Source organism: Melopsittacus undulatus, chromosome 9 (assembly GCF_012275295.1).
Source record: "Melopsittacus undulatus isolate bMelUnd1 chromosome 9, bMelUnd1.mat.Z, whole genome shotgun sequence".
Lineage (NCBI taxonomy): Eukaryota > Metazoa > Chordata > Aves > Psittaciformes > Psittaculidae > Melopsittacus > Melopsittacus undulatus.
Window position 1 is genome coordinate 9,314,750 of NC_047535.1, and position 542,903 is coordinate 9,857,652.

General features: G+C 38.7%; 6 protein-coding genes and 1 long non-coding RNA gene across 11 annotated transcripts; 3 read left to right on the top strand and 4 right to left on the bottom strand.

Moving 5' to 3' along the window:
• Window positions 1-55,295: 55,295 nt before the first annotated feature.
• MEX3B (mex-3 RNA binding family member B) lies at window positions 55,296-58,601 on the bottom strand. Its single transcript, XM_034066447.1, has 2 exons — window positions 58,128-58,601; window positions 55,296-57,181 (listed from the first exon to the last, which is right to left on the bottom strand). Exons 1-2 carry the CDS (start codon window positions 58,381-58,383, stop codon window positions 55,764-55,766), a joined length of 1,674 nt encoding a protein of 557 aa, XP_033922338.1. The 5' UTR covers window positions 58,384-58,601; the 3' UTR covers window positions 55,296-55,763.
• Window positions 58,602-104,221: 45,620 nt separating this feature from the next.
• On the bottom strand, window positions 104,222-180,615 carry EFL1 (elongation factor like GTPase 1). Its single transcript, XM_005148732.3, has 20 exons — window positions 180,536-180,615; window positions 179,910-180,006; window positions 179,215-179,282; window positions 178,951-179,035; window positions 177,455-177,588; window positions 176,697-176,834; window positions 175,659-175,873; window positions 171,191-171,314; window positions 170,259-170,335; window positions 170,025-170,161; window positions 169,057-169,179; window positions 167,310-167,409; window positions 158,252-158,403; window positions 157,122-157,300; window positions 156,392-156,527; window positions 130,128-130,259; window positions 127,507-127,654; window positions 122,229-123,232; window positions 117,240-117,424; window positions 104,222-104,787 (listed from the first exon to the last, which is right to left on the bottom strand). Exons 2-20 carry the CDS (start codon window positions 179,998-180,000, stop codon window positions 104,599-104,601), a joined length of 3,417 nt encoding a protein of 1,138 aa, XP_005148789.2. The 5' UTR covers window positions 180,001-180,006; window positions 180,536-180,615; the 3' UTR covers window positions 104,222-104,598.
• A 118-nt stretch (window positions 180,616-180,733) lies between these two features.
• On the top strand, window positions 180,734-187,670 carry SAXO2 (stabilizer of axonemal microtubules 2). The gene is made up of 4 exons (XM_005148731.3): window positions 180,734-180,780; window positions 184,325-184,504; window positions 185,423-185,625; window positions 186,688-187,670. Exons 1-4 carry the CDS (start codon window positions 180,740-180,742, stop codon window positions 187,668-187,670), a joined length of 1,407 nt encoding a protein of 468 aa, XP_005148788.2. The 5' UTR covers window positions 180,734-180,739.
• A 4,202-nt stretch (window positions 187,671-191,872) lies between these two features.
• On the bottom strand, window positions 191,873-369,550 carry ADAMTSL3 (ADAMTS like 3). The gene is made up of 30 exons (XM_005148730.3): window positions 369,464-369,550; window positions 340,546-340,665; window positions 289,191-289,318; window positions 286,768-286,813; window positions 279,785-280,021; window positions 266,703-266,829; window positions 258,271-258,345; window positions 252,721-252,878; window positions 250,948-251,059; window positions 247,979-248,117; window positions 246,371-246,421; window positions 242,059-242,263; window positions 241,039-241,186; window positions 239,557-239,641; window positions 233,330-233,616; window positions 226,373-226,502; window positions 225,120-225,312; window positions 224,213-224,392; window positions 223,277-223,430; window positions 217,864-218,944; window positions 215,576-215,703; window positions 214,957-215,085; window positions 203,982-204,164; window positions 201,847-201,966; window positions 200,596-200,808; window positions 197,934-198,117; window positions 195,216-195,420; window positions 194,323-194,432; window positions 193,390-193,604; window positions 191,873-192,856 (listed from the first exon to the last, which is right to left on the bottom strand). Exons 1-30 carry the CDS (start codon window positions 369,536-369,538, stop codon window positions 192,747-192,749), a joined length of 5,328 nt encoding a protein of 1,775 aa, XP_005148787.2. The 5' UTR covers window positions 369,539-369,550; the 3' UTR covers window positions 191,873-192,746.
• An 11,406-nt stretch (window positions 369,551-380,956) lies between these two features.
• Window positions 380,957-395,105, top strand: LOC101874416 (lamin-L(III)-like). 2 transcript variants are annotated; one of them, XM_031048699.2, is made up of 12 exons: window positions 380,957-381,321; window positions 385,666-385,822; window positions 386,826-386,951; window positions 387,857-388,027; window positions 389,355-389,480; window positions 389,580-389,800; window positions 390,508-390,730; window positions 391,391-391,498; window positions 392,343-392,459; window positions 392,554-392,658; window positions 392,791-392,861; window positions 394,402-395,105. In XM_031048699.2, exons 1-11 carry the CDS (start codon window positions 380,957-380,959, stop codon window positions 392,830-392,832), a joined length of 1,761 nt encoding a protein of 586 aa, XP_030904559.2. In that variant the 3' UTR covers window positions 392,833-392,861; window positions 394,402-395,105. The 2 variants fall into 2 exon arrangements, with proteins under 2 accessions (XP_030904559.2, XP_012984407.3); XM_013128953.3 differs by lacking the exon at window positions 392,791-392,861 and having other exon boundaries at window positions 381,102-381,321; window positions 394,988-395,103.
• Window positions 395,106-398,419: 3,314 nt separating this feature from the next.
• SH3GL3 (SH3 domain containing GRB2 like 3, endophilin A3) lies at window positions 398,420-488,779 on the bottom strand. 4 transcript variants are annotated; one of them, XM_031048643.2, is made up of 12 exons: window positions 488,607-488,779; window positions 460,566-460,646; window positions 455,596-455,668; window positions 452,067-452,186; window positions 413,276-413,344; window positions 411,966-412,038; window positions 410,762-410,905; window positions 409,162-409,295; window positions 407,526-407,684; window positions 404,650-404,753; window positions 403,295-403,422; window positions 398,420-399,221 (listed from the first exon to the last, which is right to left on the bottom strand). In XM_031048643.2, exons 2-12 carry the CDS (start codon window positions 460,619-460,621, stop codon window positions 399,016-399,018), a joined length of 1,266 nt encoding a protein of 421 aa, XP_030904503.1. In that variant the 5' UTR covers window positions 460,622-460,646; window positions 488,607-488,779; the 3' UTR covers window positions 398,420-399,015. The 4 variants fall into 4 exon arrangements, with proteins under 4 accessions (XP_030904503.1, XP_030904504.1, XP_030904505.1 ...); XM_031048644.2 differs by lacking the exons at window positions 455,596-455,668; window positions 488,607-488,779; XM_031048645.2 differs by lacking the exons at window positions 455,596-455,668; window positions 460,566-460,646; window positions 488,607-488,779 and adding an exon at window positions 453,743-453,822.
• Window positions 480,284-488,848, top strand: LOC115946449 (uncharacterized). The gene is made up of 3 exons (XR_004080525.2): window positions 480,284-480,337; window positions 486,407-486,472; window positions 488,095-488,848. It is a non-coding gene; the product is annotated as an uncharacterized lncRNA (long non-coding RNA).
• Window positions 488,849-542,903: the final 54,055 nt, after the last annotated feature.

Below are 542,903 nucleotides of genomic sequence, written 5' to 3' on the forward strand. Positions count from 1 at the left end.
CCAGGAACCACCCCACGCATTTACCCCCCATACATTCATTGTAGAGTTTCAATTAATTCTGTTGAGCAAGCAAATAAAGTTGTATAACCAAAGGACGTCCAAGTTACTGACATTTGAACTTGAGAAGGAGAGATACCCTTGGAAGAAGCTAAAGCTTCTCCCATTTTGGACCCTCCTATGTTTGTGCAAAGCATGCTAGTAAATGTTGCTTTTACCAGCACACCAGGCAACCACAAAGCTATCTGGGTTATTTGGCGAGGTCCAGCAGAAGCTGTTTTTGTGAGAGTTTCATCTCTTGGAACTAAAGCGTGATGGACAATGATCGCTGCTGTAACATGTCAATAACCTGCACCCAAAATGCATAAGTAATGCCCTTCAGAAGAGGACCTGCACAGGCATGTTTTACATTCATCACACTGTTCTCATATCTGAGGCTAACTTGAGGAGTGTACAAGACACTTCTGTAGCGAAATTAGTGCATTCAGCTTTGTTACTGTTAAACATTTATTCTTCTCTTTACTGGCTACTCTACTCCTGTAACAAACAATATCCCTACAAGCAACCAGCATTTGCACTGTTCCCACTTGACTGTGTTTCATTTATTTCTGATGAATTCTCTTTCCTCCCTCCCTCCTCCTGAGACATCAATGAAGAGGTGCAAGCAGAAAACAGGCTGGGACTTGGGGGACAGATAAGCCCCTGGCAGCCCCTGTAGCAAGTAAAGGTAGCAGAGTTACATTAGAATCTCTTTGCTATGAGAGCATTTGGACCAAAACAATTATTAATCCCTGCTTCAGGTACTCCTGTCCTCCCTCTCACCCTACAAGTGATATTTTTAAAGTTCCCAGCCCATTTTTTTCTAATTTACTGGAGTCAGTAGTTCCTTTCTTAATGAAGCCTTGGCAAGAAGGCAGAGACAAACAAGAAGCAATATGGCTGGACAACACTTGTGGGGTTTTTCTGCTTTCAGGGGGTTTTGGTTTGGTTTTAACTGGCTATCACAGTAATTGTCTTACTGTGAAGCATTATAACTCTGCCTGGGGAGAGTAGTCAGCAGCTAGTCAAGAAACTTGGACCCATTGACCAAACTGGTTAATGAAGTCACAGTGTCAGTCAATCCTAATAGCTAAGACTGCAGCATAAACCTGATGGAGCTGACTAAACCTTTCTTAGGCCCAGGAAAAAGAAAGAAAGGCTGGAAGGAGACTTTCTTGTCTTACAAGAGGCGCATTTCCTTCACCATACAGATACAGGCTAGTATCTGGAGGCCCTGTTTGTATCTATTGACTAAAAGAAATATGCACACACAGCTGCCAATTCCCCTTTGATAAACAGGTATACATGCCCTTCAGTAGTCAGAAAGACAGCAGTGCAGCAAAGACCTCTCAAATGCATCATGCAAATAGCTAGTGCTGTGAGCTTAATAAAAACTCTTCACTACCACAAAGCAAAGCTTACATTATTGTGTTCAAAGTATTTCTCCATATACACTTTTCGTGAATACCTGATCCCACCAAAGACAGTGGGAGTGTTGCCCTTTGCTTCAGTGAGATATATTTCACCTTTTGAGTTTAATTGCCAGTTATTAGGGAAAAGAATAAATTACACTCCATAATCCAGGCAAAATAACAATAAAAATGTTATTTAAAAAAGAAATAAAATTGCTATCATGAGACCCCCTTTATATCTAGCTGAAATCTCAGTGAGTCCATTTAAAGTGTTCTGAAAGTTATTCTCTGATACCTTTTTTGCATTCCTGGATGGTTTCACTGCATTTGCATCAAACCAACTGGATCAACAAGGGGAAAAAAAAAGAAAACCAAACAGAGAAAAGCCCTTAAGGGACAAAAGACAAGATTTAAAAACCTTTCACAACCATCCACTTAAAAGACTGCAGTGTTTAGCTAGCTTGTCCAAATTTACAGTGTAGCAAGAGCAATAATCTCTGTCAGTACTGGTTATAGGCCCTGCCAAGCTGAAAGCAATGTTCCCATTGACTTCTTTATGCAGATCAGAGCCTGGAAAAGAGAGGTTGTGTGCCAGAGTTGAACAGTTAGACAAGTGAATGTAAACACCAAGACGGACATATCCTTTCTCTTGGAGTTAAATTATTTTGCCATCAACAGGACATTTAAAGTCTGTAACTCTATGGTATTGAGATGACCCATCTGTGTTTTAAAGCAGATTAGGGTGCACTGGGAAGCAAAAGACACATTGCGTTATTTTAGCCAAATGTTCAAAATTCCACTTGCTATTGTTACAAGCTACACACACTGTATCTTGAGTCATGTATCTGAACACGCTCCTAGCAAGCTTAGGCAGAGTACAGTTTATTGAATTAGCCTATGCAACCTACCCCACCACTGCAACCTGAAGTTGCTATTTCTGTTTTAGAAGTTATTGAGTAATTTGCATCAAGATCCTCTGATTTCCCCTCTCCATCTCTGCACTATCTGTAAGGATTGCATCTTACTGTTCCACCACAGTACCTTTACCTTCATTTACATACCTTAATTTTACCATTGTTCTTCATAACATTAAAAATGCTTCTGTTCTATCTCAGTATTATGAAACATATCAGTGTTCATGCAACATTCACCAATCTGATACACAAAAATACAAGTACAAAATACTGATCTAACCTATTGCTTCTCTGCTACCTTTCCTCAAGAGTCACATCATCCAGATAGCAGTTATGTAGAATTGCCAGAGGCTTTCCTGCCATCCAGCCCTTGAACATTCCTGCTGCTGCTGCATAATGGCCTTCTCCAGGTGACTGGAGTGCCAGTTTTCTAGAATCTATGGATTTTACTGGTGAAAGCAACATATGCCATCAGCAAGAGAGACTGGAAACATGGCACTCCCTCATCAGTCAGCACTGGTGCTCAGAATAATCATTCAACATGTTATTCATGTTTAACACATCAGTTCATTGAGCTGGCACTCTCATCCCACTTACAAAGGTAAATGAAGGCTAGAAGAGGTCTGTGAAACTCTAGAGCTAATGAAAATGATGCAGCTGGCTCCAAACCGTAATTCTGGCACTGAGGTGCAAGATCTTGGCACCATCTGCTCCTTCTAGACAGCTAATATTAATGAAAAACTCATCACACCCCTGCTGAGTGAGGGAATGCTAGAACACAGCTCCTGGGAGATGCGTGCAGCTTTCAGCCATATTTTAGCACTGCTGATATACCATTTCTGCCAGCTTTATGGGATACAGAAATTTGAGACAGCATTCACGTAAGTTCAGGTTGGCAGGCCTGGGCAGCAGCATTTCTCAACAGGACATCCCAGAGAGAACACGTCCAGATGCTCTGAGCAGAGCAGGGCCAGTCAGATGGCTGTGTGGACCACGCCAAGCTGCCTGGGCACACTGGCTATGCAATGCACTATATCGCCAGTATTTCCAGATATTTAAAACATTAAAAAAAAAAAACAAACAACACCAAAATCCTCAAATTCCAAACAAATTTATCAGGTGGAAAAAGATGATTCAGGTAGCTCAGATATATGGTAGTCCTTTGTTGACTATGAAGCAACACATCAGTTTTAAATCAGATTTGATAGCCAAAATAATCAGCCTAATCTCTTCCCTACCCCACACCCTTTTTGATTCTACCCAAATGATGCCTCATGGCCCTGTTAGCCTACACACACCCATCACCCTGACCTTATTTAGGAGACAAAAGACCCAGAAAGACATGAGTCTGCTGAACACAAAACAGTTGCTCTGTGCCTCCAAAAAATCCAGTTACATAGTGCTGCCATTAACACACAGAGGGAAAAAATAGTTTGTAGTAACATCAAAAAATACAGAGGAAAATAATTCCTCCCTCATTCCCACAATCCATGGCTTCCACCAATATTTTTCCACATAAAAAATTTAAAGTATGTATCATATTCTACATGTCACTGAAATAAACCGCATTTTACTATTTTACTCAAAAAAGATTTGGACGATTAGTGTACTTTGAAACTGTGTGTAACCAGACTGCCCAGCTATTTGCTTAGTTGCACAAGAGACCTCATGCTGCTAAACCCTCTTCAGAATTATCTTGCCCCCACCCCACTCCTCAGAAGAGACTTCCAAAATGAAATAAATCATTAATCCAGTGTCAGGAAAGCTGCCTTCTCAGCATTAGCCAGTCCCAGTGTATTCTCTGTAGGACAGTTTCCTACAGACAATGGGGTAACCCTGAGGCATTTTATGGATCCATACACTTGAAATTTCACACACAGCCTTTTGCACTAACATCCCCAATACCAAGGACAGGGGACCTATGCTTGCTGTAATTTCTAACAAATTGACAATAATAAAATCATATGGGGAATTATTTTACATACCAGAAGTGCTGCAGGAATTCTAAGATACACGCGGTTGAAGTTTAAATTGCCCAATTTAAAAATATGTATCTTGCACAAGAAAACTATCCTGTAAGAACATTGAGGTTGCAAAGCAAAGTATTCAGAATTTCAGAAATGCCAGAATCAGGATTCCTTGGCACATAATTTACCCACTTTCTGCATATCCCTTCAATGAGACATAACCCCAGGAGGGCTGACTTCAGTTAGGTCCAGAGTAGCCATCATGGATAGAACTGATTCTAGTTTTAGCTGCTAAATATACCAAAACTATCTCTATGGGACACATGCAAATTGTAAGCTATGGAAATCCCTACAGTTTAGCTAAATGTTCATAGGTTAGAAGTGTAAGACATATATCTCTGAGGAAGAGCCAGACAATCCTTTCCCCACTGAATTTCACATCCTTGCTTCAAAGCATTGAGATATTTTATCTTTTCAAAGTTCACCACATCCTTTTTTTGCCAATGTATTGTTCTCTAGCTCTACTCACAGGAATCAATTTGGCTGAAATTGTCCTAAAGAGTTTAGGGAGACACCCAGCAGAGAAAATTCCCTCCAAATTTTATTCAAAATGGTTGAAATCTGGCAAAATGTATGCCAATCAAAACAGGGGCTTCTAAGAGGCAACATTACACAATCTTCACAATAAGAGACATCAGCAGCTCCGCCTGCAATATTTTTGCCACTTACACTTAATAGTCTGGAAAAAGACATCTCAAGAAAGTAAAATAAGTAGCACAAAGAAGAGGAGGGTTTCCAAGCAACTGCTTCATTTTCATTTTAAGCCTATGCTTCAGAAGTATTAGCAGCAACTTTAGGGGTTAGTCTCATCCCCTGGATCCAGGAGAGTAAGGAAACTAGGTTAGAAACAGTAATTTCTTGCACAGAACCTCAGATTAACATACAACGGGGGGGGGGGGAGGGGGGGATCAAAAGGAACAGCAGTTTTAAATCACTGCACCCACAGTTAATTTCTATACGCAATACATGGCGCAGTCAGAAAACGTATTTGTATGGCCAAGTCACATTCCCACTTATTTTTACAAATCCTCTGGTCCCCAGATCTTAACAGAGAAGAAAATTACAAAGGAAAAGAAAGCATAAGTATTGCTCTCACTTAGCAAGCACCTCCTAAAAAACTCCCTCCCAAGCCCTGTTCCCACTAGTGCTGTCTCAATGTGCCACCTTACACCGCCCAACCTTCGCTCGCTCAGTCATCGCTTACTGTTTCCTTGTCCTTTTTGATAAACTGACTCTTGGAATTATCACAAGCCCAGTCCCAGCCTGCTATATTACAAAATCAGCACCTAAAGAAATGATCTGATTTTCAGGAGATGCTGAGTATTGTCAACAAGACAAGAGGACTTGCAGGCGCCCTGAATGTCCTGGAAATTAGGCCACTTTCTTTTGTGCTCCTACTTCCAGCTTTTTCAGTTTTTCCTCCACCCAGTGGCCACTAACAGAAACAAACTGCCTCACAAAAATACACTGCACTAGTATTTTATTTACTGAAATACTCTAACACTGCAGTAGTCTGTTGTTTTCTGAGCTGATACAACATAGTGCTGTGTGATTCATGTTATCAAGTACAGGATTACTGAGGATGCTCCACGTTATGGAAAACATAGGTATGACATGCAGGTGACAGATATGAAACTGCACTGTGTGTGGGCATGGGATCTCACACAGGAACAGTCAAAAATGTTATATCCCCACAAGTCTAGAAATATAGCCACAGTCAACAAAAGTAACTGCTACTATTGACAGGAGTGGAAAAATGTCAAAACAAATTGAAAGCTATTGCCATGATCTAAAGCACAGAAATCTACATTCTTTCATATAAACCAACCAGCTGATGAAACCTCCTCACCAGTGTCCTGCTGGTATTGGGGAAAACAAAGATTTCTTGACAGTTGTCTGCCCCATGTGAGCAGACGTGATGAGGTCCAGATCCAGACTCTGGAGTGGAGCTTCTGCAGAACACTCAGGAGGGATGAGTCTTCTTTGGTCTGGCTACAGACTGCCATGAAACCCTTTGGTAATTATAATTTAATTTGGGGTTTTATTATTCAGCCAGAGATTTTGAAAATGCTTTGCTTCTGTAGCTGATGAAAGCATGTTACCTGAGCCAGCTGGCAGAATTGTAAAGTTGCATTTATGTTTCATTACTAATAGCTATTGAATTAACTCTGTAATTGATTCTTTAAGAGTATTTACAAGATTTATTCCATACAGTATACTACAAAACAGTTCTCCTAGGCATTAGCAGGGGTAATACAAACACATACATGCAGATTTACCTGCATGTTTACAAATGTTTACACCCCTACATATAAATGCTGGACAGATCTCTCCAGGAGGATTCACGTGTAGAAGAGCTACAAGATTAAGCAATTTACAGCCTAAGACATAAAAAATAGTAGGGAGGTTCTGAAAAGTATATTACTATTATGGTGTGCTTATGGAAAAGTACAGTTTAATTATCAATTGATTCAATGTTTGGCCTACATCTATTTGTGTTACTGGTGCAGGACCACTGACTCCCTGATCATGAAACTAGTGAGCTGTTCACCATTGCACACCATCTGCTTGCACTTCACTGTCAGCCTTTCCTTCCACTTCCTCACCAATGAGAGGATGCTTCAGCTGGACACCCAAACACACCATACAAGCGCACACTTCGTCTAGCACCCCAAGGCAGCACATTTTGACAGCTTGCAACACTTATCACTTTAGCCAGGACCTTTGAAGACTCATTTTCTCAAGGTGAGCTCACTAGAAACCCCACTGCCCTAGAACATGGAAAGCAAATAAGGGCTGGAAGTATCATCCCACAGATTAAACCTCTTTCTGCTTGAAAGAATGATTGAGAAGACTTGTCAGAGTATTTGCCCAGCTCTGCCCATAAAGATTTAAACTTGTTTGCTATTTTCCCCTCACCTTGAGTCTGTAGTTTATGACAAACAGGGATGACAGGCAGGGGCAAACAAGTAACTCCCTGGTCTTCAGAGTGCTTTAAGGCAGCATCATAAAAGGGATCAGGGACAGAGCTCTTAGCCATGACCCCACTCTGCAAACAGAGCAGGAATTATTGGGCAGCAGTGTTGCTCACAGCATTTTACCCTTGAAAGTACCTCTGCAAGAGCCATCTCACTGGGCAGTGGCTACTTGTGCTCTTCACATAGATGATCATGGTCATGGGTTAGCACATATCCATGCCTGACCTGGCACTCCCACAGTGGCCTGTGGAGCTGCAGACCTGTCACAGAGCTTCATGAATTATGTTGATTGAGCAATTTTCAGTATTTCTCTGGCTGACAGCAGCAGTGGTGCTCTGTCTGCCAGCTCTTGGCTAGACAAAGCAGATTTAGTGTCCCCCATCTGGTAGTTGAACTCTGTGTGCAATCTGCATGCAGCCACAGCCAACACTCAAACTGGGACCTCACAGGGCCTTGGCAGAGCTGGTATCAGGTAAGCCAATACAAGAAGTGCTGTGGTAAACCTGTTTCACTGGGAAGTGACTCTGCACCTGTGAGGAGCAGGAGTGGTGACAGAAATATAACTCTAAAACACAGCTAGCCAGGATTGCAAATAAGGAGCTTTAATAGCTATGCAGAATTGAGAAAACCCACAGAGCTGGCAACACTTCTGGGACTTGTTTACACTTAATAGTGAATGTTGGTTACCAGCAATATCTTGTTTAAAATACAAGGCTATTTAATAGGCAGCTATTGATAGTATGCTACCCTAAGGTGAAGGCATTCTGCATTTAAATATGCCATCATGCCCTGCAAAAATCACAGCTTTTGCCTCTAGGCTGTTGCTCTGAATCCAGCTCAAATCAGTAATGACCAAAACCAGTCACTCTGCAGGGATGCTCGGTGACCTGCACGCACTGAGCACTGAGCTCACAGGTAGTCTTGCTGCAGTTCACATGCTTTGCCTTAGGGCTGCTGCCCATCTCCACGGCTGCCCTTAAACCAGCTGTATCACTTCATCGCCCCACTGCCCAGGACATACTTGTTAGCCCCGTGTCACCTTTACCCTGTGTGCTGAAGTCTGAAATGATCCAAAACTGGTGTTTCATCACAGAGAAAGAAGTCCCCCTCCCCCCAAAGTGTCTGCTTGTTTCACTCATCCTCTTCTGCTGTACTTTGCCCATGATGTGCAAGCTAATGTGGCAGCACTTGCAGACTGCACCAGCACTTCTCTGGCACCAACTCAACCTTCACCTGCCAATGCCTCGCCGATAGGGTCTCACCAGGATCCATTTTCATGCAGTCCCCATAGCTGGGACAAGATGCTATCCTGACATGGAAGTGAATTAACCTGATTTTGTACCATGACACCTTCAACAAAACTGCTGCAAAACACAGAATCACAAAATCCCAAGGGTTGGAAGGGACCTCAAAAGATCATCTAGTCCAACCCCCCTGCAAGAGCAGGGTAACCTAGAGTACATCACACAGGAACTTGTCTAGGCAGGCCTTGAATATCTCCAATGCAGGAGAATCCACAACCCCCTTGGGCAGCCTTTTCCAGTGCTCTGTCACTCTTACAGTAAAGAAATTCTTCCTGATGTTAACATGGAACCTCCTATGCTCCAGTTTACACCCATTGCCCCTTGTCCTATCCCTGGATATCACTGAAAAAAGCCTAGCTCCATCATCCTGACACCCACCCTTTACATATCTGTAAACACTGATGAGGTCACCCCTCAGTCTCCTCCAAGCTAAAGAGACCCAGCTCCCTCAGCCTCTCCTCATAAGGGAGGTGTTCCACTCCCATCATCATCTTTGTGGCTCTGCACTGGACTCTTTCAAGCAATTCCCTGTCCTTCTTGAACTGGGGGGCCCAGAACTGGATGCAATATTCCAGATGTGGCCTCACCAGGGCAGAGTAGAAGGGGAGGAAAACCTCTCTTGACCTACTAACCACACCCTTTCTAATGCACCCTAGGATGCCGTTTGCCTTCTTGGCCACAAGGGCACATTGCTGGCTCATGGTCATCCTCCTATCCACCAGGACCCCCAGGTCCCTTTCCCCTTCACTCCTTTCCAGCAGGTCAACCCCCAACCTGTACTGGTACATGGGGTCGTTCTTCCCCAGATGCAAGACTCTACACTTGCTCTTGTTGAATTTCATCAAGTTCCTCCCCGCCCAACTCTCCAGCCTGTCCCGGTCTCACTGAATGGCAGCACAGCCTTCTGGTGTGTCAGCCACTCCTCCCAGTTCAGTGTCAGCGAACTTGCTGAGGGTACACTCAGTTCCCTCATCCAGGTCGTTGATGAAAATATCAAACAACACTGGTCCCAGCACCGACCCCTGAGGGACTCCACTAGTCACAGACCTCCAGCTAGATTCTGTGCCATTGACCACAACTCTCTGCCTTTTTCCTTTCAACCAGTTCTTGATCCACCTACTTGATCGTCAAGCCCACACTTTCTTAGCTTATCTATGAAGATGCTGTGGGAGACAGTATCAAATGCCTTACTGAAATCAAGAAAAACCACATCTACCACTCTACCACCATCCCTCCACCTAGTTACTTCCTCATAGAAGGCTGTAAGGTTGGTCAAACATGACTTCTCCCTGGAAAAACCATGTAGGCTGTTCTTAATGACCCACTCATCCTTGATATGTCTAGAGATGGAGTTAAGAATAACTTGAATTACTCCAGAAAACTTTCTCCCTGCTCCCCACATGTTGCCCCAGTGTTTTGCACTACAAGTGCGTTCTAGTTTCCACCTGTGCAACAACTTGTGATTCCACATAGCACTGGCCAAGCAAAACCACTGCAGGAAGGCTTTTTCCTGATCTTTCAAAAGCAGCCTGAACATGTGTGGATGTGCTTTGCCCTTGCATTTCAACTCTGGTGAAACTTTCTCTGTTTATGTTTGACAGCACAGAGCAGTGAGCTGTGCAGGTTGCCTGCATGACGGAGATCCCTTTCAGCTGCTTATCATTTATCATTGTTTTATTCAGGCCTTTTCAGAGTGCACACATAACCTGCAAGTATCCATCAAGAATTGCAGATATCCTCTCATTTCATCTCTATTTCAGACTTTCTAATAAACTCATCATTTTTTATATATTCATTGGCATATTCTACTTGGATACATTATCAGATCCACACATGTAGGTGTAGCTATAGAAGAACAAGCTGTCCTCCTTAATCAGGACAATGAGGTGCACAGCCACAGCCAGGTAACACCAACAGACGAGGCTGAATACTTACATACAGCAGCAGCCTTTGACATGGCTGGACTCTGAAATCCTCTTTCATCTTCAGGGTGTCCTTCAGAGCTGATGACAGCCTGAGTCTAAAACACACCCACAGAACCAAACCATTAGCAGCCTGGGCATCTGAGTGACTGGATCTGAAGGGGGCCTACATGGATGCTGGAGAGGGACTATTCATTAGGGACTGTAGTGATAGGACGAGGGGTAATGGGTTGAAACTTAAACAGCAGAGGTTTAGATTGGATATAAGGAAGAAATTCTTTACTGTTAGGGTGGTGAGGCACTGGAATGGGTTGCCCAGGGAGGTTGTGAATGCTCCATCCCTGGCAGTGTTCAAGGCCAGGTTGGATGAAGCCTTGGGTGATACGATTTAGTGTGAGGTGTCCCTGCCCATGGCAGGGGGGATGGAACTAGATGATCTTAAGGTCCTTTCTAACCCTAACTATTCTATAATTCTATGATTACCACCATGCAGAAGCTCAGTTACACATCCAAATACTGTCTGTCCAACTCCTTCCCACCCTGAGTTTAAAGAAGCTGGTGATTTTTATGACATTTGCATGCATGTGTACACACACTGCAAAACACAACACACTATTTTCTGTTCTAGCTGAGACAAACTCTTCCTTACAAAAAGGCAGATTCAGGAGGCTAAGGTCTGCACAAGCTGGAGATGTGCCCCCGCTGCCAGCAGCAGCCCTGCAGCCTCTCTGTGCCCTGGCTCTGTCGTGCGCTGGGACTGCCCTGTCACCAGCACAGCCAGAGTGCCAGGCACTGAAAATCTATCATGCAATTTTATTCTCCATGAGGTACAAGCAGCTCTATCTGTGCAATAGAGCAAGCCCAGCAGATAGGCAGGCAGAGGAGGAGGCAGCATTGCATCCTCCACCGCTTCTTATCCCTAATTAGCTGTGGGATGTTGGCTGCTCTGTCTCTACTGATGCTCTTCAGGCTTTAAATAGATTCTGTCTGATGCCTACAGGTTTAGGCCAGCAATAAACTGCAGGTATGAAAACCAGATAAAAATTTGTGTGAGATGCATAATAATAGTGAGAAATTAAAACCAAAATGGCAAGTGTTACAGTATTCTCGAGTCAGCACTTACTCACTTTTTTCTTAATGTAAAACAATCAAACATTTAAAATATGCAGGCACACACACAGCTTATATGTATAAACATACATTATTTAGACCAACTGAATTCCCAAGAGCTGCAAGTAGTCCATGAATTATTCTGTAATTTATACTTCCCCCATCTGAGAATATGCTTCCACCAAAAGATTTTTCTTTTTCAATTAAAATTCATCATGTTAGTGTCCCAACCAAGCAGACAAAATAACACAGAGGGAACATAAGGTATGACCCATGGGCTTTTGCATGTCAGTCTGCTCCTAGGCATCATTTTCCTCCAAGTCCCCCAAGGCATAAGCAGAAAGCAAGCTTGGAGCCAGATGAGCAGTTTTGCTCACACACATCTCCCAGCCAACACCTTTTCAGAAGGCACCTCAAACACAACAGGAGATTGAGACCAGCAAGAGTCTCCTGCACACAAGCTATTCGCCTGATCCCAAAACAAGCAGCAAGTCAGATCAGCTGCTCCCCCATCACCTTGCTGGTGTGAAGCATCATGGGCATAACGAATCGGTTTTATTCTCTTCTGCATATGTTTGCATGCTAAACCACCACTCACATCTGCTTTCAAGTGTAAAACTCATGCTGCACATCAACATCCAACTTTCCTCAACTAGATCAGCTGCAGAGCACTGGTTGCCTTTTCAGCATGGCTGCCCAGCTACTAAATCCTGCATAGCACCAGGACCATAGCTTATGAAGCCATGTACTTTTATATTTGTACCAAAGGCTGTGAAGTTGCTGCTCATTTCACTTTTGCTCCTAACCTAGAGCTTGTGGAATCTTCTCTCCATAAGTCATTAAATTCATTTTTCCTCTTATCTGTGACATACAAACTGATCTGAGATGAAACTAAAAAAAAAAAAAAAAAAAAAAAAAGGGGGGGGGGAGGTTGGGAAATATTTTAACATTTAAAAATTAATAATTTATCCTAAAAAATCCCCATGAAAACTAATGTAAATATGACTACAGAAAAAGATGAAAGTTGTGAAAGTTACACTAGAAAGAAGAAATGTCAAGTCAGGGTGGTTCGGGTCTAACATTCTGCTTGTTGTACTAACACTTGTTGAGTCCAAGCACTTAGAAGAAAGCTCTCTTTTTATAAGCATAAATGCCTTCAACTCTCCAAGCCATGTTTCACTTTCCTGTCCTTGAAATCCCCAAGGAGTTGTCCAGGCAAAGAAGGGGGAGGGGGAGAATAGCAAAAGCAGGCTTTGCATTCCTTTTATTTTTAAATATAATAACAAAGAAACCCACGAGCAGAAAGATGGGAATATTCAAAACTTCCTAGACCTTTGTACAACATTTATAAAACCCAAAGGGAAAACCAAACAAAAAGGAGTGGTAGAAGCCAATTTTAAAGTTTCCTTTGCAGGTCACCTTTCAGATGAAGTCACAGATTTTCTGCACATAATATGGTCTGAAAACACATTATGATGATATTGATGGTTTCTGCACAAGAACAGCAGTGCCAGAAATTGAATTAGAGCTCTCCTGTCTTCTCCAAAGAACTGATGCAGTGCCCAGGCTGAAGTGTAAAGTGTACATCTGTGTGTAAAGTGTAAAGTGCCCATCTTGCTTCAGTGTAAAAAATTATGAACAAAATAAAAACTCCTATCCCAAATACAAGCAGTTTTACCCGTTAGGATAAAATACAGGTGTTGCTATCAGTGTTTCAGACACCCTTTCTAAGAATGGCCATCAAATAGTAGGTGCTTGGCATTTTTGGCTGCTACTTCTTTTAAGTACCCAAATGCATTTCATGTAATGTGAACCCAGTGGGGATACTGAAAACAATTTGAAGGGTTCTCACAGAATCCAACAAAATTGTTCTTAACTTTATATTTAAAACCTCAGTTGAGGATTGGCTAGAATTTCAGGTTTATTTAAAGAAAAAATTCAATATGGACTCATACAAACCAACACAGTTACACTGAATCTAGCTTCAAAATCTCATGAATGGTTTGCACTGCCTATTACAAACTTATTTGTGATTGCCCACAAACTGACAAGGCCATTTTGCCCTACTTTCACATTTCAAATTAACTCCACACAGCTCAGCTCCCATCCCTGCACTGCTTACAAAGCCAAATACACTTTTTAGGTGTCCCAGTCCGTCTCATTGCCAATGAGCTGATCTTCCAGCCCTGGATCAGGTCGTTGCTTAACCACACTTCCCATGTATTTGATACAGGAATGTTTGTCATAGTACAACTACTGTTCTTGAAAACATAACCAAAATTATGGGTTTGCTGTTGTTTTAGCAACCAAAGTCAGTGAGTGTACAACGTGCATTGCCAGGCTATTGGGTGAAAATTCGAATGAGATAGATGACAAAAAGCAGCACCTTGCACTGCCCCAAAATGGAATCTTGCACAACTCACAGAAGCCATCAGGCATTCAACCTGTGAAGGGGTCTATATGCAAACCCCACATCTCCCAGTTCTTCCCTGAAGATTTTTATGTCTATACCCTTTCCTTTGCCAAGGATCTTCCTGAGCAAAGCAGAATGGCTAAAGGCAATCCAGGCTCCCAGAAAGGACTTGAAATACAACAGAAAGCCTGTCAATTATAAGCAACCTGAGAAAATAGTCCTGTGCATGTTATATCTTCACTCTTTGTGAGATCATATATGGAATTATCTCAAAAATAAGAGACAGGGAAGAATCCTCCCAACCCCCCACCACCCCCAAAAAGAGGAAGGAAGGGCTTTAACTAACACTCTGAACCTTCCATTTTCATTTGCATTCTGTTACTCCCTGGCACTGCCAGCAATGCCCAGCTGATCACATCTGATCTGTATAAAACAGTCTTTACCTGAAACTGTTTTGTCCAAGGGGAGCTCTCTAAATTAATTCCACAGGCTTCCAAGAGCCTTCATAATTCTTTTCTGATCTTCTCTGCTGCTTCCCAACACTTCCAGGAATGTTTAAACCCAGTCAGAGCAGCCTAAAATGAATGGCAAGTGCTCTCATAACACTATCCCTATTGCTATGGCTACTGAATTCCCCTTACACAACAGCTACAGGTAAAATCAGGGCACTACACAGGCAAAATTAGCAGTGCTGCAGACATTTCCTCCCTCTTATCTGTCTATCTCTGAAAAACTTTGTTAGCCCATGTGCCGCTAAGCCACTGCTTTGCAGCCAGCTCAAGCAGCAGTGGAGAACTGGAGGGCAAGCACTGCAGAGGTGCGATACTGAGTTCCTGCTGCTGGAAAGCACAGACATGGAGCTAATGCATACATCTCCACTGAGATTGGGATCGGTGCAGCATGAAGCCCATTGCAGTGGAGCTGGAGCAGAGTCCTTCCTCATGCCAGCATGGGTTTGCTCATTCACAGACTCATATAGAAAGCATGTATTAAAAATGCCTTGCCATTATAAGCTGTGTTGGCACAATTTATAACTCTACCCTGACAAACCTTCGAAATTTTCAGGAAAGCATCTCATACACAGGAATTTATGGTGCAGCTGTATTTCAAATATTCAAAATAAAAATAGCTGTTTCATCCAGATAACCCCAACCCCATTACAAAATATTTGTCAGTGAATTAGACCCATCTCCTGGGGGAAAGGCATGAAATAGATTTTCCTGTTCTCACTTGGCTCAGGATTGGGTTTTGTCTCATTCCAGACCCCCTTGAGGATTCATTAGGTTGCGGGTGGGAAGCACACAGTGTTTGAAAGCAAAGAATTTTCCTGCTAAAGCTAATAGCCAGCATTTCCAAACTCGGGCTAGCCAGATCACAGTGGGCGATCACAGAAAATCCATGACATAGGAGAGCAGGGGCTGAAGAAGTTCAGTTTAGCTGAATTTCACACCATGTCAGAGTCCTATTTGCAGCTTGGAAAATGAATTTAATAAAGCTTTTCTGCTGTAACATGGAGTGTCAGCTAGCAGATTCTCTGACACCTGCTGCTCTTTGAATCTGATACCATATTGCAGCATAATGTGGTCTAAAATTAGACTTTACACAACACACCAGGTTTCAATCTTTCAGAAAATAATTCAGTTGAGCACCTTTCATTCCCTAGCAGGGCTTTGGGACACATGTCCTTTCCTTTCTGCCCTCTCCTGGATTAACACTTGGGTTTGCTAAGCAAGGGTTTGAATCAATCATAAAGAAAAACATAAAAACAAACCAAAACTGAAATTTCCACTTGATTGCAAATTATACCATGAAGAAATATACATGCCAATTTATACACTTGCTTCCTACCTGCACCCCCACAGAACAGAGATTGCATAAAGCTGGAAAGCTTTCAACTTTGGGTGCAGAGAATTATTGTCTGAGACGGGAAAATATCCAAAGCTTAAATGACAGTCGGGTGTTTGAATATCTATTTGAAGACTGAGAACCAACTACAGGAAGAAGCCAATGACAGCTCCACAGGATAATGTGATTTTTCTGTATAAATTTCACTCATCAACAAAGAAAAGAATTATCCTGATCTATTTCTTTCTTTAATCAAGATACATTTTTGTATTACAAATTTAAATGCAATTAAGCGAAAACCTATTCTTTTTATAGAGAATTGACTGCAATTAATGCTACCATTTATTCTAAATAGTAATTATATTTTTTTAAAATGTGCCTAGCTTTTAAAAGCTAAGTTGGCTCCAAAACCCAGCTCTCAGCTGAAATCTCAAGACAAATACCTATCTTGTCTTTAGAGACAATGTGGAGCTTAGATACATAGCATGAATAACATCTTGCTGCCAAGAAATCTAGCACTGGTTGGTGTGCACCAACACAATCAGTGTCTTCAAAAGACTTTAGAAGAGGTATAATTTAAAAAATAAAGCAAAAAGAAATTACAGATGTGCATGCTAAAATGTATGGAATTCATTGTAGCAGAAAAGATACAGTCCTTTCACTGGCAAGAAACTGCTCTGAGATATCCAATAGAATTAGTAACCATGCTCTCATCTTGGGAATTGCAATCGATCTACTTTTTGTATCAAAATCAAACTGTTCCCAAATTTAGAATGCAACATCCTCATCGGCTTGCAAATGAGCTGGAGCGGAAAAGCAAACAGATCACAAACACTAAAGTTTAAAAATTTAAATAGCATGCAAATTGAAGCAAATAAGATATCCAGTGTGGGGAAAAAATGAATCCAACTTCCTCCATTTTAACTGGATGTCCAGAATATTGTTTTGTACAAGACATCACCCTTAAAACTGAATCTGATTGACTGCCTTAGCCAATTCATAAAACCTTCCTTCACCAAATGTGTTTCAGCAAGTGAATGTCCTTTCCTTATAGGAGACGAAGGTCACCAGGGTAGGGAAGACAAGCATCACAGTCATCCCTTGCAGATCACTGCTAAAGCAACCCTGAAGCTGTGTATGCCTGTGTGGGCTTTCTGCACATGTCCCACAACAGCATGGCATACTGTTGACAGGCAAACCCCAACACAAGGTTTATAATCAAGGTTGAAGAACATTTGATTTTGCATAGTATAAAGTGAATTTAATTCTTTACACACTGATAGAACATTTAAGCTCAAGAATATTTCTAAAATGAATGCATGTACACTAATCAAATTATGATCTCCTCACCCTTCTCACTAGAAGACATTTTCATCACGTTTCTGGTTCCATTTAAAACATTGGGGAAGACATAAATTCTGTTTTTCTCCAATATGCTAGAATCCCTACAGGCTACTAACCTTTTCCTGAAAATTACATGGACAGTACAGAAGCTGGAGAGAAAGGAGAACATAAGGCTTCTATACATCTCATTTTGTTTAAACTAGCTTTACATCATCTTGAAAACACAACCTACACACTGAAACAAAGGAACTGTCTTAATGGGTACATTATAATAACAGCTCCTCCAATCAATCTCCCTTTATACCCATCCATATGGAAAAAAAAATGGTAACATGAACAGAAAGAAGCTCCTCAAGAATTCCTGAAGTATTTTCAGGCTATTCAACCCATTGCATTTACATCTATGAACATACATCCCGTTTTAGAGATAATGTTTATTAGGTTCATCAAAAGTATTCAGTCTCATTTTTATGTTTGAGGTACACACACTTATTTATAGCTCAGTTAAACTTGAAAGTAAAAAAAAATACAAGACCTTTAAATTGCTCTGACCTACCTCTCTTGCAGGAATTCTGCAAGTACTGAAAACACTGGTGTCAAAGCCTTCTAGAAACACCAATGACCCAGAATCTGCTAGTTTAGTAACCAGTTTTCCTTCCTACCTTGCATGAGTTCTTGTTCCTTGTTGTCCCCTGATATATCTCTCTATAAACCAAATGTATGACTAGCCAGACACACATGTGGCTTGTGAAGGTTCATTAATAAAAACTTGCATTTGTAAAATACTGAACATTTTCAGCATATCTATAAATCTTCAGATCTATATAAATGGAGTTATTTTAAAATTTTAAACTACATGCATAAAAATTATAGACTATAAGATTGTCTAAGAAAGGAATATGGAGCATCTTTAAATCTGAAACATCATCAGGGCCTGGAGACAAGAGCCAGGCTAAGGTAACGTGGCTACGCATATTCTTGAGGTTTGGGCGGTAGCTAGTTAGTGTTGTTTTATGGCCATCTAAAGTTGATGAGGGACTTAGTCATAAATTATTTATCTTTTATTTCAATGTTATTTCATGATAACCAGCTATTACATTCTGCTTGATTATGGTGCTGGTTTGCATTTTAATCTGTTTTAATCATTTTGAACACTATGATTAGGAGAGAAGGAAATAAAGAGGGTAGATCAGGACAGGCATAATCTTAATATATACACCCTTAAATAAATTCAAGTCTGGGATACCAGGCTGAAATCATGCTCACGTACTATGAAGCATCCCCAAAGCAGTAAAAGATCTCACTGTCCTCAGGCACCGAATAATTGCACTTGCCTCTCTCTCACCCTATAGCTCAGACTGGGATGGGTGATTCCCTGGGGGACACAGTGGTGTGAAGGAGTAGCTGGGTGATGGAGGACACAGCTGACTGCAGCCAACGCAGGGCCCTGCACAGTATCACTGCAGAAACGCACCAAAGAGAAAGTATATGTGGGGGTGGTGAGGAGAGGAAATTGTGAAAGCTGTTCAGAGGCATTGCCAGTGCAGAATATTTTTATACCCTTCACAACTTTGAAACAAGTAATACATTACTTCATATATGTTCAGTGTTCTCAAAACCAGGAGGACCTGAAAGCCAGCCCTGAAAGAGGGAAACCTGAGTCAAACCAAGCTAGCAGTAATAAAAGACATGTCCAGAAAACACACAGGGATGTCTTTAAAGAAAACACAGCAATGGCCTTCAAGGTGAGAGGTACAAGCTTGCCTTCACACAAGCATGGTCTCCTTTAGCTGTGGCAAAGAAGGAAGCAGAAGGATCACTCCAAAGGAACTCATAGGGTTAAGGTGGCCACTTCCCTGTATTTGATAGATCTTGACAAATCATTTAACATGAACATGGCCACAAGGGCCAGAATGGAAATTCATCTATCTGGAAAGCATCACTTACAAACCTCAACTCCTGTTTATCCCCATATGCCATTACCTGCTAAATAACTATTTTGGCTGGATTCACAGGCAATAGGCAAACTCCAGTTTAATTTACATACAGAGAGTTTGAATGAACACTGTTCTGCTGCCTGAGTAGTAGGTGGAAAATGGTGCTGGCAATTCAAGAAGATAAAAGCATATACCTAGGAGAAGCTCAGCAGAGAAAGCAGATTGTTGTCCCCGTGCTTTACACACAGCCAGTAAATGGACTGTTAGGGGCTTACAGTACCATAAGGAAGCTTTACAGTTTTCTATTTGGATGGACAGAAACTCTGTACCTATGAACTAATCCAGGACTAACTTAAATGAAGTCTAGTTTCAGAAACAGGATGAAGTTAGAGTTATCAAAAAGAAACAGATAGCTTCGCAGGGATTCTGTACCAGCACGACAGTGTAGAATAAAGCTGCAACATGCTTGCTAAAAAAATAGGTTTTGACTATTACCATTGCTACTAGCCCCAGGATGCAATCAGTTTCAATAGCATAAAGATGCCTTAAACCAGTATTAAGTTTTTCCTTGTTTGGGAATATACCAGAAGGTTACGATCTAGTCTACAATAGTGATGAAGTAATACTGGTATTACAGATGGCCTCAGAGCAAAACTGAACAGTTCAGACGCCGTATTCAAACCCAGAATGAGGTACTAGTTCACCTTCTTTGTACAAAAATCAAGAAGGGGTAGCTGAAGCACTGCAATAAAAGTGAGGTGCAGCCACCACCTCAGTGGTTTGCAATGCTGATGCCTATTGCATGTCTCTGCAGGTTGCTTGAGGCAAGCACTGGGGAGTGCAGCCTGTTCTACTCTGACCATGTGCTGATGCTCCCTCCAGGGGAGAATACTGTGGAGCCAGCATTAGAGAAAGCAGTAAGGCCTCAACAAGCCCCACACTGATTTTCTGAGCCAAAACAGAGTAAGAAGTCCTTGCTTAATCACAACAGTCAAAACAATGAACCAGAACACAAACAGGCTTGTTAATTTGTCATTGACTTGACTGAGCAACCACAGTAAATAATAGGAATTCAAATGATGCTCCATGTAGATAATCAATTGTCTCTTGTTGAGCAACTGAGATTGACAAACTGGTAAAAATATTTCATTCCTGCTTTAGTAATGCATGGCCTATGGAAGACTCCTGACAAACTGTATTTTGTGTAGTCTATGATTTACCTATTCCATCAAATTTGAGCATGAACAACAGGAGCCCAAACCTCTGGGTCGATGGAAGTTATGATCTATGGTTCAAAATGGACAATAGCTCTGAGACATACCAAATATTTTTTTACTGGATCATCAGCAACGTCTCCCACTGTTGCTAGGTAATTAATCAAGATATAGCCTAAAACAGTTAAATGATTCTATAGTTTATTGGCTAAAACATGAGGGAGGGGGTTCAGTATATGGCTATTTGCCAGGTCCACGATAGTTTTTTCTGAGATTCAGTCCATCGGCTGTAACGAAGCCAGGAGTTAGAAAAGATGTCCTCTGATTTTAGCAGAGGAGGAGGAATGCACGTTCCTGCTCCCCTTTACCGCAACTCCCGATTACCTCCACTTGCAGAAAGCTGATCCAGATGGTGAGCACAGGACTGCAGGCAAGCATGCTTTGAACGAATCCTCAGTGTGGAAGGGTGGAATAAGCCATATGTTTCCACAAATTAGGGGTGACTCTCCAACGCCTGAATGATGAAGCAGATCCAAGAGTAAGTTATGCATGATCCTCCCCGATGAGTGAAGAGAAATGTTTTATTCAGTGCCTCATGCTGTGAGCTATATTTATACCAAATGTATCTTTGTACATTTTAAAATGTTATCTATTAGAGAATATTGCAACTGCAACACCGGATTATGTACACCCACTTTTAAAACCCAAGAGCTACAGGGGAACTATACGTAGCCTTGACATCATCCAGCTGTGAAGTTACTTGTCCAGGTGACTCAGAAGGGCCAAAGACCTTAAAAACCAGCTAGCAAACTGCCTCGGAGAAAGCTTTTTTCCTCTGTGCACAAGGTTTGAAGCCTCTGAAATGATCTGACAAGATGGAAACATAAATAGCACCTTGTTTTCTGATCTTTATTATGGTAACTATGTATAGTATCTATTATGGTAAATGTTCAAGACTTTTTTTTTTTTAATTTCCAGTTTCTGGATTCCTTGGATTATGTTAGTTACTTTTTTCTTCATTTGCTTAAAATATCCCCCCCAAAAAACAAAATAAAAACCAAACACCAGATCTACACATCAAACTAAAATTATTCTTTCAATCTCAAGATTGTTGCAGAGAATTTATAAGCCATCAATAACAGAAAAGGCTGCTCAGGTAGAGGATGAGAGGGAGGCAGCCCTTTGCTTGCCCCACAGCCCACAGGAGCTGCACTGCCTTCAGAGGTAGCTTACAGCAGAGAAAGGATGCAGCCAAACAGTGCTCTCACAGAAAGACTATATTTCAGATGGAAAGAGAATAATGGTAAAAGCAAAAGCAAAGATCATTCAGACTGAAAATCCATAGCCACTCGTAAACATAATAACTACAATCACATTTATTGACTAAGTTGCAGAGTCAGAGCCCATAGGCAGGTTCATTGGCTAAGATAAATCGCCACAGCACCATCAACTTTAAAACTCCATGCTTGATCTCACTCACTGTTCTCCCAAAATGGCCATGGTAGGTTGGATTTTTTTTCCCCTTCTATTGTACCAAACACACCAACCATTTTTAAAAGTACATTTGCTGCACAGCTTACATTTCACTTATTTTACACCTCATCGTAATTCATTCCCCAGCCTAATCTGTATCGAAACACATGCAGCAATGCAGCCTACCAGTATCTCACTTATGAAATTCATGAACCACAAAGACCACAGGAAAATCACTCAAGCTATCTCCTGACCTTTTAATCTGTTGTTACCTTCTGCAACAGAATTTCTCAGACTTCAGCTGCTCTGAATTCTTGCCTGTCTCATGTAATGAGCAGATGTGGCAAAGTAAGGCCTTGTAACATGATGAAAGTGATGATGACAGGTCTTTCTCTGCCAGATTTTTATGTTTTTACAGGCTAACACTGAACTACAGCACCTTTTTTTTTAAATTCAGTTTCTGACAAGAACATATAAAAAACATATTAAAGGCAACAATAAATCCACTGCAATATTTCTCTTGATTCAAGCAGATATACTCTACAGGACCATGTAATCATACTCAGTTTGAATTTACCCATAAATATCAACCCCAACATCTCAGGACTCATGGTGCCTTGCACGTCCCTTCTACCACCTAAAAATAACCCCATGTGTTACTTGGTGAGGGAAATGAAGATGATGATATGTAGGAATATTTAACCGACAGAACAAAGAAAAACTGAACCAAATGCCAAAGACGATGATAAAAGGAAAACAGTCCTCTCTCTCCCCTGGGCAGTAAAGCAATTACGAGTGCGAGAGCTGCTTGGTGGTTATTATTGCAGGCTGAAGTGGTAGCATTCTCCATGATTATCACAAATGTCTCCACCGGGAGGAGGGAAGTGGGAGGATTTACCAAGCAGCAAATCCTCTATTTCCCTCCCCCTGTTCCAATGATTTCTGCTGAACTGAGTTCTTGACAACAGAGAGGTGCAGCCTTAGAGAGCTCCAGCAGATTTATACTGTCACCCAGCAGAACCAGACCAGGACAGGGCAGGGCAGCCACGGTGACCACATCAGTATTGATCATCTCCTTGCCAGGCTCACCCAGACATGGTGAGAACCTCCAAGGGTCCCACAAAGCTTCTGGCTGAAAGCAAGGGCATCTTTTGTATCTTTTGTATCTGTATCTTTTCTTTAGAACACCTTTTATCTCTGTTGCTTTAATTCAGGGCATTTTGTAAAACATTTACGAAATTAAAATTCCAAGTTACTTCTCAAAAAAAGTCAAAGTGTTTCATCTTGATGTCAACATTTCCAAGTGTGTATTTACACAATTAAAACTTTGCTCAAAATATTTTGATGATAAGACAAAAGTAGTAAGAGTGAAATTAAAAACAAATAAAATAAATAAGAACTGGGGTTTCCAGCTACCTTAAAAATTACCACAGCTGCTGACACCTAACAGATCCCTCTACCAAAGAAACAGATAACTTCAAGGCTGGTCCCTATGTGAAATAGGCCAATAACTGTGTCTAGCTATTAGGGTAACATCCGAGAAATGCTCTACAGGCTGACACAAACTCTGCCAGTGAGCCAAAACAAAAGTAATCAAAAAAACAATAAAGCAAATAGCTTGGCAGGATGCTGAGCCCAAGGCAACACACTTCACCACTTGGGCCATGCATGAAGTCAGGGCTGGCCCCACACTAACACCACCTCACAACTGCTGCCCCACAAGAGTTAAAGCACAGGTAATTCTCGACTGCCTGCTTTGTAAAACACTTCAGTAACATACTTCTAAATGTCTAAAATATAATTAGACTAACAATAAGGCCCACAAACTTTAAAATACGTCATCATCCCTAGGACTACTTCCTCTAGAAGTGAAGTGTATTATTAGTGGGATAGAAGGGGAAATGGTCTGCATTGTCTAAGCAATACCTGGTCCATTAAGGGAAAAAACTGCCTACTGGCCTATTGCTTTAGTATTTTCCTGGCTAAACCGACATATGGTTCATTATTATTGTACATTACGATAGCCCCTAAGGAACCCAGCTATATCAGGGCCTCAGTCTGCTGAGCACTTGTACAAACACAGGAAAAGAGCCCCTCCTCTGAAGAGCTTGCTGTCTAAACAGAGGAGACAGACAAAGGGCTGAGATGCAGTGTGAGGGTTTGCAAAACTCATCTTATATTCAGGGTTTTCTTTCCTCCAGTTGGTTTTTCTCTTTGTTGAAAAGAGGATTTTATTTTTCAAGAGACAAAGGAAAATGAAGGCAGGGACATAAAAAAGGCTGAAGAGATGAATAGGCAGCATGAAAACCAGAAACAGGGAGGTTAATGAGAAGAAACCAAGATATGAATAAATACATGCAATTTCTACATTTCCAAGAGGAAGGGGAGAATCTTTTCACCACATGTGCAGAGGATAAAACAAAGAGCAACGGGTTCATACTGCAGGAGAAACATTAGATATTACAGAAAAAAGTTTTATAAAGGTAAGACTAGGGGCAGGCTGCTGGGAAAGCTGGAAAGACACCAACACTGAGAGATGGCCTCAAAGACACATTGAACATTTATTAGGAATGACCTAGGCATAAGTGACTTGGACCAGAGCTGGGTCCCTGCCCGTGCAATCGCTCTCCCATTCTTGTTCCAGTAGTGTCACCCCTACCACGTAGTTTTGGGCAACGATCACTGCTCTGTTATGGTGACTGTAGGTACAAAATGAGCATGTTCAAAGCTCTCTCAGAAATACAATCAGAAGTGAATGCACCTATTTCCCTATGTTCTCACTCATTTTTGTACTTATACTCCCCCAGACATCTAGCTATCTTGAGGTGTCAGTAAAGAAGGATCATATACACAATGAAATAAAAGGGGAAAAGAAAACACAGCCTTTTCAACTTTATGTGAAAAGCCAAGCAGTTGAAGGTCAAAGTTGAACTTCTTGGGAAATGCTATAGATACCACAAGTCCATCTTAGATCCTGCAGCCCACAAGCACTGAAACAGCTCTTCAAGGGCTAGGCAGGAAGAAGGAACAGCAGGTTACACAGCAGCATCAGCTGAGAGAAAAGCCTTTGCTAATTCCTTGAAACAGATCCGTGACACATTAGATAGGGTTGATGTCCTACACAATCCCCTTCCTTTGTGAAGGATCCCTTTCTACCTTTTCACTGAGGACAAACTGAGCATTTAAGATAACCAGAGCTGAGAGCACTTAGGGTTGATGATGAGGAGTTGGTGGGTGGTGTGGAAATACTGATGAGCCTCCAAGTGCTTCCTTGTCTTGTGAAGTAGCAGTGATATCTAATGGCAGGCGAGAGCCCATCTGCTAGCTCCTGTTCTCTGCTTCTGCACAAGATGATTTTTCCTTTACTTCAGGAAAAGAACAGTGATGCCTTCTCCCTGATTTACATTCTGGATGATCCAAATAAACCTGCCAACTCTCTCTGCTCTCTGCTGTTGAAGGGGACAGACCAAGTGACTCAGGGACAAGAATACAAAACACTGTCCATACAAAACACTATCCACAACTCCCCACGATCACTAAAGAGTGCAAAGTTAAGGTCCTACAGGGCATGGATGATGATGCACTGCTTGCATTTTGGATTTGGAATGGATAATGTCCTGTTTATGTACTGCTACTGAATTTCCAGCCGGATAGTCATACCCATAAGATGTGCTCATCTGAAACACCTTTATTTTCCCCACAACACTCTATTTTGACCATAGAATATGTTCTTTCTCCCCTCCTTTGAAAACCTGTTAAGAAAGAGACCATTATCTTGAGTGGGGAAAAGGCTCATATGAAGCCTCTTCTAGTCTTTCATAGAAGTCTTCCCACAGTCAAGATCAGCCTACTGCAGAAATAAACAGAAGTTAAGAGCTCTCTGTATCTGCTTTCAGCATCACAGATGCTATTGTTAACAGAGCAGCACTTGGAAGGAGTGAAGTGCTCCACAAGTGCTTATCTTTATGACCTGCCTCTAGAGGAGAAACGAGCTCATTATTGTTATCCTAAAATATTATTATATTAAAGCACAATAATATTGTTTCATTGTTTAGATCACAAGAACTTTGGTCTCTGAGTGGTTTCTCACTGGATTGTTCCAAACACATAAAAAAAGGCAGCCCATGTTTTACTGAATCTAGCTGGATTTCAGGATTGCAGGGCTCTAGTAATTCAGCTGCTTCTGCAGCCTGGAGGAAGCTTCACAAAGATCCTCTCCACCAAACCCCAGCTTTCCCCTCTCCATCACCTCCCACCCCCAGCAGAGTAATTAGCCTCAACACTTAAAGGGAAAGGAAAAACAAAACTGAAAACCCCAAACCAACACTCTAAAGCACATAACCTGGAATCCTTATTCTGAACATTTGCCTTCACTGATTCATCTGTCTTTGGGGAATTCAGTTAGTTACATTGCTAGACTAAAAAAACCCTGAAGCTGTCCTTGAAATGAATGGCTCCATTCATTTAAGTGGGAGTGTGTTCTGGTTTTATTACCTGACCCCATATTTCTACAACAGAATCACAAGGCAAGTAAAATAACCTGTTCTCAACTGTGGCTGCCTGGTTATATCCTCCTATTACAGTATTTTTGTTAGTTTTCTAGGATTAATTCAGTGCACTGGGAAAGGATAATATCCATCACCTCCCCATGAAAACAGTTTTCAAATATCATCTGAATGATTTAGTGCCACTTAATCCATCAATTTTTTCTTATCAATTAAAAAGAAAACCAAGTGTATTAATAAGATGAGAGGAAAAAAGGAAGCCATCTTAAATAACCATCACCAGAGCTCACTATAAACCACAGCAGTGTTTTCACCAGTGGACTTTACCTCAGATCCAAACTGCAATCATATTCTTCAGAGAAAACAGAGCTGTTAAATTGTAACCCAGAATCTCCTAATGGCATTCACAAAAAAAAAATGAGGGTTGATTTCCTTAACCTTTCCATCATCCTTGTACAAGATTTTCAGGAGTGCATCTCTGGGAAGGCCACTTCCCAAAAGCACTCTACAAGTCATTACATCTCAGACATGTCAGTGCACGACTACACTCACATCCAAAACCACCACGTCATCTGACATCTCAGCATGGGCACCAGCCCAAGCCCTCAGAGCTTGACACATCCCAAACCAGGGTTCACCTGTGCCAGCTGCCTGGAGCAGGGGTGGGGTTGTGCATCCATGGATGCTCCTACTTGAGCATCCCTAGGGGGGCACCAGTGGGTGCACTGCTGGCCCCTCCATGCACACAGAAATCAGTCACAATTTTGGCCTGACATGCAAATAGGTCTTTCTGATTCCCGAGCTCCGTAACAGATAAATATACCTTATAAATGATTATCTAACTGCCCTTTTTTTTTTCTTCTTCTTTTTTTAATGGAGCTGGGCAATTATTTTTAAACCCTGCTATGAGGAATAATAGCTGACTTCACAGGACTGGCTGTGAACAGCCCATAATGCTTGGGGAAAGTCCAGGCTGAAATGCTCTGTAGCTTAATGACATGTTACATAGGGAGAAAAAAAGTATTTGGAAGGAAATACTATTTAAAAAGGCAAGAAATAAAATGCTGTACTATAAAATGCTTGTAAGGGGGAAAAAAATCTGACTATACAATTTTCAAAAGATCTCAGAGCTTCTCTTTCTGGTCTGTGATGAGTAAACGAAAGAAAAATGTCCTGGTTCTGGAAAGTACTGAAGATGACCTTAAAGGACCTTTTTTGTTCTGGGAGACAAACTAAGGAAGGTAAAACAGGTGCTATTGTTAAGAAAGGGACATTCAGCCTGAGGATGATTATGATTCTTCAAGCTGTAGAAATGCAGTCAGAAAAATCTGCAGCAGCTTTAACTTCTATTAATAGTACAGAAGCATGTTCTGGCATTAAAATAATGAGGAATGCTAATTCCAGATCCCTTTTGATCCCATATCTCTCGCTCTCTTTTTTTTTTTTAATGACATATCTATTCTTTTTATTTTAATGCTTCTGATTATTCTGCAGATAATTATTCATAAATAGTTTCCAGTAAAACCTGTTTAATAACCCGTTTTCACTTAGCATCCCCGAGCAACACAAAATTTCTAATTACTTCTAATTACTTACATCAACGGTCACCTGTCAAAGATGACAAAGACCTCCCAGAAACAATCCCATTACAAATGTGCTCTTTGGATTCCTGGGTTCATAAGTCACAGCCTGCCTATTCTATACATACGGCTTCTACAGAGCCCATTTGGTGGCTATGAGCCATATAATGCTGGCATTTCCAAAGCAGTCTGATTAGACACCCTTTTCCTGACTATCCTTAAAGGACAATTTTGCAGCTGGAAAATTCAATTTCTTTAAAAATCCTAGCTGTGCAGTTGTTACTTTTTTAGAAGCACATAATAGATATTTTGCCTCCAGCAAAAAGGTCACATAAATAGATACTGCAGCACTAAGAGCTCTTTCAAACAATTAAAAAAGTCCTGATCAGCAATTCATATATCAAGAGACCCATGAAACAACACAGTGCTGTGATGTATATCCAGTAGCTCCTGTAAAACATGAGCTTGAGACACCTGCTGTAGCCAGCACCCTATAAATGAATAGAAAAAAAGAAGCCTCAGCTTCAGAAAGCTCTCAGCCCACGTTAGGAAAGATGTAACAGATATCATTTTAATCTTGTAAGTCCTTCTAAGCTGCATTATGGCCTGTCTGTACAGCATTGTGGAATACTGGTCCATGTGTGGAATACTTAGGCACTGCCAAAAAATTTGAAAAGTTTAAAAATAAATTTTTTTTTTAATAAATACATATCAAATGAGGAAGAGTTACTAGAAAGGAAAATGCACTAGTAAAGCTGGTTTCATTTAGCTGGAGAGGCAGTCTCGATGATTCGGGTATTAGCTACCAGCTAGGTGTGATTTAATTAAATACACATGAATTGTTAATGGGAATTCCTTTCCAGTGTTGCCTTTCCAAAGAGGTAAATGGAAGATGACAGCCAAACACCTGCCAGCCAACACAAGGAGGGATCCACCACTCTCTAGCGTGGCTGTTCCCTTCTCATCTCTGCATTATCAAAGCAGCAAGCAAAAGACAGGCTGGTACACAGCTCCCCTCCTCAGGCAGTTATCAATGTCAATCTTTATCTGTCTGACTGTGACCACAAATAATGAATGTTAATGGAAGAGCATGTGTTCCTGTGTCAAGTATAGCATGTCTCATTTTGCAACTCAGGCCAGGAGTAAGTATTGATACAACACGCCTGTGTAAACATCAGCTCACAGCAGACAGGTAAATAATGACAAGAAATTCCTCTACTTCAAGGAGCTCACAACACAAAGTTACTTTGGGTACAAAGAGAATGGCAGTGCTTGATAGCCACAGGTCTTTAGAGGGTGGTGGGGAGCTCTTTCTGGCAGCAACAAGGTAGGAAGCTCCATACAACATTGTGCAAAATATTCTCAACTACTCATTCTATGTAGGCAAAGAGGAGACCAGGGAGCCAAAAAGTTGAAAAAAGCAGCATGAACAGAAGAAATAGATTGCTGAAAGAGTGCCAGGGTGAGAGAAAACATTGCTGTCCAGATGCAGGCAAAAAGAAATTCAAGGGCAAAGACAAAGAACAGGCTACACTGATTGTCTCTATGCACCCACCATGTATGTGCCACCATCCCTTGGAGAGAAGGCGTGGATGGGCAACTACACATTCGCTAAAACCACTCAGAGAATAGCCTGCTGTGGTGAAGATATATGCAGCTCTGGATGCATCTACTAATACCTGCTTCCCTAGAGAGCGGAAAGATGCCTTCTGTTTGACTCAGCGAAGGTCTGCTTATTTCCACGTGGAAATAAGGTCTGTTCCTATCCATATGGGGAAGAAAGAGACTGACTGCACTAGTTTCCCAGGCATCTCAGCTTTACTGGAAGAGGCTGTAGGAGGGGATCAAACAAGACATATTTATTAAGAGGGAATTTCAAAAGCTTAACGTGGAATAAAAAACACTGACATCAGGAATACTCAACAGATTGCCAGTACGTACCAGCCAAAGTTCCAGTCTTTACCCTGGTTCAGCAGCGCAGAGCTGCCAGAGACCAAAGCTGTGCTCAGCAAGTACCAGTCCTAAACCCATTCCAGCAGCCTCTCACAAAAAGCAACCCAGCACACTGACTCAGTAAAACATACACCACACTTGTACCCTGAAGCACAATCAGATATCAACTTTTCAAGTCCGCCTGATAGTCAGAGCAAGGACTCTGCTTTGAGAGACACACCACACTGTATCTCTTAGCACCAGGCTGGCACCATGCAGGGGTTTACTGAGCACAGTCAGTCTCTCTGGGCGTATTTCAAATGACAAGCTATGTGCAGTGTAAGACTGAAACCTCTAAATGAAGATTAGTCATTGCAATTCTTTGTTAGCAGGCTCTGGAAGTAAAAGTATGTTTCCAGTTTAGTGAAGCAAATGCATATTGCTTTTAACTTACCCTCTGAAGTGCTGTCACCTGTCAAAATCTCTTCACTAAGTCATGATAGAACACATCAGGAGCACTGAAGATGCAGACATACTGCCTCATGGCAAAGGGTTGACATTTCTTGGTGAGGACACAGCCCTCTGCTACTACAATAGCAACATCCTGCCAGAAAAATCACTACAGCATCCCTTTGAGGAATAAAATCCTGGAGAATAAAGAGCAGCTAAAAAGCATGTCCTCAGAGGTACACTGCAGTCTGGATAAAGGCATAAAGATCATGCCAAATCACCCAGCTGAACCATACAGCACAGAGAGAAAGGAAGAAGAAAAGGGGTAAAGTAGTGAAGGAAAGAAAAAATTAAAACCCACCACCCTACAACTATGCCACACACACAGTAAGCACTGGGGGGGATCTACTCTATTGGCTTGTTAGCCGCCTTACAGCTGAAGTACATCAAGCCATGGGCCTTCTACTGATCACCTTAATCTGCCACACAGCCCCTCAATATTTAGCTGCATAGAAAAGCAATTAAGAGGCAAGCCTGAGCACTCTGTGATATTGAACGAATACTGGAAAATAGCATAAATAGCTTTTTTATTCAGTACCACCAGGCTAAACTTGGCTGCTAGCTTGCAAGTCATTTTTAACTAGGTAATTGAGTCTGTTGAAGCAGATGCTACCTTCTAAGAAGCTATTTGACTGCTGGCTAGAGAAGCCAGAATTCAACATGTGACCCACTAACTCCTCTTTCCTTTAGCTCTGCTCTCACAGCTCAGGTGACAACAGGAAAAATACCTGCCTTTATAATGCCATGTAGATTCATGCATGACTAGTAATAACTTAAACTAGACACACCACAACTCCCATAGATGTTATCAAAGCTAGTTTTAAACCAGCTCTGAAACTGATGGCAACAACTTAACACAAGATAGTCACCGAAGTTTTTAACCAGCTTCTTGTGTGGGTTTTACAGCTGCAGTGAACTCATTGTCAAAATATCTCTATTAAGACTCATGAATATGTGTCTGAGGCAATCACTGAAGCACAGGCACACCCCTTGGTTACACCAAAGTAACAGATCAAGTGCTGGGCTCCACTACTCACCTCCACAGACAACTAATGAGGTATCTCAATCCATCACAATTCATTAGCAGCCCAGGACAGTGGCAGCTCTATTATTTTTACCAAACCTGGCAGGGACAGTGTCTCTGTTCCAGTTTTTGATGTGTCTATGTTTTTCCTCCCCTTTCTATACATCAGTCATTCTTACAGGACAGGTTTCAATCCAGCGAGGGTGGCATGGGGAGCCAGTGTGTCTTTGAGTCCAGGCACACAGAACAGCTTGGATATTTTGCCACTGAAATAAAAGTACTATACTTTATAAATTGATTCTTTTTTGTCTAGGGTTGAAGTATCAACCCTCAAGAAGGGCTTGTGTAACTACAGCTGTGACCATGGATTTTTACTGTTTGAGCCAGTCCAAAAGAAGACACTACCTTCAGTGCAAAATCTGTCTTTCTGAAATAATACTCACTTGAATGCTGTTAACTGCCAACACAGGGTGCTCAGAAAGTCTTTCAAGGGCAAATTCTCATGCCTCTGGTAACAATCATTATCACCTGCACTACTATTAATTCCATTGATTTCTGGCTCTAGTATATCACTGCCTAAAGTACTATTTTGGGAGGCAGCATTTTAGTGACTAACAGCATTCAAGCATTTTTATAGGTATACTAGCAGAGTAGAGTGCTATTCAGTGCGAGCAAAGACATCAGATTTAGTTCAGATGCTGATATTTGAGATACATAGCACCATTCCCAGGGGCATTAGAAGAGATACTCAGAAAAATAACATGAGAAATGGATCCTCTTTTTCCTTCCTCTTCTGGTTTCCAATCCACCCAAAGTTGTGATGCGTTAGAGAGCACCTGTGGAAACAGGGTAGCCAGGCGACTTGTCCTCTGCCTGCCAAAGAAATAAGAGTTTTAATAGTATAAAGAGCTTACTGAACTACAGGGAGCTTTTGAATTAAAAGGAAATAAATACTAATTTGGTGCTTTTAGCAATAGGACATGTTCTGCTGCTGTTTTGCATGTTCTTCACATGCAGGACGCTACTAAATCAATCTATACCCATATGCACAAGGACTAGTTGACTTGCACGTATTGCCTCCCCTCTGGTTTTGAAAACATGCAGACACCTTTTTTCTTACCACCCTTATCACACATGGAGAGCATTTTAGCAAGCTCTTTCAGCTGAGCTTAGAAGAGCTAGAACCTGAAAAACCAAGATAAATTTCTCTGAGCATTACCACAAACTACAGATATTGTTACTGGCTCTTACTCGTGTTGCCATAGAATACATATGAATAGCATTATACAGATTCTTTAAATTATTTCAGTAAGCAGCAGGTTGTTACAAAAGGTATCAATGAGCTGGTGGCAGGTACACAGCAGAAGGCAGGATGGCATTCTGTAGCTGTGATGCAGTGATGTGGACTTATAGGAACATCCTGATCAGCCTTGAGGCTTAGAGATTGTCTCCCCCTGTGCAACCGTTGGCAAGTTCTCCTTCCACATTAGCATATCAAAGCATATACCAACAACAAAATTAACAAAATATGAAGAATGAAGGAAACACACTGAAACTGAATTGGGAAACCAGAAAATAAGCACATCTGCCATCATTTCCACACGTGTGTACTTTCAGCTGAATATAAGCAGCCCTGCAGAAGGCAAAATTGTTCTGAGCTGGTTTGGGCCTGATTATGCCTTATAGAGATTTTGTTATTTGACATGAGATGAAGTGAGTCTGTAAATGAATATCCACACAGAACACTTATTGCCATTGCAGTTCTTAAGGACTGTATCTTCCACTTGTACCCTGTATGAGTATTGTTCGTACCACTAGCATACTGCTAGTGCATAACAAGGCACAGGAAAGTGCTCGATTAGCCTGCTGCTTCCCTCAAATGGCAGCTTGTGAATCTGGGCTGGGAACGATTCAAATACTTTAACCAATTTAATTCTGTAAATGAGCATAATATCTCATATTAGCTAACTAATAATCTAGTTGCTGTTTACTGTGTGTTTATCCTAATAGTGACAGGTATCAAAATTCTAGGAATGTCAACATGATGCTTATACAGTTCTTTCAGGTTTTGTGTATCTTACTGAACCCCACTGCTTTCCATCCAAGCCTGAGCTTATGTGACAAATGTTATATCTCTGCTACATCAAAGTAAGACTTAGTGCTCTATCAGAGAACCCTCTATCATGTTAGCATCTGTCTAACCCTATAGGCAAATAAATAATCTGTTAATAAAGGCATCTTCAAGTTCAAAATAGAATTGTACTCAGTACATTTGTTTTCTTGTAATATAACCCAAGTGAAAACCCTGAAAGGTGTATTCACCCCTTACAAAGGTTTATGAAAGGATTAAAAAAAATAAAATCTGCTGTATCAAAATAATTATATAAAACATTAACCTCAGAAGAAAAGGCTTGGATCACAAAACCCATGCAGCTTTTAGATGTAATCTTTTTAATATGAGGTTAGATTAAACAACATGAAGTGAAAGGGGTTAAGTATAAATCCATATAGATGCCCAAAGTATTTACAGTGTGCATTAAATAAATCATTTCATGTGAAAGGACGGTTATTGTTACTAGAAAGGTTTCCTAATTCACTTTCAGATAAAAATAAAGAGGGCTGCATCTAGAAGCTTTGTACACTTTTTCCCTTCTGACAGCTTTCAAGTGGCAGCATATTATTTGGTCGCTGCTACATACAAAGTGTCTTAATTAAAGGTTGTCTAAAAATACAGAACATTTTCACAACCACATCTGCCATTAACTCTCCTGACATCCTGGTGGCATTAAGTACCAGAAAATTCTCCTCGTATTAAATAGCGTTTCTCTCCCTGTGCTCTGCCTCACAGAAATCCTAACAAATTTTAGCAGCATGTCTCAATCAGTACACACCATCGTTAGGGAGGTCGCACAGCCTGTTCTCTGGCACAGTGAAATGGCTTCTCTCCCATCAGATCCAGGCTCCACTCCTAACAGACAGGCAGCAACCCTGTGCTGTACCTGACAGTGGGACACTGAGGTTGCCTGACAGCTTTGGACTGTGTCCTTACAAGGGGCAGGATGTCACTGCAACATCCTGGCCACTGCTCGCCATCTGACTGCAGCAGGATCCTGAACCCACCTTGGTCTGGCCAGGGTTTCACCACCAGTTTATGCATTGACCACAGCACCACGTGGTGACCCAAAACTGCTCCCTGCCAGCCCTGCCACCAACCTGTCCCCATCCACATATGAAGGGAAGACCTGCAGCTGCATCCCAGCTCAGCTGGCTCAGAGGATGGGAGGCATTGCAAGACAACTCCACCTTGTCCTCAGGATAAAACTGATGCCAAAGAGACCAAAGCAGGGGAAATCCAGGAATTACGATACATGATACAGCTAGCTATTTATCCCAAGGAGAGTTAATGAGAAATGAAATCACTGAAGTTACACCATAAGAGAAAAATAAAACCACTTTGGGGTTTTTTATGCAAAGGAATCATTCCACAGGCAGACATTTGGAAATCTGGTTTTCTTCAGTTATGTCTTGTGTGTGCATGGCAAAGGGCTGGATTCTCTGGTGTCTAATAATGCAACTGAGCTAATTCTGCAGTATTTTCCCTAAAGGGAGCACTGATTTGTTTTCCCTCTGCTAGACTGCCTCTTCTTATGAAATTTGGAGGACTGCAATATCCTTCGGTCGTTCATCTAACAGTCAAATCTGATTCAAATCAGGCTTTCTCCACCAAGTTATATCACAGAGGAGAAGCACTGGCACTGACCAGCAGAGTAGGAGCGTATACTTAATTTCCTTGAGAAGTTTGGCTAAAACAGGGCTAGTTCAACTCATTTAACATCAAGTACAGATGGAATACATACTGCCTGTGGAATTCCTCTCTCATTCTCGCTACTCCATCAAGCACTGTGACTTGATACATATAAGCCATATTTTTGCAATTATCTGCAGTAAATACAGTTAATAGTTTAAGGAAAAGACCAACTCCCCAGTGAAATTAGGGAGTAGTTTTCTTCCCAGAGTCACTCCTGTCCCCAACATGCAACACTGAACAAAGTGAACTGGAGATTTCTTTTAAACTCAGAAGACATTTTACTTCCTCCAGACAAAGCTTTGCTTGGTGCCGAGGGACATGGACTTTTTAGACTAGAACTGTGCTGCTCTCTAGCAAAGGCTACACCCCTAAGACACACCCACTAGAGCAGAGATTAATTTATTAAACATCATGCAGGCAGTTTGTCATTATTTAGGGCTTTCTGTTGTGGCTTTTTTTTCCTTAAAACCTAGAATGCTTAAGTCACTTATATTGATTTTTCCAAAGGTTAAAATACCTCTAGCGAATGTGTCCTAATGGAGCATTCGCACTCAAAGAACAAGCTGTGTGACTCACCAGCTGTTAAGCAACCTTTAATGCACATGATTCTGAGAACTGCAAAGAATACAGCACTACAAAGTACCCTAGGCTCCCTGGGAAGATCCTCATAATAAAAACTACATTCTCACATTATTCCAGTAGACAGATACGCTGATTGGTGGAATATCTGGTGTCTTTGGGGAAAAGGTGTTCCCACATAAGTGGAACATCAAACTAGAAGAATCCTTTATCATGCTGAAGGGGTTTTGAGGTAATTTATTCTAGTGTGAAAACTCACTGGAAAACTATTGTAAAGCTTACTTATGTTACTGACCTTCAGAGGCAGGACTTATCAGTTCTCTGTGTTTGTACAGCACCTAGCACAAGAATGCCCCAGCCCCAATTAGCATATTTCATGTATTTACACTAAAATTGACCTCCCGTGCCCTTATCATGCATTTTCTTCACCCTTTCCTCTTGAGAGGCAGTGCTCTAATAGAGAAACAGAAATCAGCTTTGATTTTTATTGACAATAATTCAGAGCTTCAAGAATTTGAACAATTCTGAAAAGCTCGACTGGCACAGAATTAACAATCCCTCTGTGGAATTACAGCAGAGAAGGTGAAATTCATGTGAAGGACATGTAAAAAGAACGACGGTGTGATTTGATATTACATGTTTAAAGACAGTCATGCAGAGGGAGAATTTTGATTAGAAAGGAAGAGGAGACTGGGATCGAAGCCAAAAAAGTGGGAGAGTGTTCATGCCAGGGTTTCAGCTTGATGTGCCTGTATTGCAAATGCTTCATGTAGATGCTTTAGGTTAAAAGTGCCCCAATATATAGGTTTAACCCGCCTGTTCAGAAACAGACACTTAGTGAAGCAATTTGCACTCATATCCTTCACCCCTTCAAAAAGACTATTATTCTTCTGATTTCAATGTGGCTGACACTGTGCACCTTGTCTCTTACAAGACAGGCAGAACAATGTAAGCAGAAGTATGTTATATCTGAGTTGATTATTTTAAAAAGCAGAGAAGGAAGGGAGAAATGCCTATACCTTCACATCTCCTTGCTCTGTTAATGTTTTTCAGCTGTTTTAGATTAAGATAAATGTCTGAAATACAATGGCATTATGTTTGAACTCCATTCAGTTCAATATAAGTAGATTTTAAACAGGAAACTGATGGTCCTTTTGAATGTGAAACTCTGTATTAGAACCAAATGTAGCTCTTTAATCTCATTTGGTACATATACTGAAGTCATTATTACTTTATGAAACCTTTTTAAAGATTTATATATTCCATTGACTTGGACTTATATGGCAACTGCATTTTCTTTTAGGTTTAAAATTAAAACAGAAAAAAAAATCTTCAACATTCTCAGAACTGTTTTATTTCTTTCTTGGCACAGAAAGCTGTTAAATGAAGTAATTTTCTCCATTGTGCAGCAAAGCTACAGCTACTCGTATGTCAGTCAAAATATACTTTACCCAGAAAACTCATAGCTGCTTTGTTACTGTAAAACTGAGGTTAGTCTCATTGTTCCAGTCATACAGTCATTAGATATAACTTCTGAAAGGGAAAAATAAAGTGCATACTATTGCTGTTAGCTAGATTGTTTTACTCATGCTGAAAGTCTGGCAATCGCAGTGGCATTGAGCGTGGAGCAATGTGGCTGTCACAGCCCAAACAGAGGGTCCAAATCCAGCCAGTTATGGGTGAGTATTTCATCATGTTTGAGAGAGGAAAAACTATGCAAGAATTATAACACATTCATGCCAGAAGTAGGTATTTGTAGAGGCTACGAGTTACTACATGAGAAGCAGCAGGAACAAAGGCATTACCCATCTGACTGCTCAGAAACATCTCCTGACTTTCTAAGAAAATCGTAATGCCATAAATAAGCTAAATAAATATTCCTAAATGTATAAAATAAACCAAATAATACATCATAACTAAATCCAATAAAGAGAGAAAGCTCACAGGCATATTGGTTGAATGTTTATTTCTGTTTCAGCTAAGTGATGGTCTATGTTTCTGTTACTGGAGACTGCACAGACCTCAAGCAAGATCGTATCACCATCATGCTGAGTAACTTGTAAACAAAGAGAAGCCCTGCTCCAAAGGATGGGCGATAGAAAGCACAGCCACTGGACAAAGCAGAAGCACTGCTTCCTCTGTTTGACTAGAAATGGAGACATGGAAGCATTAAGTGACATGCATGAAATTACAGATGATGGTTGTAGCAGATATGGGACCTGAAAACAGGTCTGCCACAGTCCAGCTAAGTGCATGGTCCAGAAACCACACTTCTACTGGCTTTTCACTTTTGTTTTTCTCATGTGATTATGTACAGCTTAAATTGTGCCATTGCCAAGTGGATTTCCTGGTCACTCAGCATATCTGAGAAGAACAGAAAGAAATGGCGAAAGCTAAACCATATGGAGAGTCCCTCCAATAATCAGGTTTGCTTCAAAGTAAGCATAACAGGGTCAGGCTCTTTCCCGGCACCATCCACAGTTAATTGAGGGATTCTGAAGGAGAGTTGGTTTTTAGAGAGCTAGTGTGGGCAGCAAGGTCAGAAAATTCCCAACAGGAAAATGAGAGCAAGAAGGTTTGTTCAGACGCCAGTACTGACCCACTCCAAAAGGAAGAGGGATGTGCGTCCTCCAGGGAGGGAAAGGAAAAGTCACATTTCTCACAAAGAAACCAAAACCACAGCTGAATGGATTCTGATCTCTTGGGCAGCTTCCTTTCACTTTAAATAGGGCAGATGATAATGAGGTTTAAACATCTGTTTAAAAGCTCATCTGTAGATTAATAACTAAGCCTAAATTGTGCTTACAGAATTCATTTTCATCCAGTACAGCTGAAAACTTCACTGATGTCAAGTAGACTCACAGAAATGGGCAGAACAGCTCCACTGGAGCAAGGTACTACTCAGCAGATGGGTGGAAGGAGCTTTCATTTATATAGCTCAGCTATTGCCATCAACAATCACTATATTCTGGGAGAAAAAGACTATTTGGATGCCAGTACCACCCTGTAATAAGAAAACATATGGCTGAGACCTGCTCTACCAATTCTTTGCCCTGCATTTTTTTCTTGTGACATGAAGAAGACGAATGCAAGAGAAAACAGCCACTGAAGTCATCCCCACCTAGCAAAGAAAAAAGACTAAGAAAAGAGACTGACACCTCCAAGCAGCTGCTTTCTTTGCCACGATTGCCCCTTTTCCCTCTATAGATTTGAACAAGAGCAGCCATGCGACAAACAGACACCTGGGTAATCCTTCCCAGGAGGAAATGTAAGGAGAAATTACTCTTGCAGTCACTGCTTCTCTTTTGGGGGGCAAAATAAAAACCCAAACCTTGTGTTAAATATTTTTTAACAAAACCACATATGCAACAGTTCGAGCAAAGATGCAACAACAGAAGATCAGGAAGCCACCTGCCCAGTTATTCCTGTCAATAATGAAGCATGAACAATGTGGGAAGCACCTTAGGAGTAATTCTAGAGCAGCAGCTTTCCCCATGGACTTTACCAATCCGTCATGCAGCAGTAGGTGATTGCAGTGGCTCACGCTCCCCTTCACATCCCAACTAACACAGCAATAAAGGGAGAAACCACAGGGAAAAATGGCATCAGGGCCATGTTTGGAGGGGGTAAAATCCTATACCAATATTTCTAGCTTCTCTATTTGATCTAATCACCTTTTATGCAGAGAGGTGACCTATCTCTCCTGATACAAATATTTAAATTGGGGAGAACCAATGAAAACTAATGCTCTATTTTTTTAGCAACAATGTTTCCTTACAGAAACAAAACCATGTATTACTCTTTTCTGATGTCCAAATTTAAGTGGACCCATTTCTTAAAGGGAATTAGCCTCTCTGCCCCTTTGCTGCTTCACAACTGAACCCACATCAAGACAGTCCCTATAAAACAGCCACTTATCTATCATTACTTTTAATGACTTTCCATTCTTGAGAGACTGAAGAATGACACAATGGGCTCAGTGTTTCTGTGGGGGATGTCCATTCCCTAAGCTCTGGGCACCTCAGCTGAGGCACAATTCAGAGGATGAGAAACTGGAACCCGGGCACCCTGAAGTGCCAGGGAAGAGGACAGATGTCAGCTCACAGTCATGACAAGGAAAAGTCCCTTCCTTCCCTCCCTGTGGGTGTCCAGAGCAAAAGTTTTGTTCACATCCATCCAAAGAAATACTGGGCTCAAGAGGAGTTTCCTTACACTACCAAGGTACTACAGTGCCAACAACACTCCTGTTCAGCTATTCTAGCTGCAGACACAGCAGACCTATGCAAAATGTATAGTCCCCAGTATAGTTGTTCAGGCAGAAAATGTTCACCTGTTCTCATATATCTTTCAGCAACCCATTTATTTAAAGAGTGAAATTATATCACGGTAAGTTAAACTGGTACCATGAGAAACACATCATTAACCTGTTTTTTTTCCCACAGCTTCTGCTAGTCAGAACTGAGAAAACAGCCTGTGTTGAAGTAAAAACTAAATGATGGCAAGACATGAGCCAACCTGGGACCTGTTTACAACCACTGGTGTAGCTGTACTAGCAGAAAGCATTGCTGGTTGGAAGGGAGGGGGAAAGAAAAAAATCAGCTCTAGCACAAGCTACTTTAAAATTATGAGACAGCCTCTAATCAATGCTACACGCTAAAGGTTAGTAAATCCATAAGTTCAAGAGTCCCCCAGCTCTTCCCAGACAGTGATATTCTGGAGGTATTCTACGACTATAACACAGGCTGGTAATGACTCTTCTCTTAGAAAACAATAGGAGATTTCCTTAGCCATCCTCACTCATCTTAAGAATGCCTGGTACTGGTGCCAGTCAAAGTGACTGACCAGCTGCACTCAGACATATACCCTTCATGGACCAGGACCTGGAAAGGCATCATTCAGGTGAAAGCCAATTACATTAATGAAGTCTAACACTCTGGCCTGATAAGAAGCATGCCAGTCTCTTCCCACCTGGTCCCTCTCCACAAACATTTGTGTGACCATCTCTTGCCATTTGCATTTGATTTATGTAGGATATTCAGTTGTCTTGTTACCATATGTACACTGCCAGATTAATTACTAGTGGGGCAAATGCAGCTGAAGCACACAGGGTGAAGACAAGGACAACATGAACGTGTAAGGTGGAGGAAGGAGATGAAGAGAAGCCCTTTCTAGAGCAAGAAGTTTCTGGGAGGAGGCACAGAGGGGAGACAGAACTGGCTGCAGGAAGCCTTTAATGCCCATTTGGAAATCAGCAGAGATTTTAACAGCTGGCTCCAGGGAGTGCAACCAGCTTTAACACAAACTCAGATATTAACCTACCATTTCAGGTGAGCTAATTCTCCTCTAACTTGTATTGACACCTCTGGAGGTACCTTTTCAGAATTATAACTTGCATGCAGTTATGCAAAAACACCCAACAAACCCAAACAAATCACTAGCCCACAACTAAGCTGCAAGTGCAATTTGGGGCTCTCCACACATAGCAACAACCAGTCCACACTCCTCAGATGCATGTATGGAACTTGCCAGGCTGCCCCTTGACATGCTGAGCTCCTGCTGTGCTCACACTGGGGTCACCAGAGGCTTAGGCCTTGGAAAACTGAACCTCAGGGAGCTGTGCTGGCAGCCTGACGGGAAGCTAAATCTGTTTTTATGGTATTACACAATGTTATGACCGCTGGATAGAAAGAACTGGGCCAATGCAAATTCATTTTGCCTTTGCAAACTTCTTGTAAAATCTTTAATGGGGTAACTCTGCACTGGGAGACTTTACACCAGATCAGCTGCTAACCTTGTCTGGCTCACCGTCAGCCACCCTCCCACAGCAAGCATAAAACTAATCTAAAAACATAAAGCTGCATAAACTTTGCATCATTCATGCTGGCTAATTTGACAGAAGTGTGATGGCACTGTGCCTCTTGATTCAGATCAAGTTGATATTACCAGATGATAACCTGCATCACGAACAGCCCCTTAATGATCACAGCACCTGTGAAAATGTACCTTTGCCATGCCCCAGTGTTGCCTCGCATGCACTCTCTTCAAAGCCTAAGGAACTGCCCAGACTCTAATCAAAATGTATGCTAAAAAAGGCAAATTACACTTAGAGCATGGAAACTGTCTATTTTTGTGCCATCTATAGCATTAATTGATCTGCTAGGGAATTTCCCCTTAATTTCCAATAACCAAGCAGCTTTCTGCGGGCATTGCTAGTGGTTCTCAGTGCAGTCACTACATTGCTGTGACTTTCCCAAGAAAGACCATTTTTTAACCTCTATCCAATATTTCCCCCCTCACACCCATGCTGCTTTCTCAGCATACCTTCATTTTCCTCTGTTTTGCTCTGTCTGTTACATTTGTGCTTCTAAAGCAAGCCTCCCCCTTTCCCATTTGCATGCAGAAAGGTGTCTCCAGACTGGTTTGTACTGGTAGGTTTTCCCTCACAGTTAAGCTATTTGAATTCAGAAGATTTAGCAGCACCTGTCTAGATAGGTACCAGCAGATGATCCAGGTGATTGCAAGTGCTCATTTCTCCAAAATAAACCACATCTTACTGTGTGACTGGAATGTCTGGATTCAAAACTTTTATTCCACCTGGTTGCTTTCCCTGTCTTTCACTTCGCATTTTGAAAGGATGTGTAGTGGGCTGCAGCTTGGAACCCACTCTAAGTCTTCTTCATTTTGCTCAGTCAAATTTAGCACCAAAATCTTGCATAAAACACCACAATTTGAAACAAAATTGTCACATCAGATTATCCTTTCACCCCTGGGTATCCCTACTGAGAGGCAGATTATCCCCAGTATGCAACCCAAGTTTGCTTATTCTCTGTTCCCTAGGTGAGGTCTACAGCCACACTATCCCCTCCTGGACCAAGGGAAAAAATAAGTCAGGTATATAAATAATATACAGTAATATACAATAATACAAGCAATAATTGAAAATGGACTTGTTTCTGGAAACATTCACAGCAATGAAAAAAAGGTTAATCAGGTTTGTAAATGGCAAAGCCTTGAAGTTCTCCATGTCAGCAGTTTTTTTACTCAGAAAAGCAGAAAAAATAATCCAGAAAATGTATTTGTACAGATAAATGGGTCAGAAACATTGGTTTCCAGGGGTGAATCCTGTACCAACACCAACCATGGTTTTCCATACTGATATAAGGGAATAAAAAAAGCAAGGCAACATGAAATAAACATGACTGATCATTTCCAAGCCCAGGCTTACACCTAAAGATAGTGAAGAGGAAATGAATAAATAACTAAGCTTTTAATAAGTGCATCAGTGCAGGAGAGACCTGACAGGGTCTAATGCAAAGAGGAGGTGCTGTAAGACAGCTCAGCTTCTGCACCAGAACCAAAAAATCCAGTAACACATTGAAATGAACACTTGCATCCACCAGCAACACCAAACCCAGACTCTAACTGCATGAAAGAAAGGAGTGGGGGGGAAAAAAGAGATAAAAAAGAATGTAAATAGTGGTGTATCACACTGAAGAGACGCAGAAAAGAATCTGGAGGAGCTGCTTCAAAGAGCACAAATCCCCTTTCTCTTCCAGCTCATGATACCATACACAGATAACTTGAATAGCCTTCACAACAGGAAAAGCATGTTTCTGAGAGACACAACATGCATTCCCTGACTTATCAGCCACACAGAACATACCTGCTCCATGAAGTCTTATGTGTGTGATCACACAGGCCAAAGAAATGCTGACTTGCTGTCCTGGCAGCAAATGTACATCACAGGAAAACTGTGGATCCACTGAGGTCAGAAAGAAACCACGTGTTGACTCAGGAGGCTGAGGGTTCACGAGGAGGTCTAAAAGTCAATGCATTGGTAAAGTTACTCAGCTTTGCAATAAGACAGCTTGCAAAATATGTTCATCTTGCACAAATCATCATGCAGTTTTCCAGCTATATGGAAGAGCATCTCTGGTACAATGTGGATGTTGGTATTTAGTATGTGTTGTTGACACCAGGATAGAAACACTAGAATGATTGGTATGTCTCCTAATACAATGCCATGTAGCTATTCAGTTCCTGGAATACAGCTTTATGTGATTCATTCACCTCTAACAAGAAGAAATAGTAATTCATTAAGCAAAGTTCTGAGAGACCCACAAATCAAAATGCTGCTTCACTGCAGCCAACATCAGCCCCGCTATGGCACATTTCTTCCTGGCCCTGTTTTTCTGCCCTGCTACAGAGAAATTATTGTTGAACACTAGGGATTAACCATGCCTGCTAATGCCACAGCATCTAACATAACAAGATGCTTCACACTTCTATTATGCTCTCCAATCCAGAATTTTAAGCATGTTTTAATGGAAGTTACCTTCACAGAACCCTAATACAGCAAGCCAAGAATATTATCCTGTTTAATAACTAAATTGAGAGGAGAAATCCAGTAATTCACTCGCATCCGAGGCACATCTGCAAGACCAACTCTTAACTCCATCTTGTGTACATCCCACAAGACCACAAGTGTTTTTGCTCGGTATGATATTCTCAGAAATGCTTGCAAGTGCCCCAATGGCTAGTTTTAGGCTCAGTTACCCCATCAGGTCATTAAAATGGTTTGAGCTGCCTGCTGGTCCAAGAACAGCTGGCCCATCCATCAGAAGTGGACATAGAAGTGTCCTTCCCCATGCCAAGGAAACACCACACATCTTCGTATTTCTGCTTGCTTTACACTATTGAAATAAAAGACATTTTTGCTGTAGAGACAGCTGTGGCAAGCTTCATCAAAAATCCTATTCAAGCCATGGCACTAAGCCGGTCAGATTCAGCTTTCATTTACAGCAGCAGCAGGCTAGGGATAATTCATGTCACTCACGTGAATTTGCTCTGCTTTCAGAGACTCAGCCTCTGAGGAATCCACCCGAACAGGTCTGATTTACTCTCAAACACACTACTTTAGATACGTGCAGTGATGTCACCAGTGTTAACTGCGATTTACACTTGCCTGAGATCAAAATTAGATGCAGTGCACTTACAAAGAGAGGTGTCTGGCAAGACATGGTAAAATGCAAAGGGTCAGCTCTGCTTTTACAAATTACGGGTCTCACAAATCTCTATTTATCAGTGAAAAATATAATCACCATGCATTTGCAGGTGTTGAGTAAAGGATTCACCAGTTTTTCCCATTTGCCATTATTTTACTGCCACTACATCAATTATTATCCTAGCCTCAGATGTCAAATCTTTTTGAGCCTATTGGCTCATTTCCTAAAAGAGATAATAAATCCTTTTTTATTGTTTATGCAATTTTAGCAAATACACCAACATCCCAATCTATAATGGAACTGCCTTCTAAAACCAGCACAGGGTTCTCATGATGACTGGGTTTTGATGTTTACAGAAAATTAGAGCTTAGATAGTAAACTGATATTACCTATATATTCTTGCACAGCAATACAGTAATCATCTCTCAAATAATTTCATCTATTTCTGGAGTTCTTAAGAGACTAAATCACACAAAGCCATCCAGTTCAGCAAGAAGAAAGGTGACAGGGGAAACAGAGGAAATTATAGAGGGTGTCTTTACTCTGGGTTGGTCCCATAACTACAGAAAGACCAACAACTGCTAGGAAATAGCAGCAAGATACAGGCTACCTGGAAATCCACAACATGAACCAACACCTCCAATCAGAGCAGAGAGAAAGGGGATGCATTAACTCCTTCAAAGGACTGGGAGATACCCCTAAATGATTTTACCATGGGTGAGGCAGATACAGAAGCATTACAGCCATGCGCCGCAAGCTGCTAAGCCTGTGGGATGCTGCTCTGTGGAGCAGTAAGCTCCTTCCTCCATAGAAGCATTAAAGGCTGCAAGGTGTGCTCAGGGGTAAGCAGAGAGGTGCAGGATACAGCTGTGTCCCCTTACAGAAGAGGTGGTGACCAACAGATATGTTTCTCACCCAGCCAGGAGATGACTTGGTGTGGCCCTGACCCTAATGCTCAACATACAACTCACCATGAAGTCCTTCAGCAGCTGGGACACATCAGGCTCTGGAGATTCACATTAAAGGGTTTCCATCTTTCTACAAGCTAAGTAGAGACTCTTTGTTTCCTTCCTCTCTACTGCTGGATCCAAGTTGTAAATGACAAACCCAGAACACTAAGAAGCCACAGTAACACCTGAAGCTTTATGGGCTGACAGGAGTTCCAGGAAACTCAAAAGGACCAAGCCCTGAAACATGAAACCCTAAGTTTGGTTAAGTTTTCTCATGCGGAAAGGGGTTAGATTTTTTATCTCCCCTACAAATTAAAGGCTACTCACTGATGTTGTTGCTGACCTAGTGGGGAAAGGATTAAATCGGTGTGGCTTACTCACTCTAAAGAGATAGTTGTGCTATTACTGTAATTAGCAGCTGCACTGTAAAGGAACTGATAACAGCCAGCCAACATAAACCACTGTCAGCTAAAAACTGGCCTCAGCAATCTGGGGTTTGGAGCTCGAACTTTTTACTTCTGGGAGTAAAAAAGGAACAAAGGGCATTTTGGTTGTGTCATGTCTTTTGCTCTCTTTGCTTGGAAAAGCCACAGCCAGCATCCTAAAACATGAATTTTAGCAATGCTTAGACTTCAATATATGCCAGCGTTAGTTGGCACTTTGAAAGGGAAAACTTTTTAAAGGGCAATAATGCATGAAAGGAGATGCATGCAAAGAAATACAATCTTAAACAATACTAAAAATAAATGTAGCTTAAAAAGATCCCTTAAAAACAGCTGTTGACGTTAGAGATTCAGTTAAAACATAATTAGTTATACCATCTCCTTTGAAACAAGCATATTACAGCCTTCATCTACAATGAATTGCCTTTTACATTCATACCTTGCTTTTGTCTGTAAAAAAGGCAGGTTTTACAGGAAGTGTTGTAAAGATAGGATAGTTCCACCTAAAATTTTACAGTCAAAGAAAGCATAAAGTGATTTTTTTCAGCCTAATGATACAAAGCGATATTCATTGTATTTGCAATGTTTGTAAGATACATTAAGAACACAAGTGTTCTTAAATGCACAAAATAGAAGAAAAGGTGGAGATAAATGGATGATGGATGATGCCTGCCATAAATTCAGATTCTGAAATAGGTCACTAAAGACTAAATCAATCTGACTCCTTAATTGTGATTTACCTGAAAGAGTAACTCAATGTAAACTGCTCACCCTGCATGGATTTGTACAGGCAATGTGCAACCAACAGCTTTCCCTGGGGCTAATGCTTTATGGAAGCACCATTGACCTGGTTTTCTAAGGAAACTACACGGATGTTTTCAATTCCAGCATGGAACTGCAGCTTCAATCATAGCCATCAAACTCTGCATTAGACATTCATGCAGCATTAGGCATCCCATAGCTGACAAAGGCCACACAATGAGACATTGTCTGACCCAAAAGTCATATAATTAGGCTGATGGGAACACCACCAGCGGATGGTGCATTGAGCATATCCTGATTCTGGATAGGCCATTCTTTGGCAGTCTGACTACCAGTTAGCTGGGAAAGAAGTGAAGCCTGCTATTAGTGACAGACAACTTTGCTGCTAAGCCAGAGTGATGATGAAAGGGTCATTTGGCTTGAAAATCACCACTGGGGAAAGGAAGGGCAGCCATGTTGCCAGAGACAAACAGCTGACCCCACTTTTAATTACTTTTTATTTTCACAGAGGGGTGACCCTGCCTTCTGGAAGCATCTCTTTAGCTAGAGTTCCAGCGGTTTGCTACACCAGCTCAGTAATGGCCCAGCATTCATTATAGCATCTAATACCAAAAGGCTTCAGAGGCAGCAGTCAGCAGATGAACACAGAGCTAGGGTCCAGGAGAAGTGTGAAATTCCTCTCATTAGCAGCGCTGCACGTTTGTGCACAGACTCTCTCCTTGAAAGGCTGACCTCCTGCACAGGCAAGAAAGAGCTTTCCAAGAACCATGTGACTCCAAAGACTGAGGATGTTTTCTGGCAGAGTGGGGTTTAAATTCAAATTACTCACAGAAACTTACGTTTTTGTGGCCTGAAATCATCTTCAACTGTGTCAAACACAAAGCAGTTTCATAATTGCATGTGACTGCCTTTCTTTTTTTTTAAGTAAGTGACATAAGGAGAAAGAAATATGTTTATGAAGCTTTAAACCTCCCCCCTGCACTTGCACAACAGTTGCAAATATTTCCAATAAAAATATCTTGTGACTTAGATTTCCAACAACAACAAGTGCATCGAGTCATTCAGGAATGTCATCAGTCTTTACAAAGTGATACAGACAGCAACTACACTCACCTTATTGTCAACTGTACATTCAACATTACGGAAAAAAGAGTTACATTTCCTGGTATTTAATTACAGTGAGGCTCAAATTCCACTGTTTTCAGATATTCCTGCCATTTTAAAACATGTGGCCTGAGACCTGCACAGCTGTACTCATATTATGCAAACAGCATCCCAGCCATGAGTAGTAAGAATAGATCTTATTATCCATAGAAATTACAAACAATTTCACAACATCAATTCCCTTCCGACGCTTTGTGACGTAAGACATCACTCCTCCCATCTGCCTTCATCCAGAAAAAGCTCTCTCCAGTAACAGCCAGCAAAATGCGCAGGGATTACTCGATCAGTGCTGTATGCTTCTTTATAACAATAACGTTTTAGTGTTCATTAAAAAAGGCCAACACATGTTAAGGTGTTAGCAATGTTACACCAGAGGAAGCAGGATAATTGCTAGACCAAGTTGCCTTTCTGTACCCTCGACAAAGGCTAGCAGGGACCTAGGTATAACACTGGGATCTCATATTTCTCCCACATCAAGGCTACCACACCAGTGTGTACAACAGGAGGAAGGGAGATTGTTCAAATAACGTGTAAAACCTGGTATCTGGGAAAAAAAACAAGCATAGACTTCAAATACAATGTAGTTCTGTGTTTGTTTGCTCTAGACCAATGATTCCCACATGCTGGCTACTGTGAACTGATTGATTACAAAGTATCAGTAATAATATTTGTACTTACATCAGGACTTCAAACTCAAGATTCTTCAATAATGTCAATTAATAATCTTCACAATACTGCCTGTAAGTAGGTGTCATTAGTTCATTCACAGATGGAAATCCTGAAGCATGTAAAAGGTAAAATTAATTAGCTGAGATGATACAGTGACTCAGTAGCAGAACTGAAGCTCCTGAAAAACATTCCTGTTTTGTTCTAACTCGAGGTGATTTACTCACCCTTTGCAGTTAAATTGTGAAAATAATTTCCCAATGTGTATCAGGAACTTTTGTGACTCTATCAAACCCACTGTTTCTAGATCATGCTTTCGTTGAACTTTCCCTTTCATTAGTTTCTACTGTTTAGTACACCCATCAAAATATAAAGAACATCAAAAGCAAATAAAACCTGTCACTAGATCTGGAGCATGCTACCATTTTCTCAGGTCTGAATTATGGCTCTTTTGTGGAGGGTAAAAGTGAATAAAACATAAAGACAAAGGACAAAATAGGAAACGACAGGCTATTCACCCCTTCACAGCAGTCATACTTACAAGGCAATTGCCATTCATACTAATGTAGAGTGGGCACACAATTCTACCAGGTATGAAAGGCAGAAGAGCCCTTACACATGAGAGGAAAAAGCATTTTACTGTATTTCATCTCCACCACAAGTGGAAAACCAGTAACGAGTAACATCAAAAAAAATCTCCTTTTGTTCTCCATTTGTAACTAACAAGAAACTTCTCTTGGTGCAATCTTATCAAAGGCTATAAATTTCTCGAGACAGCTAATCAATCTAAGCTAAAGTAGTGATAAAGGTGTAAGACACATTTAGCGTGAACATATTAACTGACTGATTTTCTTAGCCAATAACCTTCTATAAGTTGCTACAAAAGGTATGACAAAATATTTCCTACAAAAAAACCCCAAACAAATAACAAACCCACATTAAGGAGTTTGCTAAGGAGAAATATTAGCTGTGTGCCTTAGGTAAGATTTTATATGCAAACAAACCTTACTTCCCAGACTTTAATTTATGGGCCAAATTAATTCCCAATCAAGGGGAACTTCTGCTATTGGTTTCATGGAGCTCAAACCCCAGAAAAAAAACAGCCTGCAATGAATTCAAGTAATTCCTGCAACCACACCTGATGCTCCTTAAGTAGTAGTAGGAGGATGATGGGAGGGGGGGTAGGTGGTTAGAGCTGGAGCACCTCCAATATGAGGGCAGGTTGTGAAATTGAGAGCACTGGGGCTGGTCAGCCTGGAGAAGACTCTGTGGAGACCTCATAGCAGCCTTCCACTATCTGAAGGGGCCTACAAGGATGCTGAAGAAGGATACTTCCTCAGTGATTGTAGTGATAGGACAAGGGGTAATGGGTTTAAATTTAAACTGGGGAGATTTAAGGAAGAAATTATTTATTGTGAGATTGATGAGGCACTGGAACAGGCTGCCCAAGGAAATTGTGGATGGGCTGTCCTTGGAAGTGTTCAAAGCCAGGCTGGACAGAGCCTTGAGGGGTATGGTCTATGGTGAGGTGTCCATGCAGGGGGTTGGAACTGGATGATCTTAAGGTCCTTTCCAATCCAAACCATTCTACGATTCTAAAGCAAAAAAAGTCAATATTCCATGATAGAGACTATTTACCAGGACTGCACAAACCTTATAGATCAGGCTCTATGGTATTCACATTATTGTATATATATGCAGGTAAATATCTAGGGCACAGTCAGAATTGCACATGCTATAGGTGTACATATAACATTAAAGAATAATACATATACCAAATGCTTAAGTGTTTTTGATACAATTTCATCACTATACAAGTACATCATGATAGAACCTAATTCACCAAAACTAAGACAGAATAAGCTTTTTACATTTTAATCAAAGTTAGAAATTAGATGAGATGTAATTAATTTACATATCCAACTGTGAAAGCTTCATTAAAATCCTTAATATCAAGTAATAAAACTACAATAAAAGTTTTCTGGTATTAAAGTGTGTTTAATGCACTGGAAAAGGAAAGACTTTATAATCCATGATTTTCTGGACAATTTTAAGTAGTCATCTGTGTACGCAAGTATATGTTAAATATATGGTCACATATATATATATATCTATATATACTTTTTCTGAGAACAAAGCAAAAGAACACAGCAGTTATGAGTCTCTTCCCACATCACCCACCATGGGATAAAGCACTTCTTTACCTGCAAACCCAGGCCCCTTGGCATTTGACAGGTTGATTAGTGTGAAAAGGTAAATCACGAATTCAAATGATCATACAGACTGAGGCATCCCTTAACTACCTTAGCTTTAAAATGGTCTTTGTTCTCCAATTAAAACGTCTCTACTAGAGAGGCAACAGGTACAGGAAACACAAATAAGCAGAGGCAGGGTGAATAATTACTTTTTGCTATTTGTAGATCAGTTAAACACAACACTCAGCAATGTGCTCTTCCAGCAGCAGAATTCCCATTTACTTCAGGGACAGTTCTATTTCCAAAATGGCAAGACAAGGAGAATGGAGTCAAAAAAAGATGGGTGAGGGGTAGAGAGGAGTGAGAAACATCAAACAAAAAGCAATTTAATTTAAATACCTTACTGTACTAGATTCTTACTACTAAATTCAAAATTTGCTTTTAAGTCTTATTTCAATTGATTTGCAGGAAAAATATCTAAAGAGTAAATTTAGATTAAATTGATCATTATAATTTATTTTATTAAAATAATATAGTGGAAAGGCTTTTCTTCCACTGAAGGGCTCTGGCTTTGATGTCTGATTGTTATGCAAATTCTGTGGAGTACAAGATATGGACAGAGGAATAATTAAGCTCAGGACTTGGTAGTAATAATTCTTACAAGTGTAAATGTATCCTTGTTGGAGATAATGATGTGTATACGCACTGGGAACCACACACATACATTAACAAAGGCAGGAAAACGCCCAGAAGGTGCAGGTCCTCGCAGATCCCTCCAAGCAGCAGGCTGGGCAGCAGGGCCAAGCTGGGCACATGTGACGGGGGCATCTGCACCCCTGAGCACTGCCACAGAGCCTCTTGTGGAGCAGTTTTCAGCACCAACACACAAACATTTGGCAAAACAAAGTGATCTTTGTTCTGGAAGATAAACATTGACCATATACATCTATATGTTTCAAAGCACTCAATTAGAAACTGAACTTTGCCCCTTCCTCAGGCTTTGAAATATTCCTGCACCAAATACAGGCCTTTATTCTCCTTCCGCGCGGGCATCCCTCTCCTGCTCCCGTACACCATATGGCCCCAGACCCTGGGACAAATTCTCCGTTGATTTATGGCCTCTGCGGTCTGAGGGACTGACCTGCAGCATAAATCTGGGGTGCAGCACAAATGTGTAGCCTGCTCATTCCTACACACATCTCTACCAGCTAAAGACAAGGGATTCAACACCACACCCACCAAGAACAGATTTGGGTCTGGGGCACATCACTCTAACCCAGGATAAGACATAGCACAATGGACCCTGCATGTGCCAGCACACCTCTGAAAACCTACCAAAAGAGGGGAACACACCAGGCCTACATCAGAACTGCCGCGGGTGGATGCTGCTGATGCCACCAGCGTGCTGGGCTGCAAAGGGCTGGCTCTGCCGCTGCCACCAGGCAAAAGCATCATTGGACACCAAATCCAGACCAATCCCTCTGCAGGCAAAATAATTCCCAAAGAGAAATGAATACAATCAGTTTTTAAGGCACTGCAGCCCATCTTCCCATCTCTAAAATGACTTGCACGTGGAGCATTGGAGCATACAAAGAGGGTGAAACAGCATACAGAGGCTAAAAAGGCAGCCAGAGCCACAGATGAAGATTGTCTTTGTTTCAGCCACAGCTTGGTAAAGAAAACAGCAAGTGAAATCCTGCAAGATGAACAGAGACAATGAGGTGGTCACATTAATGAGGGGCTCAGCACTGTGCTGGGCAATGCCCTGTCACACCGCCCTGTCCATGGCGTTTGTCAAGCTGCTGCACAAGTGCAGTTCTCCAGAGGAACATCGGCAGTTCATAGCCCTCTGTACCACTGCTGTCAACATCACGGAGACACAAAGCATTGGACATTAAGGGGGGAAAAAAAGGGAGGAGAATTTAGTTTTCACTTTTTGTTCATCCTATTGACCTTTTGGTTTGACTAAGCTTGGGAAATACAAAGTGATCAAACCCACTTTTTTATTCATACCCATTTTCACAGCTTATCTCAGACAAGAGCACAGGATGTTTACACTGAAACAAGAAATTGATTGACGCATTTTGAGTACATTTCCTAAACACTCATCATTAAGAAAACATACATGTGGACTTAAACTTCCCGATCCTTTTGAAGTAACCAAATCTGCCAAGGGTTTTTTGGTCAGTATCTGTACCACTACTGTATTTAAGCACACCTTCTCTGCCACTCTCTGGATTCTCTTCCACAGCACTGGGTGGGGTTTTTTTATCCATCATTCAAAATGACAAGCTTCCTGACACAAATGCAACACTCAAGTGAGGGATTTTAACTCTATAAATCAGATGATACCACAATCACAGTTCAATGAAAGAAGCAAAAATCAGATCAAATCAAACAAAGAGATCCCATCATCCCCTGCCGCATCCTCCCTCCTCCCCTTTCCCACCCAACCAGCAGCTCTGGAGTCCATAAAGGAGATCGGAGCAGAGCAGCTCTGGCACACACTGCTAAGCACAAAGTAGGACATATGAAATACGCTACAGTTTAGGGCTTGTTTTGTTGTTTGCACTCTCCTGCTGAGAAGTGCACCGGCACACTCACAAAACCAACATTTAAAGTGATCTGCAGCTACCTCCTGAAATATGCTCTGACACGCTCTATCCAGCAAGTTCATTCAAACACATTGACTACAATCGGCAACAAAAATATTGTGGGGTTTGCCTGGTGGGTTCGTAGGCTCGTTAGTCAGAAAGCTAACAAGCTCTCTGTACTTCCTTTGCCCAAATACCACTGCAGGCACCATCAAAAAGCAAACAAACTTTATACCAGCAATAAATTTTGTATTCAAATAAGCTTGTCAACACCAATTACCTGAACCACAACCATCAAATACCAAGCAGCACTTCCAAGCACTCAGGAAGGCAGCTGAAGCCCTGGCTCCACTGTAGAACTAAACACCAAGTCTGGGCAGTGTTGCGAGGTCCCCAGGCATGAGTTTTACAGAACACAGTCAACAGCAGAGCCACCCCTGCTACAGCAGCCTGTACACCCCAAAGCTGCCAGTTCTGCTTCTTACACAGGCTTTACTTAAAGTTAACAATTCACACACCACCAAGTATTTTTCATGACTAAAAATTCTGAGGAAAAAAAATCATATTTTTAGATGTGGAATAACCTCAGCAATGTACCACACATTACAAAAACACAAGTCATTTTTTTCCCTTAAAAACATGCTCTAAGGTATGATTGCTGAATCGCTGGCAGGATTCTTCTGGAAGCCTTCACAAGCTAAGGAGTTCCAGCAACATTAACATGAGAGAGTTTGAACTCCCAACATGTTTCAGTGCTACAAGCAGGGAATGAAATATTCCAGAAGAAACTCTCAGCACATCACATCAAATCATGACACAGAGCACTTATTTTTTTTTTCTGTAATATTTTATTTTATTTATATAGAAATACTTAAAAAAACATGAAGTAGCACCATTACTTAAGTTTTACTTTTATTATGTAGAACTTTAAATGTCAGAAAAATAAAACTCTTGATACAATTTCAAATCTTGTCTCAGCAAATATAATATTAGTATTTGACCATGAGGTTAAAGGCCCTTTATCATAAAATAAAATATACTTTGTTTTTAAACTTTGCTCAGTAAAGTACATTTAAGCTCAAGTAACGTCACCTACATATACATAAACAAGTGGTAAACAAATGTATTAAAATAGAAATACTAAAACTATAGTGGTGCAACAGAATTTTTGTAATTTCCACTGAATTCTATTTATACAAATGTTAGAAAGCTTCAACAGTTCCTTTTGACATATGTTTATACATTTCCATTTTTGTAATAATATAGAATAAAATATGCTTTATATCACTGAATAGAAAATATGCTGGGTGAAGCAGATCTAAAAGATTTTTTTTCTGAACCTATAAAATCTCCATCCCAACAGAATACTGTTCAAAGCATTACACATTTTATGGTTTGTAATTCCGTTCACAATTGTGTGATATTAAAATAATACAGTGTTCTTTGCCATAAGGCCATACTAAAATAAAAAAGATTTAACCCAGCTACAAAAAGTTCACTGAACTTAAATTAAAATACTTGTAAACATCTTTGCAATATGAAATATAATTTTTCAAGTCAAAAAAGAATAAAATACTTCAATCTGTATTAATGCAATTTATCTTTAAAACCTTTAAACGTTTTTAATATATATAAGAGATATGTTACAGTTTGTGGGTTTCTTTTTTTTTTTCTTTTTTAAACTTTGATAAAGCTGCAGTATCATGGTTTTTTCACAGGAACTTCTTGCCCTTTCAAGAACATTCAGAAAAGTATCCACCCATAGATTTAATTATTTCATAATAAGCATCCTAGGAACTACCAGCACGGTTTACTAACAGTCCACACACCATTGTCATCATCATAAGCATCTTCTACTTTCAGTATTTTTTTTCTATGTTTTTTTCTTTTGTTTGTTTATAAAAAAGGGGGAGTTTTGGAAGCTTCGTATTAAAGTACAGTGTAAAAACTAGCCTAGCACTAGAATGGAGTCGCCCGTTATTATTTATAGCATGCACCCGCTGTCACCACCACCACCCCCCGCCCTCCCTCGGCCGCGCCTCGCTCGCAGCCCGCACCCCCTTCGCGGGCCCCGGTGCGACCGGGTCAGCCCGGCCCTGCCCTGCTCTTCCCGGCCCTCAGGAGAAGATGCGGATGGCCTGGGTGACGGCGCTGTGGCAGACGGGGCACTGCGGCTCCGTCTTCTCGCAGATGCGGTTGGCGCACTCCATGCAGAAGAGGTTGTGGCCGCAGGGCACCAGCGCCGCGATCACCTCGCTCTCGAAGCACACCGAGCAGTCGCGGCTGCCCTTCCGCCGCACGCCGGACGAGGAGCAGGAGGAGCTGGACGAGGAGCTGGACGAGGAGGAGGAGGAGCCGGACGAGTCGGAGGGCAGCCCCGGCAGGTGCGCTCCCAGCCCGTTGCCGTACAGCGGGTAGGAGCCGGCCAGCAGCCGCCCGCCGGGGTCGCTGCGCACCCGCCGCGCAAGCGGGTGCTCGGGCCCCGCCGCGCCGCCGTGCAGGGGCGGGGAGAGCCGCGCCGGGGGCGGGGCTCCGCCGCCGCGCCGGGGGCCGCTCACCAGCAGCGCCAGGTTGGCATTGGCGGGCGCGGCGCCCGGGAAGGCGGTGGCGGGTGAGGGCGCGGGCGAGGGGGGCGCGGCGGGGCCGCGCTCGAACTGCGGCCAGAGGAGCGCGGCCCCCGGCGGAGGGGCGGGCGCCAGGTCGAAGCCGGGCGGTGAGTCGAACGGCAGCTCGGAGCAGCAGTCCGGGGAGGAGAGCACGTCGCCGCCGCCGCCGCCGTACACGTAGCCGTTGGCACTGCCGCTGTTGTTGTTGTTGTTACCGTTGTGGGTGAAGCTCAGCGCCGGGCTCGGGGGGCTGTAATCGGCCAGGCGGGCGCCGCCGCCCCCCCCCGTGCCGCCGCCGAAGTAGGAGTCGGTGGAGGCGCTGCCCAGCGAGCTGGAGCTGTCGTTGCGGTAGTTGCAGAAGGGCTTGCGGCCTGGGGTGGGCGTGATGCTGGGTGGTGTGGGCTTGCTCCAGAGGCTGCCCGTGCCGTTTAGCTCGAAGCCCACATCCGTGCCGTTGGCGTGGAAGTCGTTCTCGTCCGTCAGCTCGATGATGCCGCCTGTGCGCATAGCGATGTGCGCCTCGATCTCCTCCCGGGCCCGGTCCACATTCTCGGGCATGCCCGTCACCTCAAAGACTGGCTCCTTGTCCCGGCTCGGGGTCACAATGTAGGTGTGCGTCTGCTGCTGGATGCGCTTGATGGTGGCCCCCTTGGGCCCCACAACCAAGCCCACCACGCGATAAGGCACCCGCACCTGGATGGTGGTTTGGCCGGGCAGGTTTGGGGGGCCGGGGACGGTGCCATTCAGGGCTGTGTTCTTGTTCCGTGATGCTCTGATCATGGAGAAGTGCTCGGCCGCTGAGATGATCTCCCTGCGGGCCATGGCCACATCTTCCTTTCTGCCCGTCACAACAAAGAGCGGCTCCTCCCCGCGAACTGGGGTCTTGATGTAGGTGTTGGTCTTTGCCCGCAGAGCTTTGATTTTACAACCTGGGAACAGAGATGCGGGAGATGGAGGGCGAAGGGGAGGGGGAGGAAGGGGAGGTGGTGGGGGAGAACCGGTTACAACCCATTATTTGGGTGCAGCTAAGGAGGGGAGAAGAAACACACCCACCCGAAACACATTGCCCCCTACCCCAGGTGATCGCTGGCATCTCGTCCAGTCATCCAGTCACAGTGTAAAGTAATGTCAGCCCACAGCCCTGGCACACACCCAAAGGCATCGCAAGTGGCCACCAATACATCTGCCATGCAAACTGCCCCAAAACTACCAACGTGCAGTTCACAGGAATGGCAACACAAAAAGGAGCGTGCAGAAAAACTGCACGACCAGAATAAAATAAAATAAAATGCAAGCAGCCCTAACAAACCAAGACACCCGCCAGTCTGCATTCCTGCTCAGCACTTTCCTCTCGGAAAAATAAAATCAGTTCTTAGGAAGGTGAGGAGCAGCGGCTGTACGGAATGAGCCACATTCCCCACTGCGGATGCTTTATTCCAATCCCATTGTTCCACTTCCCCACTCCATTTCTCTTCCTTAAAAATAATCCACGATTTCTAAGTTTGGGGGGAGGAAGCATCGAGGCTCCCATTTTCCTCCCGTTTCCTCTTGCAAATCTTAACTTTTGCAGCCGGAGGAAAGGAGCGAATTTTTATTATTATCGCGGTTGTTCTTTTTTTTTGTTTGTTTCCATTTTCCTTTTCCCTCCCGGCAGCTGAAAGTGCATCCCGAAACTGATGCATAACGCTCCTCGGGAACATCACTGCTGCACTTTCTTTGTCTGGTGAAGCCGGCGCTGGCCACCACAGGACGGCTGCAGCTCGCCCGGGCACGGCCAGTGCGACAGCTGAACCGCTCGCCCGGCAGCGCGGCGGGGAGCCCCGCTGGCCCGCACCCCCGGGAGGCATGCAGTCCGTCCGTCCGTCCGTCACCCACCTTGTCTCCCCACTATCTCCGCGACATGCTCCGAGCTGGGCACCGGAACGCACTCGGTCATGTTCACGCTCTTTTTCCGAGGCTCGCTGTCGTAAATGGAGCCCGTCTCGTCGTTGTCCAGCCCCAGCAGGGAGAGCTGATCCAGGGCGATCTGGAGGGCTCTTTGGTCATCCAGGGTCTCTCCCCCGCCACCACCGCCACCGCCGCCGCCGCCGCTCCCGTTCCTCTCCATGTCTGCGAAAAGCGAGCTGGGCATAGTCCCTGCGAGCGCTGCACCCTCCTCCTGCGCTCGGCTCAGTAGTAAAAGATCAGACACAAAGGAAAACCCAAGGCAGATGGCCAGCAGGAGAGAAGGGAAGGGAGGGTGGGCAACTGCTGGAGACCGGGGAGTTGTTGCCTTTTGCTTGTATATTTTGTATCTTTTTTTTTCCTTTTTTTCCCCCTCCGCTCAGTGCAATCCGGTTTATAAAATGTTCTCAGGACCCCCCCCACGGTTCCCCCCCCATAGGTTTTTTTTTGTTGTTTGCTTTTTTTTCCTTTTTTTTTTTTTTGTCGGCTGGGGGTGGGGTGGGGGGGTGGGAAGAGGATAGCGAGAGGAGCTCCGATGGCTTCCCCCCCTCGAGTTCCTCGCCGGCCACAATGCCAAGCGACGGCAGCGTTTCTTTAAGGAGCCCCTCCCAGGCTCCACTCCACTCACTCAGCGTTTTTTTTCCCTTCTCTCCCCTCCTCTGTCTGAGGCGCTGCTGCAGCCAGACGGCTCCGGAGAGGCGGGCGGAGGGCGGAGGGACGGGGGGAGCGGGGGGGGGCCCGCAGCGCACCCGCGATCGCTGACAGCCCCGCACCGCCGCCATTGGCCGGGCGCGGCGCGGAGGGGCCGGCGCTGACCCCCCCACACCCCCCCGCACCCCGGCCCGGCTCCGCTCTTTGTTGTCGGATGCCGAAACAATACCGGGCTCCGCAGCCCGGTTGCGAGCCCCGGGCCTCTCCGTGCTGCCCGTCTCCTCGCCGGCCGGGTATTGCTTCCCCGTCCGCTCCCGGCACAGCGCCGGCAGGAGGAAGGGTTGGGGGGGGTTGGGCTCTTTCGGGTGGTTATTTTGTGTTTGGCAGGGGGGCGTGTGCCGAGATGGGCGGGCACCGCGGTCCTTTGTGTGTCGCCTGCCTCGGGAGGAGCCCGCTGCCGGCACCGGAGCCCTCCGCACTCGGTGGAGCCGGGCCCCGGGCGGGCTGCGCGCCCCGGACCGTCCCTCCCGGACCCCGCGGGTCGGCGGCTGCACCGGGAGCGCACATCCCCCTTAGCGGCTCCCGCCCGCCGCCGGGGCGCGCCCTGCGCCTGCGCACCCTTCCCCCGCGCTGCGCACTGCGCGCGCGCAGCGCCGCGGCCGGCGCGGCCAGGACCCGAGGGGCCCGGCCCCGGCTTCCTCGCACGGCCCCGGGGCCCTCCCCTGGGCTTTCCCCTGCGGCAGGACAGCGGGAGCCGCTGTCCGCGGGGGGGACAGGACAACGGGAGCCGTGGTGCCCTGAGAGGCAGGATGGCAACGGCTACGGAGGTGCCCCCTGCTCTTCCCTGGGGGCAGCACCTGGAGCGGGAGGCCGGAGGTGCCGCCGCTCTTTAGGCTGCCCTGCATAGGGATCGGGCGCGGAGACCCGGTGGGTTGCAGGATGCGCCGTGACTGGCAGATCCTGCACTCCCCGGCTGCCCCCAGCCGTGTAGCATCAGCGCTTCAGGGTCCAAAGGGAGAGCATGCATCACGCCTAACTGCGCTAGCAAATCCTTACATCCATCTTGTTGCACCACGAGAAAATAAATCACCCTTGCCCCTTCTTGGACCTTGCTTGACCAAACCACTTTCATCTCTCTGACACCACAGGACTCAACCAGTAAAACCAGTTTTCCCATCAAGTACCTTGTCACAAAAACCTTCCTTTAGTCGGGTGACAAGACATGAAAGTGTTTTCACCGTTCTCAAAAACGCGACCATCACGTTTTACTTCTCCAGCTTTTGTCCACGTCCCTCTAAGCATCCACACTTAGTCCTTGCCAGCTGCGAGATACAAAAGACTTAACTTCTTACTTCAGAAATCAAACACTAAGTAATTGTTTTTCAGGATCAAGTTTGGAAGGCACAGACGTTTACAAGTGCCCACAGATCTGTGTAAGCCAGCTGCCTGTACAAACAAGTGTAACAAGTCACAGGTAATTGTTTACACACAGTGTTTATTGCAAATTACTGGCACTTCCTCAGGATGTTTGCATGTTTTATAACAAAGCTCCAGTGTTTGCTAGTAAGGGTATACACTGGTGATGTGCTTTCCCAAGTGCTTGGCTTGTCTCATCAACCGAAGAAGTTCAGTGGTTTAACATCTAAAAGATTACTTATTTTATACATTTACACTCCACTTCCATAGGGGGTAAACAAGAGATTACTTCTGAGTGCTCAAGGAACTAGAAGGCTCTTAATTATTTTCAGCATTGATCATCTTTTTTTTAAACAGAGAAAAAGCAGATGGACAGAGCCTTTGACAGCAATAAAAATAATGCTGTTTATTGTTAAATAAAATGCAAATGAAAAGTCTGCTGCTTTGCAGCCTTTTTAACTCAAGGACTCTAAAGTCTGTGAGATAGAAAATAACTTTACCCATTTACCAGACAGGGGCAGGACAGGACAGAGGGGAGGGAGAGACTGTCAGTGTAGAGGATTGCTGTTGGTGAAGTCCAACAACAAAGGCCGTCAATACTGACATGCAAAGATACGAGGAGGGTGTCTGAGTTGTGCTTGGATTTTACCTGTTCTTTGTTTTCGTTATTCTCCTGATTTATATTACACCCTTTTTTCTCCCTCCCCACCTCATCTGCTTTAAATTATGATTGTGTTTCTGCCCAAGACCACTGTACTGAACATTCAGGTACTGACTAAGGGGAAAAAGGAAAGCAAGTTATCTTCAGGTTTATGTGCCTAGATTGGGAAAATTTTCTCAAAACAAGATTTCATGAAGATCTAGCTTTATTTTTTTAATGTTAAGCCAAAAGGTCAAACTGAAAATGTTTAAAATGTGTTTCAGAATAAGCACGGCACTTCCCAGGGGCAGGGTGAGAAAGAGATGCATTTCTGGGAGACTAAGCGGGCACTGGTGTGTCAAGCCTCCCATGAATCCTGTGGAATGGTCCAGCATCTTGAGGGCTATTGCTTTTTTACTATTTTAGAAAACTACAGGGAATAATAATAATAATAACAACAATAAAAATAGTTCTACTGGTGTGCCTTAAAACATGCACGCCCCCCTGGGAACACAGAATCTATGCAATAGTGTGCTCATATGGCAACAAGCAGTGCACACAAGATTCATATGGATCTATCTACTCCACAGAAGTATTTCTCCAGAACAACTTAATCAGATCTAAATTAAAGCATTATCTATCTACATAATGCCTTTCATTACATAAAACCTCGAAACATACGCAGCATTATAGTAAACTCCCTCTCAGAGGGAGAGAGCAGCCATCTACCTACCAATTTACAGCAGCTTAACAAAAGCAGGAAGGGAGGATATATTACAGGCAAATACAGGACTCGTTGCAGGAGGAGTGTAATTCTCAGTCCTTTTAGGTTCTCTCTGTTATCATTTCCCATTTGTGACAGAGGTAATAAAACTTCCTTCCTCCAACCTTTATTTAATTAAAGTGTAAGGTCTTTGGGGCAGTGAGCTTACTGTGTGTACATACACTGCATCTAGCATGAAGAAGTCATGAATTAATCTGAGGCCTTTAAATACTACTCTAAATATAAAGCATTAGCAATAATAAGAATAGGATATAATTTTCATCTAGAACAGATGAGACCTCTGCTTTCAGTGTATCATCACAAAGAATAAATTACATGCATCTCGGGGAATAACTAAATTAAGGGTCAAAGAAAAGGATTTCATACCAGAGACTTGCAACTCCACTCTGTCCCAGTTGTTTACCCTTAAGTACACTGCTGCTTACTAAAATGCTTATTTGCCATAATCTTACAAAATAATGTCCCAAATCCCACAGGCCAGATCATTAATAGGCATAAGAGTATAGTTTATTCTGAGACAGTGCATGTGATTACTGGGGTAACATACCCAAATTAACCTTCTGCATGTGCAATAAACTTAAATTACCAATCTGCAGACAAATGAAAAGTTCTTTCTTTTCCTGCAATACGTAGCAATAGACAAGCCAGATTTCCCATTGAATCCCATATTAACCTACATTCAGTGGCAGCAAAATCTCAGAGTACCGTGTCAGAATTTATCATCTCTCAATGATGTTGGCTCCACCTCTTGACAGTTCTAGACAAGATGTGTATAAACAACAACTCATCCAGAAGCTGAACAACTGCAGCTGAAAATGTTTATTTTTCCACCAGTTGTTCCAGCCACTTTGGATGCCTTCTACTAAGAGATGGGCAGAGATCTCAAACCAGCATGGTTGTGTTAATAAATGACAAGAAATAGAATGGAGATGGAGTGGTGAGTGGCTTTGTGATACCTCCCTGAGCTGGAAGGAGGCTCAGGGGTAGGGAAGCTGCAGAAGTGCCTCTTTCCCTCGTGGTAAGGAATGTCACATCAAAATACACAAACGGGGAGATGCTGTTGATGATTTCCTCCACATGAGCTTCGATCCCCATAAGTGTAAACCTCTCCCTGTTACAGAATTCATTTGCAAAATATTTTCTTTTAAAACAAAGATATTCTGGGACAATTTGTCCCAGAAGCAATTTTGACATAAACCAGAAAAAGTCTCAGGCCTGTAACAGTCACAACCAGTCTCTGAAGACATTGACATAGTGCTGTAAATTTACACGAGTTGCTAACGGCTTTACTAAACTAAAATGCTTGTTTGCAGTATAGAAAAACAGAAAAGATTCTTGTAATAGGCATCACACACTGTACTTTTTTCATATGCATTTGCTGTTGGTTTGACATGAGTGATTAGCATGTGCATGTGTGTAGGGGATGAACTGCCTTACATGAATGCAGTTTTGTTTAACGTGACTGATGGAAGGTGATTCAAAAAGCATAAAGATGCCTTTACCATAAATCAGAACTAACCAGGCAGATCACTTGCCCACTTCAAACTCTCCACCTGGACTGTGAGTGGCCTCCTTCACTTATTGTTCCATTCTGCCTCTCACTTACGAACAAGGGTTATCACACTGCATATCCAAATGAAGTGGTGTTTAACAACAGTGCTGACCAGAGTCTGAAAATGGAAATCGTTCTGCCTTTCCTCTGCTCTCCCCTTATGTGTTTACAGTCCAGCCTTCCAGGCTGCCCCTGCATGCAGCGCTCTCAATGGAGTGCTCCTCTGCACACGGCTGTAGGATTGGAGCTCTTTGTTACCACGGCCCTTGGGCCAGTATTCAGTTTGTGATGCAGCACTGGCATCTCAAGGCTGCAAAGCACCTATCACACTGCAGACACTATATATTAAACAGTAGCTAGATTTAAAAAACCGAAGAAAAGATTTATATTTGTATGTTTAGACAGAGCTGGATAACTCATAGAGGTAGTTCATAACCTTGAGCCTTTTTTCGTCCATTTTAATCTCTGAAATAGTAAATTATAATTAAATTTTAATTTAATTTAAATCTGTGAAATAGTTAATTATAATTATGGTCATAAAACATGTATAACCTTCAGCTTCCTCTCTCTTCCACCCCTTCCCCCCTACTCAGTGCTGCTACAAGAAGGAAAATAATTGTCCCTCTAATCCTAATTGTTTATAAATGCCTTTGTACAAAGACTATGTTTATATACAATGCCTAGGCAAAATCTAGGCACAAATGCAGTCCTCATAATAAATGAGTGAATAATCTATCCCTGACCATATCCCAGTGCTCTCCAAAAAAAGAATATCTAATTCCTGCCACAGAACTGCCTTATAGGTTGAAGTTCAGCTTATAAATACACATGGGAAAAGATTAGATTTTAATTGATAAGTATTAATCATCATCCATTTCTGTCTCTGCAGGAAGCACAATGTTCAAACATCTAGTTAATATACTGTATAATGGATAACCTTGAGGCAGAAGCTCTTGCATCTGTCTCTATCTAAGAAAAAATGTCAACATCAGCCTTTGTTGTAGCAAAATACCCTGACATCTGAATGGAGTTGCTGCTGCTCAAAAATTGACTGTCTCCAGTGCAATCCTTCCTAACCTGGGTGCAGTGCCTAATCTAGGGATGGGGCCAAATTAAAATCTCTATCTGCATGTACCTGTACTTGGGAATGTTTGAAGTGTGGTCTGGATCAGAACACTCTGTTTGTGGTGCATCTCAGCTCTAAACAAACACATTGCTCATGTGATGTTCTCACTGCAACCACAAAACATTAGCACTCACAAGAGCATCATTGAAGATACTCAGGCTGTTCATTGAGAACAAAGCCATTAATGATTAATACTATGGTAGGAGAAAATGTAGCAGTATTTTTTGGCAGCTGAGATGTGGTAATGTCTGTTCTACGTGCAAAAGACTCACGCATACCTTTAGTTCTTGCATAAGACAGTTCTTACTAACTCTGTGGGAAGAAGAATCAAACAAATCCCCCAAATTAAAGGCAAGTGAAGGCGATTTTCATGTCTAAAACTGGGTATATACAATACATCTCTCTCTGAGTGCCCCAGCAGATGCAGAGATGCATTTACGTATCACAGACATTACTGTCCCAGCAGATGCTGCAAAGTTGTCACTTACACAGACGCTTACTGTCCCCACAGATCTGTATTTTGGGAGAGAATTTTCGTACCACAGACACTACTGTCCCTACAGAACCACATCTGCTGGCAGAGTTATTGTTTCACATACTCTTCTGCCTCCAGCAGATGTGAGAGACTGCCAGCACGACAGGCATTTCTGTCACAGCAAATCTCCATCTACAGGGAATTAAATTGAAGCTTGAACTACTGTTCTTCCTGAGCCCTTAGTGTGGACCACACTGACAGTGAGGAAGCAACATAAATCAATTAAAATATGATGCTGGGCACCTAGGACATCACCATTACCTCTGCCTAAATACAGCACTCAGCAGCCTTGCATTTGAGGACGTGACAAGAGAAGAAAAAGGATTACTTGTGCCCTTCTCCCATCCTGCCTCTCACAAGTACTCATTCTGAGAACCATTTGAAGGAAAAAGTGTCTGATGTGACTTTCACATAACAGATCCAAGAAAGCACAAGTCATCCATAACTACCAGGTTGACAACCTTAATGCCCTGCTACAGGGTCCAGGCGTGTGACCTAGGTGATTTTCAGCTTGCTTTTGAACAGATGCCTGTTCTCATTTTCCATGAAAAGTTTCAGTTTCCAGTTTATTATCACCAGAAGATCTGATCCCCAGTTCTAGAGGCTTGAGAGCAGAAATAAAGGGGAGGGGATTGGTTTTAATCCCTTTAGTTTGAGCTTTCATCTTTTGAGACTCCCTATCACCTCCTCTCAGACTTGGGGTTCAACAGCAGCAGCAGCCACTGGGAGTTTTGCTCCTGTGCAGCTGCACTTCAAGCGGCACCTTTCCAAACATGAGTAGGAAAATCTTGGGCCTGTGCTAAGACATGACTATGGCTAGACTTCCCTCTGGAGTAGACCCAGCCTAAGGCCCATACCAGAGCATGTACTTACATATAAATAATATGTATGGTATGTGAGCCTGGACTTGAGAGCTGTCTTGGGCCTTTGTTTGCCTGACTAAGTAGATGTATCCTTTATGATTTGGTACTGGAGAGAGAAAACCTCCCCTGGTAATTCTGCAGTAATGTAAACCCTACTTGAAGAAACACCATCTAACTTTGGAATTCCCCTGTGGGGAGTCTGGGCATTTATCTTTATCTGAAGCATCAAGAACTGTCCATTGGCAAAGACAGGACACACAAATTCCCAGAGCAATAATCTGATACAGCTCAACAAAACCTATATCCTTGGAGCAGATTGTGGGAAAGCATCAAGATTGTGATTGCTCTGCCAAAGCAAACACGATGTTTCAAGCCCCATCATCTGCTCTGCAGTTCACACCCTTCCAGTGCTATCTTTTTCAGATGCCATGCCACACTGGTTAGTGGCAATGGTGTTGTCATGTGTGACTCATTCCATTTTACTGGAAATTGGAAAACCACATGCTGCACTGAAGAACTGCTTATTTATGTAGTCATATCATTCCAGAGAGCACTCCTCCTGCCATCATTTGTATACAGATTATTTCATCCAGAATTTTGGAAATGCAGCTCTTTAGCAGGGTTCATTCAGACGACAGATTAATCAATAGCACATTGCTCTTTCCAGGGCCCACTGAGCCCTCTGTAGTTCCCAGTGCCGCCCAGCAAAAGCAAGTGGTATTTTAGAAGCAAGCATCTTCATCATTACAGGATGTGTAGGAAGCAAAACAGAACGGATAATAATTGGAGTTGTGTTAGCAGAAGAGTCTGTCACATATTTCTTTGAGCTTTGGGCAGGTGAATTTCACCCACAAGGAACAACATAGACTACTTTTGTCTGCCTTTTCTTATGGAGTGCCTTTATAAAGCCTCATCAAATATTTCCTGAACACATCACAATGCTACATTTACTGCAGTGATTAATGCTCAGTGTAGGTAATGAACTGGCATATTTAGGACAACAAAATAAAATGCTAAGAGATGTCTACAGTGCATTCTTTCTGTGGAATAAGAATTGCCAGATAAAAACATGAATGCTTTTAAGCAATATTTCATGGTGACAAGAAATTGAGCTGGTGAATCTTTGAGTTCTGAAGCACAGATCTGGAATTACATGTGTTTCAAAGAACTTCACTTCCAAGATTATGTGTTTTTCTAGCCTTTATAAAATTAGCGTTACTAAAGCAGCAGCACTAACACAAAGTTAGGTTTGATTGTGTGTTGACAGGCGAGGCTGACCTCAACAAATTCCTAAGCTCAGAGATTGCATTACCCTCTAGAGTTGCAGATAAATCCAGTCTTATCTTTAGATGAAGAAACTGTTAAGCAGATTCAGGCACCACACATTTATGAAGAAAGAAAATAGAAATGTGAGCCATTCTTTTTTAAAGGTTAGCATAGCTTAAACATTCCTGAAAATATTTATTGTCATAACAGACCAGACCTGCTAAAATGTTCTCGCCTAGGATTTGGTCTTTGATATTCTTGTTGACTTCAGATGCATCAAATGGCTGCCACAGAAAGCAGAATTCAGCAAGGAAGAGGAAAAGACACAAAGTAGTAAAAAGACCATTTGGAAGACGATGTGTGCTTTCAGCGTTACTGACTATCCCTCAGGACCCGAATTAGAGTTCTGTTATATTTTAAAGCACTGCTTTCAAGCTTGCTGGAAGTGTCAGACAATTTGAATAGATCTCCATTTTAATTTCCAATCTAGCAATATGGAACAGCTGCCATAACTTTGTGCAACGTGGCAAATTCGACATCCTCATTCCTCAAATGGCAATCATCGAGAAGGGACTCTGAAAAAAAGCATAATGTGCTTCCACATTTACTGCCTTTTAGTATACTCCCAGTCAAAATTGCTCTTTAGATAAAGAACTCAAACCCTCAATTGTACTTTTAACTTGCACTGCCTACAACAGGAAGCAAAGGTGCTGGGTGAAAGTTGAGATTTCTAGAACTGTTTCTCCTACTTCCAGCCAGTGGGCTGGAGGTTAGTTTACATCCTTCTGGCTTAGGTGCCACGCTCAGTGTTAAAGGCTCCCAGTCAGGACTTCCCCCCCAGCCGTACTGGGAAGGTGTAATGAACAAGTCCTAGCTCAGCCTCAGCAAATCTGCCTGGTCAAAGCCTCATGGATTCTACAGCTCTGGCAGCCAGGGCTGTATGAACTCAAGTGTGTCACCCTCATGCTTTTCCTGCTTTGTAGCAGAAAGAAAATGTTGACAGTAAGATGGAAATAACAATAATTGTGTTTATAGTTTTTTGTATTTCTGACCATGTTAACTCAAGATGGAGAATTGAATTCAGAAGAAAAACACTTTAGCATTCAGATGAAAAGCTTTAGCACTATGTCCCATTCTGGGACTGTCTAGACAAAGTCAGTTCAGACATATTCAAGGGAATTTGTGTGCATGAGATGAGGCGTATTTCTGAGCACAACCCCATGTCATATGTAGTTTGAGAAGGAATATCTCTTTTTTTCTAGGGTGCTGTAGCATTGATGAGTTGGAACAATGTCCCATCTAGCTCACATTTTGTATTCATTCACAGATTATATATTGCATGCACTTAGATAAAGCTACCTCCCACTCTTTTCCTTAATTTTGAATAGAAAACTTTAAAGGAGTTCTGAGACCTATCACCACACATCATGTCGTCACCAGTGCACCGAATTAAAAGAACAGAAACATCCAGCAGAGATACTGTTGTTCCAGTTTCTATACAAATAAAACACAATTAAAAAGTCTCTGGCATGGCTGATTTCAACTGCTAAATTAACATCTCTGCTCTCATTTCTGTAATGCTTCTCTACTACTGAGTTTGTGGTTTCTTGCCTTCCACATGATACAACCAGCTTCCGACCCTGAGATTCCTCTCTTCGATAGTCTACATTTCTCATGAAACCAAATCTGCAAACATGAAGCCAACTCTCACTAATATGTTTTCTGTTATCAGTATACTAATAGGTACTGGGGAGGACACACATCAGGGTAGTATGAATGTCTCTTACTTGAATTTGCCTCTAGCAGTTACCATTTGAAATACAGAAAGCAGAACAGAAATCTTTCCCAAATGGACTCCAACTTTGGATGGCTAACTTGATATCACTTGTAGTAAATAAAGCTAATTTCTTCACAAAATTCCATTCCACCTTCTACCACACAGTCAACTTAGATCCCAAGGGAACAGGTTAAGAGCAATAGGTGCTACAGGAAGGCAAATAGGGCAGGTTAACTGTATTTCACCTCCATCCTAGAGTGGTTGGACATGGCTGCATGGGACTGGAAGCAGGCTGCAAGGCTGGGTGATCACCTTCAACACTGGTTTTTATCACATTGCATTTTCTTTCATTAATGGAGACTTAAGTATTACTTAGAATATAGAGATTTAATATATAGAATAGAAAAAAAATTAAAGAAGTATGTATCAATCAAGCTGCAATAAAGCGAAAGCAGGACTCATTCACCACTGACGATGGCTCCTCAATATGCCTAAGTTTTCCTCCATGTGCAGAAGAACTACAGCTCCCTGAGCTCAATGGGAACCTGCTCAGCCTGACTCACAGATCTCTGCACAGCTGCTCTGGGCTACACTAATTCTGCTTCTGGGGAGGGCCCATCACTGCTTCTTCCTTTACTTTCACTACAGTTCCTGCTTGTGTAGCTTGTGGACACTGGTAGCATAAACACATTAACTCCACCTGGCAATGAGTGATTCTCTCTCAGCTTGCGTGCATGCCAAAGAGCCTAATCTGCTCAAGAAATTATAAGCTGTGTAGCTATTTGCACTGAAACCCCTGCAGAAACAGCCATCCCCCACTTCCTTCTCTGCTAGCTTGCTCTAACAGCAGGCAGACATAAGTGAAAGGGAAAACAATGAGAAAGGAAACTTGGGAGGGACAGGTTAGAAGCAGAAGGAAGAAGCAAAGGGTCTGACTCTGCAGACTGTATTCATGATGAAAAGCATTTGCACAAATAACCTAATTGCATTCAGTGAGACTGCCGGGCTGAGTAAAAGTGCTACAAGTGCAAGCAACAATTGTAGAGGCAGGAAACAAGTAGGAAAAGAAAGAAAAAGGAAGCCCCACATGAATCAAACACCTGTGCAAAGGAGAGCAGTCCCATTCACCCCAGGAAAAACACATCAACCAAACACTAACTGCCTTTGAGTTATTGCAGAAATATTTATAGAGCCTTTCCCGACCTCTGCCTTGCTTCCTGGCAGGCAACACCACAGAAAGAATCTTTACCACTGGCATCCCCTTCTTCCGCCAAACAAAAACTCAGTCCCTTCCCAAAAGTACAACAAAGGCAGTCAGAGAGACCAGCAGGCTGCAAGAGCCCGGTCACTACCTGGGGAAGGAGGAATGTCCACCCAGGCAGCCAGAGACACACGGTAACTACTTTCACAGGAGGAGAGTGGGCATCTCTTCCTGTGGGATGAGTTGGGGGAACAGCATTGATTTTGCATAGGTTACTCTCAGCAGTGAACAACACAGAGGCCAAGGAAGTGGTGGTTTCCACCAAAACCCCATGTCTCTTCCAAATGGTCACTTCTTTCTTTATAAAGCATGATGAGACACTGAAAACAACTGGATGTCCAGTAACTGTGTTACTCCTTTTCCAGTGAGCTCTTTCAGGAATTCTCAAAACAGCTTCTATGACAGAGCAATTCTAGTTTATAAATCATTAAAATAATGCATTTATTTATCAAAAGCTCTCCTCCTAAAATGAAACACTAGAGAGCAATCCAATCTTTCCAATGAATACATGAACTTGAATTCTCAGGGCTCATACTAATTGGCACTTTTCAAACTGTTCCCAGTTAGGTTTGTCCATAAGCTTGAAAAAGAAAATCAAAATACGCCCGTCTGAGATAGGCTCATGTTTGTGAAACAGAACTATTAAATCAGTGAAACCAGGGACTGAATTCAAAGCAATGATGGTTTGAGATCATACATTAAAGATGACAGGATCTTTTTAAATCACCTCAAATATGAAACACTTGCAGTACCAACTTAAAACTTATCTGAAAAACACACACTACCACCTACTGGCAATTATTCATATATGTTATTTACATACTGATAAGTGGTAACAGTATGTGCACATTTGATTTGCATGAGCTTTGCCAGGACAAAGATCAGGCTCCATCTTTACAGTTACTAGACTTGTATTTGAAGAAAAATATATTCCTGTGCACGTAGTTCCCACATCATGTACCCAATTTATTTTCTTATTTTCAGTAAGGACTTCAGCCAGAATAGCTGGTTTATTTAAATACTTCTCTTTTAAGGTTGTTCCTTTTGTCAGTGAGTCCTTTTAATGTAAGACTGGGGGTTTTATTTTGCTCAACCACAGAAGGTACCACCAGGCTTACAGCCCTTGCTATTTTATACCCACTGTTAAGAAAACTGGCCATAAATAACAGTGGTGGTCTAGGACCAGGGAGGAGAATTAGGGCAAGTCCTAGGTATGACCTCTCTGTGCACCAGTCACACAGAGCCTGTGAAAAGGAAGGTCATGGCTAGATAGACAAGGTAACACCAGGGAGCCATCATACTCCGAAACATCTTTACCTTGAGTGATTCCTTGCCTTTTGCTACAGTTCACACCTTCTTGCCATGAGGTTCACAGTGATGCCATAGAAACATCTTGAGATAAAAGCACTGTGATGTATGGGCCAGAAAGTAAATGTTACTTAAAGGGCCACAAGTGAATACCACAAACATTGTCTTTGCTGAGCTTGGATGACATGTTTTGCAGCCTGCATGCTCTCTGGAGACCTTTGCCTCCTGGCAAAAATCTGATTGCTGATGTGGTGCTGGTGTGTACAATGCCTAGTTTTGGAGTATATATTACTTACATTCAAAATACAAGTCAAAGCTCGGACCGTGTCAGTGGGACCTGCAGCATGACTGAGCCCTCACCTCACCACAAAGGAAATGTGTCAGGAAAGCTGGGACTGACAATACTGAGTCACTCTGCGACCTGCAGTGCCCTCAGCCTCAGCCCCGGTGCTGCAGTACGGCTCCTGACATTCCTTCTGTGAGATCACCTTCCAGAGAGGATTTTGGTACGTGGGCAGGAATGTCAGAAAGATTGTCTGGTCCTGAGGTAAAGGCTCAATGAAGGCCAAAGACTGAGACTGTGAAGAATTACCCCTGCAGTTCTACAAGGGCACCTGCCCACATGACACTGAGTTAAACCTAAGACAATGTCTATTCCAAAGTCAAACCAGCAACAGTAGAAGCTGATTGCCAGGTATTAAAGCCTTGCAGGGAAACAACCTTTTCAGTGTCTTATAAATAAAACATTCTATCCAACAATGGCATTGTATGTATATAAATAAATAGATATTTTAAAACTAATGAATGTCGCTATATTTATAATCAAATGTATAGTTTAATTAGATATATTTTTACATGAGTTTATTTTAATTATTATTTTTTTCCTATTACTTGTAGGTTAATTAAACACAAGGTTTCCTGCTGGCAAGTATCAGACTAGCTCAAGACGGGCCTTCAGATATGCTATGCTAATGCCTGACACTCAGGAACAGACACTTTTCGTTCTCTTCAATATGTGCATTACAAGTAGTATTTTAATTGGGCTCCCAATTCAGAAGGCTGGAATGAGCTTGTGAGTCATTTTCACAAGTTGACTCACATGCTGCAAAACTGAAGAATTTGATGCTGAGGAAAAAAAAAAGAAAAAGGCAAAAAGAAAACAGCATCGGAGGGTGGATTTCTGCACATCACTGTCACTGGGGAAAAGGGTGAGCTTGTCCCCAGCACCCAGCTGCAGCAGCACAGTGAGTTCAGCAAGTGCATTACTTAGACGAGGATTTTTTGTCTGTAACTGTTGAAGAAAGGATGCTCTTAGAAGGCTTTTGTTTCATAAGAGCTGTGATTAAGAGATTATATAAAGTATTATCATTTTGAAATTCTTTTCCCCTCGGCAAAGGGACCAGTCCCCTGCATCATAGGATGCCGGGTTTCAGTGTGCCTCAGTGATTGCACTTCAGCAGCTCCATTTCAAAACTGTTTAACATTATCGACAATAGGGAGAGGGATCCTCCCCTCCCTTAGGTGCCAACCCTGCAGACTCAAATTGGAGACAGAGTGAGATTAAGCTCTTTTTTCCTTGCACATCACCGCTGAGGAAATGTCCCACAGCTCCCACTATACCCATGTGAAAACACTGTTGTCTTTCTATTGTACTGTCTGCATTGTTTGTGCAACCTCAGCGCCTCAAACCATTTGCATGGGTGCAAGGGATGGGAACTCAATCAAAACAAAGCAAGTGGAATCAAATCTGTCTTCCTCTTTTTGCTGTGTTAGCTTCAGACAGTGGTAAAAAACTATTTACTGAAGCAAGTGTGAACTGCAATGCACAGAAACTAAATGTATGCTGAGTAAAAGGCTTTTCTGAACTGTCACTTTTCCAGGTATTAACATTTAACATTTTTCTTTTCATATCCTTAGAGGAAACCATACAATACACATATGAAAGGCAAATTCAGAGAAGGCAGAAAATGCCAGGGTGTTTTTCATTGTCCGGAGGACAAATGCCAGAGCCCTTCTGGGACATTCAGAACATCTAGTCACTGTATCTTATTCAAGGGAAAAGCCATCTGTCAACAAACTAATCACTGGACAGATTCAGAGACAACTGAAAATAAAAAGCCAATACAAACGTGCAGATGAGATTCCAGTCAGCAACTAGCTACAGAAAACAAACAAATCGCATCCACAAAGCCTGGCACATTTAGGTCCAGCCATTTTTCACTGAAGTCAAAAGCTGGGTAGGGGGGGGCAGGAAAAATGCAAGTGATCATCAAACATAAACTTTCAAATCAATCAATATGACTGGAAAGATGGTTATGAACCAAACCTGGATCTAAACCCTGCCTACATAAGCCAGCAACTGCTGTTGCAGAACGGAGTATGAACGCAACAACTGAGCACACTGCCACATGTTATAAGCAGTAATAAAAGCCCTACTACTTTATATTTAAGCATTCAATAATACTGGACAATTCGGTGCTTAGCTCCTGGCTGAAAGCAGCCTTCATTTTTGATTAGAAACACACTACACCAAGGGAAGTACTCCAAGTGACTAATGTTCAGAGTGGCCAGGATTCTATCACCAGTGAAAAGTGAAGCATCTGCCCCATGTGTGGGCCCAACTCTCATATTTTTTTAATGAGTGTCTTCTATGACAAGGGACTTGATATGTGGACTGAGATCTTTGCCAGCCTCCCTCTTGAAAAATGAAAGCCCTCTTCTGGGTCACCACAAGTACACCTTCCTCAAGAGCAAAGCCACAAAGGAGAACCCTCTGCAAAGGAGTTCCTCAATGATGAGGTTCTGCAGTGGCTTCATTTTCTAAACCTCACTACAGGATGTGCATACAAATGGCAAAAGGACTTCAGTTGTTTTGATTCTGCACCAGATCTTCTTTGCCATTGGTGAAAAAATTGAGGAAAACCAGGTTATTTCAGAAGATTAGTGGGTGCCATGTCAAATACACAATTGAGTCAGACTTCAGTTTCAGCAACCTGGAACACGAAAGAAGTTCAGCTTAGCAGTAGCCAAAATCAACCTGAAGGAGTCAGAACTTCTGAGAACTAGAATCATAATTGCTTCCTTAAAGGCATCACTCGAATAAAATTAAATGCATTTCTCCAAAAGCTTCACTAGCATAGCAACTGATTGGCCCTTGAGAATTCCTATAGAACTTGTCATTCAGCATGAAATCAGGTCAGCAGCTAAAATTAAACACCCACCTCTCCCCTGCACTGCATGTGGAGTCATTGCTTCTAGTATTGCTCAGCCTCTCCTTCCCCAAATGGGTTCATTCTTACCACAAGCTTAAAGGACATCTTATCAAGGAGCACTGATGGATACAGTCATTCCTGTTCCAAGATGAAACTGTTGGGAATCAGACTCACAGTCCCTTTGACTCCATCTGCATTGATTAGTTCTCAGGCAGCCTGCCAAGGCAGTGTGCTGCCTCTTATACCCTCGCCACTGTTAATCTGCCTAGGCGAGGCCTGCAAGCCCTGCATAAACTGCAATTTCTCTTCATTAGTGTGATTCTGCCTGCATGAATCTGATAACATATGGGATATTATCATAAAACAGCCTATTTCACCAATTCGTTTTCTCCTTTATGAAGATTATGAATGTACTGCAAGTGCATTGGGCAGGATAAAACAGAAGAGTCTACTGTACAGCTTATATTTGATTTAGTTTCTAAAATGCAGCAAGCTTTCCTTTTAAGTTCACATTTCCCAATAATCCTGTGCTAATATATTATAAAAACTGCTGACTCTCTCCCTGATTTCCTCTGGTTCATTATGGGGCTGATCCACATGACATATCACTTGCCTAGATTGAGACTAACGATGAACAGAGCTAGCAGATGCCACACAATGGGAAAAAATGGGAGGTACAGTAACTGTGCAGTCAGCCCTACTCACTGCCACAGTCTGACTAAGCATGAACACGAAACATGATCACAGTTTGACTGCGGATTATGTAATTCCAAACATATGCTTTATGCCTCCTCTCTTCCTGCCTATTGCAGATAACGCAAATCTGTTGGAACGGGCAGTTTGTGCACAGATGAATGAGTGCTTTGTCTGGGAACGATATGGATGCAGGTAGACTCCTACCTGCTCCTGAGATCTATTAATTAGCACATGTCCCCATTTAATGAAGTCTGCGTGCCCTCTGCTGGTACACACATGCATTCCCAAGAACATCAACACTCCTGAACTGAACAGCTTTACATACAGAACTGCTGTTGCAAGCTCCTTGGACAATGTGTGATGTGTGCATGGTTTTTCTGTCTTGCTTCCGCATGCAATATAGAACAAAAAAAGTTAAGCCCTTTATTTATTCTAAACTTCAGAGCTGCTTTGTCCTTAAAACTGTCAGGCTGGTTTTATGCCTCTGTTTTGAGGGCATTTTCTGCTAAAAGGTACTGTTCTAATTTCACAATGCATGTCTCTTTCAGAGAAGACTTTGTATGCACTGATCCATTAAGGAGCTGGAGTAAGGGGATGTTGCAGGGGACAGAGAACACAAAAGCCTGCAGCAACCATAGACTTGTTCTGAGCTGCTCTCAAGATAAAAAAAAAAAGTAGTTCAGCTTTCCAGGATTAATCCATTATCAAAAGCTACACTAACTCCTGGCTAATCTGTATCAATTACTGAGTACAGACACATGCAGTAGAGGTCATTTTAATAAGCAGTTCGCTCCTTAAATTACTTCCACTGCCAAATCAAGTCAAGATTGCTAGGGATCATATCCAAGGGATCATTTGTTTAACCCATCTAACAGCCTTTTCTGCAGACCCTTCTAACTATTTACACTGCCAAATAACAATGGCAGCAGCAGACTACAGAAGAATATGGAATGGCTCTTTTTAACAGGGAAAAATAAAATATAGCACAACCCACAGGATGGGCAGGGTGAAAGGGGAATCAAATGAAGACAGATATGTCCATATACTACCAGCTGGTACCAGTGCCCAGATGGCAGTTTATAGCTCCCTGCAGTTGGCTGGTTCCCAGGGGGAAGGGACATGCCCAAGTACCACTCATACATGGTGGCAGAGCAGAGGGAAAACATATCTTGCTGTGCCATAGACCATGATACATCCTATGAAAAAAAACTCAAAAAAGAGAATACTTTTATGCCTCACCACTGGCATTTAAAACAACAACAACAAAAAAGGAGAGCTGAATGCATGGCTGACTCCCTGCCTTGGGAAGTGTGTTGGCGTACCCCAGTCTGTTCCTGGCAAGTGCAAAGGTAGCACTGTGAGAGTGTATCAGAAGGGTTAACCATTGCACATCAAAGAGAAGGTGCAGGGATGAATGTAATTGAAAACTGGCTGGCCCAGGAAGTATTAAAAGCTGTGTAAATTTTAAATGTTGCTCATCTACAAGACTCAACTCTCAGCACTGAGGTAGTGACCTATGCCTGTGAGGTTTGCTTGCAAAAGGAAGTTACTGCTTAGATGCATATCAAGGACTACTATCTATTCTTTCCTTTCAAACTGAGCAGAAGCTATTGCATCAGCATGTGAATACAAACTGGAGTCTAACTGCTGCAGAAGACAGAAATGTCAAACAGCCTGTCAGGAATAGAAATCAGAGTTACATTCAGTCCTGCCTGCATGAAAGTTTAGCACAGAATGACCTATAGTGGCGTCTTCTCTATATTTCTGTGATTCCACTTCATTATTAAACTCCATTCCAACTGTGGTCTCATCCAGATTAGGAGAGGTCACATCCAAACATGGAAACAAAGACACAGAGCATCAAACACAATTTTTGCCCAAAGTACGGTTACAGCTCTGTTAAAGTATCATGATCCACCCTGGGGAAGGAAGGAGAGCCAAGAGGCAGATGTAGGCAGGTACTTTTCAAATGTGCTAAAAGACATGAGTTTCAAAGCAGAACCCGGCTGGAGGGAGTGAGCAGGCTCACTAACTCACAGGTACTAACACATTTTGAAACATGACCCATTTTGCAGAGTCAGGGTACAGCAAATGTTTGCCCTGTGCTTCTAATAATGCCTGTGAGAGCGATAAGGAACACTGCACACTGCTGTTGCAGGTATGAGAAGCTGTATGTGTAGGTGAGCAGGAGATGGGGACAGGCCCACCTTCCTGCCATACACACACACACATTATTTTACCAAATCCAGACACAAGCTTATTCATTTCTATTTTAGGCATGCACACACTGCACAAGCGACATTCTCAGTAGCAGGTATCCGTCCCTACGTGCTCAAATTATCTTCTCATAGCTACTCCTTCTGGCTGGTGATGTCTGTCAGAGCTGTGACTACCAGTGCTAGCAGTTCCCCCAGCCACTCCACATTAATTACTGAACAGCAGCAACCCAAACTTATAACAACCCAAACTTATCATCTATGTCTGAAAACTTCATTCTGGTTGTCCTCACTTCACATTTGGTTGGACTGGGAAACTAGATCAACTCCCTTTCCTCCGTCTGCTCAGAAGGTACAAAGGAGACGAGAGCTAGGAGACTGACTCTATTTTTATATAAATATATACTTATATATATAAGAATCTTGGGCAGATGGGAAAATTCTGCCTGGCTCCAGAAGCTTGTATAGATAAAAATATATATAAAAACTGTTGGCTTCCACCAGAAACAAGATGCTGTCCTAGACAGACCTGTGGCCTGTCCCAGGAGAGCTGTGCTGGTGGAGCAGAAGGGACGAGGGAGCAGTTGGCTCTGAGCAGCCTCAGTCCATGCCTTTCTCCCTACACTGCCTGCAGGCACAGGTGCTCTCCCTGCTGAAAGTTGCCTTGCCCACTGGGTGGTAGCAGCATAACTGTCAGACCAGGTTTCTGAAGCTAACAGGTTAGCTCCTGGAGCCAAGCATGAATTTTCCCATCTGGCCAGGATTAAAAACATGTTAGGTGGTTTTCCTGACTTCCTCCTACGATCCTTGAAGCTGAGTGCAAAGGAAGAGGAAGGGAAAGAAATAGCAGCTGTAGAAGAATGGAGCTAGGTAATAAATATCAGGAGTGTTATTCCAGCTTCCAGCCTGTGAGTACGTTAGCAAAGATCTTCACGTAATAAGACCTGAGGTGCAGTTGTGCAGAAGACTGTGGAAGATTGTAGTGGGAGTCCAACAGACCTTGCTAGTCTGTGGGCCACCTTAGCTCCTTATTACTAATGCTCTATTCTGCTTAGAAATGGGTGAACAGCAAGATCATAGCTAATAGAAATAACCATGCTTCAGTTTTGAAGCAGAAAGATATTTATCACTTTTCTTGAATCCAGTTAATGTCTGGGTATTCAACTCTTAAGATTAATGTTCATAAGGTTGCTTGCCAGATCTACATTTCTCCTACATGTCCTCATCAAGCAACAAAGAGTTATATAAGACTGGATTTTACTCTTTAGGCAAAACAAGTTAAGAGAAAAAAGTTCTTCATTTCCTGTGAACAGACCTGGCTTACTTAGTGTTTTCTCATGCATTAATCCTAAACTCACAGTACCCTTAACACTTGGCATTTGTTATCATGTGTATCATCTCTACTAACAACCAGCAGCAACCACAGCATTCACTGCAGAATCAAAGCAAGTGAAACTTTTCCCCCATTGGTAGTTTAAAAAAGGAAATAGACTATTGCAACATTTTAAGAGCAATTCCTGCACTTAGAAAGATGTTAAAGTGAACTGGGAGTATTCACTAACAGTGACCCATTGATAAAACTAGAGAATGAAGTCCTGTTTCCACCCAAGCAGCAGATAGGCTGTGCAGTACAAGTTCTACTGCTTCCACCTCGATCTTGTTCTGACGTCATGTCTAGGACTGAGAAAGTTGCTCAGTCTCCACATCCATTCAATCATACTATTCTTGGAATTAGATTTGTGCCTTCAGGCCTCAACCAATTCAAGATTCAGTTGTATGAAGCATTCATAATGCGAGACAGTCCCTGTCCCAAAGAGCTTACATATAAATAGCAATTTCTAAAAGCAAAGAGCACATGGTCAAGCTTTGCATTTTTGTACCAGACCATCCGCAAGGATGCTAATTATTGCCAGGATAACTATGGTTTTATAATGTGAAAATCTTGTCTATTGGGAATCAAATCTCATATCCAGCAAAGCAGCCATCAGATGATAGTAACTATTTTTAGGCTACTTCTGACCTTTCAGAAAGTAAGGACTGTTCAAAAAGATGATTAAAATACTAAGTGAATTATGCAGAGAATTGAATAGTCTGAAGAAAATGTAACTTAATTTAGTCTTGCATAATGCCTTTGGTAACACGGTTAGATTCCTTTGGCCCACGACAGTCACATTTTCCACTGTAGTGTTAGGATGTAAGTTGGGCTGGTTATTGGGTAATAGAGAGGGCTTTCTTATTTGTGCAAACTTCTTAACCTTCAAGAGAACAAAGATTAATCAACAACACTGAAGAGGCTGCTGTCATGAGATCCAGTCATAAGATTTGTAGGGACTCCTGCAGGGGTTGCAATCCTTAAAACTGGTTTGGAATAAAATCTGAGATGGGAGCACATAGAGAAAACATTTTCAACATAAAACCTAACATGGTTACTAGTGATGGAATAAAGGAGGTTCTACCAGTGCAGTAAAGAAATCTGAAGAGCAAAGTCCAGCTCCAGTGCATGAAGCAAACATTGTGAGGTAGGCAGAAATAGCAGACAAGGCCACCTGGTTCCAAGTTTGGTATCTGAAGCACTCAACTGGCCTTCAAAGCAAGTCCTCATTTTGAAGATGATTCCTGAAATCATTGCCAGTGTACCTTTAGACTGGCTTCTCTTGCCATGTGTTAACATGGAAGCAACCTAAAGGGACAGCTCTGTACCTTAAAGCCAGGTACCTAAGGGACACACGGCTGTGTGGCACAGGCAAGCATCCACATGTAGCTGCTGCCGGTGTGGTTTCTAGAAACTGGGGACAAGACTTTCAAAATCATTTGAGATTGCTGACCTCACCCTACTCAACATCAACATTTCCACTCTTACCGTCAGGAGATCTATGCAGATGCTGAGCAAGCTCTTGAAAACTGCCTCAAATGACATGTATTTGAAAAGGGGTGGGCTACACTGCCTTTGCCTGTGGCCATACTGATCTGCTAGTGACACCTACATCTGAAGAAACCTTAGCAAGCACTCCTTCCTAATGAAGATGGACCAGTGAGTTTCTGAGATTCATTAACTAGGAAATAAACTTCCTCTCCAGGCTTGTCACATGAGGCAGCCTGAGACAGGATGGGCTCAGCTCATCACATTGGCTTTCTCTCAGATGCTAAATGTCTTTTGTTGTGGCTTACAACAGTGCTACCTGGAAGTTGGTGCAGCAGGTAATATAGATCAAGCTGAGGAGCTGAGAAAGTACCAAGCCATGATCACATTAGAAAAAGCCTCCTTAAATCCATACAAAATCATTACCTATCTACCCAACAAGTAAAAATCCTGAAACATCCGAGTACTGAAACAGCCGAGGCTTTGCTGCCAGACCTCTCAAAAGGGAGAAAGGGAACAAGTAGCTAGTGGGAACCAAAGAAATGAAGAGCTGAACATCAAGAGAAGGATTAGCTGTCTGGGTAACTTATGGGGAGAAACAGAACCAGGGAAAGCTGGAAGCAGTTGGGTTGTACAGCTGAGTGAAGAGCAAGTTCCTGATGCGGAATCAATGGAAGTAGTCACAGGGCTCAAAGGCTGGGCTGGATGTAGGGGAGATGGTGCTCCAGCTGTTACATCTGAAAGCAGCAGAGCCAAATCAGCCAAAGCCCGAGGGTCCTGTTTTCTCAGCTACCCCTAATAAAAATGAACGTGGCACAGGAGAGGATGATGAAGACAAGTGCTCTGCACTGTATGTTTTGCTGAGTTTTCCATGGGCCGGCAACAGCTTTTTGTGCACTTCAGCACAGCCAGGAAAGAAAATAAAAAGAAGAAAAAAAGGATAAAGGAAACTAAAACTAAAAGCTACTGGCCAAGCTGAATGCAAAGCAGTGGGAGCTGAGCACTACAGCCTGCAAAGGGCATCCCCGAGTATCTGCACATCATAAAAACAGTGTGTGCAGAACTGAGAGTTGCCTTCGCAGGAGCCAGTGGCTGGGGACACAAAGGTGCACAAGGGGGAAGGGAAGCAGAACCCAGGCTCCGTGCCAACCCAGATAACCAAGGGGACCGGAGGAAGGAAACCACAAAGCTCTGCAGTAAACACAGGGATTAGGAGAGGGGTAGATGAGCCAGTCAGACAAAGTAACTGACCCCAAACTCTCTTCTCAGAACTCAGATAAGATTTCTGTTTTAAAAATATCCAGTGCTTTCCTCTGCTCTCACTTCCTATAGATTTTTTATTTAACACTTTCTGGTTTTGGCTGGGAATGGGTAAGAAAGTGCCAGGATACTGCTAGGAAATCTGTCTGTTCTCACAGTGTTTCTGGCCCAACCAGGAGTAGGAGGGAGCTGGACTCTCAAGAGAGAGTCTGTTTCCATTTAATTTCCAGGCCAGTTTTGCAGACTTACAAGGTCAGAGTAAGGTGCCAGACTTCTGGGTGCTGCTGAAGAAACCTTGAACCCATGGAAACTTCCTTCTCAGCTGCAAAGCTAAATGTTGCAAACACAAAGGGAAGAGGTTTGATGGTGTCACTGGTAGGCTACTGACATCCATTAGTAAGCATGGAGGGATAGAGCCTCCCATCCCACCTTCTCTTTCACAAACTTCTTTCCTTCTTTCCAAGGCCAGATCTCTCTTTTGTTACAGAAGCTATTTAAAGCATGAAGTCAAGGACAGCTCCTGGTTTGCACAGTGCCAAGCAGACACTAAACACAAATTATTTCATTAGCCATTTACTTTTTCTTCCAGTTCTGTGCTTTACACCTTTAAAAAATAAATGGGAGAAACATAAATCATTGTGAGTTGGGTGATGAAGGCAACATCTGGTTCAAATGCCAGAAGGGTTTGCTAGGTGAGGGGCCCTTGCAGGCTACTCTCTTATTTGCTGTAATTCCCTGGAGTGGCTGGGGGTGTTTTGGAGAGGCCAGAGAGGAAAAGTGTTCAGTGCTGATGACTGAAAGGCAGGAAAAGCCTTCCTGAGAGCAAAGAGAAGTAAAAGCAAAGCCTTGTGGGAACTGTCAGCGTGGGTGTAACTTGCTAGAGGTTTGGTTTCCCCCCCTCCTCCCACAGCAGCAGAGCCTGCATCAGTTCTGAATCTCAGCTCCTGTCATGGCACTACTCGGTTTGTGTAACTCTCCTCTATAGGCCAGCCCTGACAAAAGCTTCAAGAACTTTGTGATGTCTCTAAGTGTCAGTAAGCAAATACGGAAATGGTGCTGAACCTGCCACTCAAAGGGTTCGTGGAGTCGGCACAAGAATTTGTCAAGCTGTTCTTCACCACTTCCCTGGGGTTAAATCCTCAGCCCTTTTGAATGTATTTATTTTCTTTTGGCATACCAAAGAAACCACCCGTTTGAAAACATTTGCTTTTAAAAAAACCTCAACCCATCCACAATCAAAGACAAAGTGTATTTTCTGGAATTCCGGGAGGGAAGATGCAAGGATCTGTATTTTAGATTTCGAAATAGTCACCTTGCCTCTAGATGGGATTCAGACCCTTAATATTTTCAGATCTTTATTTTTCTAATGGAAGAAAGTTACTTCAGCCCATCTTTCTCTGCTGCCAGCAGCACTTCCACACAGTCCAGAGGAAGCAACACCTATCCCCACTCTCTGTTTACATAACTGACATGTCCAAAGCAGCAAGATGTCCCGTTCCAGAGCTACCAAGAGACAGAAAAACAGGATATAAAAGCAGCTGCTTGATTTAAGGTGATGGCAACATATGATGCATAAAAAAAAATAAGTTTTAATAACTTGAAAATAACTCTGAGCAGAAGTAAATTCAGAATTAGTCAATGCAAGCTAACAGTGAGCTCACTAAACATCACGGGGTAGGAACAGGATTTGTCTCATTGTTTACAGAGTGTATATAATAAACAAATCTCATGCTTTAACCTCTGACTCCATCAGAAAGAAGAATTTCTGAATCTACCTGCATATTTCAAAGACTTTCTGAAGTTCAAGAATTCCTTTAACAGGAGAAATGGCTTTGGAGGCATGATCAGACCTAATGATGTTCACATTTACACAAGGTTCCCTCCCTACATGTATGTGTTTTCCATGTTTAGGAATTTTGTGCCCTCCCCCAGTAAGATTTGCACCTATAACCTTCTGTTGTCCAACAGGTCTTAGAAGGCCTCTCTGGAGAAACCTCCCTTCAGAAAGATCCTGGAGTATCTAGCAAGGGCACACATGCAAATGCAAAGAGCTGTCTTGGAGATACCTTGAAGGCATACAAAACCTGACTGCGCATGGTCCCAGGCAACCTGCTCTAGGTGACTGTGCTTGAGCAAGGGGGCTGGACACGATGATCTCTAGAGGTCCCTTCCAACTGCACCCAGTCTGTGACTCTCTGGTTACAAACCCAGGGCTCTGGGTGCTGGGGAGAAGCATAAATGGAGACATTCTTTTATCCACACAGAAAGTTTTTCACACTCTCCTGTCCTTATCTGCCACTGCACAATCCCATGCCTCTTCTCCCCAGGTTTCTCTTCTCTGCTGAGCAGCCACTTCATTCCCTTTCCCCTTTGCAGCATTATCATGGCTGAACCCTGAAGACAACTTTGCAATGATTCATCAGGAGTTTCTACTCAGACATGGCAACCAAAGTAAACACAGTTGGAATTCTGTCAGTCAAGACATTCTGGAGATACCCATGGGGAAACTGTCAGGAAGCAAACATTTAAAAACAATAGAAGTGGTGCTTAAAACACAGACATTCATATAACTCTCCTGAACTTGGGCTTGCTTTCCTAGAAGATGTACCGTATTTAAATTACTTTAAGAAACAAGGTGTGGGGAAAAAAAGCTCAATGTGAGAGACAAGGTGCACCCTTAACTGTGACGTAGCCACAAGATTTCCAGTTGCCAGCTATGCCACAGCTTCTCTCCAAACCTGTTTTAAATGGCACAAATAATCAACATCCCTACAAGTTTTATTAAAAAGTAAAATATTGTACACATGCCTGCTGTATCTACAGAATGTTTAATATCAGAAAAAGGAAGAACGAAGGCTAAACATTCAGAAATGGTATAGGTAATGGAAAGCTGGGCTATTAATTTTCAGTGCTGCACAGATGGTAGGAAATGAGAGCACAAATGGATATCCAAAAAAACACCATAAAAGATATGCAGTTTTCTGACTCTGAGCTTAATAAACACATGCAAATACTTTCCAGGCATGTTAGTTAAAGTAGTCATAATGTGCATGAATGCTAAAAGAAGGCCCAAGGCTGGTAGAGGAACTAGGAATGAGCCATCTGATGGTGTTAATTATATAAGGTGTCATTTACCATGTCAGAAGAAAGGATTTTAAAACCCTCTGAAGGTACAGAGCATTTGCTAAAGCAACTTTTGAACATCAGCATCTTGTTTTGAGATTATTCAAACAGCAGTAGTTCCTATCACCCACTCACTTCTGGGGAGAAGGGCAACTACACAGTGTAATATATAAAAATACACAACCTCTTTGATGTTACATGCTGCCAGATAATCACCAGAACTGCACAGCCGGCTTAACGCTGGAATCATTTGGTTGTGTCTAAGCGTTGTGGGTTTTAAATGCTCAAGGCCTCCAATCAGTACAATCTGAAGTCATCAGCAGTAATTGTAAATTAACATTCTGAATGTTATTTAGTCACCCCATAAATTCCTTGGCTCTTTCTTCGGTGTGCTAGGCCTTGACCTAACGGCTACCCTCTGGTGATCCAAGAGAGGAGTTTATGTTTGTAGGCACTGAACTTTAAGGAGTCTTTGAACAAAAGCCATAAGGCAGGTATGTAATGCATCTAACAGTCCACTGGGGAACTCAACAAAAACACAAATACTTTAGCCAGCCTTACAGCTTTAGGCTTCATAAGGAAAGATCCTCATTATTAAGCCACTCTCTTTTCCAACAGTTTTAAATCACAGACTCAATAAACACTTTGTCTCCTTCAATAACAACATACATATATGTGTATCTCTCTCTAGGAAAGGAAGAGTTAATGGACATAGCAGATGATGGGGAGTTTCACCAGCCTTCCTAGAATACAAGGGCTGGTAGGCCCTTGACAGCAGCAGCTGCAGGCTCGCTCACAACCTGCTCCCCAGCTCAGCTGTCTAATTACATATCGGGATACACGGAACCTCTATTGGCCTAACAGCTGTCTCCCTTAATGGACTGCCCAGTTCAATGCTTCCAGACATCATCAGTTTTTCCCTGCTCAAATCGTCTTTGCACACGTTCTAGTTCAAACCTGCCCTGGGGAGAGAGGAATGGTCAGATTCCAGATTACCTTTGCACAGGCGAGAAACAGCATTATTTTGTTCTGGCATTCAGGCTGGAAACCAGATAATCCTGTAAGTGAGCTGAACCTGTCACAGTGTGAAGCTTTAAGAGAAAGCAGTCATAATTTCATAACAAACTTCAAAATAAATATGGTAAACGTGTGCCTAAGTCAAAGGCTCCTCTTTAAATGATACCACAGATAGCCATCTTCCTAAGCTGATTTTTACTTCCTTTAGTGGAAACAAAATACCGTGGATAAGTGCTGAGACGTGTCTCTAAGTGAGGCTCTTATCGTTGCAATCTTCTCACTGTGACAGGAGTGGGGTAAGCAAAGCCAAGGTTAGATACTACTTGGCTAACAATAGAAGCATGTGGTGCCTTTCAGAGAATGAATGCCAGTTTTTTACTGCAGGTGCTCTTGTGGTGTGGCCACAGGAGGAAAGCGATAACTGACATCCTTTTCCATTCAATTTACAGTCAAAAGAGTGTTTGTAATTTAGGAGTTGACTGGCTGAAGCTCAGCCCATATGGTAGCTGTTGTTCAGCATAGGAAAAAAAAGAAGTACAGTACTTAAACCAGAAAGAACAGGCAGTCTGTGCATCAACTCAAAGCTTCAAGAGGGTTCTGGCCCACTTTCATTCATATTTAAATGTGTGCGTTCACACTGGGGACAGGGACACTGAGCCACATTTCCTAATACTGCAAATTACTGCGTTAAGCATTGCATGTTATGTACAAAGAGAAAAAAACCAACCTGAATGCAGATTTGCACCAGTGTCCCATAAGAAATACTGAAGGTTAGAAGCAAAATCAGCTGGAAAATACATAAAGAGCACAGCGTAGACTACAGTCTGGTCTTTTTCCACAGTGTTCATCTTGCATTTGCCTTCTGATCAGTATCTCTAAAAGGCCCAGAAGTCGCTGTCCACAGCATGTAATGGTAAACACAAAGAAAACACAAACTGAGCAGATCATTTTAAATACATCCATGAGGTGAAATGCAATTCTGAAAGGAAATGCCTGGACTTACGGGAAAAAATAAGAAAAAAAAGGAAAAAAATGAGAAAAAAAAAGTTATTTTTCTTTTCAGTCTTTTTTTTTTTCGGAAAGATAGGCTGTTATCACCACTTCCTTAAAAACATTTAAAAAAGTTTAAATTGGCAAATACCTCCCATTGATTCTTACAGAGAAATCATCACCCCAAAACAAGAAACTGAAAGAATGACATCAAACTGAAAAGGGTGGGATGATGATTTCAGGTTAGTTTTTAGCTTTTGGGGGAGTACTGTAAAATAAATGATCACTACAGGGCGCACTGGCTGCTTGCAAAGAACATGCGATCTTGCTGGTATTTTGACTTATATTCTACAGCTATGGAGCTTCCCAGGAAAGCAAGAAATAAAGGAAAATAGGCAAAAAGCAGCAATCTGGAAGGAAGAAAAGGAAAAGGGGACAAAGCTGACCTTTTTCACACTTGGATTTCACTACTGTCCAGCCAAGTTTTTTAAAACATTTATGGTATCACTGGGGACCTCAAAGTGATACATGGCTCAAAGCGGAGATGTGGTTATTAAAATTGTGATTAGCAATCACAAGCGCAGGGCTTGTAAAATTATGCTTTTCCTGTGCAAACAAATCCCACAGATGTGAGCTTTGGTGACATTGTATTTCACATCACTGTATACATTGGCAGCTACTGCCAAGCAGCTTCAATTTCAGTCCATTTTCCCTTTAGTTTAGGATAGGACACAGACCACATTAATAAGCCAAAAAAGGACATGTGCCAGCCTGAAATAAAATCAATCAAAAATGGTCAAAAATAATTTCTACAGTCTTCCAACTTGTTCCCAAACTGTTCAGTGTGTTGCGGTCAGATCCTCTTAGGAACTGTTTTCTCTTCCTTTTGCATGTGAAAAGCCATACAAACATAACAGGAAACTCAATCTGCAGGAAGAGCGAAAGTGACTGCACACAAATTGCTCTCAGACACACAAGGGATCTGAAAACACTGGTTTGATTTGGTTGATTTTAATGCCATTATATGAGGCATTAACTTGGCACTAGAAATACCAAACAACATAGAAGACCTATATATCACCCATAAGGTAAAATGCACATGAGCCAACACATGGAAGCACCAACAAAGGAAAGAGGCTTTCTTTGGTTCAACCCGGTAATAGGCTGTGACAAGAATATTAAGTTCTTCTGACTCAGAAAATACACAGCTCATCACTCCTTGCAATACCCTGGGTGACAACATGAAGGTATTTTCTAGAGAAACTCACAGGCAATTCAGAGGAGTTTTGAAAGAACCATTTGCAAGAAGTTCCACTGAAAACAAGTTATGTTAAATGAGAAAACTGTGTTTGCTGATTCATGCAGACTTGGCCTTTTCTATCAATGAAGGACATTTGCTGTAGGTAAACTGACACATTTTGCTTTTTTGTGATGTTTCTAAAATTTAACAGTTGGTCATTGTGAAGAAGAGTTTCCCTTTGCTGTTGTGTTTAAAGCTTATTAATAAAGCTACTTAGGTGACAAAATTAAACGGCAACACCTAACTTACAGCTCATCTAAATGTGCATACACTGTGGGTTGGCATATACTGGATGTGTTATGGACATTAAATGAGGTGCTGAGTATTCAAATTTACTACCTTTTTAATTTTCAGCAGCCAAATGTTAGTTACACATCTAAATATTAGCAAAAGCATGTTATTATTCCATACTATACTTCTGCAGGTTTTATTAGCAAGGCCAGGAGTCAGCCTTAGTGATTTACAGTCTGTAAAAAGGATGATGTCATTGTAATATGAAGAAGGTCAGAATCCCCAAAGACAAATTATCTTAACAATGGAGTGAGATCATTCCATATACTTATCTGCTCCAAGGGGCAATAATCAAACACACCTACATATAAAGCCTGTGCTGAGCATTAAGGTAAAAGCTACAGAGGCAGTATTTTCTCCAGTGCAATACAGTAGTGTTGCAGATTTTCCTCTGAGGTTCACTCATGAAAAAGCTTATTCTGCGAGGGTCCTAATCCCATTAATTTTTGTTAAAACATTACAAAGAAAATCTCATAAGCATATGTAAGCTTGACTAGAAGATCTGTATCCATTTCAAATAGAAACACTGATAAATGTGGAACTAAATAATGGGGCTCATTAAAAAAAGGCGATTGTGTCTTTGAACTTCCACATAAAGTTTAATACACAGCTTTTTCTTCCCTGCACTAAATTCTACAGACTGGTTAAGAATCAAATCTGTGTAACAAATAAAATTCCCCATAAATTCTCAACCCAATAAATCAGTTTAACTTTCTTGATATCAAGAACTACCAAGACAAGAGAGTTTCACCAGTTTATACTATCTAAAAAAACATCCACACTTTGTTATTCCTTCAGTAACTTCTACAGAATTCTACTGGTTTTATCTCCATTGCCTTGTGCAAAACTTTCCTGTGGGTAGGGGGGGTGGAGGTTGCTGTGTTGTGGCAAAAAGAAAAGCTGTCTCTACGGAATAGGGAGTGTTGCTAATTATCTGCAATAGGAATGTGCAATTCATCAAAAATTAAGAAAGTTTTTAAAAATGATGAATTAACTTGTAACACAAGGTCTCCTCTTATTTAGAAGTAATAAGTGTTGAACTGTTAGCTCACCTCTTTCATCTCAAATGAATAGAAATTGCCAAAGTTCAGCACTTCTCAAGTGAAAAATAAGTCTTACATAGTACGTTTAATGAAGAATAGCAATTGTGCTCCGCCGTGAGCTAACTAGCTTCCTGGTTGTGGGTGTTTCATTTAAACCTCTAAGACGACATCAAAACACATTTACATGAATATAGATCATGGCTTCCGTTGGGTGATTTAAATGCATCTTACAGCTGTGGTGAAGGATTTTCTCAGTATTCAAAACATCCTTCTTAAGAAAAGGAATTATTAACTTACTACTTTCTTCTTATACATATCAATAAAATTAGACTCACCTCTGAACCCACATATTCTCTTTGCAGCAATCCTCATCTTCCTTCCATTTGCCCTGTACCAGAACTCTAATACGTTTGCCAGACAAACATCTTGTGGCACATTCTGAGTTTACAGTAAATGCTCCTCCAAGTAGACATGTCTCACAGCTCTTCCCACCTGATTCCCACAGCCTACAGATTTTCTAAAGTCAGGTCTTTCCATTACTGACTAATATTGGTGTGCTGGAAAACTGACCATCATGAGGAACGACTTCCCCTCTATGAACTATGTTGCCTCTGGGTATTTCTTCTAGAAGGTTAGGACAATTATTTTTTAAACCAAGTGAACAAAACCAACAAAAAAGGCCATTTCTTTAGCAGGAAATGCTGAGAGTGGAAACTCAGTCTCAGACTTCTTTCATGAGATAGTTAAATGTTTGCTCACCTTGCAGATCATCTGTGTGGGTGAAGGTGAATGATGCAGCCCTATCAGTTGATCTCTGGAATGTGAACCATTAAGGAATCATCCTGCCCTGGGGGACCCAACAGGGTGTATGTATGGAAGGCTGTATGAATTAATGCTTCATAAACCGGTAATGACTTCTGATTAGATATTATAATACGTCCCTGAGTAATCAGCAGGAAAAAACACCCCAGATTTTGCCACACAATCCTAAAATCATTCACTTCACTTCCCACAAGTATGCATTTAGCTTTATAAAAAATGCTGTACAGCAAATTATGTAGTGTTTAAAAAGACATTTGCCTGGGCTGAGGAAAAGAGAAAACACATTTTTTTGATAATGTAATGAGTTCCTGGGATGTTCTCCCCTACGATTGTATCTCAAAAGAAAAGTATCATGCTCTTCGGTATTGTCATTGTATGTCAGCAATGAGTATCGTCAGCAAGAGGTTTGATATAACAGCATCAGAAAAGGAAATATGACATAATGGGGGAAGTCCCTGTATGGCCTTGAAACACTGAGTGTATACCTATAATTCAAAAGATTTGTTTGAATCCACAAAGTAAAAGGGATGCAAAACAAACAAACTCCTCTTAGCCTTTATTTTTAAAAAAAGTGTTTTAGAGGATAACAACATAAAATCAACATAAATCAAAGTCATGGAAAATATCCTTTGATTTGGAAATTAACAAAACTTGCAGAATTTCAGTCTCTAAGTATCAGGTAATCATTATTTTTGCAAACCTCTGTATCAACTCCATAAATCTGTCCAATCTAATCTTTGTTGTAGCAAAAAGGCCTTTGAAAAAGGCCTACCAAGTTCTTATTTTCTCTTCTATAATGTTACCTCTGGTTTCACAACTTTCAAAAGCGAAGTTTGCCCATTTATCCAGTAATCATCCTTCTCTCTCGTGGCTCTGATTATTGCTTCAATCTACAACAGCATTTGTTGTCAACAGAGTGTAAAGTTTACACTGTGACTTTCTGCCTTTTCGTTACTTATTGAGGATGATTAAAGCTGATCTGAAACAATTTCAAATTGATTTTTACATCTGAAATATTAAACAGCACAACTTGTAATTTCTCTTCCTCCTGTTGAAGTGCTGGATAATGATGTTGTGTAAGACTTAACGTTTAAGTAAATCTCCCTCACTGAGCACAGAAAAAAAGGCCAATTGATAAGAACCAGAGAGAGAAGGAAAGCTGTAGTTCACTTTGTAGTCTCATTTGGTATCACTTGCCCAGTCCCCCAAAGATTTAGCCTAAGCACTTGATTCACAGAAAGGATAACTTGAGACTTCTCTAGTATAGGCATAGTACACACACACTTATTTGCTTCAAGCCAAGCTAGGGGTTAAGGAGGGTTGCATTTTGAGAAAACCTTTAAAAATGAAAGCCAAGGTAAAAAATTGAAATAGAACAAACTATTCTTTAAACATTTACCCTGATAAAAGCAGGGGTAACTCAGCATACACTGAGCAAGGAGAAAACAATCAAGACTAGTATTCCATACCACCTCCCCAGCCCCCCCCCCACCAACAGCTCAGTGTTTAGCTGATTTACTGCCAGCCTCCAGCCCTTCTGCTTTGGATCATACAGACTCAGATCAAGAACTAAATCTAGAGAAAAAGGCATCTGTGCAGAGACTATTAGCAGCTCTTTGGTTTAAAAACTGACCAATGTTTCCAAAGGATTCAACATATTTTCTTTTTAAATAAGGATTTCGCAAGAAGCTTATCTGCAATGAAAAAAAAAACCCACCACTTTTTATAAAGTATTACAAAAGTCACTCTTACAGTTACAGTAAAAGACCACAACACAGACATTAAGAGTCCATCCTTCAAAACCACAGGTCTTTCATTTACTCAGTGGTTTGGGATTTTTTGTTTGTTGTTTTTAAAGACTATATTTGGGGGTTCTCGTATGCATCTGGTTTCTTCAGCCATCATGGTGAAGTTGCAAACATTTTCATGTTTTTCTCTAATTTGATGCCAACATCAGGCTGGAAACTTTTTTTTTCTTTTTTTTTTACTGAAAACAGAGATTCTGATGAAATACAGGACCTGAGGTTTTTAGGAAAAACAAAGTATCACACGATTTGTCATAAAAACATTGAGTTGGCAACAGTTAACAGTCTCCTTATGCACAGTAGCTTGCTATTTATAGGACTGCTCATAAGTCTGCAGACATACCCCTGCTCTCCAGTAATAAACCTATGAAGAAAAAAGGTTCAGCTAGCATTATCATAGATACCTGCCACTTTGTAAGTCAAGAACAAAATGGAAGTGGCACAAAAACCAAATCCTCATCTGGCAGAAGTCAAACAAGACTCAAATCACATACACCACAGTGAATTATCCAAAATGAGATTCTGGTATTAAATCTCAAACTATATGTAGTAAAACCTCAAGACTAGGCTGTATTACACTTCCATGTAATCAGATGCAAAAGAAGTACATGTCCTCCAGGGAAGCAATGCAAGGGAGTCAATTTGCCACACCAGTGCAAATACTGTGCAGCACAGGGCCAACACTGACAAGTGCCTGACACAGTATGTATGATTTTCATACTGTTCAGGGATTCCTTCAACTTTCTTCACTGAACTGGTCCTTTGGTCCTTCCAACACAAGGTTAAAGCTAATACCCAACTTCAACTCTTTCGACCTCTGTTTTCCTTTGGCTGCCTGCTCACAGCACATACACTCTCTGGGGTATCATGGCCAGTAGTATGGGAACTTGGCTCTTTTGCTTGTCTAAGACTGAATCACACACAATGACAATGCCATTGCTCAAGTCCAAACTACTAATATCAATACTAAATCTGTTTATACAACAAATGCAAGGGAATCTTAAAGTTACTTCACCTTTCAGGCATGTTTAGAAGATGCAGGTGTTTGCCATTCTTTTCAGTTAGCTATGAGGAAATACACAGTTTCATTCTTTCTGACTAGACAAATAGGTTACCTGCAAGCTCTAGTGCAAAATCAGAGCTCAGCTTGTCACTCACTAACTTTGACTACGCAGTTATGTATTTTCCTTTGTCAATCAGTCTTCACGTATTTGGCTGGAAAGAATGATGTTGAAAAGGTCAAGCACAAGTGACAGCTATCAGAAAGAAGGACAGCTGGGGGACTTCCCTTTTCTACAACCCAAACTCCTCCAGCCCAGGTTGGCAAAGGCTTCCTCATGTGGTTTAAGGTGCTCAACTGAGAGACAACCACAAGAACAAAGAAACAATTAAGGAGATTCACATATAGCATTTTCTTACATGAGAGGACAGCACTGTCATTTCATGATCAGAGACTCACAACTTCATGCATCTGTCCAACCTGGCCTTGAACACTGTCAGGGATGGAGCATTCACAACTTCCCCTGACAACCCATTCCAGTGCCTCACCACTCTAACAGTAAAGAATTTCTTCCTTATATCCAATCTAAACTTCCCCTGCTTAAGTTTTAACTTGTTACCCCTTGTCCTATCACTGCAGTCCCTAATGAAGAGTCCATCTCCAGCATCCCTATGGCCCGCACTTCAGAGGGAAGGCTGCTATTAGGTCTCCACACAGCCTTCTCCAGGCTGAACAGCCCCAACTTTCTCAGCCTGTCTTCATATGGAAGGTGCTCCAGTCCCCTGATCATCCTCGTGGCCTCCTCTGGACTTGTTCCAACAGTTCCATGTCCTTTTTATGTTGAGGACACCAGAACTGCACACAATACTCCAAGTGAGGTCTCACGAGAGCAGAGCAGAGGAGCAGAATCACCTCCTTTGACCTGCTGTCATGCTTCTTTTGATGCAGCCCAGAATACGATTGCTTTCTGGGCTGTGAGCACACACTGAAGCCGGCTCATGTTCATTTTCTCATTGACCAACACCCCCAAGTCCTTCTCCGCAGGGCTGCTCTGAATCTCTTCTTTGCCCAACCTGTAGCTGTGCCTGGGATTGCTCTGACCCAGGTGTAGGACCTTGCACTTGGCATGGTTAAACTTCATGAGGTTGGCATCAGCCCACCTCACAAGTGTGTTGAGGTCCCTCTGAATGGCATTCCTTCCCTCCAGCGTATCAAACCACACAGCTTGGTGTCATCGGCAAACTTGCTGAGGGTGCACTCAATCCCACTGTCTATGTCACCAGCAAAGATGTTGAACAAGACCAGTCCCAACACCGATCCCTGAGGGACACCACTCGTTACTGGTTTCCAGCCAGACATTGAGCCACTAACCACAACTCTTTGCATGCAATCATCCAGCCAGTTCTTTATCCACCAAGAGGTCCATCTGTCAAACCAACCTTACAGCCTTCTATGAGGAAGTGACTAGGTGGAGGGATGATGGCAGAGCGGTAGATATGTTTTTTCTTGATTTCAGTAAGGCATTTGATACTGTCTCCCACAGCATCTTCATAGATAAACTAAGGAAGTGTGGGCTTGACGATCAGGTAGGTGGATCAAGAACTGGTTGAATGGAAGAAGGCAGAGAGTTGTGGTCAGTGGGGCAGAATCTAGCTGGAGGTCTGTGACTAGTGGAGTCCCTCAGGGGTCGGTGCTGGGACCAGTGCTGTTTGATATTTTCATCAACGACCTGGATGAGGGAACCAAGTGTACCCTCAGCAAGTTCGCTGATGACACTAAACTGGGAGGAGTGGCTGACACACCAGAAGGCTGTGTTGCCATTCAGCGAGACCTGGACAGGCTGGAGAGTTGGGCAGGGAGAAACTTGATGAAATTCAACAAGGGCAAGTGTAGAGTCTTGCATCTGGGGAAGAACAACCCCATGTACCAGTACAGGTTGGGGGTTGACCTGCTGGAAAGGAGTGAAGGGGAAAGGGACCTGGGGGTCCTGGTGGACAGGAGGATGATCATGAGCCAGAAATGTGCCCTTGTGGCCAAGAAGGCAGATGGCATCCTAGGGTGCATTAGAAAGGGTGTGGTTAGTAGGGCAAGAGAGGTTCTCCTCCCCCTCTACTCTGGCTTGGTGAGGCCGCATCTGGAATATTGCGTCCAGTTCTGTGCTCCCTAGTTCAAGAAGGACAGGGAATTGCTTGAAAGAGTCCAGCGCAGAGCCACAGAGATGATGAAGAGAGTGGAACACCTCCCTTATGAGGAGAGGCTGAGGGAGCTGGGTCTCTTTAGCTTGGAGGAGACTGAGGGGTGACCTCATCGGTGTTTACAAATATGTAAAGGGTGGGTGTCAGGATGATGGAGCTAGGCTTTTTTCAGTGATATCCAGTGATAGGACAAGGGGCAATGGGTGTAAACTGGAGCATAGGAGGTTCCACGTTAACATCAGGAAGAACTTCTTTACTGTAAGAGTGACAGAGCACTGGAACAGGTTGCCCAGGGGGTTGTGGATTCTCCTGCATTGGAGATATTCAAGGTCTGCCTGGACAAGTTCCTGTGTGATGTACTCTAAGTTACCCTGCTCTTGCAGGGGGGTTGGACTAGACGATCTTTTGAGGTCCCTTCCAACCCTTGGGATTCTGGGATTCTGTGATTTTGTGATGTCTCTCCAATTTGGAGACAAGGATGTCATGTGGGACAGTGTCGAAAGCTTTGCACAAGTCCAGGTAGATGACGTCAACTGCTCCACCCCTGACCATCAGTTCTGTGGCCCCATCATAGAAGGCCACCAAATTGGTCAGGAGGATTTCCCCCTAGTGAATCCATGCTGGCTGTCACCAAGCACCTTGTTGTTTTTCATGTGCCCTAGCATGCCTTCCAGGAGAATCTGCTCCAAGATTTGGCCAGGCACAGAGGTGAGACTGACTGGTCTGTAATTCCCTGGGTCATCCATTTTCCCCTTCTTGAAAATGGGGGTTATATTTCCCTTTTTCCAGTCATCAGGAACTTCACCTGACTGCCATGATTTTTCAAATATGATGGCCAGTGGCTTTGCAACTTCATTCGCCAGCTCCTTCAGGACCCGCAGATGGATCTCATCAGGGCCCATGGACTTGTGTATGTTCAGATTCTTAAGATGGTCTTGAACCAGATCCTCTCCTACAGTAGGCCCAAAGTCTTCATTCTCACAGTCCCTGCATCTGCCTTTCAAGACTTGGGTGGTGTGGTCAGAGCATTTGCCAGTGAAGACTGAGGCAAAGAAGTCATTAAGAACCTAAGCCGTCTCCAGATCCACGATAGCCAGTTCTTCTGATAGCTTCCAGAGGGGGGCCACATTGTCTTTTATTCACCATGTACCTATAGAATCCCTTCCTGTTATCTTTCACATCCCTAGCCAAGTTAATTCTAACTGGGCCTCAGCTTTCTTAACCTGGTCCCTAGAAGTCAAGAGGTTTCTACTGAAATCTCCAGGACAGTGAGGGAGGCAGAAAAACAAGCTGCAGTGCCTTGTTTCTTCATGCTTTCCTTTGCAGAGGCAAAGCTCTACAGGAGGCATGCTCTGACTGGTAATTACATTCTGCCTGTCAGTGTATATTCCAGACAGCATACTTGTGCACTATCTATTATTGAACACTTCTAGAGCCACAAAGCAATCTCATTATGCAATTAAAGCAGTTACTATGAAGGCACCCAGACAAGTGTGATGATATTATTTTCCACAGCATTTGTACATTTCTTCTCCAGCTTTTCGCTTTCACACCAGCTGCACTTGAATTACCCACTGGCCTTGATGCTTAAAATGTTGGATGTGATAGGAACAGACTAGACATTGTTTTAACACAGGAAGGTTAATTTAAAATAACCTTTCTTAGCTGCTCATACTGCATGACAGCAACATTACAAGAAGACATGGATTCATAAATAGGATCAGCTTTCAATCCCCAGACCAGTGATAGCAGCGCTTGTCATGAACATACTGTGCCTAGTCTCCAGGCACTGCCGCTTACACAGCTCCTTCTGTCAGTCACTCCATGAAGCAATGCCGGCTTTTTCTTCTAAAAAGACATTCACTTGACCTCCTAAAGGTAAATGCTACCATGACAAGAGATGAAAGACAGAAAACAATCAGCTGCAGGTATGCTCCATAGTGCATCTGCTACTATGTATCAGCACCAGTTGTTGGCTCTGGATATGCCTGTAACCCTGAGGAAATAAATCAGCCTTTGGAATTTGGCTGACTGTTATAAAACCATCACTTAAAGGTGCATTAGAAAAACAAATAAAAAAAAGGACTTAAGTTCAAACACACATATTAGAAGCAACCAGAAACCACTGCTTGATGGTTGTATCAGTTCCGCTTTGAGAATTTTTGAGCTTCTTTTTTGGCATCTCAGTCCCTACTCCTGCACAATTGACCTTGACTTTGTATCCTTCCCTTTGAACAGAGTAGGACTAAAATCTGAGAGCACTCAGGCGGTAAGTCCAGCCAAAAGGTCACACTGCCTTTAGATGTGGCAAAGGAGTGGGACTCCTGAAGCTCCCATGGATGTCAAGTCCTCTTTAAGCATGATTATATCTGCCCCTTCATCATGACCAACCTTTTTACAGCTCCACTAAGGACAGCATTTACACTTGCATTGCATGATGGCCACTCCAAACTATTTTATTCAACCCTACAATTAAAAGACAGCTCAATGTTCCCTTTTTCAAATGCTAAGAAATCATCACTACAACAAAATATGGCCTTCACAGGGCACACCAAGTTAGAAGTCCAGGGATCATTTTGTACTAACTCACTCTTAAAGGTTTGTTGCTTACTCTACAGCCTTCTTTTTATGTTAAGACTGTGGGCTCTTCCTTCCTTTTTAAGCAACCTATAAGTCAGAATTATTGTTTTCAGGAGATTATGGCAGAGGGGACAATAATGCACATTAAATGTCATGGAGTCATCACTAAAGCTCAAAAGTTTCTTAAGGTTTGCCTCAGAGTCGATAAAATATTCCAGGGTAGACATTCACACTGGCATAAGTCATTCAGAAAGCAATTAAAGAAGAGTGATTTATGCATTACCTGACTTAATTTATTAAAATGTAAAAGAACCATATGAAAAATTCTGGAAAGAGCTCTCCACAGATGGGAAAAAGCCAGCACTGAATTGGTGATGATCAATCTGCCTCCCATTTGTAATTCCACTTGAGAAGATGCATATTTTAGCTGTGCTTTGTGGCCACTTCACAAAAAAAAGCAGAATAACATTACTGAATTCCCCTCACTCTCAGGGGATAGCAAACATGTCTGTGAACATGTAGGAAATGTAGGGTTTAAAAAGGCTACAGATTCTTTTCACAGAAGTTTTAATTTTGCTGTCTGTGCAGATTATTATTTATTATTAACCTTTTATACCAGAAGCTTTTCTGGGGGAAAAAAATGCATTTACAGATCTCACTGGAGAACAATGAGATGCCATTTCTGTAAGGGTGAAGGACAAGCCCTTTATATGGCCATCAAAAATGCTAACAGGAAAACACTACTGAATATTGCTCTTTTTTTTTTTTTTGGTTCAAATTCCAGAATTGGCAAATCTTCACAAAGATCAGCAGTTTCAATTAAAAAACCCAACTAAGTAAGTTGATAATAAAAATATTCTTCTAAAGAATCAGTGGGAGGTTATGGAGTTGGATCACTGGTAAAATAGGAAATGAAGGAGGAGGGATGAATAGAGGGAGAGGAAGGATAAATTAACAATAAATAAATAAATAAAGCTCCTTCAGGAAAACAGCATCTGTTGAAACAGAAAAGCCTCTGCCAAACAGCCCAAACCACACTATTTCATGGTGTCTATTTTTTCCTCCTGTTAGTCATGTTTTGCAGGAGTTTTATAATCATGGAATCATACAGCTGTAAAAGACCTATGGCCCCCAAACTTTTCAGTTCAATTTATTTATAGAAACCATAAAAATAAATACTAATTTTTATCTTATCTACTTTTCAGTAGATCCAAACTAGAACAAAAATAAGCCAAAAAGCACACACTCACAACAGAGGATATGACTAAGCCACATCAAGTAGATAAGAGACCAAAATTCAGAAATACTGCTAAATTAAAATGGTATTTACATGTAAATGTTTTCTCTTACATGTAAACTATTTGCCTAAACACCAATAAAATCAGCCAGGCCTACAGATATCTCACATTAACACTGTAAGTATTTTCCTTCTGAAGGCTGTACTGAAGAAGCAAATCACAGACACCACAAATTCAAGTAGCAGAACTGCAACTGGTGAAGAACAGCACAGTAACTGTATGCACTTTCTATCATTTTACAGACATATCTCTGCATGGTTTAAAATAAGAGCTTCTACTCCACATTCTGCCAACCTCTCCCCAGCTTCACTGGATCCCAGTCTACAGAAAATCCCCTAGAAGCTTGAGTTATGGCTGTGGAAATGGCATCAGCTTTTCCAAAAAACACCTTTTGCCTGGTAACGCTACCAATGTGGATGTTTGTCTTCTACCCTTAGTCACAGCTGAGATGTTGTAAGTGAATCCACAGAATTCAATTGTAAGCTTAAAGTTCAAAAAACAGTAATAAAAAATAAAAAAGCTGTTTCAGACAAAAATGTGTATTTACCTCGCTTTCTGCATATTCTGATAAGATTTATACATATTGGGTAGAGGGGGGGTAATACAGCAAGACAATATTCCTGAGTCAAACTGAAAGCTTTGGTGCATCCATGCTTTTTAAAATACTACTTGGCTTAAAACATTTGTTTCCAGGTCATTTTTCCTGTTATTGAAAACCTACATGATACAGATATTTAATGAAAAAGCTTACAGAGAATCTTACCTATAGTCAAAATAAGAAGAAAAAAAACCCACAAAAATGCTCGAATTCAAAAGAACATTTACTAACTGGAAATTTTATGTAAATATTTTATCTTTAAAAAAACATATTTAAGCATTGGTTTCATTTCCATGGATTTTGCCTATCAAAAGTAATGTCAGTTGATGGAAATTTCTTATAAGCATCCTGTGAGTGGGGACATAGCAGTATGCAGTTAAAAAAAAAAAAGCAATTAACATTTAACACCCTCCAAGGAAGGATTTCAAACATTTTATGAATACCAAAGGACTGTGTGTGACCATTATAACAAGTACAAAAAAGACCTAATGACTATTTTCTTGACTGTCCTTATCCCATACATGATGCAACAAAGAAAACTATGCTCCCTTGCCTCATTTCAACTCTTGAGTTTTCACAGGCAGTCTGGTATGAACAAGAATCAAATGAATCAGAAGCTATGTGAGAACTCAAACCAAGCATTAAAAAAAAATGGTGCTGACAAAATAATCCAGCTCATTCACATCCTCTCCTCCACATGCTCTTCTATTTCTGCTTCCAAAAGAAACTAGGAAGAAGCACAGAAGTCTACACAGCATTCTGAACCAAACTGAAGTTATAAAGGAGAAACCTTAAGAGAAGTAGTAAAGCCTTTAGGTACTCTGCCCAAAGAACTGAGGCTGAAATGATCTGGACCAGAAGAAAAGTCACCTGAATTCCCAGTTTGAGTTCTGCTGCTAAATCACACTGTGGATGGTTTTAAGCAGACCTGAAAGCTTCTGTTCTTCAAGTTGCCTCATCTGTAAATGGTACTTGTCTGGCACTACATTTGTAAGTGAAAAAAAGTCCAGACAGATAAATTAGAGGAACACCTCTAATCCAAAGTGCAGTTTTACTCCCAGAATTGCCAAGTACAGTGTATTTACCTCCTGTGTAAACTGATCTCCAGTTTCTCATTTATACTGGAGATATTTATTCCCCCCACCAGTTTGTGGAAACAAAGAATAAGCAAGCACTTCGCAAAAGCTGAAATTCTTTCATCCTTGTGGGTCTCAGGTAGTTGCACAAACAGGTGACTCTTTGCATGCAGAAACCCATCATTTTTCTCAGGCGTGGCAATATGCCAGGCCAGGCTGTAACAAGCACATGAGTTTAAGGTTCCTTTTTAATCTGTCCAAAAAAACAACTAAAGATTCCTCAAGTAGCATTAAAGAATTTTCTGCCCACAACTTTTCATGAGAGGAATCTTGTTGCTGATTTGTCATCTACTGTAAAGCCTGCCTTGACCCACCTCTCCCCTCTAATGCTATTGAAAGGACTACTCAAGAAGATTGCAAGGTACTTGAACTGTGCTGCCTGCAGCCTTCCTATAGATTTATTATGGCTTTCTCCACATATTTATAACCCAGCACCTCACACAGAATAGCAAAGGGTTCTGTCATGCACTGTGAGAAAAGTAAAGGACATTTATAATTGTGATTATAAACGTTAAAGAGGAGTTTCAACTCAACACAATGGCTATTTGGAGTCCAAGAATTCTGCCAGGACCCCTCTGCTATCAGAGTGAGTATTCAACCTAGTAAGACCCCTCTGCTATGAGAGTGAGTATTCAATCTAATAAAGCATTCTAAAATCACTTTCTCTTCCATGCTCTAAATTTATCAGAAGTATAGTGAACAGTTCAAGTGTTGCATGTTTCTCTCTTCTTGTCAGCAAGCTGGCTGACTTTATGAAGGAGTGACATATTCTATTTCCCACAGAATAAGGTTCCAAACATTAATGTTTCAAACAAGAAGAGTTAGTTCTTAAGGTTAGCAGGGAGTAAAGAGATCGCATTCAGAGCTAATTTGGGAACTGCATGTTTTGGTATAGAAATATTGTGCTTTTTTCTCTGGTGTCTCTGCCCTCATCAATTCTGATATTGAGGCTGCAGCTGAAGTCCTAACATAATGTGGAAACAGGAGTAGGAAAGAACACACAGCACAGATTCCAGTTTGTTTTTTCTTTTGGACTCTTGTTTTAAAATGTAAGTAATGCAAGTTTGTTGAAAGAAACTAAAAACTATGTTGAAAAAAAAGGTGAATAACCTAAGATTATGAGTGCTTGAGAAAATGAAAGACTTTAAAAGTAAGAAGGTAAAAGAAGTGTGACCAGAGACAAGAGAAAGGGACTTGCTGGCCACTGCTTAGTCTTTATCATCCTCTGGGGAAATATTTTTGGGTTGTTTTTCTTTCTACAAAGTGGAATCATTTGAATTATCATATGGCTTGCCCAGTGAATAATTATCATTCCCTAATAAATATTACCATACAGAAGTTGACTGTTGTTTTTATACATTATCAGTTGTAAGGAGCCTTGATTCCACTAAAGCCAGCAGAGCCAAATCACGTCAATGGAGTGCGTAGTTTTCAGAAAGCTAAAAGTGTACTGAACATTTAGACATACAAAATATTTTAAAAGCTGTGCATGCTTATTTTAAATATGTATTATATTTAGCAATAAAGCTGGTAATGGAAAATGAAATTATATAATGGCTAGCTCTCAATTACATTTTTCCATAGCTTGCTCCATCAGCAAGTTATTTATCCTGCTTTGCAGAGATTTTCCAAAATTATGTCACATTGTTATGTATGTATAACAAAGCCAGGGAAAAAACAGCTACATCAAATTACTTCTTGAATAATCCAGAGAAAAATGGTTAGAAATTCATGGCACATAGGCAATTAGATTCTCTTCCCACTAGTAGCTGTTACTAAAGAAAACGGATCTCAAATATTGCTGTTAGCATTTCTTGCTGGTTGGCTTGATTTTCTTCTGCTAGTTTTTCTCTTTACAAATAATACTGTTGCAACATCCTGAATTATCATCCTTATGCTGTTTGTGGTGCAACTGAAAAACACACCATAACAAAAATATGGAAGCTCTTGTTAAATCTTTTAAAATCTATGTTAATGCTCCTTCTGCTTATTTAAGTATAGTAGATCAAAGTTAACAATTATATAGTCATAATAATGACCAACCTGCCCTACTCAAGCACCTTTGTGACTGCAGGCTAGACATCCCTAGCTCTGTCTTGGATTCAGCTAGCAGGGTAGCTATATTAGCCAAGATCTCATTACAAACATTCACATCTAGACTGTTTTTTGCATGCCCTCCATGGATATACCAGCTGGCAGAGCCCAAACTATGTAAGCATGTTTGTTCAAACTCTAACTGGGCTGCTGTGCAGACCCCCTCTTACAAAACACAGCAATTTATTGAACAACCTTCTAAGAAACACAAATATTTCATTTGCTTGAATAATTCATAAATACAATGTTAAAAGGAAGCATTTCCATAATGATACCAAACCAGTCGGAAAAGAAAAGGCTGCTATTTAAAATAAAAATTAAGCATTCAAAATCATTCTACTTGTGAAATAAGTAAGTTTTCTTTCCCCTAAAAAAGCAAAACTGACAAGTAAGTTCTGCCTGCTGCATTAACTGACACACAGAGAATGTTTATTCAGGAAGACCAAGTAGGTGCTAAAGGAATACAGGGCAATGACAAAGAAATTGTTGTATTCTGGACAGAAAAAGATAACCTATTTGCGTGGTTATCTGAAACAGAATTCTGCAATTAGCAAAGACAAGAGGTAGCAGAACATCAGTTGGCATAAGATTTAAGGACTTATTTCCCATTCATTTAACTAAATATTAGAAACTCCTCAAGGACATCTACCTATTCACTATTAACTATCTCAAATTCTTGTCCTTTCCTTTTATAAATCTAAGCAGCCAAATGAGAAGATAATTCATGCACCATGTTTCCCTTCTATCCAAGGTTTCCATTTTTCTTAACTAAAACTTACACCCTGTGAGGACTTTTTTTCCTGTTAGTCTTGGTCTGAGTCATTTTGGAGCCTTCTGCCTCCTAGACACCTGCAAACAGCAAGACATTTTGTACATTTTTGCAAGTGTTTCCCTTCACTGAATTCAAGACAACAGGCTGAATGGGTAGGAACTTCTGTAAGATTATAGAAATACTCACACAGGACTGGCAGAAGTACCTGCGTGCTTAGTTCAGAGACTGCATCTCCCAGCTTAGGATAATCCTGTGAATTTTTTAATAAGATGTGTTCTAAGGAGGGAAAAAAGACAAATCTTGCTTGGTTGGCAATGCTTAGTCTTCCATATGTGCTATTTTTGATCTCTGATTTAAAGAGGATAACATTACTGCTTTAGATGCCTGCTTAAATGAGGAATGGAGTAAACCAAAATAGTTTAGAAACTTCCAACAGACTTACATCTATTTGCACAGAGGTAACTATAGGAAGTACTGGTGAGTAACAAACACATCACAGAAATTAAAATAAATTAAAAAAACAGACTCAAAACCAATAAGGAGCTAAATTCAGTGCATAGTTTATTTTCAACAAACTAACTAACCAGCTCCAACTGTAATTACATCTGATAAACCAGAAAGAAAGAAAATGAAATTAGGAGTTCCTAATCCCATGACAGAAAGTTCAATAGGGCAGTAAATTCTTAAAATTAAGACCAATTGCAATGAATATGCCTATACTTTATTTAAATAAATAAACTATTTTCTCTGTATAAAAGTTGGAAAGGCTTAAGTTGATTAAAACAAAAGCCACAGACATAGCGTATAAGAAAAGTGGTGTCAAAGAACAATGTCCAGATGAAATTTTGAATCTGCTGCATAGAAAATCATCCACCCGCACTTAGCTGAGTCAGGAGAGAAAGGAAGCAGACACAGCTACTTATTTCTACTGAGAGTTCTTTGCTTTTCAGCATGCTCCACAATTTTTTCTTCTACATAAAGTCCCTTTCGCTTTCTTACTGCATTCATGTACTTGCGGGCCTGGTTCTCTGAGTCTGCCTTTTCCCCAAAGTGCAAGTATTCTTCCTCAGTGGTTGGTACCCAGAATGGGTCACTCGAAATGATCTATAAAAAAAGGAAAACAAAAAAACAAAAAAGGTAAAGTAGTACAAAGCTTTATTAGTACATTTCTGGTAATCAGTCTCTGAAGCAGAGAAATACGAAGGCAGAGTAGATAAAGAGTTTTCTGGAAAGCCTGCAGTTAGCTATTTAAGGAGAAAACAAGAGTTCAGATACACTATGTTACACTTGTGACAAGAAGCCCACAATAGCTTGCCACTCAGCTGCATTTATCTGCATACTAATTTTATTTTAAAGCAAATTTAATTGTCAGTCAGCAAACAATGTCAAATAACATTCAGAAAATTCTCAGTTTTCGAGAAGGAATTCCTTATTTAGAATATTATCTCACTATGATTTTATTAGAACTTACAGGAACTGAAGGTTTCTGCTCATTTCTGTGCCCTATGCTCTTCAATCCCTCTGAGTTGGACAGATGGTTTAAAATAATTGTTTCTGGTGCTAACAAATTTAGTAGAGCTGTTCTTGCAGTTTATTATCCTAAGGGCCATCCTCCAGAAGAGATTTCATAAGTAACATGATCAGAGAATAACTGGGCATGTCTTTGTCCCAAGCTTATCCTATATACCCTATACTTCTCAGACTGCCACAGAGAATATTTCAAAGATGCAGTTACCTTACAAAGTCTTAAAATTTCCCCCATTTCATCCTGCACAGCAAAGCTACAACATTTTTAACTCCCCAAGAAAGTCTGAAGAGATATTTAGTCTTTACCTTTGGACTAGATTTCACACAAATTCCAGGCTTAGTATTCAACTAAGTAGCCAAAGATAACAATTCATTCTGTTTCTATTAGTGACCTACAGTACTTAATAAGTTTTCGTTTTCCAAATAAATGTTTTAAGACCTAAAGAAAAGGTAGGACTTCCTCCACCAATTCTCAGCTCCTAAGAATCCACCTCAGTGGCATCAGAAATTATTCCTAAATTATTAAGACTGACCACCAGGTCTTGAGCTCACATAACGTGTATGTGTAATCAAATCTATGAAGTGCTCCCTAGTGAACTGATGTCTGGGTGACCAACCAAAATTGTATATGGTTATAGTCTTGAGATTTAACTTTCCTTCCCATTAGTGGAAAATTCACCATAAAACAGAATAAAAAAACCCAAAACTGTATCATGGAGCTTGGTGAAAAATAACCAGATCACCTTCTAAGAATGCTAAAAAACCATGAACAATAGGAAGGGATAAAACGGATCATATTACCTTACTCAGGTTCTGTTGCAAATTTCAAAAAACTCATTTAAGCAACTGCAGATTTCCTCACAAAATGCAGTTACAGGTAATATATTTATACTAAAAAGACCAAAGGTAATATTGTATCAATTTCTTAAACAAAATCCGCATGGAAAAAAGAGTGCAGACAAGTATTAGTTATTGTAAGAATTACGATAGCTATGACAATACTTGAGGACATTGCTCTATCATTTTTGAAATATGTAATATTAGCACAAACATTAGTAACTGACAAGAAGGGAACAAACTTCCCTCAATCACAAATTTCACCTTAGTGTTATGAACCTTTTCTAGTGCTATAAATTTTTTCTCCTGACAATTACTGGCCACAAGGTATTTCAAACTAAGCAATATTTCTTAAAACTTAAGTTACACAAACTAGTGAGCATAGGAATTAAAAAATGATGGCTTAAGAGAAACAGTATTTTCTCAGGAACATCAATGATTGTGAAGTCCTAATTTACTACCTCATCTTAAATAACACCTAACTCAATCAAACAAATCACACTTTATGGTGCATCAGGAAAATGACAACAGCAGGAAGTGGCTATTTTGTATTAGGTACCATCATAGGTTCAATGCTGCAAAACAGTATGTAAACTCCCTAAACAACAAAAACAATTTTCCTTTGTTACAGTGAAGTATATGCACAGCCCTGGTAACTGACAGTGACATCAAATCTCAATCATTTAGGTAGGAAATGAGTATACATAGCGTTGTCTGGCTGAAAACCAAAAGCAAGCAGAGCTCAGAAATAAACAGTATGAAACTTAGCTTTCCAAATGTTTTTATATTACAGGACTGTCTAGCCATAGAAGAATCTGCCTGAGTCATACACATTCTGATGTCTTATACAGGCATTTATAAACAGTACCTAGAAACTTAAAGATGATTCCTTGACAGTTTACATCAATAAAAAGAATGGTCCCTGCTTTTGGAGAGTTTGAAAGTTTTACCACTATTCACTAGAAATAAAGAAAAGGTGCAGTAAAGACTACTGTGTTTTTTCCAACTTTTGGGCAAAAAAAATGCATGTTGATTTGATGAAGTTGTAGTGATGTTCATACTGAGCATCTTAATGATGTAGAAACACCAGGGACTTCCCTCATCATGGCGAGCTCAAAGATCTGAACAAACATTTTCAAAGTCCAAGAACACACGAGTAAGAAAAGGTGATTCATGCTCCATGGACTTGCTCCAGACTGTACTGCTGAGGGAGAACACAGAGCTTCAAACTACAATAACTTAAAAGACTGTTATTATCCCCTTTGATGATTTTTTTCTTACATTAGCAAGAAATATAACACCCAGAAGTTATGCCCAGAAAGGAACAGTGAAACAGTGGTTTTTGAAGAATGAATACAACAGGAGTCCAAAAGTATACAAAATTGAACTTAGAGGTCTAATCAACATGTAAATATTTAGCTACTGTAGTGAGGGATGCTTAGAGAAAATACCCAGGTTTGATAGTGTTTCTTTCAATAATTTATGACAGACTTGTTCTACTAATGTTAACTGAAGTTTCACACTTTTCCCACTGACAATACTACTTTATACCTCAATAGGGATGCCTAGCTCTCAGGAATAACAGGAGGCTCAAGTGTGTGCACTATTGAGTACTTAACTAGCCAGCAAAGGTAAACCTGCAAACTTACTGCAGCACGGAGCTACAGAATCCTGAGTGAAACTTGTACTGCTACGTGATGCAGAGCAGCGCTGTAAAGAGACAAATTCGGTTTCAAAAACCAACTCAGGAGCTAGCTTTGCTTCTCACCCTCAGGTGCTACAGACTGCTTCTAGAGTAAGTGTGATGGTATCTGAAAACAGGTCCTGTTAGAGGACCATGCCTATCTGTATGGTGTATATGGACTGCAAAAGATGAGGTTAATTAGAACACACTATTTGTACTACCACATGATAAGTAATGAGAAAGAGGAAGCCAGATCTACTGAGTCAGCTGCAGCTTGGGGCACCTAGCTGTTCACCTTCTTTAAGAACCCAACAAAGAGCCTTCTTAATGTAGCCCTAATATAACTACACAGAGGTGTTACTGACACAGTAATACAAAAAAAGTAGGAAGTTTTGTTTTTACAAGTGAAGGTGAGGGCATGGACTAGACTCCCTCTTATATTCACACCACATTAATGAATCACAGCAAATACATATAGCAGGTGGCATCCATCATTCCCCATACTCTGTTAATACACTACAAGCAAGCAAAAGGAAAAAAAGAAAAAGGTTTCCGTGTAATGCTCCAAAAGCATTGTCATCAATTTGCTTACAATAGCAGCTGTCAGAATGGTGGGTCTGGGTTTCCTGGAATCAGAGCTGAGGAGCTTTTTAGTCCCTGAGCTATTGTTTGTATTCATGGGAACTGGATAGGGATGACTCTGGAATCTGTGACTGAAATTGAGTTTTTGTCTGGATAAAGTCCTAAATGATTAATTAAATTCTAAATGGACCGATCCTTCTGGAACATGATGTAGCCATTTAACAGAGGTAATTTGCTGTGGATCCTGGAAGATCCACAGGATCAAAGTAGAGAAGAAATCCACAAATATTATTCCATGCTGCATGTCACTTTTAATTTTAAATTATTTAGATGTTTCTACATACTACTTTTTCAGTACAAAACTAAAACATATAGCCTAAGAATAATTTTTAAAATAGCAATGTGATGGTATCTTAACAATGCTTTTTCAGAAAGTTACACTCCTAAACAAAAAAAATTCAATCAAAACAAAACTGGAAAGTCAAACCAGCATGCCTTTCATAGCTGAAACATCAAGTAATTCAGATAATTTTCTGCAAAGGTCTTCAGTTTGCCTTTCTCTCAGTCTGCCTGTGTGCCATGTGTGTCTGGGAACCACTGAGCAGGGCATGACAAGAAAATTATCACAGCAAAACTGTTTATACCTCAAGTATAAGAGACAAAAGATGTCAAGAAAAACCAATGTTGAGAGAAAAACACTGTAAACCCAGTGATGTGATGGTATTATCGCACTATGGGAAACTATATTTTAAAATAACACCACACTGCATATGATTTAGTAACTAGAAAATTCAACATTTCTTCAGGAATTTTTGCTAGAACTTGGGAATTTTTCTTTTTAACAGCATGAACTAGCCACTGGCCTATGTTTATTTATTATTCAACACCAGAATAACCTGATGGGGACAATCACAGCTTTAACAGCAAACAGCCCAGAACAAACACATGCTTAGGCCTCCAAAGTGTGCACATCAAAGCAGCAAGAGAGCTTACTGCTCCCTAGTTAACACAACCAAGTATTTCAACACCACAACTGCAAGGCTCTTCCGAAAACAGTTTATCTTAAAAGAAGTGAATTATAAACTAAGGTTTGTGTAGTGGATCACTAGACTAGCATTTACTCTATTAGAGAGCAAGTATTTTCTCTAAGTGCAGCCATATAAAATGCAATACAGTAAAATGAATTACTGAACAGCCGCTGATACAGTTCTTAAATCTGTTATTGCAAATGCAATTCTTCAGTGATGGAAATGTTCCTTAATAGTATTGTTTAACAGTATTCTCATTGATTTACTTTATAGAAGTCCTGGATGATAATTTGCTTAAAGTATGACTATCAGCAAATCACTAGAATTCCATTGCACTTAAAAAAAGTCAAACAGATGCTGAAGAGTGTTGCACTGCTCATTGCAGAACTATGAGCCCACTCTAGGTATAAATAAAATACTGTTCATAATGAAGGCAGCTGGGAGTAGGTATTTCAAGGGAAGTGAGCAGATTACTTCAAATACTGGAAGTGCAAGGATATTCTTTAGAGAAAGAAATCATTCTAAAGCAAGATATTTCATTAAATATTGCAACTGCTCAAACCAACACACCCAAACAATAAAGTCTCATAGGACTTGTTTAGTAACAGCATGCAGAATAGCACAGGCAAAACAGCTGTCATTTTCTTTTAGCCTAACAACCTATACATTAATTATTCAAACAATAAGTGCCTGTATCATTATCAGAGACAAATCTGAATACCTGTAAGAATCCATAAAAGCACAAATACTGTGAGCATACTATGTTAATACTGGAAGACAATAGAGCATGTACTAAATTCTGCAAATGAATATGTAAGCTAATCAAACTTTCCAGTAAGGTTTGAGTTAGAACAGACCACTTCCAATACGAGAGGACTCAGAATTTTAAGCCTTAATTTGAGGATGATTTATTATTTGCATTTCAGTGGCACCCAGATGGCTTCAATAGTGATCTGGATCCCATTGTCCAGTGTATTTCACAAAATGATAGTACAAAATAGTCTCTCTGCCTAAGGCAGCCTAATTATGCAAAACAAGGTTGAGAGAAGCATCAAAAGCAAACAGAAGGGATCTGCCTAGTTCATCCAAAAGGTCAGGCAGATCTAGGAACACAGCCATGTTCCTCGTAGCATTTCCCCTACTGGTCCTTACTGCCTGGTGAGGACAAAAAATTTCTTTCTAGCCAAATACCATCAGCGTAGAAAATGCTTTAGTTGGACCATGAATAGAAAGAGCAGTCTTACACTATCCAATGAAGATTTTAAGTCCAGCAAGCAACATTATGGCCTTTGTGAACTGCTTTGTAAGAAATCCAATGTACCACTAAAATTCAGTGTGACTGAATACCACAAGGAGCTCTTAGCAAGCCAGGAAAAACATTACGCCAGAAGCTGTTTGAAAAAAAAAAGAGGTAATTCAAAAGAACTATTATGCACAGTTTCAAAGATGATACAGGCTTCAGTATATCAGAATCCTTTCTACCTTAGAAAAATTGATGCTAGAAAGACATTCATAGTTCAAATGGTGTTCATCACTTAGTAATGACGTAAACTACACAACTAAAAGGGTACAGCTGATATACACATTTTCCATGTCTGAAGCAGCCCTATGAAATGGAAATTACCTCTACCTTTCAGGCAAAATGGCAGAACTTTGCAGAGGTTTAGGTGAAATGTGACCTTGAAAAACTGTTACCTGCCGGGTTTTCAGTAATATGCTGGGTAATGCTGTAAAAGTGCTTCTGCACTAAGCATAACCAAATGTACAACACTATTTAGATACTGGCAGTGTGCTTCCTGAACAGAGGACACTGAGCAGGGTACCCAGTAGGGCTGAGGTCAGATGGAATGAGTGGGCTTTAGACAGTGTCTCATACATTTTTGGGATGTGGAGTAGGGGCAGGGAGGAGACAACAACCTCAGGAGTATATAAAGCATAATTTCTTGACTATACTCCTCCTGTGACCTCAGATCCAGAAAGACCCATTATTTCACTAAGTCCTTCCTTGAGTATCACATATGGTGTAATGCAATGTACCCATGTGACTGGCTAATTCCTACGTTTAACCCAAGCAGCTACAGAGTCAAGTCAAGAAAGAACTGGCAGCATTGCAGCACACTACTGCCCAACACATACCACACTAACACCTGTATGCATAGGCAGTTTTCCAAATCATTCCTTACTTCCATCTGAAAGAAAATATAGATTCTAGAGCAGTTGCATGATGACATTTGACAACTTCAATAGCCATCTCCACATGAAAAATTGCTTTCCATTAATGCCAGTAAAACAGCATGATGTTAGTGTATGACAAGGAGCTGCCATAACTTAAAATGTAGAGCAGCCTGAATGCCATTTTTAAGTGATTTCTGTACCACAGCATTGAAATACAATATTCAGTTAAAAAATAGGTACACCCTTGTTTCTAATTTTGCTAATCTGCTTTCAGAGCAGCCAGGATCTTAGCCTGCCCTTGAAAGATACCACAACTTAAAATCTCAAGGAAAGATTCAACAAGTCTGTCTGTCATGTTGCTGTTTAACCAATTGTAGGGTCTTACTGGTTCTATTTGGTGAGCCCCCCTTCATAATAGGTATGCTATTATTCTTTTGTAGGCCTTTACAAGCCCCAAATATTTCACACTCAGAAAGGGAGAGAATATTCTCTCTGCAGGTTCAGCCTCTTCATTTTGCTGCAGCCATTCCATTAGGGTGGAAAGCAGATATCACTTCCTTTTCTGCTTAGGAGTACTAATTGACTGTGGGAAGCACTGAGCACCTGAAACACTTCCACAAAACATCATCCTGGGGGTGAGGATTAAGCAGCAGAGGGTGGGAGAAGAAATATCTGTATTAGCTAAAGAATTTTACTGAAGCACCTACACATGTATGTTCTCGAAATAAAACAAGTTACAGTTATTTTGTTAAAACACAAATACTTTGTGTACCAGATTGCCTGTTTTATAAATAGCTAATCTCAATGCCACATCCTGAAAGCAAAAAAAAAAAAAAAAAAAAACCAACTAATTTTCATCCTCCCATTTTACCAATTGTTTGAGTACACTGCAGGCAAATGGTGGCTTCACAGAATGCTGCCACTATGCATCACTACAGATCAACTCATTAAATAAACACCATATATCTCCTTCTAAAGATAAAGGGGATACAGAATAAATTTCAGTCAAACATTAGATGTTTAACCTACAGAGATATATTAGGAGCATAGATTCCCTACAGGGAAAATGAGCATTCAAAAGCATTTTATAATTCAGAGATCCCATACACCATATATATGGGGACAGCCAAGGGCTTAAAATGCCTGAAGTCAGATATGAGAACTCTTCTTCCAATAAATATTTTAATATTGAACTTTTACACATTTAGTTATAAACTCATACAAATTTATTTTGGCTCGAGAACATCATCCTTGTTAGTGTCCCAACCAACAGATGAGCTTAAGCCTTGACTTCAGTCTGTAGCTAAAAACAGGAAGAAAGAAAACGAGACATGTGGCTCTACTGTTGCATTTTTTCCTATTACTTAAGAAACACGTATTAAGAGGGAAAATTAAAGCCACATCACTACCACTTCTATTTACTACTTTAATTAGCTTCAGATGTCCTGGCCAATACAAATAGCCTTTCATATTTGAAAGGTTCAAGGTTACTGCCAGAATTCATTTACATGCTTAAACTGTCACTGGCACAATGATGTATATGAAGTTACAGTTCAAACCTAGTATAGATTCACAGATTCTCGGAGTCTCTCCCACCACCTTAGTCTGCTTGCTATTTAATGCAAGCTTAACGATCTCACCCGGCAACTCCTCTATTAAGCTCTCATCTTCTGAGTTGCAAAATGACTTACACTTCAAACAGAAGAGATTAAAATTCAGAATATAAAAATTCCAGATTCAGAATGCCTCACCACTTCCTACATTCAGCCTATCTCTTACCATCTCTTGCCTCGAGCCCTAAGGCACATACTAGGCACTATTCTACTTGGAAGGCATACTGAAGAACAATTCAGATTAAGCATGTGTTTATAGTTCAACAATGCTCCACCAAGAATACACCTGTGTCCAATAGTCAATCATTATGCAATTTAAAAGATATGAGTTAACAAGAATACTACAGATTTCACAACTTTAAAACTAGTAGATGTCTTTTAACAATTTCTGCACTTGCTGAAAATTCAACTAGCATCTGAACAGAGCCACATGCATTTTTTTTCTACTAGAACACCTTTCTCAAGCGAGCTCCATTACTCTGAGCATTCTGCAATCGCAAATATCTTGTTCAAATAACCTTATGATTAAGATAAAATGACACAACTGAGTGAAAGATGTAACTGCAAAGAATCAAGGGAGAACAAAGTGAACAGGCTCAGGCAAAAGCACACACTAATTGAAAATGCATTATTAATTCAAGGATTTAAGAAAAAAAGCCACCCCAAAACAAACAAACAAACAAAAAAAACAAACAAAGGAGTTTAATTATTATCCCAAAGTTATATATTTTAAACTAAGAATTCAGAAGAAAGTTTACACTGAAATCTAAGAAAATATGGCCAAGTAAACACAATACACTTAACATCTGCTTTGGGATATCATAAAGGAAAACACTTGGCTAACTTTTAAAACTAATTTATTTAAACTGGGACCAAACTAAAAGCTCCAGTTAATGTTATTCTGGTGCTGTCCTCTACAGGCATGACAGCATGACAGAAGAAATTAATAAAAAAGGAGTACCTAACAAGATAGAACATTGCTCCTTCCCCTGGGGCTGAAGGAATTTGAACTATACAAAATACATTCATTAACTGGAAAAAAAAAATGGTAACTTCACTTCCAGAGAGACCAAAATTACTTCATTTAAATGTAGGCTCTACCACTGGCCTGCCTGTGCTTATAGTCTAGAAATTACATTAATGAAATATAAGAATAATAAAAAAAAATAATTCAAATCTCACTTCTTTAAACATACTTTATGCATGTGGTTTCCATGAGATTGTGTTTAAGTTTAAAAAATACCAAATGTGTCTGTTTCACTATCTGTTAAATGGCGATAGCAACATATTCGAAGGTGTCTGTGCAGAGAAATACAAGTCCCAGGTACTCAGTTAATATGCTGAGCACACTGAGAAAACATCACTAACAAAGAATCAATTCAGAATGTCATGGGAAGGGTGTGGATAGTGTGAGGTTAAAGCAGCAACCATACACTTGGTAACATAGGAAATGGAAAACAAAACCAAGTAGCTACCACATTTCTTCTCCATTTCTAGCACTAAGGACAAAATAGTACAATATTACACAGAGTTCACATCACATTGCCTTACACAATGATACATTAAATAACTGGATTCAAATAAAATGTTGATGTTTGTCATGTATATATTTGTAAGAATTCATCAGTAATGTAGCTATGTCAAAATCATGCCTAATACCTGATGAAACCTGACAGCATTTTTATTTATTTGTGGGTTTTGTTTTCAGCAGAATGCAGAGAGAAAAAGAAACAGAGAAATGCTCTACAGATTACTCATGTGATTTGAGACACAAAACCTTTTTTTGTCCTGGCTTCTCTGTCATACCACCACTAGAGATTCTGAAAACTGTATTTATTTAGCAATTCTGCTGATGATGTGAGAGTAGCATGCACTCCCTCTGCCATCACTGCACAGAGCCAACATTGCTAGTAGCTTACTAAAAGGCTTATTTTGTCACAAAAATATGTGAGCATGACTTTCAATGTGACAAAAACCAATCAATCCTCCCCACTGACAGATTTGTCAGGTGGAAAGGTGACTGGCTTACACTGTAATTTTTCCTGCTACCACTGAATTTTAACATACTCTCTCCATAGGGTCAGTTTTAGACAAGGTTGCCAGTTGTTCATATCTCCCTCTCCTATACATATGTATAATTAAGTGTAAACATTTTCCTAAGTGGAAATCATCACATCTGATAGAATGAACACACACCCCAATGTTTGGGGATAGTAGGGAAGGTCAGGATTATGGTTAGTTTTGGACCACAGTAGCCACAAATACTAAAGAAACTGGCACAAAACAATGATTAGCTGGAATTAACACCTTTCTGACTGACACTCCTTTAGGGGCACTGATATCAGAGGCCATTCAGACAAAAGACCAGTTAAGCCACAAAACCTCACCAGCTGCACTTCAGATAACAATAACTAAAACTTATCAGACATGTAATCCTACATACAGTCTGCAATACCTAACATGTTAGCGGCTTACACCTAGACCACTACACTCAAAAGGATGTTGCTTTATCTATTTTTTCGTGCATACACCATCTATAGAGGGTTGCCCTTTCTTGTTTTCTTTTGCTTTTCATTCAGTGGAGCTCTGTTTTCCCTTCAGTTGTTCTCTGTGAAGACTTAGTTACAAGATCACATGAATCGGTATTGAGGGAGAAAAGGTAAAACCTGCTCCACTACACTTCCTACCACCATTATTTTCTAACACCAGTAAGGCACCACTGCCAAGGAAGACATAATGTACTTTTCCAAGTCTACTATTTCAAGGATAGCCAACTCTTTTGATTACACATTACCCTGCTGGTTTGCTGAGATCCTCCTTTTCCGTTAGCATCTCCAGAAGCAGTCACAACAATTACTAACAATTCAGATTGTTACAGATTATTACTGACATACAGAGCTAGTGAAGTATTTAACAGATACTACCTATTAGGACAACTTAGCTACAGGAAATGAATAATCCCCACCATGTGAAAAAACAGTGCATACTTCAGAGAGAAACAGCAGTAAACTGGCCACAGCTGGCAACGACAGAGTATTAGTGGCTTCAAAAATCTGTAGCTGTTACTACTCAAAAACTTCATGTTTGAAGTCACAAAATAAATCAGAAGATGAAACAAAAATCAAAGACTCTGTAACCCGTTTACAAAAGTTTCAATGGTCTTAACATCAAATAAAGGAATACCTGACTAAAAACCACAACTAACAAAAAACCTAACAAACAACAAAACCTCCACCCCACAACAAAACAGAAAACCTGAGACTTATTTAAAAGAATTCATGTGGAACACTTACACCCACTGACTCTGTCCTTGAATCTATTTTCAGCTCCTTCACTGGAGTATTCTAAGAAGCCCTGTATTGCAGGGTTTTTGTCTTGAACAAGGAACTCTGATTTACAGCTTTTATATTTCTCCTTGAAGAGCTACTATCCACATCATAGGAACAAAATACAGTGCACTCTCACATGATGACACTCCTTGTCAGCTTTCCCACTTGCATATTTCCTTTATATTTTCACCTTTTCATTTCTTTAAGTGACAAAGATGACCAAACAGAATGATTTTGAGGACACCTCTACTTACTATCACCAAACTTAATTTTGAAAGAATGAAATCTATTCCTTTTGCCTTTAAGTATGAAAATATATGCTGACTTGGAAATACAATGACAAAAAATACCTAAGGGCTGCTAACCCCTAGTCCTAATCACAGGCATTAGATTTGTTGTTATACTTTCTATTATTGTTAGGCTGGGGTTGTTTTGTGGATGTTTCTTCCCACTCCTCAAACAAGTTTATCAGAGAAGTCATAAATAAAGCACATACAATGCAGGAAAATACACTGATGAAGAATCAGTTTCATTTGTGAAGAACATACTTTCTATTGAAATAAAAAAGCATGTAATCTAAACCAAATATAAACACATTTCTCAACAGAATATCTATAAAAGAAAGTAAGATTAATATAAAGCTACTTTTTTCCTCTCCATTTCCAAAAGGAATTAACTGAATGTCTTGACCAAAATTTAACCTTTTCCGCTTATTATTGCAGCCTGCCACATCTACAGGAAATAGATCACCAAAACAGATGGAGTGAATAGATATTTTTACCTCCCAGTGGCTGAACACCAGCTGCGGACTGGCCAGGCCACTAGTTCTCTTCCTGATTTCATCAGCGAAACCAAAGCTTTCTGCTACTGGCAGGACTGCCTTTATTATAAACACATCCGTCCCCTCTTTCATCTCCTCTTGTAACACTCTGCCTTCTCTTTTGGACAGGACAGCATATACACGACCTGCAAAGAGATAATTTTAATAACTTTACCAATATATTAATATTCTGCATTGTGAAGAGAAATAAATATTTATCCTGCGAAGTTCAGCATTAAGTAAAATACATAATTTCTTTGGCTAAAATTCATTCTTCCCTTGTAAGAGGATCAATTAAGTGTACCCATTAAATTCAAACAAACAACATATTCTGCCAGTGCAATGTGCAGAACCATGAGCAACACTTAATAAATTATTACTGTATGGATCTAGATAATGCTTGCAGTAGGTGCATTTTATATAATCACATGGCTATTTTATTAAAAGGATCTTTGCCAGATAATGTGCCTAACTTACTTCACTTCTTATAACCAAATATTTGAGAGACATTACTAAGAAATATTACTGTGCTTCAGGAATCATATCTTTGCTACCTTCAGAAGTTTGCTTGGATCAACATATCCTTACATGGTTCTTGTCTCAGATAGTAGTAATAATAGCAGTGCTATTCTAATCACAGAAAACTAGTTTATCTGAAATACTACATGTTTATGTTTAATGTGTTGCTAGGTTTTTAATTAATCCAATCTTAAGTTAGCCATGGATAATTATTTTTCTTTTCCAAATTAACATTCAACCCATTGAAATTCAGTGTATATACCATGAAAGCAGCTGTGAAAATGCCTGTGTTTGACTTTACAGTAGGCATTAAGTTATATTTTTTAAATGTTTCTGCAAACTTATGGGCCATTTTACAGATAAATACTAAGAAATACTTTTGTGTTAAGATAACAAAACCACAAGAAAACCTATGTACTGGAAAAAAGTTTTAGAAATGCCTTCAGTGTGAATATTTAGTAAGTGTTAGATGCCAAATTAAAAGTACCTTAATGAAGAACAAATTTGTATTAATTTCTGAGAGGTTCAAGTATTTTATATATATTGCACTGAAAAAACATGAATGCTGCTATCTCTTATACAGCTGGACAAATCTGGCTCTTAGTGGAAATAAGGAGAAATACATATCCTAATACTTGCCATCATTTTTACTTGACAGAAAGATACCATTAAATACTATAGCCACATACATTGATCTGCATAAATACTGCAAGTCTTTTGTGGGATACTAGAGGAAATGTTGGAGCGGGTTTATTTGCCTTTATCTTTTAAATATAGAACCTGGTCCTTGTTCAGGAAATTCAGCACAGGCACACAGGTAGTGCAGTTAAATCTTCCTGTCAGATGCAGGTAATAAAGCATCAGCTCATCACCAATTGCTTCCGAGTTTACAGTTCTCTAATAAAATGTGGGTTGAAGTGTTCTTTTTATCACCACTGATAATTTTATCTGCACTTGTGCCCTTAACGGGACCTCCTCACTGTTCATCTGACTGTCACCTTTACTATGCACAATAGTCTTCTTACCGCTCGTGAGTAAATTGAGGAAATATTTAAGATGCTATATTTAAAAATCACAAAAAGATTAAGCCATTCTGAAAATAAGTCACCGAGTTTGCCATGCACATACATCCTTTGTTAACATTAACTGAGCAAGTTCAAGTCTATGGAAATTTCACTAAGTCCAGAAAATTTTCACATAGGTAAAGGTTGTATCTCAGCAGAGCTCACAATTCAGTAACTGCTTTTAAAAGCCAGATTAAACATACACACTGTAAAAGAGCATAACATTATGGTCACTGTACATACACTGTGTATATATGATATGCATTAAGGAAATTTGCTAAAGCAAGTAAGTTCAAAACCACTAATGTAGTTCAAACTATTTTACTAATTATTTTAAGTAGGATGTAGAAAACTTTGCATATATACTAACGAGATAAGGTAACATTTATCACAAAGTACTTTAGATGAACATATTCCAGCCATAATTCACTGAAGATTATTCTTTGAAAACATAAAAGCCAGAAGAGAATTTATAGCTTACTAAATGATTTCTAGCTACATATATTTTATCCAAGTAGTCTGGACTACTGCCTCAATTAATGCTATCACAAAGAAGCTACATAAGGTTTTACCAGTATGGGCAGACTGCAGTATACTGAAGACATACTGGCTCTATCTCTACTTAGCTGAATGGCATCAATCACCAAGAAATACTGTAAGATCTTCCTATTCAAAATAGTTGAAAGTTATTTTGAAAATAAGATACTACTTCAAAAACATCTTCTAAGTGCTGCAATGTGCAGAGTAAGTCCTATGCATAACAGACTCACTTTAAATATGTATGAAGTCCAGCTCCTTAAAATATTAGATAAGTCCTGTTCACCACTTCACAGAAGGATACTTCAGTGTGTCAAGTGAAAATGCTAAACAATTTCTGTATTCCCTGCACACTAAAAAAAATAAGCTTCATGCAGGAAAGAAATACTGTGGAAGGACAAGATTACCATCTGCAAGAGCCCAGGGGTCACCGTAAACTTAGAAAAAAGGGAAGGAGGAGCTGCTATTCTGTTTTGAAATCTGCAAGTTTCCATTCACACCAATGTTAATACTCTAAATTGATGTGAATTGCTCCCTAAAGTACTGTGATCCAAAATCTTAATAACTTTATTTAAAGAAAATTAAAGACATGAGAATTGCTGTCAAAATCCAAAAGAAAAGCTACAAGAGAGTCTGGTAAAGTCCTTTCCCTAAGTGTCACTGATACTAGCAAAATTAAAATACAGTCTAGTTTTCAGTGTCCAGCACACAAAAGGGAGAAGGGAAGAAAACCTCGAAAGGAAGCAATATCAAAGGCAAAAGCTAATAATAATTAAACATGTGAAACTAGTTGAGAATATTATTCACCTTTCAGGAGTTTACACAGAACTTCCGTTAAGCAGGACTGTGTAAAAATTGTTTGTTTTCTAATGAACTAACTGTAGAAATGAGATGCTCAAAGTACAAACTACTCGGAAACATTAGGTGTATGTAAGAGCCAAGTCTAAACCCAACGTCCATTAACTGAACACATACACACTTCAACCCTTTTCTGCATTCCTCTTTCCACGCTCCTCTCCTCAGCTACAGTGTAGTTTATTTTCATTGTCAGAAAAGTCTGAGGGAAAGAGCTTTATATACTGAGACAACAAACATAAAAGAGCTAGCTTTCTCAGAAGCCAGCATCTTAGAAACAACCAGATTAATATGAAGATAAATTAAACTCAGTATCAGTATCAGTGTATGGAAGACCAATTAGAAGAATAAAGTAACAAAAGATATTGGTTTATCACATGTCCACTCCCAAATCTTAATGGTTAGCATCCATAATCTTTGCTTCCCCTAGTAAGGATGCAATTTATTACCTTAAACTTCCATAATAAAAATTAAACCCATGAATTTGTAATGACCAAAGTGCATGTCCGTAGTTATTATCACACAACTCACATTCATTAGACTGGACTAATTTGGTTGCATGTCTGAGCTCTAAATTATACTCATTTTATATATATATGTATATATATATATATATATGCACATTAGGAAGCCATGTTTCCATTTGGTTTTATGGCACAACTGATGAGCCGATGCATGTTAATTACATCACTATAAACAATCATGCTTCTTCAGGACTAGGCATTTTCAAAACCAGCTTATACAGTGTTTTTCTGGTTTGAAAATGGATGTATTGCTTATATATAGATTCAGAAGTGTTGTGCTAATGTGCTCCTGGAACAGTGATGTGCAATGTTACAAAGCGTAATTTTGATATGCATTCTTAACTGTTAAAAAGTAATTAAAGACAACTTAAAATGCAGGAGTTCTACATCACATTAAGTGCTAGCTTAAGGTAACATGCTAATAATCTTACCACAAGACACCTTTTGTCAGGCCTATTAGAGAGAATCACCGGAACAGAACAGGATCATGCATCTGTACAAAACAATTGCTCATTCAAATGGCATCTCTTTTCACTGCATGCAATTGTAAATTTTGCTTTTTGAACCAATTTGTTTTGTGTAACTGCTATCATTATGCGTCTGTGCACAACAGCGGGGATTTTTATGACAAATAATTCTTTAATTATTCTATGTGGGATATACTATAATTTCTACCATGATTAGTATAGTTAAAGCAAATTAGTTGATAGCTTAAATGCAATGGAAGCTAGCTTTAAAGAGTATCTTGGTGCACTGGATCAGATTCCACATGCAAGCAACTCCCATGGAAAACTCCAAGAACAAATATTAGGGTAAGTCAAGTGGCACTCTAAGTAGGTCATTAAAACAAATTTAAGTAGGCATAAGTGGAAAGGTAATACAAGTGACACAAATTTGCATGTGCTGGGTTTGCGAAGTGAACAACTTGCATACCAGAAGGATACAGATGCTACAAAAAAAATAAATTAAAACAATTACCAATGGGACTGTAACAGTGAGATCCTCTCTTCTTCTTGATTTATATATTGATTATATTAACATAAACCATCTTGAGATGGCATTTACTAAGATTCTGCACTTATTTTACTAACAGGGTAGATTTCCTCATCTCTTCATGAAACTAATGCTTAATTATGAGGCACAATATTAATATTCATGTTTACTGAATTTGGTATTACAAAGACTTCATAAAAAGACAATGTTTTTTACCTTGCACTTCCAAAGAAGTGCTGCATTGCTATTTATGTGTATGCTTCAGATAAGCTAAAGGAATGATAATTTTCATTCAGAATACTATGAATACTACAAGCACTACACTACTACTGGAGAACTATAAAAAAACTACTGACAAAACTTGTAACCAAGTTACACTTTATGATTCCATCTGATAATAAAACCTCACCTTGGAGCTAAGAAAGCAAATTCTTGACAAAAGTTTTTGTCTGTCTTACCTAAAACTTCTGCAGTAGCCATAATTTCACATGTGTACATTGCTGCCATAAGCCTCTGGGGTTTTGCTTGCAAAGCATAGCGACAGGCTTCCTTCATGGTGGCAATCAGTTGTCCAGAGAATGGACCATAACAATCTGCAAGTAAAGCTTCTCCCTTGTGTTTACTAATTTTCTCAGGGGATCCTGTAACACTTTGACTGCTGTCCTGGTGTTCATTCACACTGCAAACTTCATCAGTGCAACTGCTTGTTAGAGTAGTAGCTTCATTTTGGTTATGTTCTGTGGCAACACATTCCTCTGAATCCTGACTGTTAGTTGATGGAATCTCTCCAACTTTATTTATTTCCCATTTTTCTACTGCAAAACAAACACCCATGAGGGGCTCTTCACACATGGGACCTGAAAGCGTAGCCAGCTGAAATCCACTTACTATGCTGTTATCAAAGTCTCTGTATTTACTCACTTCTTTCACAGCATTCCCAAGGCACTGCCACACAGACCTTTTATAGCCCTCAAAATTATATAACAAAATATTAGGCCCACACTTCCGTGGTCCAAATGACCATATCTGATCAACAGCATTTCTCCACTTTCTTCCCTGGAGATGTTGCTCCAGCTTCTGTTTGAATTCCTTGATCCTATCTGTAGTCTTCTGATTTATCTCATGTTTTTTTTTATCTTCATTCAGAGATGTGTTGAGTTGTTCCATAGTTCGAATTAAGTCGCTATTTTCTTCAAGAAGTCGAGTTACCTCCTCAGGAAGTGGCATTGCTCTTACACTCAGAGTAGCTTGTTTATTGGGAGTAGATATTGTAACAAGCCCATCTGAATCAACCTGAATTCCTTCAGGAATTTTATTTTGGTCCTCTTTTGTCTGGTGTATAACGGCAACTTTCTGCTGTTTTCCTATTTCTTCATTCACCATGTCAACTTTAGGAGGTCTCGTTATTGTCTCTCGGAATGGTATAATAGGTGCTGATACACTAATCTGTACCTTTGCAAACCTATAAAATAAAGTTTAAAAATTAGTTTAAAGCTTTAAAAATACTTTTAAATTTAGGGGTAGGAGGTAGAGCAATGGTCTTCACATAGAACAGATGCTCACGAATAAATCTGATTGCAACACAGATCACCAGAAATGCATTTCAAACTCAAACTCTGAAAAACTTTCTGTACTTCAAGAAGGAAGTGTTGCCTCTTATGTCTTCAGAAAGATTTGGAAAGGAACTGAGAAAATGAAAGAAAGAATACTGCTGCACCTCTATGTAAATCACTGGTTCACATACGTCTTGGTAACTATGTGCTGGTGTTCTCTCCCCTCAAAAGAGATACAGTAAAACTAGGGTTAAAAAAAGAGAGTAAGATGATCAAAGGTATGACAGTTCAAACAGCCTTCAGATATTCCAAAATGCAACACTGGTCTACAAAATCATGAAGGGCTTGGGGAAGGCTGATGAAGATTAACCGACAATCAAACCACAACAGGCCCTGAACTGAAAACAATTAAGGCCCAGGAAAGGATTATGCTTACTCTTTTTTTTACTCTTCCCCAGACATCTGTTCTAGGCCACACTGCTGCAGATAAGGTACTGAGCATGATGGACACTTGGTTTGAATGAATAAATCTGTTCTTACACTGAGATAATAGAATCATAGAACAGTTAGCATTGGAAAGGACCTTAAGATCATCTAGTTCCAATCCCTTGCCATGGGCAGGGACATCACACACTAAACCATGTCACCCTTTGAGATGCTCTCAAAAGATGAGGCACTAGATACGCTGAACAGGCTTTTGTGAAGAAGTGTGAAGTCACTGTTCCATAACCTTGTGGGTTCAGACCAAGAACAGCTAGGAGGGGTTGGAGAGCTGCTATTCCCATTTTCTCCACACTCCTGGCACAGCAGATTCAAATTAAATTCAAGTGCAGGAAACTAGCACTGCAGCACAGAAGCAGGGGGAGTGTTAATGTAGGGTAAAAAAAAAGCACCTCACAAATTCATAGTGTGATTAGCTAGTATAAACCTCAAGCACTATTCTCCCTGAAAACCTAAAGGATCATTCATAACTGTGATTTTGTATCAAATATATGTATACAAGACACTATTCCAATGACTACCTACATTGGAATGCCTTTATGTGTGCCTGAGAAAGGGAACAAATTTCAAGTGAAATAGCTAACTCTTGAACATCACCAGATACGGTAAATTTGGTTACAGAATCATGCCATCATTTCATGCATAGACCTATCAGTAGCAGTCTTTTCTCTGCTGTAAAGGAGAACACAATCCCTCTCCCTTATAGACCACAAGTAGTGTTATTTTATACAGTTACTTCAATGAAAATTAAGTAGTGCTTTTTTTATGAAGTTACTTATGTGAGTGCAGCTTTATACAAAACTAAAATATAAAAGCAACTATGGGAGATAATTAAAATAAATTGACCATTAACTACAGAAAAAGATTAAACTATCAATTTGGTATAAGAAACCCCTATTATTTCAGGTCATTAAATGCTTTCAGTTTGTTAGAAGAGTTTATATTGGAAGATTCTCAAAGATAATAGAATTTCCAAATGAAAGACAACAAACATTTTTAATACTGTGGAAAAATCTTACGTTTGGACTGATGAATAAAAGGTAACTTCAATCTTTGCCTTTAAAGGACCACAGAAGGCACAAAATAAAATGAGGTACATGGCAGTAGGTGAAGAACTTGGTTATATTCCAAGAAAAAAAAAAATAAGAAAAATTATACCAAGGCAGTTCAGTCTGTTTAACTAAAAGTAATTTATAGTCTGCTTTGCAAGAGTGCTAGCAATTTGTAAAGGACTCATTTTGGGTCAAGAGTTTAAAGATACAACCTAAGAAGCTTTGTTTTTTAAATTAAGCTGGGAAATACCCTACACAGTGAAGAAAACCTGTGTGGGAGATAGAAACATTTAGGAAAAAACCATGTACAGCAGACCACAATAAGAGAGTATGACTGAAGTTTCAGCAATATTGTAGTACTAGTAGTTATAAATGATAAAATCTGATTATTAAGGAACTGATGCATTGTTTGCAGCTATGCTATTAACCAACAGCAATTTTTTTTCACATTAGCTCATATTTATTATTTGCCTTGAAGTGAGTACTCTGCAGGAAAACCTTCTGAAATACCACTCTAAAAGGTATTTCACAAGATGAGGAAAATTAATTACTAGTGATTCAAGTGCTCTAAAAGTAAAAGCTTCACATCTTTGAGTATGCCAATGTGTTATTTTACCACCCAGCTAGGATGTGCAGATTTGTTATAAACATCACTATATTTATTCATAAAGGATCACCTGTTTTATCTTCAAGCATAATTTCATGACTTCAAAATATCCTGTATGGTATTTTATCTGTTTACTGTAATCACAGGAGCTGAAAATTGCCAATGGCACCACAGTAAAGCCCTGGGTTTTTTTAGCACTGTGAAATGGATGTTTATTAAGTGCACATTATCAGCATCTTGTTCAAATACATTCTGGATTTAACTCAGCTGAAGATACTGGAATGCTGAAAGCTTCCCATCAGATTTGGAAAATAGCCTGTATTTTTCAGCTCATCTGAAGGGGGAAAAAATGGTCTCAAGCAGAATCTCCCAGGAAATACCTTGTTTGGAATGAAACATTCCTACCACTGGTACAATAAAAATCCTGTGTCTTCAAAGATTTGTAACGGTTTTTCTACCTATTTTATCCATAAAAATTATATGCTACTGGTCATTATCTCACTGCTACAATTAAAACCTGTGGTATAGGCAAGCTAGCAGCAGATCAACGGACACGGAATTCTGTTTTATTATTTGCACATGAAGGTATAAAAAATAATGTCTGATACTGCCAGCTGAATTACACTCAGATTTTAAAACACAGAAAAAACAAGACCATAATTGTAATGACCTGTTTCTGAGACCCAGATGTTACTTACCATTATTTATACAACATTCCTGATACTAAATATTTGTATAGACCTATTTTATTATAAAAATAAAGTTAGTTTCCAGACAAGGATAAGTCACTGATCCTTGTAAAGAAGATGCAGTTAGATTTTCATGCTGCTATAGCTTACATTCAAAATCAAAATTAGCAAAAATTATATTCCAGTATGCATGACTTAAAGGATTAATTACATGATTGTACGGACATCTGTGAGGCTACTATAATACATTCAGGAACACTTATACTTCAGCTCTATCTCATTCTGAAGCTAAAACATTTTGCTGTAATCAGTTTTAAAACAGCCACTACTCAACATCGAGCCTCAGTTCTAATTAGCAGTATCTACAGCTTACAATAAAACAGCTACCACAACCTGAAATTATAGGTACTAATATCTAGGAAAAGGAACTCATCAGCTTTAATCTATATATTTTGAGCCTAAAGAAACAAATGTCTTTGCACTGAGGACTGCACAGACCTAGCAGCTCTAAAGGAACTTACTTGAAACATAGTATCAATAAGTAATACTGTGTTTTTAAAAGCGGTAAGAATGTGTTGCACTAAGTTGTAATGAGGATAACTCTTAAAACATACATAAAATTTTACAACTATTCCAACCTAGCTTTCCTAAGAAGTTACTGTTGTCTGATATTAACTGGAAAGGACATGTGTACAGCTAGACATTCAATCATCCACCACCAGGTTTGCTTTCTGGTTTAGAACGAAAAGAACAGTAAATGCACAAGGAAAGAAGTACCAGAAATTTTTTAGTAAATGAAGTTATAGGAAAGGACTATATCTGACAACTGTTCTTCTACCATGTGAAGAAACATTAGATGACATTAAATGTATGCATATATGCTTGCAGAAAATACTGCTTATTAACAAGAGAACAGATTAACATTAAAAAAGAAAAATCAATCTGAAGAGCAAAATCAGTGTGTACAAGTATTCTGGTCTTGGTGCTTTCTAATTTTTGAGAGTTCATGAATCAGACATCATTCTCCTTGGTTTTTATTTTGTACAAATGGTGCATTACATTCTTAATTGGACTTCTGAACCTACTGCAATTTATCAGTTCTAGAAAGTGCTCATAAGGTGTGTAAGATGTATAGAAGTGATGAGCCAGTGGCTTCTGCCCAGCTGCAAGTAATTTTATAGCTACAAAAGGTTACATTTATGATCCAACGGTAAAACCACTGGTGGATGAAGCTTCTATTTTACTTGAATATAAATCAAAGATATGCATCTGACAAAGAAATACACCAGACACCTACTGAACTAAAAATATGTCTTCCTCCTTGCCCCTCTAACCTTTCTTTCAGGTCATCCAAGCAGCGCTGAAGATGAACTTCTCCTGCTGTCACTAGCACATGCTCTCCTGTCTCCTGGATTAAAACTTGGACACATGGATCAGCTTGGTTTAAAAGCTTCATTCCTTTGACCAGCTGAGGCATATCACCTGGCAAAATAAGGCATTATTAACAAAAGAATACTTAAGGAGCAGTACTTAAAGTAGGATAAAGTGAAACAACAACACTAATTTTCATGGAAGTCTAAACAAAATACATATTTTAGGAATACTTTCAGAGAAGTTTTGAGGTCTTTCTGTGGGCCAGTTTCTGATTACAAGCTACAAAGTGTGGTATGGTTTAAGAGCAGCAACTGAGCATAAGCTATACTCATTATTTGTCACTAACAGTTTATGTGCTGATGATAAAGCATTATATAAACATAACCACTGCACATATTTGAACTGATTGCACATTCTTGTTTTACATAGTTTTACAATAGGTTACATAGTTTTACAGTAGGTTTAGTATATCAAGATAGCTACCACGTTATCTTGCTTCCTTTTATACAATTAGCTCCAGATACAGATCATAAACAGCTGAGAACCAACAAAAAAATTGAATGTTATCAACATCAAGTGATTAAAAATATCACGAATTCACTCCTCTTTTTCACAAATTATCAAGAGATATAACCTTTCTTACTTATTACTACTGTTTAGAGTCATCTTTCAGTAAATACTTTTATTTCTGCGCAATCTTTCATGGCTAAGTGTAGTAACCTGTAAATTGCTAATGCTTATATTGCTCCAAAGACATAAATAATATGTTAACTTTACTAAAATAAAAGCAGAAATGATTCCATATGGATCACTTAAAAGACATAAGAGCAAATGAAGCACAGGAAGGGTTTAAACTATCCTGAAGCCACTGAAAAGCTTTAATGCTTACAACCTGAAAAGGGGAAAAATCAGGCATATGAGAGCTTTTCAGTGAAACAAAACACAGCTGTCCCTAAAATGAAGGTGTTTAAAGAGTCACCTTAAAGTTAATGGAGAATGAACAACCACAGCTGAATCAAATTTGGTTAGATTACATCAAAGCTATGCATAAACATCTCATGTCAGCAGCCCTTCATAATTAATATTTATTTTAAAAAATAATTAGGATTCAATTTTCTTACTTTACATATGGGGTAAAGAAAGCTCACAGGCTTTCTAGGTATGCATATTCATGTTCAGAAGGAAGAGTGACATTAAACTTGTCACTCACTTGGAGACTATTGAAAGAAATATGATACTGTATCATTAATGCTAAGCTTGTAAGAGTATAAAAGAAAAGTATCTTTGGAAAACAGACATACAAATAAACAAGAAGTAGAAAATACCAAAGTGTTAGTTCCCATGGCCAACACAGTTGAACATTTTCAACACTGCCTTCTGCATTTAAGCCCACTAAGAGGAACGAATAGACTTTATATTTTTTTTTCTTTTAAGGCTTATGGGAGCTATTAAGGAAAATTTTGACATGAATGTGAAGATATGCAGTCATTTTGTAAAATACACATAGGGAAATAATTTGTACTGATTTGAGTCACTTTTCCAAATAAGCAGATGCAGTTGTGAAGTAGGTTTGCTGTGGAAATCTGAGGCACCCATATGGCTCAATGTGTTAGGGCCACCTCACAACTATATGCAGCCCACTGGACAACTGATTGCCTTTATGTTAAGGCTGCAGTGGCCAAATTTTGCTTGTCTTCCTGTTACTGCAAGCAGCAGCTGATTTTCAGGAAATTTTTGCAAGTGTAGCCATCTTTGAGGCTTCCCTCCTTCTAACAAATCTGCTTCAAACCATAGATACAGAAGTTACCAGGGAGGATAAATAAAGCAATCGTGTATGAATGCTAAAGCTTCATTTCCTTATGGAAAAAAATTACTCCAAAATTGGTCAGTAGTTCTAGAATTACATTCCTTTAACATTTTGAACTTAATCCTACACTCAGTAGAACCAGTAATTTCCAATACTTTCAAAACTGCTTTAACAAATGCAGGATGTACAACATATGATTACACACGACAAACAGGTGCTGAGCTGTACAATCACTTTCCAAAAAACATGTAATGCCAGTGTTAAAGAATTTTGTAACTGCGCAGAAAGACAGTTATTTTGGTTCTACTAACACTACAACAAGAGATTGAAATTGGGCTGAAATCCAAATACATCCAGACATATCCTACTCTCTCGTGGTGGGGTATTAGAAGCAGCACTGCAAATCTGTACAATGATCTTAATGATATAAAAGAATGTCTTCAGAAGGGAAATCCCAAAGATATACTCACCTTCACGGTAAAAGAACAGTGAACCTTTAGCATCACATAAGGTCTTACTTGTGGAACAGTTAAGTCTGACCATAAAGGGCACAACAAAGTCTTCTGTGTCTCCTCACCTACAGATACACAACCTAGCCAGCTAGAATTCACCGGGAGAATAAAGTATAGCCCTCTAGGCAACACATATTTCTTTTATACTGGGTTAGTCTCTTATTCAGTGAAGAGATCATAAACTAGCCAGATGATTATAAGCAGGAAGATGCATTGCTACCACACAATTTGCATTACAATCTTTATGCTCCTTTAAACTTACTTGGATGTTTTGGTTCAACAGCTACCCGCACAATCGGTGTTGCTTCAAAGTTGAGAGGTGTAAATGGTGGACAAGCTGGTGATGTTGACAGTGTTGCAGACTTCAGCACAAAATCTTGCAGGCCTCCTATTCCTAATAGGAATTGGGAAAACAAAAAAAATTGGAAAAAAAAACTAACAAAAAATTATCCACTGTCATATTCAATGAGACTAAAGACATGATCATGCAGCTAAAAAGAAAAAAAAAGCTGAACTTATTCTTATTACAAAACTCAGATTTAAAAATTCCTCACTGTTCATTTAATGTATCTGTTAAAATATTTGCTCACAATCTGGGTAACTCAAGTCTCTGGAGTGACATTCGATATTTAATCTCACAGTTGCCATTGCATTCCGTCTGTATTTTAAAAAGGCATGTTTACTACTCTAAACAGAATGGACATGAGGACTTTTTTCCTTTCTAATACATCCAATCCTTTGTACAGCTTAAGACTTATTCTTGCTGGATTAAATTTAGAAAAATTTAGACTGTAAGAGCCCTCCAATGGCCACCCAGTCCAACCTCCAGCCCAAGGCAAGGCTAACTTCAAAGTCAGATCAAGTTGTTCAAGGCCTGGTCCAGTCTAGTTTTAAAAACCTTTAATGATGGAGACTACACAGCCTCTGTTGGCAAGCTCCTCCAGTGCTTAATTACTCTTGCTGTGAAGAATGCCCTTTTTTTCTTTTCCTTTCTTTCTTCCCACCCTCCCCCCCTTATGCCCACTTGGGATTCCCCTTTTCTGTAACTTGAATGCTGTAAAATTTAATTTATGACATAGTAACCTATTCATTCTAATCCCAATATATTTTATTATGCTGGCAAGATGGAGAATATTGAGCTTAAATTGCAGTGATAAGAAAAAAATATATTAAAAAACCATATTAGCTATAAATCTGTAAAGTAGCTGCTGTAAATGCATATTTAGCCTCGGCTGGCTAGCACATTAAAGACAATTTGAAACTATTGCCTTCAAATTCCTAACCAACAGGACATCATTCATAATTTAGTCAGTGCTATAAAAACACTACCAGAAGTGTTTGAGTAATAAAGACAACAAATAAAGCTGATATTGATATATACAGTCACTTTTCCCAATTCTCCTTCATTCATAAGCCATGAGTATTGCAGCACTTCTAACGAAGTATAAGTTAAATGCACGTATAACAATAGAACAAAACTGAAACCTTCAGCTCATAATCTATACCTGCTTAAAAAATTCACAATTGTACAGTGCAATATATTTCTGCGTCTTTCTCCTCATCTGTCCTACTTGCCCAAATAGTGATAAGCAGAGAAGTTCTTAACTCCAGCTCCTTATTATTACCCTAATACTTTTTCAGGTTCCTCTTTTGGCTTACTTGTCTTTTCTTGAGGCAAGAAACAAAGAGGATCGGCTTTCACCCTATGAGATCATGACGGAGCTTAAATTCTGAAGAGCCAGTCTGCTGCAGAGCTATCATCTGCAGAATCAGGGCATTTCTACAGCTCTGAAGGCTGATTGTCTGGCCAGAAGGATACGCCAAAACCTAAAATGTCATTATTTAAGTAAACCTGTCTTAAACTAACTGGAAGCAGAACAGCATTCAATGGCTATAAATGCAAGATAGCAGATGCTGTGAAGAAAATAAATCTGTATAAACTCTGTGTTGCACCTGACCTATGACCAGTATGCATTTCCTCTTTTTCACTTATTCAACATGTGGTTTGAATGAAAAACAAATGCTGGATCATCATCACCACCAGGGACTGAGAAAGGGATGGGCCCATTTTATTCTGATCTTCTCCAGCTGGTAAAAAGAAAATGATTTAGAGTGGGAGGTGAACCAGAGAAATCAAGTTACCAAATCTTACTTCAGATAGACTCACTCTCTTCTTTAACACATTACTGTGCTCTTACTACTATAAAGAAAACCTAAAGCTCTCTGCTCTTTTGTTTCACTTATGAAGGGAAAAAAAACATGAATTATACTAGTGTCTGGCAACAATGGTATTTTATAAAAAACCCCTGTCAGTTTTCATGAAAATCTGTTAGGTTTGGAACCTGAGTGTTTTAATTGCTTAACTGCGTGAGCTGGCACAGAGCAGTGTCCAGCTCTAATGAATCTATTTCGTTTACAGATTCTTAGCAGTGAATGCCAGCAAAAAGAAATAAATAAATCCATAATGATTAAAGGTTCTTGGGCACATTTTTACATAATATGATTAAGAGTATACTTATGTATTTTCAGAATAACATTAGAAAAAGACATAACTAATTCCAAAGTACCACATGATATGTCAATGGAAGAATTCATAAATCTTAAATTTACTCATTATTCATCCCACTGAAATTTACACATACTACTTGAGATCACAACTCTTAAATGTGTATTAATATGTTAACTATGTGAATGGACTTAGAAAAGTCACTCGAAAATTAAGCTTATAAATGTGCCTCTAGTTTTAAGATCTCTCTCCTTGTTTCAGCTGGGATAGAGTTAATTTTCTTCCTAGTGGCCAGTACTGTTAGTGCAACTGGTTTTGTCCTGTTCAACCCCTGAAGACAGACATTACTGTAAGACACACATTTTACTTCATATTTCTTTTTATAGTACAATAATTTTCAAAAAGAAAGGACCCAAGGTAAGAAAAAACTGTTTAAGCAATGAAGGGGAGATTAAATACTGCTCTTTTGTATTAAGTTAGCTTAAAGAATGAAATACTAAAAAGCCTTGTAAGTATGTTTGAGATGTACAATAGTGACCTCTCAAAGAATTCCTAATCCACTAAGTATGCAGTCTGTCGCACAAATCAACATGCACACTGGTAGGCAGTTTGTAGTACATTGCTTTTATTTATTAACTTATTTTAAGAGAAGCTGGAGTTAGAAAAGTCTATAGGAATTTTCAAGCATGAGTATTAACTTTATCAGGAAACTGCTCCTTTTTATTAACTCTGCCTGTGGTGTGCCACCTGATTTTTGTACAGAAGAATAGATGCTGAATTATGACTGTTTGGGGAATGTATAAACTTCAGACACAAGAGTTTATAAAAAACCCCTCATGAGAAATATCACATACTTTGGTACATGTGTAACTACTTCTAACATCGTACTTGGTAGCAAAGCCTTTTCTTCAGAGTCAGGAATCAAAACACCTTTTAAGATTTTATAATGTAAGGCAAAGAGCCATATCTACTAAACAGTTAGTACTATAAGTGTATTTTTCTCTTGTGCATAGTCCTGTTGAGATTAAGCGGATTATAGTGTAGAGAACTACAAAGCAAGTTACCCATGCTGAAAAGTCAAGTCTACCAAGGAACACCACCTTAGATGTGATAGTATGAGACTAGATTATTTTTTCTTGAATTCATTAAATAAATGCTTTGCTCCTACTGCAGAGTAATAGTTTTGTTATGAACTAGCACCCTATGTATTACTGGTCAATAAATAAATACAGTGACTGAACTCAACTGGACTTGAATAATAATGAGCACTGGAAAATACCACTCTCCAGGGCTCTGTGTGCTGAAGACTTCACTGAAAGAAAGGCAATTTTACAAAGTTTAACACTCAGATGAAAACACCCAGAGTAGTACTAGTTCTACAAACTTGATGCCACCTATAAAAGAAATGGGCAAGACTCCAAATACGATGTGGAGATTTAATTTTTAAAAGTTTACAAATTATCTCTCATCCTAAAGAACCTAATCCTACATGTAAATATCAAACTGATTTTTGCTAGCATATACTAAGAGTATTTGTATAAATGTAACTAGCTGCTTTTTACATAGACTGTGTTCAGATTACTTGGACAAATCATTCACAGTAACCAGCAATAAAACTATCTGAAAGTATTAAATGTATTATTTCAACAACCATTGTCAATCTGTAGCTTGGAAATAAGACATCCTCCTAATAGAGATAGAACTTATGAAAAGCCTGTGAGATAATATTATGAAAGATGTTCTGAGTTTGGTTGATTGCCATTTAAAAGTAGACTAAATTATGGTGTACATCAGGGAAAATTATTACACAGATGGAGAAATGTGAAATTTACAGTGGTCCTTCTTTTGTTGAGTCCTTTCTATCACTTGCCCTAGAAGATGAGAATACTAAATCAAGTATATATCTATTTGTACTAGTGTTTTTTACCACATGGTAGAAACTAAATGGCAAAAATAGCTAAGAACACCATAAGTAAAATTTTCAAAAGGAGTAGGAGATTTAAGACAATCCTCCATTTACTTTTCACCTCTATGTCTTGCTGGTAACCACTACACATCAGACAATCATTTTGCTATCTTTAAAGATAAAGTACACATTTCCAGATGAATTCAGCTATAAAGATATGAACACGTAATAGATCAAGATATATGCAGTTAGTTTTAGCAGTTAATGTTCTTTCAGGATGAAAAAAATGAAAGAGACACCACCACTATGCTTTACTTTTCAATCAGATAAGGAAATAATTTACTTTCCAGTATGAAAATCAAACAAAGAAGAATTAAAGCTGTTTAAATTTTAACTTCTGCCACATTATTACTAGCCTCAGCACATTAGTTCAGTGGATCTTTATCTTTTCTTACTGACTATATCACCACTTTAGAATCCATGGCTCCTCTGGAATGGAGACATGTCAAGCTTTGGACTAACACCATAAGGAACTAAGTAAAGCAAAAAGCAAACGTTAATCTTCCCACTAAGACTCTGTCTTCACGGAAATACATAATTTCTTATCAACATTCTCTGTTTAGAAAGATTAAGACTTTACAATATGCAAAGCTTTCTGGTTTAAATGCTCCATGCACTAAACTAGTATCAGTGAAGAAAGACCATGCAAGCTCATTTGTAATTCATGTAAAAATAGGTGTGACATGAACTTCTGTAATCTACAGAATCTGAACTCTTAAAATGACAATGTGCCTTTTGTTTCAAAGGGAGTCTACAAACAGACTAAGATCTCTATACTGGGCAGTAATATGATTACCTTTTTTTCCTTCTTCTCCAGTGACACATCTTTGAAAAAAAAAAAATTTAAAAGGTGCCTTAAAAAACACGTACAAGAAAATAAATTCACAAATCTTAAAAATCTGATTGGCTCTTGAATGTTTCCAGTTTCTCCTTAAACAGGCTAAAAGCCAGTTAAAACAGAAAGAAAAAATACATTTGCTAAATATTCAATATAAAAAATAATGAAAGTAATTCCATATCAATCATCATTCTCCTTCAATCTATTCACAGAATTCTCCTTTTCCCAATATTTAGGATAAGCCTAGAAAAGATTACACCATTAGCACAGTTACTCATTAGGGTGACTAATACTGCTTAAAAAAAGTTATTTTGCTAGGGGAAACTGACTTTCTGGTGGGATTAAACCCTGTTACAACAGTACGCCTTTTTATTTCAGGAATCTTATAATGTTTTACAAACTACTGAGATTAAATGATGGCAACTGTAGGGACTTCAGACAAGTAGCTACTAAGGTTTAATAATGCTTCGTATTATACATTTATCGCCTCAGATTTTAAGCATGTTTCTCTTGAGTCTCATGGGCAGCGCATAGAGACATCTGAGGGCAGAACTTGACCTTTCTATATTAGAAACTGTTTCTGGAAGGGAAGGGAATGTAAATCAAGACACAGACCACATTCTAGTTGAGATTTCATCAACTTCTTCCATAATACACACCACATGTTAGCACAAACTGCCGGTGAGCGTCCTCATCTGTAATTGTGCACTTCCCTCTCAATTGTTCTTACTTGCTTCTGAGGGCAGTGAAATCATTTGTATGGAAAACAGAATATTGTGAAGTATGTGCATGATTTCAGCTGTTCTTGAGACTTTCCAATTGTTTAACAAAAAAAGGTTGATTCAACATTTTCTTTTGTATTTAATTTCCTCTTCCCCTGCTTTTTTGAGCTTAGTCTCTAAAAATTATCAAAATCCAAGAATGTCAAAGCTTCTGTCCCAGTTTCTTCATGAGTTTCAAAGGAACACTTCCTACTTAAATACTTGCTAGAGATTAACAAGCAGAAACATGAATTCAGTTCCTCAATACAAAGGTGTTAAGTTATAGTTTTTATTGCAAAATGTTACTTTTAAATTCACAGCAGTTTGGGAGAAATTTAACATAACTTTCTGATCACAGTAAACTCAGCCATTTTATTAATAATGTTGTAACAGAATTCCCTCTCCCCAAGGGACACAATCATGCCATAAAACATTAAATGCACTAAATGACTTTTGACACAAGAAGTACCTCAATGCTTTACTACTGAATCATCAAGTAGTAAAAGATGAAAAAGTGCTCAGGCACCCTGCTGAGTTCTTTTGGAAAAAAAGACTAGCAGTGCAAAGAACAATACTGTCTGCTTTTATAGAACTGCAAGGAAAGCAATAATATCATTTAACAGCATGTTCTGCTAAAATCTCTTATTGCCAGATTATAGTTTTTAAGAGGACTGCAAGTATCTAATGAGTAGACAAGTATCATTTATCTTCTGCTGAAATTCTTTGGGGAAAAAAAATGCCATATATTTGATTGACTACTTAGACTGCATGATAATATACATTTCCTAACTGTTGACTGAGTTGACAATTGTAATTATGAACTTTCCTATAGTTTCATCAGATTATAAACTATAAACAATTTCAAGGAAACTATAAAAACCCCTTTACATTAAACAGTAACATCTTTAAAATGGTAAAGGGAATGGATAGAGATATATCTGCACGCAAGTCTTTGTGAACAAGCAGACACCGAAGCTGAGTCAGGAATTTGCTTGCTAAAATATAAATTTACCTTAAAGTAAGCAGAACCAACCCAAATTCAGTTAACATTCCAAATCTGCCTTCTGGGTTTACAAATAGGTGTAGTCAAAATGAAATATTGATTTCCTTAAGTTGCTTAATGAGGCAAATAAATATAGAAGATGAAAGTATTTCGGATGTAATGATGTTTTTCTTACACTACAAAATTATTTCATTTGTCATGCCATACTAATTTTTGAAGCTGAAAACTGAAGTAAATGATCCTGGTGTTTTTTGTGGCTTATTTCAGCACAGAAACTTAAAAAGGAAGCTCATGCTTGTATCTGTAATCCAACTCCATTCCTCTGTATGTATTCTAAAATCACTGCACTTGTAGAAAGGTAAAAAACAAACCTTTTCTCCAATTTACTTTGATCTTTTAACTGTAAAGCATTCTTGATAAGGGCAGTAAATGGTCCCTGTTGTGGTTTTATAAAAATGTTAGTAGATCTACTCAGCAGAATACATGTAATATACGTTGCCTAAGTCCACACATTGTAATTCCTTTTCGCACGCCCCTCAACTTGACATCACATGAAAGCAGCAAAACTGAACAACAGTAAGTATGTGGCCAGATCTTTGTACATGTAACTACACAGACACTGGAACTCACTCCAGTTAGCCTGTACATCAAATTCATACTTCCATTACTGCATGTGGAAAGCATTTAGCACCATATAAAACTCTTCAAGGGTTTCTGAAACACAAACCAAATTTTAGATTTATAATTACTCTGAATAAATGATTTTAATTTGACCTGACAACAACACATCTGAGTTTACTTATATTTCTTTTTTTAAATGACTACCAGAACAGAGGCAGTTCAGCACGGTTGTTGTCCCAACCAAATGGAATTTAGGAATAATTGTTTCAACATATTTACTTCGATAATCTGAAAGTCCTTTGAAATGCTGATTTGTTGGGGTGTTTATTAGTAGTAGTAAATGTGTTTTTGTAAATATATTCATGAAATCGCATATTATACTGGGAAAAAAATCAGCTGAATTCATATGAAACATCCTATGCAAAGGAAAAAAATTTTCCCTACAAATCTAAAGAAAAAGAAAGCTTTCTAGACAACAAAGCATTAACTATGCTCTCTAAAGAAAATACATCTTTTTTTTTTTTCCTGATGAGAAATGTCTCACAGGTGTAGCTCTGGCTATTGCTAGAGAGCCTCCCTGTTTGGTGGCACAGGTAAACATATGCTGGTCGTCTACTGATGACTGTTGTTTGTAATTCCTATACTGAAGCTCTAAGACTTCAGCTATGATCCTGACACCTGCCTTGTAGAAGATGGAAAAAGATGGGGCTACTGACCCATCATAAAGCTGTTTTGTCCATAATTATTAATTGATAATAATCTTATTCATGAAAAAAAGTCAACAATACCCAAGAAAACATTGAAGTGTTTGGTAAAACACTTTAGTTAGTCTTGATATTAATATTCAATTAAGTGTGCAAAAGGAACATATACTAAAAGACCAAAGATTCTTCACCCTTAAAATAGCAGAACAAGACAAATCTCTATGTTCCAGCAGTCCTCTAGCAAAGACAGAGTTTATACTGCTTATATTTTTGGACATTGAAGAGGAGAAAAATGAGAAAATATTTTAAAATTAACCTGTCTGGCTTATTAGGTATATATTAGAAAAAAAGGAGAGGAATACAATGTCTACTCTTTTGCAGGACCACCGTTGATAACATCAGCTAAGCACACATGCTCAGCTCCGGAGATCTATTAAAATCAGATCCTGTTTTCTTATGTCTGTAACATTAATATATTGTAGACCAGAAGTATTAATGAAAACAAGCACTTCTCACTTTACTCTCTTAAAATCTTTGTAAAACAGTTCACCTACACTGAAGGAAGGAAAGGGGGCAGCAGCAGCCAGAGGCTGCAAGGGAAAGCATTGAATCAAGTGGTCGCTATTAGATTGTGCATGGAAAGCGTTTAACATTAAAGGAAAAGAGATGGAAACAAAGACTTTCTATTTAAAAATGTAGTCAAGTTTAATATTAATTTTTAATTGGACACTGGGAAGACATAAAACCACATACAATATTTCAATATTTTTATTATATTGCTTGAGGCTAGATGTGAGTGAAGATCTAAAGTTCATTAGTGGTTTTTGAGCACAGAGCAAACTAAATTCCTCTATTTTCTTGACCAAATACTTCCCACAACAGAGCAAATAAACTAATCTCAGTTAATAGATCAATAACTTGAAATTATTTCTTCATAAATCAGACTAGTTATAGCACAGTCTAACAACCAACTGACCATTAAGAGAAAATGCCATTTTAGTTTTTAATCAGTTTTAGGAATGTGTACTGAAAATGGGCAGATTTCACCTATATACTGCTTTCTTAAATTGAAGATTATAAAATATAAGTAACATCTGTTACTTCCCAGAATCAATTATAAGTGGTGTTAAAATTAATGAGGCCTTCAGGCACAGATCTTGCAAGGAATTAATTTTAATCTGTAGAAGTCTTGGAGGTTTTGTCATGTTTGCCTAGAAACAGCTACATGAACATATTGCTACAAGTCCTGCATTACATATCCTAGGTACATGGGGAATTTAGAATCTACTACCAGAAGTGCCAATTACTAAAGACAATGGTAGATAGTTTAAAAGCTCATTAAATTTTGTCCATCCTTGTGCTGATGCTAGAATTTAACTGTAGAATCCCAATATACTTGATTTACATTTCATCAGTTAAAGAAAATATGAAGCCTTCATCATACAATAAACCAGGCAAAATGAAAAGATAGACTATTCAGTTACTAGGATATTTCAGACATCACAAGTAGAAGCAGCATACCAATTACCAAATGTGTACAATATCCTGTGGGAAATGTCCTACTGAGTCACTGACCATTTAGCCTGTTAACTTGAAAGACATGCAACTAACTAATTAAAATTCAATTTTCCAAGACCTGACCCAATGCCTAATGCTTCCCTTTAAAGGCAACCCCTGTGCCCCGCATTACATTTGCCTGCAAGTGATTTCTGCTTGATTAATTTGTTGCCTTGGGAAATACAGCTTGAAATGTTCCAAAGCACCATGAATAATGGATCATTTCAGTCTGCATTATGCAGAAGTTGATGTTTATTTTAAATACAATAATTTTCAAAAAGAATAAAGGATAATAAAGAAGAAGAATTTGACTGTAAGGTAAAAGAAACCTTCAAATAGTCCATTTGTAGTCAAAACAATAACATTTTGGGGAATAATTAAGCAGAAGAAAAATTCTAAGAAAAGAAAGCACCTTTCCAATGCCTCAGATTAGGAATATTTGACACAAAGGGTGCACAAAGAGATGGCATGAGAGGGAACAGGGGATGTCTTAAACACACTTGTTATATCAGCAGCCTAGGAAGTTAGTAATAATGAGTTATTTACCATACTCTCCAGTTTAGTGGCAAAATACACTCCAAAATAAACAAAAAATGCATTCAAATTTAAAAGAAAAAAAACCCAAAAAAAGTTATTGCCACATGAAAACCCAGGACTGAGCCATTAATACTGATCTTGGATTGAAAGGCAGAGATATGCTCCAAACCCATCAAATACAATATAGCTACAATAGTGACAATTTTTTAGTGAAAGAAGAGAATTACAGAAAGCTATTTGAAAACACACACATTAATCATTGACAAAAGTACCTAAGAAATACAGAACTATAAAATTCTGGAGTAAATGTTTTGCAGGCCCTTCACTATTCTGGTTAAAACAGGGGTTTTGTCACAGCAATGGAAAAAAAAACCAACAAAACAACAATTTTTTTTCCACAAAATTAAAACTATGCTTAAATCATGAATTTTTCTGGGCAGTCTGCATCTGTGTAAAATAAGCATAACAAAATCATGTTGATTTAAAACATAAAATATTATCTAAAAATTAAGACTGCTACTGCTTATACCCCAAGAATTTTTTCCTAAGGAAAAAAGCCTGTTATTTCCCCCCTAATTTCTGATTGCTTCAGATAATGTAACATTGAGAGTTATTACTGTAATTCATAGTCCATATAACTTTAACTTCCTAAAATACTGCAACATATTAACTTTTATTAGCTTTAGGTCAAGAAGAAAATGAGAAAAAAATATACAGATCATTCCTAAGATCTGGGAATTCTTAAGACTAGTGCAGAAGACCACATAATTGAGTTTGGCTGTAAAATGCTCCCCTATTTCAAAATGGAGAAATTAAATATAACTAATCTTAATTTTAAGGGCCCCTTGCAAATAAGTAACTAATAAGATTTAATTTTATTTACATCCCACCAGTTTACAGGCAATAAGAACTTCCCAAACATTGCTCTCATTGTTTGTTAAAAACAGGCATGAGCTTCATGCTGACAAAAGATACCAGGAAGGGAGCTTGGAGCTTTAACATCTCCACATCTGGAAAACCCTTAGTGTTTAACTTCCTTTTCAACAGTGGTAACACCAGTCACTGACTGCTTCATTTGCATCAAAGGATAAAAAGAAGAGACCTCACCCAAAAAGATAGTCTAAGAACACTATCTCAAATATAGCTAAGGTGACCTAGCAGCCAGCTGTCCTTCTGGCTTCCCAGCACTGGCATGTGTCAAACTCTGGGAGAGCCAATTCATGATACTGAATAAATAGAGTAAAACTAATCTAATAAAAAGGCTATTTTCCCTCTCACACAATTTTCACTCCCTCAACTAAGAAAGCATTAATACATTTGTAAGAGACACTACTTTGAAGTGTTGTCCAAAAAAAAGGGCAAATCAACATATTAATCATAATGATGCTCCTACGGCATGATGAAGCCAACCAGAAGTACAGCTTTAACAATCAACATGTTTTAAAACTAGTTAAGAGACCTTTTTCCCTCTCCCACCCGTGTAGAAAGTGCAGCTAACTCCTCATGGCTCTGAAACAAGTTAATTTGTTTCTGTGCCACAGTGCTACCCCCTCAGAAACGAGATCAGGTGGGTTAACATTTTGCTGACTAAGCAGAAGAGCCCACAGATATGGCATCATGTATCACCCACAAGCAGCAGCAGTGACTCAGCTACTGCTTCAAGACAAAGCAAAACCTTAAATCACAAGAAGTCAGCTGCTTTTCTGAACAAAAGAAACATGACTGTTTGCCACTGCTATGTATCAGCTTTAAATGCTTTGGAAGACTTGAGGGTAGATGAACCTTTTCTACTAAAAATGAAAAGCATTTCTGCTAAAAATGGCTGAATACTCAAATGACTTTTTTTGGTTGAGAAGCAATGCTTCCAACACAGTATGTCATACTTCCTGATGGGATTATGTACACAAAAGAATCTGTTAAAAACAGAGTATGATTTTAGTCTCATTTCCAAAGAAAACACAACTCCTGTAATCACACAGTCTCCCCTCAACAACTTTTAAACATGTTGTCAACTTCCACTAAATTTACCAGTGAGAGAGAGGAGAGGGTTCAGATATAATTAAGTTTCCACAAGTTATGTAAAAATCAATGGCTAAGTACTGAAGGGAGACCAAAATTGGTGAGCTCACTGAAAAAAGGGCAGGCAAAACACGATCATTATACATCCCTCTTGGAAGCAGCTGCCTGGCGACCAGCATGTGCATCCTGGCTGGCCAACTGGGACACACAGCTTAGAGGGAAGCTGAGGATTTTAAGGACACCAGTCCACAGGAATCCAGGCTTTGTTAGTTCTACTGCTCAGAGGACTTGAGTTTTAAACGTTTACAGAACAATCTTTTGGGAAAAAACTCCAAAAAATGTAACCATCAGGATTCCAAATATTTTAGGACCCATTTTGAAAGCTTCTCAACACACAGCTCTTTGCATCAATGAACCATGCAGGCTATCTTCAGAGTTCATCACATGTGCTTTCAACTTCCTTGTACCAAACAGCTCCAGCAGACTAAAGAGGGGGGAATCAGTTCAAATGTCTTTCCTGATATTTAAGTGCAGTAAGTGATATAACAAGAACTACTAGCAGGTTTGCCTTTCAGTTAGATCAACGGGTTCACAGTCATGCAACTCACAGTGGGTGACCCAATACTTCATATTGCATAAAGCATGATTTGTGCATATGACACTTGGAAAACACTAAGTATTTAAATGAGTATTTATTGCTCAATATTATGTTTCAGAAATCCAATTAGTCACCAAAACAGACTTCTATCAAAGTTGGCAATGATGGTATTTTGGCCAATGAAGTTTAAAATGACAGTAACTAATAAACTGATTTATCCCCCATACGTTAACTTGAACAGCTGTATAATTTATACATTCCAGTGTGCATTTTTCTGTTTCCCTACCTTGTCTTGGTTCAGGTTTGCTCACATTCAAGTCAATAATAGTTTGCTTAAACCAACAGTAAGTGCCTTAGAAAAATCTGCCCACTTCATATTCATTAAGATGACAAAAATAATCTCTGTTCTGTGAGGAAAAGCTTTGACTCACATCCCTACTGAGGTCCTGAAATTTACTGCAGTTTTCCTACTGCAATCTCACTGTCTTCACACAGACAGGCCTAAAAACAAAGATGGCAATATAAAATACTATCAAATTAGGTGAATTAATATTAGGCAAAATGTCAAAAAACAGTCAAGTCAGCAGCTGTTCTGCATCTTAAGACAAAAACTCAGTAATAACAGACCCTCAAACTTTACCCTTACCTACCTGTAACTGGAATTAAACAATTCTTTATAAATAGTTTCTTATAAATCCATATTCTGAAACACATAAGGTGTAACTATGGTTGTTTTTGTCAGTTCATAGAGTTTTGACAATGAAATTAGAATAGCTGCTATTAGATAAATACAAATGGACCTGAAACTCACACTGCTTGGCTTGCAGCCTCTGCAGAATAGTATTTCTAGTAAATATCAGGTTTTCCAATTATTTACTAAATGATAAACTACTACAAACAATCTGAACTTTGAGCCTAACTACCCAGTGCTGCCCCTTTAAAACTGTTGTTTAGCAGTGCTCCACAGTTTGACATCAGTTGATACTCCTAAATATAGCTCTGCCTTAACTCCCCCCCACAGTTCACAAACCAGACAAAGCCAACTTCGTGACTCACACCCTGATACAGGCCAAACAACCCTCACAACACTTTTGCAATTTAATGTGAAGCATGAAACAACATCAAAATTTGGAGGAAAATATTTAGAAAATAACTTACTAAAACACAGCCTTTATTAATAACCTCTTAAATTTGCAACCTTCCCATTCGCTACAAAGGATTTTGATTCTTTGCAACCATGCATGTGTCCAAAATTGATTACAAACTGGTCTTCTTCACCCAAACTCCCACGCCCTCACTGAACCCCCTCTCTGCTTTTTCTGAACTCCGTGAAGAAATTTTAGTGACAACAGAAAATGGGAGCAAAAGATAAAGGAAAAAAAGGCTTTCGTGGCTAGCTCAAATGTAGAAGTAGAGGCATTTCACAACTACAGATGGTATTTATTGCAAGAATGCTGTACATCACAAGCACTAGCTCTACTACACAATAAGACAAGCACTTCTTCACATGCAGGTGTGGAAGCATGTGTCCCCTCCCTGTTACACAGGAGGCCTGGCTAAGTTTAAGAAGTGCTCCAGCAGGAAGTTAAAACACATTCAAATAAATTGCTCACTTGGATTAGTGGTTTATATTGCATAAACAATGCCAGTTAGGAGAAGAGCTTGTGCATTTGCTAAGGTTGTGGTTAACTAAAATATTCCCATATAGTTTTACTTTATTGACATGGATAACTACAGTAGTCAAAATTAAAAGCTGAGGCAGAGCAACAGAAGGAAAAGGCAGAGATCCAAAGAGAAAACAGGAGGCTGACACTAACTTTTGGGGTGGGGAGCTTAGTGGAAGAAGGGTAGATTGAGTCGTATTAACACTCCAAAGACAGCCTAATTTCTACAGCCTGGTTACTACTCTGCGTAGAAGGCAATTCGAGTAGCTATGAAAGTTATGGAAACATTCAGAGAAGAATTTTCCCATCTCTTTGTCATATAAAACAGTAGCTTGTCTCAGGACAAATGAAGTATCAAAGAAAAAAAAGAAAGCTGAACAATACGTTTTCATGACAGTGGCTTTACTTAACACTACACTGCAGCTGAAACCAGTACAGCATTTCCAAGCTGAGCTAATAAGTAGGCACCACATTGATTGCAGATTTTTGGCTTTCAGAATACTCTGTGAGATTAATTTGGATTCAAAACATTTGTAGATTTTCTGCATGAAGAAATGCACATTAAAACCATAATCCAAAGTTTTCACTACACTGACAGTACTGTGAATCCATGTGAGATCTTTACCCAAAATTGAAATAGCTACACATTTTTATACTGTATAAAAACCAGTGCCCTCAGGCTTCACGTTAAATGGGAATAAGAAATCAGTTTAAAGGATAAAACAAGTTGCCTCATTCCTATTCCTGTTTCTTGTAAAAAAACATATGGAAAATTACATGGCAACTCTTTAACTACTCTGTCAAGGAATCCTCATCAATACCATAACTCAGATGCTCTGAATATTGAAATAATGTGATATTCAATCAAAAATATAATCCTTATCAGCTGTGTGTATATAATGAGAAACTGAAACTCAATGAAAAAACAGAGAAAATGACCATTTTTCACTTTAGGATTGTTTTGTTCACAGGATATTGATTTAAACATAAAGATGAGAAAAAAGCCTTATTCAATCAAAGCCACGTAAAGGAGCTTCAATTTTGCAATAACCTTCAAAAAAGGATTATACAGAAATAGAGAACATTGCAAATTCCAAAGAATTATAAAAAACACACATAAAGAGAAAAACTTCCTGAAGTACTAAAGGTGAAAAAGGTAATACTTCAGAGAAATTACCCAGAAATCAAGGACTATGCAAAAATAGCAACAAACTCAATTTAACCAACAAAACCTAGACTGCCCACAAAAACTTTTATCCATCACTCATTCAGTGCCTCCTACTGGGCACAGAGAGGATAAAGTTTTAAGACAACTAAACTGTAATTTCTAGGTCCAAATTTCTTCTCCACCCCCTAAGTTACACATGGCATATTTCAGCACTGATAAATATCAGAAACAAAAATACTTTGTCACACTAATAACATTATCTAGACAGGTAGTTTGTGTTATTTAAGGATGCGTTAGGAAAAGCCCACTGTCCTAACTGAGACAACAAAAAGATAAAGAAACAGCACTGTATACAAGAAAACCTATGTTGGGACAGGGATGCATGTAAAATATATTCCTAAGACACAGAAAACAAATATTATCCAAACAAATAATGTCACGATTTAATGTAAGTTTTTACACACACTTCAGTGCAATTCCCCACTTAAGTAAAAATCTAGCCTAAATGATACTTATGAGATAGTATTCCAGTTACATTTTTATTCAGTTACCTGCCCTGAATTATACTATGACTTGATACTATGAGAAATACCTACAATTTACAACTACCTTTTAGAACATGAATTTTCTACCTTTGCAATGAAGCAGAAAAATTTAATTCATCTGACACAAATTGAACTTTATTCTGGCCAGAAGAGCTAAACTTGTAGCCAGATGATTAAAAGTAAACACTTCTTTTCAAAAAGCACAGGATCGCAGAATGAAATGTCACTAATTCAAGTATGCTATCATAGTAGCCTGAAAGATGTATTATCCATAAAAAACACTGCAAAACTTAAAATCCTTTAAGAATAAAACTTCTTCTCTGCATTGCTAATTGCACACATTTTTAAAGAGATTTGATTTATGGTGTCTTTTCTTACGTCTGAATTGCTATACATGAATTTACATGTATTAAGGCATGTATTTTCAAACCCATTTATGCTTAAAGTGATTATTTTGTACCTGCTCCTGAAATGACAATGCATGTTCCCAGCTTGTATTTTAAAAAACCTACGGCCATATTAAACAAAGGGAATGTTCCTTTCTGAAAAGTTTCTAAAAGTTTGATTTCTACAGCAAACTGCTTCTGCAAAGGGAATTCTCCAGCATGTTTCTTTCTGAAATAAGAAAACAAGCCTAATACTATTTTGGAGAGAAAGAGTAAAGGTTTAATTATACAATCTAAATACAGACCCTTGTTAAATCAGGTAATTTACACCTGTGTTAAAAACTGAACCTTAAACACTAATTCCTCAAATTAGGCATGCTTGCTGAATCTCTCAAACATTTACTCCAGTGCCCCAGTGTCCAAGTTCATCCTGAACTGGTTTCCCTTCTTCTTTGTACAATATTTCATAGCAGCACTAACAGGAAGGATATTCTTAGAAATGGAATCCATAGAATCATAGAATTCTAAAAACTTTGAGTACAAAACTGAAGTTACTTTGGTTCATCTACCCTAGAACTTCATTTAGTGATGGATACCGAAGTGTCCTTAGGGATTTTCAATCAATCAAGACAAGTTAGATGGTTCCCATTAGAACTACATCATAAGAAAGGAGAGAGCACATGGCTGTACTACAAAACTGCCACCTACTAAACAATATTCTACTTTTAAAGAGGAAATTGTTTTTAAAAAAATATAAAACATCACAGAAAACAGCATGCCCCAAGTAATGGGGGTGGGGGCGAAGGAATGGGGTGGGGGGCGAAGGGGGTAGTCTTCAGGCTCTTCAAATGAAAATGTGAGGTAATTTCCTCAAATCACCACTGATGTATCAGAGTATGCTGGAAAAAATCCCAAACACAACATTACAGATGTGAGCTCAGCAAATCATCTCAAAACTTCACCAGAAGACTTCTATTACCACTTTACATCGGTGATATTAACTACTTTAACACTCCTTTTACAGTATTGGAAAACAGAATTTCATAAGACAAGTAATAAATATGGCTAGTTATGTACATAACTGTTTTTCCTTTATTTAAACATGATTATTTTCAGTTTCATAGAGGCAGAGACTAAAAATAATACATTAATCCTGACTAAAGAAAGTAACTGGGAAATCCTGGGGGAAATCCCTATCTCATTTTAAAGAGACTTGAAAAAGTCCCACCCAACTAAGTGCTCACACAGAAGATTTGGAAATTTTAGAGGTAAGTCAGCTAGTATATGGGACCTAAATCCTCACACAGTTAGCTACTGAAAGGCTGAGTAACATCTGCCCAGAGGCAATGACTCCATAAGTCAGTTCTCCACACTTGTGCAAGGAAAAGGAATCAATCTCCTTTATCACTGGCCTTGAATTCTGATCAATATATATTAGTGTAATAATAGGCATCTAATAAATTTGAAGTCCCAAGGCCAAAAATAACTTCTTTCTGAAGCAAACAAAGGAATGACAGAGACAACTACTTCCACCTCAAACCCTCTTTCCAGTCTATTTCTACATCTTTTCTATTAAGTAGCTGCAGAGCATGTGCCTGCTGCTGTGCTGTGAGTTTCTGCAAGCAGCAATGGTATGAAATTGTCTTGACTCTTGTTAGTCCCACTGCTGCCCAGAGGCATATAAGCAGCAACAATGAACACTGACAAGTCCGGGCAGTTTTCCTTCTGGTACTATTTGGGAAACCTCAAGCATCAGCAAGCATCTGTCTGCAAACAAACCCCAAAGAATCAGGATTGCTTGCCTCACATTTGGAAGATTATTTAGAAATGCAGTTTTTTCTTGTATAACAACTCAGATTTTACAGAATATAATACCTAAAAGTTGCTTTAAAACTGATACAGAATGTTTCATTGCATTCTCTCCTTTCCTCAAAAAATTATTCTTTTACATTGTAACCCAGCAGTGGACAAGAGCAAACTTGGAGGCATTTTTAGCTAGAATAATGTATTATGACTTTAGTTTCAATAATATTATAAGGTTCAATTTTTAAATACAAAAAAGCCCCTTTTATTCCAGTGGCAAGACTGAACACATTTTTAAGATCTCATAATGAACTCTTGAAAATTATAGCAAAGAACATTCCAGAAGAACTAGAGAATTTAGAAGTGGTTTTCTTCAGAAAGAATTACTACATTTATGATTTCCTTTTATAGTCTTAAGAAGCTACAGTCAGAAAAAATAGTAAAAAAGAAAAAAGTATAGCTAGTCAAATAACAATTTAAATTCTTCAATACAAATTAAAAATGTACCCAATCTAAAAAGACATTATAAGGGACCTATTAGCCATTTGAAGTATTCTTCCCCCAAAAAAAAACACAGCTGGGTTAACAACATCCATGCTCTACCTGTGACCTAGGACATGTCATATTTTTTCCTCTCCAGTGATATGTTGGTATTTATTTGAAAACAAAGTAATGAATCACTTATTTCTTTTGCAATAAAGTTTATCAAGTCAAATCTCCTGAAATGGAATCACAAATAAAACTGCAGAAATGGTAAGGCAAACAGGGTAAAGGAAGCGTATCAGATTATGAGCAGAATACACTTCTAATTCCATTCGATACTGGTTCATGAGCTGTGCATCATGTTATGTTACATTGCTCAATAAGCAATACATATTACTCAGCCTGCTTGTTGGCAGCACACACAGCAAAAAGCAGTACTGCAAACAGACTAAGGCCATTACAGCAAAAACAGTCAAGAAAATGGTTTCAGTTTCCAGCACTGAAGAGGCCTAATAACAGATTAACTATTGTCTTTAGCTCAAAGAAGTAACTTGAACATATTTACTTTTTTTAACAATTTAACTATTTATAAAACATGAATTGGGTAGAAATTAATATAGATACAATACCGTTAGATAAACCTAACAGTTCAGAGACAAAATGTCATTCAAAACCCAAATCCATTGAATTATACACCTTTTCCTGATTAATGCTGGATTACTAAAGTAGTTAAAAATGCAATATTACTTTATTGGGGTTATAAGATGGCAGTTAGCGATAAAAATTGTACGTGTTCCAAAACTGAAGACAAAGGTTTGAGTTTTCTTTGTTTCATTCACTATTTCAAGCTAATTTCAGTGACAATCTTGAGAAAGACTGCCCTCCTGTGTTCACTGATCACAGCATGCTGAGAGGAGACAGCCCCTGCAGCTGGAATCACTTCAAGCTGGCTATTTTATTTTTTATTTTTTTTTAATAATCACATTACAGATTCAGAGAGTGAAATTAGCCCACCAAATGTTTGCACAGAAATAAAAGGCTGGTGCAACAGCAGGACTGTTCCTAGGGCTTTCACAGAAGGTGGTAATGCTTGCTAGTTGGCATCAGTCCTAAAAAGCCATTCTGGGCTTCTAAAATGGCATCGCTGCTTGCAGCTGCTCTTTGCTCTTAACAGAGGCTGCTTATTAAAAGCTCCTAAATTGTTCGATGAAGTCCTAAAGGAATAAAATGCCTGTTAGACACCTTGCAATGAGGTTAGCTATAGTACTTCATACCAGCTCTTCATGCTAACTGCAGCTGTATGGCACTCCTCTTCAGAACAGTACAAAAAAATCCTGAAGTATGAATCTGCAATCACCTATATTTCCCATGTCATATTGTTAACATGTCAAAAATCCTGTTAGTGCTTTATAAATAATTAAAACATGAAAGAACACTGAATGGGAAAACAAGCATTTGAGAAATGGAAAACCCAAGGTACACAGCAGTCTGTCATGTAGAAAGTCAGTTCATAGTGAGCTGGCAACAGGAGTGACTTCTAGATTCCTGCTTTTTATAACATCACTAGGTAAGTTAAAGAAACAAATGCTCTTAATTTGATAGAACACATGATACTCACATTGCTACATTCAGGAAATGGTCTAGCTTCCTATGAGCATTACACTGAAGCACTACAAATCTAGTGGTAAGGGAAAAGCTTTGCTTTTAACAGTATTCAACAAATCACAAAAACACTTAAATAGTCATTCAAGCAGCTGTAAAAGAAATCTGGGGTTTGTATGCTAGAAAACACAAAGCTATTGTGCCACTTCAGGATAAAAAGCAGTATACATGTCAATTTTAAGACGCATGTTATACTGAACGCAAGTGTGTGCACATGCGTGAGTGCATGAGCAACATGACTAGAGATAAATTTTGTTACAATTAACAAAAATGCATCACTCTATGATACTTCAATTATTTATCCAGAAAAAAAATATAGCACTAAACCAAATTAGAAAAAAAAACCAAACAACATAACATTACTCACTTATACAAGTACCTAAACATACTTGTACTTACACAAGTACCTAAACCAGTGTTTTCAGAAACATGTTCCTTTGTTTCCACATTGGTGTTTCCTTAATTACTTAGAAATAATAATCAATACCTAGTATGGGAATCCTAGGCCTTTCATCTGTGCAGGATAACATCATATAAAAACGCTACTTCTTCTTGCCCATTTACACTACGTTTTTATACTACCTTCAACAACTGTTATCCTTACTGCACCCTCCCCCATTTTTGTATATATATATATATATAAAGGCATTTTGCCTTCAATTATAGGACAGCAACAAGAAAAATAATGTGTGTGCATCTGGAGGGCACGCACTTGCTCAATCTTATGAGCCCAAATTACTTTTTCCTCACATACTGCCTTCTAATTTTTTCTTTGTCACCTTGGGGATCAACCACGAAGTTCTTTTTATTGTCTTCAACCAAAAAATATCAGAACAAGTGTTACAAAATTATGTTTTTTCTGTATTTTTTACTTTGCCTGGTTTAAACAAATAAATGTCTAAAAAAGAAGTGTGTGTATATATGTATAAGGAGAGGTTCTTGCACGGGAACAAGTGAATCGAACATCCCTACTTCTTGCATCCCCCAGAATACAGACTTACTGGTGAGACTTAGTTAGGGGTCATTTTGATTTAGACAAAATATTCCTAAGATAGAATCATAACCAAAATAATTTCAAACTTGCCTACAATAAGCTCCTTTTAACACTGTTTCAATTTAAGTTATTGCTCTCCTTCCTGTTAAAGAAGGAACACTTTTTCATTCATGAAATGAGATAAATTCTGCTTCCCATTAATTAACAAATTTTTGAAAATAAAAATTGTTTATGTCAGCATTTATTTTTCTATCTGTGTGCCTCTACAGTTTGTTACATGATACCTAACACTACTTGGCAATCAGAAGAACCTACATACAACATCCTAATTAAATCAACTAACATTTAATGACTGGACCATTTATAGTTTTTCTTTTCATAAGAGAAATTAAGCACTAGTAATAAGAGCTATGATAACTAAACTAGAGATCGATTAATTTAATGCTATTGTCAGGGTTCACTTCCTGTCAAATATAACACATATGGAACAGATGCCTGCATGGTAGCAGGAACTTCCAGTATCATCAGTGTTCCCTGAACCACAAGGCAGGGGTGTCCCAGCAAAAGCCTAAGCTTCCATAACACTCAATAAATTAAAGAAGTTAAACACACCTGGATAGCCAGATGGTTCTCTATATCAAGCTCCTTTTCTAGTATATTTTTGTCACAGTAAAGAAGGAGAAACTTTTAAAGAGAGTGGGGCAATTACAGCAGCTGGCTATTTGGATAGCACTGGATTATGCAAACACAGGTCAGTATTAATTACAGCGCTACTAAGAACATGCAGTGATATATCAGTCAAGCAGCCTTTGGAAGTTATATTCCAAATACTGATTCTCTTTTTAAAGCCACAGGAGGCACAGAGTTTTCAAAACAGGGCATAGACTTGTTTCCAAGGTCTATGATACAACATTTTCTGTCCAATGGATATTAAGGAGGTTTCAACAGAGGAGCACAAAATGTGCCTAAGATGTCTGAACTGAAAGCTCTCAACCGATTTTAAGATACAGATTTAGGTGACACGTGTAATTGTCAAACTTAAAGTTTGAAAGCACAGAGTACTTCTATGTTTGGAATTTAAGCATGATTTTGAAATGCCTCATTAGAATTCACAAATCAGGTAACACTATTTCTGTCAAGATAAGGCATCAGACCACCCGCAAGACCAGTGAAGCCAGTACACAAGTGCATATAGCTCTTAAAAAGGATAGAGTGACATAGGGAAGGCTATCACTCCAGAAAGCACATGTAGCTGGACCATTTGCAATACAAGGCTCTCATTCCTAGGACACTCAGACCTGATGACCACAGGGAAGTTCAAATTCAGCAACTGCAGACCATGCAAAATGCCTGTGACACGATACAGAAAAATAAAGCATTCCTGAAACAGTGCATCAGACACATGATTTATTTCTGAATCAGTATGTCAACATTTTTCCCAAATCAAGACTCAAGATACTTTCATGGGCCCATTCCAATGACCATCATGTTTTTCATTCAGCAGTTTCTACTAAATTTAAGTGGCACTTGGAACCCAAGGGCACATACCTAATCTAGTGTATCTCATCTGCTGCTCCAGCAACTAAATTCTCTTCCTGCAAGGTCTCTGTTCATTCAAAGCAGTACAAAGTAGAACCTCACAGTACCAGTTAACAAGTGTAATTTCCTGTCTGCTGGCACAGGACCTCTAACAGAAGTGCAGGGGAAAAATACGTGGAAAATAAGACAGTACTCTCTCCTCAGAAGGCATTTTGTTCACATACTCCCCCTTAGTTTTCTGAGTGGAAAAATCAATAGTGCTTCTAAATTACAAATTCTACAAACCAGGTGCTTTTGCCTGACAAGAACTTTACTCTTTTCATAGAATATTCTAACAAATAATTTTTAAAAGAAGACTTATGAAGGCTTCATTATGCTTGGTCCCCAAGAAATTTTGTTTTAAATCATATTTCATCTCAAGGACTAAAACATGTATAGTGGTCACAGAGATTATAAAGAAGAAAAAATGTCGACTAAAACAGCTATGTGGAAGCAGGCAATACTTTGTGTTTGCCATATTACATGAAAATTACATGTTGCTTAAAGCATTTTGACAAATACTTTTGACAAAACATTTCAGCTGCAAACATGCAATACAAATTAACTAATGCAAAGCAGTTTGTCTCTCCTAACTTCCCAGAACTCAGAATAACTTTCCAAAGCTTGCCAGAATGGCTATGCATATTAGACAGGGACATAGTATCACTCTTCTGCTGGATGCTCTTGAATTCTGTTTGTGTGACAGCTTCGTAGTTCAAATACAGTATGCTTCATTACCTTCTCCCCTTACAATACCTAAGCTACAAGCTTCTCGGATTTTTACCAATTAAAAGATTAGTACTTTATAGAAATATTAACTGAACACAAAGTATAAGGGATGAAATCTTTTCATTTTCAGTGAAACAACTTATGTATCAAGCCATGTCTTTGATCATTAAACCTTTGTATAAGCAAGTATAAAGAACAAAAAGGCTGCTTACTAGGACCAAGCAGATTCTTCCATGTAAGAAACAACCTATAATTAATAGGAGAAAAAAAAACACTGAACCCCGAAGAAACAAAAGACAAAAACCCCCTATACCAGGAGTTTCAAGGTGGAAATAGCAGTCATGATTAACTGTGTATTCCTCATGGCAATAATTTGATTATACAGACTGAAACTATAGAGCTTTCAGAAAAGCTTCCTTCATTTACTAGATAATCTACAAGCAGTTTCCTTATATGGCTGGAGAGAAATCACTGTTGTGTTTTCTTAAACTGGAAGATAAATGGCCTTTGAAACAGAAATCGCTGTTAGTAACTGTAATAGTAAGTGCCTTGCATCACCACTGTTACAGATTCCTTTTGCATCATAGAATGGTTTGGGTTGGAAGGGACCTTAAAGATCATCTAGTTACAACCCCCCCTGCCATGGGCAGGGACACTTTCCACTAGAGCAGGTTACTCCAAGCCCTGTCCAACCTGGTCTGGAACACTGACAGGGATGGGGCAGCCACAGGTTCTCTGAGCAACCTATGCCAGTGCTTCACTACCCTCACAGTAAAGAATATCCTCACAGTATCTAATCTTAATCTACCCTCCTTCCGTTTAAAGCCATTACCCTTTGTCCTATCACTACTTGCCCTTTTTTAAATGCACTGCATTTTCTACTGAGTACAATAAATTATCAGTAAAAGTGTTTATTGAATTTTTGTAAATTGCAGCTTCACAGGGAAATGGGAGAAACAAATGAACAAGAAAGTATTTAGGGCTTTTAGTTTTAAGCGTTCTTTAAAATTACCTCAGATTAAAAAAATACATGTATACTTGAGCTTGTATGATTTATGTAAAAATGAAAGCCTGTTTTGTCAATATGTAAAGAGACTAAATGATCTGGTAAAAAAAGATTAAATCAGAAGCTAGACCCCACTGAAGAGCAGCCTTCGGCAGAAGGGAATACTCTCAACTTTTTGGTAGAATCAACTGGTTACAAAAATGTTTCCTGAAATTTCATCCAACTCTTAACATTAAAGACAGTATAAATTCGCACAGTATATTTTTGATTCGCAGGTGGCAGTTCCAGAAGTGCTTATTACTCGGCAAGCACAAAGACAACATCCTTTCACTTTGATTGCAGTGCTTTAGAGAGCTCTATTTTTCCCTAACTTTTAATCACTTTTTGAAGAGTCCAGATACTTAATACATTTTGATACTGAAAATGGTCAACCTGGGCATCACACTAGAGTATAGTTCAGAGTTTTAAAATATTAAGCTTCCAAATAAATCTAATTAACTACTTATGTTCTGAATGCCAAGCACATGCTAAAAGCAACCAGGTCAACTGCCTAGATTACAAAATCCAACCAGACTTGAAGAGCTGACAGAGTACACCTATTGGCAATTTACTATGTATTTACATTTTTAAAAATCAGACAATAGACATGAAAATAATAAAAATCTTCTCTTTTCCTGTAGTTTGTACAGTCTTATTCAATGAAAAAGTAAAGAAACAAATAATTTTTAAAGTTTCCACTTTCTTAAGTTTTAAGCACCACTTCTGATATTAAAAAGACAAATGATGGAAAAAGCCAGTAATGAATACTATTTGTACTCTAGAGCAAAGCAGCTCGCTCAGAATCTGGCACAAAAGAGCAGAACTGAATGATTAGGACAACTTACCACTTTGAAACATGTCCGAGAAAGTGCAAAATTTGCCACAGCCATAAAAGAAATAATTTTGAGTACAATAGTTCAAGCAGACTATACATAAAACTACAATTATCTGCTCACTACAGAAGTCGTATCACAGAATTTCCACTGTTGGGAAAATATTATAAATAACCCATGCAATTTATAAAGTAAGAAACCTTATTGCTGCCTTTGGCAATTCCTAGCAGCAATGCTTATGTGGCAATATTCTAACCTGAAGATAACAGGCTAATGTAATCCCTAGTTTTCTTCAAGTCATACATCTTTTTCCCCCCTCAATTCAAAGTTCACAGAAATCACAGTTTAACTAGAATGCCTTCATTTTTTGACACACAACATGCCTTAAAACATTCACAGATTTATTTATGTTTTCTTATCATTAATCTGATAAAAAAAAATCAGTGTATTCTGATATAAGATATTCTGATATGTATCTTATATAAGGATTCCATTTCTAGGAAATTAAACACTAGTTACATCTTACCCAGAACATTTCCTGCAGGTACTTCTTCAAGATCTTCAAGTTCTCTTCCCATAAGCAAGTAGAGATTCTCCAGTGTACAGGCAGTCATATGAGGTACTAACGGCAGATCATCTGTGGCAGAAGACTGGGATGACAGCTATACACAGAGTAAAACAACCAGTGTTGAATATTTATCACTTAATAATGACAAAAAAATTTTCCTCAAAGCCTCTTTGCATTCCAAAGCTAAGAAATACATTCTAAAGCATTTTCATTTAAAAAGTTAAGTATTAAAAAACATATACTGTATTTTTTTCCCCTTCCAAAAATGAAGTCTTGTGGCAAAAAAAAGTAAATGTTACAAAGAAAAAAAATAATGCTTTCTTTGATAATTCAGTTGTCTGCTACCCCTAGTTCACTTTTCATTGGCACTGATGAAAGAAACGTTTCAAAATAAATTCATAAGCAATGAACTTCTACTGTCACAATCTCAGAACACTTCATACCATTTTTTTTCAATACTATTACACACCCCTTCTGTTCCCCAAAGTATTGTTTTTTCCTAAGCAAGAGTTTTCTTTGAATCAAAGTATGCACATACTGGATTTATTGTTAGCTAATACAACACAACTATTTTGGAAGAGTTAAAGTTTACAAGGAGTTTACAGGCGCAATCAGCTATTACCACAATTACTTTGATACTTTTTGGAATTTCTTACTTTTTTAATTTTATTTCATTGTCACTACTTACCTTATGCAAAGACTCCGCAGGATCATATTTTGGTCCTAAAACAAAGATCTTTTGCCCTTTTCTCACCACACCACTGAACACTCTAGCAAAAGCAATGAAAGACTCCTTGTTGTCCGCTTCCTGTTTCACTGCCTTTGAGGTCACACTTTCTGCTTGACCAGTGAGCTGTTGCTCTTCACCTAATCAAAGTTAGAAAAATATAAGAAATATAAAAGTAGTTTCTGCCTCATCATCTTAAAAAAAAATATTATTACATCACATCTGGCAACACCTTAAAAGACAGCAAGAAACACAGAATCATAAAATCATTTAGGTTGGGAAAAAAAACTTAGCTCAACACTGCCAAGCCCACCACTAAACCATGTCCCTAAGTGCCACACCTTTTAAATACCTCAGAGGATGGTGACTTAACGGGTTCCCTGGGGAGACTGTTCCAACGCTTGACAACCCTTTTGGTGAAGAAAGCTTTCCTAATACCTAATGTAAACCTCCCCTGGTGCAACCGAGGTTAGCTCCTATTGCTTGTGACTTGGCAGAAGAGACCAATCCCCCAACACTGTACCTCATAATCCAGTCTTGCTACTCATACCCTGCTTTCGTATCAATTTGTTGTTAACCTGCCTGTTTTTTAAATATTTTTGTTTGTTGTTTGTTTGTTTACAATTAAACAGTTACTCTCATAAAAGCTTAGAGGAATTAAAGGTTATACTGGAATAAAGCATGCTAGTAAAATGTCCATAGGAAGGTTCTAGCAGCAAGCTAAACCTGAATCTTTCTACCCCATACACAAGGTCAAAAGTCAATCACTGACCCTTCTACTTAAGAGTGAATATGACTTCATATTTCAACAGAGCACCCCCTTCAAGCATTATCTATTTTCTCTGACCCTAAGTACTGAGACCAAGCATATTCTCAAGCTATAGAAAAAGGTGTCCATCCATAGCATGTCAGAGCATTTATGAACTACAAGCTTTCTTACAAATCCCTCCTCACTTGCCATTCATTCCACCTATTGAACTGTTTGGACTGTCATGTGAATACTTCTTTGTAAGGTACTCAGCCCGTTTGCAACGCTTAGATACTACAATGAAACATCCTCTGATAAAAACAGATAGCTGAATATTACATACCTTTTGTATCACCAGTGTTCCCAGTTACTTCAGATGGATTTTCATTAGGGGGTTTTTCCAACAGCTCCTTTCCTTGATTTGCTGCCAATTTTTCTGCGTGCCTTCGTTTTGCAAGTTCACGTCGATGAGCTATTTCTTCTTGAGTTAAAGGCCTACATTGTATTTTAGAACATTAGTATTTGGAAATGTAATTTATTTTAAAATAAATTAAATCACAATAATTAGAATACTATACCTGGTATAAGTAAAAATTTATGCAGAATGCCTTTTGCCCCCATGGTACTATAATATCATATTACAGTATTTTATGTCAGCTAACATTAGCGAACTCTTCCTCTGTCATGATTAGGAAGAGGCCACCATGTTAAACTTCTGTTTCTTTTGCTAAAATCAATCAAGTTTCATCCACTGATGTGTGAACTGTCACTTTTTCAGAAAAGATCCAAGCCAATTTCCAAAACTTTTTTCCACCATGTCCATTATGCTATCCTGACTCTGAATGACAGCTAATACTAAAAATACAGTGTACTAATCTAAGCTTATCTATACGAAGATAGTTACAAAAAACTACCAAGCATTTCTTCAAAATACACAGGGATAAGATACTGTCGTTTTAAGCTACTTGCGGTATCTTCGCTATTTTAAAGTAGTATTTATGATGTATGTTCAAATGAAGGGAAAAGCCTTTGCAGGCTATCCTTCCATAGCTATTAACTTTGTTAAGGACAAAAGATTAAAAATTGAGACAACAACAGCAAAAAATAATTTTATCATTTGATGGAATTCCTATCCAAAGTGAGTTACACATATATGAAATGTAAGACCACTGCCTGAAATCCTGTTTTTTTTCTCATATTACAAAAACTGTGATATGAGATTATCTTCTAAAGTACAAACAAGGAAACTGATTTCACATCTTCTCTTTCCAATGCCTCCACCATTTCCATTAATTTTCCGTATGAAAGAGCTGAACCTGTGTTCTTGCTATAATCATTAAAGATACTCTGAAGAATATAATCTGTTCTGTTTAGTAAATTAATCTGCACTGTCAGACACCTATATTAAAAAAAATCTGTATCATTGCGGCTTAAAAGCACGAAAAATAATTAAGTTATGAATATCATTTTTTTTTAATGAAACTACAATGCTTCCAATTTTTGCTTGCTTGTTGGGTGTGGAAGCAATATAAATACAAGCCTTGGGTGATATGGTTAAGTGTGAGGTGTCCCTGCCCATGGCAGGGGGGTTGGAACTAGATGATCTTGAGCTCCTTTCCAATCCTAACTATTCTATGATTCTATGATTCTATTAATGAATACTTTCTTTTCAAAATAATCAATGCATTTCTTTACATTATATGAATAATCTTAATGGAGTTCCATCTCGAGAGAAGAAACAGAAGAATTCTCTCTATGATAAAACATACAATTGTACAACACAACTGGACAAACTAACTACAAAGATCTTGTTAGATCTTGACTTCAACGCAAGAAGAGGAACATAATCCTACAGCAAAACCCCATCTAAATGATGTGTCCTTACTTGGACAAGTTACTTCCTCTCTTTGATTTCCACACTTAGAAAAACAGATCAAAATTTCCTGAATAGTAGTACTAGTAATGGTAAGAGGAAGAAAACAGAACAGGCATATAAATAGAAAGAAAATAAAAATTATTGACTCATATACCCATATCAACTATTCCACACTCCCCAAAAGGGAAGCAAATGCTATTCAAAGGTCAAAGATTTTATGTGTAGTGAGTAGAGATACTTACTGGAATTACTCTGCCCTTAACTGAATTAACTGGGGGCAGAAAGCTTTGAAAAGATTATGTGGCTGAGACCAACTCACTGCCCTTAAGATATTTTTATATCACAATATGGATACTTTTCTGCATACAACACATTCTGCAAGAGATTTAATTTAAAATGCTTATTGAGACACTTAACTAAATAAAGTTTTTTCTTAGCACTTGAGGAAATCACCTTCAACACAGTTATCATGCTTACCTTGAACCCAAATGTTCAACTCAAAAGAGTAAGAAAGCTATACATAAATTAAAAAACCCTCTAAAAATAAGAGGCCCCGAGGATAAAATGTCAGTATTTGAAGCACAGGCTTTCAGAACTCAGAACCTGGGATAGATGCATTACATATCATAGAAAAGGCAAAATTGCCACTACAAGCTTCTCAACTTTTTCTTTTTTTTTTTTTTATTAATCTCTTAAAGAATATTTGTGACAGAATTAAGAATAGGTAACTCTGAAATTTGGGACACTGCTGTATTTCTGTTTGGTTTGTTTATTTTACGACAGAAGAGAGTGAGGCTTAACAATACAAAATGCAAAGCAGATGGTGGAAGAGAAACCTTTTTTATGATGAATTTTTTTTTCCTTAAGGCAGCTGTTCAAAGCTATTTAAGGGTTTGGAATGTCTGAAAAATTCCCAGAGGAGAAAGATTGATAGGGAAGTACAGATGAGACAGCCAAGTGTGTCATAAATGCAGTTTATATATGATGGCATAGTATACACACGAGGACATATGTATGCATTCCAACACATTTTATTGTCCAAAAATACTTTTCATTTATGTAAATAATCCTGAGAGTAAAAGAAAAGAGTTTGCTTGCTTTTTTTTCCCATTTTACAGTATTTTTAAAACTATCAGTATATTTAAGTGTCAGCCATAATAGGTCAAAGGTACCTTAAAATTCTGAATGCAGTGGTATAAATTGCAATATATATAAGCACAGTTAATTATATTCTCAATTTGATAAGAGGCAGCCTGAATGTGGATGTGACTTTATCTAGTAGGTACGTCCTAGATTTCCATCCTGGTTTCTGTCAGAATCGATTTCTACAAAATGAGACACTCCTGATAGTATCATTAGAAACTACAAAAAGATATTGTCAAATCCTTATATAGAACTGTAGCACACTCAAGATCACAGAACAAGATTAACACATGTAAGGCACTGGATCTACAAAAAACAAGAAAAACCCAAAACCCAGTTTTAAATTACACCCTGATTTATTCATTTTTCCTGTTGGCAAAAACAATCAGAAGGGAAATCAATTTTGAACAAATGCTGCCCAAATGAGAAGATTCTTTCCTCTTCTCTACCGTATTTCTTTCCTTCCCTTTTCCCACTCTGTGAAAAAGGTTCTACTGCCTCATGATACTGGAAGAACAAAAATGGGACCATGCAGTCACACAGAAAACAGTAAATGAAAATTCTGAAGCAGAAAGAAAGAGAGATTCCCTGCCTCCAGAAAAACACAGCCACCACACATTTGAACCAGGCACATGCAACATAGCTGACACAGAAGGATAACCATATTATGACTAACTCATCTTAACCTCAACTAAGTGGTAAACAAATGCTATGGAAATAATAATGTGGAAAAGAGTACAATATAAACACTATTAGCGTGATGATGAAATGCATCAGATTCCAGGTAAGTAGGCAAGCTACTGCTGACTACTTCATTCCCACATTCCCCAGGATAACTCATTTAGTTCAAACTGTACTACAACTAAACTTCCCCATACAATCAACCCTCCAAATACAACAACTTTTCATTATTAAAGAGGTTTTTTTTTCAACCTTTTAATCTTCAGACCATTTTAAAGAGGAAATACCACAGTCAGAACATCACTCATTTCCAAAAGACTGACATACCATCAACAGGTGTCTGTGATAGATCTTCCATACCATGAACAATGTTTGTCAAGTGGCTGAGAATACTTTCTCTATATACTTTTTACCAGTTTAAATAAATGGACATGTGCTTGACTTCATGATGCTAAGGTGGTAATTTCTGTTAACATTTTTAAATCCAAGTAATTTATGGAGAATCCCCTGGATTACTCTTCATAGCTTTGCTCTTCAGTATTAAGTTCTAGTTAAATCATTGGCTGCTGTTCTGCTCACCATCTGGCACTCAAAGACTTCCAACAACAGCATTCCTAAGGACAATTCTCACAAGGGCTGCATGTTTGCTACAAGACAGCCCAGAGTATGCCCAGTGGTCTTCCAAATCTTTCTAAAGCTCACTAATTTCTGGATTAAACTGCTTGATGTCTAAGGAACTATTTTCATCCACAAATTTCTGTACACCTAAGATTACTTCCTACCTTCTCTACTGCAACTGAAAGCACTAGGCAATTCACAGTACAAATGATCATTACAAAATGAACAACTGAAAATCATCCAAATCAGGATTTACCGAAAATTTCATACAAGAGTCTTACAGGGCTCCTGCAAAGGGGAACACTCAGTAACTGTTTCTTATTGTATTATATAGTAATTACCATTCATTCTGAAATACATAATGAAACTAATATTCAGCTATTTGTATGAATATTCATATAAATGTGTCATACACTGCCTTGCAAAAACTCTTGACAAACACACTGATGTTTATCTCACATACTAGATGTGTAATAAAGAAGCAAAACTCTTCCAGAATGTTACAAGTTCTTCTCTCTTAAGCTTACAACTGCACAAAGTAAATTATGCTCAGAGATCCAGATTTCGTCTATTATTACCACATATTCCACTAACTACATTTAGAACAAATTATTAATGCGAGGGAAAGATGACGGGTTTAGATCACAATGAAGTCACCGAAAGTCATACTGCCTTTAAACATAAAAATTAATTTACTTGCAAGAAGACAGTAATTTCTTTTAGATGTTGGAGCTTTAGGTATGTTCACTTCTTTTGATCATGACAATGTAATGTCTTCCTAACTAAATATTAGGTAAAAATCACATAACTGACATTTTTTTCCAATACAGTTTGAGGAAACAGCAGAAAGGAAATAGATTAAGTATACTACAATCTGTTGGTTTAGACATCACAAAACAAAGAAACAGTTATCACAGAATCGTGCACTGGTTTGGGTTGGAAAGGACCTTAAGACCATCTAATTCCAACCCCCCTGCCACAGGCAGGAATGCATGGTCATGCTAGACCATATCATAATTTCCTGCAGAATTCTATGGGAAAAATGCATGTTTCAGGGTGATACCTGAGTGAAAAAAAAAAAGAAAATCCTGATACAGAGCTGACTGAGGAGAACTAAGTACCTGTCCATTTATCTGGAGGAAAATGGTAAGGCTATTACAGATTTTACATCCCCTTGTGCAGTCATTAATTTTAGAATGTTGACTTCTCTTTACTGTCACTGAAAAATAGAAATGGAGTTTATTCAGTGTATTCTATTTATTTATTTAGTAGTATTGCAAGAACAATGGACTCAAAGTAACATAAAAAGTTTGCCTCCTACTGCTGACACTGCCTCACATCACTGTGACATTTAGACAAAGTTCTGCAAAGTAAGTGGAGGATCTCATCATAACAGGTATCTGATATACAATTTAAACTAAAATTACCTGAAAGTAATCATAACAAATTACTCTGTGTTTCTCTTTTACACTGGGTTAGATAAGGACAGAATTCTGAACCTCAGGAAGAGCAAACTGGAACATTTACACTCTGTACATAAATGCCAAACTTGCGTTTACTTACACACCTGCACTCAATCGTTCTGTTTTAGATGGCTGTTCAATGTAAAACACTATTAGAAAGGAGAAAAAGAAACAGCATACACTGAATGAACACCTAATTCTGCACACAGCGATACTTAATAAATAACCACAGGCATCATTAAATTACCAAGGTCTCATTACATAACTCCAAAAGAGGCCAGTATTGCCCTCATTTCCCACTGGGTTTGGTTGTAGGTATTTTAATATCTAAAGTGAAGGAGATCACACTACACTCTCTTATCAGGGCGCATTGCAGACATTGCAGTAGACATCATTTGTCTACTCTGTCCAACCACTGACTTTCAGAATATTTACACTTTTACCTGATTTGGTTGGAATTGGCAAATTATTTCAGAAATTCAGACAGAAGAAACTGGAAAACAAAACATTTGCACAACTCTTGTTTCTTTAGAAAACCTGATAAAAACTCAGGGGCATATGGGTACCATATAAAAGTCAAATTTCAAATCTTTCCAAAGACAGACCTAATACAAGCTGCCAACCTGTTGTAACACAACCATATATTATTTTCCCATGTATTCCAGTGTTGTAACAGCTGACAAACTTTGTTATTTAAAGAGTAAAAGCAAAAACATATCAGGTTTAGTATAGAATCTATTAAATTTTACAATCTTCTTAGGAGATACTGGTTGCCAACAGCAGTCTCAAAGGAGGTTGTTTTAATTAAAAGTCCAACCTTTGTTATCATTTCCTGTACACACTGGACTTAGAATAGCTTTTGCTTTTCCCAGCCTACACTTAAGAAGTATTAAAAGCAGATGGCAGAAATAAGGTAAACTATAAAAAAGGCAAAGTCAATTTGCAGCTTTTAAGTAATGTACTAAAAGGTAACATTACCCAAAAGAAGACAGCAGAGTATGGATCTATGTCTTTGTGCCACTCTGGAAGTGTAAGTCTTGCCAAAAACAAACAAACAAACAAAAAACAAAAAAAAAAACCCAATCCTGAGAAACATCTCAGATTTAACATGCTTAAAACCAGTTGCCCGTCCCAAAGGATGCACATAACCCAGCAGGCAGGTCCAGCAGTCAAATATAAGAATATACAAGAACATTTACGGCTTCTCAAAAGTAACATGTAAATGGAACATATAACATTTATTAATGCTCTTAAACAATTAAACATGAAACCCCCTGTTAATCGACACAGTGTATGCATTCTTTGTTCCTCCCTATGTCCAGGCATTCTTATGGAGCATCCTCATGGAATGATGGTTTAAATATGTCACACATTCCACACAACTATCACTCAATTCTGTTAAGCACAATCTTCATTGTGTACCTGCAAATATCATGCAGTGGCTAACATGATTCAAAACATGCTTAGGAACCACATTTACATAATACTATGTTTTTAAAACAGTTACATTTTGTTTCATGAGACAGCTTTCCTTCCTCTTTAAAACTAACCTCCTTTTCTGATTTAATCAAGAAATGCTTCCTTCTAGAATCTTAATGAATAAATATAAAGAAGCACATGTTTAACTATAATTACAATTTTTTAAAAAATATGGAATCTAACTGTGACTTCAAAACAAAATTGTTACTACTACCTCATCAGCAAAATTACATGGTGCTGAAAATTATTTCTTATCTCAAAGAAAAAGGCCTGTGATTTCATTTTAATAGTAGCCAATTAGTAAATTATTTAATAATTCAATATTAAGGCCAGCAAGAAACACTTTACGCTCAACTATGGAGCAAGATACTGCAATTTTCAATTTCCTGGATAAACAGAGAGAAACAACATATTCTCCACAGTCACCACTAATATGCCTCCAAGTCTCCCAGAAAGAATTCCAGGACAGTCCTCTCCTTTTATAGACAGAACTCTGATGCAATATAATCTCAGAACCTAACTCATCTAAATTTTATTTGGATTTTTGGACCAGCTCTGTATTACTTGGACTATCAGTCAACTGCAATCCTCCATTCAATTCAGTAAACATCCTGAGATTTTTCAAACCAGACTGATAATCAGAATTACAGATTTGTTACACAGTAAGCACTATAGTACACAAATGCAATTATATTTGTGTTCTGAAAACCAATAAAATTAACAACAGCACTTTTTTTATCTAGGGTGAAGATACAACCAGTAAATGACAATGCCTAAGTTAGGTACTGAGTGCATCATTCACTGAGATCGTCACACAAACGGTCATACACGTATTATGAACCACAATACATGGCAAATTTCTTCAAAATATTCTTTTGTCCACTTGAGAAACTTTTTCTGTCTTTTAAAGGAATAAAAGTTTAACACATGGCATATAACCACACACATAAAACAGTTCCCTTCTTGAAGGGGGATTAATAAGGTGAAAATAAAAACCCCACCACTAGTGTATACATCTAGGAATCTAGACAAAGAAGGAATGGCACTGCTGTGCTGCACCAGGACCTGAGCTAGAACTTCTGTTTCAGATACGTTTAAGGACAGAACTCAAAGCAAAACTGCACCATCTAGTGTCTGGTCCATCCATAAGTGCAACACATCTTTTCCCTGAACTCAAACTGTGGGCAAGAAAGTCTTTTCATGGAAGAGTCATGGACCAAAACGGTAAGAAAAAAAATGAAATAAATCTAGGAAGTGTGTGAAGAACTTAAGATCATAGTAAAGCTTTCAAATATTACTACATCCACAGTATTTTCCGCATAAAGATTTATACTCTGAATCAGTCTGATTTATTAAAGATTAGTATTTTCAACATTACTTCACTGCAGATTGACAATCCCAGAAGAACACAGAATGGCCAGTTAATATAAAAATTGACTACTGAAAATGCTCCAGAAACTTAGAGGGATGCAAGGTTAAGATCAAACCCATTCTTATAAACTCATCAAAAAAGTACACTTCCTCTGTAAAATAGCAGATGGCTTCAGCTGAAAGCAGTGCAGTTAAGTGAAATGAAATCAAGACAGATTTATACCTCAAAGAAAGATGATCATTAAACAATAAAAAGCTTTTCCAAAACGATTTAAAGTGTATTAATACTATTCAGTTCACTGCCAAAAGTCAAGGTTTTGACTACTTTTATGAATCTATTTTATTTTGCACTTGCAATGGACTGAATGATCACTTAGTTATTATGTCAGTTGTAATAGGAAGTGTTTCTTGGAGTTGTTATGACCATGCCAACACAAACTTAATGAAAACTAAGAAAGCATTACAACTCAATCATATTTTCAACCAAACATCCAGAAACAGCATACAATGTAAGCATTAGGATGATATATCTGAAAAAAGTAATATTCTCCAACAAATGTGCTGTTTACTCAACAACAAATATGCTAATTATAATATGATTAGAAAATCACCTCGTTCAGAAAATCTCTACTTGCTGAAAAGGTTTTATCTCAACAATTTATGAATTATTTTTTTTCAGGACTGAAACAACCTATCCACACTTGCAACATAACTTTTTTTCCTTAAAATATCTAATGTAGATCAGAAAGTTAAATGTTACACTTTCTTACCTTGGTTTATTGTGTGGTAATGCCTTTGCATCAACAGCAAACATTTTGGAAACAAAGACAATAACTGGGGCTGTTCCTTCACTACTGCACTTCATAAAAGCTGAAGAAACATAAAATGAAGTCACTTGCACAATTTTTTCCCAGAAGTATGGACAAAACTATGGCTTTCCATGAATTTTATAGGAATTACTGTTTATTTCCTATTTCACTGGATAATAAGCTGAAGACAAAAGGAAAAGCAGGAAATTACTGCCCACTGTTTACTTAACACTGCCCATATCTTCAAATCTGTTTCACAATAAAACTAGCAAAATCATTAGAACTCTTGGTAACAAACTACAAATACTCCAACTAAATGTATTGGTTTGATATTTAAAGTTGAGTTCATTGGCTGGTTTAGATTAGAATGAAAAACAGAGAACAGCTTAGCATGAAGACCAAGCTATTTATTCATTACCTCAAAGTATCCTCTCTCTTTCAAGCTAAAGGAGGAAGTCCTGCAAACATCCAGATGCTCATGTCTTCACAAAATCCTAACAATCTAACTGCAAGAATGGATACTCCTGAAAGGATGAAAGTGCTACACAAAACTCTGTCAATATTTAGGAAATACCCATAAACTATTTTTTTATCCAACTTGAAACATCTTATCAAATTTAAAACAGACATAATGTCATTCAAATCTTCTAACAGCATAGAAAATAAAGCGTCTTCTCCTACTTCCTCTTCCATACGGTACACCAAAGTTATTCTCATTACTGCCTAGCAAAGAATTTTTATTTGCCATAGCAAAGTTAAATCACTGACTGCAGTTCTTCCAGCCCCATTATAATTTTATAGCACAGGACTTCGTCATTATCAAACTTCGTATTGCTTACTTTTACATACAGACATCCCAAAGTTCAACATAACGCTGTCCGAAGACACTACTAAACACTTTGTGAAGAGGAACACTAAGTTAAAGCTGGAAACTGCCAGAACTGGATGTAAAATCATTATCTCAATGAAGTCAATGGTAAAACTTTTACTAACTTCAAAGTACCAGGATTTCATATCTTCATTTAACACTCTGGGTAACAAAACCTATTTATTGCCCTGGAAGTCTTTTAGCTCTTGTTTTCATTTGTTAATATTTTACCATTCTGGAATATACAATTTAACTAAAAAATCAAGTGATACCTTGAGCTATTGAAATGTTGAAATTCTTAATGATAATGTTTGTGGCAACAGCTAAGCTACATCTTACTAACTTATTTTCAGTACAAAAACTACTTAGCCATAAACTCAACAAAAAAGGCTTTTTATTTTAAATTATCAAAAGCTGAGTCTAGTTAATCAATATAGTTGTAAAAATGAAATTCAAATTCCAACCTCTCCTGGCTAAACATTAATGATTTTAATACAGAAGCTGGCAGCATATTGAATTCTCAATTACATAACAAATTCTATGTTTAGAACTAAAACCGAGTCAGATTATTGAAAAAGCTCAGTTTCAGAGTCTTAGACCTTACATCACCTGCAGCTTGAGTCATCTAAAACCCCTGAATATATGGGATTGAAAAAAAATATATGGGCATAAAAATAAGACATAATACTACCACAGTTCACTGACCAACATCAAGAAAGTTATGACAAATAAAATAATTATAAACCTAAGCACAGATTACTACACATCTTATGATCCACAGACAAACAAAACCACCAAGACAGAAACAACCTCCATGTTAATGGGAGAATGCCTACTCACCACTCTTCAGTTCCTGAGTTTCTGGTGGCAAAGAATCAAATGTTCTAGCCCCAACACACATCAGCTTTTCCACTCTCTCTGCAGTGATGTCAAGAGGACTGGGAAGTTTATTACACACCATGGCTAAAACACGCTGCTAAGGACATAAATTTATATCTTTATATTTCCTTACTAAATGCTAATGAAAGAAAGACAAATGCTTTCAATGTTCATTTCTCTAAATTAACCTCATGCACTAACTGTCAGTAACAAAAGACAGCTAAAACCCATGTCTGTTACAGTGTATGAAGCTCCCTCCCAAGTCAACAATTTCTGGCATTTACCTAAGGGCAGAAGGGATAGTTATGTAGGGTGGCTGTTCCTACATGCAACTGGGAAACTAAGAATAGCACAACTGGGGCAAAATTTATACAACTAGTTAATTAGGATTTATACATCAATTATTTGTGCACTGCTAATATAACATAGTATATTATAACATAAACAATGAGAAGACTGTCTACACTGTGGACAAACAGCAAAGGCTGATATTGGCTTAAGAATGCGTACGCCTAAAACGTAACACCAGATACACCAGATACTTACAGAAGTTCATGGGCAGAAGACCTAAGATACTATTATAAAAAGGAGACTGGCTTATCCTTCAGGAAAAACACTAAAATTTGTATATAAAATTACATAATGAAAGTGTATTGTTAAACTACCTCAAGTTTCATAACTTACCTTTCCAAATAAAAAGCCTTTCTATTTTTTATGCAAATTTTTTTATGCAAATAAAAAAGCATGAAGTTGGCAGAAATATAATTCTAACTGTAGATACGGAACAAGAAAACAGGTCCAGCTAGCATAGGCACAGATGTGAAAAAGAGAACAAACTGTACCAATTCACACACTGAAACACATGAATGCTCTCCTTGAAATCTTGGAATTACCAATAGCACAAAACCTAGTATTTTCTTTAAGGATACAGAGGACTGCATCAGATATCGGTAGCCACTGGCTACAAATGGCATTAAGATGAACTTTAGGGTCTGCATGCCGTGACTCCCGTGCACCAATTTTCAGTCCTAACGAGGTGACTATCTTTTCAATTTTTTCTTTGTCTCTGTAAAGAAAACAACAGATAAAAAAAAAAACCCCACAGGAGCAATACATAACAAGCATGGAAAGAGATCCCATGAAAACTTTATAGATCATCTCACCTTTTCATAACAGCTTCATATAGACTCCATATGTTGTCCAGCACCAACTGCACGAACAAAGGTTTCTTTCCTTTCGACTGGTAGAACATAAACATACAGCTAATTATGAGCAATTCGTTACTTTAAGAATAGGCTTAAGACTGCACTTTTAACTGACCATTATCTTAAGGAGCATGTAAAAACCTTTATTTAAAATCAAGGCAATCATCCATTTCTAATTCAACAGCCTGTATTACAAGAATTGTAGAAGGCACATTATAAACATGACATTTAAAAGGGAAGGACAAGGGTTTCAGTTCCAGAAAAAGAGCCTGACATATACAAAACATGCTACCTTGAGCTTGGTTATCACCCTTTTCATAGCTATTAATCTTCACCCATGGAAAAATATCATTATGAAAATCAGCATTATGAAAATAGGGAAACTCCCTTCCCTCTTAACTTTTACTGGTAGAATCACTTAATGCAAGAGAAATGTACTTTTCAGGTTTTGGTACAGCATTCAGTAGGATTTCATTAAGGCAAAAAAGATTTTCTAAATCCTAAATCCTAATCTAAATGAATATCCTAAATCCTTAGCTGTTGAAGGACTCTTCTAACATGACAGATTCTGCACTGTCTGCACTGATAGTCCTCCATTCATTTTGTGCATTTCACTCTATGTTGAATCCCTGAAGCTGGAATGTCACTTATTTTGTGAAGACAGACATTTAAGAGCACCTTCAAATGAGGTTTCCCCCACCTAGCTTTTCAGTGGTCAGTTTTGGAATATTCTCTTCTCCAAGGGCTGATGCAAGGCTATACTAAGTACTTTACACTTCCATTTATGTCGGGAAAAAGGTACTGAGGTCAATTTTCAGAATAGAAAATGAGGAAGATAATAATAATACAAAAAATTAGAAACCAGTTAATATTTCTGATAACCTTCCTACCTGATCACCTTTCATTATCTTCTTTGCTTTTGTGTTTAGATAATAATCTCCCCATAAAGTTTTCAGAAGTACTGCAGGCTTGATTCCAATCTTTTGGCTATACAGTTTGGCAAAATGCTCAATGCTGAAAGGAAACAAAATGAATCTTGATAAAAGTGTAACGCTGTTTACATGCACTTATCAGCCTAAGCAACAGACAGCTTATGTGAAAATTACACATAAATCTCAAATCCTTGGTTTATATCCATTTTCCTGTTTTCACTTAAGCTCACATTGCTTAACATTTACACCTGCAAAAACATTCAGTCATAACAGCTCAGAAATGTCTGCAGTATTTGTATGTTTTTGTTTTGTTTCAAGTCAGCTTCAAGGTTGAACTTGTTTATTTGAAATAAATATTTGTATCCTACCCTCCCCCCCCAAAAACTCAAAAGCATAACACAGAAGTTCTAAATATTTATGTGATTATTCAAATTCATTCTATGAAAGATATCCCATAACTCATTTAACTACGGTCTGTGACCAGAATGATACAAGCTAAAAACCAAGTATTCCTTTGAGCCACATCTGAGCCATCAGATGGCAGTAATTATTTTTTCAATTAACTACTTCAGGCACTTCTTTGTTGCTTGAATGAATGTTTTAATAATGAGTAAAATCCAGAAAATAGTATGAAAACTGTAATACCATGTGTTATAAAGCTGATTCTGTCATTCAGTGGTTCACAGGAGTCACTAAGAGCAGGCTGCTTCCTACCTAAAGAGGGAGTCCTGAACATTCTATGGCTTCCTTGCTGAAAATGTTCATTAAGCAGTAATAGGAAAAAACCTCAAACAACTAAATCCACATATCTGCTCCCTGTGCACACAGAAACAAATCTACATTTACAATCAGAACAATCCTATTTACAGACAGTGATATGTGATAATCTGGTCTTTGAATCAAGAATTCTTAAATTTCTACACACCTAAAAAAAGACCTTGCCCATGTCAGCAAGACCTAAGTTGTAAGTGCTGAACCAAGACCAAAAATGAGATTTTTGTTTTCCAGAAACCAATCCAAACTCTGAACAGGGGGAGAACTTGTGCTAGCTGTCTTGCGTATGTATTTATGGCATTTTTCAACACCTGAGGATTATGAGAAAAGCATCTGTACTAGTAGCACAGGATGAGGCTGGCACTTCCTAATGGCTTAATTTTTTTCCATCCTGACAAGTAATAGTATCTTTAGGAACAGAACCCACAATTATGTAACAGCAAAGGCTTGCCCTGATTAAGAAAATGCTCAAATGATGTGTATTTCACCACAGGGTACTGCTGGCAGTCCAGAAGTACCTCTTGAAACTAATTAAGGAAAATGTGAAAATGTTCCTTTTCCTCCTCATTATATTATTTATCAGAACCACGGCTTGCCAGTTCATAATATGAAGCAAAGTAGTATCAGAAAGCCAACAATCTTCCTTCAGCTTCAACAAACATTAAAACATTTTCAGGATGTGAGGGAAAATAGATAATTAGGACAGGTATAAATAAGGAAACTAGCAGAGAGGAGTCCTGTCATTTGTCCAAGCCTTATGCACACTTTGTGTGGGACAGAGAACAGATTAACACAAATTGTGTTAATGAACAGCCTGACCTAGCAGCAGAATACTAACATCCCTTATATCCAAGTTAGATACTTTTCTGGCTGAGATATAATCTTGTACATGTATAGTTCAATTAATATAATCCTTAAAAAGCTTCAATAAATAAAGTAGAAGGGGATTGAAATTTGGGGAATCTTAGCAAACATGCTCTATAAGCTCATATTCAATAAAAGAATCAATTTTTTAAATGCATCTTACACCAGTATGGTATTGGCAAAGAATAAACAAAAAGCCTAGCAATCCTCTCCAGCATACCAATATTTCAATCACAGAAGTAAGGACAGGTCATATCTGGCCCATTTCTTCCCTGCATCTGAAGCTAAATTATAACCAGTATTTAGATTTCAGCTTTACAGAAATTCTACAAGCAAGGTTGAAGATACCTGACAAATACTTGAAGTGGCAGAGGCACAGCAAATACAAAGAAACAACTAAAGCTTGAACAGGTATCATTCCACCTTAAACCATTTATCACACATTTCACTCTGCAGAAAGAACAGTTACCAACATACACAAAGTGATAAAGGTTTTTGGAGAAAAAAAATATAAAAAAAACCCCAGAAAATCAGCACAAGGCTTATCTCTGAAACCCACAGATTACAGGCTCTCAAGCCCTTAGCACTGTTTTGGAGAAATTTTCTTCTCTACCTCTCTGTCTATATGCCAGTGTTATAACAAATGAGATGCATAAGCCGGAAATACACCAGACAGTAAACCCACATGTCTAGCAGTTCAAAATGAAGTATTTTTCTGCTAAACCTGTGGCAGAAAATTGGTTTGTTTCTCCAGCTCACATTTGTATGAAATTTAATTCTATCTACAGAGGAATCATCATCAGAGTCATGAAAGGAAGACAACTACCCAAAGTCTCACTTCTATGGAAATAACTATTATATTCACCTACCATTTAAGAACAACATGCTTGCTTTCTCATTACAAAGGTGATCACAGGGTGTTTATGACCATGTTTATATCAGAATGTAGTTCTGTAACCTATAAAATCTTAATAGTTGATCATTTACTTGCAAATATCAAGTAGCTTGATCTAAAGAAAAGCTTCTAAATTGCTTTTGAGCTTATAATTGTACTTATCGCAATGACGAACTCCACTGCATCATTTTTTTAAGAAGCATTTTTCTTAATGTTTAGCGTTCCCTGGCAGCATACTTAGAATACTAATGCTAAACCTCGGCCACCTCTGAACTTCCCAAAACAAAAACTTAGCTGTTTATTTTCATTTATTCCCTTTGACAGGCTCTGACAGTATCCAAAACAAAAGTAGACTACAAATTGTCCAGTCTTTAACTACATAGGATAAAAAAAACCCCAAACCTCTAAAATAATTTCAACAGGCGTTAAAGAATATCTTCATATTGTGACTCCAAACTTGAGTAAGTTTGTAACAGTTACATCCCAAACATACTGTGTAACAACAGTTTATCACCATAACTCATTTTTTTCCATGGAATGTCAATGAAAGTCAGGAAACCTAAAGCTTCCAGATATCAAAATACTGTTTCCCTGAACATCATAAAACAGCATAGTAACTGTGGCACCATATGGAAATAGAGGACTCCTGGCAAGACATGTTAATATGCAGATCACAAAAGGTATCAAAAAACCTGGTATTGCCTTCAAAATGTCTCCCCCTCAAACACACCCTCTATGAAAAGATCTCTTTCAGGCTACAGAACATGTAAGAGTCTGAAGATTTGTTTTCAACTTCCTAACACACACTCTGACTTTTCATTTTATATGTTATTATTATTCATGCAGATAGTAAAACTAAAATAGCACATTTTATTTTCCCTCTCTGCTGCAGCGATAAGAAAAGTTTGTGTTAGACTTCAAGCTACACATGGAACCTTATTTAAGAACTTAACTTTGACTTAAAAATCCTAGAGCTATTTTTTTTCCAAAGGCTTTACAGTATTAAACACATGCACTGTATTACTGCGTACATCTTTTTAATTGTGTTTTCATGACGAAGACAACGACTCCACCTTGTGGGTAACAATCAGAACATGTGTAACCTCTACACTAGCCCACTGACCTTTGAAACTACTAAAAACAGGTCTGAAAAACAGAATTGATCACAAATTCAAATACAGTACTCCAGAAATTTTTCTGAAATTGTTCTATCCCCAAATTCTTACGTTCATATAAACATCCCTGCAATGTTCTTTGGCAACTGCTGAAACAGAAATATAAAAATACTAGGTAAAGAGAAAAGAAATGCACTTGAATGAATGAAAAACAGAAAAAAGCTAGATGAAGAGTAATCAGCATAAACACTTGAGGACAGATGTGCCATTCCAAGGACAAGTCAAAGTCTGGTAGACAAAAAAAAATATCCCAGTAATGCTGTGACCCAGACTTGTACTGGACCAAACTGGACAGCTGAAACTGCTGCGCTTACACCAGTTGCTTGCCTTACACTTGCTATGAATGTCGCTGTCCCTGTAGCTGGAAGGTCCAATCTACATGTGAAACAGCTCCTTTACTGCCAGTTTTGGCCTATTACAGCCTATCAATCAAACATCAGCAATTAATAAAAAACTAAGTTTACTAGGCTAGGCTGGTCACTATATGGGCTCAGAAGCTTCTGTGTAAGTAAAACAAGGGTCATTTTCATATAGATCTCAAAGCTGGCAGCATTTTCAGCTGTACAGTGTAAATAATACATTAGAACTGATTATATACAGTTGTATATCCCAGAAAAACAAAACAAAAAAAATCTTTAGAAATATAAAGCAACTGAAAATACTTCAAGATTAACTACTGTAATTAATTAAAAAGTCATTATCTAAACCCCAGGCTTACCCAAAACCCCAGCCATCAATTGCACTGGCAAACACCACATTTCCATGGTCTGGTGAAAAATAGAGATGTGAATCATCAGTATCTTCCAATCCAGCACTCCAGTCATAAATTTGATCTCCTGGTGCAGTGTCTGAAACATTTTCACTTTCTGTTTCCTTCTCAGCTCTTTCTTCTAAGACTTTAGAGGTAAAGAGTGCTCCAGTGACTGCATTGATCTACAGAAGGATACATAAAACACCCCAAGATTCAATCACTCTTTCACAACCCTTGCAATTAAAATGCAATTCCCTCTCCCTGCCAAAATATAAAGAGAAGTTTGGCTTTTTTTAAGACAGCATGCCTGTGATTCATTTTGCAATTTAAAGCACAGACCTTGTGTGTCTAATCCTGCCCATTTGAACACAACAGGGAGTTTGAGGAGACTAACACTTTTACTTAAGTACCGTGTACATTCCAACTCAAAGTCAGCCACATCAGAACAACGAATGGTGAAAAAGAAACTTGTTATTGCCAACAAACAAACAACAGGAGGGCAAACAGAAACCACACAGATAAGCTCTTAAAAACAAGTTCAGGGGGGCAACCAAATCACAAAGTTTGAAAGTAACTTAATTCACGACTTCAAAGATGAATTAACTTCTTGCTTGCATAAACCCATCAATATCAGAAGCAGCTGAAATGCATTATTTGTCTATCTTCAAAGAAGTTGAGCCAATTTAATAGGAAGAACAAAACATTCAGCATATTATTTCTAAAAATTAAGACTCTTCCTGATGAGTTGTCAAGTGGCATTTAATACTCTTCACTATCATCGGCATTCTGAATAAAAATCAAACCTGACCAGAAATGAATGTATCTCAGTGTTTAGACTACATGCTATGATGCTTGACAAAAAAAAATGGTTCTGCTGCAGTAAATTTATTGCAGCTATAAAGTAGTGAAAATCACAGTGTCTCCCAGTTCAAAAATAGAGAAAAGGGGGAAGAAGAAACCCTCAACAAAATCTGCTGTGTGAACATGACACAATAGCACCAATACCTGTTCTAAGATGTTCTTAAGGTGTGAGTATGCTTCCTGAGGGGTGAGCTTGAGCTCCACAATCAAGCGATCAATTTTATTGATCACCAATACTGGACGTATATTTTCTAGCCATGCTTGCCGCAGAACTGCTTGAGTCTATTAAGAAGGAAGATTTAAGGAAAAAAAACATTACAGAAAGCTTGATACCACAAAAAAATTAAAGAAAATTACCATATAATTCTAAAATTTAATTAAACAGATAGTAAAGGACAGTTTGACTGTCAAACCAGAAATTTGATTACATAGCATTACTCATTATAAAATTCTGCAGAATGGCAGTTTCACAGCAAAATTGCTCACAACACACTCTTTATAAAAAGTAAGCCATGAAGAAAGCAGTAACAATGTTATTTTGCATATTTCTTCAATACTCTATTGTACTTATCGCAACAAAGAACTCCACTGCATCATGTAAAGATATGAAGTTAATTCCCCTTAAGACATTTACTTATTTTCAAAACAAATATTCTACTACCTAAGGAGTAGGTAATACTCACTGGCTCAACCCTATGTCACTAGACCCACTCACCAGCACTGCTCAGTTTTTCAGCACAACTCTGAAACTAACTACCCTTTCAAACCTTAAGTACACTGCCATTTATTAAAAGTTTTACAAAATTTCTTAAACCAGCTCATCTTTTATCTCTACATAATACACTTAAGACTTTGCTTTATCTTCTCTACCTTCTTTCTCTATTTAATATACTTCATTTCACCTGTGGACAGACTCCTTCAACAGCATCCACCACTATGATGCAACCATCACAGAGTCGGACAGCAGTAGATACTTCTGAAGAAAAATCCACATGCCCTGGGGAGTCTATTAAATTAATCAGATACTCCTCATCACCTAGAATCAAACAATAAATTAGTATTTCAGAGCACTTTTCAAAAACACTTCTTTCAGCCACCTGGTTACACTGCTTAAGCTATTAGTAATTTCTAAGGACCAGATCTACAGTAACCACTACACTTAAGAAAAACTCCAATAAAACAGGACAACTGTGAGCAGAGTAACACCTACTGACTTTGGTTTAATTTCACTCTTTATGCCAGTCTTCATCTTTTAGCACCCAACTACTTTCAGGAATTTAAAAACAAAACCAAACCAACCAACCAAAATAAAAAACCCTAACCCTGAACAAGCTTAGATGACTCGCTAAGCCAAAACTGACTGCATGAGTCTGCATTTTAAAGATTAATCATGACAGAATGTCATTAAAATAAACCCTATATTCATGATCAAATACCTCATTTCAACCTCATGTTCTTTTTAAAACATGTTTTTGACTCCATATTAGTAGAATGTCTCCAAGATATCTATACAGGAGAAGTTTTTAATATTTTCTACACTACTTTGTGGGGAAAAAAAAGCTGCTTAGTGGAGACTCCAGTCAACTTTTAATGAACTCACTACATTTATAATCAGCCATAACCAAAATAAGATTAAACAACTTTCCTTTTTAAGGCATTATACTGAAGTCTAAATTTCAATAAAATAGAAAAACAACAGATAGAAGTTCTAACCATTAAAAGTAAGGTCATTTCAGAGTCAACAATAAAATAGCCAGTTTACAATACTGAGCTGGAAGATCGTTGATTTCAACTATTTTTTATAATCAGCCATATCTGAAATGAAATTACTAACAGTGGCTTTTCTGTTCATGGAAACAGCTAATCTAACAAGCCTGTTAGTAATGTATTCCATGTTTTCCATTTGCTTAGCCGAGGATAAAACTAGTGAAGAACATGGAGTCATAAAAAAGATGACACTGTAACTACACTATAAAAAATCCCCCTGAACAGTTTATAGCAGTGTAACAGGCACCTTGATACAGAAGTATACTAAACTACAAAAATCATCTTAAATTTGTTGGGTTTTAAAAGGTCTTGCTTTCAAGCAACATTATTTCAAGATTTAAGATCAAAATATTAATATTAAGATCTAAAATAAAAAGATAAAGTCAACTATTCATATAGCCTCCACTCAGAGATATGATTGAAGATGGTGTCTGTAACCCTGAGACAGAACTTTTCTTGGCTAACAGTTGAATGAATAGATACCTAAGCCTTTGTAGCATCATAGCCCAGCACTGAGAAACGTGAAAGGAAAAGCTGCATACAAAAAGATCTCAACAAAACCAACAAAGAGACAGGGAAAATGAACCAAAATATGTATTAAAGCTAATACTCGCCAGCGTCAACAACTTACCTTTCACAAAGTGCAATGAAATTGCGCTAGATTTCATGGTTATCCCTCGGATCTGTTCATCTTCTCTACTGTCTAGGTATCTCAGCTGAGTACAGAAACAAGAGAAGAGATGATAAATCTGTAGAATTATCTTCACAAGCTAAAAAGTACGACTGTGAGAAAATGAGGTTGAGCAAGACTAAGAGAATTTCCTTAATTATCTCTGATTCACAATTGCACCATGTACACACCAGAAGTTTGTTATAAATGACAGTAAAACACTACCTTGCCTGCCAAGCGGCTGGAGATTATTCCATTGCTAGAAATTAGACAATCAGCTAGAGTAGTTTTGCCTGAAAACAAAAAGAGTTTAAATTAATAGAGACAGTGGAAAAGGATACAATGATACTATGAATGGTGACAACATCTTGTGTTCTAAGATATCAACATTAATAAAGGTTTCAAAATGCCACAAAAGTACAACTTAAAATGAAACTGATTATTCAACTGGACCTGCTAGGTACACACAAGCTTATATCTGAAGAGTGGATGCAACCTTACCCTGTCATGACTGGAAAAGCAGTTGAAATAAACATCAGATGTACATCAGAACCTTAACAGATCATGCAATTAGACACATTTCCACCTACATAACAAACTTCTTCCCTTAAATAAACATGGAAATGTGACACTCATATATCTTGTTTATGCCAACCTTCAGCATCACAGAAGTAGAAAACATTCAGTTTCAACTACTCCAAATTATTACAGTGTAAGGCACTCTAAGTTCTAAAAAAGCTGCATCAGGGCAACAGAAATGGACATAAAGCAAATTTACTTCTGAGAATGAGGATTAAGGCAGTTTAAAGTTAAAGCTGTGAAAACCTACTGCTTTAAAACAGTGACCCAAACATCTCACCACCATCACACACACGCTTTTCCTTAAGAAGTGCTTCCTGCCATCCACAAACACGTCTTACCATGATCCACATGGGCCAATATACAGATATTCCGGATTCCAGAAGTCTTCTTCTGGAGGCCAGCCATCTTTTCCACACTAGTGAGGACCATGATTACCTAATGTGAACGGAGGGGAATGTTTTACGTAGGAGACAACTTAAGAAACAGCCTTTTTATTTTAACTACGACGCCGCCTGCGGCTGTTACTCATCGGTGAAACCTCCGGCCCAAGGAGTGCGTCACACCGCACGGCTCGGCCACCATGTGCCCTCCGCCCGGCCAGCTGAAACTGACAATGCCGGGGCCGTGTTTGTTCTGAACGCGCCCCGGGAGGTTGGGGTTGGTCAGTTTCTCATTTCCTACGCTCGGACAGTCCCGCGGCTCCGTGCACCCGAAGCCGCCCCGGGAGGTACAACCGTCCACGCCTTCCACACAGGGGCACCGCTACCACCGCCTCCCCCGGGGCTGCTCGCACCCTCCCGCGCCTCAGAGGCGCACAGCCACCACAGGGGCCGATGCCCACGAGAGGGACGCGGAACTCCCCTCGAGTTCTCACGCCTCGACCAGCCACGCCAGGAGCGAGTGCCTTAAGGCTCTGAGGTGAGGAAGGGGGAGGCCGCGCCGCCCGCCCCCCGCGGTCCCTCACCGGTGTGTGCTGAGGGGGAGAAAGTTCCCCCCACGCTCCCTCAGAACTCCGCCGCCAGCACCCGGAAGCCCACGCGCGTCCCGCTCCGCCCCGCCCGTGCGTGACGCCAGACGGAAGCCGACGGAGGCCGCTCACGACGAGGACGCCGCCGTTGCCTCGCAACGCAGCGCTTCCCTGGTTACCGGTCGGAGCGGCTCGGGCAGCATGGGGCGGCCGCGGTGCCTGTGCGAGATCTGCACCTGCGGGTAAGCCAGGCTGTGGGACCTGGGAGCGGGTCACCCCCGGAGGGTGGCGGCGGGTCCCCCTCAGTACTACGGCCCCACGGAAGTACCCCTTGTCTCGTGCTCCTCACCCGCCCCATTCCCGTGCCGCGCCGTGGATAGCGTCCTTAGCGGTGGGGTGGCAGAAACATTCCCATTTCAACAGCTTCTGGGTTCCGTTTCTTTCTAAAGGGGCCTTCTTGGTAAATGTGCAGTAGTATGTTTGTGCTTAAATAGGGTAGGGGAAAAAGCAGATCTTGAAAGCATTAAAGTCTTTCAAAACCAACAAGATGACACCGCAGGATCAGGCTTCCCCTGAATCAGAATCAACTGTTACTGAGGGCTCCTAAGAAACCATCAAAAGAGTTTGTTTGTTTTCTGGCTAAATCAACCTTGACAGAAACCTGTACAAGAACTATAACCTTTAAAATATATTAATATATTAAAATGTATCACATCCAGTAGTAGTCTCCACTTGGAAGAAAGGCCCCACTATTTCTTTGAGTTCTATGATCACATATGGAGACGCACAGTTAATCATCCTGCTGTAGCCTCTCTGGCCTGGGAAAGCTGGTGTGAGAGGGTACGGCAGGCAATTTTCATTATAAATCACTGTTACGGTAGTATTATCATCAATGCCACAGGTAAAAAAAAAAATCACGAGTCAGGTTTTTCAAAACCATAAGGGATTTAAACCTTGCAAAATTCAGATAGATGGTCGTAGGTGTGGAGTCAGTACTGTTCATATTTTCAATTTCTCCTATTTCTACATTAAAATTTAAAGAAATAAACGGGGGGAGAAAAAAAAAATAACCCAAAGAAACAAACAAAAAAAGGCTGAAAAGTACTCACCCTAGGATTCAAAGATTCAGTTTTTAATATTAAAAGAAAAAAAAATCTAGCTACTACATACATATGAGAGCCGTCTTAAGATCACAAGAGCGTGATCTTTATTTTTTGGAAGTACCAGGCCAACCCTGTGGCTGCAGGTGGCACCATGAACTACAGGTTTCATTTTGACATTTGTAGGGCAGACATAGCCCTTTCGTGCTTCTGCACAAGAAGTCTGTCCATCTGTTCATCACGGCTTTTTATATCTGTACATAGGCGCAAAAGACAGGCAGTGTGTAAAGCTGAGAATGTCCTTTTTGCCCAAGGCTATAGATGTAGTTTGTCCCATAAATTTGTTTCCAACACCCTTCATTAACGAAGAATGGGAACACATTGTTTTTGCAATGAGATAGCAAATCTGCTTCAGGCTCAAGTGTAAAGTTGGCAAGAGAACACAGTCTGACAACACAAATCAAGGTTCAGTTCAACCAAAAACTTTCATTCAAAAACCCAGCTTAACAATATAAATAAGTGAATAAAACATGCACAAAAGTTACAGTTTAAAGTAAACATAATTGGAGTTCATACAGTCAATAGAATCTTAAGCCATTATTGGCTTGGGCAGCACATTGTGTTTGCTTCACTGTAGTTACAGTGTTTCTGTTTTTAAGGGGTGACTAGTTGCTTGGCAGCACTACCTGTATATGGCCACACATGAACATTGTAGAAGAGATTTCAAAGCAAAGAAAAAGATCTAATAATAGAATTATAGAATAGTTAGGGTTGGAAAGGACCTTAAGATCAAGTTCCAACCCCCCCTTCTCAGTGTCAGCCTTTCTCCACTCATTGCACTTTTATTATATTATTATCAAAGTCTAGATTCCTGAACAAATGTCAGCTAAAAAAAAAAAAAGAATTCTCTAAAATATAGGATGTTTAAAACTTTATACTGACCACACATATATATACACATGCCAAATAAAAACTATCAGGTCTCCCTTTCCTACTAGGAAAGTTGATGAATCTCAAAAATACAGTGTCCATACATAATTTCTGTCTTTCAGACCATAGCATGTGAACTGGGAGTTAAAAAAATAAAAAGCTTTGAGTTGTGCTTGTTTAGGTATTTTAGTAAGTTTTTGTTTAAGTGTTGAGAAATAGCATACACTTACCTCCTTGTTTTCTTGCCCTTCCTGTTCTTTCCATTTTCCTTTCCCTGGTATGTTCTGAATAGGTGTCTCAATTGTTACTTGACTATCTGTTGACTTGATTGAAAAGGAGTAAGCACCTGAGGCTTTGAAAGGTTCTGGCTTCTTATACGGGGCTACTTCATTTCTCATCTGTTGAACTACTGAGCTGGCAAAGTCAGGCAGCCCAAACTACTATCAGCTCTAGGGATTTCCAGTTCCAGATAACTTCAGTGTTTTTTTGATTGGTTGGTTGGTTTTGGGTTGGTTTGTTTTTTTTTTCATTTTACTTTCCCCAGCAGGAGTCCTTCACTTCTGTTTCTGTATTCTATTTTACCTTGCTATAATTTGCTTTTTTCATTTTTGGTATTCAGTGTGAGATACATTTCTCTTCAGACCTTTCAACTAGCTTCCTGAAACCTGAATTTATTCATACCCAGTAAGAGCTGTACTGTTTTACCCTTCTTGTCATTTTTACTTTTTTTGTACTGAATTTTAGAAAATACATTTATTTTAAACATATATTTATTGTTATATCCATTTGCTTATATCTGAACCAGTATTGCAAGTTGTCAGCTGCAAATACGAGGAACATTTTTCATGAAATATATCCTTAAAAGAGAGATTAAATAATAATCACATCAGCCAAAATAAAATTTTAAAATTATGCTTGAAACAAACTGCCAGAGATGCATTATGCAAATTAGAATAACAAGGTTTTCACAGCAATATAGAAAATAATGGGTACATTTTAATTTCATGCAAAATTTACTCAAAACAACAGGTATAAGTAGTAAATGAAGTCACAATATATCTCTTAACACCTTTTAACACAATGGTGTCACTAAAATAGGCAATGTCAAGCGGGTGTAATTGAAATAAAACCTACTAAGGAAAACAGATGTCATTATTTCTAAGCATAATTTTGGATTGAGGATTTAGTCAGTCCTTTTTTAAAAAAAGCAGGTTGAAAAAATCAGAAATGGCCTTCAGAGCTCTAGAAACACAGAGAAGATTTCACACCCCTACAATTTTAATCAGAAAATACTAATCAATATTTGTGGTGAAAATAGGTGAGTAGAGGCACAGAAATAAAGTCAAGCAATGAGGGAAAACAGTCAAAAAGAGGCAATATGAGAGGATAAATGAAGCATAGTTACTTTTACATATAAGACTAGCAATATTACTAAAGATTTAAAAAAAAGAGAAGAAGGTGCATCTTGGTGGTAGCATCATCTAGAGGACTGAGATCAGGTGTATCCATCCTTCATAGTCTGTATTAAGGACTAACTTGCATGCTGATGCTGTTCATTACTGCATAAGTATACTCTGCTCTGGGACCTATGCCATCAGCACAGGATTTTGGGGTTTTATCACCCAGAAACCATTTTAAGCACAGCAACTGACATTGTTCAATCTTTCACATCCATTATCCTCTCCATAGAGTGCGTTTTTTTTTTTCCCTTAAATGAAACTATTCAAAATGATCTCATCTGATGTGTTTTACCCAGGCGCCATCGCTGCCTTCATAAACCCACAAGGATTTATGATAATGGACAACAGCCGTGCCTCACAACAGAGTATGTGGAAAAATATCCCAAGTATAGCAACATCTCTCCTCCCTGGAGCTTTAAGCCAAAACAAGAGTATCAAATGCATCATGGGAAAATGGAAGGAATTACAACATTTAAGTAAGCATTTTCAAGCAGTGTGTTTCACAATTATTCCATTAAGTTTTTCATATTTTCTTTTTTAAGGGGGGACTGAACATTGTATTGCAAACATTTTCAAAATGCAATCATTGCATCTTTTACACTTTTAGCATATATAAAAGTATAAATTTTGAGTATAGGAATACAGTTAGCACAAAAAGGTCACTGAAAAACCATGAAGTACTCATACAACAGGATTTCTGTGCTTTAGGGAATCCTCTAACCTGTAAAGATAACAAAAAAATTTTGTTCTTGTTTTCAGCCTGTTTTGGAAATCTCAACCTCATCTAGCATGAACAAGCTGGCAAACTGGGGAACTTTCTGTTGGTGGAATCTGAGATTGGAGGGGAAGTTAAACCTTAAGTAAAAGGATCTGAGATCTTTTTTCTTTTTATTTTATTCAAACGCTTCTAAATTATTAGATGTTTGAAGAAAACCATCTCTAAAGCAGTTCAGTAGGTCTGTCCTGTCAGTGTACAGACTGATGTTAAGCTTACAAAATTAAAGAGCATCTTTCAAGTAGTTAGGAAAAAGACATCACTCATTCCTTTTCAGTGACAGGAGCACAAACCTTTATTTTGAATAGTTTTAATACATTCTTTTTCCTTTCAGCTACAAGGACAAGAGGTGAAACTTCATGTATTTATTAAAATGGGCAAATGCATTCTGCAAGATTGGCTGTGTACTGCATATACTTTTAATGTAATGTACCTGTAATTTATGTGCTATAGTTTTCTTTCCTCCTTGCTATCCCTCTAACATATGGCCTCAGATTGATTTTTCAGAGTAAACATTATAAGTTCTCATTTTTCCATATATTGAAAAAATGACAAAAGTGCCTCCATCAGAAAAAAAAAAATGTTTTTTAACTGGTGTTTCTCTTTTTCCCCATTTCAGATCTGATTATTTACCATACAATATTGTGAAGCGACATTTTCAGGTACAGGAAGAATATAAACCAAAGACAGGAGAGATAGAACTGGGAACCACGTACCAGAAAGATTACAATGCTCATAAAATAGAACCAGTGACATTAGTAAGACCTCTAGAGAGAAAACACACTACAGGAGGAAAACTGGATACCATACCGACCTATCAAGGTAATAATATATGCCACTTTTGGAAAGAGAAATAACCAAAATGAAGGTAGTATTCTGAATTACCTATCTCAGAAACTGGATTCTTTTAGTTTGGGCCAGAGGGTAAGATATAATTTTGATAATGCCTCAAAATGTTCAGCACTCTAAAGGTGACATTTACTGGTTTTACAAAAACCCTTCTCTAAGGTTTTCTTGGCTAGAAGGAGAGAAACTCTAACATATGCTCGGTTAGACTATCTCAGGCAAAAGTTGGTTGCAGTTAAAGTGCCAAAATAGTTGAAATAATAAGAATCAGATATATTAAAACAGAAAGACTGAATGCTTATGCAAAGTGAGCAGAGGACAGAGTACAGAGACAGAAAGAGTTGGAAGGGTAAAACTTGGGGAAAAGGCTCTTAAAAAAAAACAGTTATATTTCACTAGTTTCTTTAAGCTTAAACTTATGCTAGATAGAAAGGCATTTGTATAAATACATTCTAGTTATATTTACTAATTGAAAATAACTTATAAGGAAATTTAAATACTCTATTTAGCCTACATACAAGTAGGCTTTTTCCTATAAAAATTAAATATGTACATGTAACATTTTCCTTGAGGATATAGTCAAAATTTTTTTAGATTGGATATAAGGAAGAAATTCTTTACTGTTGGGATGGTGAGGCGCTGGAATGGGTTGCCCAGGGAGGTTGTGAATGCTCCATCCCTGGCAGTGTTCAAGGCCAGGTTGGACAGAGCCTTGCGTGACATGGTTTAGTGTTAGGTGTCCCTGCCCATGGCAGGGGGGTTGGAACTAGTTGATCTTAAGATCCTTTCCAACCCTAACTATTCTGATTCTATGATTCTAAAATAGGACATCATATAAATTTTTTTGTCTTTTTTTTATCACACTAATAATAAAAGACAGTTTTATCATATCACAAATGTGCAGAAAATGTCATATTCTCACTTACCTCCATTGTATTAGTTTTGCAAGATTTAATACCAGAATCATTTGGCTTAATTTTAGAGGAATGGTCTTAAGTAATTACACTTGTATGGTGAAGTTTTGGTTTTGCTTTAAAGATGACTACAGGTCATGGGAAGTTCAAAGAAGGGAAGCTACTAAAGCGGTATGTGTATATCACCCACCTACAGAGAAGTTTGGAAATTCTACTACATTTCAAGATGACTTTGCTCCTAGGGAACTGAATCCCAGACAAAGTTTTAAACCTCCTTGTGTAGCCAAGCTTTCAGATGTGCCTTTTGATGGTGTTACCAGCCATCGCACTTCTTATATTGCTCATCAACTGGAACCAAAATTCATAAGACCAAAAGAAGAGTACAAGCCAAGCAATCAACCCTTTATAGATCTCACAACCCACCGGAATGATTTTAAAGGGCTACCTGGGGAACTTGCAAAAAGCTGCAAGCCTGAAATTGCAAAAGTTAGCACCAATGCTCGCTTTAAGGGAGTCACGGAATTCCAGGATCGTTTTCAGCCATGGCTGGTCTCCTTACCTGAGGTCCGCAAAACCAGAGAGTATGTTCCACCCTCAGGCAGCATGGATTTTAACTCCACAAGCCATCTTGATTACATTAAGCATGAAATTTCTCCTGTTTTCCCCATAAGACCAGTTTCTAATAGAAGAAGAACCAATGCCCCTTTTCAAGGAATTACTACTATGAAAGAAGACTTTAAAGCTTGGGGTACCTGTCAGCAAGAGATTATTAAGAAACAACAGGAAATTCCAAAACCCATGGGAAAATTTTATGATTTAACTACATTCAAATCTCATTACATACCACATCAGATCACTCCAGTTCAAAGTTTCAAACCTGTACATGCTATAGCTCTTAATCCAGGTCCTTTTCACGATGAAACTATGTATCGCACAGAATATACTCCAAAGAAACCAGAGATCTGCCCTGCAAATTATCCATCTCCTCCAGGTTATGTCTATGTAAACACAGATTCTTATGGTCACAAATTCTTTCGCCAGTTCACTCCAGAATTTTCCAAGTCAGATAGTAATCCTATTCCAAAGGAAATAGCTGTTGTGTCTTAATACCGAACTGCAGTATTTCAAGCACCCTGTTTAAAGAATTGAAGCCCTACTTGTTAATTTTTTTCTTTAAAACACCGAAAGCAAACAATGCAAATTCTGCTTTTAAAAGTATTTGAACTGAAAGCAAAACTAGAAGTTTATTACAAGAATAATAGAAATTTGCCAAATTTTATATGAATAATGCACCTTATACAGAATATATTCTTTTTCTGATCATGACTTCCCAAATTTTATTACTCTCCATTTCAAGCATAGATATTGTACTTTTAATTCTTTAAATTAAAATTCTTTAAAACTCTTTAAATCAAAATTGTATTTGTGAAATAGCAACTATTCGTGATCATAATTTCTTTTCATAGTAAGCAAATAATGCTGTGACCTAAATAATTAGCTCATCAGCCCAGTTTTTCATCTCAATACTTTGAGTAATCTGATAAGAAGATAGTTTTCCTTTACATTTTGCTGCCCAAATCATAAGATAGCATCCCATCACACCTCAGCATACCTATAATCCTGGGTTTAACATTTGTCATCATTATCTTTCCTTCATTCAGTTCTGAAGACAGTACAAATTTCTAATTTCTAACAGCAATTAATAAGAAGTATCCCTTCTATGCTCCTGTACACATACCTGAGATCACCCAGACATAAAAAGCAGATCATTAGACTCTGTTTCCTGATTTTCCTGACTGTGATTTTTCAGCCTCACTCCCTAAGGAAACATAGCTTTGGACACACAGACACACTGTGACCTTCCCACCTGCGTAATTTTTAAACCCAGTTTTCAAATTCAATAAAGTTTTACAGATTTCAAAGATGATTGATTGTGTTTCAAGTTTTTAAGGTAGATGGTGAGGAAGTAGAAAGAATCAGGCTCAAAAAGTTAACATCCGCCCGCTGCAGGTTTTAATCCTGCTATCTGATTTTTAAAGCCAAGCAGCCTCTTATCACTGCCTGAGTTCACAGCAGAGTCAGTCTGATGGGGAAAATGGCAGAAAACTATAAAGGTGTATGTAGAGATAACAGAAAATAGTGTAAACTCAGTTAAAAAAAATACCAGCCAACATGCAGGAATCTGTAGACAGCCTGGCTTGAGCCTGTCTGCTCTTCAAAGAATTACTTATTAAAAAGCACAGGAAACAATTTTTTTCCAGCAATAGCACATGCAGTGATTATGCTTCTGTATGAGATATTTAGTATTTTCTCTATGTATCTTTACCTCATCTGGGGAAATCTAGATGAACTTAATTTCAGTCCTATTATGTTCATGATTTAAGCAAGACCCAATAAATAATTCTATGATTAACAGTATCATGTTCTATTATCACAGTTACTCCAGTATGATTTTTTTCAGTATTGCAGATCTTGTACACATTGGTATAGGGCAACCATTTGGGCTCTAAAGAATCATGTGCTCCTAATTCATAACCAAATCACCAATAAAAGGACTAAGATTGATGATGGATATACATTCTAAGCAGGAACTGGATCCTATGCAAGGAAGAAAGATGAACTGAGTATATTAGCTGTGCATAAATATGTTGTATGAAAGAGGTCCAGACATTATTAAAGCATCAGTTACTTTTATGTAATGTTTGTCTTTGTCCTGTGTTTTTGTAACATGACTGTTAAAGAAACAACAACTCAATTAACATTTTCTCTCTGAAGATTATTTATGTTCCCAGCTGGTAAGGACGTTTTGGATTGAGAATGAACAAGGGCAATATAAAGCTGTGATAACCTAGAAGTAGTACAGAAAAAAGTACAATTCATTGCCATCCTTCTAAACCACAGCAGAAAACAAACTACAAACACCCTTTTCTTTATGAAACTTGAGCCATTCTCTCTCTGGCCACAATTGGGAAAACAAAGTCAAAACTGTGCATAGTTACACCTACCCATGCCTGTATCCTATACACAGTCTTAGTATCTCATGAGAATTTTACAGAATATCCTTCCTCAGATCCTTCAAGGCCTCTTTTCTAGGGAGGAAAAAAAACTCATTGAGAAATGCAATCTGAATCCATGAAGTTACGTGTGCATGTTCTGCTGAAAATCACTCTGGGTCTGTGAGTGAGCCCACATGCTTTTTGTAATTTTCACAGATGTTGTTTTAGTTCTTAAGTCACTTCCCCTCCCCTTAAGTTATGGAAAGTCATTTGCTGCCACCTACCAGCACAGTGCAAAAAATTTTGGGAGGAAGTAAAGGGCATATTCAGATACATTTAATAGTTCCTCTGCAGATGTGTTTGAAGACTTTTTTAGGGTGGAGGGGACATATTCCCTTTCATTTCACCCGTAATGTTTTCCCCCAAGTTTAATACTGAAAGAAAAAGCCTTTATTACATTACAGTTGAAAGAGCCACAACCTACTGATTGTGCTTCCAGCAAAACTATCAAATGATACTATAAACCTTCAGACGGTATTCAATACTTCAGCTCAACTTTGTCATAAGCAACATGTTATTGAAAAGCAGACAAAATGAACAGCAGGCTGGAAAATTAATATTTCTCAAAATAACAGCTGTTAGAAAGCATTTTATGATGTCATGCTAAACCAAGATGTATAAGCAGAAAAGTTACTCATGGATTCAATTGATATTCTGAAAGTGCTTTTCAGGCAGTATGCTATACAGCATGCTCCACAGAACTGCTATACAGACTGCACAGAAAGAATCCATTGGTGACACAAAGGAGAATTAAACAGATCCATGCACTATTCCAGTGTTATTATTTAGGATAACTGAAACACCACCATTTTAACACTAGACATTTATTTTCATATTATTTATGAGACTCTTCTTTCTAAATACTATTACACATATTGGAAATTCTGAAACAAGATTTTTTTGCCTTGACTATTCCCTTCACCCACTAAATATAAAACATAGAGCTGTTCTGTTGGATCTAAATGAACTCTGCTTGGTGCAGTACATTGCAGGCAGCAAAGAAATGTAACTTTATTTCACCTTTTTACAGAATCTTGATTCTAGATTTCAATGAGTCAGATCTATTTGTACTTTTGCAAATTCTCTTCCCCACTTTTTCAGTCAGGTTACATCTGCGGTGCCTCTTATTAGCAGTGCAAAGCAGACCGTAATGAAGGTGAGAATCTGTCTGATAAGCTGTCAAAAATAAGAATTAATCTTAGCTTTGGTAAAACCTCAGAATTACGGACATAGCAGGCTGATAAAATAACACTTGGAATGAAAGCATAGCTACCATGGAAATCACAGTAACAAACAATCTCTCAGTAATCACAGTGTTGAATAATCAAACTAGACTTTATTTCAGAAATATCAAAACTACATTCAAGAAAGTAAAATCTTCAATTACTGGAGAAGCAATAAAATAAATCTACAGAGGAGTGTCATGCCAATTGCAGTAACAAACATTTACAGCACTGCTTCTGTATAGCATGCATACTTAACCAAAGATAAAGTTAAAGCAACAAAAAAATGCTATTTGTTAACATTTGAAGACTTTAAATATAAGCAAAAACATGAATAAGAAATTTTGGTAATAAGAAAAAATATATGTCCAAAAATCTTTATTAAACACTGTACAAAAAATATTGCACTTTTAAATCAGACAATAAATATCTACAAAAGTATCTTACAAATGTTTTCTTTTAATTTAAAAAACTGCTTAAACAATCAAGACCCATCGCTGATTAAAAAGGTACTGATCAGGAATATCCTCTCCTTGTAGTCAGTCTCCGACACAATAGTCCACACTAAACATTTTCTATACAGTAGTGCTAATCTAATTTTCAGTGATGCAAACCCATTGTACAGGAATGCTGTTCCTAAACCTGTTCTTACAGCATGCCCACTAATTAGTGTGTAATGTAGATCCAAGTCAATACAAGCATTCAGACCTCCAGTATGTGCAGTAGTTTGGAAACTACAAAAAAACTCACCTATCTGCTGCCTCTTATGGGGTTCCCTCTGCTTGCAGCCCTAATGAGACAATCTGCTATGCGGAAAATAATTTACCTGGGAATATCATAATCAGAATTTATCAAAAAGACTCATGGTTCATGGTCATGATGAAAAGTCATATTGATGGAAACTGCTCAAAATAGAGTTCTTGCACTTGTCTATCTTCATAATTAATGATTGTTCCTTGGACATTAATGGGGGGGGGGGGGGAAAAACAACTTATTCAAGACAGAAAATGTGACAACCATTCTGGCCAGTTAGTGGCTCCCCATTTGACTTGATGTGGAAGAGAACAGTGCTCACAAATGTTTCATTCACAGCTCTGACAAGGAAGCCTTGTGTCTAGTTTTAAATCAGTAGAAAAGTCCAATCATGCCAGAACTTCGACTGTACTTCAATGGCTGGAGCAGAAGAGTAGAAACAATGGAAGACGACACCCCATTTATTCAAAACAGATCTATTGCTGTTTTGAAAATTGTACTAGCATCTACAATGTCTTTTACTGCATACACATAATTACAAGCACAAAAAATTGAATGTACTTCTGTGTATCCATCTGACAGCTAATATCAGTAAAACATATCCTGTGAGATCAACCCTTAAGCTCAAGCTGTTTATGAAAATAAAGTTGCTGCCAAGTACTTTACAGCTACAGACCACAGCTTCTATAAATTTAAAAATTGTGTTAAATTTGATAAAACAATGAAAACAAAACCTAGGGGTCAACAGTTGCTGCATTCCAGAATTCTTCAAAGGATTTTACGGCTTTGCTTTTCTCATAAGTTGAGGACAGTAAGCACTATCTGGTGCTTTCAGATAGTGCTTTTTTTCCCTGATGAAATTGAAATGTAAAATTTTTACAGATGATATGTCATGATGTTATCTTCCTAATCCAGACACAAAGATCTTTAAAACATTAAAAGTTCCATTGCAGAGAGTGGATAATAAAAGTTTCCAGAAAAATTGCTCTGTCCAGCCTATCAATCTGCAATACTGGTTTTTCATTTGCCCCAGGTTTCCATTTACTGTTATGACTAATGTCTTATTTACAAGTGTATACTTTGAGCAGGCTATTTTAATGAACCTCTCTTCTCACTCTTCACTGCAGCATTATGAACTTTCCACAGAAGAGTTATATTTCTTGACATGACTGACAACATCTTTCTTTGTAGGTGTCTATCAAGCATAACTTTAGTTGCTTTACAAATGTACAGTAGTGAGTTGTATCCTTGCATTTGCCTTCTGAAAAAATATATTTAAACACTAATAGGCTTTGTAATGGACAAAAGATAAAAAGTAGAACTTACAGTTGTAATTGTAAACAACTGATTGATTCCTTGGTAGCTTTGCAGTTATTTTACTTTGCATTTCTGGCAGCAGTGGACTCCAAACTGAGCTAGGTCACAAATAAGAGGTGTGATCTCACTGCATCCATTTACCTATTTTCTGTTTCATAAAACTACCCCGTCTTTCAGGAATTAACAGCCTGCCCAGAGACTCATGAGTCACAACTGGCGCAGTGTTGTGGGGAAGTTTGCATAAAACAACTTCCTAAATATCCTGTTTCTAAAAGTGCTTTTGAGGCTTTAATATCAAACTGGCCTACTCAGAGAAAAATAACCCCAGGACTGTGAAGTACTCCTTGGAGAGGATAGTTTTACCTTTGATGTACAATCAAATGCTTGTAGAATCATTAGCGTACAACTGTGAGTCACTTTCTAATATAACTGCTACAAACTATTACTATGCTCATATATAAATAAACATTTACACACTGCTGCAGGCTGTGCCATTGCAGTGTTGCCAGGTCACTGGTCTCTTCCTCCATCCACAGTACTGGTCAGCCACAAGTTTGTTATTCTTTCTGTGTACACAATACACTCGTCTTGACTGAAATCCAGTCCCACAGTCCACACTGCAAGGCCTCCAAGGGCCTGTCCGCCAGTAGACATCACATGCCTCTGAAGAGCAGTTTCTTCTGACAGGAGACCTGTGGAGGAAAATTAATGGCAGTTAAATGTTTGCTTTTGCACTATACCATTATTTTCAGAATGATAGAGCTGATGTTGGAAGGGACTTTTGGAGGCTGATTTGTGTTTTGAATATCTCTAAGGATGGAGACTCCACAGCCTTTCTGAGTAATCCATTCCAGTGCCTGAGGATCCTCAGAGGAAAAAGATTTTTCTTATATTTAAGTTGAACTTCCTGTATTTCATTTGTGTTCATTTATCATGCCTCACTCATGAGGAAACAAATGACAATGCCCTGTATCTTCAAACCAATTGCTTAATAGTGGAATAGAAGAAATGTCTTGAGGAATACTTAACTGACCCTGAAATGTTTCATGCTCTTCATGCATAGCCTCTCTCCTGAACACAAGAAATGTTTTTATGCTGACACTGAACCTCCTCAAACATTTGAAGCTGCCAAAGTGGAATCCTGGCTCTCAGTAGTACATGGAAGTTTCACAGCATACTTCAGTGGAGCCAAAACTTCATTGTGTGTGGAGCGAAAGTGCTTTGACATGCTCACAATTCAGAAGCACTTCTACAGCAAGAACTATGAAGAGCTGGGCTCAGTAATCTAGAAACACAATAACAATTCCCATGTATGCGCTTGTTACCCATTTATTCCCTGCTCTTCATTGCCCTGTGTCTTTGATATGATCATCTAAACAATCTAACTTGTAACTGCTTCAAATTGCATACCTCTTCCTTTCATCACAAGAATAGTTTGGCACCAAAGATCCATTACGAAGCTGACATATAAAGTGACGATGATGTAAGCCTACAGGGCGGCCTATGCAGCGACCAGAACACTAAAAAGTGAGAGAAAAGGATGAGGGAGGAGAAAAAGAAATAAATAAGTTAATAACCACAGAAATACCCTTCTAGGCAGTTACCCTGTCATAATTCTTGATCTGCATTTCTCTTTCAAGCATTCACCTCTGCTTGGATAGGGTTTCTGTGTAATTTTGCCAAGATACCGACATTCCTACCTGTTTATAAAGCTAAATCCTATGTTCTCATCATTTTCCATTGCTAGAGCTGCAGCATCTTATCTGTAGCTCTGACAATCACAAACTTTCTTGCTAATGCCTGTATCAGGAATGCAGCAACAGTAATTCTCTTAATTCATTTCTCTGCTCATTGAATAGTAATCACTCTGTTAATCATAGAAATCATATCAATATGAACACAAGTTTATGGCACAAATGAAAAAAACAAAGAAAACATAAGACATCTTTGGTGACTTCACAAGTACAGCTATGCAAACTGTGTTCTTAGAACACTGCAATGAAAGCAATATACTAGCTTAAAAATGGAATGCATCATAATGGATTAGCTTATAAAGTACACTGAAACTAATCCTTAGGTTTTGGATCATGTCATCAAATATGATAAAACTAGCTCGCACATCACAAAATTATTGAAAAAAAAAGGATTTGCAATTAATGGGTCTGAAAGGCAATTTCAGCAAGTGCACACAACTCTTCCTTTGAGCAACAGGGCTCAAAGAGAATACATGTTCAGCCAGTGGCATGACAACACTGACACACTTTAATGATCTAAGGAGTTTCCACACAAACTGTGTAACATACCTCTCCTTTTGTCTGTATTGTCCCCACTGTACACAAGGGACCCAGACAGGGTTTCCTTCCCATGGGACGATCTCCATGTATGCAAGCCTCCGGCAGCACTGTCAGCACACTGCCATTAGCTTTCACTTGTTGACAAGTTATTTGTCGATAGCGAAATCCGCTGCCACACGATGCAGAGCACTCAGACCACGGACTAGTTATCCACCTACAGGATGCAGAGACAAATTTAGAGCAGCCATGAAAGCATTGCAAACATCCTGGTAGTTTGCAGGGATCTGTTTGTAAATAAAAATCAAAAGGAACCCGTCATCGCAAGTTTCATATGTGAGAAAAGGTAGGAACAGCTTTTTCAAATAAATAAGGTCTTATGAATTTGGTCAACTGATGACTTTCCAGGTAACTATGGTTCAGTATATGCCAACAGAAGTCAGACTGCTTGTACACAACAGGTTGTGGTAGGTAAGCCCTGTAGACTCCACTGGATTTAACATTTCTGAAAGAAGGACAGCATACTTTCCCCTAACTTATAAAGTGAACGGCACCTGATGTCATTACTGCTAAGATGACAGGTGTCATAACTCATGCAAATTTATTACATCAAGATCTTGCTAGATAATGGCTCAAGCAGAACATGTTATTTATTTATTACAAGTTGCAAAGATGAGTCTGTCTTAGTAGCTAGGAACAATACTGGGAAGCAGCAAGTGGTAATATGATTTACTTGATTTGTTTGACTTGATTGTTTCATAAATCTAAGCTAGGAATACAGAATGGGCCTTCATGTGTAGCACAAGTGTGATAATAGGAAAAATACTCTATTCTCTTTAGCAATTCTTTCATTTTCTTACAGTCAAACAGCTTATATCCATTAAAGGTAGATTAATCTTTACAGTCTGGACCCTTGTCTTTTTCTCCCTTTCAAAGCTCAAGTACTTTCACAAACACTTGGTGCAGTGCACCACAACAAGTCAGCAAGGCCCAAATTTGGCAAACACTTAAAGCACAAGTTAAGAATATGCTTAAACCCTTATATTTGCTTAACTGCACTTCTATGCTGTTCTGGAGAGAAGCAATTAAACATGCACAAAAAGCTTTGAATAACAAGGGCTTATGACACTGACTGTACATTAAAGACTTTACAGTTCTATGGGTATTTTCTCAACAGCTGCCCTGGGATGAGGAGATCCTGCAGGAATCAGTAAGTGGGGAAATGGAAGGGGAAGTCTGAACATTTTGTACTTCCCTCCCAGGTCAGTAATCACAAGGAAGAGGGGGAGGTTAGAGGCATTAGGAACCAGACATAGGGCTATTTTCCAGGCATCTGGGATGCTTTTCCCATACAGGAAGTGTGGAATACTTCATAAAAATAATTCATATGTTAGCATATATATATATAATTCAAGGTAGTGTTAAGTATGTGGGCATGCACACAATTCCCTCCCACTGGTGAGTACATAAAGCCAAATTAAAAGCAACATAGGTCTAAGCATTTTAATAACAGGGAATTTAGGTCCCAGGCTGTTGATGAAATAACTGATGGGTTTTGGTGGTGAATACTCTGGGTCCAGCGACAATCAGTTTGTTAAAACATGTACTGCAGTCCACTGAAAAGGTATGGCCTTGCTCAAGAGAGTACTCTTGTATCCTCCTAAGTCTCTATTGCCTGCTCTGAATGGCTGGATTTTAAGAGGGAACCTGCAACTGAGTCTGTGTGCTTCAAAATATTAGTTCTATTTCAGTATTTTTCCACTGGCAAAAAGTTTGCTTGCTATGGGCTGGCTGGAGTTCAGACTCCCAATTTCAGATGATCTGGGTTTTTGGTTGCTAATAATGCAATATAAACAGATTTCTCTTACTATTTATCTGTTGCTATGTTTTCTGTATTTAGAACATGGTTTAGAACATACTGGCAGGATGCACTCCCACAATGTCAGTTAAGGTCTTAACACTTCTCTCCAAAAGTTTTCCAGTGAGGGACAACTCCAAAATGTGTGCATGACTTTTCAGCCCTCACGGATTTTTATGTTGCAGACAGTTATGGCCAATTCTTTTAAGCATCGGAAAGCACTTGTTTTGAGGACTCCTGTGGGATTTCCTGCTACAAACCTAGAGCCTTGCTGAGCTGGAATGCTCAGTGCAGCTCAGGAAGTCTAGAGGTAAGGTTTTGGCTTTTGGAATCGGATGTTGTGGTATACTTGCCTGTGATATAAAGATTTTTGCACCAAGATCACAAGATACCCCAGTTGATCCAGTGAGAAAATTGGCAGGGAAGGATACGGATGGAACGTGACACTGTGGTGAGGTGCATTAGAAACAAATGAGGCATTCCACAGCAAACATCCTACTCAGAGCTCTGCTGGCATGGAAGGAGAGGGGATGAACACAGAGGATCCTGGCTGCTCTACACATGACAAGTTTTCTCTCTGTGTGTTGGCACAGATTCCACAAAATTAGCACATCAGTGCCTCGGAGAGACCTCCAGCTTAGCTTCTGAGGTGTGGCAGCAGCAGGATTTGCTGCAGCAGCATGGAGACTTGCACAGATCTCATTAATCCTGCTGAATCAAGTGTTTCCCTAACTTGCTAGGGATCTGTTTTGACATCTCTTATGCTTCAGGGTTCATGATGAACCAAAACCCCCATTTCAATCTCAGAGTACAAGCACAGAAACATTCAATACACATAGAGCACATGGAAATAAGAGTAGAAAGGATTTTACCTGGCAGGGCAATCATCTGTGTTGCATGACTCATAAGTAATCACTGGCTTTTGCAGCTCTCTGCATAATGATTCATTTACATTCTGTTTCTCTGTGTTCATGCACTGTAGCCTTCTGGAGCGGGTTCCTGTGTTCCCACAGCTAGCAGAACAAGTACTCCACTCAGTATATTCCCATTTATAATCTAAGAAATGCAATTGAAAATAGTGTGAGAGAGGCACTATACATTGTAACTGTGTCACATTTCAATTGATTTGGCAGCATATTCTTTAAGCTAGATAGACACTGCATCAACTAGAACAGCAAATATTTCAGCATTGTGACAAGGGACCATAAGCCCAAGTAGAATTTCATCCTACTCAGCTTCCCTTCAAGTTCAGCCCTTACATATGAGCACAGAGTTCTCTAGAAGGCAAATGGGATCAGCATATGTGCACACGAAGGGCAGAACCTGGCTCACAGTAGGAACTAATGAACTTCTTTTAAAACTTTCGTAACATTTTTCTACAATGAGCCTTAAAAAGAGGAAACTGTAAATCAGGCCCTCCAGGTTTCCTGCTGTTCTACAGTGAGTTTATTCTGAAGAAAACTCATCTTACTCCAGACACTTCACATAATTTCAGGATTTAAAGGAATCCTGTACTAAACTATAGAAAAGTATTTAATGCATAAATAATTTGCCACTGAGGCACTGGCAAGATGAAAAAGGAATTTGTTTTAAAGAGCATTTTATATTAAAAACCCATCACCTCTAACAATTGCTACCTTTCTATTTAGTCACAATTCCACACTTCCCCTTGCCCCACAGTTTTTTTTCTTGACACTTGGTAAAAGATGAAGTACTATGCAATGTTGACAGATTTTTATGTGATCACAGAAGGAGTCAGATTTTTCTGTAATAACCAAGAATAATTGATAGCTACCAGCTGTGTCCACAGGCTCACTCTTCCAGCACATAATGAATTCTTTAACTTATTGTTTTTCAATGTTTCCTTATTACTTCTGGGTTTCTTAAAATAATACAAAAGGGCCTTTTTCAAAGTGGAAATAGTTAAATTTACTGACTGAAACTATGATGGAGAGATTGTATTGTTTGTTTAACTAGGATGATACTGCTCAGAAGTGCCCTCAATATGCCTACTGTGCAAAAAAACACGAAAGGAGATTTTGCAGTCTTATAAATGCACAGGTATTTTAGTGATGAAACGTCCACATAAGCATCATTAAAGCTCATGATTAGAAAATGAAATTGCCCCAAAATTCTGACCTAGATTCCAGCCTGACTGGAATTCTGACCCCAAAATTCCAGCCTGACTGGAAATGGTACTGGGCAGCCAAAAGGCAGTCCAGCTAAAGACTACAGGTGGATAGTTCAACACCTGTCTGGACTTGTTCAGAAATTTTAACTTTAATGAGATATGTATTAGGACCAGGGTTTGCTAAACCTCTATTAGGATATTGTCTCATTCAGTTCATTACTGTTTCGATTTACTTTTGATTTTAAAACTAAATATTTTGATCACAAATACGTTTCAGTAAAATCACTTTGTAAATGTAACTGACTCCACATCCTCATGCCTACCAGAACCATTCTCACCCACAGAAGTAAAGCACTGCCAGTCACTGAGAATACACTTAGACACAGCTCAGGGAATTTTTAAGATGTGATCTTAACTGTTAGGGTGTTTTGCACAAACAGTAAGCCAAATCATATTGATATATTAATAGATAAAAAACACACCAAAACTTTAAATTTCAACAGATACTTGCTTTTAAACCTCATTTACATTCCCCAGGTATTGACCGGCAAGAAGTTTGGGGTATTTTTAACTCTCACATGTTGTTTGGTGCTTTGCTGACAGACTTTAATAGGATCTAAGTTTCTACCTGTCTTTTTAAAAAAGCAAATTAAAATGTAAGTAATTTCTGAAGCACTTTAAACATATAACACTTATAAAATGTTTGCAGATACTGCCTGCTCTATTGTCCTGCTGATGCACATGTAAGATCCTTGTCAAATTCATCTATAATTCTCAGTTGCACATTTTATAACCTACTAATAGAAATGTAGTTTTGTGCAAGTGCGTTACACTGGAGAACATTACAAAACACTTTTGAAAACTTAACATTAAGTTGAAGAGCGTGCAATGTGCCCTAGTACACCGATATGTTTAAGGGTGACTACAATAAGACGGCTGTATCATTGTCATGATGCTGTAATACGACAATTATTAAAATTATTTTGATTATAATGAAGATATTTTCAAATAGAACCTCAAAGTTAGCTTTGTTTCAGTTCGGTGTGCTATCCTGGAAGCAATTTGTATGATTTATTGAAGGAGAAGCTGAGAAAACCTGACCAATTTAAAACTGTTTAAGCAGCAAGGCACTGAATCAGGCAACATTCTCTCAGCTTCTTAGCTACACAGGTACAAAATGAGAACCACCACATGATAGTTGGGTACACATTAATTCCCATATCCAACTCTGAGTATGAACATTGTCTAATGACTTAAATGGGACTATTCACATATGTGATGTTAAACATGAATTTATGAATTACTTTCTATGTATAAAAGCAGGTTAGGTTTCAGGAAAGTCTTTACACAGTGAAAGAAAATACTCTAAAAATTAAGAATTTGTCATATAATTTTCAACAAACCTTCCTTCTTGACATTTACCCAAACTGACATTAGTTTTGCACTAGCTGAAGTCCAACATTGGAATTGTCCAGCAAATTGACCAGAGCTGGTGTTCACCTCTAGGATACGACCCCCAACCAGGGTTCGGTATTCCAAGGTCTTAACTTCCTCAATCGGGTTACCTCTGAAAAGCCAGTTAACTGTATTTCTGTAGCTGGGCAGCACCGGGCAACCTAAAAATCAACAGCATTTTAGCAAGTTTTTCTAAACACATTAAAACATTTGTGAATAAGTATGTGTTATTGTGTGATTCTACATAGAAGACCTTAACAGTCTAAATAAAAACAGGAGTATGTGTAAATACACTGAAGTCCAAGCTATGGCCCAAAATCCTGACTGTCCCTTGAGGATTATCAGCTGTATAAGCTTATGTATGCTTACCACAGTTCCTTGTATTTTCACTTTCAGCAAGTTACAGAATCATAGAACACTTTGGGCTAGAAGGAACTTTAAGATCATCTTGTTCCAACCTGGACACATCCCACTAGACCAGGTTGCTCAAGGTCCTGTCCAATCTGGCCTTGAACACTGCCAGGGATGGAGAATTCACACATTCCTTGGGCAGCCTGTTCCGGTGTCTCACCACCCTCACAGTAAAGAATTTCTTCCTAACATCTAACTTACATCTCCCTTGTTTAAGTTTAAACACACTACCCCTTATTCTTACAAATTTAACTTCTATGTGAACAAAGTAAGCAGGGGGAACAATTATTTAAATAGAACAAGTATTTCATCCCAGACTCTACAGTATACAAAGAGATTTGCAATGAAAGAGTTTCTCTCTCTTTTGGAAGGGAGTCAGGAACACCTTAGAGGAAATCGCTGCATTTTCACTCCACAGGGACACGCAGGGACAGAAACAAAGATATTCATTTAGACAAAAAAAAAAAAAAGGAAAGAACAGTTCCAGATCCCAGCTGAATCCCCTCCCATAGTTTTCAGGTCTTTAGTCCCATGGTGAGTCACCCAGACAATGCCTAAAGGGTTGCCCTTTCAAAATATTTATTGAAAACCTGAATCAAACAATAATTGTGTGCCTACTCTGAGGCCTCCTCCTGATAACAGAAAGCTTAGCAATGGTTAGGAAATCCAGGTGGTCAGCAAACCTGGACTCTTAGGAATTACACTCATTTCTCCAAGAGGCCCCTCCCATTATTAATTAAATGAATAAATAATATAATTTAACTGACAAAGAAGAAAAGACAAATTACCTATTCTCAGTGGATCTCCAGGTACTACACTGACATTTGTACCAATTCCAGATGCCATTATAACACGCTTTCTTCTGCTTCCCTTTGATAATAGGGTGCTATTCTCTGTAAATCTTTGTTCTGTAAGACAATGCGTAAGATATATTCTTAGCGAGAATTAAACCACAGTGTTAAAAAAACCCATTTGTATCAAAATACCCAACATGTTAGTTATGAAGCAGAAGGATAATAGTGTTCTGGTATTCTTCGGGATCAACTTAATTTATGCAGTTAAACTGTCTAACAAATGTATTTGAGATATATAAACAGGGAAACAGAAACTATTTATACATGTTTATGCAAGTTTCTTAATCAATTTGATTGAATTTTATTTACTCAAAAAATAAGCCTGTAACACTTAGAGTAAAAGCAGGATTTGTAGGATGTATGATGCATTTCCTGTTTCTTGTGACAATGTTATTTATCATTTCAATGCCAGTCATTCACATACAGAAATGTTAAGAAAAATATTTCTCTCAGTGGAATCAGGCCAATTCCTCTGTTTTATTAGATGGAATTATGAGAGAGTGCTACAACAGAAAAAAGAAGAAAATATTTTAAAACCTCATTATGCATAGAGATAGCATAATGTATGCAGAATCACGTGCCTATCACTATAGCAACTTCTTTTTATCATATGCCAGACAGAATAACTGCCAAAAATGTGGCAATCTGTCAGTAACACACAGTTCTTGCCACTTAGTCAACATTTCTGTTTTAATGAATGTGCATAATGGCTATGATTCTCCTTCCAGCATGGCTTAATCTTTTGTGATATTCTAAATTCTGTGGGTCAGTCTTTTGTTATATTGTAACTTCTGTGGGTCATTTTACACGGATTCAACATTTTTCCTCAGTGTACACAAACCCTCCTATCTGTCCATATAAACACTGGGACAAAACAGTCTCAGAACCACAGGGAGGCCAGTCCCACACAGACAATAGGCTAGCTGCCTCATCAGTACTTAGGAACTTAGATTAGAAAAGCTGCATAGATTTTGCTCTACTCGACTGCCCCAGGTGAGGCAGTAATTGCTGTAGCAAGGTCCAAAATGCTGATATGATGTTGCTTTAGATTCAGTGCAATCTGCAAGCCCTGACACCAGAAGTCCTCTGATTTCACTGCAATTTTGCACAGCCAAAAAATAAAATATTGCGGAATTTAGCCCTCTCCTATCCACTCAAGGTTTATTTGAACTAACATCATGTGACCAGGAATAGAAACGAAGCTCAGATTCTTGCGAGCAATCTTCCCAATCACATCATTATAATAATATTCCTTTCTGGAACATCTGAAGTTTTCATGTACTCCAGGAAAACTGAAACCAAGACCAGAGCTTTAGTCTACACTCATCCTCACACAGAGACTCCTATTATGTCTTTGGTACTTCTTCCTTGGCCAACAGATCCAAACATCTATAACCTGCCCGACACATGTGTGCCTAAGAAAGGAAGCTTTGTAGCAGGACTGGCCATGTGTAGCAGTGTTGTACTTTGTACAGCAAAATGGTGAGAAAGTTAATCTCTAGACGTGAATGATCCATTTATTAAAGCTATTTGCAAGGCATGATTGTATTATACAGTATTACATTATTAATCTACTTACAATAGAGTCATTTAAATGGAGTTTTTATTTACATTTTCTATTTTGAGAGTTAGCAGTTCATTTTCAGAATTTTTTGTTTTCTATGTTCCCATATAATAAAATAAAACACAAACCAAGCCTTTTCTTTCATTTCACTACATTTCCCTGCAGATTTTCTCAATAACTCAAGTCCTAGATAAAAGTGCTGGCAGCAATGTGACAGTGGATTTAGTTTTCTAATGTGTCTGCTGGTTTAATGGTTGCTATTTGTTGCCTGGAAGCAAGAAGATGGAATAAGTTTTGAAGAAGTCACAAGTTAAACCATCTGCACCTAGATCCACTATTTAAGGAAACACAAAATAAAGAACAGAACCTAGGGAATCAGATGCAGTCAAAAATACCAGGTTCATAATAAGGTGCTAAATATCCCCTCGACTATTTTATTGGTTAAATTTCATAATGGAAGTGGCTTGATGTTGTTATCAGTAAGGAATTCTCATTTAGCACTTACCAGTTAAGTGGATAACAGATGAAGCTTCAGCTTTTCCAAGAGCATTAGTTGCTCTGCAAGTGTATGTTCCTGCATCTTCATAGGACACATTGCTCAGAAACAAAGAGCCATTCAAACTCAAGAAAGAATTGATTTGTAGAATGTCTTTCTTCTTATACCACGTTACGTTTGGTTGGGGAACACCTTAAAAATGCAAGTAATCAAAACATTTATTTGTGAGAGATAAACCATAGATTTCCTATTGCAAACTGCTACCATAACACCCAAGAATCCTAAGTTCCTCTGTTGTTTCACAATTCATATAAACCAAAGTAACAACACTGAAGCAAATCAAGTACTTTTTCCACTCACAACAGAACTTCTTAGTTGTAAGTCCTATTAATATTTCAGTATCCCACTGAGATTAAAGGTTAAGCATTGCAAGGCAAGCTCACAGAACAGCTTAAAACACTGCTACCAGTCCTACAAAAGCAATGTCCTTCTGCGTCTTGCTACCAGAAGACATGAGAACATTAACCCCAATCAGGACCAACTGTCATAAAGACCTGCACAGCATCTTCTCATTCAACCTGCTGTCATAAAGACCTGCACAGCATCTTCTCATTCAACCTGCATGCCAGAATATAGGAAGGAAGGAATGAATATTCAATTTCTAATTAAAAATAGAGAAAAAGAAATGGAGGCAAAATATTTCTCTTGAAGAAAAAAGGATATATTTATCAATTAGATTGGAAAATACACGTGGCCAGTTTCTCCCAGAAAAGCTCCGGAAAACTCCAACTTACAGATATCATATGTACAACTTGTAACAGTGAAGTGTGAAGGAAAAGAGACAGAAAGAGATATTCACACCTAAATGAGGGGCCCAGTTGTTAAGCAACCTCACGATGATTTAGAAATCCAAAGGTCTATCAACATACACACTGTAACACTTGAACACCAAAAAACTGCATTTGCAGATAACTTGCCGTTTCTAAGTTTCAATCAGTTAAAGACTGGTCATTTATTTTTAACTGGGTGATTTTTCCACTGGCACAGCACCAGCTCTGTGGAGCACTTCTGCGGTTTTATTTTCCTCAAACATTTGTCTTTAAAAAGGAAATTTGTGAAATGGCAAATCAGATGCTTCATTGCTTGTGCTCTGGGTGAGCTGCTGCTGCAGAAGTCCTCTTTCAAAGCTCCAAAATCCTAGATAAACTGCGAGGTAAGCCTGGCCTATGTGGCATAGTGACTAGCCACAATGGTGCATGAAGGCACAGGGCACAAGACAAGCCAGAGTAGTTAAACTGCTGTTCACCTGAACTCTTTCTTTACTAACTATATTGGTCAGCAGTAACTGAAGACTACCAGACCAGGTTCTGCTATAGAAGCTGACCTGACTGTGGGACATTTGGAAGTTTCAGCCATGTTGAATGCTAATTCAGCCTCCTCTCTTCACAGATCATTGTGCAGTATTACTTTACAGATGATGTCTTCATGATGTGGAATAGCCTTTAGGAACAACTTTAACATTTCAATCACTGGCTTAGCACTTCCAATGCACACCTCAGGATTTTCCTTTACTGTAATAAGAACCAGACATATTTTTTGGAACCTGCTATTTCACTGAAGGAGAAAGCTCCCCCCCATCATTTTGTCTAGAAAAACAGCAGAGAAACACTCTTCTGCATAATCACAGATTTTATTCTAGACAATTTAGCAGCTGTTCAGTGCTTTTAAACTTACGAGATTTTGTTTTACTGAATAAAACTGCATAAAACAAAGTACAAAACTGCAGGGTGCACAAGGGTCAAAAAAACAGGCTGTTTTTCAAGTTTCCAGAATAAGCTTTATGCCACTTCAAAAAATCCTTTTGGAATTAGGATGAGATCTTGTTTTAAGGGTCTTTTTTCCATTTTACCCCTGCTTTCTGGCGAAAGTGTACCATTCTCAGACATATTTTTCCTTTACAGTGTACTTTCCATGGCCATTCAGGCACATATACTTACTATACAGATGGGCTGAAGAGGTGTTGTGAGGATTCTGAGCTGTTTTAATCTAAGGCCTAGAGGTCTGCAGCCAGAATACCCGCACTGGCACCAAAATCCAGCAGACCAATGAGAGCCAAAAATAAGACAGAAGCAGCACGGCTGAGATGGGACTGAAGTCAACAAATTTAAAGTCAAATTCCACAAAACATAAAAACATTTGGAAAGGTTCAAATTTAAGCTTTTAACCTGAGCCTCTATCAAAATTCTGCCCAATGTCACCCCATGATATCTCCTCCCTCTGCATTCAGAAACGTCCCTCATTCCTGGAATTTAACTTAAAATATTTCCTTCTTCCAAACTTGGTTTGTATCCTAGAGTTTATCCCAGAAAAATTACCATGTCTCTACTCTCTACCTGTGTCTCATTCAGAGGCACGTAGAGCCTTTTAAAACCTGGAGTTCAGTTTGCAGAAGAAATCAACAGAATAACTTTGCCTCTCATTTTAAGTTCAGAATCTGGTATCTGCCACACACCTTAAACTTAGTTAAGTTGAAGCAAAGGATTCCTCTTTCTTTCTCCAAAGAGCAGTATACATTTCTCTCTAGGGGAAAGAAGCAATGAATACCACACACACACACAGATAAATCAGATCAATTCTCATGTGAATAATGTGAATACACAAGCATGAATTCTAGGTGTAAGGAGCAGAAGCGTGGACAGAGTCCTGCATGGGAGTCCAGCAACCAGCCCAGCTGAAAGGCACAATGAAGCAATCCAAGCAATCTTAGATGAAGTGTGTGGTGGGGAAAACCATGAAAAAACATCAGTTAAATGAATGGAAAAACCAAGACTATTACTTATTATAAGTGGTGACAGCACACTGTCATTTTAGGCTGGAGTTAACACTATCGAGAGTCCTTCAGGGTGAATCCATGAATGTGAGCCGATTGAACTGAAAATAGCAATGGGGTAATCACAACACTCCTGCATTCTTTGTTACCCAAAACTACTGCACAGTAAGATTTTTATCTAAAAGTCAATAATTTCTATGGGAACTGTATGCCTCTGTGCCAGCCTCTTCATAATCATTTTGAGGACTCTTCAAGCTTTTGCATTTCATGGTTCTGTTTCTTTCCTCAACTGTTCTATTATGTGGAAACTGATCCACTGTCTGAGTGAGCCTGGGAAATACTGGGGCATCTGCTTAAGAGCAACTGGTATTTGCAATTGAGCTCTTTCTGTGTCCTTTTTTGTGGGCTCCTGGTTAGGTTTCCATTAAGAGCATTAAGGCAAATCCTCAGCTTGAATGCTGAGCTAAAGGAAAAAGGAAGATATCTTTAAGAGAAGAGTTCAGGGACCTGTTACAGTCTGGAGTACAGCATGAAGGGAGGGGAGGGGGCAGCACACTGCACATGCTGCAGTCAGAATACAGCTCTGTGTTAGAAATCAGAGGACTCCAACTCCATCTTTGAGGGGAACTCAAACCTGGTGAGCACAAATGGGATATAAACCTTTCGGAGCTATGCATCCAGAGAAATGCAGTAGAGAACACAGACAGAAAAAAGGTTCATTGTGTGGTGCTATCTGCTGACAGATACCCTATAAATGGTTTAAATAAATAAAGCAGGAGAAAAAGACATCCCTTATAGTCCAGCTCCTTTGTATCCTTTGGCAAAGCAGTGTGCACATTTCAAGCTCTTCTGGACATCTTCAGTTTATCTCTATGTTCATATTGCCAGTTAAAAATCCTTTTCTGCCATAACTCTCATAAGACACTGAGTTCCTGTGTATACTGTAGTTTCTGGAATTCCTATCAGGGGAAACTTACTGTTGGAGGATACAAAAGAACCCTATTTTTAGGTGTGTATTTACCTTTTCTAGTAGTGCCTGTGCTTGAAAGTGCTTTGCATAAACCTCCTTCTCATACCATAGCACGCAACACAACCCCAGCATGCTGTCACCATTTATTCATTTCAAGTGTAAAAGGTCTTGTCATGCAGATTTTTGATGCTTTTCCTTTAAAGATTAGACTCCATAGTAAACTACTTCTGAGATAAGATTTTTTCTCCCTGCTGGTATGCAGCACTGTACATGGAGTGAAGTCTCATCCATCAGCTCTTGTGAGAAAGCAGGCAAAGTACACAGTTCCCACATTCCTCTTGTGACAAAACTCTTACTGTAGCACTGCGAAAAGCACCAACTTTCCTACACTGCAGAAACTGCAGGATAGAGTTCAAGATATCATCAAAATACAAGAAAAACTCCTTTTTTTTTTTCTAGGCAAATACTGAAGGCCTAAAACCTGCACTTCACCCTTTAGTACTCATGTAAATAAAACTTTAAAACTTTAAAGTACTGTTTTCTTATCCAAGAAGAAACTAAACTAATAAGCCAAACACAAAGTGTTAGTGTTTTATTTTCCCCTCAAAAGAGCTGAAATTATACTTAAGCTTTGGGACATACCTGCAGGACTTCATGGAGGAGTTAATACTGTGCGCAAGGGTCAATTCTTGACTCTCCTATACATAAGGGTTGATTTACACAGAGACTTCACACTGTCTTCAAGAGCCTTTTTCATTACAGAATTGTAGTGAGAAGAGTTTTAAGCCGAAGTTCCTGGTTTGATCCCCACCCAGTACATAAAGGGGAAGAGGTAAGAGATGGACTGTAGCCACCTTTGTTTCCTTCATATCCCACCTCCAGGCAGATGCGGCTGGGGATGAGCCCAAAGATATCGACTCACCCAAACTGCCAAAGGTTCAAAATCCCCAAGTGCAATTTAGATCCCAGTGATTCAAGTGGGAGATCCATCACTGACATCTGCCAGTAGCAGAATCAAACAATCATATCCTATGGCTCCAAGTCAGGAAAGCACTTAAGCACAGGACTAAACCCATCCTTATTAGGGAATGCAATTAAACACATGCTTAAAACTAAGGATAGGTGTAATTGTCCTTCATGAACAGAGACTCATTCCTGAACTCAGGCCTTCTTAGTCTTAGAAAACCCTAAAAAAATCAGAATTTTACTCTTGCAATGGCCCTAAATCCTCTGATGTTAAAATTTTCTACTATAGACCTAAGCGGCTATAAAACTTTAGAATTAGTTTAATCTATTTTTCTGACCTCAAACACAGGTTATTTTCCACTAGCATTGGAACAGCTCTAAAATACTCAATGTTCCATGAAAAAAGTCATTTTCCACCATGAGTGGCCCTGGGACAGCAAATGTTATGGAAAAAACCTCCAGCTCCGGATGGGACTGTGAACACGTGTTTAAGAAAAAAAAAAGGAAAAAAAAAAGGAATCCACACTATAGGGTGCCCTTAAAATATTCAGTGTTCAAAAACAAATTTCCTCCATCCTTGAAAGCCCTGTGAAATATTACACACCATAAAAATCTTGGCCTACTAACTACTTGCTCTAAAACATTGGATATGTCTTCAGAATTTTTTCCCCCCGCTACGTCGAATCTCATAAAGTATTCTGTATTTCCCATCCGAGAGCAAGGCAGAGCTGTGCTGGCACAAACCACATTTTGTTGCACTTCACTAAAGGTTTACCTAAACTTCAGAGGCTAAATTTGCATGTCACCTTTCAGTTGAAACAATTCTGGGTCAGTAATATACACAATGAATGTCATCTGATTATTATTTATTCTGCACACACTAACACCTGCATTGAACTTAGCAGAAGTAACAATGCAATTTCTTTGATTGATACATCTTCACATTTTCTCCAGCAGAAGTCACAAGCTGCCTTTATATTCATCTCAACTATGCTTGGATAATCAGCTTCTAGTGAACCCTGAAAAGTCTAAACCATGCTGCTACTGAAATTACCTGAATGAATCTTGCCAACTTCACAGGGAATAACAGTCTGGGACAGAGAACCAGTGTGAGACATTTTGGCACTTCATTTGATCTCCAACCTGCCCTCTGGCACTGCCTCATTCTCCCACAGTCTTTCAAAGCTATTGCCTCTACATCTTCCTCCCAGCCATACAAGAGCCCCTCTTCCTAGGTGGTAGCAACATCTGGCAGGATTTAGATATACTTACTGACATCTGGTGGTCTCCTTAGAGGGGTTCCTGAAGTAAGACCCCTTCCCATCCCACTCTTTCTACAACTCTGTCAAGTCCTGTTTAGTTCTCTGGCTGTCAGCTCAAACAGAACTTGATCTTTTTTCCATCTGCAGAAGGTTAAGGCTAATATTTTTCAAAATCAGGCATTTAAAATAAGGCATCTATGCTTAGGCAGCTAAAAAGTATAAACTCAGATCCTCTTAAACCCAGAAATTACTGTTAAAGGCAATTCTGTAGTCGACCCCCAACAGAGACTTGGTTGGTGTGCATTAGGGCAGTTCCACAATTCAGCACTGTTATCAGAGACTGTTTTGCCTAACTCATAATAATGATATTTTCCCTTTACTGAATAACCATGCTGTATCATCAAGGACCCAGACATTTATGGTCATAAAGCAGCTACATACCCAAGGACCTGGAAAACAGAATTTTATCAGAATTAAAGAACTACACAGGTAATGGCCTGAAGCTGCACCAGGAGAGGTTTAGATTGGATATTAGGAACAATTTCTTCACTAAGAGGGTGGCCCAGGGAAATGGTGGAATCAGCGTTCCTGGAACTGTTCAAAAAACCCGTAGATGAGGCCCTCAGTGCCATGGTTTAGTGGTGGACTTTGAAGTCCTGGGGTCATGGTTGGACTTGATGGTTTTAAAAGTCTTTTCCAACCTAGTTGATTTATGATTCTATGTATTTATGCTCACAAACTCTGTAGGCTAGATCTACATTAGCAATTAGTGGAGGGCAACAGGAGTGTACTTCAAAATAAACATAGTATGTACTAAGATCCCAAAACCACACCCAATGTGTATTTGGATGAGTGCTGCTTTGGGCTGCTTGGTGAATCTTGCCTGGACTCTTGGACTTACTGCCCATTAGTATTTGTAAAGTAATAGGTAGAGTCCCCAGGCACACCCTTTAAGTGCAGTCATATCAAAGAGATTCAGTTTTCAGGTTCCCAGATCGTTGCAAGACACAAAGCAAAGCACAGTTAAGCTTTTGAGGTACATCTTTCTGTCCTTCCAACTTGTACTTGTTCCAAACAAAAACTAATATAGATGCACATATAGTAAAAAGAAGCACAAAAGCAACAGATTTTCCTTTTATTACACTAATTATAAATAGCATCATTCCTTTCTTCTAAAATAAGTCTGTACTTATTCCTTTAAGCCTTTGAAATCTGTAATTAATATCTTTTAGATAACACACAAAAGCCCTAAAAGAAACCAAGAGCCAGAATCCTGTGTATTAAACTGCTATTTTTCTTCATTGAGATGTCTTCAGAGGGGTTAAGCATAGAAGACAAAGAACAGCATCAAAGATATATTTGGAATAGAGTGGGTAAATGAAGGAACAGATGGAAAATCAAAAATCGTGATATTTTTCTGGACCTGTTTCAAGTTCCAATGCTGACAGCAAGTAGCTAGTCCATCTTTGTGAAACGTATGTGCAGAAGGATGGACCCTGGTTCAACAGGTTTTGTGTATTCCTAACAGTTTTTTATCAACACGTTATTCTTAGAGAGCCAAAATATATTCATAGGAATGCAGAAGCTGGATGAAGAATGGAGTTTCTACTTTTAAAAGCCTCTGTGCCAAGATATTTTAGAGATGTGATATAATGTACACAATACAAACAACCTCAGCTCAGTGCATTTCCCTTCTGCTCTCTCACCAGCGGGTGGCAGACAACGCACATTTTATACATATTTTCATCTTCTCTCCCTGTTTTACTTCAGCTCAGAACTTTCAAGGTTTCACAATAAATGGAGTCTGACAGTTTTGGTTTATTTTAGTAATAATCACAAGACGATCTTTTCTGCAAATACAATAAATGTTATCCAAGAGCAATTTGGAGCAATCAGTATTGATATTTATACCATGTGTGTTGATTGAAAAGCTCTTGGCTGTAAGAATGGAATATGAATCTATCCAGAATGTTATGAATATCTTGTAGCACATGCTCGTGTGGGAGCTATAAAAGAGAGTTTATTATAATTAGTGGAAAAAGAGTTTTGTTTTAAATGAAAAAGTGAAATCAAGGCTATTAGCTTCAGCAGTTTAGCTAACTTTTCTTAATCTTTCCTTTGATGTTCTTCTGCTTATTAGGATACACTCCTCTTTAGCATTTCAAAGTTTTTTTCCATCTGAATGTGACTTTTGGAGTGTGCAAGACAGACTTTCAAAGGGATGAAAAGAACCAAATCAGTAACAATGAAAAAAAAGTAAAAACCCTGCTGTCAGCTGGCTAACACTGCACCTAATATTAAACCTTACGTCTTTGCCGTTAGAACCATCAAACAAGAGCTGTCCTGTGTAATGTGCCCTAATGAACCCGGGGCCCCTTAAGTGGAATATACGTAGTTCTCTTCAGGCCTTGAATAATTAAAGGCTGCATTGTACAGCTATTTGCCAGGCAGCAAAGGAAGCTGGGAAGTATATCTTTCCTTACATCACCTCTGTTCTACCTTTCCCAACTGCCTTTTGTCAGACTGGTGGGCTGGCTACTTCTACTTCCAGATGAAGTTCTGCTTTACGGCATGATATTCTCTCCTAAAGGAACCATCAATTTACCATTTTGCATATGTGCAGAATTTTCATGTGTTTCAGGAAGAAAATTCCTGAAAAGACCTTACACTGCTAGACAAAAAATGTACAACTAAATATATAGAGAAAACTATGATTTGAACAACAATGAAGAAGTATTACAGGTTTTTCAGTCTACAGAAAACCCCCTCAGAAGTCAATGCAGTCAAGAAATCTAAAAGTAATTTGAGAATTCTGCTAGTGGCACGGCACTAGTATTCTTCACACACAGAGACACCTTCTTCATTAGATGGCTCTTATGATGAACTGTTTCATGGGCTAGCAAGAATCCAATAGAACAGATACATCTGCTTGATGCTGCTGAGAAATCTGCATGAGTAATGTTTGTGTAGAAGGATCCTGCATAACTATGTAGCAGAATATGAACACAAGAAGTCTTATATAGCTACACCTCACTTAGGATATGCAGAGAAGTTGTCATCCACAGAGAAAGCACATCCTTCTTTCTGAGCATTCAGGAAGAACAGCATTGAGGAAAAGGTGCTCCAGATCTAGCCAAGGTCTCCCTGACACTAAAAAGAATGACTCTCTTATAATTACTTTTACAGTTCATTCTGAGAGAACCCCAGATGACTGACAGTCACAATCCATCACTGTCCAATAGCATTTTTACTCTAGGTATTAATTGTATTCATCTGCAGCGGTATTACTCCAAGAAGGCAAAAGGTTATTACTGTAAATCAACATGTCTGCTGAGGAGAAAAGGACCCTTCCAGATTCATGCTGCCTGCTTGATGGAACAGAAATTTTAGAATACATAGAAATATTAGCATCTTCTGATTCAAACTCTTTCTTTTCTGATAATTCACATGATGTTTTATCAGCTTTCACAAAGTTCTCGTCCTGTTACACCACAAACGGACTTATTTTGGGGTCCCACCTATTAGACAGATACATATTAGCATAAAATGCTGTTAAGTTCAATCTTCTGAAGTCAGTGGCTTATTACTTTTCATTAAGGAAATGAGAACAGAAAAACTGCTTACATCATTGCATCAGTTTTTCTGCTTCTAGGCTTAGTGACATTTTAAGACATGCAAGCTCTATTTTATTCACAAACAGTAATACTTACTTCCTTGGCAATGACAGGAAATAAAGCAATTAGATAAATCACTTTTTAAGTCAACACTGGTGTCTTAGCATAGCTAAAGTTTGGCTCGCGAATATACACAATTCTAAAACATTTGGAAATCCACAGTCCCATGTGAAAATATTAATTTATATTTAAATTGGTAACTGCTTACCCATCCTAACAATATTAATATTAACAGTGTGACACTAACTCTCTGCTGAATTTGAGATGTAGGTCAGTTATGCATAGAGTTGCCAAACTATAGTTGGAAAATATTACTTCACCAAAGAATGAGCCTTGGTACAGCAATGAGCAGCAGAGCCACATGTCCTAATATACATCAGCCTGGCGCCACTATCGTATGCAGAACTATTTTCATACATATATTTCTATCACTTCGTGTGTTTAGTATCAACATGCCTTCAGATATGCACTCCCCCAGCAATACAAATGTGAACTGCACTGGCTTCTCTGAAGTCTCTCTTTGCACTCTGAGGCAATTTTCATACATCTTCTTCAACAAGGTACAAAAGGCTGACCTTGGCTTATTAAATATTTGACAGAATATTACCACTGTGAGTTAAATCTTGCACTTTAAATGTAACAGATAGCAATGATGAGATTAAAAATATGTACTTTTCCAACAAAGGAGTAGAAAATAAAATGAAGCTGTGAATTGTGTAATGCATGGAGCTTCTGATTAACATTAATGCCCCTCCACAGATGTTGAGCTAGAAAATATCTGTATGTTCATGGCTCGGCATTTGTCTTTGTTTCCTTACTGCAGCTGCAGGCTGATGGCTCTAAAAGGTTAGTTTACTTCACCATCAGGTTTAAAGTTCTATTACACTACAGCTGGAGATTTCATTTTCGGTTTTAACAACAGTCTAGACATATGTGCACCTCAAATAGGGATAAGGAAAGTTCTCTGATGAGCAAGTCAGCTGGCCATGCCTGCTACTGCTGCAAGATAGTCATTCGCTCTGGTGGGCTTTAAGCTCTGTAGCGGAGCCTCAGACAACTCCATGGAAAGAAAAGTACTTTTAAAGGCAAGTCTGTTTGAACATACACATGTGTATATAAATTAAAGTGACAGAAAAGAAATAGTGCTGGTGTGGGTGACATGCCTAATAAAAGCATGACTAATGATCAATGATTTTCTGCCTTCACTGGTAATTTCTTTCAAGATGTAAGGTAAACTTCTGATTTCAGCATTAGAAGAAAATTCAGTGCAGTTCTTTCTTACCTTTCATGGGACATTCAACTGTAATATTTGCTCCAGTTCTTGCCATGATTTTACCTCCAACCACTGCTGAGAGACTGCTGGCTTCCAGATTTGTAACATTTAACACAGAGGACAAGATGACAGGAATCTCTTTGAAATGAAAGGAATAACCAATTTTAAAAGCTTTATTTGACTTTCAAATATAGATCCTGCATTTAGATTCATTGTATTTGGAACAGAATACAGCTTGCAAAACAACAGCCAGCAAATACAGGTGGGATAGATACAAGCAGACTGAATTCACACCTGCTGTGTTTTAGGGCAACAGTACCATCTTATTGCTACCTATTGCTACCTACTCAGGCAGAGTTTCAGGGATTTCCAACGAAAGAAGCTAATTCACATTGGAGTGGGGATGGGTGCTTTTATATATATATATGTATATGTATTTATATATACATACATACGTATATATATATATGTATGTATATATATATATAAAAAAACAAACAAAACCAAAAAACATCCTCCCCCCTCAAAAAAAAAAACCAAAACCAAAGCAAAAAACACCCAAACACAAAACCAAGCAAAATACCAAACCCCCAAACCATGTTCAATTCTGTGGCTGCTACAGTCTTACCGGCACGCAATAGCAGTGATGTTTCCACATCAAACCCAAAGTCATTAACCACCAGGCATCCATATGTACCAAGTTCCTTTTGAGTAGGATTCTGAATCTGCACTTTTCCAACAGTGTCCAGGATCACCCTGCACAATATTGAAGGAAAGACCAGAGTTAACTCCCTGGGGCAAATCCAGCTGAATCTTCTTGCAGGAATTACAGCAGCAAAACTGCTTTTTAGGGTTTGCCATTCTAGACCAGCACATGCAGTAACATTTCTGCCTCCTCTCTGGAGACAAAGGGAAGCTCTAAGAGACACACACATGGAAGATTCTTCAGATGTCCTCCTTCTACAAACCTGTGTCCTATTTGCAGCCCTTTGGAGGACAGTGAGTTTGCTACTTCAAACCAAAACCCTCCAGGAGAAGCAGCATGAATAAATCAGACTACCACAATTAAAAGTATTAGGCTTGGCAAGAAATCCATCTCTCTAGAGCAAGCTTTGTTTTCAGCAGGACTGGAAAGCTCACAGATGTATGTCTAATCTGACTTCCAAATTACTGTAGGCTTTGGGCTTTTGGTGGGTGTTTTAAATTTTTTGGGGGTGCGGGGAGGAGAAGGGGAAAGAGGTGTTTGTTGTGCTTGGGTTAACATTCTCATTATTAAAGAGAAAGTCTTCCACCAAAACCTCACAGGTATCTTGCATATCTTGCCAGCCATCTGAGGGACAATATAGGAAAGCAAGCATCACAGGCTGAGGAAGAGGCTGAAAACAGCTGCCTGGACTTTTCCCCCTTGCAACTTGAGTTAGGCAAAACACTCATTACGTTCAAAAACCCTGTAGCTCTGTCATTCTGAGTACACTTACAAAAGAGATACACAAAACTGTATTTAAAATACTTGTGTCTCAACAAAACAAGTAATCTCCTGCATGGCTCAAGTGTGGCCACCTGCTACAAACCCAACAGGTAATCAGCCCATTTGCCTCTTCACATTCTTTTTCAGATGTAATGCTGTTAACATCACTGGCCTTTGAGTTCACAAACACATGTGTATGGGTTTGAGTATAGTAAACCTGGCTGTGAAAAAAATAGGAAAGAAACCCACTTTGTCAGTGTATCCCTTAGGAGCAAGAATATCTGGGCTAAAATGAAGGCAACTTATGGAAGTAGACATTAGGAATCACACAGACACACGTGACTAAACAAAACACCACCATGTCCAAAAAATGAGAGTATCACTTGCAACAAATTAATGGCAAATTATGCGTATTTTGCAAAATAAACATAACTGGTGGGAGCTACATGGTTCCAAAAACATTTGCACTTTTTTAAATGGCTTAGTTCTGATGTCTTTGCTTTAATTGATAGCCCTGCAGAAGTGTATTTTTCTTGGCAGTGCAGTTAATCAGTTAAGTATGTTGAGAAATAGCCAAAAGCACCTTTATCATTTCAGAATCATTTTTTTTTCATTACTCAAGAGCTAGCTCTAATTCCAAGAGGCTCACACACGAAGTTAACGCTAATATTATCAGGTGTGCTTCCAACTTATCAGCAATGAAGTAAAAGTATTTGCCCAGTCTTGAGCAAATATCTGAGTATAACACACACTTGCTGTACTTGTCCTTCAGGTACAGTTCTCCAATGTGATGGTAGCACAGGTGTTTTATTATTTTGTTTTCCACTGTCTTCAGTAGAAATACTTGTAAATTCTACAGTATTGGGAAAAAGAAAACCAAACATAAAATATCATTCTTTCTTTTAAAACTGAAGGTATGCAGCTACAGTTACCTAAAGATTTACTGTGCTGAAGGATGGTGAGGGTACCAGTGATGTTTTTCCTCCTTCAGGAGAAAGGATGAGTAGGAACTATGACTTTTCATCTATGAAAAGACAGCACAAGTTTTTAATGTGTTCCCACTGTATCTGGTATCTAAATGAATCCAGTAGGCTTCTTGAGTATAAATCTGAGTATAATTCTTGAGTATAATTCTTGAGTATAAATAATTCATTTTCTGATGCAGCTGAAATGATTAAGATGGATCACAAAATACAGCTAGAACATCCAAAACTAGCAAAAAAGGCAACCCTTCCACGTGATATTGTAGAAATGGATGTTAGTGAAGCCAAACAACATTACAGACGCTTGACAGAAAAAAAACAAATTACTTAAATAGGAGGAAGGCACAGGGTTCATGCTTATCTCATTTTCACAACAGCATGCTTTTTGATATTGCACAGCAGGGTGGATTTTTACTTTTGATAGTAACATAATAAGTCATTCAAAAATAAAAGATAGTTACTTACTTCTCAGAGGGTTTTAATGTCTCACCATCTTTTGTCCAAGTATATTTCACTTCACTAATACCAGCTGTTTCACACAGTAGATTGACAGCATGAGTATTCTTGGTCAGATAAACTGTATTTCCAATCCTTACAGTTACTGTTTTGTTGAAGGAAACTCGAGGAATTTCCTTTTGCCTCATAATAACTGGGACCTTCTGGTCAAACATTAACTTATCAACAGCTTTTGTGCTGAAACGTTCAGATTCATTTGGTGATTTGCCTTTGAGTTTTGAGGCATGTTTCTCATCCTGGGCCACCTTCCATTTTTCAGTAGTTGGTTGTGGAGGCTTAGATAATTCAGCAACTAATTGGTAAATGACCTGGGATGCCAAGTCATCATTGACTTCTCCAGTTTCAATGAGCTGACTCATGTTCCTTATCAGTTCTTCAAACTGCGCAGTGTCCATGCTGTAGGCTCCTTGGAGAACTGCTGCCTCCAGTCGTTTATTCTTGAATTCATGAGAGCTGAAGTCTTCTGCTGAATTACTCCCAAAGGTTCCAAGGTTTCGCAAAAATGGTTGATCGTTTATTTGCCTGTCACCCAGATAAAGCTCATTCTTTTTACTCCACATTTGCCACATTTTGCTCATTTTATGCCATTTAGCCCCAAAGCTGTTGGCCTCATTGTGATCAGTGTTACTGGCTTCACTGGCATGTTTTCTCAGATTTGGTGGTTCTATCAATCTGTTGTCAGTACCAATGAGTTTGAGTACAAATGTTTCATGCACAGGGCCTGCAATACACCGGTACACCCCAATATCAGTAGCTTCAAGACTGTGTATTTTCAGTGAGCCTGACTTAGTGATGCCAAGTCTTTTAGAGTTTTGTAAGTGTTGTCCGTCTTTCTCCCACTGGATAAGTGATTTCTGGAACCTCCGTACAGGGCACTTAATTACAACAGATGTTTTCGGAAGTAGGTAGGCTCGGCTTCCTATGGTAAAATTAATGCGCTTCTCTTGTCTTGTTTGAATGTAGACTCGGTGAATACTGATAATCTGAGGTCCATGAGCAGAATACTTCTCTGGAAGCTTTGGTTTAATCTCTGAAAGAAAACACAGTGTTGAAAAGCATCTAATCATTGGCACTCATGCTTGCAAAATCTGCTTTTCACAGAATGCTTGACAGAGCCTCTCCTGGCTTTGTTCAAGTCAGATTGCAACATGCTGAGCTTTTATCTCAGTCACAAAAATGCAAAAATATGAACAACATGAAACCATAACATTCCCCTGCTCCAGCCAAGAATTCTATTGCTTCTTCCCCATATCTCCTAACAATAAAAAGATATAGGCAATATGTACCTATATAAAGGACATAGATTATGCACACATACATAAATGGATGTATACATGTCTTATATTAATTTATATCATATATATATAATCATATATAATCTTATATGATTATATTTCCTATATATTTTGTATTTTGTTGCCTCAGAAAGGCTAGGCATGATGGGAATGGAAAATTTAATGGAAAAAATTTGAACACTATCACTTTCCCCACATTTGACACTGCTGTGTGCAGAATGACCTAAATAAAGAAAACCTATCAAAAAAATAAGGCTCCCCTTGGCTGTTATTTAAATTATTGGCTGGTCATGCTGGTTGTCTGGTTGAGTCAAGCCAAATTGATAGCGACACAGGAGGTGAAAGAAACAGTCAGTGAAGACACAGTACATGCAACAAGCAAAGCCACCCTGTAATCACTGGCTGAACATAATTTCTTCGGGTTGAAAGATGAGTTGCTTACAGTGTTGTGCCAAGAAAGTAAGGAGGGAAGGATGGAAAGAGAGAAATAAGTCAAAAATTTTGAGAGATTGAATGCAGTAATCAGATGAATTGGCAAAAGCAGACAATAACAGCATAAAGCTTCACACAGACTGAGGATGGAGACAGTGAGTATTACAAAGCTTCTCCTGCATTGTACTGCAGGAACTTGGATACTGAAGGGTTTCTAGGGCGCTGCCTGAATGAACCCTGCCACAGGCAGGCTTTCCCATCAGTGGCTGGATGGGCACACTGGAGAGAACACTAGAATTACTGCAATGCTTTGGATACCACTGTGTTGACTCACTGGTGGCAGCTACCGTGTCCCACTTTGATCAGTAGAATTTATCTCACACTAGGTGAGAAAACACTAGGTAGGTGAGCAACAAAGTGCTGTCGGAGCCTCAGAGCAAGGGCAGGCACCCCCCAAGTTCGTTCCATGGAAGATGAAATTGGCCATCTGGGAAGAGTCAGGAAACACTCCACATTGGTGCTAGAAAACAATCCAATTGTGTTTGGTAACCCAGCCTTCTGGTATGTGACAGAGAAAAAACTTGGAGCCTGCAGAATGAGTTGAGTTGATGAGCCAAAAAACGGACACACAAACTGAAATGATTCTCAGTGGGCCTGATTCTGAAATCAGTACTACTATCCACTTGGTGGGTATGTAAATAAAATGACAACTTCAGTGATGACACACAAATGATATTTGAAAAAACTGCATGCTTCTTCCATACATGTGCTTCAAATATGCTGTGAAGATATAGGTGAAAAGCTAAATGCTTCAAGCATTCAATAAGTGTGTACGCTGTATGAACTACACCCTAGAGTGTATTCTTATGCTTATAAAACAAAATGGTTATTTTCAATGTTTTGGGTAATGAGTTCAGACCTGTGGGGAATATCATGGTTTCATAATTACACAGCTTTTAAATCGATCCTCGTTACCCAGATACATGGTTCTCTCAACCATTTCACATGGTACAACAAATAAATTGCCTTAATAGTCAGTTTACTAAAATTATTAAAGTAGCATCCTGTTTTTAATAAGTTATTGGGCCCAAAATATTTATTTTTAGGGAAGCATTCCAGCATTAAATCTTCCATTTCCAAAATCCAACTTACAGACACCGTAAGTGTAACTTTAAACACACAAATTAAAATACTTCAAGCTGTGGTCTGTTTACACTAGTTATTCCAACATGGAATTAATACCAGTGCATACTTATAAATATGTTAACAAGTCTCATCCATTTCATTTTTTATAAAAGAAAGACCACTAACTCTCATTAGCAGTTCAACACTAAAGGGTGTGTATGTTTGTAGTGGTGACTGGTGAGCAAGGCCAGGAGTGAAACAAAGTTCAGAGTTGTGGATGCAGGCCATATAAATATACAAGGTCAGATGAACATATGAGGCCACATAAGCGTGCATTTTCTAGAACCTTAGGATCATCCAATCTCACATCTGCTGAGGTAATGGACTGTTTGGGAGTGATTTTTACTACAAGGTAAAGCTTGCTTAAGGATTAGATTGTACTGGAGCCATTGGACCTCATTATCACCTAGTACAAATCCATCTGCGTCTATGACCTCCAGTGGTCCTCTACAGCTTTAGCTGGGCCTCAGGTCCTGGTGACCTCAGGGTAGTCTGGTGTTACTTCCTACGGTTCAGAGCCCACAGTCAGAAATGTTTGTGACTTAATAGGGCTTATAAAGTAGAAACCAACTATGATTACTAGTCCCAGGGAAAAAGATTTAAGTCTAAAATGCCTCAGCACTGTCATAAGGCAATAAAGAAGGAGCTCATCTGACCAACAGAAGCATAAACTGAGGAGATGCATTCAGAAACACTGTTTTCAAAGGCAAGAGCCCCTAACTGCATGCATACTGTGACCCGCACCACTCTTCACTGGGTCTGCTTCACTCATCTGCACATCCTAGGGCCGTGCTATGTCCCTGCCTTCTATTCACTGCCCCTTCAAGGCAGCCTGAATCCATGGCTGCAGGAGGAGGAAATACCTCCTGAATGTTGCCACAAATCCAAACCCTACTGCTGCCACTGCCTTGGCCCCTTCTGCTAAACCCAAGCTGGAGTTATAGATACGGATGTGTTTCATGCCTTCCCCCGCCCTCCTGTTGCATAGGCAGGGAATTGCCAGGCAGTTCTGAGCTGCAAGGGCTTGCTTGCTCCAGAGGGTTGTGGAGATAAGGAGGACAGTGATTCTCTTGTATGACTTTGATCTGCACCCATTTGGCACAATCACACTCCCTCTGCAGTCCACTCTCCTGCTTTCTTGGCACTGTGGTGGAACCTGACAATCTAACTTTAATATCAGTCTGTGCTAAGCAATTTGCAACCCAGCTACACTGCCATTCAACTATCCACAATTAATTAAATTCAGATAGATATGCAGCTCAAAATATTTTATTAAACCTTATGCCAAGGACATTCCTGAAAGTCCACAGGGCTTTTAAGTGGAGTTTTGAACCTCAGGATTTCGGCACATTAATCTGAAACGCAGGCCAGGAAAAGAAGTTTCATATTATGTATGAATCAGTAATTATTCTATTTCTTATTTTGTTTTGCGAATAGTTTTTAAAGCAAAGCTTCAAAATGTATAAAGTAGCTATTCTTTGACAGCACTATGAACTGGGTCAAAACATATCTATCTCTGTGAGCTGCGATCAAAATCAGGCTATTCAATTAAGGCTTTTGGTTTTCTACCACCTCAAAAGTAACAGCTCTCCTTTTTCTCTTCCTTTTCAGCATCCTACTCCCCAAATCTACATACTAATAAGTCTCCTTTAAAGTCTCCTTTACAAAGGAAAGAGAGCACAGGTTCATATATAAAGAACCTGCATTTAGAACTGCTTATTCTAAATTACTCTATGCAATTGAACATACCCTATACCAGTAAGGTATTTCCATTGGTGTTACATATATGCAAGTAGTGCAACTACTATCAGTATTGTAAACAATTGTGCCCAAATCATACAATTCCCTTAGACAATCTTCCTGAAAAGATTTGATACTGGATTTTTTGAAGAGTGTCTATACCATCATCAATTCCTGCAAAGCTCATGGAACTGGGATTTTCATTTTTCCAAGGAAAACCAGAAATTATACCTGATGTTATCACCAGCTCAGAGTTTCAGGTTTTGAATTCCACCATGTCAAGTGAAATGTCAAGTGTATACAAATGTATACAGTGAAAAGACAAACCAGGATTGGATTCTTATCTTTTCTAATATCATTTGTAATGTATAGTTGATTTCTGGTTTGGTTTGGGTTTTTTTTTTTTCAGTTGGGATAGTGTAAAGGTTGAAGGAAAAATAAGATCAAATATAGGTAAGCATGAGGGTGAGAGGTGTGTATCCTTAAAGCCTACTCTAAAACTACTTCTTGAGATCATCACCTTTATTTCTGACTGGTAGTAAAAAAAAATAAAACAATCCTGTTATTAGTGGTCTAGTAACTATGACGCTCAGTTTATGCCAGATTAGGAATGCTGTGAAAGTATAAGTAGATAAATGAATTAACCTGTGTACAGATTTTTCTTTATAAACAGATCTTTCCAAACCAGCAAGAAACTGTAACATACTTACTGTTGCAAGCATTCATCTGACAAGACCTTACAAGCAATGAAGGAGACAGACCACTACACATTGATCCATTTAACGTGACATATTGGCCCTTTGCTGTTAGGTTTTGGCAGGCAAGTTTCCTTCTCTGGATTCCAACACCGCAGCTTACTGAGCACTGTGAAGGGAAGGATGCAGTCAGGCTAAAATTGGTGTCCCACACCACACATGGTAATTTTAAACTAGTTTGTTGGTTTGGGTTTTTTTTTTCTGAGAGAGAATGCACACACTCTACTTCATATGAATCCTTGTGCTATCCAGACATTAAACTCTCTCTGCTTTTCCAGACAATAAGAATATAAAACAGATTTGTTCCAGCAAACAACTCAGGAACAATTAAAATAACATGACAGTATTTCTTTAGGGCCAACCATGGGCAGAGCATAGCAATGAGATAGAGTACCTAAGAGAAACAATGCAGCACATTATAAACAGTTTGTGTCAGGTCTCTCATCCCTCTCTCCTAGTTCATATTACATGAACCTTTAATTGCAGCTTCTAAATTCACTTTTATAAATCTTGTGAACAGGGAGTGATAGTGAGTTTGCATTAAATGGGAAAGAAGGAGGACATATTCCAGAATAACACAAATAATTGCTTTTTGGAAGCTCTACTATGAAATAATTGATAACTAAACATGTCTAGTAGAGAGCATGCAATGAATTATAGCCTGTCCTTCTGCAAGTAAAATACAGCTTAGGGAGAGGACTGTGATCAGCCTGGTTGTAGGCAGGAATGCACAGCAACTCTATGCGCAGATTAGTCTGGGTTTGTGTCTTGTGAAACCGTAAGCTGCTCTGTGAAGGTATTGCTCCAAACAGCATAGTCACCCAAGCAGAAATCTTTAGAGGTCATGTTGCAACTGAAGGGTTTGATTCACCATTGCTGAGGGCTGCTCACCTTGGACCATTCTCCAAAGACCAGCTGAGGAGGACAATCAACTTTTGCACATGGTTTACTAGTTGGTAATTTAGGTTCCTGGCAGGTGTCATCAAGGTGTTTCAGGAAGCTTCCATCCGTCAGCAGCTGCTTACAGTACACTTTGCGGATCTGAATCCCTCCTCCACAAGTACGTGAGCACTAAAGAGGAGAAGAGAACACAGTCTGTACTCCTGCAGAGACATCTGTGCTCACCCATCACATTGCTACTGTACACAAACACAGTAAGCCCATCTTCCCCATTATGCTCTCTCGAAAAATGGCATCTACTTTCAATTACAAAAAAAAAAAAACCAGCTTGTAGAAAACTCTTCTGTTAAAATGTTTAGCTAACATATTAGAGAGAAACCTTATTTTAAATAGTCATACCACCTCAACACGATTATGTTGCAGAAATCTTAAAAATACACATCTTATACATAGATCTGTTTATGTCACTCATACCTAGTGAGAGTTTAGGAGACAAGGAAACAAGGAAGGAAACAAGGAAGGAAGGAAGAGGGAAGGGGGAAGGAAGGAAGGAGGGAAGGAAAGAAGGAGGGAGGGAAGGAAGGAAGGAAGGAATAGGGGAGGGAAGGAAGGAAAGTCTCCAAACCATGTTACTGCATTTGCAGAGTGGAGAAAGATGTCTGGAATAACTGATATCCAGCCTTCCGAAATCTTAAAAAGGACTTTCCACCTCAAGGTGTGACTGCCTATTGGCATAGCAGTCAAAACCAGTATTTCCGACCCTGGATTACTTTGTTCTAATGAGATCAGTTGAAACCCATGCCAAAGTTTAGGAACTACCTTCCATTTTGCTACACTGGAGAATTTCAAGTACCCAGTCGAGGAACACATTTAAACTATTTCTGTAACCCAGACATACCTCTTGCCACTCCTCAACATGCCAAACAGGGGGACAATCAATCTGGTTACAAGCTTGTAAAGAGTGAGGTTTTTTGTCTTTGCACTCTTCAGCAGCAACAGCAGATCCTCCCGGCTGCTGACAGGACACATCTCTCGTCTGTATCCCAACCCCGCACGTAGCTGAGCAGCGTCCCCAGGGGCTGCTTTGCCACCTGTTCCAACAACACAACCCAAAGCTCAAGTGTTAGGAACTCGCCTCAGATCAGGGAAAGAGCAATCCTACCCAAACAGAGCCCAGCAGGAGCATAACTGAAGGCGTAGTTATTGACAGACAGCTTCAACATCCCTGTGTTTTGGTGCTATTGCAAAATTATAAACTAGATATAAACTTACAGGTAACAAGAAAATGCAGAAATTATGAACAATAAAGTAATAAAGAGTCATTTCCAGACAAATTCATCCCCAACATTTACTTTCAGAATGCTCCTCATCAAAAAAACCCAGCCTGTTGGCAATCTGCTGATGTTTACATTTATAAATGTAAATATATAAATAGACCTTTGTTACATTTACAAAACTTTCTTTAAATGTGTATATGTTTTCTATAAAACATCCTGTTCCTGTTAACTTCTTCCCTACGTTTTGCAAGAAGAGTTTTCTGCAAACACGTAGAAACAATACGCAAAGGATCAGGGATGTCAGAGATCAAAAGTGGGTAAATAAGGCAGCACATGTCAAAATTGCACATATGGCTCTTTCAAGTGACCAAATCAGCTGGGTTTTCTTGGGTTTGGATTGGGTTTTCTCCTTTCCCAGAATCTCCAGATAAACATAAGAAGCCATAAGAACTATGTGGGGCTACTAAAGAAGCATGAAATTAAAATAACTGCAAATCGTGATTTTACTTTTCTCATTTAGTAATGATAGAAAGTAAATATTCTGGATTTTTTGTGAAATTGCTTTAAAATTCTCCTTGTAGCACTGGAAGAGTTAAGGCTGTTTTTCCAGCTCTGGCAAATATCTATGCGGAAGAGATTTATTTCAGAAAATGTTCCCTATTTTATTAGTGGGATGTGAAGAGTAGAAAAGGAGTGAACAAGACCAAAAAAAAATACCCAACCCCCAAAGCTTGTTAAAAACAGAAGTAGTGAAATTTTATCCCAAAGCAAGACCACAGTCCTGCAATCTGAACCCTTTCTGAGAAAGACAATGTTTATTTAAGTCCTATTAACCCTTTCTTTGCCACAGTATGATTTCATTATTATAGTGTACCTCGGAGGGCAAAGCTTCGTATTGCAAGCACGAGTCATTGGTGGTGGTCTCTTGGAACTGTCACACAGGGTTTCATTGACAGCTTGCTTTGTCTCTACATGCAGACACATTGCAATGGCTTCTTGTGTTCCTGAATTAAAAAGGAAAACACTCATGAGACACAGAAGATAGACAAGATTTCTGTAACGCTTACTCTAGAATAGTTGTCAAAAGCTCTCGATATGAATTAGAAGGCTTAAAAGTAACACCTCAAGTCAAAAAGAACATAAGTATTTATATATTTAACACTCAAAAGATGTTTGTGAATTATGTCTACTTTAATTCTGTGATATTTAAAAGGCTTGATTTGACATTCCACCTGTCTGAAAACAAACATGCTTTACTATCTGTCCACCACTGGATGCTAAATCTGCCCAGTTCTGTAATGCTCCCCAGCCAACTATTGTTCTCATTGCCAAAATTGGGGTAAAAGTGACTCTTTCTCACTTACCTTAACTTTAAGAAGCAAACAATGTAATAAAAAAAATGCAGAAAACTTGTAAAACTATACTCAGGAGAATGGCTGACTAAACATAGAACCTTTCTCTTAGGGGCTACAAGGTGCAATAGCAAAACCTTTCTCTTAGGGGTTACAAGGTGCAATAGTTTTGCTGAAGGCAGCAAATCTGACCCAGCCTAAGGCTTTCCTCACTTGTGACTGTTCTTGGCACCTTCTAATCTGCAGCTTTTGCTACCTGGATCTTATTACTGAAACATGAAAGATTACTAATACTCAAATTTCTGTGAGTCAAAATGAAAACTAATATAAGTTTGCTTTAGAATGTCAGCTTAGCAAATACACATTTTGTGAACTACTTTTATTTTAAACCCATGTAATTATCCAATTTTATATATCATATTCTTTAGAATGAGAGCCTTACTCTATTTCAAAGCTCACTTGTATACACATGGAAAACGAGAGGGTTTGTGACGTATTTGGGGGACCCTGTGTATCTGGGATGTCTTGTACAAGCAATGCTAATGATCATAATCCTGTAGAACAAAAAAGCACTGAAATAATGAAATACCTGTTTTGTTGCTCCCAGGTAAAAATGGCTTTTGAGGAGTTGCCATTTTAAGAATTTAAATCCATTTCCTTCCTCTCTTTCACTTACATCCAGTGATTTTGTAAGGATATGGATTTGCTTTCAGCAGCTGGTTATATTTCTCTTCTTAGGACCAGCTTCTAAAGTTTCAAAGGGAGTTGCATTTTTAACTAGAAACTCCACTAACCACTTCATGGTATTACCCATGACATGACCTCAAACCAGCACCAATATTCTTAACAGAGGTTTGTACAACTATTCTTGCATATTCTACGCTGGAAGTTTCATCTCAATGCCAATGGTCCATAACTCTCTCCTCTGCAACATATTCACAAGCACCATTATTCTGTTCATAAACCAAAGCTGTTCCTTCCATATATAAACAGTTCTGATTCAGTCCAGTGTACCACCTAGCCCAGGCCACAGTCCCTCTCTGCAACACTTGAACCAGCCCACCTATTTCAGACAAATCAGCAATGATTTTCACAATAACGTAGATCTCAGCTTATTTCATTCTCTATGGTACACCTCTGAATCCTCACTGGAACACATTTTCAGTTCAGAAAGACTTTGTTATATAAATGTATTGATTACATCTATGAAGTGATGAAATTTTATAGAAGACCTGACCTTAAATATGATTGACAACCTATTCAGATCTCTTATATCAAAGTATTGATAATTACATTAACATAGAACACAAGCATTGAGTAAAAAGAATTTCATTAGTAAGGCTGAGAAAAAAACCCTTTAACAACAAATACCATGCCCATAACACAGACATGAAAATGCTTGTTTAAACTTTTAACAGGAGCAGCTTTCCTGTCTCCCTATGTAGGAAATGCACATCTGACTGTCTCCAGGAGAGAAATAAAGATTTAGAAATCGTGCTCTGGCACAAACAGAATGACATTATCAGACAAGCCATCAAGCCCATGTCAAGGATCCATATAACCTCTATCTTAGGTCAAAATCTACCCTATGGTACGAACCTTCAGTTTCACTGACCTCCCTGTTTTTCTGCAGAAAAACCACACTCTGGTGAGGCTGCTTTGAAACAGGCTGTGATAAGAATTATCTTGATATTTCACACAAAGGAGGGAAATTAAATAAGATTCCTTTCAGACCATCTAAAGTGGCAAAATTTTAAATTCTTTGTTACAAAAACTGAACTGGTCAGCCAAATGAACAAAAGGCATGTCCTACCAGGTGATGGGATTTGACTGCAACTTGTCACCTGGAGTTTATTAACCACTTCTGCCTTGCAGCATGACCTACCTAGCTTTAATTGTGTTATGAGAAGGAATTGTTGGTATGTGGTGTATCTTCCATTTGACTTAACTACAGGGAAGTAGCGATTCTTCCCCAAAGGGGCTTTATTGAAAGAAAAACTGCACCCTGTTTTGATGCTTTAAGTGCAAAACGGATATTAAAGAGCTGTTAAAAACATACCACATGCTCCTTTCCTGCTCCTTGGTTCTCAGTTCAATAGTTCTATTGAATAAATAACTACACATAATTGATGCAGCATTTGCTTGAACTGTCAAAATGTCTTGATAATCAGATTTCTCACCCCAAACTATAATTTTCCTTTAGTTGGGAACTTTAATCAGTGATAAATTTCTTATTCTATGTTGACTGGAAAATGGAAAATTCTATTATTCTAACAAGCAAAGTTTTATATGTACAACTTTCTTGGCTTATAATATAAACATGGTAGATAATTTAACTAAAACATAATGTATGCAGCAGGGAGCATTAAGTATTTTTATAGTAATCTGATGCACTATTGTAGTAATTATCCTACTATTCAGTGAAATAGAGTATTTTCTATTTCAACCCAGAATTCAAACCACATACATTTACATTCTTTTACAAGCTTTTCTGCACAGTGAAATACACAGTGCATGAAGCTGTTTTAAAAAATCAGAATGCTTGAAAAAAGCACTTGTTTCTGCCTTTTTTAGAGTACAAAGAAAATGGGGGTGGAAAGTTGCTGTGCAAGTGGTCAGAGGGTGGATCTATTCTTTACACGTGGAAAAGGAAGGACACTAATTTATTTCTATCAGATAGTCTCAGTTTGGCTACTGCTTAAGAACATGTATTATCAGCTGAAAATAAGTCAGAAAAATGCCAGGTCCTGCATATGATTGAGCCTCTCTGTAAATCCATTGAAACTGACTTATTTACACTCCTTCCTTAAAACAGTGAACAGTTTGTGTGTGCACTTAAGGAAACTAGTGATAGAAATAACCAGTTGCCTACAACACTTTTGCAAATGCTCTCAACTTTATATGTGAGTCTCAGAACAGTCATTGCTTTTTATAAGAGCCCTTAAATTTGGCTGGAATCCACTAATTTTCTAAGAATCTCAGGTTTCATATAAATAAAATGATAAACTTTTAGCCATTATGGTCCAGACAAATACCTGAAAACACAATTTGACTGTACCCTAAAGTTTCTAAAGCCACAGACTACAGAGCAAACAACAGGAAGTGCATATGTATTTACTGTTTAATCTCATTATTTTTAAGCCAGTGTAATGACTTTAGGGGGCCTGAATCACAATTTTTGAAGCAAATTAAATATAAATAACAATGATAATATTGAGCTATCAAAAGCTGCCTCTTGCAATTCAAAGTATTCTTAAACAGGGACACAGAAAAGGGTCAGTTATTTTTTTAATGGAAGATATCTCTTTAAAAATATTGTAGAATAATGAAATTATTGACAAATGTAAAGAAATACTACAGAATGCAAGAAAAATGTTTATTCTCCTCCATCATACTCTATTCTGGTAACATCTTACCTCTCACTGACAATACTATGAAAATTAAACTTCTTCTGGGGACTCCTGCATCAGGGCCAAAGTTCTACAGACTGAAAAAGATCCCAACATTCTGGGAAAACAAGGGCAAAGCCTGAGTTTCCCAAGCACATAGTTGGCTTATTTTCAGTTTGGGATTTCTTCAGGCACTGAAGACAAAATAGATCTTTAGCTTTCAGGATGGTCACAGAGTTTCCTATGGATGTTAAAGGAGCTGTCTGCTTTATGGCAAGTTGGCCTGGATGACTTTTATGTGCACTTATGGAAAGATTGATGAGAGAAGTGTTAATTATGCTAACAGGCATAACACAACATAGCAGTCCTCAAAAGCAGCAGGTTTTGTGGGACTCCATATGCTGCTTGACAAGCCATACAGGTATAGTACAGAAAGTACACAAAATGACCAATGACTCATGTTACTGATGCTCTATAACCTGCTGAATATCATGAACTGGAAAGTAAGGATGATGTTTTGTAATGCTCTGCAGATCACTCTATCTCTGTAATCCTAATACCTCAAGAAACAGTGGTTCCCTTCACATTTTTTCATCTGCTTTGGAGACGGATCAGAGGAGATTTTGAATTAAAAGTCTAGTCTGTATGAGTATTTATAAAAAAGGTGCAAGTGACAAACAGTGAAATAGGGATTCAAATCTTGTTCAAACAGTGGCTATAAAGATTCCAGCCTACTTAGACCCTGCAGGCTTTTCTCTCATTCAGAGAGAGTCAAGCATGAAGAAACTGAGATAGGAGTTCTGAGGATACAGAAATCCAAAGGAATAATCCACAGAAATTTATTTTAATAGCTATTGGTAGATACATACATACTAGAGAAAAATTACCTAATATAATGTACAGGACACTGGGATATTCCAAACTCAGACAACATCTATTTCTTTTAGCGAAAGAGTTCATCTAACTGAAATGAGATTTTAACATAAAACTTAGCAGAAATGGATCAGCTCCTTTGAACTACACAATGGAAAAATGGTAGACAGTGAGATCATTAGTACACTGCAGTAAGTTGGAACCAGAAGAGATGTCTGGTTCCTTTAAAACTATCGGCAGGTAATTTTTGGTCTGTTTGAAAGCCTTTGCCAAGGCAGCATGACGACCTGAACTGATAGAAGGAAAAAATCACTGCTACCTAACTAGCATAACAGCACAGGGACTTCTGAAGCTGTTAATTGATAAAATATCCTGAAAACTTCCCACATTTCCCATGAGCATCAAGTAAGGAAAATGTCTAGACATAGTACCAGTGATACTACAGTAGTCCTAAGAACACAAACATATTTTTTTTAAACTTCTTTAAACAGATCATTTCTATTGTGTATCAAACAAATGATTAGATTACTAAGAACACCTATAGAACCACTCTGGGTCAGGCAACCTCACCAACTCATGAAAGGACCAGAAGTGAACAGAATTCACACTCAGCTCCCTCAGCAACAAAATAAGCTGAACGTGCTTGTCAGTCATTTTGAAGTTCCTTCATGCTGGCAAATGAACCTACTGTGTTCAGTACAGGCTCCTTGAATTAACTGTCAGCTTGCACATCAAGTTCAAGTTTTACGTGAATGTTTTTGCACAGACAAACTCATATGTGAAGGTGTAGTAATGCAAACATGCACATGTGAAAGTGTAGGCACAATTTCATCCCAATCATTTCAGCCTAAATGTCTGCTTTTGTGCTCAAAATTCAAAAACTTTGGAGTTTCAGAACACCTATGACAAAATTATTGGCTAAAAAGCCAGTTAAAGTGGATTAAAAAGATGGCAATGAAATAATTGTACATTACACAAATCAGTTGAGATGTGAAAAAGAGAACTACAAATTTAGTACTAATGAAAGCCTTGCTTCTGCTTTTGAGTACAATTCCCTTATTAAAAACAAGAAACAGAGACACTCAGTTACAACAGCTATTGCTGCCATCACACGCTTATGTGTATATACTTGGACCGTATATACTAGGATTCCACCTTACCAGTCCTAGTGCCCACTGAAGGCAGGGGAGGGAATGGGATGCATCAGCTTTTCTGATCACATGTGATAGTATCCTATGGATCAACCCCATCAATAAATAGCAGTAGCAGATGATAAAGGAGGCACTTATCAGTCACTTACCATCCTGCTGGTAGCATTCTAGGGCATCCCTCCTAATGTCATTTCTTCAAGGTTTGAACTGGAGATTAGTACAAAGGAGGCTGCATTCTGTGAGCTCTAGACCAGCTCTCTGCTTCCAATTGTTTCTGCTCTCCCTTTTTCTACATTTTTTGTTTCTTCTATGGGTACAACTGTCTTCGCTTCTCACTGATGTCATCAGTCCTGCCATATATAGGTGTATTCACAATTCCACTGCCTCCACTTAACACTTCATAACTCACTCAGCTCAGTCTTGAACTCACTTGTTCAGTCCCAAAGTATGGCATGTAGTAGCAACACCAACAACCTTGTCTAGTAACATGTACTTAGGACGACAGGGATATTCGATTACATCCAAAATGGAATGTGCCTAACTACTTGCAGACAGATATATGGCACAAAGTTCCTATACTGTGATATACTGTACTAAGACCTAAACAAACTCCTGTTTGATCTTCATGCCGGTCAAGCCGAAAGCAAGTCTCCCTAATTACACCTTTGTATCCCTACTGTGCTGTAAAAAATGTTGCATTTCAAAAGATAAAGAAAAATTAACATGGGAATAAAACTACATACTTTTGGTTGCTAGAAACATGCTGGTATCACCAACTGCCTGGCAGTTGATAGCTCCTTCAGCAACAAGGTTAAAGCAAATAACTATATCAACACCTTCTTACACCTTACTTTACCAAATAAAGTTGGTGTTTGAATACAGATTATAAAGAAAATTAAGTCGTTTGAAAGACTCTATGGATAACCTAGAAATAATTTAAAACTTGAAGCTGCATATTTTCCTACAGATCTACATAGCTATGTTAGGGTAACACCAACAGAAGCCCCATCAACACCAAACAATGCCAAATTCTTACAACTCAGGATAAACAATCAAACAAAGGTACCTCCAAGACATGTGGCTGAACAAGGAGTAAAACCAATGTATTCCCAATCATAAATCATGCTGCCATCTTCTGCATGTGAAAAATCAGGTGCATAGGGGACAGGATCACTGTCACAGGATGCCTGGTGACAGACTCGTTCTGTTGGTGGTTTCACATCTTCACATTCCTCCTCAGGCAGTTCAACCTCAGTCTGAGTAAATGCAAGAAGAATTCGGCACTTCACCTCTCGCACCTGTATGCCACTGCCGCATGTAGCACTGCATGGAGACCAGGGCTCAGGTATAAACCTGCAAAGAATCACAGTAGAAACCTTGTCATTTTATTCCATATAATTGTGTCTCTGTGTGCACAGTTAAAACATACTAAAACATAAATGTATGTCTATACACAAAGGAGAAAATACCTAATTCTATTTTTTCAAACTCCTTCAGTGGAAAAGAAAAAAGAGAGAAACTCCAAGAAGACATATCTATACAACATAAAATAGCTCCCCAGGTATACAGACTGAGGCATATGCCAAAAGTATGTTTGCATTTTGCTTAAATCTGAGAAAGACCATCACCTTATGTCATACTAATAATCAGCAATTGGAGAGAACAAAAGCACCTTCCAAACCCAGCTATCTCCAGTGCACACCACCGCAGGCTGCTTTTCAGATTTCATCTTGTAAGAAGCCTCTCATCTTCAATAAAGAAGTCTACCCGGCTCTGTCTCTAATCCATCATTTTTATTAGAAAGCATTTATGCTCCTGATGAACTATAATAAAATTTTATTTTACAGATCATGGAATTTACTGAATAAAAGAAGGCTTTAGTCTGTAATATTCTCTCATTTCCAGGGTCACATTAATATCTGATAATAATTTTCAAAATGACACTAGATCCAAGGGGCTGAATTTCATCAATAAAGTCGTCCTGTGTGGCTCTAGGGTACTATTTATAAGAAATCAAATACAGAGTATCATAGGGCATTTTCTCAAAAGGTTACAGTTGCTCTTCATTATATGTACAAATGCAGATGATGGTCAAAACACAAATGGGAAATACAGGAGGATATATTTGACCAACACTAAAAACATTTGGAAGGAAAAATCCAACTTAGGATCCAAAGATTTTTCTCCTTATCTTTGACTAAGAATTATCTTTCTCTTTACTGCAGGAAAGCTGCCCTTACAAATACAGGAACACTTGTGTAAGACAAAAATCAGAATTTATGCTCTGCATACACAGAAAGAATCAAAAAATGTCAACTCAGTGTGGTTGATTCTGTAGACAGTTTATCATCTTGAGCCAATAACTTCTTGCCAATATATACAGAGAAATAATCAAATAAAAGAAAGGAGAACAGAGGACTGGGTAACACACAAGGATACTCTAAGTCCTCGGGGTAGTCACCCAAGATGTGCTTGGGACATAGCCCAGGACAGATTGTCTCCTCTGGAAAAACTATTCCCATTTCCAATAAAGGTTACAAGGTAACTGGTTATTCTTTAAGGAGCTTTTGATGAAATACCTTTACAAGTCTACTATGAAGATAAAGATGTCAAATCCAATCACTTAAAAGTTTTCTTTTCTGTTCAGAGCCTCAAAATTTTAGAGCTCACTGGTCCATGACAGACCTCAGCAAAAGGTGGAGTGTCCCCAGCTCCTCCTGAAACCAAGGAAAACTGTGCAAAAAAAGTGTAAGTCCATTTGTACTTATGTACCTAATTGGAAAAATAAAACTGATGGACATTTATAGTCAAAAAGAGTTGATTGGTGTTCTGACCACACATAACAGCTGATGGTCTGAAAGCAAATAACGTTTTCAGTAAAAGCATGACAGCAGCATACCAGAAATTAACGTTAGTTTTGTGTACTGTTAGTTGAGTGCATTAAGACATTCCAAAAATAATGTATGATGCTTTCTTTTCAAATCCTGTATAAATGAAAGGAAATTTTGAACCACAGCAATCCTTTCATTCAGCAACCAATTGATTTATAAAGAAACTCAGAAAGTTCTAAGCATTTTTTCTATGACTTATAGCGAGCCTATATTATAATTGAGGTTTTCCTGTTGAATATTAGTGTCTGGTATTTTTCAGCAAAGTGCAAAATAAAAAACCACCCCAAATACTTTTTATTTTACCCTGGCATTTGCTAAATCAGTCATGTGACTATTTAGTTCTTAAAATCCTAAATTATAGAATCTTTCAAAAGATGACCATGTTAAAATCACACTTTAAGTATCTTCAACAGAAGTCAACGGAGATTGCTAATACAAATTTAGATCAAGGAACTGAGCACAACCAAAGCCTGTGACAGATCATTAAATTCCATCAGCCACAAAAGTGATATATTTTTTACTCAGTGGCATTCATGGCGTACATGCTAAAACTCTCTCATGCTAATAGTTTGGGCACAATACTTCCCTAAAGTAAATTCATTCTGCCTTCGATGGGCATACATTCAGAATGTGCTCATCCCTTGAAGCTCATTGGGATTATGGAATGACAGGATGGTGGTAGCTCTGCAAAATTGTCTGAGATCTGTAACTAAGTTTGTAGATGAGAATCCTTTTCTGACTAAAAAAAGGAAAATAATGGAAAAATACAAATCCAAGCAGGCACACTTTTCAATCTTCTGCGCAGGTATAAATGATGTACACACAACAGATGCATTGAAGAATATGCCCACGCTGCAGTGTTATCAGTCTTACACTAATGGAAATGTGCATTCACCTGGCACACTCTGAAAAAGACAGTGTAAGCTGACCTGGAAAATTAAGCAGTGACCTAAACTATTGATTATAAAACTGGTACAGAACAGCCCAGTCCAACCAAATCAAATCTGAATGGAAAACTTAGTGCAGCCTTCTGCATCTTTCTAAAGACTTGAAAAACATGGTGTCTATTAATCTTATTTTTTATTTTATTTTCCTCATGCCTGCAATTTTTGCTTCCAGTTAAGACAGGAAATACCTAAATCCTGGGGGAAAAAAAAAGAAAAGGCCACTCGTGTGATATTTCTAGTCCAACCCTACTGTGCCAAGGGGCCTGGATAAGAGTTTGCTGAAACATCTAAAATGCTGGCTGCTTACAGGCATAGAACTTCTATGATGCTGGCACCCTGCCCGTCCTTGAAGCATCCCCCTTGCCCATTCTAAGCAGAGTTGCACTGCCAGGTTTTATCAGCCTTCAGCGTAATGTGCTGGACAAAATCTTCAGTCCATTTTCAGAGAGGAAGCTGTGAAAAATGTCTATCACCAAAGGCACAGTGGGGACATTTATGTAAAAATGACCCAAACACAATGAGCAGGAGCCTTTATGAGAGACACCTCATTTCACATTCAGTGAATACAACTCCACAAACCTAGTGATTAACTTTTAGCTCAGGCTGCTAAAAAAAAAATACATCAGCTTTTGAAAGCATTTTCATTTTGCCCTAAGCCACGACAGGGTAAGGCAGCTGAAGTGACTATTTGTTTAACTTACGATTAATGAAAAGGATGCAAAAACCTTGCTGCAGCTTCTCTGCGAATCCCACTGTAACTAAGAAAGCTCGAGGGAAGAACATTTAAAATAATGATTGGTATCAACTGTCATCACATTCCACAACTGAAAACTAAAAAGGTCAGACCTACATTTTTCTTGGCCTCACTTTAAGGGCAGTCATTTTTTATTTTACTAATAATAATAAAAAAAAAAGAGGCTTTTGAATGTTCCCCTTCTCTGTAAACTCAGGACACCAGCCGTGGTAGACCACAGCAGCAGAAGTATTTATCTTCCACAAGCTACTTTTGGCGTATCCATCATTTGTGGGTTCTAAAACACAGCTGCATTTATTCTCTCATTCATTATCAACTGAAATATCGCATGAAAACATAGAAAGACAGTTGTAATAAAAGGATGGACTAGAAGTTGAGACTTCATATTGCGGTTTAAGTTTGGATGACAAGAGAATAGTTAAAACTAAAAGCAATGGCATTTTACCAAGGAACTCAAAAGCCCCCCAGCTAGGCAGAGGTGGGCCATGAGTTATCACTGTGCTATGTGTAAATTACAGAAAACAAAGTTAAACACTTTCAAACCAGAGGGAAATCTTGTTATAATTTATTCTGGGAGAAGTTACAACCTATTGTTACAATTTCTTTTTAAATCCTAAACCCTGAGCCAAAAATCTCACTCCAGCTGGAAAAGATCGCAGAGCAGTCAGAGCACAAGATTCAAAGCATCTACTGAGAAACTGCTCAGGTTGCAAAGCATTGTCTACATGACCAAGAGGCAACACACAAAATGGAATGAAGTCAGTTGTTTCTCATTTCTCCTTACCTGATAGCTTCCTTAGAAGAATAAACTAAGAGCAGGTGACAGCAGAATACAGGTAAAAAGAAACTGATGGGGAACCTGACTGCAGCATTAGACTGTGTCTCAGGAGGGCCCAGAGTACCCAGACTAGGAAATCACAGCACCTCAGCAACACCTCAGTAAAGAGAAGGATGGCAGAGAAAAGTAATCAGCAACAAGTGGAGGGAGAAATCTTTTAGACTTAAGTGAACATGCTTCTGGAAAATGTGAAGAAAGACTCTTAGGACAGATGAGGATTGTGAATGAAAGATTAAGAAAATCTAGGTCTCCAGAGCAAGTGAAGAATTAAAAAGATCCAGGAAACTGCAAAACTACACAGCTGTGACAGGACATGCACTGAGCACTCAAACACATGGCTGCATTTACATTGTGAGGCTGCAGTGGAATACATCGGTCATGTCTAGCAAGGCATGAATAACTGCTTTATTTGTGAGGACGAGGTACAAGGGAACTCATTACACAGTTTCCGGCTCAGCTCTATTATATTCTAAATATACTCTGACCTAGCATGCTGTGTCCCTGCCAGTCTTCCCTGCTTGTTCTGTCAGACTGCTGCTGAAGGATCCTAAAAACCTCAAGACTACATTAGCTTACAGTTGCCATGATTTCAAAATGAAAGAGATCTTTTTCTTTATAGCTTCATGCTGAATCCTCTTTAGCTGTGGCCTCATATACCTTCATTCTGATATGCTGAATTCAACAGGCACATTTGGCTGCATCACCCCCTTTGATTACCACACTACTTTAATATCTTTGCTACTACCCTGCTTGAATTCAGGGCCACCAATTTGGAGAGTGAAATAACTGCTCACAGTAGGTTGACACTTGACTTGAGAGGCTAGAGTAGTGAAAAGTTTAAAGCACAGTCACCTAACAAACACCTGTTTGGCAAGAGGTTTCTTCTGTGAGTCAGTGCAGGTGTAAAGATTTTACTATTCATGATCACACCTGTTGGTGCAAGTGTGCCAAAAATCAGGAATAGCTAGATGGAGGAATTAAAATAGAAGTTTTTGGGCACGCTCCACTCTCAGAGCAATAATAAATCCAAAGGAACTTCAGTAAGCTCATCTAAATGATTTTAAACTAATATTACTACAAACAAGTGCAGAATCTGGCAAAGCACAAGATACTGCTAAAAATTCTCTCATGAAAGCCTTACAGAAAGTTACTACTTTCTAGAAAGTTATATACTATATATTGAATTCATAAGATACATATATCCATGAACATACACAGGGGATATAAGCAATTGTGTGGATGCCCTAACATACAAGGGACAGGAACAAGTGCAGGTGGATTCAAATAATGCTTTCATCCTCAGGACTTAAATATTGTGAGGCTTACCCCCATCAGCTTTTAAGGGAACTCACAAAATCCAGATGTTATTTCACACATACTCATGTGTAAAGTATCACAATTTAACCCCACAGATTCAGCTAAGCTCAGAGATCAGCAGGTTTTTCTCACTTTCTTTATGCATGGGGCTCACCCCCCAAGGAAATGCTGGCAACCCTACAAAGTACCTCTTAGTTTTTAATACAGCCACTACATTCTTGAGGTAACTGCAATGGCTGGGATAAAACTGAATTTATTTAATTTACATCTGCTGAAATGCTTCCACATGCATTCATTAGGCTAAATTAAGATCCCTTTGCATTGCTTGAATGGTAGGGGGACACTATAATAGAGCAGCTCTGCGTCATCCAGAACAGGAGCTCCAGAAGCAAAGCTACTGAGATTCAAAATTAGGAACAGCTCACAACACAGCTCATCTCCCAAGGAGGGACAACCGTCAAAGCAAACTGCATAGCAACAGTCGTTCCAGATGATCAGCAAAATGTGCCTGAAATGTTTCTTCAATGTAAAAGACAATGTACTTACGTTGGCTCTTCGGAGACTTTTATGGTCTCTTCCATTTCATGTGCCTGTTTAAACCACGGCAATTTTGCTTCCACTGGAGTTTTTTCTGGGAGAGAGAAAAAGATCAACCCAACAAAACCAGTTGGCAATTCCTCCGAAATCAAAACAACATGCAAAAACTAGCAGCATTCACTTTAGCACTTCACACTTTACATTGCCTACTGATCTAAGGCTTTTGGATATGTACTGGACAATAAAACATAACATAGGAGAAAATTCCCTCATGATGTTCAGCTCCATTTTTTGACACCCCTCTTTACTGAGAGGGTACGACTAATTCAATTTCCATTCGTATTTAATCTTTTACTTCTTCTCACACCTTCCCCAAATGCAGACTGAAGCGTGTATCTCAGTATAATGGCTTATCGTCATAATTGAAGTTTACAGCCGAAAGAAGCCAGGGCATAGCAAACACCCATAGCCTTCAGATAGACTGGCTTCATTAGAAAATACTGACAGAATTAATTTTTTTTCCTGAGTTAGGCTGCTATCCCAAACCTGGAAATTAATTTTTAAAGCAACACTAGCTTCTTTTATCTATCTAAGCATCCTATATTTCTGTAATGCTTTTTCTTGGAGTACTGTAAGCCAATTGAGGATCTGTGCCTCCAAATTTCAATAAAACCCCAGAAGAAGGTTCTTTAATATTCAGAGCTGGTTTCTACTTCATGGCTTAACCCTGAATAGTTTTCTGCTTGAAGAATTCTTTAGAGTCTGAAAGCATCCTGACATAGGGTTGTCTACAGATAGCTTTCACTTTTTCTTTGCAAATCTGTCTGAAGTACAGCCTTTCAGATAAAAACTGTAAGAATAGGAGTAGAACCCACTAAAATGGTCCAGAGGGACATGAATGAGAAAGTGACAAGATACACTGGTTTCCCCCCCTCATCTTGGTTTTTCCTTTTCACCTTTCCACCTACTGTTATATGCCTTACCAAGTCTCTCAGAGAGTATTTATCAACTTGCATCATTGTTAAAGGCCTTTTAAATATGCAGATATGAAGAAGAGAGAAGGAAACCAGTTTGATTATAACTTAATAAACTGATGAGTTCCACTGAGAATGTGGACACATTTAATGAGATGCAAATGAGCAAGATCCCAAGTAATACATATGGAGTATCGTTCCCATTTTAATTATTATTGAACAACTCCCCCTCCCCATTTTGGACTCATTAATTCTGTTTTTCCCAGTCTGGCCAGGCTGTACAGATTTAGTTAGCATGTTCACCTCATGACAGTCTGGCCACATCATCAGCAAAAAATATTAGCAGGGCATTTTTCCTAGCACCAATAATTAAAATGCTTGCTTCTGCCAAGACTGAAATAAGTCCTAGTAAATTCTAGGTATTTCTTCTGGCATTTATGAAAAAGGTTACCAGGGGCTTTTAATTCTCCTAACAAAAATGTAAAACAATAACAGACCCAGACAAAATTCCAGTTACCTTTTGGCTTGTAACATGGTATTGGCACGATGCACTCTTCTTTTATGTGGAGTTTAAGTTGTGGATTACAGCCACCGACGTGCTGCCCGCGGTGGTCAATGCACAGCACTACTCGGTAGCGCAAGCCTCGGCCACAGGTCACTGTGCACTGCAGGAGACAATGCAATCACCTCATAATGTCTCTTTTTCATTATGTTTACTAATACTGTTAAAAAACAAGTTAAAAGTTCTGATGATGTGTTCACTAAAGTTTTTCCACAATCAGTGAGGTATCAGATGTATGAATTTGCCCCTGCATTGCTGGGTGAATAAAGAAAAGGTTGATGCTGGAAAGAATGTCTCAAGTTTTGGGAATGCAAGTGATTTCTCAGGGTTCTGTGAAGCTTATCTGATTGGCAACAATCTGAAACAGAGGTGGCTATATACTGAGAATATGCTCTTTCACAGTGGTCATTTTCAGTTAAAGCTGGGTCAGACATGCTGCAAGAGCAGTTTCTTCACTACATGTTAGTGATGTCATTTGGATGAACTAAAAAATTATAGAAGTGTTGAGCTATCTGACTGTATCAGATAACTACAGCCAAGATAAGTTGGCTTTATATTCTTGTTACTATAATGAAAGGTAAGAATGCTGGAAAATCACCCTTGCAGACTTGTCAGCCCCTAGACAGACATGCCTTTAGCTATTATATGTGGTGAAATATAACATTTATCAAGAACGGAGAGACAAACGACCTGACTGCAAAGGGGCCTGACCTCTGGCTCTCATCCCTCTTCCATGTAAAGCAGGAATTCAACAGGTATAAATAATTCTATATGGATTTTTCTCCACACAGACATATTAACATTTTGATTATCTGGCCAAATTACTTAGTGCAAGCTTCTCCTACTAAGTCCTGTGAACTATGCTTGCAGGGCTGTCTTTTTCTAATAGCCCTGTGCTCACAAATACATGCTAACAAGACTAGAGGCTTTCTTTAGAAAACAAAAGTAAAGGTCCAATTTATTTTCTCAACTTACCTGAGACCACTCCATTGCCACCCATTTAGGACAGTCAAACAAATTGCATGTTTGAATGACTTTGGGCTTAGGGGCATACATGCATTTCCACTCTTCCACTTGCAGTATCTCTCCATGAATGGTCTCCTCTACACACACAAAACTTCTTCTCTGAATACCACCTCCACAGGAAACTGAACATGCAGTCCAAGGGTTATGTTCCCACCTAGAAGAAGATTTTGCATATATATTAAAAATAAGGCTATTTTTTATTCCACTAACCTCCATTAAAATTGCAAAATACTGAATTCAACATCAGTGTCATTAAAAGCCAGTGACAGTTTGGATGCTGTATTCTTATCACACACTGGATAAAAATACATCAGATTACAGAACTACCTTGCCTTATTCCATGTTTAAATTAGTTTACAAATTTAGAAGAAAAACAAAACTACAAATTTAAGTACATTTAACAGAATGACTAAAAATCTTATTCTCATACATGAGTTAAAGACACTAAATATACTGAGTTTGATTACTGGAATGATTTTACTTGCAAATAATCTAAATACTCTAAACAGAATATTGTTCAGTTAATTTACATGGTCACTCACTCCTACTACCATTGTCAGAGACAATCATATGTAATTGAGATTGTATGAAGTCCACAAGACAAAGAGAGATCTGTCTGTGCTGACTGAGGGTGTTATTGCCCAGTAGCATCACTGCCCACATCATGCAGGCTACCCTAAAAAAATCTCTTCATGCAAGAGCTTTTCTGGGCACTCTAATACTTGCTTTGGGTAAACCCAGCCATTTCATTTCAAACTGTCTTCATCCCTAAGGACAGTGAGCAAATTAAATTGTGACAGCTACCATTTGGCTGGTCACCACTGCAGTTCTGCAAGAGTTTTCCACCCTCATTAAAATGCTGTTGAATGACTTTGTATTCACACTTTCCAACTTGCTTCAAGCAAAAGGCAGCTGCTCATCCATTTCAGCTACTTTGGCTAACCTAGCTGATTGCCCCTGAAGCAGGGCTATGCACAGATTAAGGAAAGTCCACACAGCCCTGTCAACCAGCAGAGCTGTGGGGTAGTAGTCTCCAACAGAGGGATGATAAACAACTTGCTGGGAGGGAATGTCTTCAGAATGGATAGCTATCCAGTCTTAGACCTAACCACAATAAAGATGGAGATTGCTACATCATCTGAAGCAAGAATTACATGTCAGTGTTTAGGTTACAAACTCTGCTTCATTTATCTCCTGGTCTTAGCATGAATGTACATTTAAGCAATCACTTATCAACAAAACCTATCTTCAATAATGTCCTGCTCTTGTCATGTTCAGAGATAACAAGCTCCTATCATAGCATTTGTCTACAGATTCCAGTGACCCCCACACAATTTTTCCTCACCCTTCACCTACTATCTCTTGCTTTTTTCCCACCACCCACCCAGACCAAAGCAAAGCCCTGTGAAACGCTTCAGTCTTCCAGCATATCTTATGGTTCATCAATGTCTTAGTTTAAAACTTATTCCTATTACAACTGCAGGGGCTTAGAAAGGATCATGAAAAAAATTATATGCGTTATGAACTTGTCAAGTACTTCAGTATCCCACCAAAATCAATTCATCAAGAGTAACTTAGCTATCATAAAGGAAATCATAATCTCAAAGTAGATAAAGCAAAGGCCTATGAATCAAAGATAAGTTTAAGTGACTACTACCCACTTTCTATGATCCTGCAGGTAAACTAAGGACACTTCCTATTTCACACAATTCATTAAACTACCTACAAAAAACATATTAATCATGCTTAAGCTCAACAAAAGAATGAGCAAGCCATGAAACATTCGCCATGGAGCCTATACTCAAAAACATTTAGAATAAAGCTGGATGTCCCCATAAGATATCATATCACAAGTACGAGACACATTTGAAGAGCAACACTTACACTTCCCCGACTTAAATGAACTACCATTGTCAACTTATTTTTCTCAAAAAAAGTCAGAAACTGCAGAACAATTAACTGTTCAATGAATTAGCAGCTCATGGATTTATATATATAAGGCTCACTGTGCTATATGTAATGCTAGCCTTGCAAGTGTTTATAGCATGAAGTTTTATAGTTGTTTTTCTTTATCTCATCAGTTTCGAACACACTCCAGATCCCATACTCCCATAAGCATTTTCAAGATGGAGTGAGGTCCATGGCTACTGGGGAAAAGGGGGGTCTTGGGCAAGCAGTCAAGGAGATTCTTTCCAGAACCCACAGCTGTCAAGGGATCCTCAACAGTCCAACAAGTCTGAAATAAATGGAGGCATTCCAAAAGCTTTAAAAGAAAATTTTCATCCTGGGAAATTTTCCTATTTATTTCAAAAGAATTCTCCATCTGTAAAAATATTTCAGTGGGGCATTTACAACTGTAGCCACAGGAGAACTCTTTCAAGATCTTGTGGTGTGCACCATGACTTTCCCACAGCTTCCTCATGTGAATGGGAAAGTAGTGGTAAACACCACAGGACTGCAAAGCAGCCCTCCACATGGCCCTTGTGTTATGTAGGAGGTGTGATGTATGACTGCTGGTCAAGGTGAAGGAGCCTGTACAGCTTTGCTCAAGCATATCTACAGTACTTTGGTTTTCTGCCTGCTTTGCAAGAACACTCTTGGATTAGCATGTAAGAAACAGGTAAGAAAAGGCAAAAAGAAAAGGTGGAAAAAGCTCCAGCAGAACTGGTACAGGCTAATGCACTGCAGTTACTTGACAGGCACAGAGAAAATACATCCTGCTACACTGAAGCAAGACCTGCATCTGTGCTGGACCAGATTCACCTCATGATGCAGGAATACAAAGTGCCTGTTTCAGCTGCTGCTTTCTTTCAGAAATTCCAGCAAGAAAGGGTGCTTTTTAATATTGTGCTTCTTTATGTGCCCTTCCAGTGTAATACAGCCCATTTCCTCTCTCTGCTTCCTCTGGCACCAACTCTGCGCCCTACTTGGCAACCTGCTATGATACAGTTCTTACTCCTGAGCATCACCCAGGAAGACCATGATACCTTCTGACAGGACACACTGAGGTGTCGAAATGATGTGGGCCTTTGTCTGCATTTCTCAGTGTTTGAAACAAGAGAACCTGCCCACAGCTTTACTGCACACAATCTATCTCACCACAGTGTCATGCAAACGTGCTGAGCATGGTAAAGCACAAAAAGGGGGATTAAATTTCTCTTTCAACTGGCCTCCAAACCCTGAACAGTTCAGAAGATGAAATACTCATGTAAATAAATTATGCTGAGTTCCAGAGGAGACCTTAAGTACAAAGGAATTGGCAGAAAAAATGGAAGGGGAGAGACATGGAGCATAATTATCGAACTTCACAGGATAAAGCTGTGAAGGAAAAAAACCTGAATGTATGTAGGAAAGCCAAAGTACATCACAGGACAGCAGATCCACAACAATCATAAATTGCTACAGAAATAAACTATGACATTTATATCAGCTGCAATCAGTAGCTCCACTGAGCCGTGCAAGTCTATGATTTCATTCGTATTACTTCATATCTTTACTTCTTTAGAAAAATATACATTATTCATTTCATGGCATAATAAAGCTGAGGATCAGCTTAGATAAATATGCATCTAACTCCATCAACTATAATTCTTCACATTAACAGTAAATCTGGCTCAATGCTTTTTAGTCCCAACATTCTTCACAGAACATGTAAGCCTTCCAGAGAAGATTCACATTCTTTTCATTGATTCAGGAATAAATAAATGACAATAAACTGTGCTCTGACAACTTAATTTTAGGTAATATATATTCAGACAACTCAGTGTCTTTAAAAGGACATCAGCCTTGATGTCAATAAAGTGTAGGTCTAATGAAGAGCAGAAGAGTAAGATCTCTTGACAAAAAAAGAATTTCTAAAGTCCTGTAACACAGGCAGACCTGTTCTATAAAATACTTTCATTGCATACATCTTCAAAATAAAAACATTTCATTCATCATTAAGACAAGAATTCATACATGCATTTTAATGGAGATGCTCTTCCCAAAACTACAGCAGGAGAAGGCTTAAGGGGACAGTTCTTTATTCTAAATCTTCCACACTGGTATTTTCAAGAAGAGCATATTAATCCCTTCCTGTTAGGCTAATCAGTCAGAGTGCACTGAAATAAATCACAAATTTAAAAACATGTAGAGGATTGTTATAAACTTGCTCTCCTGTACAGTAAAAAATCAGATGTTCCATGATCTTAATACTCAAATAGTATGTTTGCAGTGAAAGTTGTGCTAATGCTGACACATGTGCTATCCTGATTATACATACCGAGGAAGTGGCTGGAAGTGATCGTAGGGCATAATTTCTTTAAATCCATCACTGTCAAAAAAATAAACATTGCATCATTATTTCTCAAACCCAAGACTGTATACCAAGTACATATTTTTACATGATCATACTTAAAGCAAGCAATTCCCAGTGTGAATTGAGGGAATCTTACATCCATTACACATCACCCTTGTGGCAAACAATGACTTGCATAACCTTACTTCTTCTGCACAGATAAAGATTGACTCCCCATACAGTTTCTCCACTTCATACCATCAAAAAAATAACTAAATGAACAAGCCTTCAGCAAAGAAAAGTATTATCAGTGAATTTTTAGGACTGTGCTAATTTAATCTCACGAAAAGTTACATACTTAAACTTATAACAAAGACACTGAGGAACTTGAGTGTCAGTGGCATAAATGCATCACAGGATTAATCCTAGATAGGTTCTGAATGGCAATTAAGACCCTTCTAGAACTGCACAGAATAGAGCAGGCATAAACCCTTTTTACCAATGCTAGGAGATATGGTGTTATATCCAGTAGTACTTCCCTATTTCTGTCTGTATAAGCTAAATTTGAAAGGAAAAGGTAATTACATCCTTTCCTTCCCTAATTTTCCCATTCCAGCTTTGCAACATTTGGCAGCCATTGCCATTAAGCATTACTGAAATCTTACCACTCCATATAGTGATCAGCTCTCCAGGAAAAAAAACCTTGAGAGTCTGCACATCTATAACTGTTAGAGGTCACTATCAATGATTATGTTCTACAGGAATGAAAGGAAATGGACAGTTTAGCTATAGGAAATGAAATCCATTGAGAGTGTTTCCTTTTCTTCTTGCCTATAACTCTAGCTCAGCCAGCTGGCATATTAATGTGAGGTTCTGGGACCTGATACTGTGATGTTATTTTAAGATTCTTTAGCACAGCCAGGAAACCTCACCAGACAATCCAAAAGTTAGTTTGAAATACTGTAGTGTAATTTGATACAATTTATGTATACTATAGCCTTTGTAATTTGGCAATAATGTTCTGTGGTATTTGTAATACAAGTATATTTACTTTGAATGATTTTTTTTTTAAATGCTTAGTATAAAAACACAAAGCCTCCCAAACTTTACCAATTAAGTGTCAATTCCACAGTACAAAGGAAGAATGAAACCTTTACAGTGGGAAGATGAATAAAACAAGTTAAACCATGTGCAAAACTTGTACTCTGACAGAACTGGGGCTACTGTCAGTCTAATGAAAAATTCTGAATGGCAGCATCAATAAATCCAAAGCAGGCAAACAATCTGTCCTTCTCACACAGCCTCACAAAATCCTTGTTCTAGTGCTGTACTACTCAGCAAAAGATAAAGTAGAATTAGCCCTTGAACAGACAAATTGACATTTACAATGTCTCTGTATAAAGCAAAGTCTCCTATTCCACAACACTGAAATGCTACAAATCTATTGGCAGTGGTGCCCAACATCAGCCTTTAATGTGTGCAATAATCAACCAAGATTAAGTAGTCATAAAGATTAAAAGACATTGAGTAAATACAATTTCTTGTTCCTTAGTAACTGATCATACCACACACAAATTTATTTACAATACAAACCTAGAAGGGCAGGGATCCATGTTGCATTCTTTTAGCTTGGGCTTTGGTTTCTTATTTTCTGGATGGTAATGACAATAGTGATCAGGAACAACACGCTTCAGACGAATATCCATGCATTCAGCTGAATTAAGCTGATAACCTAATGCAGGAGCAAAGTTAAATGTTGGTAACAGCAACACATTAAAGCAGCCTTATTCCTTCCCCAGCCCTCCCAAAAATTGTGGTGCCCATTCACTATTAATTTCTTCTGCTACTCTTGTTTGGTTTGCTTTTAAACAAGGGAACACTGCACAGGAACATGCAGGACCAAATCTTCATTTAAAGCAATTCAGTATAACTATTATGTTAGCCTATCCTAACACTAGACAAGGCTTTGGCACATTATTCTAATAATATTCTAAGTATAAGAGTAAAAGCATATATATTTTTATGTGATGAAGGAATACATGTACTGGAACAGCCCACCTGTCACAGAGGCAACCCTAGAAAGTCATACGGTTCTACTACATGTTCCACAATTTATAACTGCCCTCCCCCAAGGAGGATTTACCACATATGTTAGAGAGCTATATTACATAGTCATGCATGTTAAAAAAAAAAATAAATACTTAAAATAAAGCCAGAGGAATTGAAGATGAGATCCAAAAACATCGCTAAGTTAAACTGGAGAAAACCAAGAAATAGTTTCAAGAACATTCCTGGTTGAAGAGCCAGCAAAAGAAAACTTGAAGTAACTACTTGGTGAAAAAAAAACAAAAAAAGAAGTCTGTGAGGAGACTAGTTACAAGAAAGGATCTGAGTTTTATAAACCACTAAGTTGCTTTTTTGGCTAAGAAAAAAGACTCATTCAAAAGAGCTGAGTTGGACTTAAACTGAGGAGAGGAGAAGGATGTTCTGGTATGTGCAAAGAAAAAAAGTTTGAAACCACAAGAATTAAAATCCAAACAGAGTCAATAAACTAATAGCATAAGTCCCAGTGTCTACTGAAAATGCTAAGTATCATATATCAATGGCTTTGCTTGTGTGTCTCTTGGCTGATTCGAAGTGTCATCATGCATGAGAGGGATAACCATGAAGAGGAACTAAGCAGTTTCAGTGCTGAAAGCATGTATGTTCCAGTTATTGTAAGTACTGAAAGGACCCAGAAGATATGCTACTTGCAAACAAGATAAACTTAATTTTGAGACATTCTTGCTCATTCAAGCTTGACAGTACTTTCCGAGATGTCCATCGCACTCCCTCTTCCAACACATGGAGATTACAGAATTAAATGTAGGAGAAGCATCCAAGTGAGGAATAGTGGTGCACTGATTCCAAGTCTTTGTTGTGAAGAACTTTTTCTTTTATTGCCAGTAAAATATGCCAGACAGACAATCTGGACACTAAATCTGCTTTAAGATAACAGGTTAAAGCCAGGCAGCTGCAATACAACTTCCCCACATGCCTCAGTAATATGCCATTCTTTACTAATTTCACGGGCAAGCAAGTAGCTCAGTTTCTGTGCTTCTTCAGTTATTGGGCCTCCCTCAGGACTGCCTTCAAGAGTATCAAGCCCTGCTTATAAAGGTCATTTTCCTATTACAGACATATAGCTACAAAGCAGGGCACTAAAAACCCTGGCTGATTTCAAAGAGGTTGACATGTAGCTATAATTTTCAAACCATAACACCAGTCTGCATAAGGCTGGATTTGAGCCAATAAACTTGAAGGTAGATATGTCCCTTGAGTTATCCAGTGTTTACCTGCAGACCTCAAAAATAACTGTGATGCTTTACACTTCTTCTCCTGTCAGATGAGTTAGGAAAAAATTCATAAACGGTGATATGGAATCATCAGAGGGCATGTACTGCCACTCACACTTCCAGCAAGAATCACACTTAATGAGGCCAAGTATCTTATAAGATACAGTAGTTTCCTGTAGGACTAGATATTACACACATAGAGTGTCTGCATTTCAGATTAATGTGAGGTGCAAGTAGTCCATCAAAGGATCCCCAGGCTCCACTTATGCTTTAAACATCTTTTACTCATGTCCCAAGTAACTATTTAAACCATATTTGCAGTCTCCAAAAAACCCACTACAACAGGATCACCAGTATCCCAGTCTGTTTTCCAGGTGACTTGGGTAATGCTAGCTGAAGTGAAACAGCTATCTAAAATGTCAAGCACTCCTCCTGCCATGAGATTACGGTTTTTGCAGAACCAGACATGACAAGCAGTTGGCTGGGCTGGATGAGCAGTGGCAGATTTGTGCTGCACTTCATCTAACCATTGTATAAACTGCAGTGTTTAAACCAGTAGATGCCATGGCACATTGTGTGCTGCTCACCGTCAGGACTGAGTGTTTAAGATCAGAGAGTCAAAGGTATTAATAGCAGTTATTCTTTAAGTTCTATTTATTTATACTGTCTCCCCTCCCGTCTACACTGTGACCAGAAATACCTTCTTCCTCCATTTCTTGATTATCCTTATGTTAAAATCTCACCATATTTCTTTGCTTACTTTCCTAAAATACCCTTTATGAACTGGTATTTTTCATTTTTAATGTCATAACATAAAATCATAGATGAGCTTGGGTTTGAAGGGACCTTTAAAGGTCATCTAGTTTCAACCACCTTGCCATGAGCAGGAATACCTTCCACTAGATCAGGTTGCTCAAAGCTCCTTCCTGAACACTTCCAGAGATGGGGCAGCCACAGCTTCTCTGGGCAACCTACTCAAAGTTCTTACTCAAATTATCATTCCTTATGGAATAACATGACTTTTGGTAATATAATGTATAAGAAATACTATGCACATACTAACTTAACCAATCAACTTAGGTGCTACTCTTCCATTTATTTTCCTGAAGAACCACCAGTGTGCAAAGAAACACAAAAATCTAACCAATAAAAATGCCAAACAAAGGCAGTCAATCTGCCATTTTGATCTTCAGATTTAAACACTCACGAAGAACTGCCATTGCTTACCTCCTCCACATGTCACTGTGCAAGGGAAGAACTCTGTTTGTCTCCACTGATGACTGATGGGTTGATAGAAGAAGAACTGAACCACACTATCTTTTGATCCAGAGTACCTGGTCTGAAGAAATTTCCATTACAACACATGTGCATACTGTACTGTTCATGTAACCTCAACACATAATTCGTATATAATAGCAGTGCAGAGAGTAATCTGATATATGAGTAATATGAGGGTAATAGAGATTCAGAGCAGCCCTTTGGAGAAGGACTTGGGTGTGTTGGTTGACGAGAAAATGAAAATGAGCCAGTTCAGTGTGTGCTCGCAGCTCAGAAAGCATCAAAAGGAGAGTGACCAGGAGGTCGAAGGAGGTGATCCTGTCCCTCTATTCTGCTCTCGTGAGACCTCACTTGGAGTATTGTGTGCAGTTCTGGTGTCCTCAACTTAAAAAGGTCATGGAACTGTTGGAACAAGTCCAGAGGAGGCCATGAGGATGATCAGGGGACTGGAGCACCTCCTGTATGAAGATGGATTGAGAAAGCTGGGGCTGTTCAGCCTGGAGAAGGCTGCGTGGAGACCTCATAGCAGCCTTCCAGTATCTGAAGGGGGCCTATAGGAATGCTGGGGAGGGACCCATTACTAGGGACTGTAGTGACAGGACAAGGGGTAACGGGTTGAAACTTAAACAGGGGAAGTTTAGATTGGATTATAAGGAAAAGTTCTTTACTGTAAGGGTGGTGAGGTACTGGAATGGGTTGTCCAGGGAAGTTGTGAATGCTCCATCCCTGGCAGTGTTCAAGGCCAGGTTGGACAGAGCCTTGGGTGACATGGTTTGGTGTGAGGTTTTCCTGCCCATTGCAGGGGCGTTGGAACTAGATGATCTTATGGTGCTTTCCAACCCTAACTATTCTATGATTCTATGATAACAGGCATAAAACCTCTAGAAAGTCCACAGAGACAATTAAAGTTTCCAATAGTCAAACATTTGTATGTTGCTTTGCTTTACAAATTATTCAAGATTATTTTGAATGTGACTTTTATTATCTAACTTTGATTGCCAAAGTTCCTAACGGTATTCTTCTGGCTTATCTTTCTTTGCAAAACTTTTAGAATTTGCTGGAGAGGGGGCTCTATAATTAACCAGAGCACACCAGTTCAGACTCAGGCAAGTCTAACTGCATCTGTGATTTTGATAATGCAAAATGAAAACTACTGAAAATCTATTTTTACATGACAGATAAAGCCAAGTCATGTGGCAATACTGAAACACTTGTCATTTCCAGTGGAAAACTGTATGACTATCTTCTTCGGCAGTCAAATCTTGATTTTTTTCTACATACAAATATCTGTGTGTATGATGCAAGCCATTGGTGTGTGGTCTCGGTAGAAGAGAAGCTTAGATTAGAAATGGTCAGTAGCTGGATTAGCTAAAATTGATTCTAGGGTGCTGCATGGAAGCGATTCTCAGATTCAGTAGGTGGCAGTCTTCAATTGGATTAACACTAACCCACTGCACAGGATGACACTGATAGTCCCCCAGTAATTAAAACAAAACTCCTGGTCATTTTTACCACTGTTGTATTTTCCACCACAGAAAAGACATTAACCTTGTAACATTTTAATTTGTTTGGATATACTTAGTATAAATTACCTCTGGACTGCAATTAGGATTCCTTATTTGCTAGCTACAGATTTTATCGTACTGCTACAAGCTGATGCCACCTACAGTGTTGCACGTACTTTGCAATATCTTTGTAGATTTATACATACACGCATCCCACCTTGATAATGAAATCTGCTCCAAGAGGTCCCTGGATCTTTATGATTTCCCTGTCTGTAGTCTTCTGAAATTCAACAGTTGTATTTTCTATGATAAATGTTCCAGGAGCATCAAAACTGTGCTCTCCCTTGTCTCCTTGCAGTGTCTTTGACTCTATAACTAAAGAAGAAACATGCAATTAGTAAACTTGGACAGGATATTTTTTATTTTCAAGGAAATGCGAAAATAATATCTATAGCTTTGTCTTGCAAGTAACAGCTATATGTGTGCATTAAAAAAACATGCAGATTATCTGTAAGAGTATTCACTGCTTCAGATTATGGGCTATTATATAATTGCAGGACATGTCAGCACAGGAATATATGCCTGAACACAGTATTCTTTCATACCAGAAACATTTCTGAGACAGTTTTTCTTACACCAAGTGCTCTATATATTTATAAAGCAATAGATTCAGCAGGATGAGCTGAAAGAAACTCAAACCAGATAGAATCAATATACAGAAAAATAACTTAAACTTCCATGCAACTCAAAAGCCTAGCAACTTCAGCAGTCCCCAGGGAAGCCTGAATGGTGTCAAACTCACCAAACACTCACCTCAATACCTGTATCACTTTACCCATTCCAGATGTCATTAACTCAACTTTGAATATTTCCCCTGTGAGGCAAAAGCACAGCCAGGAGGTGGGTAGCTGCAGTGCTGCCGGAGGGATGTCCCTTTCTCAGAACAGGTGGTGATGAAAACCCTTCTGAGCTGTTCTGCACTCCTTGGAAATACATTAAACTAACAGCCCACAGCCTCCAGAAGACAGATGAAGCATTTTTAGGATTGAGTCTCTTCCAGCAAACTGACTGATCTATGAATGCACAAAGCTAAAGGAAGATTTTCATAACAAAGGTAGAATTTTTGGCTCTGCATAATGCTGCACATAGGCACAGCAAGATGCATGAGTTGAAATACACTGGTCTGGTTACAATCAGAGGACTGCATAAGGCAGGCATGAACCTCAGATGAGCTCAAGGCTAGCTAAAAGGAACCTTTTGGTGAGCTATAAATACCCTCTTTCTCCAACTATCTTCCCTTTTTTGGTACTTTAAACAGAGCTACCTAATTCAGGCTAGATAATTTAGGTTAAGAGCATCTAGGTTTACCTGCACTGAAAACATATTCTGAATGCTGCAATCGATCATTACTGTTTTCTTCCTTAAGGCTTTTAAAATAAAAATGCATTCTGGAGCATCCCCAACAGAGTGAAGAAATTCTAGAAGAAATCAATTTCCTTTAAAAGGTACCAATATTATCCCAAGTTTCTAAGCATTTGGTTCCCCTATGTTCAACAAAGGTCACATACATGGCTGGAAGGAAGTTTAAACAAGGATGGTTCTAGAAAAATTACTTTAAGTTAATCATAAGGTAAGAATCTCATGGTGAATCAAATGTACTTTGTCAAAGACAAAAAATAAGTCTCTGGAAACCCCATTGTCCAATGCATTTCCATTAGGAACAAACTGATGTAAACAGATCCCAGAAAAATCAACAGTATTTAGACAATTACTACATATTTTTGTTTGTCACTTCTAGATGTTTTCTTTCCTGACTGCATTACAAAATAACCTTTTAAATATCTGAACTCAGCATTCTTGGATTAAGCTTCCTTGAGTCTTGACCCCAAACTTACACTGCCTAACAGCGAGTATTAATGCATGGTGCCTGTCATTCTATCGTTTTGTTGAATAAGAGTCAAATCCACAAATCTCAAGTACTTCCAACTCTACATAAACTCAGTAGGATCCTTAGGGGTAGAGGAACCCTTTGAAACTAGCATTTAAAATTGCAAAACAAGACATCCAGCTGTTGCAAGAATTTAAGGATGTTAATTTGGTGACCTGAGCTGCAGGACTTTGTAGTCTTGATGCTATTTTTCTTCATTAAAAAATAATTTTTATGCGTTTCTAAGCACAAACCAGGAATACTGTTCAGCAACCAACCACACGATAACTCGCTGAGAGCTGATACACATTTACATTAGTGCTACACTAAACTTTAACCCAAAGCATTTGTTAGTTTGCAAAGTCCAGCTCTAGAGGCATGGCTTGTATCTCTGGAGGTCATGTCACTGAAGCTTAGAGCAGCTGCTCAGCTTTTTCCAGAAGTGTGTCACACAGGGAGATGAGCTATTCCACAGCACAACAGATAAACTCTCATGCAACATATTTCTGCTCAGTAGTATCTACTGTTTGTCATCACAGACTTCTGAAACCGAGTGAAACCAAGCATCTACTGTAACACATGCATAACAGAATAATTCTGATTAGGGAATAGTTCCCCCCCAAAAAAACTATTTTATTGATATCAAAGCAGTAACTGGGAACAAGGTTTTCACCAACTGGCTTATAGGCAAGGTTTAGAAAAGGACTGACCAAACATTTATTTGTTCTGCAGGGTCCTGTAATCTTGGAGAGGTGGAAAGTTTGACCTCAGGAGTAAGCTTCTCCCCCTAAGCTTCTTTGTGGGGTCTTTAGGACTCCAGATATGCAGAGTCACAAGGACAGGGAATTCTCTTGAGTGCTCACCTGTTTCTGTGCCTAACAAGACAATCACCGGTGCCAAAGACCTATAACTCTCTGCCTTTGTGTTATTTCAATCATCTTGATATAGAATGTTTTCCCAGTAGAAATGCCTTGCCCAGTTGTGGATGGAAGATCCAGTACAAAAGCCTCCCATACTCTTAGTGGCAGGCAGGAGTAGGGCAAGATGGCATGGGGAACCCACTGCAAATACCTCACTGTGTAGAGAGGCGCATGGAAGAATTCCCAGGGCAATAGCTGCTGCTCCCAGTGCAAGAAGGAGCAAATCATGTTGCTAACCAGAAGCTCGCTCCTTCCTATGTGATTGCTTTGTAGATAGAATATTGCAGGGACTCAAAATACATCTTTTCTAAATGCAAGCAACACTGTCTTCCTCAAAAGGCAAAGCAATGCACAGATGAACAACTAAACACTGTCAAGTAACACAAACCACTGCAAGCAGCACAGATATTGACAAAAAGGGAAAAAAGTTTCAGCTGCTTTTGGTGAAGCTAACCTCCCTAAGTTCATGAACTCAGTTATCTAGCATTAGCCACTTGTAAAAATATTAGCTTCTGGTTTTCCTGTTTCTTCTGCTGGAGGATTAATTTCAGGGAACTTTCAGTCTTTCTTTTGATTCTAATGCTCTTAAAGCAACTGCTAGAAAAGCCGTAATATAGTCAAAATCAAAACTAAAACCAATACAATGAAGCATTTTATTCATAATCATTTTTGTACTCATTACTTGGTTATTTCCCACCAAATCACTCACAAAACCAAGCAGAAAGAGGTACAAGAGGGATCTATATGGAAAAAAAAACCCAGAGTAAAGCCTTTGCTCTCTGATAAATCTGTTGTTTCTCTTAAGGTGCCGGTATACAAAAAAACAAAATACTTAGTCTTACTGGCTACAAACAAATGCAGTCTTTCCTAAAACACTAAGCTGCTGATTGTAAAACAATGTTCAGAGCATTTATTTGTTTCAAATCTGTTATGTGCTACATCTCCAACCACATTTCCATTTTTGATTAATCCAGCAGCTGTGTTTTCCTGGAACAAGTGCAGACCATAAAGCCCAGGATGAAGCACAAAAGAATACAAGATAAAGGGAAAAGTGCCAGACACTCCATCGTGCTCTATGAGCATTTGAGCTGGTGACTTTACTTGAAGAGCAAATATATACTGGCAACAGGAGGCAGTATAAAATTCTACAATAAGTAGTGCGTGCTCCACCTGTTAAATTCAGCTCCTTCCAAACCGGGAAGAAAGTCCTTGACAAATGGAGCCTGTAATTAGAGATGACTATTCTTTAAATTCTGCCTTTAATTATGCCAGCACACCCACACAGAACTCAATGAAGCTTCAGAAAAAAAAGATCACTTGATATTTTCTGTTAAGTGACAAACATCCACAAACATACGTACAATCAGAAAGGCAGACAAGCAAATTTTCCTGAAGAACATCCTCTAGAACATCAGTTAGTGTGAGGTGTCCCTGCCCATGGCAGGGGGGTTGGAACTAGATGATCCTGAGGTCCTTTCCAATCCTAACTATTCTATGATTCTATGATTCTATGAAGCCAGAAACTATTTCCACCTCCCTCCCCACAACAGCTCTCACTTTTTTTTCACCTCTGCATTTTTAGTTTTAAATTTTAGGTAACAAATGTCTAAATCCTCCCAGATTTGCAAACAGATGTGCTAGGGGAAGTGGTTAAAGGCACATTTCACAATTCTCGTCCAACAAGAGAACTAGCTAACAAAGGTAATGCCAAGCCACAGCTTCTTGACGGAACCACCCTGGGTAGGAAGCCAGGAGCACTCTGTACTTAGTTACAGAGCTGCTGCTGCATTCCTCAGGAGCTTTCCAGAAATCCCCCAGGAGCCACTGAATCTAGTTCTTTTTCCTTATACAAAGCTAAATCAACAACTTCCTTCTGCAGAACTACTTAAGAAAGACCAAGAGTCCTGACCTGAACTGATCAGGATCACTCATTCATACACCCCTTGCAATAGTTTTACATTAATCTTATTTATTTCAAGATAAGTTCAGCTTTGTACATTGTTGATATCAGTGTCATAAGTTACTGTCCGTCTGGAGCTTCTCTAAAATGCAAGTCTTCAAAATTTTCCTTGAAAGAAAATAAGTGTACATTCAAAGTGAATAAATAGATAAGCAATTTTCAAATAAAATGTATTTCTGTCTTCTATTTACATACCTCCAACCAGTAGAACTCCTTCTTATTTCTATGATTCAGACTAAGTCTTCCACTTCTACTGGTAAAAAATTGCTCAAAATGTTAAGGAATTGTGTATTTCATTGCTTGCTATGGCAGTACCACTTATCATTGAAAAGATTAGGTCCTTATGTAAAGTAGGCCTATAGGTAAAGAAATTACTACAGATAGTACCATCAGCCTTATAAAAAATATTAGGAAATGAATGTCTGAGAGAAGAGCACCATCGCTCACAGATGGTATGTAATGACCAACGTATTACATGGAAACAGGACTTGTGCAGTTTATTTTATGTAAAAAATACCTTACCTCATTTTTACCTAGACTGCTTTTCCTGGAACATTGCTCACTGACCAAGTGTGACTTCAACTGGACTATTTATGCTATCTCTTCAACAGAAATCTGGTGCTGGGTTATACAAGTGCTATCAATCACACACACAGCTTTTGAAAGTAATTCTCATGTCATTTTTTGCATGTACTTTAAGAGTGTACTGTATTTTAGATGTCTCATAGACATATTAAGAATTACTTGGTTTAAATAAATTTAGAAACCACTAGTATGTGCACTATTTCTTTTTACTAAGTGGACTTCCAGTGTTCTCTAGGACTATCTACAGGATGGATATTAAAGATGGGAAGAGGAATCAAGGTCACTATGTGTTCGCAAAGTTTGTATGAGTTCAAATACAAGGTTCTGTTTTTACCTTCTGTCTACGAATAAATACATAAAACAGCTCAGTCATACCAAGGTGTGCTGGTCCTTTCAGGGTAATTCTCACACTGCGACTCCCATGTGGTACAGCAATCACAGTTTCTTCCCCTAGGAAAATTAAAGAACTGTTTTAGAAGTTATCTCGCATCAGGGAATTTGCACATCACATAATTTGATGGAAAACTGTCAAATGTGTCTAAGAAAATATTTAACAGGTTTTGCAATTTTTCTATTAAAAATAATCATATGTTATTTTATTAAGTACAGTACACTGAGTGTTTGCTATGCCATACAAGTATTAAGAGCTACGAATGGACTTGTAAATCTTTCTTGCTATTCGAAAATTATTTGCTATTAACAAAAACAACTGAAATGTCAGTAGTGTATTAGAAACATATTTACACTCTGTTGTTCTAGTTTTATTTCCTAATCACTGAATTGACATAAGGAATCTGCTAAGTAGTACTTCCCCCTTACAAAAATCTGCAGCTGTTCAGTTTCATTTTGCCCACACCTCATTTCCTGCTGCAGGTCACAACTTTAATAAGTGGCAAGACTTACAGGAAATAAATCATCTACTTAACACTAACCCTTAACCAATTACAGACCACTTAAGAGCAAATATATTTTAGCTATAACGTGTATGTTATAACAGAGTGTCTGCATCTAACTTACGATATAAGATCATTCCTTCCAGTAAGAGCCTCAATTTAAAATTAACTATAAAACAAACCAGTGCTGAATAGGACATGTCAATACAAAACAGCTTTTGGCTGCCTGAATGGTCTCTTCATACATAAACGTTCAACACACTTACTTCAGTCTATTTTACAAAGGCAGAAAGTTATTACTTTCCATTTCAACTGTAGGAAATCTGTGATTTGCCCAAGCAAACTGAGTTAACACACGAATCAATAGACCAGAGACTTTCATGCCAGCACTGCTCTTAGTGCTCTCAGAAAAGGGTATGCACAGTGCACAACAGTAATATCTACAAAAGAACGAGAGAAGTGTCCAAACAACAAAGTACCAACTTGCTGTCTCCCATTAATAGCTGCAAATCTTCTTTGAGACAAGACCTGTAAACACAGGTCTGTTGCAGGTACACCCTACCGAGGGTGCCCTGTTCAGTGACAGCATTAACACACATATAGGGGTTGGTGCACAACTTCAGTTTTGCAAATCCAAAAAGTAATGTGAGTTGAAGGTCAGTGATGCATTGGCTCCAGAACTACTCACACAATATTTAAAGGAAGAATACTTGAGTTTAGTTTTAACTAAAAATTACTTGAAGAATGTTTCTTTCCACTTTAAACCAGACCCTTTTATAGTAGATGCTAAATTATCAGCTTCTGGTTTACATCTCCTTAGCATAAGTATGAAATCCTGCCAAATGTTCAGGATACTTCAAGCAAATGCTGCAATTATTTTTTCTGAAATAAACACCTTCTTATGTTACAGGGTTTATATCGCCAATTTCTAGGAAAGACATTTAAATATAACAATTTATTTTGGATGTAATAAAATATGATCTTTATTAATTTCATACTTGGGTATTCCACCAGAGTGAAAAATACTACAATAAGAACAATAACACAGCTATGGAGCCCTGGAAAAAACATTAACTACTGAACCACTTAATATCTTTTTGCATCTTGGTTTTTCATCAGCCGAATTGCTAAAGATAGCCAGAAGGTAGTGGATGTGTGTATCTTTAAAGTAAGGAAATAACTACTGAATTCATGTGCTCTACAGTATTTGAGAGAAAGCAGGTTTGAGGGGCCCATCTGTCCCTACTTGGTCAGGAATTGTATCCAGTCTTGACAATCAACCAGCAGTTACAGCACAAAACCTCAAATAAGAGTCTGCTTATGACCAGCTCTGAATAAAACAACTGTTGTTTTGAAGTGGAACCAAGGGCAATCCGTGCTGAACAGACGAGGCTGGGATTTGCAGATGTGCAGAGATGTGTAGGACTGCTCCTCTTGAGAACAGCCAGGGTCGTTCTGCTTTGCTTCCTCCACCTCCTTACAGCAAGCTCCACTCGCCTCAGCAGGCCTTGTTGATCCCTTTTCAGGATGCTTCACATTCCTTTAATAATACTACAGACATTCCACCCTCACCGAAGCACTCTCTGATATGGTCCAAAAGTCTCACGGGGGTGCTAAATTTGGTGTTTCTCTGCAGCAGAGACAATATTACCAGAAAGTATTTTATTTGCATTAGAGGAGATGACTAAGTTCACCACCACAGTGATGTTCAACCTCTGCACCCCCGCAGACCTGTCAAGAAGTCTGAAAGCAGACAAAAGATTCTTGTAACCTGACTGAGATAATTATGACCTCGCTCTATCCTTCCATGAGATGAAGTTAATTATAGGAAAAAATGAAAGTGAGATTTTTGGAATTCTGAACTGAGATGGAGAGCTGGAAGAAAATGGGGCAGAATGACCCTAAGGGATTCCACCTTCTCCTGAGGACAGCTTTAGATTCCTATGAAACAGTAGTTACGATTGTCCAGGTCTGGCTCCAAAACTATATATTCCAGAGGTCTCTGGTTCTCAGTTGAAGCACATAATTTATATTCTTAAAGGAGCACAAGGTCCTGTAAACCCATTTTAAAATGGTTATGTTGCACATTTCCCATTAAATCAGTAGGATCTATACTGTCAAAAGCAGTGAACTCTTCTGAAAACGAAAGGGTAAATTGCTGTCCTGAAACCTATACTTAGAATTTCCGATTATCTTCCTCTGCCTTATACTATCTATGTAACTTTGGAAGTTAAGTGCAACCTTTGTCTAAAGCTGAAAACAAATAATCCCCAAATCATCTGGAATATGCAGAAACACTAGACCATAAAATACGTTTTGAGAGTCATAAATCTCACCTTAAAAACTGAGAAACAGGTGAGATACTGTGTATTTATTCTAACATTGCTTTCACTGTACAGAGTCCTGAGGGCATGTGGTTCATCTTTCTCAAGCACCTGCTTGAAATGGGCTTCCTGCTCTTACATAGGGACTCTCTTAGCAAACAATTGTGCACACACTACACAAAGCACTTGCAGATTAAGCTCCTGGATTGCTTTTACTCTAGATGGCAAGGTTTGATCCTGTTTCTATGGTGTTAATGTGGATTTAGATTTTGGATTTCAACGAGAGCAAGATCAGACTCCCTGCTATGGTAAGACTGGGAGCTAATCCCCAGGATCAAAATAAAAGAGCCACATTCCTGAGTTCAATCCAATTCAGCAGGTTTTATTTATTTTTCCATGTGGGCCATGGTGGACCCATTTACTGTTTCACATATGGGCCAGTTGGGATTTTTCCCTCTCTCCTCTTACAGCAGGGCAGAGGGTTTATTTCAGGCCTATAAAAACTGCTTCTTTCCATGTATTTGCTCAGCACTTATCTGCTGATCCTCTGATTCTGATTGAAGACCTATGTGCTCTCAAAATACAGAGAACAATAGTTCAGGAACAACTATCAGCATAAGGGAAACAAAAGAGCTCAAAATGCTTGGAGTTATACTGGGGTGGCTTCCACCATCCACTCTAACATTAGACATCATTTCAGAGGCCATTTGTGTGGGGTATGTGCTGATCTGTCTCATAAGAAGAATCTGAGCAAAGCAATATACACAGTCTTTAAGAGACACCTGAACCAGATCAGTGTGGGCTACCGAAAGCAGCAATTATATATCTTGTCCCTAAAAGCCACACTGCAAAGATCAGCATAAGCACACTTTCTGCATAAGTCTCACACTCTCCCACTCTCTTGGACCTTCGTCCCTCTTGTCCACTGATTTTACCACTCAAGGCTGTCTCTTCATCGAGAGTGCCACTTCTTTGCACTGCTGTTTCTGAGGTGTGGTAACCTGCTTGAGATAGTGTGAGCCTTTCAAGTAAATGCATCTTGAGGAAGTGCAGTGTGAAATATATAATGAAATAGACAATGTTCTTACACAGTGATATCACCAAATAAGTCTAGAGAGATCAGGAAAATAATGAAGAAGACTTCACGCTACCAATAACATTTCCAAGTAAAGCAACCAAACCAAACAATCTGTAAACTGAAATAGCTGGTGCTGAAGAACCAGCATTCACACTATACACACTGCAGGTGCTTCACCTTGGAGCAACTCTAGTCTGATCCAGTGGACTACGTATTCAGTAGCTGCTGGAGAACATTAGGTGCTTTTCTGGGGCACACCTTCCAGTTTAGCTTCATCTAACAAAAATCCAGTTTATATTCCCAAAGACCACTCCATGATGTGAACTACGAGCAGCATGTTAGGACCATGATGAAATCTGCTTCAAAAAAACATACTCCAAACTGAAATGCTAAAGTATTGGCATTCTATCCCTCCTCACATACAGTTTTCCTGCCAAACCAGTCCCAATTCCCTCTCCTGGCTCTAAATACCGTCAATTTTTCTCCTTCCTCTCCAAGTGTTTCTCACTCCATCTCCCACTCCGGATTCCTTATCTAATCTCAGTCTTCCGCTCTTCCTACTTTCCTTGACCCATCATAAGTGTACAGCCAGTCCTAGGTCCTCCTCACATCTTCTAAAAACTGTCTTCACCCTATGAACTGTCAGTTTTTTCTGTTCAGCTAGTCTTGTCTTTCCCTCTTCTCATGTGATCTCCCCTTCCCCACTCACAAGTCTGAAACTCAGGAGAGTCAGGAAATCTTCACAAAATCTTTTCTGTAATGCCTGAAAGTGAGGCAGGAGGCATCACAGACTTCATCCCATGGTACCCATTCTACACTGAAGCAAATAGAAAGCAAGAGCAACATCAAGGACGCTTTTTAAAAGCTTAGCTCTGGAAGAGCAACATGTTAATTTATTCTGTGAAGACAGCACACATATGATTTGTTTGCAGCTAGGATGTGTAAAAAGCTAAACACACTTAAAAGGACAAGTTTTCAGAAATGTCAGCTGTTAACATCCAAGAAGCCTCTACAGAGCCTTAAGGAGAAGGGGTTTGTTTTGAGGTTTGGTTTTGGGTTTTTTTTTTGAAGGGATTGTAGTAAAATATGTGTTGATGTTCACAGATATTGGCAGATGACTTGTCCATGACCAGAAGACCATTGCCTGCCAAATTTCAAATCCCTGATCTGTGATCAAGTCCAACAATGGGGGATGTTAAGACATATTAGAGAAAAGGTTTCAGGAATGTTTTGACAGTGGGAAACAACATGTTTTTCTCTCCTGTGTCTTTGGAATATGCACAGTTGTTTTGGCTGAAATTTCTCCAAAACATTCAGCACCTGACATGGAAACTTTCTGACCCAACTGTTGAATTTTGGCAAGCAGTCATTCATATAAAGTGAAGTATCAGGTAACCCTGACAATGGGGGTTACTAGCTCCATGAATATTGATTTCAAAAAGGGAAAAAGATGTGAGGTAGCAAGCTGTCACAGAACTGAGCCAGTTGATGATACCTAACACGAAGTCCTGCAGAAAGCCTCTGTTTAGATAAATGACCAGACTGAAATCAGGTTTTTAGGTAAGTGTGCTCGGGGACAATGACATACAAACATGTAACAGTAAGTGACCAGTGGTAGAATACCCAAGTGCCATAGGAAATAAAATGCACAGTAAGAAGAAATTTAAGCAGTTACAAAGCCATGAACACTGAAACCTTTTGTATGAAGCTTTTAGCAAAAGTTAACAAAGGTAAAATCTGCAAGTATCAAGCAGTTTAAGAATCAAAACCAGATTAGGACAAGTCTGTGCCTCAAACTTCACTCCCTGTTAATTTCAGAACCTGCATCTATTCTTCTTCCTTGGTATCAGAACCAGAACACTTTCCTACCCTTTCTTGCCAATAAGGGTGCAGAAAGCAGACATCAGGGCCCAATCCTACAATTTTTCCATGTGCACAAAGTACAGTAGAGTTAATGGGAGTTCCATGCATATAAGTACTAGAAACATCAGGCTCGTGATATCTCATTTCCCAGTGGGATGGTACGTTTTACAACCTATTACACTTTTTGTTTGAATATCATTAGTCAAACCTTTAATCATTTTACCAGAATGTTAGAATCTGGCTTGCTGGCAGAAGTCTAACTTACTTTGTCTTTCAAAGGTAATTAAGTGTTAGTGGAAAAAATAAAGAACATTTGAAATGACAGTTCGTTTCATATTTGCAAAACAGTAAGCTTTCTTTCAGTGCTGCTTAGCTTTTTGATCAAAAAAGGTATTCATTTACTGTAAAAGCATATAAAAAGATAATAAACTGAAGTGAGTCCTTTATGAGAGATTATTTGCTATCGATGCCTAAATTTCTTTTCTTAAAATAAGGACCAAGATAACAAGGCACTTTTATTTCCCCTTATGTCTCCTTTTTTTCATAATAAAATCTTTGGCTCTTACTTTCTTTCCAATTCTTCAATTTGCTTCATTGCAAAATAAAATTTACATCCTGCTCACAACCTTATAAGTTCCCTCTCAAATACATGTCTGTCATGTGTTGACATTTTACTCCTCAACACTAGTTCTGAAAGCTTCCAAATGACTGCTTGGAAGATACTGTGTCTCCCTTCACCGATACATTAGCACAAAGAAAGCATGGCTTTATTTCCACATTTCATTCACACAGAGGATGATTATACGGAACTGCTTCTGCAGTGTTGAACAACTTGACCCAGAAAAGATTTTGGCACTATCACAATACCAAGAAAACAGCTAAAAGTTCTGATTTTAGTAGCATATGTACTGTTTTGTTTATGTCAATGGAATTCATTCATATAATATACCCTACTGCAGTGCAAGGTAAAAACAAAAATTGACGTAACTGACACCTTTCCCCAGAATAGTCTTTCTTCATCTTTAATTTTAAAGAACTCTTAAAAAGCCACTGAATTATGGCAGAGAAAACAATCAGCCATGGGCATTCTTCATAACTTGGTAAAGGCAACGGGAGATCTTCCGTCAAGTGATGTCAGCTGTAGTCAGCTCTTAACTGTGACAGAATATCACAGGTGAAATTAATATGTTGTTGCACAGTGACAGTTTCAAAACCAGATACCATTTACCACTTTATCTTTACCGTACTTACATACTAAGCATCAATTAAATGTGAATCTTTTTATTTCACTTATCATGAGCTATCCAACCAGGTTGCTAATCCAACAAGTTTAGCTTGGGCTGCCTTAGAAATAACCAGGGTGTCCCCAAGAATTGTCCTCTAGGAGAACCTCTGTTGTTGTAAAACTGGAACAGACAATGAAATTCTGTTCTGTTCCAGCTGACCACCATATGAGAGAGGGGAAGAGGTATTTTATTGCTTTACAAGTGCTTACTCTGTGCTGACCAGGAAGTCTGAGATTTGATAGGACAAAGTGAATAAAAAGCGGCCTTCCATGAGTACTCGTTTTCTTCTCATTGTAAACATTCAAGACATTTTCTCAGTGTTCAGGATAAAAAAGTTTATAAATTGCTGAACTGCATTCTTTGCTGGCTGAACTACAACAGTACTAAAATATGTGCATTTGTCAAATGCAGGTGCTTCATCCATTAAGAAAACCCAAACAGCTGCTTGCATTTGATCTTTAAGTATTGACTTTAAGAGCACCAGATCATAGTGCATCTTGTGGCTCTGCAGAAAGGTAACAAACACCAAAGGCTCCATATATCCATAGGATAAATACATACTGTGAGTTCAGAAACAGAAAAAAAATTGATGTGAGGCAACTATCTCACATGATAAACACATGGGACACGTGCTGGAACACTACAGGGAACACCATCTGTGAACGTAGTGTCAGAGACAAGCCTCTATATGAAAAACCTTGCCTGGATATTGCCACTCTTAGGACTCCAGGAAAGGATCTAATTCTGATACCCCTCCTGTCTTATATTTTTAGTACTACTGAGACCTAGAGTTACTCAAAGTAAGATGCAAGTTATTTTGAGAAAGAGTGGCAAAATTTAAGCCAAACACACAAAAGAGAGAAGATAGTATGACTCCTTTTCACCTTGAGCATTTTGTAGCATACAAGTAGTTAACTCCCCTCTTAAGTCCAACTGTTTTTAGACAATTAAAAAAAGGAAGTTAAGTTGAAAACCATGTACTTTCAATCATGGGCCACAATTTCCATAAAGCCATCTATAAGTTGTTTCCATCATTTAAAAACATTGCTGCAGCATCCCATATATTGCAACATGAGGATACCCTCTAAAATAAGTTGTGCATCTTGATGGTTATTCCTGATAGAATGAACTGAGCAGCTCTATTAAAAAATTCCATATCTCAGATTCTTTCCTAGCTATACTCTAATGTGTAGTATCCCTCATGGAATTTCAACAGACTAATCTAGCACAGACTTTAGAATAAGTAGCTTTGAAAACTGCAAACAAGTATATAGTTAAAAGGTCACCTTGCAATATGTATGTTCATATACAAGCAGAAAACACAGTCAAGGATAGATTATAATAGGATCAGTTTGCAACCTACTTTTTTCTGGTGAGACATGTGCCTTAGCTTGTCCCCTCACAAGCCTGCATGTTGAACCATCTCCTGCACAGACTCCACAGTTGTCTTCCTTGGCATTGCTCCCAAGTTGTCGATCACAGCCTACTGCCTGCCAAGATCAACACCACAGTCAGAAGGAGGGCAAAACTGTAGCAGACATGCTCAGGTTTCTGAAATTATATTTATTGTGTTATTCTTTTGATTTTATGAGCTGGCCTCATTCTATCAAAGCATATCTTGCCATTTAGGATTTTAAAGCACACTGTCATTTCCACATTGTTAATGATGAACCACAACAACTGATGTATTAAGCTGTTCAACATAGGAAATACACAAATCGGTTTCCCTCTACTTATGTGAATGAATACCATTGAGCATTATTCTTTCCAACACAAGGGACAAGTATGTTATTTACAGTTTGTTTTTCATCACCTATTTAATTATGTCTGAGAACGGGTTAATGCAATGAAATAACCCAAGTTAAATATCTAAAGGGCACTCAGCCTTCAGCTTCACAGACAAGCACTTGTGGGCGGTGCTCAATCTAGTGTGTCAACCATTCAAAATTTAACAGGTATTTGTGTAGATCTCTTATTTGCCATTTACATCCAGTCAATGACATATACAGTTGCTAACCAGGTTTTTAAAATCTTGGATGATTCAGTTCTCACCTTCTGATTTTTTAATTATTTTTTTTTGTTTCTGAATATGAGACCTGATCTATAAAACTTTCCAATGATTATTATAAAAACACCCTAACTTAAACACTGCCAAAAATTCCAAAAGCAACATTTTTGAAAACCTGTCAACTGAAAACTCTCCAAACTGTAATGAAAACATTTTTCCGGGTTTTCCTTTTTCATATCAATCACCCTCCAAGAAGCATGGGAGTGAGAATGGGAAGACAAGAGTAGACGACACTGATTAAAAGCATCTTCCTTCCGAAAGGGAGATAAATATTTGGTCTCACCTGTCTTACCCTTCACCATTTCATAGAAGATATTTGCAGGGAGTACCAAATGCTGAGCAATGTGGTAAAAAGCTCATCTGCAGATTCAAGTTTTCTCAAGTCAGCCTAAATGCCTCTAATAGCCACACATCCCTGAGAAGTGCAGCTCATTCATCATGGATGAATATTTAACTGAACTCCAAACTGACAAACGGATAGAAAGCACTCTGGAAATTCACAGTTAAAAGCAGTGCTAGAATTCTGAAATTGGCCAGCACACTCCTCTTCCTATATAAAAATGCTTGGAAGGGGAAGGGGCAGTCTTAGCTGCCAAGATCCACTGCATCTGTGCTATGCCAAAACTGACACACGATCCCCTTGGAGAGGTGAGGATGGAGTCCGCACGTAAGAGGCAGGGTTGGGTCTTCCAGACTGGGTTAACACACACACAAGACACACACTGCACAAATCACACACATCCACTGCCAAACACAGAGAAACGTAATCTCAAGGTTTCATGTGCCTATAGAGAAGACAGCAAAGCAGTCCCACCTCCCACGCCTGACCCTTTCCCTTGGTTTCCCAATTCCCTACATCCCGCATCTTCTTAAGAGGATGGCATTATGGAGGACAGCTTATGATACATTGGGTTGAGAGACATGTTGCACTGAATGGCATCTCCTTACTGAAGGGTGCAGATTTATCACAGAATCCTACATTGGTAGCAGGAAGTTATTTTATTCCTACAGCTGAAGGAAATATTAATCCTATGTAACTCAACAAAGAATTCATTTTAAAAATAAATAGGCAGCTTAAGTGAAACGATTTAATGTTATTGTTAACAAAAACCTTGGTTGTAAAAATAAAAATAACATACATGTGAAATCAGACTATCTCAGAACAGGTGATTCTTTACTACATAGGAGCTATGGGGGAAAACTATACTATAATTTAGGATAGAATTTAGATTAAAATGTTTTCACTTAATGTTTTTTAACATTAGCTCTGGGTTCATCAATGACACCCACAAAATAGCAAAAAGAAAAATACTGTAAACGAATTACTCTAAACAAGTTTGTCTTCTCATTTAATTATCAGTTAGCACTGAGACTGAATGAAACTAACAGCATTTCAAAACCAGAACTTGGCTGGACCACTGTGCGAGTCAGAAAGCAGACAATATTTCAAGGGATACAATAATACTGATCTCAACACAGTGGCTTTAACTTGAAAACTCCCTCAGTTCCCACATCCACACCAGACTTTCTTTTTGACCTTTGAAAACTTCCTGTGCTTTTCGATTTCAGTCTGTGGAAGGGATATAACTGCAATTCCCAACCTCACAGGGATGTTGCAAGAATAAATCTCCTAAAGATTCTGAAACATTCCAATGGTGCAATGATGGGGACCATACCAGTAGTTGAGAAAGTCTATATTTCTCTCAGGCAGACTTTTAAAGTATTTATTGCTCTCCACTGCTTCTCCTGCTCTACTCACATAAAGTTACTACTAGCACATGGAGGTAAATTGTTAGAACTACTGCAAGTGTAATTTCTCCCCAGATCTCACAAACACATTCTATTTCATAGTGTAATCCCATTTTCTAAATATTAAGAATCTGTTTATTCACTCATCAATTAATTCTCAAAGGAAAAATTAAGCTGCACATGGTGATATTCTGTGTGAGAAACTGCTATTTTTATTAAAGCTGTTGTATATTTGTAGGCTACAGATCCTGCAAGAATTTGGTACTGAGTAAGCAGAGTACTTGTAAGACCAGCCCATTAAAGCCCAACATGACAATAATAAGCACACATATTCAGCTATTGCACACAGTCACTATGAAAACAAACTCTCACGGCATATAACAAAAATTATACAACTGTGCAAACACAAGGCAGTATTGTGTCCAATATGGAATGTAAGAAAAAAGATAATCAGCACAGCAGCATATTTCAGAGGACTGTTTCGTGTAGTATTGTTGCTTATTTTTTAATAAGACAAATGCCACAGAAATAAAACAGGAGCACTAACTGCAAGAGACTTAGATGTGGGAAAAGCTTTACAGCTCCCCTGCCAGCAAAGGTGGGGTGTACAGCTGGATGCATTCACCCTCTGTGGACTTTCTTCCAAGATTATGCTTGTATCAACTGTTATAAATATGAATATCAAGCAATGATATGCTGAAACACAATTCAGAAAATCCAAAGTAGTATCACAAGTTAGGGCTGAAGCAAGCGCAGAATTTCAGATTTTGGGCAAGGCATAGCTTTAGAAATCAGACCTCAAACACATATGGTGTTCAAACATCAAACATTATAAATTTAAGGTAATCATGATTTTAGTCAGTAACTAATAGAAAAAAAAACCAGTATCTGATGAAACCTTTTGAGGAAAATACGTGTGTATTTGCAAGCAAAGCTGCAACAAGGCCAAGAAAAGTATGTATTGTAACAGTCTTCCTCAGCTCATACACCATCTCAGCAAGCCAAAGAGGTCTGAGGATTTTCACAATTAAGGCATTTGTTAGGGTTAATTTACCCCACATTGCTCACTGTTTACAGAGCAAAGGGATCAGCTATAAATATTACAGGCAGATTGGGAAAACATCTGCAGGCTTTTAGGGCATAGTCAGAAATAATTGTATTAGGTGATTTTAACGTAGGCTGCATTAATGAAACAAGTGATAATACAAACTGTGCAATGGAAGGATTAGGACCCTTCACATTTAAGAAATCTGCAAGCATAAATAATATCGTTCAAAAAATGATACAAGCATGGTAATGACTAGGTGATGCACGAGCTCCTCAGACAGCAGGGAGAATATTGACCAATATATAATAAAATGAACAATCAGCAGAAATTTAATATGAAAAAGGTACTGAGGAAATGGGTACTTTATGAATTTAATAAATTGTCCATGATGAGGTATCTATGAATTTGGATATGGGGAGGGGTGGATTATCTTCAGAAACAGGTGCCTAGTTTATTACTACTCTGGGGCAGAACCTGAATAAGTTACTTGTCTATGTTCTTCCAAAATAAAAAACCAACAGGAATATGAAAAAGAATCCTGTGTTTTGACACAAGCAGCCAGGATAGAAAGGATCTGAATAAACAGTGAACAGAAATGCTTATCTGCTTCAACAAACTTCTAAACTAAATCTTATTATGCCAGTGCTATTGTGAAAGACAATACTGAAGGGTGTTAAATACTTTGTAGCATGCTTAGAATAGTTCATATGTAGGTTCAGAAAGCCAAAGGAAGAGCAAAAAGTCAGGGTATAAAATATAGTAATGCAGATGTAAGAGAAAAATGAAAATGCTGCTGCTATGTTAGAGGTGACTATGGAACATTACAAATATTTTCGCAAATATGAGTCCAAAAATCACTCAGAAGCTCCCACAGCTGTTTCTTTAGCTCTTATTCACTTAGCAGAGTTTCAGCTGAGGAATTAGACTTGAAGAAATTAATAAAGCATGTTAATTCTAATTGTGAAAGTCAAAGTACAATCTGTTAAATTCATAGATCTTTCTTAAGGAGATGTTTATAGTCTACTATGGCAAGAAAATAGACAGGACTCCCAGGTGACAGGTCTTTAACTAGGATTCCAATATGGCAAAAAAAGCACTGTAGTGAAAAACATGGTAATTCCCAAACATCTTTCAGTCTTCTCTTAATAGACGTAAATACTAACACAGAGTAGAATTGACAATGCAGAGCCCAATGCAGGATCAGGTTTTGAAACTTCAGCTTTTGCTTGTTAGACCGTTGCTTTAGACCTCCTGAGCTGTGTTTTTGCTTCAACTGACCACTCACCTCTAGCTGCAGGCACTCTCTCAAAAGAGGCACAATACCATTTTCTGTAGAACACCTTCCATGCAAGTGAGTTGTCAATCATAAAAGTCTTGTATGTCAATTATGCAAAAAAACACATTTCTGAGATGCTAACGACTCAAGATAATATACTTCAAATAATGAACCTGAAGATATGCTTATGTTCTACAAAAGAAAATTACTTATCTGAAACATGAGCAAAACTAGAGACGTGTGCATAATAAGCACCTTTTAAGCATGGTATCATTATAACTATCAAAAGCTTAACTTTATATACAGCAATATATATAATTATACACAATATTTGTCTTAAGAAAGGGGCTTCCCCCCTTCTATTGCCCTCTGGAACCCAAGCTCCAGGTAGAGCCAATAAAAACAAACATACTGAGCTCTCCCCATAGAAGTGGCCACAAAAGAATAAATCAGTGCTGTTTTTATTTGTGACGGATACATAAATTCTATGAAACAGGAAGACTGAAGTTGCACTAGGGCCATTCTTTCCCTACCTACTGTGTCTTAGACTAAGCTCTTTGGCAGACAGACCATTTAAATATTCAGCACTGCATATCTTAAATACCATAACATCTATTTTGACAACAAAATTTTGATTGCCATAGACTCTCATTTATCAGTGATTAAATTAAAATGGTAAGTTAAATTATGATTATCTGTGTTTACTCAAGAGTCTGACAGCTCAGTGTCAGGGATTGATACTCTTTATTAATGTGATTTGGCTTAATAACTAAATAAAAGTAGAAAATCTATTCAACACCACCTCAGTATGACATAATTACCATCCTTTGAGAGGTGCTGGGTAAACCCCCCAATGAGTGGGGAAATCCAGATGAAAGCTACTCCGAGAACGTTCACATCTGTGTGCTTTCATTGGCCTGGCTATTTCAAAAGATGCACAACCACAAATACTCATGGAAAAGACAGCTAGTGGGATTTTCACACAAACATACAGGTGGCATTTAGTGAAATTCTGCCAAAGCAGAAAACCTAGTAAATAATTTAAGGACATGTGACTAAAGTGCTTAAAATGTAAAAGAAACACTACATTTCTGATAAGAAACTACACTGCAGCATGCACAAATGGAAATTATAATTATACTTCACATGAATGTGGCAGAGTTATTATAAAGAAGGTCCTTTTCCTCAAGGGCTGAACAGTCTGTAAATATTCCAATACATTTTGCCTAGTAGTTTTTGTTTTAAAATTGGCTAGATCTTTTACAGCACCCTGCCAGTAAGCGAATCCTGTATTGGTTGGACTACTGATCTGATGAAGGGTGGCAAAGGCTTTCTGGACTACATGCAATTGGGTTTTCACCACCTCTGAAATTTGTTTAGGTGTGAAAAATAAAGAATAAAAATAGACTATTATACCAAAGATATCCAACGAAGTGATGTGACTGCCCTGACACCAGCATAGTAGTACTTGGGTTGTTGTAGCCAAACTATTTATTTCAGTCTTAAAAGAGATCAGAATCAAGATTAAAAAAATGGAACAAAACCATCTACATCCTATTAAAAGTTATCAGCACTGCACATAATAAATGATGACCTCAGAATTATTTCTGGCAAAAATATCTTCTCCAAGTCTTCTGACTTGACTGAAAAGGGACACATTTTATTTCAACACTTCCTGGTAAAAGAAAACAGTGAAAAATCCTTACACGCTCAAAAAGATGAATCTCTGTTGAAGTTTTTTCGAATCACAATAGGGAAATTTATATAGGGAAAATTAAAATCTGCAGGTCTTGGTCATAAAAAAAAAAAGATTTCTGTTCCTACAGACATGCCACAAAATTCAAAACTCAGGAAAATTATGATTGTATTTTACTGCACAGTCACATGTGCTATCACAGTATACAGATCTCACTCCATCAATGTCAGCTATTTGCTACATTTTCTCCTGCTCTGCTTGCACAGAATCACAGTAGAGGCAGATGTTAGGAATGTCTGTATCCACACAACAAATAATTAATTTTAAATATGGCCATGGGAATTTATGGTAATAAAAACATGAGTATAAAACCTGTCATGTGAAAATCCTGTTCTTAGTCAACATTTTCCACGTATCTTTGCCCTGCTGTAAACCCCTACTGTCATTCAAAGCCCATCTATCCTTTTACTTCGCAACCTCTGCTTTGTCTTCGTGATAACTTCAGCTTGCGCTTTATTTCTACAGAGATAAATTATGTCCCTGGAGAGAATATAGAGAAAAAACTCCCACTGTCTCTTTCCCATGCTCCCATCTACAAATAATTGATTCTGACAAGCAGAGGGAGCAGAATAGAATATCCCTTCAATTAAGAAATTATAAAGTCACTTCCTTCTTTTGTTTTTCTTTAATTACTTTTTTAAAAGTAGTGTGGTATATTAGCTTTCAAGCACCACTTTCAAGCTTTGGTTCATCCTCACTGAAGATTTAACCTGGTTTAAGACATGATTTTGTCTTCACATGGTCCTGTCATAACTCTTCAGTTATGCCTAAACTCAGCCTAACAAAGGCCTGATTGTGGCACACGTTCTCACATCTCTGCAGCTGAGACAGCACAGGTCAGTAGCAGCCCAGACAAGCTGACACGGGCTTCAGCATATGTTAATAAACTTTGAGTATGGACTCTGATTAACAGCAGTTGCAGTCCATCATTTCACAGCAAATGAAGCAGCAATCCCAGTTGCCAAGCTGAATGGGTATTCATAGTGGTGAGAGTAAGAAAATGTCTTCTGTGTAAGGATTTTCAGTTGTTCCTAGTTGAGAACAGAGGGAATAAAAGCAGTATGTGTCAAAATGCAAGCCTCAGAACAGAGGCATAAAATAAGTCAGAATGATGGGCATGAGGAGGCACACCATGATGTTCAAATTCCCCAGCAATCCATCCAGAGGAAAAGAATGCAAAGCAATGAAAAACCCAGAAGATAAATGCAGTGCATAAAATTCATTGCTTACTAAAGGATTCCTAAAAAGTCTTTCCACATCTTTCTGCAAACATTCCATATACGCAGGCAAGAGGCTAAAGAGTGCACTGCAATTCTGTAAAACCACTTCCATCAAATAAAATAAAGTGTTCCCAAAACATTTAACTCTTACTACAGGATCTGTCATGTTCTAGAGCAGCTAAGAGATCACAGGACCACCCAGTAGGGGAGCAAATACCCTTTCCCACACAGTTTCCATTTAAAAAAATACACTTTCACACACTCAGAAGATAGGACACAAACTCCTGTTGGGCTTCTTGCTTGTGAGAATGCTTTTGAATATGAAATCAATACATGAAATCAGATGGAATCAGATTACTTTGCCATTTTCTGGCTGGGTCCAGGCAAGTCTACTGCTAGAATCAAGGCGAAGTTAGCATTGGGGGATTTGAAGGTTACTAAGGCTCTAGTTAAAGATTACACCCAAATTTTGAGATTTTCTATCACTGCTCACATGCTTTAGAGTCTTGCCAAGCTGGGGAGTAAAACTGTATTTGTACAAAGCTCACCAAAACAAAACAAAGCTTGGCAGAGATAATCATTCAGGAAAAAGTAATATAGATAAGAAACCGGAGAACAGAAAAAATCCACTACTTATCTGACAAGAAAGATAAACTCAGACAGTAAGAAAACCCTATAGGGAGTATTTGTCCTTAAAAAACAGTAGGAGGGAGAAAAAGACAAGATCTGAACAGAGACATCAGTTTCTAGCAGCAGTGGACAGCTGCAAAATAAAAAAGTGCTTCCAACAGAACTTTTCAGTGTCTGAGAGTATTCTATTACTGCCTGTAGAAAAAGCACGCCTCTGAGTTGCCAACACCATCACCAGAGAAGCACTATGCTGGGATGAATTGACATTATAAGTGGTGCAAGTGCAGCCCGTGGAGGGTGGCTACTTACTGGCTACTTATCTGCTGGCTTAGGCAGTGCCAAGAGCCTCTGTAGCGCGAGGATACCAGCCCACCGAGGTTATGGAGGGTAATGCTGACAGGTAAAGTAGGACATGGTAACCCATGCTTAGCGCAGCTGCATCCTTCAGTGGGACTTCTGGAGAGGCACCAACATTTCCCAGGTGAACTGCAGCTGGAGCTCCCAGCTCTCCTCAGTTTTATGACATGTCACATGTATGCAGTCATATGAAGGTTTTGATATGCAGCTCAGAGCCAGAAAGTTTTGGTGGATCTACTTAACTAACTCCCATAGCCTCTCTGGATAAGCTCCAGTGTGCCAAATCAGGTACCTGCAGCAATATGTAGACACAGTTCAGGTCTCTACACATGGATTTCTCCATGCTCCAAATGCACTTCAACCTCTGCACTCACTAATTAATGGTACCCAGAAAAGAATGCCAGGTTCAGTATAAAGGCTGGACTGAACTGTATGACTTAACAGAGAGCTACCTCAAAATCAATTCTTCTTACGAGTTACTCAAGGCCTGAAGGCTAGAAAGGAAGAAAAGGTAATGTAAACACTTTTTCTAGTTTTTAAATATCAAAAAAAGATGGTAAATTTAAGAACTAAAGACTTTGCCTAACACATGTGAGAAACACAGCCTTATGTCTGCAGTAACACTGGATTAAAAGGAAACATCCCCTTCTAAGTATCTGAACACCAAACCTCCTGTGCATCTTGGGCAGTCCTTTAATACATTTACAGACAAAAAGATCTATCCACACAAAACAAACGGGAAAGTACACAAAGAGCTGTAAAAAAGCACCCTGAGAAAGCAACTCTCAGAATAAAGGGAGTCAAAAATCAGAAGAAATTAATGATCTGCTATGATCTTAAGTTTTAAGCACAAACAAAGCTAATCGGAAAAAAGTGATATGGTCTTCCAAAAGCTTACAGAAACTGTTCTCAATGAAAACTCTGACAGATGTTTACATCATGAGTGCTTTGGTGGTGAGTGAGAGATACCTACTGGCCATATCATGACACGTGACATGAAAGAACTAGCATGGCAGAAGTTGATGGCACTTCACTTGACATATGGGATGTATTCTGATGTCAGCTAAATTTATGCCATATGCTACAAAGCATAATGTAGTGTCTGCCTTTTCTGGAACACAACTAACTTGCTGACACTAAATGGAAAGTTCACCACAGGATTTACATCATCTTTGACCTAACTGTGACAGTGTAGGACAGAACTACTCAGGCTGCTCCTTAGGACTCCAGATTTTTGGGGTGATGCGTGTATTTATTGCCCAAACACATTACTCCATATTAGGAAAATTATCACTGTAACCATTTCAGGTGCTGACAGAAGTAACACCCCATTCTACACCCTGGTAGAAAAAAAAGCAGGTCTACACTAATTAAAAACAAAACCCAAGAAGAGGCAGGGCCCCAAAGCAGGCGGAGTAAGTGGGTAAATGTTGCCCACATATGTCTGACATGCAGATGTTTTAAAACGTCTCCACCCACACCCAGATGGGCACAGCAGGAATATCTTATATGAAAAAATGTGTTGGGAGTTCTGCAGACTACAAAAAAAAATATCAGAAGTGTGAAAATCCTCCCAGCAGCGAAGTTTTGACCTGCCCCCATTTAACACAACAGCCCCAGATATTTGCTTTGGTAACAGAAACACAGCAGTAGCAGACTTATACATGATCAAATGATTTGGCTGAGTCAAGCCTTAAGCAACCCCAAAATATCTTGAACATTCCCAATAAACTTTTCCCTGTTCAACTGCCTTTAGATTTTAGTTCCCCTGAAGCCCCAAAGCTCCTATCCAAAAAGCAGCTCTGTCATCTCATGATTTTCTTTGATGAAGCATTATTTAGTTTGATTTTCTTTGTTAAGAGAAGTGCAGAGACTCAGAACAAACCCTGTCCTATTGCAGACAACAGGAACCCTCTGTACTTGTAAATTCATCCACTGCCAAGGAGACAGCCTGAGCAAGAATCCAAGAGGTAGAATTAGTAATGCAGGCCTACCTGACCAAGCATAAGAAAGCAGACAAAAGTGAAATCATGTTGGGGGGTAGGAGGGGAAGCTGAGATCTTATAAAATCTGCCAACTTTGGGACAATAAATGAGGAAAACCAGCACCGGTTGGAAAGCAGCTCAGGCAAGGCAGACTCCTTATACAAACTCTTTGGTGCTCCTAGGCATAAAAGCAAAGATATCCACATCAGCAGTATGACATGTTTATTTAGATGAGTTAACTATAAAAACACTTGCCAAGTTATTTGCGGGCTGTGCCAAGTGTATGTCAGAACCCAACAGACTGATCTTATAGCAACAATTGTAGAGAATCAATTTTGCTGTCTCCCTCTTAACAGCAGTTGACTAAATAACCATATTTTCCCAGGGAAGATTAGGTGTCAATTTGTTTTCTTTTGCTGCTTAAACAGGAGTAGCAGCAAAGCTGTATGTTGGTTTCTGAGGAAGGCCCCCCACCTCTCACAGTCCCTTTCACAAGTAACAACCTTTCCACTCTGCACCCAGAACAACAAAGAGAAAAATGTAATTCCAGTGAATTCCTGTCATGTCAATTCATTGAATTGAAATTCAAGTTTTTACGTCAAAATTATCCAACACTAAATTATCACATATATACTTTAGAAAGGAGACATTTTCCACTTGTGCAAGAGTACTTCAGCAAATACCAGTAACTTAAAGGAAATATAGTGAAAACATCTAGCTGCTTATGAGGTTAAGTTATAAATGAATTAAATTGCTTAAGACACAACACAGGACACACACTAAACATGTTGGGTTTTGGTTTTCCCTCTTTTTTTTCTGAAAATCTTCTCACACTGAAAAAAAAAAAGGAAGAGATGGAGAAAAGTTTATTCTCATCAATAGTATGAAAGTTCCAGTTCTATTTCTGGAACAATTAGCTTCTCCTGCTACTACTATGCTTATTCTAGGATCAGATTATTTAAATTTCCAAGCATTTTGATATCAGATATACACACGAATACTACAAAATATTAACGAGAGACATTGAAGGCAGCCCTTTTAAATATACCTTTCAACTGTTCATCAAAAAATTGGATCCACTCTAGACAAAGTGAATTTTATGCTATGCATGAAAGATAGCAAATGTTTGAAGCCACTATGGGAGACACAGGAAACCCCACAGGACTCTGAGCAATTTTCAAAAGCCTTTGAAAAACTCAGATCTCCATTAGCTTCAGCATGACATTACATGCTGCAATGTCACAAACAGCAGAGGCTGCTCTAAATGCATCACCTAGAAAAGGCTTTTTGACATTTCTCCAGGGTGAAAGCTTGTATTAGAAGAAAGCTTATATTAGAATATCACTAAGAATATTGAAAAAAAAAAAATCATTCACAAGTGCTTCTAGAATTCATAGAGGTATATCCTATTTTAAATGCACAGGGTAATGAACACTGTTGGATACACTGTGAAGAGACAAATGCAGTCTCTTGAAAGGGAAAGCCAGAAGGAATTTTTCTGTTTCAGAGGCAGCAGATACATTGTGTGTTGGCATGGCTGGCATTGGAACTGCAGTATACATAGACATCACATAAAATCCAGAGCAAAGTCAGATCACATATTAATGTTGCTGTAATCCATGCACCAGTCTTATGCCAAAGGTGTCAAATTTTCCCCTATAACGGGAGCTGTTTTGCTCACTGGGTCATATCCTGCATTTTTGAGTTGCACACATTTTAAGCATTTAACAGAGCAACTTGCAGTGGTTATTGAGCAATAACCTCAAATACTATAACTCAATTTTTACACCAATTATGTAAAATCAATAGCATAATAATAATAAATCTAGAAATGTAGATTCCCAATAAAATAATGCTATCAAGCAATTTATTCAATCACAACACATACTCATTCATCCATTCAACAAGACAAACACATACTCTCACACCTGCCATTCTGGGCTGGATCCCATAAAACATCAAGTTTTCTCTTTTACAGTATTCATAAGATACAGGATTCAGAGAAAGAGTGAACTGAAGTGGAAGGCTATGCAATTTCATCACACCCCCAGACAGACATATTAAAGGTTGGACAGTTATAACTAGCATAACTAGTTTCATTAATTTTAACATACAAATATAAGAGTGAACATTATTGACCTTTTATATGTGAAAATACTAATGGCTAAAGAAGTCATGAACTTCTATACGCAAGAAAAGGTAAGTTATCTACAATCCATTGGGCAGTACTTGCAGATAGATCTAAAGTAAACTTGTACATAAAGATGAAAAATAACCAGAAAGCACCCACTCATGAGCAAAGTGTGCTTTGTGCCTCACAACAAAGGTTACATTTAGATTTACACCTTGAACTTACCTGGCATATTCCACTGATGCACATATCCAAAGATTCAATATTGCAACGAGTACCATCTAGTACTTTAGGGGCAAGTTCTACAATCAAGTTCTTTCCCAGAGCTTGACACTTCAGGGCACATGGTGCAGTAGGATCATTGTACACGGGGATCCACTCATAAAAATGCCCCTGGTATTTGACATCATTGTAGGCTGAACACTGCTGTGCTCTGAAGTCACCAACATCTGAAGGGCAGTCCTAAAAAGAAACCAAAGGAAATATTAGTTTAGGAAAGGAATACTTCACGTTTGCAGAAATGTTACCTGATGAATTACACAGAATCTACTCAGGGAGGGCTGCTTCAAGAACTGATCTGCTATGACAAATACGCCATATTGCAAGGTTTTAAAGTGTGTATTAAAACAATTTATGGTGCTTAATCCATTGCTTTCAGCACAAGTAACAGAATATCATACATATTCCAGTAACAACGTAACTGATATGAGAGAATAATTAAAAATGCTACTTTTTATGACACTATGCAGTATATTTAAAGTCTGGTTCTGCAGTAAGAATTAGCTTCTAAAGGAATCTATATAACTTAAGTGAATATAATGAGATGTCTGACATTTAATATTTCTCTTTTCAATACCTCTTTCTACTAAAGGATTTCTGACTGCTCTACACTCATTCATCAATTCATACATCAGAGTAATGAAAGAGGCATTATTGCTATTTACACATAAAGAAAAATTTATCTAATTAATTGTTCAGTATTGCTCAAACAGGAGACAAGAGCATTAGGAGGAGGCAGCAGAACTTTCAGTGCTTAGTCCTTCAATCTACCAAAACTTCGTTACCTCATAGAAGCAGTGAGGGTTACTTTGTTGAAATGAAATATATTTCAAATTGGTAACTACTGACTGTAGAGTTCCAATTCTAATGAGACAGTTCTGTACCTCCTCCCATACGAAGTCTCAGAACACACAGCTGAAAGACCAAATGTAAGAACTGTTTGAAATAAAATGTTCTAAAATATTTTTCCTAGATAAAGCATTGCACCTAATGTTAATATTAAACTACAATGACATGAATGGAGATGAATACTGATTTATTCAAAAATAACTTTGGTAAAGTACTGGCAGAGGAGTTAGTGTGTCAACTTCTCACTAAAGACTTCATTTGAAAGTGTGTCCAGTGTCAAACAGTCCATATGCCAGACAAAGGATATTCTTCCAAGAATTCCAACTGCATATAAGCCAGATGTGAGGCTGATTTTAACAAATTTGTTTTCATTGGATGTAAGGCAGAAACATTGTGATGTGTCAGCTGAACTCATGGAACTTATTACTAAGTATTAGTTAACAATACTAATCCTGAACTCAGCTTCAGCCTTATCAGTGAACTGAACCTTCCCTGAAAAGAAGCTTAAGAAATAGTAAGTGCATTACACAGTACTGAAGATTAAAACATACATGAGAAAGGTTCAAATTCCAGCAAAATGACCTCAACAATGTTGTCCTGACACCATCTTGCTCATATGAATCTGGATGAGCTGGCACGGCATTAGTTTAACTAGCTTTGTCAATGACTTAGGGTTTTTTTCACCATAGAAAACAGTAACCTAGAAATGTCTCTGGTTTATTTGTAGTCTGCATAAAAATATCTTCTGATATTAGTATTCTCTTTACTGATCAACACCTGGGATTTTGCAGCTGAGAACTGAGCAATTCACTGAGAGTTTCCAGCAACATTTTCCAACTCTGTCCAGCGCTACACCTTACAGTGAGAATAACTCAGAATGATGCTAATACATTTTGTATTATTTTTAATCAGGGATAATTCTAGGTTGAGACATATTTTTAGAAACTAAAATGATGGAATAAGACAAGGGGAAATTACAGTTACTGTAATCCTCTGAGAATTTTACCTCCGCAAAATCCCACAAGTGAGAGCTTCTAAAAACATCAACCAAACACTGTTGGAAACCACCCTTATTTACAGCAGTGTCACTCCTAAGACATTCACCAAGTTTGCACTGGTGTAAATGAGAGCAGAATTTGGTTTTGACTTATCTGTCACCTCCCATTTTCCACAATAGCAAGTCTAAAAAGCAGAGAAAACTTCAAAGTTCATATGGATACCATATGGTTCCCTTCCACCATTACAAATAGAGTAGTAGCTAGGGATAAATATAAATGGAAGTTAGATTCAGGTAAAGTTAGAAGCAGTATGTCAGAGTAGTGTTATTCAGCCATGCACAGCCACATTTTCATCACAAAGAATTAAAGAGCTATCTGTAAAATAGGCAGAGTGATGGCCTTAGGCTGAGTTTTGACAAGCTGTTGTTACAATTCATTATCACTTGGTGTTGATGCAATGCCAAGACACAAACACCACAATGTCAGGATGTCAATCTGTGATTACTGTATGTTTCTCATTGATTCAACATAATGCAGCTCCTTCCACTCGCTTCCTGGCTGCTTGAGAGCAAGTGAATTCTCATCTCCCTGTTCTGTTTTGGCATCTTCAAAGAGCACAAAGCGATCCAGGCATCTTGATTCATATGCCAGCTCCACCTGCTTTGTATTTGAGCTGTGTTCAAAAGCAGGAGCATAAAAGAAGCATCACAAAGAGATATTGCAGGGAAGAAATTATCATTTGCACTATATCACAGTTTGGACAGCAACCAAGTTCAGATCCCTGTTTTCTTGGGAACAACAAATATTTGCATAAAGGAAGGAGTTTATAATCTAAACAAAGACAAATAAACACAAAGGAATGTAATCAAGACAACAAGAGAACTTGTAAATTTCAGTTTAATCCATCACAGTGGGTCAGAAAAATGAGAGGGAGTTTAAGAAATAGAAAGGAAAAGGGGATGGCATGATGTGAGAGAGATAAGGGTGAAACATGTTTGGGAAGTGGGCAAACCTGCCCTGTCAAACAATGACACATAGGACCCAATCCTCATCTCCTCATCCTGTTTGTATCTCTTTTTGGTTTTAACCTATTTCAGACACCATTTCATTCCATCATTCCCTCTTCCCTCTCAATATTCCACATCTTTTTCTTGTTTGTTAAATATTTTTGTGACTAATTCCAGGATTTTTCAGATTTCCTAACTTCAGCAATAGTTTGTGTCCTGCATTCAATCCAATTCAAGCCAGGCTGTTCATAGGTTCATACACTACGTAAGTAGCTGAAGACATATCTATGAGGGTTAATGCGCGTGAATGTTAGCAAAATAATCACATCCAGATATTATACGGGAATTAAGTGTATTTATGACATGACTTATGAACATATTATTAGACAGATCTGAAAAAATGTGTCAGACATGACTACCATACAAGCTAAAAATACATACTTGTATGTACATATATATATTCCCATTCTTATTGTGACAGACAATTAAAAACTACTGCATTCAAGGGCTGGCTTCTTATGAAATGTATCATTTGAGTTTTGGCAGCAAGCACTCTTAGCCTTTGAAAACAAAGCTAACATGGGAAATCTGTATCTTTGTAGGCAATGTTCATGTACAAAATATGAAGGTTGCATCAGACCCTGCGATTCCTGCCAACAATTACTCCACTGAAAAAAACACAAAAGAGAAGGCAAGAAAATTCCCAGTAAAAATGATGACACCAAAGAAAGTCTAGCCCTTTGTCTAGTTTTATTCTTTGAATCTCATTTTGTTGAAACCTAGCCAAAAGCGATGAAGTCATTGTTTTGTTTTCTTTTTGAAATTAGCTTCAGGCTCTATGTTTTCCTAAGCAATTTTCAGGCCACTTAGTAAAATCAAAATACCTGAGCTAGAAACCACCCTAGCCACAAGAGCCATACAGAGCATCAGCATTATGAAAATGAAATTAACAAACAAGCAGATTAGAGAGAAACTGGGCAACTCAAGGTGAAATATTATAGGACTAAAGTAGACACAGTTCAGCCAAGATTTTCTGACCAGGATAAATGAGCTGTTTAAGAAGTAGATGATGGAGCAATAATCTGATGAGTATGTTGAACAAGTGTGAGCATCATCTGCCTACAATAAAAGTTTATAATGGAATTAAACATGGGAAATCTGTTACAAAGTAGAGTTTTTTCTTCCTGCAGAAGAGTCACTCTGGCAAATATGTAAGTGACTTTTTGGCACACAAGAATGTGAAATTTATGGAGAAATGGCCCAAATAACTTGTTTCTATGAATAGGACCCTAAAGGATTATCTTAAACACTTCCATATAGTGCACATCATACCATTAGAATGTAACAGTATATACAAAAATGGAAATACAAAAAAAGGAGGACTAAGAAAGACTAAAAATCTCAACAGCGTATAATGAACAATTTATATAGTTTATTTCTCCAAAGTTTCTATAACAAAAGCTGCAAACATACATGCAGTTTTAGGAAATCTGGCACCTGGTATCTTATTTATGATAGAAAGATAAGCAGAATATGCATATGCCTTAATCTCAGCAGTTACTTTGTTGCTAAGACTTTGAATTAATTTCTTGATTGAAATATCACTAATATTATTCTGGAACTATGCTTGAGTTCAATGAACTTACTACTATTCTATTACAAATCCAGATGAAACCAATTTTCTGGTAAAATGATTCTTGCTCTTTTCATTAGAATGACACACATATTAAGTTGTGCTTCATTTGTACTCCCCAATATAGATGTTAGTGGTGTGATGTATCATGTAGCAAAATTACATTTGCAGACAGCTTTACATAGTGTATATATACTGAATGTCTCATGTGGTTAACAATAATGCCTACTAATATGGAAAGAAGCTTGTATCAACTCTTAATTTTCAAACTAAAACTTTATTCTTAAAGTGAGAAGCATTCACTAGAAATAATGCTTTGGGTAAAATTATATAATTTGAAACAAAACTGGCCTAGTAGCCCCAGGTTTACATTTGGTGTTAGCTCTTGTGTCAAGGTTAAGTCAGGTCTAATACTGGGCTTGAATTCAGGGATGCCAAATTCAGAGATCAACTGTAGCAACAGTAGAAATCTCATGAATTTTTTCTCAGGAGTTCTTCATTATCTGATCCATAATCTAGGAAAAGCCATTCAGAGAGATTCCGGCTGTATCTGAACTGAAATGGAAACCTGATCCCTTTCAGACATGCCCCAAAAGCAGAACTGTAAAGGCAGCTTCCTGTCTGGAAATTAACATTTGAATCATCATAAATTCTAACAGACTCACATACAAGATGCTTGCCACTTATCGCTTTAAAATAAGTCCTAAAGTTAAAAAACAGGCCCCACTGACTTCAGAAAAACTCCCCGGGAGTTGAGAAAGGATATGGTAATCATCTTAATTCTCTGTGTGCTGAAGCATAATGTGCCTTCATTTCCATCAGATTTTTACTACATAATCCTTAAAATGAACAGCATCCACAATTGCTCTTACATATCCTAAAAGCATGCAGACCTTTGCTTACAGCAGAAAATATATCCAAATTGATTTTATCTTTCTCCTTTTCTTTAGACTGAATAGTTTTCTAGTCCTTTTGCTGGAGAAACAAGGTATACTACTTTGGCTTGTGTGTACTGTTCATGGGAAGCTGAAGTGTACAGGATCAAGCAATCAGATATATATTATTGTGCACAATGCACACAACTAGTTATGTAGAAAAGGAATGTAGCAAATACATTTTACAGTGGCAGTTTGTTTTTTGCACACATACTGGCTGGCTGCTGTTTAGCTTATCACACAGCTTAAAGCTGTGGTGGTTTTTTGTATGTGGCATTTTGATTTTTGAGCTAAGGACACTGTGCACAAAGATGCTAGGCCTATTCCTCTGAAAGGGGAGGTGACAAGGTTTGTCTCCAGAATCGGATTTTTGCATGTATGGATTCGTCAATCACTTCCACTAACCTCTGCCAGCAGGAACATGGGCAGTGAACTGTTGTAGCAAAAAATCCATCCAGCACTGAGGAGTGGAGCATTAGAGCAATTCAAGGTGCTAGAAAGTCTTGTTTTCAAGGAGGGCAAAAGCCAACTGGCACACAAGAAACTGTAGGTGTAGCAAACTGAAGAGTGGGAATGATTTAGTTACTTATCTGCCTTCTCTTTTTTCTGGAATGGGATTATATGAATATCACATTGACTTATAATTTACATGGTAAGGTAACTCATGCAAGGGGGAGACTGCTGAAAATAAACCCCCCTGAATTAGTGTCTTTGTCCAAAATGTCTGTGGGACAGTGCTATCACAAAGTCCTGCACACCTTGAACAGACTACATCTGGAGTGAAAGGCAGAAGCTATTTACACACATTTAAGCATGAAATATCACTACAATCAGTTGGGGACAAGTCATGAAGTATGGTGTATGCAGTTGGTTGTCATACAATGTGTCCGCATAATGTAATTGCATCACATCAACAGCAACTGCGTAATCAGAACTCCAGCTTCAAAATCAGTCATGGAAATCAGCAATGCCAGCATACCTCAATATATATGCTTTTACATATAGACATATAAAGATCTGGGCTTAGGGAAACAGAGGGAATAGAAGGAGTAATTATACAATTTAAGATAAGGAAGGGACACAGGCAGTTAACCTCTTTGTTCATGTGAAGAGTATCACCGTATCATTAACGATCACAAATCATTATTAAACATAAACTTATCAGGAGCTCAGTTTAATGCTTCATCTGAAAGACAGCGCTACCAGGAAAAGCACTTTCTAGTTTATGATGAGAACTGATTTGTTAATCCACCAAAATGTGTAACTTTCCTAATAAAAAATATAAAACATTCTGAATCACAATTTGCCTTATAATTTCAAAAGAAAACCATCCATCTGGGAAGCCTAAATTTCAGACCTTGTGGTGTCATGCAGACTGAAATCTTTAAAATTTGTCTTAATGATGGAAAGAAAATTATGCACTATGAGATTTTAAACAAGCAGCAGCATTTCTTGAACTTTAACACATTGCTCAAATAAGTAAAATATGATTAAAAACCAGACTCACATTATTACTGCAGGTTTTGTATCGAATATTTCGACCTTCACAGTTCCTGAAAAACAGAGTAAATTGGTTACACTGAATAATGGCAAAACACAGCCATGCCTGTTTTACAGCCAGTTATTTGCTTGAAAATTAGACTTTTATAGCTACTGCCCTACCATAATTTGGACTCAAAATGCAAGGTTTAAATACAAAGGGGATCTGGGGATTCAACAGGTTACACTGCTGTCTCTCTTTAGCAAAGAACGTGTGGCTTTCCCTGTAAGCCTAATTTACTGCAAACCTTATGAAAACCACATTTCTTTTGTGAAAAAGATTTCACAAAATATCCCTAAGCCTGATCTATGCTGACTGCAGCAAAGCTGCTTCTAACCCACAAGATGCAACCCAGAAGAAAAGAGGATCAGAGTATCTAAGCAATCCTTTAATCAAGCATCAGAATAATGAGCATTAACTTTCCCTTCTCTTGTTCTGTTTAGGAAAGAAAGAACAGCTTAAAACCTTTCTTCCAAAACCCAATGCAATTTCTTAAGAACAGCATGTAATTTTACTGCCACATGAGCAGATTTCATAATTTTTAATGAAATCAAATTCTCACGCATTTCTAAAGTGCCCAATGCATGCGAATCCTGAAATCCAGGCAATACAGATCCTTGGCAAAGTCTGTTGTTAGTAGCTGAAATAACAGGCATATAATAAAGTCATGAATATATATTGTGGTCTCATAACTGGAGGTAGGGGGTGGTTCACACTTTTGTTTTCTTAGGGACAAAGTTTGCCAAACTCCTCAGTAACTGACCAGCACTTTGCCCAGGGTAAGATGCTTACTTCCCTTAATAAGGACAAAATCAAGCCCTTGAAAGAACTGAAAACACATTTCAAATTATTTGTCAGGGAATTATAATTAGTGCTGTCTCCAGAATCAGCAATAGTGTTTTGGGATAATACTTTTACAAAGAAAACCTGCCTTACGTTAAAGAATGCATGCATGTATGGCTGGTAATTTAAAACTGTTGTTGAACTTTCCACTTTTTGCATGAAAATTGATTGCAAATATTAAGACAATTCTTTAATATGTGTGACAGATTGAAAACTACCATTTGAAAAGGAAAAGGCAACGGTTGCCTGAAGCAAGAGTTCAACCAGCTCAGCTGAAGGTACAGCTCTGTAAGCTCAAGGTATTACATGTCTCAAATTTCCAATCTTTTGCAAGACAGATTGCATCAGAACATGTGAGTTAAAAATGTTTATGATACACACAAATGTGAAAACTTTGTTTCACAATTGCACATTTCCTGGACATTACAACAACAATAAAACACACAAAAAAAACCCCACTCTTGAAAGTACACATTTGTCAAGGTATGGAAAACACATGTTTTTCACAGGGGAACACATTAAAAATATTAATAAAACCACAGTGGAATTTATATTGCTGCAATTTATTGAGCTCATTTCATAGTTCCTAACACTCTGGTAGAATATCACGGCTTCTTGCTTGAACTCTTGCTTTTCTCAAGCCTTTTGTGCATTTTTCACTAAAATAAACAGGCAGTGTTTTAATCAATCATATTTCGCTACATATTTCACACAGTTTGCACTTCACTAGTGTGTCACACTGCAAGCCTTCTTTAAGAAAAATCAAAATCCTGGGTGATACTGCATTTAACTTAAGAAATCTCAACAAAAAAGAAATTTAAGCATAACCACCAGATTTAAAAAACTCCAGAATAATTCAAGCAAAGCAGGCAATTATGTACACCAGCATAGATGCTTCTCAGTTGGTTGGGATGTCTTCTAGCCTGACTAGAGTTCTATTGCATTACTCCTACTTTTAGGATTGTAGCAACAAAGCCTATGTTAGTCCAGCTTTACTACTGAGGTAAACTGTTTTCATCACACAGACTGCTCTCTTCCAGTTACACTAAGGTTTATCCGTGAAAACACATGGCCATCAGGACCACTGCACAAGAAGAGCTGGCAGAGGAAAAGTTTCCTTACAGAAAGCCGCATGTGTACATCTAGACATAGAGTAGATCACTTGTTTTTCATTACAGGGAAGACATGGAGGAGCCTGCACTTGAACATTATTTCAAGTAATGTTCAAGTGCAGGCTGATTTGTATGCAGGTAACACCATTCACTTTATATTACAGGGACAGGGACTTCTCTCAATATTTGACCGTACTAAATCATTCTCATTATTCCACAAACATATTTAATAACATGCTAAAGTTCTATCAGAGTTGAAGGCTAAGATATTTATCTAATATATTACAAAAGTATATTAAAAGCAGTATTTCATAACACTTGATCTGTGCACACTACTTGGCTCCATAAACAGAAGCAATAATGCCTCACAGACATGAGGATAGGGAAATACATCAGAGCTGCAAAAGAATAAATACACATAAGCCTGTGGCTTACCTGCCATTTAAACACCTCCTCAGGGAGTAGGAGGCTCCCCCCCCACATGTCCGTGAGCAATCACTCCAGGCTCCCCAGGCATCCCAGGAGCCATCCTTATCTTCATCAGAGCGGGTAATTCTGGAGTTCTAAAACAATGACCATAGAAGAAAAAAAAAAAAAACCACATTAATTTATTTGGTATATGTTTTACTGCTTGCCATTAATAGTACTATGTACATTACTTTGGTGCAGTATTTTGAATTTATTTACTATTTCAATACATAATAATTACATGGGAGAGGAAGCTGAGTCTTTGAAGATATAGTGTATTGGATGTGGTGCCTTCAGCCAAAGGACTGCTATGTACAAATACACTGTCATTATCAATACTCTGCATAGAAACCACACAGTAGTTCTAGAGCAACCAGGACAGGCATCATGCTCTGAGCAGGTGCTGGGCTTTCTGAGATCCTAACCAAAGGAGTTTCATACTCAGAACCAATAAGATGAGTAAAGTATCTTTTTATCCCATGTGTGATTGCACTCAGGCAGTAGTACAGAAATTAAACACATCAAATCTTTCAGAGTGCACACCCAGAACTGCAATCAGGGAAGCAAACCAAGAATACAACTTTGTTACAAAAAGTGCTATTACTTTGAAAGAGATCAGGGAAAAGATTAAAGATCACTTACAGAGTTATTTTTAGGTTACACTGATTTAAGCTTAAATTAATGTACACAGACTTCAAAAGCATTATTACCAGACACCATAAATGTTAAAATGAAAGATTTGTGGCAAAGGCCAAAATTCTTCTTTAAATGACCTTTAAAAATGTCTTTTTTCACTTGCATCGTATCCTATTCATTTCCCAGAGAATTTTATCAGAACATTTTAGAAAATGGTTGCTTAAATATAATAGTTCAATATTAAAAAGTAATATGAATCAAATTATTCAGTCATGTCCTTCTTCAAGAGAGTATTTTTGGTTTCTGATTTTCTTCATGAAGAAAGCATAGGGTGACTAAATTCAGGGTTTCCCCAAGCATTTCTTTGACTTTGCCACAATTGTTCAGCAGCTGTTCCATTTACATCCTACTTTCATTTATCTGTCTCTGCAACCTTTAAAATTTCTCTTTTGAAAATAATATCATGCACACATTTTTATAACAAAACTTCAAAGAATGATTCCCTGAGAGTCATCAGACATATGATGGGCCAGTTATAAAGAAGTTAAGACTTTTTAGAACTTTGTATTACACCCAGACTGAGAGGAAAACACCAATTTCTCTAATCACCATGGTGATAGAGTTTGCACATAAAACTACCTCAAACGTCATGTAGTGGCTATTAACATCGTTATGAATGAAAGTCATATTGTGGATAAAAATGAGGCAGTGAGTCATTTATCCCAGTGACAGAGAACACTGACTGATACTTACTCTGCCCCAATACAATTGCAAGTGACAGAACACTAAGAGATCATCCAAGATTTAATAAAGACTATTTACAGCGAATTTTTTTATTCCCATCGACCTAAGTGGGCATCTGAGCAGACCTTTGACAAACAAAGGCTGTGTACATGTACACAGGAAGGTACAACTTAACGTGTATTTCAGAATCTTTACTCCCCCTCCAAGAAAACAAGCGCACTGAAGAGCTGCCTGTCAAAATCGTCAGGCAAACAGATATAAACATTACAAAATTAACTGCATCTAAGTAAACCTTCAAGTCTACACAAATGCCAAAAAAAAAAAAGAGTTTAGCATGTTAAAAATGTGTTTGAATATAAGGAAGAAGTTCTTTACTCTAAGGGTGGTGAGGCACTGAAATGTGTTTCCCAAGGAAGCTGTGAATGCTCCATCCCTGGTGGTGTTCAAGGCCAGGTTGGACAAAGCCTTGGGTAGCATGCTTTAGTGTGAGGTGTCCCTGCACATGGAAGTGGGCTGGAACTGGGTGATCTTAAGGTCCTTTCCAACCCTAACTATTCTATGATTCTATGAAAAAGATTTTCATTAGTGACTAGATTGAGATTAATGCAAGAGATTAGTATATGTCTTAATACTAAACCAGATGGACATACTTTAATCCATATTTTATTTCAGAAATGACTGCAAGAGAACAAGACTCACTATTTTCTTCCAAAATCACCAAAGTGAATTAAAAGTGAAGGATGTATAATTCAAATCTTAACAATATAAGGAGAAACTGGCCCATTTCAATTAATGAGGTTAGGATGCATTCACACCACAGTTGTGCGTATAACTATTGAACTAGAAACCCAAATGGCAAATAGATAAACTTAGCTGCATTTAAGCAGAACCAAGGACTACTGAAACACATTTTAAAGGCATTAATAAGAGTAGGCAGATCTAGTATAATAGCACTACTCCCTGTAGTTAAGCAGCTAACAAACACTGACCATTTCCAAAGTTTTCCATCTCTTCGTCAAAAAACTTGAGCTTGTAAAAAAGAACCTTTGTAAGCTATCTCCACTAAACTGCAGAAGTTGCTCTAAACACATCAGTGGCTCCTTAACTTTCTTGCTCCCCTAACTTTACCAATTTTATGAACATTTACTGTAAAGCTTTAAAAGTGTACTTAGGCCAATCTACCATTCCAGGAACGACAGAGCCCTACTCTGCCAAGATCCCTGAGGAATTTCCATGCTGGCTTTGGGCTTACTTTACATCAGAAGCCAACTCTGCAATGTCTGACACTGAAAATGGAACCAACTGCCTTCAATCTTGAACAAAAAGAGCTCAGCACTTCCCAACAAATCACTCAGCACATGAAAATAAGTCAAGATGAACAAAAAAGTCACTTCTTTCAAATTTATGAGTGTAAAATTAAAGTCTGTCCTCTACAATCCCAAGGCAAATGATCATTTTTTAATATGTTGAAAAATTATTAAACTTATTATATTTAAAAAAACAATGCATGCCACGCTCTTTTTTTAAACTAGCTCGTTTCATTTGACAAAGCAGTGACAATGCCGAAAATAATCCCAACTTCATCACTGTATTAAAACCAGCCACATGATATTAACAGACAAAATGTCATCTAAAGCCCTAAACAATGTCCAGTTGTTCACTTCCCAAACTGCTTTGATAAAAGCCATTGTTCTGAACTGTATCTAATTAAAAAGCTGCAAATACTAGGATGATCAAAGCAGAAGTTTATGCCAGCAAAGCCTTCTTCAGAATCACTGACTAATTCAGTGCCCACAGTGTTGACTTAAACTCCAGCTAGTTTAAACTGTTTGTCCCATGGGAAAGAGTTAAAAGCAGCTTGCACTGGCTTTGTAATTTACTAGCAAAATAATACTGATTTACTAGCTGTCTGATTTCATAAACTCTACATATTACATTTGTCTACACCACGACACCAAACTGAATTAAAATAAAGAAAAGATCATCAACATTATGATTTAAACCAACAAAATCTTGGAAGCTCATTTAGGAATTAAATCAAGAGCTAATTGCAATTGGATACAAAAGAGTATTATTATCAGGATTGCATCTGTGGTTTGTTTCTTCAGTTTTTCATGGCTTTATTGTCTTCAGTCATAATTCTAACAGTTCAGAAGTGAAACTTTGCCGAATCATATTAGAATGGAAGCATTTTTTCTTAGTAGTTTAATTTTGCAACAGATGAAGTACAACACATACATCAGGCACATTCATTGTACCTACACACACAAATGTATGCATGTACATGCATATATGTACCCATGCTGTAACACAATCAAGTAAAGGCACCAAGAGCTGTAGGGAGTCCAGATAAAATAACTTAAGCCGGCTATAAACACAACCTACATGATTTGCTGCTCTTTACGTAAAACTAGATGGCAAAAGGCGTCACACTTCCACTGGATCCAGCTACGCTAGCAGGAGCTGTATCCCTTCCAAAAGCATCACATGTGAACGCAGTGTTAGATGCAGGCATTGTACTCAAAGCAGTATTTAAGAAACTATGCAATGTTCTCTTCAGAAATGAATCCAGTTTATATGACACAGGTAATTTTAAAAAATATTTCCTCCCATTCTATATCCATCCCGATCTGTATCCAATCTATAATTTATTTTCAAAGAGTTAAATCATGACACTGCACATGGACATGGGCAAAGATCACTTGAATCAGGGAATGAGGGAAAACAAACAAGTATTAAAGTGCTTGGTGACATAGGCAGAGTCTCAAAGACTGAGATGACAGTATGCCAAGGTTTCCCCAAGGTCTGAGGCCCAGTAACGTGCAATCTGAGTCTCTGCTGACAACCCTTAACTGACAGAGACAGCCTTGTACATGGAGAATTTTACTCAAAGTGTGGCACTGGTAAATTTGGACGGAAGGGGAAATGTTAGTGCCAGTTTCCCTTCTTCCATCCAGGGCTCTGTTTCACTTCTGTCACATATGGGCACATACTGCAACACCATGTTCTGCTAACTATTTGTCTGTGTGCTTTCAAGCCATTCTTGCCCCGCAACATACTACTCAAAGTAACTGAGTATAGCAGAAGTGGGTACTGAGGTAAAATGAAATCCAGATGTTACCGGGGCTGATCATTAATATAAAACAAGGGGATTTTTACTGTCACTTGTAACACCCAGTAAATAACAACAGCTACATTGACACACATTACAAAAATCAAACGCAGTGCTGTTATATGGAGAAAAATGATTATTTGGCCAAACTTTTGTTTGGCTGTTATGAAGGATGACATAATTGTCTTGAATTTGGTCATGCAGACTTCAAAGGAGATGTGGTGCCAGAGAATGAAGGTCAGTTTGTGCAGTTTTATTATTATTCAGACATCCATTACATAAGGCTTGGATATGTAAATGTTTAGCATTCAGTGTAACAAAGATTCAGTTTCCCAACAGAAAGGCTCGGATACCTTAAATGTTTGTTTTCCAGAGGTTTTAGCATATATTTTTGCTTTAAATACAAACACAAGCCACATAGCCACAAGCCACATACATAGCATTTGACACATGAGTATTATTGTAACAGAATGTGTAATGAAAAAAAGTACAGAGCCAACACTGGGATTCATTTGCAAGAGTCCCCAGATGACAGTCCCTCTGCATGTACCTATCACACACAAACTACCCTAAATCCTGCCTGGTCACATACCCCTGAGCATTTCCCCAGAGCAGGGTGCCCAGCTCTGTTATATTCTAGAAGAGATTCAATACAATCTCTGGGCAGCATCTACCAATGAAGATCATGCCTAGGGCTGGATGGATATATAAAATGTTCTACTCAAACAGGTTCGAGTGATGTGGCTCACAAAATAAGACTTCGTCATAACAAGTAAGGACTTATGCAGGAATATTTACCAATGCATCTGCTACTCTACCAGCATCACTGCAGCTCTCTGGGTGAGCACTCTTCAATTTTTCTCATGGCTTCTTATCAAAGTAGTTTATATTAACTCAAAAAGGCATGCCAAAGTCCAAAAGAGAATCCCCATAAGGAGTTACATTGGCACAGCTATATCATATTGCTATTCAATAGCATATTGCATATAATTAAATTTCTCCATATAGAATCTAGAGTCTTCAGATTAAATTCATCCAAGTGAAAGAACCTATTGAAGGGTATAAACACCACTTCAGTCCCACTGAAGGCCTAAATTAAGCAATACCCAAAGCTCAGTACTGGCCCTTCTCCCAGGAGTGAATTTCATCCTTGATGGTATTTTGAACAGAGATGAAGCATTTCCTTTTTATTGCTTCTTCCCACTCTCACAATCCATAAACACTATTAACACTTTCCTGACTTTCAGACTCTTCCAAAGCACAAGGTTATGTTCTATTCACCTATCTTCATGTGCAGGACTGCACTATGCCATTTTCTTCTCCTCATACCTACAACAGCTCCAAAGAGAGGTAGCACAAGGAATTATGGCACTAAAGGGAACACATCCTGCCTGAGTAGCTCATGATGCATTTCCCAGATTCTTCATTCCAGACACTACACTTGGTGGAAAAGATATCAAATTGCACTGTTGACTGTATCCATGAGCAGAGTGCATAACTGAAAGAACAAGTATTTACCTGCAGATAATCACTGGATATGCTATTCAGCCTCAGAACTGTGTGCTTCAGTTTTGACGCTGGCTGTTATGTCTATGGCTTTACAACAAACTACACTAGAAATCTCTTTCCTTGCTAAGGTCACATACAGAAATAAGTTACACCTCTATTTTGTATGTAAGCTGTAGAATTCAGATTACAGATTTAGGAAAAATTATTTCAGTTGTGGCAGCAACTAAACAGAAGAACAGTCAAAACTTATTTCCAGACAAATAAGAATTATTATTGAGTTCTTGTATTACCTGATTTTAGTGGAAAGATTTCCACTTGTTTCATTAGGACACATTTTGAGACCTTTCCTGGTATGTTTCTACTACTGCTGGGTGTACATAACTGTGCACCGTATATGTCATTAAGTTTAATATCTTTTACTTAAATGTACCAAAGTAAATTATAAATTATTCTGTATGTTAAAAAGAACGTATATGGAATTTTAAGATCGTGGAGAAAAAACAATGCATCATTTTTGATTGATAAAAACCATCAGGGAGTAAATGAAACTATCTTAAGCAGATGTTTAGAAGTAATTAGTTATATATATAATATAACATAATACTAACATTATTTCAGTCTCATGAACTATTCTTTGCACTTGGCCTTGCTACTGTGTAGTGATGTCCATGCACCATGAACGAACTGCAAAATGCAATCAGTGCCTGGTAACAAAAAGCATTTCAGAAACATGAGCTGGTAAAGCTTAGTGACAAGGAGAATCACCAAAAAGAAATGAGCCAAAAGGCAAATGATGGACTTATTCAGCTACATGAAAGAATACATCTGGGGGCTCAGATGTAGTTTAGAGCTTTCAGTGTTGAATTCTGCAATATATTTTCATTTTACAGCAGTTTTGAATAAATTCAAATTCAAGTTTTGGAAAATAAAACATGCAAAACAGTCACACACAGGAAATATTTACAGTGTAATTCATTTTGATACTAAATTGAAGGCAAATCCCAGCATGTTTTTCTGTATTATACTGCATCCAGATTTTCCATTGTTAGTGTGTTGCAAAATTTCATATTGACAACACAGGCCTGCACTGCAGGAGTTGTCAGGACAAAGTTGGAGGTTTTGGCAGGTGGAGCAGGGATACTTGAGGCTTTTGGCATCCAGGAAGGGATGAAATGTTGCTTGGCTGTTTGGCACCTATAAGCTAGCTGAGGCTTTTGGCACCAAAAAGAGTCTGTATCACCTCCTTCCTTCTCTGTGAGCAGTAACAGAGGGAACATGGAATTTGTGGGCACAGAGAAGGAATCATGGTGGTTCCCACCCTAACTGCTTCAAGTAGAAAGCAACTGCATTAGTATACCAGATCCTGCAGTTATTTCTGCATCTAACAACAGCTAAGGACAGCACCTACGTGTTCCTGCTGAATGGAATCAGCACTGAAGCAGTTACAGCATAATTAAGTTGCTTTTTTTCCAGTTTCTGAGTTAACTAAGTTGTTGGATGTGTTTAAAGAAAACCCACATGAATTCTAGTCTTAATGCTGACAGGTTTTGATGATCTATACTGAAGTCCAAGGATACATTTTTATTACCTACCTTTTACAAGACGGACACTTGCCTCTGTCTTCTCTTCTGGATAATGGCAATCTGTTTTATTTTCTTGGGTGATATTCCATAAATTACTATTTTGACAGGTAAATGTCTAGCAAAACCAGAAATAACATTTTAAACCCTGATAAGCATGTTCTGCAAATAGATGTCACTGACTATCCAGTTTCTTTGGCCCAGTTTTCATCCATGCTTGCCTAACTAGAGCCATGAGCCCTGTACGTGCCATGTTTATAATGGTGAATGATATTCCACATTCACCAGTACCAGAGCATAGAGAGATCTTGTGTCCTGAAAACAAGCATCAGGATAATAGCCAACTTCGGTGATACTTAGCCGGCAAGAAGTTCTTGCTTCTTTAATGCTTTTAGGTCCAATCATCCAGGACAGCTCACCAGGATCAAGAATATGAAAAACTTCTCCCTGAGTTCCTAGTATTCCATTGTCTTCCAAAATTTAAAAGTACATGTGAACATGTAGCTGGAAATACATAAATTTTAACTCTCAAAACATATTCATTCCTCTGTATCTGCCCCATCTGAAATGGAAACTACACTAAGAAATGTTTAGCATCACTCCAATTCCCTCCATTTCTAAGTGGTCTGGAGAATTATAACTTAAAGATTTGCACGTGTAGCTGGCAAATGACTTAAAAGCCACAGAGCTTGGGAAAAGCACAGAGGTTCTGAAAAGGGAACATAACCAACAAAGCAATATGGATTGTAGCATGCTGCCCACTTTCAGTAGCCAGTCTGAGGCAAACACTTGCCAGGATAAAGGTGGAATTTTAGAATAAGCAAAAAAAAAAGAAGGAATAGGATACTTTAGAAAGTCTAAGAAACGTGATATTCCTTTTTAAAATACCACTGATCACACTAACATGAAGAACTTGTTAGGATATAACTTTTAAGTATAACTATATCAAATTAGAAAATATTCTTCACAAAATGAAGATCCTTACCACAGGAAGGAGGAAGAGAAGGTGAACTGTGTGAGTAACACAGCTGAGAAATACATCCCAGTGTCCAAAGTCAGATTTTAACGCCTCTTACAGAGCTCTACCACCCTCTATTTTGAAACTATAAACATTGTGCTTTCTACTATGTGTATCTAAAATAGGTACAAACTATACAGGAGGAAAGAAAAAGTCTTCAGGACATTTTTCCATGTTAATTATCTCTGGGCCTATGTATAAATCTGCATTAACAACATTCCATATATTTCCTGGAGTTCATAAAAGTAGTAAGAGTCCATGCAAGCTTTACCAAATGCTTATTCAAAATTTGCACCTGGATACACTGGGTTTTTCCACCTTCACACTGCACACCACATGTTCCTCATCCAGCATAAACAGCATGATGGGTCAGCCAGAGTCCAATGTACCAGAATTCCTCAGGTGCATAATAGAAAAAGAGATTCCAATTTCTGGGAAATATATCTGCCATTATTTTTACCTTATTAAATATATTTGCAAACATCCAAATAAAGGCTCTTTTAAATACTTTACCATGCAACTTTTAAAACTCTCCTCAAAAGATAAAAATTGCATCACTTCAGCACATGCAGTGGAAAGAGAAGAGTAACACTGATAAAGGGATGAGCGTTACGCCTGTGACAAAGCAGAGGATTTCCACAAGCTTCTAAAGATCACAATGACACATTGGTGCACTGGCAAATGTGCAAGACCTTTCCTGTCAGGGGGGTTTCCATATTGTGATGCCATATGAAATTGCCATCATACTTCAGTGATTACATATTTTTGAATGCTTATAAATCATGATTTCTCTGTACAGAACAGTACAACACAAAACAAAATAATCCTAAACAATTCTCCTAGGGATCAGGTACCTATCCCAGACTCATCACCTCTTGCTAAAACACCTATGCCAGCTTAGGACCTCCTTATTTCCTTCTTGGTTTGTTCATTTGATGGAGACCCACTTGACCAAAGTTAAGGAAGTCTTTCTAGGGTAAGGAGAGCTATGGCAGGAATGCTGTGAATTACTGAAGCTCTAGATTAAAATTAATCAAGGTAGCAAACTTATAATTTACAAGTAGGAGTGAAGTGACAGGGTAGAGAACAGGGTGGCACTTGTTTTCCAGCCTACAGGTAAGCTCTAAGAACATGGAGAAGAACAGGCCCTGACTCAAAGCCAGGAGCTGTTACCACAATCACCATCAAATTTCACTCCTGCTGATTTGTGGTGATCCTGGTGGTATTTGCCCAAATTAGCACTGCAAACCCTGAAGTATAAGAAAGGCTATTCTGCTTACACGACACACATATGTGATCCGAGTATACTTGGATCCTAGACTATTCAACACATTCACAGAATGGTATCTACGTGTTCCCACAACATTATCAATTACTGTATTATGTTGAATTTGTTAAAGAGTCGACTTGCCAAGAGACTCCTGCGTACAAGACTTACAGACAGGTTATGGTAGAGTATGAGAATTTAAAATTACTTCTAAGTTACACACTATTTACCTTACAATTTATATAATAAACAAGCTTCATCCCATTGCAACGATAAATTATGTATTTAATTTAAAGCAATACCCTAAAAGAATAACTTCAAAACACCCAAGTCCTTGACATTTATGTACAGTACCTCTACATACATCCTTTTGAAACAAAATTCATGTTTTTTTCTAATCGGTTACAACAATCTTTTTTCCTTTTTAAGAATTTCTTCAAAGGATTTACAATAAAAAAAGCCGCAGAAACCAATCCTTTTTCTCAGAAAACTAAAACGACTGCACCTCTAACTTTAAAAAGAGCCCCAACACATATCATATATTTTTTAAATTTGTTTAAAATAATTTTCCTGACTTGAGACACTGTCTGCCAAGTTCCAGCTAGAAGCAAAATTTTATGGCCAACTGCCAAACCTATGAATAAAAGGAGTTTATAGGGGAAATACTGACAGAAGAATAAACTGTAGCTAAAGCAGCCAGTACAGAAAAGTCTTTCCTGTTCATTTTGTCTATCCATAATCTGCAATATTCATAAGCCTGGATATTGAGATATTTTGCCTCAGTTTAATGCCAAGATTATCAGTAGTGCCAGACTGATGATTTGGTTGTAGGCATTTATACCATATCACTCAGATGAGGCATCCAAACCTCTTGCTTGTGAGCAAGGGCTTCGACCCATGTCTCCTGACTCACCCTGCTATTTAATACTACATGTAGCACTTTTAATGGTAATATTTCTATAAAAGTAATGCAAAGCAGATCACAGAACATAAGCAGATACACCTGGCAACAGAACAAATGTCAAAAGGAAAAATATTAAAGCCACATTGTTAGCTGACAGCAATTATAAGAATCCTAATTTTCCTTTCTATAAATACAGAAAAATTAAGTTTATCAGTTTTAGAATTTTAAAGGCATTATTTTATGTTGACGTATTTCTCACCCCTGATTTTCGAAGTAGATAACACATAGTGTAGAGCCATTTTAAATTAATATATTGAAAGAGAAGTATTAAGCCCATAACTGAGAAGCAGTCTGACTGAATTCTGCCCAAAGTAACTCTAAAACTTGTCAGCCTGATCATGGTGCCTCTTTACTGCAGCATAAATCAAATTTAACAAGATGAGTTTTCTTCTCAGAGAAAACAGTTCTTGCCCCTTTAACCGTGACCTGATCTTTGGGTGATATTAAGCAATGGCATAACTGATCCAAAATCAAAACATAATTTTACTGTTTCTTTTTATTACTCATGCTTAACTTAGAGACAAATTTAATACTTAAGTTTGCTCAGCTTCACTGGCTCCAGCTGATTTCCTGCACTTGAAGAACAGTTTCATTCATTGTTGTGAAGAGCTCCCTTTACACAAAGGTAGCCTGACTTGCAGATGTTGTGAACCTTCGATGGTGGGCACCTGCACTGGTGAAATGTATCCTTAAGCTCCTTCTGTCGCTTCTCCATCATACCTGTAACTTTTGTTTGATCACCAGTTATTCATAGCCAAAAGCTTGTACCAATTCTGTCATCTAAACTTCCACCAGCTGTGTTCTCTCACATCCAGCAAAACATGCTCAAGTTCTTCAGGAAGTTTTTTTAGATAATTAAAAAAACATTAAAATATCCTACCTATATTTCATCGTGCAGAGGATACCAATATGTAGAAGTTGCAAGCCAAAACACGTTTTGAGGGTAGGTTTTGGATATCACCTTTGCGCAGGTTGAAAAAAAAAAGTGTTGCCGAGGAAAAAAGATCTTCAAAATTAAACTTCATGTGCAAAGAACAGTTTCCCAGAATGGTATTTTATGTGGGATTAAAAATGTAATATCTCTTGTCATTTCTTTCCACTTTGAATCAAATAACATATAATCCACTGAAACTCATCTGGTATCTCATGAATAGTTTCCCTTGTATTGATTCTTTAGCTTCCAGCTTGGGGAAAAAAAAATCTGTCAAGGGAACAGTTACAATGGCAGCACAAGTCTAGACCCAATTCCCAAAGAAGCAAAACGGGAAAAAAAGCCACTGACTTCAAATAAAGGAAGATGAGGGCTTCATTACATTTGTGGGGTAAGGACATCTATTTCCCCATTTGGAAAAATGTTAGCACAACTTGCTGTCTTTTGTGCCTGAGTTCCTGGTTTTTACTTCTCCAAAGACAGAATTATCCAACCAATAGTATTCATGGTAGAAAAAGACAATTTTGTCTATCTGGAGTTTGATTCTGACTTCATTCCAGATCTCTACTACTGTGTATGTTTAACTACAGTATCTTTAGCACTCGGCACAGGGTAACAGGCCTGGATATGGAATATTATCATGACTCTTTCCATATCTGTTCAGTGCCAGTGTTTCCTATTATCAGTCCAATATTTTACGGTTATTGTATTAGCTTCCCAGCAGTACTTTCTCAAGTTCTGTAGCCTGAAACCTCCATTAACAGATGCTAAATACAATAGTTGTTTTTCACTTTTAGATCTTGTGAAAGCCCATAAAAATGAGTGGTCAGTTAGTCCAATTTTCTAAAGACATTTTCCAAAGTTTGAATGGGCAACATATAAAACCACTAAAAATACTCTTGGCAGCTCATTCATTTGGATTGTGTTCTTTCTGCCAAGCCAACTAATGAATAGCTTATTCCAAGATAGGACTTCCGCATGAATTTTTTATAGTAAAGGTAAGAATATCTATTTATATAATTCCCTGGTTGCTTGTATTTGAAGGGTTTAGAGAAGGGAAGAGTTTTGGGGGTTTAGTTGTTTTTAATTAAAAGTTGCATTAGCATTTGAGCTTAAGGAAAATTTGTGTAAATAAAATAGCAATGCTCCTCTTCTTTAGTTCTGTTTTTAAGTCTGCCTTACACTCTGGTAAATAAAAGACAACCAAAACATTACCGTCAGGCAGTTAGTGAATAAAGCTTGATTTAAAAGCCACTGAAATCAATGCAAGGTATCTCTAGTGACTTTGTTGGACTTTGTAGAGGACCTACAAGAACCACTTGAATTCCATGTCAGATACAGCCAAACTAGAGACATGGATGTGATTTCTTATCCATCTGGGAAGATAAAGATCAAAGAAGAGGGAAAAAAAAAAAACTCTTACATACTTTCCCTAAATTTATTTCTTCTACCAGCCGCCATTTATCAGTGTTCTGGCTATAAAGTAGGCATTTGGTTGGAGTCTACAATTATGTTTCTTCAAACACCCACAAAAAAAGATCCATTTAAGAACAACATCTCCTTTTTTGGCCACAAGAGAAAGAAAACAACATCAGCTCTTGGTTAGCTATTGAAACCAAGTTGTGCCCCAAATGCCGTGGATTTCCCTACCACCACCAAAAATAAGTTGCATTTGTCACATAAATTACGATTGCTTTACCTTTGTTGCAAGGAGTTGTCAGTCACATTTTAGTTATCAGCAATCTCCCTGTTATCATCCCATCTCACTCTCCAGGTTAAATATGAAAACATTTGCACTTACACTGCATGAGAGTCTGGAGAACAAGGAAATTCAAACAATTCCCCACACATATATTTTAACCGAATTGTATTTTTTTAACATATTTAGTATAGAGCAGCTCTTTTTTTTTGCATGAGATAAGTATCTTTTATATCTTTTCATGTATTTTGTATACAAATTTATTTTGAAAGCCTGAAACTACTTCTTGCTTGTTTGCACGCTTTTTTTCCACCAAAATACATAAAGGTAAACTGTTTAAGTGAAGCTTTCCAGAGAGGCAGGGGACCAATGAGCTATGCAGTCCACTATAGACAGCTAACATTTTATACAAGTTCACCCATTGACAGATTCCAAACACTTTTGAATGTTCCATATTTTATGGCACTACTTATTCCTCTTGTGAAAATATACACTCACAAAAAGGAGGCTTGTTTTACCTTAAAAAGGTCTTGCTCACCATTTATCAGTCAATTCAAATAACGCAACATAATCAGTTTACCTTAGTTATGTTGCTGAGCACAAAGGAAGATCAACAGCCACTTTTTTCCCCTCACTGATCCACAGCATCTAACTTCCATGGTTTTCCCATGCACATCATTCAACTCTATTTAAAATTATCTCTGTAGTATCTCATTGGTTCAAAATTAAAGCACAAGCTTCTCAGTCATTGTAGAGATGGCAAATAGCTAATGGTAAAAACGGCTTATGATCTCATTCTCCTTTCGCGTTTCTGCGCTCAGAGTCACAGCAGTTGCTAGATAAGAATAAAGGAAAAATAAGTGAAATACTCTACAAATATACATAAATGCTGGAGTTTGGAAGGTTGTGCAATCCTGATCACCAAACCTTTTTAAGAACAAGATAGACAAATATCCATCAGGAAATGTTCACTTGGATTTAATTCTGCCTTAGAGCAAAGGAACAGACCAGGGTTTCTTCCAGAGCCATTTTCTGTTTGATCTATACCAGATACTAAGGAAGGGGAGAAGAAGGGCTAAGATTTAGCTATTCTGAAGAAGCAATCAGGATTCTGAAAACAAAAGTAAGGAAGGAAAGGTCTCACTGCAAGACGAATGGATTAAAACAATGACTCATATTTTGCTTGGAGACAAGGTCCACCTCTCAGCTATCTGTTCTTTCCCAGATGTGTGTCCTGGATTATGCCTGCCAGAAGGAACTCTCTTCCAAAACACACTATTTCACAATATATTTCTCACTTCAGGCAGTATTCTTCAAATTACCTAACTACTGTTTTGTTCTACCCTTTTATCACAAATCAACTTTGTGTTTCTTATTTAATGTATGTGCAGCTTAGATAACTCAAACATGACAATTCGTTGTTTTCTGGAGACTGGCTACATGTACATTCCAGGTGGTCTATATGGAAACAGATACATTGCATACCCAAAAAACTACTCCTTTTAAGTTTGCTGATGAACTGTTCCTGCCCATTTTGGATCATTAACTTACACTCCCAAATCTTTATTCGCACTACAAATACCATCTACTGTACGCATATATTTTCACATACTCCTGGTCACCATTGATTAACAACTTTCTCTAGAAACTGCTCATAAAACATTAGGAAACATCATTAATACAGATCACAGCTGCTATATTAAAATTCGCCTTCCTTTTGCTCCACCTCAGTTTTCAGCATTTGTACATGGCCATGTGGAATGTGTTGGGCTGTCTTCTGTGTTGTACTTGACAGTCACGTACGTCACAGGGGAGTGTCACAAATGACTGAAGAAGGGTAACCATCTACGACTTGTATATTTCCTAATTCTGAACTGCTGTAGGCCCCAATCCCCTTCCTTTTTGAAACTTCATGTTACAGTGGGTCTCTGACCTTTCTGGAGGTAGCATTGCAATGACCATGTGCTGGGCTTCCTATTTGTGTTGTACAGAGTCATAGACCTATACCATTACTGAACCAAAGCCATTTTCCTCATCCTTCCATACTGCTTTTTGTACATTCTGGGACACCAGGTAAAGCAGGATTAGTCCTGCTGCTTTTATTTCATTCAAGTAGTTTATTGCTTTTGACCACTCTCTCTCCTGCCTTTTAGACATCCATACTGCTAGGGGACAGTTTTGCACATCTACACGTTGTTGGTCTTGTTATACAATCAGAACTCATATTAGATGCCAATAAAGGTTTTAAAAATATAACTATGAAAACATGACAGGGATTTTAAATCTACTTTGTGTAATTTGGCTAAAGTTATCCTGTTGCAAGGAGATCTATTCATAGGCAATCCTATGGGGGGTTTTTTAGTCTAGTTCTCACTAGGGAATGTTTTGGAAGAAAAGTATAAAAAGACATTGTTTCCTTATTATATAATACTCCTGACTTACGCCAAGAATATTCTCATGGTAAGCGTGTTCATAATCTCAGAGACTGACACAGCTATTGCATTACTTGTGTCTATACAAGTACAGCTTCTAAAAATACAATTCTTTGACAGTTTTTGAAAGGTGACTTACATATGATAAAAAAGCTGTATGCTTGTGTTTGCATTTCTGATTTGTAAATCTTAGCAGTAATTAAAAGCAGATCTCAAGTGTTTCTGCAAAACCAAACAATTAATACAAATTTGTCAGAGATGTATTAAAAGAAAATACAGCTTTGCTGGTTAGGTAATTGGTTAGATACTACCAATAGTTTCCTTAAGTAAGAGAAAGTTAATAGTAAAAGTAATGATGTTATTAAAACAAACCTCTTCTGAGTTTTTAATTATACAAATCTAATAAAAGCATCAACAAAGAAAAGAGCATTGGAAGGTATCATCACACCATATTTTGATACAATGTCATGAACATAACACCTGAAGCAGCTAATAAATTCTATCCTGAGGAACAGGAATAAAGCATTGATTTGCTGATTTGAAGAGCATTGGCATCCTAGCCTGGACATCTACTCTGACCTCTTAAACCAGCAGCAATAGCATTTACTCTTGCTGCTTTAATGAACAACACAACTCAAACATGCTATTCTTCCCAATTCTTCAGATGGGGAAAAATAAGCACATCCCAAGTTGGACATAAAGGATAATCTTAGCTGTGCAATCGAAAAGTTTTTATTACATCCCCAAACCCTAATTCAGAAACCAAGCTGTCCAGCACTTCTTGACTAAAATAAAATCTTCCAGTACAGATACTGCATCTGTCTCTCAGATGTCACAATTTTTGCACTTAACAGATTTGAACTCATTAAAATCTACTCCTTAAAATTAGTTTGCAGTAATAAAGCATTTTACTTAACTGACACAGATGTCAGTGAAAGATTTTGGTCTGTCAGTGCAAATCCTTTATACAAAGTGTGAGAGCTGACAATTCACCCAAACAGATAACTGCTAAATTAAAAAAGGCAGAAAGAGCAAATATTATTGTTTTTACAGTACTGAATTAAAATCTTGTCTTTGCCCATTATGGAGAATAGGAGGCTCGTATCATTTGATGGAGTTGGACAAATGATCGTATCCTTAACAGGACTCATGAGTAAGGAAAACTGAATAGGCTGTGTAAACAGATAATACTTGTGCCTGAAAGAACGCGTGGCAGCTTCAGAAGACAATATTGTGTGCTTTATTTTCCTTCCCTAAAGGAATAACTGGAAAAACTTGCACAGTTTAAAGCCTAGTAACTTCACCAGCAGCCATGGCTGGGTACCCTGAGTGACAGCTTAGAAGATTGTGTTTGTGCTATACATATTCTCTCGTTTTAGCAAGCTGCTAGAGTAGGGCCACTTTGTAACAGAGAGTAAATCTCTGCCTCCATCATGCTCCTGGATGATTTTGACAAAGAACTTGAAGGTAGTAAAACTTATGTTGCTTCTCCAAAACTATTTTTCCATCCTTTGCAATGGAGAAACCTGTGCATGAAGAGACTGTTTCAGATTTCACTCTTGCTGCAATAACTGCTCCCTCATCCAACTTCTAGGCCTGGCCGAGAAAGTGGGAAGCATCTTCAGTAATGGAGAGAGTTCTCCATCTGTGATCATACCTCACAGTGCTCTAGTAGCCCATCTTTGTAAAAGCCAAAACCCCAGCTCAGCACTGACTGTAGACCCAGCTTGTCATAATGCTAACCTCCCAAGTGAGCACAGGAATTGTATTTGAAAAAAAAACCCGCAATCCTTTCTGCCAAGCAATCCTTACAACTGGCCCAGTTACTTTGCATAAATCCCAGCAATGCAAGGGGAAAAAACACAGAATTCAGACTACGCCCTACAGTAATTCAAAACCACAAAGCAAAGATATCCTGTTGTAAGGTACACGGTATTCCAGGATTATAATTTTTGCTTTGAGCCACCTTTCAACGTACACCAAATGGAAGCAAAACTCATTCCAAAGTGTTATGAAGCCAGTTTCATGTCTCACACAATTACATTTGAAACTATAGTGACAGATTACAGGAAATGAACATATGGACAGGGTGATTTATAAACACTTTCAAACAATGCAACTTTTATCAGTTCTGCTACATCAATCACAGATCTAGGAACAATTTTTTTTTGTATATGATACTCTCAAGAGTAGTCAGGACAGGATTTGCTGACAGCCTATCTTAAAAACTGAATTATAAATTGCATTTGCTCTCTGTGCCAGTGTAATGGCCCCATACAGATAAGGGAAATCACATGCTTTTCACAAACAGAAAAGCTTTAAGGAGAGAACCAAGAAAAACCTTGCTATGTACAGGAAAGGAAAGACAGTCTTGTCAAATAAACCTGATGCCACACTTTGATAGCAGGTGTGGCTGGGAAGGGTAATGATAGTTATAAAACATTTCACCTTTTGCAAGGCATTTGACCTGGAACACACACATTTTAAAAATCAAAAGCATATGCTAAATTAATGTAAATGAGTGGCAGATTTCAAGTAACCCTCACCTAGGAATCAAAGGGGATTAGGAAATAGTTTAATTACTGTCCAATTTAACATTTACTATGGGTATTTCTGAGAGCTAGAAAGAGCTACCGAAGAAAAAAAGTCCTGCCGGGAATCTCATTCCACAGGGAGATCTGCCCCGCAGAGATGGATTATAAATAAACTAAAATCTGTCTAAGGATCATATTAGAACACATTGTACACATTCTGAAAATGTGCAGAAAGATCTCGCATCGCAGTGCACCATGAAAGGGTAACCACTCCCTTCTCAAATGCATTATCAGTCATTATCACTGGCAAGAAAATGCAGCACTGGGAGGTGGAAATGGGCTGAAATTCCAAGTTACCATTGCATTAGTACATGATGCAAAAATCAAGCAGCAATCTATGTGGACTAATGCCAAGAGATCTTGTAGTAAATTAGGCATTTAAAAACTGAATGAAATTTAATATCATGTCTGATTTGCATCTAATTATACAAAAAAGGTGCCATACAACTAACATTTCTGTCATTATGGGACAATGGTTCCATAACAGATCATATTCTGGAAGACTAAAACTCTGAAAGGAGATTACATAGCTCTCTGAATCTGAATTACTTCTCCAAGGGTGAGAACATGCAATGCTTCCTAGACTCCATTCCATAAAGACCCCTGCAGCTTGAACAATATGATTCAAAAAGTCTTCAGTACAGCAACGGTGTTGGTCAATGGCTTACAGAATCACAGAATCCCAAAGGTTGGAAGGGACCTCAAAAGATCACCTAGTCCAACCCCTCTGCAAGAGCAGGGTAACCTAGAGTACATCACACAGGAACTTGTCCAGGCAGGCCTTGAATATCTCCAATGTAGGAGACTCTACAACCCCCCTGTGAAACCTGTTCCAGTGCTCTGTCACTCCCCGAGGCTTCTTTGTAAAGAACAGGAGTAATCAGAGTGAATCTACCAACGTATCTAGTAAAAAGCAAAACATTTTACAGAAAGGAAAACACAAGAGAAAGAGAAAGAAAAAAATCAAAACCAAACAAAATCCAAACCCATAAAAACACAGGAAAAGAATAAGAATCTACAATTCAATTCATAGCTGATTCACAGAAGCTCCCAAATCAAAATCTGTAGCTCCTGATTTCAGTGGAATCTGAAATGGCTCCATACTTCTGAATATCACACCCTACATGTTGTGTATTCATTAAGCAAACAGTAATAAAAACTGCTCATACACATATACATAAAATCTACCCTTGCCATAAAAACAAGAAAACACAATGATCTCAGTCTGAATCATGTCAGGCTTCCAGAAGAGAAAAAAAATTCTTCAGGAAAATCAATTATCAGTACAATATATGTCCACTACTCTAACCAGCGTTACTAGCAACTGCTCACTAGGTGAACTACTGGCCCAATGAGCCCACAGAACAAAGCTAACTATGCTTCTACGAGAGGAAGGAGACAGCATTATTTTAATAGAGCAGTAGAGGGCACCGAAGCATAGTAAAGCTCAAACGTTCTGGAGAAGAGACGCTACCTATAGGTGGTAACATACATACAACATGGACTAGTAGCTAGAACACAAGACCTGTGGATCCAAACACCTACTTCTATGTGTGATAAGGAGCAGCTACAAGCACTTGGATAACTTTTTCTGACTCAGTTTCCCAACCAGTGAGATTATGTGCAGCTCATCCTGACAACATATAAGGTAGGTTTGGTTTTCAGAAGTTAGGAACAAATGTAATGTTTGCTAAGCAGCCAGACTGATGAAGATAGACTAATAAAGTTAGAGAAAGATGCTATTGAGTCACCAAATAATATTGCACTATACGTGATTGTCCATATCCCATACTGCACAATGCAAACCCTATTCTATTTTAAACTATACTTTGGGTTTTACCACTTCAAATAATCAAATCACAAAGTCTTATCCATTAGGGCATGAAAGCAAAGTGTGTAATACTTCCTTTGGAGAGCTGCCCAGGGTAGATTGGTCTCATTGCTTTTCTCTTTTGCCTTTAGACATATTCCAGCAACATCCTCTGCCTGTTCCAAGAAGCTGACCATGAGTAAAGCGAAAAATTTAACTCCAGGTGAAATGGTCAACAAACATACAGCTGGAGAAGAAATCCAAAGAAGGCTTTCATGAGCTATACAACCTAACTGGAGGTCAAGAGCTTGGTTACAAACATTAAAGAGTAATCTTCTTGTTTTCATATTGTATCCCAAAGGCTGCTACCACACACACACAAATAAAACTGCAGGAACAGCTTGCAGTTGGGCAGTGCTTTTCCATATCAACCCTATACACACACACACACACACAAAAATAACATTACAATGTGGTGATATGTTTAAGCAGGGAAATGTCTAATAACCTTCAACAAAAAAGGGGTGAGGAGGAAGACAGATGTTTCTTATTTTCTTTAAACTGTTTTCAACCTTTTTTATGTGCTTTTGTGAAAAAAAAAGAACAAAACAAAAACCACTTATATTCCTGTAACGTAGAGCAACCTCCCACAGAGACTAGAATCACACTGGAAATTTCTACCAGTTTATCTGCTATGTAGATTTTGGTTCCATAAACTTGATTCTCTTTGGATTAGTCTGCACTGTCTGAAAATGAATTACTCTGACATTCACTTTTCAGCACTCCAATCATGGACTGCTACTCTGCGTTCCCCATGAGCAAGCTCACACAGCCCTGAGCAGAGCTGTTGGGCTGCAAAAACACACTTCTCATTTTATACAGTGGTACAAAACTAGTTTTGCCAGAAATGAGAGTAGGCACACAAGCACTTGTCACTAACTTTGTTATGAGACCTCACCAGAATAGTAGGAAACAAGCAGAGTAGAAAGTCTTTTCTATGTAAAAGTTCTGACTGTTCTATTTTTCAGTGTTCAGTAACTCATGCTGCTGGGTCAGGAGAAGACCTGATCCTAGCCCAAAAAAGGAGATTTCTCAAAACCATAGTCAAAGGATAGCTATGTCTGCTCTCTGTTATCCACATCTTACTCTGCAATAATAACGAGGTGAGAGAGATTTGCAGCTTCTTAGACCACACCACTTAGCCCATCTGGAGGCCTTCAGCAAACAGAACATTTTGGGCAAGCTGGTAAAGAGTAAAGCATTACAATTGTCTTGAAAAACTGAGAAAAAAAATCAACTGTTTTCTGCATGTGTAAAGTAAGGGCTGTAATACCCTAGTGACACTGTATGGGAAAGGGTCAGTGAAAACCACCTGTAGTAATCCTTCCTGTGATAGTGCTGTGAACTACATTGTTGAGTTAGTTTGCTGCATATTCTTTTCATTTGACAAGTATAAATCAGTCCAAAAAGATATTTGCTTACTTACTCTGCATCCAGCATATGTTATCTTAGTCTCTGATCAAGAAATAAAGACAACGTCAAAGAGCAGCATGAATAGAGTTCAAACAGGCATATTAGAGGGTGAGTAACCTAAAGCAGCACTCCAGAATTAAATCCTACTTGATGACTTTTTCTTCTTAGATATTCTTCAGTGGCATCAAAGATCTTGCCTTTGTTCCCTTGCTCTCTTACGTCTGAATTATTCAATAACTCTTGGCAGAAACAGGACGCTGCCATGCAGCCCTTGATTGGGAAGACTGTAGTCAGCCCCTCCAGAGGCTGGACTACCTGCAAGCACCATACATCAGTGTGAATAGATACTTTAACAATTCAATTAAATTACCTTCTTTCCTTTTACATAATGGAAGGTGGATCTAACCGCAGTGTTCGTTCCTGCTCTGAGTTCAATGAAAGAATTCATGTTTAGTACAACAGGAACAAAATCAGATTGCTACAAGGAAGTCAACACTTTGAGATACAGTAAAACCACTCTGATCTCACTTGTATGATAAAAACTGGAAACTTTAGATGGGGAAATAACAAGGCAGGTCAATGTCAGACCAGACTTCATTAGGTATGGCTGCAAACTGCAGCACAAAAAAAATAGGCAGTTGTGTTTCAAACTAATGCAGAAAACATTCAGCTGCACTTGTTTGCTTTAATTCATGATTTTAGTGTCTCATGGTCTAGAAGATAGCATAGGAATGTTATGGTGTGTGGCTACATTACTTTTGCAAAGCAAATAAGAAATTTTGAAGAAACAAATGCGTATTTCTAGGTGGTTGCTATCAAGATGGAGACACCCCTGGGATCTTAGGGTTAGATATGATTACAAATACTTTTCCTTCTGTCCCTGGTACAAGTTATGTTTAAAATTCAATATTCCTCTTAACTGTAGACAAGTCTTCAAAGACACTCCATGTGTTCTCCAATATTTCACATATTCATCCTGAATGAGAAAAAAGGCAAAACTAATATTGTCTTGCAAAGGCCAGGAAACAACCGGATACTGTTTTATATGCAACATACCCACACAAATTTGAAAACAAACTTTTCTGGTTTTATAGATTAAATGTAAACTATTTCCTCTTCTAACAAATCCCCCTTTTTCCCAAACTGTAGCTGAGCTTCTGAGACAATTTCCAAAGTTGCTGCCATCCTTCTTCATTCAGAAGATAAATTAGACAAGTATGATATTCGGTTTTCAATGGAAAATTCGTTGGACAATTGCCTACAAGTCTCCCCATAATTAACAAAATAAGCACAGAGCAAATTCCACCATTTTATTTGTTTTACAGAGATTATCACTGCTCTTGAAAGTATATTTTTGGGACTTCATTTTTTTTAAGCATACATACAAAAATAGTTAATTTCAAGTTCTCACATATTAGTTCACCTGAATTTAAAATAAAATATTCTTGTTTGAGAAACACTTGTTTCAAAGAACAGTGCCTCCTGTCTTTCATGGACTTCTAACAAAGTCAACTGGTTTTTATCAGGAACAATGATTCCAAATTTAATCAAGTGAAAAGAGGTATTTCAGAAAGCTGCTGGCTTTATTCTAATTATGTACAAAAACTGCTGTATATAAGTGGACCTAATCTGGTTTTGAGCCATTTATGGTAACCCATCAGCCAAAGCCTCAGCTGAATGCAAATCATCCACAAGACAGAACACCAGAAGTGGAGATATGAGATTAAAATAACAAACTGGGTTATTTCACTTGTGTGCTGTCAAATAATGCTTCTTCCAGAAGCTTGTTTAAAAGCTGTGCCCTTAAAAATTGCTCTGGGTTATGTTCCTGATGATTTTTGGCACCAAAACTGATGTTTCTCTATATTAACTTACTAACAATGAATAGAAGTAAATCATCAAGTTAAGGAAAAAAGTTCTTACTATGTATTTTGAAAGTTTATAAACCATGTTTATTCCTTCCCTTGTCTTCTCCCCAGAGAAATTTACTGGGATAGCTGAATTGATTTACTACCTGTATGAGACTTAAAGGCAAATCCAACTTAGAAACAAACATGAAAGTTACCCTGGCCACATTCATACGAACTGTACTTTCAGATGAATGTGGAAAGGTGCTCTTGGCAGAGAGAAGAAAGGCCTGAAGAAACTTAAGGGGAGGGAAGAATACCAGTCCTGGCAAAAGTACACAAGGACTCTTTCGGCCTAATGCTGTTTTCAGAGCAGAGAGAGGGTCTCTCTTAAAACACTGGCTCTTCCTGCTCATCCACCCCTGTGCAGTATCTTCCTGCTAGAAAAAGTGGGTCAGCAGTAACAACTTACCATTATCTGAATCTGATATGTAGAAACAGAGAAGAAAATCAGTGGTGTTATATAAAATTTGAACTATCTTCCATTGTGAGTGGTGAAGAGATGAGGAAGAATGTAAACGTTGAAATAAGTAAACAAGAGCAGCACTTTAGTGTCTACAGAGAAGAGTCTGGGTCAAAGTACGTCATAGCAAGGCAATGAGTAGTAAAGCTTGCGGCAATACTGAAGGGCCTAGGAAAATGATATTGTCACTGGATTAAGACTACTGAAAGCCTAAAACTATACCAGAAAGTCCCTACAAGTTCCATAACTGACTCCAGTGACAGCAGGATTTGTTCCTTAAAAGGGAAAATGAAAAGCAGCTGTCCCTGGACTTCAGAAGCAGGTGTGAGGCATCACTTCAGACAGACAGGAATAAAAAAACCTGATGGGCAAAGTTACTTAAGTTGCAGAAAAAAATAAGCAAAAAAAGGGGAAAAAAGGCTAAACAGAGCAGAATATTTCATTTCAACTCTATTAAGAATGCTGTATTTTTCCCCTCAGCTTGCATATCTGATTCTTAACTTTTAATTAAATACCAAGAGAAATAAACTTTCCATCCTTCTTTAAAATGCACATTTTTGTGAAAATTTACATTAGCATTTCTCAGTTACAGTTTTCATAACTTCTTTATTGCTAGAGTCAATTAAAATGAACTTTTATAAGGAGGCTAACTTAATAAAAAAGAATCAGTGTGATAAAATGTAATTGAAATACGAACCCTGAGATGGCCAACAGCACAAATTACAAAAACACAAGAATGCTGAGCTAAATTTGGTAAGCTGAACTTCAAGGTGACAGAGCAAACAAAGAACCCACAGTGTCCACAATCTGGATATGAAAAACAGTACAAGAAGTACTACACAATTTTTCCCTCTAACCTATTGAATTACATGTTTGTCATTCCTAATTAGTTTTGTCATAGAATATGCACATGGAGAAAAGATTTATTAAAGAAAAATAACCTTACATATACATAAGATCATTCATCCTAATTAAACAGCATTCCAGACAGAAATACAGTTTCAGCTATAGAGCATTTCATCAATAGAAGATGAAAACAGTGCAGATGAAAGGACAAGCAGAAATATAGGCTCAATTCTACAACTAGAGCAACATGTGGGTCACTAGTGGGAATAAGGCTTTTCTAAGCACAGCAATGATGCAGCTTTTACTCCAGCTATTTCAGCAGCTACCAGCAGATTCTGGGAGATGCTTCCAGAAAAAAGACGCACAGCTCTTTTCTAAAGGGGCAGCTTGCACCCTGGCCTGGAATCAGAAGTAGGAGCAGCTACTAGGAAGCAGCATTCTAACTGGGAATAAATCTCTTGTGAACTAGGGCTTCTCCTGCCTTCCTGTATACTCAGTATTTTGTGGTCTTCTGAAAAAATAAGCATTTACTAACATAAAAGTAACTACAACATCATGTTTTCAGACATATTTACTTTAGAAGATAAACCTTAATTCTGATCCCTAGACTCAAAAGCAAAAATAAAGGTTTCCTGTGTTTCATTTATAAGAATTTCCTGATCATATTAAAACCTTAAACATCCCCAATTGAGATGAAGTATTGTCCCACCATGTCAGAGAGGTGAAGACAGCAAAGCTGAACAGGGTCTCTTCTGGCACCACATCAGCACAATGATTTCTGCTCAGATCATTAAACAGTCATTGCTCTAATGGGCAGTGTGACAGCACCAGAAACAGTACATACGCTGGAAGGCCCTTTCAAAGTTAAAATAATAAGCATGCATTAGAAACACATTCTTTTGTCATTGCCACTCAATTATAATAAAGTACTTATCACACGTCCATTAGTAGCTCTAGCTCCTGCATGACCTGACAGTAGGTCATTCCAGGAGGTACTACTGTAAAGCAGAGCAAAGCCAAATTATTACTTCACAGTAGTTCCTTCCTCCACCAGTTTAGATTAGTTGGATCATTTCTTTAATGAAAGTTTTCTTGGCTCCTCTTGCGCTTGGAAGAAAGTGGATACAATAAGCTGCTTAATATACAGGATGGTTTAAACACTGGTATATCTTACAATTTTCAGCCTGTAGTAATCGTGCAGTCTACATCCATGTCAGGCCCACCAGTATCTACCCAAATGATCTTAAAGAGCTATCCTTTCATTTGGCAGTAATTGCTTCTTTGGAATCATTATGGCTGTATGTAACCATCTACGTGGAAGACCCTAAACAGTTTTGGATACAGTAGACCTCACAGTTCCTCCTCAGCCATTATGTGGTTGCCTAAACACACTGCAACATATCATTAATTCAACCACTTTTGCTCTGTAATACCAACACAGATATTCCAAATTATATAATATATAGTATTATTAACTTGAAATACAATGAATAGTATCTAATCCTTCAAGAGTCAAAGGTTTTAGTTTGCTAGGTTGTAACTGTATTTGAGATAAGCATTTACTAATAATCTGTACAAGTTTCAAAAAAGGACCCAATATATTGCACAAACTAATTTAAAAATGTCAGAAATCAGCACCAAAACCCAGTGAACATTATTTTTAACACAGTGGAAGACAGACAGCAAAAGAAATAGAACACAAGCCCTGGAGCTGGCCTCCTTGGTAAGCCCAGCTTCAATGCAGAGCACCATTATCAGAGCCAAACAAAAATTCAGAAAGGGAAAAGCAGGCATATATTTGGAGAAGCTGATAAATTAGTGAGTACAGCTATAAAAACATCTTTTCAACTGTACTAACAGCTCTTAAAAGGTTTTAAGAATTTGACTGAAGTTGACCCTCAGAGGACCAGAAGAGGAGATATTTTTTTCCCCAGTGCATAACCAGGTGACAAGGTCCATGTGCTCTGCTCACATCAGCCAGGCAGTCTTTCACATGTTCACAGACTGGAGGTATCCTGGCAGAGGAGTCAATGTACACAGTAACAGCATTACAACTGAAATGATACAACTGCTGACTGTACAGATTGATGTTGTGGCTGCCCTAGAATCTGTACTTGGATTTCTTTTTTCAATTCTGGATAAAATTTGAGTTTTCCCTCAAAAAGTACTCAATGTAAATACTGACCTCCAAACCCACATGCAGTATTTCCATATTGCAGCTCCACATCTGCATACCTCCAGCACAGAAATAAATAGTATTTTCACTACGCTGTATTACTACACTTATTTGCACCATGTTTTGCATGGGTCTGAAAAGTAAAGACTTTTCTTGTAATCACCACAAATAATTCAAGGGTATAAATGTTGAAGCCACCATGTGTTTACAAAGCCACCCCCATTTCTTTTCTGCAACAAAGAGGAACACTGAGCTGCTCCATTAACAACCATCTCCATTGTCAAATCATGATCACCAAAACTGGTTGACTCTCCATCCCCCAAAGTTCTCTGCCTAAAGGGAGCCATAGACATAGTACAAAAAAAGGCACTACAGTATTAATGATCTGGCCTGTCTCCTCTTATTTCCTTGCTTAGGCTCTTACTAGGTTCTTCAAGAAATAGAGTCTGATGTCATTTCATCCTCAAAAGAGTACTACAAGGATGTTTAGTTTGCTTCAACCTTAGTTTCTACAGCATAACATCTAAGCATAGTATAAGCATTATTTGGCAAAACTCAATCACACATTTTGGACTTCAAACATTAGTAAGCTTATATTGTTAAATTAAGAAAGCAAGCCCAAGGAGCAATGAAGCAATAAGTAGGGATGGTGTGTGTTTTCATGTTACATGTGAAACAATTTATTTTTACCATAAAAGGGACTTTGCAAGCTGGTAAGGAACTTTCATACAGCCATATTCTCAAATATGCTATATCCAATAGCAAACTCTCTGCAATCAGAGATGAGTCAAAGCAAAAACACTGTCCAGAACCACGCGCCAACAGACGACCGATTATACATTGGTCCCACAGGCTGTTTTGCAGCCAATTTAAAAACCAGCAGCATCAGAGCCAGCCAAAGCAGCAAATCAGTGCCAAGTCAGTACTATAATTGTTTGTGCCATTAAGCATAAAGAATGCCATTGCTTCCTAATGTTATAGAGAAAAATGTAGCATGGGAACAGTGACAATTACTACATGATAAATTACTCAGAAAACCCTATACTCTGATTACACCACACATCAAAAAAGGCATTTTAAGGTAGTTTTTTTTTTTGTTTTGCTTTTGTCCAGGAAGTCGGTTATTACGTCATAGATGAAGTTTAAAAAATACTTGGTTTTCAGTGCCTTGTTTTCTCCTATGAAGCCACATAATGTCATACGTAAAAATAAAGCAGGAGTGAAACATCAGAGCATTTCATCTCTGAGTTGGAAAAGGCATTCAGCCCTGCCTTATGCCAGGCCTCCTAACAGAGATAATCCAGTAAGCCAAAACAGAATACTGGTAAAGTGAGATTTCTCCAGGCAGTAAGGATATTCAAGGATTTTCCACACTGTGCACAGAATCACCTGATGTGAGAAGCTCTTTTCTCCTCTTTCTGTTCTGTTGTTACATGTACATATTATAGGTGTACTGGTCTATTACACCTTGTCTAGTGGGAATCTGTTACAGATATCTGTTAGAGTAAGGGTTTGCCTATTAAAGTATGCAATCTGTGTGAACCAAATGTGTTACTACATTTTTATACATCTGTGAATCTAAGACACAGACTAACTATAAACTCATCTCCAAAGGGAAAGATTTAAGGAGAATTTTTTCATGCCATAAACTGGAGTTAATTATGTTACCCCACCCTCCACCATAAACAAGGAAAACATAAAAAGAGCAAAAGAGCAAAGGGTCCTAAAGAATCTTGGCAAATACACATTTCATTAGAATATTTATATCTGGATATTTATTTTAACTTAACACTCTACAAACTGTAAGATGACATAAAGCATGTAGTCTGGGTATTTCTATCACCTTGGATGCTAAAAAGAAAACACTATCTCATTCTTTTCCAGTTCTTTCAGGGAATTACAATAATCTCTGTTCACTTTGAACCAATGACTCTGGAATAAAAGCCTCTAACCCATATCACCATATGAGTCATCCCACACACTGGAAATAAAAAAAAAAATACCATTTTTCAGCAATTAGATGCAGTACACTGTTAGGACTTTTTTCCCTGACGGTTTGTTCTATTACCCCTTTGAAAGGTACCACAAATCCTACTCATTTTTTAAAAAATACATCTCTGCAGTATACTTTTATAGGTGTCCTAGCATCACATTCTCCAAACTCTACAGTCAGTAGAGTTTAGAACTGAAACACAGTTTTGTCTTTCTTACCATACTGTGTGACAGGAAACCCCGTCACCCTGCTGACTCAGAAAATATGGATGTATGTTCTTCGATCATTAACATTCTCTCCCACTGATTTCAGTGGATTTTTTTCTTGGTCTATAAAGAGCAGCAACATCTGACCTATAGTCTAAGAACCCCGGTATTCGTTACCTAGTCATGTTGCTGTAGCACTATTCCTGTCCTAGAGGAAGAGGTGCCATATACAGTACATTTCCACCCTGCTTGTGTTAATCTTTATTTCAGCACCTACTTAACTGGAAATGTGATAAAAGCATTCCATTTGCAAGGAGCAAGAACTCAACCTCTTTTCAGACCAAGTGGGGGTAACTGCCTACAATCTGAATTACTTAGAAAGCAGAGTTCCCAGTCTGTTCTGAAGAATCCATGCCTCCTTCCTTTCACTCCAAACTCTTTGGTAACATCTCGTGCTATACAGAGGAATTATGACTGAATACCATATTTGCTGTCTCTGAAAAAAAAACAAGGACCAGTTTTATGACCAAACAATATTTATCATTAGCATGTCATCCTAGCTGAAGTTATTTTACAATCAGCCATATGCAAATTTTCCAAAAGTTACTAGCATGGACCTCAGCATTAAGTTCTTCCTTTTGAAATCACAGAAATAGCAACTGTCTTAGATGGTATTTGTGTGGCTTTAATACATTTACCAGGGCTATGCCTCCTAGATAATCCATGTATATATGCAAATTATATGCATCTACTCCAACTGATAACCTCACCCAGTGAAAAACTGCAAGCTATTTAACATACAAATAATGCATAAGCTTCAAGTCATCTTTTCAAGCAAGAAAGAGAAGTTCTCTCAGTTGAGAACCTTCCACTAAAACCTCCAGGTCTTTAACACTCATACAAAATACAGCCCCCCAGCAGTGTTGCAGCTGATTTCAACTACTGCATTAGAGTTGATGGATACTGCAACTAGTCTCTACAAACCTGTGCTGTATGTACTTTAGAATGGACTCAAATGCCAGGAAGCAAACCATCAGCCTGTGCAGCCTTTCCTGCTCAGTCCATAGTAGTGTGGGTGACCTGGTAGATATGCTCTCCGTTAACTGATGTCTCCATTCTGTCTTTAAGATCCATTCTGCTGAACAAAAGCCAAATGGAGTGGCTTTTAGTTAGAGCAGGGAGTCTACATATGAAACCTATTGCAGTACCATTGTCAAATGAAAACTGGGCACAACAATGACCTGCACATCCAGAAATATACAATGACCATAAAAGTTCCAAAAGCTGCAAACTTCCTTATTTGTGCTGAACCTACATACTGAGTATTTTCCTCACTGTACATTTGAAATTGCCATATTGGGTTCTACTAATCTTTCATACATAAACTTTGTATGTTCTGGTTCCCATATTCAAACCAGTGATTCAGACTCCTTTTCTTCAAAGAAGATGATTATTTTCTTCTAAATTCTGAAAGCATTGCATCATATTGCTTATCTAAATTCTTTCATAAATTCAAACATTAGCCATGGCACAATCACATTTATATTTAAGCTTCTTTTTAGCCAGAGCTCATTCACTCTATTTCAGTAGTGTTGTCTCAGTGAAAACTGACTTTACTCCCTCAGTTCTTCATGAACAAAAGCTATTAAAGTTTGTATGATAAGAGAGAGCTGTTATATATCAAACTGAAACCCATTACTGGGTGGGTTTGAACAATTATATTAACAACTGTTGCTTTGAAGTCAATTCTCATTTTCAAATGAAGCCAGACTATCTCTAAGGGATAGTTTTTTCCAAAGTATTACAGAGATAAGAGAAATATTTTATTTAAAAATTGAACCACAAGCAATCATATACACTCCTCTTGTAATACTGTATTAAAAACAAGCCCAAAGGCTTGCCCAATAATTCCACACACACAATAAAGGCTTGCTACTGTGAAAACATAGGAGCAAGAAAAAATAGCCCCCTTTAGGTTTGTCATGAACTGATAACTTTGCAAGAAAGGAAGGACCCTTTAAAGAGCTACCTACAGATCAGTCAGTGAATTGCATTCCTAGCTGTGCCTTAAAAAAAAAAACCTTTTTCAAGAAACCAGTTCAAAACCATTTGGCATTTAAACTGCTGCAGATCCCTAAAAATACACACACACACACACATACACACTGTCTCCAGTCTTCCATCAAGTACTCCTAACACAAGCCTGGAATGAACTTCATATCCAAGCAGATTGATATCAGCTCCTTTCAAGGATACCTGTACTCTTCATTTACCAGACCATTCCTTGGCTGGAAGGTGTGTGCTAAATGCCACATCTGTTTCTGACATCCGGTACTGATCTGATATACATTCATCAAAAATTCCAACCAAAATACACATGAAGTTTTTAAAACACCAGTATCAGAAAGTTAACTTCTCCTTTGAGCTTTGCACTGGCCCCAACGACATACATATTCGCATTAGGAGAAACACAAGAAATACTGTGATTCCCAATCTGCATGGTACAGCATTCATAACCAGCTTCAGGGGAACATTTGCATTTCATCCATTATACTGCAAGCACCCTTTCACAAATACTCTACACAGATTTCTGAACCAAGTGTACGAGGTTCCCTGCAGATTTGTACAACGCTGAGCTCCTGCATGGTTCTTCTGATGTTTAATACAGGCTCAACTCATGCTGCAGCCTTTCATTCAGGTAAAGGCCATCTGTAGCACTTCTCCATTCCATATAAGTGTTTATTTGTGCAAATCATACAGTAACTTAACATTCTTGGAGTCTGTTACACCTCTGAAAATTTGGGTATGATCAGCAAAAGCATACATTATTAACAATTCAAACACAGGCACATACATACCTTCTTCACTAAGTCTTACTAAGAGACCAGACTGAAAAAGGACCTAAGCAGTTAGACACTGAAAGTCAGTGAAGTCACCCAGATCCAAACAGCAAAGGGGCACGCAGCTGATTGCTCTGTCCATTCAGAGCCTCCATCTGCAAGTCCTTGGCATTATCTGAAAACACACACAGGAAGTCTCAAACATACTCATTGTTGAGGCCACAGATAAAATTAGTCATAATAGCTGGCAAATTTTAATCCATCCATTTTATGACTGGCAAACTCTTACCCCAATTCAGCCTTAATAGTGATTTCTGCCCAAATGTGAGCAAACACAGAATATCCTCAAATGACCTTACCTACAAAGTGAAGGTTTCTAGGGTTGTACAGAGGAGCTTTGCTACTTGTGTCAAGTGGATCATCCTTTTTTCATCTGGCAGGATGAATGCTGCACATGCCAGTAGGTTTAAGTCAGCTAACAAATGATAACAAATATAAGTATTTCCAGTAAAAAATGACAAATGTTATTTTAACCACTATAAGATTATATTAAAGCATTAAGAGTGGTAAGAATTGTTTATTTTTATATGATTCTCTGCTTGGCAGAAATGTGAAAGAACAAAAATCATTCCCCATACCTAGCCAGAGTTATATGAGGGCAAATGACTGGCAATATCTCTAAGATAACAGAAGGCTTTTGCTTCCATGCTTCAGTATTTTCTTTTATCTCTTCTATGATTTTAGGCCAGAATACTGTTGGGTAAAGTAGAAGCAATGACTCAGGCACAGGCCATACCTGTCTGGTAGTTCTGCTGAATGTCTAACACTATGTCCCTGCAGAGTGCAATCAAGGACCCCTTTCCACCTCAGAAAACCTATGCAAAATTTATCTCCAAAGAACCAAAAGGCCTTTGCTATGAGACAAAACCACTGCCATGCTCTGGTGAGTTTGTCTCAGTAATGTGAGCAGTTTTAATCACTCTCCTCAAAAAAATCAGGTACAGCTGACCAACAGTTAAGCTTTAGTACCTCCCAGCTATTAGCTGTCACCCTCCTGCCTGAAGCCTGGCGTTTAACTGTACATTAGAGAGACAAAATTAAGAGGGAAGACCATCTGGATAAAAGCCCCAGGCTCAAGGGAAACATAAAATTCAAACATAAAGAATATGAGGGCAGAAGATTCAAAGCACACAGCTTATAACTAATATTGACCTTTCATGATACAAGCCAAATCCTTCCAAAAGTACAATGTGTAAAATATAGCATCTAATTGCACTGAAAATCAGTAGTGTCCCACTCTTCCTCAGCATAAATTCAGTCTCAAAGGCAGAATCGAGTTAAAATGGATCTATGCCCAATCTGCTTTCCTAGCATCCTAAGGGCACAATTCTGTAATAACTACATACATCAAAGTCTCAATGCAACAGTCTCCAACATGGGAGCTATAAAATATCACATCTTTATGTAAAAGAAAAAAAAATTCCCAAAACCCCCAACTGTTTCATGATTTAAAATGAGACTTATTGAAGTCAGTAGAACAATTCCCACAGTGAAATCTCAAAGTTTTTGTTTCAGTTGTTTTGGATTAGATCTTTAAGCAGAAAACTTAAGAACAGACAAAAGAAGAGATGGACAAAAGAAGCAGGTAGATCTGTCATATCATTCTTATTGACAACTGGTATTAAATTTTAATACATTACACATTCCCAAATACCTTCCCTTTTTATTGCTCACCTATTTTTGTGTCTTATGTGTGACCTTTAAAGAGTAAAACAGAACATTTTCTTGATCTGCAACAGTGATCTTTCAACACGGTGGCCAAGAATTTACCAATCAGGAGGTTCAGAAGTTGAGTTTCATTAACATTTCCTGTTCCATAGAGGCAATAACAGAAAGTAATTGATACCTTCACTGTCACACAGAAAATTAATAGTTTGAAGAAATTTTCATTTAGGGAAATATATCCTTTGGACAATGCTTAAAACAGCAGGAACCATCCCAGTGTAAGCTCCCCCCCCCCCAAAGAGATCCTACCCCGAGTGGGTTCCCGCCCCCCGATGGGTTCCCAACCATCATTGGGTACCTAGCCCCCGATGGGTTCTAAACAGTGGACAGGTACCTGCCCCCTGATGGGTTCTAGACCATTGATGGGTTCCTGACCATAGACAGGTTCCTGCCCCTCCACAGGTTCCCAACCATCAATGAGTACAGTGCTATTGCCAAACCAACTGGAACAGTATATGGATGCATATGCATTACTGCTCGTTGGAAAAAAATGGCTGGAAATTTTCTTCATCTCTTTATGTCATCTATGAAATTTTGGGTTAATGGAAGGAATTTTATTTTAAACAAAGATTAATAACTGTAAAAGTTGCTAAAAAAAAAATTTATTGTGATACGGAGAAAAATATGACCAAGCAAGGCACAAGTACTTCAGCAAGTAATACCCACTGAATAATGTCCCTGAATCTGCTGTCAATTTCATTCATTAGTTACTAAATATTTATTAAAGTACACAAAATAACATATGCACAAACTGGCTGAACACTGAAGAGATACCACTTCTGTCTGCCAACATGTTACACAACTCAAATATGTGTGCATGACTAGCATGACACATGTTTTTCCCACAGCTGGTACTCCAAAAAATGCAGTTCTGGAAGGGAGCTCCTGAGGCTCCAAATACAGATTTGCAGCAGCCTTGCATTTCCATGATGAAACATGCAAATCTGTTCCCCCTCTCAGTACTCCTGTTGGGAAGCTACTTCAGAATATTTCTCACAAGATGGCTAGAAACCCTCCCTCTAGTTTCCATAGTAAGATTAACTAGAGGTCAACACACTTACTGGTGTGCTCAGTGTCTTTAAATACTGCTACTTCTTTTCTACCCTCACGCAATGACAGGCAGCAATCATGCATCATCAACACCTTTCTTTAGCCAGTATAAAAGAAATCTGTTATAAAATAAGCTGCTAATTCCCTAATCACATTGATAAACTTTCTCTTTTTTTCTGAATATTATTTTCCATATTAGACTGTAGCAGCACTAGTAAGTTAGAATTTACTTCTACATTGCCTTGTTTCCTTAGCTCCAAGAATTATTTTTTCATGGTGTGCATGACAATGCATTTTGTTTTATTACTCACATCTTTTAGGTCATCCAGTTACTACTGTATTGTTCTCATTCTCATCTGTGTTGACAGTTCCTCCCAACTTTATCTTATCATAAAGTGTAATGAGCTCAATGTTAATCTTTTTTTGTCCAAGTCATTAATGAAACATTAAGCAGTTCTAGTCCCAGAGTGCCTTTGTGTGTAACCTTTCTCTAGGCTAGTATTTCTCTTTCAGCAGTCAGTTATTATCTTCCTCTCCCATTCCTTATTCATTTCCACTTCACACACCAGACTGCAACTCCTCTAAGTTAATTTCCAGTATGGCATTATATCAAACAGCTTTATAAAGTCCAGATAAAGGAGATTTTTATTGGTCTCATTTAAGGAAAAAATATCTGATTGAAGAAAGGTATAAAATGAGTTGGATAGGTTTGATCTTCCAGATAAATGAATTTTCTACAGTTTTCCATTTACCTTTATGTTATTAATTATTCCTTCCTCAAAAAAAATTTCCAAAGTCTTATACACTTAAGATCAGACAGCCACACTCATAGTTTCCTGGCTCTCTCCCTTCCATATATATAAGTACTACATTAGCTATTCCTTAGCCACATGGTACCACCCTTGTTTTGATAGACTTGTTAAAAAAGTCTGCTATCAGAGCTATGGTTTCATATGCAGTTCTTTCAAAGTTCTATAAGAAATTCTTATCACATTCCCCATAATATGACTGTGTTGAAGTTCTATGAATTTTGCCACCTTTTTGAATTATAATTAGTAATAATCAACTCATGAAGACAAGAGTGCACATACCCTGGTAAAATCCCATTCAAAAGTGGTTTTACGTGATTGCTAGTAACACACATATTCCTTAACATGTATTCCTTAATAAACAAGACAGTGATTTCACTTCAAAATAGCAGCATCTAGATAAGTGTGTGCAATGAATATGAAGGGGCATACATAACCATGTTCTGTCATTGTAGGGCCAAACTATTTAGACATAGAAACACTATATTCATATTGCATTGTGTAACTTATTTACTAAAAAATCTACCTAGGGAGTTGTGTATGGAAGAGTAAATCCTTCTGTTCCTGGCACTAATATTTCATATCCAAAGTATAATATGTCATAAAATTTTATACAAAATGGTTTTCAATAGATAAAGTGTCAACAATAACCATTGATTTCTTCTAGAAAGCGTACAGCTGTTTTAACATGATTATTAAATTCCAATCAAGAACCAACCACATCCTTCATCTTCAGTCTGCAAGTACTCCTCCAACTATATCTGCCCTATTTATGTAAACTAATATCTACTCCATATGGTTTAACTTAATTCACATAATCTCTTGCTGCACAGATAACAGGGACACAGCAAGTTTGTTCTGCACTGTTAGCACAGGATCAGACCCCAAACACAAATGCTTATGAAAAACACTAGCAGTCTTAGGATTAAAGTTATCAGTTGGAGCCCTCCCCCCCATTTCAAGTCCCGCTATTTTTTGTTGATACGTTTGTTTTCATCAGATTATATCACTTCTAAATTCACAAATAACACTGTGAGACTAAGCAATGTTACTGTAAAAATCACACACTGATTTTGTTACAGTGTTAAGACTGTGGTGTTATCATATTACACCTTAGAGTAATATTTGTGTTACTTTGTTGTTCTAAACATGCATTATTTATAATAAATAAAATTATCCTAGTAGAAAAACAGCTGTCTTTGAGATCAAAAAGACCCATTAGACTACTACAGCGCTTGGAGACAAAGCAGGCAACCCAGTCTATCTGGGCAGAAGAGAGAATTGGGGAAGGGCTAAGATAAAACAGACAATGGTAGAAACTCCAAAGGCAAAATAATATGAAGATATTCAGTCTGAAGAACCTTGAGTCAACTGTAAATATTCTATAACCAATCTACACAGAGAAAAGTGAGAAGTGAGCATGTTGGCATGATCTCTGTAGAGCACTACTGTAATGTACAGTACTGCAAGTACTGTAATGACAGATACTACAACAAGTACAATGATACCAAAAAAGGAAGACAAAAAAGCTGAAGCAATCACTTCAAATTCTGTGACAGGAGAATTTGTTCCTCTTGCAAGAATATCCACTCTTTTAAAGTATGTTACTTTGTAAGCACCACCTAGTATTAGATTTTGTTACTATTATTTGCCTATGATTCTATGATTCTATATCAAAATAAAGTAGTAGATATTAATGGGGATTTTGCCAGCTGTCCCCAAACTCACTAAGACCAAGCAAGTTCAGGTGAGCACAAGAAAGGGTAAGGAGATAGTCACAAGATTCAAAAGGCAATCACCATTTTTTCCTGTTTTCCTACGTAACAACTAAATAATTCTATTTTGTTGGTAATACCATGGAATGAACAACGTACACTGTCCTTGTTTTGCCTGATCTCAGCCTCTTAAGCTTCATCTGCACTACACATGCACATATACCTGTACCACATGCATAAGTTAATAATAAGATTTTGTTGACATCCCCACCAGCTAAACAGCAATTAGTGACACTCCCCTGCAGACAAATCAGCTTTCTCCTTGTCAGCTGCAGTCATTTCAGATCTGGCCCTCCAAATCTAAACCACTAGCACAGTACAGCTGCAAAAGTCATCTCTCCTCCTACTCTAGGTCCATCTCCTCCTAGACTCTGTTGGTCCCCTGCCAAATCATATCCAAGTGCCTTGTCTTCACCTACAAGATCTTGCATAGTAATAAATACTGTGGAAATAACACAGTGGGCTGATGAATTATCAAGCAAGTCCTTAAAAAAAAAAAAAAAAAAAAGAATAAGACCTTACATTACACCTTTCTCCATCAATTACAGCCCTGACACATTTCACACCCTATAGCCTCCTCCATTTCACACTCCCTTGCCACAGTCCTGTGACTTACGTATTAGGAGTGGAGTTTCACAGACTCCCCCCTGCTGCAGCATCATAGAGGGAAGATGCAGACTGGAGACAGACCATAGTGCTGTAAAACAGCGATCATGTGCAGAATGGCACAGACCCACGCAGAAATGTTTCAGCAAACTCTCTTCAGCTGCAGCCTTGCACCATGGCTGGCCCCAGTCACACCAACTGATTTGCCCATTACAGAACTAGATATACAGACTACATCCTTTTCTGAGCTGCAGTGCAAAACATATGCAAATGCTCACCTTATACTGGGACACAAAAAGGTGATGCAAAGGTAGAGGGACTTGCAAGCACACTGATTAGTATAGTTACAGGATTGCAAATAGAAATCATTCCCTGTATTTTTGTGACCTAGCATTACGACACTCAGAGGTGTTGTAAGCGTGTGGATCTCCACTGATCCCCGCCTGCAATGTTTTTGGGCTTATCTAGCAACACATTTAATTACAGTTTGGAGATTAGACAGTTGGAAGATTAACTGAATCCTAAATATTAAAAGACAAGACTTTGAGGCATTAAGTAGTGCAAGCGTAGTTCCATACAGCACAAGTCCAGTTTCCTGAATAATTTATGATTCTGTAAAATCTTCACTGTAAAAGACTGCTTATACTTAAACTTTTCAAAGGTAGCAGCTTAAGTTATTTCTAGTCAGCTCATAAAAATCTGTTTTTAGCACTTTTTTCCTAAGAAAAAAGAAAGAAACCCAGACATACCCTAAGCTCAGTGAAAAGATAAGATTTTGGATATAATACTGATATAACTTCACCCTTTATTTTGGATGGGTTCAAAACAATACTAGATGAAAGTTTATGCATAAGCATAGAGAATCTGCCAAAATGAAAGTGAAAACCCTGCAAATTATATTTCAGACACCTTGACATATTATGCAGCACGCATGCTATCAGTTTCACTGTCCTTTCCTTTGCTGTAGGCCGAATGCTTGAATACCAATCTTATTAAACTACAACTCTGAATTTATCCACTATATATAACATTCCAGATGTCGTACCAGCTGGGAACAGGCCCTTAGGCCATCTTTGGTTGATTTCTTAGTCGCTTTCCAGCTTTTGCCAGGCATTCATCCAAAAATATGAAGCAAAGTGCTAAAAACAGATGTCAGAGTTAATGGGTTTTTTTCTTCATGGTAGGAAATACAGAAAACTTGCACCCTACACCTATTCTATGAAATATGAATGTTGTCAACAAACCGTAAGTTAATTTTAAATTAAATCATAACATAGCAAAGTTAATTCATACCCTATTTTTCTGACAACAGGCCAGCCTCCATCAGTCTGTTCTTTGAAAATATTACGTGGTCATTTGGATTTTTTCATTAAGTTGGAAAATCTTCTGATGTCACCAATCTGCAAAAACGGTTTCAAGCCCCTCATTTAAGAAAAAAAATGTTTAAAATGTAAACTAGACTGATTGCAATTCATGGTAAGCTTTATGACAACACTGGGTAATGGGAGTTATTAAATCAGTATGCATATGAGCTATAAAAGAGAAAGACCTGCTGGCCCCATTGCACTACACAAATGATTTCAACTTCCACTGACTGTAATAAGAAGAGAAGATGCTCAGATCTTCCCAAGAGGTGCTCTCTCTTTGGGGTCCTACAGGAATTTCAAAGAACAGGGCTGAAAACAAGGCCCTGATCCTGCCAACACTCTTGCACATGTGCATCTTTACTTATGTGGGTAGTTCACTGACGTAGATGGGAGTCCTCACAAGAATTAAGTTATGCATGTGCATAAATGTTTGGGCTTACAGACTCTAAGGTATGTGCATCTACCCTATCTTCTTCAGAGAGTGTTCCAAATTTTCTATCCACACTCAACAAAATATTAACAAACATATGTAGAACTAATACACAGAGACGTCGTGGTGCTGCCAGCAAAACTTCTCTTCAGTATGCAGGACTTTGGTCTCTCATGTAGCAAAACAGGACATCATTTCAATTCCAACTATATCTTAGAAGTATGATAATCTCTTTAACACTCTAAAGAATCTTTAAAATTAATTTTGGGGCAATACTCTTCATTAAAAGGGAATCACTTAACTGCATAGAAAAAGGACGCTTTGTAAAGAGTATTTTACAAAGAGTCCTCCTTTTCTTTACCTCACATGAATTAGAATGCAGAGTTGAAAATATGAGAAAAACAGACTATCCTATAGCTTCAATATTGAAGGAGCAGGAGAAGAATGAACATTAACTGGCAAGTTCATAGTAAAGCATAAAAATATCTGCAAAAAGAACAAAATCTTTTTCGACAGGAATAAAAAGATCAGGGCAAGTTTAAAACTTAGCCCTAGTGCATAAATAAGATACTTAAGATATAATTCTGATTCATACATTAGAATTCAGTATTACCCTAATGCAAGCCGTTACCACTGAAGCCAAAACTCAAAGGTGGTAAAATTTCATGGTTTATAGTCTGGCATTTTAACGTCGTTTATATCACCTATTAATAACACCAAGAAAACATTCAAACCAATGGACTACACTTCTTGTAAGTAAAACTGATATATTGTAAGTCTTTATTTTTCTTTTTTACAAATGGTATAACAAAAAGAAGTATTTTGCTGTGTTATATTGACATTATGAGGCACTATATGAGCTGTCTAAAAGAGCACAGCTTGTTTCTTCAGATTTATGCCACACATACCTAGACAAAGGAGGATCATTGACCTATATGCTTTGCATTTAAGCAAATGTGCATATTTTCAGCAAAGATTGGGCATGGGAGTGGAGTAGTAAACCGCATTTTGTCAGTATCTTGTGATGTGATTGGAGTAAAACATAATGAAACAGATCAAATATTTTAAAAACAGAATTCATTTCAGCATTTGTGGTGCATGAATAAATTTGCTTCTATAAATCACAGAAAAATCTGTGATCTTATGATCCTCACCAAGTCTGCCAGCAGTTGGTTCAAATTAACAAAGTTTACTGTACAGCAAGGCTTCACACATCTTTCTGACACCAAGTTTGAAAAAAATGTTGAACTTGTCTCTCTGCAGTATACTAAGGCTGCATTGATGTTTGTGGTTTGTAGGATTCATCCCATTTTCCAGTAATGCCTTAGCTGAAACTCTCTACAGTATTTCTTCTGGGGTACCTGAATTTAATCTGCCTGAAATCCATGGCAAATCTCCTTTTGCATTAGAAAAATGGACACCTGATCCAAAGTCTGTGGAAGTTACTATGAGATTTGGAACAAAGCCTAAATAATCAGGTAAAGGAGAACATATCATCTTGTATTTACAATTGCAACCATATCCCAATGGTTACTTTAAAACTGCAAAAACATCCCATATCATACAGCAGCATATTACTACTAATTTGTCTCACCTATGTGCAAATACTCTAGGCTGCTTCATGAACCTGTAAATCAGCTAAAGATTTGGTGCCTTTTTTAAAGTCCTTTTTCTCCTATGCAACATAAAAATGCTAATTGAAGAAAGGCTTATATCAAAGCACTAAACTACTTTATCATATAGCATGGCAACACAAGTAAAAAATTTCCCTAGCAATAAGATATTTTTATAAAGCTACATTATACAAGCTCAAGCAGCAAGAGGTTAAGTCTTATACTCTCAGAGTATTAAAAATGCCAGATTGTTTCCAGTTCTCAGAGGTCTAAGTGCCACTCCTTCTAGACCAAGAACCAGCTTAACAATTGCCTGTCTATAGAAAGGGTGAAAAAATGCCAAATGAGAATGAAAAGGAATGCTTGATTTGCCATCATTCCACAAAACCTTAGACCTATAATTTGTGTCAAGTACCTTCAAGTACTGAAGGCTAATGTTTAAGAACAGCATTACTCTTTACCAAAGACCACACTAAACTCAAAGCTCTGAGTACCTTTAACCATTGCCTCAAATCACATGCAAGCATTTATTTCTGTAAATAGTTTCAGACATTCAAAAAGAACTGTTGACATCCCGAGTGCTGGAGGTTGCATCCAATGTACAGTGGTTTCCTGTGGGGGAATGGTTTAAAGTGATTAAAAACAAGCAATATTTTTTTAAGGCTATGGCCTAAACAGAGAAGCAAAAAACTTCCATACATAATAGAGAGAAGAAAAATAATAAACTTTTTCATAACATGAAAAATGATTAACAAATTCCATGTAATTCTTTGTTGTTTTTCAGTACCCCCAGTTCTGTTACCGAAAACCATGGTTATCCTCTGTACCCTTAAGTCAAGTGTCAATAAGCTTCCAAGCCTAGGCTAAGCAACAATACTGGTAGGGAGGTACGCATGCATCCTAACACTTCAAATGCACCACTCCAAGACGCTTAGTTGGAAATCACAGCTACTTCTTTCTCTCCAAATCTGCATATGCTCTTTCTCCTTTTAAAGCCAAGCTGATTCTGAAGATATTTTTCACATTATTACTTCTACCTAGCCTTGCTCTGATCCTGAAGCTCAATCACTCTTGCACATCCTACAACCTACCCTCCAAATCAGTTCTGCTTTCTGTAACAAAGTCAGCAAATAACAGCATTTTCCTCTGTTCAGAGCTGTTTGACCTTCTTCCTTTTCATCAATCACAACCTTATCAGTCTCCTAACACAACCAAGTAATAAGGGCACAACTCCCCTTTGCAAACTGAGACAGCTGTTTATAAAACAGCATCAAGATTTAGCATCCAGTTACTAAAGGAGATCTCTTTCTGGCCATGCTGCAGCTGGATCACTTGACTACATCACATAAACACACTTCTATTAAATTAGATATCAGAAAAGACAGTTGCTGAAAGCTGGAAAATAGAAGAGACAGCCTGCTTATTTTGTCATTATATCAACAGCACATTATTAATGTGAGTTGTGAAGTCTGGTACAGTTTGTTACACATTAGGAGCATTTAAAATGCTTCAGATCTTACAGTATCACAACCTGTAACACTTTGAAAGCTCTGAAAATAATACAGTTGTCAGCAGTGATTCTCTCAAGAAATTACATTTACTATTTTTGCTGTTACTGCCAAAATCAGTAATTAATGTATGTAACTTTCTTCCTTGTGAGCAAATAGCTTTTGAAGTCTAATAGTCACTAGATATAAATTAGGTTTACTGACAACACTGACAGTTATTTTGAAAGAGTGCAAAATGAAATGACTGTTTGAAGTGGTAAAGTTGTTCTTTAGCTGTCCCAAGGCAGGTTCATTACGCAAGTGCTAACAATAAAGCACCATTTTAACTATTTCTCGAAATGAAGCCAAGCCTTGCAGATTTCTAAAAGAAATCAGCTTTTCACTGCATCTTTCACATTAGTGGCTTATAAATTGGAAGAAATTTAGTATATCTTCACCAAAAAGGCCGTGACATCCAACCTCTACTTTAAACCTGTTTTCCATGCTGGACAAGCTTGAAAGGATGACTGTCAAGGAAGTCATTCACATGCTCTATAATGTAACTTCTACTTAAATTACCCACTGCCTTGCAAAACAATATCAGAAACACCTTGCATGGAATGAGTCATTTCATCAAGCAAGCATTTTAACGTTATTTCAGAGCCAGTATAAACCAAAGATTCTTTCATTTTCGCTCTAAGACTTTCCATGTTAAGAGAGAGAAGCTGCTGTAAACCTTCATGGGTCTTTTAATGTTATCTGTGGCAGAAGCAGCACAGAAGAAAAAAAAAACCAATTCATCACATTCATCCTTCATGAAATTTCAGCAGTACAACAATTTCGTATTCTCATTTGTGTAAAACTTAACAAAAGCACTGAACAGCTTGAGAAGTTCAATAAATTTACCTTATTATTGAAAAAACTTAATGCAATCTGTTCTGGTCTGGACTGAGACCCATGAAAAGGCATAGTTCTAAAATTAATTTGCATTGTGTAAACAAATTAACTCATTGTTGGGCTTTATCAGCCTAAAACATCCTCTCTTCCATGTACATCTGAAGAATGGCTTTCCAGTTCCAGTTCCTACTATACTTGAAATATCTCTGATTTAGAAGCACTTCTCTACTATATCTCAAGGAACTCTCATTGATAGATGAGAGCAGAGGTGCGTCAGAGCTGTGTAAGTGTGGGATTATTTCTGCTGCCTCCAGATCTTTGAGGCTTAATTTAGAAGTCTGAAGCCAAGCCTTTATCAACGTCAAAATTCTTGGATAAGTACAAGTGCCAGCTGCTGGGGGTGCACTGGGGGCATGAGGAGGTCAGTGGTAAATTCACATTATATTGTAACAATCTCATGATTTATCACTGGTATTGATAAAAGAACATTAAATGAATGCCTATTCTGTATATTGCTAATTCATTTCATCGGGTGTCGTGTTATTAGTTCAATATATTAGTTAAGGACTATACAGTAGAATATTTGCCCAAGTACACATCCTTCTTTCTGCTCCTCAAGGGGACACACTTTATATTTATTGCTAGGAACCAAAAAAAAAATGTATTTGGTAAAACTCTTAAACTGAAAACCTCAGAACATGAAATACTGAACATGATGTAAATTTCAGTCCAATCTAAAAAAGGTAGATGGCAGAGACACTATAAAAAGAAGGCACTTTAACATTAAAGTTTTTTTTTTCATATAGACCAACTTCAAACTGAATAAACATACAAGATGCATCCAAGAAAAAAAGAAGAAATTAGTATCAGTAAGTAATGTGTTTTAGCAATTAATTTCTGTTTTCAATTAGCAGAAAAGATAGTTGAGATTATCATTCCTGCATTCCTACAAACAGGCATTTAATCTAATCTCAATCTTCTTTCTACCCAAGTCAATGGTCTCAGTCACGTACTGCATCCAAGCTGCCTTCAACACCGCTCCAAGCAGGCGTAGAGCGGAAACCTTTATGCGTCCCTGTATAGCCTTTTATCATCCATTTGTGCATCTTCAGTATCTGTCGAGGGGAGAAGGAATAATAGAAAACACCTGAAAGTTAGTTCAGGTGGCCATTCATGAAAGGCCATTCTCCTTTCTTCCTTGAGAAATCGTTCTGGGGGAACACCTTGCAAATGAGGGGCTGCTACTGCTACCTGGGAATCCTCTGCCAGCTGCTGAAGCCAGTACTATCACAGCCACAGGAGGACTAAGGATCTAGGCCAATGAGTTTTACCATGGAATTTAGTGGAATAGGATTACAGCCTCATAGTAGGTATTTGATCCAAATTGAAATGATATAGAGTGTGTTTTCTGCAGAAATTGTATTTTTACAGATTCCCTGTGAAGGCACTTAGCCTGCAAGAGGTGAAGACCTACTGGCTTCTGTATGTATGATTTACACACAGAGACCTTTGGCAGGGTTGGGACTAATGCAGTAGTACAAAACAAGAAAGTCTGTAATTCTTCGTGCACAAAGGAAAATGTACAGCACACAGCACTTCCACTGCTTGCTCTGAGCAACAAAACCCTGAGTTTAAAATGTTAGTTGGTGGTTTTTAAAAGTGCCAGGTACCTATTCAGTTTGCCAATAAGAAAGAGTGTGTTTAAACAGTTGTCAGATCACTGTGCAATGTATCACACACACGAATATATCACTAATGATATAATTACTTGTGCATATGCTAGTCACGCACTTCCAGCAAAAAATTAGCCCAAACAAAAGTATTGTTTGAATAGGATCATGCCTGATTTACACAGTACCAGTCTCTGTAATAGTAGTTTTGCAAAATTGTAAGTGGTTTTCATTTGCTCTTAATCCCTGCCTCCTTTCCCCCACCTTCCCATTCCAAATCAGAAACACATTTCTCTTTATTAGGGAGCTAATTTCCCTATCCAAGTAATATTTGGGGGGGGGGGGGGGGGGGGGAAGACTCAACAAAACCACAACTTAAAAATAAAAAGGTCCAAATTAAAAAGTAACAAAATATATAAAATTAAAAAAAGGAAACCAAAAGCACTTAATTTAACCTTCAGATGAATTTCCAAGAAAACACCAAATGATGCATTTTACCTTCACACAGCCTTACAAATACATGTCTCTAAACTCTCTGAACATGATTTAAAACTCATTATTAACATCTGTAGGATTAGTATGGAGTGCCACAAACCTGACCTCGTAATTTGTTACTTACATAAGATGTCCAGCTAAGAAAATGGAATGATTTTGCAGGGTTCAGTGGAATTTGTGTTATCCTAATATCAGCATACTGGCTGAATAGGGACTGCAAGTCAGTCCCCTACTCAGCTGAAGGGGAATATTTCTAACATAATGCTGAAATTTAGGTAGTCAAGTCTTAACAGTTGCACCTCTGGTGCTTAGATGTAATTAAGTCTATCAATCAGCTCACTCTCAGAACAAACAAACGATACCACCAGGAGTGTTCACTTTGGAAAGGTTTGCATTGTAGAAGAAAAACGCCTGAAATAAGTTATGTCCACTTGAGAACAGCTTGTTCCATTCAAAAGAGAATCTTTAAATGAAGAGCTAGACAATGAGATTCAAAATGTTGAGTCTTTTTAACAGTTCTGAATCCTTCAGGGCATCTACAAAAATATAATGTCACAGCACAACACAAGTTTCTGGCTCCTTCTCAGAAGGGGAATACTGGAGCTTTATGTATTTGGGTAGCAAGTGTGTCGTTAACCACAAAATTTACTCCCTCCTCAGGATTAGAGCTTGTCTTCACTAATGTGTTAATTTGAAATAAGCTTGTCCTTTGCATGACTCCTCTCCAAGCCCAAAAATTTCTAGCTCCATTTCACTGGTGATTCACATGCAAACTAGCTGGCAATGGAATAAAAAGGCTCAGATTAGGAGCAGAAGCCAGCAAGCAGCTGATACTCAAAAGCAGGCTGCAAATCACATATAGTTCTAGAGGCAAACCAAGGAGGTTGGCAATCTTCACCAAGTGCATTGGGGAAAGCAGGTGGAAAATAAGCGGAAAAAAAGGCTTTCAGATCAGCTGGATCCAGAAGACAATTCGTGCCTATGTAATAATTTGTTTTATATGTACTTACACAACAAACACAACTATTTACTGCTGGCTGACTACAAATATAAAGGTGGAATAATAGGTTCCATCGGTTTATTTCTACATTCATTTTATAAGTCATCCAGATCATGGATATTTACTCTCCCAGTTTGGCATTCACTTGATGCCAGAGAAAGCTTACTTATTAAAAGAATTGTAACAGCCTCAGTCTGTGTATTACAAATTGCACAACTAATTGTAAACCAACTCACTGGTTTCTGCCTTACCTGGTGTAACTAAACACTCAAGTCTGAAAGTCTACATTTTCATTATTTTAATTACTTACCAAGTGGTTTCAAGATGCCTATATTTACCACTCTCTGATTGCATTTTTTTTTTAAAACTGTATTTCTTCCTCAGGATTAGACTCCATCATTCCATATGTCTAATTCCTGAATCAGGGGTCCTTGTTATGAGTTTAAACTGGTAAACATCATAACATTTAGAAGAAACAAGGTCATCTAAAAAGCCAACTGGTCAAGCAAACATCTTCTCACTTTGCACATTTCTTTCCTTCCCCACCCAAGAGCTGTCGCTTTCAGCCTGTCAAAGTGGAAAGCTCCTTCAAGCATATTCAGTTCAACCAAGTTTTCACTGCTGTCCTTGTTGGTGGTCCATCATATGGAATGGTTTTAATACTTGGAAGCAATACCTTAAGTGTCAGAAAACAAGAACATTTTATTTCTTTAAGAAAGCTTTCCAGTACTACTAGTATTCTGGAAAAGAAAAAAATTCCTCACAGTAGATTAAAAGGTGAAAAGCCAAAAGAAATCAGAAGGAAAACCAGGAAACTTTTCCTCATGGCAAGGTTTAACTTCTATCTCAAAGTTGGGGGACAGGCTACTACTTATATATTTATTTTAAAACTCATTCAAAAATTATAGGAGAGGGTCATATTTTTTTCAGTCTCAAATTTCTAATGGCAATTGAAGTCTTTGGCTATGCATCAAAATCTCTTTGGTACTGAGTTAGATTTAAATTACATTGACACAGCAGAATTTTAGCAATGCAGTACTCAATGCGCTGATGCAAGACATAGCTTGCTGAACAATGCAGGAGCTATAAGAAAATGCACAGCGCAAACATTTCTGTGTTTCTGGTTTTTGGAAGCCCCCAAAAGTATTTGCTTTGAATCACTGTTTTTCCCTGAAGATAAAGTAGTAAATGTGTCAAAGCTGTAATGTAACATCCTATCCAGATGTCACCTCAATGAATAAAGGGGACAGTATTTAATCAGGTCTTACGAGGTATTCTCTTCTACCATCAAAAAGAGGGGGAAAAATACATATTCACTGAATTTTGAAAATATCTAACAAAAAAAAAATCATCTGCATGTAATTCTTAAGTACACACATAGCAACTGAATATGCAAAGGGTTTAGTGCAATCCTGTACAAAAATGAGAGCACAGTTCTGCCAGACTAAACCAGAACAAAATGTACTATCTTGCATGTACAACATGAACCCATATGTAATTTTGCTGGGCTAAAACAGAGTACAGTGTGTTCCCATTAATATTTACTCATCTTCCATTTCAAACTGTAAGCTTGTCTTTTCAGATAGCAAATACTTTTGAATATTTAAGTAACAGCTAGTTCTATTTTACTGAGATTACTTACTAACAAAGGAATGAATGATCCTGATTAAACTGGCTCCCCGCTTGAAAAATATCACACACAACAGCCAAAGAAAACCCCTTTGAAACATTCCTGTGTTTGGAGGATGTAAAGGAACTAATCTTGGATCATGACGACGATGATGATGATATATAAAAATAATATCCATCTATCCCAACAAGTTGGAAATTTTATTGGCCTGGGTATGAGGAAGAGTGCAAGGGGAAAATATAAGGAAGGAACACTTTTCCTGCAAGGTTCTCAACATCTTGTTGGTTAGCCAAAAGAACAGAGGTTGTGACCCACCCTCTTCTCCCACCCCTATGCCAAAGTCTTAGGAAGCTCTCATCCCTTAATCTGTTCTGCTCCCTTCCAGGAATACAAAGGGAGGGTGATTTTCACAGTGTATCAGACAAGACTTCTCTTGTTTTGCTGGCATCAAGTGCACAAGGTTATTTCACTTTTCCAATTTTCAAATAAACGAATGGATCTTAGAACGTACAGGAACACCAAGACTGTGTTAGGTATGTCCACAGAACAATTCTGGTGTTCAGGAAAAAGAAAGGAATATATTTCCCGCAGGCCAACACTCATTCACAGTGGGGAGGATAGAAAGTGAATTGAACCCTCTGGTTTAAGACTTCCTTCCATTCATATAGTAAATGTCATATGAAAGAGTAGAATGAAACACAGACAACAAGAAAACACACAACACTTCAAAGCTTGGTTTGACCACATTATAGAAGTTAGTTTCGTATGAACATTTCAGCAAAAACATAAGTAAATTATAACTGTACCTTATTACAAACTTATGATTAATGTCCTGGAATGTCAAGGAGAATTGTCTTTATATTTACCAAAGAATTCTTGGTTTACTCACTGGAAGGTAAACTGGAGATGTAGAACAGTTCCCATCTGCATTCAAGGTGTGTAGATTTTTAATAAATAATGCTTAAGGACAGAGCTTCCTTTCAAAAGAAACTGCTACTTATACAGTTGTTTTTATTTTCAACAATCTGATGTTTTAGCACCCCTTTCAGTCTCAAGAATTCAAATTTAATTTATATTATTTGCTAAATAGAGCAGGCTTCAAAGCTGAATTAAGCTTGGCTTCAGTATAGGCCAGTGCTGGTATTTGAGGGGGTTTGGAGAGGGGGATTTTGTTTTTTAATCAGCTGTCATTCACATATTCCAAACAGTCTATTCAGAGACTTAGACTATTCCCTGTTTGGATTTATCATCTTCTCTAAAATGTGCTCCATTTAGTGGAAACTGTATTGATCAAAGTGTATAACTTTTATAGTGTTTTTCAACTACTGTCATTAAATACAGCCTGAGTTGCACCTGCATTTTATTGTCCTGTAAGTTATTGCCTTCCCAGGTGTTTGTTTGAGGAGACATCTTAGATAAGTACCTTTTCTGTTGATAATCAAAATCCTATAGGGGAGCAAAAGCATGAAGTATTGTATGTATATTTAAAATAAATTCACATAAATTACAGTAGCTCAGCCTGCTTCCTATTTGATCTTTTCTGATTCCTTTTTTCTTCCTAAAAAGATACTCAGCCTAAAGCTTTAATAAACTCATCTCAGCTCTCTTCTCTCTTTAGATCAGTGGTGAGCAAACTGCATTTCTCCTGGAAGGAGACCATCTTTCAAAATAAAGCTGCCAATCACCTGACTTGCATACCTTGTGACTTCAGGGCAAGCTTGTCTCCTCTCTCATTTTTACAGGGAACGTTTCCTAACAAATTCTCTCCTCTTAAGAAATGTACTGTGTCTATGAATGTAATTCAGACTGTTTTGATGTGAAGTTCAACTGACTTCTGGAACACATTGTGTTATGAGTAAATTTCCACAGCATGCCACACATTTCCTAGGTTTACTTTAGATCTTTTGCCAAGATTAACAGCATTTCTTTCATGTTGCTTTCTTTACATTTGTATTTATATTCCACATTTAACATAATGGGTCTGGAGAAAGCATTAAAGATCTTTAACTTTAAATTACATAATTTGTTGCTTTCTAAACACTCTGCTTCATCCATTATTACACTTTGCATTTGTTTCTTTATGATTCACTCAACCTTCCCCTCTGAAAACTTCATGAACTACCAAAACATGGTGTACTTTTCACAGGCTGGGAAATGCAAGATCTGCCTTGTACTGATTAATCTATGAAATAATACAATTTAGGATAGCTCAAACAATTCACAGAAAGGACAACCACCTCTAATCCTACATATTTTACAGACTAACTATAAAAACTATTAACACATCACTAAACATTGTTGTTCTCCTGCATCCCATTAATATAAGTGGTGTTCTACAAATATGTGCCTTGATTTTCATTTCATGTAATGTGTTATTCAATTTGCTACGAATTTGATGAGCCTTCAAAAGACAATACACACTTTGTACCTTAGTTTGTTTCCCAGTAATGTATACCTCAGGGTTACACGAATGTGAGAATTTATCATTTTCACATGTGGCATACTGACCTGGTCATCATAACGGTACGTGAGGAATTGTTCCCCCGTGGTATCCTCAAGAAAACTCCCCTGTGGAGAAAGTGCAAACTCAGGCAAGAAGTATGCACCTTGGGACTGCTCTGCTCTCGTCTGTAAGAGATTCAGAAAGGTCACATTACAGCTACTGCAAACACAAGTCAAAATTTAAGAAAGCCTCTATGCATATAACTACAGAGATTAGACTTGAATATTTTTTTTTGGGGGGGGAGGGCTGTGTTTTCAGGCACAGGATTTCTGGGTGCATATTTGGCTACAGAGGTCTCTGACAAGGATATGCCAAATGCTTACAGGGGTCCAAAACCAACACAGATGCTTCAAATAGCAGAATCCTCTATTAAACAAAGATACCATCTCTGGTTTATCAACCACCACTGCTGAAAGACACTGAAAACTTCACTGGAAAGCAACATTAAGCTACAGTTTCTTTTTCTTTATACTCTTCACTGGACAGTTGCTGGCTGCTGCAGGTAACAGCGTTTTGGTTAAATACAGTGCAGTTATTCTTACGGGAAAATACAAAGACAAAACCACAGAATAACTCAGCCTGGAAGACATCTTGAAAGCTCATCTAGTCCACCCTCCTCAAAGTAGGGTAGTCAATGAAACCATGACAATGAATTATTTTCAGATCTTGCAGGAAGATATTACTGCAAAGAAGAAATCAGAAGGGAGCAGGGAATGGCTGGACCAAACACCAGGCAGTGGTCTTATCAGTGCTGTATGCTATTCACAATTGGTGGAGAGCAAAAGTCATACTGGGAAAGGAAGGGCTCATTTTGAGCTACAGAGGAGCTAATTGTGTCAGACCAGGCATCAGTACCTCCAGCTGGGCTGTCTGACACCTGAGCCCTTATTAGACAAATGGCTTTTGCTTAACTGATCTATGCATGTTCAGTAATCATAACACACCTGATATGTGCTAGACATGTTGAACATGCTGGTTGAACACTCTCTCATTACACTGTACATCTAAAGCATCCCAGATAAGTAGTAAAGGTACTGCACAGACTCTTACATCATAATTCCTGCTACACTGTAACTTTACCCTGGGAAGCTAATTGGTTTGCATACTGGGTAAAATAAGCAATTATCTTCTGAATGCAGAATATTGAGTCCAGCTGTGTTGGGAGAGAGTGGAAAAAGCAAAGAGATGAAAATTACCTTCCAAAAGGTTGCAGCCTTTCAGGAAAGAAAACTAGGCCTGAAATGTACAAGTTTCTGCTGGACATTTCCCAATGATTCAATTTAATAAATAGGGTTTCATTAAATTGTTTGTTATATTTTGACATATATATAGTAATTTTACATGAAAGCTAGCAGTTTCCATCAACCACTTTCCAGACTGTTGGCTACAACTGTACCAAATATAGGTGTGTAATCTCAGTGCCAGATAACTAGAGAGTTCAAAAGTAATCCACATAGTTTAAGCAGTTTGTGGTGGAAAAGGAAGGCAGGACCTTCTGCAGTTTCTCTCTTGCAGTAAGTTCACTTTCTGAAGCTCACAACTTATCTCATAAAAAGCAGATGACATGTCATTCGAAATGCGGGTCCAGAGAACCTTACATTGCTTTTACTTACTCTGTTCTGCAAAAGAAGCTGTCAGCTTCTCAGGCTGTAAACCCCATCATTCCTGACAGCATTAGATTAACATCCTTGTTTCAAATCAAGCAGTCTTCATATAGACTAGAAATATGTTGCAAAGGACATGTCTAGACTAGGGTAAAAGGTTGTATTTTAGCTTGCAAAACTGAACAAGATTTGAAAGAGGATTTTTTCATCAGGCCTGCATAAGAGCAATTCATGTTCATGTCACCATGACATTTCTATAAAGCCTATTGCAGCACTGGTCTCACTTGCACACTTTAGCCAAATGACTTTTTATGCAGAATTAAATCATAAAATAAGAAGAATAAATCTACATTTGATAACAAATTCCCCATAAAGCTAGTGAGGGCCACAGTTATGCTTCTTACTGTATCCAAGCTGGCTGCAACCAATGCAAACCTTGACATGTTAAGTATAACCCAGACAAGAAACTGGCTGACATAATCTGGCATTTTTCCCCACTGGTTTCTCTGGGCTATCGATAGATCCTATGTGAGGGAATATGGCAATGATGTAATCCTATGATTTCAGCACAGGACTAATGGATAAGAGATATGCACTTTAAATCTCGGGTGGCCTGTGTTAAAGTACTTTTCTACCTCAGTGCCCCCAGGTGTAAACCACAATTACAACACCAACTGACACACATTAATGGTGTATTGTTAAGTTTAGTTTATATTTGTAAAATACTTTGGAAAAGAATAGTGTTAAGTGCTAGCAATTTATAACAATAGTTTTGAAAGAGCTGCCCAACCTACAGAGAGAAGAGTATCCAAATAAGCCAGAACACTTCTTAGATAAATGTATATATCACATTGTTGCCTAAATTCCCATAAACAAATTTGTCAGTAGGATATGCAGTGATTAACTTGCTTGTGTTCCTCATCTTCATAAGCTAAATATTTAAAATAGAAAGTCTTTGGACATTCATCAGTATTATGCTTTGAATAGAAGAAATGCCAACTTTTGAAGCTGAAATAACAATGTAATAAATATGACATGAAAAACTAAGGGCTTCTCTCAAACACTTCAATTTTCATATTACAAGCTAATGAGCAGCTAGCCACTGGAAAAGTAGAAGAATGCTTGCTAGATTAAGGCAAGCAAAACCTGGCTTCCAAGTATGGAAAAATTTAATGTAAACTATGAACGTTTTATAAGGTTACACAGGAGGTTACAGTGGAAACTGATCTGCTAACTACAGCAATAGGTACTGCTACCTACCCCATATAACTAAAGTAAGGAAGAATCCAGCAAAGCATTTAATGAAAAATAAAAATCTACTGAGAACACATTATGAACAAATTATCCTGGCAAACCAATGTTGAAGCCAAGCAATTACAGCTAATGAACAACCCAAATCAATAAGTACAGTTAAAAAAATAGATTCAAATGTTCAAAGAACTCTTTTGTATTGACTTAACAAAGTAGCAGAAAAACATATTTTCCCTCCAGATACAGGTACCTTCAAATAAGCTGTACAGGTCCAATGCGCTTTCATTCATACTGAACACAAAATGCACTGTTTGCCCTTAGTTCACTTTATTCCCTACTGAGGAATCTACCAACATTCCTTTATATTTCTATGGGCATTTTTGCTTAAACATGACTCAAATTTCAACAATCTCTGATTTTATAGTATATTTGGGATCATCTCTGAATGATTTAGCTAATCTGATATAAATTCATGTTTTAAACTAGACTACAAGTGCAAGTTTCAGAAAACAATTATATTTCATGCTAGTGTTGTAAGTCTGTTTAATGGCCAGTTTAATGTTAATAGCTTTAAGTTAAACATTAAGTTAAACAAGTACACTTAAGATTTAGAACAGGCATTTTAAAACAGTTTTTATGATGATCTTAAGCATATGAAGACAGCAGAAGATGACAATGTAGCCAAACAAGATATAATAATAATCACTGTATAAAATTCTTTAAAATGAATATATCAGGGAGCAAGGAAGTATGACAAAGGAGAAAATTTAGAAGCTGGAAACAGATCAGTGTTTGATAATCTTTCCAGGCATTGGTTAATCAAAACATGTAACTCATTAGTCAGAAACAAAAAAAACCAATATATGTCTTCCATGCTACATCATTCCACCTATGTGAGCAAGAACTATCCTGATAAGCAGATAACGTATGTAGGTTCTGGGAAGTGTAAAATGGCTCTGTTCATATTCAAAGGCTTATGCTGCAAGCACAGCTTTGATCTCAGGTTGCAATTGCTTCCTCACTCCCCACCTGAGTGCTTAAAGACTAAATAACTCTCCCACTTTCAATTGCAGAAGACAACACGAATAGCTTATATCCAAGTTTCTGGATTTTTGATCTCCTTCCGCTGAGAGTTTCACATTGTCATTTTTACTGCTGCCCAGTTTCACTGCTCTATATGCTACTCTGACTAGAAGCATCTGCCCGAGTTGAAGTTGCTGGATTTGGGTATTCTATATTTTATTATATTACTGAAAGAGGGATGATTACTGAGTGCTTCCCAGCCAATGCTGACATTAGCAAGTAGCGTGGCCAAGCAGAATCTGCAGACAAAAATAGTGTGCATGACCAGATGCCCACATAAAGCATATTTTAAGGTGAAGGACTTACTTTCAGCTAGCTCCTACGGGCTGTGTATCTCTCAGTGACCAAAGCACAGCAGGTGTGCTGCTGGGGTACATCTTCTAGTTCAGTTTGACCAAAAAGGAATCCCATTTAGCAGAGCCTGAAACCACCATGCAAATTACTGCAACTGCTCTTTTTTTTTCCTTAATAGCCAGGATTCATATTAACTATTGCCATCCAATTCATTTGTAATTACTGAATCAGAGCAATCACTAAAATGTAGAGCTGCCCTATGACTGAAAATTACAAATATCAATCATCCATCATTCCTTCCAAGTAACAGATTCACAATTTCATCCAAGGATTTAAACTGCTATTGTAATTCCAGATAAATTAAAAAATGTAACTTAGTGTACAATCCTAAGGGATCACTTGATACAAAGGCTATGAAAAAGTTCAACTGGACCTCATAATAACAAGTCACTATTCTATTTAATCACCATAATCATTCCATAGTTATATATAAACAGCAACAGTTTTAGAAAGTGAGTTTTCTGCTAAGCCTGAGTAGTAAAGGTCAAGAAGATGAGAAAGCAGATGGAATATCTCAAGTGAGTTGAACATAGTTAGAAATCAAACACTTATCTTTCAGGTAGAGAGGAATTTTTAATTTTAGAGTTTATTGGCACCAAGAACCACATTAAGAATAAGAACTATGCTCTTATGTATACTTCTTAATGCAAATCAGCATTATCTAGATTTAAATCAGTCATTCCCTGTCTAAACCTGTGTTCTTGCTAAAATTGAGAGCATGATGAGAACAAACTCTTTTGTGTAATGAAAAAGATTAAAACTTCAGAATTATTTATTTTAAATGGCAAAGATGACAAAACACCACACTTCCTGAAACTGCCCAATATCTTATTTTTGAAGAGAAGCAGACAAAGGATAAAGGTCCAGTCACCTAAAGCTTTACATGTATATGCACAACTGCACTATCCTACCCAAAGTAAATTCTATAAAAAACAGACCAGCACAGTGAAGGCAGTTTGCTTCCCATATTTTTGTGGCTCTTTGATTAGTTCTTGCTGAAAAGGGAAAATTGGGCAGGGTCTTGAGAGCATTAGCTTCCAAAAATCACTGTTTTAAAAAAAGAGATGGGGAAAACAGGTAAAGTGGGAAAAACTATCTGTACTCTTAACAACTTGTAAATACATGCTTGTCAGATTAATATGCACGGCAAGTCCAATCATATACCCAAATGTGTGCCTTCTCATTTAACTCAAGTTAAATATCTGTCTACTAAGCTGCTGTAGCATATGATCTATGCCCCAGGGAAGTAATATACCAGCTAAGTAGCCATTCAGCTGAATGGATTTTCAAGGACTCCAGCACAAAAATATTAGATAGAGCATAGCACTCAAGCTTCATCAAAACATGAAGTGCATAAGCAGGTAAACGAGGTCACATTAACAATTCAGAACTTCAGATATCTCCAGAGCAAGCAATCTTTATAAATAAATACCTAGCAGTATTAGCTTTTGCCATGGCCAAGATTTACAGAAACAGCTTACTAATGCTAGACACTCAAACATTTAAAGACCCAGCAAGTGAACTGAATTTCCACAGAGGCTGCCAGCAGCTCAGTATTTCTGGAGACCAGGCCAATTATTTAATTATTAATATTAAACTAAGAGGCCAGCATTTCAAACCAGAATTAAACTATAAACGTCATCCTTCTAAAATAAAAAAAAAAAACAAACCAACAAAAACCAAAAAAGGACTCAGCTCAACTGATGAAAGACAAACTTCTCTGTAAAAGAACCCTCAAACACTGAACACAGGTCTCAGATTTCATCAGGGAAGATACAGGTGAGATGCCAACACAACCTGAAAGACCGAATCAAAACTTCTTCCACAGGGAGAACTCAAGTGTCCCTCAAGTATTGCTTTTTCACACGACATATGCTCTGTATTAGTTAAAGGCAAACTTCTGACATATTTTATTTAAGCCCAAATCTAATGATTTTTCTCTCATCTCTCAATTTAGACCCGTTTCGAACACATAGAAATAAAACAAACTTGGGTAAACATGACTCTAATTTGAAGATACATACAAAGATAAGCAAAAGAATTCAGAAGTATTTTATATAAGCCTGTTTATGACAAAGTAAAATGCTGTTAGCAAGCAACTAAGAAACTCAAAGTTCAGCTATTGCTTGAATAGTGTCTATGATTGTAAACTGAATTTAAGCTATAACTGCAGTCATATTTACAAGTGCAAGATAGCAACTGCCTACATCATTTCTACTGCTCAAATGAAGCCCATCCTGTGCTCATTCAAGCACTAGGAATCATTCCACTGATAAATATGCTCAAGATCCTTTCATCAGAACAAGAGTGCTCAGACCAAGCCTTTCTTCATGCTGTAAATTTGTACAAATTAAAGCCAACACTGAACACAAGAAGAATAATAGAGATCATTTGGGTTTTAAGATACTATCTTTCAGTCTTTTCAAAAGGACATTTCTACCAAATTTGTTCTTGAATAAATGTAAATACATTTTCTTTGGCATAGCTTGATCTGCAGACAGATCAACACACTTTGAAAATCTTTTTCTGTACCTTCAGGAATTTGTACTAGTGATTAGTTTTTGGATATTTATCAGTAGCTACTTATGGTTTTCCTTACTTTGGTCTGGCTAAAAGATTAAACTTCTTACTGAAAGGCTGTAGTAGTATTTAGCCAAAACCTCATTTAGTTTCAAAACCCAGCTTAAATATCAACTCTGTTTCATATTTCCAAAAGAAATATGAACCCCTGAGTTTTCCTTCTTCCAATGAAGCTGCTCCTAAACTCAATGTTAGGCAGACTCTACTCTCTTTCCAGAGGATTGATTTGATGTGTCAAATATTTGCTTTAAATGAACTGTACTAGCAGACTGAAGTTGCTCCTAGTGATATCAATGGCAAAGTTCCCACTGACATCCTTACAGGGCCCAAACACATCTGCAGCAGGACAACATCCGTTGCAATATAACATTTACTAATAGGACTGTGAATAACACTAGATACTCAATGCTCTTGAGCTTTGCAAAAGTGAGAGCCAAGGTGAAAAATACAGCACTCTGACGGGAAGACCCTAGAGCAGTTCATGTCCAATTATTGTCAGAAAGTTAGTGACTGCGGATCAAATTCTGCTTTAAAAATATGCAGCAGCCAATTATTTCCCTAAGTCTTTAGTTTGGCCTTGGGGGAATGGGCACAACAATATTTAGAGCCAACATAAAAGCAATTTTATAGCATATAGCTAAAACATAATATAAAATCTGGGTATTAGGATTACCACTGAGAATTTCACGTACAAAATGTACAAAGCTTATTCCTAAGAACAAGATAAAAGGTTTGCAAAGGTATGGATTTACCAGTAGGAATAGAAGAAACTATCCAACAAAAAAAAAATCCAGTAATTTTAATCCCCATCTTCTGTTTTTCTGCCCCAGGGCTGATACTACTTGTATTCCCAGCATAGTGGGATATCTATTTTCTGTCTCCTTAGGGATGCCAAGAGGCTGTATTCAGGATGCCAGTGGCATCAGTGCTGAAAGGCTGAGGGAAGCTGGCAGTGTGGGGAGGAAGGACTGTACCTGCTGTGTGGAAGGGAATTCATCCTTGAACTCATATCTCCTGTATGCACAGCAGATTGCTGTTTCTTTACTTGTTTATGTATTTCATATAAGGGTCTTGGTTCAACAATTTATCTTTATTTATGTCTTATAAAGTGAAATTCTAACAACAGTTTTGAATGGTGAAGGAAGATTCTACCTGTAAAATCTGAGGCTTGGTGTTTTGGGGGAAAGGGGAGTGCTTGGGGAATGTTTCCACTTTTTTGTTTTAAAGACTGAAGTTTTACTAAAATCCTCTTGATGAACACTCCTCTGTGCCTCAGTGAAAGGGAAGGGATATCTTGTAAAACTAATCTGCAAATGAGACAGAAAATACTATTTAATTAAAACTTCTTTAAAGTCTTGCAAGCAAGACAGACGTAGGTGACTAAAGTCATTAACAAGGATTTTTTTTATCCCTTTTGTCATCATATGTTCCACTTCCAAACAAAACCCTCTTTTTATTCTATATTTAGTAACTTAATAATTGGAAAATTTCTTGTCATAAGTCAAGCCCTTGTCATAAATCAAGCAGTATTGAAGTATGTTCTCATGGAACTCTCATTCACTGAAGGTTTCTATGATCTCCATAGAAAATACAAGCTACAAAAATACTTAGCAAAGAAACCAGGATAACCTATAATATTTGTTTTTAGAGCCCTGTATTGTGCCTTAGCCCAGCAGGCAGCTAAACACCACAGAGACAATCACTCACCTGTCTGACAGTGGGATGAGGGAGAGAATTGGGAAAAAGGTAAAAACCATGGGTCAAGCTAGAGACAGTTTAATAGGACAGAAACAGCACATTGTTGGATACTGGGGAAAAAGAAATGTTAGCCATTATCAGATAAACTGGTTAATGATGAAAGTAGGATACAGGACTTTACACAATACTTAGTTGCTATACAGTGTATTACACAGAGTCAGAATATAAACTTAGTTCTTATATACTATCCCAAATGACTCAAAGTTGTCATTATCCTCATTTTACAATGGCTGCTCTCAGGAGAGTCTGGCTAAGAATGACATGGGACTCCTGACTCAGATTTTCCTGATCCTTTTCATTTAAATTATAACCTTAATGTTATTAATATTATGTTATGTTAGTGTGATTATTTATATTTAATTTCCTTTTGAGTTTTTTCTTTAACAGTGATATAATTTGAACTGACATAGTAACATGCTTTTCATATACTTCAGTTGAAATTGCGCCTAAGGGCAGTGAAATTCTCATCCATGAGCTGCATAAGGAAAAAAACTCTGACACTCAGAAGCCAAACACCTGCTAGAACTAGTGGCAGATCCAGATTTTTAAGAGAATTCCTGTTGCATAATGAAAACACAAAGAAGGGAAATGTGTGGGGCAATGGAATGGTATTAAAACCACAGCACTTAAGGGGAAAAAAATAATCTTAAATGGCTATATACTTCAGAGCTAATTTCTGAATATCTTGACATTGAAGATGTGCAGAAATGTAATTATAAACAAATCTCTGTAACGTGGGGAAGGCTGAACAGTGACTCTATCATACACTGCAGGCCACTGCCATGCCTTTCATTGCTAATGACAGGATATTTTCTCCCTGCCCTCAATCTCAGTACATCTGCTTCTGATTCAGGTGGCAGGGGAAAATTGGCAAGTATTCAGCCCCCAAAAAAAGCCTGCCCTAGCACTAGTAATTTTTCTTCATTGCAAAATGTTTATGCAATGTTGTCATCAGCAACAGCATAGTGTTTATCATGAACTGAACAGGTAGATGAAATGCAAGGAATTGCTCTGCTACCGTAAATGACTGCAAAGTCTCATAACAGAAATAGACCTGGCAACAGGCAAACTCTCAGCCACCAAGAACTGAAATAATTTTTCAGTAACAAAATACACCTTTGGTGCAACTATTTGAAGATCAAATAACCCAAAATTCAAGCAGGAGAACCAAGGGTATGCAACTAAGCAACTTCAACAGATTAGGAGGACAAAAAGTTTCTGATAATAAGTATCTATCATGAAAAATGATCTCAATGAATGAGAACCTCAGAATCCTATAAATACCATATAAACAGGGATAAGATCCAGTAATATGAAGAACGAGATGGTAAGATTCTTTTTCAGACAAGTCAAATCAGTTTACTGTAGGATACAAATATCCCTCAAAAAGAATATACTTAAGTCATACACACAAAGGTCAGTCAGCTATACTAAAATAACGAAGTAAAATAACACAGGAGGCAAGAACAGTCTTTATCGATCTTCAGTGTTTGCTGACCTACTTCAATGACTTCACAAAGAATACACACACATATAAGGCTCTGTAAAAGCTTGTGAATGTAGATTAACAGAGGGAAATTGCTCAAGTAAATGGAAAACTGGCGCCAGAACTTCTCTTGTGCTTTCCAAAGGCACTAACATGACCTGCACAACACAGGCCACAGTTGTGAGTGAGGAAATTTCTTCATCAAGTTCTTTGCTTCTTTTTAAAATAGGAAACATCTAAAAGATTCAGTCAGTTTAGAATTTATCAAGGAAGAGAGAGTATACCAAATATATACATTATTTCCACATTTAATTACTTTGCTAAAAGTCTGTACATTTTTGCTCTGAACCTGCCTAGCTTCTGCTCGAGGTCTTTGGGGGGGTCTGTAGGAGATTTTTTGTGCTATATTACACTGTCCTTTATGATCAGAAACAATTTTCTCCCCTTTCCTCAAAAAATATGGGAAAGGTGGTGTGTGGTGGCCTAACAGCACTCACAAATGACCAAAACATTTATAAACACACTCCTGGTACTACTGTCCCACAGAATGGGAGAGCTTGGGCTAACACTGTTCACCTTTTTCAGCAGAACACTGACAGCAATCGCTACCATCTTGTCAACACATCTTCAAAGAGGGATGTGGGTTGGGAGACATCCTGAAATTCTAATTACAAAGACAGATCCCCCTGAATAAGAGTGTAAATAACTAAAATGGTTATCTTCCCTGTTACCTCTAGCTGATGAATCCTTTCTCACCTGAAAGAAATTAGACTAGAGAATGCCACTGCCAGATGGTCACTCTCAGGCCAACTTGTTATTTACAACAGCTTAGCACACGAATGTGTCTAACACACGGCGAGGAAAACGTGACTTTTCCACCACTAGTTTTCCATAACTTCTGATAATTTTAGTGATATTAACCCAGTTCTTCATCTCCTCTTCATTCTCCATGGCAATAAGTCCCTTTGCAGGGTTTATGGACTGAGCAGCCTAGCACATTGACTAAGTCAGGCACATTTTCACAATAAGGAAGCAGTTAAATGGTCATGGCTCTGCTGTAGGAATGTTGGTTTAAGGCTATTAATAAGGCACATGAGGTGAATGCCTTTCAGCCAAGCTGCCTCCATGTGTGCACACCTGTTTCAGCAGGATTTTGAAGAGAAATTCCCAAAAGAAGCTGTTCACAGCACAGTCTCTAAGTCTCAAGTGCATTTTTGCAAATACTCTAGAGCTTTTAAGCTTTTCGTGCTTTAGTGATCTCAGGAATACTGATACATCAACCACCAGCTAAAACACACTATTCCTTAGGAAACTATTTTTCCCTATGAAATTATCTTGTCTTATTAGCATCTTTTGTCATCTAACACTTCAAGACAATAGCCATTGACTTCCACAATCTTGATAACTCCCACCTGATCTGCTGCTGTTGAAATGCTTTCCCTGATCCAGGCCCACTGTTCAAACACTGCAACTCACTTCTCCAAACATGCATCCATACTATTACATATTTGTTTTAGCCTCATTAAAATCTCAGCTTAACTATTCCCCCAGTCCAGTGATGCCAGTTCTTGACATCTTTGATCCATCCATTTTCTCATTTCCTTTCAATATTTTTTTTTGCAGGGGGAAGAGGGTGGCTCTCCAAGTGTACTTTGCCTCTGCTGCTTGCCAGGGAAAGCATCTCAAGCAGGGCAAGGTTTTAGCTGTGCATTGTGTTGAGCCAGACGTACTGTCCAGCATTAACAAAGCAAAGGCTGACTAGAAAAAGGTCAGTAAGTGAACAAAAAGCAAGTAATGTAACAAAAGAAACAAAAGCAACTCCCACCAAAAAAAGTAAGTCTCCAAATCAGAAGAGACCAAAAATGAAAGAGGAACTACCATTAATCTGAAGATTGTTCCCCTCCTAGTCACAATTCATCTACTACCTTTAACTGACAGTATTTCACAAGTACACTTACTAATAAGCCACTACTTAGATAACTGTGTTTTATCGGTAAAAAACAGAGCAATTAAAAGCTCGCAACAGGCACTGCAGGCATCTGTTCCCTGACAACTGTTAAGACTAATGGTCATTAGTTTAATGTACAATGTGTACAGTAAAGCAGGACAACTGATAGGGTGAAGGGGAAAGGGCTCTCACCGAGGTGAGAAAAGATAAACACAGGGTCTGCTGCTGGAAGGAATGAAATAAATTCTCTGAATGAACCAGAATTGCCGAAATGTTCAAATACACAACTGAGCAAGTCAGACATTGAATGAAAATAGAAACTGCTAATTCGGAACAGGATCCCTGCCATAATGAAGATAGTTTCAGCACTACAACTTTATCACACATTTTCCATGACTGGTGAAGAAATTCCAATAAGCAGTTTTAAAATGTTCCACGTGATTACAGAAAGACATTCAAAATGAACATGACAACAGAAGGAGGATGAAAACAACACTGAGTAACATCTGTAAGCCAAAGGCAAAACACTGTCTCATATTCTGGAATTAAGTATGATGCCCACTAAAATGCTCTGCATTTTCTTTCTAAATATTTTAAGCACCAAGTGTCTTCACTGTGACTGATCTCACTAATACACCATTTCTAATCCTCTAATGGTATTTCAAATGAAACCAGTAGCAAGTACAAGTGATTAAAAAAGGTATCACAGAAGGAACAATGAAAGGCCGTGTGATTTTATTCCTAGTCAGTCACCTTTTATTCTCATTCGAACAGCTGAAGTTGAGTGGATTGCTCCACTATGTATGCATTACTCTGGGAACTTGGCTACCACATCCACAATATGTGATTTGCCAATACATACCACCTGCACACTGAGGGAACGGAAGACCTTCCTGTGGAGGAATATCTTCCCATCCTGTGTGGGTGTACAGAAGCAGATGTGGATGTACAATGGATAGCTCCCAGGACAGATGAACTGAGACGTGTCATAAGTCATGCATTGCTTTCCAATAATGATTATCTTTCTACAGGAAATTTAGCAGAATAATTTTACTCCTCTGGAAGACCGCATTGGAGTTTATGATGGCATAGCAGATGGCTAATATATAAATTGTCTTGTTTCCTTCTCTCCTTAGCAGTTTGAAGAAGCTAACTGTAGGGGGTAATAACTTTTCAGCATGTACCTAGTTACTGGCATTTCACTGAATCTACTGGCAACTGAATACTAGACACAACTGAACACTAAGTAGAGGCTGTAGCTAAGCTATTTAAAAGCCATGCTACCTTGACCAGTACTGAAAACACTGCAGGAAGAACTTCTTTACTGTGAGAGTGATAGAGCACTGGAACAGGTTGTCCACGGGGGTTGTGGAGTCTCCTACATTGGAGATATTCAAGGCCTGCCTGGACAAGTTCCTGTGTGATGTACTCTAGGTTACCCTGCTCTTGCAGGGGGGTTGGACTAGATGATCTTTTGAGGTCCCTTCCAACCCTTGGGATTCTGTGATTCTGTGATTTGTTGTTGCTGCTGATACAATCTAATCTCAACACATTTGTCTTGTGTGCAAAATGAGCAGTTAGCTTTAAGTGATAGACATTCTTTAGAAGGCAAGACGTTCAGCCTCCCCTGCTTCAGCAAAGTGGACAACACCTGTTTCTCTCAGAAGCAGGACAGCTACCAAGGAGCAGCTTTTCAAAAGGAGCTTTTATATACTGAATTCTAAGAGTACACATCATCTTGGTTTGTACACTTGACCTTGTCTTTTGAAAAGCTGTCATGCCTCTTGTAGGACAAGGGGTACTCCACTCACTACTTCTAAAAACAGCAAGGGCAAACGTGGAGTTACCAGTACATGCCTCATTTCTAACCAGGAGTGCAAAAACACCTATTCTTGTATACCTAGAAGCTTCTATTTTACCAGTACCATTTACATGTAAAGTTAAACAGAATACTTGACAGCACAGTTTAATTTTGAAGATTTACAAAAGGGCATTTTTCCTACAGAATATTTTTCAAGTGTTCCTGAGCACTTTTGGATGGATCTGTGGCAATAACCTCCCCTGAATTTTCTTATCCGCAGTCAGCTCTTAGTTTGCCAGTACAAGCTAATGTGAGCTAGGAGGCCAATGCTAACAGTACAATATCTAAAGCTTTAGCATGGTTCCAGATTCTCATATGTTTGTCTTTAGCATTCTAAGACTTTTCAAAATACAGACAGAATCCAAGAACAATGGACTGTGCAAAGGCAGGGAAATAAATTCATCCACCCTTTTATTTAATTGCAGAGGATTCCTTTTGCCCCATGTTTGAACTAGATGATCTTAAGGTCCTTTCCAACCCTAACTATTCTATGATTCTATGACTCTATGTATCTGTAACTTCTCAGACCATGACACTAGAAGCTACTGAAGCCAGAACCTGCACAATCTAGTGAATTCACAAACAGTCGTGTGAGATAATGTGTTCAGTTGATCTGTTCTTATCCTGCATAATTGTACATCACTCTCCACTGCTTTACAAACTGTAAACAATAGCATAGTCTCACTCTCACGGTTAAGCCACGCTGAAGTTAACAGTGGCAGTGATCCTATTTTTATTTGCACTTTTTACAGGCCTGGCTTCCTCTGCCCTCTATACAGAGTAAAATATTCTTATACAAAGCCTAAATGCATCAATTTTAAATAACAAGACCAAAATATAAATCTTAACCTGTGTATTTCTCTGCAAGTTTGGCTGTACTTCCAATTATCAGTCCAGAACATCTTTATTTCAGAGCCCTGTCCTTTTTGCCAAGAGAGATGTTCTTTTATCCTGATTACAGTGAAAAAGGCCAACTTGCTGGCCTGAATCAGGCTATAATTATTCTCTGCATTTATACAAGCTTTTTATAGTTCCTGGTAGAAAAGCTGAAGGGAATCCTACACAAGATCTGAAATTTGTTGCCCTCTTGCAGAAAACTATCCAAAATTACTGAGATTTGCTCATTCCCTGTGTGTTCTTCCTTTCTTAGAGTTAACATGATACATACAGTATTTTTTTCTCATTTTCTGTTACTCCAGCTTTAATAACAGAGGAAGGGGCTGACTGCAAATTGTTCTATAAAAAATACAACCAATTTCTCAAAAAAGATTGATTACCTACTTAAATAAAATCCTCAAAGAAACAACAACACACTTTAAAAGGAAATATGGGACAGCAATAAAATCTCTAAGTAAAAATGCCTGTGCCAAAATTTAATATGGTCCCTGAATCTCAAAATCAGCCAAAACTATTCATTCCTTGCCATTTACAAACGCAGAAGCATTCCAAATTGCCTAAAAGCCATAAGAATCTAAACCAATCACCAACATTTCACAGATCAACCAAATGCTTCATGCAGATTGGAAAAACTCAGGGCTGCACTGCCCTCTTCATTCTGCTCTGTACTGCTGCTACCTGGGAGTCTGGGGGATGAAGATATGTAGGAAAGGGAGAACCTGGTTCTTAACAAGGTATAAAAATTACATTAAAATTTTCAGTAAAATAACAGGAAACCTTGCACTTAAATCCTTTAGTCTACTATGAGTGGAGAAGTAGAGAAACAGGGCATCCCACTTAAACAAATATTCCACCTACTAATCATTTTTCTCTTTTCATATATATGAAAACCAGCCAATTTGTAGTAGTTTCAGAATAATATTCAAGGAACAAAGGAATTTATGTACAGAGCATTTTGAACAAAGTCAAAATACAGAAACTAAATTCAACTTAATTTGAGAAATGTTTTCAAGAAATTCAAGTTAATAGAATAAACCCTTCTCTGTAAATCTCTTCTTATAATTTCCTTTAAAGATAACATGTTAGATTTAAGTACGTATCAAATGCTTTTGGTTTTTTTTTACAGAAGATCTATTCATAGCAGCTTGTATTTGCAACATATGCAGCAAATTATACAATTAAAAACTTAATAAAGTTTAAATTTCACCCCTAACAATAAAGCCTGCACAAATCTTGCTATACTTGAAATAGGACTCTAGAAATAACCAATAAAAGTCACAAGTAGCTATCATGACAATTAATATCTGAATATTTGAGATGGAAAGTTACTTGTTCATATTGAAATGTTCTGATGAAATATTAAGAACTATGATTTTTTTTAACTGGTAAATAAAAACCCATAAACTCTAACAAGATATAGGAAAATAACAGATAGGTGAGAAACCTGTCAGTTTCTATGTCTCAAAAATATGAGCTCTTATGTGTCCTTCATCAGCCATGAATGGGCTGATCCCACTGAGAAATCTCTGCAACACCAGAGCCTTGCAGAAGAGCCAAGTACTGCACCAACCCTCACGCAAACCCAGAGAAAGAAAAACAACTGCTACAGCAGAGATCCTCTGGTACTAACAGACCATACAAACAGCACTGGCTCCTAGGGCAGCCCTCCAAAAAGAGGATGGAGATAGATGAGGTAAACCAGCATTTTAAAAGCTGAACAGAACCTAACAAGTCTTGATGAACAGAACAAGTATTGACGCAAATGCCTTCACAAAGAGTAATAGCTTCTGAAAGCAAGATCCATTAGACTCAACCTCTAATCCAAATTTTATTTCAAGCACTACATATATTATGTCTGACCTATCTGATTGTTAACTTTATGCAGCTCTGATCAGGATTTTCTTCTAAGCTACTTAATTAAAAGTGCAAAGTCCAATACAAAACAGGTCAGTCAAGCAGGCCTCCACTTTGTAAAACCAATCATGCTGTTGCAAGCCTCAGTTCAAGCAGGTATTCAGCCAAGCAAACTGCATCACCCTTCAAGATGAAACATCATTTCTCATTTTTCTTGACCCATGTTCTCATTTAGCTGTACAAAGAGATTCCACTGTGATACCTTCTCAACTAATAACACCAGACTAAATCATTGTGTGTTGAATACAGCACCCTTGTAACTTATATGCAGAGTCCATGAGAAACGTGCAACTAACCCTTAATTCAGACTAAAACTCAACTAAAGATAATCTCATTTTGCCTGAGACTTTGTTAGTGCAATCACATACACTATACATGCGCATACTGCTATATAGCATAGAAAGTCCAAAATTTCAGCAGTGAATCAAGGTTTTCAACAATGCACACCACCACCTAAAAATGAGGAATATTATTTTTTAAGGGGTGTTATATTCCTCTTAAAAACTGTGCTAGCTTATCTCTGCAAAGAAAGGCACATACACTTTGACAGATACTAGGTACTTTTGATTTAACTTGGAAATGCAGATGTAATTTCTCAGAATAAAATAGATGTCTAACTCTTTCAAATCCATTAGCCTTAGACACTGAAAATATCACCAAGGATGTGGGTCTTTCATCACAAGGACAGGTTAATGGAACTGGACCTGCCTTTTATCACTTGGGGAATCACATCATCATAACATATAGTAAACTGCTTTATGCTTTAAACTGAATAATTTCATGAAAGGTGTTCAGAGTGGTCTGATTTTGAAAAGGGAAGAACTAGCAGGTGCAAGGATGTTGTACCAGAAAACTCTTCTCTCAGGAGACTGGATAGAGCTGATGACATGGGAAACTTGGGTTGCCAACTTTCTACAGGGTATAACCTGTATAACCCTGGAATTCTGAGAAAAGGACTTGGATTATGAAGGTTGAAGAGACAAGCCAGCCCATTACTGAAAAATAACCTGAGTTTTGCCAATTTTACCTGAATGATTACTTCAAAATAAAGGGCTAGTGCTACTTTTTCATTGCTGCTAGCCTGTTTTCTTCACTTCTGAGCTCCCTTCTTTCACAGACCCACCTGGAGCTAAGAAAGCACATTAGTGAAAATTTCCCACAAAGGGTTGGTTTTGTGCAGCCAACTATGCTTTCCCCATACTTAATGCAGCTTTTCTTGAGAGGAATTCCCCAAAACTCAGTATCCTTACTCTCAGAGTAAGGTATTCTTGAACAGAGAAAGGCAATGCTAAGTGGTAACAGTGGAACCTAAAGGTTGGCTTTGACTGTTCTGATCCAGACATGTACATAATGCACATAACTGGTTAATGTTTGCATAATTCAGTCATATTTTGTGCCAGAGGAATCTCTTACTTCATGAGTTAAATTTTATTCATAGCTGAAGTCTACATTCAAAATAAGACTGTATTATTATGGAAGCAAAGTCTTGTAAAAACTGAAAACTCCCTTTGAAACACATGCTTTCCAGTAAGAGCAGCTAGCAAAATGCAAAACACGGTCAACATTCCAACACCATGATGTCAATTTTCATATGCACAGACAAAATGCTACATGTAGAAATCAACGCTAGATCTTCCATATTTATGGTGTGCTTGTGTTTCCCTCTATTTTCATTAGCAGAACTGCACCATGCAGTGGACAGTGTAATCCCTTAAAAAGGTTGAAAGGAATCTCCTGAATATAGTAAGTCTGGCAAAAAGACACACAGATTTTTAACAAGTGAATTTCCATGTTCTGCTTCAGTTCTCTTGAAAAATAGCATACATGCTCTAAGGACTGGTTTTGATGTTTCCCTCTGCAGTAGTTTGGAGAAATTCCTGCCAACAGGGATGGTCTGGAACACCTGATAAAATGGTCTTCAATGACACACAATAAAAAAGTGACATGTAAAAATGGAAATCACTTCGAATTCTGTGAGGTTTATAAGCAACAGGCAATTTTATTTTTTTTTATTATCTCTTTTTTTTTCCAGAGAGATAAATACAGCCAATTTTCAAGAAAACCAACAGCTGCAGACACAGCTTTAAATGCCATCTGTCCTTAGGAGTCACATGAAGAAGAGATTAAATGATTCACACCACACAACAGGAAATATGATAACCAGCTAGTTAGCACTAATGAAATTCAGCCTCAATTCACTTCCTATGGGCAGGTCTTAAGAAAAACTCCCACTGATATCTCAGGCAAAGTGCCTGCAGGCTCCACTGCACTGTTACTCAAGTGCAGAATGTTGCACTGCTGAAGCAGAAAGCCTGAATTTTTTAAAGTAAGGTCTCTCTTGTGGCACAACCACCTAAGTCCAGGGGGCTCACTAGCCCAAATCTTTTGCAGGACTAAGGTTTTAATACCTAGGCTAGGAGTCTTTATAGTATCACTGACCCAATGTGAATTTTTGACAGACAAAGAATGATGGGACACTTCTATAGTACGGTTGAAGAGGACAAGGTCTTTTCTCCAATGTTTTCAAGGACTGGCCTTAATATTTGAAACAGCAAAAGAGAAAGCTTGCAATCCCTGCGTTTTCCCCATTTCTAAATAGTGGCTTCTATGTGGCATATGACAGATGGCTCACAGAGGTCTAAATTCAGCAAGAAAAATAAGCAATTATAAACAAATACATCACTGGTGTTTACTAAGGACATAATTCAAGCAAGTTCAAAAGATCAGAACAAGACCCACATGTTCTGTTACTCCAGCTACGGCCCTTCTCAAGATGGTTATCTACAGGAAGAAATTTTCTCCAAGAAAAGCTCAGTGTTTGAGTACATTTCTGTTGCCCTTGGAGAAACCACGCAAGTTTAAAAAAAAAAAATTAAAATTCAGCTCATAAATAAAAATTAAAAATATACAGGAAAATTTCCCTTTTAAAGTAACACTGCTGTTTAAGATGAGGTAAAGATTTAAAAGGTTGCAGGTTAAGAACAGGTGATGCTAACAGGATATTTGAAAGGCCCATGAGACGTGCAACATTAAGTAAAATGTATTTGTCTACTTATCTAATTGCTTACTAATTTTCAAATCTGTTCCCACTGGATAAGTAGTGGCATTTTAAGCCCAGCTCCTGGCATTAAAAATGCATTTATAGTTTCCTCTTAGCTAAAGAAAAACAGCTGCATGGTAAAAACCCATACATTAAGATGGCATTCTGGAGGTTTTCTTATAGTTTAACCAACCTATTGTGTTCTACAATTAAACTGAAAGAGGTAGGAAGAGGAAATGGGAAAAGCATTTGGGTGCACAGTTTCACACTGGGGTGAAGGCAACTGCTCACTCATGCAAGGAAAATGTCTGGAATATTTGTGTCTTACAGAAGGACTGATCACATAATGAAAGTGGAATTTAAGCCAACCCTTATTTAGTAAAATACCAGAAGCCATTTCTCTATCTTGCTTAAGGAAATACTAGTGTTTGTTTAAAAACAAGAAACTATCCAGCAATTAAATAAGATGACCCATACTTACATACTTTAAAAACCATTCCAGAACTTTAAAACTTGAAGATGTGCTAGAAACATTATGAAAACGTTTGTAAAGAAAAAAAAATTATGTAAACATAAAAATTATATCAGGCAGCCACAAAGCAGCTCAGAGTGGAGGCACCTGCACAGGTTTTGAGCAAGTGTCTAGGATTCCAGATACACCTGGAGTTTGGAGAATATATTTATGTGTTATTTTTTTTTAATGACGAGTCATAAATGACAGTAGGTCTAGGATTGGTTCTAACTTCTAGTTCAATAATCCATGAGTGTAGCACCAAGTAATGTCAAAATGATATTCAGACAAAGGATCCATCCAGTCCCTCAGCTTCTGACATAGCCATAATGGGGCACACAAAGAGCATGTCTGGAGCCAGTATGTACAATACTCCCCTGGAATACTGTCCCAGCCTGACCTACTTTTCCTAGCCTGCTTTTGTTTGTCCATATATTAACACTTAGTGGACCTTCCCAGTATTCATCCTGTCTCCCACAAAATCCATGAAACCAGCTACTCAAAAAAAAAAAAAGCCCTAAACAAACCTATAGCAAGGAGTGCCAAAGATCATTATGTAGAGGACAAACACCTTTTATTGCTTTGGATCTATCTCCCAATAGTTTTATTTAATGGCACTCAGTTCTCATGCTGGAAGAAACAAGTTACCAGCTGATTCCTTTCTAGCCTTTCCACACCACTCAAAGTGATCAGAACTGTATACAGTACTCAAGTGTATACAGTACTCGAGTGGGCACACCAGGAATTCACACAGTGAAAGGATGACTCTTTGTTTTACGTTTCTCCCCTTCACAGCATTTCCTACCATTCAATTTGAACTGTTAACTGCTGCTCTATGAAAAGACAGAGAATCAACAGTCTAGAGGAAAAAAAATGTAATTGCTAGTCACATAAAACACCTTATATTTGTATAAGGTTATAAAATCATGACACAAACCCAGAGTCTGTTCAAGCAGCCTTGCCAGTTATTGGCTTTAGTAAATTCCCTACATATCATACAGCATACACAACACATCTCTCCAGTGATAGATGTACTCCCTCTTTTGCTTTCTAACAAAAGTGTTGATGAGATCAGCTGAAAGAATTGGTAATATGTTGGATGTACCTGGCAGTTTCCAGCTAGATCATCCACCAAGCAGGCAATACTCAAGACACTACTATGCTATTGGTTTTTTCAGCCAACATCCATGTTAGTCAACCAGGGAACAGTTTAAAACTATTTGGAGTCTCAAGAAAACAAAACACCAAATGAGTAATGAGCCCTCAAAAACATCTAATAAAAGGCGACTCTCAGGAGAGGAAACCAACTCATATTTTAGCATATTTCATTTGTTATACATCCAGAGAGAGCACTGAGCTTTAGCCTTCTGCTTTCACACCACTCCTACACCAACAAGAGGGCTGCAGTAGCTGGAAAAGCAAGGAAAACTTCCATAAGAAAAAGCAAATGTGAATGTACCAGAACCAGCACTTACATTGTCCTTTCACATTTCTCCATCACAGTAGATGGCCTGGAGCAGTCACATATACAAGGAGAGAAATTGCAACAAAGGGGGGAATTTTTTTTGAGCCAGTTAATTTCTTGCTGAATCAGCCAGCTGGGAATAAAGCCAGTTTCTGCAGCCTCCTCAGAGCTTCTGCAAGGTGCAGGCCAGGAAACATTTATTGCCAGAGAGCTTGAGAGAACACAATCCCTCACTCTTTGCATTCTGTGGCAGTGCAGGTGTGCCCAATGTCATCTTCTATGATGCTAAGAGAAAACACCTAAAATCCTCATGTCTGCAGTTCCTATAGAGTGAGCCTCTCTAGGCCCTTTCACATATACACTCCAGAAACAATACCGTGTTCTGCTTGCATGCACTGACAACAGTCTATCCTATAAATTTTAAGCAGCTTCAATTTTTGGCAAAGCACCTGATGACAGAAAAAAACCCAAACATTACAGAAATACATGTTTCCACATATAAACAAATGCTTCACTTATTTAGTGCTGCAAAACAGCATCATTAACCAGTTGGGACCTCCCACCATGACACAAATGACAACAGTTAGCATACAACGCAATCTAGTAATTGCAATTGCAAATGCATTTTTAATATCGTTTCACAATTTAATTGAGCTGACTTGCATTCACTGTTTCTAGTGCATCCAGAAGCATGACAAACTGACAATTCTTGGAAACCACATTTCTCAAAACAGACTGAGAATACTGTTTTCATTTTCTCTCCATAATGATGTTAAATCTAATAAATATAAAATTAGAAACAGAAATAACATTGATCCTAAACAATTTACATAATGTGCTGTCTGGAAGGGGCACATTAGGCAAAGCTTTTTAAACCTGCCCTCCCTTTATAAACATGATGCTTGCACTGACACTTCTCAAGTACTAGCAAATACCTGCACACCCAGGTACTAGAATTCGCACACCAGAAACCTACTCTTTCAAAAGGGTTTTAAGGGTGAACTTTTTGGTTTAACCAGCTAAATATGATGACAAATGCTTAGCTAGACTTTTGGAAGTGCCTAAGGCACCTAATGCCTGGTTCCCATTAGGTTAACTGAAATTCCTCTTGTTACTTGTTTTGAAAAATGCAGCTAAGTGCCTACCAATAGAGTACTTAACAGTACTGGAGTTTAACTTGTCTCAGGTCTTACTGAAAATCATCAAAACAAAGGCTTCACATCACACTGACCCTTCTGAAAATGCTGCTATATCTGCATTAAGTTTAGCACCCTTGTGTAACTGATGGTCATCAAAAAGGGGGTGTGTAGGACTGTTACTTTGTCCTCACAGCAGTTGGAGTGAGGCTGTTTTGAAAATATGACAGTTAAATTCAAGAGCATTGACAGTCTACAGACTACAGCTAATTATCAGTAACATTTCTCCTCTTATGGGAAAGTTATATGAGTGCTTTTAAAACCTGAACTGCTTATCTAACAGTGACAATAAAGTGAGTGCAGAGGGCATATCAGAACTGCAGTGCTATCCAGCTCCTGTGTGAGGCTTACTTGTCTCCCCAGAGTTGCCATGGCTGTATCCAATGCCCTTCCTGGAATGTTGTGCTCACTAGCAACCTGTACTTCAAAACCAAGCCCATTCTTTCACCATCCACAAACTGTTTTACAGAGATTTTGCATAATACATATTACGCTGGAATTGTTTAAGTAAGACTGTGTTGGACTGTATGCAGCCACAAGACTTTATCATTGGTATTATCAGCTATACAAAATCTTAACACCACATTGAATTAACAGTGAAGTACAACATTTGCAGGGTATGATATAACTCATGCCCAAAGATTTCTTGCATAGCCTTACAATACAAACAAGGATAGAGGCACAATTATAAATCTGCTCCTACTATCATTGAAATTAATATCCTTTACTACTTCATTGCAAACCACACTAGATTCAGTGTTTACTTAAACCCCAACTCCTGGATTCAGGTGATCATGGAGAACTATCCTTTAAAAAGCTTCAAGCCCAAAAAGTGCAGATAAAGACATAAAATATGTGAACCTTACAGGCTCAAAAGTAAAAGCAAATAAAAGGACTCAGATTTTAAAACATATGTTCTTCTGAAGAGAAACTCATTATTTTGGATGGCCAAATCTTGATTTCTGAACAAACAGTTAAAGTGCTTTAATGTCAGTACAATCAATCATGTACATTTTCTGTGATGTAAAGGCAGGAATGAAGTTTGGTGCACTGTGCAGAACTGCCACCTCAGTGCTGTTTATGCCCCAGTTTGGTAAGGAATATGAAGGATCCAGCTGCACCAAGCAGACCTGAATGAGTAATTATCAATGATTAAGCGTTCAAGTATCTGCTAAAACCAGACTATCCCCTAGAGCTATTCCTCCATTCCTTCATCACTTTTTCAAGGGAAATTAGAAGCCACTGGCTGTTGTGAGAGATTATTCCTACACTTGAGGCTTCCCTAAAAGTGTTTGACTCTTGGATATTTAGTTTTGAAACCAGCAATTTGCAGCCCCACATAAAACCGACTTGAGAATCTCTGCCCATTTTTTAGTGTAACCTCATCATAAATTATCATCACAGCGAGCACTGAAGATAATCGATACTCATGTCTGAAGATGTAGAAACAGAATTCAAAATCTAACTGGACTTTGAGATTAAATTGCTTTTACTTCATTGGGATGAATGGGTTTGCACCATACTTTAGCTGAACAACCAAAGCTTAATTTTCTGAGCTGTATCGCTGCAAGCATCATTCATAATCACTACAATATTTACTGTGAAAATGAAAACAAATTAGATAGTATAAAGATGCCTCCACTGACATCAACTGTACTCTTGGCCATCTCCCATAGTTGACTTATTTTTTAAAATGTGCTCGTAAAATATTTCAATATTCATACATAGTTTATGTCTCAAGTCACAAGACAGATTCATCACAATTCTTCTGGCAATTCAACTCTTTTGGATTGTAAACTGGGGGTAACAGCAGTTCAGATCCTATGAGCACTGGCTGAGCAATCATTATTAGTCATAAATTCAAAGCAAGTTCAGAAACTTACATAAGTTTTCTGGTAATGCTGTTACTGAGTTACAACCTTGTCAATAACAATGAATATTTTAAGTCAGAGCACTTCTACAAAGTTTCAGAAGTGTTATTTGCCTATAGCAGAGACATTTCAATCTTCAGACTAAGAATAAAACCACACGCCTACTGAAGCTGATGGCAAAACTCCAGATGGGTGCAGAATTGTGACCTGCCTACAAAAAGGGGAAACTGCTTCCGATTTAACTCTGGACTTGCAAATCTCATCCTGATAGTTTTGATTAAAGTTATTGGAGATTTAAGAATCCTTACTATTATACAGCATGTAGACCATAATTTATTTTCTGAGTATCAGTATGCACTACATTCAGTGACTGTAAAACAATATTCCAAAGGTGTTCCTCAAAGATGGTCTCCAAGTCCACTGTGTCATATAATGGACCTCAGATTTTTGGATTTGCAAAACTCAACCTTAAAAACATTTACTGTGTTGGTAGGTTTCGGCTGATTTGTTATGGCAGAATCATTTTGAATAAGATAATGTTTTCAGCATGTATTTCCTTTCTATCCAAAATATCACAGATAGAAAAAAAACATTATGCAGGCAGGGATTGCAGAAACATAAATCATGAGAGCAACCATGAATACGTGACCTATGAAACTCTCCCTGCAATAGAAACCCCAAGTAAATGCTTAAATATGCAGAAATGGTGTCTTTGTTGTTATTCCCTCCTCAGACTTTAGCAACCCCATGGTCTTTGGAGGTGGAACATACTGACTTGTAGAAGGCTTCATTTGGACTATAGTAACCTAAGAAAATACCACCATATTCCCGATTTGAAAGCAACATACCAGAGAACAAATCCAAAACCCCATGTGTAAAATTCTTGATGATATATTTGTCTGTATGAATCTGCTAGCTCTCATTTCTTGCTGCTACTCATTAATTAGTAAGAATATAAAGATATATGGTCTTACATATATTTCATAACAAATTTAACATCATCTAGCTGCGCAATGTGATACAATGTTATCACAGGGTTAAGAGTTGGTTACAGGCTGAGCATCCTGCCTTTTCAATTAACAACATGGAGCCATATGCGCTTAAGAGATCACTTAAAAACAGCAAGACTGGGCTTGGATACTTCTACTTTGTTTATTAGCTTAACCATCTCCTAAAATCTGTAGTATTGATAACCTATCTGCTACCATGTGAGAAAACTGAGGAGCTTTTTATATAGTGTTTAGCAATAAATATATATTTATAGTTACGTTCAAGGCCAAAGATATAGTTAATGTCCATAAATACATAAAGTCTGTGGAATTTAGTAATTTCGGATAGATTCATCATTTAAATCTTTGGAAACAAATTATTCCATGTTGCTGCCACCATTTGGTGGTAGGTTTTTTGTTTTCAAGGAAAACATACAGCCATTATTTCCTTGGATTACCACTGGCTTTTAGACTAATGCAGTCCCATTCGTTTCATCTCATGGAGAAGAGGAAACTGCCACTATTGGTTCCAGTTCTACAATAAGAAAAATATGGAAGGAAAAAAGGCAAGAAAAATATTGCACATAACAGAAAAAGTAGGCTCTCTGCCTGCAAAAGAACACAGCCAGTGCTAGCCCATAAGTCACTTATGCCATTGCTCTTGGTCACAGAGCAGATAAAATGAATAGGCAGCTCAGCAATCTAACTAACCTACTAGTCTAGCAACTATCTGGCCCTGATACAATAGTTGTGTCAAACTTGAGAAGCTGCATACCTGCGAGGGCAGAGATCAGTTTGAAGCTTAGCTAAACACTGTACGGTGCTTGTTACCATGCCATGAAGAATCAGAAAGGGCTCCTATTACCAAAGTTAACTTTCATTTCTTCTCAGTAACAGCTACCTTTTTTCCCACAACTTCTCAAGTTAAAGTTTTCTTTGCATTGCACTCTTACCACATTTCCACCACGTTCTTTTAAAATGGTCATTATTTTATTCTGTACCTGCCTCAAGCAGGATGAAATTAATCAATTGCACATAAGTGACATGACATAGACTTGTGACCTTGCCCAGCATCCAATTGTTTCTAATTGATTAGCTCCAGACATAAGCATTTTAATAGCCAAAATCAACACAAGTGGAAGCTATGGTACAATATTAGGGTAGAATGACTGTGTGTGGTCCATATAGTATGGCCCCAAGCAACCAATTAAAGAATTAATGGTTACTGGATACCAAAAATGTTATGTTAAATAATATAAAGTATCTTTAATGTGACTAAAATTTAGATAAAACACCTAAAACTTTGGAGCAGTAGGGCCTCCTTCAAGACTGGGGTTAAGTGATAATGACTCAAATACATCAAATAGATTAAGATATTTTAAAGGACAATCAAAACCAAGAAAAATTACCTGGACTGAAATGTCCATAAAGCTACTCTCAATAGTGTACTGATTACTACAATGTGTTTGGTTGTTTTTATTATAAAGAGACAAGTGAAGCTATGCCAAACCACTCATGGAGAAGAGGAAACTGCCACTACTGGTTCCAGTTCTACAATAAGAAAAATATGAAAGGAAAAAAGGCAAGAAAAATATTGTACAAGAAAAAATGAGATCTTCATAACCAAAAGGCCCAAACACAACGTTGACATTTCCTTTCTCTGAACTTGTATTCTCATCTTGAACAGAACAATTAAGTGAACTTTATATACTATTTTCTGAATGTTTTATAAGGCCAGTTATTACAGCCCCCCTCAACTGCTTGCACACAAAACTACAAGCTGAACAGGCACAGCAAATCAATAACTTTCTTGTTCTTACATAAGAAAGATGAAAGCAAAAAGCAGAAGACTTCACTGTTGCCCCATCTGCTTGGACACATACTGAGTGCACTGTGCTTCACTGTACAATTGATACAAATCTAGAATTTCACTTTCATGACATGTCCTTTGCTCAAGTAACCAGTGCACTTTCTTGACTAGCTGCAACCATCAGACAAATACAGGAGGTGTTCATCAATAGGTGGCTTCCAAATTACTTGCAGCCCAAAGCGCACTCAGCAGTGCTGCTGAGGATGGGTTGGAGCCCAATTCCAACTACCGTAAGTATCAAAGTCCACTCTACATAGATCATAGCTTACTCAGCTGTCAAGTACAGTCTCCTCAGTTCTTCGTACTCCTTTTGAATTTAATTTTGCCTGCTGTATTATCCTTCAATTCAAAAATCTTCATGTACATTTCTATAATGCCCAGCACACCAGGCTCCAGTTTAAACCCACCATTTCTCAGCACTGCAATAGTACAAACAGTATACAACAGTATAACAGTAAATGGCATCACTAGTTTTATTTAAAACCAAGATTATGCTTTTTTTGTCAAAAAGTACAACAATACATCAAAAAATGCTATTTATTTCAAAAAAGATCCATCAGTTTGTTTAGCTGTCCTTTTCTAAAGATTTCTGGATTTGGGTGTATTTAGGACTGAAGGATCCTCGAAACATTCTGTGCTGTGGGAACTATCAGTATGGAGAATGACATACTGTAACAACATCTCTGCTGCATGCCAGCACACCATATTTCTTGAAATACTCACTTCTTGGAACTGATTAGGCACATGTGTCAGGCAATAGATCAGTTGGCAGCTACGGTTTTCCTCCATGGTTCCTGTATTCATTGAATTCTTGAAGCAAAGACCTTTCTGGACCACCTTCTCCTCTGACACCGACTTCCAAGTGCTTTAGATGTTTATAGGCAAGTATTTATATACCCCTTGTCACAGTATCTTAACATTTATAAGGTGCTAAACCTCCTGGGGGCAAAAAGTAGCTCTGGTGCCTAGAAAGCCCAATGGCATTACCTATATGGCAAGATGTCCCTTTGGTCCCCATTCAGTAAAGTTAGGTACAATATTAATAGGAAAAGAGAAGACTCATTTCCCACATGGATGTCTTTGAAAGTCATTTCAATGAAATAAAAACCTAATTGGGAGCCTTTTATTTACAGTGCAGTTCCTTCGACAGTCTTCTCTTTAAAAGAAACAGCAATTTAAAAGTGTGCAGCAGTGTGTCTCTGATAAAGGATGAGGCACAACAATAGCAACAAGTTCATTACCTACCTGTAGGTGAGCACAGACAGCAATAGCAAGCCAAATGATCTCCCAGGAGAGCCCTGTGGCTTTAGGGCTGGCCATCCTCGTGCCTTCAGGCTCTGCTGAGAGAAATTGTTTCAAGTTACAAACAAAATCAAGAGGGCCCCGACAGAATTCCAATGACTAAAGCAAACTGGGCAAAGGCATGGAACCGGCCTTTGGAAGAAATGCAACGCAAACACCGGAGTTCTGTGCTGGCCAGAGGAGCAGGCGCACAGTGCATGCCATGAGCACAGCCTGCAGGGTGAGGTAGTTCCAATTAGAACAGAAAGGGGGAAAATTAAAGGTTTGGGGAAGCTGGCCATAGTGGCTAACTCTGAGTATCTCCTGAATGCCGAACTTATCACACTACAAACTCCTCCCATCTTGATCTCCAGAAAGTAAAATCCAGGAGCATAGGATATTTGAGTACTGTTCCAGCACTTTCACCCCCTCAAAGCTGAGAGCCCAGCCCTGGGACTTCAGCAGTCATTTGCACTGCCTTTGAAAACTTTGATCATAACAACTCAGAGACTAAGCGATCAGGGCAGAGAAAAAAATACAATTTAGTGATTATCCCCATTACAGGGCCAACACGGAGCTGTCAGTCACTTTTACTAAAAACTTAGATTTAAAATTGCCAGCAAGAAAACAACTTGTAGTAATGCTGCTAATTCTGTTAATTCCTAGTCTCAATGCATCTTTTTGTCTCAGACTATTCATTACCACAGTGATCTCAAAATAGCACAAGTTCCATGTACCCCTAATACACAAGCACACAAACAGCCCTTCCTCCCCCCTCCTTGCTATCACCCCGCTATTTTGCAAAGCCCCACAGTGAATGCAAATCTCTCCTTCGGAAAACAGTACCCCTTTCTAAAAGGTCACATATCCCAAAAGAAAACCATCTATCTAAACGGTTCTTGCACCTGTCAACGTAATTAAGATTCCTTATAGAAATAAGTGTTCTATTCCCACTCTACAAAACATTTTAGAAGTTCTACTCCCTCACAGAACCTTTAGCACTCCTGAATGCTTTTGTCATTCAAAAGTTTCAATCAACTTTGGCAATACGAGAAGGAAGATTCCCCGCTTCAACCCCCACTTCTCCCAGTCAGGCGCTGGCGAGAGCCGGGACTGGCACAACACACCAGTCTCCGGTGCTTCACAGGTACAGGTAGCTGAGCTCCTCAAGGGCTCCTCACATAGTCCACACGAAGGCTGCCCTAGGACGCCCCTCACCCAGCACCGCGATCGCTTCCGCTGAGCCCGGCCGGGGAGCCGCCCGCTGGAGCCCGCTCTGGGAAAGGGGTTGGGAAGGCTGCTGCAGGGTTGCCGTGCCCCGGCATTGCCGCCGAGCTCACCCACCTGGTGCAGCACCCGGCCCGGTTCGGCGAGGACCGTGCAGCGGGGCTGGGACCCGGGGAGAGGCGGGGAGCGGGTCCGGGTCAGCCGGCGCCTCCTTCCCGCTCGCAGGGCAGGGGAAAGCCTTGCCTGTCACGGCACCGGGGATACAGCATCCCGCATCACGAGCGGCGGCCCCTCCCTCACGCCAGGCTCCAGCCCACCGCCGCACGTTAGCCAAGGTCCTACAGGCTGCTGGCAGCGACCGGCCGCCCCCCGCCAGCAGCAGCCCGGCCCCGGCGAGAGGCGCCCGGGCGCCTCCACCTGCGGCGCGGAGCCGCGGTCCGGACCGGCGCCCGCTCCGCCGCCGCGGCTCGGCACCCCCCGCGCAGACCCTGCCTCCCCGGCCAAAGCGGGCAGGCGGCCAAGGGGGCCCGGTCCCCCCGGTTGCGGAGGCGCTGGCGGCGCTCTGGTGTCGGCGGCCGAGATCCCGGCAGCCCGGGACCAAGTGGTTCATCTTCCCCCGAGGGGAAAAAGCTACCGTGAAGTCAGCCCCCAAATCCGATGCGAAGCAGCTTCCAAAACCGCAACCATCCTGTGTCTCATCTCCAAGTAACTCTCACGATACAGCTGCAAATCTGCTCACACACCGAGGAGGTCTTTAATCGTGCTGCCCTCTACGATATTTTTAGGCTTCCTACTATAAATCTAACGAGTATGTCTCATAAGACAGCTTTGCTCGCCTTCTGCCTCTGAGCGTCGGGCTGCTGCACAGGAACGCTAAAATCCTCTACTAAAATCCTCTACCTTCGCTCTACGTCTTCCACTGATGTCCCGAGCGTTCGCCGAGTCCGCTAAGAGCAGGGCGTAGGAAGAGGGCTGTTACCCCTGCCACTGGAGTTAAAAATACGCTCCAGTGAACTAAACATAACCGATGAAAAGTTTGTTCAAATATGTTGCGCTGGAAACTTTTCCGATGTGTTTAGGTTTCTCACCAGCACGGGGAAGCGCCTCCTCCATCGCCAGACGCAGAGTGCCCTCTGCTGAAACTCGCCTGACGGGGACACGGGCCCGGGGGGGACGGGACGGGCTGCAGCAGTGCCACGGCTTCCCGGGACTGCCCCCAGCTCCGCACAGATCCCGCGCTGTCCGGCCGGCTTCCCTTCGACAGCGTGAGAAGGGCGCACTGCTCTGTCTGCTGGTTCACCCCGGGATCTGGGGCAAGCTCTTCCTTCAGTCTGCTCTCTGAAGTACTGTCAGGAGCACTGCGGAGGGCTTGACCTTTGTTTTTTTTTTGTAGTACCGCTCAGCTGAAAGTGTTGGTTTTCATCCATTTCAGTCACTACATTTACTTAAAGAGCCACATAAGCCTTTAAATACTACTTCAGTTACACCTGAGATTTGTTATCTTCAAAAAAAATATACCAGTGCAGTCAGCATATGCTTCAGACTTGATCACTGGTAATTTTAAAGACAGAATTTAGCCAGTAGGCCAATTAGTGCAGAGCATCAAATTTCTTGTCTCAAAACTGTGGCTGGTAGCACTTCAAGAACAAACCCAAAAGATGTTCACAACTGCAGGATGAAGCTGACCCTCAGGACCTGCCATCTTGGAATGTACATGGTTTGCACCACCCCTATTTGGAGTATCATTTCTCTTACAATTATCTACCCCTTAAGACTGAGGCTGTCCCCTGAGTGCCTGAACCAAAAGCTGAACAGTGGCCTATTAATTTGTTTGTCAGATGGGAATATTTTACCAGAATTAGTCTGGTTATGTTCCTAGCACCGGCATTAGCCACAGATACCACTGAAATGTTTGGCCCTGAGAATTTGATAGTGTCTTCCAAATTTGAATGCTGGCCAGCATTTCTTTACTTTCCCCTTTTCAATGCTACTCATCTCTGCATTCTCTGCTTTCTCCTCCCAGCTTACTGATGTCATTCTTCAACATTGCTCCTGGTCATTCGCTTCACATCAGTTGGCTGCGTGCACCTGTAACCATAAAGGATAATCAAGCATCACATACATGTAGAAATCTCTGATCACCTCCTGCATTAAATTTGAACATAGAAAAAGAAGTTGCATAACAGGAAGCCGCTTGGGTTAGCCCGTATCAGATTCAGTGACTAAAGTGAGGCTGCTGCCTCCATACACGCTTAATGTCTTGTGCCATCTCAGTCCCAGATTACAGGTTCTATGACTGAATTTATACAGAATGTAAGAGAACAGAGGTAAGCATCTCCAAGCATTACTCTCCAAATGTCAGAAAGATTACAGAAAGCAACATTATAATAAAGGACCCAAGTACTAGTAAACCAGCAATGGGCAATGTGTCTTCCCAAGCTACTGAAATGACACAATGCTGTTTCCGTACAGCACAGTAAATCCCATTCTCCCCCAGCACCCATGGTCTGCTTCTATTATACTGAAATCATTCTTTGTGTGAGGCAATAACAGTATCTGGAGCAAAAAAATACCTCAAGCCTACAAATGGAAACCAGAAAGGGCTTTGGGCAGCTTTTAACAGGGCATTTTCCCTTGTGAAGCTCATTCTCATGGAATGCCGATTTGTTGTCTTCTTTATCCAAATTACTAAGTTTCTTCACCTCAGTCTCACACCACATCCCTGCCACTCCTCTCTTTTCTCTCAGAATTTCCAGTGAACCTGGAAGCTTTCAGATTTTGACTCCTGTTGGAGATCTCCATAACCCCTTCTGCTGAGCTAAGCAAAAACTGAATGAAACTTGGGTGTCCAGGAAAGATCTGTTTGAAAACAGCCACTTCAAAATTCCCAGCACCTGCAGCTCCAGGTCAGACACCAACACACATCTTAAAACTAAAGACCACAAACTTGTAGGTTCTGGATGCTGAATTCTGAAGAATCCTGAAGAAATTCTGCAAAACCTAATTGAGCATTCAAGTTTAAAAGAAACCACCCTTTTCTAAGGAAACGTTTAACTTCCCTTCTGCTCACTCTGTCTTGTCTATATGGATTATAAACTTTTCAAGGCAGGAATTCATGTTCTTTGTCTGTTACACTGTGTTTGCACAACCCCTGGTCCAGTGTCAAGTCCTTTAGGCATTACTTTCTTAGTAGATTTTACCACACAGTTTTCTAATTCCCATTCATGCCATATTAGCTTGGCAGAGTTGGCGTAAGAGTTTTGGATAGGAAACTGTAGTGTTGCTCTTTACACTCAAGAGTTCAGATATGTAATTCCTGTATTTGTCTCTTGTTATTAGCAATGCTTTTCTATTACATATATGCTTTTCTCTTGCTGCTCTCTAAAATATGCATCATTTAAATGACATTAAATATGACAGCTGTAAAGCCCTTACTGTTCATAAAATTGTGAAATACAGACATTTGCACTTATTATTTCATTGAACACATAATCATGATCTCATCCATCTGTACAGCTGGCATGGTCTCTCATGAGGAAGCTGGTTGGAAATATGATGGTCTTATCCTTTGTTTTATACTGACTTAAGGCCAGGTGTCTTCACTATTGAACACAACCATGAAATATTTTGTCATTTGTTGATTTACATTCAATTGTAACTTTCAGCTTGCACTCAACAGTGCAGGCAGAAATGGCAGAGAAGAGATCCTGCAAGATATAGCTAACGGCAAAATTGGAGAAAACTAAATCCCTGGTCTGGTAAACAAAACCCTCTGTTCAATCACATGATAGCCACCAGATTTCACTCTCTCAGTGAACATTAATAGAAAACCTTCACATCTACAAGAAAAAACATTTCTCTTGTCTTGAAATACATACTTCAGCAGACTCCACTTATATATAAATATTCTCTCAAAACAAGTTCAGCTAAGCAAATCTGATGATCATGAAGGCCACTCTTTCATCATAACAAAAGTCTGCACTTTATGTATATGCTTTACTTTATGCATATGCTATACTTTATGCTATATGTTTGGCTAAACTACAAATTTAAAATCCATTGAAACAGTACAGAACGTTTGGCTCATAAATCAGGATTATGTCTAATGAATAGCAAAAGTGGAAGTATCCTGCTGAGGCCCCATGCAGAAACTGAATTTTGGGTTGAGGCCTCAAAGTTATCAGGAATAGAGCTGCACCTGATTGACTAATAAAAGGAAAATGTTAAATTTCCTGTAACTAGAGTCATGAGAAGGCTGACACGGTATAATCAGTTCTCTGGCTGTGTATTGTATTTGTACAGAGTGCTTGTTTACCCTGAAATAACAAGCTCTCTGGGGTAGGAAGCAATCATGCACTGTCACACTTCACAAATATGTTATACCCTATAAAGAGTAAAGCTTCTATTAGTAGAAAGGTACAAAGTTCAGCTACAGCACTGTCTTTGATTTCTTGGTGTTATGGAACCCATTGAGTTCCACACTGATCCTTGCCCTGGGCTTTGGAAACAACTCCATCTATATAGTAAGTAGAAAAAATTCTTGTGGCTTAAAGAAAGAAAAACTACTTATGTGTAGACCTAAACATTGTAGAAGAAAACTACTGTCTTCCTCTCAATTTGTGTTTAAATAAATCTAGCATTAACCAATACAGTATATACAAATGGTCACTATTTCAAGTACTTGAATAAATATTTGTCCTTTCTTGTCTTTCAAATTCCCTTTTATCCTCAAGCAAAACAACTTGTGGCATATTTGCATATTTATGATCCTGTACGGTAGTAGCAGATGCATTAACTTTCATGACTCTCCAGAACAAATACATATAGAGTCAGATAGTACATACTTTTTGTTGTAGTTCAGTGTTCAGAGCCCTAATTAAAATGCTAGAACCAATGTTTTGAGAGACAATTATTATACACTTTGTGGTTTTGCAGCTTATCATTTCAGGAGGATTTAGGTGCTTATTGTGGCCATAAATAGAAAATATGAACTTGTATAGAGGAAGATTGAATTAAGATAAGGCAAGACAAGAAATTCATTGCAGAAGTAAGATAGTTTCAGTTTAGTTACACACAGCTGTGTGTTAACAGATTTTTTACGTAGTTTGCAAGAAACAAGGCAAAGCCCACTGAGGACTGTGGATATGGCAGATTTGAATTCCTGAACTTGTCTGCCATTTTCTCCTTATGCAACAGTGACAATGATCTGTTTCATTCTATCTGTGGTGGCCCCTAATTTCATGATTGTTAAAATTAAGATGTTATGGAGTGCTATGTGAAAGAAGCAACACCTGGTGAATAAACAGGGGCTCTGAGGAAAACAGTTATGCTGCAAGTCACAACAACACAGGTCAACAGGACAATTACTGCCCTCACTGTAATGGCTCACCGGGGAAAAGCAAGAAGAGCAGGGTAGGTTACCTGCATCTCACAAGCTGACTTGTGCCTGTCACCACATGAGTGTCTGAAGATGCACATCAATATGGAAATAGACAAGGACAACATAGAATTAAAACATAATACTTCACTGGGAGGAATACTACTGACAAAGGGAATGTGGTTATGAAAGCAGAAGATGAACAATTAACGTAGGAAAATACCAAAAAAAAAAAAAAGAAAAAACCCCCAGAGGAATGAATAAGTGTGAATAAGTTAAAACTTTAAAAAAAAAAATCATCACCTTCCCAAAACCAAGTCATCAGAAAATAGCTTCAGAAAAGCAACATTGTGCATCAAATGTTTAGCAGTAAGAGGAACAGAATTTCCTTTTTTTCATATCCATCTGTGTGTCAATATAAATACAGAAAAAAATACAGCAAAACTTGTAACAAAATGGTCTCACACTTCAGTAAGATTATGTGGGTGAGGACAAAGAAGCAAATAAAACATGAAGCCCAAATCAAGGATGCAATAGTTTAGTAATCGAGCCTAGAACCCCAGTTCTAGCTGTATTTTACAGTTGAAAGTAAATGTGAGGACAAAAAGCAAGTTTAAAATTAAAATTTGATTCTTCTGTTCTCCTCTACTTGCCATATTGGCATGGACTCATGTTTCTTGAACTGCACATTTACAGCCTTCATTAAAGACTATATTGTGAATCATTACCAAGGAACAGTATAGAACATTACCATCACCACAGCCTGGCTGCAGCCCAAGACCTCCATATTGAGAGAGATATCAAGTCAAGTGCAGTAACAGGGGGATAAACTGTTTGCTCTTTATGAAGTGGATTCAACCCATCTCAATTCAGCAATGTTGCCTGGATATAAATGAGGACATTTTTGTCATATTCTACTAAAAGAGATAGAAGTGACTTCATTTTCACAAGGGACTCAGATGTGCCTTAACTCTGATGGATCAGAGGTGGTTCCTGGCTGCTATGGGAGCCAGCAGATGCACTCATTATTCTTGTTAACAGTCAGTGATGACATAATTGAATACAGTCTATTTGACAATGAATGAGGATAAGGAGGGGTTAGCAAGATCTGATGGATGGAGGGAAAGAAAATTTGTAAAGCTCCAGAGTCACAGTTTGGAGCTATATAGTCACTGGAAAAAAAAAAAAAAAAAAAAAAGTTTAGTTTCCACTTTCCTTACTTTCATCTGTGCTTCCTTTGTTGCCTTACACTATGAAAACTCAATCTGCGACTTTCCTTCAAAGCCTGATACTGGTATTAGTAACAACTTCAGAACAAAATTCTGGTTTTCCAGACCCATGCACAGTACCTAATTCTGTATAAATATTCTTTACAGAAACTAAGGTGCATTTTACATAAAACTTAACTGATCAGCAGTTTATAGAAGTCTGCTATTCTAACACAGACAAAACCCACTGCAAACTAATTGACCTACTCCACTTACTGTAACTAGACAAGTAGGAGCATATGCTGAAATACTACACAGGAGGATCACTTGTGCAGTTATATATTCTGGAAGACTTTTCCATCTATGTATACTGCCACCAATGACACATAAAACTGATCTTAAACCTCTGGTAGGTAATCTCTAATTTGCTCATAGTAATTCCATACCTACTCTAGTACTGTAGCAACCATTATCAGGTTATTAGAACTCAACCTGTCTGCATGAGCTCTGGACATGTGTGAGTCACTAACACCTGCCTGTAAACGGACTGCTTAGCAAAGTACTTATTAATGTTTTCTGATACATCAGAGTAATACCGTTTGAAACAACATTACTATTGTATGTAAAGACTTCTTAATCTGTTACAAAGGCTATCCAGTGATACCTTGTTTGCTTTCAAAGGCTACTTAGGGAAGAGACCCTCATGAATTAGAGATCAGAATGACTATCAAAGAAAAACACTAAAACACTACCAAAGATTCCGTAGTCTATGTTGACTCCTCATCTATGCCTACATTTGCCAGCTCAGTATTTTCCCATTTTCAAGTTTATGCACTTACTATGTGCATAATACAAATGTATTTAACACTGGAAAAGCAGCATGGATTCAAACATTTTGTATTAGGTCACAAGAAAAAAAGTAAGAAGAGATATTGCTATCAACAAACTTGGAACTTGGCCCTACCTGAGTCTTTAGCAGTCATCAAAACAGTAGCAAGGTCCAGCTGCTTCCTAATGGATAAAGGGCAAAATCAGGTAGCTAGGAACACACCAGCCATGACCCTGTCCCACTAGTCATGGGTAAGAATCACAAGGAGCTGAAGACAGCCAGGGTATACAAAGAACCCAGGCAAAGTTGCAATAATTTAGCAAGTCCAAGGTGAAGCCAGAAAAATCAGTCCATAAGCCAACAAAGCTTATAGCCATACACAACCATAATAGCTCAAAGAACAACTAAACCTCAGGCCAGACCTTAAATGGTGTCCTTGCAACTGTAGGCAGCTAGTGGAAGGAAGCACCAGGTCAGGCTAGTTAAGGTCATTAAAGCATATTGGTGCACTCAGAGGCCCGACAGCATTTTGTAGCCAATAACAAGATATTGCTTGCACATGGTTAGAATCAATTAGCAGATACCTCAGGAAAAGGACAGCAAGAAGTTCATTACATGTTTTCCTGGTTTCACTGTATTGCTGCACTGCTGTATATTTTTCATTTCACCAGCTCAAGATCAAGGCCATGAAAGATAATTAGAAAACATCCACAATTACATAAATTTTTTAATTCCAATTTTGCAGACTCTGCCAACTCTGTCTAAACCTCCCATATTTACATTTTCCTACAAAAAGACTGTAGAAAAGCTTTTGCTGTGCTTTAGTCTGGGGCATATATCTTTTCCCCACATTTTTTCCTGATACTCTCTGGATCTCTTAACCCTGAAACATACCTGATATCCTACTTGAAACAGCAGGAAAAGATGGTACAGGCTTACCTCTGCAGGAATTCCTGAGCTGTGCTTGTGGTCTAATCTACAGTGGACAGTATGGTACAGGCTACAGTCTCAATCCAAACAAATGGTCAGAAAAACAAAAAAATCAGTAGCAGACTTCCACTGCACTCTTCTCAAGTTGCCACCTTCTGTGCTCGCATAGGGAGGAGTAGGTAAAGAATACAAAAGATAAAACTAGCTCAGACTATTTTTGAACTATTTCTTTCAGCTGTTTTTGTTTGCACTATTACAAGGCCTTGGCAGCAAGGAAAATATTTTTAGAATAGCAGATTTCTTGCTTTGTTTTGCATCTGTTCCAAACTCTTACAATTATATTTGAACAGCTGGCCAGTAACATGCAACCATCAAATATGGCAATGACATATGATCACAGTGTTCTCTGTTGAGGACTGAGGTTTCAAAGCTAAAGTAAATGCTCAGATGTACACATCTTGGTCTTAGAGGTACACGTTCAGATTTAAATAATACTTTTTATTTTTCTTGAATTGAGCTTTCTATTGGCAATGAAGAATAAACAAGTACTCATTATATCAAAATAAAAACCTGGAACTGCTCAGCAGAAAAGAATTTCCTGATGCTGTTGTTAGGACTAGAACCAGAGGAGCTCAGTCTGGCCATACGGCATTACCATGTTACATGTAGTTTTCGAATTTTGAAATTAGTGGGGGGCAGGGAGGTTATACAAATGTATAAAGAAGTTCAGAAAAAAAACATTGATGAGTATCCATGTCTCCTTCTATGCCCTCATCTACTTTGTAACATTGGATCCAGGGTATACATAACCTAATTCTAAAATAACCACAGTAACAATCTTAGGGCCAACTATTGCTGACCTATCAAGCAAAGCTTGAATTTATGCCTACAACCTCCATAAAATCTATCATTACATTTAAAGAACTTTAAGCAGATTTCAAGGCTATTTTACTTGTGTAGGAAGTCACATTATTGACGTAACTGAAGCTCTCAAGTGAAGCTTCTTGTAACTGCTGCAACAAACACCATAGTTAGCAGTTATATTAATGATCAGAGATTTTAATGCTCATAATGAAGGAGATCTGTACAGCCAGCTCCCCTCCAAAATGTCAGTGAAAAAGAAGAGTATTTAGCTACTGGAGAAAACTGATGACTATCCCAGTACCCATTGCTAAAGTGCTGAAGCAACGTTCTGATTGGACGATGATTTTTACAACTAATTAGTTTGCGGCTTTGCAGACTGCTTCTCACATTTGTCTTGTTGCAGGTTCCCTTTCCCCTTCTGCTTGCACATCAGCTTTCAGCACTGCAGCACTGGGATGGCTGACAGCCACCACAGCCCCAACCTAAAAGGTAAACCGCCCACAAACAACAAAACAAAATAGAGCTGGGACTTGCTTATTTTCACCAGCTGAATAAATTGCAAAACCAGCAGACAGAACAGTGGAGCCCTGACGCAGCAGCATGCTGGAGGGCGAGCATCACCGTCATGCACCTTCCTAAAGCTGGGATTCCGTTTCCCCCCGAGCCTTCGCCCCGGTTTGTGAAAACGCCGGGCTGCTGTCGGCTTTTCCTGACAGCTCCTTCCCCGCCCTCCCCGGGCAGCACCATTGCACTGGTGCGGTGCAGGATGCAGCAAGGCACATGTGGAAAATAACGAATAAAAATTAAAAGGCAAAGATCGTCCCCTTCCCCGCACGGAGGGCCAGCCCCGGGGCGGTGGCAGCAGCAGCCCTAGCCCTTTAAGCTGCCCACCCGGTCCACAGGCCCCGGCAGCTGTTGGCGGCTATTTATACGCGGGAGGCGGCAGGCGGCGGGTGCTGGGCGTCTTGCGTGGGGCGGTCCTGCTAACGATGGCGGGGCCTGGGCTACGACTGGAGGCTGGTATGGCCACGGTTCTTTGCTCTACGCCCATAAGCGGGACCCACTCTCCCGACCGTGCCGCCGCCTCGCTGCAGAGCCCGACGCGGCTAAGCCGGCTGCAGGAGAAGGAGGAGCTGCAGCAGCTCAACGACCGCCTGGCCGCCTACATCGAGCGGGTGCGGGCGTTGGAGACCGACAACTCGGTGCTGCAGCAGCGGGTGGCCGAGCAGGAGGAGGGTATCGACCGGGAGCTGAGCACTCTGCGTCTTCGCTATGAGGCAGAACTGGCCGACGCCCGCCGGGCGCTGGACGACATCGCCATGGAGCGGGCCACGCTGCAGGTGGAGCTGGGCAAGATGGGCGAGGAGCACCGGCAGTTGCACAGTAGGTCGGTGCTCGGCCCTCCTGCTGCTGCTGACGGCCCTGAGCAGACCTCTCGGGGGAACAGCCTAGGGCTGCCCTATCCTAGGGCTCTTGCAAGGCAGGGGCTGTTGCTTGCCAGCAGCTGTGTGTTGGGCAGTCAGTGCTGTAGGGTGTCTGAGTCATGGCAGTGGTAATACTCTGGCCTGGAGTGTCTTGAGTTAGCAGGAATCCTAATTCAGTTCTGAGGATGTGCTGTAGGGATGCCCCTGTGAATGCCTCCTACTGTAGTGCTGCTAGGCTGCTTTGGCACCTTCCTGTGATGGGGCTCCCCCAGAATTTGGGGTATTGGGTGGCCTTATAGGAATAGTACCCCATGAATGCATAGCTGAGTGGATTTGGTACCACACCTGTGTTTATAAACACTCTAAGTTACTATGCTGGAAAACATCTAGTAAGCTATGTTGGTAAGAGTCTGTATATGCAATTGGCTCACACCTTTTTGGGGGTGACATTTTAGCTCAGACATTGCTTAGAGGGGAAGATGCAGGGAAGCTTGTCGTGTAAGCAGTCTAACTTACCTGGTACTGTACAGAAATTGGCCTAGTGGCTTTTAGGTCTGTATTTACATGCCCTGGGGATGAGCTGCCTGCTGCTTCAGACTTGACTTTATTGCAAGCTGTGTATCCTGAGCCTGGAATCACCTTGCTGTATAGTCTCACCAAGCTGGGAACAAAAGGGTGGCCCAATGCAGTCAAATCCTTTTGAAGGTAGGAAGAAGGTGGGTAGTGAAGGGGAAGAAACAAGTGTCCAGTCCCAATAAGCTTCCTTCGTGGGAAGTGCTGGCATTGATAGTTGCTTTAGTCCTCTATTGTACTGCTAAATCAATCAAACACTTGCAATAATTTGTGTCCACAGGCCCCCCAAACCTTGCTATAAGCTTTTATCATAGCAACTTTAGGCATCAGGGTTTTAGTGCTTGTATGGGGCAAATGCTACCCCTTCATAGGCTGGTAAGAACTTAAGTAGTTGTTCTGCTTGGGAATAAAATGTGGTTTTACTCTAAGCTTCTGTTTTCAGCTGCTTAGAAGTTCTTAGGCTTGTCTTATTCATGCTGGGTTTTGGCTTGTAAATCTGTTTCATAAATCTAACCAGCCACTTGAGTGGACAGTGAGGAAGAGAGGTAATACCAGTTCTAAAACTTTTCTGCTGCTCATTGTGTTTGTGTAACTCTGCCTTTGTTTATAAAGCTTTAGGCTTGCCAGGTATGCAGTTCTCTGGACTGGTACTTTTTTCTTTAAAGTAACTGGTCTTGGAAGCAGTTAAATTTATAGTCCAGGAAATTATATGTGCTACATGCTGCTTTCTGAAAGGACTAGACTGAGTTCCTAATACTAACAAGTGTTTTCTATCTGGGCTGCCTAACTGCAAATGTCTCAGATGACTTGGAACAAACTACTTTGAGGGTATCATGCCCTTTATATATACACCCTTTAAATAACCTGAAACTCTTATAGGATGGAATGTCACCAGATAATTTCCCAACAGCATTAACAATTGGCTCTTATTAATCAGTGGTAAAGAGACATAAAGCTTCAGCAATAAAGAAGTGTGCTTGCATTTCAGCCTCTTTCTTACTAGTTACACAGTGGTAATTGGAAGTAGGCCAAAGGTGTTTGGGGAGGAGGAGTTGTGGATAAGTGTATCAGCTGGTTGAGCTCACAGCCTGAGGAAGGTCAAAGCAACTACACTAGCACAGCAGGGAATGGCAAGACCAGTTTCTGTGTTAGTGACTGTAGGTATGCATTTTGCCACTGACTTGACATACGTGGCATAGCCAGCTGAAGCAGTAAGAATGCTGCAAGTCTGTGGAAATTGCCAATTCGTGGAAGTCTGTGGAATTTGCCAATTCTGCAAGTCCTGTTCATGTCCCTGAATCTTGGCACATTTGTTTCAAACATACCTGAACTCTTTTGGTAAGATTATTTAAATTCTCAAGGTAAAGCATCCTACATCATGACTTACAAGAATGTGATTGACAGTGCCTCCAAGTTGTTGCTTGATGTTGATAGCCAGTAAGCTGTGCTTAGTACTGGAATAGTTGGTGTATGGAATGTTGTAGAGTATTGTGACTGTCACTGCTTGCTGCATCGTAATGTGAAGTGGTGGTCTGACCCCCAAACTTTGCTTAAAAGAGTTGTAAGTCTTCTTTTCAAAGCAAGACTTGTGAAATTGTTATACTTAAGGACGAAATTATTCACGTCAGTGCTCTCTGGAAACAATATTGTCAAAAAAGACTATAGAAAATCTGAAACTGGCTGTCTAAGGCCTTGTGTCAGGAAAGGGGACTGTTAAAACACAGATACTAATGGAGTTTGTCCTGAGCACACTTTGTCATATTACTGTAGGATGAAACAGTCAATATTATCATTATGTAGTGTTATTGATGTACTTGTTGATACTGTAACTAATACAGTGTTAGCAGAGATTCCAAAAGGAAGGTAACTAATACCAAGAAAACCAAGAAACCTGTAAATACTAAAATCCCTATAACACATGATTATTATTTCTATTATTATCCCAGTGAAATTGCCTTTATATTAGAGTCTGAGTAAAGAATGAATAACTTCTAGCAAAACATTTGGATTTACGTCCTGAAGTATGAGGACACAATCAACCAATGTCTGAGTAGCAGGGCTAGAAAAGGCCTTCAAGGACCTGCTGTAGCCACATGCCCCAGGCCTGTGTTGGAACTAACCATACCTGCATATCTTCCAGCAGATGTTTGTGTAACCCTTTTCTTAAATTCCAGATGATGGAGATTCCAGAATATCCCCCCAGGCAATATGATTCAGTGTTGAACTACTGTTAGTTTCCTCTCCCTAACATCAAACCTGAATATTCCTCCCTGCAATTTGACTGCAACTTCCTGTCTTTTCCACAACAGACATGGAAAACAGATTCCCTTCCTCTATGCAGCAGTCTTTCATGCATGTAAAGACTGTTATGTCTCCTGTCACTTTTCTCTTCTCTAGACTAAACAACCCTTAGTTTTTCCAGGCCTTCCTTGCAGTCTAAGCTTTCTAGAGCTGATCAGTCCTGCAGAATGACTTTGGACTGTCTCCAACTGGTCTACTCAGTTATCAACTGGAAAACTCATTGTATGAATTGTCACAACTCAGCCACTTGGCAGAACTCATTTTGCTAAAATTGAACACTTTAGTCTTTCCAATCTCAAACTCAGATTTGAGCAGGTAATCGGACTCAGGATTAGTTAGGCAACTGCAAGGATTTTGGAAGTTGGAGCAGTTTGGGGAACTTATCACCCCTTTCTCTGACAGGAATTCACTGTAGGCCCAGCATTTCTCTACTGTGGCACCAAGTAAAACTAGCAGCTTGAGCAGCTTTGACCATACCAGTGGTACCTGAAGGCTCTGTATCTGGGTATTTGCACAGGAAGATGACTCTGTTCTGAAGGCCAGACTCCTCTTGCTCTATAACTCTGCTATGGTGCAAAGGAAGGAAGAGCTTCCTGAGGGAGAAGAGTCCCTCGCATGGGGGCTGTGAGGGAGGGGTGGATGCTGCCCTGTGGCAGGAGCTGAAGGGCTGTAGGATGCCAAGCCCCAGCTGGGGATGTGGGGCTGACCAGGCCTGGGCTAGTGGCCTCCTGGGGACAAAACTTCCCCTGTGCTGTGGGCAGGGGGGAGGTTGCAGGGGAGGAGGAATGACAGCTCTGGCAGCCAGAGCTGTGCTCTGCCTCTAGCTGCAGAGCCGTGTGACTGTCCCTCTGTGGCTGCCATCACCTCAGGAAAGTGGGCTGGAGCTGTGCCCTGGCTGGCACCTCCCTGTGGTGCGGCAGCCTGTGTGCCTGTGCTGGCCTGGTTAGGGGCATGAGGGGCTCAGGAGCCCTGGTGATCTTTAATGGTTAAGAGGCACCTTGTCAGGAAGCTGGTTGTGGCCTTTGCTGATGAAAGGTGGTGTCTGTGTGAGTGGTGGCTTCAGTGGTGGCAGGTCACTCTGGTCTGGTGAACTTTGGCTTGGAGCGTGACTAGTCCTTCCCTGGGAGACAGCGGCCTATGCTGTCCCTGCCCTCTCTCCTTTGCAATGCCGTGGAAAATAGCTGGCTTCTGCATGGAATTTGCACAAAATGAGCTGGAAACTAGGTCAGAAATCTTTCTGGTTAAACAAGTGATGCTTGTCTGAGGGCCCTGTCTGGTTTGTTTTACAGCCTACCCTGTACTCTCACTGCAAGTGTTAACTGACCTCCCTCCTGTTTCAGTTCTACCACAGACCCCCACGAAGGTAAACACATTAAAACCAAACGTTCTCCCTCACGAGCTGCAACTTACAAATGTAAAACTTTCACTTGTAGGAATTCAAAGAAAGAAGCTGATTTAAACCTGGCACAGGCTCGTATGAGGGACCTTAATGCTCAGCTGAACGCGAAGGAAGCTGACTTAGCAACGGCTTTGAGTGAAAACCGCAGTTTAGAGAATGACCTTCACGAGTTAAAGGATCAAGTAGCCACTGTAAGACTTGTTCCTGGAACTGCAACTTTGCTTTTGTTCCTGAAGCTTTTACTTGTTTTTTCCCAACCAGTTAGATTTAAAAGCAGGCAAGACTGTTACTTATGGCAATGACAGGTAGACAGAAAGATTTCTGCCATCTTGCTGAAAGCAAATGCTGCTTGTGGTTAAGCCTGTTAAAACTTCCCCCTGTTGTAGGTACCTTTAATTCTACTGTATGACCACAGTATGCAATGTTTCTTCTTCTAAGGACAAAGCAAGTTGAAATGTGTTGTACTGCTATAGCCTCTGTAGCAGTCTCTAACATGTCAGTAAAGGAAGCATTTAATGCTTTGCTATGCTTCAGTCTAGGTAGAATATGTAAGAAATTCTGGCTACTTACTTGTTTTAGGCTCTAGTGATACTAAAATGAACTGAGTTACTGAACTGAAGAAGCTAGTATCAAAATTTTAGGATGAAAATTTAAAAAACAAACTAACCCAAAACAAGCAACAAATTTGTATCATTAAAGCAGCACACTTCAGCAATGGAAGTGTATAGTAGTTTATAACCATATATAATTTATAACCTTTATATTTTAACATATTTGTTATTTATAACATATGTAACATATAACCTTAACATTTGAAGGCTTTTACTTTTTAAGTATCAAGCAAATGATATTGTGAGTTAGGGACAAGTTTGGAATATGCAGTGTTGTGAGGGGGGAAGAATGTATATGGGTGGTACAATTAATCATAAGTCTGCTTTGAGGAGCCAAACTTAGTTGGTGGAATTAAGGGCTGCTCTGTATTTGCCTTGGGGGAAATCTGGTCTACATAACAATTAGAATTCTTCCAGTTGCTTATATGCCTGATCCTACTGAAATAAGAACTTAAACAGAGTTACCAACGTTACTTTGTTTTGTGATTGGTGTGGGAATGAAATTGACCTGTAGTAAGTTGACTGTCTTAGTTTGGAAAACTGATCTTTTAATTCTTATTACCTTGATGTCCTTTTTTTTTAGCTGGAGCTGTCATTACAAGATACCAAAAAGCATCTCCACAGTGAAATGTTGAGGAGGGTGGATCTGGAAAATCACATGAAAACTCTGCAGGAACAAATGCAATTCCAGAAGCACCTTCATGAAGATGTATGTTTTGGCTTATTAACAAGGATTTTTTTTTTTAGGTGCCTGTGATCCCTGGATGCACTTAAAAGCAATGTTAAGATGTGCTTTATCCTTAAAAAGGTAACTAGCTGAGTCAACCTATAAGAGTCCATCAGACAATAAAATCCGCCTAACTAGAAAGACTTCAAGAAGGTACACAAGCTCATATTACCTGGCATAGTACTAATAGGCATTTGGAAAATGAGAATTTTCTCAGGCTGCACTTCTGAAGGTAACTACAACTCCAGTATACTACTTTGTGCAGCTGCAAATGCATATATTACAGTTAAATGATTCCAGATGTTTACTAGAAGCCTAAAATAATCAAAAGTTAAATCTCCTTTTAATAAGCAATTTATGTTCCCTACTTCCTTAACAATTACCAAAGGTGTCTGGTAACCTTCGTGTGAGAAGTTGGTACGTAGAACTAAACGTGAATGTAAACCAGCTTCCTTCTGACTGAAAGGAATCTGTGTGGCTTAAGCAATGAAGAATTTGAGATTCTCTAATGAACTGCTATGAATTAAGAAATAAATGAGGTAACAGTGCTTAAAGAAATGGAAGTGTATATGCATGTGTTTTAAGTGAAGAAAAGCACAGAAAGCCATCTAGTCCAAGGAATAAGTCTTAAAATTGAATACAAACTACTGCATTTATTAGCTTAAGCAATTTTGGCAGTGAAGTAGCACAACAAACCAGTGCAGCTAACAAGGTGGAAGTACCTGACCTAATGGATGAACATCCAAGATCTAAAGAAAGGTGGATTACTGTGAACTTGGTGATAAATCTGCTTAAATACTGAATTACTTGTTAAGATGGTATAGTAAGTTCAGTCTCAAATCAAACTGTATTGGCTTGCTTATTCCCTGAGAAATTTCTTCTTCTAGGAGCTCAAGGAGACAAAAAGAATCTATGAGAGCAGGCTAGCAGAAATAGAATCCGGCCGTAAGAGAGAATTTGAGAGTAAGCTCTCAGATGCTCTGCAGGGGCTCAGAAAACAACATGAAGAGCAAATTCAAGAATACAAAGAGGAACTGGAGCGAACATTCAATGCAAAAGTGAGTCCATAAAAATGCAAATATAATCTTAAATTGTCTGTACCTTGATAGGATTAAAGTCACACAGTATAGTATGATGCAAGCCCTTGCATTCAGTGTGGAGCTTCTTGGCATAGGTTGTTATGGAACTTCAAAGCTGTGTCAAGTTTGACAACATAACTTCTACAAACACTTGGTCCCAAACAAAACTTGGTTCAAGCAGAAATACAGTCTGTTTGGGGAATGGATTAGGAATGGCTAATGTGATAAAGTTGATCATAATTCAGATTTCTGACAAGTCTCAGAGCTTGTCTGAAAAATCTAGGAACAAGATGTGCTATATTTGTATTAGGTAATTCCAGTGTTCTTGAATAAAACTTGATCTACTGATTAAAGTTTTACTACAATGCAGGAAACAAGGTATTCTTACAGCTCTATGAGAGCACTTTTTGTCCCTTCCCAGTTGCTAGTCCTGGATAAGGGGGAGAAGGTGGATGTGGAGGTGTTTTGACAGTTTCTCAGAACTGGTCTGTCACTTGTTTTCCCAGCATTATCCACAGACACAGGAAAAAGTATTACTTAGGCTTATACTTATTCTGGATGGGTAAGATACCAGGGGTTTCTGGGTTGATTGCAGTGTGTAGTATTGTTATCGTAAGCTTTCTTTAATACTACAGTGCAGAATCACATGATCTGCTACTTTGAACAAGTACATGTGTTCACTTCTTCCTGGTTCTTCTGGCTTTCTCTCCAGCTTTTTCACCCCCAACTTTTATGCCAACTCAGTGAATTCCTCTGGATGCTTTTGTCCAGGTTTCCAGTGGAAATTCTGAGAGCGCCTTTTGTAGGCGCATGGCTCTAATTTATCCTTTCTTGGAACAAGTCAAGACTGAATTGTTCTAGAAATAGCTCAGTGCTGCTTATAATAATGCAGGAACTGTTTAAGAAATAGAACTGAGGGGAGAGGAATAGTTTGATAAGCACACCTAATATCCTGTAGCCCCATGCCTTGACAAACAGCTTCTGAACATACTCCCCATTTTTCTTCTGGAGAATCAATTTACTTAATATCTATACAAAGTCTTCATGCATCTGTAACTGAAATATCCTAATCCTGCAATTTTCAGTACCTGATTATTGCTGACTTTTTCTGACATGAATGTCAAATTTGTGTAAAACTCTCTGAAAAGCAATGAAAAACTTTCTGACCTGGACTTTATTGGTATCTGCACACTTAAGTAGAACATAATTATTTCCAGATGTAAGAGCTGGAAATCACTTGGTTTTCCTTTCTTATTAAAAATACATGGTTGTAAGCAACTTATTACTAATAGTGACTTATCCATAGGTGGAGAATATCCAGCAATCTGCAGCAAAAAATAGTGACTTTGCCAATGCTGCTCAGGAGGAGCTGATGGAAACAAAGCTGAGAGCTGATACTCTGACATCTCAAGTTCATCAATATCAAAGCCAGGTACAATCACTTTAATTTAGATACACAATTCAAAGTGTGGGCCTCTTCTCTAATCTTCAGTTATGGTTTTAACTGTTTTTTCCATCCCCATAATTTCAGAATGCTGCTTTGGAGAACAGAATAAGGGAGCTACAAGAGATGCTGGATTATGATCGTGATCTCAATAGGAGACGTTTGGCTGAAAAAGAGAAAGAAATCATGCAAGTCCAGCAGCAGGCACAAACACAGTTGGAAGAATATGAGAATCTTTTAGATGTGAAACTAGCTCTAGATCTGGAAATAAGTGCCTACAGAAAGATGCTGGAAGGAGAGGAACAGAGGTAGGCTATGAGAAGATATTCATATTAACTCTTTTCATCCAGAATCTCTACAATAACTTATCATACATTCTTCAGAATGTGAAGGAGGCAAGAAGTAAATACAAAGTATGTCATTAGTACTGTAATTTAGTTCTTGAAGTATATTCTGTAGGTGGTATTTATAATTCTGATCTACCGCATGGGGCAGTAAAATGAAGTAATTTGATAAACCCAGCTGATAAAGCTCAAAGGTCCCTCAGACATCCCTCAACTTTCTCAGGTTTTTCTTTTTTTTTTTTTTTTTTTTACTAGATCCTAGAGACAGATCAAAGTTAGTGGTCAAGCTTCATGAATGAAACTGGGAGATTGTATCAACTTCAAACTATCCAGACACTGTCTGGTGAGAACAACATGAACTCTTAATATATGCCAAGAAGGGTCAAAAAATGACTTCCAATAAAGACTGTCTGTAGAGACTATAAAGGAATACTTACTGCAGTTGGGAATCTCTTATCAGCAGAAGCTTGCTATAAACTCTAGGGCTGGGTCTGTCTTCCAGACTTAAGAGGATACTTAGCTACTTTTGCCAGTAAAAATAAAATCTTATTCAAGACTTGATGGAAAGCTTGGATACAGGAAACGTTGGGCTTGGCTATAGTGGGAGAATAGGAATGAGAAAAAATAGGCACATCAGATGTACAAGTGAATATTATCTGACTCCCTTCTAGGTTAAAGCTGTCACCCAGTCTGTCTTCACACAGCATTGCAACTCCAGCAACAAGTCAAGGGCGACAGCTCCCACAGGGGAAGAAAAGGAAAATTAAAGCCAGAAAGAGAGCTCATAGTACTGGATTTAAGACTGTTCAGCATGCTTCATCTTCTGGAAATATATCTATTGAAGAAATTGATGCAGATGGGAAATTTGTTAGGCTTAAAAACAACTCTGATGAGGTACTGCTGTTCATTCAAGTCCGCATGGCCTTCATTATAAAGTACAGCTGCTTGCGAACTAATTCGTAGTTTAGTGAGAGATAACAACAGGGAAGAGTACTGCCAAGAAGAGATGAAGTGGGGACTCCTCAGCTAACCTGGCTGCTGTCAAGAGCAGATTAGAGACTGATTCTTTTTTTTTTTTCGTACTGCAGATGTTCTGTTCACAGGGCTGTCTGGGAAGTGCTTTTGGGTGGAGGTACACTGGTAATACTTTCACTTACTTCTCACCAGGTTCAGGCTAGTGCTACCAGAAATTATCCTTGATGAACTAAAGGTACTTAGTAAATTGGATAATGACAGCTTATTACTTAAAAATGCTTAAAATGGCTAGCATGTTCAGTAAATCTGATAGTACCTAATCTATGCAGGGAGTTTATTTAACCAACTAGATAATTCTTTGAGTAGTTCAGTTTGCAAGTCTGGAATTACTAGAACTAATCCTCAGAGTTCCAAAACTTGTGGCTAGTAGCTTAGCCACTTCAGCCTTCCTCAGAATTGATCAAACTCTTGTATACTCCAGGAATGGGACTAAAACTAGTGCTTGAGTATAGAATGAACCTTGCACTTGTGTGATATGGTGTTGGTGTGTAATGCTGAGAGAAATATCTTGTCTTGCAGGATCAGCTGCTACATGGATGGGTATTAAGACGACATCTTGAAACTGTGTCAGATGCAACATACAAATTTCCTTCACTGTTCACTCTTCAGGCAGGACAAGTAGTTACAGTAGGTAGTGGTTTTGTCAGAATTACTCAGAGCTCTGTTCTTATTATGTTAGGTGGCAATAGAGATGTGTGTAATAAGGAAAACCAACTTCAAGTGCCTAAAGAACTAAAAATCCTTATGTTATATGGAGAGGGAGACAAGGGAAAATCCTTTCATTAACTTGGTCTGAAATGCCAATTAATAGTTCTTTAAAACTAGACCTTGAATTAAACTTTGATCATCCCAGATAGGGAGGTGCTGTTATTGGGAACAGAATCAATATCTTCTGGTTTATTCTTAGGCTTCCCCATATTCCTGTGTTTTGATAGAAGTTGTGCAAAGACTGAAAGCTGTAGTCCACTACAGTTCAACAATTCTGAGCTCACAGTTCATGGTACTAAGCTAAGTGTTGGCTTTAAAATTGTACTCTAAGTACACTTAGGTAGTGATCAAAGAGCCTAAACTCTACACTGTATTCTCGAAATTCTGGACGAATGTGCTCAAGAGATCTGTGAGTGACCTAAGGCTAGAAGCTATCTTGTATACACAAATTGTTGGCATGAGTATGTCTGTAGCTGTGACTCTAATGGTGTGTATGTCCAAGTAAGGCTATACATCAGGTAGAAGGCATTAACAACAGCCTTTTCTGCACTAATTATTTTACAGTCTTCAGTAAAATAACCTTCCCAAACATTAGCACCATTATGGGTAATCCTGAAAAGAATTAACCTGCCAGGGATCAGAGTAGTTTGGTTTGTTACTGGCTGTCTCTGGTATTGGAATACTTCATAGTTTTATATGCTAGACAGAATCCTAATCTAACTACAAGTGAGATTCTTCAAAGCTTACTCTAAATATGTTACAGATCTGGGGTGCAGCTGCTGGTGTAAGCCCTGGTCCTAGTGATCTGGTCTGGAAGTCTCAGAAGTCTTGGGGAACTGGCGATAATATTGGTGTTACACTCATCACAGATGATGGTGAGGTAAGTGATAACGTATAGCTTCTACTGTCATAACATCAAACTTGCTTGTGCTTAATTCTTATGGGTTCTTGGTGGCAATTCAATTGTACTCTAGGAGCTTGCAGAGAGGAAGATAATGCAGATACCCAGAGAAGAAGGTGGTGAGCAAGATGATGATTATGAAGAAGTAACTGGAAGTGAAACAGAGTTTCCACCTCGGGTAAGCTGCCTGAAGTTTAAATACATGTTATCAATAGTCATTCAATGGCCATTTCTTTTCATTACTGTATGAAAATATTTCCCTGAGTACTATCCATATCCTACAACTCTTTAACATTTTTCTTGATGTCAGACCAAAAGAAGAAAGAAAAAGAAATGTTGTTTGGTTTCATGATAGTGGTTCCTGTGAGCATCTTTAAGCAGGTGAGATGGTGAGAATCATGCTTGTCATCTCATAGAAAACTTGCTTCACTAATAGTGCTTGCATGGCTTTGCATCAAAAGTGGAGTTGATGTTTTGCTTATTCTCTGATTGAATATGATCAAATTGAGTTAATTATTTGGTCTCACTACTGACACACTGAAAAATGAGCTTTAATGTCTGTTCCATCTCAACATCTAACAAACTTAAAAGCTCTTACCCCAAGAACAAAATGCAAACATTAACTATAAATATCTTCTGTGGAATGAAGTGACTTGACACTCTGAATGCTGTCCCTGGCTGGCTCTTAAGATATTTAAATTAATAGTGAAGAAACCTTGTATTTCCATTCAAAAGTATTAAAAGGCTGAAATAAAATTTTTTTGTGTATTAAGTCCCTCTTCAATTCACACATGAGTTTGAGGCACTTCTTTTACAGCTTATTTCCAGAAACAACAAATACTTTGCACAGCAAAGTAAATCTCAGGTTTTTTTCAGTCAGAAATACTCCTTGCAATACTTTCCAAGTGGAACTTCAGCACAGAAGCAGGTCATGCTAATGGAACTAATCTAGTTAAATAGAACAAGCATGTTTTGCATTCAGTATACCTGCAACCCATTGGCTGCAACTTGCATGTTGTAATGGCCTGTGAAAGATTCTAGACCCTCCAAAGGGCTTTTGAAGTCTGAACTTCTGCATATTGGACATTCCTGTGTACTTTGTACTACTAGTCGGGTACCTTTAATTGTTGAAGTAGTCTAAACCAGCACTAATACAAGGGCTTTAAATTGGTCATAATTGAGTAATTATGGGCTGTACTTGACTCTTTGTTTCTTGACTTCAAATGGCACCAAATCTCCTTTGCTAGTAGAAGCTCCAAGGCCCTATGTGCAAGGGGTTGCCTAGCTAAAAATTCATTCTCCTCCTGCTACTGACATGGCATGTTAAGCTACCATAGCTCTTCCTAACTCTGATCCTACACAGTTACAAGGACTGGCATCTTACTGCACCAGGTCATTTCCTAGGTATTTTCCAAATATATGTTTCAATTTAATTTATAAATACCTTAGTACTGTCTTTCTGAAGATGTACATAATAACAGGTAGTTACTGCCTGCTGCTTAATTCTTAAACTTGTCCTTCTTCCAAGCAGACAGTCTGGGTAAATACAATACTATCTGTTTTAAAGGATGCTTATCAGTATCATGTACATTCCATTCTTGTAGGATTTTCAGTGTCTCACTGAAGGAGGGTGAGACCCTGTTAAATAGGCTATTGTGAAAGGTTCTATAATGCTATTCTGGCCTTTGTGTTCTTAATACACAGCATGCCCCAAAATGGTTGAGGTAACACCAGTGGAAGCGTTAAGCTTATGAAAAGACTTAGTTATATAAACTCCTTCTCAAGTTTAGAGTAGGGCTTCTCCTCAGGTGTTTTCTAAAGGCTCTTTATTTGAATTGACTAATAAGATGGCTTGTTCAGCAATCAACAATGGAAAGCAAAAGTAACTTTTTTCCTGTCCACCTCTAATCTGTTTCATCAGCAACTTTACAGTGCAGTTGAGTGCCATTTATGGTAAGAATCAATTCTAGTATTTCTACTTAAATCTTAATGTTATTCCTGTCTGCTGAATCCCTGTCAAACTTTTGTCATACATCTTTTGCTGCATTGGTAGAACTGAAATAATGGTGGCATAATAGAAAATAGTTCAGTTCTTGCATGCAATAAAATGATGCAAAGAAAGCATGCTGTGCTTTAAAGGAAGGCAAGGTTTCCATGGGTTTTGCTTCTGCTTTTACCATCCTAAGTAGAGTAGCATGAACCTGCATGCCAGTCAAGTTTTAATGAGGCACTGATAGTAGGCTTGATGACCTTCCATTAAAGAAGGCTTGGGCTCATGTATTGCATGGACTCAAATTCTTAAAAGCTTCTATTTTCCCCCCAAAACATCTAGTACAGTTCAGGTATTGCCTCTCTTGAAAACCTGCTTTGCTTTATTCATAAGTAACTAAATTTATAAAATGCTGCAGTTCCCCACATTCCTGTATGAGGAACAAGTAGGTAACTAGCAATAAATATGTCTGCATATATGCTAATGAGCCTCATGTCTTCATTTTTTATTTCTGCAGCAAAATGAGGATACCAGCTGTTCTGTCATGTAATATGAACAAAGATAATCTGAAAACACTGTCAATCCCAGGTGACACAGACATGTTTTGGCATCTTCTACAGTATCTGAAACTTGGAATTTGCATCTCTCATCTGACCTCTTTGTAAGAGATACTGTCAATAATATGAAGTTTCCTACCTTCTGATAGTGGACCCTGTCTGTGGATTCACTGATATAAACAGCAGTAGAATACAAGCTCCATGTGAAGCTAATTTTTACATTAAGACAAGGATGTGGTTTCCATAACCTGCTGAAACAGAGGAGGGTACAGAGTTTACAAAACTTCTATATATATGCTCTAGAAGGATGCTAAGTATTTAACAATGACTATGGGCTGCCTCAATATGGTGTTTCTCCAAAGGTAATTTGTTTCAGGCCTGAGTGGGAAAACTGCATGGGCCAGACCACATCCTACCTTGCACCTTGAGCAAGTTTGAACTTGGCTGAAAGTAAAACACTCTCCTCAAGAATGCTCCTGAAGTGTTTCCTGTTCAGAGCCTAATACTGAAATGAAAATGGTCTAGATCACTGCTAGAGAACTTCCTAGAATGAAACACTTAAATGTTAAAAGCAAGCTGTAAAAATATTGTCTTATTTAATGTACTGTTCCTGTAACCTAGCACTTGGAAAACCACCAGTTTCAGTATTGTATATGTCTAGATACAGTATATCACACATACAGCTGTATTAACCTTAACTTGGAAAGATGTACCCTGTAAATGTGAAAAGGCATCTCATTCCAGCAGAGAAGGTACAGTAACTAGCAATATTAGCACTCATTAGTCCCAACAAGCCAGCTTTATAAGGGGCTAGGAAAAAAAAGGTGCTGAGAAATTGTATCTAGAAAGCACCAACTGTACTAAAAGGTACATCAAAAATATCTGCTCTTGGAGTCCTTATGTACCAAATCTCTGTGCAGTCTGCAGTACTACTTTGTGTGTCTAATGGGTCAGTTGGGGGACTACTGTCTACTGGGCCAGTACGCAATTTATTGTATTCCGTGTAAAGCCTGACCTATAGCCTTCAAACTAGGCAGTCAGCCTCTGGGGGCACTGCATTCAATTATTCCTAGCCTCTTTTTACTAAAATGCTTATGTGCTGACTCTATGGTAAAGGGCCTTGATGACCCACATAAAGCACAGCTCTGTTTAAGAGCAGCTGAGCTTAGGTTTTTGACTGCCTCTTCCCATGCCAAAGTATTCAGTTCTGAAATTAAGACCTGTTCTGTGTTAGGATGCAGTTGTTAAGGCTTTTGTTACTTTAGCTTAAATTATCTTAAATTATTTAAAAACTTTAGTCTTCAGACATCAAGAGTAGATGCTGGTTTAATACTTGCATTTTAGCAGATCTGGATTCTTGTTGTACCTTATGCAAGGTTATGGCAGCAGCTATTTCTATATTTATCTTGGTTTCTTAAACTTTTTGTAACAGATTTTTCATGTATATAAAAGCAGTCTTGGACTTTAATATTTGCAGTTTAAATAATAAAGTTCTGTTCACTGATCTTGAGTGGCTCAAATGACTTTGAAGCAATAAAACCGGGTGAGTTTAGGGAAGGTTCCCTGCAGACTGAAGAAACCTTCACAAATACTGTGCTGCCCTGTTTATATGTATCCCTCAGTTCTTCAAATAAAGTTGAACTGCTATGGACTTGATGCAGGAGGAATCTTCACTGTTCCAAATTAAGCCTCTTAACAGCACAAGGGAAAGATGGTATTAAGCAACAACTTTGACATATTTGAACTACTGTGCAGGTCTTGATAGGAAAGAGTAATGGTACAGGATCTTATTTGGCAATACCATTAGTGCCCCAGGAAACAAGATCTACCATGCATCTACATCATAGTTTATGAAACTTGCTTTGAGCATGTAATCTTAAAAAGGCACATTTTTAAAAAATCAATTCTCAAATCCTCATGTGCAACTGTCTTGCTGGTAGCAAGCTTGAGACAGTTGGTTTCTTATAATGTCTCTCTCTACTTTATCCTAATCAATAGCAGTCTGTAGCTCCCTTGACTTGCTTCTAGCTTGTTACTTTTGTAATAGCTACTTCTGTGAGATAAGACACCTACTGTAGCTGACCAGGAGCTTTATACTAAATGCCAAGCTGCCTATTTCAACACGTATTGGGAATTCAAACTGTTGTAGGGGGGTGTGTGTGTGTATATGTATATGATTCTTTCCTTTAGGGAATCTGGTGATGTAGAAGAGAGATGGCAAAGCTGCTTTTCCTGCCTGCTATGGAAAAGTATGACTGCAGCAACCTCCCTAATAAATGGGGGTGGAGAAGCAAAAGCAGCCATGAATCCCAAATACCTAAACCCTTGAAAATTACCCTATCTATATCTTGTATTCAAAACATTGTAGCTACTTTCATTCAAAAACTAGATCAGGTTGCTTTCTGCAGTGCTGCTGTAATGCTAACTACATTTACATACTCTAATACTAACTTTCCTTCTTTACATGAGCAAGTCCAGATTCTGAGGTAGTCTGCCCTAAGCAGAAGGTTCTACCACAGCTGCAAAAAATAATCCTCTGCTTCTCTTGCAATCCTTGTGCGAGCCAAGGCTAAAGATGAGAGAAACCAAAATGCATGGTTTTGCTAGCCAGTCTACAGCCACTGTACTGCTTTCATAGAAAAGTTACTGCACCTGCAATACACATGAAATTTATCTTGCTTTGGGGTCTGCTGTTTCAACTGGACTACAGAACTAAGTGGAGCTTGAAACTCTGAGGCTGAATTAAATCCTGTTTGCCCTTAAAGAGTTCAACTCCCTTCTCATCCTCTGCTTGGACAGAGAGCAACTGGCAAAGATAACATCTTCCTCTGGGGCTGTTAAATTTTCAGTCATTACTACATCTGCACTTAACTAAGCAAAGCAAGAACAGGCTAACAGAAAACCAAACTGATATCGTCTTCATTGCTTGAGTGTCGACCTTGAGTCACTTTTTACACCATTTTAGTTAGAGCACATCTTTCCACCTAGTGCTCTCTTTCTCCTCCTCCTCCTTCCCTTTAAAATAAATACAAAAAGTGAAAGTATATTGACTTTTCATTTGCTTGCAGTAGTCAGATACTCACCTATTTATCTCAATGGAGTACTATACAAACCCTGTGGCACTCAGATCAGTCTGGTCTTAAGTCAAAGGAATGTTTTCTTATCCTCCTGCTAGAAGAAAATTTTAACAGACATGATAAATGCTGCACAGTCATAGGGAGAGAGAAAGATTATTAAAAATCCAGTGGCTGGAGAACTAGTACTTTGGCTTTATTAATGCATTTTTAATCTAGCACTGTTTTCTTCACTGAAAGCTCATATATTTAGTAAAAGCGACCTCCAGCTCCAAAACAAATGCCAGAACTGTAAGGAATAGAAGCAGCAACCACTGGTCTTATCCCACAGAAATATTTATTCAGTTTGGTCAGTAAATTATGGGAAGTTTCAATGCTGGGAACTTGTACTTAGTACAACAACATCATAATATTGACAACAACCACTTTTGTCTTTTGTCAACGTACAATGTGAAACATAGATTAACTTGGTCACAATAAATTACAGTGTGATAGATGGAGAGAGTTCAATGACATCGGTAACTTAGGAACTGGTTACAGTTAGCTTCACTTACAGTATTTTTAAAAATGGTTTTCCATAGTAAAGTCATTGCAGCCAAAGATAAAATAAAAATCCACAAACAATAAAAGCAAGGAAATGCAGTTTTGGAGCAACAGTGAGCTACCAGGAAACACTCCATACAGTGATCTTCAAGGCACAAAGCAAAAAAACTGGGCATGGGTTTTTTTGCAGGTTGACAAGTTGGGGAAGGTGAATTTTTTTTTCCGCATATAAAATAAATACATTTTAAAAAGACGCATACAAAAGTCAGTAAGTCAGTCAAATAGCAAGGCTTTCACAGAATGCCACACTGACAGAACACTTGTGAATCCATTTCAGTCATGAAATCATGTTCACAGCTTGAATGACACAATCACTGAGGCAAGGGAACCATCACTTCAACATAATTAATGGGGAAGAAGCCAGACTCTCCATTTAACATCCCCTCATACCAATTCTCATCAATCTGATTGGTCAAAGTTATGATGTCCCCTTCCTTAAACCCAAGCTCGCCTTCATTTTCCGGCTCAAAGTCATAGAGAGCTTGACAGCAAGGCTGATCCATGTGCATTGAAGAACCTGCCCCCAGTGACAGAAAAAAACCAAACATATTAATAGAGCTTCACAGTACCCCAAGAGCCCCTAAGCATAAAACAATGGGTCAAAAATGTAGCCCTGCTGTCATGAATTCCTCCCTCCCCTCCTCCCCCTTTTTTTCCATTACATTTCGCCAGTAACATCTGGTCCTTCTACATTTAAAAATACCACTAGTGATAATTAATTAAAAGCATAATTCTGTTTCTCCCTTAAGTTCAGATGCTATTTTATGTCCATTTTTAGTTGCCTTCCCTTTCAAAAGGATATTTATTTCAAACTGAGAGTTTGAGTAATCACAGTTGTCAGAATCAGTGTAGGCTCCTTGGGGTGGTGGCTACACAAACTGGAAGGGGAGGAGTTGAGGAAGCAGAAGAGTAAACAGGAGAAGTGACAATCATTAAAACAAAGTGCACTGCAGCACACTGCTACTGCATGAATACCTACCAGAGGGCTCAGAGTCAGTCCTACACACACACCCCTACAGTCTGGAGTCAGAGGCTCAACTGCAGTTCAGCCCTGACAGTGTTTTAATTTGAAACATAATAAAGGAAGCATGGAAAACCAGGTTTCATGCTGCTGGCATTGTAGCCTGACAACACTAGAACATTCTAGTACTTACATTAAAACTATTAAACTCCTTAAATACTAAGTTGTCTTATTTGGAAGATTGCAATAATTCTCAAATATTCTGGTCCTGACTCTCTCTCCCAGCTATCCACAGGCTAATCATGCAAGCACCTTGAAGAGTAATTTTTGTCTGGATAAATCTGCACACAATAGGTAATGCAACACAGATGTAATAGCCAAGATGGTAAAAATGCATGCAAAAATGCCTCTTCATCTGCTGATCATGGTTACGTGTAACTATTGAAAAGTAACTTCAGGCATTTTGTAGGGAAAGGAAGCATGAGAAGTCTCTTGAGGAAACCAGACGACAACTATTCTAGTGATCAGTAAATGAGCAGAGGCAAAAGTATCTTTTAAATTGACAATACTACAATCAGGGGTAACATTCGGTGTTAAAACTGGGAAGTAGGAATTATTCTTCTATTTTCTTGGTATGTTCTATCCTTTATAACAATAGAAGAAAACTGCCCAGTGGAGATCCCCCTCAGCAAACCTCCCCAGAACACTGCTGTAACAATGCTGGGCTAGTCCTCTGCCTGGAAAAGGCACAGGGTAGTGACCAAGTGTTACCAGAACAAAGTGAATTACAGCTACTCCAATAGAACAGGTGAAAGCTTGGTTCTGGACATTTTTTTGCTGAGACAGTCTGAGCAGAAAAGCAAGCTGAGGAGCCACAGTTACCCCCCAAACCCAGACTGACTGTGCTCAAAAATAGCTGAGTTATTTTCAGTCTTTGCCAAGGTAGGGCTGGTACCAGCCCACTGGAACTGTCAACAGCAGAAGGCTATGAAAAACTGACAAAGTTCCTTGCCTTTCACCAGCTGCTCCGATGGGGCTAATTTATTTTTGCAAGTTAGTTAATTTCTGACAGTGAGGTACCTGATAGGAGATGGATCACATTTGGTTCATTTTAAGCTCCAAAGAACTGAAACGTTTGGCAGCCTGGAAAGGCTTTTAAATAATGGTCACAGCCAGTACAACTGGTTTCACTCCAGGCTGTAGGATCAGTCAAAGTCTTCATTAGAGTCAAGCAGCTGCTGCTACTGTATAATCCAATGAGACAAAGCTCCCCTGACATAGGTAATGGGGGCAGCACTGCCTGACAGGCTGCAACACACACTGTTTAGCATCATAGAATTTGTGACATGATACCGGCTTTTCCTGTCTGCTGAATACTCACACATCCTTTCCTGTTGCAGAGATTTAAGCAAAAGAAACTGCATTCTCTTTTTTTTTTTCCCCTGCAAACAGCATTTATGTTAATTTCCAATACCATGCACACCTCCTTAATTTCTCCAGTTGTGGAGTTAACCTGTCAGGCTTCACTGTCACATTCAAAGATGACTTGTCATTAATCTCCAGACCACTCAAACCTGGACAGCACAAAAACAGATTAAGCAAGGAGCTGCCTGTGATGTCTGTGTTACAGGATGAAACCTGCTATTCAATGCTGGTTTGTTTTCCCCAGATGGAGTTACTGCCTCTACCTGCATTTACTCTGTCTTCTATGCCATGTTGTGTACATTATGGTAGCAAAATAATACTATAATAGTCACAAACAGGAAGCTTGCTAAGATAATTAACCCAAGCCTCTCCCTCACAGTTGAAGCGAATAAACACTTAGATGCTTATGCTGTATTCCAGCACATGGCAACCATATCCATGTATTCCATATCATACTCAAACCTGACCAGCAAAAAGGCATGATGCAATGCAGCATTTAAAGAGAGTTCTGAAATGAACCAGATGATGCTCATAGCTGCAGCTGATTAATGAGATTAACACTGAATTAGAGCAAAACCACAGATTTCTTATCTGTGCTTAATCAAAGCAACTAAATAATTCACAACATTAAAAACAGGTTTCTGTGAATCTAGTCCTGCAAATGTGTATAAGTCATTAGGAGTAAATAATCCCCACGTGTTGGGGACCATACAAAGGAAAATACTATTTCTGTTCCAAGAAGCTGATATGTAACTTGAAAAGCTATGGTGAAACACAGGAAAAGCCATTTCAACACTCAAAACTGGGCTATGGTAGTTATGCTGAATGTATAACAGTGTAATTTGAACTGCCCTGTTGATTTCCATGGATCCCCTGTACTAAGACACTACTTACCCTGAGTGACAGTATCACAGAAACTAAAGGTCTACATTTTGATAGGGTCAATGTGTAAACAGAGGAAATTAAGCATTTAAAGTGTTTGTTCATGTAGGATGAAGAGGTCAGTTTTCTAAATGAAAGAAGAGGATAATCATAATGTTATCCCCCCTATCACATGGAGACCTTAAAACATTTAGCAGTTTTGCTTTAGGAGCCGCCTGGTTCACATTTGTAAGTCACAGACCATAAATCTAATCTGGTTCGTGATCCTGATTTTAAACAGGAACAGAAAGGTTTCCCCATTTACAAGCAGGGCACATTGACCCCTCTGCAGAGCTACAGAAATCCATATGGATAACTTTCAAACAGGAAGAGGAAAAAGAGAGAAATGATGTCACTGATGGTTGTACCTGCTGGGAGGTAAGCAAAGCATCCAGAGCTTCTTAAAGAGGAAAACAACATGATACATGGCCTTTCTGATATTGTTAGCAACACCAAGCATAGCAACAATTATTACATACACCCTATTTCTCCTTTTCATCTCTTTCATGGTTGTTTCATTTCTTTTTCACTCCAACAGCACTGAGTGAAGCACTATAGCCATTAATGAGATAGGGCAAAATACTTCTGTTCATGAGATGAGGAAAAGCTATTGCACTGGGTGGTGTAACCTGACTAATTATGACCATTCACACAGCTTTCAAGAGCTGATTTATTTTTATTTTTTTTGTGTGTGTAATCGGAGCCTAATCAAAGGAAAGGATCCTACTCCCACACCAACAGGTACCCAGTTCACAGCAGTACAAACAGTACTTCAGTTCACAAATGCACACACTTTGGTGCATGCTTCAGGGGACAGTAAAACATGTTAATAAAAACCAGTAAGGGTGGGAGTCACCTCACTGAATTTTACCTGGCTAATACTTAAGATCACAAACTGATCATTCCTGGTCTCAGACCATGGAGAGAAATTAGCATCTGGAGGTATTCCAGACAGTGCTGAATACACCCACCTTATGCGCCTGTCTGCAAGAAATAAGTGTCTTCTGCAACTGCATCACCCTCTCCCTCCTCCCACCCTCAGTGGCAATGCAGAGAACCTAGAAGACCAAGCAGAATGCCACAGCTCAGCTTCAGATGGGTGAGAGACTGTTGAGAGGAACCCCTGTTTCACAATTCCATTTCCAAATATGGGAAACAAACTGGAGTCAGATCCATGGATACTGATGCTTCATGGATCCACTGTTCTCAATGCACAAGGAATACCTTCAGGAACAATTTCACAGACATCTGTAGACATATTAATTCTGTGGCCATAGACTTACCTGATGATTTTATGGATGAACTATAGGCAATCCCATTGTGCTGCTGATTATCACCAATTTCCAGAGTTGTAGTTATTACAGGCTTTGGCTTAAATTCACGTTTAGGCCGACTAGACGCTACATTTATTCTGGAACACAGAGAAGAATGGCAAGAGACTTACCTTAAAGGCAGAAATACTTTCAGAGCATAAGCTCAAGTTCAGTGCTTTGCTGTTTGAAAGGTGGGGAAAAACCCCACAACCTTCTGCTGGTTTTGATTTTATGCTTGGGGTAGGGGGTGGGAAGGTTTATTCACTAAAAGCTGCTCAATTCTCATGCAGTATTTGAATTTCAGCAGGTCCCTATTTTATTTAATGCTTTGGTCCTGCTGACAGAGGCATAAAGCTTAACAGCCTGAGTTTGAGAAGTGCTGAGCATCCACAGCTGCCACTGAGTTCAGCAGAAGTTCCAGGAATGAGGTCTCTGGAAAGCTCAACTGTGAATGACATATGCAGAAACCCAGCCAGGACAGAGGCCCAGGGACTGCATCTCACACATTGCCTTTTTACTAGGAAAATGGGAAACAACCACTTGGTCAGCACAACCGTCTCAATACCTCTTCCTGCATATGCATGTGGCTCAGCTGAGACATCCTTGTCCCACTAGCCCCTCCAGCTGGGATGGATGGTGCAGAGTATCTACAGACACAGCTACACCTGTGCTAATCCCTATGCTAATACTCAGAGCCACCACATCCACCCTGATCTCAGGAAAGCCACAAATGGTTATCTTGGCTCCACAACTGTTATGTTAGCCTACACTGTGGTGACACTCAAGTCATTTAGGTCTCCTGTTCACCAAGTGTAACAACTTGATGACAACAGTATTTTCTCCTCTTCTGTTAGGATGACACCAAGTATCTGGGCCTTTAAGAGTGCATTACACCACAGATATGCTCTTGGCCAGCTGGCTATTTCTTTACTCTGCTGGCAGAATTTTGTTATACCCCTTAATCACACTGAAAATAGGCCAACTCCTCAGCAAAGCCTCCAAAACACATCTCGAAGTATGCAAGTTTAAATAAACCCACAAACAAATGGAGGCTATCCTGATTAACCTCCACAGATGTGAGAGAGAGATTTTGCACACGCTCAAAAGCTTTCTGGACAGGTCCTGCATTACATTAAAGGCTCACAGTGCAACAAGAGGTTGCCAGGTGGCAAGGGTTTAATACAATGAAGTCCAAGAAGGCACAGAACACAGCAAACGTGCATCTGTGAGATGGTGCTACAAGATCTGTTGCTTCAGTGACTTCTCATATTCATGAACCTCAGCTACAAAAGAGGTTCAAAATTCTTGGATGGGTTCAGTCTCACCGGTTTTGCAGCTTGTTCTGCAGATCCTCCAAAATTTCTGTGGATTGTTTATGGTAATCTAGGGCTGCTTCTACGAACACAGCCAACTGGCTAACTTGTTCTACCTGAAATACAGAGAGGAAAATAGCTGTAAGGAACCTGCAGTACATTTAGCTGAAGGATAAACAAACAGATTATTCAAAACAGACCTAGTATTCTCAGAAGACCATGATACCTTGTGGAGGCTATTGAAAAAGAGCATATGTGATTCTACCAAAGAAATTGCCAGTTGGAAACCGAACAAAACTGAGGTGTAACTTCTAGTTCACTAACTCAGGGCTGGGTCCTTGAGTCATTTCCTTTCACAATGTGCAAATCCCTTCTGCTTTCAACTTCCAAGCCAGCTGTCTGTCAACACCCAAATCCGAAACGTTTAAAAGGACATGACCCCTTAACAGGTGAAAGTGGGGCTTTTCTGATCAGCAATGTTGGAAGAAATTACAATCTGACAGCTCTTATGACTCAGACCCATTAGTGTTTATTAGCGATGTTTACAAACTACGGTTCTGAAATGATCTGGACTTACCTCACTAGATGGCAGCATTTAAAAACCAATAAATGAAGCATGATTTATCTACTTGGATTTGAAAAGTATCAGCCGATCATTCAAAAATATGAATGCTGAGGAGAGGGAGAATGTGAAGGAGAAAGAGAAATCAAAATAGTTTTAGTTATGAGGTAACAAATAATCTTATTCCCCTCACACAAACTGAAAAGTTCAAGCTGTACTGGGGATGATGCAGTAACATATTTTTTTGTCCTCTTCATTTAAGAAAACATTAAGAAGACAGAGCCCAGGAAGTCTAACAGGTTTCCATTCCATCATTATCTCCAGACACTGGATCACAATAAGATATCCAAGTAAAATTTCTGCAAATGTTTTATGGACCCATGGCAATTCTGTGTTAATTCTGCCAGGACTCCAAGAGCCAAACATTGTCACATAGCATCCAGAAATGAAATGCATAGAACCAAATCAACAGCTGATATAATTCCATCACAGTCAGAAGAGAGTAATGTAAACCAGCTGAGGACAATGCACAAAGAGCCTGGGGTTTGGATGGGGTGGTCAGAGAAAATGGATAGACAAGGACTGTCCAAAGAAGATGACCAAAAGCCAGGAGGGACATGGAATTGTGGATTAGGAGAAGAGAGAGAAAAAAGAGAAGCATTGGGAAAGAGCCAGAGAAAGCTGAGGGACTAAAAGCCACTTCGTAAGAGGAGCCTGGGACTGGCTGAGTGGGAAAGGCAGGAAGATGGATCTGATAAGAAGTGTACGCAACAGTGTCTTCATGGGAGGTCTGGAACTAGCTCTGCAAAAAACCTGAGAAAGAGATGTGGATCAGGACTGAGCCTGGGAAAGGCACCTGGCAAGGTGGCTGGGAACCAGAGCTCAGAGCACAGAGACTGCAGGGCAAGGAGAATAAGAAAGGGAAACGTGGAGAATTGGCAAGGATAGGAAGGAAGCAGTTAAGATCTCTACAAACCCAGTGAGACAAACTGGGGTTAGGCAGCAAAGCTGTAATAAGAATAAGGAGGACAGACAGACCGGGTCAGCGTGGAAAATAGACAGGTAGGAGCACAGAGTCTTCTTCAAAGGGAAACAACAGAAAATAGGTATGAAGAAAACCTCAAAGGGTCATTCAGTTCACCCTCTCCAAATGACACAATTAGTTATCCTAGAAAGTATAACTCATCAGCTCAGTGACCCAGCTAAACCATTTTAATCCATACACTGTTTTATCCTCAGTTTGGTGCTCCATTTGCATTTGACTAATGATAAACTCTCTCCGAAACATTTCTCAGCTGCTTAAGCAAGCCAGAATTATAAAACACTTAACACTGCAACCAGGCAATTGATGGAGCCCAGAGTGGAACAATGTGCTGCCCTCATGTAACTTGCACTGGTAGAAGATTCAAACTGTTCTAGAACCTGCTGTTCGAAACATGTCCCACCCACTAATGGCTTTGGAGCTACAGGCCAGTTTATAACTGGCCATGATATGGCTGCACACAGAGGGAGAAATTGCTTGCAGTTAAATACTCCCACTAACAGCTCCTACTTGTTGCAGTTTGCTCACAGAAGACAGCACAACTTAAAATTTGTTTTCTGTGGTGCTGCATCTACAGGGGAAGGGAAAACCTTGGAACAGGTCCAAATAGGCCCAGTTCTCTTTTCCTATAATTCTATGATTACACAGGAGAAAGCACATCCTGCGATTCCTCTGTGTGGAGAGAAGAGAGGATTACCAGGAATGACCACAGCCACTCCTTACTATTTCATGATGGACTTGGACTCTGAGCCAAAGTCCAGGCACCTGAGCCCATGCCACAGATAAACTCCATGGAGTAATTTTCTGAGCCAAATAGTAATGATAACAATTCTCAGAAGTGAAATCTTTCAGAGACTTCAGATCAGCAGCAAAGTTTTGATTGTAAGTGAGCTACAGTTCAGAAAGTGCATGGTACATAGCCTTGCTCATAGTTCAGCAGCAGGTCTATGACTATGTTAATTTCCCAATCTTTTCCCTCCCACTGATCAAACTGTGTTCTACTCTCAGATAGTTCATTGCTCATAGATTATAAAACTACTTAAGGCCTTTGTGACAACCGTTTCTGAGCCATCACATCTCCAGGAGAAATTCCCAAGTTCTTGAGTTCTCCCATTTACTGCTGTGCAGTATGCTCATCTCTGACAGGAGATTAAAAGAGCAAAGAGACACACTTGCTGCTTTCAGACCTTACCTCGTATGAAGAATGGGACAGGCTTTATACAATCCCACACACATTGCCCTCCTGGATGTACTGCAGCAAACAAAAATGCAGGACAGACTTACATCATTTTCTAAGAAGTTGAACATGCTTCTTTCAGCCAGTTCCTTTGACTCTTCAAACTTTTCTACTGCTTGCTTAACTTCTTCATCTGGTATCTTTCCAAAACGCTTCTTCTTATAATCGTAATCCAAACGGCGTCCTTCTAGTTTCTTCAAATGATGCTAAATAAGACAGAAAATTTATGAAAAGGTCCAAATGGGACATGCCCAAACAAACATATTATGTAAGGAAATTTAAGGTTATTTAAGGTTATTAAAATTAAGGTTATTTAAGGAAATTTCAGTTATGGATGCAAATATATGCAGAATTGAAGTTATACTATCCTTGTATATCTCAGTGATTACAGTCCATCCCTTTTATCTAAGGCTGCCTCAGGTAAGTCTAGGACTGTGTATATAAATGAAATTTTCAATAACCATCTGTTTGCGAAGACTTGGGGAACGGGCTATCTTGATTTGCTGAACTTGGGCATCCAGCTCATGGACTTGCCTAAATGTGCAACACCTCAGATTCTCTAAATGAAAAGCAGGATCCAACCTAAATATGTGTGTGACCCCATATTCTTCATTTAATTCAATTCTGCCTCTTGAATTATTTGCAATACAACAGCTAAAAGTTAAAGGGTTATTTTCCTCTCTAATTCTATAAGCAGTACTACAACAAATCTTCTATTCCCATTTCCTTTGTTAGATGCCAATTTGACATTTCTATCTGATATAACCAGACAAGCTTTTCTGTTGACAAAAATCATTTTGCTGGCAGTCATACAGAATGGACTCAAAGTGACAATACAAAACACTCATTAAAACTAACGTCAAACCGTTTCTTTCATCAGTTCGGAAGAACTACAACTGAAAACAGTTACATGTCATAGAAGACAGCTAGAGATATCAAGACATTATTAGTATCTTTTTTGCTATGCTTTCCACAGCCATTTATCTGTAAACAAAAAAATAACTTTCATTTCTGCATTTCATCAGGGTTTTAACTTGCTTATTACCCAAGTCTATTGGAATCAACAAACTCAGGCAAAGACTGCTTGGTTTTCTTTGAATTGGCACATGGTAAACAAAAGCACTGAAAAACTTCACTCTAAAGGTTAAAAATGTGTTCCTCAGCTTTATGTATTTTTCCTATAGTAGCATATGGCACTTCATCATTTTATGGCATTTTTCAGATCATTCTGTGATTGCCCTGAATAGCCATTTTCAATAGTTCTGTTCATCCTCCGTCATAAACAGCTTTAGGCTGACAGAGGTGGCAAGACAGGATAATCAGTTGCAGTAAATCACAGCCCACTCACATGTTCATTAGAATCACAACCCACTCACGTGCTCATAAAAATTAATAAAAATGTTTAAAATATAATGGCATAAAAATAAGAAACGTCATTTTCTTCACTATCCTCTCTGTACTGAATGTACAAGCAATAGAGAAAATTGAGTAAGTTAGATATGTGGGAAATAGTCAGGCATTGCTTTAAAGCAGATTTCACCACTGTTTTGCTCAAAAGACAAACTTAAATGCACTCAAATTTAGTTACCTTATTGCTTTCAAGAAAAATATCTCAGGGAACTAGAGTTTGACTGATTCGGATTATTGATAAGTCAATACCAAGCTTTACCTTGGAAAACTTACCCCAATTTCTTTTAAATCTTTGTCTTGCAGTAACTGTAGAGGATCAATAAAATTTTGTTTGACATTAATATCAAGTGAGTCCTTCACTTCTGCCATTTGCTTCATGCTCTCACCAGCATCCAGCAAAGCAAGGCCTATGGTAAAGAATACGCTACTTACGTCTCAATACATGTAAAACCAGAAAATGTGTCTTATGAAGCAGTTATTTCAAATAGGTATCTTTGTATCTGCTGCAAGCCCTTGAAGAGTAAAGAAAAGTAATGCAAGCTACGTACTTGCTTTGCTTGCATTGTCCCTGTGCTTGTCCCCTACAGAAAACTAGGACTGAAGAATTTTCCTTCCAGAGTATACCTTTTTCCCCTCCCCAAAGGGCATCAGCAAAAAAAAGTAATACTATTTTCCTTACTGTATTTGCATAGGTTGCACACCTCCTCCACTCTGAGAGCTGCAAACCAAGCTGCTTAAATTGTACAACTTTATAGTGATATTAAATACACAAAAAGTTTACTCAAGTTTTTGATCACAAAAATCCTGTTTCACAGCTTCCTACCACACAGCATGCATTTTTTCCAAACCTCCTTTTGGCAAAAATCATTGGCGCTTCTTTAAAACCACCTATTTAAGAGACCTGTATACTTTATTAAGCATGTGAGTATCAGCAGGCAGACAAGTGCTTGAAATGTTCTTTCCACTTTCCTAGTTTGATATAGTATCCCCATTGCTTTTCCAAAATGCACAAATACATCCAGCTCACAGATGACTTGTGCCACTTCACTCTTTGTGAGGAGAATAAGCGTGTCTTTGGCTTTCAGCAGCATCTTTGCCTATGCAGCACCTACTTGGATTCGAGTGCAAGGTCCACACACCTACACAGCTGTTACTATTTCAAGGCAGCCACTGTGTATAAAACTGCAGATATAAACAACAGCACATAACAAAGCCAGCCAATTTTGTATTGGCTTCTGCATGTACTCCTAGCCCATAACACTCTGAGGCCTGTACCTCTCTTTTTCCCCAAACCAAGATTCTTTTTTCCTCATGTCTTTCTCCCCAATTCTCTCTTAATCCCAGCCATATCAAAAAGCAGCCACTTAGTAGTTCTCTGACAATTCTTCAAACTCATTCCAGTCTAGCCCACACACTGCATGCTCAGCAAGCAAGGCCTCTATCAAGATTTTGGCTGTGAAGTGCCAGCATAGCTTGAGAATTGCTGCATGGCCAAGCTAGAGCTCATTTTCATGAAAACAAGAAAACACATATTTAAGACGCACTACTCCAAAGCACAGAATCATTTCTATTTAAAGGTTAAAAGAAATATAGTGCATCTAAGAATCATCTTAAATTATTTAGGTATGGCAACTTAGAAACTAAAAAGGTCATGGTAATAATATGAATCATCAGACCGCATCAGTAATTGTGTTATCAAATCCACCTGCAAAAGAGGGGGACAAATATGCAGAAGTGTTTTGTTAACCCCCTGATCACAGTACTTAACTTTCCCTCTTACCTGTAGTAGCTATTTACATAGGTTATGTCACTGAGTAATATTCTGCAAAGAACTTCATGCTGAAATATTCACAGAGGAGATACACAAACTCACCAAACATAGAATCATCGCCAAGCTCTCTGCCATACCGTATCATGCAGTCTCCTAGGAGTCCCTCTGTCTGGGGATAGCCTGTAGTTTTAACTTGTCCTCTGATCTTTGACATAGTGTTCAGCATTCCCAGCTTGGCTCTGTATGCTAAGAAAGTCATAAAAAAAATAACAAAACCAGTTAGAAAATCTATTTTAAACTAACATATTTAAAGTAATAACACATTTAACAAGCAAAGGTACAAATTAATTTATTGTTATCTTGCATATATCAGGACAAAACCATGCATTTATTCTTGAAGAGTTTTTCCAGTCTGCTCCTTACTATGGTCACTCAACAGCCTCTTCAACACAGTAGCAGGCATGGGCTAGGCATTCCTGTGGACCACAGTGACTACCTTCATCTTGAACATGCCATCTGGAAATCAGTAAAGGACTGAATCCTACCATCCATATGAAAATACAACCCATTAAACTTCTTTAGGGGTGTGCATCTAGAGGTACCATCAAGAGATGGCTATCTCCAAAATCACTGGTGTGGATGACTTAACAGACAGTTTTCAAAAAAATAAGGATCTTCAACAGCTGATTTGGAGAGTGAATCAAGGTCATAATAGATAAACTTTGTGACTGACTGCAAATGGAAACGTGTCACATTTCTTGCTTCTTAAAACAAGATTTGATAAAGCTCTATTAACTGATGATCCAAAATCCACTGAGACCTAGCAGTGTCCAGAAAATGCAAAACCTCATTTGAATACCTGGCAAGCAAATAATAGCCCTCTTCCCCATGGCTGCATAGACCCCAGTGCCTCCAACGGCAGCAGCCTATGAGTTAAATTCAACTGCAGTTTGTGCCTCTGCTAAAATGCCAACATTTGGCATTCTCTTTGCTTTAGGAATCCATATCCCACTGCAGGAAATCCAGCAAAAATATGAACACATGTGTTGTACCACAGGCCCGAACTGTCCACAGCATGTCATGCATGCACAACCTACACATGCACTGTATACTGCAAGTTGAATGTATCCTGGATCAGACTTACCACCTATAAATGTTGTAACTTCATTGCACAAGCAGATAAAGCTCTCTGTGACACCCAAAAACCTGATAATGATGACCTAATTAGCTTCTATTTACCTCCGATTAATTTCCAAGTAAGAAGACAATGTTCAGAGAAATCTAACATCTATTGTTCCTATCTTACCTGGATTTGGCTGAAGATACTCTGTGGATTTGGACAGAAGTTCTGTTACAGCTTTATTTGTAACATCAATTTTCTGAAAAAGAAAAGTAACACAGCAAAAAGCAAATAGATTACTAGAAAGTTTATCATTTTAGTAGACATAATATACTATTCTAGCTATGAAACTTTATTTAAAATAGAACAAATATTGTAGCCTATAATAGCCATGTTATAGTTAAGACACGATTTCACCAAAAACCCATTAACTGGCAGGCAGAACTGTGAAGGAGAGAAGTTTTACATCAAAATGTGGACTTGCCTTTCCAGTCCATCAGTCTTGACTACTTCTTACATGCTCTAAACTGTGATTTTCCTGCCAGCCCAACAGCTGTTACCAAGACTGCTTTTCTCCACAGGTGAAAAAGAGTGAACGTATCACTCACAATTTGGGGTCAGGACCATTCAAAGCAGTAGTTCACACTATTCTCACATTAATAGTTTCTAAAATGCAATAAAAATCACATTTCTGGTTTGTTTCCCTTTTTCTCCCTTAAGACCTACACGAACCTACACGATTTGGCTTCTGCAGCCAAAGAAAATGAAACCTAGAACCCTGTTTAGATCATACAGTCAGAAGTGCATATTGGAGAAAAAAACCAACAAAACACAAACCCAAACAAAACACAGACGACTTTTTACTCAGCCTACCAATAATAAAAGCTGTGACCTAGGTCTACGAAGAGCATTAAAAAATACACACAAAGTACAATCAAAAGAAAAAGCCCATAAAAACCAAAAAAGCAGAAATTAGCAATAATGTTGTTTAACTTGCAACACTATTAGTAAGTGGATAGCAAATATCTCAATTTCCACAGTCATATAAGTTTCTGAACATGGATTTAAACTAAGAAATCTAATTCTGTATCAAGAGAAAATGTGACTCTGGGAATAGATTTTTATCACGAATAGTATCAGATGGGAAGGCTTCGTGATATTTAAAGACTCACTAAACACTGAAGACTTTTCTCTCTGATCTCCCACACAAAGAGGAGACGTCCCTCTGGATGCTCTGCACCATTCCTGAAGGAGTTTCTCTTCACTGTTGAGAGATGCAGTGGAACCTGCTTCCTCTGCTCAAACAGCCTTTGTGGGTGTCTCTTCTCCCACAGCTGAGTTGACAAGGCTCAAGAACAAACTTGCATTCACATGTTTCTGTTTGGAAGCCTACAGTGGGGTTTCCCTTCCAGGTAAATCTACAATACCACTCTATCACTTGATACGTTTTTGATTCTGCAACAGTTTATTATTAAAAAACAAAGTTACTTTCTTACCCTTTCCATCTCTTGAAATTCTTCATCTAACTTTGTTCCTTCTGCTCCACTTATTTTTTCACTGAACAACTGTAAAAAGATAAATTTAACAAAAGAAAAAAAATTGCACGGTTACTTAACTGCAGAATAAATATCTCTAAATCACAGGAATTTACTCCAGATTAGAACATATGCAGCAGTCATCTGAGGAGACTGCACAAGAGTTACCTTAGTCTTAGAAGTGAAGTACTCATTTCAAGAGAGACAGATACCTGATATGAATGCACAACAGGCAAGCAAAAAATTATTTCTCAGGCTTAAAAGGTTTGTACTCTAAAGGCATGACCTTCACTGCAGTTTAGTCATACGGACAGGAGTTTGGCTGCAGGTAAATCCAGAGTAATCCTTTCAAGTATGTCCCTCCAGCTCTGTATTTCTGAGTACCTTCTGGCTGCATATGCCATTGGGTTCAGGGATACAACTCCCATCCCTGCAGCTGGAAGTTGTGTGCAGTTCTGTAGAAGGAATAAAACTGTGAAAAATGCTGCAGTGTGACCCACCTGAGTGACTGAGCATCTTTATGATGCTGAAAACAAAAATGCCACACATTCTTCAAAACCTCAAAGCACCAGGTTTAAATAGAGGGTTTCAGCAAACCTTCTTAAAATGGCTGAAATATTATTCAGCTTTTGTGTAACAGCTCCAGGCTGTCAGACCTGAGCTTGGTCCTCACTGAGTAAATCATGGCTAGGAATAAACACTCGAGCAGAACTCAGCTACTTGCTTCTTGCAGTGCACAGTACCTGCACTGCAACAGCACAAAGAAAGCCAGATCTTCACCCAGCGTGAAGCAGCCTCTGAAAGCATCATTCCACTGCGGCAGAAGTGGTTTCACACACATTTAGCAAACATTAAATTCCTAGGATAAATCCTACAGAAATACTATGAATTTTTCATTTTAATTGACTTTTATCACTTAATCTGTCACAAGACAACGTAAAATTCCAGGCCCAGCTCACTGACTTCTGGTGCTTCCCAAACCTGCCCTGACAAAGCATTTTGTTGCTTATCAGCACCTTCTAAAAGGGGATTCATCTCACTGAGGTAAAAGGGCCTTGGAGACTTGCATAACCTGAAAATGGGTCACAGCTCCTTGTAGTGCAATGCTTCCCTCTTCTCAGTCACAGCCTGCATCACGCAGGTGTGGAGGGAGCGTGCTATCCTGCCAAAAAAACAATGAGCTGATGAAAGCAGAGCTGGGAGCTCAGTGGCAGCTGACCTTGCATCAGTATCACTGCTACCACACAGCAAAAGAACAGACCTGCTTCAGGGAAAGCATGAGTTCAAAGAGAACCATCCTGCTAATTATTTCTACTGGCTTTATGCTAAGATTTGCAATCTTTATGCTTAATGTGCCAAGCAGCCCACAAACTTGTCAAGATTATTTCTCTTCCAGAGCACTGACAGAACAAGCACAAAAGCAGATAAAACAGAGATGGAGAAGCCCAAGTACCAGTGAGCTCCTGTCGGTCATCACCTTGCTGTTCTAACACATCACAGCAGCAAAGCAACCTGAGGCCACGTGTGGAAGGAGACTCTGCCCAAGGACATCTGAGGGGTCCTGGAGCCCAGATGGAGAAAGGTGCATGAAAAGGCTGCATGAAAAGCTGTCTATCAGAAATGGTACAGCTTCTTTACACTGGCAGCTAATGTCTCCTTCCTGTGCAACATTAATTCCTAAAATAATCAATGCCATTTTCCACAGTCTCACATGTGTTTTCTTTCTCTAGCAGGCAATGAACAGATCTGTGGTTTCCTGAAACCTCTCATGGTGATTCCTTTTCAAGGCTGAGTGCAGCAGGGGAATTGTCCTTCTCAGGCTGAAGTTGCAAAATTCACATTCAGTAGCAACTCATTACAAATAATCCACTTATATGTTGGCGAAGCATAAATGCAATGAAGTAACACGATTGCTCAACTGTGAAAACATAATTGATAATAAATCACTGCACCAAATGACTAAAATAACAAAATGTCCCACACTTACAAAGAATAGATCTGAATGTTATAACAAGAAACACAAGTGGGTGAGTAGCAAGTTCACACACTAACAGTAATGCCAGGGAGGAAAAAACCTCCACTGACTCACTGGAAAGTTGAAGATACACTTAAAAAATACAATTTCTCATCAGATACCCTGTAAGTTAATATGCTTTCAGTAAGTATCATTTGGCACACACTATTTATGCATTAGCATCTCTTAGCTCTTCCTGGCTTACTGATGGCTATACATGGTCACACACAGCTCCCTTGAGTAACAGCCTAAACCTTAAGCTTACTCTGGTGTTGCTGTTGGTTTTGCCAGGATTGCAGCTGCTAATCCAGGCATTTGCACTTTGCTGGGAATTCTGCACTCCCAATGCCAACAGACTGGGCTGCAGGCCGCTCAGCCTCTCTGCATATCTGCTCCCAACACTGCCACCCATGTTTAGCTTTGGTTTCTCTTTTGAAATGTTACAACACTCTTCACTGTGTTTGGAATGGGCAAAATGTGATCCCACTCAGAGGGAGAAACTGTTTGCAGCAACACTGAGTCACTTCCTGCAAGGGGATCACTGGACCTGCTGAAGCAGAAGGGAGTAAGAAAAGCTTCTAATATACATAGAGAAGGTCACAGACAACTCAAACTGCTATGCACCAGGTTTCAGAGCGAGAGATTCTGCACCTACCATTTGCAGACAATAATGGAGTAAGTTAATTAACTTGGATGACAGCACAGAGAACACTCCCTGACAGCCTGGAAGACACCAGCTTGGGGAGCACAGCTGATACACCGGATGGTGGGGCCGCACCTCAGAAGGGCCTTGACAGGCTGGGGGAAAAAATGGGCTGACAGGAACTTTATAAAGCTCAAACACAAAGGCAAGGTCCTGCACCTGCAGTGGAATATCCCTATGCAATAGTACAGGCTGCAGGCCAACTGGCTACGAAACAGCTCTGCAGAGTAACACCTGACTCCAGTTCCAATCCCATATTTACAGTGACATATGGATGCAACCCCATAGAGCTGGCCACAGGATCTGCAGACACTGTTTCATACAGAAAACCTAAAACACACACACACACACACACACCCCTAGGTGCAAGACCAGTGACCATAACCAAAAGTTTGTTCACATGCTTCCCTGGTTCTGTGCAAACAGTATCCTGGGCTGCATCAAAAGAAGTGTGACCAGCAGGTCAAAGGAGGTGATCCTGCCCCTCTACTCTGCTCTCATGAGACCTCACTTGCAGTATTGTGTGCAGTTCTGGTGTCCTCAACATAAAAAGGACATGGAACTGTTAGAACAAGTCCAGAGGAGGGCCACAAGGATGATCGGGGGACTGGAGCACCTCCCTTATGAAGACAGGCTGAGAAAGTTGGGGCTGTTCAGCCTGGAGAAGAGAAGGCTGCATGGAGACCTCATAGCAGCCTTCCAGTATCTGAAGGGGGGCTATAGGGATGCTGGGGAGGGACTTTTCATCAGAGACTGGAGCAGCAGGACAAGGGATAATGGGTTTTAACAGGGGAAGCTCAGGTTAGATATAAGGAAGAAGTTCTTTACTGTGAGGGTGGTGAGGCGCTGGAACAGGTTGCCCAAGGAAGTGGTAAATGCTTCATCCCTGGCAGTGTTCACAGCCAGGCTGGACAGAGCCTTGGGTGACATGGCCTACTGTGAAGTGTCCCTGCCCATGGCAGGGGGCTGGAACTAGATGATCTTAAGGTCCTTTCCAACCCAAACCATTGCCTGATTCTATGAAACATTAATGACACTGCAATTTCTAGCCCAAGGAGACACTTCTTCAATGACATTTACTCTGAGCTCTAATTTCCTTTGAAAGAGGAGACTACCTTGTGGCTCAGAGATACCATAAAGTAAGATTCCTTAAAGTTTATAGGCTGACTGTGCTCCTGACAGTAAAAACTGGTATAAAGTTCTAATGGCTGTCATTAAATTTTACACTACTAGAGCTTATTTCATGGTGGTATAATCAGGATCAGCTTCACTATTCTCGAATGTAGGAACACAGAAGCTTTTGCTCTGATCATACTGAGTTGTAAAACTAGCATCACCACTCTAAATAAAAGTCATAGGATACCCAATTAATTATTGCAAATAGATGCACAAAGGAGACAGATGCTGAGTTTTAGAACTCTATTTGCTGGGCATCATTTACATGCATTATATTAAGCTGCAAAATGCTTTGAACTTAAACAGCAGCATGGCCAACTGTGGGGTTGTGTAATTAGGTGGCAATATCAGTTTTTACAAGTCAGCTAAGCAAATGCAAAACTGCTACCATCACACAAGACATATACTTCAAGGGAGCTTGGAATTGATTGTGCTTGTACAGGAAGAATACTTCATCTCCAGATTCAGAAGCTGGGTTCCATGGACTCAGCACCTTTTCACTAGACAGGGCCAGAGACACAGCTAGAATCTGGGGCACTGAAAAAATCCAGTTCCTACCATGGGGGCCACCACTACCTTATTAATCCACTGCCAGGTTGGAAGCTAAAGCCATTAATTAGTCATACTTCTGGCGGAGCTAATTGGGTTTCCTCATGATCAAAATTTACACCAAGAGAATAGCTGTGAAATGAGAAAGATTTCTTCATCTCACATGTCTGTGCAACTCCCTCTATCACACTTAGTGGGGAGAAAAAATAATCCTTAAATACAAACATGAAAACACTCTCAAATCAGGCATTGTATTATCAGCTCCCATTTGTAGCTATACATGAAAAAATTACCTTTTATTGTAAGACTGTCGTGCTCTAAACAATAGAACTTTTTGCCTGGGTAAACACCACAGTTTGTACACAAACACTCCTCGCTTGTAACTTCTTCCTAGAGCCTACTGTTCTTTTTAATATTGAAAAACTAAATATGATGTTATATAAATATGAAAACGTTGATATCATGTATTATAGACAATCTGAAAGTCTCAACTGGGCTTATGCAGAATCTTCTAGGAAGACAAATCAGGGAAAAACAAACAAACAAACAAATAGGGTTTGGAAGAAACCCCTCCAGATACGGTGAGTTCTATTCAAGCTGTGTATATCCAGCTACTGTTCAAAATGCAAATTGCAATTTTGTTATACGGTGTAAAAGACTCAATATTTACATGCTGAGGAATTTACGTTCTTATAAATTCTTTGAGAAAACATTTTTTTATTAACCTAATACAGAGATTTTGTTCTCCCACATGTTCTTTATTACTCTGATTTCTTTCAGATAATGTTGTTCTCTTTTAATTTGTTCTGTTGTAATGAAGCATGAACGCAGCACATGAACTGTCTACAGTTTCATCTAAAATCTACAGCTTTCCAAAACTCTAAAATATAAAATCCTCAAGCTTTCATGTAATTTTCCAGTACTTTTATTTTAAGTATGTTAAAATTTATCCTTCTTATTGCACAGGAAAAATACATTTATCTGTATTCATATGGATTATAAAAAAATAAAGCTTCAGGAAAATGCTATCTTTTACTAAATGTTTTGTACAACATATCCACTAAATTACAGTGCTTTTTCATATTTCATTAAAAAAGGTTACTGAACATGAGGGACTGCCAAAAATATCCCAGATCAACAGAGAGCTGATAAAACTCTCAAAACAATTACCCTATTTTTTTTTAATATGTCCTCTGGGTATTTTATAACACAAGTCAATAGGATTTTTGCCAGCCAATACTTGCACACATGCTCTGACCTTCTGTTTCACTTGTTTTGCCTTTCCCTTGCAACAGTCATTAACTAGGATTGAACCATCACAGGGTTTTTGGTTTTTTTCAGCTACTGTTGAAACAAGTGGAGCTGAAGAAGTCCTTAACTGGCCAGGAATACACTCTTGCACATAACTGACCAAGAAATCCTCATATGCTATTTAATGACTGAATGAAAGGTATTATATTCTATTAAGGACTTAAGAGCTTTTAATGACTCTACACCAAGTAACAGCATTAACTTTGCTCTGAAGGAGTATCTGCTGAAATTATCTGTTGAAATTTTAATAGGATGGAAAATTACAACATTTGTCATAAATATGCACACTGTCAAGCCCATGAGGCAAATCCTAGATTTTAGAAAACTATGAAAATACTTTGGATTTATATCCCTCTCTCTAAAAAGGAAGTAAGCTATCAACTGGGAAAACTAATAGATTCATCCCAAATTTAACACATAGCAAGCCAGGAAATAATATAACTATATGGCTACATTTCCCACAGAAACATGTAACTGGGCCAAGCCGCACAAATACATTAAGATGTATCTTTAAATACAGTACTTGGTACAAAATACTACATTCCAGTATGGTTAACACATAATAGTTAAGCTTCTCTTAATAAATCATTAAAACTTCCAGCTATTGCCCTGCAGCCATGTAATTGTTTTGTTTGGTGTTAAATTATTATGCATAGAGGATTTAATGCAATGTGACAATACTAATAGCTTTCTGCAGAATCTTATTAAAGCCTATCATAAACAACGGAAAGAATAAGGTGGCTGGCAAGATGTCTTCTGGCTAAAGCAGAATTTCCTTGCAGCGCTCAACCTCCTGAGGGGAAAGAAAGGTTTTCTGTTCTGTCCTTTCCCAGAATGCTCCATCAGATTAGAGAACCAAGACGCCAGCCTGATCAAAAGTAGTTTAACTTCAAATATCTGCAATTCCCTGTTTTGTGCTTCTACATTCTACTACAATGTTATGTATATTGCCTCTTTTTTCCTTTTTCCTGACTGCTATACTTCATATAGATTGCTAATTCCCACACTCAAGAAGGTTACTACTAGTTCATGTAGCACAGACTACCAAGAACTTAAACCTACAGCACATCTTACTCAATGTCTTTCGCCTTAGCACATTCTTAATAACATAAAGGAGTACAAACTGATGAAGCCAAAGTTCACCCCTGTGATAAAAAAAGCATTCTTGAAAAAAAGAATGTTCTGCATTATTGACCATCCAGAAGGAATGGGTAGCTCATACATACCGTTGTGATTGACTTCTAGAGATCTACTGAAGGTCTGAGCACTCAGAAGGAAAAGTACCTCACACTGAGAAACTAAACCAAGATGCACATTTTCAAACATGCAGATCTAAACAAAGACTAAAGAAACGCAACACTTGGTCCTCAGAACAGCTGCAAAGTTTGCTGAAACCAATCAGGCATGAGAAGGTCTCTCTCCCCGCACTAAGGATGTCCCATGAAGGGGCCCAGGGCCATGCAGAGTCAAAGATATCAAAGCTAGTAGAAGTGGAAAATCATCTGCAAGTCAAAATAGGTAATACATACCTAAAAATAGATTTTTCTCAAACTCCTTGAAAAAAATACAACGGTGATGGAAAAAAAGTCAAATTATAAACATATGCCAGTACTTGAAACTGTTCTTATAATTATATTGACACAACTCATACCATCCTAACACTCTGGAGAAAATCCAAACCTTTCATTTTAGAGGTTAAACACTAAATGATGGCAAGAACTCTTTGGTTGCCTCAGTACGTTGTGTTTTCAAAGAAAACTGAAATATTCCTGCTCTGATGTACTTGAAAGAAAAAAAAGGTTTATTCTGCCCCCCAAAATAAATACAGGGTCTACTACAAAGTTTGTTTCAGCCTTGCAAATATGGAACACTCTGGCTTACCTCCAGCAAACTATTTAAGTTCATACTTCAGTAGGTGCTTAAATGCTTTGCTGGATCATGACCTTGCAGTATCAAGCTCAAAGGGTCATCACCTTTACACGGAATATTTTATAACTCTTTTTTCTACTAAACATTCAGCAAGCAGTAGCACGGATTTCTCCAAAGCACTTGGGGAAAACAGTATAAAAAGATTTCTGACAGCAGAGACAACTGGGGGCTCTGAAAATTAAAAAAAAAAAAAAAATCAAGCAGCCTTATTGGGTCCTACTGCTGTTTAACCAAAATTATGGAGTGCAAGGAGCTACTCCTTAAAAATCAAATACTTGTTAACGGTCTCATGGCTACATGAGCACTATAAAACACCTCTGAATTCAACAACACTTGTACATGGGCATTTAAGAAGTGAAGCTTTCTCTTTTGCTCACAGTGTTTGCCTAATGATAAAACGTAATACAATCTTTTGGAATTCATGTGGAACATTAAAACTGATCAAAAATTATAATCATATTGTGGATACAAAAATCAAACTGCATTCTAGTAGTACCTGTGACAGAATACATTTTTATAGAGATGCAGGGAAACAAAGTGGATGCAGCTGGATAAGTTTCTTGTAATTCATTATTCATCACAAACAGCTGAACCACAACTCCAGAACACTACATCCATGGCCATTGGAATTCACATCCTAGTGTTTCAGATCTCTATTCCCAGATATTTAAAGTAGAAATATAAAATATGAACTGTAGGATGTGATTGTACTACAAAGTCAACTCATTACTATGCTTACACTACCTTGAATAAAGAAAGGGCATGCCCTACATCTAAACTTCCTTCAGGGATTTCTGATAGGCCAAAGAGCAAATCCTGTCCCAGCAGTCAACAGAAATCAAGATATCAAAGACTTCTATTTTTTACAAATGTAAAGCAGTTTAAGTATATGTAGAAATGTGTTACATTTAAGGATACATATTTATTAAATGTTGTCTAATTTTTAAAAACATTCATACAACATAAAACCATGAAAAATAAAAACTGAGCCCCATTTCATTTTCAGAGCCTAAACTCATGTACAAAATTCCATTTGTATAACAAAAAAAAACTCCAGGCCATCTAAAGGACACCAGGAAGCTCAAGGGCCTGTTTCCCAAGAAGCAAACCATACTTTTTTTCTACCAATAGATCTCTAAATTATACAAAGTTAAAGAAATGCATGAAAGTACAGCCAGAGTGTTTATATTCGTGAAGAACATCTCCTATCTCACTAATATTTATGAACTCTTTATTTCATTACTTGTAACTTCTCAGGCAAACAGGAGCAACAAGATCACAGTAGATTATTTTAGGAAGACAGATGAACCGAGTTATAAAAGGATACGCAAGATAAAGAGGAACAGAAGAGAAATATGTTTGCAATGCAACTTGCCAGGGAAGTAGGGATTGGAGTGTGTCCCCATATGTGTACTTCCCACATGGTGATGTTCTGTGAGCGGCTGGTGGAATATTAAGTCAGCTTCATGCATGTTAATGGGTCTCATGCAGATCTACGTAAAGCATTATTATAACACCTACCTTTGAATGTGGAGTGAGTATTTCACAGCTGAGCATGACTCAAAGCATAGAGAAGTCCGGCCAGGCAATCAGCTGAGACCACTACAGTCAACTCTACAGCTGCCAGCATCAACAAGAATGAACCCAGTCCATCAAAACTCCCCATGTGCTTATAAAGAAAAAGAAACCAATTCACATCATGGAATGCAAGGTCTGCTGCTACCACTCTGAATCAATGAACAGCCACAGCTGTTGAGCACAGTTCTGGCAAAGGTTCAGAAGTGGCAGCCTAGTTTTATTTAGAAAGGAAGCTCAAATAGTGTGAGCCATGTATTCTGGGATCAAGAAAGCCCTCACAAGCACTGGTACATCTAGGAACATTTGAGTAATGACAGAACCCCCTGCTGATGTAGGAGTTTCAGCAGGCAATCAAGACACCTCACAGAGACAATCCAAGATGTCTGTCTGTCAGCAAAAACTCACCAACTGATCAACCAGAGGTTCTGCTTTCAAATTAATGGTGTTAGAGACTCGTAACTACACAGACAAGAATTTCTACTGATTGAATTATGCATATTCTTCTGTACCACTTGATGTGATGTCTCCTAACTTAAGCCAATTTGTATAAATAAGGACTGCTAAAGACCTTAAGTATATGTCAAAATGTATCTAAACAATATAGCAGCCTTTGCTTAGGAAACCACATAGAAAAAAAAAGGAAAAAGCACAGAACCCAAAAACATGACAAACAGGGTTACTGGTTGACAAGTGTCTTCTTTTCTTCAGGAAGGACTTACAGATGAAATCAGAAATATGAAGAGCGTGATTAGCAGAACAAACTGTATAATCTTGCTTAGTCTAAACAAAAGATTCTGCCATTTGGGAGTATTAGCACCACAGAAATTTTCCAGAATAGAAGGGCACACCATTTTGACAAAGCAAATGACTGCTTTCCATAAAGATCTGCCATACGAAAATGTGGGTGTTGCATCATTTCTGTAAATTCCTTGCACCTTTGCAATTCTTTTGGAAAAAAACAAAAACAAAAAATCGCCCCAAAAAAACACCAAACCAAGACTTAAACAAAACAAATGCAAGTGTAACAGACACAAGTAATCAAAGGTCTTGTCAGACCTGTGAAATTCTGTATATGTGCTTCAGAAACTTGATCTCTAAAGTAAGCAGCAAATGAAGCAGCAACACCTCATGTTCTAAGAGAAAATCTACAGCTGATAAGATGAAGTGTCTGGCATTAAACAAGCCACCTGTGAAAACCAGGACAATGTGCAAGTCATGGTCCTGCAGTTTACAAAAGTCAACAATAGCATCTAGTGAAATATTATTTATGATACAATTTGTTATTTGCTCTATCTGTCGGGGAAAAAAAACCCACCACCACTGAAGACCCAAAACCGAAAATCAAACCCCACCTCTCTTCTTTGACAGCAACATTCTGTATTTACCCCATATGATTTCTATACTCTAATATATTTCTTATATGTATTTTTTGCCATAATTTGGGGTTTGGTTATATTAATGTAGTAATGGAAACATGAGATATTAAATTACAGCTCTGATACTCCTTAGAGTCGCTCTGCAAGAAGCCTGTGCCAGAATGTGAATTCTAAGTAGGGTCAGGAATGCTGGGCACTTGCTGTTACTTGGTCAACACTCAAAATCCGGAACCCAGCTGATCCAGCCAGTACATGATCTGGCAGCCTTTTAAATTAACGTTATTAACAAAATCCAGCCAAAGTATGTGCAAATATAGACTGTGTAATCTAGACTTACAGAGAAGTCTGCACAGTGAGAATAAGGCTGTCTCTTCCTCTGAACAAGCATGCTCTTTTGAAGTCCTTAACATATTTCAGTATATTTTACTTTCAGTACGGAATGGACAGTTTGACTCTTTCTCTGACACTCCAAAGATGTCGAGTTTCTCATTAAAGAAAGTCCTTGTGCTGCTGATACTGCTTGTTTCAGGTCTGAATTCCAGACTTTCTGCTCTCAGCAAGAGCTACTTATTAGCAACTGCTACAGCTTTTGATGCTGGAGGAAAAGTGAGGAATAAATTGGTACAGACTGAACCACACATCCAAGCTGCTAATTTACCAGTCATTTAGGAGAGGAACTGAAAACCTAAAAACTTGACTGAATTTGCCTTAAACTCACTTGTCCTTGGCTACACAGTAAACAAGTGGTAACTCTGAAATTAGAATGGCAGGGTCACAGATCTCTTTGCCCTCAAGAGCGATGTCTTCATAAGTATTCTATATGTATTTCTGAAGAGGCAAAGCAAGTGAAAGTTATGTTTATGGCTTGCAAATTGTGAGTTGTCAAGTACTGAAAAATCACTGAACTTTAGTTTAAGAATGTAATTTCAGATTTTGTCAGAGAACAAAATTAAGCAACGAGTACACAATCTGTGCAAGAAAGATATTTCTGTTGAAGACAGTCTGTTAGAAAAGTGAAATGAAGTGTTTATACCCATCTTCCATGTTCAAACTGATATGATTAGATGTTTCAAATTTTGAGTGATAGCACTTAAAATCTGCAAAATTATACTGATTACCTGCTGATGTATGCAACCATGGATCGCTGTGGTTCTTAAATATCTGTAACCTTACAAAAAGGAAAACACTAACAAAAAAACCTGCATTTGGTCCAAATATGCAATTATTTGGTTAGCAGAATGTTGAACAGTTTGCTCAAGATTATATGAGACATTTCTGACCCCAGTTAGGAATTGAATAAACCACACATTGTCCAGCTGAACACTTTTGTCTCAAACCCAAACTTCATAAAACATTCTATCAAAGCTACCTGAAACTGCACCTAAATCAAGGAACAGGTAATGGCTCAGTTTATACCTACACAAGTTTGACTCCGCAATCACAGGATTCACCTTTTTTTATTTCCTGTTTTTTTCAGTCATAGATCCTAACTGAATAAACTTTGCTAAAATGAACTTTAAAGAAAACCACAGGGTACTACAACACTCAGCTGTGGTCCTGATTCAGCAGAAGTAGCTTTCCACAGGAGTATTAACAAGGTTGAGAACCTCCATAATGATCATAAATTACATCACATGCAGGTTCAGTGAAGCAACATTTCAAAATACATCAGTAACCAAAGTGTTAAATACAGATTATGCAAGTAAATATGCTTGCTTTCTTGGGCTGTTTGGGAGATTAATGGACAATCAGCAGAAGCAATGGCAGTATTTTACAAACTATTCCCTAGTTCACTCACTTTTACCCTCTTTAGTCACTTCTACCGTTTTTCTTTTTTTCTCTTAAATATAGATCCTTCACAGCACCCATGCTAAGCCAGAATCTGCAAAATTGATGTCTTAGCATTAAATATGGCACACAACAACAACATGCCATTAAACCTGCTGGTATGTGTCAAAGGTTCCATGCAAGTCAAAAGGTACAAGGATCAGCAAGTTTCCCCTTTCCTCATAAAGACAAGCAAGTGAGGGAAAACAAGAATAAAAAAAGGATAGAAAATGAAGATGATACAAGCAAACCAGTATTTGTGAAATAACTCAGGAGCTCAAGCAGGCTGGGATGGAATGCTACTTCCTATTAAGCTGACTATAATTTTGCTTTAAAAGAACAGAATTAATCAACCGCTATTATATGCATGCACATGAACACACACCCCCCCACCCTTTATCGCCTCAAGAGCCCAAGAGGTATTAGAGACCTGGATGCTTTTGAAAGCCCCACCAAGTGCTTATCTAAATCTCTAGGCATGTAAATACTTCTTAAGAGTCTAGCTCAAGAGACTCATCAGAGAAGCACACAAGACTCAACACTGCCAAAATACAAGCTCTGTTCAATTTCAGATTCCAGTCATAAGCAGCTGACAGCAGCTAAACTAACTACTACAGCATTATTATTACTTAATGCCTTCTTTTCAAGTAGTATTTTGTCCTTGTGTTTCTTCTAGCACAGCAAAGGCCTCCCTTATTTACTTTCATAAATAATGGTTCGATAGGCAGTAGGTATTTTCTTAATCAAGGCCTCCACAGTATAGAACTATCCATATTCCTTAGGGCACAAATACAGTTTGGGACATCTCTGTATGGTCTACAATTATCACATAGGAAACACTTTGGTAATTACTAATATTTGAACTACTGATTGTCTACAGTGTTACTTATGCATGTCTGAACCCATCACTCACTTGTAAACTATCATGTATATGGCAAAGATCATAGCATTAATACATTTCAAATGGCATTAAGAATTCTGACAATCAACAGATAGTTTTCCACAAAGTAAGTATTTTTCCACAGAAATAAGCTATAAATGTAGTAAGTTCAAAACTCCAGAAAGAAGGCAGGCTTGCACAACAGAGCTCCTGGCTTGGAAGCACTCTGCCAGTGTAAATGAACAGACACACTTTTGCAAAGAAACAGAATTATTTGTGAAGCAACAGAAATCCTATCTACCCAAAAGGCACATAATATAAAACTATAAACAGAAGTTTTCCACAGCATTCTTTTGTGCAATGGATTGAGTAATTTCTTCTGGGTGTCCCCTACCTCCCTCCTTTTGTTATCCCTCAAATCCCAGTCCTTTGTGCTCATAAAGTTAGTTCAAGTTGGCACTTCTCTCACCTGTACCACTAGTGCCAGTGTTTGCAAACATGAAGTTTTGAAAGAAACAATGGCAGAAATTATTATTTTTTTAAAGACTAGTGTATTTAATGCTTTATAATCATTTAATTTGAAATCCTATTAAAAACATTAGCACTTTAGGTTTATGTATTTTATTTGTGAACCTGTAAGTATTTAGCTCTACTTTCAATAGAGGTTTGCTGCAATTTCTCCTTCCAGCTTGAGGATCCCAGTTTCATAGCCTTTGGCAAGAGGTAGCCCATAGGTGTACCAGTCATCCCCAAAGAGCCAATGCAGTTCTGATACTGGAAAGCAGGCATAGGAATGAAACATGTCCCTGGCAAGAACGGATGTAGCAATTCCCTAGGCAACCACTGCCAGCTGCATTCCCAAAGCCCTAGGGAAAATTAAAAGCTCTCAGTGTAAGGCTTAAGTATACACATTGTTTGTCTTCCTGGGAAGGAGAGAGCAAGCAAAATTGATGCTCCTCTGTAGCATCAAGGTTAAATCAATACCGCAAGTTTAAATACCAGGGACAAAGTCTGGTCTTTGTTAGAGTATCATCATATTCATGAAATTGAGTTTGGCTCAGTGCTCAAAAACTGAAACAAGAAGCAAGGAAGGAGAGAGCAAGAAAATCATTTTACCACTGACAACTATTGTATTACACACAGCTCTGTGCCAGGGGCAGGCAGCTCCATTAAGGCACTAAACTCCAGCATCAGGTTTTCCTGGCAGTCCCATTTGCACTCTTACCTCACACTAGAATACAGAAGGGCAGATCTGTCACTTTCTCCCACCTCTTGAGTATTTCTAGTAAACTTGATAGGTTTTCTCTCACAAAAACATTCAGCCAGCCAAGCATCCTGAGACAGGTTTTCTTCCCATGCACTCATCACTGGTACCTCTGCGTTGCTTTTCAATTCAGTCAATTCAACTACGACTACTTCCGTTTATTTTTTCTCCCCCTCTACTCTTCATTTACTTTTGCTTCCCTCCTCCTTATCTCTTATCTGTGCCTTAAGTTTCTTTCTGTTTCCTTTATTTTCTTCAGACATACACTTCCCTCCATCCATGCTGTAAATCCTGCTCAAAACCTGAGCAAATCACCCACACACAGAGGGGAAAAAAGAAAAAGGCCAAAACAAAAAAGAGCAGCAGCTTTTGTGCTGGCAGTCAGCAGCAGCTGCCAGCAAGGAGCTCAGAGTTCCTCAGGGGGAAAGAAAATAGGGGCAATTTATTCCATTTTCTTCCAAACTTCCATATTAATTTTCTTCCATGAATAGCTCTTCAAATGGGTGGTTTCATGAACCAGATTCCAGGCTATTGTGGTTTTAGATTTAAATCCCTCCAGAGTCTATTTTCCATTGATGCTAAAGCACCCCTTACACGCAAAATATTGACATTGCTGAACCATTGAAATTCCCAAAGAAAATAACATTTTTCTACTCAAGTCAGTGGGACAGGGATGGAATAAAGAGGCAACAGTGTTAAATACAAATGTTGGCACTGATCACAGTGAGGCATTTGGTCTTATCACCATACAGTTATCATCTCCATCTTACATTGTGCAAAAATAAGACCACCAGCATAGCTAAGGCCAAATGACCCATGATGGCACTCAAGCAATACTCCCTGCTGCAAAATTTGTGGCTTCAGATGCACATCAGAGAACTGCTTCTAAGTCTGGATGTGAGGTAAAAGGACTTCACTGCAGCTTCAGACCAAGACTCAAAGCCAAGCCTAAATGAAGAAAGCTGGCTTTCCCCCTTGTAGACAAATGAAGAAAGCCTACTCACTGCCTCTGCATAGGACTTTTGGTTTTGTATGGTTTGTATTTTCTATTATCCTTACAAAAACAGCTGAAGTTTGAAGTCAGTGGAGTGAGGTATGTTTTTATTTTCCGAGGCTGGTTCCATTTTGGTTTGGGATGCACATGCATTCACAGGGAACTGAAAGCAAACTGAGTATTGCTTGGCTACCAGTCTATAAGCAAAATGGGTCAATTGCTATTTCTAAACTTCTTTTAAAGCTCTTTTTTTTCTGTATCTTCTTCCTACATAGTGTATTGCCACTGAAAACCCAGCAATAGCTTCTCCTATAGCTGCACACAGGCCACAACAAGTAACACTAACGAAGGTGACACAGGAAGTGCAGGAAGTTAAGTCCCTTGTTGTTGTAGTGCTGTTGCTGTTACATGGTTTCTAATATTTCCAAACTCTGTCTCTTTGGGGACAGCAGATTGCCGGTTGCTCATTTCTTCCTTAGAGCTATGTTCAAGTTTAGTCAGCCAAATGTGCCTTTGTAACTTTGGAAATTCTACACATTCTACAGCAGCATCTTTGCCAGAAAAAATATTGCTCTTACTACAATTTCCTTGACATACTGTAACTAGAGAGGAACTGAACTAACTCGTCAGAACCTATTATTACAGACCATACAGATATCAGTTTCCATCTGTATACACATCTCTCATTCCCATGTGTACAAGTCCTGGATAGGCTATTCGTTTACCAACAGAATATGGTTACCTGCTACCTCAACTAGCCTGGAGGGGAAGGGTTAATTCCACCTAAAAAAGGTAACAAACAAAGGAAGTGCCATTATTTAAATAATTTGATATGGGTCTTCCTATGATTAGGGAAGGATCACCTGAAGAGATTTAAAAGTGCAGTAGGGAGTAGACAGGAAAAGAAGGCTTTTCTTCAGTGCGTTTATTTTCTGCATCTAACAGTACCTTCAAGTAGCCCAATTGATTTCCCACTAGCATGATATAAATGTTCCATTGCTAACCTGAGTATGAACAGAAAATTTATGGTTCATTTTCTTTTTTAAATTACAATGAATGTACATAAATCCACGGAAACCAGGGAAGCTGGAATATATAGATTTTAATAGCTTTTTTGTATCTATTCATACCAACAGAAACTAAACTCATTTAGAGCATACTTAATTGCATTTAAGTCTATTTTTAATGTGAGTTCACTGTGTCTGAGTAAGTTAACTCAAGTTCAAACCTCACAGAAAATAAAGTAACTTTGCTTTTACCTCTAAGCTCTTTCCCACCTCACAATTTGATATAGATTGATATAGCCTTGTCAAACTGAAATACTGGCACCCACTGACATAATGCCATGCCCATTAGACATCTCTAGTTTCATATCTTAAGATTTCCAGTCACACAGTGAGATCCTGTTGTGCTTTGCATTGAGGAATGAAGTTCTCACCATTTAAAGACAAACGGCTTACAAAAGGAAATCCTATTGACAGGACCATCACCAAGCTTCTTATCTAGACAGTTCTCTGAATAAGGACCTCCTGGAGTTGTTCCAAATGCACTTGTACCCCCTTTTCCTTTGTCATTAGTATATGTTGGTCCTATGAAACATCCATATAACATAAATTCAAATAAATTAAGTCGTTTAAAGGTAAAATTTACCAGCAAAACATCTAATCATGATGTTAGCTCCAGTGTTAAACCCAGTTCAAAGGGCCAAAGAACTGTCCAGCTATGGTTCTATTTTGCTGCATAAGTGTCAGGAAAAAAAAAATGTATTTCCACAGCTACAAGCAGTGCCTCAACAAATTGTCCAGAGAATTTATACTTAGGCATGAGATGAAACATTTTAGAATGACCAGTTACTTTGTCCATGTACAGATGATGATAATAATTCACCCAGTCTTCCATCTTAAATACACTCTCCTGCAAGCCAGCCTCTCTCTGCCCCTTTTCCCCCCTCCCCTGCTAGTCTTTATTTTCTGTTCCCAGCAAAAGCTGCATATACTTTTGCTCTTGTTAGTACTCTGCTAAGGAGGCATTATTGGTACACTCGTGTTCTTTTATCAAAGTACAAGACTGGTTTACCCCGTTAGTTTATATAGTCTCTAACTCAAGGTTGAAAGAATGGAGAGTTCTAGGACAAAAACACTGCAGCAAACATTCAGGGAAGATCATGTACTTGCTGTTATTTTGAGAAACAGATAATAATGAAAGGAGGGGGGGAATGGGGGAACCAGCTAGGAAGAGATACAACTACCTTTGCTTTCAAGGAGAGTTTGCTTTAATAGCTATTTTCTATCAACTTTGTTTTCTATCAGGAAGATATGCACTGTTCATTACTCTGTCTCATTAAATTTGACCTTCTACCTTTGAATTGTGAAATCACTTTCCCATGGACACTTGAACACAACAGATAAGTGTCACCAGTTATATTAACTGCGAACAGCTACTTGCCAAGGGGCTTATAAGGTGCTGCAATGCCAGGTTCAGAAAATGCAATACTGTGAGCTCTAAATCATCTGTAGGAGTAAAGGTTTCCAATTAGAAATCTGTCACTTAGACAAAATGTCATCAGCGTGTATTAAAGCCTTCAATTTTTAAACAGGACTTGAGTCTCTTCCTACCTTCAGATCTGTTGGCAGCAAAACACTTTTTGATTTAAGCTCCAGGTGAGACTCTAACAAGGTAAGATTACTTGACAAATACACAAGCCAAAAGCATACAGAATACATAATTCTACTCTAGTAGGAAAGTTTAAAGGAACGTATTCCACCACTTCTAAAACCTAAAAGGCTAGAGTCCTTTCTCTTACAATGCACACACAAGTTGTTAGAGATAATTTTCTTTACTAAGCTTCTTTGACAGAAAATATTAAGCAACCAGTAGCCATATTCACATAATTTTGGCAAGCCCCTCAACTGTAGCTGTAAAAGCGCTGTCTTTTCTTTCTTTCCCATAACATATAGCAGCTTTCTCAGCTTCCTAATTACACACATTTTCTTTATTCTTTTTAACCACGGAGAGCTTAAACACTGGCTGCTGAATAACGTCAAAACAAATGTGTGTTGTATGTTTAAAGGAAAATAGAGCAGCTGTCACAAAGCAGAAGCTTGATTCCAGCAACAGAGAGCTAGCACTACATTTCAACTGCAGAGAGGCCTGGCATTTGCTATTCCAAGCCATTCTGGCAAAGGAGTTGAACTCCAACAAAGAACAATTCAAACACGATTCTTCTCCAACTGCTCCCCTGCAATCTCTTACAAATGAGCTGGATCACCCAATGATTAATGGAGCCTGTTATTAACTTACCCAGATAATCTGCTGTAATTATACCATTTCTGGGAAGATGGCCTTTTACCTTTGGCTCCTATAGGCTCTTAAACCAGCTGAATTTGGGCACAGCCACTGCTCTTAGCGCTACATTTCTGAGATATATAGTGATCTGAAGCATTTCCTTTGGACATGGTGATCCACCATCTCAAATGCTTTAGACTTGAAGTCTGTATTAGCCTTGACATCCTTCCTAGGTACCTAGGTAGGCTTTCTCAGTACACCCCAGTAACACCACAATTGTCACTTCATATGCTTGACGATGCCAGTGGGATGAAAAAGCAAGCAATGCAGGCTTCACACAGGCATTTCTAAACCACAGTGCTTTTATTCTCAGTGCCCTTTGTCTGCTACTGAACTTTGGAGGCAGCAAAACCACTGAGAAGTACATTCCAGAAAGTGAGTCCATCCCATTACAAACTCACTTTTTCAAGATTTCTAAATGCCTCTTACTCCCCCTTGTCAGTAAAACCAACTCAGTTGTGGCAAAATGCAGCCCCTTTCCAGAGTACAAAATCCTGTCCCTACACAAAGGTTCCAGGTCCGTACCATTGTACAAATCACAAAGCTGCAGAAACTATAACTCATGTTTTTTCCAAACTTGTTCCAAATCTCTGCACTGAAAGGTTTCAGACTGTCCTTTGAGGACTTCTAGCTATGGTCCTTCCAAGTAGCACTATGTGACCTTCTTCTACTCACCAGAAATGTTCAGACAGAACATAAGCAATTGTTCTTGACAAGCCCAAATAAATACAGCTCTTAGGCCAGTATTTCTATATTACAAAATAGGCATTCCAGTTTGATAACCATAGCTTGTCTTCATTCACATCTAAAAGACCAGTAAAAAGGGACAGTAAAATACTGAACCCATAGATAGCAGAGACAAATTATACAAATTAAACAGATCATTAGCGTGAGATGGAGTATACAGCAATACTCAGCATGGCGTCTATGAGTTTAAATTAAATATATACAGATATTAAAGAAAAACAGTATCATGGACAAAGGACAGTCTTGTCCATATATGAATAAAGTACAAGACTCCGGACTCTATAACGTGATTTTGCATTTCTATAGAGAGTGACTCATTTCGCACCAGGCGGTGACACGTCACAGTATTACTGAGCACTTTAGTCAAACTTCTCTGCTAAAGCTATTCTTTAGCACATGCATTGTACAACAAAAACTACTTTGTATTGCAGAACCTTGAACACTTTCCTGACAAACCTCCACTGTTTCCCAAAGAACGACACTGATGCCTACACATGCATTTATAAATTAGTAAACTGAAAGTAATCATTACTGTACACATCTCAAAAAGGAAAATGCAAGATTTCAAACGTAATAAACCAACTGATCTAAATTTTATATGCAGACACATTATTTGCTCTGCAGACCTACTTAAAATTCTATGTAATAAAGTGTGAAACTCAAGCCTGTCCACTTCTCAGAAGAGAAGACACAAGTGCTTTTAATGAGAAAACCTGCTTAGCCTGAAGTCTCTGGCAAAAATTCTATCAAATTCATTGACGTGATATTTCATGTAGCCAAAACATGAAGCCATAAATCTCAACGCAGAAAAAAAAAAAAATCACTCTTTTACTTCAGTATTTAATTTTGCAAATTTAAAATACAGTTCCCTAGTCTGTTTAAAATCTTCTTGTTTGTGGAAGTGATCATATCTTAAAACCAGAAGTTAATATCCTTCCTCACTTTTCCGATTTCAGAGTCCTCACTCAGTTCCAAACGTTGGTTAAAATAAATAAATAAATAAATAAATAAATAAATAAAATTAATCCTCACTCAGTTCCAAACTTTTGTTAAAATAAATAAATAATAAATAAAACTTAATTCTGCATTTCTTTGAAAAGCAAAATTTGGAGATTTTTATTCCAAACTATGATCTGTTTGGCACTTGCTTTTCTTAGCGTATTCTGGCTGGATAAGTATGTGCATGAGCACTGCAGACAAGCAGTGGTGGTGAGTGCATCACACAGAGGCATTCCTTCTGCAGAGTGACAAAGGATGAGCAGTGAGACTCAGTGCTGGGTACATCCCCTGCCAGAACCATTTGCTGCCTCAGTGGAGGCATCTTGTTTCAGGTAAAACAACTGGGCAATATATCATCCCCTCTCCTCTGCATGGAGAGGAGCTAGAGCTGTGAATGACAAGTTACACACCGAGTGAGTTCCACTGGCTGTTATCACATTAACACTCCTTCCTCCCTCCACAAGCTCCCAGTGCAAAAATTCACTTGGCAGAAATACAATCCTGATTTGGCCTTAAAACAATCCTTCTTTCTGAAGTTGTTCTCTGTGCTTGTAAGAAAGGTACAGCTTCCTTTTGACATTTTCATGTATGCCCGCTATGAAGATGAGAAAGGATGATTATGCTATAAAACAGCCTTAAAATCAGGGATTTAAATAACCCCCTTTACATGCTTCCTTTCCAAGTAATATGAGGACCTCATATTATCTTCTTTCTTACTCCAACTCCTGTGTGATTTAAGATGTTGCTGTATCAGACATCTCTCATGACTGAATTTAAAGACTGCTTTTACAGATGCTAACCAATAATTGTCAAAGTGGTCCCTCACGACATTCTGGTTTGCCCAAAGAGAACTGGGAGAACATGAAAAGTTGTATCACGTATATTCTTTACTGGTTAGCTTGCCTCTTGCTACCTCTAACATCCTTTTACAGCTTCATCCTAACTTTTATTGCTGTTCTACACCATTTGCCACACTAGTACTTACTCTAATTGACCAGAATTTCCATCCCCCGATACTCCTCACAGCTGAAATCAGGCACTCTCCTCCAATAACTTTACGTTTCCCCCCCACTTCCTTCAACAGCATTCTCAATTTTTCCACTGAAGTCAGTCTGAAGACTTTCGGATGTCATTGTATAAGCAGTATCACCCAAAGGATTTGTAGGTTACATGCTTTGAGGTGCTACTTTGACCAGGAAGATTCCTTTTACCTACATCCAGGTTTACCACTCATTCGCTCTGTTCAGACTAGGGGCTTGCTAGAATAGGCAAAGATCATTTGTCTCCTTTGTTTGCCCTCACATTTTTATTATCATAAACATAATAGTCACCACTAAACCCAGGGGGAACTGGTAGGAGAGATCTCTCATTGGCTAATCATTCAGAACACCAGTGAGATACAAATCTCTTACAGAGCATAGGTTATTCTATGCTGAATGTGAGCAAAACATTCTGGTATTCATTAGGGTACTTTTCCACAACTGCTTAGCCTTCTCCAAAACCTTTTCATCCCTGTTGAGACATTCCCACCACTTCCCTTGCACTGGTACCAGCTCTTGTGTGACTATGCTGTGAGCTGCTTCAGTGAGTTAATCCACCTGAAAGCTAATCACACATTTGAGCTGGGTTAATTTTCAGATGAATAAGCTGCTCTATCAGCTTAGTGTGTGATCACACAAGCACCCAGAGCTGACTCAAGGAAGTCGGCAGGACCTTACTCAGAGGGTAGAGTGAGGGTACAATGGCCTAGATTTAGGGTGATGCAAGTTGCTATGCAACTGCATCCTCTGCCTGATGGCATCCAGCTGTTAAACCTGATTGCATAAATATAGTACTTTATACTGCCTTGTCCATTTGATACCTCTTTATTCCTGTCCTCTTCATATTACATCTAGCAATTGTTACTCAGTCGACTGAAAATCTGTGCTTTATCTTATACTAAAAAATGTTGGCATATTGTCAGTCACAGTTCTGGAAGAGTGCACTAGTCTGATTCATAGCTTCCAAGAAGAATCTATTGCACTTCACCTCTCCAGAGCATTATCTGACCAGTTCCTCACTCTTTTCTCAGGCTAAACTACCCTTACTTACTCAGAAAGATGGCTCCACTGGCTCTCGTAAAAGCTAACGTTAAATACACCACCGATCATAGCCCAGGCCTGAACTCTGGAAGGTTTAGCCAGCCTTCAGCACACGAACAGTCCCAGACATATAGCTGTGCAAGCTCTTCAAGGCTTCATGGAACCAAAGGCCACTGTTATTGCCCTGTAGCTGGGTCCTGTATGAAGTCTGACTTGGTTAGAGCTCTTACAGAATAGCAAATCACAGTATTTTTCTGTTAAAGTAACACATGCTAGTGTTGTGACTTTTTTTACATCATTTGAAATAAAAAATAACTAACTCCTACCTCGACAAATAAGAGATTAATCAACACATAAATCATAGCTTGCATGTGCCAAAAAGGCAATTGAAATCCTTAAAACATTTAAATATTTTTTCACCTCTTGAAAACACTTAACTGCACTGCATAACTCATGACTATCCAGTTGCCTTCCTGCATTTTCCATAACCAGAGGCTTCTGCTTACTAGATGGTTTTATTAAAAACCCATTTAAATAAAAATCAGCTATGGTCTAAAACTGAAGTTCAACTGTTTGTCTGTGTTTGTGGGGGGGTTCATTCGTTTGTTTTTTAAGTCTGACTACACTGGGCTTCCTCATCAGGACAGCAAGCACCTACCACCTCCTCCTAACTTTATGCCTTAAGCACATCCTTAATGCCCACACTTTTAAGATCATTTATTCACAGCTGATGTCAGAGAATCCTGTTAAAGCTAGCGCTAGGAAAAGACCAAGTCTTTTTATTCAGTTTTTGGGCTAATCTAATTCTGATTTATATAAAGTCAGAATATACTTACATCATCTTCACTGAAGTCAGACCTATCTCATTATACATTCAACTCCTTAAGCAGAATATTTGAGCTTTAAAAGTTCCCTGCAAATACTTTAGAGCACCAATACAGGCCAAACACAGGAAAAATAACATGAACAAGACAAGGGCACTTTATTTACGGCTTTAAGGTCAAAGCTTATGCATCTGGGTTCAATATTCTTAAATTTGTCTAAGCTCAAGAGCTGCTAAAAGATATACTGCAAATAATTAGGAGTACCATTTCTAGTTTTTAAAAGCTACTATACAACTATGTATCTATCTAAAGTAAAAACTTCCTTGGCAGCGCCATAGTTTAGTGACAGCTTTAGTGACTCCATTACCAGTAAAAAATGTAGCCTAGATCATCCGCTACTGAGACCCAGGTGAGTTGTACACAGGAGGAAGCAGAACAAGGCTGTCAGCCTGTTCTGTATATAGCCTGACATGCTGACAGCCAAAATCATAAATTTTGGTTGATTTGGTTTAGAATTAACTTATCCCTGCAAGAGCATACTACTGCTCATCACTACTTCAGCATAATATCTACCAGCAAGCCTACCCTCCATGCATATAAAGTAATAAAGAGTTCATTGCTTCTTCAGAAACTCCTTTCCACCAGGCAGTAATTGTTACAGAAACCCATTCCCACCTGATCAAGTTAGAGATTTGTCCTTCAGCATTATTAAACTATTGCTTACATTTTTCAGTACTTACACTAGCCTTGCGGATTTTAAGTCACTAGAAAATGGAATGACAACTCTTACCCTTTTTACTGCACTTTATTTTAAGTGGCATCATTCCACCTTTTCTGAGCAGTCAGTCCCGTCATTCCCACATTGTGAAACACCCACAGTATTTTGCCACTCAGGCAGTCCCTGCTAACTTGCTGCTGAAGACAATCTACCTGTTCCTGCTGTACATGAATTGCACACTTTCCCTTTGAACCAGCAAGATTTTTCTGTCTTCTCTGCTTGAGAGGTTTCTTGTTTTGGCTGGGTTTTAAGGTGTTTTAGTCAACAGTATTCTCAAGCCTTTAAGTTCACATCCAGCATAGGACCCCTGTGAAGTAAGTTGCCTCCTGGTTTTGGGTTTACTACAAGTGCAACTGACTTTAATGGTGTTACAGTCTCATTACTCAGTGTTTTTATAAAAATCCAACAGCTCTGGAGCACTGCTGACTGGGCTGGATTCAGGCAAGGCCCTTAGCAACAATACCCATGAGAAAACCAAAAGGACTTAAGATCTCTTACTTTCTTTGCTAATGCAACCTGTGCTCACCATGAGTTGTAAAACCTAAATAGAGTAGAAAAGTCTCAAGCACTCTTGTATATCTGGAAGTTTTTCATAACCCATGCTCCTTTCATTGACTTAATAGAAAATGAAAAAAACCAAGTGTGAGTGAAAAAAACCAACACAACACAACTTTCATCACTGTCTACACTGTGACTAATTTGGAAAGGAAGTCACTGTGTATTTTTGCCTTTCTTCATAACTATTTCACAACATACTAGTGGTTTTAGGCAGCAATACATTTTAACACACAATACCACAAACTAAAATGCAGTTGTGGATAACAGGGCTTCCCAGCCACACTTCTAAGACAGACATGCACTGTCCTGACCCTCCACAAGGTACAATTCTCTTTAGTGCTAACAGCAGCACTGCAGATATGCACCACTGACTTCATCCATGGGCAAAGAAAAGAACTTCCCTCAGCATGCGCACAGAACTGTCTGCATTTCATTGTTATCAGAGAATCACAGCATGGTTTCGGTTGGAAGGAACCTTAAAGCTCATTCAGTTCCAAACCCGTGCCACAGGCAGGGACACCTTCCACTAGAGCAGGCTGCTCCAAGCCCCATCCAACCTGGCCTTGAACCTAAATATCCCTATTTAAGTTTGAACCCATTACCCCTTGTCCTATCACTAACATCGCCATTTACTGTGCTTTCTTGGACTTGTTCCTTTGTCTACCTTTCATTATGTAAAACTATTTTAATTACACAAGAAGTCAGACTACATTTTCAACTGAGCGTATTTGTCTGAATTGATGAGAAGTTATGGTCTTTGGTTAGTAATTCACTGTAACAGGGTTTCTTCCCTCCCATCACACACTCATCTACTGTGACCCAGATGCCAAGCTGACAGGTGCCACATTCTCTGTGGGAAAGAGAAAGCATTCCCATGCCTGTGGCATTCCCTGACCATGCAGATGGTGCAGGCACTGAATTTTACTTTCTGTCTCTCTCAACAGAACTGTGAAAGTGAAATCCATGCTCTTGAGTCAAAAACAGTGACTTTCGGACCTCCAATCCACATCTTATTTATGGCACTAAGTAATTTTTTTCCCCAACACTTACTCTCTGCTGGAGAGATATTACCTGAAAATCCTGGTTCCTAAAACTCAGCTTGCCCATTACAGAGGGGTATTAAGAACGGTAATGGGAAATGAAAATACCATGTTCAGCACTGCTGAACATTAAATCAGTGGAATTTTACCATATTTATGTGGAAGCTTTAATCCAAACTCATACCTACATTTTGTATTTATGAATATATCTTATACAAGATAAAAGAGAATTGAAAAAATCCTAAACACAGTTAATATAACACGGTTCTTCTACACACTTTTCAAACCCCAAAAGTTTGAAAGCAGAATTTCTAATGACTGGGCATTGCATCTGTAGGCTGGAAATACACAATATACTCTTGGTTCTGGCATTGATCTGCTCCTTAACCTTGAAGTCACATAACCTTCAAGTACCCTACCTGCATCTGTAAAAAAAAACAGGAACAGTGAGATTTACCTGCATTTGCAGAGCACTCTTCCCTGGTGAGGGAAGGGGCTCTTACCACCACCCAGGACTATCTGTACTTGGGTTTAATATTTTATTTCTGGTTTGCTTGTTAAAAAAAAAACAAAAAAAAAACCAAAAAAATGTTTTAAAATATTTTCCCCACTTTTTCACCTCAGATCTGTGACCTGACTGTACAAAACCAGAAACACTGCCAATCATAGACAAGGGAATTTTAGTACCCATTGATTTCCTTTCCTTGAGTCCTGGATTCTTATAATCATGTTCAGTTCCTAACCAGGCCAATTTCACTGTTGCAGTTCATTAAACACAGGTACAGTATCAAAAGCGTAATTTAATTAGGGTACTACAGAAACAGAATTAATTCTTGTCAGACACTTGGCATTGTCCTTCGAATAGAAAGCATGGAAGGCCAAGTTATTTTCGTGTTTCACATACACAGCTGCCGATATTTGAGATGTTGCAGGAAATTAACTGGTATATTCTCCCATCAATATACATAACTCTTAATAACCTTTAGAAACATATACACAGTGATAGCACACTAGGGCTCTAGAAAACAGAATTGAAGGTGTTATCAAATTTCATTAGCCCTTATCCAACTGGAGCTGTTAAAAGCATTGTTAAAATCTGCATCTTCAACTTCCATCAAGTTATAAAACTCCAGCAGTGGGTTTCCTTCCATGAACATGAAAGAGACTAACAATAGCAGCACTGTATAGAATTAGACTGTTGCAATATACTGGGGTGAAAGTGGCATTAACAAAAATAGAAGCCTTTTATTCTTAACAGTATCATTACAAAATGAAGTTTGGGGTCTATAGGGTTCTTACTGAATGTATGAAGAATGGGACACATTCTGTAACTTGAATTAAATGTGTGCTTAGAGAAAGTGTTGGTGTTTGGAGGGTACAAAAGACACAATGTGGTATTAAAAACTTCTATTCTACAGCAATAGTTGTTCTGCAGCTGCAGCTACTTTGTGCCACTAAATATATACAACTTTCTTATCTTAACAGGAAGGAAGCACTTGGACTGAGGATTTTTTTAAGCCAGATTCTGCTCTCAGTTTCCCAGTTATGTTGCACATTCCTATATAAGTGGTCCTGCATAAAGTCATCCCAGATTTCTATCAGTATAACTAAGCAGACTTTGTCCTCCTGTATGAATATTCTAAAGCCTGCCCCAAATTCTGTATAGGAGTGCAACTTCCTGGTAGAAATGTTATCTGCTCAAGATATTTAAGCAACTTCAAGTAACACTTAGCAAATGATGCTGAAGAAAATCTTGATGAAATGCTGTTGCTCTCCTTCACTCACCTATTTGTTTTTCAGCATTGCAGGACTCTCAAGAGACTGCACTGCACTGTATTACCCAACATGTGCTGCAATGACTCAGGCAACAGCATGAGTTAAGGATGGAGTGCCAGCTCTCACACGAGCCTTCAGGATGCCTGTGCAGAACTCTTCAGCAAAGCCAAGAATCTATAAAAGGAGATGCGCTCAAGGAGAAAGTTCAGCTTCCATTCCATTACACTATACTATTTTCAATTGCAATACCATGCAGACTCTTATATATAAATATTTTATGTGTAAAATATAACTAAACTCCTTCCAAATCATAGCTGCATCTCTGCTATATTCTCAGTTCACAGCATTATCATGTTTCTATGGCAGGCTTTGAGAGCTGCATTGTTGAAGGCTGCAGAGGCATATGATTGCTGTCTTCTGCTGATTTGTATGCTGACTGAAGCACTCAAAGTTTATTTTTCCTACATTTATGCTCTACTGGGAAGGTACTTAGCAGGTGATAAATACAGTTGAAAATACAACCGGTAAACCTAAACCTGGAGACCTAGTTTCCCCCTCCTCTCAACTCCAACAGATACATTTTTTAGCACAGAAAATCACCTCCATGCTGCAAGGAATTGTCTTCTTATTTCCTGCCCATTAGACCAGCAGCTGGGCCCCAGGGAAGCAAGCTTCAGCATAAGCAGGGTGGGCTGCTAAGTCAGAAGTTAGTCATACTAATGCCAAAGGAAGAGGGCTGAAGTGTAGGTTAGCGTCCCCTTAGTGCACAACCACCAAACAAGAAATAAAGAACCCCACACAAAACATCCAAAATACTCCATGAACTAGCAAATCTTCAAAGATTTGCACAAACCCTCAGCCTGTCCTCACATCATCTTAGGAAAATGAACAGTGCATAATGTACATTATAGTTGTTATAATCACTGGAAACTGTTGTTATGCAATCCAGTCATGACACAGGTACAGACAAACTATTCTGCCTAATTAGATATCTACATATACACAGAGGATAAAGGAATGTTATTTTTTTGTGCTGGCCAGTGGCTGAGGGTTTACTCTCCTCTCCAAAATGTGTGTAATTATCCATTTCAGAACATCTCAGACAATAAACTAAATTCTACTGACCTTTTCACCACTATCCTACCCTGACAAGTCTATAAGTTTGCAAGAGTACATCCATTGATCTAATAAAAACTAGGAACATGATGGAAATCACCCTCTCTCTCTTTACCAGGATCTTGGATTCACCATGCCAAATTTAGGCTGGATGTGAGAAGACAGCATCTCTAACAGACTGCAGGGTAACAGTTTATAGTCCTAATGTTTCTTTTCATGTATCACTGGCAAGTTCACTTTCTCCATGAAGTTTGTCCCTTTCTAGTTTAGCAACTTACTTCCTTTGCTAGTAAGCACTTGGGTAAATAAAGTTTGTGTGTATTAACTCAGTGTCAACACAGACTTGAAAAACGGCTTAAGTATTACATCTAGACTAGTAACATTCACCTACAAGGTAACAAAAAAGAAAAGTAATCAGAAGAAGAACAAAAAAAGCCGAACACCACCACAAAACCCAATCACAAGACTTATTCTGTTTGGGAAACAACAAGGTTTTTACTCTGATCTGGTCTTTATTCCAACAGATTGTATCAAAAAGTCACATAAATCAGTGGAGTAAAAGCAGAAACTGGGGAGAGAAGACGCATCCCTGCAACTGTTAGTGATGGCCAAATGCTCTTAAGAAATTAAAAATAGAAAGAGACCTTTTAAAACATTGCTAAAACAAAGATGCAGTACTCTAAAAGATAAATGCCATTCAGGATATGTAAGAGACAAAAGCCCAGAGGTTAAATCACTTTAAGAAGGCAAAAAGGTTGTAACAGATTCTGGTTGTTTTGGTTAGACAATCTGCTCCCCCTTCAGCTCTATCTATAGATGACAGAGCCAGCTCCTGGTTCACACTTGGAGCCTCTCTTTCTTCACTGACAACAGAAGGTTCAAGAAGCCAGTCTGCATAGGCTACCCCAACTTTTGACACCAATGAACAAATAAGATACTCATAATAATTGAAAGTCATGTGTTTCCTCAATAAAACATTGATTTCTACTATTGCTGAGAAGCTAAGCCTAAGAAATACAGTATGAATAAGCTGTTGGTAATGGCACTGCTGTTATACACAGACTTCAGCTACAATTAAAAAAAAAACCAAAACAAAATGTTAATTCTAAGTCAACAGCAGATTTCCTATGCCAGCATTGTGGCTGAGCTTTCAAAACACCCTTAGGGAGGGAGGTTCACAGCTCACTAGCCTCTAACTACACACATCTTTACATCAAAATACAGCCTGGCTCCAGTTTTAGAGCACAGTAGAAATTATAACAGCATCTGCAATCTATTAAGGCTCCCTTATTCACTCTGTGTACGTACTGCTTTTCTAAACAGAAACACTGCTCTAAATATACTCCCAGTAAGCATCAGAAGATACAGTCCTCCCACCAGCTGGGTTATCCCACATGCACAACCACCACCAGACCAAGAGCTACAAAAACAGGAGGCAGAGATACACCCACCTACATCAAAAGGTTTCAAACTGAAAACAGGAAAACAGATAAGACACGTCAGAAGCTGAAAATGACACAAGTTTTCATCACAAACAGAACTCCCTGAAGGTTAATTTGAAAATTCTATTTGCAGATACATTAAAAAATAGGGGGAAAAATGCTGAATTCCATGAGACTGGCAGGTGATTTTATCAGCTCTGAGAAACTGCCTGTACTCACTTATCAGCCACTGAGAGGTGGTAAGATGCCACATGGTTCCATTTCATTATTTCAAATTGCTTATACTCAAGGGATCATCCCTGATATTGAATGGGCAGAATGGAAGCGACCCTCATTCCAGTCCACTTGTGTGTTTCAATTTAAACCTAAGCAACCTAAATATAAGAAGCATAGAAAAGAAAATTCTAGTGTACCTGAAAGCTATTACACAACAGATATATGACCTTTGGGTTAGATATAAGCTTTGAGTGTATCAGTTCTGTGACACCAGGGGAAGCAATTATTAGTGTACAGATAATGGAGCAGAACTGCACATTTACATGTTGGCAAATATAGAAAAATAGTTAAAACACCACCGTGGTAGTTCTAACAGATGCTCGTAACTCAAGAATTGTCTTCTCAACCTCATCAGCAGATACTTAGGTGAAAACCTACTCACACCTGCTGTTTTCAGTGGAAAGATGACATGATTGAGTAAAAACTTTCTAGGAGAAGAAAAATGAGAACACATACTGTGAATTAACATATTACGAACAGACACATGGTGGCTTTTTACTACACCAACCAAGCCTGCAATAGCATGTCATGCTTGGTTTTGGCGAGGGCTTCAGTAACCACAAGAAGTTCACTGCTGACCTTTTAAAAAGCAAACACTTATTTACTTCACTGAAACTTCAGATAAATCAATCTGACATGCACCAAACATCCCAGAAACCTCAACAGCATGTATAAATCTGGAGGTATTGTTTGCTTTTTCCTGGACTCTCCAAACTTAGGATATCAGCCTACACACAAAGGAGATCACTGCTAGTTAACACAAAAGCTCTACATAAAAACACACAGAAGAGGCCGGCTTTTGACAAAGATAAAATTGAAATGCATTTCTTCTGCAAAAAACAGGGTGCTGCAACAGTTAAGTGGTTCAGTTAGAGTATACAGAGTTACAGAGTAACTCAATTTTATTTTACCTCATCTTTCTGTAACTTTATACTATCTGTATTTCAGTTAGAACTGTGGTTTATTTCAATTAATGTATATTTTACATCATGCATATATTTTATATACTACAGTATTTCCGTAGATGTCTGGTTTAGTATGGAAATATTATCTTGGAAGTATACGGATATGTCACTTCTTGAGTATTTATTCACATTTCTGAATGAACTGTTAAATACAGCCTGTCTTAACCCACTTGCTTTACCTTTCAGAGTTTTGTCTTTAGGTTCTGTCAGCCTTCAAATATTATTTTTATTCCTTAATCACATGTCCTGGCACAAGTCTTATTCTCTTCTATATTCCTGAATGTCCTCTGGGAAATTTGCCAGTTTTTGTCATCTGCCCCCATCCTCCTTTGGGAACACTAAAGGAATTAATTTCATTCTTTCTGTAAGCAATGCCTGTCTCTGCTGTTAACAGTTACCCTTGCATCTCTCATCCATTCAATGCACAAAGGTATATGCCTCCTACAGTACTTAGAGACTTAAACATTCTTTTGAGAAATCCCTCTTTCGTGCTCTGCATTTGCTTGTTTTAGCACATTGTAAAAGAATTTAGCTAAAAGATGGACTGCAAATACTTCCATTTTACACATTCCACTTTATTTTTGTTAGTTTCAACAACTGTTTAGTTTGTATCTTTATACATATGGGCATGACTGTGTGTGTCAGAGATAAACAGATCAGTTACTTAGACCTGGATGTTTTGAACAACTCTGTGTATGGCATTTCTTCTCTGATTTTTTTCCACCACTCAACATCTTATCTGAATTCTTCCAGAATGAGCTCTTAAGAAGCATCTTGTGTTTTTTCAGGCACCAGAACAAAAAAAAAATCCAGTTTCAGTATTTTTTTCCTGCACCTTAAGTTCCTACTAAATGGGCTTTTTTCTTTCCCCCTGTAGAGAGACTTTTTCAGTCAACTTCCTTTAAAATCCTTGCTCAGTCCTTCATTTTAAATTAAGTGGAAACCCCACCTTTGACCCACCCTGAGAAGAGGAATATTACCCGAGTTTTGCATCGCAATTCCTTACTGTAATGAATACTCGAAGCTGTACAACATTTTCTCTATACACATACAGTCAACTTCAGCACATCCCATTGTCTTTGCTGTCACTGCTACCTTGAGCAGGTCTCTTCCCTCCTTTATTTTTTTTATGCTTACCGGACATACAGGCAGGATTAAGCAACTTGCACTGTTACCAGTTGCTAGATGAGACAGCACTTGCGGTTACACCTCTGACTTCCTCAGTTAAATACCTCCTTCTTCTCAAGTGACAAATTTACCATAGCAAAGGCTACATGACTTAACATCGTAAATTAGGAATAAAACAAGCCAAAACGTTTTGTAAACTGCCCTTAGATTTGTTTCCCCTGGAAGTGCCACATTTTCTCACCAAAACAGCTAAAGTTACAGTTTCATGACAGTTTTTAAGATCAGCACATAACACAATACAAAGAACACTACTGGCAACATATCAGATACAAATATTTAGCATCTCTAGGTCCAAACAAAGTGCACATTCTGCATTTGGGCTGCTGACAAGCCAAATATCTGAAGAAGGACCTAGAAAGATGACAGCTAAGCACCCAATGAACCTTTATTTTCTCACTCTCACCACAACAGCAGTTGTGTGGTTTGACTGAATAGGCTACAGACACTAACTTCAATATTAGCATTGTGATTAATGAGAGTCAACAAAAAAAACAGATCTCAGAGCAATGTGCAAGGAAAGCAGCTGAGGCTTCCAAACACCTTTGGTGAGAAGAACCTACTGCTGCCAGTTCCTGAAGGTACTCTACCTGGGGCTTCGGGTTAGCACTATCTTGCTGGGCAATGCAACCTGTCCACCTGCCTGGCAGAAAGGGGGCTCTCGAGAGAGAGAAATCAGGGAAAGTATTAAAGAAAAACACATTGTAAACGAGGGAATAGATCAAGAATAAAAGGAGTCAGGAGAAGATGAAGGCTCACCCAGGAAAAGATAAGAATCTAGAAGAAGAGGGAAAACTCTAGAAACATAGGATACCCCCTACAGGACCAATATACGGTATGTCAGGTAGGGTAACAAACCAGTAGTTCGTGGCATAACAGCACAATGAATTATTCACGGAAAAGCTGGTACCTTACAACCTGTACCTTCAGCTGAGGCCTGGGAGTACAAACACAAACCCAGCACTAAATAACAAATATTAGTAACTAAAAAGAAAGACCTGACGCCCCAGGCAAAAGGACATAGGCGACCCTTGTAAGGATCCACATAAGGAGCTAAGAGACAGTGATAAACGGGAGAACCCAGAGATGAAGCTGGAGACAACGTTCCCCACAGTACCAGGGAGCGACGTCGATGTCACCACCACAGAAAAGAAGACTGAGGTACCCGCTGCGCCTTGCGGCGGGCGGGCAGCAGTGGGCGCGGGGCGAGTCACCCATCACCGACCAACCTCCCTGCAGGGCCCTGCCCCTGCCGCGGCCAGGAGGCGCCCCCTTACCTGGCTGGCTTTGTGGAACTGCTTCTTGAGCCCCGCCACCGACATCTTCCCCCGGCGCCAGGCGCCCGCAGGTCCCGGCACGTTCCGGTGGGTCCCCGCGGCCTCTCGCTGTGTCACCCGCGGCCCCGGCGCCCCGCGCCGCTGCGAACATCGCCTTCAGAGCGGGCCCGGCCGCTCACACCCCATTGGCCACCGCCGAGGCATATGCAAATGAAAGACTAGAGCCGCATACCGATTGGTCTCTTCCTGGGGCTATGCAAATATAGGCTCTCAAAGACGCCCACGCTGCGAGGTTGCATGGAGACAGCAGGGAATGAAAGGTGAGTGGGCGGGCACGCCTGCCGGGAGGACCTGTGCGGGCGGGCGCACCGCTGCCGCGGAGCGGACGGCCTGCCGATGGAAAGACGCTCGCTTAAGAGACAGAAGGTCTCTTAGCACTGATTTTAGTTCTCTAGCCTTATGTACAATAAGGCTCCCGTTTTCTCTTCATAGGCCTCATTTCTTACAAGTCCATGTAGCATCTCTAATTGAGCTTATTCACCTCAGATCTATTATTATACACAATAATGTTATTGTAGCATTAAAAACATGAACACACAGTGGTCGAGAACACAGCTGGTAGGAGCTATACATCACAACAAAATCTGTAACTGTGTTGATGCTGCTCAGGTTGAAAAGGGCTGGGGCTCCCACCAGCTCCCTCCCGGAGGAGCAGATGTACCAGGAAGTGCCACACTAGAAGAACTGTTTAGTTGTTTGCCTTGTCATTACAGGATGGATTCATTGGATGCTTCAATATGCCTGTGTATCAGCAATGTGCTGATACAAATGTGCGATGTGGTTATGCCTACAGTGGTAAAGCACTACCAGGCTGCACTTTATTCCTGGGAAGATACACTGCGATATGCCACGGGGTCCTGGCTGTGAGATTACCAGGGAGTTGTGACTCAGCTTAAACATGCACGTGGACCTGGGAAGCAGTTTAGAGATAACCTTTGGTGGCTGCAGCAGCGCTCTGTGTCATTGCCATGCTCACTGCATTTTTGTTAGATCAGGAGAGGCATTTTCAGAGTGTACTACACTTCTTCATAACAGCAGGGAGAACAATGGCAAAACATACAAGAACTTCAGTATAATTGCCATGTTGTAAATTGGGAGAAAGGAATAACTATCCATCCTGTTGGAAACAATTATATACCCTATGAAACAAAGTGTAAAGACAGACTTATTTGTGAATTGAGACCTCTGACTGGCTTTCACTCGACAAAGGACTCTATACAGAAAGGCAGAAGGGACGAAAGAGAAAGCAAAAAGCATAGCACCAGCCCACTTTCACTCTGGAAGACAAACTGCAAAGTGAAGCCTTTCCAAATCCAGACTGAAAAATGTTTGAAAGAGGCCTGCAATCACCATGCTATGTGCTGCCGGTGAATGACCGTTTTCAGCCACTTCACAAGTAAACATGATTTACACCACCAGCACCCGATTTCAGTACCAATTACTCCTCCTAATGGAACAAGCAGCAAGGCGTTAAGTGTCCAGGCCAAATTGGGTGGGGCTTTAATTAGCATCTGTAGAGGGCTCAGGTGAGAAATGAATGCGTAAATTACCTAAACTGAGAAAGTGGAGTTCCATAAAAGGTGTTAAAGCAATCTCTCAGTGTATTGAGGAGTTAAGGAGAGAATAAGGTGTAGCTTAATCTTTGGCTTTATAGAAACAGTGGACCAGAAGCTTGAAATAAGTCAGTGTGGACAGGAATCAATGGATTATGGAGTCACTACAGCTGTAAAATTGGATTAGATAAAGAACTTGAGTAAGGCTATCTGCAACATCCTTTCTTTTTTAATCCTGCTTGTGACCCAAGGGTAGCAGCTACCTTGTTGAAGTGATACAAGGATTTGCAAGTGGGAAATGCTCTGTGGAAATTCAGCTTCATAGCTTTAATTGCTCAGTGATACAGATAAGATGAAAACCTAATTAGTGAGCCAGCTTCAATAGTCCAGGTGCTAATGATTTGCAAGAAACACCCTGAAAGAGAGACTGAAATTTAGTTCAGATATAAGCAAAAGTTATAGCTTGTAGCCAGTAATATTTAAAAACGTAGTTACAACACATAGTTATCTATAACACATAGCCCCTGCAAAAAAAGGGGATTGTGATTTGCTGGATGATATTCCTTAAGATTTATGAAAAATTACAAATTCAGTATGTAAAATGAGGGAAATCAGAAATAGTACAAAAACTGTGGGAAATGGTTCAGATAAATGCTGACATGATGGGGAAAAAAGCTTGTTAAAAAGAACTGTTACAAGGATAAGACAGGCCAGGGCCTAGTACTACATAAGCAATAGAGAAAAATGCTTCACAGAGTCTGGGAAAGAGGGGACCTTCAGGGCCAAAGTTCTGTATGTCTGGATATTTAAACAACAGTTACAGTCCAACCACTCAGAAGATGTCAAAGTGCATGAGAACAACAGATGATGGCTCCAACATGTTATTGTTATTGAATGAGATGTGCTAAAAAGGACAGTGAAATTTGTACAAACTGAGAACTCCTAACTAGGCTCAAATCAAGGCAATTACTAGAAAAATATGAACTGGCTACTTGCACTGGAGAACTGGAGAACTTGAAAATTGTCCTGTGAAATTCAAACAAGACAGATACCTATAAATTCACATTTCACTTGGATTTCAGTATGGCCAATACTATGTGAAAAACACAGCAGAAGATCAACCTGAAGATGTGGCAAACAATCTTACAGCTATTCACTTTTCAACAAACAACCTTAAGAGCTGAAAATGCAATAGCAGCCATAGGAAGTGTCAGGTTTTCAGCAGAATGAAACCCAGAAATATTTTAAAAAATACCCAGAGGTATCTTAGCAGATGAAATTACTTGGAACTTGCAGTCAATTACATCCATGTTTGCTTCAATATCTCTTAAAAGTGAGAAATCTGTTGGAGAAATGTGCGTGTCTTTGGTAGTTACTGCCACAAAATAAAACATCAAAAGCAGGAGAAGAGATGAGTCTGTAATGAAATTCTATTGGATTTGATTCTGGGCCATGCTTACTTCCTAAGTAAGGCACTTACTTATTCTTTACACCTTCAGAATTATTCAGAATAAGTCACTGTGCAGCAACTTACCCTGCAATAAATTTCTACACAGGGTATTAGAAGGAGACTTTGGATGTACTCACCTGATACAGGACAAGAATAACTACACAGCAAACCAGCCTACTGAAAAGCCAAATTATTGCTTACCAAGACTGGAGTCATTGAGCTAAACCTATGAGAGACCTATAAAGGAGGTTTTCATCTGTAGTTGAATTAGAGATTAGCAATCCCAAATTCTGGATTAATGATAGAAGAAGTAAATGGAAGCTACTCATGAATTCTCCACATGTTGAAGAAGTCTGATTTCAAAACACTGGCAATGGGGAAGGAGAGCTAAAGCAGAAAAAAATACCCCAAACCAAACAAACCTCAAATGCTTACATTGCTACAGGCTTCTGTGGCTTTCAGCTTGAAAAAAAAATTGCTACATCAGAAATGGAGCATTCACGGGACTATGTTGAATAGGAGGGAAGGAGTAAAGTGTTAGACAAAAGTGAGGAAGACTCTCAGGCACAGATGTGGTAGCTACTGATGGTCCATGAAGACTACATGTATTCAGTGAAAGTGCAGAGGACTTGGTTAGTTTTAGCATGATACCTGTCAAAACGCTGGTCATATGCTGTGTTTTTTTGGTCAGAGGAAAAGAATGCATCTGAAAACTAGAGCCAAGAAAACCAGCATTCTGAAAAGGTGATCCTCCAGGAAAACTGTGCCACTTGAAGGAACAGTTCCCAGTACTCCTCTCCACAAGGGGAAACTTGTAGGCAGCTTTACAAATAAACAGGCTCAGATATAATGTGTGCTCTTCGAAAAAAAGTGGGACCTCATCTAACAATTCTAGAAAAAAGAGTAGTACTGAACTGAATTGACACTGATACATGGATATTGACCCAAGTAAATGGAATGATGTCTAACATAGCAATCCAGAGTGAAATCCCAACAACACTGGATGAAACTGGTCATAATTTTCTCCTATTTCATTATTTTTCCCAGTGTTGGCTTCCAGGTTTGATGGTGCAAGACAAACCTGGGAGCTTCCAGTGGGAGAACAATGCCAACAGCAAACTACCTTAATAACAAAGTCAGAAGAAAATTCTTCTGCCAAAAATGCCCAAGACAGTAAGGACACCTCATGAGCCTGTTTCAGCACCCTTTCTACATACTTAGATGAAAGAATTATTTAAAATTACACAAAAAGAAATTGGTGATATGAAAATATGTTCACATACAGAAGCTGGTTAACATTATGGGTTTGCTTCTGGAACATAAAAAAGCAATTTTGCATGTCATAGCACTTGCTGTGCAGATAAACTAGCTCAGATATTTCTGACATGGCTTTGCACTGCAGTATGCATTTCATAAGAAAGGGAAAAGAACAGGCAGTCTTCTCTACAGAGCCAGCACTGGCCAGAACTTGGAAAGCTCCCTGTTCCACACAGACACTGCTGGCAGTTAGAGCAGCTATATGTGACCCTGGGGCTGTTAGACACTCTGGCTAACCTACATCAGTTGTTTAGGACACTTAAGTTTGCTCCCCAGATCTTCTAACTAAATGTAGCTAGTGAATTATTTTTGGCATACGTGATTGTTCTTCTCAAGCTGACTTTCCATATGTGTTGCTTTACCATTATCCAGATCTTTGCTTCTCTTCTTGTCTCTTTCCTATGTTTGTATTCCACATGCTGCTTCATGATCGTGCAGATACTTCTATCTTCACTTACTTTCATAAATCTCTGTCTGTTGCTCTGCAAGTGTCAGCAATAAAACAAAACCTTGTTAGGACTTATGCCATTAATTAATACATACAGTTCTAATTAGATGTTTCTTTTAAAAAGACACGAACAGTTTAGATGAACTCAAATCTAGATAGAGATTTTTGTTAAGTTACATGTATGTGTACTATAAGCAGATACTCTAAATCTGGAAACTCAACAACCTACTTCTTTGTGTCTGCTTGTAAAAGTTTTGCAAATTATACTATGTAGATGGACTCCTGAACAGCTCCTGCTTGGAGATCTTGTAACTTTCAGGTGCCTCAGTTGCTTCTGGTAGCAGTAAAAGTAATTAGTTTTTACTAAACACTAGGCACTCAGTGTGCTCAGACAGCTCTAGACTGTCAAAAAAAAGAGTTAAATGTGTAAATTGAAATAAAAATGTGAATGTCCAAAATTACTCCACAGTGGAGAAAATTCTGGAAATAACAGAGTATTAGTGCTAGCCTGGGTACCCAGAACATTTTTATTTCCTCCATACTTGAGATTTCTAATTTGATAAACCACTGAAAAAAAAAAAAAAAACCTGTGAGATGTTTTCCTTTGGGGTAGGTCTATTTGATCTAAATGATCGGGTTTCTGACCATGTCAGAAAAAAAAGACTTCATCTGAACTTCAAATCCCTCCATTCTCAGTACAGCAGCATTACTTTACACAAGCACCTGGTTTGCCTGTTTGACTCTCCCTTCCGGTCTGCGTTCTCTCAAGGAACTACATCTCCCCTAATGCATCTGTGGCCATGTGCATACCAAGGTGGGCCCCTGCGGGAGTTTGGTCAGGGCAGTAGCGTATTGCACTGTGGGAGATGTAGTCTCACGAGGAGCCCAGCCAGCCATGCGGGACTGCATCAGTGGAGCTTCTTCACGGAGCAACATAACAAACCGCACTTTTTCTATTGGAAAATACCAACAAGAAATCCGTAGCCATTTCCTAACTGACATTTCTTAACCTCTGTTCTGGGGAAGAAAAATCAACCTATTTCAAAAGCTCATTCAGTTTAAGAGAAAAACAAATGGTGTGTCAGAAGTACCCACATAAGGAGCATCCTTCTTTTTGCTGGCCTTTCTAAAGTAGCTATGTTCCTTCTTATTAAAGAATATGGCAGAATAAACTGTAACTTCAAATGAGTCAATATTATGACTTCAATGAGTGGGAATAATGTGCAGAAATGTTGCCCTGATTTCAAACAAATTGCACTTGAGCTCTGTGCTGTTATTTCTTGGGTGACAAAACAGAGCTCCTAATCTGCATGCGGCTGCCTGTCTTCATCAGAAAATGACGATTTTCTCATTGTTGACAATGCCAGCACAGCATTCGAAACTAAAATGTGATTAGAATAGTAACACTAGCTTTAGAAAGGTGCAAAGGATAGTCATCTTCATGTTAGCACTACTGTATCAGAAATGGTGGGGACAATTTCGAAGCAGAGTGTGCTACAATAGAGCAGAACTGGCGTAAACTGTAGCACATTTACTGCTTGAAATCCAACACAGAATTTTATGTAACTATTTTTCAGTTATAGAACAAACCTTTCAGTATCATCTTGGTAAGTCTTGGTCTTCATAACGATCCTTTCCAGTGGAAAAAGGATACGCTGAAGAACAACACATGCTGTCTTGCCTTGCTTAGAGAATGAACACACAAGCTTCTTTCATAATTTATTCAGCTTTATCAGGGAAAAAAACCCTATAATCAGCAAGAAATCTGAGTAAAAATCTGAAAGAACACAGGCTGTATGTAATAAAAGGAGACAAACAGTAAAAAATCCAGTGGTCTATGTTCTCTGTGTATAAATATATATGCCTACTTTTATTTTAGCTTGCTTCATAGCGCAGGACAGAAAGTTATCAATTCTGTCACACAGTGTCCTCAAAGGATACACAATGTGGACGTTTCAAAGAATGTTTAAAAGCAATTTGAGTATCAGTATCTTGTAGCAAGTTTGTGAATATTCAGACATACCTGATTTTAACAAAACTTTTACAGCATGGATGTTGTTTTGCTTTCAGTGTAATTTAATAGGTCTTTTGGGATCTGCCATGTTTGAACATCTGGGAATCATCACATGTTGTCTGTTGATCAATGAGGCAACAGGAAAGGCATGATGTGACACAGATGTTAAATATGGCAATACTCCATAGACCGACTGGATCACAAATGGGAATGATCAGACTTCGAAAAATCTGATTAAGATTCATTGACTGGATAAATTTCAAGTTTTTTGGGTTTTGTGGGTTTTTTCTTGAATTTCCTAACTGATCTGATAACAGTGGGTATTACAGCAGTCAAAGAATTATTGGAAACTGGCTTATTTGAAGGAACAGAATGATGTATCTGAAGACAAGGACTTTTACTATCAAATACTTTATAGAGAGATGAATACAACTTGCCAGGTCCCTGCTGTCTCATCATGAAGATTAATGGCTACTACTGGATAACTCTGCTACTCCTTGTAAAACTATGAATACATAAATCAAATTTATCGCATTAGTTTAAGCATCATGGTTAATTGAGTAACTGCCACTATACTAAGAAACCCTTTTTCTCCCCTCCTTCATATGCAAAGAATAAGTGGCCTGTATTAATTCTTTTAACTGTTAACCATGAATGCCACCTTCTGGCTATGTACAGAAACGCCCTTTGAAAGAGGGAAGAAAAGCAGAGCTTTCATTCCGTAGTTACCAGATAACCATTTCAATTAAATACATGTTAAAATGTGTGAAATACACACGTGCCTCCTGACAGACTTCCTAGCTTGCTCGGTGAAATATAAAGGTGCTCAGATGTTTACTTTTCTAAAGAAATTGTGTAGTTTAAAATAATAAACACACCTGACATTGAGTTTCTGTAGAAAGGACCTGAAAACTGTTGTATTTAAAGGTAGCAGCTGAATCAATATCGTGAATGAAATTCTGCCCTTGCTGAAGCTAACACAACTTCTGCCACTCACTTCAGTGGGGCTCAGACTTTCCACCTGTATTTTTTTGAAAGCTGCTCTTGTGAACTGGGGTTTGAATTCTCAAATGTTTTTAAGGATGCCTGGCATGTATTCTGCTGCAATTCAGTGGGCACAGGATTTTAGAGAGGAAACTGGTCCTGCAGAACAATGATGGTAAAGGTTTTTGGAGTCAGAGACCTATTCTTTCCTATGATCAGACCCGATTAGCTGTTGCTTTTCTTGCTTGAGCTTCTCCAACAACAGACTTACAGCTGTTTGGTGTTGCTAGTACAGGCAAAAGCACGTTGTATGTACCAGAACATGTTCTTTAGGCCGACTGTATTGTCATGGTGTAATGGACTCCCAAATCAAAGCAAAATTCTACCCTAGCTGCTAGGATAATATACAGACAGCAGGGGAAAGAAGTTAGGGAATTTCTCTCACCTGGGGAAGCAAAGAAGAAGCATTTCTCCAGTGCATGAAGAAGAATATTTGGGCAGACAGCAGCTGAAATCCCCTGCAATTACAGAGTACTTTAACTCTATTGCATTTAACTTCTCCCCTATTTTTTTTACCTAGCTATTCCAGCTTGGTGATCTCCTGCAGGCTTGAATTCTCAAGTGTTAGTTAAAAATCATTTCAGTGAGCCCAGTCCTACACTTAGATATATCAGTGGGAAATCAGTCATCTCTTCTTAGGGTTTTTTTGGTACTATCAATTTCTTTACTGAGTCAAGTACAAAAAGTAGAAATCATATGCAAGCTGACAAGTCGCTTAACCTTAACGTAGACACTGGACCACTTTTTATTTGCCCAATCCATGATTCTGATATTTGTTAATGTTGTCAGATCTGCATTTATTTCAAGGATTCAGTGAAAAAGTGAACATTGGAAGACAGTAAAATACAGTGACAGCTATTGTGTATTAATTAAATGATGTCTGACTTGTGTGACGAAAGTTCTCCTTATAATTGAGGAGAAAAGTCTGTTAAAGTTATGTGAAATACAATGGGCTTTCATATGCTGCAAATGTCAACAACATATGCAATAAATAAAAAACCCATGAAGCTTTATCAGATTATTTTTTTACCCCCTTATTTGGAAGAAGAAAATAATAGATGGGGATTAAATTGAGCTAAAACTATAGCTCTGCTCTCCCTACAGATCATACTTGTTTTTCCTGATAGGCCATCTTGCAAATATGACCCATGCACTGATACATGGAAAGCAAGTACTCACTTACTCAATCCATCTATACAAATGTCCACAGAGTTTATTGTTTTTCTCAGCTGCTATCTGAGAAATCTTTAAGAAGCCATTTATAATTCTGACATGTATACTGCATTTTGATATACATACTATGTAATGGAAAGCACATTTGTGAGTCTTGCCTTTTTCTTTTCCCCTCTTCAACTTTGGCTTAAAACTTTACAGGGCTTCTAGGATTCATAAAGTACTGTGCTTTGCCTTTAATGAGGATGCTTGTGAACAGGGTGCTACAGAGACAACAGTGTATGTTGGGTGACTTTGTGGGTTTTTTTTCAGGGGGAGGAGGGGATGGGGAGACAAGTGCTCAAGGCAAAGAGAGAGAAATGTTCCAACATGAGACAGTTCCAATTTCCTCTATTAGTGATGCTATCTCCAATCTGTAGGTGGCAGTGATCTTCCACTGCCTGCTTCAAGAGGCAAGGTGGAGTGCTAGTCCTGGGGAAATCCTAAAATGAAAACCACTATGCAAACAGATGTGAGGAAAATAAGTCATGAAGTTAACTTAATTCTATACACTAATCTTCTTTTTTAACTAAAAACTACTTAAAGATTATGAGAAGGCATACCCTTTATTGTTTCCCTCATGTAATTAGAAAATACATCAAACCATTTTGAACCTATTCATTGCTTTATTGAAGAAGTTTCATGACAAATTCCAGAATATTGTGATTTGGAATTTATCTACAATCAAAACCCTGTTGTGGGATATTGGCCATTTTCTATGTACCTTTGATGCATTTTAGTATTTTAAGCATGTTTATTCAAATAATACCTGCATTTTTCCTCCCAAACACTTCTGGGTACTTAGCTGCATCCTTCATCAGTTGCTCAGCAGGTCTGTATCACCTGTTCAATTTTTAGCCGTTTTTTCTCTTGGCACTTGCATTGGTTTTATTTTCGTTCAAATAAAATGCAGAAAATGGAGTGTGCAAAGCTGTCACAGTATACTTTAGTGAAGGGTGTGAAGTGAAGCCCACTGAAATCTAAGAGAATACTGCTATTACTTTAAGTGGATTTATAATCTTGCCTTCCAAAATCTACCTTGCTTGGTGACTGGCAGAGAGAATATTGAAAGCATAACACAAAGTCTAACTTTCCCCTTTTATCACTATTTTCAGTTGTGGTTTTTATTTCTGGTGTTTTTTTCCTTAATGATTCAGCCTATAGAATTTTAAAATATGATATCTTTCACGAAGATCAGGCCATAAAAACAACAACATTTTGAAGTTCTATTTTAAGTGTCACGTAGGCTCTACTATCAGATTTTAAATGGTATCTAGACACACAAATGCAGATGAGGTACCTAAAAGGATTTCAAAAAGCATCTAAATAGCATTATAAAATTTGCTTCTGAAGATCATAGATATCAATGAGATTTGGGGTTTTAGGGAGGGAGCTGGGATATCCCTACAGTGCATGTGTATGCAAAGAGGACACAGAGTATTACCCAAGCAAGTGAATTTCTTAATATGCATTGTGTCCAGTATGAAGTGTATCACTGCAAAGTATAAAAAATACAATTCATCTGCTTCTAAGGCAACCCAGTTCACTTTAAATGTTAGAGCATTAGATCCCTTAGAGAGAATCCAAGTTGAGACATTCCTCAGCAAATCATGAGAAATTATTTGTGTTTAAGTCTAATTTAACATTAAGCCCTTTCATTCCTTGCTGCTAAAAAATGTTTTGCAACATCAGTACAGCTAATCTGCAGTCACTGTTGTTTCACTGCAGCTGAGCAGTCATTGGTATGACTAGTGGCAATTTTGACAACTTCTAGTGCAGAAAGCCAGTATAAATTACTGTGCATTGCTTAAATCCTTTTTGGAAAGCTTAGCTGGGAGTTATCTCCTGCACAGGAATGTATCATATCCAGTAACAAAAAGGACATATGCTCTCCATCCCAACAGCAGGCTTTCCACCCATTCCAGGAGGTAGATAAAACCATCTACCTGATATCACTGTCTTAAGAGCTTTCTATACATGCATCCTATATTTTCTCCTCTTTCTTGTGATGCCAGATAACTTTTCTGCTTCCTTACTGACCATGCTCTTCAGTTCTTTGGAAACCAGAAGCAGTTTATCTAATATATCCATATTGCTTAACCTGCAGTTCTAAAAAGGGATGCAATTTTTACTAGGCTGAATGCTTAATCTTTCATATTCTATTGTCAGAAAAATAATCCATTATCTGTTGCCAGTGTGCAGTATACAGTTTCATGATATCTACTGTCACCCCAAAAAACGGATGAGAAAGGGCAGCTAGTGAATGATGTATGGCCTTATTCCCTGTTTATTTACATATGTGCATGAGTATATATCCAGACTTGCTCTTTTCCCTCACGCTAATATCAGAGAAAATAGGGCATAGTACGGAAAACTGATTTTTTCTAACCTGCTTATATTGCCTTCCCTTCTAAAAAAGGACTATTGTGAGATATTAAATAAAACCTAGGTTTAATATATCCACTCATGCTCTAAGTGCGTACAGTAAGGTCCCTTCTTTGGGAATTACTCTTGGCCACTTCACAAAAATGTCAACATTAGAATTTTGCAAAAAGCTCAGTTTAGTAAGCCATTGGCTCAGTTTGCTTTAGATATACTTAGAAGATAGTTTGCAACATGAACTCCAAGCGAGCTAGGACTCTGCATGACTCTTCCATAGCTTCCAGTCATGCTGCCTGACTTGCACTGTTACTGTCTATTCTTTCTCCCTTCTGCTTCTTCCTATTCTCATTCTTCTGTTCCCTCTCTTCATCTTTCTAATTCATTCCACATGCTCTTGAATATGTACCATATAAGCTGCTGTTTTGCATTCAACATTTGTTTATCCTGGGACTTATCACAGTATCTGAGAACCTCATAACTTTCACAGATTTTTATCCTCTTGAAGCCTTTGTGAAACAAGGAAGTATATGCCAATTTACAGATGGGGAGTGGTCACATTGGAGATTAAGTGAGGTGCTCAGAGCCATGCTTAGCCGTGGGAGCTGTACTCCAGTATTTCTTGGCTCCTGATCTCCTGTATAGATTGAACATTCCTGTTGAACTACATCTCCTGCAGTGCACCACAGTCTTCTTTAGCAGTGAGGACAGGCCATCACTCTAGTCTTTTTGGCTTCAGAGACTTCTGGGAGATACGGCCTGGCTGGGGAGACTCTTTTTACATTAGAACAGGGACATGAGACACAAATTCAGAAATTTCAGAAAATCCCACTGTGACTCTCCAAAATCCAAATTTATGGATGGTAGGAAAGGGAATGTGTGTGGGAATGGGTTCAAGTATCTGACCTACATTTCCATTCCCCCATGCAAGAAATCAAAGCATCCTCAAAAAAAACAATCAAACTAATCAAATTCATGCAAAGCAGATACCTGACTCAAAAACAATTAATGGTCTAAAAATGTTGGCTTCTGAGGAAAATTCTGTAATGGCCCTACTTGTGTATCATACTCTGGAAGAAAGAGTGCATAGCTAATAGCGATTTCACTACAGTTAATCCTTCCTCCTCATTTCAGAGTATTTGCTGTGAGACAGCATATTTTTTTTCTGCAATAAAATTCACCTACCTGTACATCAACACAGTTAGAACAGGCTCGTAATGTTGGTTCTAAATTAATTTTTTTGGAGTTGTCAAAACATAGGAATGTGTATCCATGCTTTACGACTCAGAGGGGAAACTTCCAAAGCAGTGAAAGGAAAGCTCACATAAGGACTGAGGTTGGCAACACATGAAATTTGGGTGCCAGATTATTAAATATTCTGTTTTAGCTGTGATGTGAACCTCCACAGCGAGCTCTACAAATAGCTCTCCTGAAACAGAGGTAGTGACCTCTGAGGCTCTCATGTGACTGGGCTGCCCATGGGCTGTCTGGTCCACCGGGGTGCCACTTTCCTTTGATTTATCCTTAAGCCTGACGAATTGTTGGGTTTTTTTCAATGTAATAAGAAAATCCTATTTCAAATTCATTATTAGAGTTATCTATGCTGTCTGGCCCAAGTGGATAAATACTAGTAACTAGATATTTTCCACGGACCTATGCACTGATTTTAAAACAAGCCTCATGCAGATAGATGTCTGGTTTTCCTTATTAATTAAGGGAGATGGGGAAGGGAAGAGAAAGTGGAATATATAATATTTCTCTTACCTGAGAAAAGCTGTGCAGCTGGGTGTGATCTGTTGTATAAGGCAGAAAATATGCATCTTATCGATTGTACTCTCTTGGAACCTTAAGAAAAAAAAGTGGTTTGTAGCATATTTTATCATACAAACTTGGTGATAAAATAAGCATTCCAACTACTTCTGCACTTCTATGCAGATTGAATACAGCCATCATAAATAAGGGGGGGAGGAAAGTTACTGAATGAAATGTGTATAACGCTACTCTGGTAGTGAGCCCGTATTTTCTGCTCTCAGGACTCAAACTGTTTAACATAGTGAAAATGTTTCAAAACTGAAATGCAGAAAGTCTTCATTCTGCTGTGAGCACAACCTCCACTGAACTGTGTAAAAATAAGGCAAGATACAATGTCAACACTAAGAAGATTAGGTTAAATCACAGTCCTTGTAGTCTTTTCAGTAAGTCAGTTTAGTGCTATTGTCAGATCAGTATTAAAAACATTGCAGTATGATCAAAAGTTTCTAGATCTATGGCAAAAAAAGTGAAGGTAGCACCTCTACAAGCAACAATAAATATCTTAAATCTCCACAGAAATCTGAGCAGAGAGCTCCATCTGACTGCTAGTTTTCATAATTTTGCTCTTTTGCCTCTATGCCCAACTATTTAAATCACCTGTAAAACTAAAAATGTAACTTGTTCTCTACTCTGTGTTTTAAGCAAGAGAGACAGTTAGGAGAATATTGACATCTTGATTCTATGATCTTCTCCACTCTCACAGCAATTACAGCTCCTTACTGGACAGATAGGTGCCATCCTAGGAGCATAGTTCAGCTGGTTTCAAGAAGTGTATTCAATGCTAAGAGCTAACAAAAATTTAGTGTATCAACTGATCAGACTCTGAATATAACACAAAGCCATTGCATCTTACTTATTTTCTTAAAAAACTTGCCCAAAATTACCTCTGGCACAGAGGAAGACAGCAGTGCGGTTGATGTTTTACCTAAGCCTGTGAGCCCACCACATGGAGCTAAGGACTTGGAGACAATGCCTGTTACTATCATTCTTGACTTTTTCCTCATATTTTTACTCTCTGAGAGATCCTATTTGTCAGCATTATTACTATTCTATTTTTTGCTTCATATTATCAGATACCTAAATATATGGAAGCATTTTACAGGTGTTCCAAAGCTGCCTGAGAAGTTACTGAACTTTATAACTCTTGGAGTGTGTGCAGTTAATTGAAAATTTCTCCTCTCTATATATTTTCTCTAAACAATGGAGAAAATATATATGTTAAACAGAACCCTATCCAGGTATGTGTGTAAACTTGAGAGAAGAATGCAAGAGAGTTATTTATAAAAGGATGGGAATATTAAGTATTACTTATATAGTGCCAAATATATTCTTGGTTCTTATCTGTTCTTACAAGCAGCACTTTGTTCCTATATGGAAGAAGCAATCTGAAGCCATGGCAGCTGAGCTGCAGTAATTTTGATATAATGGCAAGGAAAAGATGCCAGCAAAGTACCTTTCATGTGCATGTTAAACTTAGCTTTGGTTGACAGTGTGCCCACTGAAAAACATACACAATACCTGCAGGAACAATAAACAGAGCCTTCCACAAAGAAGATTTTATTCCTTTCTGTTGTATCTTAGTTACTAATTTAGTGCATAATTTAATCTGTCAATTCCTTATCTATAAAAGGGATGCATCGGGACTTCTTGTCTTGTCCAGACACATTCCCATGTCTTCTGAGAGGAGCTATCCTGCTAAGTGTGTTACACCATACCTACCTACCCAAAGCCCCAGTAAAGGCTGGGGCCTCAAAGTGCAAATGTAATAACCAATATAATATGAAAAATTAATTTTCTTATGGTAGCTGCAGCCCTAAGGCTTTTGTCATGGTTTGACAACCAGGACCACTTTAAACAAGGAACAAAAAAATACTATTGTTTGACTATAAAGAATATGAAGGAAAGAGTTCCGGATATACTTTAAAATATCCTAGTAATATTTTCTGAACCTTTAGACACATTTACTATGATCACATCTCTTTTTAAGTCTTGTAAACTAACACCATCTTATTAACTTTTAATATATGAAAAATATGCACTATAGGAAATGTAATGTTACTAATGAGGTAAAGATCTCTCCCCTCACTGTTATTTCCTGTCCATCTCCGTGGTAAGTAACCATGTATCTTTGTATATGGACATGTACAAGGATAAGTGGAATAGCTACTTACCCATCTTCAGTCCCTGTGGACCTTGATTAGCTAGTAAAAAAGGCAGAGGCCACATCAAACCAATGCTCTACAGAAGAAACCTGAAGAAGTGCATTAAGATTCTGCCCTTGTAGTGCCAGCTAGCAAGATTTTCACACACGGGGAATACAGACTAAGATCTAAAGCTAAAAGACCCTGCAAATCACAGTTTTGTTCCACCACCTAGTACTTTCCAATAAATACAAAGAAATCTCCAATAAAAGCACAGAGAAATACTCCATATTCCAGAAAATACCTCAGACTTTTAAGTCAGCTTTATTCCACTTGTTTGAAAAGTGGAGGAAATGTATTTGCTTGTTAAACACAGCATTCAAAAAAGAAACCTTTACTGAGGTTCGTACAAAGCTTTCAGGTACTTTTCTGCAAGACACATAGAGACATAAGTTTTTCTAATATAAAACACAACTCTTCTGCAGTTTAATCAAATGTTAGACTGCCAGGCCCCAAATGATACTAAAAAAAAAATAAAAAAAAAATAAAAGGCCACATTAAATTTCTAGGGGTCATTATTAAAGACATGTGGAATGTTCCCTCTCAGGGTCTTTGGAAGTTAATTACACTGTCAAGGCACTCAGTATTCCTCATAGGCAAGGAACAAAACCTACTGATGTTGGAAGCCATAGAGAAAGTACTCTTCAGTTTCACTCTCTACTCATTCTCTTGTCCCTGGACTCCCTACGGCTCTGGCCAAACCCTAAAGTCAGTAAGCATAAGAAATAGCATGATCATCCAAGGAGTGCTGGGAAGTACTCTTTGAAACAGGAAAGCAATATCAAACATGTCATAGCTAACAACAAGCAGAAAAGAGCACTGCAGGCTGGGCCCTGGGGACATGGACATCTAGCAAAGCTTGGGAGGGAAATCTGGCAGAGGGAAGAGCAAACAATGCTCTGCTTTAGCTCCTACATACACCAGCTTGGTGTATGCAGGAACTGAAATACTCCATGAGCAAGGCTACAGGTTCCACATCACTCATTGAAATGGTCAAGATTCAATTTCAAAGGTCATCCCACTGCAGTGAGCTCCCATCTCTGCTGTTGTTCTCATTTGGCTGGAGAGGACTTTGTGTAAGGTTAACAGTGCAGCAGCGTATTTGTCAGTCATTACCTGTTATGTATTTGATTGTAAACATGGACTATAGAGCTGGTGCCTAACTGGTGCCTAATTCCATTTTCTTTTGAGATGGAAAAATGGTTTTGTAAGTAAAGATGGCTTAGCAAGGCCTAAGACAAAGATGACAGGTCGTGGTCTTCAACAAGGTATGTCTCAGCTAGATAGTGAACTGTTTTTCAAATACACTTATTAATCATGATTAAAAGGGTTGTAGATCACTGGTGATCAATCCTGCAGGTAAAGAGCAAATCATAACATTCCCTTATCACAAAGGGTTTGAAAATTTGGATATAGCTGCTGAAAACCACTGGAGGAGGTGAACTTGTACATGCAGCGTCACCAATGTGCAAGGGATAATAAGATGCCTGCAGGCCAGAAGAAGGATTGCTATCCAGATATCCCTCACTACAGACAGGCTGCCTACAAGCATTAGTTAAAAAAAGAGGATTTCAAAAGATGTAAGATATGTCTGTAATTAAGCTAAGAAGGCCTCACAAGAAGTGAACTCCATATACGTTGAGAAAACAATTCCTTTCATTTTCATCTCATTTTTCTTTCAAAATCATTATTACTTTTGAATTACCTTGGACTCTCATTTAGCAAACTTTTAGCCAGGAGAAATGATACATGTACTCACAGAGGAGAAAACTCAAAGGTGATTTACAGTCAGTATAGATCAGGGATGTAGAAAGGTGTGTTGGCTTCTTCTAGACTCCAGTGACAAAAGAACGTAACATAAACAAGAAAGATGGCACTGGCATTGGGCATCATGGTCTCCATATCATATATGAGCACTTCCTGTTATTTTCATTCAGATAAATGATCATTCTTGTTTGTCCATTGGTTTTCTCCAGTTCCTCATCTTGCAAATTGTATTTTCAAAACAGAAATGTTACAAGGAGAAGGAATGTTGGTTCTAGGAAGACCATGTAAGTTTGAAGGCAAACCTGTCCATTCTGTTTACTTCAGAAAAGCTTCTTTTGATACTGTTTCTACAAGCTCACAGTCATTATTAAGTCATCTGTTCTCCTTTTTAAAGAATATATTCTCAAAAATAAGAAGGAAAACTCAAGAAAAACTGGCTTAAGCAGCTGGTCAACATTTAAACAAAAGCATCCCAAACTAGCAAATCATGCCGAGCAGACCAAGCTCTGAATTAAAGCCAGCTCATGTGAATTTCAGGTCAACCAATGGCTAATAGCAGCTCCACAGGGATTAGAAACACTGCTTGCTACTAAACTGAGCAACCATAAATGTAAACTCATTCATCCATTGAAGTCATGTTGAACATTTACTGAAGCATGACTAGAATCAATATGTAGAATTCCAGATAAACTGGCGACAATTTGTTCAGTAAAGGAATACAGCAGAATCTGATTTAAAGGGGGCTATTCAGATCTCCCTGATACCACCATTTCAACTTGCCTTGAAAGGTTGATTCAGTACAAAACTGTTTTGTAGTATTTCCACAAGCTTTGTATTTCCTGACCTCCAGAGACATGGAGGCTAATTGCAGTTTACCTGGATGTCTAAAAATACATCTTATTTTGAAAGACACATTGGTCATTTTGTCATTACACAAAGTGCCATCCTGTCTGTGCTGAAATTCAGTTTTCATAAATTAAGTAATGTCTAGTAAGTGCCAGGAACACACCATGGGATTTCTACCCATGTAATGTTACAGCATCCTTGCTCCTGTTGACTGATACATAGATGCCTAAGATTAGCCTGTTGGAACTACCTAGAGGGATATGGGGTTTATTTATAAGCTCCAGAATACCTGCTCATAATTTATTGATAATAATTATAATAATTTATTTTAAAAATCAATTAGCTTCTACTGATTTCCTTCCAGTTTACAGAGTGAAATATCTTCTGCCTGTTACTGCACTGCTTAAGTTGGCTACATGTCCATTCAATCTATTTCTTATATTGGACGATGATGCCCTGAAATTTCACTTGTCAGTAACATTTTTAATTTAAATTTCCTTTGAAAAGTTCAATAGGAGGAAGATGCAAGACAACTAGGGCATGTGGATAAACCAGGAATTATTATTATCATAGCGTTGCTTTAAAACAGAAGGAAACAGAAAGAATATATAACTAAAAAAATGACAATACCTTCCACAAGGAAAGCAGTAAATAAAAGGTAGAATTGGCAAAAAATGTACAGACTAGCCTGTGAAACAGCATTTCTGAGCTTAAGGAAACTTACTGGGATCTGGGTCACTGGGTTAGAAAGAACTCAGTTAGTGAAAGATAACTGTCTTTCTAATGCAATATACTAGAAAAGTAGCAAAACTTGATTTCAGCAAAGTGTTTCTGACATTATATGACATAGAGCTATGCATAGTGAGCTAAACACAAGTTGCTAAAAATTATTAACAAAATAAAGGGAGAGAAATGTAATTCCACCTTCTATGTCCCACTTCTCTCCCTGTGTACCCACACAGTGATAGTTCTGGCAGGATATAATATGCAAAATGCATATACTCAGGCTCTCTGCAAAAGCACCACACAAAACCAATAAATTACAATCAATTGCACGAATGAAATTTGCCTCTAATCTCCCTTTATGTTCCTTATTAAGAAAAAAATGTTGAAGACTTAAAAACCAATATAACCACATCTTGGAGAAAAATCGGCTTAATATAAAAGATTGTCAGTTTAAAATACAGAGCTAGAAGTCCTGAAATATTTTACATTTTTTACCACCTACCATAAGACGACATAGAAAGACAACAGCACACAAGCACTGCAGCCTTAAGAATCAAATCTGTTCATGTAAAATAAACCCTTGTTGTGAATGCTACACCAGATTAATAGACAAGCAAATCAACAGGTTCCCTTTTCAGAGAAGACAACTTTATAGCACCATGCTACAATCCATTGCAAGTAGATTAATACTGTCATAAGGAACTTGAGATAGCATAACAGTAGTTTTGCATGTATTGTATGTTTGAAATAAGATGGATTGACATTTTTTTCCCACGAGTTGCATTTGGTATTCCTAGCACTGCATGGAAGGCTTTGACCCCTATTACCTTGCATTTGAATTGTGCTTTACCTTGCAATTCTGGATGATCTCACGGTGAATGGTTACAAAGCTTTTATAAATGCTAAAGATTATGTAGTATTTAACTCATCATGCAATTGGGGAATATGATCCATATTTTACCAGTGAAAAGACTGAGATACAGACTGGGTAAGGGATTTGACCTTGAAAACAATACCAAAAATGGGTATGGAACATCTCTCGGGTTCCATAGTTATGTCTTAGCCAGACAAATGTCTTACCCCTACCTGGTGTTCAGACCATACTTCACTGGAAGTCTGTGTCACAGTACTCTTTTGCCCAGAGCTTACTCTAGATATATGTGAAATTAGAGGTTAAATCATCACCTTTTGAGCCTGCAAAGACAGTTTTGGAAGGCATTTTATTTAAATGTTTCCTTTCACTGATGTGTAAACCTTTTTTTGTTATTTTCCTTTTTTCTATAATGGCAGACAATCCAACTTTAGTATAAATTGCTGCACAGGAGAAAAGCAATGAGCATTTTTCTTTCACTCTGCATGAAATCACCTCTATTCAGTTATTCAGATACAATTGCTATATAAGGCCTAAATAACACTCCTGATATAATTCAGACTTTGTAAAATTATTTTAACATTAATTGTGTAGAAGGGAAAATCAGATGCGTGGGTAGTTCTTGTGCTCACTACAGCTGAAAGAATACAGATCCCAAATGGGGGGATGTTCTAAAGCTCGCTGAGATTGTTGAAAAGTCACAAAGATTTCAGCAGTCACTAGATCAAGCCTGTGGACAACAGGGTGAAATTGAAGCTTATTTGACTTCTGCAAAGCTGCAGGGACAGTTAATCACTAATGATTTGGTCCATCTTGGACACTTGGGAATTTTTCAATAGCCCTCACTGGGGCCAGCATTATATGTCTGTTTTTTCTTTCCTTTGGTAAGGTCCCTCAAACCTTACATATTTTGATATCAATCCAGTCCCCTCTCCATCTAACTGACTTCTGAATCATCTCCTAAAAGAACACCGTATTGGCAGTATGTACTGTAGGCAGAATAATCTCAGTCCTCTGCCATATTCTCCATGTGATATTTTAAATAATGACTGATTGTTTCATGATTGTTCTGCTTTTCCCTGTAGCTCTTGGGCTGACTACATATCTTTGGGTGTGTTAAGGTACGATGCCAGACTAAAATCTGCCTTAAACAAACTCCCAATAGCTCTGATATCACTTTTAATTTATATTATAATTTCTAAATTCTAGTTGTTCCCTGGTGATTTTTTTTTTTTCCACAAGCACATCTGGAGCTGGGAAACAGTTTTGTGCAGGAAGCAACTGTGTGTAGTAAATGACACCCTTCTGCGCCTCTCGCTGCTCAGTGTAGTCTGACCTCTTTCACCAGAGTGGCCAGGTGAGTCCCACTGCTTCTGGGCAGTTCTTGCTGTTTTACCTAAAGCAAAAAATTCCTGGGAGTGTCCACAAATCTGAACCGGCATCTGTTCTTTTCCTGTTGTTTCTTCTTTGAAAATATAAACAGAATGTTAATTACCTTGCCCTGATTTTATCCTGCTGCTCAGTTTGTTTCCTTTTAACTTCTGAATCTATTACCACCTGCCAATTTGTCTAATCCTGTATTCTGGCAGATGTAAGGTTTTAGCTGAGATTCCTGCAATGATCCTGAAGGAAAATGAGCTGGATCTACTGAGTCAACCAGACTCAGAAAGCCAAATCTTTTGCAAATGTTACTTCATTATTTGCACAAATTGGAATCTACATACAGAAACTATTACATACATTTGTTCATGGATGTATTCTGAGGAGCCTGACAATCTCTCACATGTGGTAAAATGAGTCACAGGCTTGGAATATTTGTGTCTCCAACACTTTCAGACCCCGCTGTCCTTTTCATTTTTGTCATGTTTTGTTCTTAAATGAACAATAAAACAAATCTTTAAGTAATCTAGAGATTCCTCCCTATTTCTCATCACACACACAAAAAAGAAAAAAACCTGAATCAGCATTTCCACATGTGCTTAATTCTATAATTGTGTGCTGTGCTAAATTAGAGAGCTGTGCTCAGGTTTCATATTACAAGGACTACTTTAATTTTATACAAGAAAAAAAAGGAATATTTCACACTATATTTTAATAAATAATTAATATTAAACTGTTTCTATTAAATAAAAGTTCAAACTTGCACAGTGCCGTAAGCTCCCACTGGATGGTGTTTATCGACTTGCAAAATCAGGATCTGGTACAATGATATTTGGAGTGCTCTTCTGTTTCATACTGTGCCAGTTCAATATTGCTAACTACAGGTGTTTAAAAAGCATAAAGTGGTCCATCAAATATCAAAAGATTAGCTTGATGCTTGCCAGATCTTTTAAAAATAAATAAATAAATTTGGAGCTCCGCTTATTTGCCTTCTGGTTTTTGATACTCCAGGGTTCAGTTGGCTCATGTTTTCATGTTTTATCTCTAACCATAAAGGTTAGAACTCTTTTTTGATGGAAGCTGAAGTTTGCATCTACTCACTAGCCTGCAGGAGCAGACTTTAAGAAAACATCAAATATCATTAATGCTCATGGGAAAATTGTAAAAATGGGCCATGCTGCTTGATCACTTACTGATTTACAAATTTTGGTAATAGACATCAGTGCTTTGAACCACTGATGTGAATTAGCCAGGTCTATGTTCCTTTATAGTCTAAGTTTCTTGGGGCATTGAAATTACTGTGCTTCAGAAACCTACCCTACAACTGAACACAGTGTTGCTTGCCATGTGAATCTGGAACAGATTTGCTCCTAAACAAGGGACTTTTTACATTTTATGTTGGAATAGAAACAATATCTTCAGACTCGTGACTAGTTTCAGTATCTTAAGACTAGTGTAGTTACTCCAGTTGTTTTAATAATGAAACTGTTGTTTCCCTTTCCTATTTCAGGTCTTTGCCTCCACTAAGCTCTACAAAATGCAACTTCATGACATGGATCCACATTGCTCATTATTTGATGGATAAGACACAGTCATAGGTGTTTTGTGAGCCAGTTTGAAGATGGAACTCTAAACCCCTGACTATCTGCATATTTTGGTTTGTCTTAAATACAAGAGCTTCTGAAGCAAGGGAAATGAGATGGATTTTTCGGAAGAATGGACAACTGAGTAGACAAGAACTAATACACACTCAGGCTGTATCACCATATGTAGCAGCATTGTTCCAGTGATGAACTTCTCTGAAGAATTAGGAGTTCCATTTGGGGCTCATTGCCCTGTCATTTTTATATCTGACCACAGTAAATGGCTGGGGGGGGGGGGGGAGGGGGGGGGGAAGGTGGAACTAAAAATTCTGGACCAATTTTTTACCCTGTGTAAAATTCTGTTAGAATTCCTTTTTTCTTTTTCTTTTTCTTTTTTTTTTTTTTCGTGAGCTGATTTAGTGCTTTAATTGGCTGTTGAGTAATACTGAAAATATAAAATCTCATTCTATACCTTATACCTTACAACCTATGCATCTTTCAGCTCAAACAAGACTGCAGTGGTAAGCACAAAACAATTATCTGAGAACAAAGAGAAAGACTGTTTTTCTTGCTATCTTTGAAAAATCTCTTGTGCTGGTAAGAAGGTATAGTAAGTATAGGTGAGCTACACGCAAACCCACTTCATTTAAACAGTGTTTCTATAAATTGAACAAATAATAACAAAAGATATTTCAAATTATAAAATAATTAAATGTCCAGATTTTCTCTTTATTGTTCCATTCAGTTTTACTTTCTTTTAGGAAACTGCCATGCCTAAAATTACTCTTGAAGTACTGAATCACTATTTGTGTACCTCCTACTGTGAGTGCTCTGTGAGGCGGTCTCAGTATATATATTCCTGTACTGTTACATTTGGCATGTTTGTTTCTAAGGATCAGTAATTACTAAGAACAGCTGAACAAACAGAAACTGTTCACCCACTTAATGATATGCAAATATTCGATATTCTAAATATTAAGAATTAAGTGCTTTATGTATCAGTGGCTGAAAACACTAGTATATTCAGTTCAGGCAGAATTGTTTTACTTCAGAATTTGAGGTATGAATAACCTTGTGTTTAGTTCATCTAATACCCTCTGCTGGACTCCCTGGGTTTGCAGCCCACCTTCCTTAGCAGTGATGCCAAAGACCATCACTGAAATCACAATTGAATTTCTGTTAACATCCATGATCTTTTGTAGTGTATTTGATACAATACATGCTTACATGATTGTTAGTAACTTTATATAGGTGTTGCATTAGTAAGGTTCATGCTTCCTTACACTATTATAAACTCTACATTTATTTTTATAAAAAAGCAGGACATTAGAGCACTTCTGTTTGCGTGAAGTCAGCAAGCGTTTGGAATGGGCAAAGAATGCAGGCTGGGGCTTTTGCTTTAGCAAACGTTAATTACGCCGGTGTTTCCTGCATAAGGAATTACTCTTCTAGAAACACAGAGCTGTGTTTTGAGAGTTAGTAGTTTTTTGTTACCATGTTCTTTTGCTTTCTAAATCAAAAAGGACTTTTTTTTTTCCTTTTCTCACAGTCATTTATTGCTTTGAGGTTTTACCCCCTGAAGTACATCCCCACTATTTTGATTTTGAATCTGCAATCTTCCTAGGTTTAGAATGTCACTGAGCTCTTGCGAGGTGTCTTGGCCAGGAAGCCTTTGCAGAACTGGGCACATTTAAAAGCTGAAGTATTTTTAGTTGCAAATATTAAAAAAATGCACTCTCAGCTGTTCACACAGCAGTGATTGGACTGGTTAGATACTGGAGAATGCTGATACCTTCATATGTTTTATGAGTGTACTGTAGCTGTGCTTCAGGCAGAAATTCTTCAGAAGAATGAGCAAAAAGAACAGTGAGTGGAACTGCTTAAATTAAAAAAAAAAGTTAGGTTTGGGTTGGGTTTTGTTTTGTTTTTTTTTCAGAAGGGACAGGAATAATACTAGAATTCATATGGACAAAATATACTACAATGCAGGTATATTTTCATTTGGGTATGGTGTCCAGTTCTTCTTTTATTACACAATGACTCCAGCTATCTTTCTAAACCAGGTAATTATCTCAAGTAAATGCCATAATATGAGAATTTATATAGCATTATCTTTCTAAGCTGATTTTATTCCATTTTTCTTTTTCAGAATGCTTGTGAGTATCAAGCTGTTAATTGCTAACATTGAAAAAATGAGCGTAGGAACACAGGCAAAAGCAGATTTTCCAGGGGGCATAAAGAATGTAAAGTGCATATCTACTTCTCCAGCATCCTTCTCCACTTTTCATTTGCCCCATCTGAAAGGAGAGCACCTGCATTTTCTGCACAGAAGTACCCAAGCCCAATAGCAACCTCATTCTGCATCTGACCAGTGGCCCACCAAGCCCAGCAGCCCTTCTCCTAGCAAAAGCCAATATCGACTAAAGGGGTTTGAAACCAAGCAATTGATTTTAGTCTGCAAAGACCTCATGAACTGAAGCTGGCAGTTTTCACAGAGTCTTAGAAAAGTCAGTTTCAGACCCTGCAAGAGACTTAGCAGAGAAATTTGTTAACATCTGGGTGCTTTACACAAACAAACTAAACCTTTCAAGTTTAATTTATTTTACCTTTTTTGTTTGATGTCTGCAACACCTATTTGGAAGAAAGCACGACTGCCATGACTGACCACTGATATTAATTAATAACTTCCAATGTAGTATTCATCAAACATTGCAGTTAAAGAAAATTTTCTGTTCTATTTGTTTTTGTATAAGAAAGAACAAACATAAAATAACTGAATCCTGTAAATAAAATAAAATTATAAATTAAGATAAAATATCACCCTTTTTCTTTTCCTCTGTAGCCTCACACATTCCTTTCAAACATGAAATAACTTTTGAAGGAAGGATGGCTGTGGTGAAAATCAATATTTTTCCTCTAGCTGAGCCTACTTCAGAGAAAAGTCAGATCCTGCCTATGCCCTCTGCTTGCATCTAAAAATTTTAGGTTTCATTCCCTGTGGTAACTATCATAACTATACAGCTACTTCATACAGTATATATTGACTTTGTAAACTGTGGTTGTTCTCTGGTGCAGGGATCAGTATTCTGGACTGAGCATTCAAGTGTGGAAACAGGAAAAGTCTGACATATTATTAGATGAGTCCTTACTCATGCTCTTTGTAAGATTTCCTACATATCCCTGGATAGAAAATCAATGGTTACGTATGAAGTATCTGTGGTTACCTATTGGAAAGCAGCAAGATGCTTCCTCTATTTGTAAATAAGCCTGGCTTTCTAATTTAGCAATGGAGGACCCTAAAAGACAAAAATACATTTGATATGTAATAAGCCTTAGCTTTGTCAAGTTTATGGTGAGAATACCAAAAGACACAATGAGCAGGAAGTGAAGAACTACACACAAACAGTCCCCTGCTAACTACAGCATAAAGATTTGCCTTTGAGCAGGACAGCATCTACTGCTTCTGCAGAGCAAGACAAAGTTAATGAGGTAATATAAGTGAAGCTTCAACTGCAGACCAAAATGGGAAAGCAGGAGAATTAAAGAGGAGAAATATACTTTTATACAAGTACTAATAAGCTTCAGAGCTTAATGTAAGCTACTTACAAAGTTTGCACTATTCTAAGTTTAAAAAATCATTAAACAATGCAATAATATTTTTTCAGTTGAATCTTAATTAGGAACAGGGTCTTATGTAATTATCAAATAAAAGATGATTTCCTGCTCCAAAGAGCTTTCCCTCTAAGTGCCAGCCAGAAGTGTCAGACAAGAATATATTGCTAAGCTGCCCATCAGTTATTTGTTTAAAGTTCTTAAAACAAAATGTGGCCTTACCATCTGTGGGTTATCATGCATCAGCACTGAGCTCACATGTTTGTCATAGAATTGACAATTACAGCTTTGCAGGACAAGACCTACTCTCTCACATTTCAGATGTGAAAACAAAGCAGAATATGTGTCCTTATGAGGCTGTAATGTCTCTGGTTGAGGAATCATATTCTACTAAATATGATAGGCCAGATTCTGCTGGTTATGTGCCTTTGTTAACCCACTGACAAAATTAACTGCAAAATAATATTAAGTGACACAAGGATTAAACATTTTTGCAGCTTAGAAAGTAATGAGCTCACCTAAGAACATCCAGGCATTCTAGGCTTAAACTACTTATATCTTTGCAGCTGCTAGATGTTCTTACTGTAGAGTATACACATTACATAGCATGCAGGTGGCAGTCACATCCAATCACTACTGCAAAAACATTTTATTAAGCATACACAGTGTGACAGGGAAATGGAAGACAGCCAGGAATTTGATCTTACCTGGTGCTCTATGCTGCTGCTTCACGGTCTCTTGCCATGCTCAGAAAGTCCTATGCTATTTATTTGCTTCAGGCCTAGAGCGTCAAAGTGTATCATTTCTTTTACAAAGCCAAACAGCATCAGTATGACATGTGAAACTAGCCAGTTCTACAGCTCTTTACACTTCAAATGTTTTCACGATATTGAGCCTTACAAGAAAAATGTCAGCCCAGCCTGATCTTTAAGCCTTTCACCATTGAATCAACTCACGTATGTCACAGATATTTAACAGTAACTGTAGAGATGGATGAACCAGTTTGTGGAAAATCCTGCCCCAGCTTGTGTTTATTCCAAAAGCCCACCCAACCCTCTCAAAAGTTCCTATCACAACAGTGGGGATCTTATTTCTTTGTTACTCCTTGCTAATTCCCTGTCATCGTGATACTTGCGGCTGCTGTAGTAAAGCCACCATCCATCATCATAACCAACCCCTTTAGCTTCATCTACACAGCAGAATTATGAAACTCCACTTTGGTAAAGGAGATAAGCAAATACCTAATGTAAGGGATGACAGTCACTCTGCTCAAAAAGCAGGATGTTTCACATGCTGAAAGTGAAAAATGTGCTTAAATACTTCGATGAGTTTTTCTTCTTGTATAACAAGCCTTTTTTATCCACAGGAAGAAGATTGCTTCTGAGAAGGAGGTGGAAGAAGAGGTCAGGTGTTTGGGAAGAATGGGCCAGCAGTGTATTTGCTGTCTTATGTTTCTCTATATTCTCTATTTTGCCATCCCATGTCTTCCCTTTTCGACAACATTTTCCCCCAGGTTTTCTTCCTCTTTACTTTCTGCTTCCCTCCTTTTTTGCTCACAGACTCCACACCTGTAAGGACTTTGCTTCATAACTTCATGTTGTATTTAATTTAGTACTTATCCATTATTTTGTATTATTTTGCCTTAAATGTGTACACACCATTGTCCAAGCAGAAGCAAATGACCTGTGTGAATGCTGGTGAGTAGCTTGTTCTCTGTGGCTGACAGGTTATAAAGACTGCCACTCTTAATTGCCACCACAAATGACCTTTCAGCCTGAGTTTTGAAGTTCAGTCATGAGATATATGGTATTTTCCAAGCTATTTGCACATGTTTTAACTGAAGGCTGTGTGTATGTGTATGCAGCCATGGGTCATTACACAAAGTGAAACCACCAGCTTGTATGTCGTAGGCCACCAAGCAGTCACCAGCTGATAATGACTCTCCGTTATTACTAACCAGGGTCAAATTCATGCCAGTGACCTAGAAGAACAGGGCTCCACATCTCATTACTAATGTTCTGAGCTCTCTAGTCTTACTGACCATTTCATTTAGGTATTTAAGTAAAAGAACAAGTCACAAAAGAAAAAAAAAAACAGGAACTAAACCAGGTATTTCAGTATTATCACATTAAAAGCCATTCAGAGTGCATATAAGTCTTCCACTCATAATCTGATAGTGCATTCTTAGCATTCAGATATCTTATTATACAAAACAGCTGAGTAACTATTGACAGAGGTCCCTCGGTATTATTAATATGATAGAGAAGCAGTTGCAGTCTGTTGGGTAAATAACAGACATTTAAAGCAATCATAGAATTGTAGAAATCCCTAAATACTTCCATACTTGATAGCCCTTAATTTTTCTGAGTGACACTGGTCTGTTCAGTAAATAATAAGATTCATTAGAAGACCCTGGAGTGCATTTTAACAGAAAAATAGGTATTTTGAAATTTTCCTTAATTCATACTAAGATAAACCATAAAGTTTTAAAGCTATTTCTTTCATTTTAAATCCTAGGTCATTAATAAAATGCGTTTGCAAATACCAAATGGGATCCCATCATTCAAAAATTGGGGATTTTAATGTCTTCTCCTCTATCTGAAGTTTTTACGCAGCATTTCTGTTTTCTGTTTTGGGATTTTAAGTAGCTGTTGCAAATTTCAGGATATTTAGATATAAAAGACTCAAATCTGCAGGACACCTCTAATGTGATACTGACCCAGCAAACAACTGCAAATGCCTGGTTTACTTCACTCAAACTGCTGATTGCCAGACCACATTTTAGGATTTAGTTCTAACAGATCTGGGAATTCAGGGTCTAACTAATTTAAATAAACTTACACTCAGCTTTTTACTCTCCTTAAGCTGATAAACAGCACAAAATCATGAACTGCAAGTTCTTTCCCATATTGTCTGTGCTACCATTTAAGACATTTCTAATGTAAATTTCCTGATATTGTCAAGGCATTCATTAGAATAGCAGTTATGCCATCCTTATATCTCTTGAAAGACTGGATCCTAAATTTAGGCTTAGACAGGTAAGTAGATGAATTAATTTTTAACATTTTGTTTTACTGAAGATTTGAAGCTTTGGATCATTTAATTTGTGAAAAACATATTATTCAGCTATTTATTTGGGCTTTTAGAGATATTCTTTCTGCTTTTAGTAGGCTATAAGACACCTTCAATGCAAAAAAATGTGTTGAAATATTGTGTCCAAATTAGTTCGTTTGCCTGAAAGGGAGTGGCAGGGGAATAGTGATAGTAAGAAAACATTGTGGGCATGCTGTTCCAGGCATGATAGCAGCCTTGCCAAATCCAGGTGTTCAAAAACCAGAAGACAGTTCCCCAAAACACAAAATTGGATCAAACATCACAAGATTAATATCTGTTTTTCTTTTGATTTACTGTATGGCTTCTGAGACTTAATTTTTAAATGAAAGCTGGGATTCTTACCTAACCACAGAATTTTGGAAGCTGTGAGTTTAAGAAAAAAAAAAATATAATGAAAACTTCATCTGCTCCTGCTTTTGCCCACCCTCTGTCGCTCAACATCTACACTGGAACTGTGAGGAAGGGACTCCACAAGCCATTTCACCAGAGCTGCACCACCTGGATTCTCCAACACACTGTGAATCACTGGGCTGCCAGTTAATGTAGCACTAAGTCTGCTTTGTGTTGAGGAAGTGATGCAAAGCAAAATTAATGGCCCTGTGAATTTGGTCCTACACTGGAACCCAGTAGCAGGATCACATCCACTTAAAGCTGCACTTAACACAGGCACATCTTCCTGCATCTTAAAATTACAGTGGTGATTTACAAGTGCTGCTGAACGCCCCACTGGAAACTGCTGTGAAAGAAGTGTCACTTGTGTTTGTAAAATGTTTTTCAATTACAGGGAAGGTATTTTTCTACCTTCAAGAGAAGGTTCAAGAGGGCTGATACACTAAAGGTCTGGTTCTGTAACACAGAATTCCAATAGGTGTATTTGTGGAGTTGATCTCAGAAATCAATTACTGTGAAGGCCCACAGCATAACACAGGTTACCCAAATAAATCCTGCTGTTGATACAGGAAGACATTTCTAGGATGGCGGCCTTCTATCTGCATTAATACAAACCAGATCCCAACACAAACGGCAAGCTTTTTCTGCTAAATTCAGGATATCCATCACCAAATATGTTTGATTATTTGAGTTATTCAGAGAGCTTTCGTTTGATTTCTTCTGTGAAGGACAATCTGTGAACTCTGAATCTAAATTGCAGACATTTAACTTATTTTGCCTCCACATAAAAACCAAGCTGAAGAAATAGATGTGTTTTGCCTCAGAGGCTTTATGTCTGTCCAATATATGCACTTTCAAGTTTTTGATCTGCCTATGATTATCTCTTAAAAAAAAAGAAAAAATGGGAACTGAACAATGAAATATTTTAGCACAAAAGAAGGTCACTTTTTTTTTCCCCAGAAGAAAACCAGGGAAACAGGCACATCTGGTGATCAGGGAACTACAAGAGACAGATGGATTTCTGTTTGACATTTTTATACTATGTAATGCTGACTTTGCAAACTGCTTCATGATAGCAGAAGACTTAAAAAATGTTTCCTGTTTATAATCAGGCTAATTAATTGCTGTATAAAGTAAACAGAAGTCTGCAACTTGTAGAAATTAATGCATAATTTTAAGAAGTCTTTAATTTTAAAGATAAATGTAGTCAATTGAATTTACCAGCAAGTCCCACCTGAGTTTTTAGGTAACAGTATAGGTTAATCTAGTTTAAACAGTGCCCTACAAACAGTGGTTCCAAATAAACTAACCATAGTTGCCTGCTGCTACAAGACACCCATAAAGGTGTCTGTATATTCATGCTGTTTCAAATCATATAATACAAATTATATAAAACTTGAGAGAAGCAGCTCAGTAACACTAAAGTCAAAGGAACTGAATTAGCTGTTCATTAAAGCAAGCAGGCATTCATTTTGTTTTGTCTAATTTGCATCGTCACAAGGTTTTCAGCATAAGAGGCTCTTTGGTAAAAGCTCTTCTTTTGAAGATTCTGATTATGATTATTTCATTAAAATCTGAATGTATACAGCCATTGCAAAGACACTAGAAATATTATATCAAACAACTTCAGACTATGGCCTCTTTGCAGCCAGGACGTATGATATGCTATCCTCAAAACTGAATAAATATTTGATCCTACTGTTAACTGACACGTACTGGGATGCCAGAAAAACATACATACAAATTTATACCTATATATGTATGCATATATGTCTCTGCACATCTAGCACAACACCATAATTTAGTGAGAAATCCTATTATTTTTAAGTTTCACAATCAGAAATGGAATAATAATGAAAAAAGCCCTACTGAACATCACTGAGGCATTAACTGGTGACCCCTACACTGGTGAATCAAGGCATCAAATAGTTATTACATCAAGAAATTCACAGACAGACTCTTTATACTAATCAATTTACATAAGGTGGGTTCAAGCCTGAGGCATTACCTTATCGTGTTGATATTGAGCTGTTTAATGAGTTTTTTTCCAAATATTATTTACAGAATGTGTATGACAAAAACTAAATAAATATGTAGGTCACAGTTGTAACCACTGCTAACTCCACTGGTTGCAGCAGATTTATGGCAAGAATTCATATGATACACTTGGTTCAAATGGACTGGCCTTTTCCCTTTGGCATAACAAAGGGCACTGCAAAACAGTGATCTTTTATGGAGACAGTAGGCAGGAGCATTCAAAGCTAAAATAAAAGTCAGTTACATCTTCTGCTGACTTGAAGGATAAATGTGTTGAACCAATTGAACAACCATTACTCCATACTGAATTTATTATTTATTCCTATTATGCCCCATCCCTGACAGTGTTCAAGGCCAGGCTGGATGAGACTTTGAGCAACCTGGTCTAGTGGAATGTGTCCCTGACTGTGGCAGGGGGGTTGGAATTAGATGAGCTTTAAGGTCCCTTCCAAACCAAACTCTTCTATGATTACAGCTTCTTCCAAAATCCTTTCCCAAATACAGCATATGGGGATTCCACTGCACATTTCTACAATGCCAAAACTTTCCCCCTAGATGCTAGTATAATTAACCCTAGAGACTGTCCTAGTTTCAAAATTATTTCCATGATACAAAATGTGTAAGGAGAGGCAATGTGAGTATGCTGACATAAGCAGCCTCCTTGGACCCATTGCTGGGATAGCGTTATTTACAGTGTTTAGGAAACTGTCTGATCTCTAAATCTGTTTGTCTAGTTTAGTCTACTGAGTACACACCTCAGTAGTGCACTAGCCTAGTCTAGTATTCAGAAAGCATTACTGTGTCCCTACCTGATCATCCCAAGCTTATGCAACTGTGTTTTCTGTCTTTCCCACTAACTTTTGAATCTATTGGCCAATCTCAAACAAATTTGATAGAAGAGCAGTGATCTCAAAGATATTAAGTTCTACCCAGCTACATGAAAACTGATGACTAGATAGATGACTGGCCTCATTAAGGGAAAAACTGCAACGTGAACTCAAAAGTTCTGTTTTGTCTGGCTTACCAGCTGGACTATCAACACACATACAGCTCATAACCAGCCACAGGACATGCTGCCTCTTGCCCAGCTAGTAATTAGGTATGGCAATGAGACCTCAGGATATTGTGTATGGGCAGCGAGAGAGGACAAGAAAGCACAGGTGGAAGATTTGAGGTCCTGGATGGGAGAATCACAAGGTATGTGAAAGGAGGTAGCCGATGTTACTATCGTGGAGCTGTATAGAGACATAAGATTAAAAGGCAGAAGTGTAGGTGCTGATTTATGACAACATTCTTTGTCATGGGGAAGGTGTGTAGCTGGTGGTTATCAATAATGTGCAACTGTTCTTTTTTGATTTTAGAAGGGAAGAATGTACGTCTGAGAATCTGGTATTCAGGTTAGATGCTCAGTCAGAAGTCAGTGGGTCTATACTCAATTACAGAAACCAAAGATGGCAAGAATGAGAGCTAAGAGAGTATTCTCTGCAGAACATTTATAGCTTAAAACAGAAATATTCCACGATGCACTTTAAAGGCAAATCCTGCACTGACCATGCTATGTCAACCCTGCTACAAGCTGTAGCATAGCACAGATGTTACCAAGTACAGGATTTGGGGTTAGAATATTTTACAATAGTAAAAAAGGAAGATTCCACTGGAATTCACTGCTGTTGGACATCATATATGCAGGTGGTGTAAGTTACCTTCTAGGCTATATAGATGTTTGAAGTTATAGTATATCACATATCAGAGTATATTAATGGAATGAAATAGTGACTACATGGTGGCAGGCCATAATGTTCCCTGGTAATATATATAAATTCTGTGGATCACAGTACCTCTTCATATGGGAATATATTGACTTATTAAAGTATATGTTGTGCAGCCCAACTACAGTGGTTACAAAGACAGAAATAAATTTCCTCTCCTCAACTACTACAGCAATGTGCATTTCCATGTTATGATTTACTCTGTGGTAATGGTGCAAATTCTCATCATCACCTCCAGTTGCTAGTTTTCAGTGTGCTGAACAAAACTGAAGGAACTGTGCTAAGATCACAAAGGTGAAGCTACATTTTCAGTAGTTACCTTTTTTCATACAAAACTTCACTAAAATTCTGCCTAAGAGAATAAGGAAAAATGTAGAACTAGATTCTTTTCTTGCACAAAGATCCAGATGAACAGCAATGTATGGAGCACCACCATCACAAAGAAAATGGTACTGATTATGCACGGCATTTCTACTGAAAATAATTCTGCTGGTTTTGAGTGGGCACCCAAGTACAAAACTGGGCCCTGTAGTCTCTGAGTGCTCTTGAAAGACATTTTTTATACAGATTTTATGCTTTGGTAGACCCATTATGCTATATGACTAAATAATGGGTATACTTTTCTTATTATACCTTAAAAAAGCTATCATTATACTATTCTCTCCAAATAAAAGGAAAGCAATGACTATACAAGTGCTTCAGTATATGGTAAGAGAATAAAGGCAAGAGTTTTGACCTGCATCTCTGACTCAAATTCATGAATTCATTAACCTCAGTGGACTCATTCACCTCTGTCCAAGAGTAAAAACTATTCTCAGTGAAAGATTAAGCTGCAAATAGTAACATTTCCCCAGACTCGTGGCTGACAAAAGCCATTTCATTGTCTGGTATATGTTAAAGTGCTGTTAGGTTTGCTGTGAATTAAATCCCTCTACCTATAATCATCAAAGGACTGATGCTTCATCTGGGGATCAACAGACATACACACGAGGGACACGGTTGGAAAAGCTGCATATGAAAAGTTCTTGTTCAAGAGGAATCGACATCTGGAGATACCTACAGCTTTCTGGTTCCTTTGTATTCTCAGAATGATACATTCTGCTCAGAGCTCTTGAGCAGGACTCAGGAATTACTCCCTGATTATTGGTCCGTCTCAGTATTTCTACTGGACTCATCAACATGATAACTTGTTAAGATGTGCTTAACTGCTTATTCAGTTGAGCATTATTATTGCCATCAGCATATCTTGTGGATCTTTCAGTGAATTTACAATTAACTAGTGCACAGCTTGAATCTACAAATTCTTGGCGTCTGCCAATAGCAATGGGGGTAAAGGAGTCTTCCCTTCATAACCAACAGCATGAAATAAATATTACTACAGTGCATAAAAATCTCTGTTTTCCCAGAGCAGAACAAAAGCATGACCTGCCTCTTTCTTTTTATAGTCTGCTAAAATATATCTATTGTACTTCCCTATAATGAGGTGAAAATACTATCTGGCAATGCTTTCTCTAACAGATAGCAATGCCTGAACAGTCTTTACTACTATAACTTCAATGTCTGTAACAAACTTGAGTAAATTAATCATGCTTTAGCATGATTAATTAAGTATCTTAAGCACTAGTGTCATCAGTCACTTCAGAACAGGTTTGCAACAAAGCATCTCTTAGAAAGTATGGAGCACTACAACTTCCATTGAGCTCTGTGAGACTGACACTATATTTTAAGATGAAAACTTTTGCATATGTGTAGGAGGAAAATATGCCAGTATATTCCACAGTTTATAAATTGTTTTCTTGAGAAAAGTTCAGCTTACACAAATGTTTAAATTTGCAAGCTCTTTTCTAAACTACATTAAAGCAGATCATATTCTGACCTATTTGCTCTTGGTGCTTCCTGATCCTTAATTGACTAACCAGGGAGTGTTATTTTTGATTTGCAGCTGCAGATTTCATTTATGCAATCTCAGTGCTTAGTGCTTGCATTAATGAAATCTGTTAGAAGCAATCACCTGTGGCTGTGTCTTTCACTTTTCCATATTTTGTAGATTAGCAGCATGAAAGAGAAAATATTTACATACAACTACTAATGGAGGTGATTTTTGTCATAAAGCAAAAAAAACAAACCACAGTCTCAGGGTCATTTGCCTCTTTCCCTGCAATGAATTCCTGTTGCTTTCTACACCGTGATTTTCAAAGCTTGTGAGGTCTATCCCATGTATAAAATATTTGTGCCAGTGTTTTGCCAGCTAACAGTTGAAACCAACACAGCTCATTGTGAAAGTGTTCTGCCTGGGTTTCGAAATCAGATCTAGGGTTAAACTAAAGATTGTACCAACTGTATGCCTTAAATCCATTCATTCCATCTGACCTGCAAGTACACATCTGCTGCATGTTAGCCTTACCCTGCTGTCTGACAGTGGCACACATTTGAATCCTCATCATTTTGATTAAAGAGTTGGTTTTGTTAGGATGTCATGTACAGTATATCAAAGGAGATCAGTAACCAGTCTGAAAGTCAGATGACAAAGAAAACAATCAGCACATGCACAGTTAAGCAGAGTTTCATGAAAAGAAGGCTTAATGTAATGAGTCATAATTTGAAAAAGTACCTGTAAGTGGTCTCAGTACTCAAAACTCATAGTGGGAAGTTCAGGATTTTAGAAACAGTTATTAAGTATGTACAATCACAAGAAATGTGTTGTCCTAGGCTGTGTGCTACTCTGAGTACAAATTGGTTATCTCAGGTAATCAAACTGTACAGTACCCAGACACAGGCCACGCAAAGCACAGTATATATCAAAACATTTGGTAATAATTTTTTTTCAAGTTTTGGAGATTCGTCCAGCTGCTCAGTAAATTAATGTAGATTGGGAAATTGTCTTTCCTTTAATCAATGGATAATGAAGAGCATTTGTTTCAGACTTGTAAGACTATCCCAAATACTAACTCTGCCTTTGTTTGGTAAAAAAAAATGATTTTTTTGCCTTGCCACATTAAAAGAACCGCTGGTTTCTGCCTTCCTGACTGATTTATGGTTTTAACATCTTAATCCATTATGTTTTCTATTTGTGTTTATTAGTGCATATATGAGTGCATCTGTGTCTGTGTGTCAAGATCATTATTAATGATAGTAATGGCAGGAAAAAAGAAAGAAAACTTCTAAGCCCACTGGAAGAGCAATAGTGTTCCAGTAAGTTCAATGCCTGCTAGGATTAAGGTTAGCTGATCTGAGCCACCTGTTCTTCAAGTGAATGTAAAAAGATGTGAATACAGTTCCTAAAGAAGAGACCAAGGATTAGCTGGTCTTAGGGAAAGACAAATCCAGATCTTTGCTGAGAAGAAATGGTCAGTGTTAGCTGCCAAGCCTACCAAACCAAACAGCCTCTTTTCATGGTTACATCTCTCCATGTCTTTAAAAAGTAACAACTGTTTATGTAAGACCTTTATATGTATCTATTTCTCAAGGTATACAGGAAAATGTGTTACAAAACTCTCAAGTTTAAAACTGTGTGATCAGATTGACTGAATTGTTTTTGAAAAATAAATCAATGTTTTTATGATCCACCAGTCCTTTTGATTATATTACTTCAGGATTTCACAAGTGAGTAATTCGTAATCACTTTGAGCTGCCCACTGAAGGATCAGGCTTCCATCCAGTATACATATGGTGCTTGTGCCTTAAGGCTTTGGATCTTAAAGCCCATAAAGAAATGTAGTCAAGCATAAAGCAGACTACCTATGACCAAGAAACATGTGTTCATTAAAGAACACCTCTGCAGGACAGAAACAGTACAGCAGCTGGTAAAGTTGCATCAGGGTGGATTTACTTGGGTCACTATGTTAAATACATTTGGAAGGGAAAAAGAGTAGCTTCTTGCACAATAAGAAAGGTATTACATAAACACTCTTCTAGCTGGAAAATGCTGATCTTGAACATACGATTAATCTTTTTCCCAGGTTTCTCTTTAAAATCATCTGTGTTGTTTTAATGCAGTTAAGAGCACCCTGTGTTGTATCTTCTGCACTGACACCAGCAAAAAATTTTCCACAGTATGCAAGTATTTGTGCATGATTTTCAGCAGGAAGTTATCCTTTGGTCATCTAAGTCATGTGCTATTTATTACAGAACCAGGATAGGAGCTGGTATTTTCACAAGCAATTATGTGAATAGGGACCACAAGCCCTTCTGACTTTCATTAAAAATCACCTGAAACTTTTAGGTATTTTGAAAATTTCAGCAACCAAGTTTTGAAAGAGCTTTAGAAAGATCATGAACACAACCCTGTACTTCTTCTTTGCGAAGAAGAAAACTTTTCTTTCTTTTTGATACTCATTTCATACGTAACTTTAGATCAGGCTAAAATCACAGGTAACATTTACTTACCAGTTTGACTTCACAAGGCTTTGTAACCATTAATTTACTAATAGAGTAATAGTTTCACTGGGATCTCCTTGGGAAGATTGACTCAGCATCTTCAGTCGTAAGAAAACATGGATCACTGTATTGGTGAGCCCATCATATCATAAATGATTTTGACTTGTCTTGCTTTTTAGACTTCACTGTCCAAGAAACAGTGTCTTACCAGACCAGAATCCACAGAGTGATGGGGTGGCTGTGGCAACTTATTTTTCTATTGGTGCTTGTTTAAACTCTATTAAATCATTATCTTTGTCCTGAATCACTGGAATAAACTTGGGCAAAATGTAGATTCCTCTTATTTAGCAAAGTTCTCTTTGTTGCACATTGTAAAAGAATTAAGGTGATCTTTACTGCAATGGACAGCATCAGAAATTATAATGCAGTTCAGATTCTCTTATTGTCTGTAGCAAAGGTACATTCATTAATCCTTTTCCCTTCCCCCTCAAATTTTTCTTTCTTCTGTGCCCACAATCAGATATCTGCATCCTGGGACACCCCTCCAACAAACATTCTCTTCCAAAATTGGGGTTTTTTTCAGAATATTCCTTTTCTTTTCCCAGGCCATTTGACAGTTTTTGTAGAGCATATCTTTATATATATATATATATATATATATATATATATTCAAATTCTTTAATACATTAAAATCTATTTATGTGGTTTTGCTGTACCACTACGTAGCTACATCATAGATTTACAGTCAGAATACTTGTTCAGGACAATCTGCAGATGCTATACCAAATTTTTGTTCAGTTCCAATGATGCACAAGAAATGCATGCTCATACTTCTTAACTATACTGTAATCTACTCCTTTACATTCATGTAGAGTGAGTGGTTCCATGGCTGTACACATAACATCAGAAGCTTGACTGCAAAAAGCAGTGCAGCATAGTTTCATTTAAAGAATGAGAGGATGAATCAAGGCCCTCCCCTGCCATATTTATCATTAGCAACGCAGACTGAGACTGGCAGAAACCAAGAACTTCGTAAACACAAAATAAATGCCACACCATTGTGAGATAATATGTGACTATAAAACACAGTTTTCCAATTTTCTGTCTTTGTCTCACTTAGGAAAAAAACAAAAACATTTCAGTACCAAGTTCATGGAAGCCCTGTCAGAACAAGAGACCTTCAAAGGTATGTGCTAATTCTCTCACCTGGTGCTCAGCCAGCAGATGGGGCTATTAAAGTCACATGAATGAAACAGAAACAGTGCAATTTGCAAAATTAATGAAAGTCTCTAAGTAATAAAGGAGAATAAAGAGTAGAGCTTATAAGAGATTTGGAAGCATTCAATAATACAATAATTTACTGTACTTTTTTAAAACAAATGCATGTGCTGGAGAGTGAGCTAAAGGTATTGTATATACTAATTCCTTTTGTAAGGGGCTGATCTTTCTAATTTCATTGCCGTCATAAACGGCATATTTCATAAACGTCTTCCAGAAATGAGACCACCTTACGCCAATATGATACTTTTCAAGTAAGATCTACCAAAAATGAGGGAAAAAAAGAAAAGAAAAAAAGTAAAGGTGTCATGACTGTGCCCCAAATACTAAATCAGTATAATTTCAGTGTTTTGAATTGCCATGGGAATAGCTGAGTTCCCATCAAGTTAAGTCTTGCATAGGTAGCAGTCATGCTTCTCTTTTCCTAATGGTGCTACCATCACTCCCTTCCCTGTTGACTATTGTTCAGGTATAATTATAATGTGCCTGCAGAAATCCCATTAAATGTCTAGCTTTTGTTTGTAAATTATATGTATCATAAGGGCTATGGACTGATTTTTGTGTTAAAAATTTGCAGTAGAATTCCAAGTAAAGGGCCTTAGCATATTATAGTTCAGAAAATAAAAATAGCAGAAGTAGAACCTTGTCAGTATTTTAAAATGGAGATTTGAACCCTTTTTTCCAGCTCAGCCAAACCTGTCTTTCAAATGCTACAAAGTAGTATTTGGGCACTGCCTAAAGGCTGTCAGTTTGCAAGCAACACAGCCAGTGAGCAATTTATTTAAGGGCACAGCATACATGTCATTCCACTGCACATTTTACCCAAACCTAAAACCAAATATGCTGTTAAAGACCTGAAGTTCCTGAATTACTCCCAACCTTATTCAAAGTATATTGCTGGAATACAGTTTTGTTATCAAAGTTGATGTGAAAAGTGATACAAGCAGAAAGAGGTTTCTTGTTTAAAAAATAAAAGTTCACCTTCCCATGGATCTGAAATCACAAAGAACACTGAAGATGATACACTTAAAAGAAAACAGTGAAGGAGAAAAGAAGGGACCATATTTGATGAAGGATGAGGTCATCCTGCTGCCTCAGCAATCTTGACTCCACTTTTTTCACTGAACTTGTGTATTAGTTTTTCACATATCTTATGTCTGTGAGGTTAGAATTAATACTTGCTAAAGAGTACATGGCCACCAAACATTCCAACTGCCCAGCTGTGCAGTAGCCTGCAGCTGAGATTTGTACTTTTATAAAATTTAAGCTATCAAAACTGTTACCTGATTTCTTAAAGGGAGAGAATTACACATAAGAACTTAAAACCCTGCATCTAATGTTTCTCCGCATCTAATGTTTCTCCCAAACAGGAGTTTCAAAACAGTTGGCTTTTATACATCAACGGTGTTTTGTATATTTAGATGGACAGAGATGGAGAATTAGGTTCATTAAATCTGGAACTAGCATATTATTAGACATAAGACCAAACCCTACCTTTTCTACACTGTACTAATTTTTACCTCACTCTAGAGCTGAGAAACATGGAAATTCTAGTACTGGTACATCAAAGCATTGGAAAAATTTAATCAACGGCACCTTCAAGCTATTATGCATATCAAGTGGCAAGATAAAATCATGAATAACAAAGTTCTGCAAAGTGGTTGCACAAACGGTGTTGAAGCAATCTTATAAAAGCGTAGTTTTGCTGGACTGGACATGTCCTCTGCATGGAGGACACCAAGCTCCCAAAGGAAAAAACGTGTAGTAAACTTTTAATGTGTGAAAGATCAAGAGACTGACTGAGGCAGAAGTAAAAAGATGCCCTGGAAAAAAAGAAAAAAGAACCTCACCCATTGTGACACAGGTAGCAACACATGTGGCAAACAAAACATCTTGGCGAGGCCTATTAACATCTGCTGCAGAAAGCTTGGAAGAAAGACATGCAAGCCAAGAGGAGAATAGGGTAACTGGCAAGCAGAGAATGTGAGAGTGGGAGCACGTGCAGAGAAGCTGCAGAAACAGCAAAAATGATCCCAACATACGGAAGCTGATGTCACACAAATTCATGCTCCTTTCGTCTTCAGAACAACAGGCATCAAGTGATGATGACAACTTCACATTTGGAGCTTCATGCCAACCCTTGATCTGTGGTGCAGCAGCTAATGTTATTCTTGGAGCTAAACAGAGTCTTGCCTAAACAGAAGTAACCTACACGAGTTGTGTTCACTTCAGCTCCATTAAAAAAATGTGGGTGGGGTGAAATGCATGGGAAAGAAGCAATCATTAAAATGATCCATAAGGAAATTAATTTTGTACTTCTTATTTGGCAATAAGTATGTAGGGAGTTTTTGATTAGGGAAAGGTCTTGTAATAAAAAATACAAAATAGAAAAAAGAGACTTTAAATAGTAGGTTTGGGAGAAAAGAGGTTCAAAGGCATCCATTTTTATAAAAGAAATAATCTAATTTTTTCATTTGCTCCTTGTTCCCTGGCAATGCCACCTCCAATTCTTTGTTACTGAGCTTAGGAGACTTTTACTTTCACTAGAGACATGAAAGGACATTAAGTTCACGTCACATCTGTGAACATGTTGCCATGTCAACAGGCAGTACTTTGTGGCTTAATTATTGATTGACTCATGTTCCTTTAGGACATAGCACAAGCAATAACAGCACACAGAGCAGTGTTTCTAACTTAGATACCTATTTATGCCATCTAAGAGGTGTGGCACGTCCAACCTAAGCACGGCTAAGGTCTGTACCAGTCTTATAAAAGACCCTACTGCAGTCATCTTGCATAAAGAATATGATGGTCTCAAACATACATAATTATATTAATCACATTGATAAAGAACTAGGATTAGAGCATTAGTCTTTAAGATCTAAATCCTTAGCCTGAACAACTCCAGCTAAAGAAGAGCTCTTTCAGGTAATGAATGGATTAGTTCCTACAATCACTCAGTCATTCAACAAGTTACACATAGCATCCAGAACAAGTTATTTCCAGGCATTAACTGTGAAGTAAGAAAAGGTAAGAATTTACAGTGCATTACCTAATCCACAGCAGCTATTCATGCGTGCATGGCTTTCCCGTGGTGGGTACAAGGTAGCTTTCACTGAGCAGCAAACTACCTGAAATTACTTTATGTTTACTGAGATGTAACAGCACATACCCCAACCATTAACCATGCAGTACCAAATCCTACAAATTACCACCCCAGCTTGCCTCACAGGAGTTTGTTCCCACAGCTGTGTGTCTATATGCAGTAAGCAAGGGGACTGCAAACAGGCAGAGAGGAGCACTGAGTCATTCCAAGACCTCTTAGTAAAGCATTGGGAAGACACACAGAATTGGAAGAGAGGAGTAGTATTTTTTAAATGACAGATCTGAATATGATCTATTTCAAGAACAGTAAATCAGGATTTTCTATGTTGAAGTCTTATGAAGTCTCCCTTGCAAGAGTAAATTTGGATCCTATACCAGAAGTGCAGTCAGGCAGGATTTTTAAGCACTTGAAAACAAAGCAGAAGAGTAGGATCTTGTTTTTTAAAACAGGGTATTTAAACTGAGCACATAGTAAAAGTCATGCAAGAATGTAAGATTTCTAGTTCAAAAAGATCATTTTTTAATTTGTTTGGTTTTTACAGTATAGACAATTCCTCTGAAAATTTCATCTACCACTTATGATTTTAGGCTTAGCATGCTGGGAAGTGGATGTATAGAAAGACACAGCCAGCATCTTGTAACACCCTTTTGATGTGTGTGGTCAAGTTCACATCTTGCAAAGTTTAATATTTCAAACCCAAGTTGTGGACATAGTGCTTCTCACACTCAATTTGTCAGTGCTGTACCATTATCTATATACTGTGGGACAATATAAGTGGTTTTTTGCAGCTCAGTTCTTTACTGCGAGATCCAGAAATAATTAAGACACGGTCTTTGACTTAGAAAGTTATATTTAAACCAAGCAAGTTTTAATTAGGAATGCTGCACCATTTTTTGCAAGATTATTTTTACATCATGGAGAGATAAGTCTTCAAACTGTTCTAAGTAATTTATATATAAAACTTACATTTCTTACAGATGTATAAGTTATGCTGAAATACATATTTTTACAATTAAACATATCTCTTTTCTGGTTAGATTGTATATTTATTTGGAAATGCATCCCACATTTGTTGGGCTGGCAATATTTGCTTTTCAGTACTTCACTGTTCTTCGGAATTTACTGTTGTTTCTTGTGAAGTATCATCTCCAAATCAAGAATTCTGGTCTCATCACTAAGAAAATATGTTCACCCATCAGATCTACAGATTTTAATCTGTTGCTGGGATCAAGTCGGCCCAGGCCTTGGAACCTCCTTTACATTCCCAGGAAAATAACACTGCCTTTCTTCTATTCTACAGGGTCTATTTGGCTGCACCCAGCCTCAGCATGGACAGTGCTCAGCACACTGGGATTACAAATCCTGTTAGGGTTTCTTAGCACTAAAAATGGATGATAATGAGCCTATTTTAAATTTTGAACAAAAGTGCAGCCATCCAAGACATTTATATAGACAAGTTAATTGATACACAGAAGTACTGCAGCTTTACACATTCTTTTTCCTTTAGTCTGTAAAAATGACATTTTTAGCTCATTGTTCTTGCTTAGACCTACTTCTCAATTTCATGAGTGAACTTTTTTCTTACCCCTTCACTCCCCTCTCTTTAAGCATTAATCTCTTGGGTAAAAACATTGTCAAATGACTCACGAAAATCTAAAAATATAATGTCCATGGTATACCCTATCTTGGTAGTGTTATCTTCAAAGAGTTCCAGAAGGCTAGTGAAGCATGACTTCTTTTTTCCTAAACCATGTGTATACAACTAATCAGGCTGAAGGATGCTTTTACTAGATACTCCTTCTCCTAATCTACTAGAACTCTTTCAGATATCTTTCCTACAGATGAAATTAGCCTAACTGGTCTGTAATTCCACATGGTAAAATCTTTATTAAAGACTGGAGAGGATATACTTTGTGAGGTCTTGATATATGCTGCTTATTGAGCTGTAAGAGTCAGAAAAGTCCTCGTTTGCCTCAGAAAGTGTTACATGAGTTATTATGTCACAATGACTCAAACTTTCCTTTTTTTAAACACTGGGATTACACTGGCCACTGGCCAGTTCTGAAAGAGCCATCTCTTTGCCCTGGCAGTGAGAGAGGATTCCACTAGGAGTCTCAACTGTTTTGTATAACCCAATAAAGCAAAATTCCAGAGTACTCTTTTCTTGCTACGTCTGGTACAGAGATAACCAGCAGGAAGGAAAAGAGCAATAGACCCGGTTCCCACAAAACTGATAAATCTTAAGGAGAAGCAGAATTAATTAATACTTTGTTATGCTCCCTTTTTCTGTGTTTTATATGGTCCACTGTATGATGCAGCAATCCAAATCAAGGATTTGTCATTTCATGCAATTCCTGATTTCACCATTGCTACTCACACTTATGGCCCCAATGACAGAAGAATCTCTCAGCTGGCTTAAGACAGACTCTGCAGCTGGCATTGCATTCCTAACCAGCTGTTTGGCTGAAGGATAGCATAACCTTGCACCTTCACCCCACAATAAAGATACAAGAGGAAACAAGATGAACCAGAAGTGAAACAGCACCTTATCATTTTCAGCAGTATGATTAGACTGTTTATTTCTTTACAGCTGGACATTTGTCCTTCTTATCTACAAGCTGCGGTGAGCCAAAATGCCAAAAGTGCAGGACACAGCTGTATGAGGTCACCATGGCATTACTCAAAATTTTAACTAAATATATATATATAAATCAAGATGCCATTTATTCTATCAAATTTATATACTGATGCATGATAAAAATCCTACCTCTACCAAAGATTCATGCAGGGAGACTCTTCAGTGGCTCAACAAAAATGTGCAGCTGGCACAGATTACGTTTTTTTCCCTAGTGATTAGAACTGTCCCTAGTGATTAGAACTCTTAGGTGTATTTTCCAAAGGTTTTAGAATGAAAATTACTGACAAGCTTTGTTTATCGAATGCCACAGCTCATGTTTATTATGAAGTTACAGTATTACATGATAAGACTAACTGATTGACAACAGAACTAGCCTCTACCCTTCATTCTTCTGAAAAGTACAACTCCTTTTCCTAATGCAGTGCTAAACGAACTATGGGCAAATATTGCTTCTACCATGGGTAGTGTGCAGTAGCATCTGAGTGACTGTGATGGAATGAAGTCGTCACAGCTAGAGAACAGTAAATAACCAGAGGGTGAAGGGAGTCAGAAAATAATTTGATCTGGAGCTGGAATGTCCCTTTGGCTGCTGGGGTCTGCAGTGGCAGTGTATTAATGAATTAAATGCAAAAGTGAGAATAAAAGCTGATGATTTCTGTTATTTGAGAATTTGACAATGCAGGTTAATGAAACCTCTGGCCTTAAGTTTTATACGTCTATGTATTTTTACTTTAAAGTTGTATTTAGTCAGGTTCCAAGAGCCTGAAAAAAAAAATGCTTTATGCAGGTTTGTATTTAGTATTGTGCAATATGAAAAACGTTCCAAGCGATTCTTGACTAAATCTTCTACAGGTTCCTCAAATTTCTTCCTCAGACAAATACAAAAATTAACCATGAAGTTTGGGTATTCATTTGAAATTTAGTTTTATGTTAAGCACTCCACTAGGCCTAGCCATTCTCTCAAATAGTTATAAATGAGCTTTCCCTGGCTTATCAATTTCCTGATTTAACAGTCAATTCTTGTGTAAGTCTCTATGTGTAGGATTCTGTTATTCAACCAGCTGTAACCGTTGCCTGTGGAGATTTTCTTGGACAAAGATGACTCAATGCCTCTTCTTACAAAAATGTGAGGTGTGGTCACCTACTTCAGTATGTTCCTGTCTGGAACAGTAATCTCACATGACATGCCGCATAAAGGAACAAATCGGATAATGCTTTTGCTCCTTCTGATCATTCCAAATATTCATGATGTCCTATGTCATTTATTTCTGACCCAGAACATCAGTTGGAAAATGATAATTTTTCAGGAATACGATTTACTCACAGTTTTGCTTAGGAAAAAATCCCTCCTTCTGCATTGTTCTCAGTAACAGAGACTGAATTCCTCCAAGGAAGAAATGCTTGCCTTCTCCAGCTTCCCTATAAAAGTATGGGGAGCACATCATCTTCCCATTCCATGTATGTTTCTTCACACTGAATGACATTAATTTGAATAATCCCAATAAGAAGACCCAATATACAGGTCCTGGTAATATGACCTAATACATTACACCAAAAACCTTAATAATCACAAAAGACCACTGGTTGGGGTTTTCTTACAGAAATCCATTCATGTATTTTACCAGTCAACATTGAGCAACAGGAAAACAAAAGACTATTTAATACAACTTTTCTGAAAACCTTTAAAGGTAAAGTTTCCAGAACTGGTCTGGAACTCTGAATCTCCTCTGCTACTTACTGGTGGCTAACCTTGTTTGTGGAAGTAGATCCACTGCCTTGTCTTCACTCTGTCTCTTTTTACTGAACAGACATCCTTTGAAAAGCAGAAAGAACACACTTGGAGATTACAACTCTGGCTACACCTCAGGCAGAGCTCTCTAGGTGAGGAAATTGCACACACCTCTCCATTTTAATACGTTCATGTTTTGAAGTAAAGTGTTCACAACATATATGCATTCCCAAATATTCAGATCTATTTCAGAGTACCAGAACCAGTATTTAGCAAAATAGTGGGAAAAAAAATGCAAGTAAGCATCTCAAACACCCCATTTAGGTTTACATTTTGTGCAATAACATGCATAGATGGTCACAGTCCTGAATTCAGACTCTTTTGTAGAGGCCAACTCTTTACTCCAGGATTTAACATAACATGGCACCATGAAGGAAACCCTAGGTCACATTCCAGCCCCTTCACTAAATGGAATGGAAACTGTATATACTCATTCCAGGTATAAAATTAATCTCTTCCTAGTTCTCACCGGACTATTAGCTTGGCAGCCTTTCAGCACTATGCTTTTAGAGCATCAACCCATTTCAAAGAAGAAAATAATGAGTCTTTAAACTCCTGTTTATAGAATTGAAGATTCTTTGATTCTATTTGAGAATCATGATGATCATGACATAAACCAGGAGAGTTGTGTGTACAATGAGTTGTCCATAAGATCTCTATTATTCACATGCATCTTAAATATTCTGAACTTGAAAAGACCCATTTACTTGAAGAAGAAACATTATGGCTTAGTGAACTTCACTATTTCATGATCACATACTAAACATTTATAAAAGATTCATTTAAGAGATGTTTTTCTGTTGTGCATTTCCCACATTTTTAGTGCAAGACTAAATAAAGAGTGGTAGGAACTTCACTCATAGCATTAAATCAATACAACTTTTTCCCCCAAAGCTGTTTGCTTTCTGAATAATTATAACACCTGGCATTAAAGAATTTCTGTGCAGATACATATAGATATCAAACCCCTCATATTACATGCACAGTTTGCCAGCTGTAATATGCTTCATTTGTTCATTATTTGAATATTTTTGTCTGATTAGTAAGTTGATTCTGTAAACACTTTCTCCTGTGATTAACTATGGATAGTTGGTAGACTTCAGTTACTGCTTTCACCAAGACTCAATGAGATTGCAGAAGGTGTAAAGCGATTAAAGGCTTCACATTTTTTTACACCATATGAGCCTCTAACTATATTTCCCTGTTGATATTGTGGAATCATTTCCAGTGATCCTTGCTAAGTATATATTATTTAATAAAACTATAAAGGTGTCATCTACCTGGACTTGTGCAAAGCATTTGACACTGTCCCACATGACATCCTTGTCTCTAAATTGGAGTGTCATCAATTTGATAGGAGGACCACTCGGTGGATAAAGAACTGGCTGGCTGGCCGCACACAAAGAGTTGTGGTCAATGGTTCAATGTCCGGCTGGAGACCAGTAACGAGTGGTGTCCCTCAGGGATCGGTGTTGGGACCGGTCTTGTTTAATATCTTTGTTGCTGACATGGACAGTGGGATTGAGTGCGCCCTCAGCAAGTTTGCCGATGACACCAAGCTGTGTGGTTCGGTTGATACGCTGGAGGGAAGGAATGCCATCCAGAAGGACCTTGACACACTTGTGAGGTGGGCTGATGCCAACCTCATGAAGTTTAACCATGACAAGTGCAAGGTCCTACACCTGGGTCAGAGCAATCCCAGGCACAGCTACAGGTTGGGCAAAAATGAAATTCAGAGCAGCCCTGCGGAGAAGGACTTGGGGGTGTTAGTCAATGCGAAAATGAACATGAGCCAGCAGTGTGTGCTTACAGCCCAGAAAGCCAACCGTATCCTGGGCTGCATCAAAAGAAGTGTGTCCAGCAGGTCGAAAGAGGTGATCCTGCCCCTCTACTCTGCTCTCATGAGACTTCACTTGGAGTATTGTGTGCAATTCTGGTGTCCTCAACAGAAAAAGGACATGGAGCTGTTGGAACATGTCCAGAGGAGGGCCACGAGGATGATCAGGGGACTAGAGCACCTCCCTTATGAAGATAGGCTGAGAAAGTTGAGGCTGTTCAGCCTGGAGAAGAGAAGGCTGCGTGGAGACCTCATAGCAGCCTTCCAGTATCTGAAGGGGACCTGGATGCTGGTGAGGGACTATTCATTAGGGACTGTAGTGATAGGACAAGAGGTAACGGGTTGAAACTTAAACAGCAGAGGTTTAGACTGGATATAAGGAAGAAATTCTTTACTGTTAGGGTGGTGAGGTACTGGAATGGGGTGCCCAGGGAGGTTGTGAATGCTCCATCGCTGGCAGTGTTCAAGACCTGGTTGGATGAAGCCTTGGGTGACATGGTTCAGTGTGAGGTGTCCCTGCCCATGGCAGGAGGGATGGAACTAGATGATCTTAAGGTCCTTTCCAACCCTAACTATTCTATGATTCTATGATTCTAACTTCACGTGTTGGTGTGGGGTCACTCGCATTCTGCACCATTTTATAAGTCAAATTCAGGCCTTTCATAAAACTCTTCCCAAGCAGATGCAGTGACTGACAGGAAAGGCCACCTCTGGTAAAAGGCGACCGAGCAGCTTCCCTCAGTGGGTGGCAGTGCTGGAGAGGAGTCTGCTCTACAGGTGGCCAGTGCCCACCAGAGACCGCCTTTCAGCACTGTGTCGGAGAAGGCAAGCACCGTGCTTCTCACCATCCCCAGGCGGTGACCTGCTCCAAGCCAGAAGCAGCCTCCAGGTCCAAATTGGCTCCGAACCGCTCAGCCCACCGTGAGGGAGCTCGGGGCTCAGCGGTGCAGCGAGGCCCGCTCTCCAGGGGCGGCCTGCAGCTGCTGGGAGCTCGCCTGCACTGAGGGAGCAGCGGGGCTGATGAGGCGGGTGGTGGCTCCTACAGCCGGCGCCGGGGCTGCAAAGCGGTGCCAGGTGTGGCGGGGCGGAGCGGGGCCGCCCAGCGGGGTGACAGCCGCAGGTGACAATCAGCCTGTCACCCTCCCCCGGCCAGGGGCAGAGGGCGTTAAATCATGAGGAGGATAAGGTCGCCTCTCTGGGGAGAGGACGCTGCCGCTAGCCTCCGGTCACCTCAGGACCAGCCCCTGAGCCGGGTGCTTCGTGGCCCCGTCGGACATGGACCCCGTAAGTACCTTTCGGCGGGTTAATATGGGCAGGCGGGAGGCTTCTTCTCCAGCGGCGGTCCGAATGGGGGTTCTCCTCAGCGGGGTTCTGTGGTGAGGCGTTGGGAACAGAGGAAACCCCACCGAAGTCTCTGGGAAGGGCCGGCTGCTGAAACGGCGCCTTCAGGAAGGCTGCCTGCTCCCTGCCTGGGACCTGCCGGCGGGGCTGGCTCGGGGACGACTCGGTCCGTGCGGACGAGAGCTCGGAGCCTGGCAGGCCGGACCCAGCCGCCGTTATCCCGCTCCTGCACGGCGGCACGTGGCAGCGGCCGCGACGCCACGGCAGCTTCCTGGGACGGGACGGGACGGGACGGGATGGGGTACAATGAAGCGGGACGGGAGGGGGACGGCGGACCCGTGAGCGAGAAGGGAAGAACAGCGTCGTGTAAACGGGAAATAGCCCCTGTGGCCGCGTCACCTCAGGGCGTGGAGAAACGCCTCACGGGCGCAAGCAGATTCTGCCTCCCTTTCCATGCTCCGGGAAGGTACAAGATTGCTTTTGGCCTCAGTTTCTTCAATTTGTTATATGTAACTGCGAGAGGACATGAGGTTTTGACCTTTCTATTAGGACCCTTGAGCCTCATGCAGTGAGATGATGGTTAATTGCTGCTTTTTAAAGACTTTGATAGCAGTAAAGGAAATGTTTCTGTGATCATAGGAAGTTATTGAAATATACATGTATGTACATGAAATCACTGAAAAATTGACAGCAACAGCATAGGCTTTAACATAAGGTGTCTTCCAGAGCCCCTCTGGCTTCATCTTACTCACTCTGCTATTTAAGCTAAATTCTCAGATTTAGCTTTGATACTCAAGTTTTAAGGAGTTACACAAACACTTTGGTTTTGAGTTATGAGTTATTGTTTAAGGTTTCTTTCCTCCTGCATTCAAACGTCCCATCTTGTGTTTTGGGAGTGCCTTTTCTTTCTCAACTACTGAGAGGCTGGAACCCGCTTGAGCTCTCCTGTGAGCAAACTTTCTGATTATGTTTATTACTCATAGGTGAATGTGACCTTTTCATGTACAAAGGTCTCTACAAACAAACCAAAAAGGCAACTGTAAGGGAAGGCAAAAATGCTTTTATCCTTTTTTTTTTTTTCCTTTATATCCTAATGCATTTTCTCCTGGAACCGTTTTCGCAGTTCCTCTTGTAGCCAAATCAGCACATGTGTTACCTTCAAAAGATTGAACTGCTTATCTGTGAAATAGATTGTCTTAATTACACCATTTCATTTGATGTCTGCTTCACTTGGTCACTTCTTCAGCTGCTGTATGACTGCTTTGAAGGGCAGTTTTGAATTAGTGAGGCGGTTTTTTAATCTCTCAGGAATGCTTCTATTAAAAAAAGGCAACTAAAAATCAGTCCTCTGGCTCTTTTATAGTCTCATGTGAATAAAGAAATGGATAAAAGGTATCTCCTCATCTATTGGTGTTTATACTGGCTGTCCCCATTCTAGCTTTTTCTGTCCTCTCCTTTATTTTTCAATCATGGTAATTAGCAAAAGAGTGCTGGTATTAATTCTGGGTGGGATAGCAAATCAAATAGATGAACATGTGCCAGGTTTAATGATTTTAGCTAACATAGCAGTCTGTCAGCTCTATGTGCTGGACAAGAACCTATGGCAGATAAATCATGAAACACCATTGTTCAAAGTCAGATGCCAAAGAGAGCTTTGGAAGTTTTCAGTGAAGTGAATTCTTAGGTGAGAAGGAAGACTGGTTCTAAGTTTTGAGCATTTTCTGAGTGCCAGCGACGATCTCAAATATGTGTCCATCTTGCTAATGCAGAAAGCCGTGTGTTTGAGGGAAGGGGAAAGAAAAAGAAAAGGCTGCAAAGCCAGGTTCTCAAATTAGAAATGGTGTTTGCCTGGACAATCTTAATGTGGCTGCCTTCTGCATTATGATACTCATTCAATTATTTATCATTATGTGCCTTCCAGGGAGTATGGTTCACTCAGCACACATAAAGGATAATGCTGACTTATTGGAGATCTTTGATATGTCTTGTGTCCTTTTTAATGGATTAATCAGATAATCATACTCTAAGACATAAACCCAAGTTGTGGTGCACACTTACATGCAAACCCTTTGGCATTTCATTACAGGGGAAATTTGAAACCTGATTTTTTTTTTTTCCCCAGCATGTCTTTTAATGTTATTTTTCACTTAGGAAAAAAACTCTGCAAAACCCATAGAACCATGTTCATATGCTATACAATATGATTTAAAGGGCTGAGCCTGTAGAAGGAACTTCACACCCTGGGACTTCACCTCACTGGGCTTATTGGTAGCAATAAACAGGCTGTTAAATAAGCTTAACTGGGGAGAGATCACAGTTCTGTTTTGTAAATGTATTTGTAGCTGTTTGCTGTTGTTTAGAGAAACCTACATTCCTGAGCTCTGAACCCTTCTGCATAGGTCCACTATTTCTATCCCCATCTTTCCTGACGTTTGTCACCTAAGCATGCTTCTTTTCCTCTTTCCCTACAGTAAGAGCAAATTTTATTTTTCTTCTAAATTATCTGAATGTTTTGAACATGATGTGTTAAAAAAAAGCATCCTTCCTCTACTCTGTTCTGGTACCTCTTGTTACACTGGCCACCTTTTTTCATCAAATAGGGGTATTTGAATCAAAATTCATGTTCAGTTCTTGCATACCCCACAGTCCAGTGCTTCTGCAATCTCAAGTGCTTTATAAATGTTTATGAATTAACCCTTGCTGTGTCTTTGTAATAAGGAAGCATTAATTTTCCTATCTGCAGAAGAGAGAGAGGAAAATGCACTGATGATTCAGAGGTGTGAAGCACTGGCTGCTTCATAATCCTGAATCTGGGAGCTGCACATGAAACCCATAGTGTCTTACGATCAGTTTGCCTAAGATCACAGAGGTGCTTGGGACAAGCCCAGGAGCAGAACCTCCACCCAAGAGCTTTGCTTTCTTGACCTGTTTCTCCTTCCTTGGTGGCCAGACCTTGTCTGCTGATGTTTTTCTTAAATCACATTCCTTCTTTAGTACTCCATCATAGAAGTATCATGTGCATAGTTAATGGAAGGAGCTGCCCTCCACAAAGGAAAAGCACACAGCTCCATGCCTGTTCACCTTAATTTAGTCTCTGTAGCTTGAATTATTTTACAGGGGGACATTTATATCCTGAAATCCACAGCATGATAAGTAATATGATGCAGTAATATATAAATCTTCTCCATTAAGCATAGGTTTTGCTAGGAAGCATGACAGGAGGAAAAGTGGGGGAGTTGCGATATTTCCTGGAAAAGGGGAGAGATAACCTCCATTTTTAAAAAGGGAAAAAAGGAAGACCTGGGGAACTACAGGACAGTATCACCTGTGGAAGATCCACCTGGAAACTGTGCTAAGGCACATGGAAAATAAGGAAGTTATTGGTGACAGCCAGCATGCCTGATGAATTTGGTGGCTTTCTATGATGGGATTACAGCATTGGTGGACTTGTGCAAAGGTTTTGACATTGTCCAACATGACATCCTTCTCTGTAGAATAGAGAGATCTGGATTTGATGGATGGACTACTCAGTGGATAAAGAGTTGCCTGGATGGTCACACTTGAAGAGTTGTGGTCAATGGCTTGATGTCCAAATGGATACCAGTGACGAGTGGTATTCCTCAGGTGTCAGTATCAGGACCAGTCCTGCTCAACATCTTTGTCAGCAACCTGGACTGAGTGCACCCTCAGCAAGTTTGCTGATGACACCAATCTGTCTGGGGTGGTTGGCATGCTGGAGGGAAGGGATGGGATATAGAGGGAAATTGACAGGCTTTAGAGGTGTGCCCATGTGAAGCTGATGAAGTTCAACAAGGCCAAGTGCATTGTCCTTCTCATAGGTTGGGGCAGTTTCAAGCACAAATACAGGCTGGACAGAGAATGGCTCAAGAGCAGCCTTGATGAGAAGGACTTGTGGCTGTTGATCTATGAAGCCAGCAGTGTATACTTTCTGTGGCCCAGAAAGCCAACCGTACGCTGAGCTGCACCAAAAGAAGTGGTCAAGGAAGGTGATTCTCCCCCTCTACTCCACCCTCATGACACCCCCTCTGGAGTACTGCCTCCAGCTCTGGGGCCCCCCAACATAAGGACATGAAGCTGTTGGGGCAAGTCCAGAGGAGGACACGAAGATGATCAGAGAGCTGGAGCACCTCTCCTGTGAAGACAGGCTGACAGAGTTGGGCCTGTTGAGCCAGGAGAAGGCTCCAAAGAGACCTTAGAGCAGCCTTTCAGTACCTTCCAGGGGCTGACAACAGAAGAGGGACTTCTCCAAGGACATGTAATGATAGGACAAGGAGTATTTACTTTAAATTGACAGAGGATCGATTTAGATTAGATATTAAGAGGCAGTTCTCTGTGAGGGTGGTGATACGGTGGCATAAATTGTGCAGAGAAGCTGTGGCTGCCATCCATGAAGTGTTCAAGGCTAGGCTGAGCAGGGCTTTGAGGAAACTGGCCTAGTGGAAGGGGGGTTTGAACTAGGAGAGCTTTAACCCAACCATTCTATAATTCTATGTAGAGCAAAATGTATTTCAAATTAAAAGAAAACCATAAGCTTAACTCTTCAAGTTCAATCTCTGCCTCATAAAAATTTCAAGCACTTTTTAATTATAAAAGATTGGTTTTCTGTCTAATGTAATATTTGCAAAGCTTTGCAAATGGCTCTGAAGTACTTACTGATGTATTTTACTTCACAAAGTTAATATAGTATCTTTGAATACTATGGTTTTATAGAGACTTTTGCAGAAATCCTTAATTTGGCTTTTGAATAGCCTGGAAAAGTTGAGCACTGGCAAGTGGAATATTTTTTTCTTTTTTTGCCTTTGTGCTTCCTGAGCAAGTTCTGACACACAAACAGGTGACAACACATCCAGGATTGTGTTTGAAGTATCTAAATGTTTTGTGACAAAAAAATGTAAACCAGAAGTCAATGCCACTGGTTTTGCTTTTGCTTTCCTGCTGTTGTTCCAACAAGTTTTACCTCCTCTCGTCTGCAGAATACACTGAAAAGAATCGATACTGTGCCTTTATGTTGAAACCTTGGTTGGTTTCTGCCAGCTACTTGTTGGGCTGTTCCTGCTTCGATCTTGTGTGTAATAATTCTTTTAAAAATAACTTTAAGTTTTATGATTGTGTTTAGCTTATATCTAACAAATATTTTTAGTGCAAAGCCCTCAATAACATTAACATTTCTTTGATTCCAGTCCAGAAAAGTGTCTTGTCACTCAGAATATTTATACTCATAGTTGTGTTTTCATTCATGTGCATAGACTTTATATATACCTCTCTACCCATTTTTTAAGTACAAACGTACATATATATCAATTTGTATATCACTATTTAGGTACAGACTATTTGGCAGATGATGATGTACTTTAATTTTTTTCTGTCTATCGTGTATTGCTTCATAGTTCCCAAGTCAGGTCTTACACCATGACTGGAACCAAGTGTTACTTCCTAGTGAAAAGTAATGTATGATACATGGAGTGTCAGGCAATTCATCAGGAGTAAGGAGGAGATGGCCTTAAGGCAAACAGTTTGCTCTTTAGAATATAATGGTTACTTAACCCTTTAACTCATATAGCACACGTGTAAAGGGCAAACTTAGGGAAGAAAATTCCTTTCAAGATATTGGTGTGAACCGTGCAAAGAAATATTAACTCTCAGTCTTCACACGTTAGTAAATGAGAATAAGCCCTCAGCCGATCAATGTTGATATTTAGGAGCTATTAATTTAAATTATAAAAACTCCATCTGTGTTTGTTTCTTGTGAACTGTGGCTTCTTACTTTGAGTGTTTTTAATGTTATTAGTGGCATGTTCTCCAAATGAAAAATAGTTGCAGGCATGTTAATATTTCTCGACCAAGTTCAACACTGATTATTATATGTTTGTTTTCAACAAGAGCTGAAATAACTATTACTTTCAGCGTAATTTCTTCCACAAATGATGGAAACCTGAAACTTATTCTTTATAAGGGTTTAAAGAAATACTGGTGTTCAGCTTGAATCCTATCCCATTGGAAAGCAAATCAGGAGTAGTTTTAGGAAGTGCACTATTCAGAAGTACATTTGTCAATAGTACTAGCCTTGCAATATTTTTTACTGAGTTGTTTGGGGGGGTTTAAATGAGAAGCCACACACAAACTGCAGAAGTGAACATATTTTATAGGAGAGACAAATGTAATTGCCTGGATAACTACTTTCAAATCTATAAAATAAACTAGGTGAAGAATAGGAGACAGTCTTACTCTGAGAACTGTGATCACTTGCTTGCTGTTTATATCCACAGATGCTTTTCCCTACAATAGTGTACGAAGAATCTTGGCTACAGTTGAAATTTATTATTATTATTATTATTTTGAAATAAAATTGTTTCTGCCCTTTTATTTGAAGTGGCATGCATTGATGTTGGCTGATGGCTCTAGCTGGTGTTTACCTACTGTTGGGTCAGTATGTGCCTTTAGGAATAAGTATGTTTATTTTGTTACATTTTTTCCTTCAGTACAATATTTACTGAGGAAAATTGGTTTTAACAATGTTATTCTTTACATGGCTTCTATTTTCATTTTAAAGTAGCTGTCTTAGACCCAGACTGAACAAAGTACTTAAGCACATGTGCAACTTTAAGCCCAGGGACTATTCACAAACTTAGAAGTTGCATGCAAATTTATGTCCCTGGGGCCAGATCAGACCCAGAGAAATAGTTATTGAGTTTATGGTACAGATTTGGGATTAGAAATCCTGTTGATTTAAGGCCTGAATTGTCTGTTTGGCTGAAGGGCAGTTAATGGGCACTCCGATTCCAAGAAGGTAAAAGACTGACAGTCTGAAAAAGTGAACATAAAACTGTTTTGGAGCTTTTACTGTGTCATTTTAGATAAACCTCTGGACCAAAGCATGGTATGAAAGAAGGAATGTTGTACAACGTTAAGTTTTAACTTCTAATTCCCATTTTTAATGAAATATAAGGACTACTTGCTAATTCTTACTGATAGCCCAATATCTGTCTTTTAGTTAGTCAAAGTTTCATTAAGCTGTATCAATCATATTGTGGGTTGGTTTTTTTCCTCTTTCTATAAAAAAGACAGAGCAATTACTTACTAAAGGCTCAGCACAAATCCCTTAGTTACTCCTGAAGGGGTTAATACCACAAAACTCTTCAAGACATCTGGCAGGAGCTGTGGGTGTTGGGTGTGGCAGATCCCAGGGCCGTACCAGTCTCTACAAGGGAGCTGTCATCCTTGCTGATTTATCCTTCCCTAATGTCACGGGGTATGGATGTTGAAACTGTGGCTAGAATGTGAAATACGAAAAACATGAAGATTATGATTTAGTGTCTGGGGAGGCTCATTGTTGGCCTCTGTTCACAAGTTGTAAGCATTGGAGGTAGCTTGACACAGGTTACAAAATCTGGTATGTAGCACAAAAAAAAAGAGGCAAGAGTATTTTGGCGTTTGGAACTCCTACATGTGTTAGTGCACAGAAATGAATGACGGCAGCAATTAAATCAAAGAGCATGCTGATGATATATTGCATTGGAGGCACATCGAAGGTGCTTGTAAATAACATTTAAATAAATGTACTTTCTGGCCCTTCATTGGCAAATAAATATAACGGGTACAGTGAATGAAGAAAGTAGGGAATGAACTTCTTTAGTAAAGGCAGTTTGGATAATTAGCTGATATATTAGTGGAGCTCAAAGATAAGACTTATGTTCATGGTTTGGCATCTTTCAAACTGACATTTATAGGAAGTTAAGTTTCAATATAGGTTTACAAGCACTTGTTTTCATAATGAAATTGATGTTATTCTTTTTCTATCCTGACACAATTAAATATTCAATAATTACAGTAGTTGGAACAAAATGTGTAGCATGAATTTTTTGACAGAATACCCCCATGTAATAAATGTTAACTAAGTGAAATAAGTTGGTTGATTTTTTTTACAGGATTCTTAATTTTCACTCAGGAAATAAGTTGAGGCATACTCGCACCTTGCAGAAGTGTAATACAAAAGCAGTGATCTTGTTTAGAGCATAACATTGCTTTTTCAGCTTCAATTTCTTAAAGTATAATGATAAATGTGATTGCGCTTTCATAATGGTGAAACATAATGTAGTGCTTAAGTATTGACATAATTTTTAGTATCTAAAAACATTCTGATATAGCATGGTATAATGTGTCAGGGCTAAAGTTCTATTCTTTTGGACAGATTTATTATTTGGATGAAAATTCCATTATTTTCTATAGAAGTAATGTATTTTCATAGAATCACAGAGTAGTTTGGTTGGAAGGGACATTAGAAGCTCATCCAGCTCCAACTCCCTGCAATGGGCAGGGACACTTCCCATCAGACCAGGTTGCTCCAGGTCCCATCCAACTTGGCCTAGTATACTGCCAGGGATGAAGCAGTCACAAAGTCAGTTAAACTGCTTTTTTTTGCAATTCAGTTTTCTAAAATACTGTTTGCTTAAAAAATATTCTAGGAGCTCAGAGCTCGATGTTATATCGATTCCTGAAGAAGTTCAAAATTATCCAGTTGGGTCTGAAATTGGAGTCTCATTCATAACAAATAAGTTCCAAATTGGGAAACCTGTTTTGGTGAATTCAGGTCTGAATGACAATCCAAGAAATAAAGGGTATTTGTGCCAAAGCCAGGGATGCTATTTAAAAAAATATATATATATATTTTATATATTATATATAAATAATAAAATAAATTTTCTCATTTCTTATTTTATTTTAATTTGCATTGGGATAAACCTGTAACAGGACCTTGAGAATCAATTCTGCCTTCCTTATTGTCATAGTAAAACTCAAATTGACTGTGGAGCAAGAGCAATGTTAAATCCTTATTGACAAAGAGACGCAATTAGGTTTTTAATATATAATGCATATTATATGAAATCATATGTTTAAAGCTGTATTTTAATTATTATTTCCTGTTTTGTCTGGGGGGTGGTTGGTTTTTTTTTTGGGTTTTTCTTCCCTGTGATTTGATTTGTTGAGCTTGCAATTATTTTAAAGGAAAAAAGTAGTGTGCTGTTATTGAGGTGTTTTAAACTGGATTTTTGTGTTTTTTGCCACACACAGTTATTTACACTGGTAGCCGGATAGTTCTTTTCATCTTCATGCACAAGGATGTATGATAAAAATGCTACAGATCAGTTTATACATCTGCAAAACTACTGGGTTTAGACATTCTTTGTCAAAAGTGTTTAGAAATTTGCAGTAATTTTTGAGATTTAGGGTAGGATTGTGTTTTCAAACATTGATGACATTAGCCTGTTCCCTAAGATGTTATGCAGCTAGAATTGTATTGGGATTCCACATTAACCTGCTTCAAATCAGGGAAGTAGCTGTTTCTCTGATACCTTTCTCTGTACACTGAAGGCTATCTTGGCATCACTTTATATTGACTTTGCAGAGGTCCTGGTGATATACCTGATGCAATAAAAGCTGAAAAGCAACAAAGGCTTATGTATCAAATATGTATTACTCAGTGGATTATCTTTCTGATTATCTTTGCTGTCTAAATCTTGTTTGGATTACCAGGTCATTTGATTTCAGTTATATTTTTTGGGGATCTCTTTATAATCTTATCTTTGTCTTCTGTTCTCATATAGTATCATCTGAGCTCATGTGCTGTAACTGTCTGAAGTAGTCTGGAATAGTGGAATATGGAGCCAATAAGAGTTTATTAAAACAACATACCAGGAGTAAGAAAGAAAAAAAAATCCAACCCAAAACCAAATGAGGATCACAATACCATAGGTATTCTCTCTCAAAATTATGTAGATTTGGACTAGTCAGGACTTCTGGAGGGAGCCCGAAGCCAGAAATAATGGCTCAGCTATACAAGGCCAAATGAAAAAAGAAGGCAGCTACACAGATTCATTATATGCATAAACCAGGAAGTGAGCAAAGTGATGAAGTGTAAGATCACACAATGATGTGCTAATAAATAATGTCAGCCTCCCCAGCACCTTGCATAAATGTGGTATGTTTATGAAAACATAAAAATCAGCAATTTTCATAAACAAAAGCTTTACTTCTTAACAGAAGTAAAGCTGTCACCCCTCTATATGCACGAAAATAAAAGGTTGGAGAAAGCATGTACCAGCAGAGTTCTGCTTCCTTGGGCATCTTCGCTGTTGCCTGTGTGACAAGAAATACCATGCATTGCTCTGCTTACAAATTATGTTATTCATGTCTTGTCATGACCAGGCAGTGGCCCTTTTTAATGTCCAAACAGTGTTTTCCTGGTAAGTATAGGTCTGGGTGTCTTAACAACCAGGCTACTCTGCTGGTTTGCATCACACCTACCTGCAAAACTGAGATCAGCTTCCTTTCCATTTATGGATGCCTTCATTTAGGAGATACGTTGGAACAAGCTAAAAGTTGTCATGGAGAGAAGGATCATTCCTACTAGCTACAGAAATCCTATGGGCTCATGGTTTGAGAGGCCCTTTTTAATTATAAGAAAGGATCTAGGTACACGCATCAACTCAAACATGTTGGAAGTTGGTTTTTCAAAAATCTTTGGATCTTTCCAAAATGAGTGCAGCACTTGAAGAAGTTTAATGCATTTTTAAGAGCTCTGTTTCAGATAATGAGAATAATTAAAAATACATTTTTACCCCATCTTCCCCTGAGTTGTTTTTGTTTACTTAGTGTACTCTCTACCTTACATACTGATAATGAAGAATCCAGAGACACAAATTGAGGGTGTATGAATTATTATACCTGTCTTTTTAAAACAGTGACAGATGTGGAAAATTCAGTAGGATGCAAGCAGAAAATAATTCAGTGACAAAACTATCATACACTTTTCTGAAACTTGCTCTACATAGCAAAGCAGTTTCATTTGTGCAAGAAAAGGTAAAGGTTTTTTAGAGCATGAGATTTTCATATAAAAATCCCATTTGAGCCATTAATATTTTTGCTGTCCCTGAACAGGCTTTCAGTCATTGGATTCTTAATAAATTAATCTGTTTGGTTTATTCATCCTTATAAAGGCACTGTTTGAATCACATGCTTAATTTGGAGCATCCAGTTATTATTTTTTTTTTCATAATGATGCTAAAAACAACTTGTTTTGTTGTTGTTTAGATTACGTCTGTGGGAAAATATACAGGAAAGTATAGTATATAGCCTACTTCAAGTCTAAACATGACTGCTAACGTATATACAATTAAATGAAACACCTTCAAGATTTGAATCTAAGCTGTCAGTTTGTTGCCACATTACAAAACTTAAAATCCATAGCCCCTTCTTGGACAGTTACTATTAGTAATCCGGAACTTGTTGTAAATTTAAGCTTAGCATATTATCTTTGCTGTTTGTTTTATCCATTTTAGGGTGCAAGTTTGTTGTAACTGAGAATTCCATATATTTTAAGGAATAAGAGTTTTATCTTAAGGGTAGGCTTTGGGAACTGTGATAAATAAGATTCAGGTTGGAAAGTACTTACTCAAACTGGAACTGTTCCTCCATTAAATTAATGAAATTATTCCTTTGAGTAGCTGTTCAGCAGTGTGGATAAGAGATTCACAATCTGCCTGGAAAACCACATGCATATTTTCCAAGAGTGTTACACGTTAGCTTCTGTTAGGTCAAGCAGTTGCTTTCTATGTAGCTAAATCCTCTTCAGATTAAATACAATATTCTTTGCTTTCTGTCCTAAGCATTATATAGGAGTTGTGTCTGCTGTTAAATAGCTTTCATTCTCCACCCAGATGTAGCTGTATTTCAATGAAGAGCTAAATGATCCTTGTGTATCTCTTTCCTCACTTGCCATAGAGGCAGGCGGGAGGGTCGGAAGGGGGGGTAATGAATTGGTTGTAAAGGAGCTTGCAGTGCTTACATGAAGTGCGCTGCTACGGAAGTTTGAAGTTATTTACTTTCAAGATGAATAGTTCTTTAAGAGATGGTTTAAACAGTCTGGCTAATATACAAAACATTAAGTCTCTAAAAAGTCATTGTACATATCATTTGAAACAGCATAACCCCTCCCTCCATCTTAAGTTTATAGCAATAATAAGCTTTGCAGATGCTTTTCCTGGGAATTAAGGACCAGCTGGGGTAAACAGACCTCAAACTATCCTCTTAGCCAGTCATTAATCTTCAGGGAAAGCCTGTGCTTTGATCATTATTGCTAAAATATGCCTAGTGCAGCCTGGTCTTACATGCCAGTAAAAGCAAAATAGTATTTTGCCAAAACATGAATATTCTTTTGTTTTCCAAGTAGCCCTGTGTCTTGGACTCATTTTTCATGTGTGTAAGCATGCTTGTGTATATGTGCACACATACAAACAGACATGAGGGGATGAGTTTCCAAGTTGAATTATTCATTCTGCGTTTATACAACTGTAAGTGAAGGGGGGTTTCTGACTCAACACTGTTGTATTGATTAACCTTGTAGTTAGCTTTGGTTCTTTTCAAAACTTGTGAAAAGGTATCTTTGCTTCAGAAAACTGGTAAGAAATATTTTATCCATTTATGACCCTATGGAGTCTTACTTTAAATTTTGCCAGTGGATCTCACTGAGGACCAAAAAGAATCAGGAGCTATGTACCATATTCCATATCAGCTTGGCTTTTCTTTGTGCAACCACTTGACTGAGAAGTATGTGTTGATATTGGTGCTTTAAGTTAAAAAGGTGACAGATTTCCCAAACCAATTTTTGCTTATATTTTTGGAAGGGATTGGTGGCTATACAGTGTGTCTAGTAAATAATCACAGGCTTTAGAAGTCAGATGTGGTACAACATTTTCACATACAAGCCACAGAGCTGAAAGTCCAGAAAGCAGCCTTCCTGAACTGTCAGGCTTTAGTCTTCCTGAAGTGTGCCAAATGCAGAACTCTGTGAGATCAGAGGTCTCATGAATCACCCTGCTTCCTCGATTATCTTGCCATGTGTTATGTCTTCTGGTCAAGAACTAACAAGAGAACAAAATGTACTCAGACACTTGCTGCTTTTTGCTAAATTACCTTTATTACTTTTCTGTATTTTGTCATCTTAAGCCTGGATTAAGGCAGGTATTCACTGTTTGTAGTGTTAAAATGGTGAAGTGTCGCTAGAAGCAGCAATTCTTGGTGGACTTCTGCAAACATCCCTGAATTTGAGACAATACTGGTATTTCTTGAGCGAAGAAAATTCCCCTAATTGCCTTTTGTAGTAACTCCCCATTTATTGAAGGAAGGAGATTACTTTTTATTTTCTTCTGTTTATCAGAAGCAGAGGTTGTGCGGTGCCCTGCTGAATGAGGTGTCAGGCACTGTAGCAACATAAAAGAAGGTGTAGTGAGGTAGATGGAGTTTACGACTGAATTGTACTGAATAATTTCAGAAGAGGAGAGCTTTTCACAACCTGTGTCCTTTGCCCTAAAAGAGACTTTTGGATCTTTCCCGCTACCACCAGTGTTGATTTTCTTTGTTCTATGTCCCCTAAGGGGAATCATCAAAGTAGCGAGAGAAGGAAATCATTCCTGTATCTTCTTGCCAAGAGCATTTTCCCTATTTTACTATAAATGAGCACCATGGAGGAAGTGAAGAGGGGGAAAAATCCTGCCGATCCTTACACACCCTGAGCAAAATCTCAGCTGTTACAGCGTATGAAGCTTATGATTGCCTTTGAGAGCCCTGATGGACCTTCTTGCAAGAATCAGGCAACTGGAATGAAGAAGGCTCCTGCTGGTAGAGGGCTGGGTATTGATCACTGTATGGTGTGATCAAAGTACATTATGTACAGCATATATAATGGGAACTTAGAATCTTTTTTTACATGTTTAAATCCTGTATTTTAAATGGCAGGAATTACCACTTTGATATATTGCTGTTAGATTCAGTGGGCAGAATCTTGCACTTCTTTTGCTATCCAGTGCAGTTGTCTATGTAATTTTTCATCATTGTATGAAAACAGCATTTCAGAAAACACCAGTCTAGATATAATTGCTTCATCTTGTGTCTTTGTAACCAATTTTAGTTTGGTTTTTTTTTTTGTGGGGGTGGGTTGGGGTTATTTTTGGTTTTGTTTTTTTACAAGCCCCCTCTCCTGAAAGTAAAAAACAATACATAGTTAGGCTGGGTGCTCTGTAAAAGTAGGCTTTTGACCTTTCTATTTATTGGTATACTTTTAACTTTGCAGGTTTCTGTCAGTCTTTCAGCATGGTGCCATTTTCCCCTGCTAAAGTGTGGCAGCGATGCAGTGTTGGATTATTTTCTGAGCAGTTCTGGAACTGTTTCTCATGTATTAAGGGAGTCTTTAATTAAAATGAGCAGTTGCAATGTAATATTTTGTATTTCAGCTCAGGCTGACTACTTCCCATTTAAAAACTTGCTCCTGCTGTGCAGTGATAGACTGTGCAGCTTTTGCCTCTATAGAAACGTCAACTAGAGTAGGTGTCCAATATAAATTCATTACAAATGCTGCATCCTTATTGTTCAGCCAATTTCCATCATCCCCTTGCAGTTACTTTGGTTTCCTTTTTAGTAGACATCCCTGGATGTTCCTGGCCCGGAAAGTCATTTGAAAATTCCTGTTGTTTCCTGTGCTGCAGGAAATCTGCCTCCATGTTCCCCAGTCCCACAGAACCATTGCCAGCATTTTCCTTTTGCTTCCTAGCAACTGCCAATTTGGCAAAAATGAATGTGTGGGACCTGGAACTTTCTAAGCTGCAAGAGATGCAGAAACAAGGCTCTGTTTGTATTGCATAGATGTGTTTTATAGTTGTTTGAATAGCAAAGAGGTGTCAGTGTCACCAGCCTGCCAGCATGGGAGATCAAGGAATAAATTTTCAGGGCAAAAGATATCCCTCCTCTGTAAGAAGTGTTTGTAGAAAAGAGTAAAGGCAGCATGAAGAAACCATTACTATGTAATGTGTGGTACCATTTCTCTATGTAACTAATGGTCTCCAGCCTTGGCCACTGCAGTCAAGAGTGTGAATGTAAATTTAACTGGGATGGTTTTCAAGAGCTGTCTTATTCAGATGCAGTATTTTCAGCAAAGAGCTCATGGTGAGATAATCATCTCAGTATAAAACTGCCTGCTCACTTGAATTCTGCAGCCCACACTGAGCTCTATGCATCTTCCATTACATTAGTTTTGGTTTAAACTCAGTCTGAGGCATGTTGACACTAGCTGCCAATACCATGGACTGCAGTGCGCATATGTAAAAACTGTCACCTCTGGCTCATCCCTCACTTGAGTGAGGGAATCCTGCATTGTCTATGTGGTCTTTGCCCTACTTAGCTCTACTTTCTACTTTTAAGAAAGGTGTTTTGTTCCTCCCTCCTCAAAATTGCAGAGGTCGCTGTCTTTTTTTGATCCTGCCAATCCCAGTTACAAAATTGCTTGGTGCTTGTTTAAAAAACCAAAACACAACCCCCCAGACATTTTGGATTTTGATTTCCTTGTTCCTTCTCTCTACTTGCTTAATCTGCAGTCATACTTCTGCATAGTATTTCTGATGGGAACCACGAAGCAACTTGCTTTGCACTGAGAATTTGTAACTAAATATTCTTTTTTTTTTTAACATTTTGTCTCTTCAAGCACATTTAAAATCTAACATTTGAAGCACCTGATTCATTTTTCTTCAGAATGTTGGAAACAAGTTCTCCCCTGGCTGAGATCTTGCACAAAACATTTCAGCCTGCAGCAATCTTTTCTTCTTAATCTGGAGTTTTAGTAAACCCTCAAAAAATTGGGTTTATAATTGAAGTGACAGCACAACCCTAATTGTAGCACTACTGGCACACCTCCATGACCAGAAGCATACATTGCTGCAATTTTTAAGAATAAAATTAATCCCTGCTATGCTGGGCAGTGGACTTTGTGCTCCCTGCAGTTTTCTGAATTTATGTTTTCATCCAAGTCTGAAAATTATAATTTGTGGCACTGAGGACGGACCAGCTCCCTCTCCAGTTGGCATAAATCAGTGTGATTCAACTGGAGGCAGTGATATTGTGCAGATTAGCCTGAGGTGATAGAGTGGCATAATGAATTTAAAAAATGTGAGTTTGTAACATGGAGGGAGTTTGTGTTTTCTCGGGTGGAATAGTTGGGTATGTTTGATAGGGGCTTTTAGTGTACAGTAAGCAGCTGAAACTTCTGAGTCCCATTTTGTTACTAGGAAACATCTCTTCCGTAAAGAAAGTGGGGCATCTTCCTTAACCACCCTTTATGCAAAATCTTTTCTGTGAGTTGTTGAGTTCAAGAAAGATCAAACTGTTCTTTAAGAACTTGGATCATGATCAGACTTGAGTAGCCTGAGCTGCTGGGTGGTCCCAAGGACACTGTAACCCACTGACCAGAATTTACATTGTATAGTGCCAGATATAGGGAAGAAAAATAGACCAGTGTCATCTTCTCTTCTCATGCATGTCTTGTGATACTTGCTGGCATATGAATATGTAACTCTTTATATAATCACCTATAAAACTCTGTGGTGTAACACATCTAGCTGTGGGACTCCAGGCCTTTGGCAGGAACATAATGGCATATTAGATACTGCTTGTTATTTCCAGTTGTTGGGAGTGACAAGTGGAGCAGCGTGTCACAGAAGTCATTCTAACAAGTGCAGAAAAAAACCAACAAAACCTACTTTGAAACATCTTGCACTCAGCTCAACAGACAGAAGTCATGGCCATGAGGGCAATTGAGGGATCTATACTAACAGTTCTCAACTAGCCGATAGTCTAACCAGCCTGGAAGAAACAGGCAGTCTTTCACACCTTGCCAGGACTATTGACATTTGCTTCAGGACTTCCGCCACTTGCTATCTTCTGCTATCTTGCTATTCTTTACTACTGCCAGCAGATCTTCTGCTGCCCCTGCTTCCAGTTCAAGGAGCAAGGTGCAGATATACCCAGGCTTAACCCAATATGAAGCCATTACAGGTCTAGCAGAGCTTTTTCATTTGGGCTGTACACACATGACAGAGGGTGCCCACTGTGTGATCTCCATGCCATGCCTTGCCTTGTTCCTGCATCCTGTTTTCCAGAGATATGCCAAGGACACAGAGGCAGTTGGATACTCCTCCTCCCTGTGACAGAAGGGAAACTGAAGGGTCAGTGTTTATAGAAGGTAAATGGTGGCTTTGTCTTGGAGGGGACCAGGCTGAGGTCAGAAGCTGCAGATACTATTGTTTGTCCTGCCTTTTTTGAATGGACTGATAAATGTTTTGTCATTTAACATCTATTAATCTGAGACAGGGCAGGTAAATGACAACATAAATTAATGTGCTTAGCGCTTGAGGCAAGCCTGCATGTATATAATAGATTAACTGCATAGTTATGAATTTAATATTGCATTGCTTAACATTCCTTGATAGCTGTTGCTTCAGTATGAGTCCTGCCCCTCAGATCGAATAGCTCCATGCTTCGACCATAATCCCTATGGGCAGTTGTTCAAATCATAGTTGATTCTCCCTTGAAGAGTATATGGGGGAGGCACATGACAGAAATCACTGTAAACACAGCAGTCTGCATCACTTCCACCAGCAGTTCCCACTGGTGTTATCTCTGACACTCAGACCAACTTTTTGTAATCATCATGCAACATCATGAGTAATAATCTGTTGTTAACACACTGTCCATCAGAAATGTTTACTCACAGAGTGACAGCTAACACATCTGGACTACATACTGTGTTTGATCTGAAATACCAGACTCACTCTACTGTAACAATGACAAAACCATACCATGGTTGTGCAGTTCAAAGCATAAAATGTAAGGACTGTATTGGTGTCTGATTCGATTTAAAATATCTATGTAAATATAATTCTATTGGGTGTTATAAAATATGTAGTAACAAATATTGTATAAAAGGAAGAAGACAATCTTGTAGCAACAGACCTCTAATATTTTCTGCAGTGTCTACCTTTACAGTGTAATTGGTACTACTTAAAAGTTATAAAAATCATTAACTAGATTTTATAAGAGTACTGTTTAGCGAATGCACTGTAGCAGCATAAAACATGTATAAAATCTGTCTTACAACTTCTGGTAAACGTCTTGTGTCAGACCATCTCCATGGTCATCAAAGCTGCGTATTCATGTAAATGAAGAATTGTGCTCCACGCTTTATTGCAGAGAAGGCTTTTTGAATATGGATTGTATTTTTTGCAGATGTAAAGAGGGACTCTGTAGACATCCCTCACCACCTGGGAGCCTCACACAGGACTTTCTATTGCCCTGAGTGACTCAATGGGAGAATACTGCGTCTGTCCCCTGCTGCTTGCCTTTCCTTGTCTTTAGGACAGAAAGGGGAACAGCAGCTTAGCCTCAGCCTGCCTGAATCCCTGGTAGAACATCTCCAGAGGCATTCACTTTGCCAGTGAAATAGTGGCTGTTGTAGACTCAGGCGAAGCAGATAACATTTGCCCTCAAGCCTATCAACTGGACAAGCAAAGCCTGACCATTTGCACTATCCATACCCTTAATACATTTGGAGTTGCAACTGCATTTTTCTCTGGGGAGGCATTCTTTTCTAGCTATAGCCTGTAACATTTCCAGTAGACTATGGTTGTATCTACAGGACACAGGTGTAATACTTGTCTATGTATACAGAACAGAGCTTGCAAGCTAATAAAATATGTATTAGAATAAATGTTAACATTTAATAGAAAGATCATAATTTCACATCAAGTAATTCAATAAATAGTTAGGTAGGACATAGTGGTTTTATTTCCTTCCAAAAACATAAACCGTTTTTATGCTTCAAACTGACAGCTCATGTCTTACCCTTATTAAAACTCGCAAACTATAGATTTTCCTTTTAGATTCCTGATTAAGTTTTCTCTTAAGTTTCCCCTTTATTTACCCCAAAATTAAATAACAGCCCTCACAAGTAGATATTTATGTTTTCAGAATGTAAGTGGAGGAGATGAGAGCAGGGAAATGGGAATAACTGGAAGGGGACAGATGAGAAGTAATGACTTATTTATTTCTCTAGATCATGTTTAGCAGGATTCTGTGTAATGAGGTTTCTTTGTGGTCTGAAGAAGTCTGAGATGCATATGTTCCTTGGTTAAGGTGAGGAATCAAATAGTGCTGGGTGGTTCATTTAGAATGATGCCGTAAGGCAAGAAAAAGCACTCTGGCGTGTCACATGAAAAGAATGATCAAATAGATGTTTCATGACTGGAAAAATTAATACTAAAGGGACTTACAAGGCAGAAAAAATAATTATGTAGAGTTGACTCTCAATTTTACCTTTAATGATCACCCTCTTTTTCTAGAGGAGCTCCACCTTTAGACAAAAATAATCATTAAAAGACTCTAATTTATATAATTTTATCCTTTGAAACTACTGTTCTTCATAAGCCTAAGAGTGTCCTTTTGCAACAATTATTCATTCTAAGATTTAGGGATATATGGTGGGGTTTTTCCTTTGGTCTTTTACACCCTAGGGGAAGAGCTTGTTTGGTGATTTTTGTAGTGCTAGGTGGTATATAAGGTGTACAGGAAAGATTTAGTTAAAGAGGAAAAGGTAAAGGTAATCTTGGCATCTAATTGAAATTAGAGCCTTACCTTCAGAGTGACACTGAATTATTAACTGGCAGGGAAGGTACTGCAAAACAAAGGAACGGTGTGTAGGTATTCCCTAGAAAGACCTGATTCATGTCACGGTCTGAAATGAAGCCTATGGAATACTGGAGACCTGACTGAGCTCTTTTCCCTGAAGAGGCCTGTAGGAGTGTCATGGGTTTCCTAACTGCAGTCATGATCTAATCATTGGCAGCAGCTTTCAAGCAACCTGCCTTTTTCTAATTAGTAAATAGAAGAGATTTCTAGAGTGAAAGCAACTGGATGTACGGATCCTTCCACAGCAGATGAGCTGTTACATTGCAGGTTGTATGCAGGTGAACTATTTGTAGAAATTGCAGCTCTTCATGAAATTCCTTTATTGTCTTGTACCTCTAAAACTGTAGATGAGTGTATGTCTGTACTCTCTCTGGTTTCTGCAAGGGGATATCTGTGAGAAAAGCAGGAATACAGCAACTGTTGTGACCTTGAATTTCCTGATTCTGGACTTGCAGTGTGAACATGGGACAGTCACAGCATTTTGCTGATCTCTTTACTTGCTTTGTGCAAGGTATAGTGATTAAAGTAACAAAGAAGCTGAATGATGTTTTTTATTTCTCTGCACAGAAGGTACTCTTCAATTTGTACTCAGTTGTTCACTTTATAAGTAGGTGGAACTATGTATGAGTTAAAGGCACAAATTTGATAAACATAGCAAAGTTAAAACCAGCATTGAGAAAATGACTGAATCCCCTGGGCTAACAAGAGTCCTCTTGTTTATGTTTTCATATATTTCATTGGACAGTTTTTATGTTAAAGCCAGCTGTCACAACCTGATGTTTCACAGCCTTCACTGTTGGAACATGCGTGTGTTCTGGCATCAGTCTATGTGGAATATCTGTTTGAACAAATGTAGTATCAGGGCATGCCAACTATGGCCGTTTGCATTTAGTTATAGCAGTTCCTGAGTGTACCTTGAGGGTCAGCATTCAGCAGGGAATGAAGTCAATTTTGGCATCTCTCTAATAATACTTTGACTTCAAAATTTGTACCTCATCATAGTATATGGGGGAAAAATAACTTTTCTATTGAAAGCTGGAATAGCTTGCCTGGCTGCAGGACCAACATAGCTGTGAGGACTCAGTTTGCAGTTGGATTGTGAAGGACATTGCAAAGGCTTAAGTGAAATGTAAGTTCTGAACTGAAACACCAATCCCTAAGACCACTGTAAAAAAACCCCAAACCATTAACTGCTCCCTGGATTGTTTCCTTCCACAGGCTCTTTCTAGCTACAAGAGGATTTCTAAGTAAATGTCCTGCTACCATGAGGAACCCTATAATAGCAGCACAGATTTTTGTTGCCTATAATCTGATTCTTTTTACATTCCGTAGGAATCCTTGTATAAGGATGCAAATAATTTATTAGAGACAATAGAATATGTATTAGGCCTAACTGCATTCAAAAGCTGACAAAGTTCTCCAAAAATAACCCAGTGAGGTCGCAGCTTCATTCATGGGAATGAATGTAATATATGTGCAATGCCTGCCATAAATGTTCCATTCTAAAATGTGCAGCATATTCACCTTCTTTGCAGTGTTGACTGAAGTGAAAGAATCCAATAGTCTGCACTAGACTAGTTGTACACAAATCCATTCTTCATTAATCACACTTGGGGAGAGGGTACCCTTTTTGGAGTGCATTATTGTCAGAAAACTACAAACAGCACAGCCACATCATTGTGTAGAACAATTTCATACGCAAAAAGAGTAACAAGAAAAGTATTTTGAAAATCAGAAGAGTCAGGTCACTGAATTAACTTAAGTTTTAATAGTAATATTCTAATTAATGAATTGTACCTGTAACAAATGTTATGTCTACAAGTAGTCTAGATAAAAAATAGTAAAGAAAGGGAAGTATTTCCTTCCACAAATGTAGAAAGGCTGATCCTGACAACTCCCACTGACCTCATATTCAAACTCAATGAAATAATGGATCACAGTTAATTTTGGGGCCTGTCTGTTCCTGGTGGGAACAATACGGAGCAAATACACCTCAGGGTGGTTCTGCTGAGTGTTGTTTGAATACTGTCTGGCATTCCTGGGGAGCACAAGTGTTGCTCCATCTTGTGTCTACTTTCATAGTTGTGGTGGGAATTAAAATGAGACTTATTTATATCTGGTTGTAACACTCCTCTTGGGGTGCAAGGAAGGAGCAGGAATTAGTTTGTGTCGTCTGAAGAGTGCAAGGGCTGTAAAATCTAACTGGTCTGTTAATATGACATAAAGGGATAGAAAATGTCCTGGTTGGTTTCCTTCAGTTCCAAATGCTACAGGAAAAGTCAGCTGGATCAGGAAAAGTCAGCTGGATCAAAGCATGTTGAATACACCAAATCATGACTGTTCTTAAACCAGTGCAAGTTAAAAAAGCTGAACCAATGAATTGCAAACTACAGGCACCAGTCTATAAGGCAAAGATGCCAAATCTACTTTATATTCTGCTGTGCAGAAGGGCCACTTACAGCAGAAGTACTAAATTCTGCACAAGTATGCACAGATAAAAATCTGAATATGAATACCAGTATGCTGCTCCTTGATACTTGGCACTGCCTGAACCAGTTTGGGACTGATTTGCTTTGGGCCATAGCTACCCATGCAAGTGTTTCTTCCTAGCTTAAACCCCTGTAAGGAAGATGCAATGCAAATATGAGTTTACTGCTTCCAGGCTTAAACTGGAACCTCCAGACAGGTCTGCAGAGCTTCGTGAAATCTTATGGTGTGAGTCAGCGCTCTGCCCCATGCACTGCTATGCAGTTTTGACATGAGCCAACATTCATGGGGAGTCCATGGGCCAGGAGATGTTTTGCAGACTAGGTAAGCCCACCAGCTGTTTGCTTGGCACTCATGCTCTAATTCCATCTTCAGAAGTATTCTTTCCGACTTGAGTTACAGACCTCCATGGTACACCTTTGTTGAGAGAACGTTGCTCATGGGAGAAAATGTTGTGCAAGATCAAGCCCAAGGAAAGGAAAATGTGTGGTTACACTGAATATAAGATAAAAAGCATGTATGTGTTACACTGAATTTGTAGTGAATAAGGTATTACACAATGAAAGGTCTGGAGAACAGAGCAGTAGAAGAGATTTCAAGACTGGCAGCAGTCAGATACAGTTTTCAGTGTTTAATTTCTCTCTACATAGTATTCCACTGCAAGGTATAAATATTGCTTTATATCCACAACTAGGATATGCAGTTAAAAATATTTATTTAGGATATTTCAGATCCATCTGAAATAATTCTGAACTTGTGTACATACATCAACATGTTTTGATTTGGATGTGAAGGTCCAAGTTTTAGATTTTTTTTGCTTTACTGGTAGATGGAGAGAGTTTTTCTTAGTGCAAAGCCAGAGGATTTTGGTGGTTGACATAACATACGTAGTGCTACAGAACAGTTTATTCCAAAGAAGCAGAAGAAGGACAGCCATGATTATTTTTAAATATTAATATGTGTAAATTCCCAATGTAAATCATATAATGAGCCTCTCTGATGGGGAAGTGGAGCACTTTGTCAAATATGGATTAGATTTCTGTTGGCAGCCATGTATTTTCCTAAATTCAAATGACAGTTTTTTGTCCAAGAAGACATCTTTAATTTTCTATCTGACCTGTGTGATTTGCATACAAAGGATCTATGGCAAAAAAAAAAAACAACCCACTTAAATGTTGGTATTTTTATTGGTTTAAAAAGACTTGCGTCTGCACCCTTCATTTCAGAAGATGAACATCTCTCTCAAGATCTGTATATAGATAGCAATTACAGAAAGCAGTTCGCCCACACATACAGTGGCTTAACTCTTTAATAACAGTTTATTTTTGCAAAAAAAAACCCATAAGCATATCTCAATTGGTGCATTCTTGTTATTCTGCAGAATTTCTTGTTTCCTTATACTCTTTGGGAGCATAGCTGATAGCAGCACTACTGTTGTGCTCACCAGTGTCCACACACTCAGGGAAAAAAAAAGTGGTAAGCCTGAAAAGATTTTCGTTTATTTCCATCTTAGTCCCAATAAGGAAATGAGCAATGAATGCTTCTGCAGCACATAATGCAGAAAAATTGATTAATTTCTTATGAACAAAGTATAATTTGACTTTACCCTAGCTAATACTGAGACAACATATATAAACCCCTGGAAACAAATGCTGTCATGTGAGGTTTCAGTGGCATTTGTGTAGTGCAAAGCCATATTTTATCTTATGCTATACAAAAACTAGATTCCTGCTTTTTTTTGTGCTCTGTTTCATTGTTATGTTTTCTCTCCCATCTTTGTTTACACTTTTAATATCTTGCACAAGTATTGATAGTGTTAATTTGAATTCAGACCCACCATGACAATCAGAGCCTTCAAGCACCATAGGGACTGTCTTGAGGACCCTTTCCACTCCCATTCATTCCTCTATTAACCTCCAGTTACTCTTCCATAGGAGCCATAGTACATCCTTTACCCTGTTGAGGAACAAAAGCCTTTTGGATAGGGAAAGTAGCATTCAGCAGTTCTTTCACAAAAGGTGCAAGAGAGGAGCAGTTGTGAAAAAATCATAGTTATGGGGCTCTACTTTTGTCTTACTCATTTTCTTTTGAAACAATTTAACTATTCTCCCCTATTTTTTTCTTCTTACTAATGTTCCAGCACCAGAATAAAATAATTTGCCCGGAAACCACCCCTAAATATGCTTTGGTTTAGAGGAAAAGCCTATGAAGCTGTGGAAATGGGAGATTGGTGCCATTGGGGTGAAAGTGCAAATCTGCTAATGGAGACTATGGATGATAAGAAGTATCGTATAGCTGACATGCAAAAGGTATTTGGTTTAAAGGCAGTTGCCAGAAATCTTTCCTGGCCTGCTATAAGTTGCATGTGGGAAGGGCAATGGAAAAATCAGGACAGAACTGAAAAAAAAAAAAAAGAAAACCAAACCCCAACACAGTTAATTCAAAACTGTTTTGATCAACATAATTTAAAGCATCCTTCATTATCTGGATAGGAGTAACACAGGAGACAAGTGTGTGTGTGCGCGTGTGTATATATGCGCTTTTATACTTCATATTTCTGTTCCTGGCAGTACTATCTGTGTCTTGTATGTCTGTTCCCTCTCATCCTGTACTTAGCTTATATAGATTTTGGTCTTGTGACTGTCTTTTCATGATAGATACATATGATTCCTAGCACAGTTACCAACTTCATCCTGATTTTAGGCTACAGAAAACCTCAGTTAATAAGCAATGGTAAGATTCACCACATAAATAGAAAAATGAGGTGGGGGGGGGAAAGCTTCAGATGTACAGTGGGTGTTTCCCCCTTCAGCTGGCATGGACTTTCTTACCTCTGATCTATGGTGGTTACTAAAAGAGTTAACTTTTATATGACCAGGCATTGTTTTTGGCAAAATGGATTGCAGGATGGACTTTTCTGAAGGCAGAGGAGCTCTGTTGTTGTTTGAACTTGGAATACTATTTGAAGTTACTTTTTTTTTGTTGGGTTTTTTTTTTTTTTGGCCTCTTGGGCATAAATGGAACAGGTGTGTGTTTGCCACAGGCCACAGCTCGGGAAAGCTATGTCAAAGCACAATGAGGTCATTGTGAAACATCGGTATTCTTCCCGAGACCTGGCTATTACAGAGAGGAATACTTCAGAAAGCTCTGTGAACTGGATTCCAGGTGATAGATAGAAAAGACTCCAAGAAAAATCTGTATGTCTGCCTAATTGTGTTTGCCCAGTGAGAGCTACATCTTATCCCCTATCTCTCTGAACAACCTATTCAAAACAACTGCTGTTGACAGTGAAGTGGGTTTACACATGTCCAGTGTTGGGTCGATCTCTGAGTGCTAAGGAGATCTGGTTTCTTTAAACAAATCATTCTGCATGTGAACGAAGTGAATATTTTCAGTGTAAAGTGTGCTTTGACTCCGAGTGTGTCAGGAAATACTGTACCCACTAAATGATTATTAAATGGAGAGGAGGGAGGAGTTCCCAGGCATTACGGAGCCGGCTTTTGCAGCCGGAGTCCTATCTGACACCACTAGCACTCTGCCAGGAGTGAAAGAATATGTTGTATAACTCACTGGCTCTACCATGTACGTAGTGGTACTCTGCAAATAAACTTTCTATCCAGGTATTTTTGGACTTCTGCCTCAAACCAAGCGGATAAGGAGCATTTATGGCTGTAGCAATAAAATAGTGCAGATGTTCTTTTTCGCATGTGCAGTACTAAAAAGGAAAGCCGTGCTATGCTTTTATCAGATCAACTTGAAGTCAGTACAAGTGTAGCTCAGGATTGGGATTTATGCTTTCACAGCAACGTATCTTTTTACTCCAAGAAGGCTTTCAGTGTTTGTGCCTAAAGTCCCATGTTAAGCCCCCCCCAAGTGACAACAATATGGTTTTCTTTGTGAGATCTGAATGTGTCTGGATTAGGTCACTTCACTCTTTTATAGCTTTAACCAGCTTCAACTTGTACTGTGGTGACACACATCTGCTGACTCGATGGATCAGTGCATTAAGCTTCAGGCTGACTGGTGGGCCATGCTTGAAAGACTTTTGGCATGTGCTGGTGCCTGCATTTTTCACCCTTGACTGAAAGCATATGCTTCATACAATTGAGACAGTGTTAGCATGTGGGTCTCAGGCAGCCTCCTACACATCTGGCAGAGCCTGGCCCTCCTTCCAGGTGAATCATCTCTCCTGGGAGGGTGGCTTGCAGCACTGTGGCATCTGCAGAGTGGCAGGAAGTGTCTGAATTCATCTGAGAGTGATTTTTATCTTCGCATGCTTTTCCAATTTCATCAGGCCCCTCATGCTACATTCCAAGTGACATGATTAAACCTGCCAAAGACAAAGGGAGGCTGATTGATAAAAATTATCTTTGACCCTTCACAATCTGTCATAGCTTAAGATAGTAGTAATAATAGTAGTAATGATGGAATGAAATAAGTGTTATGCGAAGGAAGCTATTATTGTTTGAATAATATTCTGTAAAACAGGATTACTTCCTTGCTTTTTGTTTCCATTTTATCACACAAATTAACTTGTCATCAGCATAATGGAAGAATGGACTGCAAAGGATTATAAACTTTACATTGACTTTAAGTGGCACTTTACTGTGATTTCCATTGGCTTGGTTTTATTTTAACATATAGGTTTGAAGGCACTAATAAAGATGCAGACCAACAGCAAGGGATCAGTTTTCAGAAAGAAGGTTACACATTTAGGCAGGAGTGTTTTTTAACAAGGAGTGTATGGATCTATTTTTCTCAATATGGAAAGAAAATCCTTGAAGGAAGGTTCTAAACATACCCAGTACTGCACAGCAAATAGAATATTTTATAAGCACAGTACATAAAAATATTTTTATTCTTTAGTCTGCTGCACTAGTCCAGGCACTTGTGTTATATTTCCTCCCATCCAAGCATCTGGACTGATATAGATGATCTGCAAGGAGATTAACTCTTTGCACCCTGAGATGTGTTGCAGATCTGTTGCATGTGCTGGCGTTTCAGTAATGCCACTGAGAAAAGGTTCCAATAGAAATATAGTCAGGCTTTTGTTGTCTTTAGAATGTACCCTTGATTTTGCCAGAGGATAATGAAAAATGGCTGTAAAGCATATAGATATGTTTTGTACAGATATGTACAGGTATCTGCATAAGCTACAGTGAAGAGAGCACAGTGTGCATTTAGCTCTTGGTTAGTGTAGTGTTAATGACAGATAATTCTGTTGATTTTGTTTCAGTTACTCTGAATGAATGCATCTAGTGAGGGCAGAATCTGACCCACTCCGCTTTGATGTGTGCTCTGCTCTGTCAGGAGCTGCTAGGTTCTTTTGAACAGATGCCTGTATTCTACTGATACGCAGGGTCATTAAAAAGATCAAGATGACCAAGCCAGAGACATTTGGATAGCTGCAGACAGCTGTGCTTTGCCTCTCCAGTCTACATGAGATGGATTCTCTACAAATTTTCCCTCTGAGGTTAGTTGTGTGTGGGAGCATTTTGCATACTGACCACTGCCAAGCCTCAGCCCAATGGCTGGATGTACGAATCTGGGCAAAGATCACAAGTTACAGCTCTTTCTGAGAAAGCTGCAGGTTCCCAGGTATCATGTAGGAGGAAATCCATGCAGGGCTTGTGTTGGACAGGCTATGAGAAAGTTACAGGGCTTTTCCCAGAGAGACAAGGCAGAAAATAAATAGTTGCTGAGTGTATCGTTTCTGTACTTGCAAAGGTTTGTTGTTTAGTGTTCTGTAAGTACAGGACTTTGCAGTTTACTGCTACCACAGCAAAGCCAGCTGGTCACCAAGTAGCTGAGTCAGTGTTAAATAGCCTCCAAGGCTTCCTTCCAGACACTTTATGGAGGAGTTAAAATTGCAAAGAATACTAAGATATCCTCAAGTGATTGCAATGTGTACCAGCTATGAACTGTATCAGGAAATAATATTTCAAATCTTGCCAACTTGCTAATGAGAAACTTCTTTGGTCCTCTGTGAAGAGGACAGTTATATCTTCTCAAGAACCAAACGTTTAATTCTACCTATTCAGTGGTGGGTTTGTGCCTTTTTATCTCTCTCCTGCTATTGTAAAGTACCTTAATTCACTGTAGATTGTACAAGTGTGCATTTCTTCATTTTGTGATTTTCTTTTTCATTTCAAGTCTGTTGGAGATAAAAGATGAAAGTTATTATTGCTTATGTACAAATATATATGTAAGCAGAATAGCATCATTTAGAATAGTAAGTATGGTGTTTGTTCCTCAATGCAAATAAAGTTTGGCTAAATTCAGTGCAAAACGTTGAATACTTGAAATGAGAGCAGAGTAAAGCCACACTTCCCTGATAGGTTAGTGAAGCATAATCTGCATTTTTTAAAAAGGTATTTCACACATGAGATCTTTCCAGCCATATTTCCTGATTCAATGAATTAGTTGGTAAAGGCAATAAGAACAGACTCCAAAGAGCAGTGGCTAGATATCACTTGGATGTGGGATGGCAGAGCTACTCAGCTTTGACTTTTCCACATAACCCAAGACACAAGCAGTGCCTTCAGCACTGCTCTGGGGTGGGAGGAAAGGGTATCACACTTCCACCAGTGAATCCATGCTAGCTGAAAAGATAACAGCCCAGTGATGAAACTGGACCACTTTTAAAGTGCCCTGGTGGAATCCTGTGAGATGGCAGCTAAATAGCCTTTCCCATTTGGACCTGCATGGTTTTTCAGAAGAGAAAGAGAAGAGGCAAAATAGACTGACATTTGATCCTTCTCTTGGAAAGCCTCTTTCATTAAGTAACTGCTGATAGGAAGTGTCATTCAACAGCTATAACGTCCAACAGTTGCAGATACGTCTCTGGAAGGGCCCCAGTCCAAACTGAACTTGAAGCCTGCAGAGCCAAGGGGGGCACGGAGGTGCAGGTGTGCTGAGGTACAGCCAGGCAGGACAGCACTCAACGGGCAGAGCACTGTGCACTTCTGTGCCTTGTCCACTCTTTAGCCAGGCAGGTAAAACCATCTGGTCTTTAGAGATGTTGCAGTAACTTGAGTTTATGGCAAGCTGCACATGCAGTAATCATTGCCTTCCTTCCAACCTCCTCTCCTCCAGTTAAGCTGCTGAGAATGTTTTTAAATGAATCAGTATTTCTTGCCATTCACTAATAGCAGTTTGTGTGAATATGTAAAGACATACACACACCATGCTTCTTACATTCAGTAGTGATCTCTTTTAATATAATTGTAATAAGGCATAAAGATGACTTCATTGTGGCAAAATTATCCCTTGCCTATAATAAAAGTGGGTCTGCAATTTTTTTCCCCCCAAAAACAGAACAAGATTTGTTTCAAAATTCCTGTTTGCAGTATTCCAGAACTGGCCCTCATTTCTTTGGTCTTATGCTCCCACTTGGAATCTCTCCACTGTTCAGTTGGTCTTTCCTTCTTGTCTTTTATGCTTTAAGATTTCCAAGATAAGGTTTTTAGATCAGAAGTTAAGAGTATGTGCAGTTGTTCATATATATTAATGTATGTGAATTTAAATGTACAGTGGTACATATTCTAAAAATGTATGTATTCATCCTTTTCCTACTCACTTGTACAGGTTGAGAAATCAGTGTTTGGGAAGTGACACTGCATGGGCAGTTGTGAGCTAATTACCAAAATATAACATTCTTGCTGCATTTCTTGGCACTTAGATTTAATTGTAATCATAACACTGTATGATGAATTGATTAATTTAATTTGCTAAGTGGAGGGACTGCACTAAAACTTACTCCCCCCATCACACCTCTGAGTGCCCTTGCCACTAGGCAACAGTCTTTTTCCAGCTTGTGTTCTCCTTGTCTGGTAAAAAGGTCTGACAAATAGATGCTGGGTGTGTGTGTGCATGCATGCACATGTGCATGTGTTTACTTTGCTCTCATTTAGAGCCATTGAAAGCTCGATCCCACAAGGTTCTGAACATTTTTATTCCCTGCTGCCTTTCCAGGGTGAACACCCTGTAGAAGGCCTTGGTGATACCATCCACTGCAGAAGGAAAAAAAGAGGGATTGGGGGTAGGAGGGGAGATACGAGGGAGTGAGCAGAGGAACATGACCAAAACACTGAATTACCATTCTTGTTTCTGTCTGTCCAGTGTGTTCAGTGCCATTAGATTCATGAGAGCCAAACAGTTTGGAAACAGGACTTTCAACAGGCTAATAGGTGTGCATGGCTTTTATCTGCCACTGCCCTCTATTGAATAGAGATATGAGATATGATATTTCAGCTATCTGTAATAATTTCAGTCTTGAGGTATCTGAGACTCCATTAGCTCAGACAGCAGAGGTCACATACTTCTGAACATCTTTAATTTTGTGCGGGAAGTGATAGACAGCCTTCTGTCATCTAATATAAAGGCATGGGGCTTGGAGAAAGCACTCATACTAACATTAAAATTGTAATAAACCCCTTGTATTCTGTGCTTGCAGAATTAATAGCTCTCAAGTCAATGCATGAAATGTATACTTAGTTTTAGGAAATGTGTAATCGTCACCAGCGCTTGTCACATACCAAAGGAAAAAAGGCACTAGGCAGTCTGTAAGCAGAACAAAGTTTAATTTTCCTGTAATCTTCCTGTCTGCAAGAAATTAATTGAATAAATTAAAAAGAGCAGCAGTTGTAGCTTTAAATTTCTTTGCTTTAGACAGCTCGTGGCAAAAATTGCATTTGTGTTGGTTTTTAACCTCTAACATGGAACAAAATAGTGACTGAAGGTAGATACGGTCTCAGTTTCTCCCAGTTATTGAGGGGGGAAAAAAACCAACCTGTTTTGGGTTGTCTCACTATTTCATCAGCTTTCCCTTTAACTACAGCAAGGGACAGAGTTTCATGGTGAAAGAACAGAAAGAAGTAAGAGAGCTTAACAGGGCCCTCCAGGTAACATGAAAGAGTGCCTCAGTCATCCTCTGTCTTGTTACTCTAAACACCAACTGCATTGTCTCAAGTCGTTTTCCCTTGCGGGAACACTTAGCCTTACCAAACACAGCTCAGCCTTACAGGTACATTCCCACCAATTAAAGAGGAGGGGTTCCTCACAAGTCCTGCCAATGCACCCACCTAGCTTGAGCAAAGATTGCCAAGTACAACAAACAGTGCCAAAGCGTGTGGTGGTTTTGGGCTCTGCTCCAACGGGGACCGAGATGAGACAGTCACAACTTAGCCTTTACAGAAAGCCAAATCTTTGTGTATTCCTCCGGATTAAACTTGGAGCCATCCTCATCATGTAATGGAGCTGTACCTGGGCGGTTGCTGGCCTCTTCTCCTGGCAGAGCTCCACCCTGAGAAAGACTGGGCAGTGGTGCATGCTTTTGGTTGAGACTTAGGTTGGCAAGTCTGGTTTGTGGCAATCAAAATTGCAATTCTCCTCCCAAGATTTTCAGCTGTGGAGTGTATGAATTTGATGAGGTCTTGCAAAACACCAGCCTCCCAGAAGACAGAAAATAGGTACCTTCCAGTCTTGGATCTAACAAAGAACTGAACCCAGAGGGTGGGGTTTGGATGAAGGTTCAGATCTGGATTCCCTGTTTAGTTTCACTATTGTGGTTTTGGACCATCAGTAGTGGTAACATACAAATGATTTTTCACTCTAAAGAGCACTGTAAAATGCTATTATACTTGCTAATCTCCTTTTTTATACCTTGCCAAGTGAGGACTGCTACTCTGCAGCAATATAGCTGGCATAGTGGAGGTGCCTGTGTTTTTGCCACTCATTTTTTCATGGTGGAATGAGGACAGTTTTCTGTACACAGTATTCTGCCCTCCCCTTAAAACATCTGAGTCACACAGCTGTTTCCCAGTTAAATCACAGGCTTGATCTGACTGTACATTAAGTTGTGTTATGCAACACATGCTGGTAAACTCGGCCACTGATACAAACAGCACAGAAAAATCTGAAGATGGAAAAAATCCCTAGAGGTGGGTTTACTTCTCTTTGTGCCAGTGACACTTCCATTATAGGTTCACTTGCCTTGGTTTACTGAGAGGTTTGGTCCCCATTATTCATCATTGCAGAGGGCTCTGCTAAAGACTGCTTTTAATCTTTTTGAATCTCTCTAGCAGAGCCCACAGTAGAGGATGCTTTACGCCATGATACCTTGGGCTGCCATAGCTGTGAACCTGCTCTCTCTTAGTGCTGCTGCATTTAGACCCCCAACAAAGAGGAAGGCTCTGGGTGCTTTCCACTGCTGCAGCCTCTCCCTGCTTTGCTGGCAGAGGCCGCGTGTCCTGGTTTACATTGGCAGAAGCCAGCATAGCTTAAGGATGAATTTAGCCCTTGGCACTCCTTGGAGAGCTGACTCAGATGACTGCACATGAAAACTACAAGCTGGTCTTTTATTTAATTCCCCTGAATGTTCAGTGTTTTATTTTTTTATAATTATTTTAATTTTTACTTCTTGTAAAACCATTTTTGTGTTCAGTAGAAGAGATTTGCTGTTGGAGTCCTTGGGATGTTCTGGAGTTATTACAAGAATGGAGTAAAAATAGTTTTCATATGTACAGTACCTTACCCCAGAACATCTCAAGGTCTTGACAAAAACTACACACAGCCTGATGAGTGGTGCAAGCTGATAGATGATGTTATGTTGTATGTGAGAAAAGAAAGGTATGGAAATTTTAGGTGATGTGCTCAGAAGTAAATGGCAGATCCATTTCAGAACTAGGATAGAAGGTAAATATCACAGTTCCTTCCTCTCAAAACTATGGGCAAAAGGATGATTTCTGGAGCCAGAATTTCTTTTCTTCTGCTAGCAACTGCTGTGGATCACATCAGTGATCTGTGTAACTACACCAGTTTGTGTCTTGGACATCTCTCGAAATTGACTGATTTTGAATTAAGCATCCTCTGGTCTTCACTTTGAGCAGGGAAACTTGAAAATGTGGTAGTAGTATAGACAGTGTAGTAGCCTCTGTAGCAGCAATACCTAGGCAATATCTCAGGGAACGTATCAACACTGCTCAGTCTGCTACTGCTGGTGTCCAGTGTTGTTGGGGGCCTGATACACAAAATCCTGCACTGGGAAGAAGTGATCAGTCTTCAGGCAACCTGTCTGAACAGACACAGGGGATCTGCTGGGTATGTGTTGTGGGAGGTCTCAAGAAGGAGAAAGGAAACTCTGGTGCCAAACCTACAACTCGAAGGGAATCTTCAGTTAAGTATATTAAATACACACGAGTTTAAGCTGGGGAAGACTTGTGCTGTCCCTTGTAGGTGACAGGGTCACATCATATGCATGTTACGGCATTTGGGAAGCTTACACATTCCATGTGAGAGGGTATCTTTTCATCAAGTGGACACTATCTGTGCCTAGGTCTTCTTAGAGACTAGGAGTCCTTGCACCATGTCTGCTCTACTTGGAGTTTTGCAGCAGGCAGCACATTCCTTAGATTTTGAGGCATAAAACTCGGAGTTTGTTTTTCGTACTGTGCGAATACTTTGGCCTTGGAGAGACCTCTAGACAAGGACAGGAGGGAGCAAAGCAGAGATTTGCTTCAGAAATAAAATTCTGCTGCCCTTGTTGCCATTTGCCCATGAAACTGCTTCCTGCCAGCTCTGTGCCTGACGCACAATTATGTCGGAAGCAGAATTGGTTGGGGCAAGTTTGTGATTGTAGCTGGCATTTCTGTCATGCCTCATGCAGAACGCACAGCCTCTCCCTGCGTCCTGGGTGTCTGAGCACATTAGGAGCATTGCAGGAGGAGGGCCTCAGAAGCGAGTGCCAGAGGAGGAGAGCCACGGGGCAGGCGGTAGCAGAGGCTCAGCGAGCAGCGTGCAGTCACGCTCCTCGGATGATCAGAAAAGGTGGAGGAAAGCCTGTTGGAACTGTGATGGGAATCTGAGAGACACCATTTGTTTATATGGTCTATGAACAAAATGTAGCTACTAATGTGTTAGTTCTGCAAAGCTATAAAAGATTCTTTTTTTCTAAGTTGGTCCCATGCTACATGCACATATATTAACATTTTTTTAAGAACTCCAAACTTAACTAACAGATGAAACTGAAATCACTGAATTAATTTGCAGTGGAGGGGCTATATTAATTGTTCTAATAACATTTGATTGAAGAATTACCCTGCTACTCTGTAGTGCTGGGTTTTGTTTCTTAATCCAATCACCTCATGATTACTCTCAAAGCCTTCTTCTTTCTTTTCTATTCTTAACATGCAATTAAAGTGAAACTCCCCTGTGTTATTACTGCAAACAACACGAAAGTAAGTGAAGCACATACTTTCCAAATGTCAATGCTTTGGTTACTGCTATCAGTTAAACTGTATTGCTCTGACAGTTGATGTTATTGGACTTGTGCCAGCACATAATTTGTCCCCTTTCTACTAGAATAAGTAGATGTTGAGTAACAACTAGATATTGTTTGTCTCTCATATAAAGGTGGGGTTTGCTCTTGACTTAAATAGCTGTAGGAGTCTTTTACTACATCCACTGAGGAAGACTCAAATGGGTGTGTGGAACTGCTAAGCTACAGAAATCTGTCCTTTTGGAAGTTCCCAGCTTTATTCCACGTTTATTTCCTAATATTAAAAATAATATGTAATACAGAAGTCTGAATGAATTGGACAAAAGAAATGTACTTTCAAAGCAAAATATTCATAATTTAATTCAAATTAAGTGATTAATTCCATCATTTCAACAAAACTTTGTCATGCTACCAAAACACTCCATTTTAAATAGATTTCACTAAAACTCTTCAAATTTAGAAAGTCTTTGACACTCCTCTGAGCTGCTTTAGTAACTTACTAAAAACTGAATTCTTTTGTTCCTGAAGTTGGAACAAAAGGTAGTAGCTGGATTCCTAGGCAGTCCATGCTGCCAAACTGCTTCTATTACTTCTCAGCCCAATAAGCCATGACTTGGACCTCAGTGGGCTTTGTATCATGCTCTTTATGTGTGCAGCAATTCCTTTGATAACCTCTGAGGGGATTCTTTAAAGACAGTCATACAAAGTTGGCTAGATGCTGATGAGGGTAAATATCCAGTAGGAATTAAGGTGGATTAGTCAAACTACCTTTATATGCTTGCCAAGCTTTCAGAAGCGAAAGGCTGCCACTGAGCCACAAGACCCTTACTACAAGCAGCACCATGCTACTGTAACTGGTATTTAAATGACTTCAGTGGGAGGTATCTCTTAATAACCATGTTACTAGTGCAGAGTTGCTTAATGACTTCGCAGGCAAATAGATAATTAAACCATTAAACAATATAGAACTGAAAATTGTGTCCCCAGCGAACTTCAAAGTTGTCTCCTTAATGGACTGTGAAACCCAGGCCTGGGTCTGAATCACTTAGGTTGTGAAGCGGAAAGAAGCATAAAGGAATATGGGTTTAGATTTTGCAGCTTGAGCCATTCTTCTGATAAGTCTTTCTTTTATTTTCCAAGTTATCTACTTTGTAAACGTACCTGTAGGTGTTTACAGAAGAGCAGCAAAATTCTATCAAGTCTTGAACTATGAAGGGGTTTCAGTGTATATGCTGTTTATCTTTTGTCTCATGGGAGAATAATATGGAGTTCAATAGGAAGATACTGTGAGAGATATAATTCTAGTAGAGTTCTATTTTTGGGTTTATGGGCACAGGATTTCTTATAACACAGCACATTTACAGCATTTATGTTAGGTGCATTTGTATCCTGAGATAAGGCAGAAACTACATTCTAAAACAGGCCCATTTCTTCACTGGAAGGGAAAGGGTGAATGTTTCTATGTGTGTGGAGCTTAGGATGGGAAGAGGCAGATTCTTTAGTGAGGTCTCCAGTACTCCCTGGAACTCCAGGCAGATATCTCACTTTTTTTATCCTTAAATTTTCAGGAACACAAATAGCAGCAAGAATGGCAAATATCTTGGATCTCAGCTGGCAAGATCTGCAGTAGTAGTTCTTTCTTTAAGAAAACAAGCCACAGATTTGCTCAGTAAATGCTGTGTCATAGAAACATGTCTTATTTAATGTATGTTTCTGTTCTAGTATATGCATGCATCTTTTTTGTAGGCTAAAATTAAGCATTTTGATACAGAGGTAAAACAGACTGCAGTGTTTGTAAGATTAGAAGATGAGGTCATCAGGCCACAGGGTGTCTTCAGTTTCACTCTGAAAATAGGTGAACATGCTAAAAACCTATGGGAGAGTTTTTATAAGTGAGTAAATCTGACTTCTATAACAAGACTTTTATTTCTTGTCACCTGTCTGGTTTTATTAGATTTTTCACTTCTCAAATAACATTTTAAAAAAGGAAAGAAAACCCTCTGAAGAGGACCGTTGCCTGTAGCAGGAAGTATAATATCCCCGTTTCTCTCTTTCTCTTTTTCTCTTTTTCTCTCTCTCTCATTATATGCTGGCATGAACACCCTGACATTGCTAATTGCCTCCACATTACACTGGCTGAATTCCAACAGTAGTGGCATAAAAATTAATGAACAAGACAGAGCTCACACATAAGGAACATATGGTGCAATAGCGGTCAATTGCATTCTAGTTTAAAATAATGTCTTGAGAGAGTCATGATCAAAGCAGTTTCACAAAATGAAAAGGGCCAGATTCTACTTGCACTATGTATCTATGCTACCTCACTGTCCTCAGTAAGAGTGCATATGAGAATAAGGAGATCCCCCAAACTGTAAATAGGCGATGCCAAAAAGTTGTTTCTTTTTCAAATATAGTAGGAATTTCCTCCACCATTCTTACTGTGAAAAATACTGTGAATTTTCCTTTGGGAAGCAAGGCTGGGGAAAAACAGTCTCAGAAATGGAGAGAATTCTTCAAAGATTTTGATTGTTGTCTCTGCTAACAGTGCCTGCCCAGAGTGAGCTATGCGGTTTACAGAAGGGTGACATACAATTATTTCCCATTATCCTAAAATGTGCAATTTAAAGTTACCATGAATTGGTTTTATCTGTGTATATGCTTCACGCAAAATCCAGATTTCAAAGCAATTAAGATAGTGTTAATCCCAGGTACTCTCAAGATTCTTTCAAGTTGAAAGCTTTTGTAAGATTAATGTTAAAATTCAGGTTTTATTCTCTTGCCAAAGTACATGCTAGGTAACCTCTTGTTAACATTAATGGGAGTTAAATATTTGCACTTAGAGGAAAATAGACCCCAGACATGATGCAAACTACGGTTCTATTACATAATATAAATAAACATTGCTTGTTTAATAACTTTTACTGACTTACAATAGAACAAACTGTTACAATAGTATTGCTAGGCCTTATGATATAAATTATTGATTTTCATTATGCTGGTGATTTCCTACCATTATAAATGTATAAATGAGGTGTTATTTGTCTTACGAGATTTGAACACTAACTTTAACTTATATGGGACAAGTCCTTCCCCAGTTTAATGAATGACCCAAATAAATCACTGTGTCAGTACAGTACTTCATATACAAGAAAAGGAGCTTTGTCACTTCAGTATCTGTATCCTTAGCCAGATGTGGTACTTGGGTCTGTACCCCAGGTTAGAGCAGCCTGGGTGTTGCCCAAACTGAAATGTGGCTGCAGATGGCCCTGTTAGGTCATTACAGCCACTGGAGAGAGCTGGAATGCAGAAATGCTCAAGCCACATCCCCAACATGCCTCCTGCTACTCTGCAGGAATTTCCTTGGGGCTAACTCACACTGGCTCATAGCCATTTCTACTTTAACTCCTAGCAGGATAAAGAATAGGTAGGACAGCTTATTGGGGCAGTGGGAATGAATGTCAGACAGTTCTTTACCTATCTGGATAAGAGTCTTATTTGTATTTGAATTTTATTTTTTGAGTGTTTCTGAAAGAATTATTGAAACATCCTTTCAGTAATCCTGAAATAGTAATTGCTTCTAATCTGGATTTTCTGAATATGATAGAATGTTGATTTCAGTTTATTTCCTTCTTTAAGTTTTTAACCTTAACATACTTGGTTTTCAATCTTGGCCATAGTTTAGATTTTTGCTCAAGTCATTACCAATTATATTTTAAAGGAAAAATCATACAAAAGCTGAGAGCTGAGTTCAATGCAGTGTGTTGGCTTCAGCATAACCCTTTCCATTTACAATGCAATTAGATGCTATTCTCCTGCAATTAATGGGCCAAATGACACTCCCACTTATTATAATACACTGTCTGATATAAATCTGAGATAACTCGGGTTGTGGAAATGCCTGAGTTCTACAGAAGTGCAACTGGGAGAGAAAAGCACCAGCTGAGTTGCTCTTTCTGCTGCTGTTACCATAAGCTGGTTTTGGCCCACAGGGTCTTGGTCTATGTATGAGGAAGCAGTTTCTCTCTCTCAGCTCCCTCTTCATCAAAAGAAGGCCAAGGGTACCAGATGGCATGTGTTACAGAGCTTTTCCTTCTAGCATAGAATTTATTTCCAAGATGTAGAATTGCGAGGATTCCTTCAGTCATCCCCCTAGAGTCACAGGTTTGGTATCTTGCCAATGGCATGTAATACTCTTCCTGGCATGCTGTAGGAGAAGTAAAATTAGTTCAGATCTTCACAGTTGAGGCTGGTTTTGTTGGTTTTTTTTTTTTTTTTTTACTGCATTATTTGAACATGCCTGGAAAAGGATCCATGTTTAAGATTTAACCATTTAATTTCCAAGTTAGCCATAGCCTCCTCCAATCCTGGTTGTAGATTTGGGCAATTGTCAAAATATGCAACCACTCTGAGTCTTGTTGCTTAATGCCATATTGTGAGTATCACTTGTGCTTTGTTCTGTTTCCTTAGGACAGACTAAAACATTGGGAGGGAACTGGAAGCAATATTAGGAAATATCATCTATGCGGCTTTTCTTACAAAACAGTATAACTGGTAACATTTATTTTTCAGGAGCTGGGGTTTCCAGGTCTAGTTTCAAGGTTGCTTTTGTAGATAGAAAAGAGAGAGAACAAACTAGAAAACTCAAGTGAGTAATTACTGTATGTTTTTTCCCTTAATAAGGATTTCAAGTGAATTTAAAGCTATGTGGGAAAAAAAACTTCAAGAAAGCGTTGTTACAACTCAGTCCTTAATGTGTGCAAATAGATATTTCTCTGGCTTGCAGGTTTGGATTCAACTTAAGAAGCTGAGTGTCAAAAGAAAATTGACCTCAAGCAGCTTCAGCAAAATACTTCATTTAGCTATTGGGACATGACAATGAAATTCTTTTATGACAGTTGTCTCTTAAAGGATTTCGTCTGCTTTTTTTAAACAAAGTTCTTGGTTGTATTACATGGGTATGAGTATTTAGTATTATGAGGCAAACTCCCTGGGTTTTTTTCTGTATCTCTCTTACATTCCCTTGCCATTTTATGGGTGTGCTGCGCCGTTATCTCAAGAACAATACACATCACACCGTATGCCTGTAGTTGAGTGAATGTTTATATGAAAAAGGAGATTGTTTCTGTCTTGCTATAATCCATGTTTGTACAATTCTTTCAATGTCTTTAATTGTTTTGAACTCTAAAATGAAATGACTCCTAGATAAAATGAGCTTTCAGCTCTCTCCTTTTGTGACAGATTCCAGAGCATCTCTACCTCAAGGCACGTTTGGTCACCATTTTGCCTTTGTGACCCTTCCTAACCTGTACCACTCAGCAGGCTAGCACTAATGTCAGTACTGTTTACTTGGGCAAGACTGATAGCATCCAGGTGGAGTTTCCAGTCCTCTTTTTTCTTTTTTTTTTTCTCTTCCCTTCCCCCCCCCCCCCCTTTTCTTTATGCAGCCATGGAATGTGTACCCTAACTGAAAAGTCAAGCAGCAAACTATTTTGCAGATCTGCCAGGTCTTTTTTTACACACCAGTTAATGTTGTCATATTCTTTTTTACAAACACAGAACAAAACCTCAAGTCAGTGGAAAATGGTATGGTTTAACTGACCTCAGTGGTCTTCCACCACTCTGAGGTATACTAAAGATCTGGCTTGCAAATCTGAATTTTTCCCTTTATTTGACCTCTTCCAAATACAGTTTGTAGTGAGCTTGTAGTCCTCACTTCTCACTAAAATACTAACATCTTTATTTCATTGATTTAATCACTTGCATTCTGGTTTAGTGGTAGCAGTTTACTCAAATGCCCTTTCCCTGTTTTTCTTTCATTATTTACAGATTTCACCTAGATGAACAAGGTGTTGTGCAAATTAGTATAAATCAGCCAACTTACAACTTCTGACACTTATGATTTAAGTACTGAATTACTGTCAGTGACAGTTGAAAGTTGCACAGTTTCTCACCTTTCCAAATTTAAGACTGGAATCTAATTCTTGGCAATTAATAATAGATCATTAGAATAACTCTGAAAGTATCCACAATTGAACTGTAAAAGTGGTGCGACTGATCAGAATCCTGCAGAGTACTGTCAGAGAAAGAACATTTAACAGCAAGTGCTTACTACATCGGCTTCTCCAGCCAGCATAAAAGCAGAGTAGGACAAGTCCCAGTTATGTCTTTGGGGACAGCCTTTGCAAAGAGATTAAATACCATTAGTGGGGCAAGCTGTGCCGGGTACTTCTCACAGTAAAGTACAGGAAGTCCAGTATAACCCCACTGCTCAGCTGAGGTTACATTTCTTTAATGCACAGAGAGTAGGAGTCTGCCACTGAAATGCGGTGTGAGTCTCTGTGCTTTGGCTCCAGTTGTACAGCTCATGCTCCTGCCTCATTTCCAGATAACAGCTAATATGATAGCTGTTTTCTAAGCCTTGAACAATAGCTCGATGCAGATACCTGTGTAGGTTCCTTGAGCAAATTCACAGATGCACCACACTGAATTTTAGCTAGAGGAAGCTGAATTTTCCCGTTCAAGAAAGATGGATTTTGTCAACAGGTGAAAATCTCTAAGAAATGAGATTTTTTTAAACATATTTTTCTTCCTTACATTGATCTTGAAAGGGGGATTTCCCTTTTCGTGATTGTAGGAGTGATGGGAAACACTCTGTCGTTCTGGGCTCACCTAGTTAGGGCTGCAGCACCTTTGTAACTTTGCCACTGAGGTTTTGTGCCCTGATAACCTAGTGTTGAGATGATTAAACAAAGTACTCCAACAATAATTATTTTCCTTAAGTTTAAAACGGAAGAAGAACAAAATACCAGTGATTTTGTTTCTGATTAGAATTACAGAGTTTTAAATATAACTGAGTCTTTCATTGTCTGTTACATATTAATTTAGTGTTCTGTTTAGAAGCTGATGTTCCTTGCAAGATGATGAAAACTTGCTTATCGTGCCTATTTTCTTGTGAAAGTGAGTTGCAGCTGGTTTTGTTATGTTTATGGTAGTTGATTGAAATATTGAGCAGAAACCCATCTTTGAGAAGGTTCAGAGATAGCATCTGTGGACTTGCTATAAAATGGCCATCCAAGAAAACAGTTGAGATATTTAAAACTCAAACCAAAATTTATTTACCACAGAATATCAGTGTGTCTTGATATCATTTACTGTACTTTTGTGCATTAACACAGTCACTGTTGCTGCTTTTTATCACTGATAGCATACTGGGATCTAATTTTAAATATGCTTTAAAAGGAATTTAAATAAGAAATCTGTTGGTGTATGACATTACCTTGATTTTGTAGTGTTTTCTTCAATATTTGTGGAGGCAGGAGATGAGAGAGAGGAAAGATGATGCTTAATTAAGCTAATCTTCCCAGGCCCCTTGTATCAATATTTCTGTAGAATACTGTGCAGAGCTATGCAGGATATCTGCTCCTGTTTTGAAACATCCACAGAAGGAGCCTCTTTCTCTGCAGTAAAGATAGAGGAAGCCAGGAGAGAATAATCTTTTGGAATATCTTCTACTGGTGCTTACTAATCATGAGTGAAGTCAAGAAAATGTTGTGCTAAAATCAGTTTTCTCAGATTCTGTTCTTTTGAACATATGGTTTTCAAATCTTTACAAGAGGTTAACTAATGGAACAATAGCATTAGACTAGCTGGCTCTGAAACAGTCCATAGCAGCACAGCCCAAGGTACTTTCTTGCTTCTGCAAATAGGGTAGGCAATAGCAGGGGAAGAGAGAGAGAGAGAGAAAGATTGAATCACCTGCCTGTGATTGCACAGTTGTCTGGTAGAAGGTTGGCAGTACAGTCCAGGTCTCTGAATACAAAGTCAGCATTTAGGTGATTAGGCCAAATTCACTTGCAAACTGTATAATGAACGTATAGAAGTCCAAAGGTATTAGATGTTTAAACTTGCATCGTGAGGTCTTTGTTATAGAAAGAACCATTCAAAAACTTTTATTTGGTGAATGCTGATGAGTGAATGACCTTTTTGCATGTGAGATTGATCTGGACCATGTTTCTGCGGAAGTTAGGTGGTTACTTGCAATGCTAAAATGGACACTTTCTCCAAAGATAAGAAAAGTCTGGCTTCATTGCTGCCTCAGGAATTAAAAAAAAAAATAAAAATTACACCAATAAAAAGGTCTTGCATCATGCCTAAGGTCATTAGCATCTGGCTTTGGGAAGCTGCCAAAGGGAATGAATTTCAAAGACTGAGACTATTAGTTGAGAGCCTGCCAGTCCCAGGAGATCTTACCTCAGTCTTAGAGCAAGAGCTTCCTGGCAGATCTTAATAGCTGTGACAGTACTTTGAGTGCGAGGATATCACTTACCATCGAGTCTAGAACTGCCCAGGTCTTGGGAGAAACTTTGCTAACACAATGAATGGCTCCAGGAAATCACCTGAACTCAGGGAACGGCCAGCATGCAGGTTTTGCCTGCTCACAGAGGTTCTGTCTGCTCCAGGGGAAAACAGATGCTTTACTGCACCTGCTTGACTTTCAGCCCAGCTAAGAAGAATGCACTGCATCAATCTTGTATAGAGGTGACCAAGGCAAGGTGAATCTGCAGGGTCTCTTCCCCAGCCATAAACAGGCAGCTCACTAGATGAGACTGTTGTATATAAACCTGTAAGCCAAGAATAGTCAGTATGCAGAGCAGGCACTGCTCCTACGCAGTCCTCCAAATACTTCTCCAGCCAAAAAACCCAATCTCATCTAGCTCATCTGAAATGAGTGACAGTCACATTGTTTCATGAAATCCCATGTCTTTGTTAGGCACTGAGGAATGGGTCTGTGGTTGAATGTTATCTGCCTGTTAATGTGACACTGCAGATCAAAATAGGTGCCTTTGCTTTCCAGGAGCCTTTGCAGGCACAGTAGTGAGGACAGTAAAATGCAGGCTTTTCTGGGGTACAAACAGCTGCCCAGGGGTGTGCTTTGAAGCACATTAATTCATTATAAAAGGGAAGAGTGTGTATGTGTTAGCACATAAATAAAACCAAAAAGAACTTTGAAAGGCATGTGGGAAGTGAACTTCCAAAAAAACCTTAATAAATGAATAAAGCAAACCAGCAAGTCAGATACATCACTGGTGTAATTCCTTCAGTGCTTTGTGTCCCTTTTCCAGTGTACTTTTGTAGCCAGTGTCTCTTATTGTCTCCAGACAGAAAAAGCTAGTGTCCTTACCTTATTACTGATGGAAATGTGAAATCTGGGGATTACAGTGGACAGAGGTCTCTGGTGTCTGGTCCAGATGGTAAAACAAGTGAGCATAAGCAGAAAAGTATTTAATGGTTCACCAAACCCTGCCTTGCTTCACTTTCAAGTTCACCCTCCTGTTCTCACCTGTTCTTAATAGATCATTGGTAACCCAGGTGTAACTGAAAGAAGAGCCTAACATCACTTGCATGGTAACATAAATGGACAAAGAAACACGTGACATTTGTTCCAATAGTGTACTGGTGTTGCTGTATGTAAAGAGATGAAATATATCTTCTACAAATAAAAACCATCATTGATCCACAGAGATAAAATGTTGGATTTTAAAACTTAACCTATGGCTCATCACTTCTATGTGAGATCATTGTACAGCAGAATGAATTTCACAAAACATGGTACAGATAACTTCAGAACAGGATGAATTGCTGTCTGTCTTTAACCTCAGTAACAATGACTGGAAACTGTTCCACCATGTAGAAGTGAAAGTTGATAGGTGTCAGTTCAGTTCCCACATGGATTCAGTTTAGTTTTCACATGAGAAGGTGTACTCAACTCTGAAACTGCCATCCTTTTTTCTGTTCTCTTTTCTTTCCTGCTGGTAAACGAGATCATATTCTGCAGGATCAGGGAAATCAGAGTTGGGTGAGCTGTAAAAGAGAACATGTTTTCTAGAGTTTGTCTCTTCAGAGCTAGATTTAGGTGGTAGGTAGGATAGGGCAGGACAGTGTACACACCTAGTCGCTGCCTGCAGGTCCCTCCATTTGATGCTTTCTTTCCTCAACAGCTAAATTCAAACAGAATTTTAAATACCTGCTTGTGCCACTGTGGGACCTGTGGATTTTGTTTGTCTGAGGAGCCAGAGAATTTTTTTGCAAGGAGAAAACCTTTCACTCCTATAGTTGAGGTCTGGTCATCTGGTTTTTAATTGCAGGTTCAGTGACATCCTTTGTGCACTTTCATCTGTAGGGTGAACATTTAAACGACACACAAGTCACTTAACTATTTTTAAACATATTATGCTGAAATTTAATTTAACTTTAAAGAAACCATCTGAATCTGAAATAAACCAGTTTTGACACAGATTCAGCAGTTTGACCCAAAATAAAATTACAAAGAGCTGCTCAATTTAATTTTACCTTTTTTTTTTTTTTCAAATCATACTTGGAAAATAATTTGACAGTCCTTTTACTGTTAATATGAAGAGAAACACAAGTTCATTGATTCAAAAATGCAATGATTATAAATCAAGTAAAGCAAGCATAAATAGTTATAGATATGTTGAAAGGAGACCAGTGCAAATGTCACTTCTGCTATGCAGCCCTAACTGCTTGGTGCAGGTACTGGCATTGGTAATTGGGTGTATTTTTGCCTGAGGCATCACAGCGGGATGCCAGACCTCGTGTCCCCTCTCTGTTCCCTAGGTGTGTGCTTGAGTGAGAGTTGTGCTTCCCGGTAAAGAACTGTGGGATTTCAGAGAGGAGGAGCAAATGCTCTTTTATATGGATGTCTGTCTTTTCCCAAGATTACTGTTACTTTATCAGCTCATTTACTTGTCAGCCACGTTTTGAAGTTAGCTGAGTGTTCAGAACTTGGTATATGGTCGGTAATTTCCAGTCCTGGATACAGCTGTTAGTCACCCGAGGTTTGTAGGCTGCAAGTCTCTGATAAAGGTCTTGTTGTTTGAAACTCTGCTTATTTACTAGAGAGATAATAAAGTAGGTATCTGCTGTACTCCTGGTCACAACTCTTGTTTACTTATGCTCATTGTGCCTGTTTTTCCAATTATGACTGGCTAGGTGCGATGCAACACTTCAATTGGTGAGTAAAATAAGCCCCGTGTTCCACTGCTAATGGCTGGGCCAGACAGAGCAGTTTCTAATTAGACTAAAGAAGCACCAGATACTGGCATTGTCACAAACAGGCTTTTCAACAGCTTATTTACATCACAAAATCTGTATATAAAAGTGGTTTGCTTCCCTCCTTTCCTGTAAACACGTGTTTCACGTTCTGTGGGGCTGATGGTTCCCAACGAATGTCATCCAAATAATGTAGTTTGGAGTGTGGAG

Excerpts from the sequence above, each read along its gene's own strand:
- EFL1 (XM_005148732.3), bottom strand. The coding sequence starts at position 180,000 with ATGGTCCTCACTAGTGTGGAAAAGATGGCTGGCCTCCAGAAGAAGACT. Across the intron at positions 179,283-179,909 it reads ATTGGCCCATGTGGATCATG|GCAAAACTACTCTAGCTGAT; the intron begins GTAAGACGTGTT and ends TTTTGTTTTCAG. Across the intron at positions 104,788-117,239 it reads TGGTGTTCAGCCACTGGGAG|ATCATTTCGAGTGACCCATT; the intron begins GTAAAAATATCT and ends CTTTTTTTATAG.
- SAXO2 (XM_005148731.3), top strand. The coding sequence starts at position 180,740 with ATGGGGCGGCCGCGGTGCCTGTGCGAGATCTGCACCTGCGG. Across the intron at positions 180,781-184,324 it reads TGCGAGATCTGCACCTGCGG|GCGCCATCGCTGCCTTCATA; the intron begins GTAAGCCAGGCT and ends TGTTTTACCCAG. Across the intron at positions 185,626-186,687 it reads TACCATACCGACCTATCAAG|ATGACTACAGGTCATGGGAA; the intron begins GTAATAATATAT and ends TTTGCTTTAAAG.
- ADAMTSL3 (XM_005148730.3), bottom strand. The coding sequence starts at position 369,538 with ATGGCCAGCCCTAAAGCCACAGGGCTCTCCTGGGAGATCATTTGGCTT. Across the intron at positions 251,060-252,720 it reads GAGCAGATTTCATTATCAAG|ACCAGGTACTCTGGATCAAA; the intron begins GTGGGATGCGTG and ends AAATTTCTTCAG. Across the intron at positions 248,118-250,947 it reads CACAGTGACATGTGGAGGAG|GTTATCAGCTTAATTCAGCT; the intron begins GTAAGCAATGGC and ends CTCCTGCATTAG.
- SH3GL3 (XM_031048643.2), bottom strand. The coding sequence starts at position 460,621 with ATGCATATTTTCTGCCTTATACAACAGATCACACCCAGCTGCACAGCT. Across the intron at positions 409,296-410,761 it reads TGGCGATGATTCTATGTTTG|GCCTTGCTTTGCTGGATGCT; the intron begins GTGAGTTTGTGT and ends TCTTTACCATAG. Across the intron at positions 403,423-404,649 it reads CAGAACAAGCTGCAAAACCG|AATAAATGTAGCGTCTAGTC; the intron begins GTGAGACTGAAC and ends TCTGTGTTCCAG.
- MEX3B (XM_034066447.1), bottom strand. The coding sequence starts at position 58,383 with ATGCCCAGCTCGCTTTTCGCAGACATGGAGAGGAACGGGAGCGGCGGC. Across the intron at positions 57,182-58,127 it reads GGAGATAGTGGGGAGACAAG|GTTGTAAAATCAAAGCTCTG; the intron begins GTGGGTGACGGA and ends CTCTGTTCCCAG.
- LOC101874416 (XM_031048699.2), top strand. The coding sequence starts at position 380,957 with ATGGCCACGGTTCTTTGCTCTACGCCCATAAGCGGGACCCACTCTCCC. Across the intron at positions 385,823-386,825 it reads TAAAGGATCAAGTAGCCACT|CTGGAGCTGTCATTACAAGA; the intron begins GTAAGACTTGTT and ends CTTTTTTTTTAG. Across the intron at positions 388,028-389,354 it reads AGCGAACATTCAATGCAAAA|GTGGAGAATATCCAGCAATC; the intron begins GTGAGTCCATAA and ends ACTTATCCATAG.